Here is a 477,333-nt window from a genome sequence, read left to right as displayed (position 1 = left end):
AGAATACACTAGTACTAATATATAAAAACTTGAAAAGTATACAAGATGTTTTCACTGTATTAGTGACTATCATTTTGATTTGGAACCCACTTTAATGACTACCTGACAAAGAAACCTTTTAAAAGGAATGATTTTCCTTGACATGAATGCATTCAACTACTGTTTGTTGAGTGATATCTTCTTAAGTAGTGAGTAAAAAGAACACAGTATCACTGTAAAGCTGTGGTTCGCCACCTTTGCAGCTTTGAGAATTATAATGGCAACCTGTCAGCAGTCTGAGGGGTGGCACTTAAGTTGCAAATACATTTACATAAATAGATACATGCAATGAGGATATTGTTTATCTGGTTTTTAACTGTGTCTACATAAAAAGGGCTGTAAAAATGCAGAATGACAACATATTCCCTTGCCCTCCCCCCTGACAAAAAAGATGCGGATGCATTGCAGAGAGTCCAGTGGAGGGCAAAAGAATGATTAAGGGGCTGGAGCACATGACTTATAAAGATAGCCTGAGGGATTTTGGCTTATTTAATATACAGAAGAGAAGCAGGGGGAGAGAGATTTGATAGCAGCTTTCAACTTCCTGAAGGGGGAGGGGGTTCCAAAGAGGATGGAGAGAAGCTGTTCTCAGTGGTGACAGATGACAGAACAAGGAGCAACAGTTTCAGGTTGCAGTGGGAGAGCTCTAGGTTGGATATTAGGAAAAAACTATTTCACTAGGAGGGTGGTGAAGCACTGGAATGGGTCACCTAGGGAAGTGGTGGAATCTCCATCCCTAGAGGCTTTTTAAGTTCCAGCTTGACAAAATCCTGGCTTGGATGACTGAGTTGGGATTGGTCCTTTTTTTAGTGGGGGTGATGACCTCCTGAGGTCTCTTCCAATTCAATGATTCTATGAGAACTTCAGGCCTTTGCTTCAGTGAAAGCAGGGTTCCAAAATTCCAAGCTAGTGTTGAGATTGTAAGGCATTGTGTGGAATGAAGTTCTAAGACAGTTAAGTGATTGCAGTGTTTGGACTTATTCAGTAGTCTGTTCATATATATGTAAGTATCTACAAGGTCTTCTTGTTTCCCTTTATGCCTGTAGCTAGTTTGATCCCATTTTGTGCCTTTGCCTTTCTAATCTTGCCCCTGCATTCCCGTGTTGCTTGCCTATATTCATCCTTTGTTATTTGTCCTAGTTTCCATTTTTTATAGGACTCCTTTTTTATTTTGAGATCATGCAAGATCTCCTTGTTAAGCCAAGCTCGTCTTTTGCCGTATTTTCTATCTTTCCTACACAGCGGAATTGTTTGCTTTTGGGCCCTTAACAACGTCCCTTTGAAATACTTCCAACTCTCCTCAGTTGTTTTTCCCTTCAGTCTTGCTTCCCATGGGACCTTACCTACAAGTTCTCTGAGCTTATCAAAATCTGCCTTCCTGAAATCCATTACCTCAATTGTGCTGGTCTCCCTTCTACCTTTCCTTAAGATCATGAACTCTATTATTTCATGATCACTGTCTCCCATACTGTCTTCCACCTTCAATGCTTAATGACTTCTTTGTTTCGGTCTTCACCAAGAAGTCTGAAGGAATGCCTAACATAGTGAATGCTAGTGGGAAGGAGGGAGGTTTTGAAGATAGAATAAAAAAAGAATAAGTTCAAAATCACTCAGAAAAGTTAGATGCCTGCAAGTCACCAGGGCCTGATGAAATGCATCCTAGAATACTTGAGGAGCTTATAGAGAAGGTATCTGAGCCTCTAGCTATCATCTTTGGAAAATCATGGGAGACAGGAGAGATTCCAGAAGACTGGAAAAGGGCAAATATAGTGCCCATTTATAAAAAGGGAAATAAGAACAACCCAGGAAACTACAGACCAGTTATTTTAACTTCTGTGCCAGGGAAGATAATGGAGCAAGTAATTAAGGAAATCATCTGTAAACACTTAGAAGGTGGCAAGGTGATAGGGAACAGCCTGCATGGATTTGTAAAGAATAAATCATGTCAAACCAATCTGATAGCTTTCTTTGATAGGATGACGAGTCTTGTGGATCAGGGAGAAGCGATGGATGTGGTATACATAGACTTTAGTAAGGCGTTTGATACACATGATATTCTTATCAATAAACTAGGCAAATACATCTTAGATGGGGCTACTATAAGATTGGTGCATAACTGGCTGGATAACCATACTCAGAGAGTAGTTATCACAATCCTGCTGGAAAAGTATAACGAGTGGGGTTCCGCAGGGGTCTGTTTTGTGACCGGCTCTGTTCAATATCTTCATCAACTATTTAGATATTGGCATAGAAAGTACGCTTATTAAGTTTGCAGATGATACCAAGCTGGGAGGGGTTGTAACTGCTCTGGAGGATATGGTCACAATTCAAAATGATCTGGACAAATTGGAGAAATGGTCTGAGGTAAACAGGATGAAGCTTAATAAAGACAAACGTAAAGCGCTCCACTTAGGAAGGAACAATCAGTTTCACACATACAGAATGGGAAGTGAGGGGGAAATCTCGCTCCCCTGGGGTACAGAGCCCCCAGAAGGGTTCGAGGCCGGAGGTCAAATCAGTGAGGCAGGAAAGAAACTTAGAAGAGAAAACTTTATGATGCATGCATGCAGGCTGTCACTTCCAAGAGTGAAGCAGCAGCCCTGACAGACAGATTCAGGGAGTCTTTATACAGAATGCTTAGACAGTTCAGTTGTGGATTGTTCTTCTTTAACATATCAAAGTCTCAGCAGAAGTACTCTGAGACTTCTGTTCACCCCAGGAGTGCTAGAAGTAAGTTTTTACAGTACACAAAGCCACATGAGAACTTGAGTGGAGGAGTCTACAAGGCAAACTGTGACAAAGATAAGGGTTTACATGACAAATTGTGACAGACTAGGAGTATCCATGAATTTGAGATAGTCATTTGTAAGGGTCTTTGATTAGAGCTAATTTGATTTCTCTCTGTTACAGGGAGAGAGGTCTGGAAAACTTTTAACCCTTACAGCAGTTTTCTTTTAGAAAGTTATGATTTCTGCACAGTTCCCCCCTTTAGACACAATTGGAGTTATTTGATTTTTCTCCCACAATTCCCCCCTTTAATACTCCTATTGGAGTATTACTCAAAGTTATTCTAGACATTTTTAAGTATTCTTCTTTTGCTAGGATTAATTCTTATCTTAGAGGGAGGTTTTCTTTATCAGTTGGGTAAATGATCCACTGCCCATTCACCCCCAGATCTTTACCAGTGCCAATATTGCTTTTAAAACATAAGGGAAACATAAGGGAAGCATTCCCTGATGGATGTAATGCTTGAGTAAGGGGAATCCCTGAGGCAATCAGATTTTTATGCCAAATCTGCCTGTTCCCCCCCATGACTATGTACTTCTGGCACAGTGTTATCATTCTGGGCATCTACCCACTCCCGCTCTCCTGTAGAGTACTGACTACCAGTAGATCTGAATTTTAGGGGTCTGGTCCACAGGGAGGCAGGAGTTGGGATAAACTGTAATGGTAAAAGGCCTTCAGAGCCTTTTATAAGCTGTTCACATATCCAACAGTCACTTATATTGGTGAGGGACACAACCTTTTGCAGGGCTTCCCAATAAGGGTGGGGAAAGTTATATACTAAGGCTACTCTGACTACTAAAAGAAGGAAAACAATCCTCATCCTATTATAGTATCTTAAATTTCTAAAGTAGAAAGGATAATAATAATATAGTAATTATCTAGCAACTAGCAAAGCAGTCTTTTAACTAAACTTAATCAGTTAGTATTGTTTGGCTTGCCTCTGCAGGCACTCTTCGAGATTTCGTAGTCTCTTAGTTCACTCAATACTGGAATGGCTTCCCCTTTGTGAGAGCTATGGGGCGCCAGGCTCACCTGTAGGTCTTTTCTGGCACAGTCCTACCTCTCAGGTTGTACCTCGAAGCTCCTGGTGGAGGCCGGTTTGGTAACAGTCTGGTTTGAGAGTGCCACCTCGGTCCGCTGAACCTCGTCCTCAGGTGATTCCTCCAGGAAGGGGTCCTGGGTGACGGGGTCAATCAGCTCTGTTGGATCTGCAGTTCGGCGTACATGACTTGCGTGGATCCACGAGGGGCCCTCCTTCACCTTTACTGCTGTGTGGGTGATGAACAGCAATTGGAACGGTCCTTTCCACCGGGCTGTCAGGGAATTCTTTCTGCGATGTTCCTTCACGAACACGTAGTCGCCTGGTTGGATGTTGTGGCACGGTACATCAGTAGGTACTGGGAGGGCTTCCTTTACCTGCAGGTGCAAGCTCTCCTAACCGTCATTTTATGTCTAGGTTTTTTTCTTTCTGTGTGGCTGCTAGACTGTGGGCCTCCTGCAACATTAAACTGCTTACAAATCACACATGAATTAGATATTCTTGACAGCTTCTAGGTGCACGCCTAGGGCGTACCATTGTTTTGGGATTTGTGAGGCCACCCCCCTTTTGCTCATGTGTGTCATTTGATGAGACACCTGAGCAAGCTGCCGTGTGAGAGATTTTTGGGGCGACTGGGCAGCCATCAGGTGCACCCATTATCCCAGCTGGGGATAAGGAGCAGCCTGCTTTCTCCCAAAGGTTTTTCTCTGCAGGTTGAGCAGCTTGCTGTAGTTCTATTAGGTCCTGCAAAGAAACAGGGAGGGAAAGAGAGACCAGAATCTGAAAGGGAGCCAGAGGTCCATGTGCTGCTGCACGTCTGGCCGCTGCATCAGCATTCCCATTACCCAGAGAAACAGGATCAGTGGCACCTGTGTGGGCCGGGCAATGGGTAATAGAAAGGGATGTGGGTAGCTGAATAGCATCAAGGAGTTGGGAGATAAGGGGACCATGAGAGATAGCAGAGCCAGAAGAGGTAAGGAAACCTCGTTGTTTCCAAATTTGTCCTGTGGCATGACAGACAGAGAAAGCATACTTTGAGTTAGTATAAATGGCAGCAGACTGTCCGGAAGCTAAAGGCAAGCACGAATTAAAGCGATGAGCTCAGCAGCCTGAGCTGATTTGATTCCTGGAAGAGAAAAAAACCTCTAAAACATTATTATCTGAGACCACTGCATATCCAGCCTTTAGTTTACCAACTGAATTTCTTTTATATGAGCCATCAGTGTACAATACAAGATTTGCATTTTCCAGCGGTTGATCAGACAAATTTTTGGGGAGGTTTTACACAGTGCCCAAGCAATTCTTCACAGTTATGGGTATGTGCTTTACCATTAGAGGGTAAAGGAGAAAAAGTAGCTGGGTTAAGTACATTACATCTTTGAATTACCACATTTGGGAAGAGAGGATAACATTCTCATACAGGGTTTGTCTCTGAACAGACATGTGCTGGGTGCGGTGTCGCTGTAAGAGAGCAGAGACAGCATGAGGGACCTGTAAGATAATGCTGTGGCCTAATGTGACAGGTTGGGCCTTTTTCAAGTAATTCAGCAGTAGCTGCAACTGCCCTCAGACAAAGTGGGAACCCACGGGCTACTGAGTCCAGAGTTGCAGAAAAATAAGCTACTGGACGAGGTGTGGATTCAAGGGGTTGACAGAGAACTCCAGCTGCAATTCCATCCTGTTCATGACAAAACAGAGTAAAAGGCTTGCTATATTTAGGTAAGCCCACTGTGCAGAAGAGTTTTAAGGGAAAGGAAAGCAGATTCACATTCTGGGGACCAGGTCACTGGGTCAGGAGCTAAGATTAAGAGTAGAATAGTAAGGGGCCTGATGAGTCCAGAAAAGTTAGGAATCCATTGTCTGCAATATCCTGCAGTACCCAGAAATTTGTAAACCTGACTTTGGTGAAAGGGTGAGGAATGGAAAAAACTTGTGAGATTCACTCAGGTGTTAACTGGCGGCCATCTCCTGAAAGTAAATGTTCTAAGTACTGAACTCTTTGTTTTACAAACTACAATTTGGCTTTGGAAGCCTTGTGACCCTTATTAGCAAGACACTTTAACACATAGGAGGTATCAGTTTTACATCTTTCCTCAGTTTCACTAGCAATTAGCACATCATCAACATACTGAACTGCAGGGAAGAGAGAGAGAGTTAAGGTCAGCTTTTTAAAAACTGAGAAAACAGAGTAGGGCTTTTACAATAACTTTACAAAAACATGTCCAGGTTAATTGATGACTCTGAAAGGAAAAGGCAAAGAGAAATTGGGAATTCTTATGCACTGGAATAGAAAAGAAGGCAGAACATAAATCTATTACAGAAAACCAGGTTAGGTACTACTGGAAATCTAGGGATTACAAACTTATTAATGACTCTTAGGTCTTCTACAAATCTATAGATTTGCTTTTTCACAGGTAGTATAGGTGTATTACATGGTGAAGTTGTATAAACAAGTATCCCTTGTTTAAGGAGGGAGAGATTACAGGCTTAATGCCCTCTTGTGCCTCCCTAGCCAATAGATACAGGGCTACCCTTGGGAAAGGCTTGTTGTGTCTGTATGTTATTTGCACTGGTATTGCAGAGGCTAGCAACCCCACTTCATTCACATGGGCTGCCCACAATGTCTCTGGGACATCTGAGAGGTCCAGGAGGGGTGTATATCCTGAGGTCTCATCAGATTCCTCTGAGAGTAGTAATGCCATCAATTTTGGGGTCTGATGGGGGGAAGGTCAACAAATATCCCTTCCTCTCTACAGAGAAGGTTTGCACCCAATTTACACAACAAGTCAGGTCCCATAAGGTTTACAAGAGAAAAGGGAGATAACAGGAAAGAATGTTCAGCTGACAAGGGTCCAAAGCGGGGTGGGGGTGCAGATGGCACATCTGGGGAATCAAGCTGTTTAGAGAAGCCAATTCTTGCTGCAGCTTTTCAATAGAATCTTTTTTGCTAGCCATAATGCTCTGATTATATTTTTTTTTACTGCCACATCCTCCCAGAGGCACCAATATTCCATCTGGTTAGGATGTTTTTCCTCGAGGAAAACTCTAAGATAAGCAAGCTTTTGTAAGTCAAAGTTCTAATTGTCATTTATTCTGGGAATTCCCCTGAGTATAGCCATTCCAAATGCTCAATAATTCCTTAAGTCTCCTTAGTTTCAAACCTGCAGGCAATACCTAGCTGACTGATCATCTGAGACAAGGGAGTCCCAGGCTGTGAGAAACCTTTCCCCTCAGTAGGAGACAGACTTGAGGGAGCAATCTTATCCATGTTAGCACTGTCTTGTCCAAGGACAGCGCAGGAGCCCAACAGTACTACCCTCCCCAAGGATAGTACAGGCGTCCAGCAGCACTACCCTCTCCAAGGATAGTGTGGGAGTCCACACAAACTGTCAGTTTCACTCATACTCCTTATGTGCCGGGGGAAACCGCCCTTGCTTTCAGCAGCTGTGCAGTGACACTGACAGCACTGGTGCGGCTGCAGTCCCCCTCCGGACTTCACTCACTCAAAACCATGCGCTTGGACTCGCCACCAATCAGTCAGCAACAACAACAACAACAACAACAACAAAATCCAACCCCTATTTGGCTATACCCAGTGTTTTCATTTTAAGTTTCCCTCAAGCCTCTTAACAAAAAAAATTTTAAGTAAAAGATGACTCTTACCGCCAGCCGGTCCAGCTGGTGACGAGAACAGGGAGGCGGACCGCGGGATTTTAAATGGATCCTTTACCCTACAGATGCGCGCTGTAGTCCGTTCCCATTCCCCGTCATCAGCCTTTCCAACTGGAGTTCCAAGCCATCCCACTTCTGACACCAAATTGAGGGGGAAATCTCGCTCCCCTGGGGTACAGAGCCCCCAGAAGGGTTCGAGGCCGGAGGTCAAATCAGTGAGGCAGGAAAGAAACTTAGAAGAGAAAACTTTATGATGCATGCATGCAGGCTGTCACTTCCAAGAGTGAAGCAGCAGCCCTGACAGACAGATTCAGGGAGTCTTTATACAGAATGCTTAGACAGTTCAGTTGTGGATTGTTCTTCTTTAACATATCAAAGTCTCAGCAGAAGTACTCTGAGACTTCTGTTCACCCCAGGAGTGCTAGAAGTAAGTTTTTACAGTACACAAAGCCACATGAGAACTTGAGTGGAGGAGTCTACAAGGCAAACTGTGACAAAGATAAGGGTTTACATGACAAATTGTGACAGACTAGGAGTATCCATGAATTTGAGATAGTCATTTGTAAGGGTCTTTGATTAGAGCTAATTTGATTTCTCTCTGTTACAGGGAGAGAGGTCTGGAAAACTTTTAACCCTTACAGCAGTTTTCTTTTAGAAAGTTATGATTTCTGCACAGTTCCCCCCTTTAGACACAATTGGAGTTATTTGATTTTTCTCCCACAGAAGCGACTGTCTAGGAAGGAGTACAGCAGAAAGGGATCTAGGGGTTATAGTGAACCACACACTGAATATGAGTCAGCAGTGTGATGCTGTTGCAAAAAAAAACAAACATGATTCTGGGATGCATTAACAGGTGTGTTGTGAGCAAGACATGAGAAGTCATTCTTCCACTCTACTCTGCGCCGGTTAGGCCTCAATTGGAGTATTGTGTCCAGTTTTGGGCACTGCATTTCAAGAAGGATGTGGAGAAATTGGAGAGGTTCCAGAGAAGAGCAACAAGAATGATTAAAGATCTAGAGAACATGACCTATGAAGGAAGGCTGAAAGAATTGGGTTTGTTTAGTTTAGAAAAGAAAAAACTGAGGGGGACATGATAGCCGTTTTCAGGTATCTAAAAGGGTGTCATAAGGAGGAGGGAGAAAACTTGTTCATCTTAGCCTCTGAGGATAGAACAAGAAGCAATGGGCTTAAACTGCAGCAAGGGAGGTTTAAGTTGGACATTAGGAAAAAGTTCCTAACTATCAGGGTAGTTAAACACTGGAATAAATTGCCCAGGGAGGTTGTGGAATCTCCATCTGTGGAGATATTTAAGAGTAGGTTAGATACATGTCTATCAGGGATGGTCTAGACAGTATTTGGTCCTGCCATGAGGGCAGGGGACTGGACTCGATAACCTCTCAAGGTCCCTTCCAGTCCTAGTATTCTATGATTCTATGAAGATCCTGCACCAATAGCAACCCCCTTATCAAATTCTAGATTCTCTCTTCCATGACAGATGTTTATACAAATTCAGCACATTTCATTCACAAAATGCAGACTGAGGTCGACAGAAGCATTATGAACCAGATCCCCAGCTGATGTGAATGGGCACAGCTCTGACTTAACCCTATATATCAGTAATTCCTGCTGAACTTCAGCTCCACTTCTTCAGACTGAGCTGCAAACAATTGTGAGGACAAGCTTACCTCACTATTGCTATGACTGTGAAATACCAGTCAAAAACATCTGGATATTGTTGGATCTGTTCCTCTTCAGGGCTAACACTCATTTTTTCAGGTTTGATTGGCAAATCAGAGAGAAGGCGATTCTTCTCAAGTGACTTGGAATAACATACTTCTGCAAGGTCAAGTTTCTGCTTCACTGGCTGCTGCAGAGAAAGGCGACAATTCCCTTGGGATACCAAGGCAGAAAATACCCCCTCTACCTTACTCACTTAGGAGGTGCAAAGATCATTCTGTAACTTTTGCTCTCCCAGCAAAGGTCCCTGCTAATCCAAAACTTCCTCCTTCGAACCACTTAAAACTAATATTTTGGCAAAGGCTGCAAGTCAAGAAGTAGATTCAGACTTGCGGAGTGCAGTGTCCTTGAGTCTTGCACAGAATACCAAACCTACTTTAGAGAGTACGTTCTGCTGCTAGAAAGCTCCCAGAATCTACTACAGAGAGATACGGCACTTAAGTACCATATTTATACTCTAAATAGAACTTGGCATACTCTATTCTAATATTAAAACTATAAATATTTGATTTACATTCATATAAATTTTGGACATTTAAAAAAATATAGCTGTTAGTAGATTGAGTATTGCAGGCTATTGAAATTATCTTACAACTTTGATGGAAGTAATTCCTGGTGAGACCCTTTTCTATCACTTCAGGCCTGATCCTGAATTCCTTGCACATCTAAAATTCCCATCAATACCTACAGAAGTTTAGAGTGCACGAAGTCAGGCATTATCATAACATAACAATATTGCCTAAAAGAGAATATGATTGAGTGATCTATATAATAACAGTTACCTGTGATTAGCGCAATAGAAACACACACGCTAAAACCCTAAGGCTACGTCTAGTCTGGCATGATTTTCCGCAAATGCTTTTAATGGAAAACTCTTCCGTTAAAAGCATTTGCGGAAAAGAGCGTCTAGATTGGCATGGACGCTTTTCCGCAAAAGCACTTTTTGCAGAAAAGTGTCCGTGCCAATCTAGACACGCTTTTGCGCAAAAAAGCCATTTTCGCAATCAGGGCTTTTTTGTGCAAAACAAATCTGAGCTTTGCGCAAAAGGACTTTTGCCCGAACGGGAGCAGCATAGCATTTCCGCAAGAAGCACTGATTTCAGATAGTAGGAAGTCAGTGTTCTTGAGGAAATTCAAGCGGCCAGTGTAGACAGCTGGCAAGATTTTCCACAAAAGCAGCTGCTTTTGCGGAAAAATTTGCCAGTCTAGACACAGCCTAAGAGTTACAGATACCAGAGTTACAAAGTGACAGGTCAAGCACACATCTCATTTGGAACTAGAAGTACATAATCTGGCAGCAGCAGGGACACAAAAAAGCAAATACATGATAATACTATTATAATACTGTGTTAAATGTGAACTACTAAAATAAAGGGCAAATTTAAAAAATTGATTTGACAAAATAAAGAAACAGTATCTGTGCTTGTTTCCTTCATATTAAGATGGCTAAAAGCAGCATTTTCCCCCCTGCATAGTAAAGTTCCAAAGTTATATTAAGTCAAAATTCAATTGTAAATTTTGAAAGAACAACTGTAACACTTTGTTCAGAATAACACGCATTTCAGGCTTATGAACAATCTCCATTCCTGAAGTGTTAGTAACTCTGGGGTCTGTGGTAGCTGGCTAATATTAATGTATGTTGAAGTGTTTAGATTTTGAACATGACACTTTCACATTTGAAGGTACTCAGATTTACAAAGTAAGTGGCACTTTCCAAGTTGTAAATTCGCTCTGTATGCAATATCAGATCAACACATAGTAAACTGCATTTTTAGCCTTACTCTCTTTGAAGTTAATGATATCCACACCATTTCGCTATTAATGAGCTCTTTCAACAGCAACTTTTAGTTAATGTAAATCCATGGGATCAAAGTCTGTGTTGACTCACGTCCCACCCAACACCATGGACTTTGGCCATATTCATTAATTCAGACTCTAATCTGCTTTGACAGGTTCCAGTGGCCAGATCTTAATTATGTTTTAGAAAAAATCTGTTGTTAACACCTTGTGTTGTATAATGAACAGCAGACAGCAAGGTTCTGGAGAGACTTTGATAAGAGGAAGAATGATCCCGTGGTTCAGGTACAAGAGTGGGAGCCACCAGATCTGGGTTCTTTCCTTATCTCTGTCATCAAGACTCAGCCTAAGTCACCCTGTCTATAAGAAGGTGGTAGTAATACTTCCCAATCCCAGAGGAGTGATGTCAGGTTAATTCACTAATGTCTGTAAGACTCAGATTTCCTTGGGCAGAAGAAACTACATGTTTGTGAAACAGAGGCCTTTGTTGTCAGCAACTCTTGAGAGACCTGACATACTCACTCTCTCCATCACGCTGCTGTCCTGATACATACCCAGAGGGTGGTGATGTAGTATATCATTGGAAAACAAGTAACTGATCAGTAACATTCATGTATGATGTATGTTCAGGATTTGTACAAAGAGGTACAAATTTGTGTTAGAATTATGTTTCTAAAACATGTTTATCAAGCAATGCAAAAGCCCACTCTTCCCTAGACAAAGCAATGTATACTTGCCTGGCCAGCTAGATTATCAGGTAGAGACAATGGTAAAAGGTAAAGAAGCTTTCAACCTAGCAAGAAGGGTAGCCAGGATTATCCTGCAGTCTCTAGGAATTTAAAAACCAATCTTTAATTAAGGATTGTATCATGTGACAAAACCTCTAGGAATATGTCCATTCAAAACTCACAACCTTCCTGGAAAGTATAGGAAGATAGCTTGAATTGCCATGATCGGGGCGGGAGGGGGGGGGGGGCGGGGGAGACTGCAAAAATCAACATGGCAACAGCTCCCTAGGGACACAGCAACCTCAGCCTCCAGAAACATTCCCTCCCTCCTGAAGCAAGGCCACTGAACTTCAGAAGGTGTAAGCAAGGCCCTAAAGCCGTTTTAGCATTCTTCACTTGATGGGCTAAAGGGGCCAGAGCTCTTGGAATCACAGAAAGTGGCATCTTTCAACACCAGGGCTGAAGTCTCTGGTAGGTGGATATAAATGAGAAACCTGCTTATGCAAAAGATAGGAACTTGCCAAAATTAAGTTATAGTCTTTAGAAGTGTATTTTTATTTTGGTTTGTGCGTAACAATTTCTATCACTAAAACCTATGACATGTTCAATAAACATGTTTCACTCTTGCTATAAAATTCAGTGCTTTGATTGAAATAAAAGCATTTATCAAATCCCAATTAGATTAATGCACTGCCATTTACTGTCTCTTTAAAGGAGAAGCAAACTTAATAGCTTTAGGAATGCCTGAGGATAGACTGTTCACTGCTGGGAGAAGTTTCTGGGGAAATTAAGGGCTGGCGAGATGTTTAGATCACCCTGCATAAGGTAACAAGGCAGTGGAAGCCATAGTGTGGATCTTGCATGCTTATGAGGCTGGCTGGTGTTGCCAGGACTGTGTGCCACAGCAACATAGTATTGAAGGCACCCAGTGTTGCAAGGCAGCCCATGACACAGCCCCATACTAATGTGTGTTGAACCTCATAGCCATGGTTGGCGGGTAAACCTAGGGCTAGAAGAGGCAAGTCCCCAGTACTGTACCTGCTGCCCAAGAACAGAACATGGGGCGGGCAGGCAGGCAGGGGACTCCCACAACTTTCCCAGCCCCAGAGCACAGGGAGGGTGGCACACAAGGCTAAAACCCAGGCAGACTCAGGAAACTAGGGGAACCACACTGAATGGGGGGGAAGAGGGCGGGAGCCTGGGGCAGAATGTGGGTGGGACCAGCCAGGCTGTCTGGAAAGGCATTGCCTTCCCCGGCCTCTTATACTCACCGCTCATGACCAAAGTGTACCAGAAATATATATCGATAATGATCAGATCATACACACCCATTTAACATGGGCCTCTTTAAAACATCACATGAGCCTGGAAGCGGGGCAGAGTGAGCATTTTAACAGTCACCATCAGACTCAGACTAAGGATGCTAAGAAGTGGGTAATCGACTAATTGACTACACAATTAGTCGATAAGGGGCCCCGCTGCAGCTCTGCAGTTTAAATGTAGTAGGAGTCAGGCGTGCAGGCAGCCCAGCTCCTGCTAGATTTAAATTGCAAAGCCAAAGTGAGGGTAGGTCCCAGACCTGGCATGAGCAGCTGGCAGCTCTTACTACATTTAAACTGCAGAGCTGCAGTGGGGGTAGGCCTGGGACATCTGCCTCCTCTGCCATCCTTCCCCCATACCACAGAGATTCTCCCCAGCACTGGCTCTTGCTCCCCCACCCCTTCCTGCCTCTGATAAAGAAGGCAGCAAGAGGGGGGAAGTGAGGAGTTGAGGAGTGACTACTTATCAGGTGCCTAGTAGTGCCTAGGCTTATCAGGTAGTCGACTACTCAACTAGTCGCTTACATCCCTATTGCCTGCTACTATTAATAAAGAGATTCTGTTGAACCGCCTTGAGCATTGCTATATCAGTAACAATCGCCTTTCAGGTCTTTAAGTTTTTTCAGACTCTGTGCATTTGTTGTAGCCATACCATAGGAGAAATGGGTACGTACAATGGAATTTAATGCTGTGTCAGTAGAGCCTGCTTTTTTGTTCAAGTCCTCAGAATGAAGAAGTTGGGTGCAAATTCTTCATTGCCCAGTACCAAGCAATTCTTAACAGCTCTGTACTTTGAAAAGTAGCATCTTTCTGTGGACAACTTTCACACATATAGCTATGTGCCTGCCTGCATACCAAAAGGTAGAAATCATCTTGTACTTTATTACAAAAAAGTTTGGAATTTCTTCTGTCAAACTAAGCCAGGGGGGAGATGAGGCCAGATTCATCTCCAGGGTGGAGATGAGGGATTGGTCCTGCCTTGGGTAGGGGACCTGGACTTGATGACCTCCTGAGGTCTCTTCCAGCTCTACGATTCTATGATTCTACCACACTTGAACTTCAAGCACTTGCTTGAAGTTTCTTGCTGAAATTAGATTGACAAAGCTTAAAAAAAAACCAGGACAATCTTAATTAGCCATTACAGCTGATGGAGATGGAAAAGGATGATGAAAGGAAACGTAAGTGACTGACACTACTTCTTAGTCATATACTTACGCCTTTATTTTATTTCACAGTTTCAATTAGTCCCTATTAACACAACCTTGATTTTCCTGGCTTTGTTGCTGAGCGCACTGTGCCTACTGCTGCATTACTTCGCAGGATAGGATCAGGAAAAGGAGAACCCTCCTTCAAGCAGCATGGCAGTTTCCTTCCATCATGCAAATATAGCACTAAAAGAGAGAACCAGCCAGCCTTCGACCATATACTACTTGTCCCAGTGGATATTATCTGTAGGTTGGGAGTGTGTGCAGCCTCTCCATTAACTAACATGTGTGCTGCTGTCAATAAGAAATACTATCTGGTGTGTAGCAAAATGCATTTCACAGTAAGCCCCATGCAATCTTATTTGTGGGCCCCTTTTTTTACTTGATTCAGCAAAATTCTTAAGTATTTGGCTAACTTATACATACGAGTAGCCCCATTGAATTAGGGTATGTCTATATTGGAATCAGGAGGTGTGATTGTAGCACATGTAGACAGCTGAGGTCTCATATGATGTCTTCCTTTGGTATAGTGAGACCAAAGCAAGCTTGGGTAACAATAGCAGAGAAGCCATGGGAGTGCAGACAGCAACCACTCAAGTATATAACCACAGTCTTGGGCTGGCAGGCCCAGCTGGGGTATATGCATTTACACTTGCTTCCCAATTGCAGCATAGATATACCTTAAGGATGATCTACACTTAAACATTGAAATAGGAAGTATCTACACTATTGTGCTAGAGGCATGGCTGAAGCAATGTAGCTGTGACTTAGTGTACATGTATCGTACAGGGGTATTAGACACATGCTTAAGGACTAGGTTAAATCAGGGCCTCATAATCAGTTCTGTAGCCAACAATTCCTATAGATCATCGTTGCTCTTTTTCATTGTGCCAGACAAGGCACTGAAATAGACTCTATAAAGGCTGACTCTCTGTCTTTTGCTATCTTTTGTTGTCCACCTTACTGGCTTAGTGTTATGTGGAAAAGAAAAAATTTGCATCTTGCAACATCAAAAGCTAAAAAATATTTGGAACAAATGAATAAAACAGAATGCCATATATACTGAACCAACCCCGCTAGTCTAGCTGTAGTGGTGCCAGAGTTGGGTATAAAACATGATTTACATAAAAATCAAAATGTTTTGTTCTGACTTTTACTTTAATAGGCATAATATACAAGAAGACTTCCCCGGCTTTGCCAGGGTCCTTCAGGGCAGGGGGCTGGTGGGGTGAGTGTGGAGGCGCAGGAGTTGGAGCAGGGCCTTGGGGATGTGGGTGGGGGTATAGCAAGAGGCTTGGGATGGAGGGTGCAAGAGTGAGGGTTGGGGGATGAGGAGGAACTCAGCACAGAGGGGCCCATCCTCCAAGGCTTTCTCTCCCCTCCCCCCCCACTGCTGCCAGGGGTCTTTCTTCTTCTCACCCAACCCCCACACCCCCCCAGCTGCCAGGGTCCATCTCTCTCTCCCCAGCCCCTGGCCTCCAGGGGCATTCTCCTTCTCTTGCCCCTGCCCCCCGTCCTTGGCCCCATGGCTAAGCGCTGGGGAGGGGGAAGGGTTTGGGATGGGATGGCTACTAACCCAGTCTAGTGGCAGGCAAGATGGCATAGCCCCAGCACTCTCTTGGCAATGCAGCTGCCCCCAGTGGCTATTCTGTATATAGCTCTCTCCTAAAAACTCACTGCCCCCCCCAGTGGCCACTCTCAGTATTGCATACCTCCTCTCTGTGCCCCTCCCTTTCCATGTTATGGCAAACAGTTCCATTCCTAGAACGTCCTGTTTTCCTGGTACACTCAAACTCTGACCTTGTTTTAAGTTAAGATAAAAGGAAGCTGCATACCAAATTTGGTGATCCTAGCTCTTGCCATTTAGGAGTTCTTGAACAAACCGACTCACAGGCAGGCAGATGACAGATGCACATTTCTAAAATATATAGCTAGATAAAATGTTCAATGGCATAAGTTGCCCATAAGGAAGTTGTGGAATCTCCATCTCTGGAGATATTTAAGAGCAGGTTAGATAGACCTCTATCAGGGGTGGCCTAGATGGTACTAAGTCCTGCTGTGAAGGCAGGGCATTGGACTCGATGACTTCTCGAGGTCCCTTCCAGTTCTAGTGTTCTATGATTCTATTAAATATTGCTTTGAAATAAAAAAAAATCAAAACATTTCCTCATAGAATGCTCCATTTGGACATTGAAGTGCCTTCTCCACCTTTCCCTCCAAAGCAAACACTTACAGTGTTAAATGAAGGAGCAAAAGTAAGGATTTAAATTTAAAAACCAAACATCACTCTTGAAATATTATGTATGGGGCCAATCCAGAACTCCCACTGGCTTCATTTTGCTTTGGTAAAGAAAATAGGGTAGCTCCGCAGCTAGTGTAAGCTGACATAGCCCTGTTAACAAGGATCTGTCCTACAGCACTGAGCCTTGTGAAATGAAAATGGAAGCCTACATTTCTGGACACCTCTCTTAAAGTGAAAGTAGAGTTAATTGGAAAGAAAAGAAAGAGGAAGATGAAATAACAATGGCATCAGTAATAAAGGCTCTCTCATTCAACTGTCTTAATGGGTGCTGAACTGCTGCTAATGTTCAGCTGAGAAATAGATCAGCATTGTATCTATGCCATTGTATTTTGACATGTTTTTACAATGACTGTACATTAGAGCATGGTTTTATTGATAGTAATAAGATCTGAGATGTAACCAAATGTATGCATTGTGCAGAACCAGATGCTCCTCTCCGCTTATCTAACAGAGAGAGTCAAGCTAAGGAAAGTAGATACAGGGCATGGACAGGGGCAGCAGGAGCTCTGTGGTGGTGTAGGCCTCCTGCCACCACCTTTAAATACTTGAGCTAGGTCTACACTACAGAGTTTTTGCGCAAAAACAGCTGTTTTTGCACAAAAACTTGCGGAGCATCCACACATCAAGTGCATTTTTGCAAAAGTAAAATGAAAGAATAGAGGGGTTTTTTCCGGAGTAGGTATTCCTCCTTCTATGAGGAATAACTCCTTTTTGCGCAAGAGCTCTTGCACAAAAATTTGGTGTGGATGGGGAACAGAGTTTTTTGGCACAAAAAGAGGCAATCAAAAAAAGCACGGGTGTCCTGGTGGCAATTCTGTGCATAGCAATCAGAATTTCCTTTTGAGAGAGCATCCATGCAGTCTGGATGCTCTCTTGCGCAAAAGCGCATCACTTTTTTAATGCACTTTTGCAGTGTGGAGGCGCTTTTGCAAAAGAAGTTTTACAGAAGATCTTTTTCTCAAAAAGCTTCTTGCACAAGAAGCCTGTATTGTAGACATAGCCTGGAGCGGAGGAGAAGCTATGGGAGCCAGAGCATGTCACAATCAGGATAATGGACTAGATTCTAGATTGGCCACAGTTTTGATGTGATCTGGTAATTCCTATATAAATCTGAAAACAGTACAGCTTGGGAGAACAGAAGGTGTGTTTCACTCTCATCCTACCTCTCCATCTCTCTTGCAGATGCACAAGAACGTTGCTTCCTCAGCATGAATGTGTGACTCATTTCCTATTACCTTTAAGTGTCAAAATTTGGCCCCATCAGCTCAATTAAAAATTGCTTAACATATCATCCTACTCTATTTCTCCCTAAAGGATGCTTATATACCCTATTGGAAAACATTAACAGAATTAAGACACATTTTTGTAAACCTTTAAAATCCTGAATTACCCTCATGATCTTAGTATTATGTGTCACTACTTATCTCTCTTTGATGCATGATGGGAACTGCTAGGAATTTAAAAAACTGAGCTTGTCACTTATCCTGAGCATGGTATAGAAAACAAACTGCTTCCCCTATTTCCTAGGCCCCTGACCTGATGTAAATAATTTATTCATGGGCTTAACTCACAGCACAAGCAGGCCCATGAATTCCTTCAATGGAACTATTCATATGCTTCAATTCAGTGCACACTTTGTTGAAGTGACGTTTAATTGCTTCACTAAATCAGGCCTATGTGAATATTTATTATCATACTGTATAAATGTGATGTCTTGGCCTCAGATTTGCAAGTGGGGTGTATTAATCATAGCATTTTTTTTTCCTTGTTCACGTCAGCACTGCTGTTGAATTACAAGTGTTGCAAACAACAAAGATATTGATTCTCCCATCCTACCCCATTAGAGATTAATTTACAGGTACATCCCAAAGTATAGATTGCACTGTCCCTTAGAAATGTGCCCATACATCATCTCTGTGCAGAAGCACAGAAGGGAGAGGAATCACAGATGTGCTATTGGTCTTCTCTCACATACACTGCCTGCACATGGTGTGGCTTGTGGATTCATTTGAGCACTTTAGCAGGCAGTGCTGAGAAACCAAATGGGATACACCTTGAGCTGGAAAAGAGATGTTTTAATCTCTACAAAATAGCTGCTGAGTTTAATGATTTTAAACACGAAATTGAAATATTTCAACTATTAATATTGTCATGTTATGACCTCACTAACAGTGCATAATATAAGGTGTACTAGTACTACTGACAAGTCACAAAATATTGTACAAATAATACAACATTAAAATGAAATAAAATCAAATTTGAAACATCATTTTGAAATTCTCAGAGCAGCCTCCAAAATAAATTTTCAAAACTGGAAACAATTTTCCCTGAAATTTTAATCAGAATCAACATGATTTCACTAACATATTGGCTGTATCTAGACTGGCAAGTTTTTCCGCAAAATCATCTGCTTTTGCGGAAAAACTTGCCAGCTGTCTACACTGGCCGCTTGAATTTCCGGAAAAGCACTGACGATCTCATGTAAGATCGTCAGTGATATTCCGGAAATACTATGCTGCTCCCGTTTGGGCAAAAGTTTTTTTCCGAAAGACTTTTGCGCAAAAGGGCCAGTGTAAACAGCACAGTAGTGTTTTCTGCAAAAAAGCCCCAATCGCGAAAATGGCGATCGGGGCTTTTTTTGCAGAAAACCACATCTAGATTGGTACGGACACTTTTCCGCAAAAAGTGCTTTTGCGGAAAAGCATCCTGCCAATCTAGATGTGCTTTTCCGAAAATGCTTTTAACGGAAAACTTTTCCGTTAAAAGCATTTTCGGAAAATCATTCCAGTGTAGACGTAGCCATTGAGATTAGTCAAAACAGCATTTTCCAGTAGAAAACTGTTTCAATTAAAATTTTCCAAACAGCTTGAATTCCAACATATCAAAGGCTACTTAGGAATGTTTTGGCTATCAATAAGTTACATGTGGTGGTAACTCATAAGTATATGATGATAGCAAAACAAGCTCATTTCCTCCTGGTCCAGAAGCACAGGCCTCTCTCAAATTTCCACGAGCTGTTAGCAGAATGGGGTTTCAGGGCACAGTTGAGCAGTTCTGATCCTATGCAGTGACAAAGAGTGATGCACGATTACAATTTTTTAAAAGAAGTGTATAATGCCTTTCATCCTTCAAGAGCCAAGACCATTTGAAGTACATACAGGCCACACAATGTTCAAATTCAGTCACCTCTGGTGGGGATTGATTACCATCTGGTTGTCACCATCATACAATGGAACGTTTAGTCAAATATGCTTGCCCTGGAAGTCTTAGTTCATCAAAAAACACTAGAAGTATACTAAATAACATTGCAAAGTTGAGTTGATCCTGCTAAGGCTTGGATTTATGGTAACAAGGGCATCTAGGCTCTCAAAGCTGCTAAGATTCCCTCTGACTGCTTAGCATGCCATAAAGGGAGAAAAGCAATAGTCAGCCAGAAAAAAAAACACAAACAAAAAAAGACCATACCTTTCAAATGTCCGAGGTGACTAACAGAAGCAGTGCAAAAATATATATTTTTTAATTCTGAAATACACCACAAAAGTCCTTTTAAAAAGTGAGCACTAGCAGGGCAGCAAATAGCAATGTATAAGGGTGCTCAGGAAGGGGATGACTCAGTGTGACCAAGCAGGGTAAGGGCTGTGAGTAGGACAGGCTGAGAGCAAATGGACGTGGGTGGTTATGACTGAGTATCACCATAGAGGAGCAAATTAGCGAAATTTCATTCCAGTGACTATTGGAGGGGGAGTCATACAGCAACAATTTTATCCTTTTACATCTTTCAGAAATAAGTACACTTCCTTGATTTAAAAAAACAATACAAATAAATCTGATTTTATACAAGGATACAAACTAGAATACTCATCATTAAAAACCTAGGGTGGTACCATGTGGTCCTTACTCAGGTACTGATCTATAGAAATTTTGGGTATGCCTTCACTGCAGAGTTACCCCCATTTTTTACCTGGGTTTCAGCCCTACCCCTACCGTTCATGCAAAAATATCTTTTTATGCAGGTTTCGGCATGCTTTGAAATCAGACTTGTTTACCCCACAGTGAATTAAGGTTAGAGGTTTCACTTTAACACAATCTCCTACAGGTTGAACCTCTCTAGTTCAGCACTCTCTGGTCCAGCAACATCTGTGGTCCACCATGATTTTAGTTAGCTGGATGTCTACTTATCGTGGGTGTGGCCAAGTTTCCCGCAGTCCCATAAAGTTTGTTTATAGCCACCAGTCCTGGCTCTCCGTGTTCTAAGCTGTTATTTAGCTCTCATTTACCCAAAATATCTTTTAAGAGCCAAGTAAGCAGTGGAAGTGTTGGTAATGCTGCTAGACCTCCAGTGATTCAGCAAATTCTCTGCTTCAGCACCAGTCAGGTGTCCAGGGTGTCGGACTAGAGAGTTTCAACCTGTACTGATCTATTCAGCAGTGTGCAGGCTGTAGTTTGGTTTACAGAACCCAGGTGCTATTAGTCCTCTAATGCCTTCCTACTCCTCTTTGTGGGCTGGGTTTTCCTGCCGTTTTATCTAATGCATTAGTTAGAACCATGGGATAAGCCACTCCTATTGCCTAACTGGAGTTACTGCAGTGCCGTGTGGGAGGATCTACCTGGGTGTGAGTTGAGTGTTGTCTAGAAGCATGGAACGTAACACATGGGTTTGACTAATCCAGGACTATTAACCTGGGTAGACATACCTTTTGCTTGAGTAAAATACTACAGCAGATGTCACAGTGAGGGGAGACACAAATCCAGAACACTTTACAAAAACAATTCAAAGACTGTCATCAGAATTTACGATTAACAACCTTGAAAGATGACTGGATTTCAATTTTGCAAAAGCCCTACACACAGAACTTTCCATGGAGACATCATTTGAGGAAATAAAGGACTGGAAACACACAGCCTTCATGGCACTGTAAATAGCTTTCCAGATTGAGTGATCATTATAATTAAAATGGAGCCAAGTGTCATGGAAGAGCAGTAGCTAAATTACAGGTCTGAGAGTTGGGGAGAAGAGCATATCTGACTGCATGACAATCAAAAATAGTAAATTAAACTTTGAGCACCAATACACTGTAATCATATCCAAAAGAGAAACAGGGATGAAATGTGAACATGCATCTAAAAATCTTGTCAACGTTTTAATGTCTTTTTTAAAAAAAATTTGAATGATAATCAGCAAGCAATATCTCTACACACCAAGATTTCTCCAAAGTATATAGCAGAAATAAAAACCAGATGCTCCCACAGGCCTTCACAGAGACAACAAGGATATAAGTCAGATTCTCCTGATCCAAAAACCACAGATTTGCTTTAATTTTGGCTAAAGGATAAGCTTCATTAGCTGCCCCCAGTATGTCAATAGTGCCTAAGATACACATGAGCAGTTCTGATCTTCTTCAGTAGAGGGCAGTATAGCACATATTTGTTGTAATTAAGTTGGTAGCCGATACTATAGTGGAGAAGCACTTATACATTGTAAAATTAATTTCTTTTAAAAAACTAACATATATTCAAGATATTTTCAAAATAAACACCTTCCTGTTTCTAAAACGGTGCTATATTTGTTAATCCACATTTGAAATCATCCAAATCTCCCCTGTTTGCATGAAACTTCTCTAGGAAAAACACATTAAAAAACCTTCCCCTTCAGACTAGCCTCCTGCTGAAAGGCAGGGGAACATCAAGGTGTGTCCCTGTGACCAGGAAAAGCTGGTGAGGGAGGGAGGGTTGCCAAGTCAAGCACTGAAAGCCCTTTGTTAAAATTCCAACAGCAAATTGAAGGGAAGGCGGAATGGATTGATTGGAGGCGTTCACTCCCTCTCTCAAACTTCACTATTCACCTCTGGTGCTTATAATGTTACTTCTTTGAAGAACATTTTTTTTTACAGTTGGAATTTGTCAAGTGTCAGATATAGAAAATAATTTTCAGAGAAATGATAACATGACCTCGCTCCAAGATCCTAACCCACCACCCCTCATTTGAAAATAGCGCAGCACGGTGTTGAGCTTTTGTATCAAAACACTCCAGAGTATTTTTTAAGAAGAGAAGTATAAAAACCATACATCCAGCAAATGCATTTGCCAACCAGCCACATGGTGCTGCCGTCCCTTCCAATGAGATAATCACAGTGATCCCTTCTGTCTTTATAATCTCTGAATTAGGGATAATGTGGGGGGCGGGAAAGAATGAATAGTATTCTCCAACATCTCATCATTCCCTTCTTCCAGCACACTTCACGTGTTCAACAATCTGAATGAGAAAAGAAGGGGGACTTGGCTGGAACCTCTTGTTAAAAATTTGCCAAGATGCCATGGATTTGGTTCTTTGGTTGCCTAGAATATTTATCCACAGATCTTTGATCCTAGGAGCTGGTTTCATGCTCATACACTATCCTACTGTTGAAACATAGAGCCATGGACAGAAATTAACTAGTTCCAGCAGCAGATGATCAGAAGAACCCTAATCCATCCGATGAACAGAAAAGAGAATTTTGGATAATTAAAAAATCAGATAATACAGACATTGGGATAAAAGTGAGAATTTCAAGGAGAAAGTTTCTTCTCCTCCACCCCAGCAATTCAGATGGACTATTAGGGGCATATTCCCCTTTCTCACCCCCAAGAAAAACACTAAAGACAAATTTAACTAGAATAAAATAAATGTGATGTTACCAATTACATCAGCTCCACTGCTAGGCTTAAATAAAATTAAGCAAAGTGCAATGAGTAAGATGTTATGCAAGTACAGTGATGAAACCAAAAAAAACAAGGCATTTTATTCCAGACCAGCTTCCTTATGAAGAGGACATAGGCAAAAAGAGTAAATTCTGCCTTCAGATTTGCAAGCTTGAGTCAGCTGGAATTGTTCCTGCATATCTGAACTTATCATTTGTCAAAGAGAAAAGGTGCTGTCAATCCAAAGCAAGAATCTTAACACTGTCCATCTCCTGTACAGGTCAAGCAGAGAGACTGCCTGGTTGGGCAGGTTTATACCCACAGCATTCTCATTTTGTTCAGCACTTACTAGATCAGCTGGTTTTAGGAATTTATTGGGAGGACCAGAAAACACTCTGTTTGGCCAAGTGTGAAGAAACGCTTCCTAAAAAAATGGCAAGCGAAAGTGTCTCTACAGTTCTCAAAGGTGCCAATAGAGGAACTTGACTGTGGAAAGTACCATGCAACAAGATGAAAAGGAGAAGCAAGCAGGAGTGACTCCTTATCTCTCTCCAGCTCTTGAACCTAGGATAACACTGGAGAGGAACATCAACCCCTTTCTGGGATTGATCACTTCATTCCGTGCTCAAAAAGTTTGCCAACTGAAACTAGGTGGTGTTCTTTACATGGATTCTTTTAAGGAAGCCTTACAGCCTAAGCAGGGCCCTTATGGCAATAAGCTGTAGCGTGAATGTAGAGGATCCAGTCAGTGGACCTGATAGCCAGCACAAGCTATAAATGCACAATTCAATGATGTCACTGTGACAGAAGCAGTGAAGGATAAACAGCAAAGGAGCCAATCTTTCAGATTAACTGTGACTAGTACCAACTCTTCTTCAGGTATTTTAAACAGGAAGGTCTCACCTGAGTCAACTAATTATGGGTTGAGTGCTGTTCCCATGAAAGTCAGTGGGAAAAGTCCTATTGACTTCAGCAGGAAAGAGCTCCAGTTCCAGTGCTTAGATAGTTGGGTGACAAACGTTAAAACTTAATTAGATATTTGCCTGCGAAAGTGAGTGCGAGTTTTGCAACTGACCCTGAGCAGAAGTAGTAGGGTTGGTTTCCATACCTTTGGGTCCTTATTCTTGCAGTTTCACTCTCCTCTCATAACTACTTCTTGGTTTTCTTTACCCAGAAACAGACAGAGTGTGTGTACGTGTGTGTGCTTGCATGAATACATGTGTGGAGGTCTCAAAAGGATTTTGAGTCATTGCTAATCAGTGCCCCTCTTTGGCAGACACATTAAGGAAGTGTTTAGTTTAAGTTATTTCTAGATAGCTGCAAGTAAGAAGCACATGGAGTAACCGTGTGCAGAACAACTGGTAACTGGCACTCTTAAGTAGAATTTCAAGTAGGAAACCTCTACTGACTTCAAATCTGTCTAAATGGAGTTATTTTAAAGTGCTCCATTTGAAACTGTGCCTTTAAATTTATTTTACTATTACAGTCATTTCACTAACTACTTAATTGTAGCCATCTATCTGCGTCTGTCTCACTCCGACACCCACAGATGCACCCACCCACATGTCCGCCCACACAAGCCTACACTCTGACTCATGCTCAGAATGGTTGTCAAAAACCCCACTCCCTGCCTAACGCAAACACTCTTGTGCTGCTTCTTTGATCTATTTCCATATATTTCTATGAGTCATCTGATCTGTGTCTGATCTAAACCCAGTAGACGAGAGCCTACATGTGTGGTGTTTTGCATGCATTTGACTTGTATTGAGAGCTGTTTGGGTGACCATGTTTTGGTACACAGGCATGCAAGATCAGAAAATTCATGCTAACCCGCACCATAAACTAATTGCAGATTTAGCCAAAATATGAGCAATGACTCCCATAGGAAGTATTGTTTGTGCTCTAGAAATCACAGGAAAACATGCCTGGGTCATTATCATTCTTCAGAAATAAAAATCATAATAATGCTTATAGACACTTTTCATAAAAAAAATCCCCCAGTGATTTAAAAGTGTTAACATACAGCCTCTTAACACCGTAGGTATTATTGTCCTCATTTGGGGAGACAGTGGGGGAATGGAAGCACCATGTGATTAAAGGCCCGCTTCAATGAAGTAACTAGCTATTTCATTGCTATTGATGTACTGGTTTTAAGTCAATGGTCATACAGAGCACTTATCACCTGAGGATCAGGCCCTATTGAACTTACGTTTTGGCAGCTGTGGGCATGCAGTAGGACTCAGGCTCAACCCTGGCAACTAGGTCTGCCCCACAACAAGACCATCCTTCCTGCTGTCTTTTGACTACTTTTTTGTCACTTGTTATCACTTGTCCTCATCTGAGTAATCCAGTGAATGCCATTCATGATAGGGTTTGGGACGTAAAGGGACATCCATGGCTGCATATGCAATATTCTGATTGTGTCTATGATCCATCGGCAGACACAGATCATTTGTTGAGCCACTTTCCCGATGAAGACCATGGGTTGCAACATGTCCATGATTCAGCATTCAATGAAATAACTCTATGTCTTCATCTGTATGCAAATAGAGGTGATGTGTATCACAAAATCCAATTTTATTGTGTTCCTTCCCATAACCCAGGCATGCCTAACTAATCGTTCGTTGACTATAAGCACATTGGACAGAGAGCACTCTTCTTGAATGCCAGGAAAGTATCTAGCATGTCATGGGTGCCTTCCTAAGCAACAAATGCTTTGGTGTTCTTGACTCATATGCACATGCATGGTTCAGAACAAATGCTTTCCAATACCTTACAGTGAGTTTGCACTTAGTGTAGTTAAGTACCAAGTGTATGTGCAAATAGAAATGCCGCACTGTGTGGATACAGCTTTGAAGTTAAAAATAAAAAGGAGCCAGATCAGGTTATCGAAAGATTATTGAGTGTCATGCTAAGGATACACAATCTGAGGAGAACCAATAACCACCCACACCACAAAAAACAGAAGCTAGAAAGCTGTACATGTCTAAGGCCTACTCTTGCTCTCACCAAAGGCAGTGGCAAAACTACCACAGGTTTCTTTGCAGGCCTGAAAGTCTGTGCTTCAGGCTCATCATTGGAGAAGAGACCAGTGAAACTGAAGGGAGAATCTGGCCCTACAAGTTTAAATCTAGACTAACTCCTTTTTTATTTCATGGACTTTTACTACTGTAATTAGGATGACCAAAGCTCCAAATAGCGGGACTGTCCCTATAAAATCTGGGATATCTGGGCACTCTAACTGTAACTGAAAGCAGAATCCCGCAACTTGGTTCCAAGTTTCCTCATTGCCGTGGCTCAGCTTTTTATTCCTATTTGCGTAATAGATCCCATCATTATCATGTTGGCAACAGCTGAAAGGTCTCTGTGAGCTGGGAAAAATGATGCACAATGCTCTTCTACTACCAAGAAGAACATAAATGTAAAAGAATAGAGAGCTTTTGGGAGGTGGCTGATTGTTTAAACAAAATGCCAACGGTTCAAAGAGTTACATTTCATTTCTCTTATCTTACATAAAGTCTTCTTTCTTGCATGTGAAAGGGGTAATATTGTTAGCTGCAGACACACTAGCCCTTTAAAAAGCAAGGCTGTTTTGTTTCTGCATGGCAGGGTACTTCGCTCTGCGTCACAGTAACAATTCTGTCTGAGTGGAGTGGGCTGATTATTATTTTAAACATCTTGTAGTACCGAGGCATGAATTTCCATTGTACAATTTGCTTTTGATATAGTCTACAGAAACTCATTCCATTGCTGATTTTCAGTGTAAAGATTGGTCACTGAAAAGATAAACAGAGGCAATGATTACATGGGCATCTAGATAGCACATTGATAGCCAAATCAGTAACATCTAAGCTAGACAGATGGATCAGAGAAACGATCTACCACTACAAGTTTTCAGTTCATGATCATTGTGAGGACAGTGCTGCACTAGACACTCTTGTTGAGAAAGTAAATATTTTTGTAACAAACAGTCCTTTGTCCCCATCTTCTTACTTGTTTGGGAAAATGGAGAGGGAGGATGGGAATGGGGGGGAGGGAAACCTATTGCAGGCTGCACTTTGTTAGGTTACCTTTCCTCACATTCATTTGGCTTGATGCTATTAGGCAGACATAATACAAGCAAAAGGAGGCATATGGTTTGCTTGCCTGAAGAATATTATTGCTCTCAATCCAACTTCCATGAAACCAATAGGAGTCTTTCCATTACTCTCAATGAGAGTTGAATGAGGTCCTTTGAAATCTACAGCTAAAAGCACTTAGTAGCTTATGTAGTAGTTTATGTTGGATCTGCATAATGGACATTAGTCTATCCCGTGTTCTTCAGCACACTGGGTTACCCATATTCTTCATGCCTGCTTAAATCCACCAGTGCCAGCCCAAAGTCCGGATCAAAAGGAAGGAGGGCTAGTCTATGGGGTAGCTTCCCTTCACTGTAAAAACCTCTTCAGCTACAGAAAATACTCACATTACCATGATGTACATATTATGAATAAAAAAAATGATTTTCTGTGGCAGTTCAAACCCACTTCAAATGTTTTTAGAGCACTGGATGCATCTCTATTGCATTGAGAATGAGGCACAACCTTCTGCCAAAAAAAAAAAAAAAAAAAAGATTCCTCCTTCCCTTTTCAACAGAATCTAGTGGAACAATCAGAACTTGAAAATGAAAAATTCTTCTGTGAAGATCTTAAACTTTTTTCAGTATTTTACTGAAATATAAATGCATTGTAAAAGCATCTAGAAATTGCCCAATTTCCCTTTTCATTCCTATTACTGTTGGTTTAAATAGGGTATCCTTAAGTAGCTGAAGAGAGTTAAAATATTCCTGTTTATTCCAATATTTCTGTAAGTGTTTAACTGATAATAGCTATAAAAGACAAATACTATCTACACCCGGTACACGGTAATATCTGATACATGCGTGCTTCTGATATTCAATCATTTCTCACCTCTAGAGCTGCTTCATGCAAGAAGTAGAACAAACGTGACAGCCGTGTGTGTGGGTGGGTGCATGGCTGTGAGTGTAGGCGGGTGCGTAGGCGTGTGTTTGTGCCTCTGCCTGTTTGCGTGTGGGAGTAGAGGATTGGCATGAGCAAGTATACATGTTAAAAATCAAAGCCTTGCTCAAGGTCTTGCACAATTTTGTTTGCATTCTCTTTGATTGATTGATTAATTGATTGATTGTTTTTCAGTCAAGCTTTGGAAGCTGGACATCTACATATTTTACTGAACCAACAACTAGAAGAGTTTGGAGTATCTGTTTATCTTCAGGGAAAGCTTCCACAGCTTTTGGGGCACTGAACACTTATTTTAAGACTTCTCTGAGTGCAACATCTACAGTCTCTAACCACCACCATGAGACCCTCCTTTGCCTTTTCAGATCTCTAATAAAGTACCCGACTATTCACAAGTGTTCAATGTGTTTGGAACAGGGAATGTTTTTGTTTCCACTTAGTAGTCATCACTTCTACTACACATGGATTTTGCTATATGTCATACAGTAATGTAGATAAAACATGCACAAATAAATAGACTATATATACACACATATACAAAATACTATATATACATAAAAACAAGTACAGCTGGTAAATCTCAGTTTAGGAATTAACAATTCTAAGGAATGAAAATATAGTGGCATACTACGGTACCTGTCTATACTATACATTTTACAGGGTGCCCACTACATGGTCTCAAGGTGTCAGAGTACTGGGGACTTCTCAGTTTTCAGAACATAAGAAATAAAAGCTGCTGCTGCTGCTGCTGCTATTTTACAAACAGGCAGGCTTCCATGGCAGTGGCCTTGTTAACCATGGCATTGCACAGAATAGGCAGTGAATTGGAGAGCAGCTACTCCATAGACTGAGTACTCTGGGCTTCAGTTTTAGCCTCCATCATCAGCCAACTACAGCTGTTAACTGTTTAGTGTTCTGTTCACCCAAATGTATTGCATCTCAAGCTTCATACAGCATTTGAAAAATATGTATTTGAACATTATGGAGAATATCCTATAGGACATAACCTACAGTAACTTGATCAATACATGGACTGAGGTTTTGTCTACAACACATACTTGGCACCAGTTTAAAAAAGCTGGTTTATTTAAAATCCTCTGTAGACACTTATTTCAATTTGATCAAACCTGTTCTTAGTTAAGTTATGCAAAACTGAAATAAGCCTGGTTTAAACCAAAATAAGAAAGTGTCCTTTGAACCAGTGCAACCCAGTCTGTTAAAAAGTCACCCCTTAAGTTAAATCAGTGTAAAGCTACATGCAGAGAAGTCCATAGATCACATATTAATGGAACTACCCCCTTTGAGGGACTAGTACTCCTCTAATTGCAGCTGGTGCCATCTAATTCTGGGCAGAGCAAGACTAACCAACACAGTGCTTAGAATATAGGTGGCAGCTAGTGATTGTCAATAGTGATGTAAAGGTTTAACAGGTTAACTAGTAAGCATTGCCTTACCTGCATGCTTACCGGGCTATTGGTTAACCAGCTGGAGTAGCATCCCCGCCCATGATGGAGAGCAGCAGGCCCTGCCTAGCTCAGCTGAGCATACCACAGCTAGCCGCTGTGTGCTGGGCACTGCTTCAGCCCAGCCGGGCCCACTGCGCCATAGGCGGAGGACTGCTCCAGCACCCTCTAGCCTGCAGCAGGGCAGGCAGTTAGTGGGTTAAACCTATTAACCATAACTTAATTTACACAGGATTTTACATCATAATTGTCAATCCTGGTGTTCCCAGTTTTGCTAACCCCAAGTGACCTAAATAATAGAGAAAGCCTATAATGCCCCAAGCACTATATTCTCTAAGTCCTCTCACTTCTGAGGGTTAGCTCGCTGGCAAGAGAAACCCGTTTTATTGAACTCCTGAGAATACTCTGATACTTGTATGGCCTCTACCATCCTAGCATTGAGTACCTCACAATCTCTACATCTCTTTATCCTCAGAGCACCCAGAAGATGATAGGGAATGTATGTAGAAGATACGTAGTAAAGTCATAGGGCTGAATTCAGTCCTAGAGAAGGTATGTGCAGCTGCCCTGACTTCTCCATTGGGAGAACCGGACCCTATGTTCTGGATGTTACTTAAATTCAAAAATTCCCCATAGATCCAGTTTTGCCAGCTTGAAGCAGTCAAAGGTCAACATCATAACATAAATAAGTAAATGGAAACTCTGTATTCTATGATAGGGCATGGAAATTCCTGAACAATCAGTAATACATTTTTCCATCATGCATATTAAGCTGGAAAGCCTCCAGAGAAATCTTATGTCCTCCTCAGATAGTACTGAAGAACTAGCTCTCTAACTATAGTCCTCTTGTACATGGAGTGAGTTAATTTGCTATTCAAAGGAATATTAGCTTCATTAAGGTTATCAGACTGTGCGATACCACAATCAGTAAGCAATCAATAAACTAGGGAAATACAACCTAGATGGGGCTACTATAAGGTAGGTGTATAACTACCTGGATAATCGTTTTCAGAGAGTAGTAATTAAGGGTTCACAATCCTGCTGGAAGGGCATAACAAGTGGGGTTCCACAGGGGTCTGTTTTGGGACCGGTTCTGTTCAATATCTTCATCAAGGATTTAGCTGATGGCATAGAGAGTACACTTGTTAAGTTTGCAGATGATACCAAGCTGGGAAGGGTTGCAAGTGCTTTGGAGGACAGGGTCATAATTCAAAATTATGGTGCTTGGCCCTGCTATGAGGGCAGGGGACTGGACTCAATGACCTCGCGAGGTCCCTTCAAATTCTAGGATTCTATACAGTCTTATGATCAACACTGGACTAAGTCCAGCTCTTTCTGTAAGAAGCCTGGTGCACTTCTGGGTGGTGGTGATCACCACTATGTTCAACTGGTATCTAATAGGCTCTGACATGGTTCTTCATGGTATACTACACATGTCTAGTTAAAAAAAATATCTTGGCAGCCTAAGATGTTTTCTTCCCTCCCCTTTTCAGTACAGTAATTTAGACTTTGATCCTTCTGATGTCCTCCCTCCATGGCTAATCAGAGGTGTTAGGGTCGGGCTTTGGCAGTCTGCTAAAGAAACACCCACACTAGAAAGGGAAGTGAACAAGCAAGGGAGTCCTCCACCCACGGGAGGATTTTCTATTCAATTTGACGTTATGCCAACAACATAAGCTGTTAGATGGCTAAATGCTTTTAGAAAGATAAGGCTGCAGGGAGTCCCCTAGCAAAACTAGACCCCGTGTCCGGTTCGGTGACAGCCAGCATCTGTCATCTGGTGGTGTGCCTCCCTCGTCCCTTAATTAATCAGAGAGGACAATTCATTGTGGGTAAACGGAACATATAGAAAATGTATTTAGGGGAAGTTTACAAAAATTCAAGGGGTAACCAGAAGTAGTTCAAAAACAAAAGGACAATTTAACCTGTACAGTAGCCAGTCCCCAGAACCCACTGAACACAGGAGCCTTTGGCTGAGAATGAATGATAAGGTATGGATGACAAACAAGTTTATAGAAACCTTCTTGAAAGTTCCCAAGACAGACGCGCAGGATCTCAGATCTCATGGCTCCTGGACAGCCTTGAGAGAGGAGCACTGAAAAGAGTCCTCATAGTCTTTCCTGCTTCAGTTGGAAAGTAATTGGCAAGGTTGCTGGCTATCTGGGGGTGTATGTGGAGTCATCAGTATGGCTGCGGCTGTCTGGTCTGGAGTCTAGATGACCTGAAAGGAAAACCCTCGCAATCTGCCAGTGGGATGGACAGCGCTGAGCTGTTCAGCTGCCAGCCTTTTATGCAGTCTATGGCGGGAAACCCCTGCGAGGGAGTCTGCCCCTACAGGAAAACCCCGTAAGAACTTCTGAGGTAATTCTGGTTCTAACTGGAACTTGTTTATCTCTCAGCTGTAAAAAGGCAGGAAAACCTTTGCCTGTCAGATCTAGTGTCACGGGACTGATCTTCCATTTTGTTTTTCAAAATGGATGCCCCATAATACATTTAAAACCTAGGATTTTTACCCTTAACAAAGCCCACGATAAATGTTAATAAGCAAAAAAGTTTGCATTGGCAACCTTGCACACAATGGCATAGCATGAGCTTAACAGCACCAGCTCAGAGGTCTGTTGGTGCTTCTAGTAGTGTGAACCCTTATTTTCAATCATTAAAATTAATTGGGCCATAAAAATAAGATACCAAGAAATTATCTGAAGCTTCAATTTGTAGACCGGGGGAGGTACATATATATGTATACTGGGTTAATGGGGGAGATTAATTGTTTAATCTCATAATAAAGACATGGACCATGTCCATATATATTTGTACAGTGCCTGTCACAATGGGGCTGAAGCTGTAGTCATTAGCACTGCAGTAGCAAACAGGATTATTAAGTACTTATAGGGCCGTCATCACAGACTGTAGCATTAAACACTTCCCAACCATTAAAAGGAATTGTTTCCCTATGAAGTAGGGAAGGGCTGCTCCTATTTTACTAGTGGGTAATTGGGGCATAGAGTAGATTAAGTGATTTGCCCAAAGTATGATTGAGGTAGCACATGAGGCCAGGTCTCAAGTCCAGCCCAAAGTTCTGCCTCCTAGACCACCCTTTCTGTCTGCATGGAAAGTTAAAATTCAAATGTAAATTGTTCCAGTGGATGGGAGTGGCCAGTTTCAGGATTGTGGTCCAGCCCATGAGATCTGATAAGTCATGATGGGTAAATCATGATGGGAAGTAGGTGCCTGGCATCTGTTGACAGTCTTTAGGCTAAAAACTCAGGAAATAGGAGTAAACTGCACTGATCCAAACTGTGACTTTGTCAGTCTAAATCAGGAGTTTGCAGTGGAGCAGCTACACTGAGCGCTCGTCCCTGATGGTTGAAATCCACAGTTCAATTATCCCCAGTTTACAGAAGACAAACCTGGGAAACAAAGAGATGAAATGTTTTACCCAAGCAAGCCAGTAGCAAAGTCAGGATTAGAAACCAGGTTTCCCAATTTTCACTCCCTTACTCTAAGCAGCAAGCCCAACTGCACAAGCATCCCAAGGTGGAATTCGTCCCTCATGTTTTTAAATATATGAATAAAAAAGTCTGTTTGTTGAGCAGTAATGTAAATGTTTTATGTCAATGAGATCAATAGTACCCTCAACAGTGGGGCAGCACCTTCCAAAATCACAGTCTGATCATGTCACATCTGTTCATTTTTACAGTGCTTTCCCCTCTGCGTTCTTTCTTTTGAAGTGGAGAAGTTGTGATACCATTGCTCAGGTTAGATCTTAGCAAAAATGTCTAGAAAAGCATGTTGTGCTAGTTGCTACACTGGTCCTACAGTCACTTACATCATGAGTAAATGTGTACAAGTTTGGAGGATCAGACTTTTGGTTTGCACTTAATCCTAAACACTAGTGAAATATAAGGAGACTGTCAAGTCATATGTGGCTTAATATTTAAGCTTTGTAAAAAATAAAACTACAGAAATTAAGTCCAGTAGAAAAGTGGGGGAGAAGTACTGTGGTTATTGCATGTGTGTGCATTTACTGAGTGTGAGAAAAAAAAAGAACAGGGTTTAAATAACCCCGAAAAAAAGACCACTCCTACCACTCTTTCATGTTTGAAATTACAATCCGTTCCTTGCAGTATTAGGTATAAGGATAGACATTGCATATTCCAATAATTAAGAGCAGCAAAATTAACTGATCTAGTTTCTTTGTACAAGCTCAGAGACTGGAAAACTGTTTAAAGAAAGAGGAAATAGAAAGTTGTAAAATGCACCCTCTCAAATGCCTGGGACAAATCTGTCTTGCTGCATTCCTGAAAGTACCCCCCCCCCCCTCAAATGAGTAGGGCTATGTGCAGGTTGTCATTTTAAAAAGAAGGGAGGGGGAGAGGAAGGCAAAGCATAGAGAACATTATATTATAATCCTGCAAAGTTAGGGGGAGAGGAAACCACGAAAAGTGGAAGAGAATATTAACCTATGAAAAGTCCAGTGGGCAAACCAAAGTTGGGGGCACTGTTCCTATTGTCCAATAGCAAATGAAGCTCCTGGCTACCTGGTTTAGGCAGGATTTGTCCCTGTGTTGAGTTATTCTTTACTTTGTCAAGTTTTTTATTTCTCGCTCTTCACTGAAGCCTTAATATTCAGGAACTATTATACACTCATTAATTCCTGCTTTGAGCAATCTGATAGATGCAGATGTGTTTAGGCTTGCAGTTCAAAGTAGTATCCAGACTAAGGAAACAAACTGATAGTGTGATCCAACTCTCAATTTTTGCACCTCTTTCGTCTCCCTCCTCTGTCCACTACTGCCCACCACCATCAGTAGCTATAAGGAGGAGGAAAGATCACTAGCTAAATATATCTGCCCACAATTTAAGCACTGACTCCAGGAAGCCCACCCTCAGTTTTTCTTAGTTTTGTCAGCTTCCTGAATCATTAGAGTCTTCCGGCTAAGTCAGAAAGGTTGTGCAAGCAAGGCAGAGCACCTCTAATCTGTGGAGATGCATATCTGTTGGCATGATCACTGTTTGAGTCATAGCCAAGGACTGCCATTACAGATTTGCCTGAATGGAGTATGAATGATCAGTTATGGGGTAAAGTTCATACACAAAGACTAATCAGCCATGAACAGAAGTAACGAGCGGGGGTTGCACGCTAGAGCTATTTATTTGCTATTTATCTCTTTGGATTTCTACAATAACAAAGGGGCACCCATCCAAAAGCTCTGGGCCCACTGCCATTATTTAAAACACATCACAGCATCAGCCAAACCCCAGGCAGTCTCACCCCCCACAGAATGCAGCTGCAATCAAATCCACAAGCAACCCAGCATCTTGGACCCTCCCTCTCAGAAGTCAGACCCTTCCTCCCTACTCAGAAAAACAGGTGGGCCTTGCAGAATGGCATAAAGGTCAACACATCTAAGCCTTTTTGGAACAAACCAGGGCATTGAGTAGGAGTGGGGGAGGGAGGAAGAGGTAGGCAAACGAATCACATTCCAGTGTGGGAAGGAACAGCATGCCAGCAGCCCCCCCTGCAGTACATCAAGGGGACTGGTGGTTAGAGGGTCTTTGCTGATTGCAGTTGTAGGGTTATTGCATGGGACAGAATCCATCTCTACCTCTCCTCAGTCACACGGACGAATTTTTTTTAATAGGTCAAAATTCTTCCCCTTTCAACATGGGGCATTCTCAACTGGAGAGTGAACTCCTAGTGGCTGAGTGGAAGATTCAGGAGTCCTTCTATAACAGGCTAGCTCAGGGCACCAGCAAAGATAGGACGCATTCCTCTAGCAGCACACACTTAGGGGGGAACTTTGGGCTTAGCTAACCCCTTCAGCAGAGTCACTGGACACAACAGCCAGCCCCCGCCTAATATTGAGGGAGTGCTAGTTCCATGCCGTGCCCTGCTCCTGTTTTATTGTACTAGGGGAAGAAGAGAGTTCTGCTGTCTCCTTTCTCCTGCCCCCGCCTATTTTCCCAAGACAGGCTATAATTTTCCCTCTTAGGTAGTACTGTAGTTTGTTTCGCTGTGGACTTTAATTACCCCAGTTGTCAAGTAAAAGTCCATGGCTCTGAGGGCAGAAAAAGCATCAGTAAAAGAACATTCAGTAACCCCTGGTATTTCTTTGTTATTAAGTATCCTGTGCAACACACCAGTTAATTCTAATGCTGTAGGACTGCTCAAGCAGAGATTGAGCATACCCCAATGTCACAGTAACTAAAAAATGAAAGATTCAGCTACTCACGTGCTAAACCGTGACTTGCTTAATCCTAATATTATAGCTGTTCCCTAAAAGCAATTAGGGAAGAAGGCTAGAGCTAGAGATAGAATAGCTGGCAGCTGAAGTACTTAGCCGCAATCTGCTGCCAAAACATTTCAGAGGTTACATGTGGAGGGGCGGGGGCCATGGGGCTCCTGCCTGTCTCCCCACACTGCTGCTTCCCCCCCATACTGCTGTCTCTGATACAGAGGGAGCAGTGGGGGCAGAGGAGGTGGCTCCAGGGGAGCCAGTATACAGGAGGAGCCGGCTTAATTCAGAATCCAGTTAATTCAGAACTGATGTTTCAAGATAGTCCTTTAGAAAGAGACTGAGAATCATGAGAGCTAAGTTCTGTTTCCAGAGCTACCAAGCATCCTATGTGGCCTTAGGCAAATTTCTTAACACTATCACTCCCTGCTTTTCTTTCCCATCTATATCATTGGAATAATATTTCTTCAGAGGTGTTTGGCTGCTTTACATAGGATTTGTGTATGGCACTTACCATCAGTAAATGATATATACATACTGAAAGCTTCACTTCTGGGCTCTGAGTTTTCCTACAGCTTGGGGATGTTTAGCTCCAACTTCTTTTCTATTAAAAAGAGAACAGGTTAGGATAGCAATGTTGTGCACAAAAGCCGATATTCATATATCTATGCTGAAGTGCTACTGGATACAGATACAAAAAGTGGCCTTAAAAGTTGATGGGTGTGCCAAGCATTCCCTTTCAAGCTCAACGGAAGGAGCAATTCATTTCGTAAGAGAGCTGCAGGCAGCAGAGGCTACTGTCGAAGGCATTAATCCCTATAGCATGGCCTGAGCAGAGCTAAACCAGGTAAATTAGTATGGGTCTTCTGATTGCCCATTTGGTCTGCAACCAATATTACAGCTTGTATATTGGAGACAGAAAGTGGAACAAACAGGGCCCTGAAAAGAAGCTTAGAGATGGAGATACTTGGAATGGCAGATTTGGGAATATCTAAGCAGGGTAAGTGCCTTCTATTTGTTTCTATTGCATCTAGGGAAATGAGATTTTGTCCTCTTTTTTTATAAATAAAAAAAATTGTACCAAAACTACACCTAATTAGTGACTCTGATCTCTCATCCAAACATAAATAGCCCTGAAAGGGTGCAAATATTGACTAACCACTCTGGCCAAAGGGGCAACAATGTATGTGTTCAGGCATTTGATCTACAATTCAAATGTGAAGATTAATGTGACTTTGGGAAATAGTGCACTTCTGAACCACCTGTCTGGGTCTTCGCCTTTAGAACAGCAGCACATCTAGTTTGATTCACTACATCTGAGAAATGTTAGTTTTGGTGGATTATCTTTATTAATTGTAATAAACAGTGGTCATAGCTTTAATGGATGCTTCTGAAATATCTGACATCAGCAAGATTAGCCTGGACTTTTTGCCTTCATCCCATTCTAATGTGCATTCAGCACCCCGTAGCACAGACACAGACAAGCCACCCCAGATAAGATTTGTAAAATTCCGTAGATGTAATTGAAATGATACCACTTAATTGACACTGAAAGCTACAGTCTAGATACAGCATGGAAAGCAAGAGGTTTACTAAGAACACTAGGGAAATGTTTGTTAGCATCAATTCACACAGATTATCTTTCAGAAGTAAAATGGCTTGTCCAAATTTTATTCATCAGGCAGGATTTTCTTCTTAACGTAGATTAAGGCAAAATAGCATAATCTTAAAACAGCAGAAAATTTAAACAAATGCCCAAGTCCCAAGACATATTTTAGAGACAGTAGAGTAACATCTGTCTCCCTTCTGCACCTTCCAGTTTGCACAGTTACAAATACGGTATAATCAACTGACAGTTACATACAATGCTGTTGCTCACCTTCCCTCCTTTCTTCCCCTCTCCCACCAAGCCTTTATAGATTCATGGCCTGCAAACTCAGCAGATCATCATGGCCAGGGAGTCAGAATGAGCTCTCCTGACATTGTTCAAGCCATCAAGGCTGCCTCTACATTGGCTAAATCCAGCCCAGCTCTGAGCATCCTCAACACCCTCTCACTTCTCTCTGACACTGCCCAAGATGAAGCCCTCTCAGCAATAATGTTCCATGCAGATGACCTGCTGGTCGATAAAAGGACTACTGTCGTCTCCAAAAAGCACAGCAAGGAGAATTTATTCCTCAGCTGAGCCCATGTATTATTATAGTCAAGATGCCAAGACATAATGCAGGGCAGAGATGATTAAGGAGAGATTCCTGGGGAAGCAGAGGGGGTCAGAGGCATTTCTGAGGGGAGGGGGAAATGGGCTATTAAATGAGTGATTTGCAGGAAGAAGAGATGCGTAGACAAGAAATGGAGGTCTGGCATACGTGTAAGGGATAGACCATGAAAGGCTTGGGACTGAGTGTGTGAAAAAAGATGAAAGGAGTTCAGTGAAAAGCCTGGAAATGATGGGGCATGTGAGTGAAGGAGGAGGAGATGTGGTCAGAGATGTAGAGGGTACCATCTAGCAAATGTGACACAGCAGGAAAAGAATCCATAGTTCTGACTTCCAGTCTTGTGCTTCAACCAGGAAAACACCCTTTCTGTGAGCCCTTGGATCCAAACAGTACTCTTTCCCTACACAGGAATAAAACATTGTACTAAAACACCACATTCTACAGTGTTCCTATTTCAACAGCTTCATGCAAGTACAAAAAGCACAAGGAAACAGGGGCTACAGCGTGAAAAAAGAAATCTTTCATATTGGAGTAATGCTGTTAGATGCAGACCTATATCAAGTCTAGTTTTATCCAGCTCATGGGAGAGCAGAGTCTCCCCTCTGTTTCTTGGCATGCCATTTCTGCGTTACTGTTGGCAGCCTGGTAGATGCTGAGAAATCTAAAGACACTGAATATAGAAGGAGCCATAAGAGTTACAGGTGAGGTGGCCAAATAACTTCCGTTTAATCTGGGATCAAAAGATGAGGTTGAAAAAGAGAAATGTTTGGTCCCAAACTGAAAGGTTTTGCTTCATAACCAAATCCCAGAAGTCTGAAGATTTTTTTTTCCAATCTCATTGAAATGTAGTTTTATTAAAATATAATTTTCCACCGGGAAAAAGAATAATTTCCTTGTCAGTTCTAGTTATAAGTGACATGCACAAGACAATTTTTCACAAATAGTGAAAACTCAAACATCTCTGGAATGAATGGTAATTATTCCACGGTAATGAAGTAGTGTGGGAAATGCCTTTAGGGCATGGTCCTACGAAACCTACCACAAAAAGCACTTACTAAAATAAGTTCTGGGAGTTCCATGCCATTATACTAGGAGACACATATATGGAAGATTAGCTACATATAGCTACATATCTACTCACGCTGTATGTGCTCCACTGACTATAATGGGGTGGGCAGAATATCAGCAAAGGAATGAATGCAGGTTTGGGCTAGGGATGTAAGCAGCTAGTTGAGTAGTCGACTACCCAATAAGCCTGGGCTTATCGGATACTCAAGTCAATATTGACTAGTTGCTTCCCCCACTGATTCCCGGCTCGCACCCGGTTCCCCGCTGAGCCTCTTCCTTTTAAATGTAGTAAGAGATGGGAGGCTTTTACTACATTTAAACTGCAGAGCCGCAGTGGGATTAGCTCTCCAGGTGGTGCAAGTGGGGACTGTTTAGTCTCAGCTTGCACCACCCCGGGGAGCTATCCCTGCTGCGGTTCTGCAGTTTAAATGTAGTAGAAGCTGGGCAGCAGCCGGGAACCGCAGAACTGCAGCGGGGGTAACAAGCGCCCCCTTATTGACTAATCGAGTAGTTGATGGAAATTCCATCGACTACTCAACTAGCTGATTATCTGCATTTTAACATCCTTAGTTTGGGGACCTGCTTGTAAATCACAAACTAACAAACACCCAAATGTAAACAGTAACAGATGCACAAATGAACTTGGGGACACAGTTATTTTGAGAGAGACTAATGATTGGAATGCACAGTTAAATGATTTTCCCCTTATTTTCTAATACACCTGTGACTTGCTGACATTGCACTTATTCATAGTTTGAGAGAAGCATAGATCCAGAACTAACCATTTATTTTGGATACCTTACGAGAGTTACTTGTTTGGCTCTCACTTACCTTTTACATAAAACATTGCATATTTACATTAATTCACTAGCAATAAGAAAGCTGGCTTTATTCCTTTATAGTTAGGATGATTGTAGAAACAAAATAAATTACTAAACATTGCGCTTTAACCTTACATAATGCTAGTGATGGTCTGTCACTATTTTAACAAGGGTCTATCCCCAAAGTTTTCCCTCTTGGCCTGTGAAAAGCCCTTTGTACTGGACATCCGTGAGCTCACAGACAGGAGACAAGAGGGAATGGAGGCTCTAAGTATATCTTTTTTTGTCTAAAGAAACTGCTCTCTCATAAGCACAAGGGGAGAAGCAGCACCACTTGGCAACTTAGGATCGAGTGCATGGTCTGAAAATGCTTTTTTTGTTCCTGACAAGTATTTGGGGGGTGAAATTCTGGCCCCACTCAAGTCAATTGGAATGTTGGCATTGATTTAATCCCCTGAGCATATTAGGAGTATGGCAAATGGGGTGGCTAAATGACCTGATCTTATAGGGAGAGTTTGGATATTTGGGGATTTTTTGTATATAGGCACCTATTACCCTGACTGCCATTTCAATTTTTCACAGTTTCTATCTGGTCACCCTTATAGCAAAGTGCTTCAGTTGTACAATTCACAGAATAGTTGGCAAAGGGAAGTGAATATCTGTAATGTAAACTCACAGTGGTAATAGGGACCTTTCCTTTCATGGATATTAAAAAAAACCAACACACCTGCCATTTGATGCAATACAATCCAGTATAAGTGCAAAACATTTGGGGCTGAGCTGCCCAAAAGTGACGAGGGATTTGGAGTGCCTACTTGAGACACAGTAGAGGGCCTGATTTTCAGAAAGTGCTGTGCCACCAGGCTCTGAAAATGAGGCTCTTTTTGTGTGTCTCAAGTTGGGCATCCAAAAATTGAAGAACCAAAAATGGCTATCCCTTTTGAAAACTTGGGCCTCAGTCTTCAAAAGTGTCCAGAAGGGACCAGTCATTATCTCCAACAGATATGATTTAGCAGTATCCAGATTTGGGGGGGGGGGGAGCTCCATAGGTCTCCCTTAATTTGGTGGCAGAACCTCCCAGGAGCCTTCTCCAAATGTGGATGTGTGAGGGTTTCGAAGTACTAAAAATATTAAGCTTCCTTCGCAATACCTCTGTGAGATAAGCAATTATTTTATACTTCTTTACAAGTGATCAAACCAAGGCACAGATAAATACATGAGTAAGCCTAACATCACACAATGAAGCAACGACGGAACTGGTAAGAGAATCTGGAGACTATGACTCCCCTTTTGTACACTCTAATATAATGGGTGCAAGAAAGTACCAAGAGATATCCTAAATTCTGAGACTCCTCCCAAAAAATGTCTTCACTTCTTATCTAGTAAAAATCCACAATGTAGCCACATATACCTTTATTTCACATAAATACCTGCATCCAATGTTTCTATATCTGCTTTTTATCCCTTTGAAAGTGTTAAGTTGCATATGCCAATCATGACATGCTCACTAACACTTAATTTGCTACTAGAATTTTAATACCATGTATTCAGGATTCCTTGTTTGCCCTGTAAAAAGTCTCTTTTCACACATCAGAATATGAGAACAAAGCAAGTGTTACTTAGCCCTAGGATTTAACTATCTATTGTAATATTTTGTTGCTCTAATCTTGTATTTTAATTAAAAGCCTTATAGTTTGGTTAGCAGCTTTTTCTATCTGCACTTAGCACAAGCTTTGCCATCTGTTGCATAGGATTCAGCTCTGAAATAATGTAGCATATCATTCCTAATTACCCTAAGTCCCAAACATATAATTCCCTTCAAATAGTTTTGATTTCCCCCAAAATGCACATGGAAGGCTGCAGGTATGTGTGTGTGTGTGTGTGTGCCAAAACCGCCACATGGTTTAAGGAAAGCCATATGAAATACTGCCATGAAAGCCAACAAAATGGTTACAACATGATGGTACACTTCTAAGAGCCATGCAGTTAGTATAAATTTTTGTGCACTATGTTTCCAACAAATCATCTTGATCCCTTCATAGCAGTTGTGTGCATACCTAGATTCACATTCATTCCAAGGCACTTCATGGGAACAGATTATGAAAAGGATGTGGTAAATTGTCCACTCTTTCAAATTTTTGAGATTCAACAGCTTTCAGACACAAGTTGTTTGGCTCAATGCAAAAAATACTAAATTAAAGTGTATGGCCTGTCTTATGCAGGAGGTCAGAGGAGACAATCATCTATTAGTATGTGCTCTAAGCAAGACAATGCAGTTTATCCAGGGACAAATTCTGCCCACAATGTACATGGATAGAGTCCTATCTAGATAGTGAGAGTCATACAGGGGCTCACCTTAGTACAGAATAAACTTCAGTTTTCTTGTACCGTCAGGCATGTATTTTCATTTCATTCAGAGAATATTTATGTAACTTGAGAGTTGCCCACTATTATTTCTGGTGTATTAAGTCTTTGTCCATGTGAGAGCTCAGGTTGTTCAGCATAGTGCAAACTGTAAAATTCCTACAGAAAGGCTTCATAAAATTCAGATAAGTACAGTATAGGTGAAACTGGCCTAAGCCATATAGGATCTGAATGACCTTACTTAGATCACATGCCACAAACCCACTGATTCCCAATTTTGATGCCCTTAGAAGATAATCAGATGAATCATTTAATGCCACTTTATTGCTCCAGTTTTCATCTCTATGTAACTGAGGATGAATTTACTTAATGTCTCCTTGTTTTCCATGGACTTTATTGAAAAGTAGGTGCACTTTCTTCAGATGTCTAAATCGCCTATTATTTGCTATCATTACTTCCAGTCCCTATTTTTAGGAATTACCACTTTCCTTAGACTTTTTCTCTGGTTAGAGGGATAAAATCAGTTGCCTCCTCATCTCTGAAACTTTCTGAATTAATTCTCATTGGTCCTACATAAATCTACAACCAGATACATCTTCTGTTGTCCAGCCTATCACATTCTTATACCATTAACTTTGACTTTTTCCCTCCCAGCTACATAAATTAGGGCCTCTTTCAGACCATGTCAATTATTCCACCCACCCTACTTTTATAGGGCAACCTGATGTGTAGCATTTTCATTCAGTATTGCACATCATTCCCATTGATATCATAATACTGAACAATACTACACATATCATATTGCATAGATGGCCATGCAAGCCAATCACAAAAACACGTGTCAAAATCATGGGATAAACATTACAAAATGTTATGAACTGACGGTATATTACACTTTAAGAGGTTGCTAAATTCCTCAAAACCAAATTTCACTATTAACTAACTTAGTAAAAGTTATATTAAGGATCTTCTGTAACTGATGCTTGTTTCAAAATAGCCACTGAACTATTTCCCAAGATTTTCACGTTCTTTTTTTCCCAATCCCTCTTTCCCCACCCCCATTTAAAAATAATATTAATAAAAAAATATTCTACCAAACAACAGAATGTTGTTAGTGCTGGCTCACCTGAAGAGGAGAAAAAGAAAAGACAATTATAAAAATGTGGAGAGAGAGAGAGAGAGAGAGTGAGGGAGAGAGAGAAACATTGCTATTCACAAGAGCATAAATAAAATGTAATGGTGTGGTATGCTTTAAAGCTTTTATTGCGGGTTTTGAAAGAGTTCAATATTTTACTCAGAGCTCTATGACTCAACCATCATCCAAATTTCTTGGTAGTAAGATTTAGAGTAAATAACTCTCCCTGCATCTTTTAGCTACTATTTCTATGAAATAACAATTCATTATTTTTTAAGGAAAGAAAACATTTTAAAAGCTTTTTATAGTTTTGCACAAAGAATAGCAATAGGCAAATTCATAAAAGGGCAAACAACTTATGTAACAAAAGAATTTGCAGTTTGAAAACCTGAGAATTTGTACTATTCAAAGCATTTTCTATTATATATCTTGGTATGTACAAGGTATGTACGCATAATAAGTTTCTAGCATAGGCCACAGCTCATGTCGGTATGACACTCAGAGGTGTGGATTTTCCACTCCTGAGCGAAGCAGTTATATTGTATATACTCAATCATAATCCCATTAGTTCATAAGCTGACCCCCCCCCAGTTAAAAAAAGGTACAAATGCAATAAGCCGACCCCCATTCTTTCCTGCATCATTTTAACAACAAAAATTAAGCTTATGATCAAGTATACACGGTACTTAACTACAAGGGACAGTAAAGGGGGCAACAGGCCCAGGACCCAGCATTACAAAAAGGCCTATTGCTCCAGGCCACTGCCACCGCTACTGCAGCAGTGGCAGCAGCCAGAGACCCAAGCCCTTTAAATTACTGCTGGCGTTCTGCGTGATAAATCAGAGCATCACTGAGAGCTGCCTGGGGGAGGTCGGGCCATGGGCGGTTGGTACAGCTGAGGGAGTCAGGTTCCCAGCCCCACCTACAGCCCCGCCTCCTCTGCTGAGGCTCCACCCCCAAAGGAGAGTAGAAGAGACAGAAGGAGGAAAGCACATGCATACCCCCCAGAGTACTGGGGGAGAGAGAGGAGGGCACATGACACGTCTCCCACCTCACTGCTCCCTGGAGCACTGGAGGAGGGCATGCAACATGTCTCCCACCTCCCCCGTCCCTGGAGCACCAGGGGAGAGGGGAGGGTGCATGTCTCTAGCCTCCCCGGCCAGGAGCACTGGGAGAGCAGGTGCTGGGGGCAGCAACACTCTGCTCCCAGAATGCCTACAGCAGGCATTCTAGGGGCGGAGTCATGCCTGCCACTTTGGGAAAGCAAAGCCTTTCCCCGCCTAGGCTACCAAATGCCTATGGGTGTGGTGCTCTCCAGGCAGCTCTGAGGGTTGCCTATCCCCATCCCCACCCCAACCTCACCCCTTCTGGGCAGCAGAGTAGGGTCTCCCTGCCTTGCCCAGGGGGCCTGGCAAGGCTATCAGCCCCACTACTTAACTCCCAGTATAGATATCACTGTGTCAACAATAGGGAGGGATTCTCTTGTCGACACAGCCACAAGTTCTCAGGGAGTTGTAGTACCTACATTGATGGGAGAAGTTCTCCCATGGAACTAGGGAGGAAGAGCACAGGTTGCAAAAGGGGAGAATTTGGAGAATGTACCAGCCTTTTGTGTCTAGAGCTAAAATGGTAGCTGCACCATCTCTGTAAATATATTCTCTTAATAAAGAGCCCATTTGGCTTCAGGAACATGGAATACTTATGGTATTTCCCAGCACACGAAACACTGAGTTGCCCTTCTCTAGTTACCATAGGCTAAACTGACATTTTCCCCCCCAAAAGCCATCACTGTAGAACAGTGGCTCTCAATCTTTCAAGAGTCTGATTTGTCAGACGTACCCCAATTTTCACCTCTCTTAAAAACTACTTGCTTAGAAAATCAAACATAAAAATAGAAGTGTCTCAGCACACAATTACAAAAAAGTTACTCTCTCATTTTATGATAAAATTATAAATAAAAAAATAAATATTGTATTTACATTTCAGCATATAGTATATAGACCAATATAAACAGTCAGGCTATGGCTACACTCGCAGCGTCTTGTGCTAGTAATATGCAAATGAGGCTAAGCGTGGAATATCGCCTAGCCTCATTTGCATACCTAATGAGCCACCGTTTTTCCCAGAAGAGGCTCTTGCGCAAGAAGGAGAATCTACACTGCCCCATCTTGCGCAAGAAAAACCCTCTTGCGCAAGGCCGTTCTTCCTGAAAAGTAATAGGTGTAACAGCATTGCACAAGAGGGTTTTTCTTGCGCAAGAAGGGGCAGTGTGGACGCTCCTTCTTGCGCAAGAGCCTCTTCTGAAAAAAATGGTGGCTCATTAGGTATGTAAATGAGGCTCGGCGATATTCCACACTTAGCCTCATTTGCATATTACTCACACAAGAAGCCGCGAGTGTAGACATAGCCTCACTGTGTGAAATTTTAGTGTGTACTGACTTTGCTAGTGCTGATTATGTACCCTGTTGTAAAACGAAGTAAATAGCTAGATGAATTGATGTACCCCCTGGAAGACCTCTGTGTACCAAGGGTACACATACCCCTTGTTGAGAACCACTGCAATATGCAATAACTAGGTCAGAAGAGCCAGAAAATACTGCAGATAAAAATGCCACTAGGCAGAATGAATAGAAGAATAAGTAAGGCATGCTTTGCTTACTATCAATTATATCAAAAGTTGACAGTTAACATCATGATTCAAAGTATTTTACTATCTCCGAGAATTCAAGGATTTTCCACCTTTTAAAAAAAAGGTTGTTTTAGCCATACACAAAGATCTCCAATACATAAACATGTTACAATCACATTTAGCCACCATGGTGAGTATCTGTACTTCTGGGCCTTTGGAGGATCCTGGCTGCTCCACATGCCTCATAATGCATCCGAGGCCTGTCAGTATCTGTCACAACATGCAGCGTGTCGTGTCTCACTGCTTAATCAAGCAACAAGCAAAAATGAAAAAGATTTGGATCTAATATGTGAGTGGGCTGATGTGTGCAAAAGAAATGAATATGAAGTAAAACATGCTGGATGCTAAAGTAATAACCATATATATTTGAAAAATGACTGGAACTGATCCATGAAGGGGATATACTAAAACTGTTTCTATTAAGAAACAAAGTTTACAAGTTGTAATGAATCAATGTAAAAGTTTCTAGTATTCCAGAATTTGTAGTCTGCATGAAAAGCTGCCAGCTTCTGCTCTTAATAATATTGGTAGAGGTCTAGCACAACTCCACCAAAATCAATTAAGTTAGGGTAAGTCTACACTACAGCGTTATTTCGAAATATCTAATTTCAAAATAGTTAATTCAAAATTAGATATTTCTAAATAAAACATCTATAGCAAAATGCTATTCAAAATGCATTTTGTGTATTTCAAAATAGCGTGTCCACTTTGAGTTGACGCTGAATCACGTTTAAGGCTGGCCGGAACCAGTTCACACAGGGCATCAGGTCAGGAGTTACTTTGTGTGGCTGCTGCCTGAGGCTATCTGAGGCCTGTACTTAAAGGGACATTCCCCTTCCTCCTCCTCCCCCCCCCCCCCCCCCCAGATTCTCAGGTTTCCCTGCTTGCTTGCCTACCTCGATGAGGGACAGCAAAGCATTTTTGTCTCTGTATGCTCTGGTTGCCCTCACTCGGGACACCACAGCACTCTGCAACATGGAGCCAGAGTTGCCCCTGGGCACTCTGGTGCTTTTCTTGGATGCATTGCTGCGAGCCTGGCTGCACTTTCTGCGGGCTGCCATCCGGGAGATCCATCGGGGGGCTGTCAGTATCCAGGAGGCCCTGTGGGAGAGCTTTCACCCTGAGGAGCACTAACAGTCTCCCTGGTCTGCCCCACTGGGGGCTTGTGCCTCATTCCTCCCTCACATCCTTCCACTTACCCCTCCCTAACCCCCTTCCCTGATGTCAAATAAAATACACATATATTCATGAACAAAAACTCTCTTTATTTAACAACACTGGGGAGGGGAGGAATGAAACTGGTGAGACTGGGGAAAGGAGGCGGAAGAAGGGAGGAGAGAGGGTGGGAGAGGGAAGGGGGAAACCTGGGAGGAGGGAGCTGGAAGAGGGAAGCAAGGGGAAGGGGAAGCTCAGGGCTGGGTGTCTCACTGTGCCAACTGTCTCCCAGCACCGCTGGTGTGGGGGCCTTAGCATCCCCAGGGGGATGGAGAGAGGATGGGGGGGGGGGAGAGAGAAGCGGGATGGGGAGAAGGAGTGGGAGGAGGAGCAGTAGCTGGAGAGGCAGCAGGCACTGGAGCGGCAGGAGGCAGCACACTCTGCACCAGGGTCTGCAGACGCTTGCAGATGGCACGGCCCTGGGCAAGCTGCTCCTGCAGGAGCTGCAGGTCTTCTTGCACCCAGTGTTGGAGGGTGCAGTGCAGGGCTCGCAGTGCCCCCAGATGCTGCTGTTGGTACCCCTCCACTGCACGAGTGGTCCTGCGGAGCCCTTGGATGCAGGATCCTGTCCCGGGTGGTGGGGTGTACCTTGAACGCACAGCTGGTGCAGCTGTGGAGAAGCACGAGACGTGGTCAGTTATCCCTAGGGACACAGTGGGTGAAGCCCAGCCCCGCTCTGCAAGGTGAGGATGACCATTCCCTGCACCATCAGAGCCAATGTGCTTGCACAGAGGCCATGTTCGGAATGTCCTGCTATCCCTGGGAATGGGAGCTGCCTCGAGACTGCACCCATGCCCCTGGGCTGTATATAGTTTGGATGGGGTGGGGGAGAGATGTTCCTGCCTCTGAGTAGAGTGGCCTTGTGAAGGGAGGGCGTCCTGCTGTGTCCCACCCCGGAGTCAGGAGAATGTCATGCCTCTTCACACACGCATGTGGCTAACAGGGTAAGGCCCCTGCGTGGCAGCCAGCTGGGGCCACATGCCCAGGGGTGGCATGGCACATGCTCACACATGCACAGGTTGCTTCGTGATCTGTGGACAACAAGGCCCACGTGCGCAGTCCCTGGTTTCCGTCCCTTCCTCTCCTCCCCTCCCCCCACATAAGGGGACAGTGATGGCACTCACCTGTTGTTGCCTCCCTGGCCTCAGATGACACCAGTGACAGGTCCACTGGGATGCCTCAGGGGTCCTGGCTGCTCAGCACACTCCGTCTGGTCTGCTGAGGCTTAGTCCTCCTCCTCCTCCTCCTCCTCCTCCTCGATGCCCTGGTCAGGGCCCTCTACCCCAGGGTTGACAACCACCTGGGGGTCATGGACTGTCCCGCCCCCTAGGATGCGGTCCAGGGTGTTGAAATAAGGACAGCTTGGTGTGTGTGCCCCTGGTTGGGAGCTGCCCCCTGTGGCCCTGGCATATGCCTGATGAAGCTCATTTATTTTCATCCGCACCTGCTCCTGGGTGCAGATGTGGCCTTTGCTGGGCATGCTGGCAGCTATCCTGACATAGACAGCCACATTCCTGTCTAGTGCGGAGATTATGGACATTGGAGGATTCCCCCCCAAACCTCAATGAGGTCCATGATCTCCTCACTGGACCAGGAAGGTGCTCACCTTTTCTGGCCCGTCAGGCTCCTAGGGAGCGGTGGAGGGCTGGCTGCCAGTGGCTCACTGGCTCATGTTTTGGTGCCACTGGGCTAGGGGCAGTGACTGCTGGCTCTGGGCTGGCAGGCTTGTAGCTGGCATAGGCACTGTGGCCAGAGTCTACCCCTTTAAGGGCTCCAGGGAGGGGGGGAGGGAGAGGAGTTTTCTTTGTTGAGGCCAGAGTGGCCAGCAGGGCACCCTGGGAAGGGCTGGAGGCCCTCTATTTTGAAATAAGCATCTACACATCACTTATTTCGAAATAGTTTCAAAATTGGCGTTATTCCTCAAGGAATGAGGTTTGCCAATTTTGAAATAAGCCCTCCGCTATTTCGAATTAATTTTGAAATAGCAGTTGGCTTGTGTAGATGCTAGTAAAGTTATTTTGAACTAACTTTGCTGTGTAGACATATCCTTACTGTTTTTAAATCCAAACACCCATATAACAGGGAATTGTAGCCAAGGATCTTATATTTTTTGGGAGACTTCATGTAAGCAGGGGGAAGGTCCTATTGTGGGGAACTTTGCTTGTTTACATGCTACCCTGTTGGAACTGGCCTCACCTTATGAACTCCTTTTCCATTGTCATGTATGGCAGAGTCCTCATAACCCCAACAAGGTTGGGACCAGAACTTCTCAGGTGCTCGACTCTCAAGCTTGTAGTTGTCACTTGGACAGAGACTAGGGTGTCCCCGTTCTGGGATGCTCTCTCCAAACTGGACATTTCCCTGTCCCACTGATCATTACATGCAGTTCAAAGCCAAAGCAATTTATTACAAAGCTATCATTTTTAAAAATAATCAAAAAATGGGAACAGTGAAAGAAAAACATCTAACCTCTCTCTGTGGAATGGGCTCATCACCAACAGCTGTGTCTGGATGGCAAGGGAAGTTCACAGTCTGTTCTTCACGTGTTCCAGGCCTCTTTCCCTGGCCGTGCTGCAGGGTTGAAACCGGTTAGACACTTGCTCTTGTGGTGACCACATCCCCTCAACAACTAGAGCGGTAGGGCCCTTATTCCAGGCATTGCCCCAACCCCCTTCAGGATCATGATCCCCCTCCAAAACTGGCATGCAAGACCTCTTGGTGTCTCCCTGCACTGGGGCCCTGGGAATACAAAAGGCCTGGAGCTCCCAGCTGCCACCACTGCTACATAGTTGGAGCCCTGGACCCTTGAAATCGCTGCCAGAGTGCTGCGCGACATGCTCCGGGTAGCACCGAGGGCTGCCCCGCCCCAGCCCAGCCCCTTCTGCTTGAGGTCCCACCCCTTTTGGGGGCAAGAAGCAGGGCCCCCCCCCCTCGCCTTGCTAAGGTGCCCACTGAGGCTGCCAGCCCTGCTGCTCACCACATCCAGCTCTCGATTGTTCTAGCTCCAGCCCCAGCACTTCTGCTGCTCTGCCTCCTGGGCTGCTCCCCTGCCTCTTCCGCCTGTGGCAGTGGCTCTGCTCCCCGCACATCTCTGCACCCTAGGCCGCTTCCCTGCCTCGGGCTTTCACTTCTATAGCTCTGCTCCCAACATGGCATTGCCTGGCCACTGGGCTGCTGCTCCGGTTCTGCACTGTCCTTAGCTTAGCCTCTATGGCCAAGCAGCTCCTACTCATCCACAGGATGGGACCCCAGATCCTGACACCCTCATCTGCTTTGTCAATCAGGCTGACCTAGTGCATTGGCCTCTCCCCATTGGCCCTGGGAACTGTCAGTCTCAGGATCTTGTTTCCCCATTGGCCCTTCCCCTTTCTTTTGGTACTGGAAAATAGCCAATCAAAACTCCCACTAAGTTTTAGTAAGGGGTCAACACTCCCTTTACATTAATTTTGAATACAGTGATTGGCTGTGTGCAATTTGAAAGTTGATAAACCTAATTAGGAACTTTTTTAAAAACCTTATTAGTTTGAGCTTTCATGACATTGTCAGTAAGGTCCACAGGTTGGCAGGACATTCAGAACTGTTCCAGAAAGATTAGAGTTGATGCAATTTAAATTAATGTGCAAAATTCTAAGATTTAGATGAGCCACAATACTAACCAAAAGAGGTCAGTTTTATGGAAAGACATCTGGAACTGGTAGAAAACTAAGCAAGGTAGAGGAGTACAGGGATGTTCCAAGTATTAGCAAATAAGGGACGGCTGCTTTATCCCTATTTCGCCATGTAGCTGAGGACAGAACTTGACTCCTTCCTAATTATTTGAGAACATCTATAATACTCTGTGTGGGGTTCATGAAACCAGTTCAATTTCATTTGCTTTTCAGTAGTTGTGACAATTTGTACATCTTCCCCTTTGCAGATACTCTTTGGCTTTACAGTTAAAAAAAAAAAAAAGAGCGGGTATTTTATAAGCACCTTGAGCACCTCATATAATTCCTCTCCCCCGCAACATTAATATTTGTAAAAGGGTGTACACATCTGTGCTTTTTCAATTGCAACTGTATTCAACCCCCAAGCTGTCTCAATAGCCGTTTTGCATGTCTTGTAAAATATCCATCCCAAATGTAAGGAACTCTGAATTCCACCTACGTACTCACCACTGAGCATCATCCTACGTGCTCATGCCTGAGTGACCTATCTGTCAGTGCGTGTAACAGTAATAGGAGAAAGGGCTAGCTTGCTTAGGATGATGTGGGTGTTTAACATAGCATTTTTAAGCAGCTAAACACAAATTTATGAAGTGTAAACTTTTAATGGCAGAAAGATGACTCATTACAGGGTTTCAAAATGCGTAACTATGATGCACATTCTAATTCAGCTCATCACCGGTGGCTTCCAGCTAATTTGTTTGGTTTACCAGGCTGTGCATAAACCTTGGAAATCCCTGGTTAAATCCTACGATGAAAAAAATTCCCTGCATTTGCATTCTTGATATGGCTTGTGAAGAGTTAAAGGATTTTCCTATTATTTTTGGCAGTGATTTTTCACTGAAAACTTGTCCATTTTTATGATCTAACATTGCTGTATTCTCGCAGCATTTGGCTACAGTTGAAAACTAAGAAACAAAAGCTCATTTTGTCTGCATAGGTTTTTCCAAGATGATTCTCTCCAATTTTTCTAAATGACAAAGAAAAAAAGCCATGTTGTATCCCTGAGGTAATGAGAAATTAACTGCCTATTGCAGTTTTAAAGCTACAGTACAAATTCATAATTGCTAATAAGTAGATAATAAATACTTAGGAATGCAAACATGATAATTAAACAAGAACTTGCTATAGTGATTTAAATAATCTGTCTAGACTAAGATACGAGAGCCCACAATCTATCTTCACTTCCGCCTGTGTCTTCAGCTTGGCTGCTGTGGGCCTACATAATGTGCGTCAACCGGTGCGCCTCATATTGTAGTAGATAACGGACTTTTCAAACCAACATTTTGGAGAACCTTGAACTGCCTTTTTAAGATAGGCAAAAAAAAAAAAAAATTCAGTATCTAAGCATCAGCTCTTCAGAAATCGTCATCCTGTACGCGGGATGCTGCCAATACAAAAAGCCAGCATGGTTACAGGAGCTTTTGTTGGGTTTGTCTATCTGCATACTAGATGGCTCAAGATCCTGGCAAGTCTCAGTCAGGGGTTCTCAAGCTCCAGAACATGGATCACAGATTATCCCATGGCCACTGCCATTCACTAGTGCTTAACACCCCTACGGAAGCTGATGCAGTAGCTTACTAGCTCTAATGACCACAGTTTGAGACTCTCAGGTCTAAGTCACTGCTCTCTTCATCCTGATTCAAATGCAGTCTAGTGCAGGAACTACTGGAAGCTTTTATTGTATGACGAGTTTCTGATGGCTTTCATGAGCAAATGTAAGGGGCACAAATATTGCTCCCAACAGAAGCTAATAATTACAGCAGACAAAGATTCAAGGGACATAGAACATACACTGACTTCCTATAGCAAACCCTTCCAGGCCAGAGTTAAGATTCATAAACAGGGCTACATGGGAAAGCTTTCCTTGGAGGACAGTCATTCTACTCCCTAACTACTCATTTGCTTTTTTTCTGCACTGGTTAGGTCAGGGATCCCTGAGAGCGCACCTTGTGATGAAAGAAGCAATTAGGAATTCCAATCTTCCCTCTCCAAAAGGACTTGAGGAGAGTCATATTTCATATTCTTCTCCTTCTCCTCCTCCCACAGAGTTCTTTTTCATGGTAGTGCGTAGGTGTATGTGAAGGATTTATCCTTTCCTCACTGAATCACCGCAGCATGCCATCTTTTCAACCCTTCTGTAGAGCAGAGTGGAAGCAGACATTATCTCTCTTTATTTTCCTGCTATGAAGATATACACTTAGTGCAGCAGTGCAATCTAACTAGATAATATTGGAGAAAAAACTAGTATCTCCCAATGAACATAAGGAGTCTTACTTAAAGGAGTAATTAAAGGTTCATCCTTCTCTAGTAGCTTAAGTCAGGAAGTGAATTTACCAGCTATTTTCTGCTTATTGGCTACATTAATCTAACCAATCCATCTGTGGCTAGTTTAAGAAATGCACAGGTGCTCCAAGACCCAATGAGCTGGAGTTGATACAATATAGGTATTCTTGTTTATCAAAGGTCTGCTGCAGAAACTTGCCAGATGCTGTTGCAGTAACTATCCCATCCTAATACCCTCACAAGATTTGATAATGTATCAGCTTTAATCCTCATATCAGGAACAAGAAACATTTGAATCTCAGGGATTCCATTTCATCTATGTCATTCCCACCCTTCCAATAAAGCATAATTTTTAAGCATTATCATGCCATTTGGCAGATGAGTAAAAGAAAGAATTGCTACTGTAATCTGTGACATCTTCTAATTCTGATTTAGCTGAATGCTGAAAACTCCCATAATAATCAACCACAAAGAAAGAAAGGGTCAAATTCTAAAACCCATCATCCAGTTTAGTAACCTTACTCCATGAGCAGTCTCATTGACTTCAATTAAATTAGTCTGAGTAAAATACTATTTTGTGTGAGTAAAGGTAGCAGAGTGTAGCCAAAATACTTACTAATTCCCAGATGTTAACAAATATGTGGTTTTTAACCATAGGTCACCAGAAAACTTCTCAACGCTGGGAATTATTTCTAGAACTGCTCTTCTACTACAAGGTTTATTTTTAAAAGGTGAAGGAATGAGGCTTTGCAGTAAAAAATACAGTCCATAGCCATCATTACAAATACAATTGTAGTAGCAATTGGATCCTTTTCCCTCACCTTACATAAATTGCCTATTCAGAACCTTAGAGATAAGGAAACAGTCATTTTAAACAGATGTCCAATAACCAAACTTTGTTACAGTCACTTATTTGTCTGCAATGAACAGTCTTATCCTGGAAGTTATACTGATTGCTGGTGTTTACTTAACAGCTAGGTTACAGTGATTGGAGATTTTTTTTTTATGTTTTGTTTTTAAATGTTATACCTTCCAGTCAAGGGTCATGAAGCACTTTTATAAGCAATGTGAAGTTTCCCAACACCTCCAAGATGATTTAAGTATGGTATTAATCCTACTACAGACTGAGGAACAAGTGATTAAGGACCTACCTGAGGTCACACCTGCAGTTCATGAGAGAAGGGGAAATATAATCCAGATTTTCTGACTTCTAGATCTGGATTTAGGCATTAGGTCAGGCTACCAATTATTGTGTGCAAACTCCATGAGTAACCTGCCTAATTAACAAAAAGTATGGGACAGAGTGAAGTTAATAACAGTCTCCCACTTGTTTGTCCATCATCTAGATTTTGAGCTTCTGGGGGTACTTGACTTCCTCCCTCTGTAAGGAGCCTGCAACACTGGCAGTACTAAATTAATGGTGAAGCATGTGTTCTGTTCCTTGCAGGCTTTTCACATTCATGGGAAGAGGAAAGAGTAACCACATCCTTCCTTGCTTCCCAGTCCCCTGCCTCTTCTCTGCCAATGTCTCATCCCCAGCCCAACCACCAGCTGCAGCCAGCCCAGGGAGCCCAGACAGATGTAAGGAGCCATAGACCCTCCATCTGTCTGGGGGAAGGGGGCCTGAGAGCAGACCGTAATGCATGTCCCCACCCCCTACTGACCAGGGCAGATGGGAGGGCCTGAAGCTCTCCACAGCTGCCTGGGCAGTTCTTACCATTTTGGCCTGGCTGCAGCTCTTGAACCTCTGAGGCCCCAGCCCTCAGGCCAGAAGCCAGGTATGGGTAATAACTGTGCAGACAACTGTGGGGAGTCATAGACCCTCCATCTTACTTGGAGATGTAGGCTAAGGACTGCTCTCAGCCGCTCTCCCCACCCTACACTGGTGGAAGGTCCTGGACTTCGTGGCCCTGCTTGGCTGGGGGGCAAGGCAAGAGGCAGGGGTGGGGGCATCATGGTCCCCCCACTTTTAGGAAGAATCTGTCACTAGGATTGCCAGATGGCTGAAAGAAAAATACCGACCTCTCCCCCCAAAAAAACAACCCACCGGGAAAAAAATTTGTTGAAGGGGGGAAAGAAAGGGGGGGGGGGGGAGAAACCAAAGTTGTTGACAAAAAAAAAAAACTCCAAGAACCTGGATGACTGCTAGCAGTTACCAGGTAATCATTTAAAACAAACCAACACACTTCATTGCGGGGGGAGGGGGAGCGCCCGGGGGGGGGGGGGGCCTGGAAACAGCTAACAGGGGGGTGGCAACGGGGCTGGCCGGAGGGATATGGGGAGCCATCGGGAAGCAGGGCTGGTCATGGGGGGAGGGGGAGGGTGGAACGGGGCTGGATATCGGGGGATTGGGGACCGGCTGGAAGGAGGCAGGACTGGCCAGGAGGAAGGGGGGGGGCGGTAAGCACAGCTGGGGCAGATCGGGGGCCACGAGGGTGGCCGGGAGGAAGGGGAAGCAGGAAGCAGAGCTGGCGGGGGGAGGATCGGGAGGAAGGGGGAATGGGAAGCAGAGCTGGCGGGGGAGGCAGCCGGGGGGACACCGGGAGAAGGAGGGGAAGCAGAGCTGGCGGGGGCGGGGAGAGGTGCAGTGGCGCTGGCCGGGGGAGACAAGGAAGAGAAATGGGTCGGCGGGAAGCAGAGTGGGGGGGTGCAGGGGGGCTGGCCGGGGAAGATCAGGAGGGGAAGTGGAGAGAGAACTGGCCAGCCGGGAAGGGGGGGGGGTGAGCAAATTGGCCGGCGGGAGTGGGACTGACCTGGGCACTTGCTGCCTGTCCCACGCAGGCTCCCAGCGACACACAAGCAAGGAGGACGCTTCCTCTCCTCCACACACTCAACCAATTGAGGGCTCCCAGCAGCAATCGCGGCCCCACCTCCCAGCCTCTCCTTCCCACCCACGCCAGGCTTCCATCCAGGGCACAGCTAGAAAAATCAGAACACACCAGACAACGCACATGTCCGGTATTTTCTGATTTTTTTTTACCGGACAGAGCGCACAAATACTGGGCTGTCCGGTACAATACCGGACACCTGGCAACCCTGTCATCCCACCATGGACCACAGGATGAAAACCACCATTCTATACCCTTTTTAGGTGCAGCTTTGTTCTTATATGCCTATGCTTGTCTCCTCTCTCTCTGGCTTGTCTCTCTTCTCTCAACCTTCCCATCCCTTAACCAACTCCCCCCCCTCCTTTCCTGTGTCAGCCCTATATCTTGCCCAGCCTTCCATCTTAGTCTCTTCTCCCTCTTCCCCCAGAAGGAGGCTGCTTTTTTAGAAAGTGAGTGAAGTGTGGGTGCTGCCCCAGGCACAGGCACCTGCTGACAGTAGCAGAATAGCAGAGCAGGATGAAGACTTACCCAATGAAGTGCTAGCCAAGGCAAGAGTCTTTATTTCCACGATTCCAGTCTGGCTACAGATGGGACAGCTGGCTTGAGGTCTCTTGCAGAGGGGCGTGTGCACGGAGGGAGGACAGAGAAGGACAGGCTGACAATGTAGGGCAAACCGTTTTTCAGGACCCCTGTACCACACTTGGATACAGCTGGCCTGCTGGCAATTTGACTTGCCCAGTGATTGAGACCTGCAAGAGTTTGCATCAAATGGAAGAACTCTATTCTAAGTAGGGATGTAAAAACCACCCACAATGGTTAACTAGTTAAACAATTTGTTTAACCAGTTAGCCACCCGGCCATGGGGGCAGCTCCAACTGGGCCCGTCACGCTTGTAGGCAGGCTTGTTAACCAATTACCTTGTAAGCAGGCCGATAAGCCGCCTGCTTACCCAGTAACCAGTTAACCTCTTGCATTCCTAGTCCTAAAGATATCCAGGGCATTCCTAATTTTCAGAGTCATGGGGCAATCTTTGAAGAGGATTAAAGTACATAAGTAGAGCTACACAGGAGAAAGGCTTTAGCCAGCTACTGTGGAACTTGAAGCTTCTTCTCACTCACTGCAGTTTTCTGGAGGAAAATTAACCCCTCATTTTGGTAAAAAAAAGGAAAACAGGAAAATAACCAAGAGGGGGAGATGGGGGAAAAAGCTGTCCTGGCAAAAAAATGCATAATAGGCATCATTTTCCAGACTGGACTTTGGTCAAAAGTACTGTTGGGAGCCAGAATCTATCAATTTGTCACAGTGAGTAGGTTGATGAGTAAACTTTCCCTTGTACCTGCAATGGATTCTCTTCTTCACCAGCAACCTGGTAGGGTACCCACCCATAAACGCCCTCTCCCCACTACTCCTCTGAGGGAAATGTCACCCAAGATTCCCTGTCTTAGAAAAACAGAGTGCTAAACTATTTGCCATTATCAAGCATATGCAAGATCTGGAAACACCCTGAAAAGTTTCAACACCCTCTGGATTCAAAGCAGTCAGACAGCTGCAAATTTAACATGACACAAAATGTCACATATTTTGGGAATGAAATGTCCACTGGACTATAAGCCAAAATACCATCCTAAAGCTAACCCACTGATGACAACTGAATCATACTTGTATTTACAAACACAAAATAAAAGAGCTATTTTCCACTATCCCTGCTGTAAACTAGACCAGAAAACTTTTTTATGAAGTTCCTGTGACCCAGAGAGATTTTGGGTGTGCCAGATAGACACACACACACAAAAAGTCTTTTCCTGCATCTTCAGCTCTCTGCTTTTTGAATTCCATTACTAAATTTGTACAATTCTAGCCTTTCATGCATTACAGTTTGGAAACTTGTAAACTACCCAAATACAAACCAGTGCTGTGACTAAATATTACAATCTGAAGACATTTACTTATTAGCCATTCTATTATCTCACAAACATGGAGCAGATCAAACCCATTCAAACCTCTTATTTCGAGCAATGAAGTTGCAAATTTCACTCTTAAGTTTGTTCAGCAGGAAGACATACAATTGAAGAAATATTAAATAAACCAAACATTTTAATAAGTATAAAAAAGTTGTTTACTGGTGTTTCTACTATAAAGCTTTGTTCCACAAATCAAATTGATAAAATAATTGAACATGTTTACAGTGATCAGAGACTGCAGTGTAGACATTCCAGCTCACATTTTGTTGACAATTTCAGTACAACGTACATTGTGGTTGAATAATCATTACATATCCAGGACACTGCAAAACTGCAGATGAAGTGCACACCTCGCTGTGGAAGTTTACCCCTTACTTGGTGACTTACTTTCCCGCCTCAGAGAGCACTGTGGGTAAGGATTATATTAAAAACTAAGGTGTATAGCTATTTTTACTGCAGAGATGCAACTGTACAATTGGAGTTACATTGACATAATGGATGCACGTACACACACACACACCCCACATTAAATACCAAAATCCCTAAGTTATACGCTAATTCCTTGACTTTAGGCAAAATAGCATCAGCAAAAATGAAAAACATACGAAAGTCAAATAAATAACAAATACAGTTGTTAACTAACATACACAAGGGAACATATTGGCATACTGTAGAATCATGAGTTGGGAAGCACCTCATAATGGGTCATTTACCAGTATTGTATCCCCTTACCTCCCTTCTTTGTTGTTTTATTGTTTCTGGAGAACGAATATAACCTTTTAAATACTGGTGCAAGAATCTTGCATCATTTTCTATCTTGCCACACTTAGGATGCATTCTGTCTTTAAGACCCACAAAGAACCCCAAAATGGTCTAAGTGGTTGCAGCACAACTTTTGCCATCATGTCCTTAATGTCTAGTGTTTTGAGTTCCCTCCCAAGTGAGATTTTACTGGTTTAGCTACACAGTATCTCTTATGATTGTTCTGTCTAATGAAATTGAAGCCAATAAGTAGGATGTTCCCATTTTGTGGCTGATATTTTCCTATTCACTACTCACATGTAGTGGATGGGTGTATAATGTAAATGTATTACATATAGGCTGCTGAAACCATCAAAATAACATTACATTAATAAGTGTCAAATGTGTCTGCTATAATACAGGATCAGCTTTATCAAATGCTATCTCCACATAACATTTTGAACCATGAAATATTTTGTTTGCTATATTTTCCTACAAATTCCATTGAAAACTTGCTGTTAGCTGTGTCACTAAGTTTTCTTACACTCTTCTCCAAGGATTTTTAACTCAAATGTATAACAATCATATCTATGCTAGATACATTTAAAGTAGACATTGAAATTTCAAGTAAAATGAACTGTAGCCACATCTACTGGACTCAATACATGTCCCAACATCTAGATTTACTTTGATAAGTTATACAAATACATAATACATTCTTAAATAAAGGAGGCTCACAATATTAATTTGTGAACCTTTCCACATTATAAAACCACTTTACAGGAATGTGTATCCACCTGTATTACTGTTCTAGAATGCAGTGTCTCTTGTTTTTCAGTCTCCACAGACTACTTTACCAGTTCTTAGGCTTTGGCTATGAAATCTCTTATTTGATTGAGGCAACACTGGTTATTAAGGCTTGTTTGTTTCTCTTCTAAAGATTTATTCTGATGCATTTTCCCGAGTAGGATGACTATCTTGTATCTTCAGGTTCTGTTTTTATGACTTTCCTTTCTATGTTGTTAAAAGCTGAGTGAGGAAAGTCTTTTAAAATGCCAAGGCCTTCTGCAATAAAAGAGGTGGAGGGAGAGAGAGAAGAGAAGATGGTAAATATTGTGTTGAAATAAGCGTCTTCAATTTTTAGCCTACAAAAATGCCAACTGAACCACATGAATGCCGATGATATATCAATGTTCTTAGAAGACAAGATTCTGCCCCACTCATTTTCCAAGGCATATGAGATCTGAACTACAGCAGAACCTCAGTTTTGCTACCAAAAAGTGAAGCATGCCAGTGAGACACTGTTCTGTGACCTCTGTTTACCAGAAAGCAGTGCTCAGCAATACTGCTCTCTGCATGAGCATGCGGAATGTCCCTGGGTGTAGGAAGACTTTAGAATAGAAGGTCCGCCGATAGTCACACAGCCCCTTGTAACAGGCAAGCAGGGTGCAAGAGGGAGGGATAGGCATTGAAAAAACAGACACAGCATTCTGCCAAGTGCGCAAATGGCACAATAGTCTTGGGGAACTGCTACTGTATAACTACCTATGAGACATCTTATTATTCCTAAACTTTGAGGGGGAAGAGTCTTAAGGTTGCTCTTGATATTAAGTCATTGGACCAGTTTGTTTGTAAAATGTTTGGCCAAAGCACAGGCATCTAATTCAGACTTCATAGCAGAAGATGAAAAATATTCTTAATAACATGCAAGAGTTTTCCTGTGTTAAACAGGAGAAATGGTGACCACAAGCCACTGCATAGTGAGGCTAGCAGAGGCACTTGAAAGCTCAGATTATAGAACCAAAACAACAGAAACTGTGCTGTAGCTTAACCAGGTTTTAACAGTTTGGTCCAACCCAGATACACGAGGCTGAATCTTTATAAACAGCATTGAAGGCACTTTAAAAAAAAAAAGTCTATTTGTAATATCATTTGATCCCACTCACACAGGCTGAGCCAAATCATGTTAAACTCTCTTGTGGCTGAGCATGGTTGTAACAGAAATTGTTCGGCGTGGCTGTGGTGTCTATTAGGCAGATTCTAAGACTCTTGCCTTATGTATGAATTGCATCCCTTGCCTAAAGCATAACTGAAAAATACATAAATCTCTCATCAAATGTTCAGCAGGTTTCCAGATTAGCAAGTCAAACTGAGGTTTCACTTGCATCTTGGTTTCATGTTATCAATCTGCAGAAGGTGTCTAGGAACTAAATTCTTTGTTGAAAGGGATAACTAGGTTTATGGCTCTCCAGAAGCTCTCTGAAAGCCTCCTGTGAATAGACGTTATGGTGCAGCTTGTGGTGCTTGCACCAGATAACACTTACCTGAGGGCTGAGACTTTGCCTCGCCACTGGAGTAAAGTCGGATCAGGTCGCTGCCTAGAGGCCTTCCTACGTGCTGCTCTCCATCTAGCGAAATGTGCTGCAACTGTCTATTTTGCAGATTTGACATTCGGAGATTCAGGGGTCTCTCACCTGAAAAAGATCAATGCTAAAATATTCAGTACTAAGTATGAATCACAGCAACGCTAGGAATCAAAATTAAGGCAAGAAAGGCCACTTCTAAATGTAATCAGTGAAAAAACACATTCTAGATTTCAACTATGCAGGAGAGATTTCCTCTGTTCCTTTCCAGGCTGCCAGTGCTGCTATGGATTGATGCTCAGCCATACCAAATCCATCATTTTGCTCAAAAACATTTCAATGTGCTAAAAATCCTCACTTTCCCATCCATGCTGGTCTGGGTTAATCATAGAATTTAAGGCCAGAAGATACTGTACCACCAATCTGACTTCCTGCATATCACAGGCCACAACACACTAAAACAATCAAAGTTAGACCAAAGCATTACAAACCACTGGGGACTAGACAACCATGTACCACAGCAGAGGATAGGAGAGACCAAGGTGCCCAAGGCTCCTGCAATGGTAGAAAAATAATTGAGACTCACTGGGACTGGCCTGAGTATGCAACCCAGATAGATAATCCTACTGGAGTGATCCTCACCCACATGCTGCAGAAGAACTGAAAGCCATCCAGCAAGGCAGCTGCTAACCTGGAGGGGAAAATTCCTTCTTGACCCTACATATGGCACTTGGATACACGTGGGCATATGAGTAACAGCCAACCAGCCAAACACGTGAGAGAAATCACACAAGGGTTCAACAAGCCTTAGATACTATGACTCTTGAAATCTTCACAACTGTGCTCTCTATATTGGGCATTCTTCTACAAATTATTTGTCCAAAACTCACAAAAAAAACCCTGTAATTTGTAATGCCCACTCAAGAAAATAGTTCCTTTGCTTCCCTTTCTACTCTACCTGTTTAAATATTATATTGTTCTTAAGAAAAAAAAGACCTCTGGCTATATTTTGTTACCTCTACTAACAATATTTCATTTAATGGAAGAGACACTATCAATAAAAGCAAAGCCAACCTTCTAACATCCTGAATATAAACACAGATACAAGAATACAATCTGATCCCTCTTCCAACAAACACTGAACATGATATAGGGATTACCATGGGATCCTCTTAGAACATTAAAAGCTGTCAGATGTAAATAAATGTTTCCAATTCTTTGGGACTGATATAGATAGCTCCACAAGTTTTCTTCAGCTATTGTACACCGAGATATTTAACTAGAAGTGGTAACCGACAAGTCACCAGCTATACCTTCTAAGATTAGTAAGCAAAAGAGTAAAAGTCTTCTTCCCGGGAAAAGGTCCTTTGGATCTCAGCCAAAGCCTAGAGGATCCCTTCTCTCTCCCAGGCACTATTTCACTGAAGCTATTACAGTTCAAGCAGAGGAGTAGGATTCTTTACGAACAAAATGCCCCTCCTTAAAAATCACCTGAATTACTCATTGGTTTGATGCCCCTGTAGCATTCCCTGGCTAAGATGCAAGAGACAGGGAACAGGACTATAGTATAGCTCTCCTGCATTGCCATACACTGAACAATGGTTTCATGCCTATTTGTAAAGTTTTAAAGAGAGGTAATCCACAAGCAAAATTCTGGTCCCTGGTACACGAGTCTACATGTAGAACACCTCCACTGAAGTCAATGGAGTATCCCCAGTTACTGAGTAGAATCTGGCTCTATATCTGGTTGTATTATTTAGATCAGTGATTCTCAACCTTTCGACTACTGTACCCTTTCACAAGTCTGATTTGTCTTGTGTACAACCAAGTTTCACTTCACTTAAAAACTACTTACTTACAAAATCAGACATAAAATTATGAAGTATGGCAGCACACTATTACTGAAGAACTGCTTCCATTTGCATTTTTACCATACAATTATAAAATACACCGATTGGCACGTAAATACTGTACTTACATTTCTGTTTGATACTCACTTGGGAGTGTGTTCTGTAGCTGGAGCCCCAGACAGTGAGGCTGAAGACCAAGCCCTGCTGCCTGGGACTGAAGCATGTATCTTAGCTTCGCGGGGCTCCCTGTGACATGGGATCGTGGGCACCAGCCCTGCACTTGTGACCCCTCTAAACTCATCCCATGACCCTCCTGGGAGTCACAACCCCCAGGTTGAGAAACAATGATCTCAATGAGTTGCCCACCTGCTGCAAGACCTCTGCCTACCCACAGAGGTGCACGTAACCGTCATAAATAATATAGCTGGAGCTGACATACCTTAAGCCGAGTTTCGGGACCATCCCCACAGTGGGAGGTCGACAGGAGAAATACCCCTGTGACTTCCGTTATTCCTTGTGAATGCCACAGTCAACAGGGGCGCTTGTCAGCATTTAATTTAGCAGGTCTTTACTAGACCCACTAAATCAAATGCTGGAAGATCAATGCTGCACTGTCAATCTCCACAGCAGTGAAGACAAGCCCTGACAGACTAGGGTCTTTCAGGCAGGGACCTTGTCTTTATTTGTCTGCTTAGCTTCCTCAACACTGATGATGCTATATAAATAACATCAGTACTAAATGACTGCATAACACCAGACAAATTGGGTGGCAGCAATGTCATGCTTGGAACCTACCATACCTTGTCCATCCGCACTGTCTAATGTCATGCCATTGGGGCTGTGCTCTTCTGAGCTTTGTCTGTAGTACCCTGCGGAAAGGCGTCTCTCTGAGTGTTGCAGTCTCTCTAACCCTGCTTGGTTACAAAGAAACTCCATCTGTTTTGCCATCACCTTTTCAGACTGCAAATAGAGCAACAAAAAATATATATATATATATGGATGCTGATGTACAGGAAAAAAATAATACTAGCAGGTAACAAAGCAAGCAGCATAGATATAGTTCTGTTGATGGCCCATACCAGAGGTGGGCAATACTTTTTGCTGGAGCTCCACTCCAAGAATGGAAAGTGGTCAAGGGCCACATGCTTTCATATTAATGGAGGAGGTGCGGGTTCTGGGATGGCGGTTGGGTGCAGAAGGGAGCTTACCATAAGGGATTGGGGTGCAGGAGAGGGTGTGGGGTCTGGGAGGAAAGGAGTTTGGGTGAAGGAGGCAGTTGTGACCTGGGTTAGAGGACTAGGGTGCAGAGGTTTGGGTTATGACCTTGGGCAAGAGAGGATTGTGACCTGGGGCGATGCAGGATTTGGGAGGGGATATTGAGCAGGAGGGGGGAAGAGGGTTTGAGGTATGTGTGGTGGGTGCCAGAGGGTTGGAGTGCCAAAGACAGGTTCTGGCCAGGAGACTTAGTTGCTTGATTCCCAGCCAGCAGCCTTCTCAAGCAGACTCCCTGCCTGCCCCACCCCCACACTGGCTGAAGGGGCCCATGTGGTTTTTGAACAGTTATAAGCCTGAGGTGAGGAGGGAGGGTGCTTTGCAATCTGCCTTTTGACAACAGACAGCTCCCATTGACTGGAAACAGGCCACTGTGATTATGCTGGTGGTGGGAGCACCAGGTGAAGCCTCCCCTTCCTCCCCTGGCCTCTCAGCTGTTCAAACAGAGTCCCGCAGCACCTTCTCTGGGAGCCTGCCTGAGGTTTCACACTGCGTCCATGGGCCAGATCTGGCGCTTGGTGGGCCGCATCCAGCCCGTGGAGGGTATTTTGCCCAGACCTGTCCCATATGTACACATGGCTTTAGTTACCTCAAAACTATCAAGCAAACAAAATATTTTTGCACCCATTAATTTCACACATGCACATAGTGTCTCTCAAAGTGCATAAAATCACATGTTCTGTTTTAGTCCAGCAACATAATATTTATTACTGGAGGAGAACAAACTTTCTGCAATTTAGAACTGCAGTCTACACTTAAAACTCCCAAATGCAAGAGTTTAATGATCAAGTTTAGTCCTACTGAAATAAATGGTTCTATAAAATTTTCCAAGAGCAATGGCAACATCTGCTAAAAACTTATGCCAAGATTTTACCAGACATCTTGGAGTCTTTATTTTAGGAAACAGCAGTACACAAGTTTAAAAATCTGCCATTGTGAAAGTGTAGGATGACAGTATGTTTGTGGGGGATAAAGGTGTGAAATGTCTGTCTAGAAGAAGAACAAGACCTATACACCTCTTGAGAGTGAAATTAAACAATGTAGAGCAACGTGGGAGGGAATGATGTATAAATGTTTGTCATCAACTATAGTGCCAAGAGAATTTTAACTTTCAATATGATCTTGTTCTCAAGACTGTGACTCAACATCTTATTTTTTTTAAAATATCACCCGTTAAAAAAATATGTCGACTCCAAAGAGGAATACAGAAGCATACAAACAAAAATGGAAGCAAAAATTTGCAGAATTAGCACCAAGAGATAGATGCTAGCAAACTGTAAAGTGCATTGACTTCTCTTTGTAGGTATTTTATAAGCGTATTCATTACTACTAATCCCATTAAAAAAGAGCTGATTCTTGCAAGGGGTTGAGCCTCTCTTTGGAGATGTGCCATGACCTCAATTCCCCTATTGACATTTGTGCTCTCAAAAGACAACCCTACAAATTAACTGCCAGTGTAAAGAGAAGACCACATCCTAGGTTCTCTAGTAAAGTGATAACATTGACAGCAGGGAAGGAACCTGTTCTATATTTTTACTCAGACTACTTTAGATATCATCACGATCTATACGAGAATCACAGAATGCTGACTTTAGGTCTTGGTGGGTAGATAAAAGGAGAAACAATTTTCTAACAATTTGCTTTCAAAGTCTCAGAAGGGTAGCTGTGTTAGTCTGTAACTTTAAAAACAATGAATGGTCTTTTGGCATCTTAGAGACTACAAAAATATATACAGTATCATGAACTTTCATGGGCAAAACCCACTTCAGCTCATTTGAAGAAGTGTTTTTTCCCCACGAAAACTCGTGATCCTTTATATATTTTTATTAGTCTCCACGGTGCCAGAGGACTACAGCTAGCTTTCAAGTTTATTAGGATTGATGGTCTACCTGTGGGTTCTGTAATGTTTTAGGATCTTAAACAGTACTTTTATATGCATACATTGTAATGTCAGTACTGCATTCCTTCTTTTTTGTAACATCTAGGTAAAAATTCTTATTTTCTTTCAATGAATGAAGGTAAAAATATAGCGTGTCATAACAGCCTAAAGAGTTAAAGCCATATTAGCAGTGATATTATCTCAACTAGCTCAGGTGATATTTGAGAACTTGAGGTAATGATTTTAGTCATCAAAATACAATACCAAAAGTAGCCTAGAAAGCAACTGTTTCTATTCTAGACAGCATCTCAGTAGAAACCTGATAGTTTTGAGTAGTTTGTCTACCTGCGAATTAAGAGCTGCCAACTCTTCACTTTTGCCTTTGGCCAAGGCAAGTGGTACTTTCTCTTGTTGATAAAGTGTCTGGACCGTGTCCTGGAAATCAGGAAAACCATCCTGTTGAGCAAAAACAAACAGGGTATATGATTTTGTTTTGCTTTTAAAAGAAAAAGCAATGTATCATGTGAGTTAAAAGAGAATCTTCTTTAACTCCTGTGGAAAAACTAGGATTAAGATTCTGAAGCAAATTAACCAAATTATGCTTCCGCAATGCGAGATACTGCAGCACATGTGATCTGGCTCATAGCAGGAGACGTGCAGATCAGAGGTTTGTAAATCCAGAGAATTGCCATTGACATTCGTCGAGTTAATATGTATTAACTAAGCCAGTGTAAGAGAGCAGAATTAGGCCCAATGTTTTATGGTTTTCCTTTGGATTTAGAAGTTTGAGGGTTTTTTTGTTTTTTTTAAAGGAACCAATGCCATAAATGTAGACTACTGCTCTACCTTTGACTATTTGCATCTATAGCGTCCATGAGCCTTGCCATACATGCAGAGACTGATCTCAGATATACAGCAAGGCATGTACTTGCCTATTTTACAGAAAACACAGTAGAAGAATTTAGTAGCTCAGAAAATTGGGCAAATCAACACAAAATTCAACATAGAATTATAGGATTGGAAGAGACCTCAGGGTCCTGCATTGGGGATGGAAGAATCCCAAGCACTGTTACAGGCTGGGGACCAACTGGCTGAGCAGCAGTTTGGCAGAAAGACACCTGGGGATTATGGTGGATGAGAAGCTGGATGTGACTCAACAGTGTGCCTTTGTAGCCAAGGCTAACAGCATATTAAGATGGATTGGGAGGAGCATTTCCATCACATCTAGAGAAATGATTATTCCCCTTTATTCAGCACTGGTGAGGCATCTGGAGTATTGCATCCAATTCTGGGGCCCTCATTACAGAAAGGATGTGGACGCATTGAAGAAAGTTCAGCGGAGGGCAACAAAAACGATAAGGGGGCTGGAGCACATGATTTATGAGGAGAGACGGAGGAATTTGGGCTTATTTAGTTTACAGAAGAGTCGGGGGGGGGGGGGGAGGTTAGGGAGGGGAGGGAGAAAGAGGACTGATAGCAGCCTTTTAACTACCTGAAGGGGGATTTCAAAGAGGATGGAAAGAGGCTGTTCTCAGTGGCGACAGATGACAGAACAAGGAGCAATGGTCTCAAGTTGCAGTGGAGGAGGACTAGGTTGGATATTAGGAAAAGTTACTTTACTAGAAGCGTGCTGAAGCATTGGTCTAGGTCAGCGGTCCCCAAACTTTTTAGGTTGTCAGGCGCCAGGGGGCGTGGCCGCTTGCCCGCCGGGCGCCAGGGGGCGGGGCCCGGGGGCGCCCCCCCCATCCACGCGCCCAGGGGCGGGGCCCCCTCCAAGGCCCGCGCGCCCGGGGCGGGGCCCCCTCCAAGGCCCACGCGCCCGGAGCCGGCGCTCCCCCTCCCCCCCGCCGAGCGCCTGGAGCCGGCACTCCCCCTCCCCCCCGCCGAGTGCCGCGCGCCCGGGGCCGGCGCTCCCCCCCCCCCCCCCCCACCGAGTGCTGCGCGCCCGGGGCTGGCGCTCCCCCAGCCGAGCGCCACGCGCCCGGGGCCGGCGCTCCCTCCCGCCGCCTCCCGCCGAGTGCAGCGCGTCCGGCGCTCCCCCAGCCAAGCGCGCTCTCCCCGCAAGCGCCCGGGCGCCATGTGCCCGGGGCCAGGCCAGCCCCGAGCACCTGGCGGGCGCATTGAAATGCCCCCGCGGGCGACATGGTGCCCGCGGGCACCGTGTTGGGGACCACGGGTCTAGGTTGTCTAGGGAAGTGGTGGAATCTCCATCCCTAGAGGTTCTTAAGTCCCCAGCTTGACAAAACCCTGGCTGGAATGATTTAGTTGGGGTTGGTCCTGCTTTGGGGAGGGGGTTGGACTCAGTGTCCTCCTGAGGTCTCTTCCAACCCTCGTATGATTCTAGGTCATTGAGTCCAACCCCCTGCTAAAAGGCTGAAGGAAGCAGGATCTAAAACCAGTGATATCTGTGCCAAAGTAACATTTTTAGGAGGATTGCAGGGAGTACCTATCGCATGTTAGGTACTCATATGCAGGAAGATGGTGCTTGCCTGAAGATTTTATAATCTAAGAAAGGGAAAAATAGCATCCCTAGAAGGAACAGAAAACCCAAACACCTGTAGAATGATTCACTGCCTCTAACTAACAATAGGGTTGCCAGATACTTTCACAAACAATGCCAAACATGGATCGAGGGAAAAGAATGCGGCAGATGCGGCAGGAGAAGAATGTCCTAAGTGGCCTTCCGTCCAAGAAAAACATTTTAAATGTCCGGTATTTTCTTGGGGTTTTTTACCAATCAGAGGCCGCAAATACTGGACTGTTCGGGCCAATACTGTATCCCTGGCAACTCTAACTAACAAAGGAAGGGAGGAGGGGACAGCAGAAGACAATTAGTGAATAATGAGGCCTGGGCAGTCAGTGGTCTATGACACAGGGACATTTGTATCACGTTGAATGTATCGGGGGTCTGCTTCCCCCCCACAGAGAAACTCCCTTTACATCAGCAAGGCTTTCTTCCTTGAGAGGAAGCATCAAGGGCCTGATTCTCATGAAGCTCAACCCACCCAAATTTGTCAAACAGAAAAAATCCAACCCAATGAATATTTACCATTTTAAAACAGCACAAATGCTCTATAGAACCTCACCTTCTGAAAACAGAAAAATGCTCAAAGTGCAATACAAGACACTGGCTACTTTTATGCTTAGACCTAAATTTATTACTGGTTAGGAGGGGTTTTTTTGTTTTTTTAAGGAGAGGCCTCATTCTTTGCCTTTAAATGCCTGACATCCCTATATACATGTAGCTGAAATTTTGAACATGGAAGTATATATGGACATACTGCTATAAAATGTACTTGCATATATTTACACTAGTAATCAAGCACCAGTAAAATTGAAGTCCTTTTTTCAAAAGCAGGCCCACAGAATACAAATGGTTTCTGTTGCTGTGTCTTACCTTCACATATCTTTCTTCAATAGGTAACTGAATTCTGGATCATTTTCTGAGATGTGCCCCTATCACACTGGTCTTTTGCTCACAAAAGCCTTATGATACAGGAATAGATGATTCAGAAAGTAGTAACAGAAGGTTATGCAATTCCATGTGACATCCATCTATGGCCTACTCCTAGCTAAGCAAGCCTTTCCCCATTGCTACCTAGTGTGGAGAAGACCCTTATTACACAGATCTCATGTTTTCTTCCATGCTGTTCAGTTCTTTCTAAAGTGGTTTCTTACAACAGATGTTCTCAGTCTCACGTGTCCTTTTCCTCATCTCCCATGACATTTTTCTTGCACGAAGAGCAGATTGTAATGCTTCTGTTCTTGTAATCAGGGAGAAAGAAATCCCACACCTCTGATCTTGGTTCTCCTTTCAACCTGCCTGGCAATGGTGTAGGTGGGCACTGACTGCAGATGTTTTAGTCTCGCATTCCCCTCTGGGTCTCTTACTCCCACTGAGCTTTTTGAACTTGACTGTCTCAGGTTCTCCCACTCGTCCGCCTCTATTTTAACATTGCCATTCACTTGATGAGGAGTCCTTTGTATTACCAGCACACAGAAGAGTAAGAACTTTCTACTTCTTCACTTCTTTCCCCTCCTGGCTGTCAATACTATATGTGGAAAGCAAACCTATTCACACACAATTTACAAAGGCAGAAATGAGTGGGATGAGTAGCCACACTCTCTATGCCATTTGTGCAGTGTACCTGTGACTTGTTTTGTTTTCTGAGCTGCTGCAGCTCATTGCTTTGAAAAGCATTACCAGTGACTCATCAGTGAGGACAAAATAAGGGGCACCCCTCTTCCCCTTCCAGCAACACCTTTCACAGAACAACAAGGCTGCTTAGTGGGAGAAGGGAAATACTGTTTGTATCTTTATTCTCCCCTACTGCTCTTTGTCCAGAAGAAATTTAACAGCCCTAGCGCTTTCTTTTGATTCACTCCCAAGTCCTACCCCAAGTACAGTAACTCCATTCTGTCTCCCGTATACGCTACTCTCTTAGCCTGTTTTGCTAGAATCTCTCTCTTTTCTCTACCCACAGCCTCCCCCTCTATCAACAAAATGGGAAGGGCACATGGGGGGAAGGGGTAAGAGAAAGGCTCTACAGGTAATCTGATATAAATTTGTAGTCTTCTGTTTCTTTGTAATGCTTGTATGAATTTAGTGCTTATGAAGAGGAAGAATTTGCAAGAGTGGAAGGCAATGTGTAACTTTGCCTATATGGCCCTGCTGGAATACCTACATCAAGCCTAGCTTGCAAAATACCAGATAATGTTTGCCTGTGTCCTAAAGCAGTAATTTATACTCATGCAATGTGCAATACAAAACATTTCCAAATAGCACAGTAGCCTTTCACACCACACTCTGAAGAGGTATGACTATCTAATTGGCAAGGCAATGGCAAATCATGCTCCAATGTTCCAATCCTGCCTCAAGCGATAAGTGAAATGACCTTTCAAAAAGAAAAGGCAAGATCAGACCTTATGTCTCCACCAGAGAAAAGCCAGAACACTAACCTACTGTGCTTGCTCTCTATATTCAGACAGAAGATGCAGCAAGTACAACTTTCAAAGAATGGATAGACACTATTTCCATCCAGTATGGAGAGAGAATTCTGCAAGATTTGCTGAAATGTTTTCTCCTACTTATCCTTTTGTTAGAAAAATATTGCTAACGAAAAAAAAAGTCAATACTAAGATGTTTTCTTGGGAAAATAACCCTGCAAATGTAATGGAATAGTCTAACTATATATTTTTAAAAAAATAATAGGATCTGAAATATAAATTAGAGCCACAAACCATTAACACGATGAGATAATGGTCTTGCCACATAAATGGTATCTCCAATATAGAACTTCAAAACAGAAAAACATGTTGGTACATTTGGGTGTCATCACTTCAGCATCAGTTAGTACTATAGCCTCTTTAATGAAACAATATTTTCATTTGGTACATCGGTGTAACAAGAAAAAAGATCTAGAAAAAATTTTTGTGGACTAAAGATATTCAATCCTTCGGGGGGGGGGGGGGAAATCACACAATCAAACTACGCACTCTTAAAAGAAGCAGAAAGAGAGTGAACGTATTTCTTCTGATATATTGCACTGAGAACATGGCCTGAAAGTAGTGAACAAAAAGCCTGAAGCTTCACTGCTCTGTATATATGACAATGCTTTCTCTTAGTGGTATTTAAGTCTCCTTTTCCACACAACAGCCTAAAGTTTCAGCTTAAGCCTACTGTTTTTCCCCATGTTTCCATTTTTTACCTATAAAAAAATCCTACCAAAAAAATTACTCCCCTGTGGCTTATTTCAGTTGCTTAATAATTAACTACTACTGAAGAAAGGAAAACAATTCCTAATGATGAGATCTCATACTATGGAACAGTCTAGCAAGAGAAGCTGTAGAAGCATCACTGCTTGAGTAATTTTAAACTAGACTGGACAAAAAACACTGGAGAATATACTATAAGGAACTATAGTACTGTGTATTGTCCAAGGATAGTGATGATGCAGAGATGACTTAATAGTGCTTTTTCTACCTCTAAATTTTGGGGTTATAATGCTAAGAAACCAAGACAGAATTACCAGCATGGAGGCTGAGAGTAAAAACCTTCCGAGCACACATTCACACAATTCAAATTATGTATTTGCAAATGCTGTCCGGTGCTGTTATCCCGGTGTTGCACAATAAAATGGGCAGGATGCAAAATGACTACATTTTTAAAATTCTTTATTTATATCTGGTTTTCAAAACTAATTTCTTATTTTCAAGGGGAAAGTGTGCTTGACTGAGTATTTGCCAGATGAGAATGGGCTTTGTATAGATAACAAATACAAAGCCTTGTACTACATTGAAATAATGGAGACTACATGCGCCATATCATTCCTCACGGAAGGCATTAAATATGAAAAAGTGCCATTCCCTTGCACTGCAAACTCTTATATTAGTGTTACATAATGAAGAACACATACAGAACACATACATCCATTAAATGCTGCTATAATGCAGACCCACATCGTAATGTACTATATCATTAATTTTAGTTTTGTAGCTCATACAAAGAGAACTATAGATGCATCAGATGGATAAAAGAGCAGCAGTGAAGAGGCTAATCAGTTAAAAAAAATCAGTTCTGAATTTTGGATGATTCAAAGCCCACTGAAGACCACAGAAAGACTCCCACCAATTTCAATGAAATTCAGCTTTATAAACACTCCCCCCACCGCCGCCAAAAAAAACCAAACACCCCCTCACAAAAAAAAAAAAAGCACACCACACCATGGGAGGATATTGCCTAGAACTTGCAGTGCATTTTCCAATGGGAAGTCTCCCACTCACGCATGGAAAGCATAGTACTTGGACTAGATGTTCTATGGGGATCACAGGGCAGAATTTTGGCCTGTATTTTATAATCTAAAGAAAACTAGCGCAGCATGCACTTTCTACACATCTAACTTTTTTTTAAATCAAAAATAGGATACAAACAAAAACCATCTGAATCATCTATTTGATGTTTATTTTTCCTAATATAATATTAATACTGAGACAGTGGTGCCTAATTAAACATAAAATTATTTTCTCTAAGTTTACAGAACTGTGTCAGAGCCTTATAAAATGTTTCTTAAGCCACAGAAAAACAAATAAAAATCACACAAGACAACAGAGTTTAGTGGAAGGAAGATCTCTATATAAGTAACCTCTGATAACTTCCCCCACATTGGTCTCTCAGGGTGGACACAATTTGTCTCCCAATCTCACAGCCCAAATCACAGAGACTGCAGAAAAAGCCTGACAATCCTTTGGAATCTGCAGCAAGTGCACTGTACAGCAGTGGCCATACGTCTATGCCAGCTCTGCCTGCAACAGTGTAATTCCCCCACCCCGCCACCACTTTTCCTCTAATCTGCATCGTATTTTCTCATGAACCACACACAGATCCCTGGACCAAAAATGAAGAAAGTCATCACAGACAAAATGGATACTGCTATGCGAAATTGTAAGCTGTCAGCAAATTCTAAGTTACCAGGTGTTCTGTTTCTCTTAAGTTCTCTAACTTAGGGGCAAATCATTTTTTTCCCCCCACATAAAACTTGGCATATAGTAATCACACTATCATACCTCTAGCTTAATTCTCTTCGGTGACAGTTCATCTCTATCTCCACATTTAGATCTAGAAGGAAAAAACAACATAGTATTAAAAAATAATGTCACTATCCTGGTTTTACATAAAAAAATAGAGCACCAAATAGATCTCTGCTATTACTCATATTATTATTATTAATTTAACACCCTTCAAGGGTGAATATGGCCCACTTAGTGGGGGAAAAACTCTCAACCACTCAGTTCATACTGTGGAAGGCATCTGGAGTACTCAATAAGCAAGGATTTGCAGAATTGGGCAGAAACAGAAAGCAGCAGAAATTCAACTAAGGGTAAAAAAATGTGGTTGACAGGATACAGTGATAGAGCTGAAAGACTTACTGTGTGTTAGTCAGCTGTTAAAGAGAAAGGGCATTACAGGGGAAAAACAAGAGGAATGAAATCAGGGCAAAACTAGACAAGATCATGCAATGGGAGGGGAAAAAAGGAACCCAAATAAATTGAGCTAAATTATGGTGAAAGTCAGTCCTGTGCAGAAGAATAGCACAAGGCCCATTCATCACCTAAGTCCTCAAACAAACAACCCCCTCCCCCCCCACACACAGAGTACATAGGCCTATGTGCTGGAGTTGTGAACACATACATTCCACCTAAAAGCAGAAAGTTTCAGCATGATCTTTATGACTAAATGCCCTTTAGCCTCTGTTACCCAGGATTGGGGGAAGACCCTAGCACAGCCAGACATGTGCATTAGCCAATAATCTTTAAAAATTTCTGAAAATATATGAAAAATGTATTTTCAACACAATTGTAATATCTGAGAGATTTTCACAGTACTATATAGAATACACTGAAAAACATTAGCTCAATGGGTCTGCTTTGTAAAATGCATTAATTCTGCCATGCACAGATATTAATTAGACGTAAAGCCTATCCTGTTTTCCATTGACTGATCTGATTATATTAAAAAGGGGCACTTAAATTTGATCTCAAATTATTATTTTTAAAACAAGTGTTTATAATTACCCTTGTCTTTCATACATGCTCTAATGAGGTTACTTAAGCCTTGCTGATTTATATTAGCCTTGAAATCATAAATTTCTTAATTTAAAATATTTGCTTCTCAGTCATAGTATACCGAAGGAGATATATGGTTACTGTATATGGAGAACCAAAAGGCAGGTGAAAGAATTAAAATAACTACATGCCAATAAAAGTGATTTTAACACTATGAAAAGTTCCATGGTTTAAACTTTACACAGTATTACCAACATTTTCTATTTTTCATATGTATGTGCTCCCTCCTGCCTAATGTAAACATTTTGTTAGCTGCAGAGGAGGAAGAATTAAAAGAGCTTTCTAATGATTCACATTTCAATTCTATTAAATGGATTACTTAATTGAAAATAAAGTTCCCTTGAGTTCATTAAAAGCTTACTTGGTGGTCCTGTAAGTGTACTTGTATGTAACTTCTCGAGAGATCTGCCGAGCCAGAGCAAAGAGTTCATCTCTCCTGGTTAACAGTGCATTATCTTTTACACACAGCTGAGCGGCTGCTTCATTAACTGTAAGCTGGAAGTTAAACACAAAAAGAGATTCTTGACTTCCTCAAAATATCACCTACTGACCCTTGTAAAAGTATCCAGCCATGTGAAAGGATAACAGATTTTAACACTGAGTCACATTACTTATTTTATATTGAATATGGAGGATTTCCTCTAATTGTGTATACTCATCTTTTCCCAGACGATTGCCTCAATTATAGACAAACATGGTAGATACATTTAGTGAGAGAATGTGTCTGTCTGTTCAAGAACTCCTCCGAAACAGTAAGAATGAGGACCACCAAATTTGATATATAGTTTCCTCTTATAACTTAAAACACGGTAAGGGTTTGAATGTGCCAAGAAAATGAGATTTTCCTGGAATGGGATTGCTGCTCATAAAGCCACAGAGAAAAGAAACAGAAACAACAGCAGGTGAAAGGGGCTGGCTGAGGATTCATTCCTCCTGTCCGGGACTGCCCCAGCCCTGACCCCAGGTACCTATTAGGGAGGGCTGACACCCCCCATTTGTACAGGAACACTGCTGGTTGTTCCCCTTTGTCAGGGAGTGAAGAGAAAGTGCACAGGTTGCTAAGGAGAGAAGGGAACATACAAGTCTGGACCTGCTGCAGCCAGGGACATACACCCTTCTCCCAGCTGTGCCTGCTAGAGAGCTGCAGCTGCCAGGAACAGGCACTTCTCATCTGGCCTCAAGCTGCTACAGTGAGAGAGGGTTGGGATAATGCTCTACCCTGGGGAACCTGCATACTGAATCCCTCATCCCTAAGCCCCACCCTAAGCAATGACTTACTGAAGCATAAACATTTTCATTTTATTTTCCAAAAACAAAAATTGAGTTAAGGTCCCAAGCAATGCTGGGTAAATCTTGTAGTTTTTCATAAATGCCAGTGCAGGAGCACATGCATAAGGCTTGAAAAATCCACTTGACAGTACTGCGTAGGAAGATTTCCCGACTGAATGACGTGTAAGTCATCAGTTTCTGCAAAATGTAAATTGTCTCAAAAAACTTACTTTTCTCACCCTTATACTTGTGAAGATTAACTCTGAAGATGAACCAAATCTAAACAAATGCAATGAATTCTTCCTGAACCTGCTAGGACACCAGCCCAGTGCCTCTATGGTTGCCCATAGCTTTAAAAAAAACAGCCAAATAAAATCTACAAGGCTCAAGACAGTTTCACTACTGCTATGGAATTCTGTAGGAAGCAGTGAAACTTTAAGAACTATTTCGGTGTCATGATTTTGCTATTTGAGAAACCTACCAAGAGCAACAAAGAAGAGAGACACTGAAATTATTAATGGAGGCAGATAACCCAAAACATAGATGCTAGAGAAGTTGTAGCTCCTCCCTCTTGTTACAGCAGCCAAGAGGGCAGCTAGCACTTGGCATTTATCAGATACATACCAGCCAGAGGCTGATAGGACAGATTTATCCTCCAAGTAGTAACCAGTAACACCACCTATTAGAGGTCTCCCCTCCTGCCTGCTTTCCAAGAGCTGGATTTTCAGGGTACTGGGCTTCTTGCTGGAGCATTCTCCTGTGGCATCTGTCAGTCGGGCCACTGGAAACCTACAGTACATATATTTTTCAAATGTAGTCATGATGGTCTTTATGAATCAAGTTCTAATGCTCTCTGCCGTATATAGTGTGGGAGTACAAAGTTCTAAGGGCAACAGACACACTGCAGTTCAATGTATAGGGATAGAGGTGGCCAAAGCGTGCGTACACAGATATAGCGACACAATATCTAGTAGCTTTCTGCACCAGCACAGAGGTGGAGGAGTCTGAGGGCAGAACAACAGGCTTGCAATTACTCTGACGCATTGGAAAAAAACATGAACTCCTCTCTCCCGTCTCTCCTCCCTCCAATCAGTGCTTTACACCTTGATATGTAGAAAGCCTTCCCCACATCTCTCATGAAGATCTCTTTCATAAACAGGGCTTTTAAAAAAATTGGTCCTAACAGATTAATCTGGTCACACAAACTTTTTATTCACCAAACAAGTTTATTAGTTTGGAGTTGAAAGTTTTCTGGAAATACAACTTAAAATTACCTTCAATTCAATTAGAGTCTGCAACATGACCTGTTTTGTGGATTTAAAGAATAGTAAGAAGCGGAGATAAAGGAGCATTGCTGAGACTCTTAGGTTGAAGAAACCTCAGAAGTAACCAAGGTGGTTAAAAAAAACCCAACAATTAAAAAACAAAAAACCAGATTTTTTATTTAAATCTGTTTTTTTATTTAAAAAAAATACTATTATTTCTCATTAAAAAAAAGTTACAATTAAATCACCTCACAAACATGCTACACCTATGCTTACAAACTCACAAAAATGAATTAATGGCTCTAGTCTGTCCAGCCTAACTACCAGGTCTTGCTTCTTGAAAGTTCCAGGCATCCAATTTCTGTATCACAACAGACTAAAGTAACATGTGCAAAGAAAGATGCAAGTTAAGATTGTTTCTGTTCTGCGCTTATGTGGTGGTGTACCTGTGCCAAGCATGGCAAAGTTAATTAAGACATTGTCTTAAGGACAGAGAGACAATACACAGGGAAAGGATGGAGGCAACATAGAAAGGAACAATGGAATGGACTGAAAAGAAAAAGGGAAGATGTTATTCAGCGCATACTTTTGCCACAGAAAATTGTCATGGCTTCTGAATGTAAAAGAGCCTATCTGTGAATATTTTGAAGACATTAGTTGCCTGGGTAAAAAAGGAAAATGTGTCAATTGTAATCAGTATAAACAGAAAATGCAAGAATGAAACATCATAAGGAAAACTGCTTAATGGGCGCAAATGATGCAGATATGTCTGAAGAACAATGTGGATCAACTATGCAACACATCTGTGATTTAACAAGTAAATTCTCAAGCTATTTGCTATGTTGGATGTTGCGAGAAAAAAAAAGTTTAGCTTAGCTAATACTTATGGCTTGTTTAATTAGGTCAGTAGGTTTAGAATCACCCAAGTATACAATACAGAACCCTGCAGTAAAAGAAATTTAGAGTTGCCATTGAGTGTCATTTTCTTATTTTATATAACACTACCGTGCTGCACTCTGTGTTTACTATGCTCACCAACTCCTCCCCCACCCACCGGAGAACGATGGTATCATTCTGTCGCCCAGCAGGAAAAACTTTTTTATATAGAGATAATACAAGCCTCTTATTTTGGAATATCATGGTCAGACCATAATGATGATACCATAAGTCCTTTCCCTATTTTACTTCAGCATAATTCAGCTTCCCCAAAGAAACCCCCATTCTATACTTGTTTTCCATCTAGCTTACTCCAAAAATTAAGTGCACTCTAAGTACAGTCAGTTTTAGCTTTTTTGGTAACATGGAATCAGATCTGCATCAAAATGAAAGTGGGAGTGGGAAAGATGAGAGCTAGCTGTAGAAGTTAAGGACACCATACATTTAGTATTATGGGGACTTGTCTATTAGAATTAAAAACATTTGAAAAATAAAAAAAGTTTAAGGCAGACAACAGACTAACTCAGGAGACTGCTGTCACTGCAAATGTGAAGTATTTATGTAACACTTAAGTTTTAGTTTAATAAAATATGAGTGCTATTGTATTTGTGCATGTGATTTAGTTCTTACCATTTCTACTATACTGTGACTGCATCTGCAGCTTGACATAGTACATAATACGTTGATTTTTATTAATTTAAAAGATAGGTAATGAGTATATAAAAAAACCAAAATACACCATCCTACATGTTGTAAAATGCTGTAAATTAACATGTTTTAGTGTTCAGATTTGCACTATTGTTTGAAGAAATGTGAAGGGTTTTTTTGTGATTTAAATCACCTTGATTTAAATCAATCCACCCTAGAAGTAGCTACTATTCATAATTTGTTATACGTTTTTCATGCGCTCTATGTGAATTTACACTAAAAACTACACTATTTACAATATAGACCTGAAGACCCACTAGAAGCTTCTGCACTACATATATTTAATAGACATGTATTTTCTGGTCCTTCAGTCACTGAAAGATCAAAATGCTTCTGAAGTCAGATGCACTAGAGTAACAGTATTAGAGCTATTTTATAATTCAGTTACAGTCTACTGTGCAAATACATCATTAAAATCATGAGTAAGACAGTTACCTAGTACATCAGAAAACTTAAAGGGTGATTTAAAAATATAGCTGTATTTCTCTGTAAAAGGTAACAAAAACAAAGGCAAGAGATTTATGAGCACAACACTCATGAAAACTGGTATTCAAGTGTTAATCTCTGTATAGTTCTTTTCGTTTTACTATGATTTAAATTTCCTTTGAGGATCATTTTTCAAACATAATGCTTGCTACTTCAACATCAGTACACTTGCATAACAATTTTTGTAAGTTCATAACTGGATATAGTCTTAGAAAGTTGCAATAATAAGAGTGCAAATTATTTTGTTTACTCCTAGTAATTGCTCTCATATAATACTCAAGGAGAGCCAACCGGTGGGTTTTTTGGGTGGGTTCAGGAGGGTCTTTACCTCTTAGCCTCTCCATGATCACTGCAAATCCAGCCTTATTGATCCAGAAGTACCTGTGATGGCTTCCTCTCTTTTCAAAAGGCAGCAGACTGCAGCCAGCAGGTAGAAAATTTCAGTGCTGTGCCTTACAAAGTAAGAATCCCTATGCCTTCCCTTCCTGGGCATCCTAACTGTAAAAGCCATTTTCAGCAATAATTCTAATTAAATATACATTTGCATCACCAGAGTTAGAGGATTCCCCAGCCACACATGGACACAGAGAAAATTAAATACCCAGGCTCCCCCCGGCTCAATTCAGTCTTCAAAAATAATCAAAGTGAAGTCTAACAACATTAATTACTTGTGTTTGCTGCTCCTGTGTTTTCTTCTCTTCATTTAGCTTAAACGTGATTTTCTTGTGTTTTACGTGAAGTCATATAAACACCTAAATATTAAATACAAATGTAAAATGGGGCTAAATCAAACACCTAAGAGTCCCCAAATTCAAAAGTACGGCCGAAACAATCTTCCTTTAATTCAGTCCTTTGTGCCTCAGTCTCACTGCACAAGAACACCCCATGTTTGAAAACGTATGCAAAATTGAGACGATGGAATAGGTTAAAGACAGTATTTTAATATTAACTCAGAACCGCCTTGTTTGGAAGGTTTTAGGTCAGACCTTAACATCAATGTTAATTTTATTTTTTTCCTTTGTAGATAGTTATGATTAAAAAAAATCCATCAGACTTTTTAAAAGAGTGCCTACCGCCCACAACTATCTCCAGTTTCTAGTGACTGCTCAGAGCTTTTGAAAAGTGGAATATCTGTGTGTACCTCACATGGTAAGGGATGAGAGGTTTGAAGAGAAGCTCTGGATAAGCTTCAAAGCTTGTCTCTCTGGCCAAAAGAAGATGGTCCAATAAAAGATATTACCCCACTACTATATATAAACAGAAAGTAACGAATCCTGACTCTCCCACAATTTTCCCTACTCTGTTTAGCTTGTATTTTTAATATGCAGCACATCCTTCACTGTAGCAGCTTCTTCAGAGCCATGAACTCACAAGATAACTTAATGTTCAGTACAGGACAAGTACTCTTGTTGAGATTCAACCCAAGTAACTCATCTGAATGCTGGGGAATTCTCCATGGGAAGGATCTCCTTCCCAGGCTTCATTGTGTCGCTGCAGCTGCAACTGCAGACAGAAGGCTAGAATACTTTTCCCTCTCATAGAACAGAGGCTCGGAGAGAGACAGAGAGTGAGTGTGTGTGTGTGTGTAGTCACTGAAGATACAACCTGCCCCAAATCCTGACTGTACAACAATGTACACAGATCTCCCAGAGCCTGCGGGGATGGCACAGGACTCACTGGGACTTTTCAAATTCTTCCTCTATACCTCATGCACTGAGACCGCACTTGGCCTGCAGTCACAGTGTAACTAAGGATGTTAACTAGAGGTTAATTGACTAGTCTAGTGTCCATGGAATTTCCATTCACTACTCAACTAGCCTATAGGCACTTCCGCATTCCTCTGTTGAAATGTACAAGAGCCCCAGCGGGGCATTCAAAGGAGGAAGTCCCGCTGACTCCGGGCTGCACGCAAATGCCAGCTTTGAAATGCACAAGAGTCCCCAGCAAGGGCTCTTGAGCATTTCAAAGCGGCAGCACAGCACGGAGCCTGAGGTCAGCGGGGGCTCAGAGTCCCCACTGACCGCGTGCTCCATGCCGTGCTGCCACTTTGAAATGCCACATGGAGCCGGAGTGAGCTGTTGACTCCCTAGCTAATCCCAGGCTCTAGCATGGCATTTCCGCAGAACCCAGGATCAGCTGAGGAGTCCCCAGCTGACCCCGGGATCCATGCTGGCAGCACTGCACAACTGAGCCAGGGATCAGCTGTGCAGCACCGCCCCTTTGAATGCCACCTTGGCTTTCAAAGTGGCAGCACCCCGGGCTCAGCTGTCTGGTGCTGCTGCTTTCAAGTACTCCTCCTTCTCCCTCTTTTGCTGCCTCTGAAAGAGGCAGTGGGGGGGGGGGAGGGTGAATCGACTAATCAACTGACTATCCGATAAGCATTTATCTATCAGATAGTCGATTAGTCTTTAACATCCCTAAGTGTAACAGGACAAGATATGCATCTGTTTCAGGCCCATATGCAGGAATTTCTGTGGGGGGGAACCTTATAACACTATGAGTGAAAACTACATTGACAAATGGGCATGTTAATCCTGTGGCCAAATTGCCACAAATGCATCACCAAGATGTAGCAAAAAATCCATATCAGAAACTATTACTGGGTATGTGCAATTGCCTTTTAAAAGTAAAGTCATTTTAACTGAGGGTCTAATTTACATTGTGCATGACACTTAAAAACGTACTTTTAAAGTGTAATTTTAAGTTACAAAAGTGAAAAGAAGTGTAAAACCAGGAAGCTTCCTTGGGACGCCTGTAATGTGAACATACTTTCCTTTTGGGAAGTAGATCTCATATGACAAATTCAAATCAGACTGAAATGTTGCAACGACTTAACTGTCAAGTGGTGATGCAACATTCATTATATCAACACACATCTGACATTGCTCTTGTTTATGTTTATTCTTCTGTAGTACCACACTTCAGCACTAAGACACCAATTCTCAACAGAGACAACCCTACTGCATTACAACATACAGTTACTACCTTTAAGAAAGAAGGTTATCAAAGAAGAATACATGTGTAGTTATGTTTAGAGCAAGTTATGCAAGCAATTCTGCTATTCTTCAGGTATCCAAGGACAAACTCTCAAGTCAGAGCCTATTTTACAGTGCAGTATCCACCACCTCTGCAGGTGACATAAGCACACTTTTTACAGTCCAGGCAATCGCCCGAGATTATTCATACTGCACACAAAGAGATGCAAAGGTTTTGTAACTCATCTCAAACCCAATCCAGAAAATAACAAGGGCTGGTAGGTCCCTCTCCCTGCATCACACCAAGTATACTGTGAGGCCTAGAGCAGACGGAAGGCAGCTAAGCTAGATTAATCAAGTCAAGTAACAAGGTCACCTGAAACAAGCAGTTTCAAATATATACAAAAGGAGACTTGTTGACTCTCTCTAAGCAGAAAGAGGTACAGAAAGGCAGGACTAGTGTGAAGAAAAGCTCAGTGTTTAGAAGCCTTTGTATAAAGATGACTTGCTGTTTAAAGTATTGATTTATTCATTGCTGTCATTTATTCCAGAGAGACTTAGAAGTTAGTGTATTTTAAATCACTGCTGCAAATATATGCAAGCACAAGCAAGGTTTCCCATTTCACCCTGTAACTCAGTAGTAATGCTGACTTGCACACACATACGCTTCTCATTATATAATAGGAAGTGAAACAAATGTCCATAGGAAAACAGCATCCTATCATCTAAAAAGGGGGATGGTAACAGGGAAAGCTCATTCCAGACTCAGTTATTTTTACCTCGTGGAGCGTGAGATGCTTGCCATCCTTTCTTTTCGAGTCAAATCTGCCATATATTGCACTGTATTTCCTAATCTCCTCCTCCTTGCGAGGGTCCTCATCACTCATCTCAAAGATGTGACCAATCATTTTTGCCAGCTTCTTGTTTGTTTTCAGTAATTCCTTTACTTCATTCAAGTCACTTTTGGGCAGGGAGGGAACCATACGTTCCACACATTCGGCAACTGACAAAGCAGCTGCAGCGTCCAGGGTCTCAGTGTTTTCCTTTGGTGAAGCTGGAGAGCCAAGGTCAGCTGGGGAAAGGCTGTGTTCACTCTCTGTAGTGTGATGTCCTTGCCAGAGTCTTGGTTCATTGCTGCTCTGCAGTGCTAAGTTCCCTACCACATCAGATTTGCCCGCACCCACACTTTGCACACACGTGGTGGCAGCACATTTTGGAATCTTCAAGTGAGGTTCCCTGGTATTACTATTCCTTTCATAACTGGGACAAGATATTCCCAACCAAGCAGGGGATCCTTCTGGTAATTTATAGATTGGAATGCTACTGACTGGTAAGGAGGTAAGAGGCTGATTAAAAAGACCAGGGTTTGTGACCCAGTCTCTCAAAGCCTTTTGCAGTCTTCGGACATGAAGAGGCTTGCTAGCCATTCCTACAAGAGCCATTATCTCCAAGAACTCCTCTTCACCTGCTTCGCACAGCTGCTGCACATCATCACCTCCCTGCTGAATGAAGGCATCAAAGTAGAATAAGAGATTTGCCTTTTGTAATATTCGATAGAGTTGCAACTCCCCAAGGGTTCTGGGTAAAGCTGACGCCATCACAGATGCTAGAACCTGCAAAGAATAAGAACTGTAATTACAAAATAGCCTTTAAGCTACAAAATCTTCATATTCCTGTATCTAAGGATGTTAGAGACACAAGGTGGGTGAGATAATATCTTTTATTGGACCAACTTCTGTTGTGTAAGCTCAAAAGCTTGCCTGTCTAAGATACTACCCACCCACCTTGTTTCTCGAATATCCTGGGACCAATGTGGCTACTGCAACACTGCACAGACCGCAGGTTATTAACTCTTAGGGGAAAGTATTCTTCCTCCTTATAAAATCTTTTACAGCTACAAAGAATGGTGTTGCATTTTTTCCTTGGACCGATAGGCATGCTATTGAAAAAGGCACTTTCATCTTAAGGACAAAAGTCTGTGGCTGCCACATTTCTCAATAAAGCTTAACAGAGCCCATGCTGAAATTTCAGTAAAACTGTGAAGGAAAAAAAGGGATGATTCAAGGATGGACCTAGCTTGGGGGTGGGCAATAATTTTCGGGGGGGGGGGGGGGCGCATGCCAAGATTTTGGAAAGTGGTCAAGAGCCACACTTTTCTATGGAGGTGGTGTGAGGTTTGGGACAGAGGTTGGGTGCATAAGGTAGCCTGGGGTAGGGCACTGGGGTGCAGGAAAGGGTGTGGGGCCTGAGACGGTGTTTGGGTGGAGTAAGGGGTTATGACCCGGGGCAGGGGATTGGGATACTAGGTCCAGGAGGAAGTAGAGGTCCAAGAGTGAATTTTGACCTGGGGGAAGGGTAAAGCAGGAGGTGCAGGGTCTAGGAGGGAATTGTGACCTAGTGTGCACAGAGGATTTGGGTGGTGACCTAGGGCAGAGGAGGGTGGCAATCTGGGGCAGAGGGTTAGGAAGTGGAAGGGGCTGGGGTGCCAGAGTCAGAGGCTGGGGTGCTGGAAGCAGGCTCTGGCCAGGAGTCACTTACCTTAGGCGTCTCCCAGCCAGCAGCCCCACAGGGTCCTCAAGGCAGCCCCAAGCTGCTCAAGGAGGTTCCCTCCATGTGCTGCTCAGGGCTCTATGCCCCTAAGGGGCGAGAGACTTTGCGTGCTCCCCTGCCCCAAGCTAATCATCGCAGCTGAGAGCAAGGCCTGGGGGTGGGGGAAACACGCAAACTCTCACGCCTCTTCACCACGGTCACGTGGTACCTAGAGAAACAGTCAGCTTTTCTGAACAGCTTGCAGCTCCCTCTATGTACCTCAGGCCCTTGGCAGGGGACATGGGGAAGGAGACTTCAAACACTCCCCTGCTCCCAGGCCAATGGAGGTCTGGGAGTGAGCATGAAGTCTCTTGCCCTCTGCCAGGGGAACACATTGCTGTTCAAAACCATTGGCAGCTCCCCCTAGGTGCTGCATGTACCTGGTGGGGTGGAGTGGAAGTCGCCAGCCATTTTGAACAGCCTCAGCATCTTGGCAGGGCAGACTGCAGGCAGAACAAACGGCTTAGCAAGCCATATCTTGCCCACCCTGACCTAGCTTATTTTCAATTTCTCATGTCAGATTTGTTCCCAATACCAACAACAGATATTTATTTTGCTGCTGTTTAGTGGAACTCATTGTTCAATTTTGAATTAAAATAGTCACGGACTACCTCAAAGGTAAAACAATACTTGCCTACACAATACAGGTTGCACGTCTATAAATCAGAACTCTCTGGTCCAGCAACATCCACGGTCCAACAAGACCACAGATATTCCAGGATCAGAAAGTCCCTCTGCGCTGGGGGGAAGGAAGGGAGGAGAAGAGGAGACAAGAGCCCAGCACGATGTAGGGGGCTGGTGGGGGTGGTGTGTGGCTCAGCTGGGAGCCAGGAAGTCTGGTGGAGGGCAGGGCTGGCGGCGGGGGTGGGGACCAGAGATGACCCCCTCCCCTGGTCTGGCACAATCCCTCATCCAGGATCAGCCAAGTCCCAAGGGTGCTGCACCACGGAGGTCCAACCTGTATAAGAAATAACTCCCCATCTCTGACTTGACTTATCCCTAGACTCATCCTGTCCCCAAATGCCTAGGTTAGTGGGGGCGACAGAAGGAAGGCTGGGAAGATAGGTTTTACCGCATATTTGCAAGGTTAACAAATCTGTGCTCTGGTGGACTGTGATGGGGAAGATGCTGAAGTATCAAGAGTTCCTCTGACACCTCATGAAGACCCTCCCATTTTCAAATACAGGCAGTCCCCGGGTTACGTACAAGATAGGGACTATAGGTTTGTTCTTAAGTTGAATTTGTATGTAAGTCGGAACTGGCTCCAGATTCAGCCGCTGCTGAAACTGATCAGCGGCTGACTACAGGAAGCCCTAGGCAGAGTTGCTCTGCCCCAGGCTTCCTGGAATCAGCCGCTGATCAGTTTCAACAGCGGCTGAATCTGGACTCCTGGGACAGAACAGCTGGGGCGCTGCTGGGTAGGTCCCTGCAGGACCAACCTGGCAGCACCCCAGCTGCTCTACCCCAGGCAGCAGGGAGACCCGAGCAAAGCTGCACAGGCGACGGGGCCCCCCGCCTCTGCGGCTTTGCTCCTGTCTCCCTGCTGTGCTGGGGAGTCCCCCCCAGCACACCAGGGAGACCCGGAGCAGCTTTTCTCGCCCCGGAGGAGGCGGTGGCGGGACCGCTGCGCTCTGGGTGGTCCCGCCACCCGCGAGCTCCGGGGCGAGAAAAGCCCCATTCGTAAGTGCGGATCCGACATAAGTCGGATCCGCGTTAAGTCGGGGACTGCCTGTAGAGTGAAACCTAGTGCTTGTCTCTGCTTATGGAAATATCACTTCAAGGGACAAGGGGGGACTGACTGACTGACACTCTCTCCTGGCTAGCAAATACCTGAAGAATTTAGGGCTTTTAGTGCTTAATGTATTGCTTAGGTCTTTAAATTTTGAACTCCGCCTGGTAACTAACAGGCAGCCCCTGCATATTACAAATTTTCATGTCCTTGATATGAAGCTCCACTCAACAAAAGGGATATTGAATAGTCCCAACCTGCAGCCCCACATAGAGCACAGTGATACAAGTCCATGCTCCATGGACTTCTTTCACATCTGCAGGCACAGTATTTGTTTCAGTATAGAGAAAGGGACATCAAAGCCTTTTGTAATCCATGAACCCTGTGAATGTTACTGCTAATAACCAGCAAAGCCCTGGGGGATTTCAATTTTCAAAAAATTTTAAATATCAACTCAAAGGTTAGTTTTACTGATTCAGTGAGAGTAGTTTCCCATATTATTGTTTTAAGCTACATCATTGCTCAGGAAAGGCTAAACTGCATAATGTACAGTCAGCTATGGAAGTACTGGAACTATAATGTGATACAGGATACCCAACACTTTAAAATGGACAGATTAGTAGCCTACAGGGGAAATTTTAGAAAACGTGATGCATTCTACAAAATCCTGAATGAATAAATGTGTGTGTGTGCAGGGAGACTGCCAGGAAAAAATTAAGCAGAAATTATTTTTACATTTGTATGACCTTTTGCTATCATTAAGAGCCCTTAATGTCCCAGGAAAAAAAAGCAGGAAACAATATTACTGATGAACTTTGGTAACAAAGGTTTAGTTTTTAGATACCTATTAAATAAAGCTTTCATTTGATTAAATATTATCAAAGAAACTAAAAACTAAGAGAACTGTATAAACTGTATGAACTAGTTACAGTAGTGACAGGATGTGTGCAAATATTCAGGTAAGAAAAAGACTTCCACGTGTCATATTGAATTTTGTTCACTGGTGTGTATGAATCACACTTGATAGCATTAACTGTTTTTGTTCTGAGCAGCCACCTTAAGTGTCACAACTGGTTAGACCAGAATCTAACAAGTTATGAAATGCAGTATGAAAACTGTATAAATACTAAATATTGCTGCAAAATACTTTTAACTTATTATAGACTAGCACATTTACCCAGAGTTGCTCAGGTCCTTAAAGAGGGAATCGGGGCAGGGAGCTAGGGGTGTGTAGGAGTCAGGGCTGGTGGGTGAGGAGAGGCTCCTGGCAGGGGATTGTGTATGTATGTGTGTAGGGAGCGGACACGGGGTCCAAAGCCCTCTCTATACCAAGATTCATACCAGGAGTGCTTATTCTTCCCCTTCCCGTCCCTTTTGGGGAGCAGAGAAAAACACACCGCTCATCTGCCCTCTGCAGTCTTCAGCCAAGGTGAGGAATGCAGCAAACTGTGCATTTTTCCCTCGCTCCCTGATGAAGGGGAACAACCAGCAATGTCCCCATATGAATAGGGGGGAGGGGAGGGAACTTCAATTCCCCTGTCCTGTCTAAAGGGTGCCTGTGGGGTAGGAGGCTCAGGGCTGTGGCATTCCCACAGGGGGGGGACCCCCAGCCAGCCCTTTTCACCTGCTTGATGAGTCTGTCTCTTATCTATGGTTTTAAGAGAAGCAATCCCATTCCAGGCACATCACATTTTCCTGGCACAACCAAACCCTTATGTTGCTTTCAATTATGATAAGAGAAAGATGTATACCAAAATCGGCAGGTCTCGCTCTTACCATTTATGAGAAATTCTTAAACAAACGAATGCCCTCAAATACATAGTAGATACAAATACAGATCCTCATCATCCTCACAAGAAAAGTTATGCATTTGACATATTTCATTAAAAGCTACACAATTCAACAATTTATTAACTCGCATTAATAGAAAGCCAATATACAAATGAACTTTGTTCAAATTTTGGAAAGGCAGCAGTGGAATTACACCCAGCCAGTAAGCTCTAGGCAAGGCATGCAGCTTCCTTTCCTGTCTAGAGGCTGGAAGAGTGGCCACAGTCCAGCAACCCTCACCCAGAAGTTCTAACCAACAAATCTGCTCATAACAGATAAAACTGGATTAATACATACTATGGAGGCAATGGTAAGGAGTCCACAGAACAGGCTGCTTTGGACTTGCATTTAGAGTAAGAGCATAATCCTTCTGTCTTGCACTTAAAACTGAATTTAGTCTTCACATTTAGCATTACATCTCTTCAGAGGATGAGTGAATTGTCCGTGTAATTTTTTAAGAAAGATAATTACTAACTTTTGCAGAGGAGACATTTACAAATGCTCCTTTTTGAAATATTATCCTCCTTCCCCTCGCATAATTATCTTCTAGATCAGTTTCACACTCACCATCTCAGATGCAGGCCACCTCTGAATTTTTAAAATTAAACAAACTGTCATTCCCCCTGCTCAAGTATAACCTTGCACAGTCAGTTAATGTCTTTTTCTGAGGCTGACTACCTGTCTCACCAGCTCCAATCAGCCCACAGACTCTAGAACAGGAGTGGGCAATAATTTTTACAGAGGCCACTTAATGAATTTTGGTATGTGGTCATGGGCCAGCTCCATCCTCCGGAAGGGGCAGGGCCAGAGGTGGAAGGAGTGGGGCTGGAGACTAGCCACTCCACACAGTTACCTGGGGCTGGAGGCTTTGAATTAAAAACATAGCAAAGGGCTCATGGCTCCCGGCCCCACCACTACCAAGTTGCCTAGCAGCCACCCAGGGTTGTTGCGGCTATTTAAAAGGCTCGTCGCTCCAGCCTCTGCTGGGGTAGTGTTGCAACTGGAAGCCATGAGTCATTTAAATAGGATCCTACCGCCTGAACCACTGCCTGGACTTTCAGTGGCCTGGGCTGCAGGATATAAATAAAGAACAGCTAGATGCCGACCACGGCAGGTCCATGTGTTAAGCGGGCCAGATTCGGACCCAGGCCTGCATCTTGCCCAACCCTGGCCTAAAGCCAAGGGGATAGGCAGGCTCATCAGCAGGAGAATGGGGGAAAGAGATGAAACTTGAGTAGGAAGGAAGGAGGACTGTGAAAGACCCCGTGCAGAGAACTTGCTTCTCTGTGGGAGCCTATATAAGCGCTAAGCTCACAGGCTGAACTCCCAAACACTGTTGCCTGGTAGTGCTGCCAAGGCACGAATCTGTCCATCCAAGGCACCTCATGACATGGCTGTTTGCCATGCGAGGGAATTTGAGGCAGCATCTCTCCATGAGGCATGCATCATTGGTACTTGAGCCACAGCTTCCTAGTACAGCAAGCAGAAGCGCTGAGGAGAGCCTGAGACACAGCTATATGAAGACAGACAACAGTGAGGATCTCAATGCACATGCAGCCAGGACTCATTTATGCCCAAGGGGAAAGAGCTGGGGATTTCTACCAAAAGACGCATGGGTGCCATATAAGTACCCTTCCCCCCACCCTTCTTGGGAGATCTCAGCCTTCCAATCCGTAGTCCCCGTGCAATGGTGGCTTGGGTCTGGCAGACTGTCATTCTCCTCTGGTAACACACAGGAACATGGCAAGAAAAAGCAGACACTGCAGGAGAGAGCTGACAGCTCTGCCTGTCAGACACTTTCAACTGCAAGTTCTTCCCTGTTATGGCGTGAGGAGGAGATGTGAAATACTGTACCAGCACACCGGCATTACAGCTGAAGAGTGTGAAGACTTCTCCAGTCTGTGGGGAGCACTGTTTCCTCCTCCCCCTTTCTCTATCCCAGCAAACGGGTCCATAGCAGCTTCACGTGTCACTTTTCCTGCCTACTCACAGTGAGGGAACAGCATAAGGGGATTAAGTTGTGTATGTATAATTAAAGAGGCAATCCAGACTGGGCATGGAGGACCAAAAAAAGGGCACAGGGGGAAGAAACATGTAGAAGGCCAGAAGAGAGCAGGATGGGGACACAATGAGAAGAATCCTGATTGAACATTCATGTGAATAGGTACAAACAACGCTAAAGTAAACTTTTAAACGTACAGGAAATTCCCCTATATGACAACACTTAGAAATACAATTAAGGTTGCATATAGCAGCAATACAGCCACTAGTTAAAGCTTCACCAATCCTTTGTAACCTACAGCCATCCATTCTCCTGTTGTCGCCTCTTTCACATCACTCTCCCACCATGTGTGTTCTCCCTCTAAAACCCTATCATCTTAACTCTGACCAAAAATATTAAATACTATACTGGAATAACAAAACAGTGTTATTACAGACTTTCAACAATAACTGCCCAGAAAGCTAAAGCTTTATTACAAGCAATTCCCTCCATTAACATACAATCGGAAATCTACTCTACGCATAATTTACTTTAACACCACACCAACATCCAGAAAGCAACCATTTCTAGCCATTCTAGCTGATAAGAGTCTAAGATGCACATTTTACAGGGAGATGGAGGAAGCAGATATACTAGCTGTATGCAGTGGACGTGGGGAGGTCAGGCAGAGAAAAACTCTGGGTTGTGGACTGCAAGTGATTTCCCTGCCTTTTTATGGTTGTGTTGCTGCAGTTGAGCAATTTAACAGTGTTTTTAGTACCAGTTTTTGTTTAGGAGAGATAGTATTAGAATTGAGGCATCACTAATTAAAAGAAGAGTAGGCATAAGAAAGGTGTGAAACGTCAAGTTTCTGCTTTTTTTTTTAACCTTTAAAGGTTGAAATTATTACAGCTAAAGCATGTCAGCACTACAGTACTTCTGTATCATTAAAACATAAGAGTAAGCAGTTTGGGTTTGTTACTAGCTCATATATTTGAAGCATTTTGAATTGTGACATCAAGTTTGCTCTGCCCTGAAATAGAACAAAAGGTGAAACACAATCTTAGGTTTAAGAAAGAAACTTGTAAGGTTTGTGGGTACAAATTTTGAAACTCTTTGAAAAAAAAAAAAATCAGATGGTGGTAATTTACTGTTTTCCCCATCACTGTTCTGCCAGTCTCCTGTTCCCCAGCCAAATTCTCAGCTCATGCTTATTGAAAATTAAGTGCTATGAACTGAATCTCAAGGGCCAATCTTCAATAAACCAGTATGTACACATGTTGTGAGGTTCAACACAGTTAATGATTAAAATTAATCTTCATTACATCTTTTAGATTTCAAATATAATCTAAACATCTTAAATCTCTTTAAAGAGAGACAAAAATCGCATACCAAACCTCTGACCCCACAACTGCTCTGCACAGCTGGATATCTGGTCTTATATGGAGCTCTATTGACATAAATAGGGCTTCACATGGGCATGGGACAGAGCATGTTAAAGTATCTACTCTAGTTAGGTTCTTATATCTCACTCCTTACAAGGGTAGCTAGACTCCGGGCTCAAGTTATTGCAACAGTCCTCAAAAGTAGAGTCCTGCATATAAAAAAAGTGATTATTCTATAATACAGTTTCACCAACTGTTGATGTTTTGAAAGGTCTCTGAAGACAAACTCAATTCAGACTTGAATATGCAACATCAGCTAGCTCTCCTGATATTTCTACAGTAAATCTTTCTAAAAGACTTAATCAGGGAAGCAAGTTGCAATAACCAGACTTAGAAAGTGATAAGACAAGATTGTGCCAAAACATTAAAAAAAATTCTAAGATGATTCTCAAATGCAGTCTATTAAATATAAATTCCATAGTCAGATACAGGAAGATGTGCATCAACATGATATTCTGAAACTTTAAGACAAGGTACTTGAAAAAAAATGGCTATACCAAGGTAATCCAGCAAATTTTGTTTATGGCTGCCAAGATATTAGTTACAACCAAATTTACAGTTCTGATGTCCATTCTTCCACACAACTATGGTGAAAGCTAGATCATAACACAAATGGCTTGAAAGGAAAAACAAACCAACCAAGTACCAGAAAAATATTTTTCAATTTTATATTTAAATAGGTATAAAAAGACTTACAATCCCTAAATTTGGGAGAAACAAGACATCTAGAACCAGTAACCCAACAGTTTAATTTAAATTCTGGAGACCTCTAAAATGACACATGACCTTTGCAGGTTTGATTTTCTATTAATGACACACACACACACACACACACTATTACTTTTCATGTGGGTGTATATACTGGATATGAAGTAAAACTGACACCCAAGCATAAAACGATTGCACTTATTTTTACCTAATTGTGTTTCTGCAGATCAGATGAGGCTATTTGTGAAGAGACAATACCAAGAGAGAGATTTAGTGGTTTTTTTAGCAATTAGATACAACACGCCCAGTCCAGACAAAACAACTCACGAAGCAGTAAGTTAACCTTTGCAGTACTTTTTATAAGTAAAAACATTAACTATTTGTGCAACTGCAAAAATCCTTCTACTAGGCGGAGCTTTGCGGCACGGAGCCCACAACCTCACACCCCAGGCACTCAACTGGTGCGGCTGGGATTGCACCCCCTCCCCCAACTCCGAGGGAACAGACAATGCAAGGATGTTTCTGTACTTTCCGCCTACTCCCTCATCCCTTTTGCACTGGATTTCTCTGGGAATCACCCACACACACATGAATCCGCCCTCTCCTTCCGGCAATCTGCAGCAGCAGCAGCAGCAGGAATAAACTCAGCGGCAGCAACGAAAACACCCCACAGGGCAGAGAAGCAGCTTTTTTTTTTCCCCCCTTTTTGCAGTCCGTTTTAGCCTTCTCTCCCCTCCCCCCCCCCCCCCCGGCTTCTTCTCGTCCTGAATGTCTCTACAGCAACTCTCCAGGGGACTATACAGCTCCTCTCGCCTCCCAGCATCCGAGAGCACCTAAGCCAGGCGGAGTAACTTTTTCCACTTCCCTTGCAATAGCTCAGGCAGGCCCTCGGACCCCCCCTACACATGCACATGCAGACACCGATTTTCACGCGCGCGCGCGCGACTATCTCGCCACGCTCCCGCGCCGCACGCGACACGCACTTTCGGAAAGTGCCAGGCGGGCGAGCCCCACGCGCGGGCGGGCTGCACGCGCTGCCCCCAGCCCAGACTTTGCAGCGCAGCCCAAGTTTTGCAGCGGGCAGAGCGCGGCGCGCCCGCACCAGCGGTGTCCGCGCCCGGGGGCGCGTTACCATACGTACTTCGCAGCCGGAGGAGGATGCTGCCGCCGCCGGCTGCTGCCTGGGGGCTGCCTCCGTCCTGCCCCGCCGCTGCCGACTCAGCCCCGAAGTTACTGCCAAAGCCCCCCCCTGCCTGCGCGCTGCCAGCCCAGGCTCCTCCTCTCCCATGGACGGGGCGGGTGGGCCAGCCGGGCCCCTCCACCTCTTCCCTGGCCGGGGCTCGGCGGGCGGGCGGGCTGCGCGCACGGGAGGGCGGGCCGGAGGGAGCCGCCTCCCGCCCCCGCCGCCCCCTCCCCGCGCGGTCACATGGGGAGATTCCGCTCTTGCTCCATGCGCCGCGCTCCGGCGCCCTCCCACGCGCGGCCGCGTGACGCAGATCCTGGCGTGGGCCGCGGAGGGGTGGGGGCGGCGGGGCGGAGCCGAGCTGCGCGGGGCGATCGCTGCTCTGCTGGCAAGTGACACCCCCGCCCCGCCCGGGCCCCGCACAGAGCAAAAGCTCCCGGGCGCCCCTGAGCCGCGGGAACCGGCTGCTGCCGGGAGCCTCTTGCAAGCCGCCCCCTGCAAGGATTCGCCTTTGCTCCCTGCCCCCGGCTGGAAACACCGTGTCACCGCTTTCCCAGGGCAGCCAGAAACTCTCACGCTGCCCGGGGCGGCGGCTGCAGCCAAGAACTCGGGCCCGGCCCGGCCGGCCGCAGAGCTGCCGCTTTTGCCTCTTTTTCTTAGTGAATTCTTCTAGCCAAAGGGCCGAGGCAGGCAGGCTGCCGGAAAGAGACATTATTCTGGGCACTTCTGAGCGTTCCCGCTCGGGCAGGTTGGGGGTGTCTGACCGATCTTCCTCCTCCCAAGTTCACAGGGAAGATGGCAGGTTCTGCCGTGGGGGTCTCTGCAGTGGGCCCTGGAAGATTTAGCAAATGTGAAGGTAGCAAAGCGTAGAGCTGAACAGGAGTCTCTGCTAGCACGTGGTTGAAAATCAGTCTGGACAGTGAAGTGCCTGTGCTTCTCTTTCAAGTGAAAATAGTGCTTATACGTGCCACTGTGGTCGCCTTTAGGAATGTGATAGAAATGTAGCCGTGTTAGTCTGGTGTAGCTGACACAAAACCTTTAGGAATGAAATTACCTATCCAAAGCATGCTTCAAGATACCCACAGTGCAGGCATTCCTACATCAATCTTCCACACCTAACACACAAGAACCACATCTAGGAGATGGAACTCATTTGACTTGGATTGCCAGTTCCTGCCCTCTTATCTGAGACTACCAACAAAGATGCAGCTGATTATAATTCTGTTGTTGTTGATGATGATTAATTACAGTTGTGATGGTGCTAAGGCTTACTAAGAACCAAACCAGTTACACATAGGCCTTCAATCACTTACCAACAGGAGTTGTATCCAAAGGGGGGGACTTAGAAGGGGAAAAACTCCATATCTTGAGTCAATTGGCATCCAGTATATTAGATTTAGCCATAGTTCCTTTTGTCTAGATCTGAAAGCAAGTCAACAATCAATGACTGAGTCCTCTTTTTCCTTTCACATGTCAGTGACTGTAAATATACATTTATTCTTAACTAGTAATAAATCATGCCAGTAATAAAAAGTCAAAGTTTTATAAAAGTAACAAGTATTTGTAGTTAATTGTAACATTATTTTACTGATAATGGTAAAGTGCTTTATATGAAATTGTTCTTTCCATTTGTGAATGGAATGCAGTCTCTTTTTTACAGAGAATTTTACTGGTTGAGATAAAGAATCAGACTGGTAATTTAAGTATAATTTCCTTAAAGTATGTGATGCAAGACATACATTAATGTAAAAGATTAATTTGTTACATACATTAACTATGCAATGAATAAAAATAATATTTTTAATGGAACCAGCAAAAACTAGGCGCATAGAGAATAAAAAAAACATCCCTTTTTTGTGTATCAAAATATTTCAGCAAGGCTATTGTGTACTGTCTCCTTGATTTTAATAATGCCATCTAATCATGACAGCTGCAATGCTATTTGAAGGAATAGTTTCTAGCCTCTTTGTGTTCTAGTTTGATTAGAATATGGTGAATTGATTCCCCTTTTTATAGATTTTTCTTTTCTGTGAAAACTTGACAAAAACAAAACACAGAAAACGGATTTCTTTTTGTTCAATACCAAGATGAAGCATTTTGTCCTGGCTCACCACTTTTATGTGATACTAGGCTACACTGAATAACAAGAATAGAACTGTACTCCTGCTTTACAGCTTCATTAGAAGTTCATTTTTAATTTTACGGATTTTTATATAAAATATCTTCAAACCAAGTAAACTGTATAGAGAGAAAATGATATAGTATACAATAGCTAATATTCAAAATGCAAGGCCAAGAAATTGAGTAAAGAATAGTTTGAACATATGAAATTATTATAAACCCTGTTTCGTGTACAAGAGTGCAAAAAGGACAAAGTGGAAAGAATGAAAAAGCAAAACAGAAAATTTAGAAACTCAATAAAACAAGTTTAACTGGTGTTAGGTGCTCACCTCAAATACGGATTCCTTTCTTGCAAATTGTAGGCTACATATTTTTTTTAAATAGGAGAAACTTGGCTCTTTCTTTTGTTTTTAGAGAGCATTTTCCGTTGCCTTAAAATTACTACATTGGTTATCAGTATGCTACTAAAATTCATACTTGTTCATTTGCATATGGGCTTGCCTGCTAAGAATATGAGTTATGAGCTAAACCTTTGATAACCACATTCAAACAAAACTGAGTTTTTCAGTTTTTCAACAGTTGTGTCTGACAGCTTTTAAAGGGACTTATTCAGGAAACCAATGGTAGATTATCCACCGCACCGACTACAAAATTAAGGGCATGTGAAAATCAATATGTGATGTAAAGAAGTTTGTAAAAGATAAAGCTCATTTCAGCAACCTTAGCAAAATAACCAATACTGTTGTGATGAAGTTCGGTGAAACACTGATGGGCATGATGATACCCATCATACAGGATAAATCTGTTAATCTCTTTTTTGGAGTAAGATAGCTGAAACGTTATAAGCCACTGCTCAAAACACAGGTCACATGCAATGTTAGTCAGAAGCTGAGCTAAGTGGATAGAGGCATTTTTCTGGGGATTGTATGCAACTAGGGGATCAGTAAGAGGATGTTTGGTCAAGAGGTGTGTGTCTGTAAGTCCAATCACCCAAAAGCAACCAGAGAAAGGGGCAGAAATCCAGGAAACTGCAAAAGAAATACTTTATAGCATGATCCTGAGAGAAAACAACAAGAGAGATTTTTGGGCAGAGTGCTAGCTGAAAAGATTTGGAACTGTGAACAAAGAAACTGCCTCCTGTTTCATTTCTACTGCATTCAGAAAAACTAAAGTGTGTATTTCTTTTTTTAATATAATTCTTCTTTGTAAATAAACAGAATTTCATCAAAGAAACACCTGAAACTGTCATCAATTACTTCTCTTAATAGAAACAACCCACAAGACCCCCAAATATTCACTAACAATCCAGGTTAAAAGAGGGAACAATAATCTTTCCCTTGAGAGAGGGTGAACAGGTGGTTTTCATGGTGAACTTCCTTGTGCCTAGTGATAGTGCTTCCTCACTCTCTAAAAGTGTCTTCATCCCTTTTCTCTGAAGGTAGCTTTTCCCTCTTCAACTGGACTGAAGATCGAAGTATTCTAAGCCTTCTAAATAATATTCAGCAAAAGCAAGACTAAGTAACTGTCTTATTTTTATTCTGTGATATAGTCAGTGCTAATAATTATTTTCAAAGCCCTGTTGTAATAATCAGGTTCCTATGGCAAATTCTGCCTGAATGTTTATGATCCAGATCCTTTGAATGCCAGCAAGCTACACAAGGCCCCTCTGTTTTTCTCATTGTCTCTCCTTCCACCCACACATACATAATATGGATGGGTAGGAGTTCAGAAGGAGTGCAAGCTCAACTTGCTTTATGAACTGAGATCAAGAAATAGGCAGGTTACTATAGAAGTTGCTGTTTTCAGTCTAACAAAGTGCCACAAACTAGTGGTTGCTCAATCCTGAACTCATTCCTCAGGCAAAACTGCCACTGACTTAACAGGCAGTTTTGCCAGAGAAAAAGCATCAAGCGTAGGCCGGAGGTGCATGCACAGAAATGGACAATCACTGTATTTAAGACAGCTGCAGGGGATGGAAGTAGAAGAAGTCTTATTTCATATGGAAATGGCTGTTGTAATACCCTTTACCGTTGGGTCTGGGCCATGAGTCTACTAATGGACTAGTCACAGAGGTGTATGCAGCTTTTCTTCTGGCATACTGCATGGTTCCCATGAGAAAATGCGATTGTGCATTGCCCTGCAAAACCACAAACATGTTCACAGTGCTACCGTCTCTCCTCCCACTCAAAATGGTTTTGCATATGCCCTTAGGCACTACAATAATGATAATTAAAGCTGTAAAATATGATAATCAAACTTCAGTAGCACTTTCATCCCAAATGCTTTAAACACTATATGTACAGCACAAGAGAAATGCAGCCACCTCTGGGGAAAGAGGCAGTAACATTGCACAACAACGTGGGGAGTGAAATTTTGATCAAAGACATTGCAATAAACCTTTACCCTTACAAAGAATGTGCAGTTCTTTAAAATCCACATGGTGCTAACATACAAAGGATTTATGCAAAATGTTCATATATCAAACTGTATGGAACTGGCTTTATCTACTCTGGAAGGGAAAATAACTAAATTAATTCCTCCAGACCATTTGAACCAGTGATTGCAGTGTTTTATTTTTTCAATCTGGTGCTCAGAACACTTAGCCACACCTTCTGGGTGGGTAAAATCACAACCTTCTCCTGGGTTGCCCTCAATGCGGAGGGAAGGAATGAGCATGAGGTAAGCTTGTCTTACATGCCTTCCAACACAATTAGATCTTGGGATAGAAGGGAGAAAGCTTGGAGCAGGTGAAATGACAACCAGGCCCATAGCACTTCCCAACAGAAAGCAGGGTAAAACTGCCTTTTGCAATGCTTTAAGGGAGAAGCCCATATTGTGTCCTGATCATATCTCATGCAATGACACAGGATGAAAGCTGACCCTACCAAAGGATTTTCTGATCTCAGGGGTGCCCTGGATCTGTTTACTGTCCCTCCTGATGGGGGTTTTGGGACTCTTCCTTAGGAAACTGGCGCTGGGATTTTAGGACTCTTCATCAGAAGACCTGTTCTTTTTTGGTTTTGTTTGGTTTACATTTTGTATTTTCACTAGTTGTAACATGCCTAAAGCATTCAGAAGGAGCAACAGAGAAAATGTCAAAGACTGGAAACAAAATTCAGTGAGATCCACTACCCTGTTTATTACAAGCTCAGCCCAAACGATACTACACCTGCAGCATAATAGCACTTCACATCTGTTGCAGACTTCCCTTCTTAAAGTGTGTACAAGTTGTGGGCTAATTTTCAGAGATGTTACAGCTAGTAGAGACCATTATCAGGGCCATCTGTAGCAGGGTTCAGAGCCTGGGGCAACACCCCTGTCTTAGGCCCTACCTTGCATCTCTCCACTCCTTCCCCCAAGTCCTGCCCCTCTTCTGTCCCCTTTTCGCTCCTATCAAATCCCTTTTCCAAAGCCCCCTCCCTCAAGCAACAAGATTACTGGAGAGGGGCCAGGCACAGCACCACGGGATTCCCCCATCCCCGCACTCACAACAGTGGCAGGAGCCAGAGTCACTTAGCAGCCTACTCTGCCACCTCTCTCCCAGTCCACTGCATTCCGCTTCACTGCGGCACTAGGAAACAGACACCCCTGCCTGCTCCACTCTTCTGAGCAATGCAAGGCTTGGGGGAGTGGGCTGGGGCAAGGGCCATAGCACTCTACTTCCCACTGCCGGAGTGAAGTGGAGGGCAGCAGTTTGGGAGATGAGTGGTAGAGCAGAGCAAGCTGCTGAGATGCACCGGATCCCACTGCCATGCTGAGTGTGGGGAAGACCCACAGCTGCTGCTGCCCTATACCAGACTCCTCAGGGAATCACCCAGGCCACCCTGGGCCCTGCAGGTTCCATCAATAAGCTGGTTTCGGCAGCTGCTGTAGGGCTCCCCAAAGATTGAGGCCTGAGGCGGCTGCCCCCCATCACCCTATGGTCGGAATGGCTCTGACTATTATGATTATCTAGTCAGACTTCCTGTGTAATCCAGGACATAGAATTTTAGCCAGTACTTTGTGCATTCAGCCTGACAGTTTATGGTTGAAATTCAGAAACTATGCCTAAAAGGGTGTGTTAGAACCACTTTCATGCAAACAGACTGACTTGAACTTCCTTACACCTGCTCTACCGACCCAGAAGGATGTCTGGGTGGGTGTAATTTACATGCTGAAGTGCTGCAGGAAGGTGTAAGTTAAAATCCCTGATTGTTCTATCAGGTCACTGGGGGTACGTCTAAACTACATGGCTCCGTTGACGGAGCCATGTAGATTTGTTGTTTTAGCAAAGGCAAATGAAGCCGCGATTTAAATGATCGTGGCTTCATTTACATTTACATGGCTGCAGTGCTGAGCTGACAAACAGCTGATCAGCTGTTTGTCGGCTCAGCGCGCTAGTCTGGACGCTCCCCTGCCGACATCAAAGCCCTTTGTCTGCAGCCCCGGTAAACCTCATCCCACGAGGAATAACGGGGCTGCCGACAAAGGGCTTTGATGTCGGCAGGGGAGCATCCAGACTAGCACGCTGAGCCGACAAACAGCTGATCAGCTGTTTGTCGGCTCAGCGCGGCAGCCATGTAAATGTAAATGAAGCCGCGATCATTTAAATCGCGGCTTCATTTGCCTTTGCCTATAATCCTAATCTACATGGCTCCATCGACGGAGCCATGTAGTCTAGACACAGCCTGGGTTTCTTGCATCCCTCAAAGAATGAAACAGATTCACCTGCAAAAAAAAACCCAACCCCTTGTGGTATTGTTTCAAAGGTTTAATGCCACTCTGCAACCAAGAGCCCTCAACCCTCAACCGTAGCTACTGCAGGGATCCCAGACACAAAGGGGAGCTGTGCAGGGATGTCATTTGGGGGGAGCTGAAGGTTCCTCCTTCCTCCCATTTTCATGCAGGAGTTATGCTCCCAGGCAGAACTCCTAACTACAGCTTGGGCATTAGTGTGGAATGGGAGTTATGCAGAAGATAGGTGCCTCTGGGGCAAAGAGTCAGTATTTTGTTGACAAACAGAGGTAGGGTGATTAAGATAAGAAAGGGTTGGTAGTTGCCTGTAAAACAGGAACCCGTCTGCAGGGTGTATGGCAGGGGCCAGAAATCTATGGCTCTTGAGCCAGCTATTGCTCAGTATGGAACCAATTATGGCTCTTTTGTCATTCCCAAAATACACGCAACTTTTTAAATTCACGTGAAAAATTAATTCAAAATTTTACAGATACATAATTACTCACGTCAAGATGGTCTTTGTCTATTTCACCTTTAACCAGAGGTGAAAGTAAAGTGGTGGGATCCAGTCAGAACCGGCTGGGCTCCAGCAGGAGCTGGCTGGGACACTCTGCTTGTTTAAAGGGCTGGCTGAAGGCGCACTGTAGGGGACGCTTGTGCATGCCCACCTTGGATAGTGATTGGGGCTGGTAGCGGCAGATACCTCCATCTGGCCATGACAGCCCGGCTCTAGCCCCCAGCTGACTGCCATGATCTGTCCCCAGCCTCTATGCTCCTGGGGTAGACCTCCTGGCCCAGATGTGACTGCATGGCTTGGGCTCCAGCTGCAGCAGGGATATTTGTGGTCTCATCACCATGGTGTGCAAACGCCTCACAATGTCTAGACTATTTCTCCAGGATAAGATGGTGCAGATGGTTCAGACATTTAAGTATGAAGTGTATAGTTTGAGCACTTTTAAAATATCTGATACTGGAGGTGCTGATCGCAATAGAAGTTTTATTTGATTTTACTAGAAGATTTAACACTCCAACTTTCTTTCAAGATAAAGAACTTTACAAAGCTGCTGTGCTTGTTTATTTTCCTTTCTGCTTGCAGTGGTACTGAGATACCTCAGAAGTGTTGATTTTTTTTCTCAGCTTTAAAAAATGGAATTTTCTTTCAGTCTGGTTTTAAATATTCTCCTGTGAGAACAGCAACTCAGTCACTGTGGTGTTGTTCTTAAGAGCCTTCTGGAAAGTAACTAGACTTTCAACAGAAGTGAAAGCAGAGTTGCCAACTATTATCATTTTATTACAAGTTTAGCAATAATTATTGCTTTCTTTAAAGCCCCCAGCGCCTGGAGGCTAGTAGACATGTGATGATTTCAGCCTTTAATCTTAAAGAAAAATTACGTTTCTAGCCCTTGTGGCTGTGGCAAAGCTTCAAAATGAAACCCTCCAATGCACCCTAAAGACTTAAAAAGCAGAAGGCAAATAAAAAGAGCTCCCAGACTACTATTTTACATAATCTCATGATTTTAGAGCAAATCTCATAATTTTTGTTGAGCCTGATTTATTTCTGAACATTTGAAGTTGGCAAAAGTGACTTGAAAGTCTCAGTTTCACACCCATTTAAGTCAGTTTCTAGTCTGTTATTTGCAGTGGGATAATGTCCCTACAGCTCCAAGCAGGTGCAGTATAAACTCACAAAGCTTTGCCCTAGTAGAATGTTTCCAAACATTAAATGATCTGGTTCCACACTTGGTGAACTGCAAAAAAGTGATAGAAAGTAATCTAGATTTTTCTAGTTGTTTCAACTGTTGTATTCAAGAGTTAGTAACAAAATCAGAATATACATTAAAATTTTAAACCTAACCAGTCTCCCTTAAGTGACTTCCCACAAAGTGTGAGAACAAGTTACTATTAGAGATGAGTGGGTCTAATATTCAGGACTGTTGATGGGTGTGTATGTGTGTGTGTATGGGGTAAAGGGGACAACTGCCCTGGGGCCCAGTGATTTTAAAGATCCTGGGGCTCCCGGCTGCTCCAGGTACTATGGTAGCAGCAGCAACTGGAGCCCCGGGTTCTTTGAATCTGCATTGGAGCCCCATGCAGCATGCTTTGGGTGGCTCTAAGAGCCGGGGGAGGGAGGAAGCAGTGCAGTGCACTCCAGGTGGCACTGAGGGCTGGCTGCCCACGCCCTACTCCTTCTGCCCAAGACCCTACCCTTTCTAGGAGCACAGAGCTGCCCCCACCTTGCCCAGCTCCCTTGCTAATATTTATTCAATTCTCTTTTTTAGCTAAGAATTAGATATGGTGCTCCTGTCAGCTAATTTCTAAGTTATCTGCAGAAACCAAGCAAACCAAAAAACTATAGAATTTTCAGATGCCTAAATAGCCCCTAGAATCTCAGATAACCTCTCCCCTCCCCTGCAAAATCTTAAATAGTGTGACTGGGGCTCTGCAGAAAAAATAATATACCTTGAATTTGAGCTCTGTATGGTTGCAGGGTGTGTACGTGGGTGTACGGAATGGGAGATCTGTGTCCCCCTAGTTATAGCCCCAGTCCACACAGCCCCTCCTACCTGCCCAGCTTCGCTCTCTTCCCTCTGCATGGATCCCAACCCTACCAAGTGCTCTCTGGATGGGGAGGGAGACCCTGGGAAAGCAACAGTGAGTATTTTTGCCAAGGTGGCTTTCCCTTCCTTCCCCATTTATTGCACAGATCTTGAGAGCATAATCTATGTCTTTCATTTTATGTCTGATTTCTTAAAACAGGCTAAATACACACATGATATAGCAGCAGCATGTAATATACACAAGAACGTGTATGGGATTAATTCCTTTTATTCTAACCCTGTCCCCATCTCCCAAACCTCAGAGGTTATCATGAGTCTGTATAAGATCTGAATCTCAGATTAATAACCATATACAAGTTCCATAGAATCAAAGAAAAATCAACAGCAAGCAAGCAAGCAATTATATTCAGGAAGACGAGACAGCAAAACTGCAGGGCTGCCAACACAGCAGCTGGTACAGCTCCCTTAAGAGCTTCAAGCAGAATGTCTCCCACGGTTTGGTTCCCAGCTTCCCTGACTGCCACCAGAAGAGATAAAGTGGGGAGGAGGATGAGGAGGAAGAGCACAATGTGAGGGCGTTTGTGGCACTTCACCTCCTCATTACAGTCTGTTTATTTCTGGTAGGTCACAACTACTAGTGGTCATAACATAATTATTATTTCAAATGTATGTTTTAAACATATTTCTTGGGGATGCTATTAATGTGTGTGAAGAAAACACTCAAACTGTTTGCTTTTAATTATGAAGACAGAAAATTAATTGCATATGCATTTATGGTTTTTATTATCTATCATTTATATAGTGCCAAGTGTCCATAACACTGCAATGCGTGGGATGTGCTGAATAGATGACAGTGCCTATTAAGAGTTTATGCCCTAGAGAGCTGACAGTTTAAAGCAGGGTGGGCAATAATTTTTGATGGGGGACACTCCAAGATTTTGGTAATGGTCAAGGGCCACACTTTTCTATGGAGCAGGTGTAGGGTCTGAGATGAAGGTTGGGTGCAGAAGAGAGCTCATGATAGAGGACTTGGGTGCAGGAGAAGATGTGGGGTCTGAGAGGAAGTTTGGGCAAAGAAGTTTGGGCAGAGGTTTGAGATGCAAATTTGGGGAGGGCGTATGAATGCTGGGAAGGATTCTGGTCTGGGGGAAGGAGTGTAGGAGGGGATGCAGTGTCTGGGAGGGAATTGTGACCTGGGGGACGGGGTGCAAAGCGGATGGGTGATGACCTGGGGCAGGAGGTGGTGGTGGCCTGGGCTAGGGAATTGGGGGGGAAGGAGGGACTGGGGTGCTAGAGGCAGGCTCTGGCTGGGCTCACAGCCAGCAGCCCTGCAGGATTCCAGGGCAGGCTCCCTGCCTGCTACAGTCCCAGGCTGTAGGAGCAGAGAGATTCTACTGGAAGGCAGGGGCAGCATGTGAAGCCTCCTCCTCCCCACCCATGACCCCCTGTACTCAGAGCAGAGCCATGGGGAGCAGCCAGACACTTAAAGTGGCATGGGGCTGCTCTGAAGTACCTGGTTGCTCTCTTCCTGAGGGTCTCTGCCGGGTGGCCTGTGCAGGCCCAGCCTTAGGGCGAGGAGAGTAAGGTGGTTGCCTTGCGACCTGTGCCTTCAGGGTCCCACATTGCCCACTGCCCGCCTCCTGGCCGCTTGCTCGCTGCCCTGGCTAGGAGCCACTCGGCTGTGTGGCACAGCCAACCACAGCGTGCCACCGTGGGCCCTGCCAACTCTTTGGCTAAGCCTGGGCCTGCAAACCGGATCCGGAGGGTTGTTGGGCCAGATTCGGCCCACAGGCCAGATCTTGCCTGCCCCTGCTCTAAAGGCACACACAAGTATAAGCTAGTGTAACACAGTGCAGAACATATACAGACACAGAACAGGGTGTGGTTTTGATAGCTGGAATGCCTCACTGTACAGGTGTGTAGCAAAAACGTTTATGAAAGAGGGTGCATCATGAATATTAAGCGGCAGGCTGTTCCAACCAGAGGAGTGAACACAAAAGTGCAAAGTATAAGGAGTGGGTGAAGTAGACAAAAGGAGCAATCATGAGAGAAGCTTGGGTGGAGACTAGAGAATGGAGTGGTGTGTAGGAGTTGATGAGGGCAGAGATGTAGGCAGATCAGAGCTCTGCAGAGAGTTACAATGAAGAGAAGTTTTAACATGATGGGAGGGTGGAAGCCAGGGAGGTCTGATCAGAATGGCAGGACAGGAAGAAGTCTCAGCAGCATTGTAGTGTGAATTTTCCTATTGATTTTCAAAATATAGATCGATAGAATATAAAGCCAGAAGAGACTGCTACAACTATGTAATGTGACCTCCTGTATAAAGAGAGGCCAAAGAATTTCCCTCGATAATCTGGTTATCATCTGGTTGTCGATAAAATGGCATAATTATTATTATTATTATTATTAATTATGATTGAGAATTTGTTAAAGGATTAATTCAAACCTTGTAGTAATAATGATCTTTATCAGGCTTTGAGTCACTTCAGTCCTTTTAGGGAAATAAACTGAGAACTCTGCAAGTACGTGATTCATAACAAAATACTACTTTCTCGTGCATGGCACTGTTCACCTGAGGATCTCACAGGGCTTTATCAACATTAGTTATTTAATGATCTTCAACACCATTCCTTCCGAAGCTCTACACGTGTGGTATTTTGCCAGGCCTGTTTAAATTAACAGAAACTGTTCTGTAAAGGCTGTGCATATTACTTGGGAAATGGATGGTCTTCTTCCATGGAGAATGGAAGGGAGTCAAAGCAACTTAGCTTATATGTATATATTCCCTTCTTTAAAATTTCATAGACTTTAAAAATAGAACCCAAATGTTACTGGCACTATGAGCAACTTCCAGCTGTTGTTTGACCCGGGTGACCACAATCACATGATCTCCTCCACCACTCAAACACAAACAGCAACACTCCACAAGGGCTAGCAGTATTTTCACTGTTGAGAATATGGGAAAGTATATGGAAGTAAGGAGGACTCAGATGAACAAGCCTACAGCCACAAAATTCCATTGTCATCAATTGTGAGTCAGACATAAATGCAAATGCTTGACCACAATTTCTGCCAAGTCCACACTCCTGCCTGCCATATCATACCAACAGGAGGTTGCACTGGTGCTGATGTCACTCAGGAAGGACTCCAAGTGTGTTCTTGGGAGATTGGCAATTGAATGTCATCTCATTAAAAGGGAAAATGTGCACGTATGCTAGGTAAAATATACCCCCAAGAGTTACAAAAAGGGAGGCAAAACTGTGAGTGAGTTTAATATGCATTTTCTGAGGGCCTAATACAGGGGTCTCCAAACTTTTCAGCCCGAGGGCCGCATTAACTATCAAACAGCAGTTCGGGGGCCGACTACACACTTGAGGTCCAAATAAAAAACAATCAAAACATGGATGTTGTTTTTAATTATTTATTTAATATTATTTTATTCAGTTATTATTTAATAACACATTCATACACTACACATGAACACCTGTATTAGTGTGAATGGTGAAATTGTTTCCTGGATGCCAAAATAGACATTTCTGGCTTTAGATTTGTTGTCCCTAACATCAACAGTGACCTGAGATTATCATCGGACAAGTTTGTTCTCAAATTGTTCTTCACGTATTTCATTCTTGAAAATGTTTGTTCACACAGGTATGTTGTTCCAAAGATTGAAAGGTACCTTGATGCAAAAGTTTTGACATTAGGAAAGTCTTCCTTGGGCAAAAACTGGTAAAAACCCACCAGTCCTATTTTGAACTTGTCCCTAAGGAGGTCATTTGCTTGCAACTCAATGACTTCCAGCTGCAGTTCATCTGGGCAACTGGCCACATCTGCTTCAAATGGGTTTTGAAACAATCTCACTTCTTCTGCCTTTGAATCCAAAAAGGTCTCCACGGGCCGGATGAGAGGGCCTCGCAAGCCGCATCCGGCCCCCGGGCCGTAGTTTGGAGACCCCTGGCCTAATAGAACTAGTCAGAACTACACAAAATGTGGGAAGGGGCTGTGCAATCTTCCCCCATGCAACTCTACCAATTAAAATCAATCTGGAATTACAACAACTTTACTGTAACTATCCTGAGCCTCCCCTTCATAGAAACAGATGGCCAAGAGAGGTTCTGGAGGCTAAATTTAGGCTGCTAGGAAAGAGATTGAAATCCAGGATGTTCTCTGGTAGCGTTCTCTGAAATGCTTCCAGTTCCACGCACAGAGCCAGGTAGGCAGGCTGAGCTTTGGAGTCTCAATGGATGAGACAATGGTGTAGAGAGGAGGGGTTTAGATGTATTAGGAACTGGGGAAACTTTTGGGATAGGGGAAGCTTATACAGCAAGGATGGGCTCCATCTGAACCAAAATGGAACCAGACTGCTGGCACTTAACATTAAAAAGATTGAAGAGCAGTTTTTAAACTAAGGACTGAGGAAAAGCCGACAGATGCAGAGGAGCATATGGATTGGACAGAGCCATCTATTATGGGAGAGTCTATTAAAAGAGATGTTGTATGTTAAAGTCAGGAGGAGAGGATGGAAGTAGGATCAAATCAAATGAGACACAATTAAATAAAAAAGAGACTAACATCAGGAAATGGCAGATAGATAAATAGTGATAAAGCGCTTATACACAAATGCTAGAAGTCTAAATAGTAAAATGGGTGAACTGGAGTGCCTAGTTTTAAAGGAGGATATTGATATACTAGGCATCACGGAAACTTGGTGGAATGAGGACAATCAATGGGACACAGTTATACCAGGGTACAAAATATACTGGAAGGACAGAACAGGTCATGCTGGTGGGGGAGTGACACTATCTGTGAAAAAAAATGTAGAATCAAATGAAGTAAAAATCTTAAGTGAGTCAAAATGCTCCATAGAATCTCTATGGATAGTAATTCCGTGCTCTACTAAGAAGAATATTGCTGTAGGGATATAGTATCGACCACTTGATCAGGACAGTGATAGTGACTATGAAATGTTATGGGAGATTAGAGAGGCTATCAAAGTTAAAAACTCAATAATAGTGGGGGGTTTCAATTATCCCCATATTGACGGGGTACATGTCATCTCAGGATGGGATTCAGAGAGAAAATTTCTTGATACGTTAAATGATTGCTTCTTGGAACAGCTGGTTCTGGAAACCACAAGGGGAAAGGCTGTTCTTGATTTAGTCTTAAGTGGAACGCAGGATCTGGTTCAAGAGGATAACTGGTCCACTTGGAAATAGTGACCGAAATGTAATAAAATTTAACATCCCTGTGGTAAGAAAAACACCTTAGCAGCCCAACACTGTGGCATTTAATTTCAGAAAGGGGAACTACACAAAAATGAGGAAGTTAGTTAAATAGAAATTAAAAGGTACAGTGACAAAAGTAAAATCTCTGCAAGATGCATGGAAACTTTTCAAAGACACCATAATAGAGGCCCAACTTAAATGTATACCCCAAATTAAAAAACACAATAAGAGAACCAAAAAAAGTGCTACTGTGGCTTAACGAGGTAAAAGAAGCAGTGACAGATAAAAAGATATCTTTTAAAAATGGAAGTCAAATCCTAGTGAGGAAAATACAAAGGACCATAACCTTTGTCAAATTAAGTGTAAAAATATGATAAGAAAAGCCAAAAATGAATTTGAAGAACAGCTAGCCAAAAACTCAAAAAGTAATAGTAAATTTTTTTTTAAGTACATCAGAAGCAGGAAACCAGCTAAACAACCAGTGGGGCCCTCAGCTGATCGAGATGCTAAAGGAGTACTCAAAGATGATAAAGTCATAGCGGAGAAGCTAAATGAATTCTTTGCTTCAGTCTTCATGGATGAGGATATTGGGGACATTCCTAAACCTGAGCCATTCTTTTAAGGTGACAAATCTGGGGAATTGTCCCAGATTGAGGTGTCATTAGAAGAGGTTTTGGTACAAACTGATAAACTTAACAGTAACAAGTCACCGGGACCAGATGGCATTCACCCAAGAGCTGTGAAAGAACTCAAATGGGAAATTGCAGAACTATTAACTGTGGTTTGTAACCTAACCTTTAAATCAGCTTCCATAACTAATGATTGGAAGATAGCTAACATGATGCCAATATTTAAAAAGGGCTCTAGAGGTGATCCTGGCAATTACAGATCGGTATGTCTAACATCAGTACTGAGCAAATTAGTTGAAACTATAGTAAAGAATCAGAGGGGTAGCCGTGTTAGTCTGAATCTGCAAAAGCGGCGAGGAGTCCTGTGGCACCTTATAGACTAACTGAAGTGTTGGAACATAAGCTTTCGTGGGCAAAGACCCACTTCGTCAGATGCATATCATCTGACGAAGTGGGTCTTTGCCCATGAAAGCTTATGCTCTAACACTTCAGTTAGTCTATAAAGTGCCCCAGGACTCCTCGCCGCTTTTATAGTAAAGAATAAAATTGTCAGACACATGGATGAATATAATTTGTTGGGGGAGAGTCAACATGGTTTCTGTAAAGGGAAATCATGCCTTACTAATCTGCTAATGTTCTTTGAGGGGGTCAACAAATATGTGGACATCGTATACTTAGATTTCCAGAAAGCCTTTGACAAGGTCCATCACCAAAGGCTCTTCAGTAAAGTAAGTTGTCTTGGGATAAGAGGGAAGGTCCTTTTGTGGATTGGTAACTGGTTAGAAGATAGGAAACAAAGGGAGGAATAAATCGTAAGTTTTCAGAGTGCAGAGAGGTAAATAGTGGGGTTCCCCAAGGGTCCGTCCTGGGTCCCATCCTATTTAACTTATTTATAAATGATCTATAGAAAGGGGTAAACAGTGAGGTGACAAAATTTGCAGATGATACCAAACTGCTCAAGATAGTTAAGACCAAAGCAGACTGAAGAGCTTCAAAAAGATCTCACCAAACTAAGTAATTGGGCAACAAAATGGCAAATGAAATTTAATGTTGATAAATGTAAAGTAATGCACATTAGAAAAAAGAATCCCAACTCTATATACAATATGATGGGGACTAATTTAGCTACAACTACTCAAGAGAGAGATCTTGGAGTCATTGTGGATAGTTCTCTGAAAACATCCACTCCGTGTGCAGCGGCAATCAAAAAAGCAAATAGAATGTTAGGAGTCATTAAAAAAGGGATAGAGAATAAGGCAGAGAATGTCTTATTGCCTCTCTATAAAACTATGATACACCCACATCTTGAATATTGCGTACAGATGTGGTTGCCTCATCTCAAAAAAGATATATTGGCAGTGGAAAAGGTTCAGAAAAGGGCAACAAAAATGATTAGGGGTTTGGAACGGGTCCCATATGAAGAGAGATTAAAAAGACTTGGACTTTTTAGCTTAGAAAAGAGGAGACTAAGGGGGGATATGATAGATATCTATAAAATCATGACTGGTATGGAAAGAGTGAATAAGGAAAAGTTATTTACTTATTCACACAATATAAGAATAGAGGACACCAAATGAAATTAATAGGTAGCAGGTTTAAAACAAACAAAAGGAAGTTTTTCTTCACTCAGCACACAACCTGTAGAACTCCTTGCCAGAGGATATGGTGAAGACTAGGACTTTAACAGGGTTAAAAAAAGAGCTAGATAGATTCATGGACTTTAGGTCCATCAATGGCTATTAGGTACACAGGTACAAGGCAAGTGTGTTGCATTAACACCACCCTCTAAACCCCATGCAAGTTGCTCACTAGCTTTTTTCAGTGATAAGATTTTTTTTTTTAAATTTAATTCTTTGGTCTGTAAAAATAGTAGAGGTGGTGAAGCGGGGGAGGGAGGAAAAACCTGGATTGAATGACAGCGAGTGTGGCTTTGCACTGCAGGAGTGGGTGTTTGGCTTAGTATCCAGTCATTTAGATCCCATCAGTACCCTGAGGTGGTTTTTAGTTTGTAACTTTAATCTTTTAATCTTTCTCTCTCCCTATGTGTGGGAGAGCAGCTCATTGGTGGGTATATTCTATAGCCTCTCTCTCTCTCTCTCTGCTTCACGCATGTGTGGCGTATGTAGTTCTGCAAGTCTCATCTATTTTCCGACACTGAATAAAAAGTGAGACACCTAGGCTACGTCTAGACTGGCAAGATTTAGTGCAAATACTCTAAACGCAAGAGTTTTTTCCGCTTTTGCACTAAATCTTGCCAATGTAGACACAACCCTAAAGTTCCTTAAAGACAAGGCATGAAAGGGGCAGGAGTACAGTCCTTCATTGTAGGAAGGTGATTGCTCAAGGAAATGAGCAACAACTAATTAAAAACTTTAACCTATTAATAAAAAAAACTTAACTACACACAATTTTGTATTCTTGTATTTGAAAATAACAGCTTCTTCAAATGAAGCATCTATACAGTGTCTGACAGTGTCACCTGAAGATTAGAGCAAGGAGGGAGAAGTCAGGATTCCTAGCTATTAAGCCAAGATGACTGGCTCGATGTGTGACCATAGACAAGTCACTCAGACCAACTTCAAATTTGGTTGCCTAAAAACTAGGGTGAAATCCTGGCTCCTTTGAAGGGAGTGCCAAAACTCCTACTGACTTCAGCACGAACAGGATTTTACCCAAGATAGGGAAGCCGTCTATATCCATATTTAGGCACTAAAAAACTGCCTGGTTGTGCTGAACACTCTCAACTCTTATTCCCCCACTATTATATGAGGTTTTTAGGTGCCTGTGACGTCGCGCAGCTCCCCCTCAGGCATACAGCCCTTTCATCATCGGGGTTGCCGGCGCCCGCCCACGCCCCAGGTCTCCCCAGTTCGCGGCCTCGCGCCACTTAAACTGACCCAGCTGACGGGGCTTCCGCCGTAACGCGTCAGCCCACCGCCCAGCAAGGGGCCGCCTTGGGCTGCTTCCTTTTCCCGTCCCCACACTTCACTGTGGGGAGGCTTACCTTCTCCTTTACAGCCCGCCCCTCTCTGAGTCCCCCCATGGTCGTGGAAAGGGGCAGGTCGCCGTCTGAGGTCCTCTGGCAGCCTTCTCCTTCAGGCTGTCCGTCCGGGGCTCACTCCTCCGCCCCTCTTTCCCCCCCCCCCCATTAGTTACGGCGGCGGCGTTTTAAACCGTCCCGCCGCCTTTGCGTAACCCCCGTCAGAAGGGGGCGGGGCCGGCATTCCTTCGCCGGCACCTCGTGCGATTGCACATACAGGGGGCGGGGTAGTCTCGTCTGCCCTGCTCCCGCACTCGGTGTGGCGCGGTCTGGCCGATGCTCGCGCCTCGGCTGGCCCCGTCCGCCATGGCGCAGCCCCAGAACATGCCACGCACCTCCGGACAGCCCCGGCCGCGGTGCTGAGCAGCGCCTGCTCGGCGGGCGGCGCCGTGCAGGGTAGGGATGCCCCGTCACAGTGCCTCACTTTAGGCACACAGTTTGAATGTTTTGTTTCAAATCATGTCATACTTCAGTTTGCCCATCTGTAGATAATATATATCTACTTCACAGGAGTTTTGCAAAACCTAATGTTTGGGAAGAACTTTGAATCCCCAGGTGAGAGGAGCTATAAACTTGCAAAGTATAATTACAACCCCATTCCAGGTTCTTTCTCTGAGTAAGGAGAAGGCTTTTACAGTCTCCTGCATCTTCTCCCTTGGCAATGATTTCAGTGTAGGCAGTGGTCATAATCAGGAAGTGCCTCTTCCAATTTACAGCTGGTGATACCACCTGTGCCTGTCTAACTCCAGCCAAAACAAACCTCCTCATACTCACTTGTGACAAAGGTCAGAGGATTCAACAATACAACTCAGAGTGAGAGGGAATAGTGAAAGAAGTGGCTCCAGTTTAAGCACTGACTTTTTTTTGGAGGTTTGTTGACTTTTACTAATGGGATATTTTATCTTTGTAAATACAACACTACTCATTATGAGAAACAGACTCTGCAATACATTGACTGAGAGGTGCACTTAGCAGCAAGGGCTGCATCTTAGGCCAGGTCTACACTACACATTGACAAGTGATAGTTGAAGTAATTCCTGGAACTTCTAGATTCACTATGTATTTATTATTAATACATCACCTGTCTCTGTATGGGGTACTATAACCTAGTCTCCACTTGGGGGAAACACAAGGTAATGTGTTCTTTAGAAAGACTTGTCTATGGTCCTATCTGAAACAAATATTTACAAGGAAAGTCTAACTCCTGACATTTATTTATTTAGCAACAGACCTTCCTAGAATTCCAGAATGAGATAGTTGAGACACAATTTGCAGAGATGGACAAGTTGAACAGTGCTAATTAATTCTCATTTAAGCTACGTCTACACTGCAAGGTTTTTGCGCAAAAACATGTGGAGCGTCCACACCTCAAATGATTGTCCATCTCTGCAAATTCTGTCTCAACTATCTCATTCTGGAATTCTAGGAAGGTCTGTTGCTAAGTACATAAATGTCAGGAGTTAGACTTTCCTTGCAAATATTTGTTTCAGATAGACTCATCCGTGGTCCTTTCTAAAGAACACATTACCTTGTGTTTCTTCCAAGTGGAGACTAGGTTATATCAGCAGTTAAACAGCAGAACAGAGGGCTTTTGCCGGTGTAGGTAAACCTCCTTTTATGAGGCATAACACTCTTCTGCACCACAGCAGCTATTGCACAAAAAGGCAAGTGTGGATGCTCCAGAGGAAGCTTTTTCCTATGAGAAAAAGCACAGGTGCTCTGATGGCCATTCTGTGAATGGCATCAGAGCTTTCTTGCGCAAGAGAGTCCATGCAGAGTGGACGCTCTCTTGCGGAAGAAGTTTTTGCACAAAAACTCTTGCACAAAAGGCTTCTTGAGCAGGAAGTGTGTAGTATAGATGTAGCCTCTATGTTCCAGGTATTGAAGCTGAGATGCATACAGATTGGGTTCCAAATTCTGCTCCAAGTGACATCACTGATAAAAATCCCATTGATTTAATTGGTGTTGGGTCAGGTGCTTAAAGCCTGATCTTCAGATTTACTAAGTATCTGCACCTCTGAGGGTATGTCTACACTACCCTCCTAGTTCGAACTAGGAGGGTAATGTATGCATACCGCACTTGCTAATGAAGCCCGGGATTTGAATTTCCCGGGCTTCATTAGCATAAGCGGGGAGCCGCCATTTTTAAATCCCCGCTGCTTCGAACCCCGTGTAGCGCGGCTACACGGGGCTCGAACTAGGTAGTTCGGACTAGGGTGCCTATTCCGAACTACCGGTACTCCTCGTTTCACGAGGAGTAACGGTAGTTCGGAATAGGCACCCTAGTCCGAACTACCTAGTTCGAGCCCCGTGTAGCCGCGCTACACGGGGTTCGAAGCAGCGGGGATTTAAAAATGGCGGCTCCCCGCTTATGCTAATGAAGCCCGGGAAATTCAAATCCCGGGCTTCATTAGCAAGTGCGGTATGCATACATTACCCCGCTAGTTCGAACTAGCGGGGTAGTGTAGACATACCCAGGCTGACTTCATCAGGAGCTGGGGGTACTTAGCTCCTCTGAATGACTGGACTTAAAAGTCGTGGGCTGGACACCCAAAAAATGAGAGCCTACTTTTTATAGCTTTGGCTATAAGAACTGCAAGACTCAATCACTGCTGAGATCCAACAGTATCACATTTCAGCCTGTGGCCACTACTAAATGCCTCAGAGGAAGACTTATAAACCTCACAATAGGCAGATGGAGAGTAAATCTCCCCTCTCTCTCCATCTTGGTCTCCAGTTGTTAAATCCTGAAGCATGAGTTCTAATGTCCCTTCCAGAATATTATTATCATACATTATAACTCTGGATCTTCTTAATAAATGTCCAATTCCTGCTTGAATCTTGCTAAGTTCTTGTCTCAATGCTATCCAGTAGCAGTAAGTCCAAAGAAAAAAATATTTCCTTGTATCACTTTTGAGTTTCCCACTTTTTGTTTCTTTGAATGTGCTATGAGATGGGGGAACAGAAGCTCCAGATCTGTTTCTCTACACCACTCATATTTTATTGTGTCCCTTTTTATTTGTCTTTTTAAGAAAAACAATCCCAATCTTTTCAGTCTCCTTTCACAGTAGAGATGTTTCAGGTCTTTGATCATCTGTTCAACATCCTTCTCTAAAATTTCGCTAGTTCTATGCAATATCTGTTTTGAGTGGGGGTGACCATTGCTGCCCACAGTATTCCAGATGAGACATCCCCATAGATTTGTAAAGGCACCATGATATTCTTTATGCAAGCTAACAATCTGTTAGTTTTGTTGACCACAGCTGCACACTAAGCAAAGATTTTCACTGAGTTTATCTACAGTGATGCTTACTTCCCTTTGAGGAGGAGATACAGCACATTTAGAACCATAATATTTATAATGTGCATAATTTAGCCATAATGTGCTCACTTATATCAGCTATGCAAAGGTGGCACTTGGGGAGCAGACATCATTCTGGAGCTGTAGTATCTGAGACACTTTCAGAAACTGAGTTGTAAGGAAATAGGGTAAATGAGGTGGTGCAAAACCTTGAATTACTGATTGTGAGTAAGGATAAAAAATAAGAATTAATGCTCTGACTGTATAGTATAAGGCCATAACTCAGGAGCTATATGACCAGGCAATATAGTTGTAGCCAGGTATCTGACTGATACATTTAGGATCTTGTTTATTGGGGAGAAAGGGGGGGATGGTACTGAATTTAGAGATAGGTAAGGAATTGACCAAGTGGTTCACCAACAGATTGGGTGGGGTTAGGAGAATGCTTGCTCGAGAGTTCTAGTAGGAAGTGAATCAGAAAATTAAAAGAGAGGGTTGTGACTGTAATTTACCTACTGTAGGCTTTTGATAAGATATCACATAGAAGGTTAAAGTCAAAAGTCCATGCATCAGCTTTTGGACCTGGACTGAAAGTGTGTTGGCCTGAGAAGCAAGAAAATCCTCAGATGAGTTAGAAGCCTGGCCAGCCAGAGGCCTTTACCGCAGGATGATCTGTATTTTGCATTCTATGCAATTCCAAGAGGCCAACTTTGGGTCCCACGAGGGTTCCCTTCCCCTCCAGTTCATTTGCCAAATGGACCTATAATTTTAAACCTCCATTTGCCTGGCAGTGTCTCAGAACAGCTATCAAATTCACCACTGAACAGGTGTGACAGTTGTTATGAACAAAAAACTATTCAATCCTACTGAAATTCAAATTCAGATCAACCCTGACCTCAAAAAATGCCTCCACTTTTATTACAAATACAATTTCAGCCTCCTCAAGTACCGTGAGAAGGGCAATATTTACTGTAACAATTGATATGCAGCTAGAATCTTATAATTTGTGTTATTTTCCCCACTTGAAAGTATTTTAACTAGTTATTTTCTTTCTAATAACATATCTAGGAAGAGGACAAAACTATTGGAATAAAAAACAAAAACACTTTTTGACATTGGATAAAGCAATCTGCTTCATCAATGTTTCTTTTTAATGTCTGTCTACTATTTTATTTCCCACATCCAGAATAACCTCAAAGCTGTTTCTTGGATAACTTTTATTCTTTTCACCATGGATTTTGCTGAGCAGGCCTGTTTGGCTACAGCAAGCATTTACTAGCCACTGTTTGAAAAAGTGCATTCCTGTTGTCTGATCCTATAATTATCTGGGTATGAATTTGTAGTGGGCAGATCTTCATCTTCCAATTCAGATTTTTTATAGACAATGAAAAGAAGAAACTATTCAGCCTCACGAATATATAAACCTTTTGATCTCTAATGTTTGGGTTTTATTCCATTGAATACAGCAGTGACAAACAAGCATATGAGTGACTGACAAGCCAGCATACAAAGACTGACAAACACACACATCTAAAATTCCAAAGAGACACTCAACATTTTTTCCCCATCTCATAAGGGAAAATCTCTCTGTCAAAATTTGTAAAGTTGCCACCCTCTCTTCTTTCAAATCCTTCTGTAAAACCTACCTCTGCCATGATGCCTGCAAATCATTCCCATCTGGCATTACGCAAATGGCAGGTTGTGACTTTGTAAAACTCTGTGAGATATCACATTAGAGTTTTATATATGTCATCAAGTGCCAGCAATGGCCCTCTACCATGTATATTGGACAGACTGGACAATCTCTATGAGAAAGGATAAATGGACATGAATCAGACATCAGGAATGGTAACCCCAAAAAACCTGAAGGGGAACATTTTAACCTGCCTGGGCACTCAATCATCAATTTAAAAGTAGCCATTCTTCTACAAAGGAATTTCACCAGCCAATTACAGAGAGAGAGTGTGGAATTGGTATTCATTTGCAAATTTGACATTGTTTCCCTGGGCTTGAACAAAGACATTAACTAGATGTTGCTTTATAAAACCAGTCTTCTTTGCCTTTAATACTGCATTTTTACATCAAAAGCTAAGTATGGGACACTTCTAGTCCACTTAATTTGCCTCATTAGCACTGATCCTACAAGTGACAGGTATCTTTTTTTTCTGTTATAAAATACCTGGTTTCTTTTATTTCTACTCCAGCTCATCATCTGATGAAGTAGGTTTTGCCCATGAAAGTTCACAATACTATTTACTTTTGTTAGTCTCTAAGGATGCATCTATAGTGAACCTGGAGCTCGAAATAAGCTACACAATTTGAGTTAATTTCGAAATAGCTTATTTCAAAATTTGTCTCTGTCTACCCAGCATATATTTCGAAATAACGGCCCCGCTCAAAAGCTGAGGAATAGCTATTTCGGAATACTGCTCTTATTTCAAAATAGCGCAGTGTAGATGTAGCCTAAGGTACCACAGGACTACTCTGTTTGTTTGTTATCTCATCTTTTCAATCTATTTCCACCTGATCCACCAACAGTGTCCTGTCTAACCAAACAAATTCTAAATTATGTGGGGAGGAGCTTTTTTATTTAACTGTATAGCACCTAGGACAAAGGGATCCTGTCCTCAATTAGCACTAGGAACTTCAGTAATACCAGCCATTAACAACAACAACAATTTTCTTGCCACATCTCAAAATCCAGCCACTCTTTCTCTGGTGATTCCATATCCTCATATCATAATGCCTGTCCCCGAGGCACTTGAAATGAGACACCAGCTCCATTGGCAACTCAAAAGGCTCCTGGCAATTTTACCCACTGTCTCCTCTTGTTCTTTCATGGATTTAGAATTGGGGCCTTCACTTTCTCTCCTCCTCACCTGGCTTCATGGAGCAGGGATCAATTTGTTATTTTGGCCTATCATCCCCTTTGATGGGACCTCAGATGCAATGAATGAGGCTGGAATGGGCAGTGCCCTTGTGGTCCCTTTAAAACATCCAACTGCTACCTTACCTTGAGGTTATAAGGGGTCAACTATGCAGCCAGCGGGACTGAAGAGGCTTTTTTCTTCAAAGTGCCACCTCTCTTTAGCTGGAGTGTGGCCATCCTCTGCTCTTCCAGCCCATGCTCATGCCACACATCTCCCACCTGCTGCCTGAGGCTGCAGGAGAGCATCTCTCCTTGCTCTGCTTCAGAGTTGCCAACTCTCCCGGACAAGACACTATTGCAGCAAATAGTCTGGTCCATCCAGTCCAGGAGAGTTGGCAGCCCCTTGCAGTCCCATCTTTAGTCTTGCTGTAGGCTTGTCTTGACCGTCTTACAGCTCTTCAGCTTCTCCTTTCTCTTGCAGGTAATGTGGGCTACTGGCAATATGAACAATATTATATTTTGTCTGGAATGACTTAAATTCTACTTCTGTGGTCTATTGTCTATCACTAGTTTTTCCGGAATACCAAAGTGAGCAAAAGTACACTTCATTTTCTCAATAACACTACAAAGGTTATATCTTTCAAGTACATTATTTCTATCTACCTGGAAAAATAGTTCATGATGATCAGGTAATTATGTCCTCTCAATTTGCATAAATCTGCAGCTAGGCTTTCTTCCAGGATCCCTCTGGTACAGGTGTTCTTACTATAAGTTCTTTGTGTTGTATTGGTCTGTTAGTTTTGCAATGTTCATATGCAGAGACTTTATTGTTTATGACCTGGCTGCTGCCTAGCCAACACTGAACAATTGGTCCTTCCCAGCATTTAGTTAATCTTTAATGTCCTTAATGGATGTGGTTTAGGATTTCTCCTCTCATTTCTTTTGGGATTAGAAAGCAATTGCCCTTAATCATAAGTCCATTTGACTCATTTAATTGTCCAGGCACTGCAAAGTAGCATCTTGTAGCTTCCATGGTGTCCTCTAAATCAGTGGTCTCCAACCTTTTTACTCCCAAGGTCATTTTTTGAATGTAAAGGCAACCGCGGATCTACCCCACCCCTTCCCTGAGTCCATGCTCCATTCCCCAAAGCCCCACTCACTCTACCCTCCTTCACTCTTCCCCACCATCACTCACTTTCATCTGACTGGGGTAGGAGGGTTGGAGCGCAGGAGGGGCTGAGGAGAGTTGGCTTTGGGAGTGAGATTGGGTGCAGGGGGGGCTCCAGGCTGGGGCAGAGTGCTGGGATGCAAGCATGAGGGCAAACTCTAGCACTCAAAACTCAGCCCCAGTCTGGAGCCTCCTCTTGCAGGCTCAGGGCTGGCCTGGCACAGGGGTGGGGGTGTCAGTTGTGCTTGGGAGGTGCTTACCACTAACTGCTCCCAGTTGGCACTGCAGCGGGGCTCAGGCCATCTGTCTGTCTGCCTGGCTCCATGCTGCTGCTGGAAATGGCTGGCTAAGTGCAGGCACATCTCAGTGTGAGGCTCCTGAAAGGAGAGAGGGGAAGAGGGTCTCCATGTGCTGCACTGTTGCCCATGCCCACATTGGCCGGTTCCTGGACAATGGGAGCTACTTGGGCAGTGCTGGGATATGGGGCAGTAGCAGCATGGAAAAGCCTCATCCCCCACTTCCAGGGGCTGCAGAGACATGCCTGCAGTCAGCCAGCCGGCTACTTCCAGGAGCAGTGTGGGGCCAGGCAGGCAGAGACAGCTTGCCTGAGGATCATGATTGACTAGTAAAGACTCTGGGATCTATCAGTTGATTGTGATCAATGGATTGGTGATCGCTGCTATAGGCACTGGGGCCAGCAACTCCTAATGTAACTTACAATTTCCTGAAGTTGTGTGTCTGTCAATGTTGTTTTTTGTAGCTGGAAGAGTGTCTTTTCTGACACTGGTCTGTATGTGTTCACAACCATCCACAATACACCTTATGTCATCTTCAAGCTCACAAGTAGTTAAGTGTGATGCTAAAATCCAGGATACTGTGCCTGCTATTAACAGATTTTTTCCAAGAATGTATTTAACAATGTATTTAAATCACATTAACTTTAGCAACAGACATTTCAAACATGGCCCTTGATTGTAATATAAGTCAACCTCCTGAAAACTTCAGCGTTGCAAACAGCTACAAAATGTCCAATATTTCTTGCATTCATTACAGAGTTCCTCTGAACATGCATCATCTCTTGGAATATGACTTTTTCTACATCTTATGCACATAAGCTGGAATTTGTCCCACTTATCCTGGCAATTCTCTTTCCTTGCCTTAGGGGTTTTATGGTAATTACTTTTAACTCTCAAGTGTCTGTTTACAGTTTCTAAACGTGCTTCAGGGTTTTCTGATTTGTCAAATTGCTCTCAATTTTGCTGTTTCACCAGCAGGAATTGCTTTACTTTCTGTGTAGTTATGGCTAGGGCTAAATCTCTCTTCAGTTGTCACTGCTGTGAAAGGCTGTTATCTATTAAGCCAACCACCAGCCTATCTCTGGTATTTTTATGTTTTACATTACCAAAATCACAGTTTTCAGCCAATGTATGTAGAACTCTTATAAGACATTCAGCATTCTCCTCTGATTCTTCTATTCTCCAATGAAAGCATGTTCTTTCATAAATCACATTTCTCTGAGGGTATGTCTACATTACCCCCCTAGTTCGAACTAGGGGGGTAATGTATGCATACCAAACTTGCTAATGAAGCCCGGGATTTGAATTTCCCGGGCTTCATTAGCATAAAGCCGGCGCCGCCATTTTTAAAAGCCGGCTAGTGCGAACCCCGTGCTGCGCGGCTACACGCGGCACGGACTAGATAGTTCGGATTAGGCTTCTAATTCGAACTATCTGTACGCCTCGTGTAGCCGCGCGGCACGGGGTTCGCACTAGCCGGCTTTTAAAAATGGCGGCGCCGGCTTTATGCTAATGAAGCCCGGGAAATTCAAATCCCGGGCTTCATTAGCAAGTTTGGTATGCATACATTACCCCCCTAGTTCAAACTAGGGGGGTAATGTAGACATACCCCAGGATATGAAGTATATATGGGTATGTCTACACTACCACCCTAGTTCGAACTAGGGTGGTAATGTAGGCAACCGGAGTTGCAAATGAAGCCCGGGATTTGAATTTCCCGGGCTTCATTTGCATAAAGCCGGGCGCCGCCATTTTTAAATGTCCGCTAGTGCAGACTCCGTGCCGCGCGGCTACACGCGGCACGGACTAGGTAGTTCGGACTATGCTTCCTAGTCCGAACTACCATTACTCCTCGTCCGCATACCCTGAGAGCCTGCAATTTTTGTTGTTGTTTGCTTTCCGTTTCTGTTCTTTGTTTACTCCTGACACCATGTGCCAGATAGGAAAGGATCGCAGAGCCTGTTTATATACACCAGAGGTGTTCAGTATAAGATCCTTAATGGGTTGATGAGGTTTATTAAATAAGGTACTTTACACACAGTGCCACTAGTGGCTAAACAGTATCATACTGTTTAGCATTCCATTACAAGCCTCTTCACTGCAGGGAGCTTGGACCTTCTTTTAGGCAAGGGCATACCCTTTGCTTTCCCAGGCCTCCTCCCAGTTGCTCACTACGGAGTTGAGCTTCCTCCTAGCCCTTGATGTCCTCTCTATTCTTGACATGATTAGTAAGTGCAGCAGGATGGGGGGTCACTCCATCCCGGAGCAATTCCTTACTATCTTCCTGCCTGGTGCATAGGTTATACGGTGTCACAGGTAGACAGGATAAGGTTGCCACATCTAGGGTACAAAAATCCAGAGGATGATCCTGAGCCCAGAAATCCGGACAGCTGGCACCCTTAGGAAAAAGAGCTGAGGCAGGCCTACACAAAGGCCAGGGAGCAGAGCTCCTGCTCAGGGTGGCACCCCAATCTTGCCCCTATTTTGAGTAGCTCCACTGCATCCTGGGAGAGTGGTCAGCTCCCCACCCTCCTTGTTGTGGACTTTGGGCTGGAGACACTTGTCATCAGCCTCCCAGAGGGCAGGGCTGTGGACAAGAACAAGGATGAGGAGGAGCCAGCACTGGCCACATGCCTGACGGCCAGGAGGTCAGCCTGTCCCTGGAGTTGGTACCCCTCTCCCAGGATGTCATCCGAGACTCGTACGAGGCTGGAGAAGCCTATCAGGTGAGTTCCATTACTTTCCCGACACACGCGGTGGGTGGTGAGGGGCTGCGAGCTCCTCACTCAGCCTGGGGATCAGACTGCAGCCTGTGCACATGAAGCAGCAGTCTGGAGCATACAACCGCAATGAGGCTGCCACAAAAGAACCTTGCGCTCCTGCTCACATGGTTTCGGAGAGGCCTGCCTTCCTTCCGACCCTGTTGTGGGACATCTTACCACCACAAGCCGCCACTAAGGAAGATGGGAACACGGACGGATGGACGGACAGACAGACAGACGGACACACACACATACAGCAGTGCTTCACGTGGCACAGGCTCATGCCTGCACTCCCGGGGAAGCATCCACTCCTGGTCAAGCATGGCAAGGCAGAGGACACCAAGCTTCTGTTAGGGGAGCCTGCTGGGAGGGAGGAAAAGGAGGGGACCCCCATAGCACCCTCTCTGGCAAACAGAATCTGTCACTAACACACACCTCCCCCAACACCCTCCCTGCTCCAGCAGCCAGAGATAGAAGCCCTCTCCTTGTGGGACGCTGCCACTGCTGGACCTGTGTGTGCATGGCACAGAGGGAAGCCAAGCCAAGCCGGGACATGGGTGTAGCAAGGCTTCCCTGGGACATCTGTGCCCCTGCAGGAAAGTGTCCAATGTCTAGGCCACAGATGGCCTTGCTCGAAGCACATTGCCTTTGTCTGACCCAAGACCTTTCAGTGGCTAGGCTTCAGGCACCCTGTCTCCTGGGCTGACTGCCCTTCTCGCTTTTCTTCACGGCTGGGTCAGCTGCGAGGAGGGTGGGAACCACACCTCCTGCACCAGCCTCCCGACTCTGCAAGACCCACAGATGCCAGCGACCCTGGGGAGACCTCGAGGAGGAGCACATTGCCTGCCAACGTGCCCTGCAGTGGTCTCTGGAGCAGCAGGGCCGGAGGCTGGCAGCAGGCCTGGAGCATGTGCCATTGACCTCCTGGTGGCTGCTGACCGTTGAGCAGTCCAGTAGCCACCTGCTCCACTCCTGCTGCCACTCCTGCTCCTGCCTCTCTGGTTTCTCCCCCAGCCCACACATGAGGCAATGGGACTATGCAAGGCAGGCACCTGTCCCAGTCCTACTATCCCTGAGTCTCTCCTCCCCCTCCCACCGCCATCCTTCCTCCTCCCAGGTTCTTTCCTCATCCCTTCCCAGTTTTATTTACCCCAAATTAAAAAAAACAACAGTTTCTTGGTTCAAAACATAAAGTCTGGTTTATTGTATCTGTAGGGAAGGGAAAGAGTGGGAGACGAAAGGCACAGAGGGGCACTGTAGAGGCCCCTGTGGGGAGGCCCAGAGGAGTGTTACAGCTGGCCCTGGCTGAAACTCTCCCTCAAGGCCTCCCTGATGTGCACAGCTTCCTGATGGGCCAGCCAGATGGCAGCTGTGCGCAGCTGCTGAAAAACCCTTGCGTGCTGCTCAGCCTCTGTCCCCCACCCTGGCAGGAACATCTCCCCCTTTGCTCTCACATATATTGTGCAGGACACAGCAGGATGGTGTTGATGACCCTCACCACCTATAGAAGGAGACAAACAGAGAATCACAGGGTTACCAGAGCCCTCAGGAATTCCCCAAGCCCAAGTCACTTCCCCCACACCAGAACCAACCCCAACTTGCCCCATCCCTAGCAGGGCTTTGTGAAGCCAGGACTGGACAACCTCCTAGGGAGGGAGAGTCCTTCACCCCCACTTTCCTAGGGAATCCCATTCCAGCAGTTCACCACCCTCCTGGGACAACAGCAAGAAGGTCATACCTGCATGAGCACGGCCCCAATGGTTGATCTCCTTATGCTGAACTGGTTCCCATTGGAGTGGTAGCTGCCCAGCATGGCGAGCTTCCAAATAGTGGTGGTGACCCGCTTCTGGACGGGGATGGCAGGTCTCATGTGGGCCTCGCTTCGCCAGAGGGCAGGGGCAAGCCACTAGCACAGCTCCAGGAAGGTGTCCTTACATATATGGAAATTCTGGAGCCACTGTTGGTCGTCCTACCGCTCCATGAAGATCCGGTCCCACCAGTCAGAACGAGTGTCCCGTCGCCAGAAGCGGCAGTGCACTGTGTGCAGGGAAGGGTAGGAGGGGCTATGCTGCATGAGCAGCATGTGGAGAGAGATGAGGAGGTGCCCCTCACTGAGCTGCAGGTCCTGTTCCTGCAGTGTCACGAGGGCAGCCTGCAGACACTGCACCAGGAAGTGCGGCATGAGGTAAAAGAGCCAGCGAGTGCTTTCCAGCAGGTCCAGTACTGGAGTGCTGTGGTGTCAGCAAAGGGCAACCAGAGCACGAGTTTGCTGTCTCTCAAGGAGATAGGCAAAGCTGAAGAGCCTACGACATGGTTGTAGAGGGGGCCCCTTTAAGCACGAGCCTCAAATAGCCTCAGGCAGCAGCTACAGGAAGTGAGTGCTGCCCTGATGTCCTACCGGAAGTGCTTTTTTTGGGGGGTGGGGAGGAGGATGGTTTTAAATGCGATTCAGGCTCCAACAGGCTGGATGCACTATTTCGCTAGAGAGCTGCACTGTTTCTGTGGACATTTGTAGTGCAGATTTGCTATTTTGAAATAGCTATTCCAGGAGTTATTCCAAAATAGCTGGTTTTGAAATATGCATGTTGTGTAGACGTACCCACAAAATTATCTGACACACTTGTGTTTGGTTACTCTGCTTTCAGCTGTAGTGTGTCTCGCTGAGACTCTGTTGGCCAGATTCTCTGCTGATGTAAATCTGCCTACCTCCATTCGGAGTTTGCTGCCCAGAGATCTACTAGTATATTCACTTGTAGCAACTGACTAGCTTACAGCGTTTTTGCGCATACGTGTTTGAGGATGGAAGTGTTGATGCTTTGTCTCACTCCCTTGCATCTTTAGTACTCATATCAAAATGATATGTAATTTGCAGTGATTTCCACAGGGAGGGGCAGGATAAGCATAATTGCAAGCTTCTAAGTAATTTGTGCCTTTCAAGCTAGTTTTTGTAATACAGATGCTTGCTCCATCTAACTGTCACTAAACGCTCACAGGTTCCTAAGCACTCTGGTTTCTTTTCATGTCATATCACAATATAGCCCTTCAAAGCACTGTATCTGCAGCCCAGCAGCACCCCCTTTCCCATTTTCTGTTCCTCTCTGTTTGGCCTCCTCTTCTTTTGGAACACTGGGGACTGGGAGCAAAGCCTCCCTGTGGCCTGTGCACTGTGTGCAGGGGCCTTGTGATTGGAGCCATGGTGGTGCCAAGGGTTTCGAGAGGAGTCCTTGACTTCTGTGCCGCAAGGCCACTGCACTCCACACCGATGATGAGGTGCTCAGCGTAACAGAGGTTTGAGTGTGGATGGCGCACAGACTCCATTAGGTCAGGAGAATCTAGAGATGCTGGTCTCATTCCTTTTGGGTTCTGGGATGAAACCCCCTGCAAGTGTTGCAGCGCTCCTTCCAGTGAGTGGGGGGGTACTCCTGGGCATATGATTGCCACAAGCCTTTAAGTGTTTAAAGCCCAGAGATGGAGGCATGTCACAGTACTGGGAAGAAAGTGGTGGGGTTTCCCCAAATGAAAATTACACACATTTAATCTATGCTAAGTAGGACTACAAATTAATTGTGTAAAGAATGAAGAAAACAGTTCACTGCTAAAAAAAAAAACACTTGCAGAAGCAAGAGACATGAGCATTCTGGGTAACTGTCCTTGGCGATAAGAAAGAACTGGGCTCTATATTGAGCGCCATGAAGATCCAACTACAGGGGGTGCCTAAGCTGACCCTATGGATACTGCTATAAGGAAAAAAGCTTCTGGCAGCCATGCACACGGTACATGTACACCTAATTGGAATTGACATGAGATATTGCTTGAAGAACAATATAGCCCTTTGAAGTACTGTATCTGCAGCTCATCCCCACTTCTTTTCCTATCTCTGCTTGGTCACAAGGACATCCAGTTAGTCCTCTGTAGCTTTCAGATGACTGTTTTGTTTACTGCATAGCCAGCTCCATACAACGATTCAACAGCTTTCTCCTTATAATCTTCCACTCAGAGAATGCCCACTGGAAACTGTTCTTAAGCATTGCTAAAAACAATACCTCACAATGTCACCTCTGCAAAGCAGCAGATGGAATACTGAAGGTGAAAAAGCAGAATAGAAAAAACAACAACCTGCTAGTGAAACTCAGAGTAATTAATTATAGTCTATAGTTTAGAATATCCAAAACCCTGACTTTTCTCATTTTGGAGATGTTTAGACACTCAGAACACAAATATAAAGGGTAACAATTTTGTTTCTTAATCTCATTCAGCTGAATAGAATATTATGACTCCATTCTCTTTTAAAAGGGATGGGAAAACTTGTCACAATTAAGAATGAAAGAATTAGGCTGACATGATGTTTAATATCTGAACTGCCATCAAACAGAAAACCGCACTGTCACTTTAAAAAACCCCAATGGGATAGTTTACATTATACGCCTAATTCATCTCCAGTGCAACTTTACTGACTATAATGGATGAATGTGCCCCTAGATTCCTCTGATATTAAAGCGTGATTCTCTCCTAAAAAGAGCCAGTAAAAAGGGCACCTTAGGACACAACTGGACAGTTCCCTATGCGCATTCAGTTACGTACCTGCTTCCCTGAATAGCTAAAGCCACTTTTTACTATATTTATTCCTGTCAGCAGTGCAAGTCCAATACAGCTCTGGGAGAGTAAGCAAGCAGAATTCTGTTCTGGCTCATGTATCATCAGGAGCATTGTTAATTAAGTTTGATTGAAGAAAATTTATTGATGGGGACAAAGGTGCTGACACACTTGCCAAGCCCCTTGGCAAGGTGGAGGATGCCAGCTCCATGGTCCCAGAAGGGGCAGGGCCTCAGGCAGAATGGGGAGGGCAGCCAGCCCTCACAACCGCCCGGAGTGTGCCATGCCAGCCCCAGGAGTCCCTAAGAGCCACCCCAAGTGCATTGCGCAGCACTGCAGCAGTGGCCAGGAGCTCGGGGCTCTTTTGAATTGCTGGGCCCCAGGGCAACTGCTCCTTTTCTTCCCCCCGGCCCTCATTGGTGGACCTGGATAGGGATGTGTCAAGCAGAAAGAACCTGCGTTCCAAGTTTGCACACAGCTGCAGGGGAAGTGCCAGAAAGAAACTATACTTCAGAAGCACCCCTGTGAGTTCCTGTCCCCTCACAGTCCTACCTTTTCACAGGATGTGTGTGGAGTATGCTGTATTAACTATTTACAAAACGTAGCACACCCGATACTACTTGCTGTACCCCCAGCTAGCACTATTGATTTGCAGGCAAGGTAGAGCTAGTGCCAGATTAAAACAATTTTGAGACTATGTGCATTATAGCAATTGATATGGAAGTTGCATACTTCTTTGATGCAATCCTAGGGTACGTCTACACTACAGCGCTAGTTCGAACTAACTTAGTTCGAATTAGTTAATTCGAACTAAGCTAGTTCGAACTAACGCATCTAGAACTAAAAACTAGTTCGAACTAGCGTTTTGCTAGTTCGAACTAGTAAGTCCACATTGAGTGGACTCTGAACAGGGCTTAAGGATGGCCGGAAGCAGTGCCGGCAGGGCATAAAAGGAGGACTTAGAGCATGGAGATGCTGTCTCAGGCTAGCCGAGGGCTGCGCTTAAAGGGTCCCGACCCCCACCCCGGACACACAGTTCTAAGGGGTGCCCCGCTTGCAAAGAAGTTCTGGCTTGGAGTGCCCTGAGTGCCCACACTGGGCACATCACACCACTCGGCCATCAGCCCGGCTGCACTTGCCGCAGGCTGCCATCTGGGGAGAGGGAGTAATTGGGGGGCTGCAGGAGAGCTTCCACCCCCAGAAGCCCGCAGAGCCAGCCCAGTCCTCCCCATCGGGGGCTCGTACCCCATTCCTCCCTCACCTCCTTCCACTTACCCTTCCCTAGCCCCCCTTCTTATTGATGTACAAAATAAAGATAACGTTTCTTCCAACATTGACTCTGTCTTTATTGAACAAAACTGGGGGAGACTGGGAAAAGGAGGTGGGAGAGGGGAAGAGAAAGGCTGGGAGAGGGGAGGGCAACTAACATGATCAGGGGTTGGGAACAGGTCCCAGATGAAGAAAGGCTACAGAGACTGGGACTGTTCAGCTTAGAAAAGAGGAGACGGAGGGGGGACAGGATAGAGGTCTCTAAAAGCAGGGGTTGGGTGGAGAGGGTGCATTCAGAAAAGTTCTTCCTGAGTTCCCATAAAGAAGGACTAGAGGACACCAAAGGAAAGGAATGGGTATCAGGCTTCAAACTAGTAAGAGAAAGTTGTTGTTCTTGACAAAGCAAATAGTTAACCTGTGGAACTCCTTGCTGCAGGAGGCTGTGAAGGCTACAACTAGAACAGAGTTTAAAGGGAAGTGAGATAAAGTGATGGAGGTTGGGTCCATGGAGTCCTATTAGCCAGAGGGTAGGAGTGGTGTCCCTGCCCAAAGTTTGTGGAAGGCTGGAGAGGGATGGCACGAGACAAATGGCTTGGTCATTGTCTTCGGTCCATCCCCTCCAGGGTCCCTAGGGTTGGCCGCTGTTGGCAGACAGGCTACTGGGCTAGATGGACCTTTGGTCTGACCCAGGACGGCCATTGTAAGCTCAGGGCTCAGTGTCGGGGGTCTCAGTGGACCCCCTTGATTTTCATGCACACCTGGTCCTGGGTGGCCAGGCTGGCAGCTCTCCTGCCCTAGACGGCCACTTTCCTGTGCCTAGTGCGGAGATCGTGGACGAGGTCCACGATGTCCGCACTAGCCCAGGAAGGTGCCCGCCTCTTGCGGTCCAGGGCAAGCTCCCGGGAGCCGCCAGCCTGGTCCCGGCAAGAGGGGGTGGGCTGGGGGGCATCGGGTGGGTGGCTCTGTGCCGTGCCAGGTGCAGGGTCTGCTAGCTGGGTGCTGGCAGGCTTGCACCCGGCACGGGCACCGTAGCCAGCCCGTGCCCCTTTAAGGGGTCCGGGGCCGGGAGGGGGGCATAGAGTTTCCCTGGTGTTGGCCAGAGTGGCCACCAGGGAAACCTGGGGAGGGCTAGCCTCCCACTAGTTCGAACTAAAGAGCTACACAGCCCTTAGTTCGAACTAGCTAGTTCGAACTAGGCGTTAGTCCTCGTAAAATGAGGTTTACCTAGTTCGAACTAAGCGCTCCGCTAGTTCGATTCAAATTCGAACTAGCGGAGCGCTAGTGTAGCACCTATTAAAGTTAGTTCGAACTAACGTCCGTTAGTTCGAACTAACTTTGTAGTGTAGACATACCCCTATTTATTTACAAAGAATGTAAAAGCCTGGTATCCCTGAACACACTAGGATCTAACCCACAGCAGAACATTTTTTGCTCAGTTCCAAACCTCTTTCTAGTCAACACTTTATCCAAAAGCAGGTTGTTTTTTTTCAGGGTCACTCTACAAGTCCTTTTTTGGCTTCGATTTCAGATGCCTTTTTGTATGAATTTCTGTATGCCCATAGTCCCCCCCCCGCCGCGCGCACGCGCACGCGCACACTCACTCTTTCTCTCTCTTCTTTTGCATGTGATTTTTTTTTACATATACTTTAAACAAAGGGCTGCTGTTACACCCACCAGCTTCGAGGAGGATTCACCAACCCCCAGATTAACATTATTAATCTACAAGACTATTCTAATCAAACATGTCCTCATCAAAAACAGCAGAAAAAAAAAACCCACACACAGAGAGAGCTTCTAGCCCAAATCATGTCAGGAAACAACCCAAATAAATAAAAATGAAGAAACTTTCAAAAAGGGGGGAAAAAATCTCATTTTTTTAAAGTTTACTAATCTATGAAATGCCTTCTCCAGTTTGCCTCAAACTTTCAACAATAAAAAACTGCACTCTGGCTTCTAATCAAACATAGAAAATTGCAAATGGACCGATTTACTTTTTGCTAGTTAGATATGCTGGGTAGGGGGTCAAAATTGGATTTATAATGGAAATGTAGCTCCAAATTTCTGTAGAGAAGGCTATTATCTCTTCACAGTAAGCTGACAGGCTTTTTGACGTGATTTCTGTTGTGGTGTGCAGAAAACCTTTCCTCAGTAAAAACCAAGATCTCCTCTTCCTTCCAACACTGAGAACCATGCATTGTATTAAACATGTTTGAAGAGCAGTGTTCTCATACAGTATAATCTGACATTATCCCAGCGGCACTGGATACTTGTTAAATACAATCACGCCACATGGAAACTGACTTACAATAGGAAACACACTCACACACACAAAAGCTTTCAACACAAATCCAATTTAACAGTCATGATTTTAGTTACAAAGTGAAACTACAGTAGTTATTATTGTCTCTATTGCATGAATTGTGTCAGCATTAAGGCAGAGATCATGAAGGGGTACACTTGCTATAAACAGTCATCCTCGGGACACTCAGTATGGCAACAGCAGAAAATGAAATTCAATGTTTCCCCCACCTTGGATTAGAAGACAGCAGAATAAAATATGCCAGAATCCTTACTGACGCCAGTACCACTCCTACTTGTACAAATAAAGACATCCAAATCCAGGCTTGCTTTTCTTTGTTATAAGCATCATCTTATTCAGTTTATGAAAGCTGATGCTCCTATAATTATGGACAGAACGAAGCAATAGCAAAGATCAAATGATATTGTTCCTGCGGGGGTGTACATTATAACTGTCGCAACACCAAGAGATTCATGTTCAGAGCATGACTACCACAGAGAAAAAGGTTGCAACTGAATAATTCTTAAATATTAAATGACGGGGTACTGCATCAATTCAAATTCATTCACAGTGTATTTAGCTTCCCTACAATTCACAAGGAGGTGTCAGAAACTTGTGATTAGTATTAATGACTATACATGGTCTTTTCACATACATACGTGAAGCCTTTATGAACAGAGAGTCAGATTCTGCTCTGACTTGGACATTGGTGCACATCAGGAGTAAGTCTACTGAAGTTAATGGATTTATGTTAATGCAAGTGAAAGGACTCTGGGACACGGGTTGAAAACACAGAGCACCTAGTGTAACTTATTCATCCTAGATCTGAAAATGTATGTCAACCCAGTGAAAAACCGTTATAAAACAAACAGGTAACAAGGCTCATACTGTGCTTGCACCAGAGAGCACAATGTATTGGAGCAAGAGGAGGGAACATGACGCTTCCTGCACAAACACGCCTCATGTGCGCCATTAAACATTGCATTGCAAGGCTTGCACCCACCTAGCGGTAGGTGATCCTGAAAATGAACACTACTACCACAAACAACAAAAGCCTCTTACTCATAATGCCACCGCTCTGCTTCTTGACAAGTCTCTACATGAACAATTAAAATAAAATCACAATAAGTAAATAAAATGGAAACGACTGCAGAACCAGTCAAATATTTCACATGAGACGTAAGATTTTATTTAGAATGCTTATAGCACTTAGCACACACTCAAAGAGGAGTGATGGTCTGAGGTAGATTTCGCATTGAGAGCATGTTCCAACCCAGTTTGGTAGTAATTTAAGGTGCAATGGTGGGCACCCGAAGAGGTAGATGGTTTCCAAGTGCAAATACCTGTCACTTTAACTGTGTATATTCCTTTTCTGAGCATCTACATTGTAAGTTGGCCATTTGCTCAGGAAACTGATGTTGTGAAAGCTTTGTTCCCTCAAATACCCATTATATGCAACTCATTTCCAGGCTATTCTAATTGTTCTGGACAGAGCCAGTCTGAGGATCTGATCTGTGACTCTGCTGAGGTAGGTACAGGGGCATCCACCACAACAGTCTTATTTCAATCCCCTGGCTACTCTTCTCTTCAGACCCTCCCATCCAGACCCCCACCCCCAGCCTCCTCCAGCACCCTCCCTTCTGCTCAGACACCCCCCCCCCACCCCACTCCTGTGCCCAACCTCCTAGCCAGATCCCAGGTCCACTCCTGCACCCACCCTCCTAGCCAGATCCCCCACCCCACTCCTGCATCCTCCCTCCCATCCAATCCTCGTTCCCCCACCATCTCCTGTACCCATTTTGTCATCATGGATGGTTGGCTGGTGGTCCTTGGAAAGGTTTCAGTTGAGTTGAGTTTTCTATGGCTAAAAAATTTGAGAATCACTGTTGTACTGCTATGAACACCATTATGTTAGTACCGTTTATCATACTTTCCCACAGCAAAGGGGAGCACGACACCTACTAGATATGAGTTAGTTTTCAAATGCTTCCCTCCTTCCTGATTCAATTCTGCCTCTACCTTTTCTCCCTAATTGAAGAACCAGAGCCATGCCAGTTCTCAAAGATGGTCCCTCATAGGTTCTCTCAGCTGTGTTGTGTCTGCAGCTGTAAAAACAAAATCATTCTGTAAGCTGAAAAGTTTGTTTATCCTTCTGTAGCTCTTCTCCATGCATATGACTGGGAAATCCCTCATGCTACTCTCATTTCCTCTCAGATGCTTCTATCCTCTGTTTTCTGCAGACCTGATAACGGTCTCTCTCAGGGTTGTGGTTCCGTGACTCATGGTGGAAAGAACTAATGTAACACCATGCTGGTAGCTAAAAGGAACACACACAGAATGGGAGAAGAATAAAGAAAAATGTATGTTATTGTGACAGCGACTAGTAATCCTAAGCATCTCTAGTTTGGGTTTAAATTAGGGTTGTCAAGTGATTAAAAAGTGTCATTGTGATTAATCATGTGCGCTGCCCCTTTGAAATGTTGCAGCAGTGTTTCAAAGGGGCAGCGCTGTGGAAGCCCAGGATCAGCTGGAGTCCTCAGCTGATCATGGGCTCTGCTAGCACTGCCCCTTTGAAACAGTGCTGCAGTGTTTCAAAGGGGTAGTGCTGCACAGAGCTCGGGATCAGCTGAAATCCCCAGCTGACCCCGGCTCCGTGCAGCACTGCCCTTTGGAAAGGCCGTCCTGGTGTTTCCAAGGGGCAGCACCATGGGAGCCCGGGGTCATCTGGAGGGCCCAGCTGATCCCAGGCACTGCGTTGCACTGCCCCTTTGAAGCGCTTCAAAGGGGCAGCGCAGCCTTAATGCCTGCAATTAATGCGTTGAAAAAATTAACACGCTAATCCTGCCCTGTGTTATTCGCAAGCGTTAACAGCTCTAGTTTAAATATGACACTACAAATGCCTGATCTTCAGAAAAAGCCTAGAACTGACCCTCTGAAGCTCAGGTTCTTTTAAGATGCCTAAAAATGAACATCCAGAATCACTAGTTACTTCGGAAAATTAAGGCTGTTGACACTGGAAGTTATCATCGCTGATTGGAGAGCCAGGTAGGTAGGAAGTGAAGAGGAGATCAATGCTGTAGGCAGTTGGGTACCTGTTTAGAAGAGCTGCACCCGGGAGCGAGGGAAGTACCTGAGAAGATCCTGGCCTGATGCCTGAAATCATCTTCCCCTATCGGCATGGCCATGAGTTGCTCTTCTTCCTGTTTCTTCTACAGCTAGAAGCTTGGCACTGCTGCTTTGTTCTCTTCATACCAGGGGCACAAAGACACATGCACGAGAAAACAGAAATCAAAATTCTACTGTCTGTACAGAATAAGCAGATATTCAGTCAAGGAATTTAGGAGATTACTGAGATTTGTTTGGCATCTAAGCTGCCTGAGTCACATCTGTCTGCCCTACACATTTTACACGTTCTACTAGCGTGTTCGCAGAGCTTCTGAGCACTTGCATTAATAATGATTAGGCTCATAGTTTCCAACCACTGTCAGGTGTGTGTATGGAGCTGTTTGGCTTATGGAACTGGCACTGCAAGCTGTCTGTGGAACTTCTAAGATCTTTTAAACAAATGTAACCCTTCTGCCAAGTGCATCCAGGGCCAGGTTCAATATCTATGGGTTCCTTTCCATCGATCCAGTACAGAACCAGCTTGAGCCCCCACGCAGTAAGCTGGGAAATTCACACATTGCCTCTAGGTGCCTCAGAGCCAATGCTTTCTCACTTGCAAGCACAGAGTCTTAATGTAGAAAAGAAACTTTTAATAAAAGGAGCGAACTAATGTGGCATTAATTTGGGAAAATGCTGCAAAAAAGATTCATAAACATAAACCAGGAATAAAAGTCGCACCCCAAGTATGTTGGGCAGTGTCCTTTTCCACTTAGGTATTTTAGGCCAGTAACCCAGAAGTCCCCTACACTGTCCTTAGTGAAGACAGGATAAGGTAGCAGCACCGTAAGGGCTCTCAGTTCACTCATCCTGTGGGCAGATGTTATTGCAAGCTGGAAGGCAACATTAATGGTCATCAGAGAGACAGGACAGGTCACCAAGGGCTTGATTGGGAGCAGAGTGAGTGTCCAGCTCCATCTCTAGATTCCATAATGAGGGTGGTGGTCTATAGAATAGGTTGAGATTGTTGTGCCCTTTGAGGAACCTTTTAGTAGTGGGGTGTGCAAAGAGCATCTATCTATTCTGGGATGGAAGGTGGTGATAGTGGCAAGATGACAGAGCACTTGGTGATGGATTTCCCATTCGTGGTCTATGGCAAAGTGTCTGCTCAAAGTGTCCACTGTAGTATTGTTGATCCTGGGCAAATATGATGCAATAAGGTAACATTGTTGTGGATGCATCAATTCCATAGCCAAATAGCCTCCGCACAAAGAAAGCAGGAACAGGCCTTGCCTTAATAACAGCATTCTATATCAAGCATCATGTTGTCAGTGAGTATTCTGACCATGCAGTTGTGGATATGTGCATGGAAGTGTTTGCACGCGTTGGACACTGCTTATAGTTCCAGAAGGTCTATATGAAGAGCTGTTTCGCAGTCAGACGATCGACGCTGAGCAAAATGTACAGTTGGGCTCGTGGAAACCAGATCCTGTATTGACTGAAATCTTTGCATAGGTAAGTAGGCGCAGGCAGTAGGGATCGGAACAACTAGTTGACTATCCGATAAGCAAATGCTTATCGGATAGTCGATAGGCTAGTTGACTAGTTGCTTCCTCCCCCCTTCCTGCCTCTATCAGAACAAGGCAGTGGGGAAGAGGAGCTTCAAAGTGTCAGCGCTTCACGTAGCGCTGCCGCTTTGAAATGTCGTGTGCAGCCCGGGATCAGCTGGAGTGTCCCCAGGTTGCATATGGCATTTCAAAGCAGCACACCGCGTGAAGCCCGGAATCAGCTAGGGACTCCCCTGCTGACCCCGGGCTCTGTGCGGTGTTGCCACTTTGAAACACTGCGTGCAGCCTGATGCCGGGCTCCACATGGCATTTCAAACCAGCAGTGCTGCACAGAGCCCAGGGTCAGCAGGGGAGTCCCCAGCTGATCCCGGGCTCCATGTGGCGCTGCCATTTTGAAACACCGTCGGGAGCACAGGACCACTGGGGGACTGCTCCACTAGCCCTGTGCTCCCCTCAGTACTTTTGCCTTTGAAGTGTAGCAACATCCTGACAGCTGTTGCTAAACTTCAAAGGTGGAGGCACCCGATCAACTAATTGAATAGTCAATGCAAATTGTGTTGATTATTTGATTAGTCAATTAATAAAAATTTAACATCCCTAGTGGGCAGTGATGGAGTCTAGCCTGGCACCTATAAAGTCCAGAGTCTGTGTTGGATGAAACGGGGATTTTTGCTCGCTGATAATGAGTCCCAATTATTCAGAGATTTCTGGCAGTACACATCACATCTTGTGTGTCTACATGGGATGAACCCTTTATAACACAATCGCCAAAATACAGGAAAATCATAATGCCCTGATGACGTAGATATGCTGTGATGATTGCCAGTGTCTTTGAAAACACTCTGGGGGCAGATAAGAGGCCAAAGGGCAAAACCCAATATTGGAAGTGTTCTGACACTATTGTGAAAAGAAGAAATCACCTGTGGTATGGATGAATGGTCACGTGAAAGACTGAGGGCTGCAAACCAGTCTCCCTTGTCCAACTCTGAGGTTATAAATGTTAGAGTAACCATTTTGAATCACTGCTTGTGTAAATATTTGTTGAACTTCTGAAGATTGAGGATGAGTCTCCGGCCTCCCATTCTTTTCTCCATGAGAAAGTAGTTGGAGTAGAAGCCTTTGCCTCTGAATTAGCCGGGCAATCTCTCAACTGCTCCTACGGCGAGGAGATGATATACTTCTTGTCTTAGGAGTGTCGTGTGAGAGGGCTCCCTGAAGAGGGATGGAGAAGGTGAGGAGGTTGGAGGAAGAGAGGTATTAGGGGATGGTGCACCCAGATGTTACAATCTTGAGGACCCAGCAGTCCTTGGAAATGGCAGTCCAAAGAGCGTAAAAGGGGTGCAAGTGGTGGTGAAATATGCAAACATGCTCATGAAGTGGATGTGCAAGGAAGAGGTCGGGCAGACCTCTGACCAATGTCTCAAAATTGTTGTTGGACTCTTTAGTGGAGGAGCAGTTGTTCTGTGGTCACTTCCTCTGAGCTCGTGGTCTAGAGCGAGATTAGTCAAAGCCTCTCTGTTGATTTCAAGAGTACAAAAAAATCACAATGCCACTGGTAGGGTGTATAGCGTCTGCATTGGAATGGAGGCGTATACATGTCTAGGGTATGCAGAGTAGTGCGAGGATCCTTGCTTCCATGCAAGACCTCATTGGTCTTTGCTGCAAACAATGTATCTTTCTCAAAGGGGAGGTCCTCCACTTTGTTCTTCAGTTTTAGGGATTCCAGTGGCTTGGCGCCAAGAAGCACTCTGCATGACTATAGATGTTGCAGTAGAACAGGCATTCGTATCTGCAACATCAAGGGCCATCGGTAAAGCAGTGTGAGCCGTAGTATAGCCCTCCTGCGCTATGGACTTCAGGATGGGTCTTTTATTGTCTGGGAGATGGTCCATCAGCTCCGGAAGCTTAGAGTAGTTATCAAAATCGTGGTTGGCTAGGAGGGCTGAGTAACTGGCAATACAAAGCTGGAAAGTTGATGATGAATACACCTTTCTGCCATATATGTCCATGCCCTTTTGTAAGTAGGAGGGGCAGAAGCTGGGGTCTGCCATATTTCATCAGCTGCTTCCATGACTGCCTCATCAATAAGCAGTGCAATCTTGGCATGGAGGATAGGCTGGAGATTTTTCAGGAGATGATGTTGTTTCTCTTGGACCTCCGTGAGTTGGACTTCCTGACTGGTGCTACCCCTTTGAACAGTTCCTGGAATGGTTTCAAATCATCAGTTGGTGAGACATCTCCTGGAATGACCGCCTTGTCTGGAGAGGAAGAGGACTGCTCAGTAGGGAATGTGTCAGAATGCTGAGGCTCATCCTCGTCTACTATTTGGCCCTCCTTGGTCTGGGCCAGTTTGGTGGGTAGCAGGCTATGGGCACGTGATGATGGTGGGGATGCCTCTTAGCTGGTGTGGATGAGACAGTGGATCGATGTCTGTACAATGAGAAATCATACCAGGGTAATCAATGTCCAGAGTAAGGTGGCGGGTAATGCCACTGCACCATCCAGAAAAGGGGATGGACATAGGACAACCTGTGTCTGTAACAGTTGTAATGAGATCTCATAGGTGAGGAATGCTCAGTTGAAAAGACACTCCTACAGCTGTCATCAAAGGCACTCCAAACTGGGGGTATCGGTGGTCTGGAAGACCAAACTGAGCCCGATGAGGAAGGGGGTGATAGGAAGATTTGTCAAGCGGCAGCGCCATGAGATTATCTGGTCTCCGGCACCAGAATGTGCAGAGATACATGCTTCTGCTGCATCCTAGGAGCCTGTATAGTGTGCGCTGAAGAATCCTCTATCAGTGCCAGTGTGCATGGTTCTGGGCTGGAAGCGCTAGGTAGTGCCGTGGCCAATTTTGAGAGTGCCTTAGTCGGTGCCAAGGGTTTTGCTGGCTCCAGTGGTGCCAGAGTGGTCGAATGTTTCTCCGATTCCTGTGTCTTCAGCAGTGCCGATGCTGCGTGCCGAGACCTCCGTTCCATACTAATGGCGGAACAAGCGTTTGCAGTGCCAGATGTTCCCAGCTTATCCTCCATACTGACGCTAGCAGATGAAGTAGGTGGGAGAGAGTGGGTTGGTGAAACTCTCTTCTTGGTGGAAGTTTTCGGTACCAGGGAGCTCACTCTACATTTTTCAACCCTTGGAGGGCCCAAATGAGACGAGGAGTCTCTGGAGTCAACTGGTTGAAGTGCTTTGTTGTGCAGGAGCATGTGAAGATGCATCTCCCTGTCACGGTGCACTCTTGCTGTTAGTTTGCAGCAATGAGGGCATTTGTGGGGAATGTGTGCCTACCCCAGGCACCTAATACATGAAGAGTGCCCATCTGATGCCGGCATTAGCTCACGACAACTGTCACACTTTTTGAAGCCTGGTAAGCCCACCATGACAGAAGTTGTTTTTTTGTTTTCTCTCTCTCTCTCTCTTTCTCTCTCTTTTTTTTTTTTTTTTTTTTTGATGGTTGAGGTGAGGCAGTGGTTAACTGCAGCCTACATCTTCCGCTCTCCACTTTTGTGTATTTGTATATGTGTGTGTTTTGAAAACAAGAACGAGTAACTAATGGGAAATGAGATAGTGAAAAATGCTAACGAACAAGAACTCTAACTAATCTTATCTTAATTTACTAGGTAAACCCTGAGGAGAGAGGTGAGTTCTGTCTGTGACCAAGAAGGAACTGAGGAGGGTCAGGCAGCACACGAGGTACCAGGCACAAACGGCATGAGGCACCTAGTATGCATGTGCGGCCTAACCAGCTACTGCTATGGAAAACTCTGATCTGTGGCACCAGAATGACCCAACACCTCCAGTAGATCATCCATGGGAACATCACTCTAAGAACCTTCTTTGTCCTAAAAATGCATGACAACATTCTCTGATAATGCAAATATTAATAATTAATGTAGCCTAACACACTTGAATTAAAATATAATCCCAAGAAATAAAGGATATTTGGAAAGACACTAATTATTTTCACATTTTTAAATCTTGTTAATAAATCATTTCCCCATGTGTGTAATGTCAGGCTCCAGAATAATTAATAAAAATTACTACAGTAGAACCTTAGAATGATGAACAAAGTTATAAATGGACCAGTCAATCACATAACTCATTTGGAACCAGAAGTATACGATCAGGCAGCAGCAGAGCCAAAGAAACCAAAACCAAACACCTCCCTAAAAAAAAAACCAAATACAGTATAGTACCATGTTAAGTATAAACTATTATAAAAAAGGGAAAGCATTTTTTCTTTTGCATAGTAAAGTTTCAAAGCTATATTAAGTCAATGTTCAGTTGTAAACTTTTGAAAGAAACCAATCATAACATTTTGTTCACAGGTGCAAACATTTCAGAATTACAAACAACTTCCATTCCTGAGGTGTTGGTAACTCTAAGATTTTACTGTATATTGATGTAATAATAAGTAAATCTGTTTAAATGAATGCAAATCTGAAAATGCAAGCTAGAGAGACATATACACACATCCATAAACAAGACAAACATTGTTCTTATAATCTCTTTACATAGGCAGACTATTTGTGATGTGAATTCTAATGGAAGCTAGGGTGGGTTTAGTTTTTCTGTTAGTTCTTTGTTCTTTTTTAGATGATATCATATATATAGTAGCCCAATGTCTGTGACTCTGTAATGCTGAAATACTGGCTGTTCCCTCTGGGCGGTGCTGTTGCCTTCCTAGCTGTTCCCTCTGGGCGGTGCTGTTGCCTGAGTCACGTCCTTTGCCTCTCACTGTGGCGCTCGGCTGACTTCTGCACTGCTCAGCCGTGCTGTCGCAGGGGAGCAAGCGGCCATTTGGGCTCCATGCTCCCCATGCAGCACTGGGTGAGAGGCAGGAGGGGGAGGAGAAGAGAAAGAGAGAGTGAGAGGCAGGAGGGAGAGGAGAAGAGAAAGAGAAAGACAGAGAGAGAGGCAGGAGGCGGAGGAGAGCTGAGAGAGAGAAAGAGAGGGGGAGGCAGTAAGAGGAGTGGAGAGAGAGAGAGTGAGAGACAGAGCGAGAGACCGGAGGTTCAGGAGAGAAGACGGAGGTAGAGGAGAGACTTGAAAATCTCGTCTTATGATGGGCTAATTGGCTAGTTTAAAAATAAACATCTTGTGAATGTAGTGTTTCTGAAAGCTGTTAAGATTCATATGTTTGGCGATTAAATCCTCTGTTTATTCCCAGGACACTGCTTAGTTTTTCTGCCTCAATCATAAACTAGAGGGAACACTTCTAAGGGTGAAGGCTGTTCAATTCCCATACCTATTCCCACACCTATTCAAGCTTTGGCATACTTCTTGGCAGTCTCAGAAGAGTGACCAATCATGGTGGCAAAGTGTGATGTGGTTACTTATCAGCTAACAATTGGCTTGAAACCACCAATTCACAGACGATCAAAAACAATCAGATAGTAACAGATTTTAGAAATTGCTGGTTTGGCCTGGAGTGGTGAATATATGTATCCCAGCAGCCAGTGCAGTACTATCTGTCTATAGCGTCATGGTCAAATGGATCTCTTTCCAGGAAATATCCCAGAGATTCATTCTGGTGGTTGCAGTATGTGACATTAGGGAAAGAGGATATCAATATGAGGTCTGCTTCATTAGCTTTTTGAAGGATCATAGCTTCTTCTGAGATCCAGTCCACTTTCTGTGATCTGTCTCTCTTGCCTTGTTTTACTGGAGGGTATGTTTTTTTTCCTAAGTACTGCACCAAGTTCTCATTTAACCATCTGCTCAAAGATTGCACAGTACCTCACATAATGTGGCTAGGTTGGGCACTTCATAAATCAATCCATTCAAAGTGCAAAGAAAGAAATTAGTTTTCTTATGTGCACTCTTGTTAAAAGAGACTTTGAAGGACTTTCAGACATTTTTCCAAGTGTTTTTTTACAGTTTAAAATGGCCTGTATTAATATAGCAGACCTAGGGTATGTCTACACTACAGTGTTAATTCGAGTTATCTTAATTCAAAATAATTAATCCAAATTAAGCTAATTCGAATTAACACGTCTACACACAAAATGCAGTTCGAATTAGCATTTTGCCAATTTGAAATACTGCATCCCCACTGACTGGACACAGAATAAGGCAAGCCAGAACCAGGTCAGGCAGGGCATCAGGTCAGGAGTCTGTGTGTGTGGCTGCTATCTGAGGCTGATGCCTGTGCTTAAAGGAACACCCTTCCCGTCCCCCAGGCAGACAGTTCTCAGGTGTCTCTGCTTGCTTGCCTGCCTCGATGAGGGACAGCAAAGCATTTGTGACTCTCCGTGCTTTTGTTGCTCTCACTCGGGACACCACAGCACTCTGCAACACAGAGCCGGAGCTGCCCCTGGGTACTCTGATGCTTCTCATGGACGTGTTGTTGCGAGCCTGGCTGTACTTTCTGCAGGCTGCCATCCCGGAGGTCCATCGGGGGGCTGTCAGTATCCAGGAGGCCCTGCAGAAGAGCTTCCACTCTGAGGAGCACTAACAGCCTCCCTGGAAGAGCCTCCCTGGTGTGCCCCACTGGGGGCTTATGCTTCATTCCTCCCTCCTTCCACTTATCCCTCCCTAACCCCCCTTCCTGATGTCAAATAAAAACACATTTCTTGCCAAAAACAAACTCTCTTTATTAAGAACATAAGAATGGCCGTACTGGGTCAGACCAAAGGTCCATCTAGCCCAGTATCCTGTCTGCCGACAGTGGCCAGCACCAGGTGCCCCAGAGAGGATGGACTGAAGACAATGATCAAGCGATTTGTCTCCTGCCATCCCTCTCCAGCCTCTGACAGAGGCCAAGGACACCATTTTATCCCCTGACACCATTTTATCCCCTGACCGAAACTGGGGTGGGAATGAGGGTAGGAGAGGGAAGGGGGAAACCTGGGAGGAGGGAGCTGGAATGGGGAGGCAAGAGGAGGAAGAGAGAGGAGAAGCTCAGGGTTGGGGGTCTTGCCGGACCAACTTGATTTTCATGCAAACCTGCTCCTGGATTCGCATGTGGCCTTTGGTGGCCAGGCTGGCAGCTTTGCTCCATAGACAACTGCGTTCCTCTGTCTAGTGCAGAGATCATGGATGTTGGGGGCATCCCCCCAAACCTGAGTACGGTCCACCCTGATCTCTGCCCTAGACTAGGAAGGCGCCCGCCTTCTCCGGGCCCTGGCAGGCTCCTGGGAGCTGGAAGACTGCTCTTGGGTCGCAGTGGAGGGTTGGCTGCCAGTGGCTTGCTGGCTCATGTTTTGGGGCCACTGGGTCGAGGCAGTGACTGCTGGCTCTGGGCTGGCAGGCTTGGCGCTGGCACAGGCACTGTGGCCAGAGTCTGCCCCTTTAAGGGCTCCAGGACTGGGGGAAGGGAGAAGAGTTTTCCTGGTTTGGCCCAGAGTGGGCACCAGGGAAAACTGGGAAGGCTGGAGGCCCCCTATTTCAGAATAAGTGTCTACACAGCGCTTGTTCCAAATTAGCTAATTCGAGTTAGGCATTATTCCTCGTAGAATGAGGTTTAACTCAAATTAAGCGCCCCGCTATTTCGAATTTAATTCGAAATATCAGTTTGCTTGTGTAGACGCTATGGAAGTTAATTTGGAATAACAGCTGTTATTCCAAATTAACTTTGATGCGTAGACATACCCCTATTAATCAATAGATCAGTGCACTTCTGACACTTTGTCTTGTGTAGGCACATATGGGAAATGGATACCAAACTATGAAAGGTATTTTTTTGAGAGGCAATCAATGACTTTCCAGGGTACTATGTATAAATGATGTGGAACTGCCATGAGGTTTCTCATGTAGAGTGGCTGATGGATTGTTATGACTGTCTTGTCTCCTTTGGCTCTTACCTTTAGATGGGGATCTTAAGAAATTCACCTGGGTCCCATTACGGCTTCTCTCTAATGACTGACACAATGAAGACTATGATATTTTCATCAGTGAAAGATGAATATGGTAAATAATAAGGTTCTGGGTCCAAACATTCTGCCTCAGTTCTGTATCTGATACATGGAAGGAATACAGTAAGATTTAGAATATTGCTTGTATGTCACAGAAAAAGCTAAAATTTGACATACTAAGAATAAATCAGGTATATTTTAATGGTCTACTACTACTAAGATGATTTAGAAAACACTGGCCTAATTCTGACCTTACTCATTGCTATTTAAAGCAGGAATAATTCCAATGAATGACATAAGGATACAGAAGATCAGAATCAGATTCACAGTGTTCCCAGTATTAGCAGAGGCCTACCCCAAACTCGAGATAAAAAGAAAATGTGGGTGTTGCTATCAATGTGGGATCAGGTCCCAGGAGATCTGTACAAATCTGAAGCCAAGCAAAAAGTAAAGGGGACATCCACATCAGCCTACTTAAACTTCAGATTGCTTCCCCCTTTCACTTGATATATACTATGAGATGACAGCCAAACGCTCCCCAGCTCCTACCTATGGTATAATTGGAAACCAGACAATTTGACATATTTTTCAAATGTGAAGATGGCCTGAATGTAAGTAATTGATACTCTGGTTAAATATGCAAAGAGTAAAGTGAAAAAACACAGAGTGTAAGAGTGCAAATAACATGGTCCATTGGCCTAATCAGTAAAAAGCAACACTTTATTAACCTTTCAAAAATAATTTATATTGTTCAGTTCCAAATTGAACCTCAACATGCATTATGAAAGATATCTAAAGTACTTACAGTTTAGAAGTAGTAAATATTCCTATTAAGAGCACAAAATCTGCCCCACATATATGTCAAGTAAAGCATAGAAATTAGCATAAAAACTGCTGTAACAATAAGTATCTTTACCTATTTTCATGTAGATCATTTTTCTCCCACAAAAAAATAACACTATATTTTGCCTGAAAATATTTCAAACTAATGCACTCTGAAACGGCAGTTAGATATTAACACAAAATGGTGCGAAATGGCTCATTTTGCCTATTTTTAACTCTGAGAGCTCATTTAGATCAAATCTAAAAAGACACCATAGTGTACCTGGATATAAACTGTATTATTTGCAAGGGCACTTACAGAACATGAATGATTTGTATTGTCAGAATAAACATTCAACAGAATACACCAAAGGATGTGATGCTGTTTAAAGGGAAATAAAGTAGCTCTCAGTTCCAAATAAACTAAGGCAAAGACAGAATTGTGCTTAAGTACATACAGATACTGAGCTATTACTATTACATGGGGCAAGCTGAAAGCAGAAAGGCTGCTTGTTTTGCCATTTTCTCTTGCTTTTCTAGGAAGGCAAATATTAAATACTTGGGTTACAAATTTCCTCTCATAGTCAATCCCATTTCCTTTGACGTTCACCTCCTACGAATGACACGCAATCCAACACCCACCTGCCAGCCCTGAGAAAAAGAGAATTAGTGTAGATCTAACAAACCTCCAGCCAAAAAGATAAAACATTCTGTAAATGCAAACAAATTATACCATTAATTAATGTCAAAAGAGAAAAGGTGGAAGAGGGGGGGAAAAGAGGAAGAGATCTGAGAAAGACCCCTTATTCATCTGGACTCTGAGTAGAGATTTCAATTGTGTGTTGAGAATAGAAACCTCTGATAGCTTTTAAGAACGAAGCAATAGGCTGTAAAATACACTTTAATAAATCATTGAATTACAGTAGTTGGGAATGGAACAGACTTATTGAAACCATCCTGCAAAGGGAGTTTATACTCTTCAACAACCTCACAACAGAGAATATTTCAGATTTTTAAATGTTATGAACGTTTATATTAAAATTATCTGAAACATGTTATTGAAAAAGTTTCTGTTCATCTGGGTATAGTGTTTAAATTATCCAAAAGTATCAAGTTTGGTTTAAAAAGTCATAAAATGCATATATTACATAGTCTGAACATCCCAAATTAGGGATCTTATCCAAAAGGTCAAGAAGGGACACTGGCAGCGTGGCTATGATCTTTGAGGGAGCGTTAAAATGGAGTGTTACACCACAAATTGTATTAACTTTTCAAACAGTTGCATGGAAGCATTGCATATGATGATTTTATTCCAAGGAGTCTCTATTCCATGGAGGCCATGAAACACAATATTATAGGTGGGGGAAAAACTCATTGGCTACGTCTACACTGGCATGATTTTCCGAAAATGCTTTTAACGGAAAAGTTTTCATTAAAAGCATTTTCGGAAAAGCACGTCTAGATTGGCATGATGCTTTTCCGCAAAAGCACTTTTTGCAGAAAAGCGTCCGTGGCCAATCTAGATGCGGTTTTCCGCAAAAAAGCCCGGATCGCCATTTTCGCGATCGGGGCTTTTTTGCAGAAAACAGTACTGTGCTGTTTACACTGGCCCTCTTGCGCAAATGATTTGTACAAGAGGGCTTTTGCCCGAACGGGAGCAGCACAGTATTTCCGCAAGAACAGTGACGATCTTACATGAGATCGTCAGTGTTCTTGCAGAAATTCAAGCGGCCAGTGTAGACAGCTGGCAAGTTTTTCCGCAAAAGCAATTGCTTTTGCGGAAAAACTTGCCAGTCTAGACTCAGCCATTGTGTCCAACTGCTGCACATCCCTGACAGAGAGTGAACCAGATACTAAAATTGATGCTACACTTGCTAGGGTGTGTGCCTACTGTTTGTTGCACTTCCCATCAAGGACTATTGTAGGACCCCCAATTGCTTCAGAGGATCATATAACAGCAGTGTCCAAGGTAACAATCTTATCTTCATCTGGCCAAGAGGATTCTGAAAAGAAGCAGTGAACCTGCAACTTGGGAAAACCATGAGAAGCAAGGAAGGACAGGAGACTCACTGAACAGCACTGCTCTGGGTTTATACATGCTTTAGAATCCTCTCTACCCATCACGGAAAGGGCAGCTTTCTGCTATTATTAACACACAGCACACCACAGAACAGTTAAGGAATGGAAGTGTATCTAACTGGAAATATACAGGGAGTATATTCAATCAGAAAAGAATGGCCAAAACTAGAATGTGTCCAAGATTTCAGATTACTACAAAATGTGCAACAGAAATTTGTCGTCACAGGTAGTCTAACTTTCTAGTTACTTTTACCATACCTATCACTGTGGTATATGAACTCCTGATGCCATAGCCTGATTTCATATCTTATCAAAAAGAGAGCACAAAGTCTTCCTACACTGATGCATTATTTGGCTCAGTATTGGCCAAAAGACTACTGAATCATCAACAGCATTGCCTGCATCACTTATATTTTCTCTGTCTCCCAACTATATATTAGTCCTGCTCAGTCCCATTTATACAGTATGGTGAGGGAACATCTTCAGCTAGTATGGCTGAAACCAGTAAATAATTCCCTTCCCTCTTTTTTCATATCATATTTGCAAAGAAAAATATTTTTAAATAATCATTTGCCTTTAAGCTTGAGCACCAAGTTTTAGCCCAGGGGCAACATTGCAACTGAGGTCAAGCACTCTGAACATAAGAATTTCAAATAGGAAATGATGACATATAACATTCTAAACTGTAGCAGGTACCACCATAACCTTTTTAATCAAGGAATATTTAGTGTTGTACAACACTTTCTAATAGATATTGTATGTTGCTTGATTGCATGTGTTCTCCTTGAAAAGGTTTCTAATTGTTTTTGACAGAATGTGGTCCCCTAAAACTACATTTTACTTCTGATTCATACTGAGTGACTGTAACCGTAAGACAGTTATTGAAAGTTAATTAGCAGTGAAGTACAAAGAGCTCTAGCAATGAAAATGCAAAGGCAGAAAATTGAAGAAATCTCAGAAAAAAAAATCGAATGTTAATACAGAAGATCTCAAACCAAAAACCTGAAATGATTCCTTTAATAAGTGTTGCTACTTACAAACCAGTTGTTAATAAACATAACTGAGAAGTAACATATTTTTAGGAATTAGTTCAATAACATCATTAAACACAACCAACATATCCAACATTTCAGCCCTGACTACAGTTGTGACACAGAGGCTGTAAAATATCCAAATTGGATATAACTTGAAGAAACAAAACTGTTTCTTTCCTTTCTTTAGTCTGAATTTCATGCTAAGTAAATCAACCTTAGTAAATCAAATCTCCGTTCTTTAGAGTCTGAATTTCATGCTTAGTAAATCTAAGACACTGCACATTGTATGTGATGTAAACTATTTTGGGCCACATTCACCACTGCCTCGGAGCTTGCAAGATATAACCCACATTTATATCTGTGCTGAGTGAGCGCAAAGTGGGTGTAAAAGGCTACCAAATCAGAATGACAGTGCTTAACCACCCACTTGGCACAGGTGTAAATGACTAGACAAGGTGCAAGGCCGTGGGCAGACCTCATACATGTTAAAAAAAAAAAAGAGCCCTGTGGAAAAACAATAGTGGCCATGAAGGAAAAAGGTCTGATACAATTCTCACTAAATGCAATGGACTTCACTTCAGTGACTCCATTGGGAATTGGATCAGGTGCTAAATAATCCATGCTAAAAAAAGAGACCATCTGGCACACACAATTAATTGTGCAGTTACAAAAAAGGGTATGAAGTGTGACAAAGAAGAATTTAAAGGGCAAATACAGGCAGTCCCTGGGTTACGTACAAGATAGGGACTGTAGGTTTGTTCTTAAGTTGAATCTGTATGTAAGTCGAAACTGGCATCCAGATTCAGCCGCTGAATCTGGACACCAGTTCTGACTTACATACAGATTCAACTTAAGAACCCCAGGCATCCCCAAGTCAGCTGCTGCTGAAACTGATCAGCAGCTGATTCCAGGAAGCCCGGGGCAGAGCAACTCTGCCTCGGGCTTCCTGTAGTCAGCCGCTGGTCAGTTTCAGCAGCGGCTAATTTGGGGACGCCTGGGGTAGAGCAGCTCGGGTGCTGCTGGGTTGGTCCAGTAGCACGGCTGCTCCTCGGCGCTCCTGGACCAACCCAGCAGCACCCCAGCTGCTCTGCCCCAGGCGTCCTGATTCAGCCACCGCTGAAATTGATCAGCAGCGGCTGAATCAGGACTCCTGGGGCAGAGTAGCTGGGGTGCTGCCGGGTTGGTCCAGTAGCGCCAAGGAGCGGTGCTGTGGGACCAACCGGCAGCGCCCCACCTGCTCTACCACAGGCCCCGGGCTTTGCTCCACATCTCCCTGGTCTGCTGAGGGGGGCACTAGCTGCATCCCCCCCCCAGCAGACCAGAGAGACGCGGAGCAAAGCGGCGGAGGACCCGGGCCGGACCCGCTGCGCTTCCAGATCAGCTGGAAGCGCCACGGTCCAGCCCGGGTCCTGCGCCGCTTTGCTCAGCGTCTCCCTGGTCTGTAGACGCTGAACAAAGTGGCGCAGGACCCGGGGCCGGACCCGCAGCCGCTTCCAGATCAGCTGGAAGCACCGGGTCCGGCCGGGTCCTGCGCGGCTTTGCTCAGCGTCTCCCTGGTCTGCAGACCAGAGAGACGCTGAGCAAAGCGGCGCAGGACCCGGGGCCGGACCCGCGGCGCTTCCAGCTGATCTGGAAGCGGTCGCGGGTCCGGCCCCGGGTCCTGAGCCGCTTTGCTCCCCGTCTCCCTGGTCCGCTGGCTCCCGCAGCAGACCAGGGAGACGGGGAGCAGCTTTTCTCGCCCCGGAGGAGGCGGGCGGCGGGACCAGGCGTCCTGCTGCTCCAGTCCTCCGGGGCAAGAAAATCCCCGTTCGTATCTGCGGATCCGACATAAGTCGGATCCGCATAACTCGGGGACTGCCTGTAAAGGATAGGCTATAAAATTAGACATTGGTAATGACAAAAACTCTTGACACATTTGTGTTTATTGATTTTTGCAGTATATAATAAAATATTCTAGACACATAAACAAATGCTGAGGCATCCTTATTTTTCTGCAGCCACATCCTCACTTCTTGGCCTGGTTTGCAAATGACCTGTGAAGCAAGAGAGAAGACAATCATGCTGGTGGTGGAGAACTCAGGCTACATCTGACTTAGCAAAGGTTTTGATAGGCCAGACTAAAGGTTTTTCAGAAGTCTTGTGCTGTGGCTGTGAAGGAGGCAAACAAGTTTGTCTAGACCAAGGATTAGCAACCTTTCAGAAATGACGTGCCAAGATTTAACCCTCCTACCCTGGGCCACACAAGTGAGAAGCAAAAACACTTCTCCAAAACACCCAACCCTCACTGATGTGGCCCCCAACTAAGACACCTCACTCTTCAGGCACTCCAGCCCCCGTGGGGTGAAGGGAAGGGAAAGGGAGGACTGAGGTTCAGGGCTTCCTATAGGCTACATTTACGTTTCTAGGGTTCCAGAGTTAGTGGATTTTGTGGACCCCCTTAGGCTCTGGGATGGGAACAAAAATTAGGAGTTCAATGTGTGGGAGAAGACAGCCAGCGAGTGGGATAGGGATGCAGGATGGCATGAAGAGTGCAGGATCTGGAAGGGAGTCTGCGGGGGCAGGAGACGATGTGGTGGGACTACGAGAGTGAGTTTGAGAGCAGGAGGAGGTTGGGGGAGTAATGCAGAAAAGTTGAGAGGGTGAGAATGCAGCCAAATAGCTAGCTGGGGAGAGAGGCAAAGAAGTGTGGAGTAAAGAAAAGTGCAGTTACTACAAAGTGCATTTTTTGCAAATTAGAATTGTATCCCCCCATCACACCTTCCCTCTCCTTCAGCCTTGCTCCCCTCAGCTCCATGATCCCCCCTCCTCAGCCTGATCCCCTGCATTGCCCCATCCTCCCCTCAGTGCAACTCCTGCCCCCTCCCATCATGCCCTCGCATCTTCCTTCACCCCCTTCCTGTCCCCACATCCCTATGCCCCCAGTGCACTCACCAGCAGGCCAGCAGTGCTGAGGTGAGGAGAGGTAGGGGTAGGGAGTCTCTTCCATGCCTGGCCCAGCCCAGCCCTTTGCCTGCAGCTCTGGGGCTGGGAGAGCCTGGGGCTGCCCAGGACTGGCTCCAGCCTGGCTGGGCGCAACAGGGTGCTGGAGAAGGGGCTCCCCGACCCCACGGGGAGCATACTGGGCCCCAGCATGCCACGTGTGCCAGCCACCCAGCCCTGGCTCTGCAGAGCAGGCCCAACCCTGTCCCCTCCTGAAGCAAGAAGCCTGTAGCTAGGAAGGGGGAGGGCTAACCGTTTAGCTCCCAGGAGCTGCATGCCCAGGCCAGGGATGGGCAGCCCCACGGATGCATGTGCCTCTTCTCTCCTCTTCCCCCCCTCCTCACCCCCAGCCTGTGCAGCTGAGGCTGGAACTGCAGCACAAGTTCCTGGCTGCAAGAGGGGAAGGCGCAGAACTGAACTCCCATTCCAGATGCCATGGGAAATCGGCTCGCGTGTGGTATGCGTGCTGGGGATTGCCGACCCCTGGTCTATACCATAGTATCTGTCAAATCTTTCAGGAGGTTGCTTTTTTGGGGGGTGGGGGTGGAGGGCCTGGTTAATCTGTGCTGTCTCAACCTAGTGGCTGATTGAAGCATGCCCATTGGTGCCCCACTCCGTGCTTTAACTACAGCAGTGGTTCTCAAACGTTTTGGCCTGTGGCCCACAAGACTTGATGCAAATCTTTCCATGGACCACAACTTGCTAATGCAGGCCTGGGCAAGATACTCTCTACGAGCCAGAGGAGCCTCAGGCAGAGTCCTGCCTGCCCCTCACATGCTGCTGAGAGAAGCTGCTACAGGGCTCTCTCAACAGCTGAAGCAAAATACAGGACTATGAAGCCCTTTAAAGACTAACAAGATGGTTTATTAGATGATGAACTTTCGTGGGCCAGACCCACTTCCTCAGATCAAATAGTGGAAGAAAATAGTCACAACCATATATACCAAAGGATACAATTGAAAAAAAGAACACATATGAAAAGGACAAATCAAATAAACCATCTTGTTAGTCTTTAAAGTGCTACATAGTCCTGTATTTTGCTTCAGCTACCCCAGACTAACACGGCTACATTTCTATCACTTCTCAACAGCCGTGAGCCTGGGGGAGATAGGAGATGCTTCACGCACTGCTCCTGCCCGCAGCACAATCCCATTGGCTGCCGAAGTTCCCTCTAAGCCGTGCTATCACACAGCTATTATCTGAGCCAGGCTTAGAGGTTCAAAGCTTCCATGCAGACAGGGAGCTCAACTGACTGGCGGGAGGCAGGGCGTCTGTAAGCAGCAGCTAAATGGAGCTGTGCTGCTTGAACTAAAGAGCTCCCAGAGCAGATAAGCAGGGAATAAGTGGCTGGGGAGAGGGAGTAATTAATTGGTTTGAGGAGTGGGGCGGGGGAGGGGAGGGAGTCAGAGGGGAGGGAAGTTTGGAGAGTCCCATCTGTCTGAGGAGGGAGAGAGAGAGGCAGAAATCCAGCAGTTTCTTCAAGCCTTCTGGGCTGGGAAGAGGGAGGTAAGGGGCTGACTACATGGGCAAAAAAGAAGTGGGTGGATGCTGGCATCTGTGCAGTGAGGTGGAGGCAGGGGGGCAGTTTGTTTCGGGTGTCTGACTTACTTGCTGAAGTTCTCTGTCTGGGCTGGAGGAGGGAGGGAAAGCAGGCTGCGTGGGGGGTTTGTGTGCCAGGAGGAAACGTGCATGATTTCAAAACAAAGTTTACATGGGTATGTCTACACTAGCCCCCTAGTTCGAACTAGGGAGGCTAATGTAGGCATTCAAAGTTGCAAATGAAGCCCGGGCTTTAAATATCCCGGGCTTTATTTGCATCTTCCCGTCCGGGCCCCATTGTTAAATCCCCTTAGTCCGAATTAACTGCCCGCGGCTACAGGCAGCAGTCAAACATTAACTTGAACTAAGTCCTTAGTTCGAGTTAACTGTTACACCTCATTCCACGAGGTGTAACAGTTAACTCTAACTAAGGACCACCCACCATTATTTCCAGTTTGAGAACAACTTATACCTCCAGATCAGCGGCACAGCCATGGGTACACGCATGGCCTCACAGTATGCTAATATCTGACTTAGAACAACATTTCCTCAACTCCCGTCCCTTTTTACCTCTTCTCTACTTATGCTACATCGATGACATCTTTATGATCTGGACGCATGGCCAAGAAACACTGGACACCACAGTACAAATCAGCAATGGAAAATTAGACACCACCCTCTACAGAAAACCCACTGACTCATACAGTTACCTACATGCTTCCAGCTCCCATCCAGAACACACTGTACGATCCATCATCTATAGCCAAGCCCTTCAATACAATCGCATCTGCTCTAATCCCACTGACGGAGACCAGAAACTTCAGGATCTCTACCAAGCATTTATAAACCTCAACTACCCACCCAGAGAAATAAAAAAGCAAACTGAAAGAGCCAAACGAATACCTAGAAACCATCTACTACAAGACAGACCCAAGAAAACCAACAATAGAACACCACTTGTCATCACCTACAGCTCCCAACTTAAACCTGTCCAACACATTATCAATAAATTACAGCCTATACTGGAACAGGACACTAAACTCCAAGAGGCTCTGGGAAACAGACCCATAGTCTCCTATAGACAACCACCTAACCTCAAGATGATTCTTACCAACAACCACAGGACATACCACACTAATACCAACCCTCGTACCTTTCCTTGCAACAAACCCTGTTGCCAGCTTTGTCCACATATTCACTCTGCTGATACCATTATTGGACCTAACCAAGTGAGTTATAAGATCAAGAACACATATTCCTGCACATCCAGAAAAATAATTTATGCTATCATGAGCCAAAAGTGTCCATCTGCTATGTACATTGGACAAACGTCTCAGACACTTCGCCAAAGGATCAATGCCCACAAAACAGATATTAGACAGGATCACAAAGAAAAAACAGTTTCTTGCCATTTCAACCAGAAAGGACATTGTCTCAACGACTTGATTACCTGCATCTTGCTTCAAAGGCCTTTTAAGACTACACTTGAAAGAGAATCCTCTGAACTGTCATTCATGCTTAAATTCGACACTTTACGCCTAAGTTTGAACAAAGACTTTAATTATCTTACTCATTACTAAGATAGCTTCCCCAATTATCACCTCTAATATCATTAGCTCACAGACCTTTACCTCCCCCCCCCATCCTCCTTCTGTTCTGAAATGTGATTTGTCCTTTTCATATGTGTTCATTTTTTTAATTGTATCCTTTGGTATATATGGTTGTGATAATTTTCTTCCACTCTTTGATCTGAGGAAGTGGGTCTGGCCCACGAAAGCTCATCACCTAATAAACCATCTTGTTAGTCTTTAAAGTGCTACATTGTCCTGTTTTACATTACCCTCCCTAGTTCGAACTAGGGGGCTAATGTAGACATGCCCTATAGGTGTTAGTAGCTTAAGAAAGAAAAATATTCTTTTAACAGATTTTTTTTGGAATGTTGCAGATATCTAAAACTCTGAACTTAATGATCTTTTAAAAATCCTGTGTTACTAATTAATACATGGTATATTGTATTGCATAAAGGCCAAATCTTTACTATGTGGTAAAGTTCAGGTTCTTATGAGTCAGAAGTAGCAAGTACTAAGTGTGATGCTAGTTTTATAGAATGAAATCTTATTTGCAAACTCTTTCAAACATGCATCTGTCAACAAACTGAAGCCATGTGTTAATTTGTTCTGCAGCTTCTAGTCTTCCGCAAGTGGAAGAAGGCTATTTCCCTACCTTTGTACAGCATCTTTGTAGTCACTAAGGGTACTTCACAACAACTAGACACAGATGTCTTGTTTAATATATTTTCTTCCACACATGTGGACTGCTTAAACATTTGTGTGTGTTTTGTTTGTACAGTATTGGCAGTGCACATCCACACACTACCTCAATATTCGTGTTGCACACAAGAAATTTCAACCCACCCAAAAGAAAATTCAACCCTGCCAAGGATAGAAAATGTTCGAGGGAACACTACTTGTAGCTGTTCAAAAACCACAAGGCTCCTGCAGCCAGTGAGGGGACAGGGCAAGCAGGAAGTCTGCTTGAGAAGCCTGCTGGCTGGGAGTCAAGCAAGTAAGTCTCCCAGGCAGAGCCTGCTTCTGGCACCCCAACTCTGTGCCCCTACCCCACATAACCCAAACCCTCTGCCCGCTATTTCCTCCCAGACTCTGCAACCCAATCCTCTGCCCCAGGTCACAAACCAAACTTCTGCACTCCAGTCCCCTGCCCCAAGTCACAGCCCAAACCCCTCTACCCCCTCCTGCACCCTAGTCCCCTGCCCTAGGTCACAACCCACTCTTGCCCTAGGTCAGAACCCAAACCTCTGTACCCTAGACCCCTAACCCAGGTCACAATTGCCTCCTTCACTCAAACACCCTCTCTCCCAGATCCTACACCCTCTCCTATACCCCAAGCCCTTACTGAAAGCTCTCTTCTTCACCCAACCTTTCAAAATTTTTGGAGTGGCCCACCCATCAAAAATTATTGCCCACCCCTGTGCTACTGGAAAATCACCATTAATTACACCCAAGCCATTTTGCTAATGCATCTAGGGAGAATTGTTTAATTTAACCAGTAAGAAAGGAAATAGTAAATTATTAAACAGATTAAGCATTTTAACTTTCTCATGTTTGTTTATCGAACTTCATTTTAAATAAAGTAAAATATTAGTTTATGTTCAACACAAAAGGTTCCCATATTTTCTTTATTTATTACAGGGGTGGGAACCTTTTTCAAATTGGGAGCCACTGATCCACACAAAAAAAAAATCAGTTGGGGACCACACAAGTGAGAAGCAAAAAAATACCCATCTAGCCCCCACCCCAGTACTCACAGATGTAGCCCCCAGCTGAGACACCTCACTTCTCTGGCACTCTAGCCCCACTGGATAAGGAGAGGGGATGGGAGGACTGAGGTTCAGGGCTTCCCATGGGTCAGATTTACACTTCTGGGGTTAGTGGATTTTGTGGAACCTCCCCCCCCAGGTTCTGGGGTTGGGACAAAAATGGGGGGGGTTCAGTGTGCAGGACAGGGCTGCCAGTGAATGGGATAGGGATGAGGGTGCAAGAGTAGTGGGGGGGAAGGATGTCTGGGGGAGGGGGGGAGTGCAGGAGCAAGGGAGGGTGCAGGAGCAGGGTGGGGGTAGGGTGTCTGGCCAGGGTGGGAGGAAGCAGGAGCAGGCTGGGGGTGGAGTGTCCAACTTGGGGACTGGTGCAGGAGCAGGCTGGAGGTGCAGGGTCTTGGCAGGGGCTGGTGCAGGAGGAGAGTAGGAGTGCGAGGGCTGGGCATGAGGGTTGAGGGAACTTACTTGCTTTCGCACCTCACACCGCTCAGGCATCGTGTCCCAGGAAGGACTCCAGCCAATGAGAGCTGCAGGAAAGCCTCCAGGCAGTGCGACAACACGCTGCAGTTTCCCCAGCTGGGGCAGGGGGAGCAGCAGTGCATGGAGCCGCTTCTGGCTCTGCTTATTCCTCATGAGGCTGATCTGGCAGGGAGGCTTGGAGCTCGCCCCCTCAGAGGGATGCCAACACTGGCGCGCCAACCTCACAAGGGGTGGGGAAGTTGTGGAGTGCCAGCGCAAACTCCTGGCTGTGGAGAGAGGGAGGATGGGTGGAAGTGAGGAGCTGAACTCGAGCCACAGACCACCTGGAATGCGGCCATGGACCACAGTTTGAGAACCACTGAACTACAGGATCATTTATGCACCTGATTCGGCTCCACTGAAGTCAGTAAGAATTTTGCCATTGACTTCATTGGGAGCAGCGTCAGACTCTACCTGAAGATTAGCCAACAGGCAAAGACGACTCCTGAAAAATAACAATTCTGTTTTTATGCAAGTGTCCCTATCATAGATAAAAAATGAGAAAGAAACTCAAAATATGACATAAAACAGAATGGCTACAACACAGAATGTTTATCAAAGTTTTCCTTAAAGTATCATCTGCTCTTTAACCTCCTTACTACTAAATTATCTAACATTTAAAATGCATTCAGCTCAGAGACTTCTTGCAAATTATTCTAATTCAAATCCAACTGTTTCCCAACTTGTCAAAACAAAGTTAAATAACAAGATTCAAGTGTAATAATACACAGCGGAACAAGGATATTAAAAGAATAAGGCATTGCCTACATTGGCAGAGTTTGTCACCAAAAAAACCCACCAAAAAACCAAAACAACACACAAAACACTGACAGCATTCAACATTGCAACGTGACAAAAGTCGCAACAAGCACCCAGTTTTGGTAACAAAAACTTCCAGCTCTGCGAAGGACCTTTGTCTCTCTCCCTCCTTTTTCTGTCAACAGTCACACAGTGCATCCTACAGTAGGTTTTTTAATCAAGTTTATTGAACTCCAGCATGTTTCCCACAATGCCCAATTAGCCACTCCGGCCAGCACTTTGAATTCCACTGGTCTGCAGCCATGTAAACAGATTTCTCCCCCCACCTGCAAACCCCAGGAACTTTAAAATCTATTTCCTGATGTCTGGCTCATTGTGAAATGGTTCTCACGGCATCTTCTCAGAGAAATGGGTGGCTAGCGTTCAAGATGCTTTCCTGCTTGGAGCACCCCAAACCTTTTGCACCCAGAGGGTGATCAGAGAGGTTGTGGGGCCCTTACTGGAGGGAGGTAACCAAAGGTACGTCTAAACTACACGGCTCCATTGACGGAACCATATAGATTTGTTTGTTCGGCAAAGGGAAATGAAGCCACAATTTAAATAATCACGGCTTCATTTAAATTTAAATGGCTGCCCCACTCTGCCGATCAGCTGTTTGTCGGCAGATCAGGGCAGTCTGGATGCTCCCCAGCCGAAATGAAAGCCCTTTATCGACCTTCCCGGTAAACCTCATCCTACGAGGCATAACAGGGAGGTCGATAAAGGGCTTTCAGGTCAGCGCGGGAGCGTCCAGACTAGTGCGCAGAGCCGACAAACAGCTGATCAGCTGTTTGTCGGTTCAGCACAGCAGCCATTTAAATTGTTTTAATTGTTTGTTTAAATTGTTTGTTTCCCAAGCCGGAAAAAAGCGGCAGCCACGTTAATGCAAATGCCACAGGGGATATTTAAATCCCCCGCGGATTTGCCTATTCTAAAGTCTACATTAGCATCCCTTTTCTGGAAAGGGATGCCAGTGTAGACACAGCCACCAAGTTTATCTGGGTGGGGGAGGCCACTCCTACACGGGTCACTTCCTACCAGTGCTGGTAGGCATCCATGTAATGGCTGGGTCTTCTAGTTCCCCAGAAGCTGCTTCTCCTTGGGGTTGCTCTGGGGATGCATGGCAGCGGTCTCCTGGGCTCTGTCTCTTGCTGTCTGTGTCACTGACTGGTGAAGCTCCAATTGAAGATCCTTCCCATTCATTGGCCAGCCCAGACTGAGCTGCTCTGCTGCCTTTTATGCTGCCCCAGCATTTGGAGCTTGCCCAGTCTGGTCAAAGGGCGGGACTTCCTCTGCCCACAGGGTTTTAATCTCGCCAGCTTCAGTGCAGGGTGTGCACGTCCTGTCACAGCCCCTCATTGTCCAAGCGGTATTACAGAGCCTCCCTGATATTGATGGCCACCCTATGGGCTCCTCTGACAGAATGAGTGTCTGGCTCTTTAAATTGAGTGTCCAGGTGCTGTGTTTCATTGTTTCACCCACGGTTAAACACTTCTCCCTTACTTTCACATAAATTATGTAAGCAACAGCATAAGGCCACCACCTTGGGGCTATGATTCTCTATAAAGTCCATCCTGCCATAGAGACACCTCCATTTCCCTTTTAATCTGCCAAAGGCACCTTCAACAACTGTGTGGCATTGGCTTAGCCTGTTGTTGAACCACTCCTTATTGCTGTTCAGGGGCCTTGAGTAAGGATTCATGAGCCAGAGTTGAAAGGGCACTCTGGGCATTTCCACACTCCCACTGTAATTTTCTGATCTGGAAAGAAAGTTCCAGCCTGCAGCTTTCTGTACAGGCCACTGTTCCTGAAGATGCATGCATCATGCACCTTTCCAGACCACCTTCCATTTATCTGTGTGAAATGCCCATGGCGATCCAAAAACGCCTGAAACACCATGGAGAAATACCGCTTACGATTGATGTGCTCTGAAGCAAGGTGAGGCGGTGCTATAATGGGAATGTGTGCCATCAACTGCCCTGCCACAATTTGGAAAGCACATGTCAGCAAAGCCAGTTACTATGTCATCCACATTTCCCAGATTCACAGTCCTATGCAACAAAATGCAAGTTATTGCCCAGACAGTAGACATCCCCACTCCAAACTGATTTGCAACTGAATGGTAGCAATCTGGAGTCACCAGCTTACACAAAGTAATTGCAACATGCTTTGTACAGAGAGCAGCTCTTATTCGGGTGCACTGCAGTTCAGAACACACAACTCCAAGAAAATTGCTTTACACATCCAAAAGTTCTGTAGCAACTGATTTTCATCCCATACCTGCATGACAATGCAATCCCATCACTCAGTGCTGGTTTCCCTAGCCCAAAAGCGATGCTCTACTCTGTACAGCTGCTCTGTGACATTCCAATGCAATGCTACTTCGCTGCTCTCCTTGCCACTCACATTGTTGTCTGCATTTGAGTCTTCATCCATTGTATTAGTGCATAAGTAGGTCTGCTGCAATACACGATGATCTAAGCACATTGAACACAACATGGCAGAGAAGTCTGGGATCCATGATTTCTCACAGCAGATGCTGGAGTTCACAACAAGGATTGTCATTCAAGGGCTGGGAAGTGAAGAGGTGGCTGGCGGGACGTTTTTCACATTCTCAAAATGCCTAGCGCTCTGTTGCACATTCCCACAGTGCTTAGTGACTGAAGGTGATGCCAGGCACTGTGAGATGTTTACTCACATAGCTTTGCTCTTTCTGTTGACCGGGGAGCTAACAATGTGGACATGCATTGAGAAGGAATGGCAGAAAAACAGATTTGGCAAGTTTGCTGTTTTGGTGACTTTTGCATATCGACAGCACTTTTGTCGCCAAACCTTTCGGCCACGTCTACACTGGCATGATTTTCCAGAAATGCTTTTAACGGAAAAGTTTTCCGTTAAAAGCATTTCCAGAAAAGAGCTTCTAGATTGGCAGGATGCTTTTCTGCAAAAGCCCATTTTGCGATCGGGGCTTTTTTGCGGAAAAGAAATCTCTGCTGTCTACACTGGCCCTTTTGCGCAAAAGTCTTTCGGAAAAAGACTTTTGCCCAAATGGGAGCAGCATAGTATTTCCACAAAAGCACTGACAATCTTACATGAGATCGTCAGTGCTTTTGCGGAAATTCAAGCGGCCAGTGTAGACAGCTGGCAAGTTTTTCCGCAAAAGCAGATGACACAGTCTTCCAGTATAGATATAGCCTTAGACAAGAAAAGATACATGATTTAATGAGACTGAAGTAAAATATCCAGTTGATAAGACAAACCTTGTTCCAGATTATGGCAGCTGCAAAAAAGTGGCTCATGTGTATAGTGATGAGACTTTCAAAAAGACAGAGAGGAAGCCAGCACTAAAAATGAAGAGATAAGGAAGAAGACAGGTAAGCTCCATGTGGTACTATATGGTACTGATATATCCCAGTCTACATCAGGAGTTAGGTCAACCTAACTACAGCACACAGGGCACAAGATTTTTTTTTTTTTTTTTTACAGCCTGAGCAATGTAACCAGGTTCATCTAATTTTTGAATGTAGCCCAGGTTTGAGAAAGGCAGGAACAGTTTGTTAGATTATTTTAACCATAAACATAAGGGAAGATTTTTTTAAACTAGATCTTGAAATAAATAGGGAGCAGTGGACTAGAGCAAAATAGGAAATTCAGCAGACACATAAAAATGTTCTGGTGAACAGAGCAGAAAATCAAACCCTTTCTACTCTAAGGCTACATCTACATTGGCATGATCTTGTGCAAATACTCTTTAACGCAAGAGTTCTTGCGTTAAAATATTTGCACAAGAGAGCGTCTACACTGGCATATGCCTTTGCGCAAGAGATGTGCTTTTGCGCAAGAGCATCCATGCCAGTGTAGACGCTCTCTTGCGCAAGAAAGCTCCGATGGCCATTTTAGCCATCAGGCTTTCTTGCGTAAGAAATTCATGTTGCCTGTCTACACTGGCCTCTTGCGCAAGAGGGCTTATTCCTGAGCGGGAGCATCATAGTTCTTGCACAAGCAGCACTGATTTCACACATTAGAATGCCAGTGTCCTTGCGCAAGAACTGCCTGCCAGTGTAGACAGGCAGCATGTTTTTGTGCTAAAGCAGCCGCTTTGGCACAAAATCGTGCCAACCTAGATACACCTTCAGGTATTGGGGATGTGGCTCCAGGACAGATCTAGGTTTGCAAGTGCTAGACCAGAGGTGGGGAACCTAAGGCCCAAGGGCCAGATGTGGTCTCTCTCCTTCTCGGTTGGGGGCATCAGTGACGGTTTGGTTTGTTTGGCTCTCACTTGTGTGTGGCACCCAACCGATTTTTCTGCGGGTCAGCAGCCCCGGACCTGAAAAAGGTTCACCCCCCCCCCCCCCCCAGGCACTAGAGACTTGTCCTATGGTCTAGGGACATTAAAAATAGTCTAGTAGGGTCACTGTGTAAGTGCCGAAAAATCTCAGAGGTTACAGAGTTCCCATGCTGTGGGCTCTATTATATAAGGCTAGGCAGAGCCCACAGCGAAGCCTCCCCAGGAGAGGGGCTACCAGCCCCTGCTGGCCTGGTTCCTTGGGAGGCTTCACCAAGTGTAAACAACACCAATAACCAATAAGCATCCAATTATTGGTTAAACGGTTAGTCATTTACACACAAACACACCTACTACGGACAGGACAGTCCTCCATGTTAGCCATGGGGCCCAGGGCAGCCTGGGGGGGTTACTTGGGAGAAGGGTGCAACTTGGCAGCGGGGCTACCAGCAGCTTGCACCACTCCACCACCATCTCCCAGCCCACGGGGCTCCACTTCACTGTGGCAGCGGGAAGTGGAGTGCAGCAGTCTGCGAGATGGGCTCTGGGGGCAAGCAAGCAGGCTGACGGGTCACTTTGGCTCCTGCTGTGAGTGCGGGGAGGTGCTGAGCCATGCTGCTACCCCACACCAAGCCCTCCAGTAAGGGGACAGGGGTGCATTAGGAGCACAGCAGGGGGGCAGGGGTTGGGGGGGGAAAGAAGTGGAGCACGATTGCCTGACGCTCCACATCCCCGTTGCCGTGGGTCTGGAACCCCCAAAGCCAGCCCTACTTAAGGTCTCTGGGAACGGTCCTGCAATTAATTCTCCAGGAACACGGCCAACCAAGAGTGGCGACCGCAGCCAGATCCGAAGCCCCAAGGACCCAAGTCTGTTGTGCTGGCGGGGAACCGAGCAGCAGGGAGAATGCGGCGCAGCCACCCGCCCACCTGGCGCCCTGGGAGCCTGCTCTGGCGAGACCCCACGCACCAGCTGGGCCCACCCCTGCAGCGAGGCCGCACATGCTTCCCGGCGGCTACAAGTCGTTCCCGGGGGCGCCGAGAAGCAGCCGGAGCGGACAGTCCCGGCAGCCGCACAGCGCCCCGCCGGGGGAGCTCCGGCCGGTTCCCGCCTCGGGCCACGCGCTTCCTTCCCCCGCCCCAGAGGTGGGGCCGCCCCTCCAGACCCAGCCAGCCGATCGCCTCGGCCCGGCCGGCTCCGTGTTGCCACGCGCCCTGCCACCGGCGGCGGGGCCGATGCAGGCGGCGGGCTCCCCGCTGTGGCTGCTCGTCCTCCTCTTGCTGGTGCCTAGGGCGGCGGGAGCAGGTAACGCCCGGGGGCCGCCCCGAGAGCCGGAGCGAAAGCCCAGCCCGCCGCGCGGGGGAGGGGCCCTCGCCTGGCCCCTGAGGGGAGCGCGGGGGAGGCGGCAACTGACTGTTGGGCCGGTTCAACGTTACCGGCCGCCTCCAACTGACCCAGGGGTGTCGTTCCCACGAGTCACGTGTGCGCTGGTTTGCCGTTGGGATCGCGTGATCCCGGGGGAGCAGCGTGCCGAGGGGGTGAGGTGCCCTGGCCCAGCAGCCTGTTCGGCCGGCAGTGCCGCTCACACCCCGGTTTTTGCGCTGGCAGGTGGGAGAAAACCAGCGTGTGGCCCTTGTAGTGTGAAACAGGCCAGGGGGAGGGGGCAGGAGCAGGCTGAGGGTAAGGTGTCTGGCGGGGTGGTGGATGCAGGAGCAGGCTGGGGGTAAGGTGTCTGGCCAGGGGGAGGGGGCAGGAGCAGGCTGGGAGTAGGCTGTCTGGCCAGGGGGAGGGGGCAGGAGCAGGCTGGGGGTAAGGTGTCTGGCCAGGGGGAGGGGGTAGGAGCAGGCTGGGAGTAGGCTGTCTGGCCAGGGGGAGGGGGCAGGAGCAGGCTGAGGGTAAGGTGTCTGGCCAGGGGGAGGGGGCAGGAGCAGGCTGGGAGTAGGCTGTCTGGCCAGGGGGAGGGGGCAGGAGCAGGCTGAGGGTAAGGTGTCTGGCCAGGGGGAGGGGGCAGGAGCAGGCTGGGGGTAAGGTGTCTGGCCAGGGGGAGGGGGCAGGAGCAGGCTGGGGGTAAGGTGTCTGGCCAGGGCGAGGGGGCAGGAGCAGGCTGGGGGTAAGGTGTCTGGCCAGGGCGAGGGGGCAGGAGCAGGCTGAGGGTAAGGTGTCTGGCTGGGTGGTGGATGCAGGAGCAGGCTGAGGGTAAGGTGTCTGGCTGGGTGGTGGATGCAGGAGCAGGCTGAGGGTAAGGTGTCTGGCCAGGGGGAGGGGGCAGGAGCAGGCTGAGGGAGTGTGGGGTCTGGACATGAGGGAGTGTGGGGCAGTTACTTGCCATCATGCCCTGCCCTGGTGCTAGGCATCACCACTTGCTGCTTCCATGGGCTGGATTCTGTTGAAGCACCAGCTCTGGCTTCCTGCTGAGGAGGAGGAGGGGACAAGAGAAAGCCCTAAGCCTCACTGTGCAATGTAGATCACAGGGAAGAAGCGCTCCAGCTGGGAGAGGGTAGGAGGAACAGAGCCAGAGGGCGCAGCAAGGCTTGGGGCTTTTTCTCTTCTTCCCTCCCTCCCCAGTGGGAAGCTGGAGCTGGCCCTCCAACCATGGGGGGAGGAGGGGAACGGGAGGTTGTGGCACCAGCGCAGGCTCCCCACTGCGGGGGGGAGGGGGGGAAGGGGAGCTGAGCTCAAGCTGCAGACCATCAGGAATGTGGCCTCAGAATCCCATCACGCTGACTTGGGGGATCATGGGGGTATGTTTGCCCTCTGCGCACCCCACCCCCCGCATATGGGCCTGGTTTACCTTGAGCAGCTTCCAGTCAGCAGTGCAGCAGGGATGCTAAGGCAGGCTTCCTGTCTCTCCTGGTATCACAGACCATGCTGCACCCCAGAAGCAGCCAGCTGCAGGTTCCCAGCCAATGGGAGTATGGAGCTAGTGCTCAGGGCAGGGGCAGTGCATAGAGTCCTGTGTGCTCTTCCTCCCTCCAGAAGAGCAGGTGGCTGGAGACAAGCAGTAGTTTCAATTTGATGTAGGGTTTTGGTGATTTCTCCCTCCCCTTTTTCCAATCCCCAAACTTTTAATGAAATGAAACACAACACATGCTCCATGATTCTCTGTTTGACCTCCTCCAATCACAACCAACAAATACAATATCCAGTCTGCCTACTCAGACATCTTTGTTGTGATTCTTGAGGAATTCTTAGTCTTATAGAACTTCAAGAGATAAAAGTAGTGTTGTATAAGAGCTGTGGGGAAAATATTTAAGAATGGGCTCTTCAGTCTAGCAGAGAGAAGTATAACATGATCCAGTGGCTGGATGTTGAAGATAGGCAAACTCAGACTTGACATAAAGTGTAAATTTTTGATAGTGAAAATACTTAACCTTTGGAACAATTTTCCAAGGCTTATGATGGACTCTCCATCACTGACACTTTGAAAACCAAGATTGGGGCTTTTACTATTATATCTGCTCTAGGAATTATTTTGGGGACATTTTCCGGCTTGTGTTGTACAGGAGGTCAAGTTATATGATCACTGTGGTGCCTTCTGGCCTGAGAATCTATGAAACTGTGATTCTGCCTAGGTGAACTGCATGGTATGCTGCCACTATTCATAAAACAGCTACAATAAAATGGGTGCTGATAGTGACAGTTCATTGAAAGAAAAAGGAAAATGCAGTTCTTTCTTAGTTGACTCATACCTAGCTCCTTTCGAGAGCTTCAGGGCATAGCCAAGTTAGTCTGTTACAGAAAAACAACAACAAATGGTCTGGTAGCACTTTATAGACTAACAAAATATGTAGATGGTATCATGAGCTTTCATGGGCACAGCCCACTTCTTCAGATGAGTGGGCTGTGCCCACGAAACCGCATGATACCATCTACATGTTTTGTTAGTCTATAAAGTGCTACCAGACCATTTGTTGTTTGTTTCCTTCTTTCTGAACACTCAGATTGCCGTACACAAGACACTGGAACTTATTGGAACCTATGGTGAACAAATCAAAGAGCCTGCAATTCCTGAGGCAGGATTTCAAAGGAAACTGTCTGCTTGAAATGTAGCCAAATAAATAAATAAAATTAAAACCATTGCAGGTACCACACCTGTCCCAGAGTTCCCATTTTGGTTTTGTGATTTTTACAATTACGGTATCCTACAGGTAACAATATTTTCTCTTCCTTATTGCTGTCTCAGGGTACATCTACACAGCATGGCTAAATTAAGCTACCAACTTCAGCTATGTCCATTGCGTAGCTTAAGTCAAAATAGCTTAATTCGGCTTTTGGCACTGTCTACACAGGAAGTGGAAGGAAGTACACTCTTCCTTTGACATCCCTTACTCCTTGTGATATAAGGATTACCATGAGTCAGAGTAAGAAGTCCTCCAGCTTGATATTATTTTGAAATAAAGGTTTGTAGTGTAGACATGCAGTATGTTATTTCACAATTACATCAGTTATTCCGAAATAACTCTGCTGTGTAGATGTACCCTGAGAGACCCACAGTAGGGAGGCTGACTGTTAAACTGAACAGAGAAACCATGAAAATTCCTATAAAACATATGCTATCAAATGCACAAAGTAAACACACAGGAAAAAATAATGAAAAATATTTGCCCCCTCATCTTGTTTTCAGTTACAGTAATCCAAAGTCTTGTAAAATCAGTTGACACAGAAGTGTAATTTTTAAAGTGATGGTGTCTCTTCAGTTTTCCCTGTTACCTTCATTGTGGCCAACAGCTTCTGTGGGCCCCTGGTCAAAGTGTGGGGAGGGGCTGACTCCAAGCCCGTGGAAGCAGCAGGGCATTGGGTGGAAGGGAAGGGGCCAGGACAGCCAGCTCTCAGCGCTGCCCAGATTGTGAGGCTGGGCCCTCCCCTCCAGCCCTCAGAACCATATGGAGCACCCAGCGCTGCACTCCAGCAGCAGTTTAAAGGGCTTAGGGCTCTAGCTGCTGCATAGAAACAGAGGTGGACGGGAGCCTCAGGCCCCTTTGAATTGCTAGGCCCTGTGGCAACTGCCCCCTTTCTCTTCCCCTCACCCTCTTGCTGGCAGGCCTGGTACATGATAACTAAGGCAGCGTGTATCTTTTATCAAAGAGAACAATGAAAGTCAGAGGGACTATTGATATTCCAGTTGGAGCACTGATACATTTTGCAGGAGGCATTTTACCTGCTTGTTTCTTGCATTGAAGGTGTCTGCCTTTGGTTCTGTTTTAAGATTCTGATCTTGATTCTCTCCACAGATTGCAATCTCATATATTTGGACAATTTCCTTCCCTCTCTATCCTTGTCTCAAGTTAAATTTTGTTTCTCCTGATGGTGAAGTTAATTGTTCAGAGGGATCTTCCTCTTTAAAGTCAGTTGGTTTATAGTTACTCCAGACATCACTCATGGAGTTGAGGGTGTAGTTCCGTGGTCACCAACCAGTTGATCACGATTGATTGGTTGATCCTAAGACCAGTCGATCGCGAGGTGTTCTGGGCCCCCTATTTCTCCCCACCCCCAAGAAGCCCCACTACCTACCTCGAGCAACAATGGAGGTAGTGACAGCTTACCGCGGGGTGGACGGAAGTCCTACAGCTGCACATCACTTCCGGGGGTTCCGGAAAGGCGCTAGCTGCTTCCTTGCCCCAGCTCCCTTACCGGTTAAGTCCCCAGAGGCACGTGCTGGGACTTCCCTTATCTGCAGGAGTGGGGAGTCAGGCCCGGAGGGGGTGTGCAACAGAGGCTTCCTTGCTCCGCGGGGGAGGGGGGGGAGGGAAGGTGTCTGGCCCCAAGGGGTCGCGTGCGTGGGCTTCCCTGCTCTGCGGGAGGGGGGTGGGGGAGTCAGATCCGGTAAAGGTGCGCGACGGGGCTTCCTTCCTCCGTGGGGGTGGGGGTCAGCCCCAGAGGGAGCGCGCAACGGAGGCTTCCCTCCAAGGCTGGTGTAGGGGACTCCCTGCCCCCACTGGTACCCTGCCCCCGAACCTTGTCCCCGCCCTCCTGCCCCCCTGTTCCCTCTCCCCTACTCCAGCCACAGAACCCTGTCCCCCACTGCAGAAACCCATTCCCCTGCCCCCCACTGCAGAAACCTGTCCCCCCTCTGTAGAGACATGCCCCCTCAGCACCCTGCCCCCTGCTGAAGAAACCTGTCACCCCCCCAGCACCCTGTCTCCCACTGCAGAAACCTGTCCCCTGCTTGCACTCTGGCCCCTGCTGCAGAAACCTGTCCTCCTGGCACCCTGTCTCCTGCTGCAGAAACCTGTCCCTTGCCCTCCTGGCACCCTGTTCCCTCTCCCCTTCCCCCACTGGCCCCTGTTCCCTGCACTAGCACCCTTTCTCAGTACCATGTCCCCTGCTCCCAACTGATTTTTCTGTGGGTCAGTGACCCCTGACTCAAGACAGGTTTCCTGCCCTTCTCTTAAATAAAGACAATGCAGAAACTTTTTGTGTTTGACACAGTATTTTATTTAAAAATGAAACCTGGCCAACAAACCCCCAATTGGGGCCAGGCACCCATCTGGCCACAACCATTCCTGCACTCCTCCTTCCCCCAGACCCTAGATCTGAGTCTGTCATACACTGGAACTCCCTGCCGTGAGCCCCTCACATACCCCAACCCAAATTCCTGCACCCTCACATCCACAAGCCTGTGGCTTGCTTAGTACCCCAACAGTGCCCGGCCTGGAGCTCCCTCCCTGACCCAGCGTCCCCTTCTCCACCTCCTCCTGCATCCAGATTTCCTCCCAGAGCTTGCACCTCTTACCCCTTCCCACACGCAAATCCCTCATTCCCACTCCAGAGCCTCCACATCCTGTCTCAATCCAGCGAGGGTACGGCTAGACTGCAGGAGTTTTTCAGGATTCTGGAGATATCCCAGAAACACTCTTCTGCATCCAGGGATGCATTTGTTTTTCTGCTTTTTTTAGTGGAAGAGCAAACATGCTCTTTCGGTCACCCCTATATTCCTCTTTCCATGAGGAATAAGGGGGCTTCCATAAGAAGGGGTTTGTCTGTTATTTGGTCCAGTCTAGACAGGTCAAATGTTGGAAAAACCTCTTCCTACAGAAGAATTGGGGAAAAAAGCAGCAGTACTGTATAAGGATTGGGAATAGCAAGTGATGGAGAGGAGGACAATACAGAGGGTGGGCTTCAAGGAAGGGGTGGGACGGTAGAGCTTGGCTTGGTCTGTCATTTAAAAAGTGATCTTGGGTGTAAAAAGGTTGGAGACCACTGGTGTAGTCTAAGTGGAGGATGGCTTGGATCAGGTGGCTTTCTTTAGAGAGAACATGTATATTGATACATTAATGCTTAGGGTGGTACTGGTTAAAAAAATCTACTAGCCCTCCACGAATAGCTAGCAAAGAAACCAGTTTTAATCTAAATAGACAGTTACTGTAATCACTTAAACAGGGCAGCACCCTTGGCTCTTGCTTCTGGAGGGAATCCAAACTACCTTCTGCCTGGGCAGGCAGAAATCTTCCTGCCCTAAGAACCTGTTAGCTGGCAGGGAAGTTAAATTACCTGCAGACAGTCTAAGATGAAGACAGTCTAAGATGAAGTGCCCCGCAGCCCCAGCCCCTCCGCGGCTTTGCAAAGCCGCCGGGGAAGCTGGCGGCGGGACAGCCCAGGCACGCCTGGGCTGTCCTGCTGCAGGCGTGCTCCAAGGCTTTGCTCCTCGTCTCCCTGCAGACCAGGGAGACGGGGAGCAAAGCCGCGGAGCACGCCCGCAGGGGGACAGCTCAAGCGCGCCCGGGCTGTCCCGCTGCGGGCGTGCTCCAAGGCTTTGCTCCCTGTCTCCCTGGTCTGACCAGCAGACCAGGGAGATGGGGAGCAAAGCCTCGGAGCACACCAGCAGTGGGACAGCGCGGCACGCCTGGACTCTCCCGCTGCCCGCGTGCTCTGCGGCTTTGCTCTGTGTCTCCCAGGTTAGCAGACCAGGGAGACGGAGCAAAGCCGTGAAGGACTTGGGCGTCTCCACCCCCGTCTCCCTGGTCTGCTGGGGGGGGAGTGCAGCTAGTGCCCCCCCCTCAGCAGATCAGGCAGCACCCCAGCTGTTCTGCCCCAGGAGTCCTGATTCAGCCGCTGCTGGTCAGTTTCAGCAGCGGCTGAATCAGGACGCCTGAGGCAGAGCAGCTGGGGTGCTGCTGGGTTGTTCCAGTAGCGCCGAGGAGCTGCATTACTGGAGCAACCCAGCAGCACCCCAGCTGCTCTGCCCCAGGCATCCCCAAGTCAGCCACTGCTGAAACTGACCAGCGGCTGACTACAGGAAGCCCGAGGCAGAGTTGCTCTGCCCCGGGCTTCCTGGAATCAGCCGCTGATCAGTTTCAGCAGCAGCTGACTTGGGGACGCCTGGGTTTCTTAAGTTGAATCTGTATGTAAGTCAGAACTGGCGTCCAGATTCAGCCGCGGTTGAAACTGATCAGTTTCAGCAGCGGCTGACGCCAATTCCGACTTACATACAGATTCAACTTAAGAACAAACCTACAGTCCCTATCTTGTACGTAACCCGGGGACTGCCTGTATTGGAATTGGGAAAGGTTCAGAAAACAACAAGAAAGGGATAGATAAGAATACAGAAAATATCATATTGCCTCTGTATAAATCCATGGTTGTCCCATCTCAAAAAAAGATATATTGGAATTGGAAAAGGTTCAGAAAACGACAACAAAAATTATTAGGGGATGGAGTGGCTTCTGTATGAAGAGAGATTAATAAGACTGGGATTTCTCAGCTTGGAAAAGAGATGATTAAGGGAGATATGATAGAGGTCTCTAAAATCATGACTGGTGTGGAGAAAATAAATAAGAAAGTGTTATTTTATTCCTTACACAGTAAAACCTGAGTTATCCAGCACGCTAGGGGATTAGGACATTCTGATTGACCAGAATTTTTAGATATCTGAGGGTTCCATCAACTTAAGTGCTTTTTGGAGCTATGACCCCCGCGCCTCAGGGGCTGCCAGCTGACCGGCCCAGCTCCTGGCTGGCTGGATCAAAGCTGTGTGCTGCGAGACTACGCTCAGCCTTGCGCTGGCCGGATCAAAGTGGCCACGCCAAGCCCCTAGGAAATTTGCCAGTTTCTAAAGTTTTCCGGATAGTTAAGTGCCAGATAGTGCAGGTTTTACTGTAAAATAAGAAGCAGCTGTCACCAAATGAAATTGAGAGGCAGCAGGTTTAAAATATTAAAAAAGAAACATTTCTTCACACAATGCACTGTCAACCTGTAGCATTCCTTGCTAGAGGATGTTGTGAAGGCCAAGACTATAAGAGGGTTCCAAAAAGACCTAGATATGCTCATGGAGGATAGATTCATCAAGCCAGAATGGATAGGGGTGGTGCCCTAGCCTCTGATGGATCACTTGATGATTACTTGTTTTGTTCATTCCTTCTGGGGCAGCTTGCACTGGCCATTGCTAGAAAACAGGATACTAGACTAGATGGACTTTTGGTCTGATCCAGTATGGCCAGTCTTGTGTTCTTAAGAAGTTGTGCTTTGTCTCCATCTCAAATTCCTGGTGCTGTTATGTTGATGAGGGAGATGCTAAACTGCTGTACTGTAGGACTAGGATTGCCATTCAGTCTGTGGACCGTATTCTGTCCTGGCCTGAAAGTTTCAAGGTTCCATTAGCTTTAACAAAAAACAGGACTATGTAGCACTTTAAAGACTAACAAGATGGTTTAATAGGTGATGAGCTTTCGTGGGCCAGACCCACTTCCTCAGATCAAATAGTGGAAGAAAATTGTCACAACCATATATACCAAAGGATACAATTAAAAAAAATGAACATAAAAATGAGCCCACGAAAGCTCATCACCTAATAAACCATCTTGTTAGTCTTTACAGTGCTACGTAGTCCTGTTTTTTGTTTCAGCTACACCAGGCTAACACGGCTACATTTCTATCACCATTAGCTTTAATGTGGGTAAGATTTAACTAGTGAAAGGCTTATCTGCAGAAGAAAGTTGCAGTAGGTTAGCCTAAAGTCTGAATGTAAACTGATGTAGTTAAACCAGAGCCAACCTTTGCATAGACCGGATTTATTATGACTCAAAGAGGCTTATTAAATTGAGATAGTGTGCCCAGACAGGGATTTGCATTGGTTTAACTAAATCAGTTTAAAACATAATTTAATTAAACTGGTACATTTTCTCATATAGAAAAGACTGATTTTACCTACAAACAGCATTTCTTTGACTTGACTGAGTCTAGTCTGCACAAGAGCTCCTTTTGCTGTTCTCAGGGTATGTCTACACTGGCCTTGTCTTCACTTGCCACGCTGGAGATCGATCTTCGGGCATTCTAGTTAAGACCCACTAAATCAAACACTGAGGGGCAGCTCTAGTCGTCGCTGATACTCCTTGCAGTTGCAAAGAGTAAGGGAAGCTGACAGGAGCATTTGCTCCCGTTGATGGCATCATTGGCAAGTTACAGTGTTGCTCACAGAGCGCTGCAGGGAAACAGCTGTTGTGTGTCCACACTGTGATCGTTGGGACGGTGGAACATATCCACATTAGCAGCTCTAGCAATTTCACAGAGAACAGTGCATTGTTGTAGTTATCCCATTAGGCAACTGGCCATAGGGTGCTTTGGGAAGGATTTTCAATGCTGCATGGGGCAGGTTTCCCAGTCCCATGCTCTGTGGTCATTCTACTACACTGACAACTGCTTTTCAACTGAAGTGCAGGGAGAGGAGAGGTGTGACAGGGAGTGTGTGCGCACACATGGGTGGGAGAAACTGTGTTATGGGGGCATGCTGTCTTGTAACTTCAAACAGTGGCAGGAAACAACTTATCCTCAAGTAAAAGGAGGGGGAAACCCCAACATTAGCTTCCTCCCACCTCCCTCCATAGCTCTTTGCACAGCAATCACTCTCTTTCTCATTCTCACACTCAGACACCTGCCTCTGAGCTCAATAGCATTGACATTCCCTCTGAATGGTTTGCTCTGTGTTCCAGTGCAGATCAGCATAGCATGCAGGCTGTTGAAAAGGGAGCTCTGAAAGAGGATATGCACATACCTGCAGAGCAGTTAGCCAAATTCAAAACAATTAGCAGAGTGGCTACTGCAGGGATTATGGGCCATTTTTGGAAGCTAGTCACAACACAACAAACAACTGAAGTGTGCACACTGGCGCTGTGTCTAGATTGCCATGATTTTCCGGAAATGCTTTTAACGGAAAAGTTTTCCGTTAAAAGCATTTTCGGAACAGAGCATTTAGATTGGCACGGACGCTTTCCCGCAAAAGCACTTTTTGCAGAAAAGTGTCCGTGCCAATCTAGATGTGCTTTTCCGCAAAAAAGCCCTGATTGCCATTTTCGCGATCGGGGCTATTTTGCGCAAAACAAGTCTGAGCTGTCTACACTGGCCCTTTTGCGCAAAAGCTTTGTGCAAAAGGGACTTTTGCCTGAACGGGAGCAGAATAGTATTTCCGCAAGAAGCACTGATTTCTTATAGTAGGAAGTCAGTGCTTTTGCGGAAATTCAAACGGCCAGTGTAGACAGCTGGCAAGTTTTTCCGGAAAAGCGGCTGATTTTCCAGAAAAACTGGCCAGTCTAGACACAGCCTGGCACTGTAGCCACTGCGCAGTAGCTCTACGCTTTTTGTCAAGGTGATTTACCTAGAGTGTAATAACTGCGGAGCTAGCGTGAACTAAGGGCCTTGCTAGTGTGGATACCACAGAAGTTACAGTGCTAGGTGCTGATTTACTGTGCTGTAGCTTGCCAGTGTAGATAAGGCCTTAGAGTTTGACAACATTCTGTCCTGTAGTACTCAGATAGCTATTACATTCACATTAGAGATGTAAAATCCCAGTTAATCAGTTAACCAGTTAAACTTTAGGTTTACCAGTTAATTGGCTAAAGTAGGATCCCGGGTTGGGGACCACTCCAGCCTAGCTGAAGCAGTCCCCAACCCCGTAGCCCCTGCCTGCCTGACACCTGGGCTGCCATGGACAGGGGCTGTTCCTGTCCACATTGGACCTTGTGCAGGGCTGGAGCAGCCCCTTGCTTGCGGGAGGTGGGGAGATGCTCCAGCTCCCCCATGGGTTACCAGTTACCTATTTAGGGTGATGCTTACCAGTTATTCTGTTAACCTTTCACATCCCTAATTCACACCTATTTTTTTCTTCAGTAGACAAATTCTTCTTTGACTTAACAGTTGTATTATATTTGTTTATTCTGCTCTTTAATTTCTTTTCTGGTATCTTGAGGTGATATACTGTTGGGCAGTTTTGTGTGTGCAGATTTACAGGTACACTCATGAAAATTTGCCCCACAAATCAGTTACACAGTATAATTATCCTTATCTAATCCTGAAAACAGTAGGGAGTCCCTAAAATTTCCATGAAGTGAAACAGTGGAAATGATTGATTAGACAATTTGCCAATGCCATTTAAGAGAGCTAGAGACCTCTGGAGACTGCTAATTACCTTCACCACACAGTGTCATCACTGAAAATTATGTTAAAATTCAGAACACGTAGGAGAAATAATTCTACTAAAGAAAGATACTACTTAAACATAACAAAATTACACTGTTTCTCCGCTTCAAATTTGGAGATGTTCTGATGTTAAAAACTTCTTCAATCAGCAGCAATGTTGTGTGGTAAATGACTGTTTTAACATCTAGGCCCATTTTCCTTATTAGACTTCTATCAAATTCACCATTGATTTAAACATTGTATTTACTCCCACTTAAATCACGTGTGGGCTAATGGGCCTTATACAAAGGCTATCAAAATACAAAAGCTGTTCTCTCCCCTCCTCTCCCAAATGTAATAAAAAGCCAAAACAGGCTAGATACAGAATATTCCAAAATGTCAAAGAGATGTAGGCTCCTAAATCACCTTGGAGATCATGGGAACTTAGTGCCTAAGTCATGTTTGAAATTTCAACTTGGGCTCTTAATCAGTTTCAGAGCTTCTGAAAATATTAACCTGTATCAGAGGTTTTTAATGCAAATTTTATGCAGGATTTAATTTCTGAAAATTGCTTATGGCCCTCAGAATATCAAACTGCAGATACAACAAAAGCATGAATATAGGAAGTGCCCACACTTGGAAATGCACTTAATGTAGTGTTTCTTTCTTTCTTTCTTTCTTCAGATAAAAACTGTATCCATTTGAAGGAAATGGAGATAATTGAAAAAACAGATTCAGATTGTTACTGTTACATACAAAATGGAACAATGCACTTAAAAAATATTTGGTCATCTATTCAGGTAATTCTGTGTTTGGAGTTTGTTTCACATTTTTAATACATGTTTTCCCATCTGAATAAGATGAAATATTATAGGTGCATTTAAGTATAAAAACAGTTTGATGGTTGCATAGTTGGAGCCTAAAAAGAAGCATGTTTTAGTGGCATACTGCTTTCACTTCTAGTGTGACTGATTTGGCAGTTTGATATCTCTGATTTGTTGTATAGACAAAGAGGATAGAGAAATGTCAACTCATTGTGTTGTGTATATTGAATGGTGACTTTTTAATAGCAAAACCAAAGAACAAGGCTACATAATATCAGCTGCATATTTCCAAGGGTGAAACTTGTAAGATATGCACATTGGGCTTTTTGGGTTGCAAAGTAGTAAGAAGTTTCAGTTACCATGGAAAGTACTGGAAGCTTAGGGCACCCCTTTAAACCCTGTGCTGGGGAGCAAATTCAGAATCTGCTCCCTGGCTCTTCTGACAAGTGGACTCGCTGAGTGGGAAAAGAAATCATTTCACTTCACCTCTGTTAGAGGAATGAGCTCCCAGTTGAGGAATCTCCTTACTGCGTCTCTGCCCAGGACTTTTTTTCTCTAGGCAGATACAATGTGTATGCTAAGTTTTATGAGTGGTGGTAAGTTTTAGGCAGTGATCACATGCAGCAAGTGGGAAAGTTTCTTGATGTAAATGCTTAAAAGTGGACAGCTATGATTTTCCCCGGTAGATCACTCTCTTCTTGCATTTCAGTAAAGAGGCCTCGCTTGTTACAGAGGATCATTTTTCTTGCAGTTGGACATCCATTATTTAAGATGCCCAGGATGATTGTCTTACAATTTAAATAGCAGGAGGACTTTTACTGTTCAGATGGTAGAGAAGATCAGCATTGTAGCTCAGTCCTTGAAAAGAAGAGGGCTGGATTTTTTAATCCAGTTTTTGCTGCATCCTTCTGCTTTGTGACAACTTGCATTGTTGTTCTCCCATCACCTATAACATGCAGTTAGCATCCTTATCCACAAGAAGCTTCAGGACCAGTGGGTTCATAACCTATAAAATGAGCCTGGGTGTCCTCCAGAAGAATAGTGGGTAGTCAGTGTTAATAGTGTATCAAACACCTGCAGCATCAGAGCACTTAATGGAATTGTAACCTTAGGATTTGATTCTTTAGAACATGCATCCACATGGGGGCCCACAGATTTTAGAGAAGCTATATGTGAAATATTAAGTACAGTAGGACTAGGTACCTGATTTAAGGGACTTCAGTGGGATTCTTCTTACCCCCCTTGTACTCTGAGTGGAGCATAGGTCATCTACAAGTCTCCTCCACTTCACACTGTCTTGAGTCAAAACTTCTAGCTGACTCCAGAAGTACCTCAGTGTTTGTCCTTCAATCTCAGTAGATCTTCTCCATATTCTCCAAGATCTTCCTCTTTTGCATTTTCCTTGCGGGTTCATGTGAGAGCTTGATGGACTATGCTGGATGATGGTTTTCTGAGTGTGTGGCCTAGCCATCCCCATTTTCTTCTCTTGATTTGAACATCAAGTGATTCTTGTCCTGCTCTGTTCCAAAGCTCCTAATTTGTGACAAAGTCTTGCCATTTGATATGAAGGATGTAACTCAGGCGTCTGTTTATGAACATCTATAACTTGTGATTTGAAGACTTTTTAGTATGCTGGGTCTCACATCCATACAAGAGCACGTTTCACATTTGTGTTGAAGATTCGCAGTTTTGTCTTCGCAGATATTATTTGTGAACTCCATATGGGACGAAGAGTCTTGAATGCAGCTGTTGCTTTCCCTATCCTAGCATTGATATCCTTATCTGTTCCTCCGTCTCTGCCCATAATACTTCTCCCCATGTAGATGAACTGCTCCACATCTTCCAGTCATCCCCTCCTAGTGTGATGGTATTGTTGTTGGACTGGATGATCCTCATTGTCTTGGTCTTTCCCTTGTTTTTAATGCTCAGTCCAAATCATTGAGGCAGTTTTTTCTAGCGTTGTGATCTTTTCTTACATGCTTTCATGTTGGTGTGAAAAGAGGGTGACATCATCAGCAAAATCAATGTCCTCTAGCTGTTTGCAAAGTGTCCACTGAATGCCCCATTGATGGCCACCTGTTGTCCTGATCATAATCCAGTCCATTGTGATCAAGAACAGGAAAGGTGACAATAGGCACCTTTGTCGCACTCCTGAGAGTATGCTGAAGGATTCTGTCAAGACACCATTGTGAACAACTTGGCATCTTCTTGTTCATACGGTGTGATTATTATTCCCTAAATTTCTGCTCTGTTATTTCTTCTTATGTTATGTTTAAATAACGGGTATGTTTTTGAAAGATACGCCAACTGATCCAACTCCCTACAATGTATGTTTGGTTTTGTTCTGTTTTCAGGTGAAAATTAACAGCACAGAAATGTTCAAGTTTGTGCCTATCTTGGCTGACAGCAATTGTCATAATTCAGAAACTGTTCTTGCATTTTTCAAGTGCGTTGTTCAAATTATTTGGCAACCAGAGGCATCTAAAGAAATTGTCATAAATATAAACCAATATGGAGAGAATATGTGCTTCATAGTCCAACCCTACAAGGAAGTACCCTACACCGTGAATGTACAACAAAATAGTAAGTAGAGTGATGCTTTCCATTCATCCAATGAATGGATTGGATAATATTGCCAACATTACCTGAATAGCGCACTCTGAGTTGAAAGTTACCTCAATGGAACAGCTGAGACTTGTCTGATAATGTTTGACAATTAAAATCACCAGATGAATTAGCCTGAAATCTTGTTTTTTGGATTTTCAGTGGTGGATAGGAAACTCGTCCTTTTGTTCGTTGCTGGTGTTTTTCTGTTCCATTTTGCAAATGCCTTGAGTAGGTAAGCATTAGTCCCTTTATCTTGGTATTCTTTCCAGAGCCATTGGTGCATTCCTATTCACATTCTCTATTTGTATAGTTCAGTGATCATAAGCAATTGTTTTGTTTAATGAAATAAGAAAAAATGTCTGTAATATATATTATGTACATAGGACTAGGCATCCCCAGCTTCTGTGCTTAGCCCTAATGTAGTAATGCAGAGGAGAAATGTAATGCAAAAATTCTTCACTTGTGTGGCTGTGTTAGTGCTTCCAGATCATGGCTCCTAGCACTTATGGATACTATTGAGGCTACACCTGCGATTCTCCCCTGGAGCAGAGCCCTGCAAATCCTCAGATACCCACTTTATATCCACATCCACGGCTCATTTTTGCAGGTGTAAATGTGGATACAAATTTTGTATCTATGCAGGACTCTGCCCATGAGCAGGTGGACAAGGAGTACGTAGAGCCATCACCTCCATTCCAGTGAACCAATCATGCCTGGGGGGTGCTGTATAAAGGGATGTTGCAAATTTCCCATTCCCACAGTGTGGGAATCTTAGGAGGAACTGAATGTAAGATGAGGTCACCTGGACCTAACTGCCTCTGTTGCTCCCCACTCCACTTCATCCCTGTACTCATAGCTGAGCATTAAAAAGCATAAGCTAGCACTCATATTTTTGTAGCATAAAAGGAAGATACTTGCCATCATTTTGTTTCATGCTGGAGTCTGGCATAGTACAATTAGTTAATTTATGACATCTCAATTTTCAGTTCTGCTCCTTTTTAAAAAATTTGTGGGACACAAAACTTTAAATAGTATTAGGTCAAATTTTATCAAGCCTTTGGATTTTGTAAAAATAGGATTACAAAAACTAAAAGTTTCTGTAATTTTATTTCCATCAAAACATTTTTAAAACGTAAAAAAAATTATTGGAATAAAAAAATTACAGCATTGGACAAGGAAATGAAATTGACTAGAAACATGATACACAAGAGTGGACTTGAGGTGGTGTTTTCACTGTTGATATTTTGACACATGGAAAATAAAATAAAAGTAGAACTAAGGAAAAGGTAAGGGGATTATTTTCAATTCTCACAACTCTAGTCATCTAATGCTGTTTGTAATACAGAAAATAATGTTTTTTTTAAAAGTACTTCTGTCCTCAGCTCCCTTGAGTTCATACTCAGCCCAGCAGAAGAGCTTACTGGGACCTAATGTGACCTAATCTAAGCTCTACCAGATGCCCCCATCTCACAAGGTCATCTGGGCACCAACTAGAGTGCCATGCACTGCCCCCCACTTCCTGTACCTCTTGCCACCCCAATACAAGGCTTGGGGATGAGCAGGCAACTTATAACCATCTGTGACACTCAAAGATTCCTTTCTTTCAGGGAATTTTTACCTGCCTTTTTCTGGAAGTTTTCTTGGATGCTTCATTCTGCCTCTGCAATGCAGAGCAGGTGAAGCCAGAGCTGAGAATTTGACCAAGGTTGGTAACCTGAAAGTGTTTACCTTCCACTGTCCTGGTTTACCTTCCACGGTGTTCTGTCTCTGATTAAGTACAGCATTACACTTCTTGGTAGTTCCAAACCAGTTGCACCTCAATACAAGGTTTTTACAGTGTCCTCCATCTTGCTGTTCCCTAACAGGAGTGTTATTTTCTATTACTCTGCTGGAGTGGCACTGGGTGTTCTTGCAACGCTAGTCTTTCTCCTGTTGACACTTAAAAGATTTATTCCAAAGGTACGTGTACCATGTGGAAAACAAAATAGCACATAGCAAGTTTAAGGCCAGATTCTGATCTCTTATTGTTGTTATGAGAATAGTAATAGAAATTTAGCCGTGTTAGTCTGGTGTAGCTGAAACAAAAAACAGGACTATGTAGCACTTTAAAGATTAACAAGATGGTTTATTAGGTGATGAGCTTTCGTGGGCCAGACCCACTTCCTCAGATCAAATAGTGGAAGAAAATTGGCACGACCATATATACCAAAGGATACAATTAAAACTCTATTGACTTCAGTGTAAAACCAATGTACCTAAAATCAGATGCCTTCCAAAGTCTGAATAAACAGTTACATTTGTTGATGTTCAAAGACATTATTAATTATTATTATTATTATTATTAATAATAATAATTAAGCATTTATGCTGAAACCATAATTTTAGGGTGTGTCCCAGGTCAGTTTGCTTATGTTGTGAGAAAACAAATGAGCTGAAATGAAACCATAGTTTTTGTGGCAGTTGTGACTTTACTGTTCATTTCCAATAGCAAAATTATCTTACACAGGCAGGGCTAAATCTTATCCAACCATTTTCCCACAAAACGACTTGGCCTCTATAAAACATTTCAAAGTCAAATACAATATATTAATAATAATTATTAATATTGGGAGGTAACATGAATGTCACCACACCAGGACATGATACAGCTTCAAGAAGTTTGGACAGAAATCTCATGTAGTGACCCCACTTCACTTATCTTGAGACTTCAGAATATAATACAGTAACAAGCGAATCAGCTCATAACTCTTCAAGACGGACAGTTCATTTACCTGTATGTTTGTGAAATCCCTAGCCTTCTGTGGCCCAATCTTGATTCATACCCTGTGGATGCTACCGTCATATAAATAATAAGCCATAACCTAGCTGATTGACTAACTGTTTTCTTTTACTCCCAGCACAGCACCTTTGGGATTTTAATGAGTGGCTGCTGGATGTCCTCTCTCTACTTTATTTACTGTTTGAAAGGGGAAATGAAGTGGCTGTGGTCTGAATATAGAAACTACTTACTGGGTAAGATAATGAGCAGAAATCTATAGTGGACAGGTTTTTGTTAAGAGGTTAGAATGTGCAGTTTGTAAGAATTACATTTGATGAATATTTTTCTCTCATCAATGTGAGGAATGGCTGGGTTCTGAAGATCCCTAATCCATTCAAATGAGCATTTATTCTCATCAGATTCTTAAATAGGGAAAGTGATGTTGGCGTTTAGAGGCATGAAGGAAAGGAAACTTTTGCCCATCTTACCTTACTATTTCCATTTCACACCCACCATGAAAGCAAAGAAGACAGCCACAATCTCCCCTGTCTAGAGCTAGGAGTGGAATTGTGCTGCCTGGAAAAAGGGAATGGTCAAGGAGTCTGTAGAACCTATTGCTTCAGCGTTTTTCTTCAGCATCCTCCTTGGGCAAAGCAACTATACAGCCTGTATTATCAGCTAAAGCCATCTCCCTGGTGTTAGCTGCAGCAGACACTGTAATGGGGGTCTTCCCTGAACATAGCAGATATCTCTGGCATGGAGAGGTGCAGCTAGTGTGCACTTACTCCCGAAGTATTTACTAATACAGAAGTCATTAGGAATTCCCATGCCCTGTGCTAGCCTAGGAGGAGGGAGACTGGGGCACAAGCTTTTAACTTGGTTCTCCTCACTTGCTCTAGCAGCACAGAACTCTGCTCTTAGACCACTACGCCAGCCCCTTATGCTTTGTGCCCATGAGTATTCACTAACTGCTTTCAATTCAGTTGATACAAAATTGTTTTACAGATTTTTTTATGTTGACTCACCTTTGCTGCAGTGGCACCCCGATGTGCATGCTGCAAAGTATAGTGAGAAAAACTGTTCTTGCAGAATTGACAGCAGGGCTGAAACCAAGAAGCAGAGAGTTAAATAAGTATGGACTCCTTTGGCTCAGGGTGGATTGATTTAAATCATGATTTCAGTCATAAAAAAAAAATAACTGTTTTAAATCAAGTTACCAAAACATCTGACAGACTGTGCTTAGAATGCACTTAATTTTGGAATATACCCCATTGAACTCACTGCCACTTCTGTTTTTTGAGAAAACAAGTATAGAATGGGGTTCCTTTGGAAAAGCTGAGTGATGCTGAAGTAAAATAGGGAATAACACTTATGACATCACCATTATAGTTAGTGACCATGATGTTCCAACGTAACGGTCATCTATTATGCAATATAAAATAAGAAAATTACACTCAGTAGCAACTTGAAATTTGATTTCTCTTACTGCAGTTTTCTGCATTGTATCCTAGAGTGATAGTTTCTAAACATAGTTAATTAATTAAACAAGCCATAAGGATTAGCTAAGGTAAACTTTTTTTTTTCTAGCAACATCCAACGTAAGTAAATTCCCAGGAAGTATGCTGTCAAATCACACTTATACTGAAAGGCATAAAGAGAGTCTTGAAGAATAAGAACACAAGAACAGCCATACGGGGTCAGACCAAAGGCCCATCTAGGCCAATATCTTTAGACAATGACCAATGCCTGGTGTCTCAGAGGGAATGAACAAAGCAGGTGATCATGAAGGCTATGTATTGTACATAGCCTTCAGAATACTGACGTTATTCTGAAATAACAAAGAGTGTGTCTACACTTCAAGACATTATTTTGAAATAATGGGGAGCTGGAGAACTTCTTACTCAGACTCACCCTCATTTTATGAGGAATAAGGAAATTCAAAGGAAGAGTGTTCTTCCTTCGACTTCCCACTAAGTAGACAGCACCAAAAGTCAAATTGAACTATTTTGACGTAAGCTACGCAATTAACGTAGCTCAAGTTGTGTATCTTAATTCAACTTTTACCCTGCTGTGTAGAAGTGCCCCAAGTGATCCATCCCTTGTCACCCATTCCAGCTACTGACAGAGGTGAGGGACACCATTTCTACCCATCCTGGCTAAGAGTAATGCATTGCAAAGTGAATTATTTAAGTTTCTAACCAGTTGATCCACTTGGCCATATCTTCATCTATGTCAGGGATGCGGAACCTAAGGCCCGGGGCCCAGATGTGACCACTGGCTTGCCTGGATTTGACCCCTAAGGCTGATGGCTTCCCCCCCAGCATTGGGGAGCCCACACGGTCCAGCCCCTGATGATATTTCATTCTTGCAACTAAGCCCCGCATCATCTTCTTGCATTGTTTACACTTGACACATTTTCCTTTTTTACCCAGGGAACTAATTTTTTCAAAATATTCCCAGATAGCATCCCTCTTATACCCAAAGCTATGACAATTTTTCTGTGGCAAAAGTGTGGGGAAATATAGAAAGCTGAATGTTATGTGTGCTTAATAATGTCTTCTCTTTTTCTTTTCAATCCACTCCACTATTCCTTTCTATGTTGCCTCCGTCCTTTCCTATATATTGTGTCTCTGTCATTAAGACAAAGTTTTAACTAAGTCCTCTGTCGTGCTTGGCCAAGGTCCACCCTCCACAAGCACAGAACAGAAACAATCCTATCCAGCCTGTGTATGTCTTTGCACATGTTACTTTTTAGTCTGTTAAAAAATAGAAATTGAAGGCCCAGGACTTTCAAGAAGCAAGAACTGGTTGTTAGGCTGGACAAACTAGAGCCATTAATTCATTTTATGAGAGTAAAGGTACATCTACACTTGCTCCATAGTTTGAACTAGGGATGCAAATGTAGCCGACCGAAATTGCTAATGAAGCAGGGATATAAATATCCCACGCTTCATTAGCATAATCTCACCCGCGCGTTATTCTGCTCTCCAGCTGATTCGAACCAGGAAGTGCGCTCCGGGACGCGTTAGTTCGAATCAACCCCCTTGGTTCAAACTAATGTTACTCCTCATTTTTCAAGGGGTTTGATTCGAACTAACGCGTCCCGGAGCACACTTCCTGGTTCGAATCAGCTGGCGAGCGGAATAGTGCATGTGCGAGATTATGCTAATGAAGCACGGGATATTTAAATCCCCGCTTCATTAGCAATTTCGGTCAGCTACATTTGCATCTCTAGTTCGAACTATAGAGCAAGTGTAGATGTACCCCTAAGTGTAGGTGTAGCATGTTTATGATGAGATTTAATTGTAACTTACTTTTAAATGAGAAATTTAGTGCTTGATGATTATTTAAATAAAAACTGATTTAAATTAAAAAACCAGATTTTTACATTTTTTTCAATTAATTTTTTATCAACTCTGCTTTGGATGCTTATTCAAACTGAAGTTCCAAACCTTTCAGCATTCACTCTTCACCAATTAGGAAAGCAAGCAAGGTTTGACAATGTGCTTTTAGCAGGATTGAAACTGATAGAATACATGTATCTGCAAACCTATCAACTTAATTTACAAACATTTTATTTGAAAATAAATACTGACCTATGTTAGGACAGAGTCTAATCCATGCAGATGTTTACACAAGTATTGAAGTAAAATTAGGACCTTTCAATAATACAATTGTACACCATTGTTGAAATTGCACATACAGATAAATTAACCTGATCATTCTAATGACAATTAAATACCGAAATGTAATCTTATTGCTATTAGTGTTTTCTAATGCCTACTGCCTTGCATAAGCATTTTAAGTTATGATTTAACTCTAAACAAATGTACACAGGATATTTGGGTACCAGTTATCTAGTTATGCCTTTAACTTGCTAGCGGCACATGCAGATACACAGTTTACATATGCAGTTAGTGTAGTTACATGTGCAAGCCTAGTGCTCCTGCATATGCTTTTTTTGCTTATATATTTTAAATATAAGGCCCTTCATGTTCCTAAAATACATAGTAGACAGCACAAAAAGCAGCAGTAGGCTTTACTGTGCGACAGTTTTAAGCAATCAGTCTACCATTAAAGTTAACGTACATCCTTTGTGTCATTCTATACATGGCATTTTTTTCTGCTTTTACAGGGTATTTTCTGACTGTTGGATGTACGAGCTTTGTGGTTTGTTACAAGCATGGACCACTAACTCATGAGCGAAGCATAACCCTCTTGACATGGACATTACAATTAATAGCCTTTATCTTGATTTATTTTGGGGTCACCAACCCCCAGGTGGCATATGCAATCATAGCTATCATCCTCTGTTCAAAAGGCCTATGCTATCCCCTTGGCATGGTCTGTTTTGTGGGCAGGTTGGTATCCATTTTCTAAACATACAAGTCATGTATCATCATCATCTATCTATTTATTTATTTTAGAAATGTGCATCTGTCCATTTGTGAGACCATTTGTTCAAGAACTCTTCCTAAACAGTAAAAGCTAGGACCACCAAATTTGGTATACAGCTTCATCTTCTCCAAACTTAAAGCAGGACCAGGATTTGGTTTTGCCAGGACAATGGGGTGTGACGGAAATTTGATTGTTTATTACAAATTAGCAAGGGTGGGTTCTGGTAGGAGGAAATTGTACTCCAGAATGACCACAGGGGGGAGACCAAAGGGCCAGAGATGGGGACCAGGACAGCTATAACCCCATTGGGCCAGTAGAGGTGGAGAAAGGACAGCTATCTACTATATATTTCAGAAAGTTTGCCTGTTTATGTGTGTGTCTGTCCTCCAGCCAGGGGACACACACTTCTCCCCTGGTTGTGCCCATTGGAGCTGCAGTGGCCATAGAGTGGCACTTGTGACCTTGCTACAAGCTGCTGCAATGAGAGAGGGCTGGGGTATTCCTCTCTCCTCAAAGCAACCAATATAGTGAACCCCTCATTCCCACTCCAACCCCAGAACAATGATTTAAATGAAGAAAAACAAAACATTTAAGTTAAGGACCTGAGCAACACCAGGTAAATCTTCTAGTAAGAGGTTAATAATAAAACCCACATAAAATGACAATTATGTGCCATTTACTAATCCTAGTACATATTCTTACATAAACTTACATTAGAGACAAGGCTGGATACATAAGAATGTAATAATTCTCAGTGCAGGAGTTTTAAGCATGGATTTTGCTGCACAGAGAACTGTGATTACAAATTTCATAAATGCAACAAGAGCAGCTTTTCTGTAGTATGGGGTAAATGATAGCTTTTAATTCAGTTGACTGGTTAGACTGCAGGGACAACATCATGGTTTCATAGAACTGCAGGACTTTGATTTTTAACAAAAAGTACCTGCAGATACCTTTGTAACAAAATAGATATCACTAGATGACATGGGATATGGACATTAGGATAGGATACTCTGACAAAATTATAGGTTATTTGTTCATCCTGTCCCTATTGAAGTCATTGGGAGTTTGCTTGTTTTGGGAGCTGGGGTCTACCTATATGCAGCTACTTCTAGATAGAGGCCTTCATTTGTAACGCTTTTAAATTCTGATTTTGGTTGTCCAGTATATGCTGTGTAACCACATGGGAACAAGCTTCTGTTTGCTATCGACCTGGGCATTTAAAATACAGTAAAACTCCAATAGTCCGGCACTCCTGATAGTCCGGCATCAAAATGGCAAGAGCCTAGTGAGTAAGCTTCAGCAAAAAATTAGTCACAAGGTAACAGTGGCAGCTGCTGAACTGAACAAAAAGGGTAAAAAAGGCTTAAAAAACCTAAAACATTACAGTATACTGTATACAGTATGTACAATAAAAAGGGTTAAGAACACTTCATATACAGTATATAATGTATACAGTATATATATAACCATCTTATAGTACCTTCTGATAGTCCGGCATATTTGATAATCCGGCACCACCTAGGTCCCATAGGTTCCGGATTATCGGAAGTCTACTGTATGTTGTATCAAATCAATAGTAACACACAAATGATTATTCTAAAGGCAGTCCCACTGTCTTTCTTTTACATTGAATTATGGAGCTGTTAGTCAAAGGCTGAAGTTTGCTTTACCACAAACCACAGGGACTTTAACACCACTCAGTTTTAAAAAATCATTTTAATATTCCTTTGACCTCCTGTCACGGGGCAGACCTCCTGCCAGTAGCCCTGGGAATTAACTTTTAGCTCACAGGCGCCTCCCTCTGGCTGGTGTCTCCCCATGTCCTCACTCCACACACTATATTCTGGACCTGTGTTGCTCCCAGACCACAGCGTCATCTGACAGTGCCCATTCCAGTTTCTCTCAGCCCCCTTTTGGGGGTGTGTGTTTATCAATATCTGCTCTCTGGAGTCCTCCCCTCCCAGGGAACCCCCAATACCCCTATACCCACCTTGCCTCAGTGACCCACTGCCACTTTTCATCTAGCCTCTGCCATGAGGAAAACTGCAGTCTGAAATGGCCACTCATCATTGGCAAAGGTATGTGAACCTGCTGCCTTTGCCTAGCCTGGCTGCCTCTGTGCAGCCTTAGTAGCCTCGGACCTTTCTTCAGGTCCTGTAGCCTGGGAGCTGAAGGTAGCACCCTGCTAGACACAGCACAGAAGTACTGGTTGCAATTCTGTATCAGGCCATTTTTATTTCTCTGCTGCTTCTGGTGGCAGTTGTGGCTTCGAAGTTGGGCTCCCAGCCAGAAGCCACCATTTTTCAGCTGCCCAAAGCTGAAGGCAGTGACACCACCAGAAGTACCAAAACTCTCTCCTCTCAATAACTTTGGAACCCTTCCAGCTCCCTTTTGGATCATGACCCCTAAAATTACAACACTGTGAAATTTCAGATTTAAATAACTGAAATCATGAAAATAACTTTAAAAAAATCTCATGACCATGAAATTGACCTGATAAATAAGTAGGTATTCTGACAAGTTAAAGTGTCTTTGTTTCAATACTGATTGCTGGCATGATTTCAGTTTTTGATTTGTCTGCTGCTGCAGAGCCAAGAGAGTGATGAGCACATACAGTAGAACAGGAAAAATCTCTCAGAAAGGAAGTTTTTGATTGGTTTTATAAACAGCACATTTTAAAGTTATTTGTTACTTAATTCTGCAGAACAAACCCAAACCTTGAGGCTTTGATAAAAATGATTACAGAGGAAGCAAAATGCTCAATTCAGTTTAGTAGGTATCTGTACGTACTGCTGATAATCTGATCCCCTAGTAAGCTCTAGAATGGGTGGAGAACCTTTTTCAGGTCGGGGGCCGCTGACACACTGAAAAATCAGTTTAGGGCTTCACACAAGCGAGAAGCCAAAACAAAACAAAAAACTTCTCACTCAGGTAGCCCCCAACTGAGGAGAAAGACATTTCCCACATTCCCCTTGTATACCAGAGCCTAGGGGGGGCCCAGCCTCGTAGATTTTGTGCTTCCAGCCCCATGGTAGGGCATCAGGGGGTTGGAGTGCCAGCACAGGCCACCTAATGCTGGGAGGGGCCCCTGAGCCTGGGTCCCCAGGCCTGAAGTTCCCCAACCCTGCTCTAGAACCTGTTCCCATTGAACCCTCTGGGAGCTTTATCATTAATTTCAGGGGCATCAGGTTTTGACCCTTATCACACAAACTGTAACAAACAAGAGCCTCAATCCCTTCTCTGTTTTCTCCAGGGAAGAGATATGGCTACTGCAGGTACATATATGTGGAGTTTCAACTCTTTTCTTGGGCATAAACCCCTTGTTGCTCTGAACTCCAAAGTTACCACAACAACAAAAATTGAAAGCAGTCAATAGAAAAGAACAGAACACAGTACACTGTCTAAGTGATAGCTAAGTATGTTATAAATTACTATACATCATAACAGCTACCTCAGATTATAAATATTTTGCCCTCAAACTATTCAGCTGTATAATTTTTAAGGCAAGATTTTTATATATCTATATAGAGATGTGTGTGTGAGTGTGTATATATACATATATTAGAGAGAGAGAGAAATATATATAAAGAGTAAACAACATGAACAATTTGCAACAGATTTTTAAGAACCTTGCTGAGCTGCAAAGTTCTCAGCACACATTGGGCTTAATTTTCAGCGCCATCATCCCTGTGTGCCTATTTTGTATGCACAAATCCCTATTGCACCTGCAAATGGCTAGATAAATATCCATGTATCAGTTTCCATAGGTTTGTGTGTATCTATAAAGAACCTGATCCAAAGCCTGTTTGAAAGTCATTGAGATTTTCCACTAATGTATGTGATTTGGACCCAACCCAAATGAGGTCCAAATATACATAGACCCTGAGAATGAAAACTAGGTTAATTCTGGGGGACTTTAAAATATCTATTTGTCTCTCTCTCTCATGCGAAGGCATGATGTTCCTTTTATAGTAGATGTCCAGAAAGAAAGAAGTCATCATAGTGACATGGAAGCAGTGTACAGTATTTGTAATCTGAGAATTACATGCACAATATTAATTGTGTTTCTTTTTGTTTTAGAAAAATCAGGAATTTTTTTAAATCCAAAAAGCTGGTGTTTCGGCTTCTTACTGAAGAGGAGTACAGGGAGCAGGGGGAAACAGAGACTATGAAAGCCTTGGAGGAGCTACGCTCATTCTGCAGGAGTCCAGATTTCTCATCATGGTTAGCTGTGTCCAAACTCCAGTTCCCTAAAAAGTAAGAAAGACTCTCATCTCTTAAAACTGAATGCATTTTAAAGGCACTGTTACATAGAAAAGCCAAATACTTCTTAAAGCAGCTTAACATATAGGCCCGATCCTGCCAAGACTCAAACAAGTAACTGTTCATATGAGTAGTCCTGTTGGTGTCCAGAGGTACAGATCTTGCTAGCTAGAGGGCTAAAGGGGCTTGAAGGAACCTCTGTGCTCTCCTGGTCCTGGACTGCTCTGAGGCTGCAGAATACTCTGAGCTAATTTAGACAGACCTGGGAGCCTCTCTAAAGTTATGGTAGCCTAGAATTTTCTGCAGTGATGCCTGTAGCCCTGTCTCTGATAGGATCCTCCCATTCCCGCTCCTGTATGCCTTCTACATTGGGGCTTGCAAAGAGGTCCTCAGAAAGAAGCCACATGGCTGATCCCAAAGTGCCTGTTTTGGTGGGACTCATCTCTGACTGGGTGTGGAGCCCTTAGGGCCCTTCTGCACTGTATCTCAGTCTTGTCCACAGTGTAAAGGGGTAGAGTGGGAGTGAAGATCTCATCCCAAAGGCAGGCAGGATATGGTCATAGAATCAAACGGTTCTGCTTTACCAAACATAAACCCATTGTTGGGAGCGTCAGCCAATGTCTCTTTTCCCATAGGCTTAGCACTGGGCTACATGACACAGTTAGGTTGATCTGTGTCAGTGTGCACAGCACAGCCTTGCTCCCACCAACGTAAGTGCCCTACTACACTGATATAAGTCCACCTCCAGGAGAGGCACAGTAGGGCTTATGTCAGAGTAGTTAGGGACACACACTGTCCGTGTAGAGTAGACATTGCATTACTTGCACTGGCTGTTGGCTGTCATTCTCCAGGCTTGTGGCTAGGAGCCTAGCTGCTGTCTGGTCTTCAGATCCCCACAGAGAGCCTGAGTAGCCGCCCCACTCCCAGCAGGGAGCAAAGAGCCAAGAGTGGGAGCTGTGGGGAGGGGAGGTCACCAGGCTCCCAGTGGAGGGTAGGTAGCTGGTACTGGGGGCAGTTGGGCTCCTAGTGGGAGGCAGGGACTGGAGGAGGGCGAGGGGGAAGGGAGCTGGTGGGGAGCAGTAAACAGAGCTGAGACATCAGGCTCTTCACACCACCCCTCGCAGGTCGGTGGAAGTACTCCTGGTGAAGATGTGTACCACAAACCAAAGGAGGGTTGGGGGGACATGGACCACCACAGTAATTGCTGCAGTGGCTACAAGTCAACCTAATACAGCCTTAGCATAGACATGCCTTGAAGTAGGACTCAGAGTACTGTGGAAATAGCATCCTCTGCCTCTGGGAATCAGAGAGGATGGAGAGACTGGAGCAGTTCAGAGACACTTCAGGTGAACAAAAAGAATGATGGTAGGATGTGAAGCAGGAGAGGGCTGTCAGCAAGAGGAGTTAGGGACATAAGGCTCATTAGAATTCCAACGTGCTTCCCCTGAAAACCAAAATTAGAACCTTGAAGTCTTAGCAGCAGGGTGCCATGTACTATGCAGCCACAGAACTTGCCCTCACCCCTCAAGCGTGCTACAGAATTTAAAGCGCCATCAGCTTTGGAATGTTACCAAACCTGAGTTCAAAGGCATTTTGGGCTGCACCTGGCCTCCCATGACACTTCCTGTAGGCAGGTTTCAGGTTTCGAAAATATCTGTCTTTCCTGTTAGTGTTAAAATTCAGATCAACCAGAGGGAAAACTAAACTGCTAAATGCTCACACTGCGAAATGCACAAACAAACTGAGAAGAGTTATTTTTTTCTCCAGTCACTTTTAGTTATTCTCAGGAAATATTTTTAACACTAGTCTGTTAAAAAAAATAAGACTTTGGCAGAAGTCTGATTGTTAAGTTGACTGTGTCTATGCTTTCATTAAAGAATAATTATATTGTTTCGCTTATGGCAACAAAGAAAACCTACCAAATGAAACCAAAGCAATGCTGTCTGCCTAAGTCTGCAGTACATTTGCAAGAAGAATGAACAGCCCCTGTCATCTCAGTGAAATTTTAGCTCTGAAACCTAATGACAGTGATATGAATATTAACCATTTAACTGGTGATCAGTGTAACAGAGCTGTTTCACTAATATGCTTTTCTTATAGCCTCTTACCACCATTAATATCATCCAGGCACCAAAAAGCATCAAATGATCCCCACTTTTGAATAAACTCCAGAATCAGCCTCTGACTTCTGTAGCCCAGCTGCCCTTTGTCATAGCAAGAATAGGAGCATGTTAAAACGCACGTGCCGTTATCAAATAACTGGAATATAAGCTCTCAAACAGTACACAGAATATTACTGTACTATTTGTTTTCATTGTACAGTAAAACCTGTGTTATCCAGCACACTCGGGGATTAGGGCATTCCGGTTATCTAAAAATTCTGGTTATCTGAGGGTCCCATCAACCTAGGAAAAAAAACCAATGGACAATAATAGTAAAACTCAAGTTTTTAATATTGCTAATTTTGTAGTGTGAGGTAGTTGATCTCACATTTCTATTTTGAGTTAAAGGTGATTAGTACTTCTTAAATAAAAAATTGTTAAGCCAATCATGGTAAACCAAGCCAGGCCTGTGTGCATGAAGATGTGACAGTATTGTGGCTGGGGGCAATGTTGGTTAAAGTTTTCTGGTTAACATAGTGCTGGATAACAAAGGTTTCTCTGTATTCTGTGAATCCTCATTTTAGAGTTTACCTGGAACTGCTGAAGAAATTGCAGCCTCTCTCAGAGCTCAGGGAACTGCTGCAGTATCCACAAGGCCTGGATGCAAGTGATGCTGTAATGCAGGAACTCCTGCTTATTGAACTCTTGAACTTGTTTGTGTCAGGAATCGAGTGAATTCAGATAAACCCTGTAGCCCTTTACCTCTCAAGTACTCCACAAACTTTAATGACTCTTCATAACATTCTTGGGAGAAAAGTATTATTAGCCTCACTTTGCCAGTGGAGAAACAGAATCTGAGAAAAGGCAGGTGACCTAGTTAGGTCTACAGGAGCAAGAAGTTAAGTTATGCCTGGCCCAGTTGCTATATCCTACTGCTTATTCAACCACTAAGGAACCAAAATTAATTAAAGCATGAAGAAAAGACTAGAAACATTTGAAAGAGGGATGATGAAAGAAAACTGCTAATTGAGGTGACAAAGTTCAGTATTGGTTGCTGCCCTTTGATTTACCCTCTTGTATGTGTAAATCCTTAGTTCAGGCTTAATTCCAGCATGCCACAGGGGCATGATTCCTGCTTCGAATGCTGTCTGTAGGCATAACTGAAACGTGCAGGTCTCTGCCTCAAGTCAGGTTCAATAACAGGATTCTGTACATTTGCAGGTATTTGGTTTTCTTCCTGCCTGATCCTTTTCTCTTTTTAAATCTGACAGATTTGCAAACTTTGTTTTGGGATCTCCCCACGTGTCACCTGCAGAAGTGAGCGCATACGATGAGCAATATGGCATTGGAGGTTCCTTCTTGGAACAGCAACTCTTTAGCACAGAGATAGAGCCAGTGCAGTACCCATTAGCCAATACCATTCAGGAGGAAAATTATGAAGATGATGAAATGCAGGAACAAAACGAAAGTGAAAATGTTTCACATTCCAACAGTATTGGATTATTTTGAACCATATGGAAAATTTCTTGTAAGGTAAGAAAATGAAATCAAGTTGGAAAAGAAGGCTATCTACTCTCTCAGAGCCCTACTTCTAACTTGGCTGCAGAGGGCAACAAAGATTCTTTGAAGAATGTATTCCTGCTTCGCTGCTGAAAGTAGTAGTAAGTTACTGGGTTTTTTAAGTCAATGATACATTCATGTAATTGCTATTTTTTACCTCATCTGTGTATTTACGGCAGGTACCAAGCAGCTGCAATGCAAACTTGCCCCACCTCTGTGCCTCAACTGCCCTGAACGTACTTCCTCTCTAGAGGTCTGTTCTCTCTGTGCCCTCTCAGTCCTGGGAATACCAGATGGAGAGGAAGTCATTAATGATACCACTTTTACTAAGTGTTCTATCTGCTAATACATTCATTTGAACTCCTTTTCTAAGAGGCTAATCGTCCAGTTATGTTTTCATACTTTTTTGGGCAGACCTGCATGGAGATAAAATGTTTTAGAAACTCTTGTAGCTGTATAAGGCAAGTGCTTCATAAGGCACCTGCCTTGCTTACTACTCTGATATGGTCTGATACCTCCCCTGGGTTCATCTCATCTGCTACATCAGTTTTAAGTTCCTCACTCTCTCCTTCAGAGCCACACTCTTTTGCGAGAAGATAATGGAGTTAATGGGAAGCAGAGTGTGTAGCCAAGTCTCACACTTATCCACCACCATCTTTGTTCCCTCTCCTACCCATATTTGCCCTCTTTACTATCACCCCCTAATGCCAAGAGCCCTCAACCTGACCCAGTTCTTCAGCTCCCCCCTCCAAATGTCTCCCTCTCTGGGAATTACAGAGGGACATGTGTTTTCTCAAGCATATTCTTACTCTTCCTTTCAGCCTCAATCTTCCCCCCTAACAAAAGTCCCAAGGCAAAAGCACAAACACTCACTATTCCATCCCTACAAATGTGTCCAGTGAAGGCTCCAGAGCCTGGGGCTGTATTAGATGCTCCAAAGACTTCTCTTCGGTGCGGATACCTGGAGTAAGATCGGCTAGGGAGAAGCTGGAGCTGAGTGGTTCAGAGCACCCATAAGTGCCCTGGGAATCAGCCAAGTTTCACAGTGGGCCTTACCCCCAGGACCACAGGCAGGGAGGAAGTGGTAGAGAGCTCCTCCTCCTTGTCCTTCTCCAGAATTTCTCTCAGGAGGTGGGGATCTAGTCATGGCAAGAAAATAATTATAATCAACTGTCATACAAGAATAGAAGATTCTTACAAATAGGATGTCCCTAGCTATTGTCCTTCAGATTGTGTCCATGTCCCCTCACTTTTCACATACACTCTGCTTCCCATTAACCCCACTATCTCCTCATAGGTGAGTGAGGGTCATCATTCCTCCCCCAAATGCCTTCCAGAAACTGTCCCATTCCAACATGCACCCCCCTCTCCCCCGCTTATTTCAAAAACATGTCGCTCTGCAGAGCAGGCCGTGCTGAGTTTGAAGCCAGGCTGACTCAGCAATGTACCCAAAGGGCAAGTTCACCTTTGCTGGAGATTCTCCAGTTGCTAGTCTCCAGGGAACAGGGTGGGATCCAAATCACATAAAACAGTGCCATAAAAGAAACAGCTTAAAATACATATTACACATGGGGGCCTTCTTATACCAAAACATCATCAGAGCTTGCCTTTCTGCCAGCACTTCCAAGAGAAAATTAGAGGGGGATTCCAGGATGCTCTAGAGTTTAAATTAAAGTTTTAAAATGGGAATGTTTCCATTTTACAATAAAGAGAAGCCTACCACTTATTAAACACCATCACATCACCTCTTTCATTCAGGTAGACAAGTGCATCCTATAGTCATACAGCGGGCATGTGAGAGAAGATGAGCCCTGCATCTCAAGTTGATAAATCAAATAGGGACCAGGAGTATGTTAGCAGCCAGAGGGCTCTACTGACCTAGAATCTAATTGTCATCAGTACAACACAGAGGGGGGACTCAGATTCATAGCCACCCACAAAACAATGGTCAGAACCATGGGAGAGGTGGATAAAAGCCCAAGGTCCTTAGCTGCCTTGCAGAGGAGTGGATCTCCCTGTTGGTACAATGGCCTTACATGGCTGGCAGAGGCTTATGTCACACCTGTACTGTGGAAGTTAAGTACTTGAAATGTATTGTTATAACTAAAACCATAAAAGGTTCATGAGTATCTGGGCAATCAAGGAAAGGCAACATAATATGGACACATTTCAGGTTCTCTGCACTATACTAAAGCAAGTAAATGATTGTCAACCATAGTGGACAATTAGCTGAAGAATCACAATCAAGAAATTTAAGGGACATGTTTTGTCCAAATCTATGCAACCTTCTTGGGCTTTCTGAAACAAAACAGCGAATAGATTGGTGATGATGTCCCACACGAGAATAGTATAATTGTGAAGGAGGTAATATCCCTTTAAGGGACAGCCTGGAGTATAATCAGAGACCTTGCTCTACCCTAAGGATGGGCTGTATAAACAGAAAAACTAAGCAAGAGAGAAGGAAGAACTGTGCAAACAACAGCAGGTGTTCGCTATTTTCTCTCAGATTGGCCCCTCTGCTGGAGCTTAATTCGAGGCTTTGTTCATAGATTTAAGTTGGAGAGCTGAAGCACATTCTGAGATAAGGACCTTACTGGTGGATTAGTTGAATTACAGTAGTCCTGTCCTGAAGACTTGGTAAGAGAGAACTTAGTTTTGTTAGAAATGTAGCCGTGTTAGTCTGGTGTAGCTGAAACAAAATACAGGACTATGTAGCACTTTAAAGACTAACAAGATGGTTTATTAGATGATGAGCTTTCATGGGCCAGACCCACTTCCTCAGATCAAATAGTGGAAGAAAATAGTCACAGCCATATATACCAAAGGATACAATTAAAAAAAAAATGAACACATATGAAAAGGACAAATCACATTTCAGAACAGAAGAGGGATGCGGGGGGGGGGGGGGGGAGGGAAGGAAGGTGAATGCCTGTGAGTTAATGATATTAGAGGTGGGGAAGGGAAGATGTCTGAGTTAATAGTATTAGAGGTGATAATTGGGGAAGCTATCTTTGTAATGGGTAAGATAGCTGGAGTCTTTGTTCAGCCCCCCGCGGAGAGTGTCGAATTTTAGCATGAATGCCAGTTCAGAGGATTCTCTTTCAAGTGCAGATTTGAATGTCTTCTGAAGTAGGATGCAGGTGAGTAGGTCATTGAGACAGTGTCCTTTCTGGTTGAAATGGCAAGAAACTGTTTTTTCTTTGTGATCCTGTCTAATGTCTGTTTTGTGGACATTGATTCTTTGGCGAAGTGTCTGAGACGTTTGTCCAATGTACATAGCAGACGGACACTTTCGGCACATGATAGCATAGATTATATTTCTGGAGGCGCAGGAATATGTATTCTTGATCTTATAACTCACTTGGTTAGGCCCAATAATGGTGTCAGCAGAGTGAATATGTGGACAAAGCTGGCAACGGGGTTTGTTGCAAGGGAAAGTGCCAGGGTTGGTATTAGTGTGGTATGTCCTGTGGTTGTTGGTAAGAATCATCTTGAGGTTAGGTGGTTGTCTATAGGAGACTATGGGTCTGTCTCCCGGAGCTTCTTGGAGTTTAGTGTCCTGTTCCAGTATAGGCTGTAATTTATTGATAATGTGTTGGACAGGTTTAAGTTGGGAGCTGTAGGTGATGACAAGTGGTGTTCTATTGTTGGTTTTCTTGGGTCTGTCTTGTAGTAGATGGTTTCTAGGTATTCGTTTGGCTCTTTCAATTTGCTTTTTTATTTCTCTGGGTGGGTAGTTGAGGTTTATAAATGCTTGGTAGAGATCCTGAAGTTTCTGGTCTCTGTCAGTGGGATTAGAGCAGATGCGGTTGTACCGAAGGGCTTGGCTATAGATGATGGATCGTATGGTGTGTGCTGGATGGGAGCTGGAAGCATGTAGGTAACTGTATGAGTCGGTGGGTTTTCTGTAGAGGGTGGTGTCTAATTTTCCATTGTTGATTTGTACTGTGGTGTCCAGGAAATGGATCTCTCATGTGGAATGTTCCAGGCTGAGGTTAATGGTGGGGTGTAGGTTGTTGAAATCTCTGTGGAATGTCTCCAGTGTTTCTTGGCCTTACGTCCAGATCATAAAGATGTCATCGATGTAGCATAAGTAGAGAAGGGGTAAAAGGGGACGGGAGTTGAGGAAACATTGTTCTAGGTCAGCCATAAAGATATTAGCATACTGTGGGGCCATGCATGTACCCATGGCTGTGCCGCTGATCTGGAGGTATAAGTTGTTCTCAAACTGGAAATAATTGTGGGTGAGAACGAAGTTACATAGGTCTGCTATCAGGTTGGCAGTGGTGTCCTCTGGGATAGTGTTTCTAATAGCTTGTAATCCGTCTTCATGTGGGATGTTGGTGTATAGTGCTTCTACATCCATGGTGGCAAGGATGGTGTTATTGGGGAGGTTATCGATGTTTTGTTAGTGTGAGAGCTCCCCTCTGGGTGTTAGAGCCACAAGGCAATGTGCAGAGACTGCCTGAACCTGCAGAATGGTAGAATCACATAGCTCGCTATTACTCACTGAAAAAACAACCCACACAAATCAATACAGTTGCATTTTTCCTGCACTTTACCTGTTTTCTCAATACTTTCAGTTGATGATCAAGTAGCATAGCTGCTTCAAACACCTTCTCCTGGATAGAAGACCAACTGCATCCTGAGATACACATGAATGCTTTAATAATTAGCTCAAAAAGAACATTAAAACAAACCTTTAAAGCCTTCAAATATTGCTAAGATCATGAATGTGTGGATTTATGAATGTTTATCTAGATACTTATGACTACACACACAGTTGTTGAGTACTTTAGAAATTACCAAATTTATCCTCATGGCACTGCTGTGAGAGAAGTCAGTACTATCCCCATTTAAAAGGAAAGACAGGACTATGCGGCACTTTAAAGATTAACAAGATGGTTTATTAGGTGATGAACTTTCGTGGGCCAGAGCCACTTTCTCAGATCAAATTGTGGAAGAAAATTGGCACGACCATATATACCAAAGGGATACAATTAAAAAAAAAGTGAACACACAAAATTGACAAATCAGATTTTAGAACAGAGGGGGGGGGTGAGGATGTAACTACCTTACCCATTACAAAGTTGCTTCCCCAATTATCACCCCTAAACTCATAGACACTAACCTCCCCCCCTCACCCTGTTATAAAATTGACAAATCAGATTTTAGATGTGTTCACTTTTTTTTTTTATTGTATCCCTTTGGTATATATGGTCATGCCAATTTTCTTCCACAATTTGATCTGAGGAAGTGGGTCTGGCCCACGAAAGTTCATCACCTAATAAACCATCTTGTTAGTCTTTAAAGTGCTGCATAGTCCTGTCTTTTGTTTCAGCAAGACCAGACTAACATGGCTACATCTCTATTACTATTTCCCATTTAAAAGGGACACTGAAACAGAGTGTTTGAAGTGACAACATCCCAAGGTCACACAGTAAGTTTTTGTGATAGCTGGCAGCAGAAGCCAGATCTCTTGTGCTTTCACCTTCCTCCCTTAAAGGCTTGTACTCTGTTCTATCTTCTGCTTCATTTCCACCAGCCCCTCCCCCCCTCCCCAACTTCAGGTTTTGGATACATACTTGAATTTAATGTACAGTGCATTCGACAAACTATGCTGTGTCAAGTTTGTAAATAAAAATATTTTTCAGCTAGCAACATTTGCTTGGTTCATTTTAAGCGCTTTCTGAAAATAGGGATGTAAAAGGTTAACAGGTTAATCTGTTACCGGGTAAGCATTAGGCTTATCAGAATGCTTACCAGGTAACTCATTGGAGTCCCATCAGCCAGGTGGGAGAGGCAGGCAGGACTGTGCCTGCACTGGCCTCCCAAAGACCCACTGGAGTGGCCCAGCCATCCAGGCGGGACCCTGGGCCTGGCCATGCCGGAGCATCATGGATGGCCAGGGAGGACCCTGGTCATGCCAAAGAAGGGCAGGCCTGGGCAGGTGGGATCCCAGACCTGGCTGCACTGGGCCATCAGGCAGGACTTGGCACTTCTTACACAGCCCAGGAGGGTGGGCAAGAACCAGACTCTGGCTGCCAGCCACCTGCCTGCCAATGGTTAACTTGTTAAAATGGTATCATTTTATCTTTAACCAGTTAACTATTTAGTTATTTACATACCCATTTGAAAACAGTGCACATCAGAAAGATCAGACAGATAGGTGGATGTGCCTGTCCCTTAGAAGGAGATTGAGATCCTTTGGTCTTCTCTCACAACACATCTAAAAGGTCCAATTCTCCTGCATTACCCAAGCTGCTTCAAAGAGGTGTTTCTTCATCTCCCACCTGCTTCCAGAAGAGTGTTTGCATAGTGTGAAATGTTCCCAGCCCTCTCCACGCCCACAGAAGAGTCAAACCTTAGCAGAACCACAATGTGGTAATTGTAAGATATGTCCCTCTTCTTCAATAGTAGGGACTTACTGGGTCAGACCAATGTTTCATTTAGCCTACTGTCTTGTTTTCCCACAGTAGCCAATGCCAGGTGTTTCAGAGGGAATAAACAGAACAAGCAAGAGCGTGATCCATCCGCTACTATCCAGTCCCAGCTTCTGTTAGAGGAGTTTGTATGAGGTTTCCCCTTTATGAGTACAGAAGATTTATAGATTCCCAGTGCCTCCTCCTTTTACTGCTCCCCCATGTCCCGCCACAATTAAGCAGTCATAGGAAAAACATTAAATTTGTTCTGCTGAGATAAACTTCATTGTGCCAACAAACACTGCTACTGGACACATTGGTGCAAATATATTCATTTAGTTAGGAATTAGCAGTTAAGAAGACTAGAACCAGACTTTGAAAGTAGCCCCAATAAACCCATTTAAGCAGCCAGGATACACATATTCAGCAAGGTATGAAAAAATGTGGTTGCAAGTGGCTGCTGAGTCCACTGTTTACTTGATCTCTTGGCCTGCAATGAGAAGAATTTGCACAACTCAAACCACACTCATACATTTAGGCCAAGCTGTTTGGGATGCATTGATCCCTTACAGCTTTTCATTAGCATGAGACTTGGAGATTTGCTTCTACATTCTGCTCTACCTCCTGAACACATTTTGATTTGAAACATTGCTTTGCCTTTCACCCCATCTATATTAAGGCAACACAAAAATTTTCATGGGAGAATCATGTCAAAGCTGCTTAGGATTGATGTTTTAACTCAGATTATCATCATGTATGTGGCCAGTATATGATTATACAAAATGGGAAATTTAATAAAAAGTCCAGACAAGCTCTTTTAAACACATTATATATATTTTATATTTTTTCTTACTGCAATTTTACAATTTTCACAAATATCAAAACCCATGTGTACATGTTCATTTTGCAACAGGGAATGAATGTACAGTTCCAAGAGACCAAGCATTTCAAAGAAACAGTTTGGAAGTGTAAACGCAATACGCAAGATCTTTATCTCGTGACACAGGTACTGTTCAATAGAAGCTGAAGTAACACCATATTGCAGAAAGTCTCTGTACAAATGTTTTCGCTTAGCTGAGAAGATTTAATGCCTTTAGCTTGTCACCTGGTTCAGTTCTCCATTCCCAAAACATTATACAAACATACAATAAATACATTTCTGATTGTAAAGGACACTTCAATGAGTCATGAGAATTTACAGTACAGTACATTTAAATTCAAGTGCAAAACGTTACTAGTAACTAGTTATTAACATTTATTTGAATTCTCTACCATGCTGGTCCCAGGTACCAATGTGTCCATTCTTCCTCAGCCCCACAGGCCTTGTTGCTAATGCATGTGTGGGGATCGCAGGAGTGGGGGGGGGGCCCTTAGTTCATCCAACTGGGGATCAAAGCGTCTGGAATTTCCACCCAGCACTTTACTGTAAACCATCATTCTCCTCTTCCTCCCTTGCACCCAGCAGTATCATGTCACAGGCAGTACACTGAAGTTGAGTGACGCAGAATGCACCTTCTGCCAGGAACCGTGCTAGACATGTGTCCGATTCCAAGACATGCTGAGCACCTAGTCACTTCAATGGCTTAGTTCCTTTCAGGATCTGTTCATTGATGTTAGATGCTGGGCCAAACACGGTTCTGGCTTACGCCCCATGCTTTCCCATTGATTTCAACCTGGAACCCAAGTTTTCCTCTCAGTAGCAATCTGTGTTATGAACCAACCAAATGGGATGGCTATAGCTAACACTGAAAAGAGTGACTAGATAGAACTCCCAATCTTCCAGTGTCTCACATTATATAAAACAAGTCTTATAACATTTGGTCATTTAAATCATGCTTCTTTTTTCAGAGGGTTTTTGCTTACTGAAATTTGGCCATTCTATTAACAGTATTCTCATCCTACCCCCAAACTCCCAATCATTATTATTTATAGGCAATCCCTTCTCCAGGCACTTCACACTTTTACTATCTTCTATACATAACCACAGTAGGAACACGCAATTGAACACTATTTAATATGATTAAATTAAAAAAAATAGTGTCTACTGGAAATCTCAAACTGCCCAATTTTGATCAAGGTCTCTGGTCTTGGGCACTATCTCTCTCTCTCACACACACACACACACACACACACACACACACCCACCCACCCACCCTTTTTAATGAAGGGCTGTAAACTTACTGAGATTATTTAATCTCACTTCCATTTGGTTCTCTCTCAAATGCCTTTTTCAAAAACTTTATGCCTTGCCAAACTAAACCTACCACCTCTCGGAAGAGCATTAAAGGCAATGTTACTATTCAAAGATTCCACTCTGCGTCACTTAATCCATCACCACATAATAAAAACAAACATTCTTGCTGAAGGTATTCAAGATTTATAAGACAAAGACTTTGCAAAAAACAAGGCGTGCCTTCATTTATAGATTTACTTTGTCTAGTATCTCTTAATTATGTGTATTTAACTTTTTCAGGAAAATGCAATTTTTCTCCTAAAAAAGTAGTGTTTTCTCCAGTGTAGTTTCTCTGTGGGAAAAATTAAATTTGAATTAATTAATCAAATGGGGAAAACTGTATCAAATGACTGAGTGTTTTTTCTTCAAATTACAAGTTTTTCAATACAAGCTCCCCTTTTTCTATAAATTGCAAAGAATCTCATAACATGAGACCAAATTTTAGCAAACCAACTAAGAATGTATAAGGCAGTGAGATTCAGTCCCATTTCCTCTGCAAGGCCTTCCAGACCTTTACCTTCCCCTGCACCTTCTAACTGCATATTGTCATATAAATGGTCTTAAATACTTAAAAGCTTGTGCTGCATTAAGTTTTGTTTGATTCCAAGATGTGCTGAGCACCTGTAGTTCCTACTCACTGAAGAAGAAAGGCTCTGTTGAGCTCTTGTGCCACCATTTCCTAGCAGAGAAGCAGGATTCCATGCAGTGGATTTGATAAGATAAACTCATCTTAGTGCCCTGCAGCAGCAGGCTGAGTATTACTGACCAAGAGAAACTGATCCAGCACTAGGGGGCTCTGGGTCATTTTGGGAGTTGAGAGTCACCGTTGTAGGTGTTGAACCATCTTTAGATTCCTCAGTGTTTCTCAAATTTGGGGGCTGTTCTGCTGGGCTGGCTTCTGGAGCATTTTGATTCTCACTGGCTTTCTAAAAAGAGAGAAAGCACATGCAAATATAAGTGTTTACTCGCATTGCATTATTCCTAAAGGAAATACATTCAGACAATTCGAGAAGTATTCTTACACTGAATGCATGCAATACAGCAAGTGAATATAAATCAGGAAAGCAATAAGAAGCAGATAACATTAGTAACAAGTAGAAAACAACTTACCTTCCATCTCTTTTCCTAACTGCACTTCCACAAGAAGCATGCAAAAAACAAACTAGCTATGTTTTAAGACAAAAAACTAGACTTGTACTCTATGCAGACAATCTCTATGACTGCATAGAGTTTGCTGAAACATACTTCATGCTCCCTTCTGCAAATCCACCCATATTTCCGTAATATTTTTTTTCTAAGTAAGCTATTTCTCAGTTAGATCCACTGAGTGGCAGCAGTAAAGATACAAATTTCATCCAATTTACTTAGCAGTAATGACTAGGTCAGTGATTCAAGCAGGCAATTCTCTAGTTCAGTCAAGAAGAAGACAGTCAAAAACAATTTTCTGAATGGCTCAGTGCACATTTTTATAAGCTGTTTCGTAGATTCATGTGAGCTGATTTTAAAGACAAATTCCCTGAGGGCCAAAGACAAAACAAGTTTTGCTCAATACAAGTAGTACATCATTTTCTAACCTCACAATTTGTCTCGGAAGATGTGTTTTATATCAAGTAAGTAGAGCAGTAAGCATGCTCCTTTACTTGAAGGATTATAATAAGCAAGGAGGAAATAAGGAGGAATCGAGTGTTGCTCTAGTTAATCCCTTTTTCTATGCTGTTAGAGTGTTTCCTTCAAATGACCAACTTTCATGTGAAATCTTTTAAGAATGTTATTAAAAACCTGTAACAAGATATCTAGGCAGCGTTTTCTGGGTTTAGTGTTCTGTTAAATTCAGGCTAAAAGAAGGTGAAATAAAGCAATAGCAATGCATGGCGGTGGGGAGGGGGTGTTGATCTTTTTTTCCATTTAGAACTGAAATGTGGGGGTGCTTTGTAAAAACAAACATTTTCTCCAAGGAGCTGAAATATATTTCTTGCTTCATGGAGCAGAGATGCATTGTCAATGCATCTTCAAATGGAGGGTGTGGGATCCCAGTTCATTCTAGGTCTACACTACTTTTTAATATAGCGGGGAAAGAAGCTATGCTTTGCAGGTGCTCAAGTGTCTACTTGTTATGTTATGGTTGAATACTCACTGGTGACTTAAAGATCTTTCATTCTCAAAATGAAAGACAGATCACTGAAACTGGCCAGTTAAAAAACAGCTGACTGCCCTGGGGAGGCAGTGTGGAGTGAGAAAACACTAAGAGTCATATTTAACCTAACTTCAACATTTGGATTTGGGTGAGCAGAAATAGGGCTTTTGGTGTTTGAACCTAAAAACACAGGCCCCACTGAGAGACTGTGAGGCACTGCATAAATGCAAAGATAAACCACTGCAGACCCACCTGCAGGATTGGTGCCTTAATAGAATTATTCCATGGAAACAATTTTCTCCCAACAAAAATTAGTTATTCCCAGCCCACAAATTCTAACAATCATATTTAAGAATGGCTCTTAATTTTATCAGTTATATGTGAAGTAGATAATGCAATACCAAAATTCAATAGCGTTAATAAAAAGACTCCATGAATGGCTGCATGAAGCTATGAGAGAGGGGAAGAAGTTATTAAGAGAACAGAAATGTCAGAGCGTTATAGGAGCCAACAAAAGATTGCACAATTGCCCATTTACTAAGAGTATGTCCCATCACTATGAAAATTTGTTGATTAGCTTTGAGCGAGATAACCACAAACAATAAAATATTTTCCTTGGCCTGTTCTGTGTGACTGTCTCAAATTTTCAATTGATGACACTAATAGGGTTAGTCTTATTTTAATAACTGCTTAAGAGTAGACTGATGGAAAGCTGGGAGAGCAGCATGTATAGAAAGCACAACACAATGGCATTGTGTCAATGAGGATTTCATTATCATCCAAAAGGAGACATTTGATTTTTCTGACGTGGGTGTCAAACTCTTCTTATATAAACAGACATTCTAGAGTAATTTCAACATGGATGTTCACTGCCTGCGCATGCAAGGTAGTCTCATTAAAGCTAATGGAAGCTCAGCATGCATACTGAAAAGAGAACATACGCATAGGGATATTTACAGGAATACAGGCAAATGGGGGGAGGAGGGAGACAGCTGGCGAAGTTGGGATTTCTTTAAATGCAGCTTTACCACATCTGCAGTGTCATGTCCAAAATCATCACCTTCCTGATGTCGGACTGGTAAAATGATGACATTTGTATGTTTAACGAATGGCAAATTTATAAGGGAGAAGCTGCACCACTCCTCCCCCAGGCAGATAGGAGAAACAGGCACTTTATTACCCACACAGTTTTAGAAACCAGCATTGACAGCAGCAGCACAAATTTTCCTACATTGCCTCACCAACCACTGTGCTCCAACTCCATTCTGGAGGGAGCACCCAAAAGATCAGATGATATCCAGTCTCCAAGTCCGTCCAATCCTTGGCCCATCTGCCAAGCTTTCTAATATAGGTGCTGGGGGACTCTGTAATGTGAACACTGGAAAACAACAGCTCATTTCGCATAGGCCACAGACCAGGTCCCAAGTCCTAGTCACTTTTTAGTCACCACAAGTCTAGCCCAAATCTAATTGGTGAAAAGCTCCATATCCCACTACTAATTCTCTGGAACACCCATTTCCACCATATTTTGGATGTTTGCCAATTCTTAACCCCTCCCCATGCCTCCAGGCTAATCTCTAAAAGGAAACATTAATCTAAAATGGAAAAGAGATATACAGACATATTACTCCTTAATAATTATGCAATTTTGTTAACACTCACTTTTTCAAACCACGAGTTCTGCAACTACAAAAACGTGTTTAAACTAACAAAACCGTGGTCAATTTACAGGCAATTCCAGTATATCCCAGCTTGTAATAACAAAGGGGATGAGAAGAAAGTGGAAACTAGACTATAAGCAGCAGAAAGATCTGTCAAAATGAATCCACGAACAATCCCACTGTATCATACATGTGTATTTGTTACTGTTGTTCAACTTCATGCAACTCTAAGTTTCTGAGATAGATAGAGAATGCTTGCCAGATATTAACAATTTTAGGTGCTGTAGATTACATAAAACCTCCAACAGTACACTTTTAAGTTAACTTTAATGGTGATATGAATGTTGTGTATTAGGAGCGGGTTACCTGCAAAGGCTGGTTCTCAGGCATCAGATTGCTTTTAGACAGTTGTACCATCTCCTTTATTTGATAGACAGCATAAGCCAGAGTAACCCAAGGAGAAGAACTGATCGCCCACGCAGGCTTGTTCACATCTTCCTGTTCTTCTTGGTGCTTGGTTTTCTTGGGAGGAAGTCTGGGCTCAGTTCGAGGCATGATATCTTCTGACTGTTGCTGTACGAGGTCAATGGTTGCTATGGGAACAGGACTGGAAGGCACTGGGATCCTTTCTGCCAGCATTGTCTTCTCTAGAGTGTACGGCAACATAATCAAAGTCAGTGATAATTACAAAAGATTAGGACTCAAAGCACAGAACATGAACATATCTCATCATGCTTTGCAACATTAAGAATTAATCTGTTCCCTCACTGTGATTCAAGGACTCATGATGCCAACTGGCAAAGGGTACAGGGATTCCCCTGGGCTCACCAAAAGAATGTCTAGTAAGATACTCAATGAAAGCCCAGGTCACACTGACCATAATAATCACTGAGAGATGTATATATGGAAATATGTGAAGAGTTATGTATATACACTAAAAATTATGTTCTTTAGGCCTTATAGTTAAGACAGGCCACCAAAAGGTAATCCACTGGCAGGCTGTGGGGAAGAAATGCTTATTTTACTCTGACCTGCAACAGGCAATCTGAGTATTGTATCATTCACAATAAATGCCCATTTGTAGGCTGAATAAAATGCTAATTAACAGACCACAGGGACTGAAGGAAAACAACTAAACAGCAGGAAAACTTGAGAAACAATGGCCCTGTGGACACCTTAGAGCTTAACCAAAAAAAATATAGATGGTATCATGAGCTTTTGTGGGCACAACTCATTCTTGGGATGACAAATGATACCATCTATATATTTTTGGTTAGTCTCCAAGGTGCTACAGGACCATTGTTATTTTTCAAGGTTTTTTTTTTTTTTTAAGTTACAGACTAACATGGCTACCCCTCTGAGACTTTTAAACAGCAGGAGTTATCCTGTTTTCGGATAAGCCAGTAAACTTTTGAAACTATCTGCTGTACAGATAAACCCTGGATATTAATGCATCTACTTTTCTTCCGTCGATAACATGCTACATTCATATCTAGTATGAATGGATCACAGAAAAATCTTTCCACAGACATTAGGGATATGGTGACAACAAAGGAAACATAACCATCTATCATGGTGATTTTCTGACTAGAAGCAACCATTTCTGATATGGGATAAAAATGATCAACCTTTCCCTGAATTCTGACATGATGTTTTTTCAGACCAAGACAGTTTTTAACAATTGCTTAGAAATATTTGATCAATGTAATGATTTATTGCCTAATACACTCTACCTTATATAGCTGCAGGATATTTATTATATATATAATAAGCAGGCTAGATTTTTTACGCAGTAGCTCTATGCCCTCTACAACAGTACAGCTTAAACCTCCCAAATCCGGGACTCTCTAGTCTGGCAACATCCGGGGGCAGGGAGCGGAAGACATCCGTGAGTCCTGTGAGGCATGGGGAACCCCAGCAGTGCCCCACCATGGTGAGCCCCCAGGGATGACAGGATCCTTGGCCCCTTCTGAGAACCCCCAGCAGCAGTGGGGCTGGACCGGGGAGCTCCTAGTCACAATGCAACTGGTGGTGGCTGGGGAGCCCTGTCCCCAACCAGGAACCTCTGGCAGCAGCAGGACTGGCTGGGAAGCCTCAGCCCTGGCCAGGAAACCCCAGCAGCAGCAGGGGCCAGTGGCGATTGGGGAACTTTGTCCCCAGCTGGGCAGCCACGAGGAACATGACCACAGTGGCGAGAGAGACACTGCTCTGGGGAGCGTGGCCAGTAGTAGAGCGGGGAATCCCACAGCCTGGAGAGGAGCCAGGCATGGGCCGGTGGCCAACAGGGGAACATTGACCTCTCCTGGTCCAGCAAACTCCCTGGTTCAAGATTGCTCAGGTCCCAAGGGTGCCGGACCTGGGAGGTCCAACCTGTGTAGAGATGAAATATACTATTTTTCCTCAGCCATTTTCAAAAGAAAGCTTAAATAAAATATAAACAAATAAAATCTTTAAGGCATTGATATGGCAAACACTTAAGCACGTGCTTATCTTTATTTATGTGAGTAATTGCATTTAAATCAATAAGGCTATTACAGTGTTTCAAGGTAGGGTTATGCTTAAATAAATGTGGGACTGATGTTTAAAATTTTCAAACAAATATATAGGTGCAGAAGGAAAAACAATATTAAATTCTAGAGAACTATGACCCAAGGAAAAAATATGAATCCATTTGGGACTCTCTCACATTCACTCCATATGCAACAGAAACAATGATTATACCCTGTCTAAGTTTCTCTTTTGTGCCATTATCACTTGAACATAGGTGGAAGAAATTAAGGCTAAACAAATATTTGAACATTCTTACACACAAGCAACTCAAGAACTAGTGAAGGACAGCCCTTGTATCTTTAAAATAAAGAAAAATCCATGAATATCAAATCCACCTAGGTTTTAGAGTGGAATAAAAATAATATTTGGGTAAAATACCCTAAATGTTTATTATTTTTCATTTCCACCATGAAACAGGTTTATTTTTTTCTGTAAGAATAATAATATATAGGATTAATAAAAAAAAAAATCTCAGCTCCTGAGGAATGATTCTGGGCTAGTTTTCCTGTATCATGACTACATCTTTCAAATTTCAGTCTTGAGTTAGCATCAGAACATAAGAATAGTCTTGGTCTCATTGACCTATTTACCTTCTTCTTCATCAGGAACAGCTAGCCACTGGATTAATGCAAAGAGCAGTAGGATCACTAAACAGGCCATTCCTATCCCCCTGAATGTCGCAGCAGCCCCTGAAATGAGAATTTTCTTCAGACTATTTGCATAGATAATACAGGAAAAGACAGACATCATGATGACTTCTTCACCACTTAATATACCATGTAAAAATGTAAAACTCTTTGTTCTTATGTGGCATCTCCATTGCCAGAGGTTTATACCTGTGGTAGCTCATTCTGTATGATCCCTGCTAATCATTCTGTATGAATCTGCTAATCCCTGTGGAGGAACAGTTCTTTTAATCTACTCAGGATACCACACATTGTCCATCCAAGATCAAACTTTAATTAGGTTGTTATATTTTTTTTCCTTCTAGCACTTTCTGCAGCAGGTTATTTTACCCAGAGTCTGAACAAATTATACTTTCACTTCTCAACAGAGACTGTTGCATGACAACTGCACAATAGTGAATCACCACAGTTGGTCATCTCATAAAAGTTGTATCCTGCTGCCTGCTTGAGGACAGGGCAGAGCTTAGGAGTGGATTTGTTCATATAGCAAAAATCCTCCAAATATTAATGATTAACCTGTTGAATTGGAAATATTTCACTTCCCAATAACTTCATAAATATCTGTTTCAATTACCTTTGGTAAATGAAATAACCAAACAATCATTCATTTTCGGATAATAGCTGTAAAACTAATTGGAAAGTTTTTCAAAAGAAATAACTATTTAGAAATGTATACAGTAATTCCTCATTTAACACCTGCCCGCTTAACACGTTTTTGTGATAGCATGATTTTTTTTTAGGGAACATTTTTTGAATTACACAACCGTCCTTGGAATAACACAATTTCCCCAGCTGGCCCATTGCTGGCGGCTGTGCTGGGCTTCCCCCGCCTCCCTGCAAAGGGGCGGAGGGTTCACCACTCGCTGCGCCGTTCCCCTCTGGCTCCCCTTTGCCGGACACCTTGCCCCCTCTCTTCCGCCCCTGCTTGCAGGCCAGTGACTGGGTTTCCCCAGCCGGCCCATCACTGGCAGCTGCGCGGGGCTTCCCCTGCCTCCCTGCAAAGCAGCAGAAGGTTTGTCGCTCGCCGCGCCGTTCCCCAGCGACCGCCCTCACCCCCCCGTCAGACGCAGTGCGGGTCCCGGCAGACCCATCACAGAGGCATACTCCCAACCCAATCCCCCTCCCCTCTCCTCCCCTTTCCTTCCCCAGAGCCAAACACCTCCCCTTCCTGCTGTAACCCAGTCCCCTTTCTCCTCCAACCTTATGTCCCGGTCCCAACAGACACCACTGCTTGAAACACAACCTCCATCTTTTCCATTATCTTCAGTGGGAAAATTGACCCCACATAACACGTTTTCACTTAACACAATCATTTTCTGAAACATATCTATAGTGTTAAATGAAGAATTACTGTAGTGTGTGCCTTTTAAAAAAGAAACATATGTTTCTGAGTTGTGAAGAATATATATTAAGATTATCACAACCAACTAGAATTCACTTTTATGTAGAAAACCGTGATTAAATCGAGTCTTCCTGACCAGTGATTTAAATCATGACTGTAATGACACTTCTGTAAAATATTTGCTTACCAAAGTAGTTGACCAAAACTCCTCCGATCATAGCTCCACATCCTCTGCCCAGACCTAAGTGGAGACCTTGTAAAATCCCCTGAGCTGAAGTTCTTAATTCTGGAGGCACTGCAGCACTAAGATATGAAATACAAGCTGCCCATATGGCTGCATGAGTCACACCTATAGGGAGGAAACATTTCAGAAAGTACTAAGTACACCAGCATGATATGTTTTCATTTAATAGTTGACAGCAGCATGTAACTGACCTGGGGAAGAAGTGTTTGTTAAAAAACTCAAGGCAGCCAAGTTCCACTGAAGTCTTTCATGATACAACAAAGCTATTAATTTTTTTCTGTGCTGCTCAAGCTGCCCTGTCTGTCAATAGTTCTCCCCTGCTCATGAGAGTAGCATGGCACTAGTGTTAAGGCCTGTTCTACATTGAAAACATGCATCAGTGCAATTGTGTCATTAGGAGTAAGAAAAATGACACCCTCTATTAACTGGTATCCTTAGTGTAGATGCAGCTATGCCAACAGAAAAGTGCTTCTGTCAGTATAGTTAACATAATTTAGGGGCTGGCGTTCCTTCCCTGGCAGGACATCTTGTCCTATTGGGGTATGCTGTGTCTATACTTTGAGACTGCACTGACAGCTACTGCTGCGTCAGCACAGGCTCAGAATTGCAAGAATCATTGATACTGTGATTGCCCATAGGCTATGAACCAGGGCCAGTCTTAGGATTTGTCCTAGGAGTAAGCCCTAGGAGTTAGCCTTAGGGTTAGCCCTAGAAGTTCAAAGGCTAAATTGTTATATGTACACAGACATACCACTATGGGAAAAAATCAAACTGTTTAAAAAGATAAATAAAAGCATGTCCTAAGGACCAATTCAAAATCAATTCTTGGCACTGATACACTTTGCATCTGCTTTTGGGTGACTGACAGACCACTGAGATTCCTCAAGTTTAGGCAAAATACAGTAAGCTTTGCTTATACTGTTTTGAGTCAGACAACAGAATCTGTCCCACAGCTGTAAATCTGCTCTGACTAACATGCCATTACAAATCAGTTTTGCACACCTGTTGTCAGACATCACAAGTTTCCACTGCTAACAGTGGCAGAGGTCCTTTCAGATATAAATAATACATATTCATTTGAAGCACTTTAGGCTAATCAAATTATAATACATTTTGGGTGCCTTTTTTTTCTTACCATTGGAAGTCAGAAAATGCAGAGACAATTTTGCCTAAGGCAGAAAACAGCAGTCAGATGTCATAGAGCAAATAGAACCAATAATTATCAGCTTGCAGAGAGAAGGGAAGGTTGCTGTCTGCAGCCTTAATTTGAGATTCTGAATTTGGGGCAGGGGGAAAGAATAAAATAACAATTTTATAGAGAATTACAGGGTAAACACACCTGAAACTATTTTACTGTGGTTCTGTTTTAAAAACCCTCATGGGACTTGCTGGAGATACTTATTCAAAGTTGGGTGGAATTAAAAACAGGCACAGGTCATTCTGATGACAATTGTGCAAATGCTAGTAATGGGTAACTTATAAAAATGGTTGTGAGTATGGATGATTTAACATATCTGTCTTATATACCAGATTTATTAACCAATATCAGGGAGACAGAGTTCAGCTCTGCAATTGCTGGTCAGTGTAGGCTAACAGCCACAAACTAAATTAAATAAAATCAGCATAAGAAATCTGTAGGAGGAATATTGACGTACAGGGTTACATAGTATTCATTTAATGAACAGCAATATACTAGATTTGATCTTCTGGCCATGAGTCTATTTGATGTTAGAAGGTTCTATGTTAATTCTTTACTTTCTGCAAAAAGAATTTACAACAAAAATACCTGGGAATTTCAGAATACTTATAATGGAGGAATAGTCAGATTACAGAACACATCATGTTTAATGGCTCATCTAGAAGTAAGTGTTAAATTGCAAGTTTGCCCTTGCTTATCCACATCAAGTCTGTTGAAAGATAACTTAGGCGAGACATGCAGAATGATTTTCAGACCACTTTATACCATATATATGAGTTAAAAAATAATTTTAAAAGTAGTAATTAAAAAAAAGCGAGTTACATACTGATGAGATTCCTGATTGACTTCCTTAAACTATTGTATTATCTTCTTGATCTCCAATTTAAAAAGGTATAAACTAACAAGGTTGATTCAGTTTTTGGAAAACTGTGTCATATGGGGATTAAAAATAATGCATAGTTTTGTGGCACCTTAAAGACTAACAAAATATATACGTAGACAATATATGTAGAGAATCATGAGCTTTCATGGGTGAAACCCACTTCATCAGATGAGATGGAATGGAAATAGAATCCAAAATATATATAAGAGCAGAAAGCATTTGCCCATCAATTGTAGACCCATGTTAATGAAGCTCATTAAGTGGGCTGGATGTGTTCCTTTCATAGCTTTTGATGTGGAAAAGCAAATGTTAAAGGATTAAGAAAAATCACTGAAAAGCTTATGTAACATAGTCAGATGATTAGATTAAAAAAAATCAAGTTAAAAACCTAGCAATTTAAAAACATTTCTGGTGAACTTTCAGTAATTTGACTCAATGCTAATTTGTTTGGTAAGGAAAACGAAGGCCAAAAAATTAAAAACACATGCCCACAAATGTAGAGCAAGTTGAGAGAAGCACCTGATGTTTTCAATGCCCTTCAAAATTAACCTAATCCCTTTAGAGTCAAATAGGATCAAATTTGCTTTTTATTGTGTGTGTATCACGAAATCATTTGGTTTTTATGATGGGCATCGATATAGCACTCGCAATTTCAAACTGAACCCTACTGAGAAACCTGTTTGGATTAGAATTAATTAAATGTTTCAAGAGAGACTGTACATGTGAAATATAAAATAATACTTTTGATTTTTTTATCCTGCTTTAGCTCTAGCTTCTCTTTGTACTGAAGTTTTCTACACATGCCAACCTCTAGCAAACTAAGCTTCAGAGTATTGATATTTTATAGGATGTAATTCATCCAAACAGAAAAGGAATTTTTTTTATTAATTATACCCTTCTCTAGGGATGTAAAGCAAGGAGGAGGAGAAGAGGAGACTAAGGGGGATATGATAGAGGTCTATAAAATCATGACTGGTGTGGAAAAAGTGAATAATGAAAAGTTATTTACATATTCCCACAATATAAGAACTAGGGGTCGCCAAATGAAATTAACAGGCAGTAGGTTTAAAACAAACACAAGGAAGTTTTTCTTCACTCAGCACACAGTCAATCTGTGGAACTCCTTGCCAGAGGATGTGGTGAAGGCTAGGACTTTAACAGGGTTCAAAAAAGAGCTAGATAGATTCATGGAGGTTAAGTCATTCAATGGCTATTAGCCAGGATGGGTCGGAATGGTGTCCCTCCCTAGCCTCTGTTTCTCCAGAGATTGGTGACAGGTGAGGGATCACTTGAGGATTACTTGTTGTGTCTCCCCCCCCCCGCGGGGCATCTGGTATTGGCCACTGTTGGCAGACAGGATACTGGGCTGGATGGACCATTGGTCTGACCCAGTATGGCCGTTCTTATGTTCTTTGTTGACTACCTGATAAGCCTAGGCTTATTGGGTAGGTGAGTCAACTACTCACATTTCCTTTCTCCCCGCTTGTTGCCACTTTATCAGAAGCAGCAAGGAAGGGAGCAGGAGCCGGTGCTGGGGGGAACCAGCTTAAAAACCGATTCCCCCCAGCACAGTTTCTGTGGTACCGCCTGCGCCCCCCCCCCCCCCCCCCCCGCTGCCTCTATCAGAGGTAGCAGCGCAGTGGGGACAGGGCAGGCTGCCACGAAGCAGCCTCTGCCTGTGACAGGCCCAATCAAGACTGAGCTCCTTCCCTTATCAACTAATCATATAGTCATTAGTATTTTTATCAACTACATGATTAGTCAATTATCAGCCCAGTAACAACCTTACCCTCCTCTCTCCCTCTTCCTTGGGAAATCAGAAACATAAATTCTGACTCTCCTAGCTGTTTAAAATAGTCACAAATTGATTCTGTGACCCCCATTCCACTGTTACACAGTCTGGAGTACAAAGGAAGCTCTACTGCAGAGGCACATGAAACAGGCAAGAGGAGGACCTGTTCTATCCTGGATGGTCTTTGTGAGCACTCTTCCATTTTACATCAGTTAAACTAGTCCACTTGGAACAAATCTGGCAGTTATCATAGCTCTGCATTTTTCTTCCTTAAAGACTCATTATCAAATCATCATCTTTATATAATCAGATAGTCAAGAGTTTTCAAATGAACTCTGATTGTGTGAAAGGAAAAGATTTCAGTATACTAGCCTATCAAAAAAATGGGTATAGTCTAATAAAACTGTAGTGAACAAATTGTCCCTCCTCTCTCCCCCTTCCCTACCATGTTATATACTCCACAGAAATGGCTATCTTTGCTAACTTTAACTTGAGCTTCAGGCACAAATGGAAAGCAGTACTGGCCCTGGCACTTGTTTCTGGACCAGTTTAGCCATTTGCCACTTTTTAAGAGCTCCATATCTTTAAAACAGATATTTTCAGGTCATTAGTCTCACCATCCAGCAGGACAATTTAGAATGGCTGCTATCACACAGAGGAGGTAATTTTATACTGGGAAAAATTCATTGTCAGAATAGAGGTCAGCCCATTGTTTTGAAACTAACATTTGAAACCAGAGTATAGTAGTGATAAAACTAGTCATTGTAAAGAGAATGGTAAATTGATGGGTCTCTTAACTAAGTTTCTTTATATCTACTTAATGCAAAAAGTCAACATACTTGAAAGACAACATTTAAGAAGGGTAAATGCAGGTTTGTGTTGACTTTTTTACACACCCTAGCCACCCAAAAAAAAAAAAAAAAAAATTGCCGGTCTCTCAATTTTTTCAGTGGTGTTCTGTGGATTATAAATTAGACTACTAAATGTTCTACTGTAACTTTGACAAGAATTGGAGACATGTTACATGAACTCATTTCCTTGCATGTTTGGAGAATGAACATGTACAACGTATTTACACCCCATTGGCACTCGTATGGCTGGCAGCCTTTAAATTTCCAGCAATTTACAAGTTAATCCAACCATTTATTTTCATATAACTGTTCTTGTGTGACTAAACAAGGATTACAATTTCCACACTTTCATCAGGAAGTAAGTGTAAAATAATCTTCCCATTTTCTGTTTTAGGAAGATGCTGTATTTCAGCATCTCACCAATTTATATACACGGATTGTAATGTTAACCTTGCTACAATTTTGCGACTATCAATAGATGTAGTTTGCACAGTCTCTTCTAGAAATCTCTCCGTGCCCTTCACACTCTGTGGTGGCCCTGAATTCTTAATTTGACGTTCAATATACATTTATAATTTTATATTAATAAAACATTTAATCTTCTTTAAAATTAATGTATCCATCACTATCTAAGTATTTCATTAAATGGCTATTAAATGATGAAGTAGTTTATATCAAGAACTTCAGGAAAAACAAATTCCAAAACCCACTCTAGGTAATAAACAGCACAAGTTTGCCATATTTTCCTGTATCAGTTCTACAAGAAAGTTATTAGGCATTGAAAACTCTGTTAGAGCTAGGGATGTGAAAGTGTAACCATGTGCATGGTTACATGCAGGCTCCCTGTATGCACAGAGAGCCCTGTGTGTACCGGCTCCTGGGGAGCTGCCTGCTACTCCCTGTGCTGCCTCTGATACATAAGGCATGATACAGAGACAGCACATGGGGGGAGAGCGGGCAAGTGGGAGCTGGTGTTCGCAGGGAGCTGGCTTTTACCCCGGAAGTGTTGCCTCTGTATCAGAGGCAGCAGTGCTGGAAGGGGGAGACAGGAGACAGTGTATGCAGGGAGCCGGCTTAAAAATCAGCTCCATATGTGCACAAGCCACGCAGCAGACCCAACTGCTCCTCACATGTAACCACTGAATTTTTTCAGTGGTTACACGTTTACTTAATTAACCACATTTTAACATCCCTAGTTAGAGCATATGTGATAAGATACTTATCAAATTAAACAATTTTTCAATATTGCATTAAAATGTACTCATGTCATGTATATAATGAAAAAATAAACAAATATTTGGAAACTAGAATCACTAGATCAAAACAGAAGGCACATTAACACCACAGCTTGTAGTGACTCATCACGTGTTGCTCACTTTAAGTGGGAAAGTCAAATAATCTAGGTCTTAGACTAGAACCATCTAAAAAATGGTAATATGGCAGGGTGTGAATATAAATGGCAGAAAGCCAATCTGAACTATAGTAATCTAATATGCTTTTAGTACACCTCAGAGGTCCTTTACAAATATGATTTTTCACCTGACAGTAGGACCTAAAATTATGTTTTTGTACAGACTACACACATATCATCAATATCTCTAATTTAAAATAATGGCCCTGTACACCTTTGATTTGAATAAAAAAGTAAAACTATGAGGCTTGTTTTGCCTTGTGTGTATATTCAGAGCTTTGATGAAACCTAAGTTTGACAGGTTACAGTAGTACATTCAGTAGCCTAAGTTATAAACCACAGAAAAAACAATTGCAGAAAAATTTAACAGAGACAGGATGTTCCAGAACAATTTTCCTTGGTGGCAAGGGCATTTAAAAGAAAAGTTAACACAAACATAAAGCCTCCCTTTTTAACATCTTTCAGAAGTGCTGACTTTTTGCATTTAATAAATATAAAGAAGCTTAAGAACCCCAGCAATCAAGCAGCATTTGCAGGTGTGTATTCAACTCAAGTTCCTGTCTCCTTGTTTAGTTACAGGGTGTGTCGATCTCTAGCAGATCTGTTTGGATCAACACACAGAACAGTGGGGCATATCAGCTGCAGAACCAACCTCCTGACGTCAAACCTTTTGCATGACAATCACTGTAAAAATTTATGAGGCCACAAGTCTTTTGGGATATTTATAGTCAGAAGCAAAGAGCTACTGGATTTTCTCTTAATCACAGCTCAGATGGCAACATGAATAATTTAAGTGTCTCGCTTTATACTATGAAATCGTAACTGCATGATTTTACCTTGAAGTACTTCCATAGGGAGAACAGTCCAGGCATTTTCCAGATACGAGATGTAAATGTAGCGAGCTGTATTACAGGCAAGGCCAATATAGAGCACTCTAAAGGGAGGAAGGAAAAAAGCAGTCACAGGCTTGAAGTTTCCATATCTTGTATGGTACCATAAATACACACGAATGGTTTCTAAATCTTAATATGAATGTGAATTGCAGTACAAAGAGGAGTATGTTCACATGCAATAATTTCTTACTCAAAAATAAAAAAATCTTCCTTTACAAAGATCCCATACCCAAATGCAACCTCTCCCTGCTCTACAGGCAGGCAGTTAAATTTCTTCCAAGTTAAAAATAAATATGTAATTGATTACATTTAAACAAAACCCAGAAGAATTCTTTTCAACCAACTAATGGAAAACAAAATTAATTCTAAATAGAGGCATGTTTCTGTATACGATTAATAGATTCTGTGAATGCCTGACTAGAAAGTGTCTATTCTTGTTTTATGTAGTGTCCTACTACATTGTCTTAGAGAGAATATAGTTTCCATTCCACCTTACATAAGCCTTTTAAAATGCCTCAGTGATTCATTCTTCATGTCCTGTACTTAGTAACAAAGCTGTACCATTTAAAAGGAATATAGGTCCATCATATTATAGAAATGTATTTCATCCACACTGATGTAGAGTTAGCATTCCAGGAGTTGCATCCAGTTCACTACTATCCTGAAATATGCATATTTCCACAAAAAGCAATACATACTGTATTCAATGGCATGACTCAGGATTCAGTTGTCACCAGTCTAGTTTTCAACAAGACAGTCCAGTTTGTAAGCAAGAGTTTTAAAATAACTGTTAAGCAAAAAGCCTGAGTCTAGTTTTCACAGTTCATTTTCTTGACACACTATTTAACCAAAGATTTTCTCTTTTCCTTCCTTCAGGCTTCAACCCAATTGCCGCTTGGTCACCAAACTGAACCGGCATTACTAAAAAACAGTCTTTATTATACATCACCTCTTTCCTATGGCTCTAAAAAGGAAACATTTTAGTAGGAGGTGATGAACCATCTTTTCCAGGACCAGGAAAAGAGGCATACTGGGATAACAGACTAAATTAATCTAAATAAGCAACAAATCATTTGCCTTTGTCCATCACTGGCTGGAAATTGCAATCTCTAAAAATCAAAAACGAGGTGGAGTTGACTAAAACCCCTTACCATCCACCCTGCTCCCACACACCCCCATCCATAAATGGGTACCACTAACTCACTCCCTCGTTTGCATTTGACAGATTCACTGGACTTTACAATAACCTTTTCTGACTCTTTAAAAGGTTATTTTTGGCTCTTGCTTTCACCCACTTTTTAGCATCCTGCTTATTGTACTTCATTGGAGGGCAAAGAGGAGACTGCGGTATTTACTGTTCTGAACTCAGGTGTTTTGTAAAACAGCTTGTTATTCAATTTGCAGGTTTCTAGTGGACCTGTTCCAAGAGGGAACGAGTGCAGAAGATTCAAGGTGACACACAGATGTTAAAATAAAAAAAACCACCCTAATCTTAGAATGATGCCTTTCACCTCCTAAATAACCAGGGCACAAGGGCCATGTAGGATAGAACCACAGGACATTTTTAAGAAGGAATGGTTGGCCAAAGTGTTAAGGCACAAGTCTGAGAGTCTGAATATTAGGGCTTGCTTTATTTCTTTCACAGCCCCAATCTCAATGCATTCTCTTAGCGAAGTCATTTAATCATTCTGTACCTCAAGTTGGCATGTGTGAAACTGGGCTAATACTTTTCTATTTCACACAAGCATTGTGAAGCTTACATCAATGTTTTGTTAAGAGACTTTTAAAAATTTAAGCTGGAAAGTGCTAATTCAAATGCAGTCTCACTTAAAAAAAAAAAAAGTAGATCATATGATGGTCAGCCTTGGTGGCTTCCACTTAACACAAACGCCACAGCATGTACAATGCTCACGATATCTGTATGCAAACATAACTACATTGGAGCCAGCCCACTGGGATTAGCCAAGCTTGTGCTTTCTGCAATAATGCCTGGATTTGCAAAGTTCTTAATATTTTATACATTATAGTAGTTCACATAGTTTTGCAGGAAATCTTATCTGACATCCCAGCTGGTGGCTCCAGATTTTCTGCTTCCACAGACGTGGCTGTGCATGTGTGCAGTTGGGGAGGGGGGGGGGGGGGGGACGGTCCATAACTGGTGTGTGTTGCCAGGACAGAATACACTGGAGCATCACTTAGAGCAGAAAATGGGAAGCAATGGCAAGGCTGGACATTAATGGACAAAGAGGGGTTGGCGATTAAATCTGTAGTGAACACGAACGACAACAAATGTATTCCTTTAATCCGTTCATCTCTACCGTCTTCCTTTCGAACAACTTGAACTTCTTTTTCCTTGATTGACTCCTCCACATACAATTTCTTGCCAACTTCCTCCCAAAGAGAAAAATGTCCTAACCAGCAACCACACTTTTCATGTCTCCTCCACACCCACTTCTCTTGTGTGCTAGTCTCCATTACTTCAGAAACATAACAGGAGTAACATTAAATAAAGAATACAATCTGAGTTCAGAGTTTCCTGCTTGGTTGCATATACCACTATTTTTTGCAAAAGCGACGAGGAGTCCTGTGGCACCTTATAGACTAACTGAAGCGTAGGAGCATAAGCTTTTGTGGGCAAAGACCCACTTAGTCAGATGCGAGTGGGTCTTTGCCCACGAAAGCTTATGCTCCTACGCTTCAGTTAGTCTATAAGGTGCCACAGGACTCCTCGTCGCTTTTGCAGATTCAGACTAACACGGCTACCTCTCTGATACTTGACACTATTTTTTGGTCACTAACACATCCAATTGCTAGTCTTTCAAGACATTCAGCTAGATATTTATAAATAGAATCCAAAATGACCAAGATGATCATATTTGGGTGTCAAAAGTTTAAGCTGCTAATCAGAAGCAGCCTGATTCCAAGTGTTGAGCCTTTCAATTTAAAAGCCAGTAAGTACTTATGGAGCCCTCATCCTAAACTTTGAGCAACTGCTTTGATGTTTCTCACCTTTCCAGTTCTCTCTCAGATCCTACAACACAGCTGTCTTGCAGGGCTGTGCAAATAACTGATTTTTTTTCTGTTCAATGACTGTTATGAAATAATAAAAAGTTTAGAGTGAACCAAAATTGAAAAATCTGAAAAACCTTACACTCTTTCCCTGGCCCAACTATTCATTGTCATTCACAGTGTCAATTCATAGTACACTGCTACTGCCTCTCCCTGCTGTTTGTGAACGGAAAACAAAATAATGAGATCAAAACTATTTGGTAAATTCTGTCAAATTTACCAATAGTTTCAGTTGAACTACAATTGCATTTTTCAGTGAATAAACTGTTCATGTGAAATTTTTGGCCCAGCTCTAATTATTGTTCCCAAGGAGAACAAAGGGCACTAAACAATTTTGAAAATCTGTCTATTTCATTTAGGTGTGTACATAAGAGCTATTTCGAAAATCCGGCCTTGATGATTTAAACATCCTACCCTCCATATGACACGCAAACAAAATAGCTAAGTGCCAGCATATAAAAACTAGGAAGCAACCAGAAGAATAGGTTTATGCCCAGAATAGAACAGTGGTATTCAGATCAGTCTATTAATCAATGAAAAGTGTTCAAATTGAGGTAATTGTTCTCTCTGGCAATGAAGAAATTTGGACCCCTTTTCTAGATACATTTAGACATAAAATATTGAGATGGCTCAAAGAATGGCATATGTCTTCATTCCACCTATCCTCTTTTCCCCTCCACCTCTCTTCTCCCTATTCATGTACACCTTCTCCTTGTTTACCATTCTAACCACACCCTGACATGTTATGTCTATATATCATTGTCTGAGTTTGTTCTGGCTTGTCTTGCAGATTTATATTGTAAGGCCCCACAATTCCATTGGCCAGCCTGTGAAGAGTGCAGAATTTAGCAGTAAGTCATTTACCTTCTTGTACTTTTCAATATCTGTTTCTTTATTAAAAAAATCAATAAAACAAAAAAAAAGTAAGCAGAATTTCAGTGTAACATAGTGTCTTTAGTTTTTTAGTTAATTCAGGTCCATTATTGGGGAAGCAATTGTTATGTTTTCATACAGTTCTTCCACTTAAGTAGATTGCTTAATAAGGCTAAATAGCTTTCCTAACTTCAAATTTTACACATAATTAGTGGCAGACAAAGTAAAAAGAAGAGTAATTTAGTAGCAAAGACTAATTTTCATTTCAGCTCACAGACAATTCTGAAACCTTGAGAGAGTCTCTACACCTGCAACAAGAAAATGACTGGTTTGGCATATTAAATTTTCTTTCTTCCTCTTATATTAAATATATTGAATATTAGTCTTATGTGAAAGTTGCCAGATGAATTGCAGTCTAAAAAAATATGTTTCTCCTCTGACATTTACAGTTTGATGCATATTTTTCCTATTTATCTGTGTCAGAGCATGTGACTACAAAGAATCAAGCCTGTGCCTGTCTCCAGCAACTTAGGCGGGAGGGACAGTGCAGGTATTAGCGTTAGGCTATCAGAAAAATTATAGCCAGAGTGTCTGTTCTTTTAGAAAGGAGAGGTAGAACACAGAGACATCAGTGTACTTCTTCACTAGCAGTATGGGTTAAAGGAAGGTAAAACAAACTTCAGTGTGACCTTTCCACACCGTAACACAAAAATCAGAGTCATTTCCTTCACAACAGACCTACAAAGTCTTCAGGGCTAGGTGTAGCGTGGAAGGAAGCTTTCCCCTCCCACTATTACACAGAACTCTTAACTCTGCATATGCCAAGATTGTTCCCATTCTGATTTTGGGCCATTAATAAATTATACAGACTTACAATATACAACCCTGGTCTCATCTGATTATCCCTGTTTTACCTAAAATACATTAAACATCACTAATGATTAGTGTACAAGTTGGACCTCCCTGGTCCAGCACCCTCAGTACCTGACTGGTTCTGAATGAGGGAGTTTGCCGGACATGGGGAGGTCAATTCCATCTCTCTGCTGTCAGGACTCCAGGGTCCCCTGTGGTCCCTCAGCAGACCTAAGTGGAGCTCCCTTGACCCAAGGCCGTTGGCTCCCAACAGTCCCTGCTGCCTCAGGGTCATCAGGCTCTGCTCACCTCAGGGCTGCTGTAGCTCCAATGGCCAGGGACCACTGGGACTCCATTGTCCCAGGGCTGCTGGGGCTTATCCGATAAGCTTTTACATTTTACCCTTTTACTTCCACAATCCTGCCATTTCTCTTCCCAGATTAAATTATACATGAAAGGAAAGGAATAAACCTATGGTTTTGTACTGTTATCAAGAACAATTTGAAAACTCCAGGAAATTGAAGTAACTTGTTGAAGCTATAGGATAGATTGTCCTGACTACTTTTCTTGAATGTTTTAGCTTCTCATCCCCTGTACGCATTTTTAGAGACTTTAGGGTCTGTATTACAGAAATTCTTCTATGTACCATATGTTCATACAATAGCTAGCACATTGTGGGTTCTACTTCAATATAAAGAAAAATATTCAGGGGGGTAAATAGATCTCAAATGTTAAGAACTGATCTTAACTCCTAAGGTTGCATACGCAAGAGCATTATAAAATAAAGCTTTATAATTAGTGTTGTGTAAACTAACTCATTGATATGAAGATTAGGAACATCAAAGGTTTATGAAAAAAATCATGGTTTAAAAGGCACTGTAGGCAGCCAGGAGTTAAGGAATTGCCAAATCCAATAATTTTGGATATGTGAGCTATATTTCAAAACTGGTAGTATCCTGTTCAGATATAAACCCATTTTTATTATAATCTGCTAATGATGGTTCTTTTCATGATTATTATACATTTTTCAATGTCACTGTGACCTTCAACGAAAATTATGTATTTAACATGAGCGTGTCCCAGGTCCAGGTTATCTCCACAATTGCACTGTATGCATGCAAACAGACAGGATAGAATTATTATCTCTTGTTCACTTATACACCTTTGAAGTCAATATATAAATGTAAATTTCAAGGCTTGCCACACCACAGATGTTGCCAGACTAAGGATGTTAAATACCAGTTAATTTACTAGTCGAGTAGTTGATGGAATTTCCATTGACTACTTGACTAGTCAATAGGCACTTCTTCTGCATAGGGGCTTTTGTACATTTCAAAAGAAGAATGCGGAACTCCACATGTAGCCCGGGGCCAACAGGAACTCCCGCTAACTCCAGGCTCCACAAGGGTGTTTCTGCTTTGAAATGCACAAGAGCCCAAGGGCTCTAGTGAAATGCACTACCCAATAGGGACTTCTGCTGGGACTCTTGTGCATTTCAAAGTGGAAGCCTCTGCATGGAGCCCAGAGTCAGCAGGGGATTCAGAGTCCTCCACTGACCGTGGGCTCCATGCAATGCTGCTGCTTTGAAATGCTGTGCGTCAAGCCCGGGATCAGCTGGAGACTCTGAACTGCAGCTATTGCGCTGCCCCTTTGAAACACCGCCATGGTGTTTCAAAGGGGTAGCTCTGCACGGAGCCCGGGGTTAGCTCCATGTGGCGCTGCCACTTTGAAACACCGCACTGGGCTCTGTGCGGTGCTGCCACTTTGAAGTACTCCCTCTTCCCCCCCACCTTTGCTGCCTCTATCTGACAGAAGCAGCAAAAGGGGGAGGGAAGAATGACTAGTTGACTTGACTAGCCGACTCGACTAGCCGATAAGCATTTGCTTATTGGATAGTCAACTAGACCTTAACATCCTTATGCTGAACCAGAGAGTTCCAGTTAAAGGAAGTACAACCTGTAGTATATCCAGAGTAATATACCTCTTCTACACATCCGGCACAAGACCTCTTGTCAAAACAAACATAGTGCTTCATAACTGCAAGCTGATTATTTATGTTTCTTTTTCAACAGAAACAATAAATGTCAGAGGAAAAACATATTTTTAGAGTGCAATTCATCTAGCAACTTTCACATAAAACTAATATTCAATATATTTAATATGAGAGGAAGAAAGCAAATTTAATATGCCAAACAAGACATTTTCATGTTGCAGGTGTGGAGACACTCTCAAGGTTTCAGCATTGTCGGAGAGAAAATTATCCTTTGCTATTAAATTACACTCTTCCTTTTCCTTTGCCTGCCACTTAAGCATAAAATTTGAAGTTATGAAACTATTTTAGCCTTATTAAGCAACCTACTTAAGTGGAAGAACTATATGAAAACATAACAGCTTCACCAATAATGGACCCGAATTAACTAAAAGCCTAAAGATGCTACTTGGAATAACATTTGATATCCCGAATGCCTGGCACGGTAACCTGAGAGATCACTTGAAACAGACTTTGGTTGACATCAAGAGAGAGACAACCAGTGGAATCAACTCACTGAAAACAAACAGGACACGGCAAAACAACTGCACAACCCAAATGGTTGAAAATGCACTGATGCCCAAGGATCTATTATCTAGATGTGTGTGAAGAGGGCATAGGAATAAGACTACATATATTGTTTTGTGAAAATATGTTTTGTCTCTATTTAGGGGTCCACCCTGAGGTGTGACAATTTTATTACACTTCAAAATAAACAAACCCCGTATAGATTGTTGTTCAAACGAAAACTGGAGTTGTGAAGCAGAACCATCTAGGATACACTTTAAAGTAATCCTTTCAAGGGTAAACTGCCAAATATCGCTAAAGTGCTGAAAATACATTTTGGGTGTCCGGAAGAATAAGTTATAATTATATACATGTTTAAAATTAACACTGACATCACAAGGCAATCATGTATCTAAATATATGTGGGTCACAACAGGTATCTTTAAAATAGGGGATGAGAGTGGTTTTGGAGAATTGTTGCCTAATTGTTTACATCTACAATAAACAGTAATTCAGAGATTGTAACCGAGTTCCATTCTCTACATAATATATTCAAGGTATTTTTGTAATATAAAAGTTATAGCACTGGAATATATTACAGACTCAGTGTCACATTAGGAATTTAAGAGATAGGAGGAAAGAATTGTATTAAAAATAAGACTTGTTAGAAAAAAATCCATGATCAACTTTCACCAGTTTGTAGCATTTTTTGATCTTTGGGTATATGCTACAAGAATCTTTATATATTACCTCTTCTGTTTCTACTGCACTGAACTCTGATCTTGCCTAGTGTATCAGAGACTACACTATTTCTGGATATACAGTGTTCTAGCACCAACAAAATGTCACTTCTGGACATATTTCTAGGGATGGTACTGACTAATATTGATATCTTCACTGATGGTGGTCTCCAACAGTTCAGATAAGTGAGCTAGCCTGAATACCCAGCTTGTCTGCAGGACCGGGAGAGGGTATCTGCTCCAAGCAGAACCATTCAGCTCAGCCAGGAAGAGTATAACTTACAAGAAGTCTCATTTCCAAGCAGCGCAAATATAGTCAAAAAGCAGATTAAACAGGAAGAGTCTCTTTAAAATAGAAAAACCATGAATACTCTGCACATTTAGCTCCAATACCACATGCACAGTTCTTTAGTGATTTTTGTCATTTGCTTACCTGATGTGACCAATCAGTTCAATCAACTTGTGGCTAAAGAAGTAGGCAGTCAGCTCAGACACATGGCTCAAGACGGAACAGACTCCAAAGAGGGTGGTAGTGCCATTCAGGTCTTCCAAGTGCCAGTAGAGAAAGGTGAATACAAACCCATACCCAAACCCCATAAACCAAGCCACAAACAGCACAGATCCATACTGTATACTGCAAAGGAGCTTTATAAGGTCCCAAAAACTGATTGACTGAGACTGGCTTAGGCTGCTGGGACTATCATCAGAGGATTCAGTGGAGGCATTTCCTTCCACCTGTGGGATCTCTACTTCTTTCCTCTTGTTTTCATCTTCTTTGTAGTGGTTATAATGGAATCGGAACTGGGTGGCCACAATTAATGCCATTGACATCAGTACACCAAACACTATGAAAACAATCCTGTAGTTCTTGTATTCAGGAGCTTTACACCCCAGACCTTCAATGATCACTTCTATATGCGTATAGTCTATACCAATGCCCACTGAAAGCATGGCAAGTCCCCAGCCTAGAGAACCCCACATCCGCTGCAAGCCATAGCGGTCCCTGTGTTTGCCAAGGTACTGAAGAGTCACAGTGTCCACAATGGTAACAGATGAGGCACTGAAAAACTCTCCTATGATGACAACCAAGAGAATGAGTAGAAAGATAGCTTCTACTTCTTGATGATCATAAATCAGCATGACATGGTCAAAAGATGCTGGCTTTGTAGTGACAACAGGCGGCATTGTAGGGTGGGTCAGATTTCCTGGCAGTCCTGGGTGAGTGGTACTATTCTTTGAAATAAAATGTGTATTGTTGTTATCCAAGGCGAGGTCTCCATCTCCAATTGGAGCAGAAAATGGAAACCATTCCAAAGGTGGAGGACTGTTAGCTAATAGGCGCCGTTTCCCACGACCTTTTTGTGATGTAGCACTAGCTGTAGTTAAGAGAGACGAAATGGAGGCATTTTGTGGCAGCGATGTTACAAGGTGACTGGCATTGGAGGGATGAGGTGGTGGAGGAACCTTTGGTACACATCTTAAAGTGGCTGGTCTAACAAATCCAATCCCCAGGTTAAATAAAATCCAACATAAAAGAGAGAAGAGAAGGACAACTTTCCCTTTTTTAAAGCGATCTGCCACGACTCCCCAGAAAGGAGCACTGCAGAACTCAATAAAGTATCTGATGCCCACCAAGAGTCCACTCTGACTAGGTGACATGCCCAGCTGCTTATAATACACAGGAAGCAATGGGTAAAGAGAGCCATATGCAGAATAAAAGAAAAAATAAAAGACCTTGGAGATCAGAAGATCATTATTTATTTTGACACAGTGTCTTTCTAACCAGTCTAACTCCTCGTCTGGGATAGTGGTAGTCTCTGTTGAAGGAGTTTCATTTTGAGGCTGATGATCTTGCTCCTTGGAAATTCCATTGAAAGGATCAGCAAGCACATACTTTCTCTTCTGCTCCTCTTCATCATCAGTTAAAATGGCAACTTTATCATCAGCCGCCATAGCTCACCACCAGCATCTGTACTTATTGACCACAGTGACTGCAGCTATCCTGTAGGGCAAATAAAACAGATTACAGTTAAAGCACAACACAGAGAAAAAGGGAGAGCCTCTTTTAATTACTTAAATGCTCTACTCCATAAATACCATGGGATCTGAGCAGAGAAACACATTGTATTCAACTGCCAATTCACTTTGCTAGACAATACTGTCAGGCATGAAAAAGTGGAGTCAGCATCCAACACTGTCACAACTACAGCAACTTATCTTCCAGCAGCAGTTCTGTAACTCATTGCAATAACCATCCTTTACATTCATTACAGGAGAAAGATTTTCAGAAGTCACAAACAGAAATAAGGCAACTATCTCATTTGTGCCTTGGAAATCTTGCCCCACAAATCACCTGCTTTCCTAACAATTTAACTCCAATATTTACCATATTGCTTAACTAACTATAGAACAGGGAATGAGGTGACTTAGAGGACAAGAAAGAAGATATGGAGCTTTTCTTCACCAATCCACTTCAATGGTATCATCTATGCAAAATTATTTCATCTCCATTTGTGGTCTGATTTTCAGAAATGCTGAGCATCTACAATTTCAGTTGAAGTCAGTTGGATTGCGGTTGCTCAGTGCTTCTGGGAAAAAGAAAAGTAAGGTCCTCCGTAGTTCCTAGTGGACAAGCATCTACATCATAAACATCATTGCCACAATTAGGTTAGAAGCTTCACTAACAAGAGGTAAGGATTGAACAGACATGGGACTAAGCTAATCTTTTAGCCTTTTGGGTCAAGGTTCAGAAATACAGGAAAACTGGGAAGAAAACTTACATTACCGTTGCAGGCCCTATACTTATTTTGTGGAGAAACAGTGGATTTTAGGAAGGTCGGTCCTGTACCTTTTCACAAATAATTCATTTACAAACCAATTTTAAAAGCTACCCGGACACAGATTTTGATTTTAATACTCTTTCATACTCAAGTTGCTCATAAAAGATCTTAATAATGCAGTTAGCTATTAGTAATTGTCCTTATTGAACAAAAAACATTTTTTTTATGGAGAAGTGCGGTCTATTAGTTCTTGGCTTCCAGGTTGGAGACATATTGCATTAATTTGAGGTTTTGTGGCATTAATATTTGTAAGTTTAACCAGGGGAAAAATAGATTAGCAAACTATATAATGTAAATATGTTTCATTCTAAATAAATATTTCAATGCACATTTCTGAATAAGACATGCCACAACACAATTTAACTTAAATATTTAATAGAGACTCTCTTGCCTGAAGCAATACATATTTATTTGTCTTTTCATTGTGGATCAATTTATATTCAAAAGCAACATTTTTAACATTTAATTCGATATTTTAATGTCTTTTGGGTTACAGATAAATTGTTCCACTGAAATGTATTGGTGTCATAATTAGGAATGTTAGCTATTGGGTATCTGTGTAAACATGTAACCACTACATGTAAACATGTAGCTGTTTACACATGGGGGGGGGAGAAGACACCAGGCAGAAGCAGTTGCTCATTAGGGGCCAGTTTTTAAACTGGCCCCCTGTGAGCACTGGCTCCTGCCTGCCACCGACCCTCCTGCTGTCTCAGCAGTCGACTACATGTTGACAATCCTAGTCATAATTTTTAAACTGTGAATTATGGAACATGTTTCTCCAGTGATTCCTTTTATATTTTCTAAGAAATTGAATTTCTTATTTGAAGCCCCCATAAGATTCTAAAATATTAGGAGATGGGAAATCACACTGGTAGCTTAGTCTTGCCTTCTGACAAATTCATTGTTGATGGAGATAAAGTGAGATTATCCTTTAAATAATCTGATTGTAGTTTAGAATTTTCATCCCAAACATTAAGGACAATAACTGAAAGTGGATGAAGTCTAAAAGATTTCTTTCTAACCTAATAGTATTCACAGGTATTTCTATTTCAGTGATATTTATTAAGTTCTGTTCCATATTAAATCAACGTGTACTAGGTATTTAAAAAAAATACCTGCATCAGACACAGACAGCCTGCCAAAGAAATTAGAGGAAATGTCGGATGATCAAGTTATAAAAGGAGCACTCAAGGAATATAAGGCCATTATGGAGAAGCTAAATTCATTCACTGTATTGGTCTTTACTGAAGAGGATGTGAGGGAGATTCCCACATCCAAGCCATTATTTTTGGGTGACAAATCTGGAACAAATTGAAAAATTAAACAGTAATAAGGAACCAAGACCATACAGTATTCATCCAGGAGTTCTGAAGGAACTCAGATACAGAACAGCAGAACTACTAAATGTGATCTGTAACCTACCATTTAAATCGACTCCTGTACCAGGTGACTGGAGGATAGATTATATGATGATATTTAAAAAAAAAAGGCTTGAGAAGCAATCCTGTCAGTTACAGGTTGATAAGCCTAATTTCAGAACCAGGCAAATTGATTTAAAATATTGTAAAGATTTTACTAGGGAAGAACCAAGAAGGCTTTCGTACAAGGAAAATAATACCAATGTATTGGACAGAGGTATTAGATATTAGATCACATACTTGTACATTCAGAAAGGCTTTTAAGCAAAGTTAGCTTTCATGGTATAAGAACGTCTTCTGACAGTTCAGTAACCTGTTAATTGTCAGGAAATAAAGAGTAGGAATAAAAGGCCAGCTTTCAAAATGGAGTGAGGTAAATATTTGTGTCCCCAAGGGATCTGTATTGGGACTAGTGTTTTTCAACAGTCAAATGATCTGGGAAAAGGGGTAAATTATGAGGTGACAAAATTTGTCAAGATAGTTCAGTCCAAAGCTGACTCCAAGGATCTCACAAAACTGGGTTGGTGGGCAACAAAAGGCAGGTCAAAGTCAATCTTGATAATTCAAAGAAATGCATGAGGGAAAACAATCTAAAATAGGTATTATCACTCAAGAGAAATTTTGGAGTCAATGTGGATAGTTCTCTGAAAACATCAGCCCCATGTGCAGCAGCAGTCAAAAAAAAGCTCAGACAATGTTAGGAACCATTAGGAAAGTGACAGATTTATACAGGCAATAATTATAAAACCAGTATATCTAAATCCTTGGAATGCCCATACCTTGAATATGTCTATTAGAAATGGAAATTGTACAGAAGGGCAACAAAAATTATTTAGATGTACTGACCAGCTTCCATATGGAGAGAGATTAAAAAGACTGGGACTTTTCCAGCTTGGAAAACACATGATTAATGGGGGATATGAGAGAGGTCTATAAAATATTAGTGAGACAAATGTGAATAAGGAAATGTTATTTACTTCTTCACATTACACAAGGACCCCGGCTCACCTGATGAAATTAAGAGGCAGCGTATTTAGAAACAAACAAAAGGAAGTACATCTTCACAGAAATCACAAAGTCAATGTGTGGGACTCATTGCAAAAAGATGTTGTGGATGCTGAAAAAATAATGGGGTTAAAAAAGAATGACAAAAATTCATGGAGAGAGGGCCCAGATCCCCAGCTGATCCCAGACTTTGTACGGCGCTGCCACTTTGAAATGCCAAGAGGACCCTGACTCTGGGCTCCCACACCGGCATTTCAAAGCCGCAGCGCCGCACAGAGCCTGGGGTCAGCAGGCAGTCCCCAGCTGATCCCAGGCTCCATGTGGCACTTTCACCTTTAAAGTGTAGCAACAGCCCTAGTTTCTACACTTCAAAGGCGGACACGCCCTATCCACTATTCGAATAGTCAATGCATTTTGCAATTAGTCACACGCGATTTAACATCCCTACAACATACAAAGAATTTTTAAACACAACAGACATGATTCTTAATTTGTGTTTTTATTTTCAGTTTCACTTTCCAACTGGAATAGGTTTTAGAGTTAGGTTTCCTAGAGCATGTTAATTTTTATTAGGTTTATGGATAACTAATATTTTACAATTGCTTAATATTGTTGGGATTCAAAAATACGAAGTTATTGGCTATTTTCCCTATATTTTTTTACATCTGCTGTTTCATCCATTTCCTTCTAAATTTGTTACATACCTGTATTGCCACTATATTTTGTCCATAAACTTCTTAGTAAAAAGGTTATTTCATGAAACAAACATTTTAAAGTAAATATTTCACTGCATGCTATTAGTATTGCACTATATAGCCTCCAGTACTAGGACACAGTATCTGCATTAGTAGAAATTTCACGGGATTATTTTCCAGGTTTTGAGCAGAGTCAATTTTTAGATGCGGTGTTAATTTTAAAAAAAGGGGTGGTGGGCAATGGAAATCAGCAAATAGGTTTATTGGAATTCCTGCAACAATGGTTCCAACTACGGCTTTCTAGCATCTAATAAAAAGAAGAAAGCTTGATCATTGGGCAGCTCTACAGTGAAATCAACCTAAGTAAGCATCAGCAAAAACAGTTCTTAAGTTATTGTGTAATTGGAAGTGAGAGAAATAGCCTAGCCTTTCCCAATTCCAGGGTTAATTTAACTGCATCAACCATTGCAATTTTACAAATGGTACTGCTTTGTAAAAACATTTTCCATATCCACACGATTTTAGTCTGAAAGGGACACTGTGTGGACTATAGTTTCAAGGATAAGCTTGAGCAAACTACAAACATCTGTAGCCAGGTACAGACAAGTTGTGCATGTCCAGACTAGATTCCTTACAAATGTATTAGCTATCGTGAATTATTTGGCATTCAAGTAGAGCCCAAAAAACTCTACTAAAGACAAGGCCTTAGAAGAACACAGTAATACGAGCGTGGGGTTTTAGTCATGAGCTATTGAACACTGCGTTATGACCTCATCCTAGAAACCACAAACATACATTTCAAAGCTGCTTTTACCAACTTACCCAAGTGTCAAAGTTAAATTGAAAAGTAGCCTCTAACAAAGGTCATGTGTGCTCCAATTTGGTTGCAGTGGTTAAAGGACTGCCTGTGGGACGGGGGTGCATGAGACATCACCAACGGGGACCTTGCCCTGTAATATGCAAGGCAAACACACTTTCCAGAAGTTGAAATGCCAAAAATCACTCTCAGAGACAAGGGGAGAACTATTTATGTAGGTCCTAGGGATGTTAAATATTGATTAATTGAATAGTCGATTAACCTCATGAATTCTTATCAGTTATTCGACTATTCTGTAATTCCCGGGGATGGAGCTGGCAGCCAGTGCACTCTGGTCTCACTCTCAAGGAACCCCCCACCACTCCGCGCTGCTGCCTCTCATACAGAGGCAGCAGTGTGGGGTGCTAGGCAGGAGCTGGTCCATGAGGGGAGCCAGTTTAAAAACTAGCTTCCCTCACGGACTGGCTGCCTGTCACCCTGTACTGCTGCCTCTGTATCAGGTGCTGAGTTCTCGGAACCAGCACAAGCCAGAACTGAACAAGGCTGCCAGTGCACCACAGGCTCTTAATACATTTTAAATGCAGAGTGGGGTTAGGTCCCAAACCCGGTGCGAGGCAGGACTGAGCCAAGCTGATGGTCAGCCTGCTAAAAAGTGTACTGGTGGGGGGGAAGAAATGCATATAGTCTATAGCATTAACCTATAAACTTTTGCTTACCGGTTAATCAACTACACTATTACATCCCTAATAGGTCCCCAACATCTGAACACCTCCCAGACATGAAGTTCCATAATACCATTTCTCAGTTATTCTTCCCATATTACAAATGCAGAGAAAAGAAGCCACCTGCTTAAAAGTCACACAGGAAGTCTGTCTGTTCCAAGAATAGATGTACAGATTCAGTCTATGAGACCACCCTTCCTCTGAGACTACTTACGTAAGCATACATTGATTTCCTTTTAACTACAAGCCTATCCTTCCTTTCTCTTTTGTGACTGTGTATTGTTTCTTTTTAGTTAAGGATTAGCAATCAGTTATATAAAAGAAAGCTTTGAAAAATAAATTATTCCTTCTGTTGTAAGCCTGTTCCTATTTTTCCACCCCTGCTGCATTTACTTATGTTTTTGTATCAGACATTCAAATCTATAACCATTTATTTCTTGCCGAAAAATCAGCCACAATAGGAGTAATCAGAAGGACCATCTAGCCTTCATAATGATCCTTCCACAATAACTGTTAAATACAAGGAAAAAGGGAAGCAACCCTTTGCTCTGAGAATTAAATACTGGTAAGTGGGCATCTGGTGCTACCTTTAATTTCTAATATTACCTTAAAGAAAACAAAACTCAGTGTCTTGTTATACAGGTTGAACCTCTAGTCCAGCACCCTTGGGACCTGACCGCCTCCGAACCAGAGAATTTTCCAGGCCACAGGAGGTCAATATTGTCTTGCAGCAATACCAACACTTCCACTGCTTACTGGACTATTAGAAGACATTTAGGGCTAAATTAAAGCTAAATAACACAGAACAGACACAGAGAGCTAGGACTGGTAAGTGTAAACTAACTTTATGGGACTGTGGAAAACTTGGCCACACCCATGAAAAGTGGACATCTGGCTAACTAAAATCATTCCAGACTACAGATGTTTCCAGACCAGAGAGTTCTGGACTAGAGAGGTTCAACCTCTAGTCAATTTGGCAGGCAAGAGCCAGCTGTCACAATATTTTCCACTGTTTGTTAACTAGACACCTTATTTAAATTATTTTACTACTTAACATTAAAGAATGATTGAGAATCAAATGAAAATTCAAAGATTTTTATAAATATAAGAGAAAAACAATTTGATCTGTTTCCAAGGCATCTAGAAAAATCACAGAAAACATGAAATATTTTTGAGGTATCCTAATGTCTTGTTACAGTTTAGGTTTTTTTTTTATTGAATACAGTGACATACAACTACACAAGACTGTAACAGGCAAAATTATTTGGAAAGGACAAGCAGAGAATAGCAGGCTTTAAAATTCATAACACACACAAGGAAAGTTACACACTTAAAGCAAAATATTTTTCTTCACATTATCTTATTAAAACACTCCTATTCATTCTTAATTTAATAAAAGGTGCTTATTCACATTGGCATTAGACATTCTGATATTTGAAACAACACGATCATTCAACGAATTGTAAAACACACAGAGCCAATCTATTCCAGACAGCCCAACCTGGCACCACAAATCAATCCCTATAATTAAAAGGAAAGATCAAGTATATATAAAAGCTCAATTCTCACTCTGCACTCATCCCTGCCAAAACTCTGAGAAAACATATGCATTTTCAACATGTGCTGAAGACAACAAATCTAATAGCAAAGCAAATGCCAAAATTTAAGGGCACCCCCTCAAAAAAAGTGTCCTATCATTCGCCCCATCTGATTTAAATCAAGAAATACACAACTCAAATGTCTCCATGGATTATAAGTGCAGTAGTACAGCAGGGGCACAGCAGCAGCTGCCCAGAGGTTGATCTCAGGCCATTTTGGGGTTAAACTCTTGCAACTGACCCATGTCAGCTGACTCAGGCTTTATTACTATAAAATTGCGGTGTACAACATTCAGGCTTGGGTTGTAGTCCAGGATCTGGGACCCTCTTTCCCTTTGGGTTTCCTAGGACTCAGCCTCCAGTCCAAGTCCAAATGTCTACACTGCAATTTTACAATATCATGAGCCCAAGTCACTGAAATGGACCAGCTGACAGACTGGTCACCAACGTGGACATATCCTTAAGGTTTTTATAAGCCAAAACATGCACCTAGAAATACCAACAGCAAATTAGATTTGATACTTTAAGGAGAACTGCTAGTACAGAATAAATACTTGATTTTAACAAGAAACTGAGTGTACTTGAGAATCAAAAAGCAATATAATTCTAGAGAGCTTTGAAATGAGCAAATTAAATGCAAATGGCTAAGCATATCTAATGCAAAAGCCATAATTTGTTATATACTCAGTATAGACAGTTACAGAAGGACTTTCATCAGTTAAGTATCTTCAACAATACTTTGCACAAAATGATATTTACACTAAAAACTAACAAATCTGAGAATGAAGTACCCAAAACAGGAAGCTTTATCTAACACCTTCAAACCCATATGTAGCTGTAAAAAAAGAGCAGATTGGATTGCAGTCTGCATGGGCTGATAAATCAGAAGAGTTTCAGTAAGGCCTTCCATGTCAAATTATCAATATGGCATCAAGTTTCTATTTAGCCCTCTCCAATTTTCATTAAACTTGGCCAATAAAGCAAGTTTGCCATCAAAGAGAAATTTCACAAGAAACTTTCCTATTAGAAGATTTTCAAGTGTTCAGTCACTCATTCTTCTAAAACAATACTTCACAACATTTACTCGATATCTTGCTATTCACGGTTTATAGAAATACCCCAGTGCTACAGTTGAAGATGCATCTGTGTCATGCTTAAAGTTTTGTACTTCTCTCATAACAGATACTAAAATATTTACTGTGAGCCATCAAGGCCAATAAAACAGTGCATGAACCTATGTAAGGCATTCAGAAGTGGTTTCTAGTGTTGAGCTACAAAGGTAATGATGTTAACTTCACCTCACAAAATCCTGACAATACAATGTGTTTCAAACATCAGGCAAATGAGAGAATATTAGCAAATGCAGTATTATTGGCCAAATCCATGTTTCTATTAAAGCTGCTGGGTATTTTGCCATCGAAACACCAGAATAAGAGGGCTGATTCTACAACTAACATTTAGTCCTATATTGACTACCATGGGATTGTGCCCTTTAACAAAATTACATATGCAAGATCTTTCTAGGATTATGCTCTGTATATCTGATTATCTGTATAATATCTGTATTATGTTTTGCTGCTTTAAACATTACAAACAAAAGCAGATGTGCAGGACCTTTCATATTGCTTTTTAGGAGCATACCCATCAGAACTTGATTTCTTCAGCACCAGTTTGCATACCACAAGCACAGCTATATAGAGTACAGAGTCAAGTTCACAGTTCTCCAATATCAGAATTCAAAAGCCAGCCCTTTATCCTCCTTTCAATCCATTTATAAAGGTACCTTTGATGTGGAGTCCCTACAAATCACTAGCATTGCTTACACTGTTGACCACCTGAAACTCCCAAGACCTCTGTAACTACTACTCATGCAAACACCCTGTCTCATTCTTCCTCTGCTCCACCTTTCTTTTGATTAATCTCTTTAGTATTTAGAAATCATTTGATTGCTAGCCTTCTGGATCAGAGGCTGCCTTTGGTGTTATTTAATTATCTAAATCCTCTAATGCTTTTGGGGGATTAAGACAACACAACAAAGACGTAAAAATACATTCTCCACTGCTTACCATCCTGTATATTTATTTACACCTGAGCAAAGTGGATGTGACATGCTACCCTTCTGGTTTGGTAACATTTTACACTCACTTTGTCCATGTAAATGACTGCACAAGATGCAAGTAGGCAGTCAGACCCTATTTACTTTGATCTGCTTAGGTGTAAGTACCCATTCTTCAGATACTTAATGATGCCCTGTCTCACACTCCCCTTTCTTTTTCTCCCCCCTCTCCTTTCCCTTGCCTATTTATTTTGAGTTTTCATATCCCCTACTCATACTCCGGTCATCTGAAGAAGTGGGCTGTGCCCACGAAAGCTCATGATACCATCTACATGTTTTGTTAGTCTATAAAGTGCTACCAGATCATTTGTTGTTTTTTTCTGTAAGACTAACTCGGCTACCCCCTGAAGATCCTGTATTTATTATACATCTAGACTAAACTATGTTCAAGAGAGGCTAGCATTGCCATCACAAAGAGCCTTTATCAGTTCCTCTGGAACACCAATGATTTTTAACTGCTAATATTTTCTCCACTCACTTTCATAAGAGACTTGTTTTGGCCCAACTGAGAATGGAAAGATTTTTTGCTAAAAAGTTTAAATCCAAAATTGAACTAATCTTTAACAGGTTATATAATGTGATAGTGAAAATTACATGGATTTAACATATGTAATTTACATTTTAAAACTACCAGTAGTTACATGTTATGATGCGGCTAACACAAAACTAGGTCTTAAAAACTCTATACCTAGCAGCAAACACTTCACACAGATAAATATTGAACTTCTGCTGGGTTTGTGAGGTAAGCTCATTGACAGGTTGGACCTCCATAGTCTGAACTTCCTTTGTCTGGCAACCTCTGTGGTCCAGTTTCTCCATGAGTACCCCTGGACTGGAACACTCATGGGTACAAGCTGGGCCTGGGTGCTCAGCAACTCCCTCCACCCTTCCAGAGCTTCCAAGGCACCGTAAATAGCTCAGAGGAGTGGGATGGAGGGGACGCTCAGGAAGAGGCAGGGTGGTGGTGGAGCCAGAAGCACAGTCCCACAGTCAGTGGCAGGGGACAGGAGTGCAGCCTAGTGGCTGCAGAGCTCGGTGCACTTCCACAGGGCTTCATTCCTGGCCTTCAGGAGAAGAGCTCCACAACCATCCTGCATCTTCCCCTAAGTGCCACCCCCCCAATCCCTTCTTGGTCAATGCTAGCCTCTCTGCTGCTGCCAGAGTGGAGCCCTATATCCGGCAGCAACAGATGGGCCAGCAGAGACTAGGGGTGTAAAAGGATAGCTGATTAGCCTGACCCTTAAAAGGTGAGGCTTATTGGTTCTGGTTAACCAGTAGGGGCTCGAGCAGCCCCGTGCAGGGCCCACAGAAGCAACCTCTGTCCATGGCAGGCCTGCCCGTCCACCCCCCACAGGTTACATGCTGGCTCCCCAGGAGGGCTATAAACACTGCTGTATAAAGCTTAAATAAGCTGTACACTTCAGAGTTCATAGTGTGTGTAACCTTTATGATTTTTAGTGATTACATGGTTACATTTTTAACCGCAGTTTTACATCCGTAGTACTGACCTCCTCTGGTCTGGAAGATTCCCTGGTTCAGAACTGATCAGGTCCCAAAAGGTACTGGACCAGGGAGATACAACCTATACTATATATGCCCATAGCTATGCTGATAAATGAAACATGCAAGAGTATGAACAAAGTAGTAAATAAAAAGTTCCCACTGATCAAGAGGTTAGTTCATTTAGATTTTAATTTAAAAAATATATATATACAAAACCTGAAAATCTGCAAGCGAGAGCATCATGTTTAGCTAGATACCCTACCACTGGATAGGAAGTGACAATTCCTCTGAAGATGTTTCAGAGGAAACTTGGCATTTAGCCAATGCTTCCAATGAAACGTGAACTATTAGCACAGTACATTCCATCAAAATCTGGATGGTCAACTGGGAAGCATTAATTTGGCATGAAATGACTCAGTTATCACAGACTGTAGTTAGACCTCACCCACAACACTGAATACTGTGTTATTGCAATTTCTAGACAATGAGGGTGTATCTACACTACAGGATAAGGTCAAATTAAGATACGCAACTTCAGCTATGTAAATTACATAGGTGAAGTCAAAGTATCTTAACTCACCTTTTGGCGGTATCCATACTGCAGGAAGTTGAAGGGAAAACACTCCTCCTTCAACTTTCCTTACTCCTCATGGAAGCAGGACTACCAGCATTGACTGGAGTGCCCCTCTCAGTTCAAATTAGCTGTCTTAACTAGCCCCGCTAATTTGAACCCTGGAAGATCGACATCAGCAGCTTCGACCTTCTCTGTAGTGTAGACATTTCTTGAGGCTAGTATGCTATGGAGGTTATAGCATATGGAGGTTATAATCACAGCAGATGCCAAAGATTTGAACTGAGAGGAAAGATGGGATGTGACCGGGTTCCCCAAAAAGAAGCGTGTGTGCTAAAACATTCACATTCTCATAAAGGACCTGGAGAATTAGGTTAAATGTGAACATGTCTGGTTCTTTCAATATTTTTGGCCTTTCTGATTGACAATCTCAGAGATATCAGGAAAGAACAATGAGAGAGGATTCAATCTGAGGAATACCTAAACATCTCCCAATAAAAATGTAAGCAAGCAAATACTCCTCTTCCTCCCATTTTTCTGAGTGTTAGACAAGAGGCACTGTAAGTGTAAGGGACGGAAGGAAGAGCACTGCACTAAGTAGGAAAGAAGTTTGGCAAGTATGATGACTATCACCTTCCTAATACTTAAGATTGAAGGAAAAACTCCCAAGGTATTTCTCAAATCCTCCTGCACTATTAACAAGAATTTTCCCCATCTCATCATCACATGTAGTACACATACCATTGAATAAAAACACTACAACTGAACCTCTAATTTACCCAATAAGTAATCGGGGAAAACCCTGTTACTCCCTTAAATTCAAAACCCTCTTCCATCCAAGCTCTGACCCATTCTCCCCAACGTCAAGAATCTTTTATCCCACCATTCTAGCTCAAGGAGAAGAAAAATGGAATGGAGTTTAAAACACTGAACTAGTTCTCAGGAGAGAAGGGATTGATTGCTAGCTCAGCCACAGACATCCTGAGTGACCTTGAGCAAGACACATTCTCTCTCAATTCTATTTCTGTTATTTATTTTTCCATATCTTCTAACCCTTTGTGGGGATAAGACAACACAAAGAAGTAAAAATAAATTCCCCGCTACCTCCCTACCTCACAGGATGTTTTAAGGACTCACACACAGTTTTTTTATGTACTCAGATAATACAGTGGCCCAGCAGCACAGAAAAGTCTGCTAATGAAAACATTTGGACCTAGAAGTTATGCTTGATCTTCTCCTTCTTCCAGTCTGACCCATTTGAAGGGCCGTATCCTCATTTCTAGTTATTTTAAAGGCCACTTGTGATACAGGCTTTCCACTATGCTTCAAAGAAACATGTAAAAACAAAATCTCACTCCATTTTGCTATGTGATTCAGCCAGTTGGGTATCACTCATTCAAAAGGACCTTGCTTGGCAGCGGTGCACAGATGGGTAAAAAGACAGCAGCGGGTTGTGTTGGGAGCTTGCACCCGGACGGACAGGTGCAGGTCAGGGGGAGCGATGGCAGCCCCCGGACGACCAGCTCCGCAGCGCCTTTGTTTGCAATGCAGTTACGTTTGCGGAAGTCCCCGCCCGAGTGGTGCAGCAGCCGAGCTTCCACATTACCAAACAAACACAAACCGGACTCCTCAGCCTGGCCTCCCTGCGGCCGGCACTAATGATGGGGCCAGGCCGGTCGCACCGGGGCGACGCCCCAGAGCGCGCAGCCAGGGCGTGGACGGGACAGGGTGAAAGCAGGCAAACAAACCAGCCCCCGAAATACAGCAGCAGCTGCCGGAATGAGTCTCGGAGCCGCATCAGGGACCAGTCCCGGCCGGCCCCCCGGCTTCCAGCGCCTGCTCTCCGGCCCCCCGGGGACCCCACGCGCCCGCCCAGCGCCCCCCGTTCTCAGCCTGCTGCAGGCGGGAGGGGCGAGAAGCCAGGGCGTGTGGAGGCGGCGGGCAATGACTCACCCCGTGGCGGGAGGGGGGAAGGTGGCGACGGGGCGGGCGCTGAGCCGGGGGGTCCCTCACGGCTTCTTCCCAGTCGCCGCTGCTGCTGCTGCTGCTCCGGGCGGGGGCCGCGCACCATCACCTGCCGCCGCCTTTGCCCACGGGCGCTGCGCGGCTCAGCCTCCGCCGCCGACCCGACCTCCGGCGGCTGCTGCAAGGTGCCGAGGCTGCAGCTACAACGCGGAGGGAAGGGCCCGGCCCAGAGGCAGGCAGGCAGGACTCCGCCCTCCCGGCGCTCAGCGCCCCACACGCCAGGGGCAGCTCCGGCATAGCCTGGGGCGCCCTCCCGCGGTGCGGTCTGCCCGGGCGCTGAGTTGTCGGTGAAAACCTGGGATCTTCGCCCATCCCTACCGCCCCGTGGGATCCAGCCCTCAGCATCTGGTGCCAACACTCCTGGGTATCCAGCCTCATCGCCCCCCTGGGGTGATCCCCACCCCTGCTCATCCAGCGCCGACAGCCCCTGTGATATCCACCCTTGATCACCCAGTACTGACTAGGGATGCAAAATCCCGGTCACTCAGTTCATGGGTTAAACGTGAGGCCTCCCTGGGATTTAACCAGTTTACTGACTGCCAAGGGATCTGTACTGGGGACTGCTCTTGCCGAGCTGTGACAGCCCCCAATAATGTGTGGGGCTCCCACCATTAGCCCCCGCTGGAGCAGCTTCTGCTGGGGGGGGATGCCCAGGCCCTCTGTGGGCAGAGGCTGCTCCAGATGGAAGAGCAGCCCCTTGCCTGTGGTAGGTGGGGAGCTACTCCAACCCTCACCAGTTGACTGGAATGGGTAAACATTACCCATTTAGGTTGATGCTTATCAGTTAACCTTTCACTTTCCTAGTACTGACAGGCATTGTAATACATACCCCCAATTCCTCATTATCAACACCTGGATGATATCTACCATATCAGCCAGTGCCAATGTCCTATATGATATTTAACCAGAACTGTCCAGGATTATCCATACCATGTGGTGCCCACCATTGATCACCCAATGTTGTCACTCCACATATCTACCCTAATCATCCTGTGCCGATTCCCTATTTGATATCTGCCCTTAATCACCTAGTACTAATATCTCAGGTAATATCTGCTAGTACCACTGATCATCCAATACCAACATGTAGCAGATAGCAAATATGAAAAATTGGGACACTTTTTTTTTGGTCTGCATAAGACATCTGGGCACCCTATGCAGTATCAGCTACTGATCATCCAGTGCCAACACTGTGATCTTCTTGACATATTAACTAGTACGGATACCCATTAGAAATTAGCCAATACCAGGACTTTATGAAATCTGTATTAGGTATGTGAAAGTATAACCTTGCACACAATTATCCGAGGAGCCTGGGCTCTTCGGTTAACCTTCCCAGTTACATGCAGGCTCCAGTACACACGGGAAGCGGGCTCCCCACATGCGCCCTCCCCCTGCGCTGCTGCCTCTGTATTTGGGAGGAGGAGTGAGGAGGCAGGTGGAAGACGGTGAGCATAGAGAATGGACGTGAAAGTGGCAAGGAGTCCTGTGGCATCTTATAGACTAACTGCAGTGTAGGAGCATAAGCTTTCGTAGGCAAAGACCCACTTCATCAGATGCATGTAGTGGAAATATCCAGAGGCAGGTATAAATATGCAGGCCAGAATCAGGCTGGAGATGACGAGGTGGATCCAATCAAGAAAGATGAGGCCCACTTCTAGTAGCTGATCTGGAGGTGTGAATTCCAAGAGAGTAGAAGCTGCTTTTGTAGTTAGCTAGCCATTCACAGTCTTTGTTTAATCCAGAGTTGATTGTATCAAACATGAAGATGAACTGTAGCTCAGCAGTGATAGAGATGTAGCCGTGTTAGTCTGGGGTAGCTGAAGCAAAATGCAGGACTATGTAGCACTTTAAAGACTAACAAGATGGTTTATTAGATGATGAGCTTTCGTGGGCCAGACCCACTTCCTCAGATCAAAGTGGGTCTGGCCCATGAAAGCTCATCATCTAATAAACCATCTTGTTAGTCTTTAAAGTGCTACATTGTCCTGCATTTTGCTGTAGCTCAGCAGTTTCTCTTTGAAGTCTGGTCCTGAAGTTTTTTTGCTGCAGGATGGCTACCTTTAGATCTGCAATTGTGTGTCCAGGGAGATTGAAGAGTTCCCCTACAGGTTTTTGTATGTTGCCATTCCTAATATCAGATTTGTGTCCATTGATTCTTTTACGTAGGGACTGTCCAGTTTGGCCGATGTATATAGCAGTGGGGCATTGTTGGCACATGATGGCGTATATTACGTTGGTAGATGTGCAGGAGAATGTACCAGTGACAGTATGGCTGATCTGGTTAGGTCCTGTGATAGTGTTGCTGATTCAGACTAACACGGCTACCCCTCTGAGACTTGAAAGTGGCTCCCCATGTGCATCAGCTCCCTACTCCACCCTCCACATATAACCCTGTAACCACTGACATTTTCTGCAGTTACATGTTTACTTAACCTCATTTTAACATCCCTAATCTGTACTGGCTGAACTAACTAGCTAGTTCCTTACACCCTATGGAATATCCAACCATTAATGAGTAACAGTATCTGTCCAAAATCTGCCATAAATCAGTATTGGGAATTCTATAATATCCTCCACAAATCAGGCAGTACTGAAATTCAGATAGCATTTCACCTCTAATTAGCCAGTCCTGGCACACACTCATCCATGTTTTCTACCACAAATCATTCAGGACTGACAGTATGCTATGTTCAGCAAATTTGACCAGAGTTGGCATCTATATTGTGCTTTTGACAGCAAAGAAAGTAAGAGCTTCAGAACAAAAATGTTTACACTCACTATCATTTATGCTTAAATTAAGCATCTGCTAATCTTGGCCATATATTTTAGATTGTAACAGTTATCCTGACTCCAACTTCCATGACGTAGCTCTCTGGATACTCTGTCTACAGGACTTGATACAACAACCTCTGCTAGCTAGCTAGTCTTAGGTACAGATCTGACCTAATAAAATAATTAGCTCTGCCCAGAGGCTGCTGCTCTCTGCCAGTAGGCATACAAGTAAGAAAAAAAATAAAACACTATGGAGTTCTAAAAAGGTACTGGGAGCAGTCAGGGAATATTAAGGCAGTACTTTTTAAGAAGAAACAGTATGCATTGCTGCTGCACCACTTTAACTGTCAAAAGGGAAGAGCTTTTGGCACAAATTCAATCTGATCTTACCTGAGTTATTCTGGCATGTCACAGTTCATCACCATGGTAGCAACTAAGCTGTCTCAAACAGTTGATTATATCATAGCATGAATCAGCCAAGCTTGGGTGGCGTAGCTGGTTAGAAAAAACAAATTTTTCATGCCCAAAACTTACAGTAATCAGAAATGACAGGAAAAGAAATGCAATGTGTGTGTTTGTATTTCACAGTTTTCTGGAACATGGCAGTATTCAGAGTTAAATTAATTTAGAGCCCCATTTTGCTGTCCATTTTCAAGGAAAATTCCACTAAAGCCAATGGGAGATTACCTTCCATATAAAGATTGTCAATTCGAATCTCTTAAGTTTAAAGATATCTCCTTGGAATGCTTCGGAAAGCCCACCACACTCAGACATAGTACAGTATTTTCTGATGTCTGGAGGTAACACCAACTACATGTGACAATGTGTAATTTTGCTTTAAGTAGTATTGTTACAGACATACATGAAAGCAGAGAGAAAAAAGAGTTAAGAAACACTAGTTTTTTAGATGAGCTCTAAAAATAGTATGAAAGTTAATGCGGCAAGGGAAACCTGTTCCAGATGGCAGGAGCTACAAAAGAGAAGGATCTTGGATCCAATAGTGGTAAGGCTGTGTGGAATGCTAGAAAGGTGATCAATACTAGATGAAAGAAAAGGAAAAAAATCAGGAAGGAGATAAGACTTCAAGTAAGTTGGCAAAACTGAGGGAGAACATCCTAAATGGAACAGGAAGTTAGTGGATCTAAGCATGGAGCTGGTGTTATGGTACTATGCACATGATAGCTAAAATTTGGAGAGGTTTCTAGGAAGTGACAGCACTGGAAGCAAAGGAATAGGTGAGAATTTCAGCAGAAGCAAGTAAATCAATGGCTTGCATAGTGTTGTGGGGTTTCCAAGTCAGGAGATGTAGGAGGAAAAAGTAATCTAAGTCAAGAATAACGACAGAATTACAGACAAACATAAATGGGAAGCAGTCAAGCAAATGAAAGGTGTGAGGGGAGAAAGGAGATAGGTTGTGCTTTCCTTCCAAAAAAATTGCTATCTTTGAGACAAGTTACCTTAAGGGATAGGGGGATTATGTCACTTTGACCAGGACAGTCCCTTTTTTTAAGCTCTGTCCCAGCCATTCTGATTTGTCTGTGTGTGCGCAAAAGTGAACATTTGTCCCATTGCCTCTTGCCAGCTTGATTAGTTATCAAGAGAAAACAGGACAAATATCCACTTTTGCCAAAAAGAGGGGTGAGGAGGAATGTATATAGAGACCGCCAGTGCTGCTATCCTGCAAGAGGAGGAAGGGGAGAGGCAGGGCTTGAGCAAGCTGCGATGCCAGTCCCAGACTCATATGGGGAGCAGGGAGGGCTCACTGTGATGGCAGCCCCAGCCTTTGGGAAATATAGTCACCCTTTTTAATGTGTGTAGCTGCTCATTTGATGCCTGCCTGCCCCTGTACTTGAGGGGGTGCTCCAATGGGTGGTTGGAACAGCCGCAGGTGGAGGGAGGGTTGGGCCAGTCCCACACAGTGTCCTCTTTTCCCTTTGGGAAGTATGGCCACCTTATTAAGGAAGGAAGTTGAAAGAAAGCCCCACATTTGCAGTCTATGCAGACAGGGTGAAATCATTTAAAGTTTTAAAACCAAATACACAGTGGAGTATCCTGAGTATAAACATGATAACTAGGTTATTGGTAAAAATAGTAAGTTGCAGGGAGAACTAATAATATGCTTTTATTGCAGTTAGCCCACATGATTGCCCTCTGGGGTTAGCGTAGCACTGTGTGAGCACCCACACTGCAAAGTCCTACTCAAGTTACGCTGAACTCACTGAATGCATCCTCAGAGTTACTGTAGGCACAACCAGTGGTTCTTAATATAAGGGGACTATTGGCCCCTTACTGAAACTTAGTGGGGGGGGGAGGAGGTTGGCAGGCTAACTCCCAGTACCAAAGAAAGGGGACAAGTCAATGGGAAATCAGGACTCTGAGGCTATGTCTACTCTGTGGTTTTTTGCAGAAGAGTATATGCAAATGGCACGCTCGATTTTTGAGGAATAAGGGATCTTGCGAAAAAGGGGTTTTTTTCCTGACAAATGGGCTGTCTACACGGGGCTTTTTAGCGGCAAAACCTCTTCCGCAAAAAGAATCGGAAGAAGATCTGCAAATGAGCGCACTATTTGCATATCCTCTTCTACAAAAAAAACACCCAACAACGCAGGGTAGACATAGCTTGAGACACAATCTGCAGGGGCAATGGGGAGAGGCCAACGCTCCAAATGAGCCTGACTAACGGGGCAGGCCAGCTAATGAGGGAGTCAGGAGGCAAAGAGCAGGCCAAGCTGAGGAGAGAGCCGGCACCCAAGCTGAGCTGGGAAGCAGAGCTCTTTGGGCCAGAGCCTGGGAAAATCAGTTAAGCAGAGCCACAGCAGGCAGAGGGGACAGAGAAGCATCCCGGAGAGTTGTGCTGGGAGCAGATCTGCAGCAACCAGAACCAGAGCAGCTAAGATGCAGCCCAGGGAGCTACACTGGAGGCAGAGCTGAGCACTGGAACTGTGGCAGCAGCTGTCTTGAACCAGCTGCAGTGAGCAGCTGAAGAGCAGGAGGGGGACCATGGGTAAAAGCCATGGTGCAGGGGGATGCCCTCAGCCAGAAGGCCTTGCATGCCAGACTTGGACAGGGATCATAACCCTGATGGGAATGAGGGTCCTGCCACCTAGAGCCTGAGGGCATGTGGCCACCGCCAGACCAAGAGTCTGATCCATGGCACTCCCAGCCTGGCACATTTGAGGAACAGGGTGTGAACTTCCCTTACATTCCAGAGATGCTGTTTGTGATGCCTCTGTGGCTGAGCCAGGTTATGTATTTTCCTTTAATCTTTTGCCGTTTTTCCTCATTTTTTAAATTGATTGTTGTTTAATAAATTGCATTTGCTTGGACTACAGGCAGTCCCCGACTTACGTCGGATCCGCACTTACGAACGGGGCTTTTCTCGCCCCGGAGCTCGCGAGCGGCGGGACCGCCCAGAGCGCAGTGGTCCCGCCACCGCATCCTCCGGGGCGAGAAAAGCTGCTCTGGGTCTCCCTGGTGTGCTGGGGGGGGACTCCCCAGCACAGCAGGGAGACCCGAGCAAAGCCGCAGAGGCGGCGGGACCCCGCTGCCCGTGCGGCTTTGCTCCTTTGCCCCAGAGCAAAGCCGCACAGGCGGCAGGGTCCCCCGCCTCTGCGGCTTTGCTCCTGTCTCCCTGCTTTGCCCTGGAGCAAAGCCACAGAGGCGGCAGGACCTCTGCGCCTCCGCGGCTTTGCTCGGGTCTCCCTGGTCTGCTGGGGAGGGAGGGGGCGCAGCTAGTGCGCCCCCCCCCCAGCAGACCAGGCTTTTGTTGCGGGACGCCTGGGGTAGAGCAGCTGGGGTGCTGCCGGGTTGGTCCTGCGGGGACCTACCCGGCAGTGCCCCAGCTGTTCTGTCCCAGGAGTCCAGATTCAGCCGCTGTTGAAACTGATCAGCGGCTGATTCCAGGAGGCTGGGGGCAGAGCAACTCTGCCTAGGGCTTCCTGTAGTCAGCCGCTGATCAGTTTCAGCAGCGGCTGAATCTGGAGCCAGTTCCGACTTACATACAAATTCAACTTAAGAACAAACCTATAGTCCCTATCTTGTACGTAACCTGGGGACTGCCTGTATATGCAATAGTGGGTCAGGGAAATGGCCAGAACAGAAAGAGCACCCTGGAGTGGGGACACGCTAGCCCTTGTCATAAAAGACCATGACAAGATTGGGGATCAAGCCCCCAGGAATCCTGAGCCCAGCCTTGTCAGGGTTATGAGGACTCTGCCATACAGGAGAAGGGTAGGGAAGTAATTAAGGTCAGGCTGATCTGTGGGTAAAGGGAATGGGAGCAAAGACTCTAATCCTTTCATCAGCCAATTCCACTAGAGTACTGTATAAGGCAGGAAATTCCCCACAATAGCATGGCCATTCCCCACTTATAGTTGTGCTGCAATAATTTGAACTACTCTGATTCTTTCCCAGACAAATGTGGGAGAACCTGACTCTCTTTTCGAGTACAGAGGTGTGGGGAGGGAACACACTGGAGAACTATCCAAGCTTGAGTGATTTAGTTCAAGTCTTGACTGCAAAGTGGATTGATTACCAGCCTGAATGAAAGCAGAACCTGGGCTTTGACCTTTAGTTGAGCCGGTAGTTGTACACACTACTAAACTCAGCTGAGCAGTTTGTATGTGTGTAGAGATGGAAGGGTGGTAGGGGAAATATACAATGAGAGTCCTGGTTATCTCTGCCACAAAAACAGATCCTTAAAGGAAAAGCACCAAAACCTGAACTCCAGAAAGAAGATGTCTTGACACAGTAAAGAACTCACCTACCATTTGTCTATGGCAGTGATTCCTAGCCTGCGGCCCAGTCAATTCACAGCTCGTGACATCCTCAGGGCCATACAGGTTGTATATACATATATTGGGTGGATGGGCCTACATACACACACAGAGCTGCATATGTGGCCTACAATGGTACATTGGTTGAGAACTGCTGGTCTATGGGGAAGATTTTCAAAGGTCCAAATGAAGTTGAGAACTCCTCTTTTTTTTGCCTTTCAAAATCTTCCTCCCCTGTCCATTTCAACTCTTCAAATACAGACACAGGAACAATGCAAGATGAAAGCAGGAGCATGGTACTCGCACAGCCTCACAGGACAATTATAAATTCTGACAACATTAACATTCAACAGCAACAAAATGAATGTTATATAAACTGCCATACATTTTTAAATGCTCTTACAGTCTGCCAAGGCTGGATACATTTGTCAGACTATACAAATGTTTGCAGGGCCAAAAAGAATTTGTAGAAAGGGGTCCTGGGTCACAAAGAAAAATTTGATCTTTGCAATCCCAGACTCCATTGGCTGAAGCTGTCAGACCAAGCTGTCACTGTAGTTCAATGAGCTCAGTACTGTAAACACAGGGAGCTCATTGAATAGTGGATAGAGGATGCTAATATGTTGCCTTCTAGACCCAGTTATGTCTAGGTTTCTGATAGGTGGGCTTAACCATCTCTCTCTTATGGCTTGCTTTTGACATCCCTAGAACATTTCTGAAAGGATATATTCTCCACTATGAATAAAGGAATTTAGGAAAACTATATAATTGTACAGTATGGCTATGTCTAGACTGCAGGCCTCTTTCGAAAGATCGCGTCTAGACTGCAGGCGGATCTTTCGAAAGAGAAATCCGCTTTTTTGAAAGAGAGCACCCAGCGAGTCTGGATGCTCTCTTTCGAAGACGGCCTCTTTACATTGAAGAACGCCTTCTTTCGAAAGAGGAGCTTTCGAAAGAAGGCGTTCTTCCTCGTGAAATGAGGTTTACCGCCATCGAAAGAAAAGCCGCGTTCTTTCGAAATGATTTCGAAAGAACGCGGCTTGAGTCTGGACGCAGGGGAAGTTTTTTCGGGAAAAGGCTACTTTTCCCGAAAAAACCCCTGAGTCTGGACACGGCCTATCTGTGAGCAAGAGTGAATATAGAGATTTGCGATAACCTGTGATGGGAATGTGGAATTATAGCTGAAGAATACTCCATGTTGATGTTGAACAGCAAGTAGTAATTTACATTGATTTATTTCCCTGTATATAAGTGAATGTTTCTTAGTAAATCTACATAGCATCCATGAGGATCTGAAAAAGTACTGACTGAATTTGGCAAAGATTTCCATAGACTTCAGTGACAAATTGAGCCCTGAAGGAGTAGCTCTATTGACTTCAGACAGTAAGGGCTAATTACATATGGAAAGGTTGCAGAATTGGGTGCTATTACAAACAAGTATCTGGATCTTGGCCCATGTTTGAAAATCCTCATCCTCATTGAGAGTACGCATCCCTCCATTCTTTCAGATGTGGAACTGAGGGTTAGCAAGCACTGGGGGGGGGAGGGGAGGGTATTTGTTTGTCGTACCAACGCTGGAAATGAACTGTATCTGTTGTGATTTCTGCAGCAGGAAAGCTATGTGCTCAAAGCCAAAGAAATGCTCTAAAAAAAGAGAATGTGGTTACAGTTGTTCCATTTGCAGTATTTCTAAGGAAAATTCTAAAATAATATAAAAAAGATATTCTTATCACTGTTATTGAAATGGGCATGGGTCTGATCCAAACCACATTCAAATCAGTGGGATGATTTCCATTGATTTCAATGGGCTTTGGATCAGGTCCTAAAACACTACAAAATTTAGTATCTGAAACATAACAAACAAAAAATAACAACACAAAAGGAAGCTTTGACAGTGAGGATGCAGACTGAGATACTCCCACTTGAAACCACTGGAAATCAGAGCATGCCAAAGTAGCTGTGAAGTTCTTACATACATAAATGTTCCATTAATTTTAGCAGTGCTTGAACAAATTGTGAAATTAACCATTTTTATTTATAAAAATGTCCAGGGCTTAAAATAATGTTGACATTTTCATTACTCTGAATTGGGAACTGAATGCTCTCAGTTCTGCTGCACATCAAGGGCCAGTCATCCTGCTGGGAAATACAGTGATGTATTATTATAATTGTAGTTTTAGCCTTCACTGATGGTGGATTTATTAGTCAGAATTGTAGGGAAGGGCAGTGCTGCATTTTGGCTGACTTCAGGAGATGTGCCTGTCTTGTCTTAGCAGGATCATTTAAATCTCTGTATTTCCCAATTAAATCACTAAGTAAAATACTGAAGCAAGAACATTAGTTGTGTTGAACTTCTCTGAATTACCCGGTAGCCTATACATATATACATATGTTTCACTGTTAAAGCTTCAGTATATTGTCACCAAATGCAGATATTAAAATAGAAGTATTTGAAAAGAACTGTTATTGATCTGGAGTATGTGTCTGCCTTGAACACCCCAGTGTGCTAAAAGATATGGCTCGAGCACGGCTCGCTCAAGCCATTCCTGTGCCCCGGGCAGTGGGCGCATGATGCATGTGTGGTCCCACCCCCGGCGCGCTGTGCACCTTACAGCTGCCATCAGGCGCCCCCCATAGGTTGGCGCTCCGGGCAGCTGCCCAGCTAGCTCCTTCCCCTTAATCCCGCTCAAGCTAAGAAAGGACTCAGAGGGGCCTGCTCCATCATATAGCTAGAAATTGGAGAAAAATTTGAACATAAACTGTAAGACATTTAGTGCAATACAAATAACATTTGCTCTGAAAAAAATATCGGGATGTTTCAACAAAAATTTTGTATGTAAGATATGGAAGGTAATTATCCTGGTCAAGGCTTCAGCTGGAGTACTGTGTTTAGTTCTCAGCGCCAGACTTTAGGAAAGATATGGACAAATTGGAGAGTCTCAAGGAGAGCAACAAAAATCGATAAAAGGTTAGGAAAACCTGACTTATGAAGAAAGGCTTTAAAAATTGAGCATGTTATTTAGTCTTGATAAAGAAAACTGAAGGACATGTTAACCCAGTTTCCAATATGTTAAGGACTGTTATTAAGAGAGAAGACTGTACAGTTGTTATCCATGTCCACTAGAAGCAGGACAAGAAGTAATGGGCTGAATCTGCAGCAGAGAAGGTTAAAGTTAAATATTAGGAAAAAAGACTTTCTGAAATCTCCATCATTGGAGGATTAGAGAACAGGTTGGAAAAATGTCTGCTAGGGATGGTCAAGGCCAGTGGTTTTCAGACTATGGATTATTACCCAGTAGTGGGTCAAGGAATGTCAGGCACTACGTCTCATTGCTGCACGGTGATCAGGTGACCAGTGGGGGTGTTAAGGCTAGCTACCTGCCTATTCTGGCACCACAGACTGTGCCCCAGAAGCAGTCAGAAGCAGACCCAGCTCCTAAGTGAGGGAGGCAGGGGAAAGAGCACACACCGGTCTCCAAATACTGCCCTTGCCCTGAGCAGTAGGTCTGCACTCCCATTGGCTAGGAACCTGCTGGTGGCTGTTTCTGGGGTGCAGCATGGTCTATGGTGTCAGGAGAGGCAGGAAGCCTGCCTCAGCACCCTTTCTGCACCAAGTATGCCCCTTCTGCCCCAGTCCCAACACCCTCAAAGCTGGAGCCCCTGCTAAAGTGCTCATCCTCAGCCCCACCTCAGAGCTCACACTCTGGTCAAATTATTTGGTTCGCAGGCATTGACAATTTTCTTCATCTGGTTCATGAGAAAAAAAAATGTTTGAAAATCACTGATTTAGATCAGTGGTTTTCAACCTGTGGGCTACAAGCACCCTTGGGATCCATAGAGTATATCTAAAGTGTTCAGAGGGGTCTGTATCACCACTCAAAAATTTTTCAGGGGTTTGCAAATGAGAAAAGGTTGAAAAGCACTAGTCTAGATTTACTTGGTTCTGCCTCAGCACAGGGGAATCGATGACTTCCTTCTACCTCAACAGTTCTGTGAAACATGACATTCTTTGCTCTATGAGGCAGAATTAGTAGGGCTCTCAGAACTCACGTTCCAAGTGTGTTCTACACAGCACACAAAGCCTGCATAATTTCCAGTGTTAACCTGGAGGGCATTCAAGATGAAATAATTAGAGGAAAAATGTCCATCGGGAATGGGAAGAGAGTTTCTTACTAATATAGCAACATAAATGAGAAAAGGAAACCCTAATGAGATAAAGAGATGAAGGGCATGAAGTCAGAGGATACGAGTGCAAGGAATGCTGCATATTACATGGATCATAGTCCTCTCAATGCTTTCTTGTGCTTCCTTTCTGTCTGTGGTATTCAACTGTTGTCTTTTGCTGTACATTTTGAATATAGCACATCAGGGCAAGGTTCTTCTGTTAGGCTGTGTCTAAACTATATCCCTGTCAGCAGAGGGATGTAAATTAGATGTTTTGAAAGTGCAAATGAAGCACAGATTTAAATATCCCGCGCTTCATTTGCTGTTTCAAACAAGCGCCATTTTGAAACTGAAACAGCAGTTTAGACGCTGTTTTTTCGACAACAGGGAGCTTTTTTGAAAGAGCCTGTACTCCTTGTTAAAAACAGCATCATGATGTGATTATGCAAATGAAGTGCAAGATATTTAAATCCCTGCTTCATTTGCTCTTTCGAAACGTCTAATTTACATCCCTCTGCCAACAGAGGGGTGTAGTTTAGACATAGCCCAACATGGTATTCAGTAGTTAGCCAAAAAAACCTCTTGATTCCTGTTGGGGGCCAATACAATGCAACACAAATATTAAAAAGGAATAGGAGTATATCACATACTGAGCATGAAAATAAATCAATTGTTTAAAAATAATCTCATTGTACAGGAGAAAGTAAATGTTATTGGGGAAGTATTGCTGTACTGCTGCAAATTTACTGTATATGAATATAATACAGACACAGATATCATGTAGCATGTACTATAAGTATAGGTCTAGATTTTCAAACATGTTAGAAATGTAATTGCATGCTTAATTTATGCACCCAGATCAGGTAAATGTTCATGTAAATTTTGCATGCGCAGTTACTCATCTAATCATTTGACAATCTAGTCCACAATACAATTAGGCTATGTCTACACTACATGCTTCTTGTGCAAGAAGCCTTTTGCACAAGAGTTTTTGTGCAAAAACTTCTTGCACGAGAGCACGTCCACACCTCATAGCACATTACAAAAGCAATGTGCTTTCGCGTAAAAGAGCATCCACACTGCAAGGACGCTCTTGCACAAGAAAGCTCTGATTGCTATTCACAGAATGGCCATCAGAGCACCTGTGCTTTTTCCCACAGGGGTTTCTTGCACAAATTTTTGTGCAAGAAACCCCTCTGGGGTGTCCACACTTGCCTGTTTGCACAAAAGGAGGTTTACCTACAGCAGAAGAAGCCCTCTGTTCTGCCGTTTTACTCTTGATTTCCTTGTGTAAAAGTGCATTTGAGGTGTGGACGCTCTACAGGTTTTTGCGCAAAAACAGCTCTTCCTCAAAAAATGAGGTCTAAACAGCTTTTTGACAAAGGAGGGGGGTTCGATGAAAAAGCCCCATCTAAACTACTTTCACTTTCGAAAGCGCGATCAGAAGAAGATATGCAAATTCCTCTTTCGACTGTTCCGCATAATCTAGATAAGCCCTTACTGTGTATCCAAAACCAAAAGCAAGACATTGATATTGATAAGAGAAAAATTCTGGCAGAGAACTGAAAAGAGTCATATGATGACTAAGATTTCTGCTGTTTACATCCTTGTGTGAAAAACAGAGGAGTCAAAAGCAATGTCAAATGCAGCTGAGTGCAGTGAAAATTATTGTTCCCTACTGACAAGGCAATCAGAAAACCTGCAATGCCACTACCCTTCATGTGCCTATTCTGTGGAGAAGCAGGCTTTTGAATTGGCAGCTTTACAAGCATTACATTCATTTGGTAATCAAAAAGCAAAGCCACCTGTAAAAACAGATACCAGCTGCAGGACCTGTGCCTTTCATATTTACATATACACTTTTATATAACACTGGGTGAACACTAATACAGGAGCTACTGTTAGTATGTAAAGCATTAAGGCCCTGAATCTGAAACAAGCTTCATGAAGGCAGACTTTATGTCTTCAGTGGCTCTTCATGTGGATAAAGGGGTCTGCTCATGAAGAATTCATTGCAGGATAAGGGCTTAGGATAACATTTATATTATTTGTGCTTCATAGGTAAAATGTATAGCAGCATTGGGTCTACTACTGTGGCTTAAATCATGCATAAACATTATGCTATCTGTCTCCAGAGGGCACAATGTTATGCTTTGAGAAACTCTGTGTTAATTATAAATTGAAAAAGTAGCTATACATATAGTGATAAAATTTGTACGGGTTATCTAATAAACCATCTTGTATAAGTATATATGGTTGTGACTATTTTGTTCCATTATTTGATCTGAGGAAGTGGGTCTGGCCCACGAAAGCTCATCATCTAATAAACCATCTTGTTAGTCTTTAAAGTGCTACATAGTCCTGTATTTTGTTTTAGCTATACACATGTGATAGTCCCCCCATCCTGGTTGACACCAGGAACTTCCAGAGCCAAAAAGCAATAGTCTGTACAGCAGGGGCAACCAACTCGTGGCTCTTTGCTTAAAGAAATGCGGCTCTTGCTAGTTCTGAGCTGCACGCCCGGACTGCTCATGGCCGGCCGCTCTGCACACGTGCCCCAGAGCCTGGAGGGAGAAGTGCAAGGCAACAGCAGCAGTGGTGACGGCTCCAGTATGACCCAGGCATTAGGTTAGAACAGAGAGAGAGATGGAGGGATGTAGGGGGATTGGGTTAGACTGGGGGAGGGGCTGGGGGAGCCAGGATCTGGGGGAGGGGAGGTACATTGCATTGGAGCAGGGAGGCTAGGAGTGCCTGGCACCGGGAGAGAGGTGAGGCATTGGGTTAGAGCAGGGGGGGCTGGGAGTGCCTGGCTCTTGGGGAGGGGTGGGTACATTGGGTTAGAGCAGGGGGTTAAGGGTTCTTGGCTTTGGGGGAGAGGTGCGAGATTGGGTTAGAGCGGGGGACTAGGGATACCTGGCTCTGCAGGAGGTGGAGGGCACTGGGTGAGCAAGAGGGCTGGGGGTGCCTGGCTCTGGGGGAAAGGAGGGGATTGGGTTAGAGCGGGAGGGGGGGGGCGCTGAAGCACCTTTAACTAAAAGTCTTCATGGATGCAGAATAAGGCAGCCAACACAGATGTCATATTTAAATTCCAGGGCAAAAAGGATCAGCGTGTACCTGGTTTACGCTGTGTTTCTTTAAAGAAAATTCAAAGGCTATTGTTTGCCAGGCTGAAGCAATTATTCAGAGATATGAGTCTCTCCCTCATTGTTTTTGAACCTGTCATATTTGCAGTCTGGGACGCACCTGAATTTTTAGAACTATTAAAAAACCATAATCTTCATAAGTAAAAAAAAAAAAAAAAAAAAAAAAAAAAAAAAAAAGAGGAAACCATACCAGAGATCAACAAAGTTGGAGTGAAACAGGCACTTCAAATTGTGCTAATTTACTTCTCAGTTCAGTTTAATTTTAAAAAACTCAGAGGACATAATAGGACAATAGTGTTAAATTTAAAATACATGGTGGGGTTACTTTTTTTTAGTGTGAGAATATTACTGTATTTTTAAAGGGTTGGTTTTTTTCATTTGATGTTTGTTCCTTTTGATGTTTGTTCCTTGTCAAGTTCTCTAAAGATCTGTGGACTGGCCATGAATTTTTTAAGTGACTAGAGACTTTTTAATTGTTTTTTGTTCGAAATGTCCTGTAATGTTATTTTTATCACTACATTTTGTGTACTCTATCTATCTATCTATCTATCTATCTATCTATCTATCTATAATACGTGGCTCTTTGCACTCTATCAACAGCTATTTTGGCTCTTTGTCTCTAACTGGTTAGCCACTCTGCCCTAGAGTTAAAAAGTCAGGCTCTGCAGCTGAGAACTGTAACACTCACTTCCTGTGATCACTGCAAAGAAAGGGAGACGCAACACACACTTTCCAGTAGGTTTCACATGGAACCTCCCTTGTTTTACAATGGACTATAGCTATTGTTTATTAAAAACAGTAACATTAGTAAACATACCATTTTATGTTAGATCAATTACTCTGCACAAACAGAGATGTGAAGACCTTCAAACAACTGTACTTGTTTAAATGGTTTTATATTGCAAAACATATTTAAAAGTGAATTTGGATGTTTGAATATTGGGCATTATTGTTTGTGTTTCTACTAATGTGAAATGTAGTTTAAGACTAGAGTGGGCATTGACTGTAGACAGAGCATTTGTGCAAGTGCATGATAGCCCCTATTTGTATTTCCAGGGTATGAAAGACCCTATGTACATTTCAAAAGGTCTAATCTTAGCTTAATAAATTTACCTTTCAAGAAAACAAATCCCATTCTTGAAGAGATAATATGTATAACCCACACACCTAGTGTGGTTACTGACTACTGCAAGTGGCACTTAGACCACTGCAACAGTTAAGATCAAGAGACCTCTACAGCATGGGCTGGGAGCCAACTGGCTTTTAGCTCAGAGGGTAGAGACTCCTATAATCAGCTCCCGAGGTCCCAGATTCAAATCCGCCTTGGTGGCGGATACATATGTAGTAAGAATTATATATTTCACATTAAAAAATTTGTTGGTGTATCTCTTTTGTACAAAGGTGGGTAATAATGGTGGGTAATTTTTGCAGGGGGGGGGGGGGACTCCAAGAATTTTGATAAGTGGTCACAGGACTGTACTTTTGTATGATATGAATGAAGGGAGTGTGGAGTCTGAGACTTGACTTTGGGTGCAGAAAGGAGCTCTAGGCATGGATGGGGTATATAGGATTGATGCAGGGTCTGGGATTGAGTGTGGGTGCAGGAGAGGGTTCTAATTTGGGACAGGGGGTTGGAGTGTGGGAAGGGATGCCATGTGTAGGCTCTGCCCCTGAACAGGAGGCACTGCAGATGGCTCCCAGCTAGCTGTGCAGCGGGGCACTAAAGCAGGTAGATGGCCTGCATGCCATGATGGTCCCACACAGCTCAAAGCTGCTTGCTGCCAAGGGGCGTTGAGAGACATGCTTGCCAGCAGCCTCCAAACATGGCACTTCCAGGAGTAGCTTGGCTGGGGCCATGGCAGGCAGAGAGCCATTTTCCTCTAGTCCCAGCCCAGAATGTCATGGTGGGCTGGAAGAAAATGTTTGGTGGGTGTAGGTCTGGCCGGTAGGCAATATTTTGCCCACCTTGCTTTAGTATATTTTTATTATCCATTCAGGATATGTGTGTAGCTGTTCATATTTCAGGACTGATGTGTCAGGGTTGGGCATGACTGATGAGTAAGGGAAGGAAGTCGTTGCGTCAGGCCCTTGACTCCTTCAAGTCTCATGAACTTCAGAGACTGGTGAGGAAACTAATCACCTTACAGTGGGCCATTAGTACATCTTGCATGTGCCCCCTGAACAAAGTCACGTTCTATCATCGTTAATTATTGCAATTTTGTAAACCAGTTTCACCTCATCTGTTGCACAGGGAAAAATGGAGGCAGGAAAAAATAGTCACAGCTAATGGGCCTTATATCTCCAACTACGAATCCATGAAAATTTTATGATTCAGGTCTTTAGAGCAAGAATTATGTGATGTGAACATAGAGATACCTGTGTAAGAGATCATGCATGTTAGGCAACCTCTAGTCTTAAAAAGGTGCCTTAAAGCATCCTTGTGTGGACTATGGGATACTCAGCTTTCCCTTTCTTAGTAGGCAACTTCTACTGAGCAACTGAGTTTTGTGGCAAATTTTACTACAATTGTGTATCATACAGATCTGGTTTTGCCTTAGAAGCTACATAGGCAACATACATTTAAATTATATTCATCAACATACATTTAAATTAATTTTTCAAACAAATGAAATAAGAAAAAATCCTCTACAATATACAGTAGGTTGATTAGAATTTATGGCAACACATCGAGCAAAGAGAGGTTTTTAATTAGAAGGCTTAAAACTTCCCAAATGTTTCTCAGATCTGTAAGCTGTAACCCCACCTTTATTGGCCTATTTTTCTGTTTTAGTGGCTCCTTAAACTTCATTATATAGTAAATGTGGCACAATATGCGCTGTTTCTGATCTTCTTGTTAAGTATTCTTTCAATCTAACTATTCCCCCTCCTAAGGCTCTCATCATGGCACACAAGATACAGCAATTCCATTTGAGAGTGCAATCTTCTGCAACAAGATAAGTATCAACAAGACCTTGCAGTGGCACTGAAACTATTTTTAGAGTTGGGTGCTGAGCTGCACCTTCCCCCCACTCCTGTTTATGGCCCTCAATGCCCCAGACTGGGTCACACCCATGGTTTCCTACTCTCCCAGACTGGATGGACCAGATGTCATTACTTCAAATAGCACCTGGTTTGTCCGGTCCAGGAGAGCTGGCAACCTAGCTACAGCTAAAGGTAGCTACTTTGCCCCAGGCCAGTGATGAAACCCTGAGTGGCAGCAGAGTCCGCAGGGCCCATGGCTGGCAGGTTGGTACCGAGGCCAGCCCATGAGTGAGAGGAAGCTAGGTATAAAATCTGAGTATGCTAAGCATCCCCTGCACATATGAGTCCTTGCACAACTCAAAGACTTTAGTAACCCGCCCCAAATGCATGTTGAGGCCATGTGTGTAGTCCTTTTTCCAGGGAAAACACCTATTGACTTTAATGGGGCCAGAATTTCATCCCATAATTTTAATCTCATTAAGATTTATTCTGATGGGACCAATCTTGGGTCTCTTCCTTGAGAATTTAGCCATATATTAGTACAGCTCTGAAAAATGGATGATGGGAAGCAACTATGGAATACTGAAAAAATCGTCTTATCTCTTTGCCCCCAGAAACCTGTGCAAATCTCTTCTACATTGCACCAAGTACTTCTGAGCCAAGAAGAGGGAGATTTTAGGTTACTCTCACACCCAAATCTCCATGCTCCACAGCCATTCTAACAACACTGAGAGAAGTATTATCTTCATATATGTTTGCTTAATAAGCTTCATTTGACTTTAAGAGAATAGTGCCACTAGTCAGCAGCAAATTCATTAACCTCTATGGAATTTATATGGGGCCAAATCCTGCTGAATTCACTCATTGCCTGGTTCTGATACCACTTATTCTTGTGCAGGAGTAACTCAGCTGAATCAAGTGAATTAAGCCAGTGTAAAACTGACGAGAGATTGGAATCAAACCATCAGTTCTTTCTCACATTAACCTCCTATTAACTACAACAGGATTTTCTTTTGCCAGCATGAGGACTGAATAAACGTTGAAGCCAACATGTTTACTTCATACCTTAAAATGTGTATTTTAGGTTATCCTTGACTGCTTTGTGTGTGCTATAAGCTGTAAATGCAAGATGATAAAAAATAACTTTAAATATTTCTCTCTCACCTGAGTGTCCTTGAATCTGGTGCTGCAAAATGGTTTACTGATGACTAACATCAAAGTCATCCCAGTTTGTATCTCATATGCTCCACTTAAGAGTTACACGCTAAAACCCAGATGGGAAAACTCCTTGGTTTTTTTGGAAAGCTGCAGTGCCTTTGATTTACTGGGAAGTGGAATCTAAAAATGGAACAATTTTATAACAATTAAAGACACAATTAGAACCATGATTAAGTATATACACAATGGGCCTGCATTAGTAATAAATACACTGATTTCTAGCTGCAGGGACAGAAAGTCCAGCTGGAAGAAAGCTGCAGTGGCATTAGTGGATCCTCAAAAAGGACTGCCACTGGCCAATCATGGGACATGGTTCAAGATAGTAGACAGTTTTTCAGAGACAGTATTATAGGCACAAGAGCAAACTTTCCCACTGCATAGGAAAGAAAGGAAATATGGCAAGAGACCACCCGCACTTAACCAGGAGATCTTCATTGAACTAAAAATCAAGAAAGTCCTATAAAAAGTGGAAACTAGGTCAAATTACAAAGGATGAATATAAGCAAATACCACCAGTAGGCAGGGACAAAATAAGAAATACCAAGTCACAAAATGAAATCAAACTAGTTAGAGACATAAAGGGTAACAAAAACTATTCTACAAACACATTAGTAGAAAGAGAAAGCCCAAGTACAGAACAGGAGCATTACTCTATGAAGAGGGAAAAATAGAAAAATGGAAATGGCAGAGGTGCTTAACGATGTCTTTGTTTTGGTTTTCACCAAGATGGTGGTGATTGGACATCTAATATAGTGAATGCCAGTAAAAATTAGGTAGGATGAGGAGCTAAAATAGAAAAAGAACAAGTTAAAAATTACTTAGACATTCCCCTCTCACACCAGAGCCTGGGACTGGGGGCAACATAGTAAATTCTGTGCTGCCCCCTGTCCCAGGTGACTTGAAGACATCTAATCCTGGTGACTTGAAGACATCTAATTTGTCTTTCTCCTTCTCAGTCGGGGGCCACATCAGTTTGGGTTTGTTTTGTTTTTTTTTTGCTTCTCACCTGATTGATTTTTCTGTCGTCAGTGGCCCCCGACAAAAATGCTTCCCCACCCTGGCATAGAGAGCACATGTATAAAGTTTGCAGATGCTACCAAGCTGGGTTTATCAATAAAATAAGAAAGGCTGGAGTATCCAATGCAAACCAATTATTTCAGCGATGCTGAAAATGCTGATTATGTTTAACTATTGACGGTACAAATTTATCAGTGATATTTGTTCTGCCCTTTGTTAGTCTACCTGTAGTAGCCACCCAAATTCCCATAACATGCTGTGAAATGTTATTTCCTTTACTGCATCCAGTGGAGGGTCTGTAAGTGCGACATCCTGATGAACTACTTCAGCTAGTAACTTTGATGCCAGAATGTTGCCAACAAGAACTTTATTAAGAAACTATAACATTCTGATCTTATCTTCAAAAACCTAACATAAAAAGGAGATTGTTTATAGAATACCTGTTACTAAAAGAATACATATACAAGAATGTTTATGGTGATTAATGCAGGGAGAACAGACAAAGCTCCCAACTTTCTCAGAAATATTTTTTAACAATTATACTGTGATGCTAGATTATTCTTTACTTTCAATACTAGTAAGATTTCCCTTTCCCTATCCAGTTGACAAATCCAATTTCACTGCCATTTGGAAATTAAGGAATGGATGATCATGTCCTTGATTAACATGTACACCATGGAGATAGTCAGTAAGAAAGGCTTCAACATTTAACTCTGAATTTATTTCCTTTTATTTTGTAGCAAGCATTTTAACTTTAATATAATCTATATTTTTGTTTTAAATTTTTTAGAATCTGGCAGTGCTAGTAGTTGAATTTAGTATTTATTTTAGTTATTTACTAGGATTGCCAGACGGTTTCTGAAAAAAATACCTAACCAAAAAAAAAAGGGAAAAAAGGACCCCAAGACCAGGAGTTGTTAAGCAAAAAAACCCAAACCAAAACAAACAAACAAAAACCAACCAACCAACCAACCAACCAACCAAAAATAAACCAAAAAAACCCAGTGTGGCCCTTTCAAGAAATACTTTGCTTTTGAGGCTTTTTGGCACTGACAGGTTGCCGGTGGCCGCCCGCCATCTTGCCTCCCTGCACCGGACCAGACAGCTCCCCTGTGGAACCCAGTAAGCACCCGGGATTTTTGCCTCCTTATTGGAGAAAAAAAAATCAGAAAATACCAGACATTTTACACGTCCAGTATTTTCTGATTTTTTTTTACTGGACAAGAGGCAAAAATATTGGACTGTCCAGTTCAATACGGGACATCTGGCAACCCAATTATCTACATAGTATTAAAACAATAAGCAAGTCATTGATGCTCTGATAGAACACATTATCTTGCCTAGACTACTCCATCCTCTGTAGTACGAAATATGGTCTTGCTCCTACACCAGTTTTTCTCAAAGTGGTTTTGCCATTTGCAGCCAAGGGAAGCCATGGGACAAATAGGAGCCGCAAGACTCCATGGCCACGGCACCAGTAAATGAACACACCAGAGCGGTCACTTAACAGGTTTCTCAAAGTGGTTTTGTGGACCACTTTGAGAAACACTGTCCTACACCATTAGTCATGAGTATTGCCATTGACTGCACTGTTAGACACGAGCATTGCCATTGACTTCAATCAGCATAGGATCAGGCCCTACTATACCATATTATTCTTCAGGTTTTAAAGAGACATCCTGAGAGACATTGAGTTGATAATGTGAATGACTAGATATAATTAACAAATACTATACCACAAGTTTACTAGGGATGTGAATAGGTAACCGGTACCCTTAGCAGGTGATGCTTACTGGGTAATTGTTAACTGGTGCCTAGGAGCAGCTTCCTGTCCTTGACCTCCAGCAGCCCACAGCCCCAGCCCTGGAACTGGGGCTGTGGGCTGCTCCAGCTGGGCTGCAGTTGTTCCCGCCTGGGTTCCTTCATAGCTGGTTAAACATTAGGCTAACTTAATTTTAACTCATTGAAATTTTATATCCTTGAAGTTTACCAAACTGTTTTTGTCTCTATTTACATTTTCAGCTGGAAATTAAATTCACTAAGAATAGATGAGAAACCTGAGAGGTTTGCTTGTTAGTGCTCTCAGTCCAATCTGAGATCAATTATTCATGTATGCAGCACTCCTGAAGCAATTTATCACCAACATTCCTGTTTCCTAAAATATACCATATTCACAAGATATTTCAACTAGAACTTAACATGCTGTAGTATTTACAGTAGAAAGCTTCAAAACATCTGTTTCAGAGTGTCAAGATGAGGATCAAAAGAATACAGGAATAAAGTTACAAGAAGATAATAATAACCCCATAGTTACGCAGCTCATTAGTGAATGTATTGGATTCCTCCCCAGCAATGTTTTTTTTTCTCTTCCAAACCTGGAAACTAAATTGAGTATGAAGAAAAACAACATATGTTTAGTTTTGAACAAAATTTTAATTTAGCTTTGAAGGGCCCAATTCTGCAAAGTCCTAAATGTCCTCAACTTCCTTTGAAGCCAGTAGGATTGAGAACACAGAGCACCTTAGAAGAACAGGTCCAAAATTAATAATGGATTTTTGAAGAGTACAATACTACATAGATTCATGGTTTATGCTATACTTGCTTCTCAGGGCTCCCAAAAGATAATACCATGAAACCAAACTGAATAAGGACGCAAAGTAACTGCTTTTTTTTCCTTGCCATAGCACTTTCTTGTCCAGATTTTGCTGATGAAACATAAACTTGGCTGCTGCTTAGTCATATCATAGAATTAGTCCCTTGTCCTGAGCAACTACACTAGGAATGTTGAGTTTAAAATCCAAAGTCCACCAAAATCAGTAGAAGTCTTGGTATTTACTTCAATGGGCTTTGAATAAGGCTGATAGTCATATAAACCTGTCAACTATTCAGGGAGATGTAGGTGATATACAATACCTAAGAAGAGCAGAACCTACAGTGGGTGTCCTTCGATTTCTGCTCTGTCTTTCGGTTTGTCACCAGACTATCCAGTTCCTTTCATCTTCCTGAGGTTCACTGCAGTAGAACTAGAGTCTAGGGGATAAGAGCAATGCTGAATAGTTTAAGTCAGTGTTTCTCAACCTTTTCGGGCTCAGGATCCATTTACAAATGTTTTTGGCCTCTCACAACCCAGTAAATAGTCTGGGGTTGGAAGCCTTGGGGTTGTTTTGGTTTGAACCTGTCCCCCTACTCGCTGGTGTGGGAGGGGGATATTGACAGATCCTGCAACTCTAGAGTGGTGGGGTTGGCTAGGCTAGGCTACGCTAGGCTACGCTAGGCTCTCAGCTCTGGGCCCAGCAATCTCTAAGTTTGCAGCACAACTCAAGTTTGACCCCACCTTCTTGCTTGCATAAATTTGTGAGACTGGAGGTGTGACCTTGCTCATGGGGTGGCAATGTCAGTCACTCAAGTTTGACCTACTTATACTCCCATCATGATGATGGCTGGGCCAAAACTGATTGGCACAGGGACAGGAGCCACAGCAGCTTCCATGCAACCCTTTGAAAAATTCCAGCCACTCAATTGTGCTGCCATGTTTCTAAGGGTGTGTAATTTATATAAGTAGGTTTGGTCAAAATCTATTCCTCCTATATCACAGTATAATATAAAGGTCTACATCATGTAGTTTCAGATGGGTAGCCGTGTTAGTCTGAATCTGCAAAAACAACGAGAAGTCCTGTGACATCTTGTAGACTAACAGCTGTATTGGAGCATAAGCTTTCGTGGGCAAAAACTCACTTCGTCAGATGCATGTAGTGGAAATTCCAGAGGCAGATATCCTCTCTGAAACCCAACAGCCTACCACATCTAAAAAGTATGTTAAAAAAACATTAGTGTTAAAAAGTGGAGCCCATAAAAGTTAGGAAATGCCAGAATTAAGGGTTCTTGGACTTTTCTCAATGCCCTCATTTTCCATGGCTCCTTGTTGTGGTCTCTTTATCCAGCTAGTCCCCATCCAAGTCTACATTCCCCTGCCAGCCTTGAATCACAGGTTCTGCCTCCCTGGCTTCTTGTCCCAGTCAACTCCCATGGCCCTCCATCATCATACCTAAGCCTGGCACTTGTCCCATGTGCATTTTAACTGAACAGCTTTCTCCTTCATGCTGCATGGGTTCCTTGAGGGGTGGATGGAAGGGGAGAAAGAAGGATGTCACTGAGAGCACTGGCCAGACAGGCTCCCTGTTCTCAGTTCTAGTACCTGACATTACCTCACTTCAGAGCAGTCATTACAGGAAGAAAAAAAAAAAAAAAAAGAAGACGACTGCTTCATCCCTATAGGTTGTGCTGGTGTATGCTCCTATGCCCAGTGGGAATAGAACATGTGCTGCTCTGTTACACGTGGAGCATGTTCACTCAAGTATGGACTCTTTGGAGATTTTAGATACTAAAATCTCTAGCATGTTTCTACTGAGCATGTAAAAACTTGCTTGTAATTTGGCCAAATCTGGGCAGATGTTCCTAGGACAACAAAAGGCACCTCCTTGACATAAAGACCAACTTCCTGCCCAATTCCAAGTCCCTGCAACAAAATATGGGAGCGTAAGAACTTTCCAGACAAAAAAGTTGACATTGATTAGCCTTCTTCAAAGAAATGGGCAAAGTCCTCCCATCCATAGGATGGTTCAAGGTGACCACCTCAGGCCACGCAGCAGACACGCCAACCGTCCTATGGACAAAATGGTCCCCAACATTGATGTTAGCCTGCAGGGGCCAGATCAGGCTGGGGGGATGAAGCTTGGCGCAGGGTGGCAGCAGGAGTCAGCTCCCCCCACCTGCAGTCACTGTGGCAGCAGGAGCTATGGGAAGCAGAGCTATGCGGCAGTCTGCTCTGCCCTTTCCCCACTGGGTTGTTCTGCTTCCCGCCGCCCCAGCAAAGTGGGGTGACCTGGCTGGGAGATGGTGCAGCAGAGCAGGTTGTTGGTTTATCCACTTCCTGTGGCTCCTACCACTGTGGTGAAGGTGTTGGCCCAGTCCCTGCAGCTGCCCCACACCAGGCCCCTTGGTAATCCCTCAGCTCATATAGTTTGGGAGAGGAGGCTTTGAGTAAGGCAGATGAGAGTGGTAGTGGGGCAGAACAGGGGAGGGCTTGCAGGAAGAAGTGAAGTGGGGGTGGCGCAGGAATTGGAAGAGGCAGGGTGGAGGTGGGGCCTGCCCCAGACCCCACACTTCCCTAAGTATGATCCTGGAAATGGCTGAACTGTTTTGGTCGAAACTGCAAAAATTGCTCAGCCTCAGGCAGATACCTGGCATGGAAACTTTATATCGAACTATTTGGCAATTATAAAAACTGAAAACAGTGTTAATGGGAAATGTAAGGCAACCTTAACAATAGGTGGGGCTACAAGTCACACCTCTAACGAAACTATCTACTGAAACAGACATTTTCTAGGTGTCCATTGTAAATGTATGAATTATAAATATTTCACCTTTAGTTCAATAATATAGTATCTCATTTACATGGTGAAATTGACAACTGTAATCATTTACATTTTCAACCAATGTTTATTAATTCTTACAACATCCCTGTTATGTAGGTAGAAATCCTTCTGCCCATGTCGTAAATGTGGAAACTTGCCTATGCTCAGGCAGGGAATGACTAGCAGTGCTAGTATTAGAACACAGGTGTTCATAGCTCCCAGCTGTGTGTTCATTCCTTTGGACTACAGCATCTTTAAATGCCTTAAGAGTAGCTTTTACTTAATAAGCAGTAGAGCACTAGCTATATATATATATATATATATATATATATATATAGGCTATACGCAATCAGTACTACTTTCAACTTTTTGCTTTTCCTCATACATTGAAAGTTGGAGTGAAATAATGAGCACACAAATGAATATTTTAAAAACACCATCTCTGTCACAGGAAAAACCTGTGTTTTTCATGTATTGACATAACAGAAGCTAACATTTTCCACCTATTGTAGGTAGATACTACAGTGAATGGCACTCTAAGGGTATGTCTACACTGCCATCCTAGTTCGAACTAGAGTGGCTAATGTAGGCATTCGAAGTTGCAAATGAAGCCCGGGATCTAAATATCCCGGGCTTCATTTGCATCTTGCCAGGCACCGCCATTTTTAAATCCCCATTAGTGCGGACTCTGTGCCCGCGGCTACACGCGGCACGGAGTCTGTAGTTCGTGGAACGAGGTGTACCGGTAGTTCGAATTAGAGAGCCTAATTCGAACTACCTACTCCGTGCCGCGTGTAGCCGCGGGCACGGAGTCTGCACTAACGGGGATTTAAAAATGGTGGCGCCCAGCAAGATGCAAATGATTTAAATATCCCGGGCTTCATTTGCAACTTCGAATGCCTACATTAGCCACCCTAGTTCGAACTAGGGTGGCAGTGTAGACATACCCTAAGCTAGTACTTTTAGAAGCTAGCAGAACTGCAATTATAATGTTGGCATGACCTAGAAGAGGGCCCTATACTTCCCTGTGCTGTAAGGTGTGAGGGGGAAGCAAACATGAAATATTGCAAAAAAAAATAAAAACCATCAAAGTTGCAAAGAATGAGGAACTAATGTAACAGAAACTAGGAGAGTAGGGGTTCGTCCCTTTTAGTGACAGATCCACTTAAGCAGTTTAGGACTGGTTGAAAATTGTGCATCAAAACTTTAAAAACAAACAAACAAACAGAAAATTGGATTTTTGGCTAAATGAAAAATAACAGAAAGTGTCTGTGTCCCTAGAAAGTTTTAGATTTGTTTTTGTCAGAAAACCAAAAAACTACTTTGTTTGTGACTGAAAATGTTTTGGAGTTTCTTTTAAGCAATATTCTAATTTTTTTTTAACAAGACCAAAAATTTAGTTATCATGGAAATTTTCAGTATGTTGGGAGAGAGGGTGAAAGATGAGGGGCCATTTCCCCCCCGCTAGCTCTCCTACTATTACAGCTCCCAGCTAGCAGCAGTCTTTTAGTTCAAACAGCAGAATTTCATGCTTTTAGCTTTGCAGGTTCTGGTTTCAGACACTACCGTTAGTCCATGCAGGGTCAATTATTTCAGTACAGCATGTTCTCACCTCCCCTGGGCCTGAGGAAGCGCCATTTCTGTGTGGTAGGGGTGGTTATACAGATATTTTGGTGAGTAAAGGAGTGTGCAAGCATGACCAGGAATAATTCACACTGTTTAGCATGTTCCTTCTGAACTACATAGATGTTCACATAGAAGATTACAGCAGCATGTACTTATGTACTTTGCTTCCAACATGACATCTGAGGAATCACATTGTCAAGAGAGAGCCTGGCAACCCCAGGGTTACAGTTTTCTTTCCCTGTGAATCCTCTGGGTTTATTACTTGCCTCTTCAATGGCTCCCCTGAATGATGGATATGACAAAAATTCTGAAAGCTGTCCTCCTATTAGTTATATTATAAGAAGTTATGATATGGTCTGTAAGGATTCCATTGCTTAAACAGAAAGCTTTTTCCTGTAACAAAATTCAATAAATATTAAATTGAGTAGTTGCTATTAAAAAGTCAGTATTTGTCTACTTTTACCACACAGCTCAGATTACTACAGTTTATCTCCATACTTACAACAGAAGATATCTGTGATAAAGAATGGCAAAGACTTAAACTTTCTAATTGCTTCTAATAGCTAAATATTGCAGCTATTTATTCTGCTGATCTATTTTCTTCATCATTTTTAAATTCTTCAGTCTGTTCTTCCATTGCATCATTTGTGGCATTTAGCAAGACATTTCCCTTTAAGCAACATTCTTCAAGCAAACAGTTCCAGTTGTACTTTAAAAATGAAAAAAAAAGCAATTTTTAAAAAGCTCCTGTTTAATTTAAATGGAAATATTTTAAGTGATATTAGTAACGTGACATTTGTGATATTAGTAAAGTGATGTGATATTAGTAAAGTGATATTTGTAGTGTGACAAATTTATAATGATTTGAACTTATATAGAAAATCTCTTTACAGGGGTAATTACCAAACTTAGCCAGACTACTCTGCTATATCCAGAAGGACCATTTCTTGGGATGAAAGAGTTGTTCCATTTCTATGTTGATTATATCCTTGGCATATTAAGACCATCAAAAAGGATACTAATTAGTGCCAGTACTTTTGTGATTAGTTCATTACTAACTAGACTGAGACCACCCACTAATTTCACCCAAACAACCATCACATTGTGAAAACTTTCAGGTAATAATAAAATAATAATAATAATTATTAATAATAAATAGCCAATTTTTTAACACTTGGGTGCATAAAAATCTAACTGAAGTAACTATGCTAGTATGGAGCCACAAAGGGACTTAGGTATTGCAATGCTCCGGGTAGCAATACCAAACTTTTAGGTGCCTTCCAAAAATAATTCGAACCACAATGGGAACCAAAACCCCTGATTTAGAAGCCTAGACTTTCTCTACAGTCCATGGGGAGAGACGTGTATCTAAGAATGTGATCCATAAAAAAGTCAACATGCTAGACAAGGAACCATGTAAGTGTGCCCCAGCAGTTGCTGATGACAGGGGTATGTCCTAAATCTCCCCTCCAACTGTTAAGTTCCACAGGCTTGGTCTACTACATTAAAGAATTAGGTTGATCTAAGCATGAGTGTCCAGTCGCCTAGGCAGGGGAAGGCTTTGCCTTCCCATTGCACCAGGTATGGCCCCACCCACACAATGCCTGCTGTAGGTGTTCTCGGGGTGGAGTGTTGCTGCCCCCAGTGCCTGGCCTGCCCATGCTCTGTGGCAAGGCGACTGGAACCACGTGGCCTCCTCCTGGTACTCTGGGGGCTGGTGAAGCTGGATCAGTGCAGCCTCCTCCCTCCCTGGTGCTTGAGAACTAGGGAGGCTCACCTCCTCTCCTCTCTTCCCCTACTAGTAAGGGGGGGTGGAGCCTCAGCGGGGGGGGGGGGGAGGGCCTGCATCTCTCAGCCGTAGCTGCACCGACCGCCCACGGATACAAGGCAGATTATGTCGACCTAACTCTGTAAGGGTATGTCTACACTACAGTGTTATTTCAAAATATCTTATTTCGAAATAGCTTATTGTAAATTTAATTTTTAGCTTGAAAATTTGGTATGTAAAGATTGCTATGAATGGCACCTTTAAAATTAATTAATTCAACGGTAAATGTAGTATGGAATTACAAGTAAGACATTTGATGCTCCAGAAAAACAACCGACAAAGGAAATGTTTGCAGAGTTCTAAAGGGAATCAGTAAACCTAAATATATTTAACATTAGAAATATTTCTTTTTCCTCAGTGTTGGCCTGTAATTTCAACAGATTATAATTCTGAGTTTTACATGTAAATCAATGGATAGTTATGAGTCTTATTTTTAAAATATCACTAAAGTTAGTCAATTTTTTTTAATCTTAAGGTAATTAGTTCCTTTCAGCTCTGGTTTCTACTTTCTTTGTCTAATTTTTGCTATGGAACCCTATCCATTGATCATTCTGCCTTATTATATGCAAACATGTTAATTAGATTTAGACATAATTTTCTTTATTCCTGTGCTAATCAGTGGAATTATTCATAGATAAGCATTAATAGGATTCTGCTCCAAATCACTCCTCCTTCCCATTTCTCCTTTAAGATGATACTCATTATTTTGGGATATTAAAAAGCAGGTAATTGGGTAACCATGCAACAGCTAGCTCCCTGGGAGCCAGTGTGCACCTGCAGCTCTGCGCTGCTGTCTCTGTAGAGAGCCAACAGTGCAGGGTGGCAGCTGGTCCCCTAGAAGTGGGATGGGAGTCTGTGTAACTATGAACGGTAACTGATAAACCCAGGCTTATCGGTTAACCATGTAAACAGTTATCATATTACAACCCTAATGTTAATACAGGTAGACAATGGTAAAGTAAGGTCAGATATTGCTCTCATTGAAGTTAATTAACATGATTTTCCACTGCCTTTGAGACCTGTGCAAAGTGGATATAAAATACTACTACTGTGGGTGTAAACAACTACAATTTAATAGCATTTAGAACCCACTTTCTAATAATTTTTCCACCTCTGTAAATTACTCCATAAAATATAAGACAGTGAAGAATAAATCTTAACAAGATTTTTCATTAGATTTTGTATGCTTTATTAGAACCAAGTGACCCAAAATTCAATAATTGCCTGTTACATTTGCTACTTTTGGGGTCTGCTCCAAATAGGTACTGCTTATTAAAAAATATTGTTAAGGCAATGACTTAAACTGAGATGACAAAATAATTTGAAAGTATGCAAACAGTACACAAAGTGATTGAGTTCTGAGTTCAGAGGCATGCACTGAACTCAGTAATTTGAGGTGAATCAAATGCAAGGCAATATTGTAAAATTTATATTGCAAAATTTGGCAGACTACCGTATATCCCATATAGATTAAACTGCAAACTGCTGCACCTTCATCTCTCACAGAAGATTCTCAGTATCTTGCATAATGTGCTCAGCACTCTCCAGAATGGAGCCCCTTGAAAATAAGATACACAAAAGGTATCTGGTATGTTCATGGATGAGCAAATAATTTGTAATTCGTAAGTGTCCATGCTTGAAAACTTGTGTATTATCAATGATTTGCTGCTTCACAAAAACCTAGATTACATTCTCTGCTTTGCACATGTATTTGTCATGGATCACAATGGCTGAAAACACTTTGTACACATTTGAATTACCAGTTCTAATGCCTAGATCACACAAAATTAAAGTTGTGGGATATATCCTGAACCATAGCTGAACAGTGCTTGGCTCAGCACAGAAGGGGAGATTTTATCCCAGGTAAATGAATGCAGTCTGAAGAAATTATTGTATGCTGGTTGCCAAAACATTCAAGAAGCAAGTCACAAATCAGCAGGGCACAAGAGAGATGTGGCGACTATCCTCTGAGCTACATCAGCCTGCCCCTGCTCCACCTGCAAGTGCTGTCAGGCTCAGAGGCAATGGTTAAAAGAAGAGGTCCAGCTCAGTTAGAAGAAAAATAAGTTCTCTAGAGCTAGTCTCCTGAAAGGATAGCTTGGTTGGGGTTAGCGGTATAACCAGGAGACCTGCTTAAAGCCAAAGCCTCTCTAAGGAAAGTAAGTCTAGCCTAGCACTGCTGTGTTCGTAACCCTGGACACTGTTCTTTTTTGACCCAGGGTTATTATGTTTATTAGAACCCTAGGACCTACTTCTGGTCTGAATGGGACTGCTACAGGCAATAACTCCCCTGAAGGGATAAATACCCTTAATAAGCCTGTTACTTTGGCCCTCCCTCCCCCACTGTGTCTCTGCAGTATTTTGTCACAACTCCTAAAGCAATGTAGCTGCATTCCTATATCATTGTCAAGTAGGGATGACAATAGTATAGAAACTGTTATAGTGCATTTATACTACTTACGATGCCTTCAGTAGAGACAAATCTTCCAATAGTTGGCTACATGTTTGTGCTGAGCAAGCAGCATCAAGATGTTGGAGAATTTGGACCTACATGTCTGCAACAATTTTACTTGAAGCAATAAATGAATCTATAAGTAAATACATTCCTCTCAATAAAATAATGTCCAAAGATGTTGACCCAATCCTGTAGCTGTTATGAAAACTAAGAGCGCAGGTGTTCAGATTATGCTGAAAACACTACTCATAAAAACTTACAAGTACAAGTTATTAATGGCAGAGACACAGACATTAGTCTTCCTTTTCGCTGGCTAAGCAAAAACAAAAAAAAAACAAAAAACCAACCCAAGAGACTAAAAAGGCATAGCTTTCATATCCCTTTATTATTATACAGGTTTTACTAGTATGGAGCCTGGGAATCCTAGTAATGTTCCAGGTCTCCACTGTTCTACAAACAGCAAACAAAAGTCAGCCCCTGCCATAACAATTTTAAAGTCAAAGAATAACACAAGAGACAGATTCAGACAGACTGATGTGAAAAACACAATGAGATTATATTGGTCAGTATGAGAGGCATTGGTCTCAGGACACTAATTAATTATCAAGCTGTTTGTCAGCATCATGGAAAATGAGAATTTAAGAAGGGTTTTGAAGGAAGATTTAACTATACTGATTTAGAAAATAATATAGTTAAAGCAACACAACCCCTTAGTCTGGATGAAGCTTTTCCATGTAAAAGTTCCTTTTTGGTGTAGTTTATCTGTATAACTATGCAGAAATAGACTATACTAATAAAGTAATTAGTAAACACTACCACTTAAGTGACCGCTGCCGCACCCTTATTGGAACTAGCAGGGGAAAAAGCAACATAATCATGCCACCCATACAAAGCTACTTAACTTGCCTAAGGACATACAACATAATGAGAGGACTGGGTGTTTTCTTCAGGAAGACCAAAAATAAACCTCATTAGTGACCAAGAAAATCCACTTTCCTCAGGCTTTCCCCGCACTCCTTACAGCTATTTTCACCCACACTTCAGCTCTTTTTTTGCTGTTTTTAAAGAAAAGAGAGGGTGAGAAATGCTGCTGCTCCATCCCCATTGGGTGGCTTTGATGGTCAGCCTGCTGCAGCATTTCTCACTGCTAAAGTTGACTGGGGAGTAGGGGATGGGGAGAGGAAACCCTGTTCCTAGCAAGTGAAGACACCACACAAACATCGCCTACCCCACACATACATCCACTCATACATACAGATATTGCTATATATTGCACGTGAACCCACATCTGACCAACCTATTCTCTTAGTGTGTCTACACAGCACCCTAAACTTGAAATAAGTTACACAATTTGCACTATGCAAATTGTGTATCTTATTTAAATTCTATTTCAAAAGAGCTTATTTTGAAATTTGGCACGTCTACACAGCGCAAAATTTCGAAATAACGCACTATTTTGAGACATCCCTTAACCCTTGTGGAACGAGTGATGCCAAAAGAGAGCTCCCGTTATTTTGAAAAATATTTTGAAATAACAGGCAACTTGTTAAGACGTGGGGTAGCTATTTCGGGTTACCTCTGGTATCCCGAAATAGCTGTGCTATGTAGTTGTACCCTTAGGGTGATGAACACTTAACTCTCACAGGAACAAAATCCAGGAGCTGCTCAGCACTTTGCAGGATTCAGCCTCTACTCAAATCTCTTGGGAAAGGTCATTTGCTTTCTGCTCAAGAGGGAAGATGAGCTATGGGAGGTGCTGTTTATCCTAATATATACATGAGAGAAAAATTGTGGAGAAGGTGACATGGGAGATGCTATTGCCCATAAGGTGATGTGGGAGAAAGTTTGATGAGGATGACCTTTAACCCAAGGAATAATGGAGAAGTTGGTACTATGGGTGGGGGAATTGCTGCCCGTAACTCCAAGGTAGTGGGAGAGAGTCTGTGCAGTGATGGATGTTATTGACTGAGATCCTTGCTGCTAGGCCTCCACCCCAGCAGAATCATAATAGCAGCTGCAGAGAGCACCCGCCCCCTCATTTCCCCATGCTTCCTCTGAGGCCCAACAGTGGAAACAGCTCCACTGAAAACAGTTTCATAATGTCTGTGTGTCCATCCTTCCTTGCTAAAAGGATGCAGATTACATTTGTAAAAATACACTTCTCTCTTGCATTCTTGCTGGGGAGCAAAAGCCACTGCTCCCTCCTTGCTCCAGACTATACCTGCCCCCCACACCAAAACAGAATAAAGCAGCTATAACTTTAAAATGTAACAAATAGCCTGATAGCACTTTATAGATTAACAAAACATATAGATGGTTTCATGAGCTTTTGTGGGCACAGCCCACTTCTTCAGATGACCAGAGTTCTGAGTTTAGGTTGTGCAGACCCAAAATAAATAGGAGAGAAGGGGGTGGAGGGAAGGAGGAGGAAGAAAAAAAAGGAGAGGAGTGGGAGTCAGGGAGCAGAGGGCATAGAAAATAGGGGGGTTAAGGGAATCAATGAGTACCTGAAGATTGGGTAGTTAAAACTAAGCAGATAAGAATCAAAGTCAATTTATAGTATCCTTCCTGACACAGGAATCTACACAGACCATTTATTGTTTTTTTCTGTACAGACTAATTCGGCTACTCCCTTAAGCTTTTAAAATTTAAGTGAATTTAACACTTGCAAAAGGTGTTAAACTAAACATCCTGGAACCTGCAGTTTCCTGGCCACAGGATTACTAAAATACAGTCAAAGGCTTCCTCCTACTGTACTTCATTCCCACTGTCTCCTAATTCTTCCCTGGGCAAGAGCCACTTTTAGGGAATGTAGTAAATGACAAGTTGAGAAACATGACAAGTTGAGCAAAACACCTCCCAAAAAATGGGACCAAAGTTGTTGAGAGAGAAAAAAAAACCCTGCACCAAAAAAAAGAGGCACTGCACCTTTAACGTCCCTCGCTCACTGCTACCCCCGCTTTCTGTCCAAGAAAAACAGAAAATACGGGACATTTTACTTGTCTGGTATTTTCTGTTTGTTTGGTTTTTTTTAACCAGACAGAGGCCGCAAATAATGGACTGTCAGGGCCAATACCAGACACCTGGCAACCCTACATAGGACCTGCTCCTGGCTTCCACTTATGCCAGTGGGAGATTTGTCACTGATTTCAGTGGAACAGCATTGGGCCTTGGCCTCTCTGCTCAGGTTAACAAGATCACCAATTATTGACAACTGTGGGGATGGGTTTGTGATGTAGATACTTGTCCACTAGGAACTGTACTGAAACAATCAGCTCCTTCCATCCAGGATGCTATACAGCTGTCTAGATAGTAACAACAACGTCAGCAATAATCTGGGATGGATTTCCGTAAGTGACTTAGAGGTGAAAGGCTCCTTATTTGATTCCTCATGCTGAGTTAGTCCCACTCTTAAGGCTTCTTGCCTTCATCAGACTATAACATCATGTGCCACCTACCCAGATTATCCACAACCGTCTATAGCAATTGGAGAAACTAGATTCTGGCATCAGAGTCAGACTAAATTCCCTTAGCGAAGACTTTATAATCTGGGGTAAAATGCTTGCAGCAGTCATTATCTGGGCAGGGTTTCAGTTGTAGAGCACACTGGTGGCCTCAGGTACCAGGTAATATACAGGTGTATGTTATTCATTATTAGTATGTAGATAACATATCCAACTACTGCTGAAGCCCTTCTGCTAAATTCCAGGGGTTAGATTTAGCTGCTAAAACTGTATTCTTTTCTGCAGAAAAAACATTCACTTGTGTTCTCCCACAATAGCACTATATTTTCTTTCAATCATTTAAGACTCCCTGACCAGACTCACAGAAAGAAACAGCCTCCCCTTCTGGTTGTCATGACTCTCTCCCTCAAACATCCAGCCTAACCTGGCTACCAGGGATACTCTTTCCCCATCAGCTGTCCTTTTCCCCAGTTGCCATTGCTCTCCCACACCCATCCTCTGACAGTATCACCGGGCTCAGGTATTCAGAGATGAAAGGGTTACAAGTACAACTTACCCTTTCTTGTACAACTGTATTTTTGTTCCTGTTTTTGCTTGTATGAGACAAGGGACCTTGCTAGTAAGGTCTTCTCTGATGTTCCTCCCTGCAAAGTGTTTTTGGAGGAAGACTACTGGAAAAATGATTTGTGTTTAGAAATGGGCTGAAGCCTGTGTTGGTAGAACATGTTTTTTTGAGAAAATGTATAAACAGTCTCACAAAGGCCAGCTTCTTCTGTCACCCTGCTCATAGGCGACTTTCCCATACACAAGTTCCCTTTAGTGTTGCTGTTCCCTTATGGAGCCTTTCTTTAGCTCTGTCATTGAAACAGTGGGGAGAAACAGGTTGAACCAGTTGTACAGCTCATGCCAGAAGGGCATACAGCCTGCTGACTCAGAGTCCTCACACTCCAGCTTAATCTCATTGGGCTCTGGAAGTGGAGCCTCTGTCTATCCAAGTGAATTTACGCTGACAGGGTCTCTCCTTTTGAACTGAGTTAAACAGTCTCACTTTTCTGCATTTCCACAATAACTGCAAGCATGGGTGATCATATCTCACAGTTCCTGCATTTAGTGTTAACACAATGTGTGACCCCACAACATCCAAATTGGTTACAATGAGCAAAACACCATTGCAACAGTTGAACATCTATCCGGCCTAAGCAAACTGAGCGAACTGTATTTATATGCACACGCTCAGAATCTCATTCTTTAAATTGAGAGTTTGTGCCAGGTTAAGCACAGACTTTTCTCTTTTGTATTCCCCCAATAATTACAGACATTGCAATTAGTATTAACACAATTTGTGACCCAAGCCAAGTTGATTACAATAAGCAAGACACAATTGTAACGGCTGAATATCTAACACATCTAAGCGAAGTAGGGGCAAATTGTATTTACATAAACACATGGGCGGTCCGTAATGTAGGCAAAGGAAGGCACAGCCTTCCCAAAACTGCCTACATTCCTGACTGTCTAAGGCAGGGGCCTCTGGCGGGAAAGGCTGGAACTGTGGTGCGAAAGCCCAGCTCCGCTCAGCCACAGGAAAGGCTGGAACTGCAGCACGGCAGCCTGGCTCTGCCCAGCCCCCTGGGAAAGCTGGAACTGCAGCACAGCAGTTCGGTCCCTGGGGAAAGTTGGAACCGTGGCACAGCAGCCCAGCTCCTCCCAGCCCCCAGGAAGTAGGAACCGTGGCATGGCAGGCTGGGTCCGCCCAGCCCCCAGGAAAGTCTTGGAACTGCGGCAAGGCAGCCCAGCCCTGGGGAAGGCTGGACCCCGCAGCATGGTAGCCTGGCTTCCTCCAGCCCCTGGGAAAGACTGGAACCAAAGTGCAGCAGACTAGCTCCACCTGGTCCCGGGAGAGGCTGGGACCGTGGCATGGCAGCCTGACTTTACCTGACCCCCAAGGAAGGCAGCCCAGCTCAGCAGCACAGATGTTGATGGGGATGGGGCCATGGAGCAGCAGCCTGGCTTTCCCCAGCTGCATGGCTGGGCCAGTGCCGCATCACACAGCCTCAGCTCTCCAAGTGGCCAGGCATGATTGGGCTGGGAGTGGGCAGGGTTTGGCTTCAGGGGCAGAGCCTCAGGCAAAAGAGGCGAGGCTGGGTCTTGCCTTCCTTAGGTGGGCTTTCATCCGACGCCCATGTATAAACTCACCCAGAATTTCTCTCTCATTCCAGCTGGCTGTAATGGAAGCATTGATTCAGTCCTTGCTTACATCTGTCAGCCAAGGAAAAGGTACTACATACTCTGCTCCAAGCCCCAGAGCTTTGGACATGGAATGTAATGGAACCCATGGGCAAGAAAATGCTGTGTAGAACCTCACTGCTTGCTTAGCCTAGCACCCACTCTGGTTCAAGGTGCAAAATTCAGATGTGGAAGTAGGAGCATAGGATTCAGAGATGGGAGACCAGGGACCCAAAGTCCTCTCATTTATACTAGTATTAATCTCAAGTAACAGTACTTAAGTCAATTGGGTCACACTGGTGTAAAAATCAGTATAAGTGAGAAAAGAATTGATCCTGTGCTTCTATTTTTGGATCTAACACAGACTTCCTCTCTTACCTTGCATTGATCACAGCCCTCTTTGGTATAATAATTGGCTTCCAAGAGCTCCCAAAAGTCCCCTCCAGCACTTTTCTGTAATACTGAGCCAGTCTGAGTTTATATCTTCTAAACGGTACAATGGGAGCAATACTGATAGCATTCACTTACCTCAAAGAGCTACTGTTAAGCTAAATACACGGGGGCTGCGTCTAGACTGGTATGATTTTGCGCAAATACTTTTAACTGAAAAGTTTTTCCATTAAAAGTATTTGCGCAAGAGAGTGTCTACACTGGCATGGATGCTTTTACGCAAAAGCCATCTTTTGCGCAAAAGCATCCATGCCAGTGTAGACGCTGTCTTGCGCAAGAAAGCTCTGATGGCCATTTTAGCCATCGGGCTTTCTTGCGTAAGAAATTAACTTGGCTGTCTACACTGGCCCTCTTGTGCAAGAATACTTGCGCAAGAGGGCTTATTCCTGAGCGGGAGCGTCGGAATATTTGTGGAAAAACCACTGATTTTGTACAGTACAAAGTCAGTATTCTTGCGCAAATACTCGCGGCCAGTGTAGACAGGCAGCAAGATTTTGCGCAAAAGCAGATGCTTTTGCGAAAAATCTTGCCAATCTAGACACAGCCTTAGGTCTATAAATTGTGTAAAGACTCTCAGATGGAAGGTACCATGAAAGTGCAAAATATTATCTGGATATTAAACTCCCTATAAATCAGGTGTGTTTCAAATTGTGGTTTAGGTTCAGTCAGTTTACAGAGAAATCATTTTTAAAAGCATGGGTAAAGATCTTGAACACTTCTAAATACTGGGGGCATTCAGTTGTAGTGTTTCGGTTTGAATCTATTTCTAATTGTACTGAATTGAGAGATAAAATGTCTTGTACACTCATAATATACTAATAGGCTGGTTTTAAAGAATAATATCATGTATGGCCAAATGAAGACCTCAATATCATATTCCATGTTGTCAGTACCCTTTGTGGCTGCAAAGCAAAAAAGGGATTCTAAATCAGTGCAGTAGTCTGTCTTTGCATAACAAGTTGTAGAGGTGGTACCCTAGTTTGTTAACAGTCTGTATTACAGAAATTTACTTCTTTTTTATGTGAAGTTTTAATCTGATATTTTTTTTTTTTTACAATTGATTTAAAACATTTAGAGAAAAATCACAACAGAAATGCTATTATAGATGGTGCTGCTACATTTTCAGAAAGGAAAAGCAAGACTGCCATCTGGAGTCTTCTCTATTACTGTTTCTGAAATGGATTTTTATATTGGAAAATAATTCTTACTAGGGATGTGAGCATGTACTTGTGTACACCCTTAACTGATGAGCCTGGGCTCATCAGTCAATCCTCATGGTTACTTGTCAGCTCCTCCCATCCCCCAGCAGCGGGGTGGGGAGGAGGTATGCAGGAACCTGAGTGTGTGGGGAGCCATGCCTGCCTGCTCCCATAGAACCGCTTGCCCCTTCCCTCCCACCGCTGCTGATTCCCACAGAGGCAGCGGCAGGTCGGAGCCAGTGCTCATAGTGAGATGGCTTAAAAGCCGGTTCCTCGCAAACACCAGCTCACACCTTCCCTTTCCCGCTCCACGTTTAAATGTGTAACTGCTGAAATTGTCCAGTGGTTACATGTTTGCAAAAATAAACACATTTTAACATCCCTAATTTTTACTGTAAAGTTTTTGTTTTTTTTTAAAGTTGGATCAAGACAAGTTTAGCAACATGCCACACCAAGAGATGCCAATGATGTCCCAACTTCATGAACTGCAGTTTCTCCTACCCAACAATTCCTCTCACACACTTTTAAATTCTAATATTAGTATTCTCACTCAAAATGCGAACATAATGCTGGTGTATATCCTTTGAACTTATAAATTAGAGAGCTACGCTGAGAAATCCTCAAAATTATTATTAAATTATTTTTCCTTTACATTTGAAACAAATATGTAACCTAGAGCTCCACAGCTCTTTTTGTTTGTTTGTTTTTGTTTGTTTTTTTAAACAGGAGTGTACAACTACTTGGAACTTCATAGTGGCAGTCACGTAAAACAGAGCATTTCATTCCACTGAAAGCACATGCCCATATTATTTGTGATAAAGTAGAATATTTGTTAGCATGGTAAGGCCTGTAAACCCAGTTATAATTCTGACTCCATCCTGCTGAGAGCAGAGGCATAAATCACCCCAAACTTTTCTTTAAATTTTAAGTTCATTTTAAATTTTAAGATGAGTACGGGCCCACCAGGGATAAATTCAGTCTTACAGTGATTTCCATATGGGCCACCAATGGGAATTTGTGGACAGCATGAGTCTGCTTACATGGACTTCATTGCAGGATCACATCTAAATGCTTAACCTCAAAGATAAAACCCTGTTTGAAAATAATTTTAAGCTATGTTCAAATAGACTCCCATCTCCAAATCTGCTAAAACATTTGTAGCTGGCTTTTCTAGAGAGCATTGCCCTGTATTCAAAACCACTTTTAAAAAAACTTGTACTTACCATTAGCTTCTACCATGTAGCCCATATGGTTTTGGGAACTGGTGCAGCCCTATTCACGCTCGAAGTCAATTTAGAATAGAGTTTCTCAAAGTGGTCCATGGATCCACTCTGAGAAACCTGTTAACTGCCCGCTGCAGTTTGTTTATTTACTGGCACTGCAGCCGCAGAGCCTCGTGGCTCCCATTGGCTCCGGTTTGCCATTTGCAGCCAAGGGTTGCTGTGGGAAGTGCCATAGCCCAACCCCTGGCTTCTGGAGCACCACTTCTGAGGGAGGCAAAGGTGGTTCAGTGTGAATGGTCCAGAAGTGCCATGGGGAGAAGGGCGTTTTCCTACAGCAAAGGGACAGGAACTGACCTGCCTGCATCCCTGGGAAACGGCTGAGCATGAAACCTACCTCAGGGAGTGGCAGAGACCCACGCCCAGGTCAGTCTCCAAGCAGCTGGGGCCTGTTCACATGGGAACCAGGAGCAAAGCCTTGCAGCAGGAGCAGGATTGGGAGGTGTCCATGTGGGACAGACTGAGCACAATGCCAGTTTTCTTTGAGTCTGGGCATTTCTGGGCCAGGGGCTGTCTGGGGAGTGAGGCAGGATAGCGGTGTTGCTGAGGAGGAAGTTTTTTGGGGGCAGGAACCCTGGAACTTCCCACTTCTGCTTTCTGAAGCTTTGTTCTGCCTGGTGGGAGGGTCCTGGCCCTGGCTGGGGCAGGTGCTGAAAGCCATGAGGCCACTCTAATGGCCCGGATCAAAATGTCCTGAGTACGGAGCCCCAAAATCTCCCAGTCTCTTCCGTGTGTTAGAACCACAATGCCCAGAGTGTGCTTTGCAAAGCTGCCCCGATGGTTGCACTGGTCTGAACCAGTGACCAGTGCTTGCCTTGATAGAAGCAGAGATTTGAGAAACAGTGCTGCAAATCTAGGAACAAAAAGAGTTTAAAGCTAACCAGAAAAAGTTATTTTGCCTTAAAACAAATGAAGCCTTACATTCCTTTCTCAATTATCACAGCAATGTTTCTTTATAACCCTACTGCCAGGTAGCACCAGCAGCAGCCAAGGCCAGGTTCAATATCTAGGGGTTCCTCTCCATCCATCCAGCACAGAACTGGCTCAAGCCCTCACCCAGTAACTTGGGAAATTCACACCACACCGTGGGCGCCTCTGGGAGGCAATGCTTCTCCATTCAGAAGCACAGAGTCTGTGTGTAGAAAAGAAACCTTTAATGAAAAGAGAGAAGTAACGTGGAATTAATTTGGGAAAACACCTAAAACAGACTTCATAACCAAAGCCATGAATAAACATCCCCACTTAAGCAGGTTGGGCAATGGCCTTTTCCTCGCAGGCTCTCAAGTCCAGCAATGTATATGTCCCCTTCACATACCCAACCCTTCTCTGCACCCCACTCACAGTCACTGGCCTTGGTCAGGGCAGACCAGAGTTCACAGGCGCATCCACAGAGTTCACCTCCTATCCAGAGTGAGAGGGAGGTAGGAGGCATCTCATCCACTCTGTTGGTTGCTCTCCATCTACCTGTTGGCTGCTCTCTAGCGCTGCTCTGCTGGCTGCTTCTTGCACTTCTCCATCAGTCACCCCTAGCTATCACTATTCTGCTGGCTGCTCCTCATGCCTCTCCATTGCTGCCCTGTTGCTGCTCATCTTACTTGTCACATCTTTCGCTGGCTTGTGGTAGATTTGGCTCGGTGCCAAACCTAGTGATTTCTGCTGTTAGTGATTTCAGCTTCTCAGTGAATTCAGCTCTGGCCCAAAGCACTATTCAGTCCAAAAATTCCAGCATCCACTGGAATAAATTTTAAAAGAATAAAGAGAATTCTTATGGATCTTCACTGTTTTTTTAATTTTAACAATTCTAACACACAATAAGAGAGACCAGGAGATTAAAAAGTGAAATTTCTTCACCACCATGTGCCATTGCAATCACTGTCATCCAATGAGTCTGCTACATAAACATTCCTACATTTGGACAATACATCTGTCTTGATAACTCATTCTAGGGTCTGAAATAGGAAGCACTGGTAGTCAGGAAAAATACTTTTCAACTTTGTAAATTGAGTTAATTTGAAATCACAGCCAAAATCTATATGAAACAATACCATTTTAATTGAATTAATAGGCAACGGCGCGTCCACAGCGACAAAAAGGAGGGTGTCTTTCCCACTTAGCTTTGCATTGCTCAGCTCCCGCCTGTGACCACCTGATGGGAACTGGGCCTTCCCTACTCCAAGCTGCTAGAACCAGCCTAGCTTGTAGGAAACAGAGACCCCTGCAGCCAGGAGCCAGCACCACCTCCCCATGACAGTCCCTGTCTCCACCCCCCACACCCCACCTTTGGCCCTGTCCACAGAGCCACACCCAATCCCCACCACACCGTTTTGCTACCAGAACCTACTCACACATCCTGTTTACTACACTATCATGTGTATGCTGCCCATAGTGCCACTTCCACACACCCTGCCACTACACACAGCTCCTCCAGTACATTCACTCCATGCCTATAGGCACTACCACTATCAAAATTCAAATCTACTTTATGGCAATTACACCACCAGCATCTATACACACACTACTCACTGTCATACCCACTCTGCCCCTACACACACAACATATCACCAGCATCTTCTACAGGGCCCACATCTGTCCAGACTGGTAGAGGGTGGTGGGAGGAGTTCTTGGGGGGGGGGGGGAGGATCTCAGGACACCCTTTACCTCCAGTCATGTGTCCATCTACACAGGGGCAGCCCTAGACTAGCTGCCAGCAACTGGCGCCCTAGGCAAACCATGCAATCAGCACCCCCACCTCCAAACCCCTCGATGATATTGCACCACCATTTGGCGCCCCATTTAACTTGGTGCCCTAGGCGACCGCCTAGTTCACCTCTATGGACGGGCCACCCCTGCGTACACCCCAGAAGTACTCCCCTGAGGGTGGGATTTCCTATGGCAGGTGGGCAAGGTTTGAAGGGTCCAGGTCGTGGTCAACAAGGTCAAGGGGCGTGATTAATGTTTGATTTATGGTAGGGCCCGCAGCTCACGGGTCCCCATTTTTGGGGCGGAAAATATGGTCACGGTAACGACCAGGGCGACGTGTAGGGCTGCACAGGCAGAGGTGCGCGGGGGCTGACCAGCAGCGCAGGGAACACTGGGGGGCGGACACGCGGCGGGGGTGAGCAGCGCCGGGTGACTGCTCCCGCGGCCCCGGCCGGCTCTGAGAGGGGGGGGCTGGGGGCTGCGGGAGCGTGGCGATGCACGAGCGCGAGAGAGGAGCGGCCCTCCCCGACTCCGCCCCGCCCTCTGGCGGGCAGCGGATGCTCACGCGCCAAGGCGGCCGCTCGCGTACCACGGCGACGCACCACGTGCTGGGCTCTGGGATGACATCACTTCCGCTTGCTCGCCCTTCCGCCGGGTGCGATTGTTTCGTGCCCAGGGGCGCGCGGCGGTGACGCGCATCGGCTGCGCCGCAGGGGCCGGCCGCACTGTCTCCCCGCGCGCAGGGATGGGGCCGGTGACGAGGCAGCTCCCCAGGTAACGTGAGAGGGAAAGGGCGGCAGCTGCGGGCCCGTTCTCCGCCCCTCCCCCCCCCCCCACGGGTCCGGGGGGCCCGTCCCTGGCGGCCAGAGGCTGCCCCTAGCTCGGTGTCCCGCTGTCACTGACGGGCCGGACCCAACGGGAGGGGCCCCCTGCAGCCCGGCGCGTGGAAGCCCCTTGTGATAGAGCCGCGATTTACCACAGGCCTGTGTGTGGCGTCCAAGGGGGAGCCTTGCTCCCCTGGGCCCCGCGCTACGCCTGGGCAGGCGGCTTGTGCGCGTGCGCGTACCAGCGCGAGCCAGCCCGCACCGCTAGAAACACCCCTACCAAGGCCAGCGCGCCTCATTCGGAGCCTTTGCATTTGTGAAACGCTTGAGCGGCTGTTGAGCCTGGCTTTCTTCTTTCAGGTGGAGGCCCTTCAGCAGATTACAGGTGATACTGCAGCACCTGGTAAGCATGAGGTTCTGTCCGGGAGTGTGAAAAGCAGATTTTTAACGTCTCCCTCTTACGTAGTGGAGAATGTGTAGAATTCGTTAGTGTGTTCAACCGTGGCAATGGTATCCGATAAACTGCTTTAATATTTAGGTCTATAGTAGCCAGTTCCATGTGAGCTGCAGTTCACTACATGTTCCGTTTACAAAGGGTACGTCTAGACTACATGCCTCTGTCGCCAGAGGGGTGTAGATTAGGCTACCAGACATAGTAAAATGAAGCGGCGATTTAAATAATCGCTGCTTCATTTAACTTTACATGGCTGCCGCGCTGAGCCGACAAACAGCTGATCGGCTGTTTGTCGGCTCAGCACGATAGTCTAGACGCGCGGGTGTCGACATCAAAGGTATATACCTGGGTGGTCGACAAGTACCTTTGATGTCGACACCCGCACGTCCAGACTATCGTGCTGAGCTGACAAACAGCTGATCAGCCATGTAAATTTAAATGAAGCGGCGATTATTTAAATCGCTGCTTCATTTTACTATGTCTAGTAGCCTAATTTACATGCCTCTGGTGACAGAGGCATGTAGTCTAGTTGTACCCAAAATTAATTTGTGCTTAATAAATAATACTGATTACTTTTTGGCATCCCACCCCTTGTTAGTGATCTGTTTTTCTAAGTAGTTTCAAACAGTGTTTTTCAGTATGCTAAACTCTTTTCTGTATATTTTAGTTTACATTTGTTTTGACTTAAATTGAGATTGCTTATGAAAATTATTTTCATAAGCATGTATAATATTGCCAAACATGGACAGAGTTATTTGTCATGATCAAATGTGTACTGTGAGGAGGAGAAGAGAATTGTCTTGTACATCGTAGTAACTTAAGTGTTTTCAGTTAGGGATGTTAACATGTTAATTATAACTAATTGCTTAAACCAGGAGTGGGGAACTGTTTTTGGTTTGGGGGCTGCTGAACCACAGAAAAATCAGTCGGGGACCAGAGAACAAAAAAAAAAAAACAAACCAAACAACCCCTCACCTCACATAGCCCACAATTAAGAATGACAATCCGTCATTCTCCTGGCACGCCAGAGCCTAGTGGGGCCTAGGCTAGTAGACTTTGTGTGCTTCAGCTCCATTAGGGTGGGGGTGGGAGGCTGAAGTGCCATCAGGGGCTCCTCAATGCTGGAGATGGAGCCCATAGCCTCCGGGGCCAGATCCAGGCAAGCTGGAGGCTGTGTCTGTTCCCCGGGCCTTAGGTTCTCCACTCCTGTCCTAAATAAACATGGAAAATACTTCAGAAAATGTACAACACAAAAGTTATTTCCAAATATTAGAATAGCCGAAATCGATCTTTAAATATGCAGTGTTGGAAAATATAAGTCTAGAACTGTCAACATATAATAACCTTAACCACAGTTAAGGTGAGTTCTGAGAATATTTATGGAAGTAGATTGTCTCGCTTTACGGTATGGTTATGTAACATAAAAGATGTTTTAGTTTCCATATTTTTGCATATACAGAATATGTCCAAGCATACAGATTCTTCAGCTGAAGTGTTATTGGAAAAGAGAGGGTGTGCTGGAGTAATAACTATGAATAGACCAAAGGCTCTAAATGCGTTAAATCTTTCCATGATTCGACAGATTTATCCACGGTTAAAGGTTAGTGGCTTTATTTTAACTCAGCCTAAATTTGTACACACTACTAATATTTTTAAATCTAAAGCAGCTGCTACTTGGTTCTTTCTAATCCATCTGTAACTTCTTGTATGGAGTCACTGATTAAATCTCATTAAGACTGTTTCAATTAGCTACTTCAACATACACTTGACTAGCTCCACTGAATTCAGAGAGACTACTCGCACAGTTTTAAATATCATTCTGGCCTACAGATTAGATATAAAATCCACATTTGATTGGTACTTTTGTTCCCCAACTAACTTTCTACATTTTAGTTAAATGCTGAACATTGTTGCATTTGTGGTGTTTTGGGTGCCCTTCTCCAAAAGATTATGTAATCAGGGTTTGGAGTGGGGAGAAAATAGATGAAGTAGTCTAAATCCTGATTGTCTAAATATAGAAATAAATGTAACTGTACATCTCCTCCCCCTTCTGTAGTGTGGATGTAGTTATTTTGGTATAAATATTTATATTGGTATAAGTTATTACCATATAGGAAAGGGATTAAGATATGGATATAATGCAGAACTTTGTAACTGTGTGAATTGCCCCTGAGCTGTCTTTCTGTGCACTCAGGAATAATTCTCTATATCAGTTAAGCTTCCATGTATGAACTGAAAGTTTCTTCAGGGGACAGACACTTATTTTTTTACAAGGGAAATAATAAATTCAGCAGTAATGGATGATAAACCCCTCCCTTCCCCCCCCCCCCCGAAGGATTTCTATACAGCTGCATTAGTATATTTTCCAAGTCCTACCTATTGTACATTTTTTAGGGTTCAGTTGAAATGTCAATAGTATATGGCTCATTTTCTGGAAGGTGTAAGAATAATGACCAGAGATATTATTTGGAAAAATTGTGTTAAGTGAATTTTTATATATTGGGGAATAATATTTGTGTCTTTCCTTTTAGACATGGGAGAAAGATCCTGAAACTTTTCTAATAATTATAAAAGGAACTGGAGGAAAGGCTTTCTGTGCGGGGGGTGATATCAGAGGTAAGGGCTTGAGAATGTGCTGAAGTCACACTGGTCACTGTTTAACAATTGTGACATACAACTTTCAGTGATTAGTTACTTCACCCCCCCCCCCCCCCCAAAGCCCAACAGCAACGAATGGTTCTGCAGCATCTTAGATATTAACACAAAATAGAGGTAGTATCATGAGCTTTCATGGGAACAATTCATTTCTTTAGATGAAAAATATTACTCCTCCATTCTAAGTAAAGGGCATACATCAATTAGTAATATTGAAGTAAATGGATACTGTTGTCTGAGCATCAAGATTTTAACATTTTAAAACATTTACTAATTTTATAAGCTGCTTTTTATTTTATGTAGATAATACAGAGATAAAGCAAAACTGTATTTACATTAGGATAGCTAAATTTTTGTATGGTTGAATAGTAACCAGGTAGCAGGCTAAAGCTTACTTCAGTCACAACTGGTTGTGAACATAGTAGCGAGAAGGAAGAACTTGTCTCCTCAAAGAGATCCCATGCTATTAAGGGTATCTGCCCTTGCTGTCTGGTGGCTGTATTAGAGAACCCACTGATACTGAAGACCCAAATAGTCATGTTACCAAAACCCACCTGCTTATATTTGACTTGATATGATCACAGTGTTCATATGTTTGTTAGCTCCAGAGTAGATTACTTTGTTTCATTTAACAAAACCCATGCACCCTGAAAATGCTTCAGAGGCTGAAAATGTAACAACCTGTCAGATCATTGTAAGTTAGTGTCCTCCCAGTACTGGTCCCCATTTTCCAGAATTCAGGATCTTTAGTAGGAATTGTTTTTGCTGCTTAAGAGATTGGCTTTTCCTCACTAATCATTGACTGTCATGATAATTTCAGTGAAATTTAAGTATGAAGCTGTCAGCCAGTAGGAAAGGCTCATGAATACAGGAGGCATAACTTTAATGAGAACAGGATGCTGATTGAACATGTTCCCATAACAAATTATGGAGAAAAATAATCATGCGACTAACTCAAGAATAATGATATTGATTGTATTTAAGTAATTAAAATCAATTTAAGTTTGCTGATGATTGCCACCCTTTGGTTTACTGCACTAAAAAAACCCCACAGAAAACGTGTCCTTTCTACAGAATTTAAATCTTTCAGAGTACACAAGTCTCTGCTTATTGTGAATATTAATTTAATATATAAGATATTTAATATTGCAAATTAAGTTTTGTTGTGATGGTTCAATTTTTAATCAAGTAATTTAGTTCATTTTGTCTTTACTAGCTATCACAGAAGCTGGAAAAGTTGGAGATAGGCTAGCACAAGATTTCTTCAGAGAAGAATACATGCTGAACAATGCTATTGGTATGTGTGTACAAAGGGGTTTCCAAATCTAAATACCTTTAGAATATTTGTAGATTTGGTTTTTCACAATGGTGGCTCTAAGCATAAATTCAACACTTAATTGTATAGAACTGGTAACAGAGGTAAAGATGAAATCTGAAGATATTAATTTTTCTGACTAAGTGCCAGTTTTGGTAATCTACCTCTAATTTGGCAGTGGATAATCACTTGAGATCGTGTAAAGTATTCATTTTCTGTTTTAAACTGTTAAATAGTTTGTTTTCATCATGGGGATTGCCAGTAATTCAGTACAGTTGAATAATGGGTAAAGTAAATCCTAGATTTGCAGATTAAGTGTTCTAGATAATTATGTAATATAGGGAAGACTAAGATGTGACAGGATACATTAAGTGGGCACACCTGTATTTGCCACCTCATCCTTACATTAAGTACTTAGTGAAGCTAGAAGGCAATTCTTCACTAATTTGGTAACAATTTGTAACCGTTCTACTGATTATTACTATGGCAAATGGCTTAATATTCAGAAAGATTGGACCTTTATGTTAATAATCTATTTACAGACAATATAAACTGTGTGTGGGTTAACATTCTTCAGAGCAAAAAATCAGTTACTAGCAATTTGGAGTCAGGAAGCAGCTTTTTCTGCAGACATGTTTAATTGAGTATTCTGGGCTTAAGTTTTCCTTGGCAGCATCTGCTACTAGTGACATACAAGATACTGACTAGAAGGACCAGTGTTTCAATGTTGTATGACAATTCAGGTGTACCTAAAGTACATTTTCAGATTAAACATTAATATTTCTGAAAAGTGAGTTCTTACAACAGCCTTAGATTAATAATATTGAGGCATGGTCTGTGCTAAAAAATAGCGTGATTGGCTATGTCACTCATCGTTGTGAAGGAAATCTTGATCTTCAAAGGTAGTGAAGCTGAGCTAATCTTGCGTATATACTTACGTTAAGTCAATGGCAGACTTCTTCCATTGACCTACCTACCACCCCTGTGGGAGGCGGATTACAATGTGCCAATGGGAGAACTCCTTTCGTTGGCATGGATAGTGTCTATACCAGGGGTGCCCAAACTTTTTTCAAAGAGGGCCAGATTTGATGAAGTGAACAAGTGTGAGGGCCAACCATTTTGCCTGACATTCTTTGAACCATTAAAATTAAATGCAAATTAACTATTTTATGCAAGATTTATTGCAAACGGCATACTTTTCATTTCGTCACATGGATGACAAATCTAAACAGGTGTTAAATCACTCTGCCTTTCATATCTGAAGGCCAGATGAAAAAAAAAATCCAGGAAGCTGAAATATGTCAGGAACATTGTAAAGTACATTACATATTATTGGTAATAAAGGTTGTCTGTCAACTTTTAAGTTCAAAAAATATGAACAGGAACATAACACCAAGTACAGGCAGTCCCCGACTTACGCGGATCCGACTTATGTCGGATCCGCACTTACGAACGGGGTTTTCTTGCCCCGGAGGTCGAGGTAGCGGATTGCTGCCTGCGAGCTCCGGGGCAAGAAAGCCCCGTTCGTAAGCTGCTCCCGTGCCCCTGGTCTGCTGGAGACCGTCTCCAGCAGACCAGGGGCACCGGGCAGGTTCCCGCTCTTCTGAGGCTTTGACAGAGCAAAGCCTCAGAGGCGCGGCTCCCCGTGTCCCTGGTCTGCTGGGGGGGGCGCGGCTAGTGTGCGCCCCCCCCCCCCCCCCCCAGCAGACCAGGCTTTTGTTTTGGACCCTGGAGCAGAGCAGCTGGGGCGCTGCGGATTGGTCCTGCAGCACCCGCTGTGGGCACTACTAGACCAACCCGGCAGCACCCCAGCTGCTCTGCCCCAGGTCCTGATTCAGCCGCTGCTGGTCAGTTTCAGCAGTGGCTGAATCAGGACGCCTGGGGCAGAGCAGCTGGGGTGCTGCCGGGTTGGTCCAGTAGCGCCGAGGAGCGGTGCTGCTGGAGCAACCCAGCAGCACCCCAGCTGCTCTGCCCCAGGCGTCCCCAAGTCAGCCGCTGCTGAAACTGACCAGCGCTGACTACAGGAAGCCTGAGGCAGAGTTGCTCTGCCCCAGGCTTCCTGGAATCAGCGCTCATCAGTTTCAGCAGCAGCTGACTTGGGGAAGCTTGGGGTTCTTAAGTTGAATCTGTATGTAAGTCAGAACTGGCGGTCAGTTTCAGCAGCGGCTGAATCTGGACGCCAGTTCTGACTTACATACAGATTCAACTTAAGAACAAACCTACAGTCCCTATCTTGTACGTAACCCGGGGACTGCCTGTATACATGTTGTGTCCAAATATATTTATAACTGATTTAGACCAACTGACATTAACTGAGATTTTACAATGTATTCATCTCAATACATATGGATTCGTTGGGGGCCATAAAAGATAGATATTGCCAAATTACCTGTGGGGCCGTATTAAACCGGAACACGGGCCACAATTGGCCCGCGGGCCGGACTTTGGACATGCCTGGTCTATACTGATATCCTACTGTGGTGCTGCTGTAACATTTCAGACATAAACAAGCCCTGAGAATTTAACATCTGACTAATGTGTTATTTCACTTTAGACTACGAAAGAGAGACAAGTCCGTTTTATAGTTTTACTTTAGCATTCTGCAAGAGCATAAGAACACAGTGTTTGTATAATAAAGACCACAGAGGACTTTAAAGCCTATGGTAAAGTTTTAAAGTACATATAAATGAATATTGATTATGACTTTAATAAAGCTTATATAAAAGAAATGTATATTTTTGCTAAGTGTGGTCTGATAGCATTCATATCAGAGAGATTTAAAGAATGTCAGTTTATGCATGTGAGATTTTGTATATATGAAAAGCACCTCTAGTGCATATCTAAAGTTGTCACCAAATATAGTTTTTTTAAAAATTAAAGTGGAGATATAATACAAAGATCAATTTAAGAGCCCATTCAGTAATATTGCATGTTCTATGCTGATGTGGATAAAGTGCAATTGCTTTGTTATATTTGCTAAATATTATTTCACGCTACTCCTGTGTGGATCTTGTAGTGAAAGGCCTTCTCATCTCTACTATATATTTGAGTTTGTGCGTCCATCTGTGTGAGTTTGTTCAAGAACTTCCCCTAAACAGTAAGAGCTAGGACCACTAAATTTGGTATGCACCTTCCTCTTATCATAACTTAAGGCAAGGTCAGGGTTTGGTTGTGTGAGGACAATGGGTTGTGTGTTGAACGCGACTTATTTGTATCAAACAAAGAGGTGTGAGAGATAGCAGGGACTGTTATACTCATGAATGACTACAAAGGGACAGCAAGCGCCCCAGCCCTGGGGAGCAGCCGCCCACTGTGCTGAGCAGCCCCTTCTGGGTCAGCCCTGGGTAGAAGCTGGTGAGTGAGCCTGCACAGTCCTTCTGTACCCCCTCTTGCCCCGGGTAAAGCTGGGTAAGTTTACTAGTAAATACATATATATGGAGTAGGGATGTAAAGGATTAGTCGACTATCCGATAAGCAAATGCTTATTGGATAGTCGACTAGTTGCTCCCCCCTCCTACTATCAGATAAAGGCAGCAAGTGGAGGAGAAGAAGTGGGGTACTTCAATGCGGCAGCACCACATGGAGCCTGGGGTCAGCGTCTCTCTGCGACGCTGCCACTTTGAATGCCTCAGGGAGCCTGGCGTCAGGCTCCTTGCAGCATTTCAAAGCGGCAGTACCTTGTGGAGCCCAGAATCAGCTGGATGATCCACTGAAATGCATCAACTATTTGATTAGTCAGTTACCCAATACTTAACATCCTTAACACGGAGAGTGTTAAAATTGATGTGGGAACCATAACTCTACATTTTCTAGCATTTTGTTGGTATTTGCTCTAACTGCATGAGTTGGTATTTATCTGCTTATTAGAATTAATTAAAAATACTAAAACAGCTTCATTCAAAAAACCTGCTCTTGAAGTAACTGGGACTTGGTTTTGCACTTTCTAAGTTACTCTGGGGCTACATCTACACTGCAGGCTTTTTTGCACAAGAACTGTTTTGCACAAGAACTCTTGTGCAAGAGTGCGTCCACACTGCCATGTGCTTTTGTGTGAAAGCGTCCATGGCAGTGTGGGCGCTCTTGCGCAAGAAAGCACTGATGGCCATTTTAGCCATTGGGGTGTCTTGCGCAAGAAACCCCTGTTGCCCGTCCACACTGCTTTCTTGCCCAAGAGCTCTTGCACAAGAGGGCTTAATCCTCATGGGGAGAGGAATATATATAAGAATATGTATAAGAAGCCCTCTGTTCTGACGCTTGACTGTAAATTTACTTGTGCAAGAATGCGTGTGCGGTGTAGATGCTCCACAAGTTTTTGCGCAAGAACAACTATTCTTGCACAGAAATCCTGCAGTGTATACATAGCCAGGATGTTTAGGTATTCACACACTTAGTCTTAAAAAATATAGGTTTGTTTACTGGTTGCTTTTTAAAATGCATACTTAAGGATGGTAGACGTACCTCTAGGATTCTCCTCCTAGAGTATTAACTGACAAGTCAGTAGTGAAGTTTATATAATTTAAGAGCTACTTCAAGTACCTGTAACATAGGGTGGTGACAAATATTACCCTATTATCTTTGTATAAAGTAATTTGTCTGTTAAAAGTACAGCCAGTTAAAGAGAAATTTGTGGTATGTGCATCACAGATGTGTCTAGGAAGGGGCTAGTGTACATTCCTACAAAAATGTATTACATATGCCTAATTGTTACATTTTTGTTAGGTACCTGCCGGAAGCTGTATGTGGCACTTATTGATGGGATTACAATGGGAGGTGTAAGTAAAATGTCTAATTGAAGTAGTTAAGATGTCTTGTATGTGTTAATGTAATAGTTGATTAAAAACACTGAGGGATGCAAAATTGACAGTTTCAAGAAGTGCATAGAACACCATCACTTAACAGTTATTTTTAGATATTAAGTGTTGCTTGGCATACATCATTTAGAAAATAGTTAATTTTTAGGAGTGACTCAGAATAACTTCGTGTCAAACGTATACTGCAAAGTCTTTGAAGGTGGATGTTTACCTCATTCTCTTGGTAGCATTCACATTGTATAGGTGCAATTACAGGGAAAGAGATGACACTAAGAGTTCTACCACAGTAGAGCAGACTGCTATTTAATGATAGTTATTAAAGATAAACCTGCTTTTTTCTCTGAGGCCTTGATAGTAGCTTTGAAGTCTGCAGAGGGACATTGAAGCTTATATAAAGGAAGCTGGAATTTTGGTATAAGAATCTAAAAGTGGGGACATTAACATGTATAATATAGACAGATCTCTTCCAGTTCTGATCATTTGCCCTTGACGCTATCCTTAGTTAACTTTTTTAAAGGTTAGAAATCTGAAATATACAAATAACTAATTAGCTAGATTGGTGCACACCCAATTTGTTAATGATATCACAATGCATACACAATGCCACAAACACAATACTCTCACTTAGGATATATATTGCTGTCTTTTTTCCATTAATTTGACCTTTCAAGTTTCACTGTCACATTCAAATCCTAGCAGAGATGATCATGTGATAGGAGAAAGCCTGTATTTTTTGTGACGAGATCTGGAAATTGTTGGATTTGTGTCTGAGTGATTTGTTTGGCAACGGAGTATGTCTGTATGGAATGAATTTTTATTTTTTGATAAGAATATTTGAGTGATCACTAGATGATGTTAGCTTTCAACCCAGTGAAAAAGCATCCTAATTGTCTTTGGCAACAGCATTACCTTAAACAATTTTACTAGTGGCATTTGAGTAAACAGGAATGGAAGTACAGGCAGTCCCCGACTTACGTCGGATCCGCAGTTACGAACGGGGCTGCCCCAGAATACACAGACTGCGGGACCTCGCGGTCCTGCTGCCCGTGTACTCTGGGGCTTTGCTCTGCTTCTCCCTGGTCTGCAGACCAGGAAGACGCAGAGCAAAGCCGCGGAGGGGCTCGGGCAGCGGGGCAGCCCCGCTGCCCGAGCCCACACCCGCGTGGCTTTGCAAAGCGCGGGGAAGCCGGCGGCGGAGCAGTCCAGGCGCACCTGGGGTGCCTCGCTGCCCGAGCCCCCCCGTGGCTTTGCAAAGCCGCGGGGGGGGGGGGCTCGGGTAGCGAGGCACCCCAGGCGCGCCTGGACTGCCCCGCTGCCGGCTTCCCCGCGCTTTGCAAAGCCGCGGGGGGGGGGGGGGGGGGGCTCGGGCAGCGAGGCACCCCAGGCGCGCCTGGACTGTCCCGCCAACTTCCCTGCGCTTTGCAAAGCCGCGGGGGGGGGGGGGGGGGCGGCGGCTCGGGCAGCGGGGCACCCCAGGCGCGCCTGGGCTGCTCCGCTGCTGGCGTCCTCAGAGGCGCTCCCCGTCTCCCTGGTCTGCTGGTCTCCAGCAGACCAGGGAGACCGGGAGCAAAGCCGCGAAGGACCCAGGCGGCGGGACCGCAGTGCATCTCGGTCCGCCGCCCGAGTCTTCCTGGTCTGCTGGGGTGGGGGGGGCGCAGCTAGTACGCCCCCCCCCCCCCCCCCCCCCCCAGCAGACTAGGCTTTTCTCCGGACGCCTGTGGCAGAGCAGCTGGGGTGCTGCCGGTTGGTCCCGCAGCGCCGCTCTGGGCGCTACTGGTGCAACCCAGCAGCACCCCAGCTGCTCTGGTCCTGATTCAGCCGCTGCTGGTCAGTTTCAGCAGTGGCTGAATCAGGACACCTGGGGCAGAGCAGATGGGGTGCTGCTGGGTTGCTCCAGTAGTGCCGAGGAGCGGCGCTACTGGAGCAACCCAGCAGCACCCCAGCTGCTCTGCCCCAGGCGTCCCCAAGTCAGCTTCTGCTGAAACTGACCAGCGCTGACTGCAGGAAGCCTGAGGCAGAGTTGCTCTGCCCCAGGCTTCCTGGAATCAGCTGCTGATCAGTTTCAGCAGCAGCTGACTTGGGGACGCTTGGGGTTCTTAAGTTGAATCTGTATGTAAGTCAGAACTGGCGGTCAGTTTCAGCAGCGGCTGAATCTGGACGCCAGTTCCGACTTACATACAGATTCAACTTAAGAACAAACCTACAGTCCCTATCTTGTACGTAACCCGGGGACTGCCTGTAGTACCAATAGTAAGAGTGGTGTCGCATTATAGCAAGCTATGGAAATAAGCTGTGGGAAAGGAGTAGCTGTCTGAATTGACTACCCATTTTTTAGTGTTGCCTTGTCTAGAAAATAGTGCCCATAGATATGTACATATAAAAATAAACGTACATATAAAAATAAACATCTGCTAGCAAGCGAAAGAGGATAGCATTTGTTTCTTGGCACATCATAGGGCTAATAGAGTCCCTGGATGCAAGTAAGATGGTGTAGGTTTTTTTTTGGTCTTTTGGTGCGTTTTGCTTGACTAGTTTTATCTAGATTATTCTTTTCATTTTTTCTAATATACATAGCTTACTATATCATATTTCCCCAAACTTTGTGTTGGGATCCTCAGAAGGTCACAGAAACAGTATGTAAGCAGCTTTCCCAGAGTTAAATTATTAAACTAATAAACTTTTCACTTAAGAACCCTCAACTCTAACTAAACATAGATGTGTTACCTTTATTCTTGCCTCAAGCCCTGCTACCTCTGTGGCCAGGTCTGTGCCTCCCACCGCACCAGCCCTGGCCATGACTGTCTCCTGGCCACCAGCCCTGCTACTTTGAGCTTGGGCTGCGGCTACGCTCCCTACCATGCTCCCCAGCACTCCGGCCCCACTGGGGCTGCGCTCCCCACTGCCAGCTCAGCCTGGGCTGCAGTTCTGAATCTGCCCAGCTGGGGCTCTGGTCCAGCAATATCCGTGCTCCCGCTGGATCATGGGTGTTGCTGGATGAGAGAGTCCCAAATTTTAGAGGGTCAGCCTGTGCTCTGTCTAATCACCGTAGGAAATTTACATATGAAACATAGCATAGGACAATTAAAATATTTTCTGACTCCTTACCCACACAATTCTTGTTATTACCAGCCCAGGCAGTTTTTACTTCACTAATGTTCCAGCATAGCAGCCAGATTGTGCAATTTGGGTTCTGCTCTGCCAGAATAAATTCACATGCTGGCAGCTCTGCCGGGAGGACATTGTACCTGCGTATGTAAGCATCCCTGTCAGGGGTGCACTCCCCCACCGTGCCTCAGTGCCCCCTGACTCTCCTCATCTAGCCCCTCTCAGGGCAAGTTACAATCTGTACGGGTTGCTCATCATTGGCATGGGGTTATCTTTACTGCCCCGCTTACCTAGGCTGCCTTGCAATCCGCCTCCAGACCTTGGGCCTTGCCTCCGGCTCCTAGCCCAGGGGAGTCTTGGCTGGCCCTCTCCCAGCCCTAGCTGGCTATCTCCAGCTGGTCTCCCTCCTGGGAGCTCCTGCTTCCTCTGCAGTCAGCCCTTCACTGGTCCCCTCTCTAAGCAAACTGCTTCTTTATATAGCTGCCAGCTGGGTTCTCACTCGCCCTAATGGCTTCAGCTGGCCTCTCCAAGCCAACTGTGCTGCCCTAGATATCTGCCAGCTGGGCTATCACTTGCCCTAACAGCTTCAGCTGGCCTCTGTTTCCAGCCCGGGCTCAGGGTCTGAGTCCTGGTCTTAAAGGGCCAGTGCAGGGCAGGCACCCTGTCACAATCCCCCAGGTCAAACAGCAGTACAAGTCTGGGGCTTTCCTGACCTTGCATTGTCTTGTACCGGTATTTGAAGAGGGAAAACAAATTTGTTCCACAACTGTGTGGGTTGCAGTGGTTTTATATTAACTTCACAGATTGGTTTCTTTTTTTTTTTTTTTATGCTGGACACTGTGCTGTCACCCCTTTTGCATCAAATTTTTAACTTACTTGGCAGTGGTGATACAAAAAGGCAAGCTTTGTGACTCCATACTATTTACTGCTCATTTTACTTTTTATAATATACTAATTCTGGCTCCTAGAAATGAAGCCTTACCCACGTCCAATTACTACTGTGAAGCCGGACCTCCAGTAAGTAGTCCCATTGATTAGTGAGATTATTTTTATACAGAGATAGCTTATGCAAAAGTTTGCAGGAGAAGGTCCTTGTTTAGCATAGCAGTATTTCTCAGCCTCTTTTTGTCTGAGGTAGCCACAACACGCTATTAAAAACTCCACAACTTAGCTGTGCCAAAACTGTTTTTCTGCATATAAAAGTCAGGGCCTGTGTTAGGATGTAGCAAGCAGGGCAGTGATCTGGGCCCACATGCCACAGAGGTACCACAAAGCTAAGTAGCTCAGGTTTTGGTTTTAGCTTTGGGTGTGGTGCTCAGTGCCCTGAGTTGCAGTTCCATGCAGTGTGACTTCGGCTTTCTGTTCTTGCCTCTAGTGTATCTAACACTGGCCATGGTTGGAAAATCCCTTGAAACCTACTTATAGCCCCCCAGGGACCCTTGATTTCTGTTTCAGAACCTCAGCAATATCTGCTGTTTAGTAGCTATCAGAGTTTGCCTTTCCTTTACTCTTCACATTGAATGGTTGATGCGCAATGACACATTTAGTGAAAATTTTAAAAAGCGAGTTCAAAACTTGCAATGTTGTTTTAAAATATTAAACATTGCCGACAATCAGTGCATAGTCATTTTGGGTGCATGGAATTTTTTGGCCGACAGGCTCTAGTATTTTATATATTCTAGCATATAAAATGTGCAGAGGAAATATGTTAGATGCTGCAAGGAAGCAAAGCTCCTGAGTTAATACAAGCTCTTACAATAGTCCCACAAAAGAAGACCAATTTGGCTATTAGCTAATTAGAAGCCCTGTTTTTTTTCTTTCGTTTCAGTATCATTTAGTTCTTTCCACAAAGGTCACAACATTTCTTAAATTCAAAAGAAGTGTTGGCACTTCTGCCCAGTTTGTATGTTTACCTGAGCAGTAATGAATAAACAGATTTTCTGATTTTTACATGTTTAATGAATACTACTGTCGAAGCAAAAACACGCTCCTCTCTGTTTAGGCGGCTAACAACTGATTTGCTTTATTGATCAGTAAAGCAAAGTGATCCAAATGTGGTCCCAGCAAAGTCGGACCCAGTAAAGCTGCTAATACAATCAATCCTAGTATCTTTATACCCTTAGCCAAACAATCTGACGTCAGGGCATCCAATTACAGAAATCCTCAATTAAATTTGGAAAAACAAAGCCTTATCAACAAGATGGCAGACAGGTACGAGGGAGTACATCTCCTGTCCCAACCAGCCCAATTAACACATACCAATAGCCCATCCTGTAGGCCTCTTCTCACTGGGTGACAGAAAGTTCACTCTGGTCTACGTGCTTGAGAGAAAAGCTGAAATGGTTTCTGATATACAAGATGGCTTCTAGCTAAACATAAAATAGCTTCTACACTACGATCATAGAATACTAGATCTGAAAGGCACCTTGAGAAATCTTCAAGTCCAGTTTCCTGCCCTCATGGCAGGACCAAGCATCATCCACATCATCCCTGACAGACGTCTGTCTTACCTACTCATAAATGTCTTCAGTGAAGGAGATTCTATAACCTCCCAAGGCAATTTATTTCTAGTGCTTAAGTGCACAACAGTAAGGAAGCTTTTCCTAATGAGCTGCAATTTAAGCCCATTGCTTCTTGTGCTATCATCAGAGGTCAAGGAGAATAATTTTTCTCCTTCCTCCTTGTAACACCCTTTTAGGTACTTAACAACTGCTATCATGTTCCTCCTCTGACTTCTCTTTTCCAAATTAAACAGCCCTAGGTGTTTCAGTCTTCCCTCATAGGTCTTTTTTTCTAGACCTTTAATAATTTTTGTTGCTCTTCTCTGGACCCTCTCCTATTCGTCTACATCTTTCCTGAAATGTGGTGCCCAGAACTGGACATAATACTCCAACTGAGGCCTAATAAATGCAGAGTAGAGTGGAAGTCTGACTTGTGTCTTGCTGACAACACTGCTGTTAATGCATCCTAAAATGATGTTTGCTTTTTTGCAGCACTGTCACACTGTTGACTTGTATTTAGTTTGTGGTCCACTATGACCCCCTAGATCCCTTTCTGCAGTACTCCTTCCTAGGCAGTCATTTCCCATTTTGTATGTGTGAAACTGATAGTTCCTCCCTAAGTGGAGTACTTTGCATTTGTCCTTATTGAACTTCATCCTGTTTACTTCAGACCCTTTTTCCAGTTTGTCCAGATCATTTTGTATTATGACCTTATCCTCCAAAGCCCTTGCAATCTTTCCCAGCTTGATATCATCTGAAAACTTTATAAGGGTACTTTCTCTGCCATTATCTAAATTGTTGCTGGAGATACTGAACAGAGCTGGTTCTAAAACTGGTCCTTGTGGAATTTTGCTTAAGATAAATCATTGCATTTGTAAATGGCCTATATAGTTTCTGTAACTTTGGAAATGTTTGTACTCTCACATCCGTGCTTAACAAAAACAGAATTAGATGAAGCATAGGATAGAGTAATTTGTTTAACACAGTACATAATTTTTACCAAAGCACATTTATTATAGATTGTTGCTAATTCCAAGAAGCTAATTTGTAAGTGTTTCATGTCTCTAAAGTAAATCATAGAGTATTAGACGATTGAATCTTCTTTTCCCTGCTTATTGAATCAGGCTGTCCAAGTTTTTATTTTTTGTTTTTTGATGTTTTTTAAACATCTGTCTTTAGAGTTGCTGTTGGCAACATTTGCAAGACCAGAACCAGATCAGGAAAGAAGCAAACATCTGTCAAGGTAACATATGGCTAGGTAGAAAAGAGAATTAAAACAGACTACATTAATAATATGTTTCTATTTAAGTGTAGCTGAATAAGACCACAGCTTGAACTAGTTACCCACACTCTACTAGTTGCTTAATTATAATTTTATTAGAGTTAAAGTTAGGGATGTTAGCTGTCAGTTAATTGAATGGTAGAGTAACCACATGAATTTTTATCAGTTGCTTGACTATTCTATAGTCTCTGGGGGTGGAGCCGGCAGCCAGTGCGCTCCACCCCCACTCCCGAAGAGCCCGCAGAGTCTTGAACAAGCTCAACATTTTTACTTTCTAGAATACTTTGTTTTCCTTCTTTAAAGAACACCTTTTTGTTCTCAGAGGAATATCCAGATAAGCAATGTATGGAATAAGGCTGACATTCTGTGTCACAGAACTCAATTTTTTAAATTTAGTTCACTTGCTTTTAAAATATACTTATCAGTCATGTTCATGGAAGGGATGTTAACATGTAGTTGTTTACACGATTAACTGATAAACCCAGGCTTATCGGTTAATTCTAATGACTATATACACACACACCCCTTTCTGTCTCTGTATCAGGGGCAGCAAGGAAGGGGAGGTGGGAGCCAGTGCAAAGCATGCCGGCTCCTGTGGAGCTGCCTCTCTTCCCCCTCCTGCTGCCTTCTTCAGAGGCAGCAGTCCAAGGGGGCTTCCCTTGGATTGCCTCCCCCACCCCGCCCTTGTACTGCTACCTCTGATAGAAAGGCAGCAGCATGGAGGGGCAAGGGTGGCAGGTAGAAGCCGGTATATGTGGGAAGCCGGTTTTCAATTTTCAGCAGTTATACAGTTACTTAAACACATTTTAATATGTTTTTATTCTTTGTGACAATTCAGTTTGGAACTCGGTTCACAGTGAATGACAGCTATACATTTTGAGTTGCTGTCAATATTGTTAATGGATATGTTTTTCTGTAAGTACTTTAAATGAGCCAGTAGGTGGGGTAGCAGAGCTTATTAATTTTCTGAAGCCTACTGTATACTCTTCTAGAATGGTAATTTTTTGTAACTTAAAATTGCTTGTTTTTATATCTTCCATCATATGTAAGAGCTTCAGAATAATTTGCTCAACTGAGAGAAGTGTGGCTGATAACAATAAGATGAAAATAGATAAAAACTATAGGTTGAACCTCTCTAGTCCGGCACCCTCGGGACCTGATTGGTGCCGAACCAGAGAATTTGATGAACTACGGGAAGTCAATATTGTCTCGCTGCATTACCAACGTTTCCATTGCTTACTGGGCTCTTAGAAGACATTTAGTTTTAAATTAGATCTAAGTAACAGCAGAGAACACTGAGAGTCAGGACTACTGGAAGTAAAAAAACACTATGGGACCATGGAAAACTTGGCTACACCAGTGATAAGTGGACATCAGGCTAACTAAAATCATGCCAGACCACAGAAGTTGCTGGACCAGAGAGTGCTAGACTAGAGAGGTTCAGCTTGTAGTGAATTTGAGAAGAAACCTTATATTGAAAATGAAAGGGACAAGTGTTAAGGGCAAGGAACATATTGGGTTTGTGGAAAATTAGTTTTGTTTATGGTAATGTGATGTAACTTCTGTCCAGCCAAAATCCAGAAATTATGTTTAAAGGAACACTATATATGAATGAGCTTATCACCAGAAATAATATGCACAAGATATGTAATTATTTTAATTAACAGTATGAGTTAAAGATGTATGGATGGCTTAAACTTGGAATTTTCTATAACGTAAGAAAACTTTTTTGCCTTGCTGCTATCCATATTGATATGGAGGCAATTGAATGGAAGTGTTGCTTCAAAAGCTTTGCCCCTTCCTCAACACCCATACGTTTAGTTGGGCCTTGTTGAAACAGGATCTAAATTTTGTCACTCTAATTATTGGTCTTCCCTTCATGAAGTCAGGACTTATAGCCTAATTAGTATTGTGTATCATAAGCACAGTAATACCTATTCTCAGTGAGAGTGTAGGATACCATTTGGGTGTTTTGAATTTAAGTAAATGCTGTTGGATAGAATTTTTGCTCCCAAGGTATAGCAAAGAGCACTTGCACAAAACTTGGAAAGTCTCAGAGGGGTAGCCACATATGTTTGTAACTTTAAAAAATGAGTCGTCCTGTAGCACCTTAAGCTATGTCTACACTGCAAGGTTTTTGCGCAAAACCAGCCATTTTTGCGCAAAAACCGACGGAGCGTCTCCACCTCAAGCGCGTTTTGGGGCAAAAAACAAAAGAGTAAATTGATAGGACAAAGGGCTTTTGCTACTAGAGTTATTCCTCTCCCCTTTTTGCGCTGTAGCTTTTACACAGAAATGCATGTGTAGATACTCCGCAGGGGTTTCTTGCACAAAAAGAGCCATCAGAAAAAGCACAGGTGCTCTGATGGCCATTCTGTGAATGGCAATCAGAGCTTTCTTGCGCAAGAGCGTCCATGCAGTGTGGACGCTCTCTTGCACAAAAGCACATCGCTTTTGTGATGTGCTTTTGAGGTGTGGACACGCTTTTGTGCAAGAAGTTTTTGCAGAAGATCTCACTATTATTTTGAAAGTGTGTTAATGTGGACACTCCGCTGCTGCTAATTTGAAATAATTGGCCTCCAGAGACCTCTCACAGCTGCAGTTCTGACAGCTCTGGCCACACCTGGCATCTGCACTGCTTCCCTTCTCTTGTGAAACTTAAAACTCAAGGCAATAGCAGAAGGACTTCTTGCACATTGGAGAGCAGTGAGAGCCACGTGCGAGACAGCAGCCAGCGAGGGAGCCATGATGGACTCCAACACTGCCTTGGAACCTCCCACGACTGCCAGCACTCCTGCTGCTCCCTTGGCTGCCACTGTCCAGGGATAAAAGAGATCTCTGGCCTAGACTGGTGTAGAGATTCTGGACCTCATCCAGGTCTCAGGGGAGGAGACCAACCTCTAGGATCTCCGAACCAAAAAGAGGAATGCGGTGATCTGCATGAAGATTAAGGCGCTCCGGCATGCCTACTGCAAGCCAGCGAGCAGAGCAAATGCTCTGAGGCAGCACTGCACAGCTGTTGCTACTTTGACCAGTTGGATGCCATCCTGGGAGGGGGGCTGGTCACCTCCCCCATGTCATTGTGGAGTCTGGTCAGGACGTGCCCGGGATCAGCCTCCAGGGGGGCAAGGTGGCAGAGAAGGAGGAGGAAGGGAAGGCCAGCCAGGAGACCATGCCCATCAGCCAGTACCTGCTTTTCACACTGGAGCCAGTCCCTGCCCCCAGGATGTCTCCTAGGCTTTGGACAAACCTGGGGAAAGCACTTCAGGTGAGTTCTATAACTTTCCCTATCTACGTGTGGGGGCAGGCGACGGGCTACAAGGGGCTGTGTGCTCCTACTTGGTCCAGGGGACGCACAACAGCCTGTGCACGTGGGCGCAAATGGAGCGCCAGTCTGGAGCACTCAGTTCCATGACATTCTCTCAAGAATCTCTTGGTCTTTTTCCACAAGGTTCCTGGAGAGGCCTGCCTTGGTGGGACACCTGCCCATGATAAGCCACCACTAAGGAATCTGGGTCATGGAACCACATAGTAGTGCTGGACCCCGCATGTGCAGGATACAGAAGGAAGCTGAATCGCATGCACCCTCCTCTCCCTCTCCAGTCCGCAGGCTTCTGGCCTGGCTGACACCTTTCCATGCCTGCTTGTCCCGGGCAGTAGGTGCTCTATGGGACACCTGTGCCCCTGCTGGAAAGTGTCCGCTGTCTAGGCAACATATGACCTTGCTTGAAACACGTCACCATTGTTTGAACTGAGACCTTCAGTGTTGGCTCAGAGATTAGGGCTAGTCTTCATACACAGTGTCTCCTGGGATGACTGCCCTTGTAACTTCACAGCTGGGCCACAGGAGGGAAAGGACCTATAAGGACCTGATGCGTGAGCAGATGGTGTGCCTGCAGTCCTTTTCCAGGGGCTCAAGGAGGAGCTCTCGCAGGAGCACTGGGCTGACCAGGAACAATGGAAGGCCCCTAGGATCAGCTTCTCCCATCATGTGCTTCTGCATCAGAAATCAGACCCCCTCTGGAATGCATTCCCTCACCATGTAGACAATTTCATAGAATTCTAGGCAGGGAATGGAGGAAACTCTTTGAGTTGTCCTGTTTCCTGAGCTGTGAAACTGCAGTCTTTAGTTTTGAAAGCTGGGAGCTGACCTCAGAAAATTGACATTGTGGTGTCCCATGGTCATTCTGTCATCCATGGTGAAATTGTTCAGTTCACAAATCAATACTTCTCTTGTGGTTCCCAGCATGATGCAGTCTGCTTGAGCTGTGAAAGTCAAATAGGCTTTTGTCTTCTGCATTTTCCCTAGTATTATCAGAAGTAAACTGCCTCTTTTGTGTGTGAATTTTGGAGTCTGAACAGATTCCACGTCCTCTCCCGTTGCTTTGAGTCTTAAGTATTTATGGTGTTTACCTGTTTTTGTCACTAAAGCTCATATGACTCAGCTATACACTGAACAGATACAGTCTATAAAATAAACCATTTAGTCACTCTCTTCTATTTTTAACTGCTTCATTTCACTGCAACAAGGGGAAAAGTGCCTGTCTTTTAGGTCCAGAGTTTTCAGACTTAATCTTTTTGGCAGTAGCAAAGGGGACAGCATTGACCTGCTACCTGGTCAGGAAGACCCTGGTTTGGTCAGGTCCCAAGAGTGCAGGACCAGTGAGGTACAGAGCCATCCTGTCCATAGAATGTTTGGGCCAGTCATCCCAAGCCCCCACTTTGGGGGGTGGGGTGGGCTGTCATGGCTGCCTCAACCATCTTATGCATGGGGCCTAGGGCAGCCTGGGAGATTACTGAAGGGTCTGGTGCAAAGCAGTAGTTAGGGTTGCCCCACTCCTGCACTCTCCGCGAGGACAGGACCCAGAGCAACCTGGCACCTGCTCTTCTCTGCCCTGTCCCCCTCTCCCAGCTCACTCTGCTTAGTTTCATCCATGATTATGTAATTGAAGACTGTCATAATCTATATCTAAAAGGGTGGGGCGGAAAGGGAGGTAGACTTAAGGTTACATGTTTCTTAACTTTTCAGTGAGACACTGCAAATGTAAGTCTTAACAGTTTGTGTGTTTAATACACATGCACAATTTTATTTTTCTTTGAGAGAACATATTTTAGGCCATTGTGCCTTTCATTCAGTTACAAAAAATGAATTTGAAGTGGCCAAGTTGGATAAGCATCTTGAAAATTGGTGTTTAGAACTGACAGAATGTTGCCTGTAGCAAAACTACTGGAATTCAGAAGTGAATGTGATCATCAATGTTAAAATATGATGTGAGGAAGTCAGAATTGTATAGATTACTAGAGTAGTATACCAACATTTCCTTCAATATGCAGCTTCTTAAATGTTCTGTAATGGAAAAAATCAAACCAAAATAGCCTTAGAGTTTTCTAGATATTTCTGTGCTGCTCAATTTGATTTAGAGAGTCACATTTCACCTTATGTGGTATTTTATATGTCCTTTATTTCAAGTTATAGCCTCTATATACCTTTTAAACACTTGATTCTGTGCTAAATTATAACTATTATCTACTGCAGGCTCATTATCACAAGAGAACTAAGTATTCCATATATGTGGTGCATATATAAGAACACTGTATAATGTGTATGTTATTTGCCTTTGTTTCTGTAGTCAGTTGTGACACTAACAGTGTACAAATGACAGAAAATAGTTGCTGATGAGTGAGTCAGTGGTTGAATGTTAGGTGAGAATGAGCAACAGTGATTGAGATGTCATAACTATCACGAAAATTTTATCAGTACAGTTAGACATGTTTGTAGAAAAATTCCTGTCAGTTAGTGGTTACGTACTAGGAGGTTATATTGCTCAGAAGTAGTATCTGTCATTTAAAAGTAGAAATACTATGAAATAACTTGTAACAAATAGGATTTAATTATGCAAAGGAACTCAGATTGATTCAAGAGCTGGAGCCCTTGTACATTTCAAAGGAGAAATGCGGAATTCTGAGTGCAGCCCAGGGCCAGTGGGAAGTCCTACTGACTCCAGGCTGCATGCGGGTGTACTTTCTTTAAAATGTACAAGAGTCCCCAGTGGGGGCTCTTGTGCATTTCAGAGCTATGGAGCCCAGGTCTGCTGGAGACTTCCCAGCGGATCCCGGGTTCTGCTGAAATGCTCCACTGAGCCTGGAATACGTTAGGGGTCCCCAGCTGAGCCTGGACTCCACAGCTCTGTCCCTTTGAAACACCAAAGCAGTGTTTCAAAGGGGCAGCTGCTGCACAGCTGATCCTGGGCACAGGTGTGTGGCACTACCCCTTTAAAACGCAGCCTCGGCGTTTCAAAGGGGCAGCAACTCACAGCTGAACCCAGGATCAGCTGTGAGGCTGCCTCTTTGAAATGCAGAAGCAGCATTCAAAGGAGCAGCACCGTGGAGCTGGGGATCAGCTGGGAACTCCTCAGCTGATCCCGGGCTCCATAGGGCATTTTAGTGGAAACTGGAGTCAGCTGATGCTGGGCTTCATGGCGCTTTGGCGTTTTAAAGGGACAGCACCACGCAGCTGAGCCGCGGATCTATCTGATAGAGGCAGCAAAGGTGGGGGGAATTGACTAGTCTTTAAGATCCTTAGTGTGAACACACCTTCCCCCATAAACTGTTCTGGCTGACATCGAAGCACAGAATAGCAGATCTGGGGTGGGCCGGTGGTGCAGCTTTTATAGGCCTATATGGCAAAAACAGATAATTCTATCCAATACAGGTTGAAACTCTCTTAACTGGGACACTCTGTTCTGGCAACATCCGTGGTCTGGCTGTAAACTAAGCTAAGCTTTATACGGCAGAGCCTGCAGTGTGGGTAACTGTAACTGCTTAGATTTTCAGCAGTTACACGGTTACCTTAATACCTGATTTTTAACATCCCTAGCAAGTATCCAAGTGCTTCACAAACCTAAATTTATTTTCACAACACCTCTCTGATGGTGGGTTTGAGTATGTTACTCCCTTTTTACAGATGTGGAACTGAGACACACAAATTAATGTCACAAATATCCACTAATTTTGAGTGTCCAATTTGAGATGCCCTCTGGCCTGCAGTGTCAGCATTTCATAGCACTTTATTTTCATTGACCACTTTTGCAGCTATGAATGGTCAGCTCTTCTGTACAACAGTCTTCGGGTGTTCCAAATTTTGTTTTATATATTTAACTCTCTCTTTTCCCACTTATTGCCTTTGACTATTTTTTAAATCTTTAACCTGTGGTAATAAACTTAAGAGCATCTCACTGTAAATGTATTGCAGTGCTGTGATGTTAGAGGACTTTGTATACCCCAAATTAAAAAACATAGCAAGAGACCTAAAAAAGTGTCACCGTGGCTTAACCACCATGTAAAAGAAGCAGTGAGGGACAAAAAGGTATCTTTTAAGAAGTGGAAGTCCAATCCTAGTGAGATAAATAGAAAGGAACATAAACACTGTCAAATCAAGTGTAAACATGTAATAAGAAAAGCAAAAAAAGATTTTGAGGAACAGCTTGCCAAAAACTCAAAAAGAAATAACAAAATGTTTTTTAAGTACATTAGAAGCAGGAAGCCTGCTAAAAAACCTGTGGGTCCCCTAGATGATTGAGCTATAAAAGGAGCAATCAAGGACGATAAAGCCATTGCGGAGAAACTAAATGATTTCTTCGCTTCAGTCTTCACGGCTGAGGACGTTGGGGAGATTCCTGAATCTGCACCGTCCTTTGTGGGTGATGAATCTGAGGAACTGTCCCGGATTGAAGTGTCATTAGAGGAGGTTTTGGAACAAATAGAAAAACTTAATGTTAACAAATCTCCGGGAACGGATGGCATTCATCCAAGGGTTCTAAAAGAACTTAAATGGGAAATTGCTGAGCTATTATCTGTGGTTTGTAACCTATCCTTTAAATCGGCTTCCGTACCTAATGACTGGAAGGTAGCCAAAGTGACACCAATATTTAAAAAGGGCTCTAGAGGCGATCCTGGCAATTACAAACCGGTAACTCTAACTTCAGTACTGGGCAAATTAGTCGAAACAATAGTAAAGAATAAAATTGTGAAGCATGTAGAAGAACATAATTTGTTGGACAAAAGTCAACATGGTTTCTGTAAAGGGAAATCCTGTCTTACTAATCTATTAGAGTTCTTTGAAGGGGGGTCATGCGGACAAGGGGGATCCAGTAGATATAGTATACTTGGATTTTCAGAAAGCCTTTGACAAGGTCCCTCACCAAAGGCTCTTGTGTAAATTACATGGCCATGCGATAAGAGGGAAGGTCCTTTCTTGGATTGAGAACTGGTTAAAAGACAGGAAACAAAGGGTAGGAATAAATGGTAAATTTTCAGATTGGAAAGGGGTAACTAGTGGTGTACCCCAAGGGTCAGTCCTGGGACCAATCCTTTTCAACTTATTCATAAATGATCTGGAGAAAGGGGTAAGCAGTGACGTAGTAAAGTTTGCAGATGATACCAAACTGTTTAGGATAGTCAAGACAGAAGCAGACTGTGAGGGATTCCAAGAAGATCTCACCAAACTGAGAGATTGGGCAACAAAATGGCAAATGAAATTTAATGTGGATAAGTGTAAAGTAATGCACATCGGGAAAAATAACCCCAACTATACGTACAGTATGATGGGGGCTAATTTGACTACGACAAATCAGGAAAGAGATCTTGGAGTTATCGTGGACAGTTCTCTGAAAACTTCCACACAGAGTGCAGCGGCGGTCAAAAAGGCAAATAGGATGCTAGGAATTATTAGGAAAGGGATAGAAAATAAGACCCAGAATATCTTATTGCCTCTGTATAAAACTATGGTACGCCCACATCTTGAATACTGTGTACAGATGTGGTCTCCTCACCTCAAAAAAGATATTTTGGCCTTGGAAAGGGTTCAGAAAAGGGCAACTAAAATGATTAGGGGTTTGGAACGGGTCCCATATGAGGAGAGGTTAAAGCGACTGGGACTTTTCAGTTTAGAAAAGAGGGGACTGAGAGGGGAGATGATAGAGGTCTATAAAATCATGAGTGGTGTGGAGAGGGCTGATAAAGAAAAGTTATTTATTAGTTCCCATAATAGAAGAACTAGAGGACACCAAATGAAATTAATGGGTAGCAGGTTTAAAACTAATAAAAGAAAGTTCTTCTTCACACAGCGTGTTGTCAACCTGTGGAACTCCTTGCCAGAGGAGGCTGTGAAGGCTAGGACTATAATAGAATTTAAAGAGAAGCTGGATAAATTCATGGAGGTTAGGTCCATAAAAGGCTATTAGCCAGGGGATAAAATGGTGTCCTTGGCCTCTGTTTGTCAGAGGCTGGAGAGGGATGGCAGGAGACAAATCGCTTGATCATTGTCTTCGGTCCATCCTCTCTGGGGCACCTGGTGCTGGCCACTGTCGGCAGACAGGATACTGGGCTAGATGGACCTTTGGTCTGACCCAGTACGGCCGTTCTTATGTTCTTATGTTATGTTCTTAGGACTTAATCCTGAGTTGTACCAGTCAAGCTGTGTTGTATATCAGGGATGGGGAACCTTTTTTGGGTCAGGGACCACTGTTCTACAAAAAAATCAGTTGGGGGCTGCACACAAATGAGAAGTTTAAATCAAAATCCCAACCCTTACTGGCATGGCCCCTGACTGAGAAGGAGAAAGACACTTCCCACATTCGCACGGGGGGAAGCGGAGGGCTCAGCCTAGTAGATTTTGTGTGCTCCATCCCTGTGGTGAGGCAGTGGGGCAGCTGGAGCACCAGTGCGGGCTTCCCATTGCTGGGGGAGGGAGTCCCTGAGCCTCAGGGGTCAAATCCAGGCAAGCCAGGGGCCTGAGGTTACTACACAGTACAAACCCTGTGGGAACAGCTTACCTCCAGTGACAAGGGGGCTAGAAACTCAGAACTCTTGGGGATTGGTGTGTGCCTATTGCTGCCTTGTAAAGAGGTGAATTCTGCACAGACTGGCAAATTACTACTTGCATTGTCAGAGGCTGACTGGCTCAGAGAGATAAAACTACTAGTGCAGATAATGGTGAAGTGCCCAACGATCCAGAGTACACCTGGAGAATGTGTCTCATCTGCTCTGAAAATCTGCCATAAGGCAAAAGTTATAGCCACCTTAAAGCTAGATAAGCTGCTGTCTGACCCCTCCTGCTTCCTCCCCATACAAAATAGAAGCTTCTGGCCTAATCTCTTGCATTCACGCATTCAAAAATGAAGGTATTTATTTTTGTGAAATATACAAATAGGAGATATGACTCAACATAGTTTGCAGATGCGTAAGTCTATATGAGATAGACGTGTATATTGAGAAGCACTAGTAATATAGAATATTGAAAACAATGTAGAAGCAAGACTAAAAAATATTCACTGTTTGCTGATCTTGCAGTATATTTACCATCTGGCATGTTGGCGTGACTGCTAAGCTCCTGCACATGATCCTGGAGACAAATGGTGCATTTCATTTTGTAGCTAATCTCTGGCTATAATATCAGCAGCTCTTGACATCTATTTTTTTAAAGCTCTTGAATGTTCTAGGATTTATGCTAGCATATGCAATACTTTCAGAGAAGAACTCTTGATGACTCATTTTATTAAAATGACCTGATTACTACACAGTGCAAACATACGAATGTGGTGGATTAACAAATGATAAAATAACTGATGTTACAAGTGCACAATTTTAAAAAATGGTTAGCACCATTTGATACTTACACAAGAAAAAAAAAAGAGTATTTGTGAACACTTATAATACAAATTCCAGACCTGAAAGAGCTGTGTGTGAGCCTTTTCTCTCACCAATGTCTGACATTGGTCCAATAAGAGAGATTACCTCACTCGCTTTGTTTCTCTGATACAAATGCCAGTTTATTTTAACATGATCTAGCACTTCAAATATTAGGATTTCAAAATGTGAGCAGCATTATTTCCATTTTATCCCGAGTTATTTATACACAAAGATGCCACAGTAACATAGCAAGTCAGTGAACTTTGTTAAGTGAAGTCTCCATCTTATGCTCTAAGTTCTAAACTTTTTTAGCTAAACTTTGGTGTACTGAAAAGTTTGTTTTGGTTTTTGCTTAGCATACGAAGCTGCAGTACTTCTGTGCTATTGTGCACCATTGGAGGCTGTCCAGAGATTATGCAGGCTTCCTCTTTTATATGTGTTCCTCCTTTCCTTAACTGCACCACCTTTCTTGCCAAACAATTGTTCTTGTTTCTAGTTGAATCTATGCCTGAATCTTTTCTCCCACCACCATGACTGATCTCTCTTTTTCATTTGCTTATCAGACTCTCTCCCTCTACTTTCCTTTTAGCTTCAGATCTCAGTTTTTGAGGAAAGCAATACCATCTGAAGACATGGTATCACCTGCTTGTCTGCCACCTTTCCATGTCTTTGTGACTCTCCCTTCTACTTCTGTATCTTGATTTCTCTTATTCCCTGCATTATTTCCTCATTCTTATTGTGTTCCTTGCTTATCTGACTTATTTACATTGACTTTTTCCTTAAAAAAAGCCACACACAAACCCCTCAGTTAATTCCAGTATCACCAAGTAACTGTGGCTCCTATTCAGCAAGATACCTAGTCACATGCCTAACTTTAAGCCCTAAGATACAACCAAATCTGCTCCAGTCCCACAGACGGAGACAAACACAAGATGTTTATCAGGTATTCTTAAAACTTAATACCCACCTGGGGCAGTGAGAAAACAGATTGACAGAGCCAGAAAAGTACCCAGCAGTCACCTACTTCAAGACAGGCCCCTCCCCCCCCCAAAAGGGGAAATAACAGAATACTGGTCATCACCTACAGCCCCCAACTTAAATGCCCCAAGTGCATCATTGACAATCTACAACCTATCATGAAAAATGATTCCTTACTTTCACAGGCCTTGGGAGACAGGGCAATCCTCGCTTACAGACAAGCCCTCCCAACCTGAAATAAATCTTTTCCAGCAGCCACACACTGCACCTCACATGTACTCACCCAGGCACCAACCAGTGCAACAAACCCTGTTGTCAAAGCTGTTCTGATATGTATACAAGCAACACCATCACAGGACCTAACCACATAATCTGAAACATCAGAGTGTGGTACAGCTGCACACCCTCTAATGTGATACATGCTGTGAAGTGCCAGCAATGCCCCTCTGCCATGTATATTAGCCAAAGGACAGTCTCTGCGACGAAAGGTTAAATGGATGCAAATCAGACATCAGAAATGGTAATACACATAAATCTGTAGGGGAACATTTTAACCTCCCTGGATAATCTGTAATGGATTTAAAAGTAGCCATTCTTCTATGAAGGAATTTCACCACCCAATTAGAGAGAAATTGCTGAACTGGAGTTCATTTGCATGTTTGGCACTCTCCCTGGGCTTGAATAAAAATAGTAACGGGATAATGCATTACAAAGGCAGTTTCCTATGCCTTAGACATTCACATTTCACATTAATAACTATGACGGGGACATAATAATTGGCTTCATTAACAAGGGTCCTACAATTGACAGGTAACTGTTTTTGCTGTTATGTATATCTTGGATTCTGTACTTCCACTCTCATCTGATAAAGTGGGTTTTACTTACAAAACTTGTGATTCTATACCAGTGTTTCTTAAACTATGTTCCGCAGAATGCGGGTATTCCATGAACAACGTGCAGGTGTGCCGCAACCTCTTCTTTGGTTTTGTCTTTTTTTTGTTTTTGGTCTGAACATTTTTTTTAAAAAGAAAATTTTCATAAGTGTTTCACATGAAAAAATATTGTTTGGTGTTCCGTGGTCTCAAAAAGTTTAAGAAACATTGTTCTATACCTTAGTTAGAAGGTGCCACAGGTTTTGTTCTCTTTAAAGTTAGACTAACACAACTCTCCCTCAGAGTACATCTACACTGGAGGGCAAAAGTCCAATTAAAATACGAAACTTCAGCTACATCAGTTGTATACTATAAAATCTCAAGTATAATGCGCGCCTATGTATAGTGCGCACCTTGAGTTTAGAGTCTTAAAATCATGAAAAACCCAAACTCCTATGTATAATGCGCACCCATTATATAGGAGAACGGGAGGGAAGGAACGGGAAGGAAACCTACCCCCTGCCCAGCTGTCCACGTGCCGAGCTCACGCCTGCCGGGGGGGGGGGGGGCCCTTCCCACCCAGGTCCTTGCCTGCCCTCCTCTGCCCTCCCGCAGCTTGTGCCTGCCGAGGGTGAGTTTACATTTTTTTTTTTTTTTAAAGCCTCCTATAGGTAATGCGCACCCCGTCTTTGGTGCTAGAAAAACCAGGAAAAAAGTGTGCATTATACTTGAGATTTTACGGTAGCTTAATTAGGCTTTTGGTGTTGTCTACGTAGCAAGAAGTCAAGGGAAGAATACTTTTTTCCTTTGACTTTCCTTATTCCTCGTGAAATGAGGTTTACTGGAGTTAGAGTAAGAAGCCCTCCACCTTGACATTATTTTGAAATAATCGCTATGTAGATGTGCACTTTATTTCAAAACTACATCAGTTATTTAATATAACACTGTTCTGTAGATATACCCTGAGACTTTAACCATGTGTGTAGAAGTTAAATGTGTTGTACTTGCATTTTGGCCTCTCTTTCTGTGTTTACATTTCCTTCATAGAGGTTGAGGTGACATCTCATCAAGTCTAAATCAGTTGAATTAAATTCCAAGGACACCTTTTATTGTAACTTCTTTCAAATTTAAAATGTGTCCCATTAAGCAATTCAAGTTTACACAAAGGCTTTTGTCAATCTAACAGGAATTGTTTCAATAAGAGTTTTGAGCTTTGACTGGTGTGATCTCTGGTCATTCAGAGCATGATAGACTTAGCTCAGTTTACTTCATTATGCGGTATTGATCTTGTAAACCAATCTGCAATCTTTCAGGACAGCAGATAAAGCTGGGTTATGCTCTTTGGGCTGGCCCATAACATTATGAATGATTGTTTTGCATTGTGTGCAGAAATGGAGACAAATTACTTTTAATGCATTATGAAGTAAGACTCACTATTGTCTGGAAGCCCGGGTAATGCTTTTAGGCCATTGACAGGATTATTGATCTAGCATTTTGAAGCTTCCTGGATTAATTCCCCTCATTTGCTTTCACCACTAACACCTCTGAAAATCTGTCAGCTAGAAAGGATTGTTGTGGGATTCTTTTAATGCATCTATATTTAAAGGTTATACTATTTCTTTTCCATTCTGTATTCATCACTACATTGCCTTTGGGTTTTGAGACTAGCTTTTCGGAATAGGAATAACATCTTTTAAATACATCTCGCTGATACTGGAGAAAACCCCCAGGAATGGCACGCAGTAATATTAGTAGTTATACTGTCAGATTATTTTATTTGACCAGTTTAAAACTCACATTCATACCTGTGAATGACTATTAGACTTAGGCTTCTCACGGCTGTGCTGCATTACTGCAGTCGCTCTTTCTATAGCCCTGCATCCCATAAAACTTATTTTCATTTCCTTTGTGATATGCATCCACAATTTGAATTTCTCCTGTAATTTTGATTGTTTAATAAACAGCATTTTACAGTTTTATTCAGACAGACATTTTGTGCCTGTAAACTGAATGTGTACAAGGCTACTAATTCAGGAAAGAAATCCATTCCACTTGATATTTAGTGTCTTTTTTTATACACAATCAGAACAGATTATGATGGATATCAGCAGTCATTCAGCATCTTTAGTCACCATTGTTAGTATTCCTAAACTCTGCACATCTAAATTAACTCTGTTTGTAAACATCTTCTCTTAGATGTTACAGGTTCTCAGATGTGCTAATATCATACAGGCCAAGCTAAAGTGTATCCCTTGATAGAGAATGTAGCTCTGTTATTCCCCCCCCCTATATAAAAATGATCATTTACTCAGTTTCTTCCCATTCAGAAGTCTAAGCCTTTACAGCCATCATGAGGTCGTGGGAAGGAGTGAGACTGGAAATTAATGACATTCAGTACACAAAAATTGAGACCTTATGCAAGGTGACATTTCTTAGGAAATCTCGTATGTAATTTATAAAGTTCAGCTACTACACTGGACCTCAAAAGTGTATAAAATCAGGTAGAGAATTTGCTTGAGAATTGGGAAACTTTGTTTCTTGATGGTGCAAGACTGAGATTTGTGTGCACTTAAGTGTTAAACAATTGGAAATAGAAGTCCTTTAGTATGCAAGACAGATGCAGTACAGGCTGTAGCTTTTGGGTGAGGGCTTCAGTACCCCATGTGTCAAAAAACTTCATTTATTCTGTTTTACTAACTCATTCTGACCTCAGCTACTCAGAGCAACTCATCTGTAACAAATAGTGTGATAGATTGACTAGTCCATTACCTCAGCGTTCTTCGACCCCCCCCCCCCAACAATCTATTGTATAGTGCCTGACTACCTTCACCTTTTTATGCACAGTTATCAGAAAATACAGGACTTAAAAAAAACAACAACCCCTCCATATGATAAAGGAGGGAGCTTTCCTGGGTGAATGCTTTCAGCTTCATCAGAGTCTAAACTTGCATTTTCAAATAAAAATTTCCAGCCTCACTAATCACAGCCCAATATTCTGTTGTAGCTGGATGGTGAAACCAAATTTCACACTTCAAAAATGTCTGGCTTCAGTCTAAAATCTGCTACTGTAAAATCTCAAGTATAATGCGCACCTATGTATAGTGCACACCCTGAGTTAAGAGTCTTAAAATCATGAAAAACCCAAACTCCTATGTATAATGCTCATCCATTATACAAAAGAACAGGAGGGAAGGAAACCTGTCCCCCACCCAGCTGCCTGCGCACTGAGCTCGCGCCTGCCGGGGGAGCCTCCCCTGACTAGCTGCCGGCGTGCTGAGCTCGCGCCTGCCGGGGGGGGAGGGCCTTCCCACCCAGGTCCTTGCCTGCCCTTCTTCCCCCCCAGCTCATGCCTGGAACGAGGAGTACAGATAGTTCGGAATGGCTACGTAGTTCGAACTATCTAGCCCGTGCTGCGTGTAGCCGCGCGGCACGGGGTTCGCACTAGCCGGCTTTTAAAAATGGCGGCGCCGGCTTTACGCTAATGAAGCCCGGGAAATTCAAATCCCGGGCTTCATTAGCAAGTTCGGTATGCATACATTACCCCGCTAGTTCGAACATACCCTAGTGTAGACATACCCTAATAGATTAGTAAGACAGGATTTCCCTTTACAGAAACCATGTTGACTTTTGTCCAACAAATTATGTTCTTCTACATGCTTCACAATTTTATTCTTTACTATTGTTGCGACTAATTTTCCCGGTACTGAAGTTAGACTTACCGGTCTGTAATTGCCAGGATCGCCTCTAGAGCCCTTTTTAAATATTGGTGTCACGTTGGCTACCTTCCAGTCATTAGGTACGGAAGTCGATTTAAAGGATAGATTACAAACCACAGATAATAGCTCAGCAATTTCCCATTTAAGTTCTTTTAGAACCCTTGGATGAATGCCATCCGGTCCCGGAGATTTGTTAACATTAAGTTTTTCTATTTGTTCCAAAACCTCCTCTAATGACACTTCAATCCGGGACAGTTCCTCAGATTCATCACCCACAAAGGACGGTGCAGATTCAGGAATCTCCCCAACGTCCTCAGCCGTGAAGACTGAAGCAAAGAAATCATTTAGTTTCTCCGCAATGGCTTTATCGTCCTTGATTGCTTCATTTTATCATAATTTAAAGCAAGGTCAGGATTTGGTTGTGCCAGGAAAATGGGATGTACCTTGAATGGGATTGCGTCTCATAAAACCTACAGAAAAACGACCGAATCACCAGGCAGATGAAAGGAGCTGACTGGGGCACTCCTCTTTCTCCCACTCCTGTCTGGGACTGCTCCAGCCCAGCTTCCCACCCCTATGACAGCCTTTAGGGAACGTGGAGGGGGGTGGAAGCTCCCCTGCTCCCTCACATTTTGTACGGGAACATTGCTGGCTGTTTCCTTGCTTGCACTCCTCATTCTGACTGGGGAGCGCAGATGAACCCGAATTTTCTCCAGCTGAGGGACATGCACCCCTTCCTTGGCTGTGCCTGCTATAGTGGTCGTGAAGAGGTGCTTCTCAGCTGGCCCCAAACTAGGTAGTACTTTTTTCCCAGGGACAGCCTGCATACTGAACTCCTTTTTCCCAGCCTCCCACCCCCTAGGTGTCCTATAGGGAGGATGTGGGGAGGGAGGGCTGAAGCATTCCTCCCTCCTCCCAGTTCATACAGGGACATTGCTAAGCCAAGCAATGCAAGGTAAATTTAATATAACATAAACGCTAAATACTGTGATGGGTGGGCATGTGTGTATGCAAACACATACTCTACTACCTTCTGAGGACAGAATCAGAACTGCTCAGGTTTATAACGTGGGTGCTGTGCTAAGAGGAAGTTGGAACCTCCTTGAATTCAAGTGGCCTGTGTGAGGATTGGCATGCTAATCCTCACTAGCCCTCTGAAGTTCTTATGGCATTGTGTTACAGATGATAGCCAGCTGAATTATTATCTGGCCATTGAAGTTTTAAAATATTTTATGCTCACCCTTTAAAATACAGTAATCAAGTCATCCACTAGTTTGTCGTTTTGTACCTCAAGTATAATGAGAATGTGTGTTGTTGATATTCCAGACTGTAACGCTACTCTTTACAGTCCCTTATATTTATTTCCAGTCATAAATTGTTGGATTTGTCTTTGTTCTTGTGTACACTTGTGATTACATTTAATTTACAGGAAACTTCAAAATTTGTGAGGTTTTTGGTTTCAAATTTTTTTCATGAAAAGTTTTTACAAATGAGAAATTCCAGGAAAAAATGTTTTGGAAATCCCAACAGCGAGGAGAGGGTTGCTTAACCAACTAAATGGGATTTTATATCCCTGATTGACATGGTCAGTTTGCTCAGGAAGGACAGGTTGGGGGGGAAAAAAGGGAGGAGGTGTATTGCCTTATTTATTAAAAAATGTATAAACTTAAACTGAGGTTGAGGTGGACATAGGAGACCAGACTTGTGAGAGTCTGTGGGTAAGGATAAAAGAGGTAAAAAGAGGATAAAAGGATAAAAAACCCAAGAGTGATGTCATAGTTGAATTTACTACAGACCCTCTAACTAGGAAGAAGAGGTGGACGAGGCTTTTTTTAAACTAAAAAACCATCCAAAGTACAGGACTTGGTGGTGATGGGGGACTTAACACATGCCTGGATAGTTTAACACAGCAGGGCATAGATTATCCAACAATGTATTGGAGATACAATTGGAGACAATTTTTTATTTCAGGATGTGGAGAAAGTTACCTGGGGGGAGGCTGTTCTAGATTTAATTTTAACAAACAAGGAGGAACTGGTTGAGAATTTTGAAAGTAGAAGGCAGCTTGGGTGAAAATGATCATGATATGGTAGTGTTCATGATTGTAAGGAATGGCAAGAGGGAGAACAGCAAAATAAAGACAGTGGATTTCAAGAAGTCTCTAGCAAACTCATGGAGTTGGTAGGTAAGATCCCACAGGAAGCAAGGCTAAGAGGAAAAAACAATTGTAGATAGTTGGCAGTTTTTCAAAAGAGACATTAGTAAGGGCATGAGAGCCAACTATTTCATTGAAAAGAAAAGATAAGTATGGCAAGAGACTACTACCCTGGCTTCACCAGGAGATCTTGAATGATCCAAGAATCAAATAGGAATCCTACAAAAAGTGGAAACGAGGTCAAATCACAAAGGATGAATATAAGCAAATAACACAAGTATTAATGGGCTAAATTAGAAAGTTGAAGACACAAAATATGCTCCAACTTGCTAGGGACATAAAGGGTAACAAGAAACTATTCTACAAATACATTAGAAGCAATAGGAAGACCACGGTCAGGGTAGGACCATTACTCAATGAAGAGAGAAAAATAATAACAGAAAATGTGCAAATGGTAGAGGTGCTTAATGACTTCTTTGTTATGATTTTCACCAAGAAGGTTGGTGGTGATCAGACTTCTAGCATAGTGAATTCTGGAGAAAGAGGTAACATTAGGAAAGGAACAGATTAAAAATTACTTAGAAAAGTTACATGTCTTCAAGTCACCGGGGCCTGATCAAATGCATCATAGAACACTCAGGGAGATGATAGAGGAGATGTGTGTGCCATTAACTATCATCTTTGAAAAGATGAGAGAGATTTATTGGAAAAGGGCAAATATGCCCATGTAAAAAAGGGGAAATAAAGGAAACCCAGAAAACTACAGGCCAGTCAGCTTAACCTCTGTCCAGGAAAAATAATGGAGTAAACAATTAAAAGAATCCATTTGCAAACATCTGGAAGATAAGGTGATAAGTAACAATAAGCATAGATTTGTAAAGAACAAATCATGTCAAACAAATCTGATAGCTTTCTTTGACAGGATAAGCTTTGTGGATAAAGGGGATGTGGTGGACGTGGTATACTTTACTAAAATATTTTATATACAATCTTGCATGACCTTCTTATAGATAAACTAGGAATATACAACCTAAGCGAGGCTACCATAAGGTGGATGCATAACTGGTTAGATAACTTTTTTCTGGGAATGGTTATCGATGGTTTATATCACGCTGGAAGGACGTAACGTGGGATTCCACAGGGATCAGTTTTGGGACCAGCTCTGTTCAATATATTTATGAGCAATTTAGATAATAGCATAGAGAGTACACTTATAAAGTTTGTGGATGATACCAATCTGGGAGGAGTTGTAAGTGCTTTGGAGGATAGGATTATATTTCGAAATGATCTGGACAAGCTTTAGAAATAGTTGGAGGTAAAATAGAATGAAATTCAAAAAAGTAGAAATGCAAAGTTACTCCACTTATGGAGGAACATTTCAGTTGCACACATACAATGTGGGAAATGACTGCCTAGGAAGGAGTACTGCAAAAAGGAATCTAGGGGTAATAGTAGACCACAAGCTAAATATGAGCCAGTAGTGTGACACTTGCCAAAAAACAAAAAGAAAAAAAAAGAAAAAGAAAACCATGATTCTAGGATGCATTAACAGAAGTGACGAGGAGTCCTGTGGCACCTTATAGACTAACTGAAGTGTAGGAGCATAAGCTTTCGTGGGCAAAGATCCGCTTTGTCAGATGCATCTGACGAAGTGGGTCTTTGCCCACGAAAGCTTATGCTCCTACACTTCAGTTAGTCTATAAGGTGCCACAGGACTCCTCGTCGCTTTTGCAGATTCAGACTAACACGGCTACCCCTCTGATAATTAACAGAAGTGTTGTTAGACATAATTAGTAATTCTTGCACTCTACTTTGCACCTCAGTTGGAGTAGTGTGTCCAGTTCTGGGCACCACATTTCAGAAAAGATGTAGACAAATTGGAGAGGGTCCAGAGAAGATCAAAAATGATTAAAGGTCTAGAAAACATGACCTATGAGAGAAGACTGGGAGAAATGGGTTTTTTAAATGTGGAAAAGAGAAAATTGACAGGGGACATGATAGTAGCTTTCAAGTATTTAAAAGGGGTGTTACAAGAAGGAAGGAGGAAAAAAATATTCTCATTGACCTCTGATGATAGGACACATAGTAATGGGCTTAACTCGCAGCAAAGGAGGTTTAGGCTGGGCATTAGGAAGAGCTTCCTAACTCTTAGAGCATGTAAGCACTGAAATAAATTGCCTAGGGATCCTGTGGAGTCTCCATCATTGGAGATTTTTAAAAGCAGGTTAGACCAACCCCTGTCACGGATGGTCCCTTCAGAGGTGGACAATAATATTTGTGGTCATGTGTTGGCTCCGGGCCCCCCTGAAGCAGTGGGGTCTCAGTTGGAATGAGGAGGAGGAGGAGAGAGAGAGGGAAAAAAATGATAGAGTGTGTGTGCGTAGCATACATAGTGTGGCACAGACTGGGTGTGTGTGACAGTGACTGAGTGTGTGTGTGGGCTAAGTTTCTGAGAAGCCATGTTGAACAACTAGCAGTTCCATATACATGTCGCGTGCCCCTGGCGGGAAGCGAGAGACTTCGCATGCTCCTCTGATCCCAGCTGCGATGATTGGCCTGGGGGTGGGGGAGCATGCAAAATCTCCTTTCCCTCCCCCTCCAAAGGTGCACAGTGCGTAGAGGGAGCCACTAGCTGTTAAAAATGGCTGGCAGTTCCCACTAGGTGCTGCGTGATCCTGGTCAGCGGTGAGAGACTTTGTGCACTCTCCCTTCCCCCAGGACTTGATTGGCCTGGGGATGGGGAAAGCACGTACAAAGTCTCTTGCCCCCCAGGCATGTGCAGCCCTGAGAAGCACATGGAGGGAACCCGTGTGGCTGAGGCTCCTGCAGGAGGGAGCCTGCCCCAGGGACCGTGTTTGACTGCTGGCCAGGAGCCGCCAAAGGTAAGTGAATCCCGGCCATAGCCTGCCTCCAGCACCTCAGCCCCTGCCTCTTTCACCCTAGCCCCTCCCACTTCCTAACTCCCTGCCTCAGGTCACCACCCCCTCTGCCCTAGGTCACCACCCAAATCCTCTGCACACCGCCCCAGATCACAATTCCCTCCCAGACCCTGAACCCCCTGCTACATCCCTCCCCCAGGTCAAAATTCACTCCTGTACCCTACTCCCTCTGGACCCAGCCCCCTAATCCCTGCCCCAGGTCACACCACCTTATTCACCTAAATGCCTCTCAGACCCCAAACCCCTACCCCAAGCTCCCTTCTGCACCCAACCTGTCCCAAACCCTGCACCTTCTCCATAAAGAAGTGCAGCCCTTGACCACTTTCCAAAATCATGGAGTGGTCCCCAGTCAAAAATTATTGCCCACCCCTGCTGTAGAGGGAGAGAAGTAGCCTTCTACATAGCCAGGACTCTTAACTATATAGGACTTTCTAGATCCACCTGCAAAATGGGAGAATTTCAGAGCTCAGACTGCAGCTTAAACCCAGAGGTCTACACTGATTTCAATTTCCCTGCAGCTCAAGGATAGCCATGAGTTTTTAATTGTAGTGTATGTACTATGAATTGCATTCAAGAGTGGAGATGGAGCACAATTTTGGATTGCATGTTCAGTGTTCCCTAAATAAGCATGGAGCTGGTTTTCTGGTTAGGCAGAAGATTCAGAACTTTCTTCAGGGATAAGCTCCTGTCAAGTGCATTGTCATAATTCATTTGGGAGGTCAAAAATCATGCTGGTTGTCAGTTTAGCAATTTTAGTCTTTAGTTTATGCTAAAATTATTCACTCAGTGCTCTTAAGATTGTTCTGTTCTATTTTAAATGTTGGATTATTTAAAAGTGATCTGCAAAAGAAAAGAAAAAATGGGTTTGTTCCTTTTAAAAAAAGGCTTTAAAATCATGTTTTTCTAGATGGGAAAACTTGAAGGATATCTAGAAAGCTTGTGGTGTTGACCTTAGAAGTACTGAAAGTGAAATCTAAAAATTGTAAGGAGGTGTATGTGTCATTACTACTTTAAAATTCTGGTTATGGTTTTAATTCCTTTTAAAAACTCTAGGGAGGAAAGCTCTATAAATGCTACACTCCATTTTTTTATCCTTTCACACGATGCTGAAAAGTTGAGTTTGAATTGACAGTTCTGTATGAACCTGATTTCCAAGATTTTTACACACACACACGCACGCGTATACGTAAATGAGGTAAACATATTTTTCCTTTGCAAGTAATTGCTTTAACAATATTTTCCCATAAAGCCACTGTATTTTAGTTGTTTAAAGTGGGAGACTGAGGGCTTGTTTAAATGGACACTTACCTCACAGCAAGCTGAGCATCTAGTTCAATCTAGGGTTGTGAATCTAGCCCTACTAGTCTGCCTCTCATTACTTGTCCCATGCAGAGCCTGCTACTGCATACTCAGTTCCCCTGTGAGCTTTAATTTGCTCCTTTTTTCAAAGGAGGACAAATCTACAGGCACTAAAAATTCCTCATTGAGATCTGAAGGATCCACACAGACACTTAGTACACAGCAAGCTAGTGTGGGGTAAATTTACATCCCTGATCATACATGTGATCCAAGTTATTTAGGCAAGCCCAAGTGTCTAGATTCCTAGCTTCTATTTGTTGATTCCACTACAAAGCTGGGGGTGTCATTTTACCTCATCTTAACCACCTAATAAAACTTTATCTGAGTTACAAATTTATGACACTTGCCAAATGTTTGTGTCTAAACTATTTTGGGATACTATGTTGAAAGTCTGTGTATAAGATTAAATGTTAAATAGTATTTATACAAATTGAACTGTTTCTATGACATTATTTGGTAAGAAATAGACTTTGAATGAGGCAGTGTGTTTTTGTTTAAACATTTTATTACAGTTTCTGCATTAATACTTTTCTTGGTAGGGTGTTGGTCTGTCGGTCCATGGACACTTTCGAGTGGCTACTGAGAAGACACTTTTTGCAATGCCAGAGACAGCAATAGGTAAAGATTGAATAGGATGTTTAATGTGTTTCAAGTTATATTAAGTTTGTTCATGCAATTGAAAGACGGTGTATTTGATTGAAAGTAGTGACGGCTGTGAAAAACTTTTAAAGGGATTAGAGGTGTATGAAAAGTACTTCCTATTAAATCAGTGGTTCCCAACTTGTGGTCCACGACGGTACTGTAGGGGGTGGTCTGTGGAAAGTTTAAAAACAAGGATCAGGCCCACCACGGCGCTGGGACTTTCCACCAGATGATTCTCACCTGGGGTTTGCCATGACCATCTGTCCGCCCACCGCCAGCTGCGCTGCTGTTTACTCTCCAGCCCGTTTCCCCCCTCCCAGTCCCGTGGTGAACCCGATCCTTACTTTTTCTTTCCTTTCTCTTTTTTTTCCCCCCTCCCCCAGGGCTCCATACCCAACCAAGGGCAGAGTACCAGGGCAGGAGCTGCCTTGGCCATGAGCCATATCCTCCATGGATGGGCAGGGATGGAGGGGGCGGGCGTTGAGGAAGCAGTGCAGGCCAAGGGACATGCTGGCCACACTTCCCGCTGCTCCCCTTGACACAGAACGGCGAAAGGCAAGGACAGGCTCCAAGCCTGCAGACACTCCACCAGGATAAAAAGTCCAAGTGTGCCAGCGGTTCACCCTGCTGGGCTAGGAAGTGACCCTGGGAAGTTGTGTGGACTCTGCAAGCAAACAAATGTCCCAGCAGAGTCTGAGTTTGCTTGCAGGCACAGAGCCTCTCAGCTCCCATTGACTGAACAGTGAACAGCAGCCAAGGGAGCTGAGAAGCTCTGTGTTTCTGCAGTCTACACGTCCCTCAGCCCACGTTGAAGCTGACAAGCTACGACTATACTCTGGAGTTGGCTTTTAAACGAGTCAGTCACTTTTTACCATTTCTTCCTCTCTTTTGAAATGATCATATTACGTGAATATGCCACCCCACTCTAACCGTTCAAAAGCTATTAGAGTGGCAGGAAAGGTTTAGTTGGGCTGCTAGGAAAAATGGATTGGTGGAGCCAATAAAATGTTGTTCAATAAAAATATATGGCACCTCAAAGTTGTTACATTTCAATGTGGACACCCTGTAATATCTCAGTATTGCTATATTTGTTTAGATAACATGAACTATTATACATTTCAAATTATCAAGTAATGGAATGTTTGAAAACGGCTGTATTAATGCGGGGAGGAGTGTCTGTAAAATTTTAATAGATTGAAAAGGGGTTTGTATGCTCGAAAAAGTTGGGAACCACTGTATTAAATAGTTAGACTTGGAGCTCTGGACAGAAGGACTAATTATAGTGATACAACACCTACTCTCTCTCTTGTTTTAAATAAAAGAATATTGGAATAAAATAGTTTTGGTAATTGAAGTGAGGGACATATAGCTTTGGCTATAGAAGCAGATACTACAGAACTCCATGTGCCAGTGCATTTTCATTCTCACTTGCTGTTAAATAAGAATTAACTAAACTAAATGGTCAGAGGTTATGATGGTCTATGTTCCAAAACTAGAAACACAGGTGTAATGGCCACTTAACCCACAGCACTGCCTAAATCTGTGTCATTGGGGAGAGATTCAAACTTGGTGCAAGCAGATATAATTCCATTAATATCAGTTAAACTGCACTCATTCATATTAAGTCTGAATTTGTCCCACCTCATTTTGCGAAGTATTTATTCAGTGAAGATAAGTAAATATTTCAATTGCAACACAATCTGTCAATTTTTGGAAAAACAAAAGCATTTTATTCCATTTTCATGTGCCCTATTGGCTACTAAGAACCGTAATATGGATAACATGCTACCAGTTTTGTAATGGTCAAAACAAGAAGTTGGTGGAAGGAATTTGAGAGTGTTTACGTGCATACTCATACCAAGTCAAGTTTGAACAATATAATCTTTAAAGAAGACAGTTATTGTAAAACTAATAGCTGATTCGGCCTAAAGGAAATAAGGTAATGTGGGCACAGTCCTGCAAACGGTGCCTTCAATCCCCATTGATTCCAGAAGGTTGTTAATGATACTCAATTTGCAAGGTAAAGGGAAGAGAGAAATTAGAGTTCACATTTCCCACTGGTAGTTACTGCATAACAAGCAAAATGGCTTATAGTCAGGACAATTTGCAGAATTCATAATGAAGTTGTTACACATTATAAAGGGAACTTTAATATTAAGATTTTTAAAGGATGAACTGATTAATAGGTCCTTCAGGGAGGGGACCTGGCTCTGTGCGCGTGTGTGTGTGCGTGCGTGCGTGCAGGAATCAGGGTAGGGGTTGGGGAGGCTCAGGGCAGGAGGTTGGGGTACAGGAGTCAGGGCAGCGGGCTGGGAGGTGTGGGGGGTGCAGGGCAAAGGGGGTGCAGAATTCAGGGCAGGGGGTGGAGGACTCATGGCAGGGGTCTGGGAGGGTTCACTGGAGCCACCCATAGAGGTGAGGATGGCACTGGAGCTGCTAGCCCCCCTTCTCCTTGGGGGGGAGGGGGAGAGGAGGCTGTGCGGCCTTAGTCCTGTGCAGCCCCAGCCCCTGCAGCTCCTTGGGGAAGGCTGCATTGGTGGTCCCTGGAGGTGCTCCCTGGGATGGGTGCTGGGGCTGCTGAATGGTGGGGTTCCTTTCATCAACTGCTCGGACCAACAGCTGGGGAGGGATTTAGGGACCAGGAGGAACACTTACCGTGGCTAGCAACATGAAGAGCTCTGTCCACTTTGTTCCTGGTGTGGCTGCCTCCCGTGGTCACTCTGAAGTAAAACTTTCCTGTGCTTGCTGCCCCCAGTGTTCATTGCAGAGCATAACTGTCCCTGTTCACAACCACCTCCCTTTCTGTGTTATGGATTCCAGGCACACCCTGTTTCCCTGGCACAACCAAACCCTGACCTTGCTTTAAGTTAGGATAAGAGGAAGCTGTATATTGAATTTGGTGGCTCCAGCTCTTACCATTTAGGAGGAGTTCTTGAACAAATGGACTCACAGATGGATGAACAGACTCATGGACAGACAGATGTACCAGTGCGCTTATATAATCTTGTAAACAGTTCAGAAATGGACCTTTCATATAAAGCATGGCCAAAATAATAATTAAGACAAGTTGTTAAATTAATCATTTTAGAAATAAATAAATAACTTAGTAATTTGAATTGTCTTCAGTATTTTCCCAGATACAAAACTCATCTATTCTTTTGAGAAGTGGATGCTCTCAAATTAAGTGCCTTGTTTCCAAAAAGGGGTGCACAGATCTCATCTCTTTGTGAAGTTTAATTTGAGCAGGGGATTTAATTAACATTTAATGAAAGTGCTAGTATAATGTGAAATTTCCACTGTTACCTTTCTTTTACATTTATTTTCCCATCATCCCATTTCTTTGTACAGTCTTTCATAAAATAATGTGTTCTATTAGCAGCGCTTGACAATTTAGGTAATCTGCTCGCCACGGGCAAGTAGATTATAGCCCGGCACGGTGCTGCAGCGCATGTGCAGCGCGGTCCGCGCATGCGCAGAATGCTGAACTGCACGGCTGGCGAGCGGGGCTCACTGCGGCTTGGTGAGCCCTGTCTATTAGTATTTTCCTTTCATAAATAGGATCTGCTAAAAAAGGAAAAAATACATTGCACAGCTATTTATTAATGTGGTATCCCATTGTGCCCTTACCGGAGAAAAGTTCTGCAATAAATCTTGATTGAAGTATTATAGTGGGAGCTTAGGACTCTCCTATATGGTTATGGTGCTATAATCCACTTTTACAAATAATTCAAGAGAGCACTGTTCTAGAGAGAGAGCTTTTCCATGTTTGTTCAAACTTAAAAAACCTTCAGGGAGTGACCAAAGTTCTTTTTACCTTATTGCAATCTTTGAAACCAGGGGACCTCAACTTTCTTTAAGGCCTCCACAACATGCTATAAAATCCTTATGGTCATCTGAGCCACAACTGGTTTTTCTCCATGTAAAAGCAAGGGCCAGCATTAGGGGGGTAACAAGCAGGGCAATTACCCAGGACCTCATGCCACAGGAGGCCACGTGAAGCTAACTTGGATTGCTCAGGCTTTTGCTTCATCCCTGGATGGTGGGGCTTAGGGTTCTGGCTTTCTGTCCTGGGCCCCAGCAAGTCTAATGTCAGTCCTGCTTTGAATACCACTGCTTTAAACCAGCCTTCCCAACCAGTCCCTCTCTCCCTTTCCCTGGGAAATTAAGTGCAAGACAAAATGAAAGCCTACTATTAATGTAACATTAAAACTGTGAAATCAAGCAAACAAAAAGGTTTACAGTTTTGTTTGAGTCTAAATTGTGGCAGTGGAACCACATTGTACTTGTGTGGAATGTTTCATCCATCTGTCCCTTTTTAAATGGAAACCTTAATATATTTCTCTGTACTACTAATGTAGGCCATAAAACTCCATTATGAAATCTTTTTAGTGTGGAGACTAAATGGGACTATAGATGCTTCATTCACAATTATGACATCCATATAACTACTGCAGCAAATGCTTACATGCATAAATAATAGTGGGAACATTTACAGTGGTTTTTATCTCTTTTATTTTAATAAGATTGATTAGTTGGAAATGAGGAGAGAGCAAGAACCATACCACAAATCAGCTTTTCATTGACTGCCAGTAAGTGCTTCAAGGACCCAAGTTTAAGAACTGCTGCTATAGTCTATACTGAGATTGCAGTATGTTGAGTTTGTACTGGCAACATTAATTTTTAGAATTCACTGTCTTTGAACTGCTTGAATTTGATTTCACAGGATTAATGCTAGTGTGCTGCATTTCCACCTCTGACGAAGACTGTACCCTTATATTAAAGGGAATAATCAGATCTTACACTTCAGAGAGTAGGCTGATCCAATAGGGCTACAATGTTGCCATGAAGTCACAGAAATTGTGAATTTGAGTAAAGTCCATGAAATCGTGGAAATGGCTATGAAAAACATTTGATTAGGCCTCCAGAGAGGCATTGCAGCGGCACTTGAAGTCGAAGCAGTATTCAGATTTGGTGCGTCTGCTTCTCCATGTACGGAAATGGATGGGCAGAACCTGAGTGGCACTGCAACTCTGTCCACCAGGTCACAATGCCTGCACTGGGGCCAACACCTGTAGGACAGAAGCCACTGCTGCCAGGTGAGCTTGTTCTTCAAACCCCTGCCGCATTAACCTCACTTTTTGCATATATTCTTGTGTATGTTGATGGGGCGGGCTACCTTTGATGACCCTTCTGTGTCTTATAATTCCCCCCTCCTGCTTGCACCTCTGCTGTGAAGTTTACTTAACAGTTTGTGCTAAAATTGTAACCTTATTTACCATAGGGGTCAAGAACAAAATAGGCACTCTTTGTAAAGCATTGTATAAATGAGTATGTAATGGGCTGAGATTATCTCCTAATGGTTAGAGCACAGAACCTAAAAATCTCATGTTGTATTTATGGCTCTACAAGTGACTTGCTCTGCTACATTCATAGAATCATAGAGCTGGAAGAGACCCCAGGAGGCCATCAAGTCCACCCCCTGCCGAAGGCAGGACCAATCCCAACTAAATCAATCCAACCAGGGCTTTGTCAAGCCGAGCCTTAAAAACCTCTAGAGATGTAGATTCCACAACCTCCCTCAGTAACCCATTCCAGTGCTTCACCACCCTCCTAGTGAAATAGTTTTTCCTAATATCCAACCTAGACCTCCCCCACTGTAACTTGAGTCCATTGCTCCTTGTTCTGCCATCCATCACTACTGTGAACAGCCTTTCTCCAGCCTCTTCGGAATCTCCCTTCAGGAAGTTGAAGGCTGCTATCAAATCCTCCCTCACTCTTCTCTTCTGCAGACTAAACAAACCCAAATCTCCCAGTCTATCATCATAGGTTATGCGCTCCAGTCCCCTAATCATTTTGGTCGCCCTCCGTTGGACCCTCTCCAGTGCGTCCACATCATTTCTATAGTGGGGGGCCCAGAACTGGACACGATACTCCAGACGTGGCCTCACCAGAGCCGAATAAAGGGGAATAATCACTTCTCTAGATCTGCTGGTAATGCTCCTCCTAATGCAACCTAATAAGCCATTAGCCTTCTTGGCTACAAGGGCACACTGTTGACTCATATTTAGCTTCTCATCTACTGTAATCCCCAGGTCCTTTTCTGCAGAACTGCTACTTAGGCAGTCTGTCCCCAGCCTGTAACAATGCTTGGGATTCTTCCATCCCAAGTACAGGACTCTACACGTGTCCTTGTTGAACCTCGTCAGATTTCTTTTGGCCCAATCCTCTAATCTGTCCAGGTCACTCTGGACCCTATCCCTGCCCTCCAGCGTATCTACCTCTCTCCCTAGCTTACTGTCATCTGCAAACTTGCTGATGGTGCAATCCATCCCCTCATCCAGGTCATTTATAAAGATGTTGAACAAAACCAGTCCCTTATTAATGAAGGGATCCTAGAAAGGGCTAAGGGTCTATGGCAGTGGTCTCCAACCTTTTTAACCACAAGATCACTTTTTCAATTTAAGTGAAATGTAAGATGTACCTCAAATCCAAATACCCTTGCCCTGCTTCTACTGGCCACGGTTCCCCATTACTGATCAGTGGGAGCATGTGGAGAAGTGCGTCCTGTGCCCCAGAAAGGGTTTGAGCATTTTTATGTTCTCCTAAACCTGGGTTTTTTTGGTCATCCAAACCCTACTCCACTTAACCTGCATCTGGAGACCCCCTCAACCCAGACTACCCCCATTGTACTCAAACTCCCACACTGACAAGCCCCACCTCCCTGCACCACCCTGAGCCCTTATAGCCAGATCTTCATGCTACTGACTCGCAACTAGCTGAACCCAGACTCCTCCCCACCAAGCCCACTCCTTAGTTTCCCTTTGAGATTCTAGTACCCAAACCTCTCCCCTGGGCCCCAACCACCTTCACCTGGAAGCCCCTGCAGAGTCCCATTGCCCCTTTGCCTAAGACCACCCCCTCCAACAAGCCTCTGCGAATCCATCTCCAAAATAAGAAAAAATTATGGAAGGGGTGAATTTTAAGAATCACTTAGAGTTGTAGACATCCACTCCCAGGACAGAGTTGAGTGTAGGGAAGAGAAGGAATTGAAGGAAAAGAGGAGTATGAAGAGTTGAATAGGATTCAGTAGTTGTAAGACTGTTTTTTGGGGTTGTGAGGAGAATTTGGTTAGTGCCAGAAAGTAAAATATTGATGTAGAATACTTCTGATTGTTGTGTCAAATGAAAGTGCTAGATGGAAGGAGGAGAGAGGATGGGGCACACTTGGAGGAGGAGGCAACGAAGAGCCTGAGTGGAGGGTTGTGGGAAGGGGCAGAGTGGGGGCATGGCCTGCAGCGGACGGAAGGGTCGATAATCCCTGACAAAATGAGAAGTGACACATTTAAAGCAAGGGCACATGTGAGGCACATAACATTGAGAGCCATGCACTCCCTCTGCTCCTTTGTTACTTTTACCAGCAATTTAATTTGCTCCTAATAATGGATCACTTTGTGCTGAAAAGGCATGATAAAGAAGGATAATCAAGTGCAGTGCATTTAGTCTTATTTTTGGGGTCATGACTAGTGCACATGCCCTATTTCGGTCTTGCAGCCAATTGATATGAAAGAGGGCCAATCATACATGTTGGTTGCCTAGTGCTCTCCTAGATACTGTTAAGGAAGAAGAAGTAGCTCTGTTGGGGAGATGAGGCTGAAGGAAGATCATTCTGACAAAATGACTAATCCTGCACTAAGTTTTCTAGATCTGAGTTATAGCAGTTTTCCTGAATGACCTGTGTAATGTGTAAATAGCCTGTTTTTGAGGTTTACAGCAATTGTTTTGTGTCCTAAAGTTTGTAATTTGGGGGTAAAATTATAGCTTTCTATCAGAATGTAATTTAAACTCTTTCCACAGTTCAAAGCATGTTAATCCCTCCATTCTGATAAGTATGTTAGGTTGTGTTTATTTTCCTACACTTTTCAGTTATTTTCTATTGTTCATGTATTTTATTTTTCACTCCTAGACATTTCACTCCTCATTTCTCCACAAAATTTTACCACAAGGTTCTAGTTCACATCAGTAACATGTCTGATAATTTGCTTCATCCTCTTACTTCTGAAACTGATATTAGCATATCTGCCAAGTATGGAACTGGAAACAGATGACAAACTCCGATCTGCCTCTTGAGCAACAAAATAGTTTGAGCACAATTTCTAATCCCAATTCTGATCTTTGGCTTGAACAATTCACTTAACATGTCTGCATCTGCTTTACTATTTCTAAAATAAAGTCTTTGACATCTACCTACAGTGCAGAGGTGTTACAACGTTTGACAAGTGTTTAGAAAATGCAGTAACGTTGTTACTAAGTTTTAGAGTTAGAAGCAAGGCACTTGAATGCGCTCTTCCCTTTTTTCAATCAGTTATTTATAGCTGCATCCATCTCAGCTTAGGGTACCAAGTTCTGTGAAGCTTCCTTTTGGACGTAACGTTTCTGTGTTCGCTACGACATCAAGAAGGGATACAGGCATTGGGCTGTAGATCAGTGATAAACAACTGGTTTTGGTTGGAGTCATCCTGTAATGATTGGGTACTACTTCACTATGGTTTCTGTAAAGGAAAATCATGCTTTACTGATTTATTGGAGTTCTTTGAGGGGGCAACAAGCATGTGGACAAGGGTGAATCCAGTGGATATAGTGTACTTAGATTTCTAGAAGGCCTTTGACAAGGTCCCTCACCAAAGGCTCTTAAGTAAAGTAAATTGTCATGGGATAAGAGGGAAGGTCCTTTCATGGATTGATAACTGGTTAAAAGACAGAAAACAAAGGGTAGGAATAAATGGTCAGTTCTCAGAATGGAGAGAGATAACTAGTGTCCCCCAAGGGTCCATACTGGGACCAATTCTATTCAACATATTTATAAATTATCTGGAGAAAGGAGTAAACAGTGAGGTGGCATTTGTAGATGATACTAAACTACTCAAGAACGTTAAGACCAAAGCAGACTGTGAAGAGCTTCACAAGGATCTCACAAAACTAGGTGATTGGGTAACAAAATGGCAAATGAATTTTAATGTTGATACGTGCAAAATAATGCACATTAGAAAAAATAATCCCAGCTATACATTATGAATGTTAAATTTAGATTTGCAACAATTTACAAATATTTTTCTTTGTGTTAATTCTGTTGTGGGTTATTTGGCAACAACATTGCTAGGTGTTTTATAGATGTATAAAGAGAAATAATTCTTCTCTCGAAAAGCTTTGGAGTGGAGTGAGCAATGATGTTTGCCTTATCTGTTGTGAATACTTGCCAGAAGGAAGGACTAGATTTTGAAGGCATTGTGGAGGAAGTGCATTTTAGGGAGAGACTTGGCTGAGAAGATGGGTGACTGGCAGACCAAGTGAAAGAGGGTTGGTACAGGCCTTTTCGACCTTTCCTTCACATTTTTCTTTTCTTTTTTTTCTTTCCAATTTCAGGCCTTTTTCCTGATGTAGGTGGAGGCTACTTCTTACCAAGACTTTCAGGAAAGATTGGCTATTTCCTTGCTCTTACAGGATTTAGATTGAAAGGAAGAGATTTGCAAAAAGCAGGAATTGCTACACACTTTATAGAATCAGAAAAGGTAAATAAATCTGTCACTATATCCTTTGATAATAGGTCAGTGTTAGATTTACTTGAAGCTGTATTTCTTCTTTGAGCAAATATCACAGCTTAAACTTATTTTTAATTATGTAATTAAATTTAGCCTCTCAAGAACATCCATTGATGGAATATTGCTATTATACTTTCTTGGTGTATACAGGACCATGAATCCCCATTTTACCTTCCTACCTCCAGTGAGATGGACTCTTGCTTGTGGTAGCTGTATATCAGCTCCCTTGCACAACCAGCCCTTCAAGCATCTTCCAGTGGCTCCACTAGACCCTACTTTGTCTTTCAGGTTAACGCTTACTGTACCAAACTCCTCAAAAGCATTTCCCTGTATTATCCAACCCCGGCCACTGAATACTCACAATAATTACCAGCTAAACTGTGCCAGAGAGTTTACCTGTACTACAGTCTGCTTATAGTGAAAGTAAATGTAAGTTTATTAACAAAGATTAACATTTAAGAGATTGCACAAGGATAAAAGAAATGACAAATAAAGAAAAGTACACTCATCTTGGAGTCTAAATGCAATTCTAATGCACTGTCACCTAAAGCTACCTCCTACCCACACTACCTGTCCAGGAGCCAGAAAGAGTTCTGGAGTTTTTGCTGCTTCAGTGGAGGATTACAAAATGTCTTTGTGTTCTTGTGTTTCCCCAAAACTCATTCTTTTCTTCTTCCAAAACAGGATGGCCCTTGTGTCCCCTTCCTGGGGCATTGGCTCCCAGGTGTCTTTCCTTACCATTAAAAAACAACAAATAGTCAGGTAGCACCTTAAAGACTAACAAAACATTGTAGATGGTATCATGAGCTTTCGTGGGCACAGCCCACTTCTTCAGATGACAGAAGTGTTGGAAGTCCAGATCCAAGAATAAATAAGGGAAGTAGGGTGGGGCAAAGGAAAAAAAGACACAGTGAGTAGATAAGCTTCATAAGGATAGTCGAGTTAGTCTGTAACAGGAAAAACTTAAAAAAACAACAAATAATCTAGTAGCACCTTAAAGACTAAATAAGGCTGATAAGAACCATTAGTTTGCACTTGGAAAGGAAGATGACCAACAGCAGATTCTGCACGGACATCAAGAATGTTTAACTATTTAGTCTATGAGATGCTACTAGACTATTTGTTGTTTTTTAAATTTTTCCTGTTACAGACTAACTTGGCTATCCTTCTGAAGCTTATCTACTCACTTGTCTTTCTTCCTCCCCTCCATTCCCCTCTCACCTCTCCCTCCCCACATCCCTCCTTCCTTTATTTATTCTTGTATCTGGACTTCCAACTCTCCAGTCATCTGAAGAAGTGGGCTATGCCCACGGAAGCTCATGATAGTTTTGTTAGTCTTTAAGGTGCTACTAAACTATTAGTTGTTTTTTAAGTTTTTCCTGTTACAGACTAACTCGGCTTCCCCCTGAAGTTTTTTTCCCCTACCATTGTTTGTTTCACTCCCCCCACCTCCCATCAGCCATTTTTCCTGTTTTGTCATATGTAAATTGGGCTTCCGTGGTGTTGACTTTACAGTACTTAAACCATCCCTTTGTCTGGCAAAAAGAGTTGCTCAGCTCTGCTGAGGAGTAACACCTTAAACTATAAGGACATTTTTCAGTATGTAGACATAAAATATAATCCACATATACATTCTAAAATGATTTAAATAACCACTAGTTGTGAGTCAAGATCTCACATGACTTTTTTTTTCCCATGGATAAATACTATAACAGCAAAGTGTTTGGGTAGTGAGTTTGTCAGGCATTGAGATGTTAGTCACAGTGGGCCACATTTTTAAAGCGTCTCTTAGGAACAAAGTGTCCAGGCAACTGTGAGTACTAAACTGAGTCATTTATGTGCACAACTGACCACTCGAATTCAGTGACTTCATTCATATGTGCAAATTTTGTGAGCAACATTTTCATGGCCCTTTATATTAGCGGTATAATACGGGACATAGCACCAAGAGGACAGTACAGAATATCTTATGGGTCTAGTTTCATCTTCTGTACCTGATCCAATAATTCCCTGTTGCAAATCAGTAGAGATGCTTATCCTGTACCTTTCTCTAACTCAGGTAGATCTTGGTCCAGAAACACATTCCTCACAAGAGGCATTGAGCACTGCCAGTTCCCAGTGAAGTCAGTGGTAATTAGGTGCTCAGCACATAGCAGACCCTTGTTTTTATATACAAACATTAAATTGATATTTTGCTGCTGAAAGTAATTTAATTATGTTCATCATTGGGTTGTGGTAACCAGTTTTGAAAACTTCCATTTACTAGATACATTAATTAGAAGAATCTACTACTGCTTGCATATGGGCAACCAATAAAAAGTATTCCAAGCCCACACCCGAACCCTCATGAGAACCAAGTATGATTCTAGGTGATGGTAGTTAGGAGATGGGCTATTAAACAGTTAAAAACACAGGGAAGAAATGAAGTCAGTCAATTCGCTATCTTTAGTTTTTTCCCAGTAACATATGTAGATCTAGATATCACAGACATTTTACTTAGCTGATTATCTTCCCACATTAACAATCTCAGAGAAGCCAATGGAAACTAGTGATGTGCAGTGTATATCTGTGAGTGTTTGCAAGGTTGGGGTTTGGGGGGGGGGGTTACAGTTGTCTGGGGGAGAGATCTAAATCATCAACTAGTTTGGTGAGATCAGTGAATAAGATTGTGCCCACCCCTTGCATGTATGAATAAGCCGGCAAGAGAAAACAACTAGCCTTCCCTACTCTCTCTTTCTCTTCACCTCTGTACAGTGACACTCCTTGCACTCGGGGACGAGGTTCCATAGGGCCAGCTCAGCTACTAACATAGTCCTTTCTGAAATGGGTCAGGAGGGTGCAAGACCTTGACTCTGCCTTCTCATCTGTACTAGCAGAGCTAGGTAGGTGCCTAGGGTATGTAGCACAGCATCAGGACTCTTAGCATCCTCTCGAGCTCTGGGAGCTGTTGTCTGCCTGCTCCATCCACAGTTCTTAGCGTATCAAAGGTTATGCCTCAAGGTCACCCCCTGAGGTGTGGGTGAGCACCTCCCTTACCTCATAATGTTGTTCCTTGAGCAACAGCAATCCTATGGTCTGAAGAATAGCCCTCCAGCTGTACATGTGGCAAGTGCACCTTCTTTTGGGGGGTTGTAAAATACAGCCGGTCCCCGAGTTATAACCAAAGCTGTCGTAAATGGTGGACCCCGAGTTATGAATTCGATCCGTGCTTACAAACAGCGAAGTTGCGTGTAACTCTATGGGGTCCAGCTTGCAAACGAACTGAGTTACGACGAATTGCTTGGTCCGTAACCGGTTCGTAAGTCGGGAAGAAGCTGTAGTCCAAACAAATAGCTTTTAGACTGTCAAAGCAAGAGGTCCTGTTCCTCATGAAAAGGGGAAAGTGGCTTTCAAGATCCACAGAAAAGTCTCTGTCCCCATCCTCCTATGCAGCTAAAGAGTTAGAACTAAGACAACGACAACATCACTTCACTTCTCAGTGGGCTCAGGATTGTAGTACTTTACCCTCTCTTTAACACAGCTTGGGGGTCTGGGCTGAGAACTCGAGATCTGCATGATTCAGGACCGTACCCCCTCCAACTGACCTTTTAAGGGCTCATCCCCAGTCCTGAGAAGTTGCACAGATGCAGCAGGTTGGGGCTGATTGTCTTTCATGATGGGCGGTGATTCACCACACAAAGGTTGTGCTTAGGAAGAGGCCTTCTGTATTGGTCCCTGAAAGTACTTAAATCCAGACTGCATAGTTTTCAGAAGTGCTGCGCATCTTCTACTCCCATTGTCTGCTTGTCACCTATTTAAATCAGGTCACAGGAGACTTTAATCCAGTACTGTCAAAATAACAAAAATCTAGTTGGAAATACATTTTATTCCCGTTATTTTAATTCCCCCCCCCCCTTTTTTTTGGTAGCTGCCTGCTCTGGAGGAAGATTTGATAGCACTAAAATCTCCTTCGAAAGAAAATGTTGCAGATGTACTGAACACATATCATATGAAGGTATCTATTAGCTAGTTACAACCCCAAACTTTATTAAAGGGGCAACTTTTAAGTGAAATAATCTTATTTACATGATCCTCATTTGCTGTTTGTTGGTATAGCATCTACAAAATGGATTCCCAGCCAATATGCACTATTGCAAGATGTTAATAATTTATATATTAGCATTAAATAACTGATTAAAATTGAAGGAATTTTAAAAATCTGATTTACTTTTCACTACTTTTTGCATTTCTTTCCATTTGGATAATGAAGTTAGACTGATTGGTTTTATTTGGTGGTTCTTGTCTACTTGCATAATGGTGCTGAACATGCAATTCTCTAAGTGCTAGGTATTACCTATTCATTGCTTTTCAGCATGATTTGCACTGGCATCTGGGGACAGCCACTGACAGAATGAGACTAGAACTGTGGGTGGCACTGGGTATAGGGGAAGTGGCCATGAAGTCTGGAATTGCATGGATTCAGTGGCTATGACATTCCACCACATGATTCAGGAACTGCTATTCCTGCCTAAACACCAAGAAGTCATGTGCAAAGTCTAAATTTGGAACCCAACTTCTGTGATTAATGATGACCCGTGAACTTTTGCAGCCCAATTTGACAATGTTACAAGCTTGTGTATATTAACAGGATTAGACTCTTGATATGGTCTAGTGAAATGCATTTGGAGCATTAAAGCAATGCATGCTTACTATAGCTAAATATTGCTAGGTTATTTTCCGAAGGGCAAGTTCATAATTCTCTGAATGTTTATCAAGTTTTTTGGGGGTAAATTTTATTTCATATCAAACAACTAGAATAGGATAGATTTCCTTGTTACAGGCTGCATGCATGTATTAAAAGGCTAATAAGCTGCACAGTACTTCTTTCAAGAAGGGACGAGGGAAGCCCTGGTGCTAACTGCCACTGAAATATCTTTGAGAAAATGGAAACTATAAGACATGAGAGCTAATATGTTGCTATAAAGGACAATGCAAACTGAGAATTAATAGAATGAAAGCTGCACCTTGGCAGTCATTGGAAATAAGAAGGAATCTATTTGAGATTCAGCTAGCATCTGTGAGACAGCTGTTTGTATCCTGAGTCCTCTAAGCAGGCCTAAAACATTTGTCAAGAGCTGTAGTTGTAATGAATCACATCTGGCAGTCTGTCAATACCAGCAGTTAATGTGAACCAATTAATGCAAAAAGTGGACTAAAATCATCCTGGACCACGGCTGTTGCCAGACCAGAATGTGTTGGTCTAGAGAGGTTTAACCTATATGTTTATTGATGCAAGCATACCTCATTATCCTATAAGTTCATGAGATATCCTGACATTAATACTATAAATCAAAACAACCAAATGTGTACAAAAGAGAAGTTTTATTCTTTATAAGACTGAAAAATAAAACTGATTGGGATAATCCAATAAATTCCATTGTACTAGATTTCCTTAAGGAAAACCCCATTTCAACTAACAGCTTCTTATTTTCCTCCTTATAAATGGACATATTTAAAAAAAAATCTGTACATACTTTTGGCTTTAGATATGGGTCCCTAAGAGCTGGTGTACGGGCAAGCTGACTCAGTATCTGGCATCAGCCCTCGCTGTGGCGCTGCATTACACTGGTGCAGAGCCGCAGCAGGGGTTGATGCCAGGTCCCAATGCAAGCTAGGACTGAGCCAGCTTGTCGGCCAGCCCGCTAAAAAAATTTACTTGCAGAGCTGCCGGGGGAGGGTTATGTGTTTGCATGTAGTTGATAGTATTAATCATTTAGTCGACTACACTGTTATATCCCTAGCTCAGAACTAACACTGCATCATGAAATAATAACTTTACAATGTTCAACACACAATGAAGAGTTTGTACATACTATAAAATGTTTGATTAAGCATGGTAAATCAGCATTAACTGATGCAGCTGCATAGACTTTTCCGTAGCGCAAATCAATATAATATTTTAGTGCCAGTGATGGACTTTGAAAGTTTTCCAACAGAGACAGAACCAAGTGAAAGATGTATTTTCTTTTAAATAGTGCAAAATTGATGAAGAAAAACAGTTTGTACTTGATGAACATATGGACAAGATTAACAGGTACTCAGTCATTTTTCTGTCTTGCCTCTTCTGTGTGGAAGATTTGCTGGTAAACACTAATATTAATGTTTACTGGATTTAACAGGTTATGTAATAAAAAAGGCCTAGTCTGTTTATCGGGGTTTTTTAGAGCTTCTTATCTGGTAGACTTATTACTTAATCTGTGTTTGCTACATAATAACAAGTGTTCTTGGCTGATTTACTGATAAAAGTAACTTTTGATGAATGTTGCTATACCAGTTAAACCCCTTAGTTTATTAGCATATGTCACCTTAGCATAGTACATAACTAACTGCTATATAACACATTAAAAGAAAGATACTTGAAAATTGGAATTGAGAATTTTGGAGCGTAAGGGACAGGTAATTCTTTGGGCGTTGAGATGAAGCTACATCTGTGACACTTTGGGACAGGTCAATACGAGAAAGAGTTGATGAATGGAAGACGGAATATTAAGAAAAAAACCTAGTAGGACAGATTTATGAGAAGCTGAAATAACTAAATATATATTTAGCTTGAATAACTGAGATGAGACTGTTCTTTACAGATATTTTATGGGTATAAACAGCAGTCAGAATGAAATTGATGTCATAGGGACAGCTGCATTTCAAATACATAGACGAGACAAAAAGTAGAATTTTTAGAATGAATATTAGTATCTTATCTGAGGCTTATTTGAATGTGAAATAGTCTGTATCAGAGCCAGCAGCACGAGGGGTGGGAAGAGCAGTAAGCCGGCTCCCTGCAGGCACCAGCAACCCCCCCATGTAAATGTCATATGCTGAAAATTTCAGCAGTTACATGTTTAATAAATGCTTTTTAACATCCCTAACTGCCATATCATCTAGGAGCCCCAGTTGTAGACCAGGGTTTACCAGTGTCTGATTACACTAGGGGTACGTCTATATTATATGCTTCTTTCGAAAGAAGCTTTTTTGAAAGACTCTTTTTAAAAAAAGCTTCTTTCGAAAAAGATATCGTCTAGACAGCCATTACTTTTTTTTGAAAAAGCGATCCACTTTTTTGAAAGAGAGCACCCAGGTAATCTGGATGTTCTCTTTCGAAAAAGTTTTGTTTGCAGTCAAGAACGCCTTTTTTCAAAACTCTTTCGAAAAAAGATGTTCTTCCTCATAAAATGAGGTTTACCGCTGTTGAAAAAACTGCCACTTTCTTTTTATTTAATTTCGAAAGTACACGACAACAGTCTAGGCGCAGGTGAAGTTTTTTTTCATAAAAAGGCCACTTTTTTCGGAAAAACGCTGTAGTCTAGCCATAACCTCCATGTTGCACAAACACGGAAGAGTACCTATCCCCAAAGAGGGAGAGCCTAAGAGTTACAAACACCAGAGTTATGAACTGACCAGTCAAACATACACCTCATTTGGAACTGGGACAATGCAGTCAGTCAGTCAGTCGAGAGAGAGAGAGATACACACATGCACATGCGAAAATAGCAAATACTGTACAGAACAATACTGTGTTAAACACGAAAACTACTAAAAAAATAATTTTAGAAAAAGATTTGATAGGTTAAGGAAACTTTCTTTGAATGTTTCATTGAAGATGGTCAAAAGTAGCATTTTTCTTCTGCATAGTAAAATTTCAAAGCTGCATTAAGTCATATTCAGAGGTGAGCTTTTGAAAGAACAACCATAACATTTTGTTCAGCGTTACAAACATTTCAGCGTTATGATCTCCATTCCCAAGGTATTTGTAACTCTGAGGTGGCACTGTGGCTAGTTTTGTGGGTTTTTACATTCAGGATGTATGATTCCATTTAATTAATTAACTGGTTAAATGTTAAGTTGAACCAGTCAAGTGATTAAACGGGCGGGCAGGCTGAAGCAGCCCCGCACTGTGGGCAGAGGCTGCTTCTAGCCCAGCTGCTTCCGGCCCCGTGCTGGGCTGACATCTCTCAGCCTACACGGGCTGATAACAGCCTCGTGTGGGGTCGGAAGCAATGGAGGATGAGAGGGGAGCTTTGCACAGGGCTGGAAGCGGCAGTGGGGGGCTACAGATCGGGGGCTGCTCCCAAGTAGCAGTTACCCATTCACATCCCTAGTTGACCTTGGATAATACCTTGGATACATGTAACTTCTCCCATATATGAAGGGGAGCACAGAAGAAATCACAAAGGTATTTATTTGGAAATTTAACAGCTGGGTGATTGGAGATGGGAGCTGTCCTTTCAGCACTGAATAAGAGAGGACAGATCACAAAAGGCCTTGAAAAGGAAAACATTAGACAAGTAATTTATATTTGATGTTAAAGAGAGGGAGCCCAAAGAGAGTGTGAGATGGTCAAAATGGACTAAGAAAATGATCTTTGCAGCTGCATTCTGAATAGGTATGAGTAGAGCAAGATTTTATTTCTCAAGGTGAGAAAAAAGGATGTTATCGTAATTGAGAACAGATAGTGTAGGGAATCAGTCTTGTGATTTACGTTAAGTTTTTAATGTCTGAGTTCTCATTACTTCACAGACAGAAGAAGGGGAAATAAGATATTATGTTTAGTCATATGAGGCCTTTCTTCTTTTTTTAGTCTGTTTTCAGCAAACACCATGGAAGAAATCATTCAAAATTTGAAGCAGGATGGCTGTCCTTTTGCTCTTAAGCAGCTAGAGGTAAAGTTTAGTTGTATACATTTACCTTTATTAAATCTTAAGGTTTGATTCTGATCTCACTTAAAGTTACATAAGTCTGGAGCAAGTGTGTTAAGATGTGTGGAATTACTTTGGTGTAAACCTGGTGTGATAGCATGCCCAGGTCCTTAAGATCCAGGAGCTAGCTAGTCCTGCTGATTTTAGGATTTAGTCAGCAGGACTAGCCACATGTTTAACTGCAGCTACAGAACCTATGTCTTTATATTTATTGTAAAATAGTTTTGCACTGCACAGATTTTCCTACACAAGTATTCCTGACCATATAAACACCTCATGTCTGGCCATGATCAAAGATTTGGTGTTAATAGAAAACTTTGTACTTCTCCATTTGTTGCTCTGGAATGATACATATTTAATAAAAAAAAGTCAGATTCAGTGTTTTCCAAAACCTCTCTTGGAACATAGCAAACCGGTATTTTTTCTTTAAAAACAAGTGGTCCTGTAGCACCTTAGAGACTAATACAAAATATAGATTGTGTTATGAGCTTCTGTGGGCACAACCCACTTCTTCAGATAACGAGTGGAGCAAGAAGCACAGAGACACAAATTCAAACCAGAAAAAGGAGAAAAGGGGAAGGAGAAAAGAAAAAAACCTGCCAATTAGTGTCCATGGTAAATGACACTAATAGAGTGGGCTGTAAATATCCGATACTTAACTTCTGATGTCATTTGGGTGTTGATTATAACGGCCCATCCAGGAAATGTCTTTGTTCAGTCCCTGAATAAATATGTCAAATTTGCATATGAAGGCCACTTCCACAGTTGGTCTCTCTAGTTGGTTCCTGAAATTATTCTGCAAGAGAATCGCCACTTTTAAATCCATTAATGAGCATTGTGCAGGTTAAAACATTCACCAATAAGTTCCTGTGTGATACCATTTTGAATATCTGGTTTGTGTCCATTAATCCTTTGTCGCAGAGACTGTCCAGTTTGGCCAATATACATGGCAAAGGGACATTGCTGGCACTTGATGGCATATATCACATTAGAGGATGTACAGTTATACGAGCCTCTTGATGTTGTGGCTAGTGTGGGTAGGTTCTGTGATGATGCCACTTGTATAGATGTGGGGACACAGAGTTGGCAACGGAGTTCATTGCAGGGGTAGGTTCCCGGGTGAGTGTGTTTGAGGTGTAATGTGTGGTTGCTGGAAAGAATTTGTTTCAGATTAGGGGTTGTCTGTAGGTGAGGATTGGTTTGTCTTCCAAGGCCTATGAGAATATTTTTTTCAAAAGGTAGTAGTCATCTTTTGACTACATCACTTAACTTTGGATGTAACTCTACTTACAAAAGTCTTACTACATTAATTCACCAGCGCACTTCAGACTCAACTACTCAGAGAAAAAGTATCTGTTCACTTATTTAGTTAGTCTCATGGAATCTTTAAATTTTCCTTCTCTTGTTATTCTAGGTATTTCTACCCTGCTTACCTGTGAAAAACTGTCTCAGGATCCATTCAAATATTGCTTAATATTGGATAGAATTCTCCTGGAAAACTTTTATGCTAAAGCAGGGTTATAGCTAAGGGTAGAAACGCTGCTTTTTTTTTAAATTTAATATAATACATGTCACCTTCTCACCCTCTCTTGATCCTACAATATATAATACATCATATAACAGTATCATTAACTTTCCTAGACAAACTGTCTGGAGAAATAAGTGTCTTAAAATTATCAAATGTACCTGACATAACAGATGTAATTGTCTGTTATTACTGAGGTCAGATTAGAAGATCACAATCGTGCCTTCTGACCTTGGGATCTATAATCTTTTAACAGCCTCACAGCTGTGAGGTGGACAGCCCTTGGTGGGGAAAGAACAAGTTAGGAACTGTTTAGAAAAGCTAAACATACACAAATCCATGGGCCCGGATTTAATACATCCAAGAATACTGAGGGAATTGGCAAATGTTGTTGCGGAGCCTTTGGCTGTTATCTTTGAAAACTCGTGGAGATTGGGAGAGATCCCGGATGATTGGAAAAAGGCAAATGTAGTGCGCATCTTTAAAAAAGGGAAGAAGGACGATCCAGGGAACTACAGATCAGTCAGCCTTACCTCAGTCCCTGGAAAAATCATGGAGGGGATCTTCAAGGAATCCATTTTGAAGCACTTGAAAGAGGAGAAAGTGATCAGGAATAGTCAACATGGATTCACCAAGGGCATGTCGTGCCTGACCAATCTGATTAGCTTCTATGATGAGGTAACTGGCTCTGTGGATATGGGAAGGTCAGTGCATGTGATATACCTTGACTTTAGCAAAGCTTTTGATACGGTCTCTCACAATATTCTTGCGAGCAAGTTAAGGGAATATGGATTGGATAAATGCACTGTAAGATGGATAGAAATCTGGTTAGACTGTTGGGCCCAACGGGTAGTGATCAATGGCTCGATGTCAGGTTGGCAGCTGGTTTCTAGCGGAGTGCCCCAAGAATCTGTTCTTGGACTGGTTTTGTTCAACATCTTTATTATTGACCTGGATGAGGGGATGGATTGCACCGTCAGCAAGTTCGCAGATGACACTAAGATAGGGGGAGAGGTAGATACGCTGGAGGACAAGTATAGAGTCCAGAGTGACCTGGACAGATTAGAGGATTGGGCCGAAAGAAATCTGATGAGGTTCAACAAGGACACGTGTAGAGTCCTGCACTTGGGATGGAAGAATCCCAAGCGTTGTTACAGGCTGGGGACTGAATGGCTAAGTAGCAGTTCTGTAGAAAAGGACCTGGGGATTATAGTGGATGAGAAGCTGGATATGAGTTAGCAGTGTGCCCTTGTAGCCAAGAAGGCTAATGGCATATTAGGTTGCATTAGGAGGAGCATTGCCAGCAGATCCAGAGAAGTGATTATTCCCTTTTATTCGGCTCTGGTGAGGCCACATCTGGAGTATCGTGTCCAGTTCTGGGCCCCCCACTATAGAAAGGATGTGGATGCATTGGAGAGGGTCCAGCGGAGGGCAACCAAAATGATTAAGGGGGCTGGAGCGCATAACCTATGAGGATAGACTGGGGGATTTGGGTTTGTTTAGTCTGCATTTGATAGCAGCCTTCAACTTCCTGAAGGGAGATTCCGTAGAGGCTGGAGAAAGGCTGTTCACAGTAGTGACAGATGGCAGAACAAGGAGCAGTGGTCTCAAGTTACAGTGGGAGAGGTCTAGGTTGGATATTAGGAAAAACTGTGAAGCACTGTAATGGGTTACCAAGGGAAGTGGTGGAATCTCCACTGCTAGAGGTTTTTAAGTCTCAGCTTGACAAAGCTCTGGCTGGGTTGATTTAGTTGGGATTGGTCCTGCCTTGAGCAGGGGGCTGGACTTGATGACCTCCTGCGGTCTCTTCCAGCTCTATGATTCTATGATGATTCCATTTGATAAGGTAATTCCCTTCTTTTCATGTGCTAGTATATTTATGCCTGCCTTTATAATTTCCACCCCAGTGGATCTGACAAAGTGGGTGTTTGCTCATGAAAGCTCATGCCCAAATAAATATTTTAGTCTTTAAGGTGCCACAGGACTCCGTTATTTCATTATAGAGAAATTTTAAGAAAGAGAAACATATCCATAAAAAAGGGAATTTTAGAAGCAATCCTGCATAGAAAGGTTTATGCTCAGTATTGAAAAGAGAAAAACATTTAGTCTATTATACTGCGCAACATTAAACAAAAGGGAAACTTAATATTTTACTTTAATGTGGTTTCCATCACCAGCATTGTTGGCCTGATGGTTAGAGAAGTCACTTTGGACTTGGGAAGTCTGTAACAGAGCAGGGAATTGAACTTTAATCTCCTATCTCAGTGTGCCTCATTTCCCCATCTGTAAAATGAATAGTTTTTCCTTATCTCTCAGGGATATTGTGAGGATCAATACAATAAAGATTGTGAGGTGCTCAGATACTATGATGGTAGAGCCATATAAAATAGATCAACTCACACACTAGTATTTATAATCTGTTCAACTTCACTGAGATATATTGTATGTTTTACAGTATCAACATAGAACTTTGACTTGATGCTGATGAATGATAAAGGATTGAATGAGCATATGATTATTTTTCCCAGGGAGGGTGATATCTCCAAGTCAAAATGGTGGCAGAGTGGTGAAAATTATGTTGCCACTATCTATGTTGTTGAAGAATAGAAATCTTCAGTCTACAGCTTTAAGGGGTAAGAGGTTTAATAGTGAAATTGTCACCAACAGCAATAGCCAGAGCAATAACTGCCAATAATTTCATTTAAAATACTGAACATGAGAGGGAAACCCCCCCTTTAAAAAAGAATTAAGGCAGCTTTCACATCTCCTTGTGCATTCAAAATAATTCAGCCATGATTACCTGGCAACCAGTGGAAAGCAGGTAAGAAGTAGGGATGTTAGATAGCATGTAGCTCAGGATAGGCCAGTTCGTGGCTCTTTGCTTAAAGTAATGCAGCTCTTGCTAGTTCTGAGCCGTGCACCCGGACTACTCACAGCCGACAGCTCTGTGCACGCGACCCAGCGCCTGGAGAGAGAAGCACGTGGCAGCGGCAGTGGCTCCGGGACCCAGGCATTGGGTTGGGCCGGGGGGAGGATTGGGTAGGAGCGAGGGGGGACTGGGTGTGCCTGGCTCTGGGGGAGGGGATTGAGTTAGGGGGAGGCTGGGAGTGCTTGGCTCTGGGGGAGAGGTGGAGGATTGGGTTAGAGCAGGAGGCTGGGGTGCCTGGCTCTTCAGGAGGGGAAGGGCATTGGGTTAGAGCAGGGGGGCTGAAGCACCTTAAACTAAAAGTCTTCATGGATGCAGAATAAGGCAGTCAACACAGATGTCATATTTAAATTCCAGGGCAAAAAGGATCAGCGTGTACCTGGTTTACATTGTGTTTCTTTAAAGAAAATTCAAAGGCTATTGTTTGCCAGGCTGAAGCAATTATTCTGAGATACAGGCAGTCCCCGGGTTACGTACAAGATAGGGACTGTAGGTTTGTTCTTAAGTTGAATCTGTATGTAAGTCGGAACTGGCGTCCAGATTCAGCCGCTGCTGAAACTGACCGCCAGTTCTGACTTACATACAGAATCAACTTAAGAACCCCAAGCATCCCCAAGTCAGCTGCTGCTGAAATTGATCAGCAGCTGATTCCAGGAAGCCCGGGGCAGAGCAACTCTGCCTCGGGCTTCCTGTAGTCAGCGCTGGTCAGTTTCAGCAGCGGCTAAATCAGGACGCCTGGGGCAGAGCAGCTGGGGTGCTGCTGGGTTGCTCCAGTAGCGCCGCTCCTCGGCACTACTGGACCAACCCAGCAGCACCCCATCTGCTCTGCCCCAGGCGTCCTGATTCAGCTGCTGCTGAAACTGACCAGCAGCGGCTGAATCAGGACCAGAGCAGCTGGGGTGCTGCTGGGTTGGACCAGTAGCGCCCAGAGTGGCGCTGCGGGACCATCCGGCAGCACCCCAGCTGCTCTGCCACAGGCATCCGGACAAAAGCCTAGTCTGCTGGGGGGGGAGGAGGGGCGGGGCGTACTAGCTGCGCGCCCCCCCCCCACCTCAGCAGACCAGGAAGACACGGGCGGCGGACCGAGACGCACCGCGGTCCCGCCGCCTGGGTCCTCCGCGGCTTTGCTGCCCGTCTCCCTGGTCTGCTGGAGACCAGCAGACCAGGGAGACAGGGAGCAAAGCCACTGAGGATGCCGGCAGCGGGACAGCCCCGGAGCGTCTGGGCTATCCCGCTGCCGGCTTCCCCCGCGGCTTTACAGAGGCAGGGTTGGCGGGGGAGACCAGCTTAAAAGCTGGTTTTTCCAACCACCAGTTCCACGGTGCCACCTCTCCCCTCCCTGTCCCCCCCCCCCCCCCCCAGCATCAGCCCTGTCCACGGGGGGGCCGAGTTCCCTGCGGATAGGGGCTGCTGCTATGAGCCAACCTCTGTCCATGGGAAGCTCAGACCCCTGGACAGAGGCTGCTGCTGCCACGTGCTACTGCCCGTGTATCAGAAGCAGCAGTGCAGGGCAGCTGGTTTGCATGGGGAGATGGTTTTTAAATTGGCTCCCCTGGCAGACTGGCTCCCGCCTGCCACCCTACACTGCTGCTTCTGATACAGAGACAGCAGCATGGGATGGCATGAGGATCTCAAGGAGTGGGGCCAGGAGCACACTGTTTACTGGCCCCCGACCTGGGGACTATTGAATACTTGTGAAACCGCTAAGATTTTATGCAGTTACACGACTTAAATTACATGCTATCTGACTTCCCTGTTACATACTGAGCATGTGGGCAAGACCAACCAATCAGGCACTTCTCTGTAGTAACACAGAAGCTCCCCACAAGTGTCCCATCTCCTCACTGTTGGAGACATTTGCTACTAACTGCCACTGATGGGCCATATGCCATCAAAGACAACCTCATCATAACATCTCCTCCCTAAAACTTACTAAATTCAGTCTTGAAACAGATTTTTGCACACATTCCCTTTGGAAGGCTATTCCAGAGCCTCCCTCTGATTATTAGAAAAATTCAACCCTAAACTTATTAATGGCTAGTTTATATGCATTTGTCCTTGTGCCAGCAAGGACCCTTTGAAACAGGACTAGTTCAGAGTGCATTAATGAACTGCTACCATGCATCAGCAGGCTGCACATGGACAGTTTAAGACGCAGCAGGCTAGATTCTCACCACAGTTGGCTATCATTTCATTGTTCTTGAAGACAAACCATCTTTGAATGATGGGGTTTTTTTAGACAGACCTTTCATAGATTTGTTGAAGTTTGAAGGGATGACTAGAGGCTTGTAAATTAATTTAGTGGTTGAAATCCTGGCCATCTTGAACTCAGTAGCAATCCTACCACCTAAGGTCAACAGGATCACAATTTCACCCATATATTCAAATTCTGATATGGTATGTGAAATCCTGGCCCTTTTGAAAACCATGGGGTTTTGCCACCTGTTTCAGTGGGACCAGCATTTCCCTACTGTAGCATATTACAAATAGTTTAGATACATTTTAATTTGTTCAGGTATACAGGAATAAATACACACTTCTTGTGTTTGAGTTATTTGTATATTGGTAAATTAAAATTGTAAACAAGAAAAAGTTCGTACTTACAGAATAATCTGGGTCACTTGGTAACTGAAGACAAGTCAACAATATGCATCTTAATACAGCCAAATGTAAATGTACAGTTTGGAGCAAAGAATGCAGCCATAGTTACAGGATGGGGGACTATCCTGGGATGCAGTTGCTCTGAAAATAATGTTGAGGACCCAATGGATAGTCAGGTGAATATGAATTCCCAGCACACTAGGTATGGCCAAAAGGGTAATGCCATCTTTGGATGCCTAAACAGGGAAATCTCAAGTGGAAAAAGAGGTTACTTTACTTTTGTATTGGGCCATGATTTGACCACTACTTGAATACTGTGTCCAGTGCTGGTGTTCACAGTTCAAGAAGGATGTTGAGGAATTGGAGACTCTTTAGAGAAGAGCCAAAAGAATGATTAAAGTATTAAAAAACTCAGAGAGAGACTGAATCTATTAATTTACTAAAAAGAAGGTTAAAGAGTCACTTGATCATGTCTGTGGAGAACAAATAATTGATAATGGTCTCTAATCTAGCAAACATAAAATTACTCACACATCAAAGGCCATTGAACTTCTCCAAATTTTTCAATGGTAAGAGTAATTAATCATTGGAAGAAGGGTTGTGGTGGATTTTCCTTCAGTGACCATTAAAAAAAAAATCTCAAGATTGGATATGTTTCTAAAATAGATGGTCTTGGAATGTTTTGTGGGCATTGATTCTTTGGCGAAGTGTCTGAGACGTTTGTCCAATGTACATAGCAGACGGACACTTTCGGCACATGATAGCATAAATTATATTTCAGGATGAGCAGGAATATGTGTTCTTGATCTTATAACTCAGTTGGTTAGGTCCAATAATGGTATCAGCAGAATGAATATGAGGACAAAGCTGGCAACAGGGTTTGTTGGATCACAGTAATTAATGATAAAAGCAGCAAAGAAAATACACACAGCCCTCCCCAAAACTTGACATTTACGGCACCAGAATGTACAAAGTTCCCATCAGCATTTCAGCAGAATAATTCCTGATGGGCCAACAGAAAAATGTAGCTATACAGTTCTCTTTACATTGTTTTCCTTTACTCTGTTGGATAGGGCAGCATTTTTTTTTTATTGCCATGTGTAGTTCAACCAAAATAAACCTTATGAGTTCATCTCAGATGAATAGAGTTGACTTTTAGCAAGCCAGCAATATCTCCTCTCTGTTCTAAGGGGGAAGTGCCACATTAGACACCAGAACTTTCCTTTTTAGGCTTAGAAACCCAGCAAAAATTATGTTGTCCTGATGGAGCAGTCTGGAGTTTAATATTTTACCTACTTGGGAGGAAGGAGAGCTTGAAAAAAGTTGAATAATTTGAAAAAGAAAAAAAGTACCACCTATTACTCATTCATACAGGGGAGCGTAGCTTTGATTCCTTGATTTCAGTTGCACCTAAAATGAGTTGTTAGGAGAAACTTCAGATTAATAAACACCTTTGGGTAGTGTCCACAAAAGTACTTAGGGTTCACTCCCCAGATGCAGGTACCTAAGTATCAGGTTTAGGCACCCCAGTCCCAGTTTGGGCATCACTATGATCCAAAGCTCCTGCCAAGTCCTATACAGCTCTGATTTTACTGCCTACATTTTTCAAGCTAAAAGTTCCCTCAGCACCCATGTTTTGCCTCTGAGCACTGCACTGTTGTGTCCCTGTAGGTATCTGGACACTTATCTCCCGCCTAAGCCCAGAGTGATTCACAAACCAGGAGAAGATGGGCATTTAGCCATCTGTGTTGCCATTCTGGTAGGGGGGTCTTTTAGCATGCCCACTGGATCAGGTCCATTCAGAATCGATGGGGCGAGGGTGCTCTCTCACAGCTGTTATCCAAGTGGTTAGAGCGCTAGCGTGGGAAGTGAAAGACCCAGATTCAATTTCCCATCTGCCAGAGGAGGCTAATAATTGCAAGGTGGTGGCAGCAGCCAGCTGCACCACACTTCTTGAATTGTTTCATGTATGGGGAAGCAGGTACCTAGACCTCTCGCTCAAACACAGCTTAGGTGCTGGACTCCAGGCAGCATGTTCCTATTTGTGGCTTGCCTGGAGTTCACTGAAAGTATGTCACTAAAAGTGAACAGTCTGGTATTCGAGGACTCAATTTCTTACACGTACTTCCCTCACTGTATGATGATTAATTACCGACCATTAATGTTGTTGCAAATCCAACCTGCAGTATGCTGGGCGGCTACACTGAAATAAAGATTGCATAAAAACTGGAATGGGTGGCAGTGCCCTTTAAAAGATCTTATCTGCATCCCATGTTTTTCTCCTAATGCAATCTGTTCCTCTTCAGTCTTTTTTCCCAGATATGATCTTCCTCTTTATGCTATCAGTTTATTTATAGATACATTGGTGACTCATTTTTTCTGCATTACACCCACCTTTTGTGCTTCTCTTTCTTTCCCTTTCTTCTACATGATTTATAGCAACAGTGCCCCCTCCACCTCCAACCTCTTTGGCAGCCTCTGTGTGCATTAGCATAGTAAACGGCTGTTTTTAAATCTTTTCTGCTTCAGTGCTTCCTTTGATCAGTGGTGCCCCACAATGCACTTTGCACATTTCACCCAAGGAAGCTCCTAGGCACAAGTCTGGTATAAGCAAAGATTTCTGCATCAGACAAGAGTTTGCCACTGTGCAAACGAGTAAAGGGCTCTAACTGGAAATGAGGTCAGGAAAAGGGAATTAAGGGGGGGGAAAGGAAGTAGGGAACTTTATTAGAATCACTGGACAGATCTGAAGAACAGCAAATTGTAGTTGGAGTGGGTCAGAGAAGGAGTTAGACAAACTACAGTTCAAAAAAGCAGTGATGGGCTCATGATGATTAAAGGAATTATGAAAAAGTTTTCAGTTCAAGTCAGGGCTGTATTTTTTTTCCAAATACACGTTCAAAGCTCCACTTTCAAATCAGCTAATAGGTACAGGCAAAACAGTGATAAAGCTTGACTCACTAGTTACATTTATAGGATCTACTGCTTGCACAGCAGTTGAATTAGTAGACATTAGTAAACTGGCAAACAAGGTTATTACTCTAGGAGCTGTCATCTGGCAGGAGAGAGAATGAGAAATCAGAACACTGAGGAGCCAGAAAATTTCTTGGATTTGATGACTGGAAATCTGTTATTCCAGTCTGTGGGTTAAGAGTTTAATGTCCTAATTCATAATATAAGTAGGTAAATCTTACCATCTGCCACTTCCCATTGTAATAGTAAACAATCTTTTGTAAATCACAGCATACTATTATGGTATGAACAGTGTGGAACTTTTATTAATGCTGACATAAAATTCTTCAGTTTTAAGATTTTAAAAAACAGTGTCAATCTGTAGAACTCTTTTCCACTGGATGTTGTGAAGGCCAAGATTATAACAGGTTTCAAAAAAGAAGTAGGGCTGTTAACATGTGTTTTTGTGTAAACATGTATCTGCTGAAATTTTCAGTGGATAGACATTTACAGGCCGGGGGGGGGGGGGGCGGGGAATGGCACAGGCTCCCATTTTCCCCTTTCCTGCTGCCTCTGTATCAGAGGCAGCGGCAAGGGGCAGTCGCCTCAGAGGGAGCTGGTATACGCAAAATGCTCCTGTCTGCTCCCCTTCACCCACGCTGCTGCCTCTGATTCAGAGGCAGCAGCGCGGTGGGGGGCGGGAGCAGGTGGCTTCACAGAAGCTGGCACACGTGGGTTGGCTGCCACTGAGACTTAAAAGCTGGCTCCCTATGAGCACCGGTTCCCGTGGAAGGGGAGTCGGATCAGTGGGAGTCGGTATGCGCGAGGAGCCAGCTTGAAAACTGGCTTCCCATGTTTACTGGTTCCCTCCTGTCCCCCGCACCTCCTGCGCTGCTGCCTCTCTATCAGAAGCAGCAGTACGGGAGTGGGGATCAGATGGCTTTGTGGGATCAGATGGCTCCCTGCTACCCCCATTCCTCACCCCGGCTGCTGTCTCTGTGGGAGGTGGGGAGGCGGAGCAGGCAGCTATTTAGGAGCTGGCATGAGAAGGGAGCTGGCTTCTAATGAACACCGGCTCCTGCCTCCACTCCCCTTGCTGCTTCTGTATGACTATGCTGTAACATCCATAAAAAGAACTAAATAAATTCACGGAGGATAGGTCCATGAATGGATTTTAGCTGAGATGGACAGGAATTTTCCCAACTCTGTTTTTGCTGTTTGGTAGAAACTAGGAATGGATGACAGGAGGGATCACCTGATGATTACCTGTTCTGCTTGTTCCCTCTAAAGCACCCGGCATTGGACAGTGTCGGAGAACAGGATACTTGGCTAGATAGACCTTTGGTTTGACCCAGTATGGCCATTCTTATGTTCGTATTAATCTCCTGTTTGTCATAATTACAAAACCCAGAACTCTTGTTTACATTCCTCTACTTCCCTAGTGACATTTTTGGAGCTCAGTTCTAATTACTTTATTGTGGTTTTTCATCCATATGGCAGCTGGTCTGTTTTTAATTGAAAGTTACTCATGAGTGATAGGCTTCTGCAATTGTTTTCTTTTTTTTAATGGAAGCAGTGCATACCAATTTTAGTGGAAGCAGTGCATAACCAATTGCATATTAGTTTGCAAATATGTATAAGGAGAAATACATTTTTGAAAACTCTATGCATAGCTCTATGTTTTTTTGAATGTTGCGCTAAATAAAACCTATATACTGTATCCGCAGCTTACCTGCAAGATCTCTTGTACCTACAGATGATGCAAATAATGATCAGTTTTAAAAGGTTTTTTAATTGCGCCTGTAATTCTTAAATGTGTAATAGTTCATAAGAAACTGATATAAAAGGCCACATGCTCTCATGTACCCTACTGTGAATCAGGAAGTCCTACTGACAAACCAAATTAGTCTAGATTTGAGCCCCAGTCCTGCAAAACTACTTGTTGAGGACATGGGAGGTAGAATGTGTGCCTGCAGAGAACTCAGGTTATATACAGAGAGAGGGGTCCCTGTGTGGAGTGGGTTGCTGGTTTTGTGATTGAGCCATGGCTTCAGAGGACAGACTAATTTTCTCCATTAAAAGAGGGACTGTAGTGTTGAAAAACAAGGCACAAGAGAAAAATAAAAGATTATGGCACAGCAAGGGCAATTTTGAGGCCACTTGGAAGCCTGCTGGTGATCACATTTATAAGATATGCTACTTCTTAGACGTGTGGGGTCTCTGCTGTATTTATATGCTGTAGATAGAGGTTAGTGAAAGTGGAATAACAGAGATTTTCAGGCAAATTAACATGATTTTGTCCAGCAGCACGGTGGTGGGGTGGAATGTAAGAGTTACATAGAAATGGAGAGGATAGGCTTAGGGATGGAAGTGCTAAGAGTATCGCCAAGTGTTGTTTTATATCTTTCCACCTGTCTTCATTTTCAAAAACCATTTAACCAGAAATCGAAGACAGAAAAAATAAAGTTTAATTTCTTCCGCAGGTAATTAATAAAATGTCTCCTACATCCTTAAAAATGACTTTGAGACAGCTTAGAGAAGGAGCATCCATGAACTTGCAAGATGTACTAACAATGGAATACAGACTGAGCCAGGCATGCATGGTAAGAACAATGTATAGTACACTTACTGCTTCCAGACAGAGTGAGCTGGTTGATGACTCTTGCAGTTCCATACTAATTATATGAACAATATAGCTGACAAAGATATCACTGTCAGTAGCGCAGCGGTGTCTTTATTCAAAATGACAGTTTCCATTTGTGTGCCTGCTTATGCAACTGGTAAAAGGAAGCCCACAAAACAAGGTTATAAGAAGGAACAGTGGTTTATTAAGAAAAATATGGTGAAGTTATAGTATAGAAAATTAAATAAGTAGTGTACAGTACTTAGCTTGGTGAAGTAGTTCTGGTGCAGCAGCATGGTTGTCTGAGTGAAACCCCATAAGGTTCCTGACAGGAAGCCTGCATTTTTAATATACTCACTTTTTGTCACGCCTATATAAACATATTATTTTTGAATTGATAGTTTTGTTTCATATGGACCTTGGAAATGTGCAGCCTGCCTCGTTCATACATGAAAATATTGTTACTCTGTTCCTCAAATGAGTAATGTCATTCCATTTTTTTAAAAATGCAGTGAGGATTTGATAGAACATAATAATTTAACTGAAAAGTGTGATACACATAACACACCAGAAATCAAATGAAACAAGGGCTCTGCCCTGAGGAGCTTACACTCTAAAGACCAATCTTGTAGACCCTCCTTGTGTGGAACTCCCATTCAATGGAAAGTCAAGGTGGTGTGCTATGGAAGGATGATGTGACCATAATTCAATCAACCCCAGTGCACAGGACAGCAGTTCAAATGACTGGAAGTGTGGAGCTGTGTTAGTAAGATGGATCAGTATAGGATGGGAGGAGAGCATGGGGTGGATGGACTCAGAAGATTGTTCCAAACACAGGGTATAACATGAAAGAAGGTGCGAAAGCCAGAAGTGAAGAAAGAAGCAGGGGAGCAGTTAGGTGAGGCCATTCAGAGCAGTGTAAGAAGAGTAAGAGAACAAGATGAGAGCAGTGGAAATGTAGTGGGGTACGGGCTACCATAACAGGGACTTGATTCAAAAGCAAGGGGCCTCCGGTGAGAGAAGGGTGCATTGTTTTACACGTCTCTTTGTCTTTCAGCATGGCCATGACTTCTATGAAGGTGTTCGAGCAGGTAAGGATGCACGCTAGAATGATCACTTAAAGTTAAGAGTGGGTAAAACACATTGCTTTGTTGCTCATTTGTCGATACTAAGTAAAAGTGCAGTGGCTTGTTTGACAGTAATATCCAGTACCATCATTTTAGAGAATACTGGTCTGTATACTAATTTATCCTGCTTATTGCATTATATCCATGCCACCGTAGATTGTCAGCTGGCCTGTTGTAACACAATAGAAAAAGGCTTTCTTGTTAATATAAAGTACTTTGTGTTTTATACACATTCCCTTTGCACCATTGACTGCTAGCACAGATCTATGAAAATATTTGCACCAGTTCATCTGAAAGGAACAAGGTATATATCCTGTGTTGGCAGTAATGAGCAATGATGATGTAAAGTATGATCTGCCATCACTTACGCATTCAGTTCAGTTCTGGTGTCAGCCAGAGTAGTAGGCAGTCAGGCAGCTCTAAAGTGATTTGCAAAATCAAAAGTTAAGTTATTAACAGATATTGATTGATTCAGCGTGGAACCTCATTCATTAGCACAGGTACTATTTTTGGCAATGTCTCATATATTATCATGACATAAATATTACCATTGAAAACATTCCTGGGTACATAAAGTTTTGAATTTTTTCAACCATTTCTCACTATTAAGTAGGCAGGAAAGGAAGTGGCAGCAAATGGTGGGCCTTTGTCTAGTGCAGAGGTGGGGAACCTAAGGTCTGGGGGCTGGATCCAGCCCCCAGCTTGCCTGGATCCAGCCCGAGGGGAGCCCACGCTGGTGAGGGGTGCGGGTTTTTATTTGTTTCTCACGTGTGTAGCCCTCAACTAATTTTTCTGCATGTCAGCAGCCCCGACCCAAAAAAGGTTCTCCCACCCCTGGTCTAGTGGCTTGATCTGGGACTCAAGACTAAGGTTCTCTTTCCAGCTCTAGCATTGATTCACTATATGACCTCGTGCACGCCTCTCAGTCATTGTCTCCTCTGTAAAATGGGACTCCTGGTGGTTATTTAAGAGCTGATGCACTTAGCATGAGACACAGAGAGAGATGGTTTCCTAAGTAGATAACAGCAGATCTAGTTAAGGCTCCTTGAGTGACTCAGATGAGTTTTTAATTCAGAATTTATTTAATTAATTTACATATTGTCTTTTCTCCAAGAGTACATCTACACAGCATGAAATAATGTCGAGCTGGAGAACTTCTTACTCCAACTTCTGTAACCCTCATTTAGAAAGGAGTAAGGGAAATCAAAGGAATAGTGTTCTTCCTTTGACTTGCTGCTGTGTAGACAGCGCCAAAAGCTGAATTAAGCTATTTCTACTTCAGCTACACAATTGACATAGCTGAAATTATGTAACTTAATTCGACTTTTGCACTGCAGTGTAAACGTGCACTAATAGTCCTTATATACCTTGTAAAGAAATTTAAGGTCTGTGGATGAAGAGTGTTAAGTACTAAAGGCACCTCAGGCTCCTTACCGTATCATACCAAAGGACAGGTAGGGCTTCTTGTGCTAGCAAACAAGATAAGGAAAAGTGCAATTTCAAAGATGCTGTTCCTACAATATATTCTAAATGTATGGGAAATATGCATCATCGCAGAGAGATCTGTATGGAAAACGGCAGTCCTCACTGAGAGGCTGAGTGTCAAGCAGCAGTCATGATTCCCATTTATAATGCCACAAGGTCATTAAAATTATCCGGGAAGTGGGCAAGACAATGACAGATTACTTGTCTCAGTGTTCAAGGTAAACACACAGTAAGTGGATTGAGAAACAAACATTAAAGGGCAACAGCTGGGAAAGGTCCATTTGCTGCATAGTATCTCTTTCTTGTGTCTGTTATAACATGATTATCTGAGAACTAGACTAAGCCTAAGGGTAATAGAAAGTATTCACATTTCATTGTGCAATATGTAATTGTGAATTTTAACAGTTTTTCCGAATCATATTTTGGCCCCAAGCTGCCCTCTACCTTACTTTGGATAATCTTCCTGAAATCTCTTAAGACCACTTGGCAGATAAGGTGCTCATGTAGTGTGAGAGAGGATGTCAGAAATTGTAATTTTTAATAGCTAAATAAATCTGGGGATATAGAGAGATATCCCCAAATCTTTAACAGATTGATCTTTTAAGATGCTGAGCACCCTCAACTCCATGAAGATGCTCAGCACCTCACAGAATTAAGCCCTAGTTGAATAATATGTGAATTTAAAAGATTAGAATAATACTTACGTGGTTGCTGTTAAAAGAAACCATTTGCTAAGTTACCACAAACAGCAGCATAGAGGACAAGACTTTGCCTTATATGAAAACAAATGATAAGATATTGGATGGTCGGTGTGATTAGTTGCAATGGCATAGTTCACTAGGCAGAAATGTGTGGAATTTTCAGAGCAGTTGTTAGGTCTGGCTCTTACTGATTTCACATCTCCATCACTGCAAATTGTAGTGCTGCTGCTTTCCATCCTGGAGAACAGAACAGTCTTTGGACAGAGAACGCATCCCTGAGAAATGATGAGCACTTCTCTCCGTCAGGGGTAGCAAATGTGCAAATACCATTACAATCTGTGAGAGTTTCAGGTGCTAATCACCTCTTCACATCTGTCTATAATCAAACACGTGAGACAGCTTTGCATTTGGAGCACATATTTAATGGTATTAAAAGTGTTAAATCAGTGTTAATAATAAGTAATGAACTTGCCTTAAATAAGTTGTGGAAAACTTCCAACTTTCTCATCTGTTCCTGCGCTTGACAACACTCCCCCCCCCCCCCCCCCCCACCCATCTAGCCAGATGAAAACTTGTTGGTTTTTGAGTCATTTTATTTGCTACTATTTGAGAACGTTTTAACAACCCACATTCTGTGATTACAGAATACTTGGTTTCTACTGAAGGAGGCAAACCGTGGCTACTTGGACAAAGATTAAGAAAGGCAAAGCTCTAAGGTTAAGTCTTTCAGAAATTTGGCCTGTGAAAAAATGCAGCATAACTGGCAATCAGCTGCATCTACAAGCAAGGGGGGAGAAAGTGTGTTCAGGATGAACAGGATCAGTTGTAATATGTCAGGAAGTCTTCAGAGTTTGGAAACTAGCCTGAAAAGGAAAGTGCGAGTTTTAAGCATAACAAAGGAGCTTCTTGCCAGTTTTTGTTTCCTGTCGGGATGTAAGTGACTAGTTGACTATCCGATAAGCCTGGTTGCTTCTCCCTCATCCCCTTTGCTGTATCAGAGGCAGCAAAGGGGAACAGGAGCCTGTGCTGGGGGGAGCCAGCTTAAAAGCTGGTTCCCACCTGCACCATCTCCATGGGGATGGCAGGGGAGGCAGAGCAGGGAAAATGGTGCGAGCAGGGACTGAAGCAGTCCCCCTCGCACCGAGTCTGACTGCTGCGCCTAAGCCTTTAAATGACAGAGGTGCAGCAGTCAGGACCCCGTTTTGCTGCTGCCTTTTAAACGTAGCAAGAGCCTCACAGCGCTCTTGCTAAATGTAATAGGCAGCAGTGCAGCTGGGTTAGCAAGCACCCCCCCCATTGACTAATTGAGTAGTCGATGGAAAATCCATCAAGTACTTGATTAGCTGATTAGTTGAAATTTAACATCCCTAGTTTCTGTTTATCTCCTGTTTATTGGATGAAAGCTGTCTTGTACACATAGCCTCCGTTATCTCCAAGGTCAAAGGCTGTAGGGAAACTGGAGTTTCTGCATGTCTAAATCCCTAGCTGTCTGATTCATATTTGGTTTCAGCTATGGTTAAAAATGTCCATAAGTAACACAGTTAGCATTCCAGCCATGTTAAGTGTGGTCATTGAGCCTAACACATTCCTTTCAGGTCTAACTTCAGTCTCCCAAAGGACAAGAGAGTGAAGATATTTCCTACAGCAGCAGATCTAGGGCCTCTGGGGGCCACATTAACCATCCCCTCTTCAATAAATAAATGAGTAAATGCCCAAGGCATATACTACCTGTTAAGTACCATGTTCTGAGACTTTGTTTTATCTCCAGTATAAGCAGGCCTTATATGTACATATAACACATGGATTTGACTGTAGAGTGGTGTGAAGAATAGGCTTTTTGGTGTGCAACACACAGAACAAGTTACGAGTCTGGCTTGAATGATCTAGAGGCAATGACCATGTTTCAAGAGATGGAAATTGAATCAGCGCACACTTTGAATTTTAACAGCAGAATCATTGATTTGTTTCCCTGCCCTGGAAGCTGCACAGCTGCTCCATTTAAACCTGTATAGTAGATTGCCTTTTAATTTGAAAAAAAAAAAATCCTCTAAGCCATAGCATTGACCTTTCAGGAACAAGGTTAAAAGGCTTTTTCTGCCCATTGTCTGAGTTCATAACTGGTGTTTAAAATAAAAAAAAAGCCCAAGTCAATATGATCAGAGTAAAACTAAAGAACATCTTTTCTTGAACCTTATTCATGTGACTACACTTCAAAAATTTAAATGCGGCTTTTATTTTTCAATAACTTATTCAGTTACATCATTGAGCTACATAAATCATTTAAGAGTTCTCTGAATTGTGTAGAAAGGCATCAAGGATTTCCTGAACTTCCATTCAGTTTTTTCTTCAGACCAACACAATATTATTTATTGTTCCTTTCTAATGGGGGCTGTCTCTTCCTGATTATTTAACAGTCTCTTCTACTGACATATCTGTAACAATAATTAGCCTCTGATTAACTCATCTCCAACTGCATGCAAAAGGTCCATATGGAATTTAAATTTATTGTTTTGCCTTCTCTTTTCCTAATTAAGATCAATTTCTTTTCCTGGTCTGTTGGGAATGGATCTCTGTATCTTTTTTTTGGTTATATTTTTGTGTATAAGCTATTTATTATTGATTTTATACGCCCAGACACACAGAGCATTGGGGGTGGGTATATCCAAAATTATGCAGAATATACATATTACAATGATAATTTGTCAGAGAAATGTTATGTCTGCTATCTCTCTCTATTAGTAATTATAAACAACTGCTGCTTATTTTCTTATAAGGATATCCTGCCATGTTGTTTTCTCCATTATTATTTTATTTGTTTATATGACATTCCCATAGGAACCTGAGATTCTACCCTCTGCAGTTTTCTTAAGTGAGATTTTACAGAAAGATTTAATAATTCTTTTTCATGTAGAGCCCTACACCGCCATCCCATTTCTGGAAATAGGCTACATGTGTTAGGATTAAGCATCAGGTGGCTAGTTAAAGGCTTGCATGAAAATAGTATTGACTATCCCTCACCGTGAATGCTGTATTGGATGGGATCGTTATGGAGATTTCTGGTGCAACAGAATATTCCCAGTGTCAAGCCATACAAGGGTGTAAATCTGTTCAGTGAACATCCACAAAAGATTAAAAAGTTAAGCCTTTACTGAAGCCAAATTCACTGCACTGCATATTGATTTTACTTTGGATATACACTAAAGATAGCAACTGTATAATCTATCTTGCTGTGATCTGAAGCCCTCTTGATTGAGAAAATACGCTAATAACATCACCTCTTTCTACTTCATTTGATAGTGCTAATTGACAAAGACCAAGTCCCAAAGTGGAAGCCAGCAACTTTAGAAGAAGTAACAGATGAATTTGTGGGCAGTTGCTTTAAGTCACTGGGAAACAGCGATCTCAAGTTATAATGACAGTGCACAAGCCTATCAAGGTTCTATTCATCTGTGTAATACAAGGACACAAAAATTAATAGTGATGAAGAGACTTTGATGAAGTCAGTATGGTAATTCTTGTGTCTAATCTGCTTGAGGCACATTCTGTAGCTTTTACTTTGTCTGTAGTACCATAATGAGAAAACTGAATCCGGAATAAACTACTTCAAGGAAAAGCCTTTTACTAATTGCTATTATGTAATAAAGAACATTTGATTTGAAGCTACCTGTCAGTTTAGTGGGGAAATGCTGAGGCGACAGCCTGAGTCAGTGAATAGTTGACATGACTAAGTTGGTCGTGTCTCAGTTTCTCCTTTATAAAGTGTAAATAAAAATACTGAAATTTTATAAAGCACACTCACTTTTTGTGGCATGGGGTAGGAAGTTCAGTAATACCAAAATAAACCGATAGTTTTAACAACGTATTGGATTGATAGTGAGAAGTTGCTGTGCTACTGATTTAGCATCAGGTCAGCATTATGACCTAACATTTGATATAACTTCATCATCTGGAACGAACATCCAATTTTATAGCTGAAATTGCCAGTCAACCTAACGGATAATATTTTACAGAGCTGACTAGTTTAATGGTATTTTTAATACTATTGCCATTTACCACATGGTAGGTTATTTTTACAGTTTAACCTCTATAAAGGTAACCCTGCGTAGCAAGGAATTTATCTTCATTTGAGAAATCGTTATTGAACTTTCCCTGGTTTTGTGATGTCAGTTGAATTCAGTTGTGGAATTAATGTCTCGAAGTGTGGTGAACATTAAGGGCCAGATTCATTGTTTGTGGCAGCAGCTGTAGCTCTGTTAATTTCAGTGATGCACAGAAGAACTTAACAATGCATGACTGCAATTTAGCTGTACTAACCAATAAACAGAAATTCTTTCTACGTGCAAGAGATGTAGAAGGTCTGCATGTGGCCTAACTGAGGAGATCTATTGCATTGGGACAAGGGCAGGTTTTGTGGCAACTATGGAGTCAGGTACACATGCCCAGGGCTGGCCTTACCATGAGGCGAACTGAGGCAACTGCCTCAGGTGCCAGACTATAGACGGAGCGCCACTAGGACCCAGAGAATTCAGACCTTTCAAAGTTTTGCCCCAAGCAAGAGGGCATTGGGGTGTCATTTAAGCTCCCCGCCTCAGGTGCCAAAATGTGGGTTGGCCCTGCACATGCCTAAGTGGTTCATGTGAGCTGAGGGAGTAGAGGCAACATGAGTGGTTTTCAAGTTTTCCTCATTTGCAGCTCTCTAAAGAATTTCAAATGGAGGTGTGGACCCCTTTGGCAATCTTAAGATTGAAGTTCCCCAGCCCCACAAGTTGAAAATCACTGACCTAGAGCAAGTCCCTCAGCTAGTCAATGTGGGGAGCATATGGGTAGGCTAAGAAGCCTACTCCAGCAGACCATAGATGTGCAAGAGGCTGCCAGTGGGCTGCATCCGGACTGTCACTGGATCCAGCCCATGACTGTGTCACATCAGTTCACATTTTTAAAAGCCAGCTGTTTTCCATTGCAGATGGCTGGGGAGGAAGGAGGGAGAATTTGTATGCTGTTACTGCCCCCCAGCAAAATCTCTTAGCACCCATTGGCCAATTTCTGCTTCTGGCCAATAGGAGCTGAGAATTTTTGCTGGGAGCAGGGGCAGTGTTAGGAAGCCTCACTCCCTCCTTGACCCCACTCCCCCTCATGGCCAGAGCAGAGCCAGATGCGAGTGACCTGCAGCAGAGAGTCTGTCTCAGGTTTCTGCTGGTAAGTGCCTCCCAACCAGACCCTGCCTCTAGCACCCCAGTCCCTCCCTTCCCCAACCCTCTGCCCCATCTCCATATACCCAAACCCTTTGCCCACTCCTGCACCTATACCCCCTCCCAGACCTGGTGCCCCACTCTCTTGCCCCAGATCACAATATCTTCTATTACATCCCAGTCCTCTGCCCTAGGTCACAACTGCTTCCTTCACCCAAACTCCCAGACCTCATTCTCCCTCCTGCAGCCCAATCCCTTACCCCAAGTGCCTTTCTGCACCCAACCTCCATCCCAGACCCCAGAATTCCTCCATTAATATCCTGGAAGAGTGCAGCCCTCGACCACTTTCCAAAATCTTGGTGTGCCCCTTCCCACCACCTCCCCCAGTCAAAAACTTCTCTAATAAAAAAATGCTCCTCAAATGCACATTAAAGATTGTTGTTCCTTCTCAGGCTTCTGCTGATGTTAATAATGCTCTGGAGATCCACCATCCAGCCACTGGAAGACTAGTTGAGAGGGAGAAATGAGCTGAAAGGGGAAAAGCGTTTATTCAAACAAACATGTTTAGTAATTGGCAGTGCTGAAATAAAATAGACTGACAATGCAGAAAGATGGCAGAATTGCTGACAGAGTGCTCAAAGGTGTGCAGCAATTTACTCTACAAGCTATGTAATTTAGGCAGCTAGTTGACCTGTAATCTCTTGGTGCATATAATTGAGAGCGCGCGCTAAAGAAGTACTGATGTCTTGACTGTTCCTAAAAATTCCTCTCATTAGTGGCCTAGGATTGTCTCAAGTGCCTTGGTAAAACTCCAGTCTATCTGTTGGTTAGAGTAATGAGGTACGTTTTGTTATTAATGTTAAAACTTTTTAGCATGCATAAGTACCAAGTCACTTTTTAGCCTTTTATAAAAGAAGCTTTAAATTATTATAAGTTCTGAAGTAACAAGTTTTCATTTGTTCAGAAAAATTGTTCCATTATTCTTGAGCAAAATGTAATAGTCATCTATTGTGTGTTTCATAAACAAAACCAAGATTTTGAGCTCATTGATTTCAGGAAGCGTGTCTTTGTTTGAAAAGTGTCTAGCACAGTGCTAGAGCATTGCAAGATTTTATAGGAATAAATTAATATACTCAGAACAGTGTGTAATGTATATTTTAATTAATTAAAAAACTTACAAGCAATTAATTACAACTTAATTTTATTCAGTTAAGAAAATGTTTTTCACAAAAATATTGTAAAAATATATGGTCATACTAGAGTTTGGATCCAGCTCTGTCGTGCTGCCAAAATGTCAGTTTTACAAAGTTGTTCTGTAGTTAGTTTTGGAACCAAAGTAGAGGAGAGAATCAAACAAGGCAAATAACATGCTTTAGTGAGATACATCTGTCATTGTTTTATGATTAGTCTCATACTGTACTTGTATAAAGTATAGTAAAACTCTAAAAATGTTTCCCCAAAAAGTGTGCGCCTCTCACAAGTCTTCAGTATACAATATCAAATGAAAAAGCAAGTTGCAACTCTTTTGTTGGTGCACCACTGTTGCATCTCTAGCCTAAAAATACTACCATTTAAAACAAATTAATATTGAGTAGGTAGTCTGTGATTTTATTTAAAATGTCATTTAGGTGAAGGCCTTTATATGTATCATGAAGGACAGTAGCAGGACTGCTCATTTTCAAAAATATTGCAAATTCTGTCAGGTTTGTGACTTTATAATACAGTTCTGTAGACTTAAGAATACAAGCATCATTTGCCAAGATCAGAGTCCTACAAAACTTAAATGGATAAAAGTCAAATTATTTTCCTGTTAAGCAGCTGGGTTTATACATAGCTGCCCCTACTGCTCCTGAGCCTACTTTCCATCTGCTCTGTGCTTGCCTGAAAATACTGTTCCTTTCACACACTGCTAGAGTAGCATTCTGGGTTGTATCAGAGGGCTGTGAACTGTCAGGCACAGTATCGTGGAGAAGAGGTTTGGAAACCACTGGTTGGAGATTCAGATATGGAAAATATTAGTAGTAAGAGACCGTTTTAATGGAGGAGGGCTGCTGTAAGTAGTATTTGTAGGTAGGCTGTAAGTAGTATTTGTAGGTAGACTGCAAGTTCACAGCAGCTGTAAAGTTAAATATTCCAAATGCTAGCTCTGTATCATACACCATTTACCTTTTAGGTGCAAATTTTCTCCTTTGATTCTTATGCATTTAACATCTTTTCTAATGTTGTTGTGGGTGCTGTGATTCAGCTACAAGCCTCACAACTGGGGATCTTATGCAGGGAAAGGTGCAATTCAGCTATAAACAAAACTAAACTACCTTCCTGGTAGAGAATCTGCTTTCAAGCTGTGTACCTGCTACCCTAGCACTGGTAGCAGGCACTAGCGTAGTGCAGGAAAGGAAAGAAGCTGTCTGTCTCTCTTGCTTTCTTCCCTTTCTGCTCCCTTTTAGCAGTGCCTTCAGTCATAGGAGTGGGGTCAACTTGCTCTGTTGTGCCTGTTGGTGCCTCTTCTTCCCAGCCTTTACAAACAAAATACCCATTTCGCACAGAAGCCTATTCAGTCATCAAGAATCAGGTGACCCCAACTGCAGTACTGTCACGGGGTGGGGACAGACTATCCCATAAGCAACTCCTTCCATCATCCTTAAGCCATTTGGCCTTTCCAATTACGGGTGAACACCTAATTTTTCTGCTGTCATAGATCAGCCCATGGATTATGAAGCCCAGTGAAAACAGCTGAGCATTCAAGTGTCCGGAACGCTCTCTTTTTGGGTTGTAGAATGCAGTCAGGGTCGTAAGAAGCATGCCAGTCGTCTCCTGCCCCCTTGTCTACACAAAGTGCAGTAGGGACTAGTGGAAAAAGAGAAATAACCAATACATGCTAATTTGTAAAGGAAGATATAATTAATTAGAGCATTCTAGTAACAAATAGTGTAGCTACTTGAGCAAAAAATGAAAAGAATCTGCTTAGGTGCATGAAGCTCTGTATAGGGACCTTTTTTCCAAACGTTGTTAAACTGACACTTCATTGCCAATGTCTCTGCAAAAAAAGGGGGGGGAAGGGGGGAGACAGTGTTGGGAGGGAACAGTGTTGCAATTGGAATTCAGTTCAATATCAAGTGTAGCTCATTCCTTGGCATTTCATAACCAAAGCCTAACCTGTGACGAATGGTGGTAAAAGATCTCTTTTGACATAGGAATAAGCTTTTGCTCTAACACAAGCTTTGTTTACTCTGAATTGGATTTGAAGTGTAACATGAAACCCAGCCTCCTTAAACTATAGTGCTGTTAATTTCAGATTGCACTAAGTGTATTTTAAAAATAAATGAGATGGGGAAATGTCATCTGAATAGCAGATGCACAGAAGCAATGTGTATGCAGTTCAGTCTATAGTGATTTAACAATGTTGTCAGTAATGGGACAGGCAGATTTTCTTGCTGTAGCATATCGCACACAGTCTGATTCTAGAAGAAAATATTTGTTTTCCTACCTTTTCTCCTCCTTATATAGGAAAAGGTTCCCTTTTCAGACTGATTAGCTAAACAATACATGAACACAGGATTAGGTTTTTTTTCCATGTCTGATTCTATTTCTTTTTTAAATTCACTTCGTTTAAAATCACTTTTTTTTTTTCAGTAAGGGCACCTGTAGAGCACAACTCAACATACTATACTCACTGTAAACCTCAGGGAGATTCAGTTATAGTGATGGGATTTAAATGGACATTGTGAATTACTGGGTCTGTTAACACAATGGCCCACTTTAAAATATTGTTTTGGAGAAGACGACAATATTCAGTAGACTGGATCCAAATTATTTTTCCTTTTCCTCAAGGGCTTGGGAAAATATTCTAAATAACAGCACAGTGTGATCTATGGAATTAACTTCAGTGTGCACACCTTTATTTCAAGTCAGTCTTGGGTTGTGTTATTAGAAACTGCCCTCCATTTATACTCCTGATAAATTGTCATTTACTTTTATACACTAACCCAAAATAACTCAGGTCTCCTTTTTCAATTTGCTTCAGCTATATAAACATCCACATTTCCTCTATCCACTACATGGACAAATTGTCTTTAGGGTTAGTTTGGTCACGCTGTGGCTCAGTCTAGCTGACCCTTCCAATTCCCAAAAATGTTATTCAAACTATAATTTTTGCACTGCTTAATACATTTTCAAAAACGCTTTAAACTTACTCAGAAAAGCTATTACCTATTTAAAAAATTGCAAACCCATTATTTCCCTGCTAAGTTATAATGGAATGAATGAAAATATGCATCTACTTTTGACTGCCTTATCTATGCATTTTTATTATCAGCTGTGGATATTGATGGAGGAGGAAAACGAGCAAAGAAACTAAGCTCCTAGAAGGCATGAAATTGTATATAGTGTTTGAGTACAAAACTATGCTCAGTGGCATTAGATAACATACTGGAGACTCCTGTTCTCCAAATCCATCATTGCTTCTCTTGCTTAACCTACAAGATCTGTCTTGGATGGGCTGGACTATAAATCCCGTTGAAGAAGAGCACATTGTCTGGACTAGTTAAAATATTCCTTTAATACTTTAGCTCTTCAGCCTTTGGCTCCAATACAGTTTGGATTCATGGCACTTAATCATCATTTAGTCAGATTCATAGTTCAGCTAACATTAAAAAAAAGAGAGCCCCTCACAGTAACATGAGGAAGACCTGCTGCTCCAAATGGCATCCTGTCAGTGGTATTTCAGCATAATATGTAAATGAGATGTTCTCAGCCATTCACAATTATACTGATAAATAAAATGAATCTTTGTGGGCATATTTATTTTCCCTCACTTTCCTGGCTAAAATAAGTTATCTTTGGTCTTCGTATAGTAATTATATGCAACTGACTGCTCAGCAATGAATGTTATTGGTAACCTTAATTTATGCTTTTAGAGATTCCTCGATACCCTTCACCTAGTTTCTGAGACCAAGGCATGTGTTTAATGGTTCATCAGAATAATTAGGTATCAGTGCCTTTAATACATTTCCTATTGATGTGTTTAAGGACAGTTTTAAATGGCATCATAATCCATATGGTTTGTTTTCTACTCCTCACTGTTAAAAAGGACTTTTCCTTGGCTTAACAGTCAATTGTTCATCCTAAAAGATCAACGGTTAATTAATGACCAAACTCCTTCCAGTTATCTATGCTACAGCTCTATATAATCCTAATTCCCATTTAACAGAAATTAGAGCATTTTATCATATGTGCAATTCCTCCCTTTTCTCATGTAAGATCATAGGCAGATGCAAGGCTTACACATTTATAAAGTAATCTATTTTCACAACAGCTTTCATGTAGCACAATAAACAATTTGTACCTTAAGTATCTTTGGTGCTGATGTCGTTGCAACCATTGAATGGTGGTTACCGAAGCAGCACTTTCGTGCATCCATTTTCCTGACATTCAATATGACTAGACTCAAAACATACAAAATAGATAGAATATACTCTGCATATGGCAAACCATAACTCATGTTGGATTAATGGATTCTGCTGTGGTCCAGTTGCTCATGATTTCTTAGTGGTTTAAATAAAAGGACATGTTATGCTCCTGTGACCTTCCATAGTATGGTTGGTGTTTTGCTTAAATCACAGCTGCTTTTGCTGGAACTTTTTTATTTGCAATAGCACCAAATATGAATTAACAGACAGATGGAGGCTTATTGAGAAGATAATCCTTGGAATTCAGGGCACATCACTTTCGATGAAAGGGATGTCACTATATTTGCTTTCAGTCACTGCCCATTGTTTCACAGCCTGATCAAGAATTTCATGAGAAAGACGGTGCGCGTAATCCAGCACTATGGTACTCGATGAGCCCCTCTCATCCAGCTTCACTGTAATCAGTGAAGATTTCTCCCCAGTGCATCCTTCACCACCTTCCCTGCTCTTCTCATCCAGAATAGTGTTTGAGCCTGGAAAAGCGTTCTTGGACTTGATGCATCCCATGGTATGTCTAAAAATCTGGCAGCAAAGGTTAGTTTAGGAACATGTTCTGAAAAATTGAAATAGTTCTCTTGATTGATGTGCAGCTTTTATTTCTTCTGCAAGCCGTTCCAGCAACTTCGAAAGAATAAACTGTCCCTTTTGTACCTCCTCACATCTATAGAAATCTGTCAAAATAATGTTTTGTATAATTTCAGTTTAAGAAATTACATCATTCTTAATACTGAACAACAGAGCTACAATTGGAAGTGTAATTCATCATTTCAGGTTATAAGAGAAACATTTTGCACATGCCAGCACAGAGCTGTATGGTTGTTTTCATTAGTAAGATCCATCTATTACAGTAAATATAATTTTTTGGACTTATCAAGCAGGCCTTGAAAAGTTCAATTTGCCAGTTGTGAGATGTGAATTGTAGGTCGCTTAGTGTCTGCTAAGTTTTGTTTTGTATATTGACATCCCAGCTCTGATCCATTACAGAAGTAGCCTGCTGAACAAATTGATGTGGTATCTTTTCCTGATTCTGCCAACGATTACAAGTTAACTTCAGTGACTCTGCTAGTGCTCAGGAAAGCTAACGAGACCCTAGTTTTCACAGATCCTCTTCAAAACCCATTGGACAGGGGAGACACTAACAATATCAGTGTCAGTTTGCTCTTGATCAAGAGAACTGTGTAGAGGCAAGCATTGGAAGGAAATCCTGGAGAAGGAAGGCCACTTAATCCTGGGGGAATTCTGCAGTTGTTGCATTTCGAACCATTGTAAACCTGCAGAATTCCCTCAGCACTAGGATGTAAGTGAGTAGTCGACTACTTGACTATTCACATTTCCCGCCCGCCCCTTTGCTGCTGTATCTGAGGCAGCAAGTGGGGGGAGAAGCAGGAGCCAGTGCTAGGGGGAGCCTGCTTAAAAGCTGGTAACCCTCAGCACAATCTCTGCAGTGCAGCCTCCCCCCCCCCCCGTGCTCCGCATCCCATGGACAGGGGCTGCTGCTGGAGCAGCCTCTGTTCACAGCCAGCTCAGGCCGCCGCAGTCAGGGGCTGCTTCGCCGGGTGTTCACGACAGCCCGGGTCACTGTGGACAGGGTCTGGCCACAAACAGAGGCTGCTCTGGCAGCCGCCCCTGTCCACAGGGGGATTTCCCTGCAGACAGGGGCTGCTGGACCCAGCATGAGCTGAGACTGGCAAGCCTGGGAGCTGCCCTCTGCTGCGGCTCTGAAGTTTAAATGTAATAAGAGGCAGGCAGGCAGCCTGGCTCCTACTACATTTTAAACTGCAGAGCTGCAACAGCCGGCGGGGACAGCTTTCAGACCCAGCACAAGCTGGGACTGGGGATTCCTCCCTTAACTAGAAATTCTACCAACTACATGACTAGTTAATTAGTCACTTCCTAACATCCCTACTCAGGACTACAACAAACTTAAGGAAACAGAGAAGCAGCACCCAGCAGGCTGTCATGGGAGCAGCAGAGACTTCTGTCCTCAACAGACAGGACAACTCTGAAGACCGAGAAAGGAAAGGGAGGAAGGGAGTGGTTGTTCCTCTTTCCAGCTATCCAGAAAAGGGTTTGTAAATCTATCAGACATCTCCCAGGTCAGCATTACTCAGTGTGGGATAGAAAATATTCTAGGGCTAACAGCTGAATAGATGCAAACTACGAAGGGAGGGAGGGCTCTTCTGCTTTCAAAAGAGAAAGTGTTGTATTAGGCAAAAGCTACCACAGGCCCAAGCAAGGTTCAGGGAGGGCACTCCAGCAGAAATCCCAGCACCTCCCACAACAGGGTGGGGGAAGAGTGGCAGGAAGATTCGCTTCTCACGGCCACACTGCCCATCTGACTGGTCTACCTCTGAAAGCACCAACACCAAGAGACAGGAGACCTCCAGGGTATGTTGATATGTTTACTGGGACATGAAATAATGTCTTGGGCCATTTCCTCCACAGGCAAAGCAGAACCTCAGGCATGTGCCTGAGTTCAACTGGCACAAACTTACTCATTGCCAGGATTGATGTAACTGCCAACCAGAATAAAGAGGGTGCCTAGCACAGAAATCAGCTGTCCCTGCAGCTTATTCCATTGAGGAAGTAGGAAGGCAAGCCAAAGTTCAACATTTTTCCTGTAAATAGCCATAACAAATGCAAGTAATCATGGCACTAGCTTGTAAAGCACCATTCATTTGTCTTACACACACACACACACACACACACACACACACACACACACAGAGGAAATATGGGCCCTGTCTTGTTACTTGATCCTTACAGCCAGAGACCCATTTTTAAATCATTATGGCTCTGCCTGGGCACAAGAATTCACTCCTATGAATCAGATTACAGTATTGGGGCCGTGGTGAGATACTTTTCTGAAGTAAGGGAAGAGTCATCTACTCTAATAGAAATTGCATATAAACATTTCTTCAAGGCTTACCAGCAGAAGCCAACCATACCCAGTGTAGATGTTGTTTTTACAGCCTATTCCATACAGGCATTTTAACAATAATTCAAACCATTCTTACGTTCATTGAATTTCTCAAAAGACAAGACTTTCAGAGGGGTAGCCATATTAGTCTATCACTTTAAAAACAATGAGCAGTCCTCAACTGATCAAGTGGGTTTTACCCTAGAAAGCTCATGATATTTTGTTAGTTTCTAAGATGCCACAGAACTGATTGTTGTATCATAAACTGTGTAATTTTATTGAATTCTCAACAGAGCTATGAATCTCCAAAACAGACTTTTTACCAGAACAGGCAGGACAGGCAGTTTCATATTAAGAAACCCCCAAAAGAACAAGTTGATCCCCTGGTTGTACAAGAAAACATGCATGCAGCCATGAATAGGTCTGTACAAATGACACTTACACCTATTTCCCTCATTTACATGTGCTGAATAAGCTGAAAATACTTATGTAGCCAACCTAGCTGCTATAGACAGAGCAGCAGATTTAGTACTGCTACTGCTTTCAGAAAGCCAGACACCTAGATTATATTAATTTGATCTTGTAAAGAATATCTTGTACCCATCAACTTATAACTACCACATAATAAAAAATACCCAATATCACAATTTCCACCTCTAGCTATTTTTTTCTGAAGCTGAACCAGGGTAGAGAAAGAGAATCATTGAGATAACAGTTAATAGCCCAGAATTATTGGTCACGTAATATGTGGCTAAGGGTGATCCAGTGGATATATTATGCTGGGACTTTCCAAAAGCCTGTGACAAGGCTCTTCACCAAAGGCTCTATCCCATGAACGCGTACTTTGCTTAATAGGAAGCGCCCTCTCATGGATCAGTAACTGGTTACAAAATAGGAAACAAAGGGTTGGAATAAATGGCCAATTTTCATAGTGGAGAGAGGTAAATAGAGGGGTCCCCTAAGGATCTGAACTGGAAGTAAGTCTGTTCAACATATTCATAAAAGTAGTAAGCTCATGGAAGACAGGTCCATCCATGCTTATGAGCTAAAACATGCTCTGGGTGTCCCTAAACCGCTGACTGCCAGAAGCCGGGGCTAGATGACGGGATGGATCGCCCAACTGCCTTGTTCAGTTCATTCCTACTGAAGCAGATGGCATTGGCCACTGTTGCAAGACAAGATCCTGGGCTAGATGGGTCATTGGCCATTCTTATGACGACATGGTTACCCCTCTGTGACCATTCTTACGTTCTTATAAATTTGGGGTCAGGAACTGGATAGTTTGCAAGCTGTATCCATTAATATACAAAGCCATCACAATGAGCAGCATCCCCATATGAAACACCGCATCTCTTGCCACGTCACTCCCAGCTGTGATTTAATGCTGGTCTCCTCAAGACCATGCATAACATATCTTGAGCGCTGGCCAGGAGGGTGAAAGTTAGCAATGGAAAGGAAACAAGTGGTTGGTCAGTGTCAGATTTGCGGGGGAATACCACTGGAATATTTTGCATTGTCAAAATGCAGTAAACTGTAATAAATGGTTTAGGACAGAAAAGCCAACCTGTTTGTCTCTAATGGTATGTCTACACTACCCCGCTAGTTCCTCATTCCACGAGGAGTAACGGTAGTTCGGACTAGGAAGCCTAGTCCGAACTACCTAGTTCATGCCGCGTGTAGCCGCGTGGCACGGGGTTCGAACGAGCAGAGATTTAAAAATGGCGGCTCCCCGCTTATGCAAATGAAGCCCGGGAAATTCAAATCCCGGGCTTCATTTGCAAGTGCGGTATGCCTACATTACCCTCCTAGTTCGAACTAGGGTGGTACTGTAGACATACCCTAATTCTGTCCCTGTGTAATTTGACAGAAGCAAAAAAACAAAATATCAACTCACTAGAAACCACCATTTCTTTCTATTTCTTAGACCCTAGGTGGGGAACCTTCTGTCGCACCAGCCACACACAGTTCATCGGCATTAGCTGCTGGTGAGCCACCAGACAGTTTGTTTACCTGAGAGTCTGCCGGCACAGAGCCTCGCAGCTCCCAGCGGCCACAGTTCAATGTTCCTGGCCAACAGGAGCTTTAGGAAGCAGTGGTCCAGCAACTTTTCCCATCCCATAGTGTCATATGCCATAATATTCATATTTGTAATTCTCATATATTCACACAGGCCTCCTCACTGACTGCCATCACTGGCAGAAACAAGGACTCTGTACAGCACTGCACTGCTATCACGATTATTGTAAGCACAGGACACACAATCCTCCAGTATTTGCAGAGCCGCAAGAACCACAGAAAACATGATTTTACTAGAGGACAGATTGCTGTGGGACGTAGTGAGCACCGATTCAAGGTTTCTGGTGCAAAAATGCCTTACTGAAGTCTAGATATACCATGACTATCCCTTCCCCTTTATCCATTATCACTTCCTCCTTATCCACAAAGATTGTTAGCATTTTTTGGTAGGATATCAGGTTGGCTTTTCATGAGTTGTTCCTTACAAATCCATGCTGACTGTTACCTATCACCTTATTATATTCTAGAGATTTGCAAATGGATTCCTTCATTATCTGCTCTATTATCTTTCCTGTTAAGCTGACTGTAATTCCCTAGGTTGTCTTTATTTCATTCCTCCTTAATCATGTCCTCCTGTGCAGGACTTGGCAATGTGCAGACCATAGCGGATCGATTTGCAGCAATGGGACTCCCAAACGCATTCCTATTTTGGCATCAGACCACCTTGCCACAGAGTACATTAACAGACCAGGGCTACTTTTCTATGATTATGCCAGCACCACTTCCATTACATTGTTTGCTGGTCAGCACAGATGCTTGCATCTTTCAGAACATAGGACTGCTCAGAAAGCTACAAGCAGGAGTTTTCAAGAAGACATTCATCAGCCACCTCGACAGCATTGAGGCTCTGCAGGTGCAGTATGACAGTAAAATGTGGTTTTGGTAGATTGAAGGGGTGCAGGTGTTTGCTACTAAGATTGGATCTCAGTGAAGAAAACATCCCAATGGCTATAGCTGCCAGCTGTGTCCTGCATGATATCTGTGAATCAAAGGGAGAAATACTCCTGCTGTGGTGGGGGTAGAACAGCTGTTTGTAGAGCTGGAGCAGCCAGACACACAGGCTAGTAGACGCACTCACCACTCAGTGAGGCTTTGAAAGAGCAGTTTAAAATGCCTTGTTTGGGGCCTATTAGAAAATGAGTGGTCCTTGGTGCATGTGAATACACCACTAGCAATGCACATATGAACTTTGTAGTGCTTGCTGTACATTATGACACTAAGTTTTCTTGGTTCTATGAATTGTGTCTCACTGTACAGCAAAGTGGGTATTTTTAGTACTGCTAGGCATCCTGTAGCATGTGTTGCAACTAATAAAAATGAACTATTGTTTGGAAAAATCAAATTTTGTAATGAAAATGTGGCACAAATAAAAATCTGTGCAAGTTAAAAGCAAATACATTAAAAATATAAGTGTATGGAACAGAGTTTAAGAATGGGAAAGAACATTCATGTCCCTTTAGGTACATAATCTCTGACCCATGGGTTTATGTAATGTCCCAAGTGTGGAGTGGTAGGGATGCACCCCCTAATGCCTCATGGACATTGTGGGGGCAGGAGAGGACAGGGAGGTGCTAGAGTGATATTCTCTATCAAATGGAAAGAGAGCCAAGCCCATGCTTGTCTTGTGGAACTACAGGTTTGAATCTGCAGCATCTGTGTTTGCTGCTAAAGAAGTCCTGTTATGGCTTGGTCCATCTCTTCCTCCTTCTGGGACTCCTGGGCTTCTCTCTTGTCCACAGAAAGCAAAAGTTAAGATTCAGAACTTGCTTCCCTTGCTACCCTAAAGTTATGCTTATTGACACCTCCACTTCTCAGTGCTTGTGCCTTCTGTCACTCAGCACCAGTCATGATGAGTATGGCCTTCCAGGGGTGAAGGAGAGGAAGAAGAAATTGCTCAGTTGCACAAAACTGAGTACAAAGTAATGGTACTGAATCATGGCACCATTTCCTGCGTGCAGTGATGGTTTTAGCAGATCTCTCACTTCTGAAGGTGACAAAAGTGCAGAGAGCACAGCTGCTGACGGCACCTGAAAGCTGCATAGGCCCATATGCCACTAGCCTGTTTACTGCAATGGTGCCTGGCAAAGTTATTGCCAATTGACATGGGAAAGTGTCCTACTATGGAGGGAAAAATAAAGCTGCCATCCCCAGAAAGCTTAGGGGAGAACTGCAAAGTACCTCCAGGAACCTTTTATTGTGATCTCTCAGGAGGATTCACGGGACACCCTGAGCATATAAACTACTCTGAATGGGGCCCCACCACTGCCTAACTATACCAGGAAATAAAAAGCAGATAGTAGCTCTACCTCTCTGTTATACCACTGCCTCTCCCACTATGAGCAAATTAACAAAAGCTGACAGCTGTGTCCTGTTATATTGGGGCACCATCAGTAATTAATTGTAAGGGGAAATGCATGTACACACTTACCTAAGGTTCCTTCTCCTATATCAGGGTCGTCCATCTGCAACTACTGGGACTTATTGGACTATGGTGGAATTCCAGAAGGTCATGGCTCACAGAATAGCTGGAGCCTGCCATGATATGCCCCCATCCTCCTCTCTGTTCATGTCAGGGGCCTGCAATTCAGGCTCCTTAGAGGTATCCCCAATGATCTGAGGGCTAGTAGTGGGGTTTCCACCAAGTAAGGCATGCAGCTCTCTGCAAAAGTGGCAGGTCTGCAGCGTGGCACTCCCTGACCTTCAAATACGCCTGCTGCAATTCTTTTGCTTTCATCGCTGCTGTCCTATCATACCCTTCTTCTGCATCCCTTGTGCAATCTCTCACAGACATCTACAGTGATTCTGTAGCTGTGCCTGCACAGCCGCTTCTCCCCGCAGAGGAGATCCAATATCTCCTGCATACTCCAGGCTGGCGCGTGTTGCTGGTATAGTCAGCTGGGCAGGTGCACAGAGAATGGAGAGCTGCTAGGTGTGCTCATTAAGCTGGACAATCCAGGAAAAAGCATTTCAAAATCTGTGGGTTTTTACAGTTGTGCATGTGCGTGTGTGCACACTTCCAGACTCTCACCTGTGAACAGAGCAGTTCACACTTGACTAGAATGGCTGGCATCAGGCATTGTGGGACAGCTGGTAGAGCCCTATTTGGGCAACACAGCATCTACTCTCTCACTGCATCAATGTGGTCAGTACCTTGACCACAGTCCATGTTACTCAGGGAGGTGGTGTTACTGCATCACCATAAAGGGGCGCTTACACTGGTGGGAGACAAATACAAGTGTAGACACTTGGACATGCTTTTGTCAACCTAGCTTTGTAAAGTAGACCAGCTCAAGATGGTCTTTGGAAAAAGTATGAATCAGTCGCCCTCCTCTCCCTCCCCCCAAAAAAGCCTTCCCTCTTGCCATGCAGTTAAAGCACTTGCTGCAATTCTTAAAAGCAGCAGTTTAAGAAAAAACATCTGCCCAGGTTGTGGTTTTCCTACATTGGTCACCTCTTTCCCATTTTACACACAATTTTCATATTTTCCACTTAGTGACCCTAAGAGTCCCCTCAAGCTTTCAGGATTATCTTTACAGTCAGAGACTCTAAGGCTGAGCTGTGAATAAAGGTATCAATGATATTAGCATTCTAATAAATCCGAGGTCTCCAGAAACCAACTATGAGAGGTAAGAGCGACTTATTGACACAGATGGCCCCTATAGAACAAACCAAACATGAATGTGCAGAAGAGGAAAAACGAAGATTTGTTCAGTCTCCTCAGAGAGGTTCCTAAATAGTATATCCATGATCCAGCCTATCACACACTGCTTCCTACAAATGGATCTTCAGAAGGACTGATGGAAAAAATCATTTTGATTGCAACTTGTTATAAGAGTGGATGACACTGGAGAGGCAAATAGAACTTTTGTGAGGAGATGCAGACAAATATTCCTTCCCATGACCCTTGTGGCAAATACGGCAGGAAATCACCAAAGATTTTGGTAGTCTCAAGTTACTGTATGTATTACAGTATAAATACACAGTGTAAGGATTTAACAAACAATCTTCCATACTGGTTCTGAGACATGAATTTACAAGATAAGAGTTTTGTCATTTAAGAGTGAGAAATTATGGTAATTCGTTTCCTGCTAGGAAGAAACCTGATTTTTTTTTAAATAAAACATAAGATATAAAAAGCAACCTTGGCTAAGACTCCATGGAGACGAGGATTTGTTAGTTTCAATGGAGAATACAAGAGACAGTCACATGGTAAGGGAGTTCATATGAAGAGCAAAAATGAATTGGAATACTAACTGCTGAACTTCTGCCACAGACCAGGAGATATAGAAAATGCAAAGCCAGCCACATGTCTGTACTTTCTCATATGTGTTGGGAAGAGAGGGAGGAAATGTATCTGTGTGCATGTTATCCATACAAACCGTCAGCATACATTTAATTGTGCTTATGTTCTTTATGTATCTTTAAAACAGAGTTATAGTATACAAATCCTAAAGGAATTAAATTTTTGCCTTCCCGTACAGCCAATATTTATAAAGCTATCCCTTTTAAATATACCTGGTGTACAGAAGCCAGAGACTGACTTCAGTTAGGAACAGAAAACTCAAATGTACTGAAGTTCACCCATGTTTTGCAAGTTCTACAAAATGTATGTAGTATTTACAATACGTGTGGCCCTGGTTTGTCTGGAAATACTCACTACTTAGTTTAATCATAGGGAAAGGAGGATAAAATATGTTTGTTTAGATTTATATTATGAGCACTGCCAATCCATGACAACAGTTGAAAACAAGATGATACCACAGGGGTGGTCAGTAATTTTGGATGGGGGCACCTTTCCAAGAATTTGGAAAGTGGTCAAGAGCTGCACTCTTCCATGATATTAATGGAGGTGGTGTGGGGTCTGGAATGGAGGTTGGGCACAGAAGAGAGCTTGTGGTAAGGGACTGGGGTGCAGGACGGGGCGTGGGGTCTTGGAGGGAGTTTGGGTTAAGAAGGTAGTTGTGACTTGGGGCAGGGAACTAGGGTGTAGGAGGGAGTACAGGGGTTTGGGTTGTAACCCTGGGCAGGAGACCCAGGCACAAGATATGGGAGGTGATACGGGTGCAGGAAGGGGGCAGAAGTTTTGAGTTATGTGGGGTGCCGAGGGCTGGGATGCCAGAGCCAGGCTCTTGCTGGGAGACGTAACTGCTTGACTCTTGGCCAGTAGCCTTCTCAGGCAAGGTGCAATCTTGCATTTGCTGGGTGTGGATTGGATGACCTAGCAGGTCTTTTTCCTTTCCAACTCTAATTTCTATGAGCTCTAAATATTTTTTAAAATAGGGCTCTCAATAATTAGACTGACACACACCAACTACTGAATATTACCAAATACAGGTCAGACCTGAATGGGCCCAAACAAAGGATTTTACCAGACCAGGGGAGATGAAGCCTCCGAGCTCTCCAGTGCTCCCCTGTTGGCCCGGGGCCTGTTAACTGGGATCTCCACTGCTCCCCTGCCTGGCCATTGACTGGGATCTGCCCCGGCTCCACCTTCAGCTCCACTCAGGCTGCTCGCCCGCAAGCCATGCTCCACTCCTGGCCGCTGGCCCTTTGGGCTGCCTGCCATCAGACTGGCTCCACTCCCAACCTGCAACCTCTGAGGCTGGTACTCTTTGGTCTGACAACATTCGTGGTCCTGTTGGACCAGAGAGGTTCAACCTGTATTTGTTTCTACAGATTTTAGCATGTTTATAACTTCAGTATTTGTTGATGTCATGGTATTTCTACTTGCTAGTAGCAGTACTGCAACAGCATCTAAAAGGACTCAATGGCACAACGTGGTAGGTGCTGTACAAATAGACACACACTCCTTGCCCCATGAGTTTACTATCTTTAATCCTAACTTTGCCCTAACTAAGGGGTTATCAGTATTATTTAGCTGTCCTGCAATAATTCCCAGTTTCATTACAAGACAAATTTAAAATCTAAAATAAATTTTAAATAAAAAAATCTGACAAAGTATTGTGTTAAAATAGGTCAGCTTTTTGGGTAGCAGAAAGAGGTACCCAATTAAGTGGAAAGGCTACATTTAGCTATACATCAGCAAGTTAAAATGATTACCAATCCATGGGGGTGAAGGGGAATGTTAAAAAAGGCAAAATAAAATCAATGATTTAATGTACTTCAATTTAAATCAATTTACCCCCATCATAAGTCTTTTAAAAATCTTATTTTTCAGTTTTAATTTGTAGGACGGAAATTAACTTGCATATCTGGTAGTATTAACTAATAGGAATGCACTAAAAATACAGTAAAAAGGTGCTAAACAAAGGATGCAAACTTTTTTTAACTGACTTGTAATAAAGCAATAAATAATTTTCAGGAGTGGAGCATACAAAGTAACTTCCCATAGATGTGACCACTACATATGCCATCTTCAGTTTATTTCTCATGGCAGAAATGGTTTAGATAAAATACCAACGCATACTATTTAGCCTCCCTCCACAAGAATCCACACACACGAATCCAAGACCCTAAGGATCCTGCTCTGAACTCGGTTCAAGATTAGGGAATTAATTTGTTTTAGGGATCACGTGTGACTATACAAATAGATTTTTTTTAGTCACTCTGAAGATATTGTTTGTCTTAACTGACATTGTGAGGCACTGAGGTTTTTTCAAAGTGTGTTTTAAAGGAGACTCCAGTCAATTGGATTTAAGCCAGAAACAGGACTTTTTAAAAAGCTAGTATTACAAACACCATATATTATTATAATAGGGAAAAATTATTTCTTCATTCTTCCATTGTGATTACTTTGTGCATTTGATAAGACTTTGACTTGGAGAGTTCCTATGGAATTTTTGTGGGTCTCATTTTTAAAACTCTCAAAAAATACAGTGCAAGAGAGAGACTTGCACTTACTTGGAACTAGATTTAACTTTTTAGTTCAGGAGATTTAGCAAAACTTGATTTATTGTGTTAATCTGGAAGTAATTACATGCCAATCTCATTGGACCTCACTGATAAGTTAAAAAGATGAGGAAGAAGGGTTATTAGATGTCTGATTTGAAAATTTCACCATAGAAACTGCAAATCTTTCCTTTTTGTGTATCAACCATAATAAAAGATTATTTAGGTCAATTTATGTATTGAGCTATTCCTGTGCAGCCCGCCAAAATCTTCAGCACAGGTGCGAGTCACTGACCCTGCCATCGGGGCTAGCAAACAGTTCTATTAATAATGCAGAAAAAAGGCACACAACCCATTTCACACCTCATTAGTACAGTGCTAACAGTTAAAAACATGAAAAAATATTGCTAATTTTTCACTTGAGTGAACAACGAAAAGCTTCTGGACCCATATAAGGAGCACATCTGGTGAGCAAGGAAGTGCCAAGTCTACTGGGTTAAAAAAAAAAGGCATGAACCCTATTTTTCCATCCGCACAGAAGGACCCAGGGGCTCAAGCAGGGGTCCATCTGCACAAAGCAACTTGCAGGATCAGGGCCTTCTTTTGTAGCTATTATACAGTTCCTATTCTTTGTAGCTAAATCAGATGCTATACAAGTGTATTAGTTACATTAAAGCAAAAGCCCTTTATAGCGCAGTCCAGATACCACCGCACCCGTAAGCCTAACTGGATCTGATGTTCATATCATGGAAAACGGTCGGAGTCTGGCACCTGAATAACCCATCCCAAATGTGGGACCATCACATTTTAACTTTCCTCTCTCGAGTCACCCTCCACCCTCAGGCAACGGCCCAGAGGCCAAAATCCTGCCGCCAGTCTCCGGCTCAAGGCAGTGTCTTGAGGGGTCTGCGGCCCCACATGGACTTCAGCCCCCCAACTCCGCTGCCCGCTCGCACCGCTGAGCGGTCCTGCTCCGCTTCGCAGGCCTGGCAAGCAGGGGGGGAGCCTGCCCAGCCAGCCCGAGCAGCGCTCCCCGCGCACAGGCAGCGGCCCGCACCGCCTCCCGCACGGAGGCAACGCCCGGCGGACAGCTCGGCCGCTGGGGGGTCCAAATGCCAGCGGCGGCCAACACCAGGCTCAACCTCGGCCTCCCGCGGAGAGCGCCCGGCGCCTGAGCATCCCGCCAAGCCCCCTCAGCGGGCCGCCCCGCACCGACAACTTTCCGGGGGGGCGGCCCCAGCGGTTCCCGCTCTCCCCTCCCCGCCGGACACTCACAGGGCGGGGGCAGCCCTCGGGGGGTCGCGGGCCCGTCTCTCAGGGAGGAGTGGGCGGGAGGGACAGGGCGTCCGCCCCGGCTACTCACTTGGCTGCTCGCGGCTGCCGCCGCCGCCGATGCCCGCAGAGCGGGGCGGGGGCTCTCCTCGTTGCACGCGAGCACCATGGGGGAATCGCCTCAGCCCGCGCTCCCCAGCGCCAGGCAGGAACTGAACGTGCCGCCGGGTTGGGAAAAATCCTCAAGCTCCGCCATGCAACCCATCAGCGGCTTGGTTCACTTACCCGGGGTCGGGGATTAACCAGCCCCCCAGCCAGGCGCGCTCGCAGCTCCGTAGCGGCCCCTGCTGGTGCAAAAGAAGGGCCCTCACAGCCTACCCCATTACCCATTACCAAGACAGTTTCCCCAATTATCACCTGTAACACCATTAACTCACAAACATCCCACTCTCCCTACCTCTAATATCATCAATTCACAGACACTTACCTTCCTTCCTTCCTTCCACCCCCCCCCTCGCATCCCCCTCCTGTTCTGCAATGTGATTTGTCCTTTTCATATTTGTTCATTTTTTTAAATTGTATCCTTTGGTATATATGGTTGTGACTACTTTCTTCCACTATTTGATCTGAGGAAGTGGGTCTGGCCCACGAAAGCTCATCATCTAATAAACCATCTTGTTAGTCTTTAAAGTGCTACATTGTCCTGCATTTTGCTTCAACTACCCCAGACTAACACAGCTACATTTCTATCACTAGCCTACCCCAGTGCACCGGACTAGGCAAGCAGGCTTGGGAAGCACAGGAGACATCAACGCGTTTGCTCGAGTCCGGTCGTGGATGCGATCTTACAAGAATACAAGCTACAGGGCTGTGCTTCCAAGAAATACGTTTCTTTGTACAGCTGTGTCCAGGCACCAAATCTGATAGTAGGCTATTTTAAAAGGGGCAAAATGGAAGGGATGAAAAAAATCACACCCAGTGTGTGGTTTCTAAATTATTTTAACTTAATAGTATCAATTTAGAGTCTAAAAGGATACGGTTAGGCTTAAAATAATTTAGAAAGTACACACTAAGGGCCATTGAATTTAGTGGGAGCAAGGGCAAGACCAAATTTCCTTACCTATGTTACAAACAGCTCCTTAGTGTATCAAAACAAACACACAAAACTAATTTTCATTAGTTGCTGTTCCTCTACTTTTTACAATTTTCTTTACCTGGCTAATGAACATGAAAAATAAGGCACAGTTGTTTGATTTACCTATACCCAGTTTCCTGTCAATTTTATTTAATGCCACTCTCATAGATTAGTACAAGCTTTCAGTATCTGGGTAAAAGACTGCAATGTTAAAATTATGTTTCAATAGAATTGTTGTTTTGAAATTATTAATATTTAAGAGCTTTAAGTATTATACAAGTTTATGGGACTAAAAACCTGTATTTTGCTTAAGAGTGATCTCCTTTTAATACATTGTCATGATACCTTTGAAGATGGACTCATTAGGTGCTGTTTAAAATGAAGAAAGCTATCTGCAGGAAGATTAGCATTCAGGTTTGAAATGCAGTTCTCTTTGTAGGTTGGGCACCTAAGAGCATACCAAATAGAGTGTAATTTATCTTGTGCTGAAAAATGTAAGTTGTAATACATTGTCTTAAAATATTAAAAATGTTCCTTCCCCAAAAGGTGACCTAGTATCTACCCCAGGACTCTTTTTGTGTGAAAGAGCCTGAAATAATCATGCTGCTTTGACACAAAAAAGTAACACTAACAATAAAATGCTTCTCAAGGTTCTGGCTAGTGAAAATAGGCTCCCTCTGTCAAATGTTAACACCCTGCAGAGTTGAGAGAGCTGGTGATTATATAGCTGTATAATATTTCTATAGAAAAAAGCTCACTGTTCTAATGATCATCATTTTGTCTCTGATGTTTACATGGCAATAATTTGTATACCCATTAAAACATCCTAATCAGAAAAGTAGATTAAAAAAAAAAAAGCTTTTCAACAATTAAAGATGGGAATTGAACTTAAATTATAAACTTGGAGACTTAAATTTCTAGCAGTTCTAAATCAAAAGATCAAATTTTGCACCTGGCCCTGTATCTGTTTTGTGGTTAATCTTATCACCATCAAAAATTAAATTAAATGAAATACAGTATCATCTGGATATGGTACACAAACAGCTTGAATAATAGAATCATGCCACTGTTATGAAGTTGCATCCATTCACAGTGGAAAACAGCTTTCCAATATTTATAATGATCGTGCTTAGTGATGAGTTACCTGCACTTTAACTAAGGGCTCCAGAAAACTGTCACCTCTGCCTGTGCACAGAGAGAAGAGAAGACCAATTAAAACTGGGATACTACTTTGAAACCTGTAAACTCCAGAAAATTCAGTTAATGATTTTCATGGCATCCTTTCAGTTAATCATTAATTCAAGCTATTGCAAGAATATGACAACATTACGTGATTTTGTACCCATTATTTAAAAACAATTCATCACAGCATAAAGAAAGATATACACATTTTACTAATTACTTCCTCCAAGAGTCTGGGAAAGTAATTTAGCTGGCAACTTGATACATGCTGCATTTGCAACAGAATTTCCAATAAATATTAATGGTAGCGGCCTACCTGCTACAGACAGAGCTAAGTATTATTGGCTTATGGTTCTGCGGTATCTAGGCATTATGAATGAATTAAAGATAGAAAGTGAAATTCTGGCCCCACTGAAATCAATAAAGGTTTTGCCATTGACTTCAGTGTGGTTAGGAATTTACAGAGAATGAAAATATCAATTATAAACTTAGTTCCCTTTCCTTTAAATGTTTATGCATGTTCTTAACTTTATTACCATGAACTATCTTGGTGAAAGTTAAGCACATACAGGGTGGACTGGTGAAGAGGGACATGGGGAGGGGGGAGGAGGAGGCTAGTAGTCACATGACTCCCCCCCAGCCTAGAGAAGAGCCAGGACAGCCCCTTCCTACCTTAGTCCTCACCTCACCTCTGCTCCAACCCTCCCTGCCCCTGCTTCGACCTCTCTCCCCCCACACACACAATTGAACACCTATGACTGGATTCTTAGAGTGCTGGATTGGATTCTTAGAGCCTCATCCAAAGTTTACTGAAGTCTGACTCTAATCCGAGGTGAACAAACTATTTGGCTTAAGGGCCACATCTCAGCATGGCAATTGTATGATGAAACTGGGGGGTTGGGATGTGGGTGGGGGCTACGGCTGGGGTGTGGGTTCTAGGGTGGAGCTGGAGATGAGGGGTTTGGAGTGCAGAAATGTGCTCCAGGTGGGGATGGAGGGATTCAAAGGCCAGGAGGTAGATCAGGGCTGGGGAAAGGCATTGGGGTCCTGGATGAATTCAGGCTCCAGGCAGCACTTACCAGCTTCCGAAAGCATCATGTGCCTCCACCGGCTCCTACATGGAGGCATGACCAGGCAGCTCTGTGCAATGCTCCATCTGTAGGCATCATCCCTGCAACTTCCATTGGCCATGAGTCCCAGCCAATGGGATCTGCAGAGCCGGTGACTGGACCAGGGGCAGCATGCAGAGTCCTCTGGCTGTCCCTGCTTCCAGGAGGCACTCAGAGCCAAAATTTATGCAAAATAGGGCAAGCCCCGACCCCGCCTGGAGTGGATCTGGTCCTTAGCAATTTTTGTGGGTTAAGTCAGATCTTTTTGCTTATTTTAAATTTAGGTACCCCTGTCATAGTGTGGGAAATTAGATACCAAAGAAGACAGTACAGGTTAGACCTCCCTGGTCCAGCACCCTCTGGAAGTGACCTGTCCCGGATGAGGGATTTTGCTGGACCAGGGGTGGTCATTTCTGGCATCCCACCTCCAAGCCCCATCAGCCCTCACTCGACTACGGTTCTCCCTGCTGTCTCCCCCTCTCTTGCTGGCCCCATTGTCCTGTCAGCTCCTCCTGCTCTACTGGGCAGCTCTGCCACCTCTGTTCACCGGGCTCCCACTGCTGCACCAGACAGCTGCTTTGTGCACTGGACTCTCAGTGCTGTGCTGTGCAGCCTCACTGCTTCTATTTGCCGGGTTCCCCCTGCAGAGCCTGGCTCCTGTTGCTGCTCCGGGCAGTCCCACAGCCTCTGTGCCAGGCTCCTGCTGCCATGCATGGGATTCCCGCAGCTCTGGCACTAGTCCTCCACTGGGACTCTCTGGTCCTGGAACTTCTGTAGTCTGGACCAGAGAGTCCCAGTTAAGCGTTTCAACCTGAACCTGTAGTCTACTATCTTGTTAGTTTAAGATCCTACCCACACTACCATTTTTATCTCGGTCCCCAATCCTGCAAAAACACGGGTAAAGTTACATACGACATGCTTAAGTGCATCAAAGTTCAGGGCCCAAGTTCGTAACAAGCTGCTGGCACAATTCACTCTTAGCATGTTTTGTTTCCATGTATCACATGGTTAATGCTAAATTACCATGGCAGCTAAGTGTTTCTCCCTGCCAGGGATTTAGAGTTGTACATTGGTTATGTCCAATGTAGTCAGGATAACATGACATGTTGTTTTTTCCAGTGTGAATAGGATTTATTCATATTTTTGAAATTAATTTAATTAGTTTTCCTAAACTCACTATGCTGTAAGGCATTCCAGAATTCCACATGCTACTACTTTATTTGAATGTCTTTGCAGCACTCTAACCCTCAAAGTAGCACAGTCTAGATTTTCCCAGAATGCACTGATACAAACACTTTTAGATAGCCGGGTAGCTATATGTAGAAACATACTTTTGACGGCAGAAAAAAAATAGTAAAATGGGCATAAATTGATCCATGAAGGTTACCTGCTTCTGATAGGTTACAAAATCATGTTGTATAGATAGGCCATACTTGTATAATAATCTCTGTGATGAGTTATCTTCTCAAATAGACAAACAAAAATTATAATTGCCACATACAACCGCCTAATAAAATCTATTATATAGACTGGAAAAAATAAGGTAATCTGAAGAACAAAAACAGACATTAAAATGTTAATAGAATAATAAGTTCAATCCCCCTAGTAATTGCAGGACATAAAAGATCTTTGATTTATCATGAACTGGAAAAAAATATATTTGAGAGGACTTCAAAGAGAAAGCGGTGTCTGACTACAAAGTAGGCAAACCTTAAAGCTAAAAGGAATTTTCAGTTCTCCATATACTTGCCACTTTGAAAAGCCCTCTTTAAAGATATGTATTATTTAAAAATCAATCCAACCAGGCAGATTTTCAAAAGCCAGTTCTCTTTCTGATAGGTAAGAATGTTATCTATGTCAGAAGTTTTTTTTCTTTTCTTGTTTTGTGTTCTTACTTCTTTTATTAAGTACTGATTTGTCTGTACTATCCATGTAACTTTTCATTTACTGAAGACTTTTCTTAAAGACAATATTTTAAAGTATTTTTCATGGTTTTTGTGACTGTGTCGATTAGAAATAAGGATAACTCAGATTGGAATATGATAGCACATAGAGCAGAGAAAGAATGCAATGCTGCCCTACTTTTGAAGTATATACAATGGCCACTGCACATTAGTTGCAAACCTTAGGGCACAACATTGATCAGCAGACCAGTTATTTTTAGAAGTCCCTTCCTTCTGCCACTAAAAACTGGTTAACAGTTTTTAATTTTTAAAATCTGAGAGAGAGATAAAACAGATTGATACACATTATAATAAAATATGAACCACTATGATAAAATAGTGATATCAGGCTATGCATATGACCCAAAAGCCATAGCCAGGAGAGGGATTACAAGGGCCCAACATTTAAATTAATTTCCTAGCTCTGTCAAATCCTGCATAGTTTACTCTTCGCAAGTTCTGTGCTCTGAACTGCAGATATGCATTTCTGGAGAGTATCTAGGGTCAGAGGGCATGGCACTCTATAAAAATCTAAATAAGATAGCATACTGTCTTATCCACTCATGTCTCCTTCTTGCCCACCTCTGCTTGGAGTACTCATGCCTGGAATAAAAGTAATTCGGGTAATGGCAGTAGGGGTTTATGCAGGATGTCTGAGGTCTGCCAGAATATGGATTCAAATGAACTCTGCCTTAGCTGCCAACAAGAGGGAAGGTAGTGAAAAGATAGGGGGCTCCCTGGAGCAATAAAAGAGAGCTGCTTATCAGATGGAAAAGAGATGGTTCTCCTGGATTTTAGCCACACAAACAGCTCTGGGGAAGGGAGCTGAACCAGAAGTACAGCACTGAGCAGTTAAGGCTGAAGCTGCATGTTTGTTTGTTAGGGTACATCTACACAGCAGGGCTAAAGAAGAAATAAGCTACACAACTTCAGCCATGTCAATTGCGTAGCTTAAATCGAAATAGCTTATGTCAGCTTTTGGTGCTGTCTACACAGCTGGAAGTCTGAGAGAGCACTCTTCCTCTGACTCCCCTTACTCCTTGTAAAATGAGGGTTACAGGAGTCAGAGTAGAAAGTCCTCCAGCTTGACATTATTTTGACATTATGCCAAAATAACTGCTTGTAATCTAAACGCAGATTATGTAATTTGGAAGAACATCAGTTATTCCAAAATAACACTGCTGTGTAGATGTACCCTTAATGTCCTGATCAGAGTCCTGTGAGGCTTTTAGGGGAAATCGGTATCAATGGCTTGATATCAAACCTAACCACTTAGGTTGGCTGTTCACATGTCTATGATGATATATTGGATTAAGGGTTTTTTTTTTTTTACACTTATAATCAGGCAGGTCAAAGCCAGTTCTCTTTGCAAAAAAGCAAGAAATAGTTCTTTTTTCCCCCAGCCAAACCAAAGAGGGCTGAATAGCAAAGTTTGAGGCTTACAATCTTAGCAGCTCTAACAACTATTGCTGCTGGCTGTGGATTGACATGATTTGAGAGTAAATCCGGCAAGGTATGAGTACAGTTATGTAGTTTAAAGGTAGTTATTTTTCCTAAAAGGTAAACGATAGTTTCATTTATCAATAAAGCTAGAGAAGACTTTGTAGTAAAATAAACTACAGTTTGATGCAAGTTGATCCTGCAAAGAAAGCTTTTATTTTAAATTTTCTGTTAGGAGGGAGATTGCCTGTAATGTTTTTTACATTTTTTTACCATTGAAAATTTACTTCTGCTGGAGGGCCAGACAAATTAGTTAACTTATTTTGTAAATCAGTTCTCAACTTTAATACTATTTTAAACACATTTGTAAAATCTACACAGAGAGATAATTGTATGATTTATCAAAGATATACTTGAAAAATGTATGAGTGGAATACATAAATAATCCAGTTGAACATTTGGTTAGAAAACTACCCAGAACATTAGCCTGAATTGGCAAAGGTTACTACCAAAGATCCTGGGCCAACTAACTGTACATATCATGGAATACAAGGAATACAATAAATCTATACTTTTCACAACTCATGGGACGCTAAATATATCTGGCCTGGATGTTTGTGTGGTGAGAGAATGCAAAGTGCTCTTTCCTGCAAATATTTCTTGAGGAAAAAAACCACACAGAACTGACATACTGCCTTTGCTTACACTGTGCTAATGAAAATGCTAAGCCAGCTTTGACCATCAAAAGAAATACAATTTATCTAAAAGTCTTATTTTATTATATAAAGATCTGTTGATCTATAGTTCAGAGATATTACCCGATGTTGCCCGGGTCCTTCAGGGCAGGGGGATGATGGTGTGGGGGGTACAGGAGATAGGTTAGGGCCTTGAGGATGTGAGGGGGCAGAGCAGGAGGCTGGGGGTGTGTGAGAATGAGGGTTGGGGGGTGAGGTGAGGCTCAGGGCAGGAATTCCCATCCAGTGGAACTTTTTACTCCCAGGTGCCAGGGACCTTCTCTCTCCCCAGCCCTCTTGGCCGCCAGACACTTTTTAACTCCCCCCCATCATCAAGCCTCCTGGCCACCAGGGGACTTTTCTTTCCTGCCTCCAGCCTGGTGGCAGGCAAGATGGCAGAGTCCCAGCCCTGCTGGCCTCTCTCTCGATGGTGCGGCTGCCCCCAGTGGTATCTATGCAGTAGAAGCCCTCCCCTGCTGATGCGCTGCCCTCAGTGGCCACTCTCAGTATTGCGTCTCTCGTCCCTTTGCCCCACCCTTTGCATGTTATGGAAAATAGCCCCGTTCCCAACACTTCCAGTTTTCTTGGCATAATCAAACCCTGACCTTGCTTTAAGTTAGGATAAGGAAAAGCTGGTGGTCCTAGATCTTTAGGTGTGGTAGCAGGGACAGTTATACTCTAGAATAATCACAAGGGGACAGCTACTTTGGGTCCTGCCATGTTGATGGGGTAGGTTTTCTAGCTTTTCCCACAGCTTGTCTGGAGTAGGAAGATTAGAATTTTGCAATGTAATACTCAATACTTGTGGCAGATGTCTAGTGCAGGTACGTGGTATGGAAGATATATGGTTATCAAATAAAATGGAATGGAAAAGGATTTGAAGGAAAGTATCCCTTATGGGAGCAGAGTAAAGTTGGGGCTCCTGTGTCTTGTCAGCCAGGAGCAAAACCTCATTTTATTCCTGGTCCCTTTAAAGATGAGGGGGAGGGTTTGGAGCTCCTACATCTGAATTAGTGGGGACCTGATCCCTTGCTCCCTGCACTAACCAATCTGTTGCCAGGAACACTGAGATATTATAAATAAATAAAGCTGAGGCCTAAATTAAACAACATCTTTGGCCTCCTGTGTTTCTTCAGACATGGACAATGTGAGAAAGGCATCTGCTTCCAGTGAATGAATACATTTTCATTTGTGCTAACATGATTAGAACTATTTGGACCACATATTTGTCAGCTTATCTAAGAAGAAACATTTCTTACACTAAATATTAACATATGCTAAGATGTTAATTACAACAGTAGCAATGTATGAACACTGAACTCCTTAATTATGCCCAAACAAAGTGAAGAAACCTATGAAAATAAGGTGCAAAATGTACACAGTTTCTCATTCACCAATTCTCTATTTCTAGGACTTTAAAGAAAAAAAATAAAAAAGTTGCTATGGAATGAATGAGATGTTGAAATATATCCTGGATTAATGGCCCACTTAACCCTGTTACAGTCTATTGTGTCAATGCAAGCTTCTAGAGACGCTTAATTCAGAGATTAATAAAAGGGATGCAGTGGAGCCCTCCTTCTCTACTGTAGTTGTAGGGTCTTTAATCCACAGATTATGGTCTAAACTGGCCTTAGCCAGTTTCTTCATATCTGTCATGTCTTTCAATCATTCATGACAGAATTGGAATTAAATTTGGTAACCTATGATATATCATCAGTTTAATTTTAAAAATAAACAGAATGTTCAGCATTAGATAGGGTAGGGATGACAAAATTAGCAGCAAGCCATGCACATGTGAGGGACCCGTGATGGCATCTGGTCTTATGTAATATGAGCAATAAGTATGCCTGCAGAAATACTACTATAGAAATTATGGGTTGTGGAAGTGGGTGGACTAGAAATTCATGAGGTATGAGGATGGATAGCTTTAATATTAGATATATTTTTAATATTAGCTATTTTTTCTTGTATACACACTCAGCATTTGGACCTCTTAATCTTGCATCAAAATCTGAATCATAATTAAGCTCAAAAAGAGATATGATTAGAGGTAACAGAACACATTCACTTCAGATAGTGAGAACTCTTGTTCCTTATTCTGTCAGGAGTCTTAGGAAAAAGAGAGAAGCCCCACAATACAAACAAAACCTCGGTGTGGCCATTTTTGTATTCTTGATTTCATTATGATGTACAAAAATGCCCCAGAATCAGGGGGGAGGTATTTTTTGTTTCTGCATTTCAGATGGAAGTAAACTGCCTGCTCACAGTAAAACACACTTTGTGCAGTAGTTTTCTGTTACACTGTAAACATTTTGCTAACTACTCACATATCTATATGTGCACATTATAGAAGTAGTTTAGGCTTGTAGAATGGATTTATCAGTAAACGTTAGTAGACTGAGTGGATAAAATATTTAAAATTACAGAAGTAGATTTTGTGTTGCAACTCATTTGAGAAGTAGCACAGAACATAAAGATCAGGAGGAGTGAGGGCAAAGGTGGTTTTATGATGGATTCTGAGCTTCTCTAGTTAGCTCACTGGCATCTAAATTAAGGTTTAGTTAATAGCAACCCTACCTGTGCTGTCAGTGAGCTATCCCCGTATCACTGAAGGATACAAGCAAATCTCTGCCATAGCCCATTTACCAGGGCCTATATTAGGGATAATGAAGAGCTGTATACATGAAGAAATCTTATGCTGCTCTAGTACCAGATGGGAGTTCAGCCCTGGCACAGTGTGCCCCAGGCTCTTGAATTTCTGATGATTGCTGTATGTGGCTCAGAGGATCAATAAGTTTGGCCACCCCAATATAGAGGTCTGAAAAGGGGCCACAATCTGGGCTAAGGGAATAATGGAGGGAAAAGACAGCAGCCAGCCAGTTATAACTGGCACATTAGTCCTAAAAGAGAAATCATAGAATAAACTCACATTTGGATTAGTTGAGACACTAATATAGATATCTGTACGGTTAACATACTTTGATATTTTAATAGCCCATTTTATATACATTGTATGTCCTCAGAACTAAGTTTTAATTAAAAAATTAGTTACCAAGATTAAAAAAATTTGGGGGCATTTTGAGACTGTTGTTTATGCTTCTTGATATTGATAATAGGTGGTTTCAACATACTGGATTCTTTGCAAGAACTTTTCAAAGATTTTTTTCTCTATAAACATCTAATCCCATGACAGGTAAAATATAAAATGTTAAATCACAATTTCTTCTATCAGTTTTCTTGGAAAAAAAGATTCCACAGTGATATATTGGACTGTTTGGATTATAAAGCATTGTAATGCTAACACAAGAAAGGAAAATTAGTGGAATCAAAAAGCCTTAAGGTCCTTTTAAGACATAGCAAAAGATTTAAAATACAACCAACTCTCATCCACCTTGCAGAAATGCTCAGTTTGTAAACCAAGTCTTCACTTTTTTTGACATTTTAAAAGCTACTATATTCAGCCTCTCTGAATGTCAAACTCAGTCTTGATTCACAATGTCTTTAGAGCCTAATACTGCAAGGTGCTATGAGTCTCCTGGGAAGTGCTAAGCACTCTCAACTTATGACATGTAGTGCCAAAGAAGACTCTAAATGACATAAAACTGGCCTGAAAGCAGGGGGAGGAACCAGTATGGAAGATGGCATGACTAGCAGAAAAGGTAAAAACAGACTTGTGCAGAACCTTGAAGAGAGGATGAGATACCTAGATGCCAAATACACATGTACATTGACAGACTTTTGCTCAAAATAAAGAGAAGTCTGTTAGACAACAAACCTCTTGATGTTCTTGATGGAGACAAAGGGTACGTCTAGACTACAGGCTTTTGTCGACAGAAGTTTTGTTGACAGTATCTGTCAACAAAACTTCTGTCGACAAAGAGCATCTAGACTACATTCAGTTCTGTCGACAAAGCAAGCTGCTTTGTCGACAAAACCCTGTAGTCTAGACACAACCCTACATGCAATAACACCTTCTGTCAACAGAACTCTGTCGACAAAAGGTGTTATGCCTCGTAAAATGAGGTTTACCAGCGTCGACAAAACTGCTGAGTTCTGTCGACGTTATGTCGACAGAACTCAGCGGTAGTGTAGACGCAGGTATAGTTTTGTCGACAAAAGTGAACTTTTGTCGACAAAACTCTGTAGTCTAGAGACACCCAAACTTATGAACATATAAAGCAAAACAAGTATGGAGGGACTTTAACGATTTAATAACTGTGAAGAATACGGGAGTTTTCTGGATTAATGGTATTACTTTTATCTGTAGATTTAGTGATTATTGTGTTGCTGGATAAATGGTTACATCGGTCTTAGTTAGCTTTGGTTTGCTGAGAGCTCTCCTGCTGGCAATATTAGCTACAGCTGGTTTTTTAGCATCATTTATGTCAGCAGGAAAACATCTCCTGCCAACATAGCACAGTTCACACTGTTGCTTTTGTGGGTGAATCTTATGTTGGTCAGTGATGTGTTTTTTCAAACTCCCGACTAACAAAATTTTTGCGGATAAAAGTCTAGTGAAGACAAAGGCTAAGAGTGAGATGAATGCAGGATTCCACCCTGGGAGACAGGGCTGGCCCACAACATTTTGGCACTTGAGGCGGAGAGCTCAAATGACGCCCCCATGCCACCTTTTCTCCTGGCTGCCTGTTATGTCTCTTGTGCCCTCCTTCCTCCAGCACAGCACTCTACCATCTCTGTGCATCTAGAGCAGGGAGAATATATATGCACCAGCAGAAGACACAATTTTTTCTACACCCTAGGTCCTAGTGGTGCCCCCCGCCTCACAGTCTGGCACCTGAGGCAGCCACCTCAGTTCGTCTCATGGTAAGGCCAGCCCTGCTGGGAGAAATACAGGGGTGTACTTAGCAGTTGGAAGCAGGTGCTCAAAGGAGAGCCTGAGTGAGGGGTCAAAAGTATGGCTCACCCTGGAACCTTTTTTGTAGGACAAGCCAGTACTGTTTTTGGTTTTTCACTTAAAAGGATTAGTGTATTTGTGGTTTTATGTAAGGAAATAATGGCTTGTCAGAATAACACTGCAGCTGACTATCATATCTTTAGAAGAAAAAACTTAACATGAATGGCAACAAAGATACACCAGGAGGTTTGAGGAAGAAGGAGAATGAATCTTCTTTTGTCAAGATATGGAATTGCTTATTGGTTTTGGCAGCAGCCTCACACAGGAAAAAGTGATCCTGTAAAGTGGGAAAACATTCTGACTAGAACAGTGGACAGTCAGCACTGTTAAAAATCAAGCCCTTAGTGTTTTTGTGTATCATTTTACAAACATATAAAATGATAATAATGTTCACCATAATTACTTCCCAAGAATGTTGTGATGATTAGTTGTATGCACAGCTCTTTGAAAACATAAAGCACAGTAAACGCTAACTAATAATTTTTACGCAGCACTCAAAATAGGCAGCACTATAAGGCAGCACTCAAATAAATCAGAGAAATATTTTCTTTAAAATTACAAGAAATTCCTTCATTCACTTCTGTTTTCTCAAGTCTCTATATTAATACAAGGAAAATCTCATGCAACACACCAGGAAACATTCCAGCCAGTGCCAGAGATATACATATTGGATGCACCACACTTGTCTGCAGACTAAATCAGGGATTAAGCAAAAGCACAAGTCATTACAGTAGTACATAGAGGATAAGAGAAACTTGTGATTGAAAAATCATGAACCAGAATTATAATCAGCTGAGAAGTCAAACTGACATAGAGCAGATAAATAATAAACCAAGGTTGAAGGAAAGCTGTGGTTATCAAAAACCTAGGATCCATATTAAAGTACAAAAGTGATGTTTTTTCTGCAATTCAGGGTATGTCTACACTACAGAGTTTTGTTGGAAAAACAGCCATTTTTCCAACAAAATCTGAGTTACGTCCACACTGCAATTGCATTCTTCAGAAAGTAAAGCAAAAGAACAGAGGGGTTTTTCTGGTATTGGTAATCCTCTTTCTATGAGGAAGAAGTCTCGGAAAAAGGCATGTGTGGATGGGGAAGAGGGAGTTCTTTCGAAAGAAGAGGAATGAGGAAGAAGCACAAGTGCCCTGGTTGCCACTCCATCCATTGTAATCACAACTTAACACAAGATAGCATCTATTCAGTGTGGACGCTATCTTTTTGAAAAAGCAGATTGCTTTTTCAATGTGCTTTTGTGTGTGAAAGAAGCCTGCAGTTTAGACATAGCCTCACACATTTAATTCTCTGTATCAATAATGGGAGTAGCATCTATGCAGAAAATGGAAAATACAGTACATGTGTAAAGGTAGAAGTAAAGCTGTGGTAGAGTGAATAGATCATCCCAAGCAACATTAATAATAGTGTGAGTGTGAGAGTGTGTGTGTGTGTGTGTGTGTGTGTAAAATAAAACTTACTGTAACCATGGAGAACAAAGGCTGTATTGCAATATGCTACACCAGATTTGGTCACAACATAGGGCTAAAATTAGGACAGTCTCTCTTCCCAATTGAAATGTAAATCTTTGTGGTACCCAAAAAATTATCTGACAGCAGAAGGAAAATCACCATCCACATGGTCCATTGACATCCCCAGAACTAGGAGTCTTGAGTAGTCTGAGAGCAACAGCTACAGGACTCAAATATAAATCAGTTGTCATACCAAGGAAAACAAACACGATTCCAGAGTCTACTCACACCTCAAAGTAAGCACCAATAGCAGTGTCAAGCCTAGCCCATCGACTCCATTGACTAGCACAAAGCATATAAAACAGCCACTAAGACACTACTATCACTTACTTGTGATGCTTAATAGAAGAGCCTTTGGTGATGTCAGATGGGTTTAGCAGGGGTTAGCTTTCTGATGGAGACATCTTCCCCATACATATACCCTTCCCTCGTGTATTTGTGTGTTTCTAACAGCCTATATATAAGACTAATACCTTCCACTCTATTTCCTAAAAGAAAACGCAAAGCAATACCTTCTCCAGTTTAAGAATCACTTCCAGGACAGCCTGCTGCAAATAAAATAAAATAAAATAAAATAAAATAAAATAAAATAAAATAAAATAAAATAAAAAAGAGATGCTAGACAGGAAACTCTTGGCATCTGAAAAACTTAAAAAAAAAATACAAACTGATCTGACTGCAGGCAAAAACTGAGATACCATAGGATTGAACTACAAGGTTTGGTAGTAATCATAAATAGAAACATTACAATCAATTATTTTAAGGTTGTGTTTAGAACAGTGTCTTAAAGAAATACTGTACCCACTGTGTGTAGTCTGGTAGTGTGAAAGTTTTCAGAATGAGCTGTCAGTGTAGCTAAGAACAACCTGTAAACAACATTAAACATTATGGAGTCAGAGTTTTAAATAGTTTTTCTTAATAAACACAGTTTTCACACACATTTCCAGAATCCCGCACAATCACTAACTTTGCCCAAACTAAATCAATCTGCCTAAATTATCTCTTCCATAGGATATTTTCTAGTAGTTTGTGTTTAATTGGATCAGGTACGTGTCAAGTCTGAAACTGTAGGTTTTCATTGTGCAAAATTTTCCTAGAACATTTTGAAGCATCATATCTCAAAAACACTTTGGGCTGGAAACTTCACATTGTTTAATCCTATAATTCCTAAAGGCTGAAGTTTGCGTCTTCATTTGTGTATGCGTGAGTGTGCGTGCAGTTACCATGTTACAGCATATAGCAAACTTATGAGACCACAATGGTGTTTACAACTGAGAACTTTTGTTATTTTAAGATAAATTCTGAACAGAACCAGCAGGGTACATGAGAGTTTGAAGACATAAAGCCTTTACATAACTTAATCCCCAATTGCCTTGTTGCCTGTGGCAGGCTATAAGCCCATATCCTCAGCCATTTGTTCTAGTAGTTCTCTGGCAAAGTTGGGAAAATTTCATCAGAAATTCTGATGAGGGTACCTTGCAGAATATATAAGATCTACTGGAGTTTTTAAGCTAACACCTTCCATTTACCAATAGAACAAATATTTATCCCTCTCAAGCTTGTGTTCCTACATCATATTCACATATCCTCTATATACAGTCATCCAACACCAACCACTATCTACCACTGCTCTAAGAAGAGCAAATCCAACACATTTTGGACACAATTAAATATACACTTCACTCTTTTCTATGTGAGTCTGTTAAAAAAATATTTTCTCTCTTGGGCTATGTCTAGACTGCAGTTCTTTTCTGGGATACCTGCAGTATCCCAGAAAAGCAACACCATGTCCAAGAAGCGCGTCCGCTTTTTTGGATTTTTTTTTGAAAAAGCAGATGTGCTCTTTTGCCATCCCTGTTAACCTTGTTTTATGGGGAAGAAGGGATGTGTCGAAAGAGGACTTACTTCCAAAATCTGGTGCTGTGTAGACGTACCAAATTTCAGAAAAGCCTCTTTCGACAGTAATGTGGAGAAAGATACGCAATTTGATACGCAACTTTTTCCTACTTACCCTTGCAGTCTAGAAGTAGCCTCAGTTTGATTTGATGACCCAAATCCCCAAGCACGTCATTCTAAAAAGAAGACTTCTCAGGCTAGTAGTTAGGTTTTTACCGTGCTAATTTCACAAAGAGGACTAAGGAGAGTTAACTTGTATCTATAGTATAAAAATTTAATAGTTAATTAATCCAAGGGTGTAAGTGGTTGCAATTGACACAGGCACTAACAGTACATCATATGTATTGTAGATAACATGACATTGCTATGGTAACAGAGTTTTGACTGGAGGAACTTCAGTTTTTCAAATATTTTCTCCCAGAACGTTTAATCTTAAGATTTCTGAGCTATCAATGTTTCTGCTAATTTATATTTTAGGAAGTAGACAATCCTAATCAGTTTTGTCTGAAGTAATTAGTAAGTCTTCATAGACTAAAAATATTTTTCTCTAATTTTTTTTTTTTTAAATTAGGAATGACTTTGCTAAGCCTGATTTTGGAAGTGGCCGTTCTATGAAAACTGATGTTATTTGTGCCAATAACACCTGGTTTGAGGATGGTGCTGGGGTATAGCCACGAGATAGGCATCCGGGGCCCCCAAGGCAGCAGTGTGCATATTCAGAAGCAGAAACATAGATACCTGGGATACTTTCAGAGTGGAAATTTAGGCACAGAATGAGTTTAGGCATCAATAGCTGCAGCAGAGCAGGGGTTTTCATTACCCCTAAATCTGAGATTTAGGCACAGATGTGTCTTTGTTGATATGAGCCCCAGAGAACTTTTCACATCAGTTTTCTATGGTGGTTGACTAGTCACCTCAGTCACAAGGGACTGATTCTGATCCCTGATTGAATTACTGATACCTTTTAAACAGGGCAATGAAGAGCAAGTAGTTAGTGTTCTTGTTCACCCATCAGCTTATGTATTCATACAAGCAAGTACTTTCCCCCAAACTTTAAACAAAACAAACAGTTGCAAAAATATTTGCAAAGAGAAAATAAAAAGGGACATAAAATATGTCTGATGAAATGCATCCTAGAATACTCAAGGAGCTGATAGAGGAGGTATCTGAGCCTCTAGCTATCATCTTTGGAAAATCATGGGAAACAGGAGAGATTTCAGAAGATAATGGAACAAGTAATTAAGGAAATCATCTGTAAATACTTGGAATGTGGCAAGGTGATAGGGAACAGCCAACATGGATTTGTAAAGAACAAATCATGTCAAACCAATCTGATAGCTTTCTTTAATAGGATAACGAGTCTTGTGGATCAGGGAGAAGGGGTGGATGAGGTATACCTAGACTTTAGTAAGTCTTATCAATTCTTATCAATAAACTAGGTAAATACAACTTAGATGGGGCTACTATAAGGTGGGTGCATAACTGGCTGGATAACCGTACTCAGAGAGTAGTTATTAATGGTTCACAATCCTGCTGGAAAGGCATAATAAGTGGGGTTCCGCAGTGGTCTGTTTTGGGACCGACTCTGTTCAATATCTTCATCAACGATTTAGATATTGGTGTAGAGAGTACGCTTATTAAGTTTGCAGATGATACCAATCTAGGAGGGGTTGTGACTAATCTGGAGGATAGGGTAATAATTCAAAATGACCTGGACAAATTGGAGAAATGGTCTGAGGTAAATAGGATGAAGTTTAATAAAGACAATCCAAAGTGTTCCACTTAGGAAGGAACAATCAGTTTCACACATACAGAATGGGAAGCGACTGTCTGGGAAGGAGTACAGCAGAAAGGGATCTAGGGGTTATAGTGGACCACAAGTTGAATATGAGTCAGCAGTGTGATGCTGTTGCAAAGAAAGCAAACATGATTCTGGGATGCATTAACAGGTGTGTTGTGAGCAAGACACAAGAAGTCATTCTTCCGCTCTACTCTGCGCTAGTTAGGCTTCAGTTTGAGTATTGTGTCCAGTTCTGGGCACCGCATTTCAAGAAAGATGTGGAGAAATTGGAGAGGGTCCAGAGAAGAGCAACGAGAATGATTAAAGGTCTAGAGAACATGACCTATGAGGGAAGACTGAAGGAATTGGGTTTGTTTAGTTTAGAAAAGAGAAGACTGAGGGGGGACGTGATAGCAGTTTTCATATATCTAACAGGGTTTCATAAGGAGGAGGGAGAAAACTTGTTCATCTTGGCCTCTGAGGATAGAACAAGAAGCAATGGGCTTAAACTGCAGCAAGAGAGGTTTAGGTTGGACATTAGGAAAAAGTTCCTAACTATCAGGGTAGTCAGACACTGGAATAAATTGCCCAGGGAGGTTCCGGAAATCTCCATCTCTGGAGATATTTAAGAGTAGGTTAGATAAATGTCTATCAGGGATGGTCTAGACAGTATTTGGTCCTGCCGTAAGGGCAGGGGACTGGACTCGATGACCTCTCGAGGTCCCTTCTAGTCCTAGTATTCTATGATTCTATGCCCAAATTAAACAAGTATTTGGAAACTGAACCTTTTGTATCCAATGAGACACAATATCTGTACCTTGGTCAGCAATAATAGCTTTGGCAGACTCCATCTTGAAAAAGATCTTAATCAGTTCTTGCTTTATGTGTAACATTTATGAGTCCATAGTCAACAGTCAGAGAAGAACATATTCAGGACATTACTTATATCAAAATACATAATAATTTCACATTTTAAGTATTTTTAAAAGCTGTATTTTAAATATGTTAAGTACTAGTATCCTTTGAAAATGTCACTACAGGCAGTCCCCGGGTTACGTACAAGATAGGGACTGTAGGTTTGTTCTTAAGTTGAATCTGTATGTAAGTCGGAACTGGCATCAGTTTCAGCAGCGGCTGAATCTGGATCAGTTTCAACAGCGGCTGAATCTGGACACCAGTTCCACTTACATACAGATTCAACTTAAGAACCCCAGGCATCCCCAAGTCAGCTGCTGCTGAAACTGATCAGCAGCTGATTCCAGGAAGCCCAGGGCAGAGCAACTCTGCCTCGGGCTTCCTGTAGTCAGCCGCTGGTCAGTTTCAGCAGCGGCTGACTTGGGGACGCCTGGGGCAGAGCAGCTCGGGTGCTGCTGGGTTGGTCCAGTAGCGCGGCCGCTCCTCGGCGCTACTGGACCAACCCAGCAGCACCCCAGCTGCTCTGCCCCAGGCGTCCTGATTCAGCCACTGCTGAAACTGATCAGCAGCGGCTGAATCAGGACACCTAAGGCAGAGCAGCTGGGGTACTGCCGGGTTGGTCCAGTAGCTCCAAGGAGCGGTGCTGCGGGACCAACCGGCAGCGCCCCACCTGCTCTACCACAGGCCCCCGGCTTTGCTCCACGTCTCCCTGGTCTGCTGGGGGGGGCACTAGCTGCGTCCCCCCCCAGCAGACCAGGGAGATGCGGAGCAAAGCGGCGGAGGACCCGGGCCGGACCGCGGCACTTCCAGATCAGCGCCGCGGTCCGGCCCGGGTCCTCCGCGGCTTTGCTCAGCATCTCCCTGGTCTGCAGACCAGAGAGACGCTGAGCAAAGCCACGGAGGACCCGGGCCGGACCCGCGGCTCTTCCAGATCAGCTGGAAACACCGCGGGTCCGGCATGGGTCCTCCGCCGCTTTGCAGACCAGGGAGACGCTGAGCAAAGCGGCGGAGGACCTGGGGCCGGACCCACGGCCGCTTCCAGATCAGCTGGAAGCGGCCGCGGGGTCGGCCGGGTCCTCCACTGCATTGCTCCCCGTCTCCCTGGTCTGCTGGCTCCCCCAGCAGACCAGGGAGACGGGGAGCAGCTTTTCTCGCCCCGGAGGAGGCGGGCGGCGGGACCAGGCGTCCCGCCGCTCCAGTCCTCCGGGGCGAGAAATCCCCGTTCGTAACTGCGGATCCAACATAAGTCGGATCCGCGTAATTCGGGGACTGCCTGTATACACATTGCTTTGTGTGTGGTATTTTTGACCCTACATTTAGAGCTTATTGGATAAGTACTATTTTTAAAACAAACAAGTCACTTCCATCATCCAGAGTGGTATTAAAGTAACAGTCTCAGTCACCTATGGTGATGTTAATAATTGGCAATCAGTGCAAAGCTCACAAAACTCCAGTGCATCAGAATATATCCTTGTCTATTAGAATTTCTCCAGGGTCTTAGCAGTAGATAACTTTCCCCCTACATGCTTTTTGTACCACTCACTGTCCAGTAACTTCTCTAGTTTTATGATTATTCCATAACTGGAACAACCTACATTTTTCTGATATCTTGATATACTTCAGTATCTCTGCCAGGCTCACTACACTGAATTATACATAAGACCTTTCCGTTCTTATTTAACCTGGCAAAATAACTAAGTAATTCTGTGAAAATCTGTTTTCTAGTTACAAAATCCTTACCTAAGTCATTTCTCACAATCACCCTCTAGTCAATCAAGGATGCTAAAATGCACTGTATGGCTCAAGGAACTGGGATATATGGAAGATTCTGTGTAAATCCGGAATATCTCCCTAAATTCAATGGTATCTAGGATTTACAGTGCGGTCTGCATCACAAAACTGCCATCATGTTGATATTAATTGATGATTTTTGTTGGCATACACTAGAGAAACTAAAAGAATGAGGATGGGAAAACCCTCTCATTCCTAATAATAGCCTCTTCGGAACAGGGTAAAAGCTATGGAGATCAGCTGTTTGTTATTTTGAGGGATGCCCTTTTCTAGTGCCAAATGTCCTGCATCATGACAATGTAGGACAGTCTGATATTTTTTGCAATAATCACACAAAGAATCACATACTGTTATAAAGTGTATGATTTTACTCCATGAATAAGATACTCTTAATCACTGTTCTCTGAAAAGAAATGTCGCAATATGTTTTTCACACAGCTGTCAGTTGATTCCTTGCAATGTGATGTACTTGTGCTTTTATTATTTTATAGTGTTCTGTGATATAATAAAACTGATGTAATCTCCAAGACACAAATAGATCACATAAGATTAACAGCACAGTTGCCCTATGTCAGGATATTAGGCAATGGTCCCTAGTCTACAAACAGTAATCAATCACATCAAGAATTGCAACTTGAATGTAATCTTCTCTCTCTTTTTTGGCTTTATTACTTTATTTCTTTTCAGTGTCTGTTGTCTGAGACAATGAACTAGCCATTGCTTTCTTCATTTAGATCAAAGGTTCAAAATATGACACATGCTGTTTCACATATTACTAAATGGAACAAATTAGTCACATGCAGACACCCTAGGCATAGGCCAAGCACTTGGAAGCCGTTTCCACAACAGAACTTGTGCCATTTTGCTCCCAAACACAAAACTCTGTTTAACAAACTCAGCAGCAGTTCCACCAGCACACTAAAGAAAAGGAATGCTTATGCATCTGCATAAGTCTGACATTCATTTCAGTAACGGCCAGTAATGCACATACATACAAGTAAGTTTGTCATGTACTCTCCTCCAATTAAAGCAAAGCACATCCTCAAAGAGTAATAATTTACAATACTCCAACCCAGAGCCCAGCGCTGATTTTAGTGAGGGTGATTGTACAATTATCAAGCATTCAGTACAGCATTTTATTACTTAAAGTTTTAGTTCTGTTGGGTTGAGGGAAGTTTATTTTGTTCACTTTTGGCAGATTTGATATTATTTATTAAGGATAGGTATTAATAGGTTCAGGCAATAATAATACTTAACATTTGTACTGTTCATCTTCCAGGCTATGATCTCTATTTCTATAGCATTTAATACATACTATCCATCATTTAATAAATACAGGCTGAATAGATATGCAAAACTGTGTCTAAATCAAACATTTTCCTATCCGTCTACCCTATTTGTACGGCTCTCATCACCATTATTATATCTGAGCATTTTGAAGATCTTATCCTCACAAAATCCTGTGGAGACAAATAATCTCCATTTAATGATGGAAAACTGGGGCATAGGATAAATAAAATTACAGTACTTGGGAAACCCAGGCTCAATTCTCAGGTCCTCCACAGACCTCCTTTGAGACCTTTGTGCCTCAGTTTGCAGTCTATGAAAATGGGAATAATAATTCCTCTTCTCAGCAAAGTGTTGTGAAGATAAATACATCAAAGATTGTGAAATGCATTGAGATCTACTGATGAAAAGCACTATGTAAGAACTACACAGAGGGGCCGACAGCCACCATGGGCCCCGGGGCAAGCTGTATGTGTGGGGGAAGAGGGGTGGAAGGAGCAAGGCCAGGCCAGCCAATCTTCAGCTCTGCCCCAACCGTGGTGTGCCTCCCCACTCCTCAGAGCCATGTGGAGTGGTGCTCTGGCAGTGATTCTGTCCTGGATCCCTTTGAATCACAGTATCTCAGGCAATTGGCCCCTTTTCTCCCTGGAATAGCATATCACTACAGGTTGAATCTCTGTTAACCAGTAATCTCTTGTCCGGCAACATCTGTGGTCTGGAAGCACCATGGATATTCCCAGGACCAGAGTCCCAGTGGAGTGCTGGTGCCCAGGAGCCCTAGGGGCAGGCAAAGCTGTGGGCAGCAAGCTGTCAGGGGGGCCAGGAGTCCAACTCCCCACAACTGGGCTACTGGGAGCACCTCAACTGGGCTTCCTGGTGAAGCCGGGAGCCTAGCATGCGCCAGCTGGGCTGTTTGGCAGGGCCTGGAGTGCCCCAGTGGGACTGCCCTGGAGGCTAGGAGCCTGGTGAAGCTTGGCAGGGCCTGGAGTGCCTTGACAGGGCTGCCCAGCACTCCATAGCAGGGCTGCGCAGCATGCCCCAGCTGGTCTACCCTATGTGGAAGGCAGGAGGGGATGGGGACCAGCAAGGCAGTGGGGCCTATGGCAGGTTCAGAGCTGGGGGGGGGGGGGAGGGAGGCTAGCATCAGGGGTGCAACTAGGGTAAATTTTTAGGCTCAATTATTACCACATCTCAGTGAGTGTCAACTCTGATGGTGACAAAACAAATACCTCAGTACTTTTTACTTGTGTAACTCCTTCCACCAGAAGAACCTCAAAGTGCTCTACAAATGAGCAAAGAGCTTTACTTAATTATCCCTCCCATAACCTGTACAATAAGGTAAGTAAATATAATTATCTTTATTTTAAAGATAAGGGCAAAGAGCAGTAAAATTATTTGCCCAAAGTCACACAGAAAATCAAAGACAGAAGCAGGAATATAATTCAGAATTATATCCACTGTACTCTATAATCCTGACAGCATATCCAGGTTCTCGTATGATGCTTTCACACAACATTATGATGAGACCAATATAAATACCTATGTTAGGATAGATATCACGGGTTGAGATTTTCAAAGCTGTCTAGCGGGTTAGGATGCACATTAATTTGATTGAGTATTGGGCAGCCAAATCCTCTCAGCAGCTTCAAAAAAAAAAAAAAAAAAAAATCAAGGCTCATGAACAGAAGTTATTCTCATAGGGTACATCTACACAGCAACATTATTTCAAAATAACTAGCGTTATTTTGAAACAACTTAGTCTGCCTCTAGACAGCAGGCAGTTATTTTGAAATAATGTCAAAATACTGTCAAGCTGGAGGACTTCTTATTCCAACTCCTTTAGCCCTCATGTATGAGGAGTAAGGGAAGTTGGAGGAAGAGTGCTCTATTTTGAAATAAGTGCTGTACAGATGCTCCCAATTTCAAAATAAGCTACGCAATTGACATAGCTCAATTTGAGTAGTTTATTTCAAGTTAAGCCCTGCCGTGTAGACGCACCCATTGTGTGAAATCCTGGTCCAATTAACATCGATGGGGCTAGGATTTCACTCAATGCATTTTTACTTGTCTGAAGTTAGTGAACACTAGAATTGCCACAGGAGAGCCTTACATGATTTGTAAACCAAATACGCTGAATAACTTTTAGCAAGCATCTAAATCAAACCTTTTAAGTTTGGGTAATCACATTTGTTTATGGGGAAAAATGCGTCAGACCTCTGCTATTTGTTTTATATAGCTTACTATAAGCAAGGCTTTGGATAGGTCTGATTTAAGATAAAGGCCATAGGCCAGATTCAGACCTGATGTAAGTGAATCAATGTAGTAGGATTTGGTGAATTTATCTCCATGATTCAATGCATGTTTCCCCTTCAGTGATTTATTAAAAACAGAGGTACAAAACAATGTTACTATCACTCTCCCATACAAACAGGTAAATAAATTCACTAGCTAATGCCTATTGGAAAAAGTAGCTATACCTTAAACCCAGGACTCGGAATCTAAATGAACAGAAGCTGTAATATCTTCTTTGGGGGCAGTTCCACAGCAACTGATTTATTGTTCACCACTGACTGTCATATCCCAGCTAGTATTAGTTGCTAGGCAGGATGAGCTTCCTAGGCAAGACTTGCTCATAAATGCATTATGACACAATGGCAGGTGTCAAGACATCACTTATATGCAGTGGCCTCCCATTTGACTTTTCATTGTGTATGCTATTTCATGACGTATTTCTCAAGCCCAGCAAACAAAGATATAAATTATACTGTCATATAAGTTGTTACACAGAAATTTGTTTGTATTATGGTAAGGAAAATAAGAAACCTCTCATGCTGTATGTAGAAGATGCTCTTCTGGAAATAATTTTGATGCAATATTACTGTCAATAGGAGTAACATTAATTTGCCAATCACCTATAACACTCAAATAAACCAGAGAATGAAACATGTCAGTCATTTTAGAACCCAATTCACAACTTTCTTCTGGAGTGTGGAATTAGCTCACTGATAGTTACCATGTAAGACCTTTGCTTCCAATAGGATTTCTCTTGGAAGAAGGTACCTGTACTACTTGAAGAGTGGGCAGCAAAGGCATTTAGTGTATAAACCCTATGGGCCAAAGAATTTAGGGTTAGATCCAAAGTTTTTTAGGTCAGTGCAATTCTTTAAATTGACTTCCATAGCATTTGGATCATACCCTTATTGTATACTGACATAGTTCCACCAACTTCCATGGTGCTCATCCACATAAAGTCAGGCCAGCTTACATATCCATACTTACAGTACTATCTAAAATATATATTCATAAAAGACCCAGCTGTACTTGTTGAAGAGTTGAAATATGCATCATTTCAGGCTTCCTCATCTGCTGCTGTGTCCTTGTTTGCGTCTTTATTACACATTTAAAATCCAGTGCCATAAGTTTGGATCTTGGAGGGTGATTAGCTGCCTGCTATTGTAAATTTTACTGAATATTGATCTAAATAGACAACTGTCAAAATAGAAATATTTAACTGTTTGTGCGTTGGTGCAGTTCATTTACCCTCCCTAAGTATGGGCTACCAGAAAGCTTTTGCTATTTTGTCTTTGGGCTGTTTTGATCCTATGAGCCAGTGCACAGGTCTTTTAGGCTACATCTGCACTGTGGAGCTATTTGGAGATACCAGAAGTATCCTGAAATAGCTATTCTGTGTCTTTAAAGCTGCCTGTTATTTTGAAATAGATTTCAAAGTAATGGGTGCACTATTCTGTAGGCTCTGTAATCCTCATTCCATGAGGTCTAAGGGACATTTCAGAATAGTGCTTTATTTTTAAATTTGGCATTGCATAGACAGCGCCAAATTTCAAAAGAAGCTATTTTGAAATTACCTCGAAATAAGCTATGCAATTTGTGTAGCACAAATTGTGTAGCTTATTTTGAGGTAGGGGTGCAGAGTAGATGCACCCTCGATGATTCCAAAGCTTTGTTGCCACCCTTGTGGTATGTCAGGAAAAACTATACCAGTGTCAAGGGGAGGACAGGATGCTGGACTAGGTGAACCTGAGGTCTGATTCAGTATGGCAGTTCCTATGTTCCCAAGATGTTTTTATTCAAAAAATAGTTTGGAGGTGTTTTAATTAATAATCTAATAATATTCAAATGAATAATTGTGAAAGGGTTTGTGATCATTGGGTGAATTACCTCTGATGTCATAATCACAACAAAATAACAAAAGAGAGATGAGGTAAAGGAATTACTTTAAAGGCATAGTTTTATCACTCAATACAATGAGATTTTCATAGGACAACAACAGGAAGGGATCAGGTGGAGAATGGAAAAGAGGGGGAAATGGACAGAATAGAGAGGGGGAAAGGGAAATTAACTGAAACCTATTGTTCTGTATGAGGATAACTGGGTTCTCTGATGTCACAATTCCATGAACCAACAATGAGGTTTTCAATAGGCAGCCACAATATACCTTCCCAATGGAGGATAAGATAGAGCAGCTTTGATCATTATTGGCTGCCAACTAGTTTGAAAGCAAACTTAGCAAATTGGGCTTGACTGATTTTACCTGCATGGGTGAAAAGAAAAAAACAACCCCCCTGGGGTGAGATTGGGCTGTCTCCTTACCTATAAGCAATTCTTTTGCATTATGACTTTGTGATCCATTTGTGATAGACCTACCCTCCCCCATGCTTCATGAAATGGACTTATGGACACAAATATGAATAATTCAAAGATGCTTGGGACAAATTGCCTCGTGTAACCTATCAATCCCAATGTGTTAATCTGCTGGGTCTGTATATCTTGTTTTGATGTATGTATCACTCTTCCATGTAAAGTTAGACATATGGAGTATGGAATGGTTTAGGGGTTTAAATGTGCAAAAGAAAGCCATCAAGGGTGTTTCCAGTGCTGGGATGCCTCAATGTCTTGGCAATCATATATAAACAGCCTCTTTTGTCCTTTAAATTTTAGCAGTGGTTGGTCTGAGGGAGTCATGTGACCTTCCTACCTGGCTAGTCCCCGCTAGTTAACTTCCCAGGTAAGGGTGGAATGTGGAAACAGAACCCCTGCCCAAAGCGGAATCTATAAAACAATAGGAAGCTAGGAGGTCATTGTCTTTGGCTGGTGTGACACATCCATTGGAAGGAACCAAAGGCTCCAGGGAGAGGGAACTTCCCTGGTTTTGAAGGCTTATCTGGAACCAGAACAGTTTCAGGATGAGTTTGCAACTAAATTGTACTGAGATTTTAGTGTTAGAATTAGCTAAGCATTTTCTGTTATTTTAAATGTGTAATCTACTTCACTCTGCCTGTTCTCACTTATAAACACTTAAATCCTACTACTTGTACTTAATAAAATTGCTTTTATTTACTATCAAGACAATGTAAATAATTGTAACCTGGGGAAGCAATCAGTGTGTTTTTCATTGCTAAGGGGGCTTACCTAAATAAATCATTTGGGGCTCTGTCCCATTTGGGGAGTAGTATCCTGGGAAGCTAGGCCCAAAACTGCTGTGTCCTTGCACCCGAAGAGTTTGAGTATCTGTACTGCTCCTCGAAGGGGGGGGTGGTGGCAGCAGGGATCTCAGCTCTGTGTCTTGGCTGAGGGAGACCAGGGAGCTGGTTCAGCAGGACAGGGTAGCAGAAAGCCCCAGAGAGCAGGAAGGTGAGTGGCTGTGGCCTTTTCAGCACCCCGGGAAGCAGCCTCAAGGGGTCTTCTGTGACCAAACCCTGTCACATTTTTCTGATGTTTGTAGGTTGTTTTTTCTTGTCATTAGTTGATTACAATATCCCTGTATGATTTATTTTTCCATGTTTAAGGTGCTCTAATTGCAAATACAAACTCTCTGATATTCATGTTCATTATATCAAGCTGGTTGCTGTTCTTGTTTGTTACTTGTTAATGAGATTTGGGTGTTCAATACTTTGTCTCACAGCTAAGACAAAAATTCTGTTGAGGTATTTTTTACAAAATGAATAATCTCTGTCAAAACAGGTCGCCAAAAATGAACAGACAAACCCCATGTCCTCTGATTTACAGTGCTAGTATTGAAGTTTGTGCAAAGCAATGCTAGTGACAGTTAACTAAATACTACAGATTAGTTAACTATTTTAAATACATTTTTTGTGAGCAATATGTGAATCAGTTCAGATAAAATAAAAGCCAACTTGTTCCTTTAGTCATTCCTCACACACAGATCTGTGTCTTTTGTGACAAACAAAAATATGACATTACGAACATAAACACAAAACCTGCTTTGTTTGAGCACTGTTTTATGAGTCGTAAATCCCAAGCAGTATTTTGAATCTGGCCAAAACTAGGAATTGTTGGAATGCTATGGGCAAGCTTGTTCATGTTATATTTCAGACAGGCTTTTCTGTTGCAGTTCTGCAGCCTCTATTTTTGGGGGGAAGCACTGCAAGGAGGAAAGTTGCTCCCCAAGATGGTTATCAAACATGTTTGTATGTAAGAGGTTTCCTTTCAATTGTCCCAGAAGGGGCCAGACAGCCATAACACAAATAATGTAAATAAAATGCTCTGGGCCAGATTCTCATCTAGTGAAGGATGGTGCTGTGCTGATTTATCCAAGCTGAGGATCTGGTTCTGGAAGCCAAGATCAGCTTCAATGCTCCACTACAGTAATTACAACTTATGGAGCCAGCAGGCCTCAGAACCGTCACTTTTCCCTTTTTTCCCTACTAGTGTAACATGGAACATTTATATTTTAAGTTATTCTGCTATTTATTTTTGTACATTTGTATGATAATCATTGCGAGAGCTCAGTGAGAACCTCAGTATTGGGCTGCTAAAGGGCACAAAGTGTCCTCATTGCATGACAGTAGTCGACACGAGGGATGTGAAAGGTTAACTGGGAAGTATCACCCTTACCATCACCCCATTGTCAACTCTGTCTACATATCTATACGAGCGACATCATCACAGGATGTAACCACAAAGCCACACTATCAGGGGCTCATCCACCTGCACATCTACTAATGTGATATAGCCATCATGTGCCAGCAATGCCCCTCTGCCATATATATTGGCCACACTGGACAGTCTCTGCACCAAAGGATAAATGAACTCAAATCAGACATCAAGAAAAGTAACATACATAAAACTGTAGGGGAACACTAACCTCTCTGGACATTCAATAATGGATTTGAAAGTAGCCACTCTTCTACAAAAAGCTTCAAAACTAGATTGCACAGAGAAACAGCAGAACTGCAATTCATTTGCAAATTAATACAATGAAATGAGGTCTGAATAAGGATTTAAATTGGTTGTTTCTCCTCTCTTGGTATTCATACCTCCTCATCAACTGCTGTGACTGAGACACATCCATCCTGACTTAACTGGCCTCAACACTGGTCCTACACTTGATTAGTAGCTTCCTTCTTTTGTTATACTAGTACTTACATGTATACCCCTGCCTTTGTAGTTTCTACTCCAACTCATCTGATGAAATGGATTTTACTCACAAAAGTTTATACTCTAATAAATCTGTTAGTCTCTAACGTGCCACAGGACTGCTCTCTGTTCTAGTATTCCACACAGTAAGCTTCTTCTATTGCTAATTTTTGTTTCTAGACTGAAAAAAGAAATCTGGTCAACTTCTCTCATTTGAGATTAATTTTAAACCTGTTGTTTCTTCTACTTGTAATGGCAGACTCTGCAGTGTGTTTCTAATGTAGAGATAGTGCTGCCCTTTCTTCCAACACGTATTTCCATTCTAATACCAGTGTCATACCTTGCTGAGCATTTGCAGAGTCCAGGGCTTTGCAGGTCAGTTTCTCAGTACAGGAGAAATCAGTGATGAGGAGTCTGAGTACAGTCACAGTATAATCTGTTTAATTTACACACATGGACCAGTCCAGAAAGAGAAGCGGTCAAACAGCGTGCAGGTCGTCTCCTCTGTCAGGAACTGCAGCCAACTCCAGTTCCTGGTTTATGGGAGTTACTCTGCTTCAAGAATTGACTCTTATCAGAGATGAAGGTAGACATTAAGATTTCCTATTGCTCACCCTCCCAGGATTACAGCTTCCACTCAGAACCTTGCATAATAAAAATAACATAGTGTGCAAAAGAATGTGGGGAGTATTATTTTCCTTCTTGGTTGGGGGCCTCGTCAGAGAAGGTTTGGTTTCTCTTTTTTGCTTCTCACTTGTGTGCGGACCCTGAATGATTTTTCTGTGTGTTAGTGGCCCTGACCCAGAAAAGCCCCCCTCCCGCTGATCTAGACCAACTCCCTACCAAAATGCAGGATTTATTGAAGCTGAATGAGTCCTCCATTTAAGAGACTTTTAAGAGTGTAGTATTCGTAAACCTTGTATATACCAATATTAGGGCATGTTAACGCTTGTGCAGACATATCCGCATTGTTGCTCATTGAGCTAGCATGTTAAAAAGAGTAGTGTAGCTTGCAGTAGCATAGGCAGCAGTGGCACTGGCTACCTTCCCTAAGCATAAATCTTCCTGGATCCCATGAATATATGCTTGGGGTGGCTAGCCCATGCTGCGACTTGCCACTCCTATTCTACTGTTGCTACACTACTATTTTTAATATGACATATGTCAATGCAAACTGAGAATCATGACTCTAGCTATAAGTGTAGATATAGTCCAAGTGTTATAGGACTCGGCCATCTGTGCCTCCCATCTGAAAAAACCCTACTTCCTGCTTCGTTGTAAGGAAAGATAATTGGAGGCAGTGAATGACTCAGTTTCTAGCTACTGAGACTCACACCTTTGCTCTAATCTAAAAAAAGTTAGGCTGCTGCTTGCTAAAATATATAAAAAGAAAACTCGTTGCTAGGCACATGTAGTTATTCCAATTCTAATGAGTATCTTCCCTCTCCCATGTTGTCCTGTTTCAACTTGTATAGTGCAAGTTTGCGGCCATTCAAAGTGTTCTTTGACACAGAGTACATATTACTTGTTTGGCATAGCTCCCCAACAATACAGTGCTATGTACACATTGGGAGCTGTGCAAATAATAATGTACTATTGCAGTCAACGTGACTGTTTGTGCATGTTCAGTATGACACAGACTAAGTACAAGTTTCAAAGTTGGATGCTGTTTTTTATTTCCACCCTCTTTATAGCACTGTAATAGCGCTTAATGTTTACAAGACAAAGGCAAATCTAACCCTACTGCTTTCAGTTAATTATCAATAGTTCAAGTTATTTGCATACTCTCAATAATATAATCAAGTGACACTGAAAATCTTTAGCCACCTTTAAACAAAGTTCAAAGAGTTACTTGTGACAATTAAAAAATTAGCATCTATGCACATGGCATTCTTGTGCAGCATATGCATTGCAAAGGGCTTTGTAACTAGTAGTCTGTTATGCTTATTTTGTTAGTTATTACCTACTAGAAAAATGCATTTTTTTTTGTGCATTCTAATTTTGAAAAGTATTTATTATTTCTTTTGTGCCATTAGTCCTATGGGTTAATTCATATTTGAGTGAATGTCTATTTTAAAAACATGCTATGTATTAGTTTCAAAAAATGAACTTTAGATGCCCCTAGAGACATTTAATTAATTGATGGTTTGTAGGAATTATTATAAAGGTATAAATGTAATATGTCATACTTCTGGTTTTGGATTACACTCTTAAATTTCTTATGACTTCCCTGAAATCTGTATTATGAAGACTTTAGCCTCTGATTAATATTACATTTTATTAATTGATTAAATACAAATGGAAACATTTCTTACCAGTAAAATCCTGCAGAAACGGATTTTCAAGAGCTGCATGTAAAAGTCCTCAGATTTATGAACTCAGAATATCCTGGTATAAAGTTCACATGACATAAAACAAACTGTGTAACCTATCACAGAGTTAGCAACTAGCAGATAACTTCATATCCAGTGTACTGAAAATCCTAGTAATTTTGTTTTTAACTGTTTAATTCTTCCACATTTACAGCTTGCCTTAAACTAACCTTTTTAATGTCTGCCTTTGGGTGTGAACATGTCTGTCTACGGTTATCACCAGATCAGAATGACTTAAAAACAAATAAGCATTTAACTGAATTTTATCAGTGCTCACTGTAACACTACAATTCTTTGGACTGTATTTTGTTTACACTACTCTTTTAAAATTGTGTGTGTACAGATTATAATGTAAGAGATATGTGAATTATTTTTATTAATAGGATATGTACCACTCTCCATTTGATTACTTTTTATTGAACTAACTTCCGTTGGTGAGAGAGACGAGCTTTCAAGCAAGACAGGTCTGGGAAAGAAACATCTAGAATCATAGCAAAACGCTAGAGGAACAGATTGTTTAGCATAGGGAGCGCATTTGTAAAAGCCCATTCAAGGTTAACACTTCCACAGTCAAAGGCAAAAAGAGGAAGCCAGGGGGGCCAACAGAATTGGCTGGCAAAGGTGACACTTTGGGAGGGTAGTGGGGGCAGCAGTCGGGCACTTGGGACGCAGCTTGATTTTCATCCCTTTCCCCAGATGCTAAGGGAGTGAGGGGAAAGTACTTGGATTCCATGAATTCCTCTCACACCAGTCATCTAACAACTTGTCCATCTAATAACTATCTGTTGTAGTAAATACAGAAAACTTCCGTAGAACATCTAAACTAAATGGAATAAAAAGGAAGACAAGATAGAAATTGAAAATAAAAGGAGGAATAATATTTTGGTAAGATCTTTCTTAGACTTTTTTTGCAACCATGTATCATGTAACTTCATCCTGAAGTAAAAAACTGATGTTCGGTTGCAGGTGAGCACTGAGAGGCATTGCTGTAGAGCCACAATTCTTCTGAGCATCTTTGGTTGTGCAGAAGTTGAGTGAGGAATTTGTGACACCACGCCCTCATTATAGCATGCAGCATATTACTCCACAGGCTCCCCATAGTGGGGAGAAGAGGAGGAGCAGAACCATGCCTGCCACCTGTTCAATTACTGCTATCACCTGAAGGAAAGGGGCATTACCTGGGTAGCTTTGCAAGTGAAGGGTAACCCTAATCAGGGTGACCATAGTTCCCTATGCCAAATACTGGACACCTGGTAAATTGCTCAGATTAAAGCAAGTTCAAGGGCAATCAATCAGAACTATGCAATACAAACATTCAAAATAACATTAAGTTGACTGAGCACCCATTAAAAAGACATATGCATTATTATAACTAATAATAGGTAAAAAAAAATAAAATACATATTTACAGTTAAGTGGTTACTGTTCTTTAGAAGTGTCTGCCTTGTCCTCATCTTGCTCTCCACCACAGTGGGATGCTTCTTGTGGACTATATTTGTCTGGGCATCTGTGATGGGGCTCTGGCGGGGGTAAGGAGGGATGTGCAGAGTGCTGTGCATCTAGCAGGGCTATGGAGGGCTCTGGCCATACAGAGTCAGAGGGGGATGTTGAGTTGAGGGGCTGTGGGGCATAGTATAGCCCCGCCCTTGAGGGAAAGGGGCTTGGTGGAAGCAAAGGTCCAGGTGGGCCACTGTGTGCCTGATAACTGCCAATTTGTAAACAATTCCTTTGTGCTGGGCAGAGCGGGGCTGCCTCTGCCATCCATGCCCTTTTGCTTCTAGCTCAGGGGTGGGCAATAATTTTTGACAAAGGGCCACTCCAAAATGTTGGAAAGTGGTCAAGAGCCTCACTCTTCCATGCTATTAATGGAGGAGATGTGGGGTCTGGAATGGAGGTTGGGTGCAGAAGAGAGCTTGGGGTAAGGGACTGGGGGTACAGGCGGGAGAATGGAGTCTGGGAGGGAGTGGTTGTGACTTAGGGCAGAGGATTGGAGTGCAGGGGTTTGGGATGTCACCTAGTGTAGGAGGGGACTGTGATCTGAGGCATGAGATTGGGGTGCCAGATCTGGGAGTGGGTATGGGTCCCAGAAGGGGGCAGAGAGTTTGGGTATATTGATTGGGGGGCGTAGAGGGTTGGAGAAGGGAGGGGCTAGGGTGCCAGAGGCAGGTTCTGTCCAGAAGACTTACCATCCAGCAGCCAAACTAGCCTGCCTGCCTGCAGAGCTAAGTCTTGCAGAGCTTAAAATGTTCCCAGCTGGTCAGCTTGCCTGCCCAGCCATTTGCTTGTGTGAATAACTGAGCCAAGGACAGGGGGTGTGCTTCTTCTTGGGTGCCTGTTATTCAAACAGGCAGCTCCCATTGGTCAGTTTCTGCCCAGAAACAGGCCAATGGGATTGTGCTGGAGGCAGGTACAGCTCCTGAACTTTTCCCCTCCCCCATCAGTTTTGACAGAAACAGGACCCAGCAGCCGCATTCTGAGCAGTGTGCAAGTCAAGCAGGGGAGCCTGCCTGGGTCTCCCCACTGCCCCATGGCTCATCTAGACCATGCCAAAGTTCTGAAAGAGATATGCAAATTTCATGGGAATTTGCATATCTTCTTCCGATCTCACTTTTGAAAGCAGAGCTCATTTTTTCGAGGAAGAGCAGCTTTTCAAAAAAAGGCGGGGCGGGATGCTGAAAAAACCACATCCTGACTACTTTCACTTTTGAAAGCTCCGCTTTTGATAGTGAGATCGGAAGAAGATATGCAAATTCCTGTGGAATTTGCACATCCTCTTTCGGAACTTCAACTAGTCTAGACATATTTTGCCCAGGCCTGCTCTAACTGCACCCTTGCTCTGGGGATTGGTATCCCAATGGTATGCTCCATTGCCCCTCCTAGGGCCCACAAAAATGTTTGGCTCCAGGGCCCACAGAAGGTTAATCTGGCTCTGATTCTACCTATGGGCTCTGGAGGCTTCTCCCCTGCGAGTATGCAGGATTAAACCCTGCCACTCCCAGCTTGAATACCACCATTCATGGCTTGGGTGGTGGGAAGGAGCAGGGATGGGTCTTCAATGGAAGTGCATGCTGAGGATTAGGGCCACTGGGAACGGGGACTCGCCAAGGAACAGGGCTATCGCTTGATGGTGGGAACTGCCTGGGAATGGGGCTGCTGGGGAGATGGGGGCTTTAGCCCCATGGTGAGGATTGCCCAGGAATGGGGCGTCAGCCCCACAGCAGGAGCTGTCTGAGAATGGGGCTTCAGCCCCACAGCAAGGGTCACCTAGGAACAGGGCTTCAACTCCATGATGGGGGCCACCTGGGAATGGGGCTGAGCCCCAGGGTGGCAAAAGGGCTTCAGCACCGCAGTGGGGGCCGCCGGAGAACAGGGCTGAGCCCCATGGCAAGGGCCATCTGGCAATGGGGCTGCAGCCCTGTGGCGGCGACCATCTGGAATGGGGCTGCAGCCCAGCAGTGGGGGCAGCCCAGGAAGGGGGCTGAGCCCCATGGTGGCAAAAGGAGTTCAGACACGTTGTGTGGGCCACTCAGGAACAGGGCTTCAGCCCCACAGTGAGGTACCCGAGAATGGGGGTGAGCCCCATGGCAGCAAAAGGCTTCAGCTCTATGGCGAAGGCCACCTGGAAACAAGCCTGCAGCCAGTGGTGGGGGCACCAGAGAAAGGGGTTTCAGCCCTCCCAGGGGTGGGGGGAGGCACGCTAGTGGTTAGGGCTTCAGCCCCACGTTCTAGAAAGGCTGACAGAGCTCCCCGCTTCTTTAGGGTGCACAGGGAGGAAGACACACACTACTACCTGGTTTCTTTCTATGTTTTTCCCTCTGCACCCTGCCTGACTCCAGACAGCATATGCTGGTGCCTGCTTTACTGCCAGCCACAAATAGGAGACTGCTGCAGCTGTGCTGACTGGGGAACTCAAGGACCAGCAGGGGGCATGCAAATATGGGACAATTTGCACCTTTTTAAAAAAAAGTCAGGATGTCTGGAAGACAGCTTTAAATATGGGGCAGTCCCAGTAAAAACGGGACGGATGGTCACCCTGTCCCTAATCCCTTCTATTGTCCTAGGTGGTCAGGTTAGTTCTAAGCACAATTTAGCTACATGTAAGCATAAAGTGCTATTGCACACATCATTAATATTTTCTCTGCAAAACATTCCTGAAAAAGGTTTCATTGTCAAAATCATGATGCTAGATTTCAATGGATTTATGTTTTGTTTAAAACTGAAACCCTACAAACGTCAGTATTGTTTAGTGCAACAAAAAAATCATTTCTCCCCACAGAGTGGCAGTTCCAAAAGGTAGCCCATGAACAATAAGTTGTGGTCTTTTGGACTAAGAAAATGTTTGGAATATTCATGGCATACTAATGCACACATTGACACGCACATTTCACACACATAACATTGGTAAGATATAACTGTGGTGTCCAACCAGTTCTGAAACGGTAGCCACTATAATGGTCACTGCTATAGCAAACTAGCCACACTCAGTTGGCCAAATAGCCACATGTGACTAGTGTGTTGGACCCCATAGATGTATAAGAAAAATGATACAGAATTTGAGTTAGGCAGCAGCTAGCCCTGTGTGCATGTTCAGGGATCCAGCTGCAGTCCACTGAACTTCCTGTTGAATTATAAACTTTTTACAAAACGTTTTTACAACAATAATACACACGTCTGTTCTTGTCCTCCACTCCCTTCTGAATTCCAATTGAAGGAAGTAATGTAGCTTACTGGTTATTGGAGTTCAGTGACTATATCTTGTTTGTGGAAGCACACCATTGGAGTTGTATGTTAAAATTCACAATCCCAGAATTATTCTAACTTTTAGGATGGATGCACCATACACTGACTCACAATCCAAAATTCTAACAGCAGCTATACACAGACCTGAACCACAACCGAGGTTCTCTCTACTCTCTCTAAATTAATTATTAAACTCAGAAGAAGTGGAAAAGAATGGAAGGATAACCCTATAATTAAATATCAACATAGCACCATAGCTGCAGAGAACTTCACAAAGATGTTAAAGGACATTATCTCTGCCCTGTGTGTTCCAGCTTCTGTAGGGTGCAGTTACCGCATACAATCAATACAGTGTATAAGGCTCTATATACAGCAGAGACGAAAGAGGGAAACAAGGAATGAGAAGAATATAAACAGCAGGGATTATAATGAGAGTGTGGTGGGAAATGAAGAGCCAAATTCATCCCAGCTATAACTCCATTTAGGTCATAAGAGTTATCATGAGAATTAATTCAGCCCATTTTGTTGGCAGGGCCAGAACAAGAACAATTTGCACTCTACAAAACAGCATTTGCTAACATTTGTCTGGATTCCAAACAGCTGTTAAATGTGACCATCTCATTTACAGTGGAGCATAAAAATCATTAAAAATCATGCTGTTTACACAACTATATTAGATACAGATTCTCTAATTCACAAACCTGTGTAGTTCCAAAATGATCCAGCAGGGGACAGGATGTACATATTAAATCATTTAACTCAAGAGTTTTATTTTTTTAAAATACTTCATGTACATTTTATGTTAGAAAAATACAAATACACAGATCATAATTCTTCAACAGTCCATTAAATACCCTTTAATTATTAAAAATAAAATAATTTTATATTGGCAAATAATGAAACTTAGCTAATAGGCAAAATAACTATTTTGTAGAGGAATTTAAGGTTGTTCACCAATGATATAAAGATTGAATTAATTATTAAAAGGTCATGGAATGAGCAATTGATGCTAACACAATTATTTAAATATCCACTCTGATTTTTTGGCTATGGAATTCTGGGGAGCTTTGCACTCACTGGATCATATCTGTTTTCAAAGATTTACCTTATATCTGCACCTAGGCAGGCTACTGCTAAGAGAAATTAGATGGGCACGGCTCTGAGAATTTTGCAAAAGAGGCTGCTATGTGACATCCACTTATAAAACCCATGTCTCCCCCTTCCTATATTGAATCAGGATTTTAGGAATTCTGGGCACAAATGCAGGAATCCAGTTGGTATTAACCTAATACAAGGTTAATAACAGAATGTAAAAAGAGTTAAAAACCAATAGGGTTCACCAGAATTTTTTAATAGGGTTCCATAGAAACCATTATCACGAGATCAGTCATCAGCTACCACAGTAGTGGATGCTGTGGTGGAATAAAACCCACAGAATATAATACAACTGTATTTTCTCTTAAAAATTTTAAATAATAGTATGGATTTCTATAGCAGGAATATCTTTTTTCCATTCCGTTCTATAGTGCTGTTCAATAAGGACAAATACTGCAAACATTAGAATAAGCAAGAGAAACAAGATGGCTGGCCAAGTCTCACCAGGGGGAGATTCTGTGACTTACCTCTGTAATGTAAAGTTCAGATCTTACCACATAAGAGGAGAAGGAACATAACTCAGGGCTTGCCTACACAGCCTGAATAGCTAGAGCACAATAGTTATTCCGTACTAGTTCCCCACGTGAACTCTCTCATTCTGCACGAAATGCTTTGTGCGGATTAGGTTAACGCACGTTGAAAGTGGATTAAGTTAAATCACAAAAACGTAATCTCTTTAAGCTTGACTACCTGAACACTTGGTTCATAGCAAGCTGAGGTGTCAATCTACCATACAGTAACTCCCATATGTACCCTGCATGCTGCTGTACATGAAAAGTTCCCTCTTCGATCTAACACACAAGGACTGTTTAGCGCTCAGCTGTCTATGTGGACTTTCAGTGCAGGACAGGATAATGTGAGGCAGAGCTACACCTCAGCCTCAATCTTTAGTGCAGACTAAGGGTATCCATATGGGGAGTTATTGCAGAATACCTGTTACACTTTAAATTCACACCCTACCTTTTCACACTAACTTCCTATGATTTCCCTGCATATAGAAGCCCTTATACAGCTCTGGGAGTCAAAGTTATGATAACCTCCCTTGTGCTCCCCTATGGGATTCAGTGCAGCCCCAATCTCCAATGCTCCTTGCTAAAGCCCTGCACCTACACAACTCTCCTGTTTCACTCCAGCAGGCCCCTGTGCCAGGTGAGGTTGCCAACTGTTTATTTGCACAAACCACTAGTCCTGCCCTGTGCTCTACCCCATCTCCAAGGCTCCAGCTGTTTGCTCTTCCCCTCTTCCTCCACTGCTCACTCTCCCACATTCTTGCACATTTTCACAGGGCCACAGCAGGGAGTTGAGATGGGGGAGAAAGTGGGACCAAAAAGGTTCAGAGTGAGGGAGAGGGCACCTGGTAGGAGTTTGGGCACAGCCATGGGGCTCAGGGCTGGGGCAGGAAGAAGGGGTACAGGAAAGAATAAAGGTTGCAGATTCCAGCTGGGCAACCCTGGGCAGCTCTCAGAAGCAGCTGGCATGTCTGGTTTCTAGGCTCAGGGTTGGCCAGGCAGCTTTGCTTGGTGTGTGCTGCTCCTACCTCTAGACACCATCCTGCAGCTCCCTATTGGCTACAGTTCTGTGCTCAGAGCAGGAGCAGTGCACGCAGACAGAGGGATGGGCTGGTTGCTTCCAGGAGCCAGCCAAAGCCCCAGGGCACCACCAACCAGATTTTTAGCAGCTGTTAAAATCTGGATTGCTTTCAATAGCCACTGGGAGATCAAAGCCAATTCCTGAAGACTCCTGACCAATCCAAGAGGGTTAGCAACCCTAGTGTCAGGTCTTGCAAAAAGGTCCTCAGGAGGCTGCTACAGGGAGTCTTCCATAGTGCCCATGCAGGGGGAATCCTCAACAGGCCAGTAATGAGGCTTTTAAGTACTTTGGCCTTTTTATCCCATGATACTTTTTATCCAAAGTATCTTTTTCCTGAATTTCTGTATTTTTCCATTGGGGCTGGCAGCCATGCAACTGAACAGCAACTAAAGCAGATAATGTATGAGCATCACTTGATTATGATCATCATTTAACATCTCTGAGCAAACCAAGACGTTTTCCCTGTTAAGTGTGGGCATTGCTAGGTAGTTGGGCCCCTGCTGTCCTTCAGAGCCAGTTCATCACACTCAGGCCAAGTAGTGCATACAAGTCCACTCACACCATTGTAAGATGTGCTAAAGATTGCTCTCATAGATAAACACAGCAGGATGGCTTCATTAGATCGTGATGAAACAGGCAAATTACTAGATCTAATCAACAGATTTTTAATATTCTTGATCTTGTTTGTTCTTGTCATTATAAGAAAAGGAAGTTATTTCCCCAGAAATGAAATTCAAATCTGACAAATATGAGCACAGCCTCTCTTATTGATTAATGAAAGCAATTTAAAAAAACTCACCAAAATGCTGCTGATTTCCAGTAGCTAACAATGTAGCACTATGTTTAGAAGACATACAAGAATAATTTGTTGGAAAAATTACAGTAGAAAAATTATTAGTGTCCCCTCCCCTCCACTTTTTTTTTGTTTTTAAAGAATTCAGAGATGTTAACTAACAATTAGGTAACATATTTTGGTTGAGTGGCAGTACTTTTCATTCAGCATGTGGTTAGCAATTATCTTACAGTATTTGCATATTAATTGTGGATGTTTCTATATGCTGTAAATCTAGCCATTCATGAATGTATTATTATTACTATTATGACAATTCCTTGCATAAGACTTCAGCTCAGAGTCTTATCACAACTATACCAGAGTAAATCAAGAGTGACTCTGTTATAATTTGCTAATTTCCATTTGCATAACTGAGATCACAATCTTGCCTTTAGATTTTAATTCTCTATAACATTGCTAGTATTTTCTGAAATGATGCTAATTCATTCTCAACCCCCTCCCCCCCAGATTATTCCGGTGTTGTTTCTATTTTATCTATAAGGCACATAAACCAATAAAGAGGGAATAGACATAATTCAGCAGATTGCATACTAGTTTACCATTTCCACTATTTGATCATTTCAGAGCCATTGTGACCAGTCTTTAAACAATTTGCAGATGGTCAGTTCAACAAAGAGGCATCAGTGTTGCATTTGTTCCACAAACAAACAGCTGAAAACTTTAAAAACATATATTGAATTAGGAGTCTTTATAATTTCTCTTTTTACTCAGCACTCTCTGGGGTGACTAGATAGCAGGGGGTAAAAATTGTGACGGGTGGGGGTAACAAGCACTTTTATATGACAAAATCCTGGGACTTCTAGTCATCCTGGCACTACTCTGTGTGTTTTTACAAACGATACTCTATATATCACTTAATTTTGAATTGGCTATCTATTCTATTAGGGGATATTATACATTTAAAATATTGTGCCTAGAAAACCCTTAGTAAGACAAATATAAAACTAAGTGTGTAGTTATATATGAAAACATTCTTGGTCTGATTCTGATTTATACTAGTATATGAGAAATGAATCATGCCCAACTATTTGAAATGGAATCTGCTGTGAACTAAAATATTCTTAGCTGGCCTAGAAACAGCTTTGTGGGATGGATCTGTGCTGGCAAACAGGAGAGCTAGGATGAAATCCTAGCTCCACTGACTTCACTAGGGTCAAATTTGGCCACTAACTTCAAGAATGCCTCAGAATGTTTTAAATTTAGGTTGGTAAAGTCAGGATGCTGAAAAGCTGGTTGGGTTCTGAAAGGCGGCTGAAACTCATTACTGTAGGGCTATGTCTATTCTGCGCATTATTGCGCAAGAAGATACGCAAATGAGGCGCGGGGATGAATATCACCATGCCTCATTTGCATACCTAATGAACCACCATTTTTGCAGAAGGGGGTTTTCCGCAAGAAGGAGCTGTCTACACTGCTCCTTCTTGTGCAAAAATCCCTTCTTGCACTGGAGCCGTTCTTCCTGAAAATAAGTGGCAGAACGGCTCCTGCGCATGAGGAGTTTTTTGCACAAGAAGGAGCAGTATAGACAGCTCCTTCTTGCACAAAACCCCCTTCCGCAAAATGGCGGCTCATTAGGTATGCAAATGAGGGTTGGCGATATTCATCCCCACACCTCATTTGCATATCTTCTTGCACAACAATGCGCAGTATAGATGTAGCCTCATACTTGATGTTTTTCTTAAAGCTCTAGCTGCTGAAGTGACGTGTAAGAATTCCAGTAATTTTTTAACAGGTTAATTTCTAGTCCTCATGTTTGCGAGGTTTGAAAACATGAATCCTAAATGCTGAAAAACTAGAAGAAAAATAAAAAGAGCATATGATTTTTAAAATTTCATGATTTGGGAGACTTGACTCATGATTTTTGAACGTCTATGACTGACACCAGCTGTTTTACAGAATGGTAAAAATTGTACCAGTGATAATCACACATCCCTCCTTCCCAATTATCAGTTACATTCAAAACAAAATGGTATTAGTGCCATTATACTCAGAGACTATATTAAAACACTCTTGAAATTCAGCAAGATGTGTCTTTCAAAAATATATTTCAATTCCTTTATTCATTTTCAAAGATCCTCCTTGGATCAATGTTTGATCTGTGTTCTCTCTGGAATATTATCTACCCATTGGCCTTATGCAAACTTTTATCTTTGTATCAACACTTTCTTCACACTTCCGTTGTTTCTTGAAATCAGTTTGCTCAATGAATATGATAAATATATCAGCTCAAATTATTTTGGTTACACTGCTGCAGCCCCATTGAGGGAAAGGAGTGGATCCAAGGATGAAAATTGCTCTAATGCTAATGCACAATACAACACGTAAACAAAATGCTGACATAGGATGCCTTTGCAAAACAACAGAGGAATTGGAAAATATCGTTTGTGGCAACATTAGTTACATATTTTTATATTGTACTTGACATACGTGCTATTTTACCATTCTACGTTTTGTCTTTGCTACATCTTCTACATGCCAAGCAGGGTTGGATGACTGCTGATGAGACAACTTTCTTGCCACCGAATGTCAGCTGATATGGGTTTAATCTTCCTTTTTAGTACATTATTTGTCAGTACTTCATCAAGGGGCAGAATGTGGCTAGTTCTGTGCAAATTCATCAAATTTGTGAGAGTGCACAAGCAGTTCTCCCCTTCCTAATGACCCTGCTTATGGGGCAGCCACAATCAGAGTAGGGAGTGTAAACACTCCATTAGAGCAATGTCTCCACTACAGGCAGTACAGTGAACACAGCTGCAGCAGCCTAGTAGTGTAGATACTCACTATAATGACAGAATGGAATGGCCCATTGTAGTAAATCTAATCCCTCAAGAGGTAGTAACTGGGCTGACAGAAGAATTCTTCTGTTGACCTAGCTGCATTTACAGAAGGTTACAGTGTGTCAACCTTATTACATTACTCAAGGTGCAAAATTTTCATTGCTCTGAGCAACGTAGCTACATCAATCCAAGTTGACTATGCCTAAGATGGTAAAAGACTTACTGAAGGAGACAGGGAAAGTGAAGTGAAGGTGTGGCCATGCATCATTCTTCTCCCCTTAGGCCAGCTGAGCATAGCCAACTAGCACTGAGTGTTGCACACTTAGCTTGTTCAAAGAGTGGAGTTGAGTTTGCCCCTTGCTGGAGCTTCAGAGGCAGTCCTTCTCTGTACGGCTCATTCGTACTCTCTTCCAGTACAAGCAGTGGAATCTCAGTATTTTTGTTAGTGTGATGTCAATGGTTGTGTCATTATTTCTACTGTGAATTCTGCTTCACAAGGATTTATAATTCTTATAAAAATGTACACCTCTCTGAAACTTGGCATGTACACAATCTCTCCACAGGAACAAATTCCGATTTACACAAAATTCTGCTTGCATTACACCAATTATTTTAAAGTTAAAGGAATTTGGGAAAAAAAACAAGTTTAATCATTTCAGTCCCTCAGCATTCCTGTAGTTTAAAAAAGGAAGTAAAAGGCCCAGTCATTGGAATTTTAAATGGGGCTAATGCTTTTCAAAAAATATTTTCACTATAAACATGTATTTACAGCACACATTGTGCTGTACTAGCATCTTTAGAGAATACAACATTGAAAATTCGTGTTTAAAATAACATACAATTGTAGCAGCCACAATAGTAATTACTATAAATGCATGTTTAAATCAAATATATTACAATACTACATTGGGCCATATTCTATCCTGACAGAAGTATGTTCTCTGGTTTACACCAATTTACACTTGTGAGTAATTTTAACTGTGAGGAATTAAATTGATGTAAATGAGATCGCACTCATGACTGAGGAGTAGAGTCATGTCACGATATGGTCAGCTGACTTATTTGTGGGGTTTCAATTAATTAGGAACTATAGTGTCTGGTCTCGAATCTACAGGTTGGATTTGGTGAGCATGATTTACTTTTCATTTCTACTTCAACTTTCACTGTCAAATGTCAGTAATGAATCTGCATATTCTGAAGATATATAGTGGATAAACAGACCACCAAAGAATACTTTAGGTCTTATTCTATCGTATCAATTTGCGTATATGAGAGACAAGTTGGGCAAAGTAATATCTTTTAATGGACCAAATTCACTCAATTGGTGAAAGAGACAAGCCTCAAGAAGAGCTCTGTAAATTCAAAAGCATGTTTCTCTCACCACAAAAGCTGGTCCAATAAAAGACATTACCTCACCTACCTTGTCTCTCTAATGTCCTGGAACGAACATGGCCACAACAACACTGCATAAAACCTGTGTACTAACATTTACCCTAAATGAACACATGCAAAAAAGTTTGAGTAATGCCTTAGATTGTATGCAAAGTAGAAGCAAGGAGTCTCAAAGGTGAGGCTGACAATCCATTCTTAAACTCACGTTGATAATCTACATATTGCATATATCTTGCTAAATTGCATGGTTTGTATGTGCAGCAATCGTGTGAGTTAAGAACAGATTGTCTCTATTAACTATGAACATCTTACTTTTTGCTGGTGTACATCAAATGTTAGTTATATTGCAGTAAGCTTTTATCAGCAATCTAGTATATGTTCATAAAATACGTCATACAGAGATACATTTCTTTATGACTCTTATACAGATACACATCTCACGTATGCTTAAGCTTTTTCTTTAAAAACAGAAACAAAGCCTGTGGTGTCTAAGCATACTGAAGACTCTTTTTGTAAGATGTGCCTTTTCAGTATATAAAGACCATATAAAGCTTTGTAAGTATTTGCAAGTACAGTATAGAAACATAAAAAGATACCAGATGAAATATCACGATTAAGAAGTCTTTTTGAACAGAAAGGATAATTTTAGTTAAGCTCTAGTAGAAATATAAAAGATGGACTAAGTTTTCATCCATGATTTATCCATAGTAGGCTTCAGAAATATTAAAATATTGTATTTTTTCCAGCATCTGGCAAGCCATTATATTTTGGTAAAATATTAATCAGTTAATGCTATGCTTAGAGAAATATATAACCATGATATTTTTGAAAACAAATTTATATTAAGCATCTCTCTATATTGTACTCATTGCACAGGACCCTACTTAGCAAAGAGTTAGTTAGTGTTAAGAAATGGCAACTTTTTTAACATTTTAACATTTCACATAATACAGTACTTACAATACGATATAGGCTCCGTTATGTTGATTTTGATATGCAATGATAGTATAACTGAATAAACAGCCATGTATAGTGTTTGTAATCATACATATCTGAAATACTTATTACACATATTGCTTTTGAATTTTGAATTTAGTTTTTTGCCTCACTAATGTTTGGTAAAGCTATACAGAAATATATAAACAATATTTCAATTATTCATAAACATAAATCTGCTGAAAACTGTATCTAATATAGTTAGAAAGTATTTTTTCGTATGTGGTATAAATAATATTTTTAGAGTATGATCTTTTTAGAAGGAAAAATATTGACTGGAGTTTTTAACTGTTTCAAAAACATATGGATTGATTAATAATAAAAGAGTTACTTCATATTTAAGAATGGTAATGCTATATTTCAGTACTGCTGTCCATAATCATATGAAATATATCCTCTTCAGTATGTGAGGAGATATCCTCTACAGAGTGGTCAGATAAATCAGTTCACCCTTGGCTGTAACAAAATGCTATCTAGTGACTTGTGACAGACAGGGCTTTAACCTCTGACAGCTAGATTCATTGTTGGTACAACAGCCAATCATCGGTTTTGACGACATGAGTCTACCCAAAGTTGGAGTATAAAAGTCCTCTTGGAAAATATATGATTCACCAGTGTGGCAAGTTGTTTCTCGGATTATACTTGCCTTTAGGGATCTGTTTAGAACTGAAAGAAAAAAAAACCATAAGAAAGCAAGGAAGGGAAACGACTGCATCAAATGTGAGATCATGCAAAAGCTACAAATCTATGTTTATATTTACCTGTTTGTGCTGATTATACTTGGTCCAGTGGCTCTTAATGACAGTAGTCAGCCAAAAGAGAATGCAGAAAAAGATGAACTGTGCATTGCATGTACTTGGAGGCAAAATACGAAATCTTCCAGGATAGAAGCCATAAAAATTCAAATCCTCAGCAAACTTCGTCTGGAGCAAGCTCCTAATATTAGCAGGGATACTATAAAACAGCTTTTACCCAAAGCTCCTCCATTGCAAGAACTGATTGATCAATATGACATCCAGAGAGATGACAGCAGTGATGGTTCTTTGGAAGACGATGATTATCATGCTACAACTGAGACTATTATTACAATGCCTACAGAGTGTAAGTAGTCCTGCTACTTTAATATCATACTGTTCTACTGATAAACAGTTGTCCTACTGCTTAAGAGCAACAAATCTTGTCTCAGTCTCTTCTAACAGGCTGCTGGCAGAAGTATGTAAGAGGGAGGGAGAAGAGCATATTTTTAAATAGTTTGAGTCATCATCCAATGACCTCATTATAATCTTTTATTTTATTGTATTATTTTTCTGCTTCCTTAGAATATGCACAGTAATAGCTTATAAAATCGTGCCAATTGCTTAAGATTGCTATTTAAGATTCACAATTTACTGACCTCGGTATTTTCAGTATTTAAGGTATTTCCTACAGTAAATATAGAGATGTAAAAAGAAATAAGTGCAAATAAGGAGGTAATTATAATTCTCTTAACAAGGATTTTATGGGCCACAACTTTTTAAAACACTGCACTAGAAACTGACAAAAATGTCATTTAGAACATTCTAACTATAATACACTATAACAAGTGCAAATAAAGGGTTAAATAGTTGTTTCCTATGCTGATCTTATAAGCTTGCACCACACAGGTAACAGTTAACAGTGAATGTAAACTATATATTTAAAGTAAGTGTAAGAATGATAGGTTTTAGATGTTGAAGCATCCATGTATATCTATCAACTCCAGTAGTTGTGTCAGCAAAGAATGAAGGCATTTACTGAATGAGCAGATTCTTAGTTATCTTCTGAGCGCTAAACATCTGCCATGACTCCTATCAAGTATCTTTTGCACAGCTAATAGTATAGTATCTTATGTTCTTAATCAGCTAAAGTATTTGGCTATGGCAGCTGTTTTTCAAAATAACATTTATGAATATGATGACAAAAGTTGAAAAGAAGACAGGGGACATAAGGCATAGATATCTTACTAGCAACAGAGAGCTACAGTACACACACCTAACAGAATGTCAGCAGCTGTAGCTACTAGAGAACATACATATTTATAGAAGTTAATTGACTATAAAATATATAGGCTAAATGAATAGTGTAGGATACTTTATAGCAACATTGAATACATTATAGATGTTTGATCATGGTGATGTAGGTAAAGGCCAGCTAATCAACATTTAGCCCACTATTTACAATAATCTACTATTATCTAATTCTTCTTTGCCAAGTGAAGAAAGGTGATCTATATTTTGTTTATCTGTCACTTCACAATTCCACTCTTTTCATAAAAAACACCCAACCACCATTTTAGTGTATTACACAAGTAAATATCTAAAGAGATGAGGTTATGAATATTGTAACTCTGCACCATCAGAAATTATTACTTTGCTCTCATACCCCCTTACCATGGAGACTGTCACCTGGGTCTAATAGATTTTGCACCTGCACTGCATACCAAGGATAGTTAGCTTACTACACTGAAAACACTTTACCATAACATAATTCAAATAAAAAGAAATATACACCCGTAGATTAAAACTAGTATATTAACAGACAGCTTAATCATAAAACAAAGGAAGGGAATTTAGAAGATACTGTAGCTTGAACACAGCTGCTTCTGTTTATATGATATGCTGGCACTAATGATAATGTATAAGTAGAAACATCCATAACATCACAGAAGTGTCTAATCTGAAAGTGTAGGTTTGCTGTTCAATGTGTTTTTTGTAAGATACTGAAGGAGGGAATTTCAGAAAGGTGTTACTCACTCCTTTAACCAGGCTGTACACTGTGTTCAGTCCTCAGGTAATTTTTGGCTGAAGGAAGTGTTCCTTTCCTAGACTGGCTGGTACAGCTGCTCAGTTAGTACAAGTACTCAGATTCTGAAAGAATTCTAAGGAAATGTTCCTCTGCAGCCTCTTTCGATCTCATTATTCCCCATCATTTTAAAATTTCCGCATGTGTTCACCCCTTAGCTAAAGAAATCAAAGTGAATAGATAACAAGGAATAACGATCCTACTAGATTTGGTTGGAAAATGGTAAATCTAGCTTTACTGAATTGATGTTCAGAAAATGGTTGTTCAGAAAATGACCATTGGTTTCTTGTAATAACATATTACTTGTAGATTGCTTAAAAATTGAGGTACAACGATTCTTAATGTTAGTTAAATAATGCCATAAACTCTCAATTCTTAATTTTGTAGTGTATTTGATAATAAATTAAGTTACATGCCATCTTTGCTACTAATATTCCACTGATAACATATCTTATTAAGATGTACTATACAGGTTGGATTTTTTTTCTGATTTGTTTATGCAAGTTCCTTTCTGCTCCTAGGTCAATAATCTATTCTTTCCATTCATTTATAGCTGATTTTCTATTGCAAATGGAAGGGAAACCAAAATGTTGCTTCTTTAAGTTTAGTTCTAAAATACAATATAACAAAGTAGTAAAGGCCCAACTGTGGATATACTTGAGGCAAGTCCAGAAGCCTACAACAGTATTCGTGCAGATCCTGAGACTCATCAGACCCATGAAAGACGGTACAAGATATACTGGAATTCGATCTCTGAAACTTGACATGAACCCAGGCACTGGTATTTGGCAGAGTATTGATGTGAAGACAGTGTTACAAAATTGGCTCAAACAACCTGAATCCAACTTAGGCATTGAAATCAAAGCTTTTGATGAGAATGGACGAGATCTTGCAGTAACTTTCCCAGGACCAGGTGAAGATGGACTGGTAAGTTCTATTGAAAAATTTCCACAGAAACGTCTCCTATTTTATAGACCCATTTACAAAAGTTGGAATTGGAAAGCAGGTTTTAAATTATATTTTGAAGACAGGAAGTGGAAGCATTTTCTAGGGGTTAAAATATAGAAGTGGGATTTAAGACAAGGGTTTTATATGACACGACAAACTTGTTTTCTGATCTTGTACAAATCGCTGTCTCTCTCTGTGTGTCAGTTTCCCATTCTGTAAAATAGAGGTATTTACTACTACTTTAGTACTAATTCAAAGGGATGCTGGGAGACTTGCATTACTCTGATTGTAAAGGGTTTTATATTCAATGGAAGCTGCTAGAAAAGGGCAAAATATTTGTTCTCACATCCAGGAGTAAAGAAAAGATACTAAAACGCTACTTAATGAAAAGTTATTTTTTAACGTATAGCACAAAATGAAAAGTGCTGGGTTCCTGCACTTGAGAAGAAGTTGCCTCAAATCTTGTAACCTTAACTAAGCTCTTGAATTCAAAACAAGAGGGAACTTCTTCACACTCTGAATAATGGGAGTTACACGTGCATATAAAGGAGACAAACAGAGAACCTCACAATGGGTCTTAAATTAAGGACATCTTTTCCTTCCTTGTTGTTAATCTTTGAAAAGCAATAATCACCTACAGTCTGCATAAGTATATTTATGAACCTATTACCTATACCAGTAAAGCAATACTTAGCGCTACCAAAATTCATAGTTGTGAAAAAATAGTCATGGACCATGAAATTGGGTCTCCCTAATGAAATCTGGCTATTGCAGGGGTCACCGTATCGCCAGTCTTATTTCTGCACTGCTTTCAGAGCAGGGTGGCCAAAGAATGGTGACTATTGGCTGGGAGCCCACTCTGAAGGCAACACTGACACCAGCAGCTCTGCAGGAGTGAGGGTGGCATGGAATGGCATTACCACTCTTCTGTGCCCCCACCAGCAGCAAAGCAAGGGTGACAACACAGTACCATGCCATACTATGCCACCATTACTTCTGTGCTGCTGCAGGTGGCAGCTCTGCCTTCAGAGCTGAGATTCCAGCCAGCAGTTGCTGTTCTCTAATTGCCCAGCTCTGAAGCTGCTATCCACCAGTAGCACAAAAATAAGGGTAGCAGTACCTCAACCCCTATTGCAATAAACTTGTGGCCCCCTCTAGCACTCCTTTTTGGGTCAAGACTGCTACACTTACAACACCCTCCCCCCCCTCCGGGGATGACACGGACCTATATTTTAATCCCTACAGAAATCAGTGCAACTTTTCTACCATTCAAAAAAAGATAATAGACTACTGTTTTTCTACATTTTGTTCCTCTGGTTCTCTGAGCAATGCCAGGTAACTCCCGCTAGTAGGAAATAGTGTGAAAATCCTGTTTCTTAGTATGAAAAACGGGTAGAAACTTTGAAAGTATATGAAGCGTAGTCAGGAACACCTAGAAGATTAAAGGATGCAACACAATCTGAGTGTCTGAGATATTGCATGGTTCTTCATGTCTCAATTTGTCCACTTAAATGTTAAATACTTTATTCATCAATAATATTTCCAACTGTTTTCCTTTCTCACACAGAATCCATTTTTAGAGGTCAGGGTTACAGACACACCAAAAAGATCCCGTAGGGATTTTGGTCTTGACTGTGATGAGCACTCAACAGAATCCCGATGCTGTCGATACCCACTGACTGTGGATTTTGAAGCTTTTGGATGGGACTGGATTATTGCACCCAAGAGATACAAAGCTAATTACTGCTCTGGAGAATGTGAATTTGTATTTTTACAGAAGTATCCACACACTCATCTTGTCCACCAAGCAAACCCTAGAGGTTCAGCAGGCCCCTGCTGCACACCCACCAAGATGTCACCGATAAATATGTTATATTTCAATGGAAAAGAACAAATAATATATGGAAAGATACCAGCCATGGTAGTAGATCGTTGTGGGTGCTCATGAGCACATTGCCTGATCTATTACTTCATAAAACATGGACTCTACCCCCCGAAAAAGTTCTGTCCCCTCTGACGTTTTTGAAACTGTATTTATGTACAATAGGCTATAGCCTACATCCCACAGGCTGTACAATAGAGTATTGTACAGTACATATTCAGTACAACACAAGCTAAAGAATGTGAACTAGAAGACAATATATGCAATGGCTGGTTTTTAACCAGTGAAAAGAATAAGCTACAATCAAAATCACCGGATTTCTCAACGAATTTCTGATACTATAAGGGAATCAGCTTTCAGTTATTCAGATTCATATACAGGTTTCAACATACACAAGTAGACAAAAGCAACCTCTTTGTCCTTCAGAGAATGAATTTCATTGCAGCTTCATTTAATATTGTATTTTAAAGATATACTGGTATATGTAGGATTATCACAATTCCACCATCTGAATTCTCCTTATACACTTGAATTTTTAGTGCAGAATTGCAAAAAACTGGTAAGATATAATTCCACAAACCAGACAAATTCAGAAACTAGGGATGGCATAGTGTATGTATAATTTTTCCATTCCTTTTATGATTAGTTTTTTAGTAATCAGTATCAGTGGTGCTATCACAAGCAGGCTGAATAAAAGCGATTATCAGGCTGAAAGAACACAGTACAATAATGAGTTCTCCCTCTCCTCAGGTATAGTAATATTCCATATTCATAGGAAATAGGTATTTTTTAAATTTAAAGTGAATAGTTTTAGAGACCTAGTGATATCTGCACTGCAGTAAGACAAAAGGCAGTGGAGAAAAAAAATCAATATAATAATCCCAAATTATAACCTGCCTTTGCAACATTACAGTTTGCACTATGGTTAACCAATGCAAATAATTGGTTGCTACAAATATTGTAAAAATATATACATAGACTTTGATACAATAGAATTTGTGTAATATGTATACATCATTATTTTGTAAATAAATGTTTCTTTTTTATTTACTGTTGGTATGTTTATGGTAAGAAAGATTCACGTTAACCTGTACTTTAGTGTATACAAGTACATATTTTAGCAATAAAAGCAATTTTGGATATTAGTGCAAATAATTAGTAGAAAAAATAATGGACATTACAACAATGTAATCTATACGATGAATATGCTAATTTTTTTACATTGTGTATAAATGATGGGTATTTGCAAAGGTTTTATGGGTTACCATTATTATTTTGATCAACCACTGATTTTCCATACATTTAATGTTGTACCCAGTTACAATAATAGTACAAAAGCCTCCTATTAAAAACATTTTTCTTAAATTGAAAGTTACAACAAAATATTACCTTCATTTTATAATGATATAGTAAGCTTTGATTCCCACACATTACTGTATATTTTGCTACCATAACCAAAATTAGAAATCTACCTATTTGCTAGAAAGTAAATTAAGTTTCAAATGCAAAAAATTAAGAATACAGACATTGTTCAAACCACATATTTCCTGTTAAAATATTTTCTTTTCTTTTTTGTATGATGCAAAAGGTTGTGGATTTTATTTGTTATGCTGGCTTTTACGTTACATTTTTCTCTGTGTGAATTTACAGTAAAATATCAACTTGTCTTTTTTCCTCCCTTCCCGTTTACACTTATATTTCTGTAAAAGTCCAGATAAATGTTTTGTATCACTATTTTCTATTTAAGGAAAGAATTTATAGTTTGTTTACTAAGATTTAGGACTTGAATGCCTATTTTCTAGTGCTGCTGAATGAAATTCATTATTGAACAACTAGGCATGTTACTAAAATTGTTGCCACAGATATTTTACATCTCTGTTCAGTTTCTGTCTCTCAATTACCATGTTAGAATCCTAGGTCTTTAAATTCATCTTAAAATTAGTTTACAGAAACTATAATTGCAGAGATTACTACACAACTTTAAAAGGTGTGTGTGTTTTTAGAACCTGAAATAATACTGAAAGCAGGCAAAAAAAACTAAAAATGTATTGTGAAATTCTAGGCCCACTGAAGTCAATGGCAAAAAATCCTTGATTTCATAATAGAAATGTAGCTGTGTTAGTCTGGTGTAGCTGAAGCAAAATACAGGACTATGTAGCACTTTAAAGACTAACAAGATGGTTTATTAGGTGATGAGCTTTCGTGGGCCAAACCCACTTCCTCAGATCAAATAGTGGAAGAAAATAGTCACAACCATATATACCAAATTTCAGTGGGACCAGGAATTCACCCTCAGGCTTCAATCCTTTAAACACGAAATACAGGTAACTTTACCCATGTGAATAATCCCATTAAAATCCATGGGACTACTCAATGTATGTTTGCGTGCTCAGGATTAAATGATGGGAACAGCGATTTGAACCCCTTATAGCCGGATTTTGCACAATTGAATTTGATAGCAGTTTTGCTACTGACATTAATGAGAATAGCATCAGACTTTTGAAAAACAGAACATTCATATTATGAGTGTCCCTCTTAATGTGCATGTCTCAGAACATCTACAAATGTATAGTGTAGTTGGTTCTTGCCATGAAATTCAGCTGGCTATTAGAGTGAAATGACACACACCTGGCATAGTCACATTTGGCAAAAATGAGCTAATACTATTATATGGCAGTGCTGATTGCATATTGTTTATACATTTGATTATTCTCATGGGTAAAGTTACCTAGATTTGTGTTTAAAGGACTGAAGCCTTATGTATAGATCCCTACAAATCCATGGATATCCACTTTATAACCACAGCTCATTTTTGCAGATATGGATGCGGATACAAATTTTACATTTAGAACCCTGCAAATTTGCAGGCATCTACTTTATATCCACAGATATCAATGTAAATATCCAGGGCTCATTTTTGTGGATACAGATGTGGATGCAAATTTTGTATTTGCACAAAGCTCTACTTATGTAAGTGGCAACATTTGTAATGTGCACTGTATGTATCTTGTAAGGTCCTTCAATGCTTGTCATTACACTACCAATCTCTCTAAGGCTGTGTCTAGACTACACCTCTCTGTTGACAGAAAAATGTAGATTAGGCACGTAGAAATTTCTAATGAAGGAGAGATTTAACTAACCCATGCTTCAATAGCATAAACATAGCCACCACTTTTTTTTCGAAACTGAGCTTTTTTGAAAGGAAAAAAAAACCCCCACGGCAGTCTAGATGCAGATCTGTCAAAAATAAACCTCATTTTTTGAGGAATACAGGATCTGTCGAAAAAGGGTTTATTTTCGACAGATCCGCACCTAGACTGCCATTTTTTTCGAAAAAGCTCTGTTTCGAAAAAAGTGGCAGCCATGTTTATGCTAATGAAGTGCGAGATATTTAAATCCCTGCTTCATTAGCAATTTTGATGTGCTTGATTTGCATCCCTTTGTCAACAGAGGGATTCAGTCTAGACATAGCCCAAGTGTGACACAATCTGAGTGAACAACATACATCTTCAACCCTGTGGGGCCAACAGACTTGTCAGACCAGAGTGGAGGGGAGGGCCACCTCCATGTCCCCAGAAGAGGTGGGGTATTGGGCAGAAGAGGCAGGGCTGAGGTTAGTCTTCCCCGGGATGTGCTGCACCTCTCCTTGCCAGCCCTTAGCACTGCCTGGATCATGCTGTACATGCTTCAAACAGCAATTTAAAGGGTCCTGGGCTTTGGCCACCACCACTCCTGCAGTAGCAGTGGCAGGTGAAAGCCTGAGGCCCTTTTGAATTGCTGGGCCCCAGGGCCACTGCCTTCTTTACCCCCCTATTGGCTGGCCTGCTACAATCACACACAAAAACTGCTTTAAATAAAAGAACATTACTAAGGTTGCAAAGTCAAGCGCTCAAAAATTATGAAATGCCAGAATGAACGTTAAAGAGATCCCCTTGTGAGTATGCATTACATGTTCACAAGCTGTTTTTGCTACAGGATGCCTGCTTCATTCAGTGCACAGAAGGGACAGTGCTCACTTTATGAGTAGCTATTACGTATTTTGTTTTCTCCATGTTGTTCAAAGTGCGGCTCCAGGGTCTATTTTCTGTAATATTCCAACACTATTAAAAATGAAATTAATTTCCTCATGGCTTTTCTATGGCACCCAATATTATATCAACGGACTATTTTGCAGATATTAATGACTTTGTTTTCACAGCAGCCCTGTATAGATGAGCTGTTGTGATAATAAAGGAACAGAGAAATTAAAGATAAAAGTATCCACTAATTTTGGGTGACCAATGTAAGGCATCTATGATCTGATTTTTTAGGGAACACTTGATATGTACAGCCTCCCCCCTGGCTCCCATTGGGTTCCATTGCAGATGTAAATGCTGCTCTGCAAATCGTATCAAACAATGAAGAGTGCACAACTAATGGCCACCTGTGAAAAGTTTGGGTTAAGTGACTTCCCAGCACCACACAGAACTCTGTGTAACAGGCAGGAGTAGAATCTACCAGATTTGTCAGCATGCAACTGACAAATCCAAGACCCTTCTTTCTCCTCCAGCAATGCTCTGCCCATTCTCAACAATGGTGGGACTTCTTGTTCCTGCTGATGTTACAGCTGCCTGGCTATTACTGCTGGGGGGGGGGGGGGGGGAGAGGGGAGAGGAAGGGAGGGGAATCGCACCTGCCTTCTATCACACTATTCCTCCACCAGTCCAGATGGTCACCTGATTGTCTGTCTCCACCCAGACTGGGGCTGCAGTGGCATCATTGCCTACAATACAAGTGTATGTAAGTGCACATACCCCTTGGACTTTCCTCTCCTTCCTATCTCAATTTGCAACGAACTGATGGGCCTCCTCCTCCTCCCTCTGCCTTCCCCCACTTTCAGTTTGCTGCTTCCCCAATCATGCACGATCCCTCCTCTGCAAGAGAGGATGGTGCAGGTGCTTTGAAGGCCAAACTTTCAGGGACTCTTGTCACCATATGATAACATGCTCCTTGTAGCCCAGGACATGGAGTTCATGGAGTCCTGCGAAGCCATCTTTTCTGTGGCCTCCTCCACCCAGATTAGCTGGCTCAAGAGCTATGACTTAATGATCAGGGATGGGCTCCAGCTGGGCTCCAAACCTGCACCCCCCCTATTCTGTGCTTCGGGAGGTGAAGGCAGCCTGGACCCAGGCTTCTCTCTCATATTTCAGGTGGGTGCTGTGTGAGGGCACACCCAACCCTCCTCTCATTCAGAGACAGGGAGAGCCAGTCTTTCTCCCTCAGTTCAAGTGCCTGGATCCACCATGCCTCAAAGCACCTCAGAGCCACAGATACAGGGACAGTACTGATCAGCCCTGCTCTGGAGCATATCCAGTGTGGATGTAATCGTCAATGAATTTAGCAGATAGTATAGAAGTTTCTAAGGAACATATGTGAATAGCAGTTTCTCAAAGGCTTAAGACTTGGCTAAGCCTGGGCAGATTTCCATGGAGATGGCAAAAAGCCCATTCCTGGCACAAAGGCTACCTGCTACCAAATTTCAGGTCTCTGCCCTAAAACATGGACATGCTACAGTTTTTTTAAATAAAAAAAGGTAACAAGGATTTTTTTAGCCATATTCTTGGAAACAGTAACTATTTTGACAAAAATAAAATAAAATAAAATAAACCCACTGTGAGGCAGACATTCAATATGGTAATTTCAGTCCAGATGGTTACAGTATGCCACCAGCACCGGCTTTAGGAAGCATGGGGCCCAATTCGAACAGTTTCAATAGGGCCCCGGCAGCCAGGATTTTTTGTTGAGCAAAAAACAAAAAACCCCCCAAAACCCCACCGCACACACAAAAAGAGTCACAGCCCCTTTAAATCCCAGCTACAGGGCAGAATCACGTCCCGCCTTCCTGCCCCCTACCCAGCTCTGCCAGGCACGCAGGTGCTGCCGTTTTGTCTGGGCTTTGCACAGGTCATACAAGGGAGGGGGAAGAACCCCTTCCCCATAAGGACCAATGAGACTAAATGTCTGAGCTAATCAACGACTGCGCTCCACGCTATACAAAGCTACTGTATAAGTTTTTGTTGTATTGAGTCAATGGTTTTTTCAGCAGATAACCTTTGCTGAAGGTCGCAGCAACTAAGCATAGCTTGTAAATGTCCTTTTGAGTTTTCGTGCTCAGCCAATCTTGTATGAATATTAGACCAGCCATTAAAACCATTAGATGCTAATGAACTTGTCAAATTATAGCAAAAAAATCTTACAGTAATAACAAAAGATCTTGTCGGCTGAAACTGAATATATCACCCATGAACGAGCTACAATTTCACCATTTGAAAGTTTCCTTTTGTAGTGAAACTTTGAAAAGTGTTTCCCAATCTTATTTTTAGGGAAATCTTCTACAATAATTTTAGGTGGCCCTTGTTTTATTAAGTACTCCCTGGTATTACAGAAACCTGGTGGGATGGGACACATGATTGGAATGTTGGTATGGAAGGGTACGGCTTGTTCAGGAAGGACAGACAGGGAAAAAAGGGAGGAGGGGTTGCCTTGTATATTAAAAATGTACACACTTGGACTGAAGTGGAGATGAACGTAGGAGATAGCCGTGTAGAGAGTCTCTGGGTTAAGCTAAAAGGAGTAAAAAATGAGGGTGATATCATGCTAGGAGTCTACTACAGGCCACCTAGCCAGGTGGAAGAGGTGGATGAGGCCTTTTTTAAACAATTAACAAAACTATCCAAAGCCCAAGATTTGGTGGTGATGGGGGACTTCAACTATCCAGACATATGTTGGGAAACTAACACAGCGAGGCACAGGCTATCCAATAAGTTTCTGGACTGCATTGGAGACAACTTTCTGTTTCAGAAGGTTGAAAAAGCTACCAGAGGAGAAGCTGTTCTGGATTTGATTTTAACAAATAGGGAGGAACTAGTTGAGAACTTGAAAGTGGAAGACAGTATAGGGGACAGTGATCACGAAATAATAGAGTTCATGATCTTAAGGAAAGGTAGAAGGGAGACCAGCACAATTGAGGTAATGGATTTCAGGAAGGCAGATTTTGATAAGCTCAGAGAACTTGTAGGTAAGGTCCCATGGGAAGCAAGACTGAAGGGAAAAACAACTGAGGAGAGTTGGAAGTATTTCAAAGGGACGTTGTTAAGGGCCCAAAAGCAAACAATTCCGCTGTGTAGGAAAGATAGAAAATATGGCAAAAGACCAGCTTGGCTTAACAAGGAGATCTTGCATGATCTCAAAATAAAAAAGGAGTCATATAAAAAATGGAAACTAGGACAAATAACAAAGGATGAATATAAGCAAGCAACACGGGAATGCAGGGGCAAGATTAGAAAGGCAAAGGCACAAAATGAGATCAAACTAGCTACAGGCATAAAGGGAAACAAGACGACCTTTTATAAATACATTAAAAGCAAGAGGAAGACCAAGGACAGGGTAGGCCCACTGCTTAGTGAGGAGGGAGAAGCAGTAACAGGAAACTTGGAAATGGCGGAGATGCTCAATGACTTCTTTGTTTCGGTCTTCACCGAGAAGTCTGGAGGTGTGCCTAACGTAGTGAATACAAGCAGAGAGAGGGTAAGTTTAGAAGATAGGATACACAAAGAACAAGTTAAAAATCACTTAGGAAAGTTAGATGTCAGCAAGTCACCAGGTCCTGATGAAATGCATCCCAGGATACTCAAGGAGCTGATAGAGGAGGTATCTGAGCCTTTAGCTATGATCTTTGAAAAATCATGGCAGACAGCGGAGATTCCAGAAGACTGGAAAAGGGCAAATATTGTACCCATCTATAAAAAGGGGAATAAGAACAACCCAGGAAACTACAGACCGGTCAGTTTAACGTCTGTCCCAGGGAAGATAATGGAGCAGGTAATTAAGGAAATCATATGCAAACACTTGGAAGGTAATAAAGTGATAGGGAATAGCCAGCATGGGTTTATGAAGAACAAGTCATGCCAAACTAATCTGATAGCTTTCTTTGATAAGATAACGAGCCTTGTGGATAAGGGAGAAGCGGTGGATGTCATATACCTAGACTTTAGTAAGGCATTTGATACGGTCTCGCATGATATTCTTATTGATAAACTAGGCAAATATAACTTAGATAGGGCCACGATAAGGTGGGTGCATAATTGGCTGGATAACCGTAGTCAGAGAGTTGTTGTTAACGGTTCTAAATCCTGCTGGAAAGGGATAGCAAATGGAGTTCCTCAAGGGTCTGTTTTGGGACCCGTACTGTTCAATATCTTCATCAATGATGTAGATATTGGGATAGAGAGTACGCTTATTAAGTTTGCAGATGATACCAAACTGGGTGGGGTTGCAACTTCTTTGGAGGATAAGGACATAATTCAAAATGACCTTAGAAAGTTAGAGAAATGGTCAGAGGTAAACAGGATGAGGTTTAATAAAGAGAAATGCAAAGTGCTCCACTTAGGAAGGAACAATCAGTTCCATACATACAAGATGGGAAGCGACTGTCTAGGAAGGAGCATGGCGGAAAGGGATCTAGGGGTCATAGTGGACCACAAGTTGAATATGAGTCAACAGTGTGATGCTGTTGCAAAAAAAGCAAATATGATTCTAGGTTGTATCAACAGGTGTGTTGTAAGCAAACTCGTGAAGTCATTCTGCCGCTCTACTCTGCACTAGTTAGGCCTCAGCTGGAGTACTGTGTCCAGTTCTGGGCGCCACATTTCAAGAAAGATGTGGAGAAATTGGAAAGGGTACAGAGAAGAGCGACAAGAATGATTAAAGGTTTAGAGAACATGACCTATGAAGCCAGGCTTCATGAACTGGGCTTGTTTAGTTTGGAAAAAAGAAGATTAAGGGGGGACATGATAGCGGTTTTCAAATATCTAAAAGGGTGTCACAAGGAGGAAGGCGAAAATTTGTTCCTCTTGGTTTCTGAGGACAGGACAAGGAGTAATGGGCTTAAAGTGCAGCAGGGGAGGTTTAGATTGGACATTAGGAAAAAATTCCTAACTGTCAGGGTGGTCAAATATTGGAATAAATTGCCAAGGGAGGTGGTGGAATCTCCCTCTCTGGAGATATTTAAGAACAGGTTAGATAGACATCTGTCAGGGATGGTGTAGACGGAGCTTGATCCTGCCTTGAGGGCGGGGGGCTGGACTCGATGACCTCTTGAGGTCCCTTCCAGTCCTATTATTCTATGATTCTATGATTCTATGATAGGCTGGCTAATATATTCTGGCCAAGTTGCAGGATCATCAGATATTTCTATCTGGTCAGCAGAGTTGAAGTTGCCTTTCTGCTCTGGATCTAAACCACTCACATCTTTATCATCAGAAAAGCATTCTTGACCCTCAGTACCTTCAGCATCAGTTACAACCCTTTTTGTAGTCTTCTCTTCACCTTGACTGTCTCGAGTGTCTTCTTTAGACTGATTTGGCTCTTCAAATTCTTTGTCACTGCTGTTGTTCTCTGTGTCGTATGTTCTACTGGAGAATTTTCAACCATAGCTGCATCTTCACTGAGCTCTTCTGGCTTAACAGTAGAATCAGGTCTGCTAAAATACTTGTTCAAAGTACCCTTTTACGTCTGTCTTTCAACTGCCTTTGCCTTGTATATGGCTCTTTTCTTACTCCCACTTGGGTACTTTCTACCAATGTCTCTTGATCTCTTAACCATATTGATAGAAGTCACCACATTCTAAAATAATATTAATTATAGATTTTCACTTTCATATTAGGAAAATAGTTTATGTTTTGATAGTTGTACAACTGATTTTCTTCAATAATGTTTATTTTATTAAAATTTATAAAATATTTCCTTATTTGTATATTAGATTAAATTAAGACAATAGGCCTAATCAGTTTTAAGATATATATTTGCAACCGTAATGAACTTAAGTCTTAAAGCAGCAAGTTAATAGCATAGTTAATTTATGATACCCCTGCGCGCGTACCTGCCCTGGGGCCAAACCCCCGCGCGTGCTTGCCCCAGGGCCAAACCCCCACCTGCTCCGGGGGCCAAACCCCCCTCCTGCAGCGCGGCCAAACCCCCGTGCGTGCCTGCCCTGGGGCCAAACCCCAGGGCTGACTGCCCCCCGATGTGGCGCAGGGAAACCCCTGTGCTTGACTCACCCCTCCTGCGGTGCAGGGAAGCCGCCACGCTCCTCCGTCGGGGCTGACGCTCCGTCCCGCAGCACTCCCGGCACACCACAGAGCTGTGGGTGGGGAGCAGCCAGCGCACTTCTGGAATCCCCAGAAGTGGTGTGAAACTGCAGGCAGGACTTCTGTCTACCCCGCAGGAAGCCGACACTATGCAGGAGGTAGGTAATGGGGCTTCACTGGGTTGAGGGGGAAATGAGGGGTGAGAGGGCCCGAACACCTTGTGATCGACCGGTTGAGGCCTCATGATTGACCAGTCAATCGCGATAGACCAGTTGGTGACCACGGCTTTAGGGTGCGGGGCCCTCATAGGCGCGGGGCCCGATTCGGGGGAATCGATGGAATCAGCCTAAAGCCAGCCCTGTTAGCCACAATTGCAGACTGTAACAGGGTCTTTAATGGGAAGTATCTACCTTAATGCTAGGCAATTATACAACTCTGCCTGTAATATTAACACACAAGATAGCAAAATAGTAAGTTTGTGGAAAGCACTAAAAACTAAACTAACTCACAATACGTAGTACAGGGCTCAGATAATATGGTAATGGGTGCTATATAAAACCTTAGCTAGATCTTTTTCTGATCACAAGTAGTCAAGACCTGGATTTTAAGCCTTATCCAAAAAATACCATCTGGAGCAGCACAATTCTTCACAGCACCATCTTTGTACATTGATTTAGTATTAACTTGCACTGCACAGCCACTTACTGATTCACCAACTCCACTTTCTGAAGCAACTGCTCTTGAATGCAAGTTTCCTTTTCAGTGCTAGACCCAAACCTACACTGAAACCCATGAAAAGTCCATATTAGTAGATCCTGATGCAAGATAGAAGCTCTACTTTTTGTCCCACTTAGTTTACAAATGCTCTGATGAGATCACAGTGCAGGTTGGTATGGCTGTAGGCCAACGTGTGACAGTAGGGGTGAAACATAGTTCTGATTCCTCTCACTAATTTCCAGATAATCACAAAATAAGTGATTGTGGCAGCATCCAGTAATCTAGGTATCAAAAAGAAACATATAGATACAAACCTGTGACTGTACGATGAATAGCTGCAACTAGCCATTACATGTATTGATAAATGAAGGGAGATCTTTGCCATTGGCAGGGGTTTTGCAATGCTCGAAGTGTGGAGAAACATGAAAAAGGGTCTCCAGCTATTTTTTGTTACTGGTTAAGTGGGGAATGCTTGCTGCGCCACCTGTGAGCTCATCGCATTTCCTGAATAAAGGGCTGCTGATGGAAGGGGTAAAGGGGGGAACTGCCATGGGGCCCAATGATTTAAAAGGGGCCAAGGTTCTGGGCTACCATAATTTCTAGTGCCACAGCAGCTGAAGCCCTGGGCCCTTTAAATCACCATTGGAGCCTTTCACAACATGGTCCAGCTGAACAGGGCCCAGCAAAGTCTGTCGCCAGTTTTTCCTGAATGCTCACCCAGGAAGTTCAGTCTGGTACCAATCTCATCCCCTAGTTAGTTGTTTAACGCTGGTGGCATCACGAGTCCCCATCTCAATGGCTGACAAGATAACCAGCCAGCTGATGAGGAGACTGAAATAATGTAAAAAATGTAAGCCCTCAAAGAAGATGGAATAGCTCAGACTCTGCCCTACAGGAGTTCATTTGATACCTAAATTCTCATCCCAATACCAAATATATTCATTTTTAAAAAAGTATCTGATGCTATGTCTAAATCTAACAATGATCCTAGAAGCATCCCACCACCGCTTACTAATCAGAAGTGCTGATTTTTATTGTCAACTGTTTCCTGTCAGAAATAAAAATCTAATTACTTCCAGTCTTGTTATTTCTTCACTAAATGTAATTTATGTACTTTTGCTTTTAAAGGTAAGGTCACCCCCTCTTCGTCCAACGATAGAAAGGAACCAAATCTAAGGATCCCAAATGGGTAACAAGGAAGATGAAGAACTTATGGTTCAATTGCATTATCTTCTGTTTCCCCTTACTCATGGAAGCCCCTCTGTGAGGCTTAATGAGAATCTGCATGATCTCTGGTAGAACTGAAATAGGTGGTGATTACTCTCCACAGCATCCTGTGCTGTCTGTCCCACTGCAAAAATGACATTGCTTTGGAATATTATGGTGCTTTCCAGGACTATACACTGATGGAGGTCTGACTTTTCCTGGTAAGCAGTGCAGAGGCACAAGATGTGTAGATGGCCATTACCTTCATAGATTGGGAAGAGCCCAAAGGTTAGGGGACAAAATTCCTGACAATTTCCTGAGATGAGTAAACGCCAGTGTTCAGATGGAACGATAAAGTGGAAACAAAGTTTCTCGTATCTTTGGCTGATTGGTCAGGCAGAGAAGATGTTCTGTCTCCACATCTTTAAACTGATAACTTATGAAATTCATATCTAAGCAGGGCTGGCCTTACCATGAGGCGAACTGAGGCGGCCACCTCAGGTGCCAGACTGTGGAGGGGCGCCACTAGGACTCAGAGTGTAGAAAATTGTGTCTGATGATGGGGCCACATGTATTCTCTCTGCTCTAGAGTAGAACAGGAAGGAGGCAGAATTGAGACCTTTCAAAGTTTTGGCCCAAGCAAGAGGGCATGGGGGTGTCATTTGAGCTCCCCGCCTCAGGTGCCAAAATGTTGTGGGCCAGCCCTGTATCTAAGGTTCAGATAAATTATTTCTCTTGTCTGACTTTGATCAGTTTTGTAAGGTATTCAAAACATGCTAGCCACATATAAAATATGATCGTCCTTGCCCGAGAGGCTTGCACTGGGTTTAAGCTGCCAGTTTTCTATGTAACGCACTGTAACATTATTCAAAGGTTTCAGCATAGCACTCTGTGCCAAGTGGCCAGAAGGAGAGTGATGTGAAAGGCACATACATACTTTGAGGCTGTGGTAAACTGCCTACTGTGCCATGAGGCTGATGTCATGTGGTATACTATGGGTGAGATGTTAGGCTGCAGAAAAAATGCTTCTTGCTTCACTGCCATAGATGACTCGTCCCAAAAATGCCACAACCTCATCTCACATTTTGAATAACAATTTCTATGCAGTTGTGCTAGCTCACATACTGTGGGTGTGAAACATGCAAAGTGACACGTCTATTTTAACCTTTGAAATACAAATCTTTAATAAATGATGCCAAATAAGTCTCTAAATATTTTTTCTCTCAATGTTTTCATTCTTGCGGCTTCTTTTTCACTTGTGATATTTTGCAGTGATGATCCAAGGAAAATGGGTAGTATTTCCATTTTCGTACCATTATAATACTTGAGAAAGTTTACATCTGGATCTGGACTGCGCTGTACTTTAAATTGTCATGTACCCCTGGAGAAAGTATTAAATGTTTCCAAATCTAAAATTTTTTACATTCAATTTTCAAGGTGTAAATCCTGTCTGCCACAGTGACAAAATAGTTTGTTTGACTTTCATAATGGCTTAGTTTGTTTAATATAAAAAGCTAGTGCCCACTGTACGATTAGGGAGTGGAGCTTCTTCTTGTGACTGTTGGGGAAAAAAGACTGCAAGGAATAGGTCTTTAGGAAGTGCAGGGCCCAATTCGAACAATTTCGAAGGGGCCCCACAGCAATTTTGGTTGAGCAAAAAAAAAAAAACCGCACACAAAAAATCCCTGTCCCCCCCCTCCCCCCCCGGCTCAGGGAAATCCTGCACTGAACTCACACCTCCTGAGGTGCAGGCAGCTGCCACACTCCTCCTCCGGGGCCAACGCCCCCTCCTGCAGGGCGCCCAGTACACTTCTGGCTTCAGGGCGCAGGGCCCAATTCAGGGGAATCGGGCGAATAGGGCTAAGGCTGGCCCTGTTGGCTGGTATGGAAAGTTGAGTTCATATATATTCCTGCCCTAGGCCCTACCCTATGCAGGATATGATCATCTACAGAACACTTATTAGGCTGCTTACCAATGTCCTCAGGCAACTCCTCAAGAGGGTAATTGCTAATCTGATCTTTTGGGACTCTATGTCTAACACTCCAAGATGAACTAGGAGCTGAAGTGCCTGATGATTCCTTCCAAAATTTAATATATATATAGCAATATATACATATATTGCAATTTAATATATATGTTGCACTGTTTAAATTATTGACTGAATCACTCAAGTGGACCATTTCTTGGATGGAACTGTGACTAGAATGTCATCCAGAAAAGGGTATACAGTACAGGTTGAACCTCTCTAGTCTGGCAACATCCATGGTCCAATATGATTGTAGTTAGCCAGATGTTTACTTATCAGGGATGTGACCACGGGCACGTCTAGACTACGTTTTTTTTCCTGAAAGGAGATATGCAAATTTGGCACTTATTTGCATATCTTGTTCTGATCGCATTTTCGAAAGCAGATCTTTCAAAAGTGAAAGTCTGAATGCATTTTTCGAAAAACTGTGTCAACTCCTTTTTTTGGGAAGAGTGTTTTTTCGAAAAAGGGGTTTTTCCCGAAAAAAAACACATCCAGACTACTTTTACTTTCGAAAGACCCACTCTCGAAAATACAACTGGAAGAAGAATCTCACTGAATTTGCATATCTCCTTTCGAAAAAAAATGTAGTCTAGATATGCCCCAAGTTTCCCATGGCCCCATAAAGTATTACAGCCACCAGTCCTGGCTCTAAGTGTTCTGTGCTGTTATTTTACACTAATTTATCCCTAAACGTTTTCTAAGAGCCCAGGAAGCAATGGAACTGTTGGTAATACTGCCAGACAATATTGACCTCCGATGGTCAGGCAAATTCTCTGGTTTGGTACCAGCCAAATGCTGAGGATGCTGGACTAGAGAAGTTCAACCTGTACCTGGATCACCTTCTACCTGGGGAAAGCCACCAGAAGCAGAACCAGACATAAATAATTTTATTTCTTTTTATTATACTTTCTCTTTCCATGCATAAAAACCTTGTAAACATAGCTTTCTGCTCCAGTGCCCTTTGTGATGAGTCAAAGGAAATGCTGTACTCAGAACAGGAGAGTAGATGGAACCTGAGTCACATGAAAAGCCCCTCAACCCTTTTCTGCTAACATGCTTCTCTTTATCTTTACCCTTTTGGGAAGGGATAGAATGCCAATAAGAAAGCACGAACCGCTGCTGCCTGGGGCTCACAAGATGGCAGCCTCGGAGATAAAGGCACTTTTGGCACCAAATCCAAGAGATCTCCTAGACAAAGAGGATTTCTTCCTAAGTGGGAGAGCCCCATTGCCTTCCTTTTGTGCAGAATTTCTGACTTTCCCAGAAGCAAAGTGAAGGAGACCAAAACGGAAGATAAGAGATGGGCAGTGGGAGGGTAAGATGATGATGATGATGGGACCTGGGCTTGGGAGGGTGCATGTCTGAAATTGTCTTACTAATCAATCCTGGCTCTGTTTATGGCGGATTCAGCTAGTTTCATTTATGGTTTCTCCAGGCTAGGCCACTGCTCTTTGATATAACTGCCTTCAGCTAGCTGGACAAGGGTACTTTTTTTTTCTGCCATCCTTCAAGACATTTGCAGCCTGACTCCTGGCTAGGGTGAACTCTGAGGGAATTAATTCCAGGCCAGAATAATGCAGCCAACGTGAAACCTTTCTGCCTTGGCAGATGAGAGGACTAGAATGCAAAAGGCACAAACCTTTCCTCCTCACTGTCTGGCAGAGATACAGAGCAAGAAGCACACAGCTTTGGTCTCCTGTTTGGCTCTTTCTTTGCCCCTCCTTGTAGTGTGGGAGGGAGAGTGTGTTGTGATAATTCCAGGCAGGAGACATACTGCCTCTTCTGGATTGAGGAGTTTGGGGGGTTGTTTCTAATTCTCTGTTTCAGCAAATGCTGACTGCCCAGACAATAGCTACAGGAGATGTAGTCAAACTGAGGGTATATCTACACTTGCAGCCTATTTTGGAATGGGGCTGCAAATGTAGGCATTTGGAATTGCAAATCAAGCCTGGGATTTAAATATCTCGTGCTTGATTTGCATCTTCCCGGCCAGGTTCCATTTTTTGAAATTTACAAGCCCGGAATAACTGCCCGCGTATACACGTGGCAGTGAAACGGGTGTTTGAAATAAAGCCCTATTTCGAACTACCTGTTATTATTCCCGAAATTGCCGGGAAGATGCAAATCAAGCCCGGGATATTTAAATCCCGGGCTTGATTTGCAACTCCGAATGCCTACATTTGCAGCCCTATTCCGAAATAGGCTGCAAGTGTACACCTACCCTGAGGAGGTCTTCAGAAGGGGAAGGTCAGTCCTTTATCAGACATCCTTTGATTCTGCTTTCTACAGCTTTTCACCTACACTGACTAATCTGATTTGTGGACCTAGTCCTGACAGAGAATTTGCATTCTTTATTCCATGAGATATGTCCAAAAATTACATACTAGAGATGGTAAAAGGAAAACCAAATTTAATTTCTGTTCAGAATAAGATCTTTACTAAACAGTAAAAAAACATGTCTACAAATTTCTTTAGACTCTGATTACAAAAGAGGTTTAGTCAGCACAAAATGCATTTTTGCCATGCAGCATTCATAAGTCTTTTCAAACCCATTCCCACGGGCCCTAATTTTGATTCAGAAGCCGAATATTTTTGGCACTTTTCCTGTGGAACTCAGATTTGGCAACACCTCCCTTATCTAGCATAAAACAGCTCATGCCTCCACTAGATCCACATAAAGAAAAACTTTCCTACACCAAAGTTATTAGTCTGGTAATGCTCAAATATATTTTGGAAAACAAAACTTTGTTTCAAGATACATAAACAGAGAAGCAAATCCAAAGTGGCTGCTATAAAAAGCATGGCAGAACTGCAGCTCCATAATGCAGTCCCTAAGACAGGCAAGCCAATTCTAAAGTGGGCTACAGTGTTTGGATTTGAATGTCCATTCAAAACTTTTGCCATCTGTGGTGTCCAGTTTTGGTGAGATGCAATCCTGTGATTATCCCCTCTTTTAAGAAAAAGAAAAGTTTCACTATATTTAAACTACCTGCACACACCCTACAGTGTAGTGAGGAAGTAATTACATTCAAGAGTGGGATAGTGACAAACCCACTCTTGGGTATTTCTTTAAGACCGAAGTTTGCCACAATTTTAAAGTGATTTTAGTGTCACATTCTTGATTAAAAAAAGAAAGCAGTTAGTGGGCCAAAGACAGTGCAACCAGTCCCGCCTGTACTGCAACATAATTATGGTTGATCAATACAAACAAACCTAACACAAAGCCTCAAAATTAAAAGGCAAAGCATCTAAGAGTACATGATCCTCTTCTCTGGTCAGAGACACACCCCTAACCATTAGTGTAACCATTATGCATCACAGACATTACACCACAGAACCAACGGTGCTGCAATAAGGATGCCAGGTTTCCAGCACCATCTTCCTGAAACTCACCACCTTCACAAACAAGCCAGACCAATTTCTTTTAGACTTCTGCCCCACTGTCATTTTTGCACAGTTATAAGGTAAATCATTCATATTTGGGTTAGTAAATAATAGAAAAACACATATGTCTCAAATTTGTGGCACAGGACAGTGAAACTTCTGAATGGAAGTCACTAATTTTGTGTAATTATAAACAGCCAGTCCATGGTTCAAATAACATGGGCCTGCAGGAAGATCTTGGAATGCTGAACTCCCTTGCAAATTGCTCTGTGTTTGCTGATACAGTGTTAGTGCAACAGAAGCCCTAACTCCAGCATCATCCCCCTGGTGGACCCAGATAGTTTTCAAACCACTCAGTTTTGAAAACCCACCTGACATTTCTTCATGGCATCAAATTAGAACGATAAAAACTTTGCTCAATGTTAGATGCCTTTCTTTTAAACTGTACCAAAAAAAAAAAAAAGAGTTAGGTTTGGTTGATGTGAGAAAATAAATGGCCCAGAAGAAAGCTATAACAAAATGTAATATTTGTATTGCTTAGAACATAACATTCTTTTTATCATACTACAAAAAGTAATGATAGATGTAAAAAAAAAATCTGTAAGAAGTAGTAAAAACGAATATTATACCCTAATTATATGCTTGTCATTATTAATAAAAGTCAATACTGGAACAAATCAAACAAAATCATAGCTGCTCATACCAGAGGCACTGGGGTGCTGCCACTGCCCCTGATTTGAAGTCATTATATTTAGGGATTACATTTTGGCTTTTAGCATCTGTACATAAAAATTGTTCCAGCTCTCTTCTACACACACTGGCTATGTCTACACTGGCATGATTTTCCGGAAATGCTTAAAACGGAACAGTTTTCCATTATAAGTATTTCCGGAAAAAGCGCGTCTACATTGGCAGGATGCTTTTCCGGTAAAGCACTTTTTCCGGAAAAGCGTCCGTGCCAATGTAGACGTGCTTTTCCGCAAAAAAGCCCCGATCGTCATTTTCACGATCGGGGCTTTTTTGCGGAAAAGAAATCTGTGCTGTCTACACTGGCCCTTTTCCGGAACAGTTTTCCAGAAAAGGACTTTTGCCCGAATGGGAGCAGCATAGTTTTTCCGGAAAAGCACTGATGATTTTACAGTAGATCGTCAGTGCTTTTCCGGAAATTCAAGGGGCCAGTGTAGACAGCTGGCAAGTTATTCCGGAAAAGCGGCTGATTTTCCGGAATAAGTGGCCAGTGTAGACACAGCCACTGAGGACATTGAAAATATTTGGGGAGAGGCAGGATCAGAAGAGATACGTCTGCCTTTATTCCTGCATAATGGTATTGCAGAAAAAAAATTTCCATGTACAATCATTTTATATGCCAAAGGAAATCTGTATTATGAGTCAGATTAAATTCAAGGACATTTTTTCCAGCTTCAGTCTTAATTGCTTTTTCCTATGTGGTGAGGATTCAGTGCTGTCAATGTTAATAGCAAAAAGGAAAATAAACTACCCAACAAAAATGGAACAATTTTTATTCTTAATTCTTTCCTTTTAGTATTCCTGACATTCCTTGAGTGTATCTTGCAAACTGAAAGAGACAAAGTAGCAGCAACCAGAACTAATGCCTGAAGCCAGTGAAATTATTTAAATCTGTTTTAAAATATTGTTGTAGGTGCATTTCTTCACACCAGAAGTACCAAAATATCAAATTATGAGCTAAATTGGAAAACTGAAATAGAAACAGTGACACTCATAGGGAACTTTCAGGAATAGTTAAGAGAAAGAGAACAAGCACGAGGTCCCCATTTCTAGACTAGTTGGCATCAGTCAATACAAGTATTATATGATGCATGTAAAGAGCCAACATCTTTACTAAATAAAAACTTGTGTTGTTATAAATCTTACATTGTTTACACAGGGAGAACTTCAGACAGTCTGCAGGCCATGGAGACTGGCTTTCACCCCAATAGCCTGCAGGCCATGTGCGGCAACCACCGCAAGCACCTTTGAGAAGACCTTTGGAGCTGTCGAGAGTCCAAACAGCAACACTGTGTATGGGAAATGGGCATCGCTCAATGCAAATCTTAGGTCTCTCTGATGTGTTGGATGGATGGATGCATGACAGTACACATCCTGGGGGTCGAGAGTCAATAACTGGCCCTCCATGTTTAAGGGTGGGATTATAGTGGACAGGGTGACCATCTTGAACCATTGAGGGTGTAATGTGACTGAGCCTTCTGAGATCAAGAATCAGTCTCTATCCCCTTGATTTCTTTGTTGTGAATAGTTGGCATAGAACCCTTTGCCCCTGTAATGATGAGGTATAGATTCTATGGCTTCTAGGTGGAGCAAATGTTCAATCTCTTGGAGTAGAATGCTCTGGTGAGATGGGTCCCTGAAGGAGGACGGGGAAGGTGGTTGAGAAAAGTGGGTAGAAAAAGGAATACAGTATCCACCTTTCAGGATGTCCAGTACCCACTTGTGGGTTGTGATGGAAGACCATTGATGGTAGAAAGATGGTAGGTGCTGTGCAATAGCTAGTGGGGCTGAGGTTGCCTTAAACAAGGAAGTATTATCAGACTCTCGACCCGATCTTCAAAACATTTGCCTCGAGGTTGAGGGCTGGACAGTTGAGGGCTGGTCAGGAGTCTACCTCCATCTAGTTTGGCGTTGCCTCCTTCTATTGTTGAAATGCCTCTGAGCTTGAGTGAAAGGTGAAGGCTTATAGCATTGGGTAAAATATCTCCCATTTGCATTTTGTTGCAGGGACCTGGATGCTGAGAATCTTTAGTGTGGCTCATGAGTCCCTGAGGGAATGGAGTGACATGCCAGTGGTGTCTGCGAATAATTTGGAGCCCTGGAAAAGAAAGTCCTCAATTGTGGCCTCTACCTCATGGGGGAAACCAGAGTGGTGAAGCCATGATGACCTTCTCATCACGACAGTAGTCGTAATTCACTGGGATGCTGTATTGGATGCATCTAGGGCCGCTTGCAGGGCCATGCAAGAGATCAGGGTGTCCTCATTTATATTGGCCCTGAACTGTTCTTTCTTGTCATCAGGAAGGCTGTCAACATGTGAAAGTTGCTCGAAGATATGATGTGTATATTTTGCAAGCATTGCCATGTAGTTGGATATACGCAACTGTGAAGACACAGAGGAATATGCCTTCCTACCCATGAGGTCTAGGCACTGACACTTCTTATTGTATAGTGTAGTTCTAGCTGCACTCTGTTTCCCCCCTCTGATTGACAGCATCCACCACTAAAGAATTAGGGGATGAGTGGGAAAACAGGAAATAGGCAACCAGGGGTGCAACATAGTATTTATGGTCAGATCTTTTGCAGACCGGTGGGATCATGGCTGGCATCTACCAGATCACCTTAGCAGGATCCATCAGCACCAGGTCCATTGGTTGTGCTAGCTTAGCAGACATGAAGGCATGTAGTATGCTGCTCAGCTTATGTTGTGTTTCAGGAAGACTCATCAGGGAGACCTCCAGAATGTTCCTCTTATATAGTTCCTGGAATGAGCAGAAGGGTCTATGGAAATTCACCGACCAGCAAATACACAGCAGAACATGGTGCAGGATTTGCTCTAGAAAATGCTAAAATGATCACACCTACATGTCTCTGAACAGAAATATAAAAATACCAAGTCAAATTATATCAAATTAAGTAAACATTGAAAGAAGATTATAAGACTGCATTCTTGTCACTGATGACTGACATTTATGCTTAAAAATATACAGCACATAAGAGTATATTTACTAATGATAAATATAAATAGTGACATATTTCAGGGATATGTTTTCCTCTCAACATGAGCATGTAACACTTATGAACACTAATTGGAGTTACACATGCACACTGAAAGGAGATATACCCTTTTCCTTTTATGTCACTATCGAAAAACATTAGAGTATCACCAGCTGCCACAAGGATCTCACTGCATTTTTGTGGTGGAGCTATATCAAGTACTATATACAGAAATAAAGTAGTAATTTAAAACATGTTTTCAGCAGAACATTTAAAACACAAACAGCTTAATTTATAGCCAGCAAAGAAGGAGCAAATAGTCTTAGCAATTATTATAGATTATTATTTTAAAAATTGGAGTAATATTGCATATGTAATTTTGTAAATATTAACTGAAAAAAATGAGATCTTTAATGTATTACCCAAAGCAATACAGCAAAGAAAAAGAAATGATTAACAGCTATTCCATTTGTTTTAGTGAAGCTTTGCCAACAAGTGAGAAAATATCTGGAATATAAAGAATTCAATTACACCAGATTATTTACACCTAAATAATAACTATGACTCTTCATCTGAAGCTATTTGAAAGTAGCTCATAAAATATGATTGCTTTTAAGAGACATATATCATATTATGTGTCTACCAGAAAAACAACCATGATATCATGGTCTGTATTTGTGCAACATCTACCACAGCGGAGTCTTAGTCCCTCACTAGGGTTACATTTTAAGGTAAATAACTAACCAACCAGAAGCAGAAGGATGCCATTTCTCTGTTCATAAAACTGTATAAAGCATTACAAACCTCAGCAAGTAACAATCCTGCTAAAATATATCAAATGAAGGACAGCAAACTGGTATGATTTTTTTTTTTAAAAAATGAAGACTGAAATATTGCAAAATTTGTTTTTAAAAAAAAGACAGTATTTCAGACATTAAGAAATGATATTATTGTCACATCAGTTCATTATTTGAACTGATATGACAAAGAGAAAAAGGCTTAAATACAAGATCATTCTGGAATTTCAATGTCTGGAGATTTCACCATGAAATGGTAATGACTTTAGAATAGTGGTTCTCCAACTTTTTGGACCACAGCCCACCCCGCTCAGTGTAGATTTTTCTGCAGACCACCAGCCAACCACCCATGATGACAAAATGGATACAGGAGGGGTTTCGAGTGCAGGGTCTGGCCAGGAGGTAGGGTGCAGGAGCAGACTGGGGGGCTGGCTGGGAAGCTGGGTGCAGGAGTGGGCTGACAGTGAGGGGGTGGGGTCTGGCTGGGAGGTTGGGTGCAGGAGTGTGGTCGGGGTGGGAGTGTGCAGAAGCAGGGTGAGGGGTGTGTGGTCTCGACATCAAGAAGGTGCGTGAGAGGAGGAGTGAGGGTGAAGGACTGGGCATAAGGGATGCTAACCTGGCTTCATGCCTCCCACTGCTCCCATTGGCTGTGATTCTGGTCAATGGGAGCAGCAGAGAAAGCCTCCAGGTGAGTGGTTTCCTTTGCTGCCGTTCCTTAGCCGGGGGAGGAGGAGGGAGAGTGGCAGCTCACAGAGCCACCTCCTTCCCCCACAAGCCGAATCTAGCCTACAAGCCCCCCTCTCCCCCCACAGTGGGAAGCAGGCACTGATGCTCCAACCATGTGTCAGGAATGGGGGGGAGACTGCAGGGATGGAGTACCAGCACAGGCTCTCCCTCCACTGTGGGAAGGTGGAAGAGCAAGTCCCAAGCCTGTGGCCCACTTGTAAGATGGTTGCGGACCACACTTTGAGAATCACTGCGTTAGAGAGACAAGATGGGTGAGTAGAATCTTTTATTGGACCAACTTCTGTTGCTGAGAAAGAGAAACTTTCAAGCTTATGCAGACCAATCCCAGACTTGAAGAGCTCTGTGTAAGCTTCTCTCTCCCTTACCAACAGAAGTTGGTCCAATAAAAGATATTATCTCAACCACCATCTCTCTCTAATATCCTGGGACCAACAGGACTACAACAACACTGGATACATGTAGTGATTTGGATCTCATCTCAATGGCCTAGTCCCTGAAATACCCTTACTCAAGATTTTCCATTCCTTTTTACTAGGCAGCATTCCTGGAATGTTGAAATCTGGAATCTTACCTCTCTCTATGGTAGCTATTCTTGACCAAGCCAATAGTGTCAAGAAATTAAAACCCTGGTTCTTTGGCTCAGCATACTTTACAATTTAGCTCCCTGTTAAATAATACCATATAATTGCAGTAATAATATTTTAAAATAGATATATATGTACAGATATGCAAAAATATTTTAGATATAATCTATTCCCCCAAAGCAAAACTTAAAACCAATATATTGTTAGCTTTGTGAATGGGATTTTTTTAGTCATCTGTAACACTGCAGGAAACAAGTACCTTCTCATCTTGAAGATGTTTCTGTACATTATTGTATTTTCACTTGTTTTGTGATAGGCCCGTAATTACTCTTTAAACTAGAAAGCATATTCAGACACTGGAAATACACAGATCTTTTAATCAAAGCAATTTTCATATTCTTGTTGGAATTTTTTTTAATTGACAGACATGATTTAAAATATAAGAATAGAAATTATATGAAGAAGCATCATATTATCGCTCACAGTCAATAAAATAAACAGTATGAATGAAATACAAACATTAGCGAGGGTCCACATCGTCAAGACAAGCTCGAACACGGAGCAAAACTGAAATATCCTGGCCCTAAAGATTTACATGAAAATGTTGGTATTGTCAAAAATACACATGGAATATACAGTGTTACAGCATGGTTTGACATAAGAAATGAAGAGCAAGTCTGAGTTGCAGAAATAGCGCAGCAACAAACTGAAAAATGTAGGAACATAGCTGTCTGCTCTATTATAAAATTATGAGCAGAACTTCAGAACAGTAAGATTGGACACAGTTTCATGGAGTAAATTTTTCTATATCCCAACTTCTTGAGTGCATTATATAGCATATTTAAATTACATCAATTTAGACTGCATCTAGATTAATTAATTTAGGCTCCTCTCTGATATTGTACCTTGATGTTGAGACTGATAGCAAAGAGATCTGTAAGATATAACAACTGAATTTACCACCAACTCTGAGCGATCACCAATGATGACCCAGGTTTGTTGGTGTGCATGTTCTTTACATTACCTAGTAAAGCAGTAATGGAAATCTTGTACTTTTTGCGGGATTTACCATGCCAGAAGAGAAGAGGCCTTATAGAACATTGAGAAACTGAAGCTGCTTCCGTACTGACTTTATACAATAATTTAGCAACACTGGTTGTACCCACATGGGAGCAAACCTTTCAGGTTAAACCAATATATTTGTAAAATGAGGTTTGCTATGTCATATTCCAAGCTGATGTAATTGAAAGCCAAACTATTCTACAGAACAATCAGCTTGATATGAATACCTCCAAACAATCCCACCTTCATTCTGATGTCAGCATGTCCACATTTCTTAGCACTGACAGGGAAAAGAACTCATGAAAAAAACTCCCTCCTACACTCCACAATTGAACATTTGCAAGATCATCAGTGGTCTTGAGACGTACACAGGGGATATTACACCACAAGAGCTGATGTAACGCCTTTGTATGAACAGAGGGTGGGTGCCAGGAATATCATTGAATGAACAGTTCTGGATTGTGATTAGTTTCTTCAATAAAGAAACTACATGAAAAGTGCTGGGCTACGTCTACACTGGCCCCTTTTCCGGAAGGGGCATGTTAATTTCAGAAGCCGTAATAGGGAAATCCGCGGGGGATTTAAATATCCCCCGCGGCATTTAAATAAAAATGTCCGCCGCTTTTTTCCGGCTTTTAAAAAAGCCGGAAAAGAGCGTCTACACTGGCCCCGATCCTCCGGAAAAAAAGTCCTTTTCCGGAGGATCTTATTCCTACTTCAAAGTGATTTGGATCTTCAAAGTAGGAATAAGATCCTCCAGAAAAGGGCTTTTTTTCCGGAGGATCGGGGCCAGTGTAGACGCTCTTTTCCGGCTTTTTTAAAAGCCGGAAAAAAGCGGCGGACATTTTTATTTAAATGCCACGGGGGATATTTAAATCCCCCGCGGATTTCCCTATTACGGCTTCTGAAATTAACATGCCCCTTCCGGAAAAGGGGCCAGTATAGACGTAGCCCTGTGGTTTAAGGTGATATTGTCCTTGCTGACTAAACAGCAGAAGCAATCATAAAGAATCAGGGACTTTTACAGATGCCCTTAGAAAAAAAAATGATACAAAAGTTACTTTGATAAAAATAGAGTAATTATGTTTTTTTCAGATCAAATGTAGTGTGAATGTTTTAATTATTTTTTTAAATGAAGATACTGGAAGAAACAACAGTTTTGGGTTATCCACAGAGGGAATTGGCTTCACATTGTTTTTATGGTAGTAGTAAAGAAGAGGCCAAAAATTGCAGAAAAAGGATGGAAAGCAAAAGGGAAGAGAGATTTCTGAAATTCTGAGGATGTTCATTGTTCATGTTTATCTCTTTGAATCCTGTTTCTGGAGTAAAAACTAGACACCTGCCCTTCCAGAGCCAATATGTCCCCAATGAGCCAGGAATAATCTAGTTTACATAAGCGGTGTTTATTTCCTTCTGCATCCAGCAGTAATGCAATTTAAAAGACAATGCCAATTTTAAAAGTAATAAAATATGTTTATTTTTAATATAAAATTGTGTGCACACTATGTTTTACAGAAGTATTTAAAATGTATATCTTATCTGGATACATGGCCAAAACATACCCATTTTCTCAACACACAGGTTGTGATATTGAAGCAGAGGTTCTGCATACCCTTCCCATCCACTGCAGTCTCCCATTTTCCTCCCATGCCAGAAGCTCTGTGATCTCCCTGTGACGGGGTGCAGTCACAGAAGACCCCTTGGAGGTGCTTCCCAGAGTGATAAGGCCACTGACACTTGCCTTTCTGCTCTATGGAACTTCTTGCTACCCTCTCTTGCTGGGCCAGCTCCCTGGTCCTCCGCAGCACAAACACTGAAACCCTTTAGGTCCATGGAAAATGCTGTTTTGGTCTTGGCCTCCCAGGATACCATTCCCCAAATGGGATCAGATCCCCAAATTAATTATTTAGGTAAGCCCCCTTTAACAATGAAAAGGGGAATGTACACTCTGGTTGCTCCCCCAGGTAACAGTTATTTACACTGGGCTTGATAATAAATAAAAGTGATTTTATTAAGTACAAGCAGTAGGATTTAAGTGGTAATAAGTGAGAACAGGCAGAGCAAAGTAGACTATAAACTCAAAATAACAGAAAACACTTAGCTAATTCTAACACTAAAACCTCATTATAAACTCACCCTAAATCTGTTCCTTTCCCAGCTAAGCCTTCAAACCAGGGAAGTCTCGTTTTCCCTGGGGCCACTGGTTCATTCCCTTAGGTGTGCCACACCAGCCAGCCAACACCAAAGGCCTGCTAGTTTCCTATTGTTTTAAAGATTCTCACTTTTGCATAAAAAGTTTACCAGTTAGAGAGGTCATGTGACTTCCTAAGACCAACCACTGCTAAGACTTAAGGACAAAAGGCTGCATACGTATGATTGCCCAAACATTGAGGCATCCCAGCATTGGAAATACCCTTGATGGCTTTCCTTTGCACATTTTAAACCATAAAACATTCCTTACACTGTCTAATTTTACACACAAAGATGAAACATACACCAAAATAAGAAACAGATCCAGAGAGGATTATGATGAAGATTGATAGATTACATGAGACAATTTGTGCAAAGCACCTTTGAGTTAGGCATATCTATGTCCACAAATCCATTTCTAAAGCACCGAGGGCGGTCCATCACACTCCCCTTCCCCATATTCAGCCTCCCATTCTCCCCCTACTTCAAAGTAGGAATAAGAGATCCTCCGGAAAAGGGCTTTATTCCGGAGGATCGCGCCAGTCTAGATGCTTTTTTTCCGGCTTTTCCCCAAGCCGGAAAAAAAGCGGCGGACATGTTTATTTAAATCCGCGGGGGATATTTAAATCCCCCGCGGATTTCCCTATCCTGACTTACCCGATTTGCATCCCTTTTCCGGAAATTGTGGCCAGTGTAGACGTAGCCTAAATGTTAGTACTGATGGAGGGGAATAAGAAAATGCTTTGTGATTAGAGAAGGTATAATGATGAATGGAAGGAAGCTTTATGTATGCCCAAGGAAGATTATCTTCTTGAGTCTGGAAACAGCATATTTGTATTTGTGCTCATGTATTTAATTATATTTAATGAACTAATTTAAAATGATACACCTGGTCTGTTTTGTACTGTATTTAATTTAGATGGACAATTTAGTTTCAATCACTAAAACTTAATTTTAAATTATTTTAAAAATGAATGTTGATAAGAACCACATATACCGTAAAGAGCTAAAGCATTTTCTGTGAGTTCCCACAATCAAATAACTATATCAAGTTAAGTATATTACTATGGTAAAATATTATTTATTACTTATTTCAGTTCTAAATACATATTTATTTGAAAAGCTTTGGTATTACAATTCATCTGTAAACTTAAGTGGCTGAATTCTATCCTTGCACCCATGAAACCCAAACAAATTCAATAGGGTTACACAAGTGTAACTAAGAATACAATTTGGCCCAGGTACAAAAGGCATATATGCTTTCTAAGAAATAAGCAGCTAGAGCATGTTGAGTTACATTTGGTATCAAGTATTTTCAGGTCATTCTCTCCAGTAAATAAATCTAATTTGACTTATTTTGGATGACATACACTTAAGTTATACCTGGCTACAAATTTTGATCATCATAATATTACACTAAAAAAGCTATTAAAAGAAACTTGTTAAGGTTGAAAAAAAATCAAATATTCAAAAACAGTTAGGTGACTTGCTTAGCATCACATAGAATTTTACTGACAATGCCAGAATTCAATTAGTTGGTTCAGGATTTGGTTGCTTTAACCATGCCTTAACCTTCCTCTTCCTCCAATTTCCTGCCTCATTCGCTACACACCTTCCAAATTTTGCAATAAATTACACTGGGTCTTCCTGTCCAGTTTTTCCCAAACTTTTTACTATGGCAACCCAACAACTACATTTTGTCTTTTTTGGGGACCCACCATTATCTATATACTGATTGTTTTTAAAAATCCTATAACTGTGCCATAGTAATATTGAGTTTGTTCTCACATTTCCAGTGCTCTTGCTCTCCATTCCCTTCTCAGCCCTACAGGTCCCTGCTTCCCGTTCTTCACTTTTCAGCCCCTCGTTTTCCTCCTTTTTCTTCCTCAGGCAGGCTTGGCTCCCAACCCCTCTGCTCGTCTTCCTCTAGCCCCCATGTTCTCACTCTTTGGATGTAACTCCAGCCTGTCATGCTCCCTCTGGGACTGGGCTGCAATTGTTCCCTGATTGTTGAGCATCCACTTGCTTGCTCTGGTTACTTCCTCCGCACTGCCATTGCCCAGGCCCAGCAGAAATGGAGGAAAGGAGAAAGGGAATGATATGGGAGGACAGCACTATGTGCAGGGCAGGGAGTAACATGAGAGGCCAGTGACGGGCCTTTCCTGTGACCGACTTGTGGATTGGGAATCCAACATTTAGGAAACACTGCCACAGACAGACAAGGACCTCCTGCACAGCCCTGATTCAATTCCCAGAGCAGAGCCAAGTGCAATGAAGAAAGCACGTGTGCTGTGGAAAAAATAGGGTGGGATCATGTAATTAAGAACTGTACACACACACACACACACACACACCCCCATACTCTCCCCCCCCCATAGGGTCTCCCAAGTAAGCATGAGGCTGGGGTGGTACGTTAACCCAGCCTTCCACCACGTGCTCTGGCTGGCTGGGGGAAGACAGGAGTGGTGCATTGCCCCAGCCTTCCGCCCCTGTGATCTGGCTGACAGGAGGAAAGCTGAGACTGATTTCCCCTGTCCTCCAGGAGCAAAGCTGGGGGTGGGGCTGGGCTGCTATGGTGGGGGCAGGGCAGCCACTAACCCCCCACCTGGCTCACACCCCTCCATGGCTCACACCTCCCCCACTGAAATTCCTGCGTACGGATTGACGTAGCATAGGCTATCTGAATTCTCCTATTTCTGGCTTCTGAGTGATTGATTTCGCAACACTGGTGTTATTTCACTGTAGTTTTTGTGTGATTTCTAGATTAAAAAAAAAAAAGAAAAAAAGAATTCCAACACATGCACACTGACAACCACCGAGGTCATCAACAGGACTGATACCTTGAGATCCAGCATACAGCCCTCTGCAATTTGTGCTAACACAGTAACTAATAGCAACAGTGGGTTATCAGCCAGAACATGGATCAGCCCTAGAAGAGGATGACACACACTTTGCCAGTAGGTTTCATAGGCAGGTGCTGGTAGCACAAGCATGCTGATACCCAGGGATATGGGGCTTGATTCTATGTTCTTGTTGGGAAGCATGCTCTATTGAGCACAACTTTCTGCTTATTTTCCCTGAGCTTGCTTCTTCTGCCCTGTCCTGCCAGTCCTGTCTCTTCTCTACACCTTATGCCTTGTTTCTCCTTCTCCTTGCCCACTCAGTCTCAGACTCCCTTCCTCAGGCTTCTCATCCCAGTTCCATTTTCCTTTCTCAGTAGTCTAGTCTCCTCATCTAGGTTCACAGTTTGAGTCCCAATCTTTCCTCCTCCTCATATGCAGTCTGGGTCTCCTTGTCCAGCTCATACCAAGTCCCCTCACCCGCAGGGTCCCAGTCAGTCACCCTGCATATAATGGAAATCCCTACAAGTCAGGGGGTAGAGCAGCACCCCCAGCACCCTTAGTTCCAACACCTACTAATACATTTCAGTCTAAAGTAATCTGAATATGTTTTAAAGACTAAACACAGAGATCACTTTATCAGCCACTAAAATACAGCTACCTCGGGAATGAAATGCAACAACTGTTTCACAGTATATAGCACAGGACAGGAAGCAAAGAAGAATGCCATATCTAATTCAAATTGCAGAGGGAATTTAGTTAGGAAGAATGTAATTATCCAGTTTGGAATTTGGCCAAGCCATTAGGGTTAACATCTTATAGAGTCCCATCGGAATTTTAACAACCACATGTGCTCAGGACCTTGGTTTCACATCTCAACCTCCGGGCGCACAGGGCTTTGTAACACATGCTGGGCCATTGGTTTAGTATGGAATTAAAGGGAAGAGTGCCATCTGCTGAATAACCATCACTAATTCTTATAAGAACTTCCTTAAAGGTCAATATTGCTTCCATCTGATGGAAACTCTGTAGATAACAACATAGCTGCAAGCTGCATGGTATAAGTATAGCAAGACAATCTGACTGATTTTTCAAAGGCAGGCAGAAAATGAAAATGATCAAAGACCACATAAAAAACCAATACCTAGATCTCATATAGATACTAAGAATTATTATAAATGAAAAATTCAAGGGTCTACAATTATCTTAGCACTTAGGCAAAACCACTGAATTAACAAGCTTCTAGGTAACAACCGAGAGTAATCAAATATCTTTGTTAACATAAATATACATCAACCAACAAAACACAAACTCAGATGATCTTAATACCAATGACTCTTCAACATTCAGCAATCCAATATAGACTATTTTCCTAGCTGAAAGAGCTCTGGGAAACTGAGTCAAAAACATCAGTGGTGTGAATCATAGAAGATTGGGATTGGAAAAGACCTCAGAAGATCATCTAGTGTAATCCCTTTCTTAAAGCAGGACCAATGCCAACTAAATCATTCCAAACAGTGCTTTGTCAAAGTTGGCCTTAAAAACCTCTAAGGATGGAGATTCCGTCACCTCCCTAGGCAACCCATTTCAGTGCTTCACCACCATCCTAGTGAAATAGTTTTTCCTAATATGCAACCTAGACCTCTCCCACTGTAAGTTGAGACCATTGCTTCTTGTTCTGCCATCTGAGAATAGCCTGGCTCCATCCTCTTTGGAAACCCTTTTCAGTGTGCCCTTTTATCTCTACACTAAATATCCATTACTGTTTCAAGGAAGAAGAAGTGGTCTGGCCCATGAAAGCTCATCACCTAATAAACCATCTTGTTAGTCTTTAAAGTGCTACATAGTTCTGTCTTTTGTTCAAGCAAGAGTGTTAGATATGTTTCTTGATTGATTTATCTTTTAAGTTCTTTGGGGTATTTCAGTGTGTTTATAGATTATTTTTGCCTAATTGGGATATAAAATGAAAATGAAAAAAGCAATCCTTGTTTTAGGTTACGTTTGAGAATTCTGGAACTCAATCTAGATAAAAAAAATGAGGGGTAAAAGGAAACATCAGCCTACAGTCCACATTGTTTTCCTTTATTTGTTTTACCTGTAATCTCAAAGGAACAATTCAAAATTTGGTCTTGTGGCTCACTCCTTGTGGCAGGTGTTCAGTGCTGATACTCATCCTATAATAGATCTAGTTCCCTGATAAAGTAGAATTGGAAGTGGACATAAGGGGATTCACTAAAGAAATTGGGGAATGAAGTTAGGAGCCCTAATGTCTCTTACAACAAGGAGACAACCCTCTGATTGCAGCACCTTAATCCTTGTACAATGGGTATACAGTGATGGGCTGTAACCAACTGCGGAGGACTAGGGAGCTGATATTCCACTAATTCAGGGGTGGGGAACCTAAGGTCCAGGGGCTAGATTGCTTGGATCCGGGCCCTGTGCCTCAGGGTTTGGGTGTTATTAAAATTACATTTTTTTTTAAATTTGCTTCTCACTTGTATGTAACCACCAACTGATTTTTGTGTGGGTCAGCAACTCCCCATCTCGAAAAAGTTTCTCTACCCCTGCACTAAGTAAACATTATTATGGAAGGAATCATGACCAGCACTATACAAATAGCTGCGGATTAATTTACAAATGAGTTAAGTAATAAAGTTGTGACCTAGTTAAACATCACTTGCATCGTATTTTTCCTTCTAGGTGTCCAAGATAATATTCAGCCCATCTACCATGATAGATGAGCCTTTCCCCTCTGGGAACCGGAAGCATCTGGATCCAAGTTCCTGTTGATAGTACTAAGACCTCTAAATGTGTCTGCTATATACTTATGACCATCCAGGTGCTTTACATCTTTCGTCCATGGTATTTAGGATGATGAAATTTCCCTTGCATAATATACTTTGAGGCTTGGCAAATGCTTTTGTTTTATGGCTTTTAAACTTTTGAAGGTTTGTAACCTGTAAATTATACCACCATGTTCTTAGCTAGTTGAGTCTCCTTTCACCATAAATAGAAGGCAACAGAAAAATACAATAGATTTAAAAAAAAAAATGTTAACATATAGGTATTTATGTCAAGATTGTCCATCTTACATTCAGAATTACGTCTTAGGATGGTGGAAGCTATTACAGATAGAAGATATAACTACATCTTGAAACCTTTAGGTGGCTAAAGTTGCAGATTGGCACCTCAAGGGATTTTCAAAAGTGCTCAATTTCTATGGATTCCCACATCTGAAGAAGTGGGCTGCGCCCACAAAAGCTCATGATTCCATCTACATGTTTTGCTAGTCTATAAAATGCTACCAGACTATTTGTTGTTTTTTAAGTTTATCCTGTACAGACTAACTCAGCTACCCCTCTGAAGCTCATGGATTTCAAGTCACTTATGCAAATTTTACCTCTGATCTGGTAGGAATCTTTACCAGTCCTTGCACTACCATATGTAAGATGACTAAAAACAGTATCTATGCAGTGGGCAGGCAGCAGAGCAATAGATTTTCTAAAAAATGCTATCATATAGATATACCAGAAAACTTGTCTGGCCCAGAAGTATTTGGGGGGAGGGGAGGGGGAAGGCCGGCTAAGCCTGGAGCCAGAAGAGGGGACAAGAGATGGCATTTCCCAGGTCTGGCCCAGGGGCAGGTGGGCAGCTCAGGTCTCCCACCAGCACTCTCCAGGCCTGGGGGTGGGAGGGCATGCAGGTTGGCCAGCTATATCCATGCAGGGTCCTGGGAGTGGTGGAATGGCGATGACTGGCCCCAGTGGTGCTCTCTGGGGGGAGGTATGACAGTGTGACTGATGTGTCTTCTTTTCCTGTTCCCCAAGTCCTACACTGGGACCAAGGGGGGGGGGAGAAGGGATTTGGGGCAGAAGGGCCACTTACCAGAGTAGATGACAGGTAACAAGGTAAGCTCCATCCCTAGCTGGCCACTCCCTGAATGGTGAGGCTACCCCCATGATCATTCTGCAATATAGTTGTCCCCTGTGCTCATTGCCCCCAATGTCCCTCCTCTCTCTGCCCCTCCCTTTCCATGTTATGGAAAACAATCACATTACAAGCACATTCCATTTTCCTGTCACAACCAATCCCTGACCCTGCTTTAAGTTAGAATAAGAGGAAGCTGCATACCAAATTTGGTGGTTCTAGCTCTTACTGTTCAGGAGTTCTTGAACAAACAGATTTGCAGACAGCTATATAAATGGACTCACAAACAGACACATAAATCTCTATGTTATGTTAGCAGTGATTTTCAGTTAGGCTTCTCTGTCTTCAGTTTTTGTATTACTCTTGGTAGAAAACGAGTCTGAAGAAAGATATACAACAGGCCAAACCAATCCAGAGGCAGAGTGGTGAGGTCAGTGATAAGTACTCCCTCATTCTGAAGGATTTTTTTTTATTAAGCTTTCTTTGTTTTAGACCTACAAGAATTTTCTCATAAAATGGATTTTTGAAGGGCACGCTCTGAAAGGCCCTCAGGTCTGCAACTTCTGCTTTCTTCACCACCCACCCACCGGTTGAACAGGGCCTTATTCTGTTCTTGTATAATTACCTAAACATTATCAGTTTGCCTGAATAGATCAGACAAGGCTGATGATCTGTTGGATTGGAGATTTTATTAACATTTGTTAATTAAGTTGCTGTCAAGTTCTTTGACGGTTTCTAATCTGTGTTTTATTTTTGTGTGTATGCTCAGATATATTTCATAAGCATATTTTATTAACTGAAAAAATCTGTTACCATCAGATTTTATACACTTGAAAATTCAAAATATATTAACAAATCTTATTGTATGGATTGCTTTCAGATACAAGAAATGTTTTTCATTCACATGAAGTTTTTCACTTTTGTTTCTGGTTTTAAAAAAAGCAATTCTGACCTTGTCCATTGTTTGTTTAAATAGTAAAAAACCAGTGTATATTAGTTGAGGTGTAGCAAATAGAAATGCACACCTGACAGAGTTGCTGCTCGAGGCTCCAGCTAGTTCATTTTAAATAGAGTTCAATGTTTATCATACTCCCTGGCATATGTGTGGCCATAGATATATACCTCAGCATATGATAATAACTTTTTCCTTAATAGTAGGAAAAGAGTCACCTGTTCCACTATTCAATAAGGAGAGTACCCAAATACATTTTTTGCCAGTCTCATAGGTGAAACTCAGCACTATTTTATTTCTTTCCCAAGGAAGCCACACACAAAAAGATAGACGCTTTACGGGGAGAAATAATATATTTCATGTGGGATGCCAATCCTTCATCCTCTTTGAATGTGATATGTTATCCATCTATTTCTGATGTTCCTTTTGGAATTTTCACAACTACATCTTACTCCATATGAACTTATTAGGTGGTACCATCCTCACTTTATTACACTTGTTACTGTAACATTTAGTCCTCTGAGCCAAGGAAAAAGTGGGCTGATGCTCCAGTGTAGTGAAGCCACTTTGCCCAACAGTATGGTATAAACTGGCCCTAAAGCCACCATTATTAGTCTAAGGAAAATCACCCTAATAATAAAAGGAATTTATATCTTTATGCCACACTGATTTCTGGTTGTATTTCAAGCCTCCTGGAGCTGTTGATAGTCCATGTAAGGCTTTGCCTGCACTGCACTTTAGTTGTTACAACTTTTGGTTAGGAGTGTGAAAAAATACCTCGGACTAACGAAGGTTTTAAAAAAGGCCAATATGGACAATGCTTTGTTGGCAGAAGACACTGTCTTGCCAACAAAGCTACTGCCTCTTGTTAGGGGTGGGGTTTTTGGTGGCAGGAAAGCTATATGCATTACAACAGCAAGTACCACTGTAAATTGTGCAGTGTAGACAGACTTTAAGTTACAGAAGTCCTCAGATTGTTGTAACTTGATACAGAGTGACTGGCTCAGACCAATTGCAATACCAATATTAGGGCACTTCAACACCTCAAAATCTTATTAAGATCACAAATTCAGAGTCTTGTGAACAGGACAAAAATGATAGTATTAACATGTCACATACTTATTAAGCCAGTCCTTAGAGTAGTTGCAAAAGACTCAAATCATATAACTCTATTTCCCTATGCTAAATATGGAACATCTGGTAAAATTACTCCTATTCAAATGAGATCAACAGCAATCAATTGCTGCAGTACACATGTTCAAATTAGCATCAAGTTGACTGAGCCCCAGTTAAAAAAGATTGGATCCCTTTTATTTACCTTATCTTTAAGGCTTTAGGGTTCACACAGGGAGGCATTACACTCTGCCCTCCCAAACACAGGGAGGGCACACTTCCAGCTACCGGGGGCCAGGGGAGGGATGATCTGGCCAATGTCTTTGCAGAGCTCATCTCTTCACCTCCCCATATACTCCCCCAAGCTGGAAGCAGCTTTTCCCTTCCTGCTCACACATTATGGAAAAGCAACCAACACCTCTAGGCTGCTGCTGGCCACCAACATAACCCAGCCACCTCCTATTCCCCTGGCTATAGCACAGCAGGAAGGGGGTAAGCCCTAAGGATGCATTGTGCACCATGGCCCAGAGAACTTGACTGCAGCACTTCAGCTGAGTTTTTTATGTTGTTTTCCATCTATTTATGACCTTGGAATGATTAACAGTAAAATTGACATTCTGAGTGACCTAATCCCATCCTAATCTACCGTAACAAGAATATGATTCAGAATATATTAATTAAAAACTGCCTCAGTATGATAAAGATTTTTAGGTGACAGTAACAGAAAACTTTTATAAAGAATTAGATTACAGGTGGGCAAAATATGGCCCATGGGCCTGAACTCTCCTGGCACAATACTCAGTCAAGGAGCCTGCCCAAGGGTTTCATTGTGCCTGTTGCGGCCTCACACACCGCTCAAAGTGGCGAGCTGCTGAGGCTAGTATGTGTGTCTGCATGGCGCACACCCCTTGAGGGTGGTTTGCATGCTGCCCCCACCTGCATCACAATCCTTGTAGCTCCCATTGGCAAGAAACCGGCCAATAGGAGCTTCCTGAGCCATGCTTCAAGGAGCAGTCAGCACACAGAGACCCACTGCCCCACTCCCTCCAAGGGGTGTGCTGTGCCCTGATGCACACACTGACCCCAGCAGCTCACTGCTTTTAGTAGTATGTGGGGTTGCAGCAGCCAAGGAACCTGCCTAAGGGTCCAACAGGGCAGCAGAGCCACGTAAGGCAACCACCTCTCAGCCACAGCCTGCATCTGGCACTCCACCCCCTCCTGCACCTGAACTCCTTGCCCCAGGTCACAACCACTATCCAGTGCATCCTCTCCTGCACACCTGCCCCAGGTCAGACTCTTCTTCTGCACCAAAACCCCCTCTCAGATTTCATACCTCCTGCACCCTAATCTTCTACCCAGAGCTCCATCCTGAACCCAACTTCCATCCCAAACCCTCCCGTAATATCATAGAAAAGCGAGGCTCTTGACCACTTACCAAATTCATGGAATGGTCCCCCCATCAAAAATTACTGACCTCTCCCATGACCAGACATAGGTTACCAAGCTAAATGAAAAGGGCAGTTACTTTGTAAAGTAACTGCAGTTCTTTGAGATGTGGTCCTGATTTGTATTCCACTGAAGCTGAGATGCACATGTTCCATTTGCTGAAATCAGATGATTTTTCATGAGCTGTGGCCATCAGTCTGTGCCTGAGCCCTTCTCATGCTTTGAATTGACAGCATAAGCAGTGGTGCAGACAAACCACCTCTTCAGTTCCTTTTATACCTCAATTAGCCCTAGAATAAGACCCTACAGCAGAAAGATAGGAAAGCAGGTAGAAATACAGATAAGGACCAAACATCTCAAAGAATTCTAGTTACTGTAACAAGGTAAGTTACCTTCCTTTCATCTTCAAATGATGGTCCCTATAGCTTTAGGAAGGGAGAAGGGTAAGAGGAAATTTGCTTCACCAGAGTTTGGAGCACTGCGCTACCAAGAGATGTGAGTACCGTAGTACTGTACCAAGGCATAGTGTCTCACAAAGATATGAATGGAGTCCCATGTTGATGCTTTGCAGGTCTTTAGCAGAGGGTTGTTTCATAGCAAGGTCATTGATGTAGTCTGGGCTCTAGCCAAGTGTGACCTTACACCTTCACAGAGAGGGGTGACAGTCAGCTCACAACAAAGTGGGTTACAGTCTGACATCCAATTGGACAGTCTCTGTGAGGAGATACGTAGCTTACCCCTCACATATGAGGCAAGCAAACAATGAATCAGAGATTTTCTGAAAGACTAGTGCAGGGGTGGCCAACCAGTTAGACATGAAGAGCCAAAAAAGTGGTGGATAGTAGTGCAAAGAGCCACACATCCCTCCCTCAGAGCCAGGCACCCCCAGCCTCTCCCAACACAATGCCCTCCCCCTCCCCCAATGCCTGGGTCTCACTGGAGCTGCCATCACCACAGCCACTCACTTCTCCCTCCAGGAACTGGGACGTGTGCACAAAGCGGGCATGCATCTCCGAAAGAGCTGTAACCCCGAGAGCCTCATTACTTTGAGCAAAGAGCCACAGATTGGCCACCCTGTACTAGTTCATCTTCTGCAGGTAGGCTAACATTCTATGAACATCCAAAGAACGGAACTTCCTGTCCTCTCTGGTGGCATCGTGCTTCAGATAGAAGACAAGTGGATGACCTGGTTCAGATGGAATCCAAGATTACTTTATGAGTGAACTTAGCATGGGCAGTGGGTACAAGAGGCAAGAAAAGGCACTGCCTTCCTTAGGTCTTAATACTCATCCATTCACCTCTTTCTATCCTTGTTCTGACCCTTCTTGCTGCAAGATTCACAGTTGGTGAATCTTCAGCCATGTCACCAGGATGAACAAAAATATTTAAGCATGCTATCCTTCAAACTCTCCATTAATATATGAAGTGTACATGCCCCAATTCTACGCTGGCACTGCTCATGGGGCTGCCCTAGAAATTAGTGAATCACAGGAGAGAGCCAGATCTGGGAATTTCACTGTAGAACACTTGATGAGAAACCATTAACTATGGTCACTCTGACTGGTGCAATGGTCCCTTAGTAGACCATAGATGTTTGGTGATGATAATCCTCTTAGCATCCTCATGTGTCTGTTTGGAAGAGACCTTAGTCTTATTACGATTAGCCCTGGAGCTGGAGACCACCATCCTTAAAATAGTGCATTTCAGGGCCTCTCACCAACATATGGTAGGGATGGCAGACCAGAAGTAGGACTCAGGTGGTATATCTACAATGAAGGTGGGACCAACTCTCCTAGTCCAGGTAGGCAGTCTCAGGCTAGTTCTGCTTGCTTGAGCTAGCATGTTTAAATAGAAGTGTAGATCAGGTGGTGGCTGGGGCTTAGATCCAGGGTCAGCTGGATTTGAGAGCTGAGCTGCCATCTAAAATGCAACATTCTCACTGCTACTTTTATTGTGTTAGCTTTTGCAGAGCTAATGTTAATTAGTCTATCCAGAATGGGAAACATGCTCCCAGCTGTACTATGGATATACCCATTCAACGATCTATTATGAATCTATTAAGACTAAACATGTGGTATTGATGGGTTTGGCAAGTGAAGGACCATCAGATATTGCACTTGGAGAGGACAGGAGAATCCATGAAGCACTGAAGTACTATTGTCATTCCTGGCTGGGGCAGGCCACACAGATCTTGAATTTCAGGATATTGGGCATAATAGGCACCCCAAAAAGGTGTGAGGGGGATAAATAGGAGGGCTACCCCAGTGCCTACAAATTGCTAAACTATTCGGTTTTAAAACAGGTTTAATAAACTACTTATATCCATTCACAATCTTAAAATAAAGAATGCTGGCTAAAGCTGAGGAAACTGAAGGAGTTGTGTCTCAGAACACAGGTAGTCTGCACTACTTCATATGCCACCGAGTTGGAGATCAAGAAGAAAGATATGGGCCGGACCAACAGATACTATTAGTGAAATATTTCTAATCTCAGGTGCACGGAGCACACAAGCACCTCAGGTAAAATACATATAGCATAATAGAGACTCTCTCTCAGAAAAGAAACATCTCATACTTAAAATGTTAAGCTAAAGGAACCTCAAAAGTCGTTACTTTATGGGGATGTGAAGTTACAGTATTTATCTGTATTCCTAAAGGCAAATAAAGGCCATTTGGTCCTGAATTCTCCTATGAAAGCCACATGAAACAGACTTAAAGTTTACCATTTGAAAATGAATTTTCCTTATGAAATTATTTTATTTATTATAGTATTGCAACACGTTCTTCTCTCAATAACAAGGCAGAAAGCAATCTTGGATGATCTTGTGGTGGTGACACTTTAAGGATCTTTTTCAGACATACAAAATATAATATTCAAATGTTTCCTTGATGTACAATTGTTTTCTAATGATGGCTGCAGACAGAGTGTTTTGTGCTTATTTATTTACTATTTATTTTTTCAATAGAGAATGGTAAGAAACATGAAGTAATTTTAAAAGTGGAGCTATTTAGCCTTTTTCATCAACTATGTAATTAGATTCCTCTTAGACAATCATACTTACTAACTTTTTTTTTCTTTTTTCAGATCTTGTTTTCATTTATATTGGAACGAGCTGGCTCCCAAACAAAATACCAGTAGGCTACAAAAGAATCTGCAAAGGCACAGAAACTTAAGGACATTTCTATAGTTCAACCAGAGGGATTTTTATACCTTCTTCTAACTTCTTTAGTCTCCTGTTGTGCAGAAGGGAGCTCTCAAGGAGATATGTGCTGCCTGACTAAAATACAGAGGTCTAACTGATGAGGATAGTTTGCTACTAATTCTGTCTAATTGAGGAAGCTTTCTGACAGCCAGACAGAACTGTGCAATCTAACGACATCAGAGCAGGCACACCCATTCCTGAAACAGACAGCCTCACTGATGGGATTAAATGGATTGACCAACTTTTTAATTTGTAGGATCAGCACTTTTGGTCTATTTGGGGGAAGGAACATAGAGACTGAAGATTTCCTTTTTACAAGCTGTATAATATGACCTATGCATACTCTGTATTGGGTATTAATGACAATTATGTGCTATGACAAGTTTACCTAATTGTTTTCTGTTTCATCCACAGTTATTTTTATGATCAAAATATTCTGAAAATTGACTTATTATAAAAGATTAAAAATTGTCTAATTGGTTAAAAATGAACAAATGTGACCATGTATCTTAACACCTGGAAAAACTCAGAGCATGCCCAGCTGGCTGGTCACACATTCCTAAGTTTACAATTACTACCAGTGTTCTCAAACCAGGCTCATTGACAAACAGTTGCAGATGGCTAAAATGCTTATGTATGGAAATAGCTTTACTCAGCAAAATCTTAGAAAAATAATGTATCAATAGAAGCATTTGTATGTGGAAATATCTGTGTATAAGTACAGTAGTTGCCATCACATATAACCTGCATGATGGTTGCAACATATAAAATGAAAACATATTTTGTGCCATATCACATGTAAGACAAAGGGCGCAAAAGAAAGGTTAAATCCACCTGCATGTAAATGCAGAAGTGGGAAATGTTTATAATGAGGAAGAAAACAGAGCATGAACAAAAACACCTTCCTAACTTTTTATAGCACACTCCTTAGAATGCTTGCAGTGTGTGTAATCTCACAGTTTTCTTTTTAAAGTGCACTACTCCAATTTAAGATTTTGTAAAGGCACTGTCCTTGAAGGCAGTAAGAGATGGTTCTCTCCTGAGGGTACTTGGTCTTCAGTGATTCTGAAGAAGGATGATTGTTGGTACTAGAATTTTTCCCCCGCATTAAAGGGTACACCACATTGCATTAATGGTTAGAGAAGGAAGATAGCAGGCAGGGCCCCTAAGTTCTGTTCTGTTCCCAACTCAACTACTAACTTGCCATGTGAAAATTTACTTCTCTGTGCCTTAAAGCTTTTTTACATGGGGAATTCATGGGCAAGTTAGGGTGCATCTACACAGCAGGGCTCAACTCGAAATAAGCTATGCAAATTGAGCTACATCAATTGCATAGCTTATTTCAAAATTGGGAACACAGCACTTATTTCGAAATAGAGCACTCTTCCTCCGACTTCCCTTACTCCTCATACAATGAGGATCACAGGAGTCAGAGTAAGAAGTCCTCTAGCTTGACAGTATTTTGAAATAACTGTTGCTGTTTAGACATGGACTAAGTTACTTTGAAATAACGTTGCTGTGTAGATGTACCCTTAATGTGAAATAACTAGGGTGTGAATTTAAAGCACTTAAGCTCATCTACTGTTCAGTGTGGAATATGTGTGTCCACAAAAGTGCCTTTTTGCAGTTTAGATTAATCCATTTTGGATTCTGCAATAGTGGTTCCACACTAGCCATTCTGGGATCCTTCTCCCCTTGTAGGCAAGCCTTAGTTTAACACTTTTCACATTCATGTAATACCTAGCTCCTACAGGTCTGTGAAACTTAACTAATGTTTTAAAAAGTACTTTGAGACTCTTATTTGAAAAATGCTAGTTACCATAACAGAAAAGTATTGTAATTGTATACTCTATGTAATAATTTGAGAGTAGTATAACATTGTTTTCTTCCCTGTTCAGTAAATAATTTGAAAAACTGAAAAAAACAAGTTGTTTGGGAAAAAAACTATTTTCTGTCTACTGCAGCAGCTAGAAAGTTCACATAATGGGAAATTACTGTGTTCTCACTAGAGATATGCAAAACAGAAGTTTCAAAAACTGCATTTGACCATTTTCATCCATCCTCAGTAGGAGCCATCTTACAAAAAAAGTGATGCTATTTGCATCACTTGTGTTATGGGAAAACAATTATGAGACATGGTATCAAATTTTTCATCAAATTTAAATATTGACTCCCCTCCCCCCCAACAAGTCTATTCAGATTTCACCATAAAAGGAAGACAAATTTAACTTTGAATTATCACACTTCTGACTTTAACAGATTTGGCAGAAATTATTACATATCACTTTTCAGCAAGAGGGCTAAAATGATCAGTTACAACAGAAATTAAATAAAAACCCAGATCTCAATATATCTAGAACACTTAATTAAATGTTACAATAAGAAAACAACCTATTCTTTATTCCATAGTTGAACACATAAAATTCATATTCTGCTTGATCATCAAATGTTAACTGTACAATTTCTTAGGTAAAGAAATTATAGAAGAGAAAATACAGCAGAAATAAACAGTATTCTGATGTCTTCTGCACAAGAGTCCCATAAGAATGATTAGTACAGATTAACAGATGATCATTTTCATACATGTTATCAACAAGACCAAAGGTCACCATGGTTTTAATTTACCATATGCTATAAAATTCATATCTTAAACTGACTTAACATAATTTTTTTCAGATATTATTTATGCCTTAGAGTCAGAAAATCTAAATCAGATTACACATTACTCACTATAGACTCCTATAAATATTCTGACCCAACACAGAACATAATATAGAAGAACTCCCCAGAACTTTAAATCTTCTGTTTCATTGGGCTTGATCTTGCATTCCTTTACACAAGCAAGCTCTAAGTGGAGATATGGGAATTTTGCCAAACTAAGGAAGGCAAGATCAGCCCCAATATTTATGACAGTCCTGATAATTCACTCTATCTTCATTGCTGCTGTTTTGTGCCAGGAATTTATATACTCCTAATATTTAACTTTCAGTTTTAAAACATTGGTTTCATTTTGGTAATAGAACTGATAAATTCTATGCCTGATGCTTTATCTTGATTAGCCCCCTTTCAAGAAGCTTCAAACATATTCCATGAATATTACATGGTTAAATTTAAACTTCTAGTTTCCTATTTTTCTAGTAAGCTTTTCTAGTATTACTTTATTAGCCTGCAACTCCATAGGCCACAGCTAATTCTAAATAAGTCTGATGAACTCTAAATGACTCCTAAGTATATAAATAGAACATAACAAGCTATTAAATCTTCCTTCCAGCACACTCTGCTGTGCCAAAATAGTAGCTCTGGATTTTTGAACAGCAATTAGAAGATTTCTGTTGATAACCCACCAGCAACATGGGGAAAATAATTATGGTCAATATTTTTTCCCCCAAATTACTCTTTCCTTACACTTAATTTTATTCCTCTTTTTTCCCTTTCTACAGATTGAACCTCTCTATTCCAGAACTTTCTGGTCCAGCAACATCTGTGGTCCAGCATGATTTTAGTTAGTTGGGTATCCACTTATGAATGTGGACAAGTTTCCTGCAGTCCCATAAAGTTTGTTTACAGCCACCAGCCCTGTCAAACAGTGCACTAAACTATTATTTAGCTATAATTTACCCCTAAATGTCTTAAGAGCCCAGTAGGCAGTGGAAGTGTTAATAATACTGCTAGACAATATTGACCTTCTCTGGATTCTGAGGGTGCCTGACTAGAGAGATTCAACCTATATATTCACTCAGGTAAAAAAGAACAAAAAGAATAAAACTTAATACCCTAAAACTTTCACTAGTGTATGTTATGTCACTAGTTTAGGATTTCTATATAGTAGTGTTTTACTACACATAGATATTCATGTAGAAATCTAAAAAAAAAAAGTAAGGATTAGTACATAAAGAACTAAAAAGTACACAACCTTTGAAGCACTAAGGTAGTGTAACAATAAACAAAATATTTTTTTTATCTACAGAAAAGAGCCATAATTGGACTAGAAAATAATGCATCTGCAATTTACAATAGGTTATGTGTCTAGTGGTTAAAACAGAGTACAGGGTGACTAAAAGCCAGTCCCTTTACTCCGCCACTCTGTCTTTGACTGAAAATATCACCCAGACAAGTCTCTTTCAGTTTTTCAGGTTTTATAGTTAAAAAAAGGGAATAATGATCAAGTCTTGATACTATATCATCTTTGTGCAACATACAAATTATCTTGGTACTGTAAAGCACTTTGAGATCCTTAAATGAAAAGCTGCTAAATACATATTATTTACTATTGTTGTTAGGTATTACATTCCGTTTCCCTTGCTCTGTGATACATGACTTATTTATCAGAAAGGAGCTGAAATTGAAACTTGAAATCCAAATCTTTGAATTTCAAGAAGTCAGGGACTAAGGTTTGGATTAAAAACCCCACAATTAAAGTTTTTACTTTGGCTTGGAGGTGTCATATTTTATGGATCTGGTTCAAATGCAGCAGAAAGTTAATAAAAAACAGTAATTCAAGAGATTTTTGCTCAGGATGATAAAAAAATCTAAAAAAATGTCTACTTGCCTTTTGCAATGTCTCGTTTTGAGCTGAAAGCTTCAAGACAGAATACTTGCCCTGGTTTAGCAGGTAACCTGAATTCAGCTGAAGCCTCATGCCGTTCTGGATCGGACGAGCATCTTTTTAGACTAGCTCCAGTTATTGTTCTTAATAACACACACATAGTTCATGTACCACCATGTGTCAAATTCTGAACATTATTTGTAGACTGAAGCTAATATGTGAGTCATATGGCTTTGTTTCATTGGTCAGTATGCTACAAATGAAGGTGTACTATGTTCAATAAGATGTTAGTTATCCAAATAATGAAATACATAAGCCTGGTATTTGTGAATGATTGTAAGAGGGAAAAAAATTGCTACCGTTTCATAGTCCTAGAAAAGGTTTACAGCCTGAAACCCTAACAATAAAATATAATTTAAACATTTTAAGAGTAGCAATTTCTTGCCAGCGATATCTCCATTAAGTTCTAAATATCTTAAGAACATAATTACAGCCCTATTGAATCAGACTAAAGGGGCAGCCCAGTATCCTGTCTTCTGACAGTGGCTACTGCCAGGTGTCCCTGGGAATGAATAGGACTGACAACCATCAAGTAATCCATCTAGTCACCCATTCCCAGTTTCCATCAAACAGAGGCTAGGGACGCTATCCCTGCCCATCCTAACTAATAGCCACTGATGGAACTATCCTCCCTGAATTTAACTAGTTCTTTTTCTAAACCCTGTTATGGTCTTGGCCTTCACAGTATCCTCACATAAGATGTTTTGCAGGTTGGCTGTGCAATATGTGAAAAAATACATCTAACTTTTCTAAGTAGTTTTTAATTGGTTCTTTTCCTATTTTAAACTTCTTAACCTACTTCACTATGGTAGGCATCCCTTCATCATCAAACTTATTGGTGACTTGGTGTCATTTTTCCTTTACTCAAGAAACCATCGTGGGACAATGAATCTTGCCAGTTACTGTCTTGAAATTTTCTTTTGGGGAGAGGAAGTGATTACCAAACTACTTGGGCATGATATGACATTTTTAAGACATCTTTGATCACTTTCATTCTGCTTGAGCATGGTAAAAAAGTGCATTGTGTCATTCTCTTCTGGTTGAAATGGACAAAGATCAGGTACAGGTAGTGGAACTGAGTGTGCTGCTGCATACTCAATAGAACTAGGTTTCATTATATACAAGGTTACAGTTAGGTTTTCAGTTCCCCCACTATACAAACTGTTTCAGCACCCTTGTGATCAGGGGTCCATGAAGATTCTTTTACATTTTTCAGCAACTTTTGATAAATTGACCATGAAGTTTTCTTCACTTAATGTTGACCAATTCCTATTCTGAATTTCATTTTTACCGCCATTTAATAAAACTCAATACATGATTATTTCTAACGTAAAATTCTCATTATGTAGTAAAATGATGTAATCTTTGTCTTTAGTGATCAATCCTGACAATATTAGAGAAAAACAACAAGTAATCCTGTAGTACCTTAGAGACTAACAGATAGATAGAATCATGAGCTTTCATGGGCAAAACCCATCTGAAGAAGTGGGTTTTGCCCATGAAAGCTCATGATTATATATATATATATACATATATATATACACACACACACACA

The 477,333-nt window shown here is 42.6% G+C and overlaps 6 protein-coding genes and 4 long non-coding RNA genes across 22 annotated transcripts; 3 read left to right on the top strand and 7 right to left on the bottom strand.

The window, feature by feature from the left end:
• Positions 1-36,302: 36,302 nt before the first annotated feature.
• LOC142830316 (uncharacterized) lies at positions 36,303-53,576 on the bottom strand. The gene is made up of 3 exons (XR_012905484.1): positions 53,182-53,576; positions 49,998-50,099; positions 36,303-36,624 (listed from the first exon to the last, which is right to left on the bottom strand). It is a non-coding gene; the product is annotated as an uncharacterized LOC142830316 (long non-coding RNA).
• A 4,846-nt stretch (positions 53,577-58,422) lies between these two features.
• NAB1 (NGFI-A binding protein 1) lies at positions 58,423-101,709 on the bottom strand. 3 transcript variants are annotated; one of them, XM_075934191.1, is made up of 9 exons: positions 101,479-101,709; positions 95,452-95,560; positions 83,453-84,286; positions 75,396-75,529; positions 73,976-74,027; positions 66,758-66,868; positions 64,062-64,221; positions 61,373-61,522; positions 58,423-60,113 (listed from the first exon to the last, which is right to left on the bottom strand). In XM_075934191.1, exons 2-9 carry the CDS (start codon positions 95,518-95,520, stop codon positions 60,022-60,024), a joined length of 1,602 nt encoding a protein of 533 aa, XP_075790306.1. In that variant the 5' UTR covers positions 95,521-95,560; positions 101,479-101,709; the 3' UTR covers positions 58,423-60,021. The 3 variants fall into 3 exon arrangements, with proteins under 3 accessions (XP_075790306.1, XP_075790307.1, XP_075790305.1); XM_075934192.1 differs by lacking the exon at positions 101,479-101,709 and having other exon boundaries at positions 95,452-95,470; XM_075934190.1 differs by lacking the exons at positions 95,452-95,560; positions 101,479-101,709 and adding an exon at positions 94,097-94,416.
• Positions 101,710-149,109: 47,400 nt separating this feature from the next.
• On the bottom strand, positions 149,110-162,197 carry LOC106731320 (uncharacterized). 4 transcript variants are annotated; one of them, XR_012905369.1, is made up of 5 exons: positions 159,872-161,910; positions 158,892-159,071; positions 156,158-156,258; positions 155,760-156,040; positions 149,110-149,475 (listed from the first exon to the last, which is right to left on the bottom strand). It is a non-coding gene; the product is annotated as an uncharacterized LOC106731320 (long non-coding RNA). The 4 variants fall into 4 exon arrangements; XR_012905370.1 differs by lacking the exon at positions 158,892-159,071 and adding an exon at positions 162,060-162,197 and having other exon boundaries at positions 149,114-149,475; positions 159,872-159,955; XR_003087471.2 differs by lacking the exon at positions 158,892-159,071 and having other exon boundaries at positions 149,114-149,475.
• On the top strand, positions 162,065-199,264 carry NEMP2 (nuclear envelope integral membrane protein 2). Of its 6 annotated transcripts, none has more exons than XM_075934179.1 (10): positions 162,130-162,502; positions 173,966-174,081; positions 176,460-176,688; positions 176,872-176,944; positions 178,578-178,671; positions 179,610-179,724; positions 183,606-183,831; positions 187,952-188,128; positions 191,508-191,769; positions 199,132-199,264. In XM_075934179.1, exons 1-9 carry the CDS (start codon positions 162,130-162,132, stop codon positions 191,743-191,745), a joined length of 1,641 nt encoding a protein of 546 aa, XP_075790294.1. In that variant the 3' UTR covers positions 191,746-191,769; positions 199,132-199,264. The 6 variants fall into 6 exon arrangements, 5 of the variants coding, with proteins under 5 accessions (XP_075790296.1, XP_075790294.1, XP_075790295.1 ...); XM_075934180.1 differs by lacking the exon at positions 199,132-199,264 and adding an exon at positions 191,976-194,681; XM_075934181.1 differs by lacking the exon at positions 199,132-199,264 and having other exon boundaries at positions 162,065-162,199; positions 191,508-194,681.
• On the bottom strand, positions 197,342-295,760 carry MFSD6 (major facilitator superfamily domain containing 6). Of its 2 annotated transcripts, none has more exons than XM_075934178.1 (7): positions 295,647-295,760; positions 224,600-226,168; positions 216,040-216,137; positions 209,012-209,173; positions 207,387-207,485; positions 204,613-204,893; positions 197,342-201,377 (listed from the first exon to the last, which is right to left on the bottom strand). In XM_075934178.1, the coding sequence occupies exons 2-7, from the start codon at positions 226,117-226,119 to the stop codon at positions 201,210-201,212; spliced, it is 2,328 nt and encodes a 775-aa protein (XP_075790293.1). In that variant the 5' UTR covers positions 226,120-226,168; positions 295,647-295,760; the 3' UTR covers positions 197,342-201,209. The 2 variants fall into 2 exon arrangements, with proteins under 2 accessions (XP_075790293.1, XP_006113377.2); XM_006113315.4 differs by lacking the exon at positions 295,647-295,760 and adding an exon at positions 239,408-239,646.
• Positions 256,987-260,631, bottom strand: INPP1 (inositol polyphosphate-1-phosphatase). The gene is given in 6 exon segments (XM_075934404.1): positions 256,987-257,428; positions 258,483-258,573; positions 258,575-258,656; positions 259,779-259,824; positions 259,827-259,931; positions 260,608-260,631. Coding segments are annotated over 6 exon segments (735 nt in total). The 3' UTR covers positions 256,987-257,041.
• On the top strand, positions 282,835-360,415 carry HIBCH (3-hydroxyisobutyryl-CoA hydrolase). 2 transcript variants are annotated; one of them, XM_006113317.4, is made up of 14 exons: positions 282,835-282,966; positions 283,377-283,419; positions 284,930-285,070; positions 286,002-286,086; positions 287,342-287,422; positions 292,160-292,212; positions 322,387-322,465; positions 331,909-332,054; positions 335,992-336,078; positions 338,099-338,157; positions 340,699-340,780; positions 353,304-353,423; positions 354,501-354,534; positions 360,054-360,415. In XM_006113317.4, exons 1-14 carry the CDS (start codon positions 282,938-282,940, stop codon positions 360,167-360,169), a joined length of 1,155 nt encoding a protein of 384 aa, XP_006113379.2. In that variant the 5' UTR covers positions 282,835-282,937; the 3' UTR covers positions 360,170-360,415. The 2 variants fall into 2 exon arrangements, with proteins under 2 accessions (XP_006113379.2, XP_014424089.2); XM_014568603.3 differs by lacking the exon at positions 360,054-360,415 and adding an exon at positions 358,352-360,046.
• Positions 360,416-362,080: 1,665 nt separating this feature from the next.
• On the bottom strand, positions 362,081-367,655 carry LOC142830248 (uncharacterized). The gene is made up of 2 exons (XR_012905371.1): positions 362,230-367,655; positions 362,081-362,164 (listed from the first exon to the last, which is right to left on the bottom strand). It is a non-coding gene; the product is annotated as an uncharacterized LOC142830248 (long non-coding RNA).
• Positions 367,656-367,917: 262 nt separating this feature from the next.
• On the bottom strand, positions 367,918-404,809 carry LOC112544165 (uncharacterized). The gene is made up of 3 exons (XR_003087476.2): positions 404,659-404,809; positions 395,318-395,378; positions 367,918-368,084 (listed from the first exon to the last, which is right to left on the bottom strand). It is a non-coding gene; the product is annotated as an uncharacterized LOC112544165 (long non-coding RNA).
• A 21,214-nt stretch (positions 404,810-426,023) lies between these two features.
• On the top strand, positions 426,024-434,270 carry MSTN (myostatin). Its single transcript, XM_075934173.1, has 3 exons — positions 426,024-426,555; positions 428,828-429,201; positions 430,790-434,270. The coding sequence occupies exons 1-3, from the start codon at positions 426,183-426,185 to the stop codon at positions 431,168-431,170; spliced, it is 1,128 nt and encodes a 375-aa protein (XP_075790288.1). The 5' UTR covers positions 426,024-426,182; the 3' UTR covers positions 431,171-434,270.
• Positions 434,271-477,333: the final 43,063 nt, after the last annotated feature.

This window comes from Pelodiscus sinensis, chromosome 7 (genome assembly GCF_049634645.1).
Source record: "Pelodiscus sinensis isolate JC-2024 chromosome 7, ASM4963464v1, whole genome shotgun sequence".
Taxonomy (NCBI): domain Eukaryota; kingdom Metazoa; phylum Chordata; order Testudines; family Trionychidae; genus Pelodiscus; species Pelodiscus sinensis.
Note: the sequence above shows the minus strand (reverse complement) of the source record. Positions and strands in the feature narration are given on the sequence as shown.

Coding starts and splice junctions, on each gene's coding strand:
- NAB1 (XM_075934190.1), bottom strand. CDS start 94,243: ATGGGAGAGGAGGAGCCTGGGCTGGCAGCGCGCAGGCAGGGGGGGGCT. Junction 66,869..73,975: donor CGAAGAGAATTAAGCTAGAG/GTATGATAGTGT, acceptor TTTGCTCAACAG/GATGGTTTTCCTGATTTCCA. Junction 60,114..61,372: donor GGCAAAGTCTCAGCCCTCAG/GTAAGTGTTATC, acceptor CTTTTATTGCAG/AAGGCCTTGGCATTTTAAAA.
- NEMP2 (XM_075934179.1), top strand. CDS start 162,130: ATGCAGGCGGCGGGCTCCCCGCTGTGGCTGCTCGTCCTCCTCTTGCTG. Junction 179,725..183,605: donor ATATAGAAACTACTTACTGG/GTAAGATAATGA, acceptor CTGCTTTTACAG/GGTATTTTCTGACTGTTGGA. Junction 188,129..191,507: donor AAACTCCAGTTCCCTAAAAA/GTAAGAAAGACT, acceptor TAAATCTGACAG/ATTTGCAAACTTTGTTTTGG.
- MFSD6 (XM_075934178.1), bottom strand. CDS start 226,119: ATGGCGGCTGATGATAAAGTTGCCATTTTAACTGATGATGAAGAGGAG. Junction 209,174..216,039: donor CCCTATGGAAGTACTTCAAG/GTAAAATCATGC, acceptor TCCTCCCTATAG/GTGTGACTCATGCAGCCATA. Junction 204,894..207,386: donor TGTTCCTGATGAAGAAGAAG/GTAAATAGGTCA, acceptor CGTACACTCTAG/AGAAGACAATGCTGGCAGAA.
- HIBCH (XM_006113317.4), top strand. CDS start 282,938: ATGGGGCCGGTGACGAGGCAGCTCCCCAG. Junction 287,423..292,159: donor CATGCTGAACAATGCTATTG/GTATGTGTGTAC, acceptor CATTTTTGTTAG/GTACCTGCCGGAAGCTGTAT. Junction 332,055..335,991: donor ACTTTATAGAATCAGAAAAG/GTAAATAAATCT, acceptor TTTTTTTGGTAG/CTGCCTGCTCTGGAGGAAGA.
- MSTN (XM_075934173.1), top strand. CDS start 426,183: ATGCAAAAGCTACAAATCTATGTTTATATTTACCTGTTTGTGCTGATT. Junction 426,556..428,827: donor TATTACAATGCCTACAGAGT/GTAAGTAGTCCT, acceptor ATTCATTTATAG/CTGATTTTCTATTGCAAATG. Junction 429,202..430,789: donor GACCAGGTGAAGATGGACTG/GTAAGTTCTATT, acceptor TTTCTCACACAG/AATCCATTTTTAGAGGTCAG.